A 576,716-nucleotide genomic window follows, 5' to 3' on the forward strand; every position below is an offset into this window, starting at 1 on the left:
TCTACACATGCTTGCAATGACGCAATGCTAGAAACCAATAATGCGATTTGGTCACTGGCAATGGCAACGACTGAAGCACCCGCTGAATTCTCCGCACCTCCTGACTGGTCAGCTTGCTGTTCTTCCATCTCGCTTGATGAATCGTACTGCGACTTATCACTCAGTGACTCCTGGCTTGTTGTAATTTTCCTTTTTTGTAATCTCGTAAACATTTAAATTTTAATACGCGATATAGAGAACAAATTTCTTTAAACAAATGTAGACAAAAATGCCCACAAAGAAAACTAACCAAATAAAAAGTTATTTATTCAATTTGATTTCCGTGTGCGTGTTAAAGAAATTTGATGTTCTCTTCTATGAAATTTTTCCGCGAATGGACATTTCGTTTCATAGAATGTTCGTTTCAGTTGATACATATGTATAATTTGAATTTCATTTATGTGTTGGTACATGTATTGTAAGTATATAAAGATTATTTGCAAGTATTGGAAGTTGACATATAAATTGAGAGGATTTGAACATACATTTTATTATTTGATCAAATAGAAAATTCGAATAAGAATACTTAAATTTGTGCAGGGTTGTATTTCATTTTTACATTTGGGGATTAATAGTATTGCGACAACAGTAATGTAAATGATAAATTAATGCCAATTTCACACAGAGGCTTAATGAAATAATTAGTCAAGTTTTCTACATTAAAGCCCTAATCGAACTCAAGCTTCCATACAAAATACAAATTCTTAATTATCTCATTATTGATTTATTGAATGCCTAATCGAGTGAAAAATCCAGTCGGTTTTGCTTGGTGCTTGGAATTTTATTGTCAATGTAACAAATGACAATCAAAAATAAATTATTTTCAATAATTTACGAAAAATAGAAAAACACGAAAAAATTCAAAATTTAATTTTCGCTGCATTTGCTGCAAAAGATAATATCTATGGTTTTTTCGAAAATGGGCACATATTTGGTTAGGTGCAACATTTATGGGTAGTTGCGCATGAATTTTATTTTGATTGTATTTATCGTTAAGAAGGAAACGGCTGCTTTACATTTTAACTAACTATTTTTTGTAAAAACGGAATAATTTTTTTGAGCTGCTGACAGATGTTCGCTTAATGAAGCAAAAGGTCCTGTACGAAAACGGAAACTTAATTATTTCATTAAATAAAATTGTGATTCGATTAAGATACTGTGTGAAAACGGTATAAATGATCTTCAAATTGAGTTATTTATAGTCAAAAAAAACCGCGAAAGTCATGATGCCGTATTTCGCCCGTACTGTCCCACTGTAAATTTCATCAATTCACTTATTGAGCGATCAGTTCCTTCTAATAAACAAGCATTCAAGTCTTTTCTGTTCCCCGCCAAATATGGCGGTTGGGGCAATTACTTTGAAACACCGCTTACATGTCGTGTGGAAGTGCATCTGCATGTGTATGTTTGTGCGAGTGCTAGCGAGAGCGCTACTACATGTGACTATCGACCAACGGAAGCGATGCGTCCAATCTGGCCTTGCGATGACTTTTTCTGTTATGATGGCGGCGCACAGTGTTTCGTGTAGAACAAGCTAGCTGGACAAAAACAAAGTTCTTATTCCAAGAAAAGTGTAATGAGAAATGAAAGAAAACAAACAAAATAACGGGATTTTTGCTTTTTTTGAGATTTTTGCTCATATATATTGAGTAATTGAAGTAAGAAGGCAGGAGTGGCCGTAAAATGCATTGATTAATTTGCAAAATTCTTGTTGAATATTAAGATTCATATTTCTTTTAAGTGAACACTTTTACATAATTTTTTTGATGGATTCTAAGCTCGAAGGTAAGTAAAATTTTTTAATAGTAATTCTTTCATAATTAGAGTATTTTAAATATATTTAGCATTCCGTTATTAAGAAGAAAAGGTATTTTTTCCCTATATTTTTAAATTTAGGCACAAAAAAGTTACATACATCCGCGGACATCCGGGCTTAATTTTACATATTGTCACGGATATTAGCATCACTAAATTATCACATCACTAAGGCGATGCTAAGGCCATACCAAGCAGTATTTACGTTAATAATTAAATCAAGTATACACATATATAAGGCAACCCAGAGAGAAGTCACACACAGATGCATTTACTTATATGCCTATGTGCGCGCGAGAGACTGTAAACTACAAACATTCACATCAATAATTCAATCTTTATGTATCTACATAAACGAATAAATAATTGCGTCTACACATATGTACGTATACGAGCAGCGGAGCGGCAATGCACAAACACATGCATATATCTTATTTGAGTTGTCACAAGAGAGAGCAATAATTTGTGCACGTAGTTGTGGCTGGCAATTTTGTAGCCGAACTAACTAGTAACTTCTGGAAATCGAAGAGCCTAGAATTATCCAGCGTAAACTAAAAAAGCGGGGCAGGCGAGTAAGAAGTAATTCAGTTTGATTTGAGTTGTCAAGCAGTTGCGATTAAGACGATATCTAGCGAGCAATAGCAGTACTATTTTGAATAGTAGAGTTTCATTGAGCTATCAGTCAGTGTGGTTATTAAGCAAGCTATTCGTTGCACAGTTTGAGTGTATTGTGAAGTACTTTAATAAAGGCCATTTTGCATTATTACAAATTGGAGTTATTTATTCAACAGTTTAGTGATTCGAACTCAGCAGAAGGGGAATTGCAAGTAAATTCGTTACAATATGTTATAGTCGCAAGTATTCTCTAATAGTCAAATGAAAAAACCATTGCGAATTCTTTGCACATCTATTTTTAATTTTTTTTTATAGATTTAGTTATCTCTACATATCAAATAGGATGTGTGTACGTACCAGCTCCGACGAGATATTTGAACCTTTAAAGCTGATCTACAAACGGAAAAACCAATTCCCTGGTACAGGGAACAAACACGTAGTCACAAAACATACAAAAATAAACGCGCAAGATCAACAAGAGCACACCAAAAGCAAAAAGGCGAAGATCATTGACTTCAACCTGCCACAACCTACCGCACCAGTCACCAAGGCATAAAAACAGGTACATACAATGGATTGATGAAGATAAACCAAAACCAGGTTTCGGCAATACCAATGCCGGCAACACTGCTCGTAGGTTTTTCGAAAATTCTGAGGCTAGTGCTGAGATTACGGGATTGAATGTAACGCTCATCAAAAGATTCGACACTCTCCTTCGCGCATTAGCATCTGGGTACAATATAAATATTCAAAGATTTGAAAAATTTGCGGTCGAGACTAAAAAACTATACATAGATCTCTATCCATGGTTTATTATGCCTGTTACAGTTCATAAATTCTTAGTGCATAGTACTGATATTATAAAATCAGCAATTTTACCTATTGGTCAACTTTCCGAGGAAGCACAGGAAGCCCGTAACAAAGATTTGAGACGATTCAGGGATTATAACACACAAAAGCAGACGCGTGAAGCCACGAATAGAGATCTTATGAATATGTTGCTTATAACATCGGATCCTTTAGTTAACAGTTTTAGGGAGATACCTAAGGAAAAATTTAAAAGTCTGACTTCAGAAGTCTTAAATTAACTGTCCCCCGATAATGTTGAGGAGTCAATTAATACCCCAGTTGTTTCAAGCTTTCACAGTAGTGTTGCTGATGTTCATGACTATTCCACAAGTAACTCATCCAATGAAAGTGATGATAGCGAATAATAACATAATTATAAAAGATAACCTACCCTATAACTTTTTGTTGGATCAGGTTTTATTCAATTTAAATATATTGTCTTTTCTACTTTGTATGATACTTTACTTTTAAGTTTTTGTAATAAGTAATTTTAACATAATTAATTTAATTATTTACATTGTTATTATTATTATTGTAATTCACTTTTACATTCCTGAATGGTACTATAAAATAATTCTGTAGAAATTGTAGTGCCAGGATAAATACTCAAATAAATACAAAATATGTATGTACATATGTACAGTCACGCACATAAATAAGTAGACACCCCTTTTTGGATAATTCTTACAATTTTCGCTTTCGCAAATTTATTTTAACTAATTTCCTATAAGAAAATTTGTCACGATCTATAACAAAAACTAAATTATATTTAAAAAATTCGACGAATTTTCATAAAAAATTTAAATTTTTTTTTCCGAATTTTTAGAATTTTTTAGAGTATTGAGATTTGTATTCCATTCAATTTAAGTACAATAAAGTAATATTCTTAAGTCCTTTAAATTTTTTTGGATCTATGTCACTTATTCACATGAGTTACTGTATATGAAATATGCAAATGTATGCATATGAAGTAAAATTTTGGAAAAAAATAAAAAAAAAGAACATATGGCTGAAAAAAATGACGTAGTTGTAATAAATGACTGCATATGAAACGGAAAATCTCATAAAATAATTTTGTCCAGCTAGCTTGTTCTACACGAAACACTGTGCGGCGATGTTGTGGAGCTCAGCATACTGCGTTCTTCAGCGAAATAACGTACATACATACACACATATCTACTTAAGTATGTACATAGTTGGCGTAAAGAGCATTGAATAGCTGGTAAATGTGGTAGCTGTAAGCTGTTAAGCTTTTGATTAGTTGAATGCAAAGTTGGTCGAATTATAGCTGAGTTTGGTTGGGTATTTAGCAGAAAATGGTGGAATGAATGTGAGCAATAATGGGAATTATGGGAATTAATTGGAAAAATGTGAAACCACCAGATAGAAATACTCGACTATTTAGTTAGATATTCTTATTTATCCTTACTTTTTTCTTAAGAAGATTAAGAGAAACTTATAAGGGCGGCTAAGGGCAAATATTTATGTTGGCATCTCTTCAACGTATTTGCAATGTTCAATTGTTTTGGTTGTGATTAAGAACGTGAAACAAACAAAATTGGAAAAAAAGATACACGAATGCGATTATAAAATTCTTAAAGGAAATGTTCTCATATCTTTCAACACCTTAAACATCGCTTGGATTTTATCTTAAATGCCTTAAATGCAAACAAAAGTTATTGCTATATTAATATTGGATAATTATAAGATAAATGATGTTAAACCAAATATGGCATAAACTCACGTGGTGTCGAGGCAAACGCAAAAGCCCGCAGAACTAATGGGCCAATTAATAGTGACTTATAACCATAAATCCATAACCAGATAAAACAGTTGATGTTGTTGTTGTTGTTGTAGCAGTGCTTCGCCCCACCTAACAGCCGCGACCGATCACAAATTGTCATCAGTATCCTCTAACGGGAGATGGACCATAAGGAAAGGGGTATTAGAGGCGTTGGTTCAACATTACAGTTAAAGAGATGGTTGGTGTCATGTGGGGACACATTGCAAGCGGGGAATACATTTTGTATGTCGGGGTTGATTCTGGATAGGTAAGAGGTTAACTTGTTACAGTATCCAGAACGAAGTTGAGCAAGAGTAACACGCGTTTCCCTGTGGAGTATGCGTTCCTCTTCCGCGAGTTTTGGATACTTTTCTTTGAGTACTGGATTCACCGGGCAATTCCCGGCATAAAGGTCCGACGCCTGTTTGTGGAGTTCACCAAGGACCTGCTTGTGTTTTTTCGCTTCATACGGCTGGGTTCTCAGGTGCCGTATTTCCTCAAAGTGCTTACGGAGATGACTCCTTAAGCCCCTGGGCGGTGCTGGTTCATCAATCAGATGTCTGTTGGGATGCTCAGGTTTCTGGGTATTCAACAGGAACTGCTGATCGAACCTACTTATGGAAATCAATGTAATCGATTAATGGTGCCATACCAGAACGCTAACGCCATAACCATACCATAGCCAACCAAATGGTTTTTGGTTTCTCGCCATGTCCATAACCTAAAAATATTTGAGTTCGTGAATTTAATAACTTTTTGTACATTTTATTCATGGTTTTGGATACGTTATGACAAAGAGACTTATTTTTTGTGGAATATGTTTGTAATTTTTTGCGTTTTCTTCATTTTTATGAAATTTTCACGATTTTTAGGTTAAGGCACCATTAATCGATCACATTGGAGATGATTTTGGATATGGGTATGGTTACGATTATGGCGTTAGGGTTAAAGAAGTTTAATTTGGAACTGTAAAACAAGATGTACATTAAGCAATGATTTAATGATGTGCTTCGCACAGAGATCAACATAGACCAGCGAAACAAAGCTCAGCGATTAAGCTAGCTGTGATATCTACGAATTTAGGAAGATGCACCGGTCATTGGAAGCAAACGAACAGAGAGGCTCTAGGACGATAATTTCAACGTAACATGAACTTTAGGCTAAACACGAAACATAGGGTCAAACGAACTTTCGAGCATATATATAACTACAAAATAATTCTAGACAAAATGTGGGCATGGATGTATAAAGCCGTTGTTCGAGCGACCCTAACATGCGAAGGACAGATTTAGTGAACATCCATCTGGAGATCGACATAACATTTCCTTGTTTTCGGCACTGGAGCATCCTAATATACAGGGAAACCGGATGGTCGGTAAGTTAGCACAGCATCTATTGGCTCCTGATGTCACAAGAGCGAAGGAGTTCCAAAGACCGCTGGGACCCATCCGGGGCATCATCTCCAAACAGGGGTTCGGCGAGGCTACTTGGTGGAACCGTTTGCAATGAAAGACAACGAAATACAATATTTAGCAGTTCTAAAGATGAAAGAAGTGCGAATCATTTGCGTTACTATTGACGGTTATAAATTCGAGGCTGTGAAGGGCTTTTCTAATCAAGAAACCAGCATTAACAGTGAAACAAATTTTAGCTTAGAAATCAAACGGAGAATACATTTTGCCAACAAGTGATACTTTGGACTGGTTACGCAATTGAAATGTAAAGTCCTCTCTCTAGGAACAAAAATTCGCTCTACATGTCGCTCAGCATGCCTGTTCTGATGTATGGGTCGGAATCATGTACTCTTGGCTTGTTCGAGAGAAAAATTCTCTAGAAGATTTATGGTCCTGACCTTGGAGGCAAAAGAGTTGGTAAAGCTAGCTGGACGAACCTCCCTTGATGCTTCCAATTGGCGTCAGTTATCGTGAAACATGAATAGCTGGCATAACTTGTTACGAAACGCTTAGGAGGTAAGCGCCAACTAATGATAATGATGAAAGATAATTGGTAGCTTTATATGGAATACGTCGTGTCATAGCTGCAAGCCTCTATGGTTGGATGAAATGGTAAAACACCTACAATGCAATGTCGAACAGATTAGATATGTACTTTTCAGAGCCTTTCAGATCTAAAGCATGGGGAGCTTCTCAAGTATGTAAACTCAATGAGATAGATTTAGTGGGACGGAGTTTCCATCCGGGATTTTTAAAATTCAGCTTAGGTTGCTAATAATATATTTAGGAGCTACTAACTTCCGCTGGTAGTAGATTTCGGATATTGATGTGAAATTGAGGAATAACATTCCTGTAACCAAATTTCTTGAACTTTAGTGCGGTTTATACCGATACGCAAATTATACGCAAGCCAATCGGAAAGAGGTCTAAAATGACATACAAAGTCAATATGGAGCAGGGAGACCAACTCTAGTTTGTTCATGGCATGATCTATGGCAGCGGTACCATCAATATTCTGGATGTTTGCACTCAACGTGATCTAAATGTCGACTCGAATTATTACCTTGTTGGAGCCAAGATACGTACAAGCCTCTGTGAAGAGGCGAAGAGAAAAAAAAGGGCAACCGTGACATAAAGATAATATGTCGTCGTTAAGCTGCTTGGGAAGCCGACAGCTAATGATTGCTCCAACCGGCTCTCACACCTGCGCACTGGGGCAATTGTCGACATGACGATGTAACCGAGAAATGGAGCTCAGTTCTCACTTACTGCTTACCGCAGCTGAGGACAAGAGGGTACTGCTATTGTAATTTGCAACAAAAGTTACGAAAGCCCCGACGCCATGAATGAGTAATACCCGAAAATTCTACGAGGAAATTTGGCGGAAGATTTAAAAACCGGGACAAATTTCGCCGGAAAAGTAATTACCACCTGGCATTTGATATACAGAGCGTTTTTAGCTATGAAGGCAACATTTCTACTCATTGCCCACTACGAGAGATATTGTAAATCCGATACCCAAGTGCGTTACGACGTTATAATTGTCTCTCCATTCAAAGAACACGAAGTTATAAGGGTAATACCCCTTCTTAAACGAAGGTGGGAAATGAAGGCCTTTCTCACGATCGAGTGAACCGCGCTAATTATCGTGAAGCCAGCCTGCTTAACGTTATGTGCAAGCGACTGAAACCCAAAGTCAATGAAAGTATTGGATCTTAGAACAGATGAATCTTCTACCGACAAGATTAACACAATACGCCAAATCCTGGAGAAAACCCACAGTATGATAATCGGTACACACCACCCATCTGACGACTTTTAAGCATCTTTTGACTGCATGATAAGGCGTTGCTTGGATGCAGCTAAGTCTGAATTTGCGTTCTCTGCGAAGCTTTTGAGACTTTGCCAAATTACATTGAGCAACATCAACATATTCCACGTAGTCTACCGTTTCTTGTGACTAACAATAGCTCAAGCCAAGTGAATACTTATAGCAGATCCTGGGCTTAGGATCAGTAAACTACAAAAATATTACCAAATAGCATTAAGTATTTGTATATATATATTTGGACACATTATTATGATGAAAATTTTTTCTTTTTAACACGCTTTTATTAGCTTGGCCTGTATCTATGTAACGGAATCTTTGAGCTTAATTTGCGCCGGTTTCTAGAAGTCTGATTAATTTGAAACTTTGCATACGTATCAAAGACCGATGACAATGCATTAATGTGGTGATGTGGTGACATAAGGTCAACGGCCATAAGGTCAATTGGCCTTATTATCACTTTGAATGGCCATAAGTTTGATTGAAACTTTGCACACGTATCAAGGCTCGATGACGATGCATTAATGGGATGGTGCGGTGATATAAGGTCAAAGGCCATAAGGTCAGTTGGCCTTATTAGTACTTTTAATGGCCATTAGTTTGATTGAAACTTTGCACACGTATCAAGACTCGATGACAATGCATTAATGTGATGGTGTGGTGACATAAAGTCAACGGCCATAAGGTCAATTGGCGTTATTACCGCTTTGAATGGCCATAAGTTTGATTGAAACTTTGCACACGTATCAGGGCTCGATGACAATGCATTAATGTGATGGTGTGGTGACATACGGTCAACGACCATAAGGTCAATTGGCCTTACTACCACTTTGAATGGCCATAAGTTTGACTAAAACTTTGCACACGTATCAAGGCTCGATGACAATGCAATAATGTGATAGTGGGGTGACATAAGGTTAACGGACATAAGTTCAATTGAACTTATAACCACCCCAAATGGCCATAGATTTGAAACCTTGCACATAATGCGAAGAACGCATTCCTTTATTAATGATAGAAGGGGATGCATGGCACATCTACGAAAGAGCATACTGGAGCCCTTTTTAACACACTTTTATTAGCTTGGCCTATATCTATATATGTATCTATGTATCGATGTATGTATGTAATGGAATCTGGAGTGGAGCCGAACGCCCCGGTAATGCAGAGCTCCGAACTCCGTTGCACCTTCTGAAGCATTTTTAGATAGGTACTTTTAGCTAGTGCAGGCCACCAGACCTAGGCACCATAAAGAAGAATTGGGCTCACAATGGCTGTGTAAATCCAGTAGGTCACCTTAGGGGAGAATCCCAAGGAGGTGCCAATTGCCCTCTTGCAGGCGAACAGCTCTGCTGCTGCCTTCTTGGATCGCTCCACTATATGGTCACTCCATAATTGTTTCCTATCCAGAATGACTTCCAAATACTTGACTTGATCGCTAAACGCTAAGAACGTACCTCCAATTCTTGGCGGTGTAAGATTTGGTACTTTGTACCTCCTCGTGAAGAGGACAAGCTCGGTTTTATCCGGGTTGACTTCCAAAACTGTGGCGGGTTGTACTACTGGAGCAGCTCCAGGCTGTCAGCTGGGTCCATTGGCGCCACTGGAACCCAGGCTCTAGCCCTTGGTCGTGAGGGGACATCACGCGCCTCCACTACCTTGAGGCGCGCGCCCGGATATACCACCCCTATCAGCGTGACGGCGGCCCTATAGAGGTTCACCGTACTGCCGTCGTCACAGGCAATTAGCTTGGCATTGCCCTGGAACCACCCTGCATCGGTGTAAGATGGCGGTGGACCAGGGTTGTCTTTCTTAATCTTAACGGCCACCGTAGCGAGCGCGGCCTCAATCCACTTCCACTGTTGTTTCGGGATCCTGAATTAAATTATTCTGTTAATAACTTAAATTTTATTATAATTTTATTTTGAGGTGATTAACTATAAATGATTGTTTGACCTTCTACTACTGTTATATAAACTCTTTTTGATCGAAAATTATTTTCTATTTTTTAGTTCGGGTAGCTATAAAAGCGTGTTTTTTTAGTTTTTTTAAACTATTATTATAAATGAGTTATGATATATAAAGCCTCTGAGGTCAACTGAAAGATATGTCACATCAGATGAACGCAGAGAAAATAAGAAAAATGAAAAGTTGAGCTTAGCTACAAACTTCTAAAAATTTCAAGAATGAAGTTATCACTCATATTTACATAGCCACATACATATGTACATATGTACTTACATACTTACCTGAAAGCGTTCGTACATACAGCAATGGACAGTGCTTTAGCGCATCTTCAACCAAAACCGAGATCAAGAACAATATATATAAAATGCCGAAATAAAATCATGATAACGAAATTTCAAAGACAAGTTGTACATAAATAAATGGATCAAAGCTGGAGAAAATGTGTCCAAAGCCGTAGTGTTTGCCAAACCACTGCCGAGAAGCGACTCCAGTATTCGATGTTGCTTTCCCTTTAGAAATAATAATTGTTCATCAACCGCTAGTAAAAAAAAAAACGTAATAAAACTAAAAATATCAATTTACACAAACTTTGATCAAAATCTACGAACGAAAATAGTGTTAAAACCAGAATCTTTGAAATTCGTTCTTTGCGTACCTCATGATTCAATCACAACCAGCCCAGCAAACCTGGCTGGCAAAATTTTTGACAATAGCAGCCATTTTGTTTCTTTGCGACTTTTCGAAAAACATAAGTAGTAGAAATAGGAAGCAATCAGTTCATAAATACCCTATAAGTACTGAACTGCATAATTCCTTAGAACATTTTTTTTTTATTTTATGATGAATTTATTAAATATGCCATGAATATTATAAACTAGCGGTTTATCCGAAAAATTTCCATGAACACTTAAACGGAAAAGAGCTTATCGAAATTTCAGAATAAAAAGGTAAATACCTCCTGTGTAGCACGACAGCACAAACGATTCTTCTGTCAAAGTCAAGGCCGGAATATCAAGTTCTAAGAAAGAAGGTCATTTTCTTTTTTGTCAATTCTTTGTGGCTGCTGAGTAGAGTATCACCCTATGACGGCTGCCAGTTCGAAATTGTCCCATCCCAAAATATTTTTAAAAAATTTCCCATTTCAGGATTTGTCACAAGACCGCCCTATATCAGAATTAGGTTGAAGAACGCCTTATCTCATAATGCTTTTCATCAACTCCCTCTTATGTCAAAATGCATTGAACTTATGCTCAGATAGGGAGGTTTTGAATAAAATTTTGAGATAGTGTATTTTTGAATCAAATTCCGACGTACGGCATTCTTCAAACAAATTCTGAAAAAATTACCAAACCAACATAACTCTCTATCGATTCACTAAGTATTAAGTAGAAAATAAATTATTTCTCCCATACCCCCTTTTACAAATTGATTATCACTACTAGTATATTACTAAAGGTGCTATTCTACTACAATTTTCGCTGAAGGGGATTCCTCGGTTTCTTTACTTAGTAAAAGCAACCTGTCCAGCCTTATAAATTTGGGAGTGTCAAAGCTCGGTTATCATTGGAGAGCAAACCTCTAGTAATTGAATCATGACGTAACTGAGCTTTACCTGGCATAGCTGGTAATTTGCTGGACCCAAAGGCTTGAATTACCTGGAACTTTCCTTTGATTCCAAAACCAAAAAAAAAAAAAAAAAAAAACATGATTCAGTAAAAAAAAATGTTGCAACTAGTGGCACTATGGAAAATTTAAATTGATAATTAGGATTAAAAGAAACTTGGATCCGCTGCGAATATCTGTAACCTTAGCATTGCTCTAGCAGGCTTCAGTTTCGGACCATTAACAGCAATAAAAACTTGCAGTGAGGTAAGAAATAATAATTTTTTTTTCTGCCGCAATCCGGTCTTGTGTCGCCTTTGATGATAAAGCTTTGCTCAATAATTTTCCAGGTTCACTGATATTCCAACTTATTAAAAGCAACAATTCAGCGAATGAGCAGAGCTTGTTCTGTGGTTGCTGTTGTATAAACGATAGAGACACTCCACGAAAGGTTTCAGCCATATTTTAAAAATTTTCATAAATTTACTTGTTAACCTTGAATGCCGTTAATTTACACGTGCGCTAGCTTTCGCATGATGGTTCGTATACGGCACAATTGTTGTCGACTTTGACTTCTCATAGCTCAAAAAGTAATAAACACATCGGTCCTAACAATTTCTAGAACGATCTTTCATTAAACGATGTAGGTAGAACTCTGACTGTTGGCTAGTACTGTCTGAAATACAAATATGATTTTATTTTGTTAAAGTTTTGTAAATTAAAAAAAGTTCTATTTTAGAAAACATACAATTTGAAATGGTGAGGATAGTAATAAAAGCAAAAAAAAAAACTGCCTGAAAATATTTTTTTGGTAAAATGTATCCTTTAGAATAACATCAAGAGGACCAAAGCTAGGTTTTTCGCATAGTAACATTTTCATACAGGAAAAGATAAGTGAAGTTTTCTACATTAAAGTTCTTATTAAACTCAATATTCTATACAAAATAAAAAATCTTAATTGGTTAATTATTGTTTTATGTTTAGAGGTTAACGCCAACCACTTTATCGGCGGTGGCGGCGTAGGATCTATAGTATACCGGCGGCGATGTTGGCGTGGCGGCGTGCCGCCATCTTTACGTTAAACAACTTGATTTTCTTATTTAAAAAATTATATTTAGGAAGGTCTTGTTTATATGTATTGAAGGGAATCGATGTTTTGGCTATTTCGGAGCTCCCACGGCAACCGGTTATATATTCTGTAGTAATCCGGGGTTTTCGCCAGAACCAACGACTGACATTTCAATGAAATGCGGTTCAATTTCTCGCGGTTCGTTCAAAAAATTTCAGGAGTAGATCCTTGCGGAGGGACTCTCCTTCATTCGCTAACTCCAGGGAGGTTTCGAAAATAACCACTATCCTAGGGTACTGCTGCATCTACCGAAAAAAACATACAAGTACTTAAAATGGTCACACTTTTGCCTGTAGATCTCTTTCAAAGCGCAGTTTCACCGAAGAAAATTTTCTGGGCTAACCTCTAATACTGTTCGTCGACGCTATATCTTAAAATCATTTTTGCGACTTCAAGCCGACTTACGGCCGCTAAAATTGGTATATTGATCGTCATGATTCTCGTGTTACAGTGGAGCATCTACATAACTTAAATTTTTTAAGGACCCTGGATACCTGGATTTTTTAAATGTAGGCCAAAATTTGTATACGTTTGTGCCCTGTACGAAACTTTCATTTCAATAGTCTTCCTTAAACCAAAACGATAATTTAAAATGAAAGTCGACCAATTTTAAGTTGAAAGATGTTAAGGATTATATGCTTAGTCCAAACTGTTTTCGCGGCCTTATGATATAACAGCGCATTGTGGATGACCGCGTGCTCCAGGTTTCCGACTAGTTCGGCATAGCGATGTTAAAAATGTTTGTTCCTTGGGGTTTCATATTTTATTATCTATTTATTATTTATTTTACGCATTATGAGTAGATTGTACGTATTTTTATGAAGAACGATAGATTGAGCGACACTGGCGCCATCTGACATTAAAAAGTGGCCGACTTGCAACTTATGTTGCAAGCAAAGCATAAGAAGAAGAATTTGATATTTGCTTTAGCTAAAGATGCTGGCAAACTTTGCAAGTAAAATTATTTATCCCACTCGTTGCTGATTTTCTAACATTTTTCACATTTAAAAACTGCAATATAAGAAATGAATACGACACAATATGTTAGCAAGTATTTTTGTTGTACATATAGGGAGAATGTTTAAAACACTGCTTCGCTAAATTTTTTGTGTGAATTGTCAAGGTGATATAAACTTCAAGTGCCAAGTCTGAAGTTCCTTCATATTTATAAACGCAACATCTTGGTTGATTGTGGCGATGTTAATGGAATGCATAAGCTGGTGTCAAACGCATCTATATTAACACATTCTTAAGGTGGCGTAAATATTTTTGGGCCTGCTAACGGATGTCCGTGACCATTTATGAAAAGGAAAACTAAGTATTTTATTTAACAAAATTGCGATTCCTTTAAGTTTCTGTGTGAAATTCGTATAAGACTACAACTTACTTAAAAAATATTACTGCATATAATTTTTATGTGCTAAAGCTCTGACCATAGCCTGTATGTAAGCGTATTTTAATAAATTCACCACCCTTTTTACGCACTGCACCATTGTTAATGTATTAACGGCCTTTGCTATGGACCAACCCTTGACAAAGATGTCCGCTTACACAAACTTAATCGCATAAAACAGCAACACAGCAACTTGCAACAACAACAACAAAATCGACACAAGCCCAAATGAATGTGCGCATAAGAACAATTTGCAAAAGCTTGAACCGGTTTATTTTATTCTTACTAACACAACCTTGCTTTGAAGATTAATATTGTTTTTGTTGCTGCTATACACTCGTAACATAGCCACAGAGAGCTTCAATTGGGCGGAGACTGAGACTGAGGCCGTTACAACGAGTCGTTATTTTGTGATACCGCATAATGATGACTCGTATCTGATGGCGAACGATATCAAATTGGATTGCGCACACATTCATGCATACATATGCAAATAGGTAGTGCGATGTGTTGCGGGATATGTAATAGCGGTTTACTCTTTTTAACCAACGACTGAGGTGGACGATTGGCGATTTGGCTGCTATGGCGCTCTTCTAACGAGTTGACTTGGTTTGCTTACCGATTTTCGCATGCAGTTTCGGTTGCAGCCACATGCAACTGCTATCCAACAGCTGCCAGCTGAGTTAAACACTCCTCACCAGGGGCGTAGCCAGAAAATTACCTTGGGAGGTTTTCAAAAAAATTTTTTTTCAGTTAAATAAATAAACAAAAATGTTGTCTTTAGCTTTAACAAAAAAGTACGTGTATTTAGAATATGATATGAAAAAGGTTACATTAAAAACTCAAGCGCATACGCTGGCTTTTCTTTGCCATTTCATCTAAATCTTCATCAACGGTAACAATTTTATCACGGTGGATGCTTAGTGATGCACAGCTATTCAATCGATTTTCACTTAACGTGTTTCTCAAATAGTTTTTAATCAGCCTAAGAGTGGAAAAAGTTCTCTCGTTCGTCGCCGTTGTTACTGGAAGCGTACACAAGATTTTCAACATGTAAACATTAAGAAAAGCCACAGAATAATATTCCTGTAATATTAATCATAGATAAAAAAAAAATAAATGTAAGGCGCGATAACCTCCGAAGAGATCTAAGGCCGAGCTTCTCTTCCAATTTGCGTCGTGCTCCTCTTGATTTTCCCTACAAATTGGCCGGACGGGACCTACATGTTTTAGCCGACTCCGAACGGCATCTGCAAGGCAGATGGGTTTTCACTGAGAGCTTTTCATGGCAGAAATACACCCGGAGCGCCTGCCAAACACTGTCGAGGGGCGACCGTGCTTAGAAAAATGTTCTTCTAATTCAAAAACCTTATTTCTAAAATTTTGATGTTGCTTTGCCCGGGGTGCGAACCCAGGGCATACGGTGTGGTAGGCGGAGCACGCTACCATCACACCACGGTGGCCGCCGATAAGATAAATTGATAAAAAAAAACCGAAGTACCTCCTTCAGGAATAAGTGGAATTCATGCTTTTTGAGCCTATACATGAGATCTAACGTATACGTATATAAAATTCAAAAGAAAGAAACTGATCGAATAGAAAAAATTTTTATTTAAAAAAGTCATATCTACACGGAAAAAACACTTATGTGTTTCATTTATCAAATAATTTGAATTTTACATTTTTGAAATGTGTTTTAATATGAAAAAAAAAATGTAGATATTACATTATAATAATGTGTTTTCCACATGGAAAATAATGTCAAATTTGCAATATATTTCAAAATAGGAAATGTGTACTACGAAAAAATGCTTTAAATTTAACATTATTTAAATGTGGAGAATAAAATCAAACCACGAGAATTATTATCGTTTAGTTCGGCAAACAAAAAGAACCGTAAGCAATGTTTATTGTAGCCTTTCGCCGGGACATAAGGGCAGAAGAATCATGCAAATATTCAGACGCATGGAGTTTTCATATTTGCCTTTTCATTCCGATGAATGTAATCACGGTTGAGGCAAACGAGCAAACGCCTGAATTGATTATATTCACGCATGCAATAAGTTGGTTGATTTTAAATCAATGTCGATTATGTTCGTTTATGCAAGTTGAATCATTGAACACGATCATGTTGTCGAATGTAATCGAACGTTGTTGTGTTAGATTTTTGCTGTTCTCTGATATGTATGTAGATGGTCGTTAGGCAAATTTACAAGGAAACTTCTTTATGAAATTATAGTAAAAGTTAACATGCACATTTGTATATTTAATAAATTGCAGAATTATTATGAAACAGAATATGATTAAAATATAAGTGTTCACTTCGTACATACATATGCTTGCATATTAAAAATATAATATCACCAACAAAGTAAATACGTAGCAGAATTATAAAGAAATTTATTAACATAGACATAAAAACATTAAATATTTGAATTGTAACGACCTAAAAAATCAAAGGATCTTGAGGCAAGGGGGTTTAAACCCCCAACAATCCCTCGTCGCTACGCCCCTGCTCCTCACACACCCGCTGAAAAATATATAATAAGAATAAAAAAAAATCGTGTATGAAATGCACATCACCACCATTCATTTTTGTACTCCCATTTGCCCATTCATTGCATCCAATGTTAGCTCAATCGTCCGTCCGCTTGCCCTTCCGCATGCTTGAAAGTTCAATGCAATTAATTAAAATTATGAAACATGCAAAGGTTGCCGCCGCCACATAGCTATCAACACACTGCTAACCATTCACCGATCTCCTCTCACCGAAGCCGCACTAATTCGACCAACGACAACAAAGAACTCATTATTCATTGGACAATTTGTCCACAACTGACAGGTTTTCGTAAAAAACATATTTTCCAAATACACACACGCAAAATAAGGTTGACGAGGGGGGGGGGGGGGGTGGAGAGGCGTTATGGTGAAGGGTTTGGGCTTATTTGGACATATTTACTTAGAAAGTACTTATTAGATTGAGTTGGTTCACATACTAAATAAACAGGTTGTTGTTGTAGCAATAAGGACACTCCCCGAAGGTTGTGGGAAGTGTTATCGATGTTAATGGCCTTTGTCGGGTATAGATTCGGTACGTCCCGGTAACAAGCCCCATTAAGATCCCAGCCCGATCATCTCGGGAGCGACTTAATATGACCACAATGAACCTTCTAAACCATCCCGCCCTTCCACCCCCTAGATCCATGAGGACCGACCTTAAATCTGAAACTTATGTTGACAGGGTCTCAACACATAAACTTATTTACTTTGATCCTTGAAAGTACAGCTGAAAGTGTTAAACTAGAAAACACCATACTACTTCCCAGTCGTATTTGTATTTTTTGGCTCTATTTCCAGTACTGTTTTGAGATAATTTCTGAACGTTTTGGGAATCGTTTACAGAAAGGTTACGTTAGGTTGAACTGGCCTGCGAGCGCAGGACATGAACACAGAACATGCTCAACCGTTCATTCCTGCAGCTCACACTTCCTACACTTGCTGTTACTGACGAGGCCTAACTAATAAGCACGTGACGCCAGAAGTCAGTGTCCAGTCAGTATGCCCATCGTGAACATTAAGTCTTATCTCTTCAGGATATAAGCCACTCTGTGAGTCTAATATTGTAGGTTTTGCACATGATCTTAGAAATTTGGCAGCCCCGCGCTTTTCTCCACGCCTTTCCTGCTTGATGGATCGTATGCAACTCCTGCCTCCTTTTGATTCCTCCCAAACGGATCGGGATGTCTATCGTGATTCAGCGATTGTTGCACCCTCCTTTGCCAACTCATCGGCCTTTTCGCTGCCTTCTATCCCTTGATGACCTGGACCCAGGAAAGATGTATGGTTCGCCCTGAGCGACGTTTTTAGAAGCATTGGAAAACATTGCATTCCAGAATACTTCTAGGTGAAGCTCTGCGTGAGATTATTGCCCTAATTGCAGCCTGACTATCAATATATACATAAATTGACGCGACAGCAGCTTAAGCACGCTTCCTCCAGAATTTCTGCTGCTTTCTTCACTGCTGTAATTTCCACTTGAAAACGCTGTAGTAATCTGGCAGCCTGTATGATCTACTTATGTATTTCTGGGTCGACGCAGTAAACAGCAGACCCAATCCCTTCCATTAATTTGGAACCATCCGTATACACGTGGATAGCATGTTCGGCCATTTCTGCACCCCAGCACCAACCCTCCGGCTGTGGGGCCAATATTTCTTTCGAAGCTCAGGCACGGGACCATGTATTCCCTTTGCCCGATATTAGATGCCGCTATACTGCTGTGGCCATAAGGCCTGCATTTAAGCTGCCCCGAGGCCGTAAGCTTCTTGCCGTTGCTAACGCGATGTTTTTGGCCGTTAGGTCTGCAGGCGGGATGTGTAGAATGGCATGCAATGCTGCTGTCGGGGTAATTTTTAAGGCTCCCGTTATGCCAATCATTGATACTCTGCATACCCTCTCAAGTTTTTTGGTATATGTACTTTTTTGTGTGGCTGTCCACCAAACAAGAACCCCATTGTAAAGTATGGGTTTGAAAATTGCCGTAAATACCCAATGAGAGAGTTTGGGTGATAGGCGCCAACGTGCATCCTTTTGCATGCATAGAGTGCCGCGGAGGCTTTCTTTGCTCTCTCTTCCACACGGAGTTTCCACGACAACTTACTATCTAGTATAACTCCTAGATACTTTGTGCTATATTTTTCTTGCATGGTTACCCATCCAAGCTTAGGCTTCGTCCAATTAGGGACCTTATACTTCCTAGTAAATAATACGAGATCTGTTTTTTCCGCGTTGGCGGTTAACCCGACTGCCTGATCCATCAGAGAGCTGAGTGTTGTTAGGCATCTGCCGCTTATGATGACATAATACAGATAATTTTCCGACTTATTTTGTAATTTTGGGAACATTTTGCGCGATATTCTGAACTACTTTGGATTTTTTGAGTTTGTTTTGCCTACTATTTCGAGGTCATTTTGAGAATGTGATCGAAAATATTTAGGGATTAGGCGCACGACTATTTCGGGAATATTTTGAGACTATTTCGGGCCAATTTTGGGATTATGGTAGTGACTATTTTGAGTTCATTTTGGCAGGGTTCAGAAAAATTTATTTATGAATACGAAGAATGATGAAATATTGACGTGTTGTGGACTTGATATCGATAGCAAGAAGAGTTATCGGTGTATTATGGGCGAATTATCCTCGCGCTATTATTTTATTATTTAAATGTTATCGACGTGCTATAGAGAAAAGGTCGATTTGCTATCAAACCATAACTTTAACTTTTGGTATCGTCGGAAGCCTTCCACCACATCGAACCGCACGTTCATACCTTGTCTTTGGAGGTTTGGACCACCTTTCTACCGCCACCGCAAGCTTTCGATAATGTCGTGTTGTCTTCACACGATTGTGCCAACCTGCCGAATCAAAGATTGGAAGGGGCTTACTTTTTTATCTCTGCATCATCTTAAGCATTATGATAAAAAAGCTCCCTTTCTACACGCCTCCACAGAAGTCATCTGCCTGCATTTGCTAACATTAAAACAAATTTAAGAAAATGTTCGAGACTCTCTCAGCATAAGGCTGACGACAGAGTGGAAGTGAGAAGCGTTGCTATAATATAAAGATAGAAAGCTATGAAAATTATTTTTTATGGAGAATTCTTAAAGATGTCAGAGTGCTAGAAATGTTCAAAGCTTTTAAAAAATATGAAAATAACAAGTAAGGAAGGCTCAGTTCGGGTGCAACCGAACATTACATACTCAGCTGAGAGCTTTGGAGACAAAATAAGGGAAAATCGCCATTTAGGAAAATGAACCTAGGGTAACCCTGGAATGTTTTTGTATGTGGGTATCAAATGGAAGGTATTAAAGAGTATTTTAGAAGGGAGTGGGCCGTAGTTCTATAGGTGGACGCCTTTTCAGATATCGCCATAAAGGTGGACCAGGGGTGACTTTAGAATATGTTTGTACGATGTGGGTATCAAATTAAAGGTATTAATGAGGGTTTTAAAAGGGAGTGGCCCTTAGTAGTATATGTGAAGGCGTTTTCGAGATCTCGACCTAAATGTGGACCACGGTGACCTAGAATCACCAAATTTCATCCCTTTTTTCGTATTTGGTACAGAATTATGGCATTTTTTTTATTTTTCGAAATTTTCGATATTTTTAATACCAAGATAAAGTGAGTCGAGATTAGTACGTGAACTAAGTTTAGTAATGATATATCGATTTTTGCTCAAGTTATCGTGTCAACGGCCAAGAGGAAGGACAGACGGTAGGCTGTGTATAAAAACTAGGCGTGGCTTCAACCGATTTCGCCCATTTTCACAGAAAACAATTATCGGCATAGAAGCTATGCCCTTACCAAATTTAACAAGGATTGTTAAATTTTTGTTCGACTTATGGCATTAAAAGTATTCTAGACAAATTAAATGAAATAGGGCGGAGACACGCCCATTTTCTTTTATTTTTGTATTATGTTGCACCGTATCATTACTGGAGTTGAATTTTGACATAATTTACATATATGCTGTAAAGATATTAAATTTTTTGTTAAAATTTGACTTTATACATTTTTTTTTAAGAGGACGTGTTCGTCATCAGATTTTACTAATTTTTATTTAGCACACATATAGTAATAAGGGTAACGTTCCTGCCAAATTTCATCATGATATCTTCAACGACTACCAAATTACGGCTTGCAAAACTTTTGAATTACTTTCTCTTAAAGGTGGGCGGTGCCACGCCCATTGTCCAAAATATTACAAATTTTCTATTCTGCGTGATAAGGTCAACCTTCCTACCAAGTTTTATCGCTTTATCCGTCTTTGGTAATGTATTATCGCACTTTTTCGGTCTTTCGAAATTTTCGATATCGAAAAAGGGGGCGTGGTTATAGTCCGATTTCGTTCATTTTAAGTTGCCAGGAACTTACATACCAAATTTCATTAAGATACCTCAAAATTTACTCAAGTTATCGTGTTTACGGACGGACGGGCAGACGGATATGGCTAAATGACTTTCTTTTTTCGCTCAGATCATTTTGACATATAGAAGTCTATATCTATCTCAATTAGTATATGTCGTTACAGATTACCCTTATGCGAACAAAGTTAATATACTCAGTGAGCTCTTCTCAGCTGAGTATAAAAATTACTTCTCGCCTAGCCATAGTGAAATGACTAGGTCAGAGACGCCGTCAATTGTCTTCTTTGTTCTGTCATTCGACTTTTTGAAAACTTTTCACTAATGTTGTCCCCGAAAAAGCGTTTTTTTTGCATTTTTTAAGAGTTATTTTTATTATTATCACTACGGATCATCATTTGGTGTTGGACGTGCCAAACTATTACGTTCACAAAATAAATTGAAATAGGTCTTTGTAAAAACAAACTATTTGTATTCACGTCCTATCCAATCAAGGACTTTCCCCTGCGCAGGGCTACCGAAGACTTTCGAGGATTGATTTTGTTATTCCTAACACAAGCACAACAAAGTTGTCGTTTTATACCTTATTTATGTAAAAATTTCGCTAAAACAATGGTATTCTAATTCTACAAAAAATATTTACTCACAATGGCTGTTTTCCCTTGAAAATCAGACCCCTAAGATTTGAAGGACTGTTAAAGTTATTGGTTGTCATTTGCAATATAAAAATCCGAACTTATTTTGTTTTGTTGATTTTCCGACAGGGTGCATAAATGATGTATATTGGAACGATTTTCCGTCATCCCTTGTCAAATTTGGTTTCGAGACAAACCAGTTTCGGAGTTGTGCCATCATCAGTGTCGATTTTCGTTCTGATTTGTAGTTGTCGTTTGTCTTGTATTTATAGTTCGTAGTTAAATGAGCAGGTATTGTCAAAATTGATGCTTGTGTATATTTATGTGTATGTGCTGTGTGTTCATTCAGAACCGAGGGTGGTTTTTACTGATTGATTTGTGTGGCTGACTGAGACAGGTACACGTCAGTAATTCTAGTCGTTTGACCTTCCTTGTGGATTTGTTGTTGTTGTTGTTGTAGCGATAAGGTTACTCCCCGAAGGCTTTGGGGAGTGTTATCGATGTAATGGTCCTTTGCCGGATACAGATCCGGTACGATCCGGTAACACAGCACAATTAAGGCACTATCCCGATCATCTCGTGAACGATTTATATGGCCACAATAAACCTTCAAGCCATCTCTACCTCCACACCCCCAAGTTCCATGAGGAGCTTGGGGTCGCCTGACCCTCGTCTGTTAGTGAAACGGGATACGCCGTTCGATGGTGAGGTTGCGGATTTGTTGCTTTGGTGCGTTTATTGTTCGTTCAGACGTCGGCCTTTTGCTTGTATGCGAAGGACCCTAACTGTTTCATTGATGTTTGCTGGGGAACATTCATTTTCGACCATGTGATTTGCGAAGTTAGAAGTTAGGCTCGTTTCGGATCAGCATCTTCTAGTACTAGGCCGACTACTACGGTAAAGAATAACTTAGTAGCATTAGTAATATATCATGAAATCAAATGTCAAGAGTCTTTGGGGGATCTTCTGATCAAGTTTGTATAACATATTAAAAGGGCAGGTGTTTTAACTTCCAACGATAGCTCAACAAAGCAGCTGGAACTTTGCCCCAGTTTACTTTGAACGCATCAATTGAATTTTACTGCTCATCAAAGTTAAAGTAGAGAACTTGAATTTTTTATTTCTAATCAATGCAAACGGTAATGTAAACTCGCCCTGGTCCTTAGTATACGCTTTTGCATTGGCGTTAGAAAGCACTGTTATGCTACAAAAAACAGTTTCCGTCAGAGTCGTGCGCAAGGGGGAGGCTTTGGGGGTTAAAACCCCCATGGGCTTACAACGACTGAATTTTTTTCATAAAAGTTGTAGATGGAAGCGTGCATTTGTTGACTGATAGCCAATAAATATGGTAAATGTTTCTCTTTACTCCCGTTTCTATTAATTTTTATCGCGAAACTAGTATTGACAATGACGGATGCTTACTATGAGTTTCCATATGTTCAAAAACCCACCCATAGACAATTCCTGCGCACGCGCCTGGTTTTCGTAATAGCTTCCGTTGAAAGCTGTTAATTTTTTCTACTCCTATTTTTGCAAAGCGAACAAAAATTTTACCCCCTTCTGATTTTCGAAAATAAACTCGTACTGTTTCTGATAGCATACATCTTCTGTCTTTTTCCATTGACTTCATCTCGTTATTCCACCATGTCGCCTAGCATAGCTTAAAGGGCCAAATAATGGTGACTTATCCATAACCAGATAAAAGAGCTGATCGAACCAACCTTATGGAAATCAATGTAATCGATTATTGGTGCCATATCGTAACGCTAAGGTCGTAACCATATCGTAGCCAACCAATTGGTTTTTGCTTTTTCGCTATATCCATAACCTAAAAATATTTGAGTTGGAGAATTTATTAACTTTTTATAGATTTTATGTATTGTTTTGGATACGTTTTGGCTAAGAAACTTTTTGTTGTGGCATATGTTTGCAATTTTTTGTGTGTTTCTTCATTTTTATAAAATTTTCACGATTTTTAGGTTAAGGCACTAATAACTGATACCAATTTGATATGGATAAGTAAAAATATGGTTATGACTATGGCGTTAGGCTAAAGGATGTTTAATTGGCCCTTAAAGCCAGCACTCTGTCGTCAGCTGAATAGCGTTTTCTTTTCTGACAAAAGTGTTACGCGTTTTGTACGCCGCGCAAGGGTTTTAAATATATTTTGTTCTCTTCTAAAAGGCAGGTAACTCCTATACAGGGGTATAAACGGTTATGGCCGTCCAACAAGGCGCGCCAGTTGCTCCTTCGCTCCGGCAACCGGCGCCAATTGGTCACACCAAGGGAGTTTAAATCGTTTTCCACCTGGTCCTTCCAACTGAGTGATGGCCGCCCTCTACCTCTGCTTCCATAGGCAGGTTCCGATAGAAAAACTTTCTTGGCCGGAGCATCATCTTTCATTCGTATAACATGGCCTAGCCAGCGCAGCCGCTGCGTTTTAATTCGCTGGGCTATGTTGATGTCTGCGTATAACTCGTACAGCTCATCATTAAATCTTTTTCGGTACTCGCCATCGCCAACGCGTAGAGGTCCATAAATCTTTTGAAGAACTTTTCTCTCGCACACTCCCAAAGCCGCTTCATCTGCTGTTGTCATGGTCCATGCTTCTGCCCCATATATCAGGACGGGTACGATAAGTGACTTGTAGAGTATGAATTTCGTTCGCCGAGAGAGGACTTTACTTTTCAATTGCCTACCTAGTCCAAAGTAGCATTTATTGGCAAGATTGATTCTTCGCTGGATTTCAGAGCTGATGTTGTTGCTAGTGTTGATGCTGGTTCCCAAATAAACGAAGTCTTTAACTATTTCGAAATTATGGCTGCCAATAGTAGCGTGGTTGCCAAGGCGCGTATGCGCTGACTCTTTGCTCGATGACAGCAGGTACTTCGTTTTGTCCTCATTTACCATCAAAACCATCTTTACCGCTTCTTTTTCCAGTTTGGAGTAAGCAGAAGTAACAGCGCGGGTGTTTAGGCCGATGATATCAATGTCATCAGCATACGCCAGTAATTGCACGCTTTTATAGAATATTGTTCCGAACGGCTCGGAGAGGTCCTTCCCAATTCTGACTGAGCTGATGGTGTTGCTCAACGTCATTTTGCACAGCCGTATAAGTTTTGCGGGGAAACCAAATTCAGACATAGCGGCATATAGGCAGCTCCTTTTCGTGCTGTCGAAGGCGGCTTTAAAATCGACGAAGAGGTGATATGTGTCGATTCTCTTTTCACGGTTTTTTTCCAAGAATTTGCGCATTGTGAAAATCTGGTCGATGGTAGATTTACCAGGTCTGAAGCCGCACTGATAAGGTCCAATCAGCCGGTTCACGGTGGGCTTCAATCTTTCGCACAATACACTTGAAAGGACCTTATATGCGATATTAAGAAGGCTGGTTCCGCGATAGTTGGTGCATTTTGCAGTACCCACCTTTTTGTGGACTGGGCAAAGAACACTTTGATTCTAGTCCTTGGGCATGTACTCGTCCGCCCTTATTTTGCTAAGAAGCTGCTGCATGCGCCTTCGGATCCTGCGCACATCTAAAACACTGGACGCATGCCGTCCGTCTATCACAACGTGATCGATCTGATTGCAAGTATTTCGATCAGGAGGCAGCCATGTAGCTTGATGTATCTTTTTATGCATGAACCTCGTGCTGGATGTGACCATGTTTCGAGCACCGGCACAGTCAATCAGCCTCAATCCGTTAGGAGAAGTTTCATAGTGTAGGGTTTACTTTCCGACTGTAGGGCCAAAAACACCTTCTTTGCCCACCCTGGCGTTAAAGTCGCCAAGCACGACTTTTACATCATGACGGGGGCAGCGCTCGTATGTGCGTTCTAATTGTTTTTAAAAAGTGTCTTTCACCTCATCGTCTTTCTCCTCTGTCGGCGCATGGGAGCAGATGAATGATACATTAAACAATTTTGCTCTTATTTGGATAGCGGCGAGGCGCTCGTCCACAGACGTGAACGCCAGAACTTGGCGATAAAGTCTCTCTCCCACCACGAATCTGACGCCAAAACTGCGCTTATTCGTATAGCCACTCCAATATATGTCGCAATTTTTGATCTTCTTTCTTCCTTGCTTCATCCAACGCATTTCTTGAATGGCGGTGATGTCAGATTTTGCTTTGACGAGGACATCAACCAGCCGGGCATCTGCACCAATCCCATTCAGGGAGTGTACGTTCTAGGTGCATGCCCTCAATTCATTGTCCTTCAAACGTTTGCGATGGTCGTCATCAATAGAGTGTATTTATCCGAGGCTTGTTGGTATATTTCATTGGAGTATGAATGGCGGTCAGAAGCTTTCCCTACTTTCGTGGGGGCTGAACAATAATCTTATCCCGTTCGTAATATCCAAATAATCGGATGTATAAGATAAGAAATATATAGTGAACAGATGTACATACCTAAACGATTTTTAAGATAAATCTTCTTAATGTATAAAAAAACACGTGTCACACAATTGAGGCCAATGGACTCATAAACTACTGAACCGATTTTGAATTTGTTTTGCACCCCGTGTGTAGTTTGATCTAACTTGAAATATAGGATAGGTGACTGGGTGACTAGAGTATCGAGATATAGGCCAAAACGTGGACCCTGGTACCCCTAGAGTGTGTTTATAGAATATGGATATCAAATGAAAGCTGTTGATGAGTGCTTTAGTAGAGGGTAATTTTCATACCCCTGGGTGACTCGGGTCTCGAGATATAGGCCAAAACGTGGACCTGGGTACCCCTAGAATGTCTGTATAGAATATATATATCAAATGAAAGCTGTTGATGAGTGCTTTAGAAGAGGGTAATTTTCATACCCCTGGGAGACTAGGGTATCGAGCTGTAGGCCAAAAAGTGGACCCGGGTACCCCCAGAATGTGTTTATAGAATATTGATATCAAATGAAAGCTGTTGATGAGTCCTTTAGTAGAGGGTAATTTTCATTCCCCTGGGTGACTAGGGTCTCGAGATATAGGCCAAAACGTGGACCCGGGTACCGCTAGAATGTGCTTATAGAATGTGGATATCAAATGAAAGCTGTTGATGAGTACTTTAGTAGAGGGTAATTTTCATACCCCTGGGTGACTAGGGTCTCGAGATATAGGCCAAAACGTGGACCCGGGTGCCCCTAGAATGTGTTTATAGAATATGGATATCAAATGAAGAGAAAAGAGAAAAGGAGATTGAGAAAGAGATAGAATGAGACGAAGATGGAGATAGATGAAGCGAAAAAGACGGAGGGAGGAGTGAATAAAAGGATTAGGAAAAAGTGAAGAGGGGGGAGGGCAGAGTCAGACGGAAAAAGCTTATTAAAATGTATGCAGATTTGCCAAATTTAGGGCAGGACAACGTCTGCCGGGTCTTCTAGTATAAAATAAAAAATAGGTAGGCACTTTGTGTGAGGATGCAAAGCTTCATGTTTTTTGTGGTCTGCATGTAAAAACTATAACAACGAATCACGTATTTCAACAATATATGACGTAAACGTAACTATTTGATGAAATTTGATGAATTTTGAAGCTTCTAGCCGTAAAAAGGGGGCAAAAATTAGAGTTTATATGGGGTATATAATATATGTACCACAGATCTTTATGATTTTTTCAGACAACAATATATGCTATATACCTAAGCATTCGTTGAAATTTGAAGCCTCTAGCTCTTAAAATGGGGCTGTAATTACTAAAGGTTTCTTATCTGTACAATCGGTTGTGGGGGATATATACTATATATACGATCGATCTCATCAATTTTTTAGACAACAATATGTGCAATATACGAAAGTATATGGTGAACTTTGAAGCTTCAATCTATTAAATTGAGGAAGATATGACAAAAATCCTCTTTTTCTGAAAAATCGGTTGTATGGAGTGGCCCGATCCGGCCGGTTCCGACAAATGTCTAATCGGACACCCAAATACACCGGCTCACCAAATCTTATCAAGATATCTCAAAAATTTAGGGACTAGTTTGCATACAAACAGACAGACGGACAGACAGACAGACGGACATGGCTAAATCAACTCAGCACTTCATTCTGATTATTTTGGTATACTTAATGGTGGGTCTATCTATTTTCCTTTAAGGACTCACAATTTTGGGTTTCGTGACGAAATTAATATACCATTTCATTTTCATGAAAGGTATAATAAAGATATAAAAACGAAAGTTCGAATTTCGGTACATTATTTTCTAATCGAATCATTTAAAACGATATTTTAGAAATTGGGACTATGATTTAGTATTTTTTATTAACTAATATAAGAAAGAAATCTGTCCAAAGTGCGAAATCACCAGATCCTTCTCATATTGGTGTTTAAACCAAACTACTTTAAAGAATTGGGGGGAACACAACTCTTTCCGGTCTGAAAGGTTAATGAACCAAGGGATGTCAAAATCATCAGTATCGAAAAAAAAATTTGATTGAGCTAGGTCCGTCGTCCGTCTGTCTGTCCGTTAACACGATAACTTGAGTAAATATTGAGATATCTTCACCAAACTTGGTACACGAGCTTATCTGGGCCCAGAATAGATTGGTATTGAAAATGAGCGAAATCGGATGATAACCACGCCCACTTTTTATATATATAATATTTTGGAAAACACAAAAAAACTGATTATTTAGTAAATAATACACCTAGAATGTTGGAATTTGACGTGTGGAAAAAAAAATTTTTAATTGTGATAAAATCTATTTTACAAATATTAATCATAAATCAAAAATCGTTAAATCTATCGTAACAAAATTCGGCAAAGGCGTTGCCTTTACTAAGGAATGCTTTGAAGAAAAATTAACGAAATCGGTTAAGGGCCACGCACACTTTTATATAAAAGATTTTTAAAAGGGTCGTGGACGAATAAAATAAGCTATATCTTTGCAAAAAGAGCTTTATATCAATAGTATTTCATTTCCCAAGTGGATTTATAACATTAAATATTGTTACGAATGTTAGCAAAACTAAGGGGTACTGCCATCTCTATGCCGATGCTAAGCAGTGACGTGAATGCACATCAATAATTTAATCATTTTGTCTACACCTATGTACGTACACGCAGCGGAGAAGAGATGCACAAACATATGCAGATATCTTATCTGAGATGCTCCTAAAAGTATGCAATTGTGATTGCGGAAGTGTCGCTCACACATACAAGCGCATGGGATATGAGAGAGGCTATAAAAATTATATTGTAGCTGAGAAATTTATAACTAACTAGTAAGTTCTGGAATTAGAAAAGCCTAGAAATATGCAACGAGGAGGTCGGACAGTATAAAAGGGCGACAACAGTGGCGGCGAGAAATCAGTTTCATTTAAGCTAACAGTCAGTTTGGTTATTAAGCAAGCTATTTGCAAACTATAAGTGTTATTGTGAAGTACTTTAATAAAGGCCATTTTTCCATTATTCAATATTGGAGTTATTTATTCAACAGTTTAGTGATTCGAACTTAGCAGAAGGTTGCAAATAAGAGGATTTGTAGTAAATTCGTTACAATAGGAAAGACTTGAAATTTAAAAAAATGGACGTGGCAGCGCCCCTTTTATGATTAAGCAATTTTCTATGCTTCGGGAGCCATAACTCGAATAAAAGTTAGTTCAGAATAGAACCGAATATATATGTGTTATTGCGCAGCCTTGTAGCACTATTAAGCACACTAAACAAACAACAACAGCATTTGAAGTGTACAGCTGGGTATGTAATATTCGTTTTCACCCGAACTTGGACTTCCTTACTTGTTCAAATTATAGTTTACCTTCTCTGACAATCATGAAATTTTCAAAAATAGCCGTGGGGAGGCTTAGTTTATCGCAATTGAAATTTACAACGAACATGTCGATTTTTTAGTTTTTGTACAGCAAATATTAGACTGTAGTCTTTAATGGAATAACTCCGAGAAACTCCTGCAAACCTTCCTTCTGGATTGCTTTAAAATTGCCGCACTGGAATGGTTTTCTTTTTTACAAACTTACTTTAAAAAGCGTTGAAAGGGTCTATCTGAATGTAAAAAACAGGCAAAATTTAATAACAAAATTAGTTAAAAAGGCAGCTACCCTCCCTTTTCATGTGTTAGTGTGCCTTTAGGTATGTTCAATATTAAACAAACCTTTATGTAAATAAACTCGTGCCTAACACCGAAACGCTCTTCTTATACTTTATTTCACACACCCACATTTCAGCTATATTTGCGGGTATTTTACAAATAGGCGCAGCCTTGTCCCATTAAGATTTTCAAAAGGGTCGAATTTTAATCAAAGAAACCACTGAGAAAACGCACACCAACAAAGTTTTTCATTTAGTTGGAAAATTTTGTGAATTATTTTTCCATTATGAACAGATTAAGTTGATTGTGGACTCCATTCGGTAGACGCAACTCATTTGAGACCACGAATTACGCCATACCAATTGTGGCAAAGGCGCCAAACCAAAGGAGTACAAATAAATATTTCATGTATGTATATTTTATAAATAAGCATATATTTGCTATATACATATATATAATTGCATGCTTATGTACATACATACATACATACATACATATCAAACAAGTAACTGAGTTAGCTGAAAAGTGGGGTGAATGCGGCTGAAAGACGACCGTCGCGACGTTGCACTAAATGAATTAAATCAACCCAAAATTGTGGCAATAATATGCTTGGAAAATTTACTTCGGCGTAAAAATTTAAAAGACTACTTGGTATGAATGGAAAGGCGTAGTTTTGACTTTTAGACGCCTAACGGTAAACCGGCCGTTTACACGTTTTTACTTCTTTTAAGGCAGTTAAATCTTTGAAATCGACTTTATGGCTCGTCGCCAGTTTCTTGTTATATGTACGTTGTTTTATTGTTATTTGTGTGGCTAGTGGTACATACTTACAACAAATTATGTATACAAACAATTCTCAAAAGCAGAGTTCAAAGGATTTGCTCCGTAAGGAGGAGACGACAATGAAGATGTTGGTTGGCGTATGAATTTCGAAGTTTGTCATGTGGAAAAGTGGGGGCGTGGAATGGGAAGTTAAAGAATATGCTTACAGATATATCTACACAGAATATTTAAAAAAAAAAAAATTGTTAATTTGGACTTTAAGCTTTTAAGGATTTACTTTTGAATGTGCAAAGCAGTCAGGATAACTTTCGCCTGATGAAGAAGACTAAATAAAGAGTTTAACTAAGCGCTTTCACTTCGTCTAGAGCAGGTTTTGAGATGTCTTATAGATTTTTGCCTGCCTGGATGTAAGCACCCGTCTCTTTCGCTTTTTGAAATAAGCAAAATGGGATGATAATCATACGCAATTCTTATCTATGGATAGCTAGAAAAATCTTTAGAAAAGCGTTTTTTCATATTTTTTAAGTGAGGTCGCCCCTCGGCAGAGGTGTGGCAAACACTGTGTGTGTATTTCTACCTTAAAAAGGTTAGTGATAGTTCTGAGTTGTGGTGTAAGGGCAACGGTCATAACGTCAATTGACCTTATGACCACTTGTCATGGCCACAAAGTCAATTGAAGTTCTGACCATGAATGTCGACAATGTTAAGTTTCAAATCGATACAATGCCAACGATATTGAAATTACGTCCATTCTCTTTTACTAAAACAATTATAAAGAGAACTCATCATCCTCAAGTAGCCAAATGATGAACTATTTTTTTGCACCCGCACGTTTTAGAATGTTAAAATCTAGTGAATTTATAGTTACCGTTTTATTAGTACGCGGCCGCCGTGATATGACGGTAGCGTGCTCCGCTATCCACACCGAAGATTCTGGGTTCAAGCCCCGGGCAAAGCAACATCAAAATTTTAGAAACACATGTTTTCAATTTTTCTAAGGGCATTCGCCCCTCGGCAGTGTTTGGCAAGCACTCCGAACGTATTTCTGCTATGACAAGCTCTCAGTGAAAACTCATCTGCCTTGCAGATACCGTTCGGAGTCGGCATAAAACAAGTAGGTTCCGTCCCGCCAATATGTAGGAAAAATCAAGAGGAGCGCGACGCAAATTGGAAGAGAAGATCGGCCTAAAATCTCTTGGGAGGTTATCGCGCCTTACATTTATTTTTACTTTAATCAATCAGATTAAAAACATGTCCGCCGAGGATATCACAATTTTTTATTCCAAAATTTCCCTTATGCGCTTGTTTTCCTATATTCTGGTTTCATTCCAATTGGATATCATATAAACGATTCTTTCAACTCAACGTCTAAATCATTCTGCGGAGCTTTTATGCTTTTGCGTTGATCTCGATTCAATAAAAAATGTTTATAGGCTTTTTCACGATAGGATTATAAGATCAAAAGGAAAAACTCTAAATAGAAACATCAAAATTTTAAAAAGGTAATCAAATCAATTGGCCTTATTTTCATTTAATGTGGTCATAAGTCCAATTGACCTTATGGCCCTTGACCGTATGTCACCCAACCGAAAATGCATCTGCTTGCAGATACTCATCTGAGTCGGGATAAAAAATTTAGGTAACGTTACGCCTGAAAAAAAAATACAAGGGGCAATATACAACCGAAGAGAATTAAGAGTCAGCTTCTCTTCCAATTTGCGTAGTGCTCCTTTTTACTTTTTTCTATATAACGTAGGTCCCACATGTTTTGCGCCGACTCCGAACGGCATCTGCAAGGCAGATAAGTTTTCACTGAGAAGCTCTTCATGACAGAAATACATTCGACGTGTTTGCCAAATCACTGCCAAGGGGCGACCTCCTTAGAAAAAACTTTTTCCAATTGAAAAAACGGAGCATGCTAGTACCACGCCATGGCTCGACCTAAATCTCCTCGGATGTATATCGCACTTTGTATTTATTTTTTGAATATACGAAGAATCGCGACTTTATTGTGTGGACTACCGAGTGAACTTCAACGAAAGGGTGAGAGCTGTAAATTTTACAAATGCCTTCCTGGATGTAGTCATGTACAAGTCCTCCGGTACAGTAAGGAAGGGAGATTTTCTCTTAATATAACTTATTTCTACTTATATAGGCTTACATTTATGGCAGCCCCGTCACTGCTGCTGAATATAAATTTAAGGCTGTGAAGGTCTTCGCTTAGCGCGCAGACTACCAAGTGCTGCTTTGGACTGACTATCGTTATTGATGAACAAAACTCACGCTTTACAAGTCGCCCGTCATATCTGTCTAGATGTATGGCCCCGACTCATGGTCGGTTTCGAGAAAATATGAGATGGCCATTGGAGTGTGTGAGAGAGAAGATTTATAGTCCTGTCTGTCCGTGATGCCGATTGCAAGTATCGAAGGAGATGAATGATGAGATGTGAGCTTGACCTAGGTATGAAAGTAGTGAAAGGAATAAAATTACAAAGGCTTCGGTGCCTGGGCCAGGTTTTAAAGGAAAATGAAGACCTCCACTGAGTGGGATGATGCAGGTGATGGAAGACAATTCGCGTCAGTTATCGCTTAACAGGGATAGCTGGCTTGGCTTGCTACGAAACGGCCAACCTGTTTGGGCCGTTGAGTGCAAATTATTGATAATGATGACTTTGATTACTAATTTCCTATCCAGTTCTTGCTGACTTTATGAACCTAACTGATTGTGCTATACGTGTGACGAATCTGTCAGATTTAGTCAATCTAATTGGAACTAGCCAGATATATTTTGACTATATGTAAACTCATATTCGCTTCCTTAGAATGTAGCTACAACCATCATATATAAACAGTAGTTTGGCTCACAGTGAGTGGTACATTAGGCCTAATCGAATGCCGGGCTTACAACCTCGCAGCTTTCAATTTTCTAGGCACCAGAAATACTAAATACATATATCTAATAGGTAATACAGTTTCCCACGATGAAACATTGTCACTATCTTACCCATAATCAATGCTTAGTTTCCACTCTCGTTACGCCTCATCGAGTCTTTCATTCGAGTAGTACATTGAAAGGACCCACCAAACTGTCAGGCATCAATGTCCTGCAGTTGAAATTATAAAGAAAATCAATTTATAATAAACGAAAAATTGAACATATTTGGACCACATGTTGTCAACTTAAATTACAAACAAAGGGCAATGTCTCCAGTGGTCGTCCAAATGATATAACATCCACAATAACAACAACAAGGCAAGTAGGTCCAACATTCGAGCAACCGACGATTCACCACAATTTATTGTTTGTTGCAGCGCCGCTAAATGATGCTTCTTTATTAATGTCGACGACCACACTTACTCGAACTAAAATATGAATATGAATAGGTGGATATCGTATTCACTTAACTTCAACACATGCAAATGGACTAACATACAAACATATGCAGTACATAGGCGTAGTCTGGTAGGAGCGATGGGAATGAGGCCTGCCTTCCCACCCCTAGCGGGGTAGGGGATTAGAATAAACCCACGGTAGGTATGCCTATCGTAAGAGGCGACTAAAATACCAGATTCAAGGGGTTGTGTAGCGCAACCCTTTCAGATTGCCAGCGCAATATATAGCTTCTCCAAACCCAATCGTCAACTTCACCTATCCGTGGCGAATCCTGTTTCATTAACAGCCGAGGCCCTGGTGACCCCGAACTCCTCATGGATCTAGGGGGTGGGAGGGCGGTATGCCCTAGAAAGTCGCATGTGGTCATAACAAATCGTTCGCGAGATGGTCGGGCTTAGTACTGGAACGTACCGGATCTGCATCCGGCAAAGGACCATCAACATCGATAACACTCCCCAAGGCCTTAGGATAGTGTCCTTATCGCTACAACAACAACAAGAACAGGCCTGCCTCCCTATTCCCACCTAGTTTTCAAATGTTTAATACGTTATCAGTCCTTGGCTGAAGTAGTCGCCGAAACACAGATAATTAGGTTTAGATGGACTAGACAAGCTGGGTATAGCGTTGTATCTGGATTACCTTAATAGTAAGTTAGATTTGTCAATGGTGATTCCACTTGTTAATTGGGCAAATCTTTGGTATCTACTTTGGCAGGCTTCTCAATGAACCGTTCCAATACCGTTTTTCATTATACCCGTGCGCTCAAACTATAAACGGAAAGCAGTCTAATGATTGGATATCGACAATCTGATAAGGAGAGTTGTCTTACCAATCACGGATGGCCAAGGTAGGGATGAAATCTGGTTATACAACTCGAAATTCCGCAAACGTCTACAGCACTTTCGATTTTTGCCTTAGGTTACATCATAAATTTTTCCGATGGTCCTAGTTGATGCTTCTTATCAAATTAAACCTTCTTCTCCGTATGTGTGAAGGAGCTAAGGAACATTTTAAGATAACCTTTATACCGTCCCTGTACCTCAAGACTGTTTCATACTGCACTCACTGCATTCGACGGTATTTTATGGAAGGGCGCGAGTTGGTATGACTTAGTACGCTATTAGAGATGGCATATTATCTCTATCATCTTCTAGACAAATAAAAAATTATCCCAGCGGGGATATTAAATCTGCCAAATTTTTAAAGGGATAGCAATAAACGTCAACTTACTGTTGCAAAATCAGGAAAAGGTCATGGTCATAGTATTTATTTTAAAGTAAGGGGCGTGTCACCTCCTATAAAAACAAAATCTCCAATATCACATTTTTTCAGAAACAAAGTCCGGGGGTGGACAGAGGGAAAAAGGTAAAGATGCGGAGAGCGGGACAGGAAGAGAAAGGGATACGGGGATGAAAAGGGATGGGGAAAGAGGAGAGGAGTAGGGAAAGGGAGAATGACGAAGAGAGGGAGGGGGCGACGGGGAGGGAAGAGGCATATAGAGAGGTCGAAAAAGGGAGAAAAATGAATAGAACGGTAATAAACTGAGAGGGGAAAAAAAGAGCATTGGGTGATAGAAACTTGTTGAAATTATGGAAGAGGTACACTCAGAGAAAAACGCCGTTCTAAAATCCAGCACCACCGGACTCAACTCAAGCTTTTCATGTTCTTACTTTTTTGTTCTTGAAAAACGAACGACCTGTTCTTAAAACAACAACCTTGTTCTTGAACTGACACCATTTTCTTGAAAAAAGAACGGTCGGTCTTAAAATATGAACAAATGTTCTATTAATGAGAACGATGTTCTTAAATCAAGCCCAAGAAAAAAAAACCGTACAATTCGTGTGCACTACAATGTTAAATACACCGTTTGGCACCAGCTATGAAGCAGTTGTAGTGGCCCAGCGGCTATGATGTCGCGCTTGCGATCGTGTTGCGCGAGTTCGATCACCGCCAAACTCTGAATTTTTTAAAACAATTTTTTTTTTGTTCTATTTTTTTAACTCTTTACATTCACATATCCACAGGTAATTCTCAAACTTGTTATGAAATGTTTTAAGTATATATGCAGATTACATCTTTAAATAAGAATAATTTCTCAATAAGAGAAATGTATGAGAAAATGCTTATTACGCATTTTTTCTTAAACTTTTGACTTTTAATAACAATTTTTTTGTTGTAAATATTCTTTATTTATGACAAAAATATTATTATTAATAAAAATTAAATAAATATATTTAAAAAAATACTTTCCCTCCCACCAAAGATCAAGCACGAACCGTTCTTAAATTGAGACCGAAAAATGTTAAATCGGCCCCAAATCGTTCTCGAAGCGTGAGAACGAAAAATCCTAAATCAAGCCCAAGTAGTGCTTGAAATGAGCACAGAAGGTTCACACATCAATACCAAAGTGGTCATAAAATACGAACGGTGTGCTTGGAAAAACTGTTCTTAAAACAAGCCCATCGGTCACAAGTTAAGAAAAAACGTACTTAACAGACTTTTGTCAACGAATGTTCTTAATTTTGAACTTGTTTCGTTCGTTTTAGAACAATTTTTTCTCTGAGTGTATGATAATGCACTTAAGCAAAGGGAGACAGATAAAGTAGGAAAAGGGAGAGGGGGTGAGAAGACTATGAGTGGGATATAAAAAAGGTTCTCACAAGTTATAACTAAACAAAATGAGAACCAATTATGTAAACATCTAGAACACTGATGCCTCGCTTGTCCTCGTGGGCATGAAAAGAGTTCTTGTCAATCGGATTTTCTGTTGGAGCGTAGCCCCTGATAAACGGTATGTTGCGGAACTTTGACTCGAGAAGATTCTTAACCAGATAGCCAACCCCAGCTCTGTGTTTGCCTTACCTCGTCCGTTATGTTTACTTTCACCATATCAACCAGCCAGGCAAGACCTATAATTAAAAGGGGCCAAATATGCCAGGTACTTACGTGCCGTCAAATCAAAATCCGTAAAATGTTTGACATGGTCGACATCAGAAAAAAAGTGCAAATATTTTAAGGTTTCGCTGTTCTTTGCATTAAAAATGTTACATAATTCCACACTCGGACATAGCGAGCTGCTTGCTTCAAGACAAACGTCTACTTTTAGCGGCACCTCATGTTGAACAGACGGTGCAAGTCTCAGTGAGGGCTTTTGGTAAGTACGCCGAAGTAACTCGCTCAAAGGTTCCTCTTTTTCTAACGTATCTTGCATCTACAAGGCTCACGTTGCCAAGACTGGGATTGAGCATGTCCACGCAACTGCTTTTTTAACTATACAACAACATACCATTACACTCTTACAAAAACATGCTAGATTTTGCACATTAAAGAAAAGGCTCTGGTGTTTTAGAGATCCATATTTTTGTTATATAGCAGACTCGCCCCTCCACATTTAATTCCGGATACGCCCATGCATAGACTTGTGTTTATTTATTTGTGGTTGTCCTTGTTTGGTTTGGTTAATTTCCTGCAGATCAGACACTATCAGCAGCGTTAAAAAAGTAATACATCATTTTGGAGCCGACTGTGGTGAAACGCCCCCCTGCCTCTTTTATAACCAGCAGCTACCGGCTGCTGCACACACAAACTCACAAGCGGTATGAGTAGCATATTGCATCCCATTGCCGGCTGATTTGATTTTTGGGTTATTTATCTCCAATTTTTTTTTTATAATTTTAATTTTTTTTAAATGATGTTGTTGCTATGCCATTTGGTGTTTCTCGCTTTTGCTTTCGATGGTTGACATTATTGCTTTTGTTGCATTTAGGTGGCTGGCGTTATGGTGATTTATTTGTCTGTGATTTAAGAGTGCATCCTCATTAATACAAAAAAAGATATAAAAAAAAAAAAATAATAAATAGCGGTTTTGCTTACAAATAAATAAATATATATGTATGTACATATGTAGCGTGCTATGTTGGTACAAAACTAACGTGATTACATGTGTTTTTTGTAATTTTTTATGGCTTCGATTTTGCTGTGGCAAGTGAAAAGTGGCCTTCAGATCGAATTGACATATCCGGAGGCGGCTAACAGCACATCCGTATTGAATTGTTGACGCTTCATTGAATTCTTTTTTAATTAATGTCATTTGAAATGCTGAAATTTAATTTGATTTATTGTTTAAGAAATCTGGATATCGGAAGCTACATTTTGTTTGATGGGAGGCACTTATTTGCGTCGTGGAAAATTGGCAGGCGTTGTTCTGCCCTAAATTTGGCCTATCTGCATCCATTTTAAAAACCTTTTTCCTTCTAACTCTGCTCTCCCTCCTTTACACTTTTTCCTAATCCTTCATCTATCTCCATCTTCGTCTCATTCTATCTCTTTATCGGTATCCTCCACTCTTTTCTCTTCTCTCAAGTTCTCATTTTTCTTCATCCCTTATTGCCAGTCCCAAAGGGTGGTATGTGTTTTGCTCCAGTCCCATTGCGAGTCTCAGTCCCAGTCCCACTCCGAGTCTCAGTCTCAGTCCCAGTCTTAGTCCTAATCCCAGTTCCAGTCCGTCTCTGGTCTACTTTCCGGGAAAAAAAACATCGTAAATACTAATATACATATATATATTTCGTATATATACCAAATTTCAGGCAAATCGAATCGAATATCACAATGAAAATTACTCAAAAGCTCTCAGCAACAGCTTTCATTTGATATCCATAATACACACACATTCTAGGGGTATCAGGGTCCATGTTTTGGCCTATATCTCGAGACCCTAGTCACCCAGCGGCGTAAAACTTACTCTGTACTAAAGCACACATCAACAGCTTCAATTTGATACGCGTAATGTAAAAACACTCTCTAGGCGTTCACGGGCCCACGTTTTGGCCTATATCTCGAGACCCTGTGCGTCGATCGCAACCAAATGTGCGAACCACAGCGCGAGGTATACGCAACTTATGTGAAAGTTTGAACAAAATCGACCGGCGGATCTCTTCAAACACCGGCTACCAACTAACACACATTTAGCCTTTCTGTTTATACATATGTATATAAGATATGTGGCTGATAAAAATTGAAGGCTAGGAATGTCTAAAGTTAAGAAAATATGTCTGTGTATACATATTTAGACTAAAGCTATCATCCGGTGGCAAAATCCTGAGCCAGATAAATAATTTTGCATGTAAATACAACAACAACGATTTGAGCCAGATAAATCCAGATAGAAGTCCAGTTCAATTTGTGAGCCAGATAATTTGTTAATTACTTCTTTTTAGTTTGGCAACGCGGCCTTTAATAAACCTACTTTTTCAAAAATAGATGTCGCTGCTTAGCCTTTCGCCGTATGAGTTAAATGAAAAACAGCGGCGACATCTGCCTATCACATTTCACGTGTGGGAAAATTTCACGACATCTGCTTCTCAAGTCTCTCAATGATCCAGAGCATTCCCGTGAGAATTGAGCGTGAGCCGGAGCTGTAAAGCTCACTGAAAGACGGCATATATGTTAGTCTATAGTTTGTGTGTTGGGTCCCTTAAGGTCAATGGCCAAAACGCCAATTGACGTTATGACCACTTCAAATTGCCATAAAAACAACTGGGCTTGTGACCCCTTCAAATGCTCATAGGATCAATTGACTTTATGAACTTTCTTAATTTGGCTTTATGGCCATTAGGAAATTGCCGTTTGACCTTATGACCATTTCGGAAAACAGATCATAGCCATATACAGAAATTCAAGATAAGCACAAAAGCAACAACATTCTGCAGGATTGGTTAGACTTTTAGTTGAAAATGTTCTTTTTATTCCAATGGAACTCTCTGCGGTCAGCTTTTAATCCAATTTTGCACTGGAATTAGACGAAGAAAGAGTTCCACCATCGAGAAAATCTGATAAACTTCAGAAAATTTCATCCAATAGAAAAAAATTAACTTTTCCTTCGACTGAGCATAGCGGAAATAATAAAACGAAACTGCAATTCAAGAGCTATTAACAAAATAATAAAAGCAAAAAAATAATAATTATCCATATGACAACTTGAGAAAAAAGAGTTGACTTTTTGAGCTATTCGGAAAAGCAGGGTTGTTGTAATCTCAATACGGTTGACATTGTGACCATTTCATATGGTCGTAACTTCAATTGATTTTATGGCCATTTGAAGTGGTCACACGGTCAATTGACGTTATGGCCGTTAACCATAATATAAAAAATAATACGGAGGTGATTTGTCGGCATTATCTATCGAAAAATTTAAAGGTGCATGTGAGTAAGTGGCTCCGCGTGTGTATTCGTCCTTGCAAAAATGAATTTTGTGTACAATAAAAAGACATTTCGTAGAACAATTTTTGTTGCAGCTGCTCTTTACTACTAAATTTTTGGTTGGTAGAAAACATAATCATTCACTGAAAGAAAAAGACTGGTAAAATCAACCGAAATTTCTGTCAATTTTTATCCATCGCAAAAAGATGTTGAATCAACTGCGCACAAATCGTTGATTCGTAATTGACCGTTTTAGTTGTCAAATGAACAAACAAGTTGTTGCGACAGCTTTGTATGAAAGTGCCTATGTTGCCATATAAATAAATAAATGTAAGGCGCGATAACCTCCCAAGAGATTTTAGGCCGAAGTTCTCTTTCAATTTGCTTCGTCCTCCTTTTTAATTTTTCTTACAAATTGGCGGGACGCGACCTACTTGTTTTATGCCGACTCCGAACGGCATCTTCAAGGCATATGAATTTCCACTGAGAGAATTTCAAGGCAGAAATACACTCGGAGTGCTTGCCGAACACTGCCGAGAGGCGACTCCGCGTAGAAAATTTTTCTTCTAATTTAACAAGTAAGGAAGGTTAAGTTCGGGTGCAACCGAACATTACATACTCAGTTGAGAGCTATGGTGACAACATAAGGGAAAATAACCATGTAGGAAAATGAACCGAGGGAAACCCTGGAATATGTTTGTATGACATGTGTATCAAATGAAAGGCATTAAAGAGTATTTTATGAGGGAGTGGGCCATAGTTCTATAGGTGGACGCCATTTAGGGATATAGCCATAAAGCTGGATCAGGGTTGACTCTAGAATGCGTTTGTACGATATGGGTATCAAATGAAAGGTGTTAATGAGTATTTTAAAAGAGAGTAATCCTTAGTTCCATAGGTGGACGCCGTTTCGAGATATCGCCATAAAGGTGGACCAGGGGTGACCCGAGAATTTGTTTGTACAATATGGGTATCAAAAGAAAGGTGTTAATGAGTATTTTAAAAGGGAGTGGGCCTTAGTTCTATAGGTGTACGCCTTTTCGAGGTATCGCAATAAAGGTGAACCAGGGGTGACTCTAGACTTTGTTTATACGATATGGGTATCAAATTAAAGGTATTAATGACGGTTTTAAAAGGGAGTGATGGTTGTTGTATAGGTCGTCGCCTTTTCGAGATATCGCCATAAAGGTGGACCAGGGCTGACTCTAGAATGCGTTTGTACGATATGGGTATCAAATGAAAGGTGTTAATGTGTATTTTAAAAGGGACTAATCCTTAGTTCCATAGGTGGACGCCGTTTCGAGATATCGCCATAAAGGTGGATCAGGGGTGACCCGAGAATTTGTTTGTACAATATGGGTATCAAAAGAAAGGTGTTAATGAGTATTTTAAAGGGGAGTGGGCCTTAGTTCTATAGGTGTACGCCTTTTCGAGGTATCGCAATAAAGGTGAACCAGGGGTGACTCTAGACTTTGTTTATACGATATGGGTATCAAATGAAAGGCGTTAATGAGTATTTTTAAAATGGAGTGGGCCTTCGTTCTATAGGTGCTCGCCTTTTCGAGATATCGCCATAAAGGTGGACCAGGGGTGACTTTAGAATATGTTTGTACGATATGGGTATCAAATTAAAGGTATTAATGAGAGTTTTAAAAGGGAGTGGTGGTAGTTGTATATGTGAAGGCATTTTCCAGATATCGACCAAAATGTGGACCAGGGTGACCCAGAACATCATCTGTTGGATACCGCTAATTTATTTATATATGTAGTACCTGCCAAGATTTTAAGGGTTTTTTATTTCGCCCTGCAGAACTTTTTTCATTTTCTTCTACTTAATATGGTAGGTGTCACAACCATTTTATAAAGTTTTTTCTAAAGTTATATTTCGCGTCAATAAAACAATCCAATTACCTTACCATGTTTCATCCCTTTTTTCGTATTTGGTATAGAATTATGGCATTTTTTTCATTTTTCGTAATTTTCGATATCGAAAAAGTGGGCGTGGTCATAGTCGGATTTCGTTCATTTTTCATACCAAGATAAAGTGAGTTCAAGTAAGCACGTGAACTAACTTCATTAAAGATATGCCGATTTTTGCTCAAGTTATCGTGTTAACGGCCATGCGGAAGGACAGACGGACGACTGTGTATAAAAACTGGGCGTGGCATCAACGGATTTCGCCCATTTTCACAGAAACCAGTTAACGTCATAAAATCTATGCCCCTACCAAATTTCAAAAGGATTGGTTAATTTTTGTTCGAATTATGGCGTTAAAAGTATCCTAGACAAATTAAATGAAAAAGGGCGGAGCCACGCCCATTTTGAAATTTTCTTTTATTTTTGTATTTGATTGCACCATATCATTACTGGAGTTGAATGTTGATATAATTTACTTATATACTGTAACGATATTAAATTTTTTGTTAAAATTTTAGTTTAAAAAAACATTTTTTTTAAAGTAGGCGTGTTCCTTCTCCGATTTTGCTAATTTTTATTAAGCGTACATATAGTAACAGAAGTAACGTTCCTGCCAAAGTTCATCATGATATCTTCAACGACTGCCAAATTACAGCTTGCAAAACTTCTAAATTACCTTCTTTTAAAAGTGGGCGGTACCACGCCCATTGTCCAAAATTTTACTAATTTTCTATTCTGCGTCATAAGTTCAACTCATCTACCAAGTTTCGTCGCTTTATCTGTCTTTTGTAATGAATTATCGCACTTTTTCGGTTTTTCGAAATTTTCGATATCGAAAAAGTGGGCGTGGTTATAGTCCGATATCGTTCATTTTAAATAGCGATCTGAGATGGGTGCTCAGGAATCTGCATACCAAATTTCATCAAGATACCTCAAAATTTACTCAAGGTATCGTGTTAACGGACGGACGGACGGACATGGCTCAATCAAATTTTTTTTCGATCCTGATTATTTTGATATATGGAAGTCTATATCTATCTCGATTCCTTTATATATATACAACCAACCGTTATCCAATCAAACTTAATATACTCTGTGAGCTCTGCTCAACTGAGTATAAAAAGCTTGTTTCTAAAATTTTGATGTTGCTTTTCCCGTGGTGTCAACCCAGGGTCTTCGGTGTGGTAGGTGGAGCACGCTACCATCATACCACGGCGGCCGCCATATAAATACGTAAATATGTGAACAGATAAATATGCATGTTTGCTACATATACATACATATGAAAATAGTAGTCACAAAACTGATTCTCAATTCTTTCAGTTGCAGCTCAGCTCATTCTCAATTTCTTCTCTCGCACGTAGTTGCCACACTTGATTGTTTCGAACAAAACTTGTAGTATAAATGTTTGACGTAACATTTTAAAAAGAGAACTTGTAAGTTATAGAAAAGTGAAGAATCAAATCGCAGGAAGGTAATTCACCACTGGAATAAATGTAGATGTAATTCGGCTAGTTTAATTCACGTAACACTTTAAGTTGAAACGATTCCAAAACAACTCAAACTTTTATTTTGTCGGAAAAATCAACATTAAAAAAGGATGTTTTTTTATTATCTTATTAGATGTGTTCGCGTGAGCGAAAATTCATAAAAACTTGAACAAAATGTTACTAACTTTGGAAAAGTCCTGTTCGTTCAAGCAAAACTTTTGCAACAACAGGGCGCAGTTTTGCATTTCGCTTGGACGAGAAGTTGCAAAATTGTACCCGATAAATAGGTGTCCTGGTATCTCATAATTTTTTGCACAGTAAATTCAAAAAAGGGTTTTTTCGTTTTGTATTGATAACTGAAAAACTAGTTTTTTGTTGTTTTCCCATTTTGTGTGTTTTTTCGATCTGATGGTTTTCTTATTTTGGTGTTTTTTTTTTAACAAGTGTTAACATCGTCATAAGTAGAAAGTAGAGAGCGTAGTGAGCGTAAAATTCTCTTTGAAATTTGCCCATGTATTGACAGTTGATTGCCGTTGAAATGTCCTGTAAGATCAGTTGTGTTAACAGAAAAATCAGTTAGATTGATTAGGAATCTGTCAGCTATCCCTGTTTCGCAATAACTGACTCCAATTGGGAGCACTAAAAGAGATCAAGTCTTCCTCCACCTGTCTCACTCAACTTTGGGGATATCTTCATTTTCCTCCGCTTCCAAAGATATATAGAAGAACTTTCATAGCCGAAGCGCCTTCGTCCATTCGCTTGAAATAACCTAGCCAGCAAAGCCTTTGGGCTTTAATTCGTTGCATTATATTCATATCTGCATAAAGCTTAAACAATTCATCGTTATACCTCATTCGATACTCATTGCCAGCATCATAAAGAGGACCAAAAATCTTCAAAAGAATTTTTCTACAGAACACTCCAAGGGCCAAGGGCTGTTTTTCTCTCGACAACGTCTGTGACTCCGAGCCATTCATCACGACAGGTATGGTAAGAGACTTGTAGAGCGTGATTTTTGTTCGTGGAGAGAGGACTTCAGTTGTCAACTACTTACTCAGTCCAAAATACACTTGTTGGCAATATTTATTCCCCGCTTGATTTATGGTGTATCTGTACCATTTCGGAATAATCTTCGGATTATTCCTCGATTCTTTCATGACAATTTTCGAACTGTGTTGGGCAATATTTCGGAATCATTTCGAAATTGTTTTCATTATCGATTCGGATTGTTTCCTAGATCGATTCTGGACTTTTTCAAGATGGTTTTTATCATTTCGAAACTAAGCCTTGATCTCGAATTGTTTTCGAAATAATTTGAAATATATTTCAGGATAATTTCAGGACCCTCACGGCTTATAAAAATATGCCCAGTAGATCCTTCTTAAGTATTAGTTATATGTGAACCAAGTTTTAGTAAATTTATTCAGCCTTTCTTGTGCGATTGTGCCACTAAGGCAAGTTCTGGTCATCCCGACATCTAAACATCCAGTTGTCAAAACATCGAAAATTTCGCTTTTATATAGATTTTGTTCTAAAAAAAGAAGATGGTTAATCACAGGATATTTCTAGCTTCGCTCCTGGAACATTTTTGGATTATTTCGATGCTTTCTATACTTGCGAATCATTTCACGGCTTTCTCCGCGTTGTTTTGGGGTCGCTTTGGGGCTGTTTCTGCATCACTGCCGCTCTATTTAGGGTATTTTTTGTTCTTTTTCTGGTTAATTTTCGGAGTCATATCGCGGCCATTTCGGAACTTTTTCCGGATAAATTCAGGACTAATTTGGGCCTGTTCGCGACCGTTTCGGGATTGTGCTCGGAATTGTTCTAAAGTCGGACTTTTTCTAGATTACTTCAAGAGTATTTACAAACCGTTTTGGCATCATATTAAGTCCTTTAAGAGGCTATTTCATTGTTTTATAGGACTATAACGGGACCGTTTAGGGACGATGGTCCAGATTTTCTCAAGACTGTTTGGGATCAGTTTCTAGATTGTTTTCGTGATAATATGGCCTAGACCATTTCGTGACTGTTTGGGGATTAACTCCGTAAATTTTAGAGATTGTTTGCGAGGTATTTTCACGACTATTTCAGATAGTTTAGTGAATGTTTATGGAGCACGTTTGAAATCCTTCAGAAGCCCCTTTTTGGAAAATCTGGGTAAATGATTGGAAATAGGGATTCCAAATATGCTTGATTTCATAAACAAATCGGGATGGTTGTAGTACAAGCATACTGTATTATGAAAATGCTGAAAAGTATTGAGATAGCAGCAGCGCTACCTAAAACCTTCGGGAAGTGTTTTTACCGCTCAAACTACAACAATACTTACACAATTTAATCAAGGCCTAGCAGAGGCATTGAAATCTTATATGTACATAGTTTTTACTCTTGAAATATATTATATATAGCTCCAATCGAAATGATTTTTACAGGAAATCTTCTATGATATATTAGAATAAATATCACCAAGTTTAACGTTTTTATATTGGAAATTAAGGGAGAAATAGCCAAAAATCTTTCTATCTGAACGATCGGTTGTATGGGATAGGTATATACTATATATAGCTCCGATCAAAGTGATTTTTTCAGAAAATCTTCTATGATATATTAGAATAAATATCACCAAGTTTAACGTTTTTATATTGGAAATTAAGGGAGAAATAGCCAAAAATCTTTCTCTCTGAACGATCGGTTGTATGGGATATAACTATATATAGATCCGATCAAAGTGATTTTTTCAGGATATCTTCTATGATATATTAGAATATATATCACTGAGTTTTACGTTTATAATTTTTAAATTGCGGCAGGAATGACCAAAATCGTCTTATCTGAACGATCGGTTGTATGGGAGATATATGTTATAGTGGTCCGATCCTACCGGATCCGACAAATGTCTAATATAATACAAAAATACATCCTTGTTCCAAATTTCATTGAGACATGACTATATCAACTCAGTTCGTCGCCCTGTCAATTCGGTATACTTAATGGTGAGTCTACCTTCTATATTTCTCAACGTTACAAACATCGGACCAAAGTTAATATACCATTTCATGTTCATGAAAGGTATAATTACAAAAAATTCTCAATATACTTTTAATTTTTTTTCACATGTATGTTTTTTCAATGCTTTTCAGACTTATTAAATTTACAGTGGCACTAAGCACTTTTCGACACGCAATTGATTGCTTCTATATATTAATCGGCCGAAAATGTAGCATCGTCAATAACAACAATATTACAATTAACAAATTGTCAGCTACTACAAATAAATTCATTGTAAGAAAATTTGTCACAAATTGATATGAAAAGAGAATAAAATAAACGCATTCCATTCGAAAACAATTCAACACCAATGACAACTGCAGCAGCAACAACAGCCAGCAAACAAATCAACAAAAACAAAGTGTCAACACTTTGTTACAATGTTGTTGTTGTTGTTGTTGGCGCACGTAAGTCCATCATAAATAACCCGTGAACAACTGAGGTCGTAGCTATTTTTACGATTTGCTCTCCGTGTCATACGATTACGCAGCAGCAATGGTGCACGGCAAAGGTGATGTGGGGCAGAAGATGCATGACTGGCAATTGGAGCGTCTAAGAAATTTCAGAAGCTGGGTCGTCTGCCTGGATTACTGAGTGTGAGGAGGATGAGGTTGAGGGTGACATACAAAGTAAATATTAGACACATTTGTCAATATGTTTGTGGTTGAATGCTGTAACGGCTGCTCTCTGTGATACACTTTATGAGTTTTTTTTAAATAAACAATTTACTTTATGATTCAAATATAACAACAACAATACCATTGCTGACGCGTGCCTTTAACTATGCATGCGTTAGCCTAATCGTGCGGTCTATTGACCCACCAGACAAACGCAATAAACAGTAAAAGCATTAGCATTTTATAAATCGAACCTTCGATAATTTTCACAATGAAAATTGAAGTGTTCAAGATTTCTTAAAATATGTATGTATATATGTCTGTATCTACGTATTGTTTTGTTGTTCCTCCTATCTACATATCTGTAGCTACTAATTCCCAATCGTAAATTTGACTTTAAGTGGCTGTCTCGTTAATTGGAACGATGTAATAGCTATATTTTTTCTCTTCTAAAGTGTGAACGCGCGTGTTTTTGGTTTTAAAATGTGTGAATTGCCAATAAAAATGCTTTTGGTTTCATCTTATTGAGTGCTTGAAGATTGGAACAGATTTTCAAATTACACGAAAGTGATATGAATCTGAAATGAGGTGTTGTTGCGTTTAGTATCAATTACGTTCATACATACATATATACTTACACACATACATACATATGTATATTAGAGCTTTAAAAAATTTACTTTGATGCGTAAACATCTTTGAGAATCCAAGCGTAATTTTTAAGCTGCAGACATTGGTGCGTTATCGGTAACCTTATCGGTAACCTTATAACAGCTGATTCGACCAACCTTATGGGAATCAATGTAATCGATTATTGGTGCCATATCGTAAAGCGCCAAATACACGACACGAACATTTCCGCGAACATTCCCGTTATGTCATGTTTCTGCGACCTTTTCTGTCGTGTATTTTAATTTTTGGCGAACATTTGCGCGAACTGTTCGTGCGTGTATGGCGAAATAGCTCATAATCGTAGTAATTTCTGAACGGAACAGACGAGCGCGGAAAAGTAAAATGGACAATAAAAAATTTCTGAGTGAATTTATTGAAATGTATAAATCTTTGCCATCATTGTGGCAAGTAAAAAGCAAAGATTATTGTAATAGAATTAAAAAGAATAATGATTATGCGACTTTAATCGAAAAATTAAAAGAAGTAGATCCTGATGCCACAAAGGATACAGTTATAAAAAAAAATAAGTAGTTTGCGGGCGCAATACCGAACGTAATACGAACGAATAATAAATACGAACGTAATTTTTAAAATCATTTGAATTCCAGTTCTTTAATAAGCTCACTTTGTCCAAGAACTGCTCGTTTTTTAAACCATTCTTTGCACCAAATTCTTTTTTTGCGATCTTCTCTCTTTTTTTTACGCTTAATTGCCACAGCGAGCAATATTGCTGCAGCACAATTGTTGTTCGTATTCATCGCTGTCTGAAAGAGAACTAATGTTCGGCCAAAAGTTCGTATGGTGTATGGCCAAAGCTGCGAACAAGATTGCGGAATGTTCGTGTCGTGTATTTGGCGCTTAACGCTAAGGTCGTACCGTATCGTAGCCAACCAATTGGCTTTTGGTTTTTCGCCATATCCATAACTTAAAAATATTTGAGTTGGTGAATTTAATAACTTTTTGTAGATTTTATTCATTATTTTGGATACGTTATGACGAAGAGACTTATTTTTTGTGGAATATGTTTGTAATTTTTTTCCGTTTCCTTCATATTTATGAAATTTTCACGATTTTTAGGTTAAGGCACCATTAATCGATCACAATGTATCGTATAGGGTTACGTTAGGGATACGATTACAGCGATACGACAAACAGCACCAATGACTCCGCTTTATGGGCTAATTAAACTTCCTTAACCCTGACGTCATAGTCGTAACCATACCCATATCCATAACCATCCTCCAATGTGATCGATTAATGGTGCCTTAACCTAAAAATCGTGAAAATTTCATACAATTGAAAAAAACGTAAAAAATTACAGACATATTCCACAAAAAATAAGTCTCTTAGACATAACGTATCCAAAACAATGAATAAAATCTACAAAAAGTTATTAAATTCACCAATTCAAATATTTTTAGGATATGGATATGGCGAGAAACCAAAAACCATTTGGTTGTCTATGGTATGCTTATGGCGTTAGCGTTATGGTATGGCACCATTAATCGATTACATTGATTTCCATAAGGTTGGTTCGATCAGCTGTTTTGTCTGGTTATGGATAATTCACCATTAATTGGCCCTTTTGGAAGTGGCACCACGGGTGCCACATTAGGCTATTTGGACCAAAAATGGTCCTTTCCAACCCTATTTGGCCGGCAGGTCCATTTTTTTTTCAATTTTGGTCCTTTTTAGGCTGTAATCAAGATTTTGGTACTTTTTTTTTCACTGAGGTAAAAATCTTCAACACTACACACAAAATTTTCCACACCTTCATTAACCCTCATATAATTTTCACTTTACCTCAATGGATTTCTAACGAAAAAGCTGCTGTCATTAAAACGTAGCAGAACATGGCAATTCACCTATCAGATAGTTTAGAAAAGTGTTGGATCTTGTAGCAAACCCATTTTCGTAAATCGTTGATGAAACAAGCGGCCAATCCGAAAATCTTATTTTGGTTATAGATTTTTGTCACTTCTTGAGCTTAAAAAAGTTGTTGCATATACACGTGCACCTCAAAGAAATTTGATGGAGTTTGCCACTGATGAAGCTTTCTTAAATTGAAAACTAAGTCAGAGCACGAAACTAATTTATTTTATATAGTACAAGCATTCCGATAGGTATTGAGAGTTTGTGAAACAATATATCGACAGTGTTTCCTTGCGCACGCCTCACTCTGCGATACGGCTATATTTTCTATCTTTGTGACTGGAATTAATGGCGTTACTGCTATACACCTCTCATATTCAATATCAGTCACAGCATTAAAAGTTTACATATATTTCCGGCGTGCGCTAAAGAGTTCAATAAAAAAAGTTTGTCTGTCGATATTATACCATCAATATGAAGCAAATTTTGAGTAATCAGGTACAGTGATTATATCCAAATATTGGATATTTAAAAAATTTCAGTTTATATAATTCAGAATACTAAGCATTTTAACCCAAGGAATATTTTTATTGGAAGTAACGCAGAAATATGTTTTGAAAGCGATAACTTTACAAATGCTGAACGTAGATTTGATATAAACGCTTTGTGCCAAATTATTCCCGTACCCTGGACAAATCAGATCAAAATTCCAATACTACACAGTTGGCACTTTTAAGACTTCTCAATGGTTAATCTGAGGACTATGGCTAGATTCAATAAATGTGAGAAATGTACATTTTCCAAAACACAAATTATATGGAAAAAAGTATACATTTAAAAACTTGCACTTACTGAATCTAGGCCATATATGGGGAAACTGAACCGCGAGGGTGCATTGGTATTTATGATAAATTGATACAACCGAGCTCTGGAAAAATTTATTTTAAAAATAAGATTTTCATGTAAATAAAACAGAACTAGGTTTTCCTCTAAGGTTTTTTGTTAAAATGAAAGTATTTGGGACATTGTGTGATATTTACCACAACCTGAAATTAAAGATTTTACAACGAATTCGACACATTTGTGAATTACCGAAGCCAATTAAAGAATACAAAAATTTGATCAATTTCTTCTAGATTTAGTCCTTTTTTTCGATGAACTTTGGTCCAAAATGAAAACATGGTGTGGCAACCGTGGCACATATAAATGTATGTATGTATGTAGGTACATATATTGTAAAGACGACCTATCGATTTGTTATCGAAGTATTATAAATTTGCTATGGATAACAAAGGTTATCAATGAATTACCGATTGTTTATCGATAATTTATCGACTTACCTACTAAAAACGTTATCGATTATTTATAGAAAAATTACCGACATATTGTCAAAAAGTGATCGATTTGCTGTCATAAAAACAAAGATTTAAATTAGATTAAAATAGTTATCGAGGATTTAACTATACATTGTCAATAAGTTATCGATTTGCTGTCGAAAATATATCAATTTGTTATCAAAAAGGTGTAGAGTTTTAAACAAAAAGTTGGCTTCATGTTATCAAAAAGTTAACGATTATTTCTCGAAAAGCTATGGATTTCTTTTTAAAAGTTGCCGATTCGTTATCGAAAAATTATCGATTTGCCATCAAAACGTTATCCATTTGATATCAAAAAGTTATTGATTTGCAATAGGTTTGTTACAAATTTGCTATCGGCGTATTATCGTCTTTTATCGACGGCTCAACGGTTCGTTTTGAAACAGATACCGATAAAACTCCAATATAAAATTGATGACATTCAGAAATCAATAACAGCAATACCAATACCCTGCAAAAATTGTTGGATTACGTGTTCAATTTTCTTCATGTTGGAGTACTCTAACAATACTCCTTTGCAATGCGTTTGCGGACCACCATCAGCCGATCATCACCAAAAAAAATTGCGATGCAAAAGTATCGAAAGAAAAACAAAAAAAAAAAATCGGCGATCAATAGGGAAAAAAATGCCATGAGTTTCCGGCCGTAAAAGAAACAAGGTGTGAAAAAATTGAGAAACTAGAGAAAAAAAGATAGATCCACGAGTTTCCGGTCGAGAAGGGACGAGAACAAAAGAAAAATCTCAAACAAGTAAAAATTTAGTTGGCTAATATGCCGAAATTACGTATTTCACGAATATAAAAACACAATAAATGATTTGGATGTATCTACACCAAAAGCTAGCAATGCTCAATCGGAAATCACGAATTCACGAGGAATTGTGGCATTGGACGTCGATAATTGAAATAAAGTTTTAGAATCCTTTTTTTTTGAAACTGCGTGCTACCGGAGGAAGCAAGTGCATTCGAGGCTACCAATTTTGCCAGATTCAAGAATTTTTTTTGTGTGACAATGAAAATATAGATGAAATTGTCTCGTACTTAGAAATCGTTTGGAGATTGGCTTTTTGTAGACCGCTTCATTGCTTCTTTTTGCTAAATTATTTTTTTGCATGAGGCGAAAAAATGGCATACCACTGAGCTTGGCGTTGAATTATATATAAACAGAAAGCCTTGGAACACAAACTAGTTACAACCCTTCAAAAAGCGAGAGTACTCCATAAATAATGTAAGGAATACTCCTTTGGGAGTATAGGAGTATTCCAAAACTAATCTGTATTCATACAAAAAATGTGCTTAACATTGCGATGTCCTATAAGAGGAGGAGGTGATCCCACTCTCGCTTTGTTTGTGAGTATTCCATAGAGTACATACGTGAGAGTACTTTCCAAAGTACTTTCACTGTAGTACTCCATGGAGCACCCACAGAGGATCATATGCCAAAGTACTAAAGAGGAATTGTATTGTCGGAAAGAATTATCGGAGTGAATTTAATTTAAAATGAAGGTAAATGGAGAGGGGCAATACAACTTTTATATTTTTTACTACGAATATTCTTATGTTATTTAGCATTTGCGTGAATAAAGCAGGCATGCTTAACGAACGAAACGATATCATTTCGTTACGATAATCAACGTTAATAAACGAAACGAAGTCATTTCGTTTCGTTTATTAACGTTAAGAACGTCAAATTAACGTTAATTTGACGATCTTAACGTTAATAAACGAAACGAAGTGACTTCGTTTCGTTTATTAGCGTTGATTATCGTAACGAAATGATATCGTTTCGTTCGTTAAGCATGCCTGGAATAAAGAAACTAATATTTCTCTATACTATAGTATGTATACATAAAACCAGTGCGCGGTTGCATTTTATCAGAGTTGCCATAGTAAAATTTTATTATCAGTTATTTGTATGCAATATTTTACTTTTGGCAACTCTGTTCGATCGTCATCGTGTCGTGATAACGGTCGTTAAAAAACGAGCAATGATCGGCTGATGGTGGTCCGATAACGCATTGCAAAGGAGTATTGTTAGAGTACTCCAACATGTAGAAAATGGAACACGTAATCCAACAATTTTTGCAGGGAACATTTATTCTGAAATCGCGTTCGAATACTTGAAGAAAAATACAGAAGGAATTAGTGCGCCAGCGAAAAGAAAGGATAACCACGGGTTCCGGAAAAGAAGCAATTTCACTAGATACAACAAACCGCAGCCGCAAAAGGTTACGCAAATCTAGCTGCAAATAAACGTAAAAAAACTTGGAATAGGGTACATCGAATGATGTGCGGCATCACCAGAGCAATGGATGCAACCACAATAGTGGCAACAGCAATAGAATTACTCGCAGCCAAACACAATTGCCACTAATGCGTCGTACACAGCAACGTAATAGCAACCACCGTCATTTTAACAATAACAAGGGTAACCACAATACACCAACAATAGGAGCAGGTGGCGTAGGAGCAACAAATACGGGAACTCATCAAATAAATGTTAACCAACTGCGACAACTTAACCAGCAACAACAACGTCACCAGTAACCACGCCGGCAGAGGCCAACGGTACGTACTCTGGCGGCCATGTAAGTACCAGTCTACCGGGTGAGTCGTACTAAAGTAGTTAGTTGCTTAACCAGTTCAATTTGACATAACTACATTTACTTCTTTTAAATTAAAATAACTCGAAAAGAGAAGTTAGGATTAGACAACCAAAAATTGTATGAATTGTACCTAAACTTTAAAGAAGAATTTTTGTAATTAAATAGTTGGTTTTCTTTGGTAGGAATATGTTTACCTGTATATAAAAATGGTACATACATGTGAAGTTTACGCACAGAGGCGCGCGTTGATTCATTTAGGGCACTACAGTATAGCTTTACTGGAGCTCAGCTCCAGTTGATTCAATTATTTAGATGCATTTATTTTTCGTTTTCCTACCTAGTAGTGATAGATAAAATTAGTTTTTTTTTGTAATCAAATTGGATATGTCTAACTGAGAATAGAAAACAAAAACGAGCTTTAGGGTCCTAAGTGAAACGACGTACGTATATTTGAATAGTATGTTACATTACGTAATACTTTAATACAAATTCGCATTGCTAACTCAATTTGAATGTATAACAATTCTACAATTTTGCTGTTCAGTTATAAGATGAATTTTAAACAATAAGAGAACCAACACAACCCCCATTTGAATTATATGGAGAAGCAACCATAATTAGGATATAGTGACCTAGAATTAATGAGGCAATAAATATGTGCCCGTATATATGACACGCGTATTAAGGTATCAGCGCCCTTTATTACAGAACATTAATGTTTAATCAATTAATGGCAAATTAATCAGATCTAGATTTGATTCCTAATTTTCGTATTAGTGACGTAACGATCCAATGAATTCAACTCCGTTCCGTCACTAAATATACTAAATATAACTTTTCTTTTTTTTGATTTCGTAAAATTTCAAAATAATTGAACGTGCTCACGATGCAAGTCGGCAGTACTTAATATTCATGTCAATTTATTTACAAATAATTTGTGTCTCGGAAGTTGTGAAAAAAAAAAAAATAAAAAATAAAACAGGTTTATAAGGCCCTGCCAATTGAAAGTTTATTAAGAAATTTCGTTCTAAAATGTTTTATAAATCTTGTATTTGGTTTTGATAAGTAAGTGGGTTAATATATACGTATTCGTATGAAAAATTGTATAACTAAATATATCCTCATATACGCTTATTTAAAGAAAACGTAAGCACACTCACAAAGCGAATGAAAGCTCGTTTGATTTAATTGACAAAAGATATGTAAAACCTATTTTACTGCTGTTAAAATAAAATTCATGTTAACTATTTAGAAGACGAGAATAGAAAAAAAAAATTTTTTTTTATAAAGTTAGTTAGTCTTAGTATATATATTGCCTAAGTCTTCATTAAAATGAATCGTCAATAAATTTTGTATTTAAAATGGGAATGCTGACTTCCTCGATTATTTAGAAGGCACATAGGAAACAGGTAAGGGGCCACCGAAATTTTAGGTGCGTCGGTGGTCATGGATTTTGAGGGCGGGCTATGCACCGGGCGTCGCAACAACACCCGCGGCGCCCCTCTATATATTCGGCCCTTTTTCCCTTTTCTTTCCTTTTCAGCTTTTTTATACTCAGTTGAGCAGAGCTCACAGAGTATATTAACTTTGATTGGATAACGGTTGGTTGTACAGGTATAAAGGAATCGAGATAGATATAGACTTCCATATATCAAAATCATCAGCATCGAAAAAAAATTTGATTGAGCCATGTCCGTCCGTCCGTCCGTACGTCAAAAACAAAATACATTGATAGTGTATGTTTGTTTGCATTTATGTCGACGTGCCACCACCTTATAATGTTCTACCAAGACAAAAAGATATTGTTGCGGAGCTGGCAACACTATTCACCACCTTCATTTGTTTTCGTTTGTTTAATTGCAACAACGAAAGAAGCGACAATAGTACCGACGTGTTTTCCGCGAATAACTTTTAAACAAGATAAGAAATATAGTTTTTGCTTTCGGATTCCGAATCTTGACACAAATACGCGTCTTTTGATACCGCTATCGACATGTGCGAACCGAATTTTAAGTGCAGGACTTAAGTAGAAATTTTACAAATTTGGGAATTAAAAAGCTTATATTTCATAAACTAAGAGTTTCCTAGAGCTGCGGATGATAATTTTGTGATTTTTAGGACCGCCTCTACCCCTACAAATCAACAAAAGTTTGAAAATCGTGGCACCTTATATAAAATCCAACCCCTCATCTCAGATCGCTATTTAAAATGAACGATATCGGACAATAACCACGCCCACTTTTTCGATATCGAAAATTTCGAAAAATCGAAAAAGTGCGATAATTCATTACCAAATACGGATTAAGCGATGAAACTTATTAGGTGAGTTGAACTTATGACGCAGAATAGAAAACTAGTAAAATTTTAGACAATGGGCGTGACACCGCCCACTTTTAAAAGAAGGTAATTTAGAAGTTTTGCAAGCTGTAATTTGGCAGTCGTTGAAGACATCATGATGAAATTTGGTAGGAACGTTACTCTTATTACTATATATATGCTTAATAAAAATTAGCAAAATCGGAGAACGACCACGCCCACTTTAAAAAAAAAAAATTTTTTAAAGTAAAATTTTAACAAAAAATTTAATATCTTTACAGTATATAAGTAAATTATGTCAACATTCAACTCCAGTAATGATATGTTTTAACAAAATACAAAAAAAAAAGAAAATTTCAAAATGGGCGTGGCTCCGCCCTTTTTCATTTAATTTGTCTAGGATAATTTTAATGCCATAAGTCGAACAAAAATTTACCAATCCTTGTGAGATTTGGTAGAGGCTTAGATTCTAGGACGATAACTGTTTTCTGTGAAAAAGGGCGAAATCGGTTGAAGCCACGCCCAGTTTTTATACACAGTCCACCGTCTGTCCTTCCGCTCGGCCCTTAACACGATAACTTGCGCAAAAAATGATATATCTTAACTAACCTCAGTTCACGTACTTATCTGAACTCACTTTGTATTGGTGTAAAAAATGGCCGAAATCCGACTATGACCACGCCCACTTTTTCGATATCGAAAATCACGAAAAACGAAAAAAATGCCATAATTATATACCAAATACGAAAAAAGGGATGAAACATGGTAATTGTATTGGTCTATTGACGCAAAATATAACTTTAGAAAAAAACTTGGTAAAATGGGTGTGACACCTACCATATTAAGTAGAAGAAAATGAAAAAGTTTTGCAGGGCGAAATCAAAAGCCCTTGGAATCTTGGAAGGAATACTGTTCGTGGTATTACATATATACATAAATTAGCGGTACCCCACAGATGATGTTCTGGATCACCCTGGGTCACATTTTGGTCGATATCTCGAAAACGCCTTCACATATACAACTAAGGGCCACTCCATTTTAAAACCCTCACTAATACCTTTAATTTGATACCCATATCGTACAAACAAATTCTAGAGTCAGGCCTGGTCCACCTTTATGGCGATATCCCTAAATGGCGTCCATCTATAGAACTATGGCCCACTTCCTCTTAAAATACTCTTTAGTACCTTCCATTTGATACACATGTCATACAAACACATTCCAGGGTTGCCCTAGGTTCTTTTTACAACATGGTGATTTTCCCTTACTTTGTCTCCACAGCTCTCAACTGAGTATGTAAAGTTCGGTTACACCCGAACTTAGCCTTCCTTACTTGTTTATTTTAATTTTCAGCCGTTTTTTTTTTTGATTTTTCAGTAATAGTAACCGGTCATTTCCGGTTCGGTTAAGTTTTTGCGGTTATTTTTTTTGTTGAATGTTTTAACGGTCTGTCCGTGGCATCCGGTTCGACCGGATGTCATTTTAATTTGAATTTTCCAGCGTTTTGAATTAGTTCTGCGCTGTATGACCATTTAAAAGGCATGATAGGAACTTTTTCTGTTTATGGCGCAAGAACAGTAAGGTTGGCAAGGACCCCGCCCAGCCGACATGACTAGCCACCACTACATCATGCCGACTGCCTTCCTTGCTGCTCCCATAGTAGATGCGTAACCATAACAGACGATAATTTTGCTTTCGATAATAAGCCGAAACTAAAACAGTAACGTGTCGGTATCTGTTGGTATCGCTAAGAAGCCGACAAAGCTCTTCACAAATAGTCCGACATTATTTGTTTCTGGTAAAGCTCTGTTTTGGTTTCATTAAAAATTGTTCCCGAAATTATACCTACAATATATCCGAAGTAATCCCAGCAGCCGTTTGGCACACACTCCTAGGATATTTCTGCCATAAAAAGCTTCTCAGTGTCGATATAAAACATGTAGGACCCGTCATGCCGATGTTTAAGAAACATGAAAAATGAGCATGACGCAAATTGGAAGAGAAGACCGGCTTAAATATCCTCGGAGGTAAATAATGCCAGTATTTATTAAATCTTAATATTCAATCCCGAAATAGCCTCGAAGTGATTCCGGCAATAGTTCCGAAGTGACACTGTAATAGCTAGAGAATTGTTTCGAAATAGTTTCGAAAGTATCCAGAAGTTATTCCAAAGTGCTCACGAAATAGTCATGAAATTGTTGCTGGAAAAATACCGGAGTGATACTGAAACAGCTCCAAACTGGTTTCTAAATTGTTTCCAAATGATCCAGAAATTGTGTTACCTAAAATGATGCCGAAGTGGTCCTGTAACTGTCTTAAATTGGTTTCGAAATATTCTTGAAATGAGCCTGAAGTTGTACTAAAGTGATATCTAAAATAGTCCCGCAAGGAGTCCTGAAATTCGTCCAAATTGGTTCAGAAATAGGCTCGAAATAATTTTTAATGATCCTCTACCTCTCCCAATATTATTTCGAAATAGCCTCAAAATGATCCTGAAGTTGTCCGAAAGTGATTCCTTAATTGCCCCCAAATGAATCATAAAATTGTTCCAAATTCGTTCGGAAATAATCTTGAAATGATTTCAATAATATTCCAGAGGTGATCCTAAAATTTTTTAAAATTGCACCGAAATAGTTTCGAAATAATCCTTAAAATTAACCTGAACTGTTCCTGAAGGCTTCCGTAAATGTCCCTAAAGTGTCACAAAATGATCGAAAAATATATGATATAAGTTCATCACATTCAAAATTGAATCGAAGTCCACAAATTCGTTACGCGTTGACAAAGGTGGCACTCGGATCCTTATTTGATCCATATACTAAAATATTTAAAGCGATGTGGAAGTAGTACCGCTCCAAAAGCTCTTTTACGAAAATGGAGGGATTAGAGACACACTCCCAACTCAATCCCAATTTCAAACCCCGATTCCCATTAAATTTTCTATGTAAGACAATGCGCAATCACAACGACTTTTCATTTTTGCGCCGTAACATTTGAACAACTCAATGACCAGACACTCTGCGTCATAAGCTTCTGATGGCTTATCAACTCTAATTGCCTGAAAACCATTACTAAATGATAATTTTTTTTTTACCGCGACAACGACTGTCACAGCGCCTCCTCTGACTACTTGCTGCGCTGCTGCTGGCTGCTTTAACATTCAACTGCGGTAGTTGCTTATCGCGTCGATCATCTCAAAAGGATGCTGTACACTTGGATAGTGTTTTTGAGAGGTAGGCGCCACAATCAGTGCCACAACATTTATCATTTCGATACAAAAAAACAAAAAAAACAACAAGAAGCGATTAGGTAGCTGGAGTTATTGGATTAAAAGGGGAGAAAGGATGCATAATTAATGTTGATACAACTAGAGATTGGCAAAGCTTTGAGATTAGTTGCATAGAAGATCAGCTAAAGGGTTAAGTTGGAACATATATAACGTGTTGTTGGTTTGTTTGTTTATGACTTCAGATCGCACTGATGATGTACTAACTGCTGATCGCGCAACACACCGGGCCTAGTGAGCTTGAATTGCGCTCTATAAAAATATTATTATTGTTATTGCTGTTTTTTCGTGTTTTTTTTCATTCAATTTATTTCTTTTACTATTTTTTTATTTGATGTACCTTTCATTGACTTATCAGGAATCAATGAGACAACATGAACACCCCACCATCACCGTGCAAAAGTCGCAATAACTCTGGCAGTTGCCATCAAGTTGGAGAGTACGGCGGCTGTCCACGATGTGCAACATTTGGTAACAAAATGTGCGCAAACGCGCGCGCTCATGAATAAAACAACAAGCAATCGATCGTCGCGACGATTGAGCAAGGCGATTTCGCATTGAAGCTTTTGATGGACAACAGCCAGGGACAGGGACTTTCTGGATGCAATGTTTTTTTGCAACTCTAAACACCTGAACAACCAGCGGGCTTAGACGCTGTGCGGTCATATGTTAGGGAAACTGTTCACTGGTAGTTTATATGTATGTATGTATGTATGAACCTGTTGTGTACAGGAGAGTCTCTTATTCATTGGAAATTATACCCAGTAGTAACGAGGGTGCTTTCGTCGTTTTCATGGCAGCAGGGTGAGTATTGAATGTTAAATCTTGGGATACCTGCGTTCATTTACTTTACCAAGCAAGGAAAATTTAAAATTAGTAAAAATCCCTTTTGTGATAAGAAACTACTATGTAGATTATAATATTGTGACGAGTATGAGTGACACTGGTTGATACTCATATTTCCCTGGTCTGATGCTGGGTGAATGAAGTCATGAAGTCACAACAACAGTAAGGCAGACAGTCACTTGTATCTACATAAACGAAACAATCATTGTGTCTACACATATGTACGTATACGCGGCTGAGAGGCGACGCACAGCCACATGCATATATCTGAGATACTTCCGAAAGTATGCAATGAGAGAAGCTATAAAATCGTGCATCTGTAGTTACAGCTGAGAAATTTGAGAGCTGATGGCCAACTAGTAGATTCTGGAAATGGAAGCGCCTAGAAGATGCGCACGAGAAAATCAGAGAGTATAAAAGGCGTCACCAGTAGAGGCGCATTAATCAGTTTTGATTAAGCACGCAATTTGTCGGGCAATAGTAGAGTTATTTATTGTGAAGTACCTTAATAAAGCCCATTTTGCATTATTAAGTATTGGAGTTATTTATTCAACAGTTTAGTGATTCGAACTTAGCAGAAGGTTGCAAATAAGAGGATTTGCAAGTAAATTCGTTACAATATATATTTCATTACAGTCAATACAAAATACAGTCATCTTCGCTCTCCTGCTTTCCTTTCTCCTCTTCTCAAGCCCCAATTTGTTTTACCTCGTCCCATTTTTTTTTCAATTATCCTCCCACTTTTTCAACATTGTCATTGTCTTTAAATTTTATCTTCTGCTTTTGCTCTCCGAATTCCCCTCACCCTTTCCCATATGTCCTCTTGAAGCCCCTTTTTGCTTCTAACTGTCTTCCCCCTCTTTTCAGCCTATTTCTTCTTATTTCCCCTTTTGCCTAACCGATAAAGAGAAGGCCAGCCTTGCACAAGCAAAACCATATTAAAAGGCTAAAAAATGCTGTATAAAGCTTTCCGAAGAGTATTCGGAACATCAGTGTCACATCCTTAAAACAGGATGAATTGAGGCGATTTCACTCTAGATTACTCAAACGGGACATCACCCAAAAAACCCTCTCCATGTCCCCCTCCCTTTCCTTTTAGCTCTTCCTCTCCTATTGCAACACTATTCGTCATACATATATATGGTCCTTAACCCCAGTTTACTTACGACCTCATTCCGGGTCGATGATTTACTTACTTTACTAGGACTATGACTAGGATTTAGGTGGCCACCGTGGTGTGATGGTAGCGTGCTCCACCTATCACACAGTATGCCCTGGGTTCACACCCCGGACAAAGCAACATCAAAATTTTAGAAATAAGGTTTTTCAATTAGAAGAACATTTTTCCAAGCGGGGTCGCCCCTCGGCAGTGTTTGGCAAGCGCTCCGGGTGTATATCTGCCATGAAAAGCTCTCAGTGAAAACTCATCTGTCTTGCAGATGCCGTTCGGAGTGGGAAAATGAAGAGGGGCACAACGCAAATTGGAAGAGAAGCTCGGCCTTAGATCTCTTCGGAGGTTATCGCGCCTTACATTTATTTTTTTTATGACTATAATTTAGTTTAGATTTGCGGAACTCCGGCTCTGGTAGGTATTCTGCTAACTCAGAAAGTTTGGGTGAAAAGCAGTTTCGTTAAAACCGTGGTGAGCCTCAAGGTATGTTCCGGGATCGTCGCTGTTTAATGCGGATGAAATTTCTCTCACTTTGAATTGGGTGTGGCTCTTAACGCATGCACGATAGACGTAACAACCCTCAGTGGCCTCCTAGCATTTCATAGATAGCCCCAGGACCATGTGGGGTCCACTGCAAATCGTACAATTTCTTTCGTACCGACCATGGGGTGACATAAGGTCACTGGCGCTATTTATTTTTTAAGATTATCGTTAAACTTTTAGTTGAATGAGATCTTATCTCAGAGAGGACATTTATATACGGTCATAACTTCAATTGACTTTGTGGCCATTTGCAGTGGTCATAAGGTAAATTGACGTTATGACCTTATGTCACGCCTCCGAAAAATCGACGTACTAAAATCTACTACTTGGTATGTAATGATTGGTTGTACGCGACCTCCGTTTTTACTGTTTTTTGGGCAAATTTATTACACGACTCAAATCAGCTGTACAACAAACAGGCTGCTACAGCAACAACCAAACCAAAAGTAATAAGTATGTACGTACTCATTTAGAAGTAGCAGCAAAACAGCAGCCGGTGGAGTTGCCCACAGCCGGCATGCAGCACCACAACTGACCAATATTTGCGGGAAACATAATTTTAGCATAAAAATTCAATAATTCTGACTTACCAACCTGCCGACTCTGACTGTGTGATGGATATGTCTTCTACACAATGACTCTTCACAATGACGTTTTAGTTTGTGCCGTTGTACTTGTTTTATTTGGATGAATGAAGTGTGTAGGACGGTTGTATGTCTTGTCGGAAACCCTGAATAGCACACTCAGTTAGATGCAACGCTAATACTCAAGTCTGTCAGTTGAGGGCTTCTTTGTGTATGTCGCCAAGGTGTTCAACAATTCACAAATGAATGGGTTTATCGCTTTTTAATAAGTCCACCCAAATACAAGACGTATGGAATTTTACAGTTTTTCTCCCCTTAACTTTTCATCAGCAAACATCAGCAGAGTCCTTTCGGTTTGTCAGCAAAACAGCAGCCGTTTGCTTGCTTGCTCACCTACCGAAAAGGGCTGGGGACATGTGTCTTTTGCTTGTTGTTGTCTATTTCGTATTGTGTTAGGTTGTTTTGCAAGCTCATCTTTAGTGTGTTTCCTTATTGTTTTTGCATTAACTTGATCTATATTTGTTGTTGTTGTTATTTGTACATGGTGACAGATGTGCAGCGCGCGTTGGCGTGGTGATCGCACTTCCGACTTTGCGACACGCATAAATTTGAAAGTCTTTAAAGTTTTTTGTTTGCCATTTTTAGTATTTTATTTTTGCGTTCCCTTTCTTGTTCTCATATTAAATATTTTTTTTTATTCTTTTATGCAGGAGTTGACTTTTTGTTTATTGAAAATTTATAAAGCAAACAGTGGCAATAATTTTAGTTTCGAGCTCACCTTCCGAGAAGCTAAGAATTCATTTTAGAAATGGTGGGAAAATTTTTTATTGTGTTTCAAACACTTTTTGTGTGTGTGTGTGTGGGTGTGTGTTTATACTTTTTTAGAATTTCGAAAACAATACAAATTTCATGCTAATTCGTCGGCATACAAAATTTCAAAGAACAAATTCATCTATTGAAATTTTTTGTGGGAAAATTATAGCAAACTTTTATTGTCTATGCGTACTCTTCCATGATCTTTTTTTGGCCTGTGTCTCACCGTAATATTTTTACGGTCAATCGTAGGAAACTGAAGCTTCAACTAAGGGCTATTACGCCATTTACGCCCGGTGAATCCAGTATTTAAAGAACAGTACCCAAGACTTGCGGAAGAGGAACGCATACTCCCGAGCGCAACGCGAGTTACTTTAGCTCAACTTCGTTCTGGATACTGTAACAGGCTAAACTCTTACCTATCCAGAATCAACCCCGACATACAAAATGTATGCCTCGCTTGCAATGGGTCCCCACATGACACCAACCATCTCTTTAATTGTAATGTGGAACCAACGCCTCTAACACCCCTTTCATTATGGTCCACCCCTGTTAAAACAGCAAGTTTCCTTGGACTCCCGTTAGAGGATATTGATGACAATTTATGAGCGGTCGCAGCTATTAGGTGGGGCGAAGCACTGCTACAACAACAACAACACCATTTAATTTGTTACTTATCATGCATGAATTGTCATCATCGGAGCAGCTCCTAACCCCTGAACTACTCCTAGCTCTCATTCCCCGAGAAGACGTCGAATGTAACATAAGTTTCAATAGAGTGGTTAGAAGTGTGTTGAAAAATAACATAATTAGGAGTCTTGCCTTTTCGCCAGTTTTACCCGTGCAAAGGACGGTTGCACTGTATGACCGGTTTCAGGCTAGCTCCTAATACGCAGTTTCTTCAAAACTTTGGTGGCCAAGCCACATCAAATACCCGCTAGGCTGTTGTTGTTGTTGTATTAACGATAAAGACACTCCCCGAAGGCTTTGGGGAGTGTTATCGATGTTGATGGGCCTTTGCCAGATATAGATCCGGTACGTTCCGGTAACAAAGCGCCATTAAGGTACTAGCCCTACTATATCGGGAACGATTTATATGACCGCATTAAATCTTCTAGGACATCCCGCCCTCCCTACCCCCTAGTTCCATGAGGAACTTGGAGTCGCCAGTTAATGAAACAGGATTCGCCAGGGATAGGTGAGGTTGACAATTGGGTTGGAGAAGCTATATATTGCGCTGGCAACCTATTGAGAGGGTTGCGCTACACAAGCCCTTGAATTAATTTGGTATTTTAGTCGCCTCTTACGACAGGCATAACTACCGCGGGTATATTCTAAGCGCCCTAACCCGCTGGGGGTTACCCGCCAGGCTAATACCAAAACGCGCTTATGGTGTCACACCGCTGCTTTCCAGAGCTATTATCTTCGTAGTGTGGAGGGGAGCAATGTCGAGCACCTGCAGAAGCACTCGTTCCAACCAGACTACATGAAGATAGTCCCACAAACTACGAAGCCGTACACAACCGTTTGCAGCCCACAACTCAGTAGATGCCATTTTCTAAAATATTCTCGGCATTTATCGGGCAGTGCTGCCCAGCTAGAACATCCTTAACTTTCCCGTCGCACTTCAGAATCCTACAGTAAAACTATAACAGTTTAGCTAAGAAGCCCACGAACATAACATATTTTATAAAAAGGCACAATATCCGCTGCATTCCAAGAGACAAAGCCTTCCGTCCAATCGGTTGTCCGAACTTGCGGTCGGCCATGACGTTTACAGAAATGAATTTGAGAGAGAGCAAATGGCGACGCTCCCGCATGCTATTTGATCCCATCATTAGCAGCAGGGACACCACGTTAGAGCGTCAAGATATTTTTGTTCATCATAAGCAGTTACATAGTTCCTGTTGCTGTTATCCGTACGACGTGGTGTATAAAAGAAAGCAAGACAGACATCGTCAGCGCAGGACTTACAAGCTGCACCCCGTACTTTTATTAACTTAAAAAAAAAACTCAATGAGACAGCTACACAGAATTTTTGGAGGGTTCCTTGGCTTCCCTCCCCCTCCTGCGGATATTCGCCAGTTTCGCATGGTCATTGATTCGGCATGAGCCTCGCTTCATCCCTACTAGTAAAATAAGGGAAATACAGAATAGTTTTTTATCCGAAGCTGCAGTCTTTGCGAGCGGAAGAGATCCTGTGCGACAACTAAATCCTGCAGACCCCTAGATGAGAGACTTCAACATGGAAATCAAAAAAACAACTAAAGAAACTCAAAACTCTCTGCTGTTGTTTTGTTAAACGGTGAAGTCCCTGTCTTATTCGGTCAAACACAATAACAAAATTTATGCCGGTAATAGATATGTTTTGCACAGTGCTCGTGGTACTCGACCTGTCAAAAGCGCGTACTTTCTTGGAAGTTGGTTACTTTCTTGCAATCTTCGACCTTTTTGAACCAGTTACTTTTTGGAACGCTTACTTCTTTTGAAACGGTTACTTGTTTGAAAGTTTTAGACTGTTTGGAACTAATTTCTTTGAACCGGCTAAATTTTTGTAAATTTAGCAGTTTGTGGAACCGGTTCCTGCTTTTTTAAATGCAAGGCGCGATAACCTCCGAAGAGATTTTAGGTCGAGCTTCTCTTCCAATTTGCGTCGTGCTCTTTTTAAATTTTTCCTACAAATTAGCGGGCCGGAACCTAAATATTTAATGCCGACTTCGAACGACATCTGCAAGACAGATGATTTTTCACTGAGAAGCTTTTCATGGCAGAAATACACTCGGATTGTTTGCCAATTCACTGCCTAGGGGCGATCCCGTTTAGAAAAATTGTCTTCTAATTAAAAAAACTTTTTTCTAAATTTTCGATTTTGCTTTGACCCACGATCTTCGGTGTGGTAGGCGGAGCACGCTACCACTACACCACGGCGGGCGCCGACTTTTTGGATTTGGTTGCTTTTTCAAATCGAACCTTGAATCAGTACTGGAATATTGTGAAACAAAATTGAGTTCAAAAAAGTTCGGTTTTCAACTCAACTTAAGGCAGATTAATTTTAAAGGCCCAAACTTATTCGGCTGATGTGTCGTTTTGACGTTTGCGTTGCGTCAACAGCTGACGTCAAAGAAACCCAAAAGGAATTCGAAAACTTACGTTTTGCTGGCGATGTCAATCAGTTCTTGAAATTTTGTTAAAATGTATTGCTGTTTTCTTCTCCAGTAGATTAAATTTTCAATAAAAAATTGATATTCGTTTTAAAATTCATTAGATTGTGAGCGAATTTGGTAAATCACCACAGCAAATACCATGGCAATCAACAAAGAAAAACATCCCTTCAAGACACCACTGAAGCAAAGATTATTAAGATGTTTATAAACAAATTGTACATGCGAATTGAATTTTTAACAATTTAATTTTACTTACTCAAAATAAGTTTCTTTGTGATCACTGGCTATCTTACCGAAAATTTTCTTGCAGGGAATATCAGCTGTTCGGAGCATTGCTTTTACATTGTATTTCAGAAGCAATGGTTTTTTAGCATTTCATTCTGCAACATTTCTGACAGTTGCATTTGTGTGTATTTTATTGTTGCATTCTGAATGGTTTGCTATGTAGTGATGCCATTTGCACCTAACTGTGAGCTGCCCTACTGGAATTTTTGATGTTGCCTATTTGCAATGACATAGCAAATGCATAGCCGTATCGTTTTTTAGTGTATTGGGTATATATTAGGGCGGGTCGATTTAAAAATCGCTCATTTCTTTGTGAAAATCGTATTATAGGGATCAAAATAAGAAACTTTGCCGAAAGAACCATACCTCTAAAACGAATTCTGATGTCCCCCCTTTGGATCGAACTTTTGGGTAGGGGCAATTTTAATTCTACCTGCTGTGTCTTGTGGTGGCTTAAAAAAAACAACACAAGCAATTTTACGACATGCAAATGCATCACAGTGATGCCTTGGTTTTAAAAGGGGTTGTAAAAACGCTAATTTCTAATAATTTTTTTTAATTTCTTTTCTATTACTAAGTTAAATTCATTTTTTCATTTACATATGTTCTGACTAAATAAATTTCTAAAGAGAAAAATAAACTCCAAAAAGAAAAACCATAGGCATTTCAAAGTGGGATTTTTCAAAATTTGCCCCTACGACCCAAAGGGGGGGGGGGCATCAGAATTCGTTTTAGAGGTATGGTTCCTTCGGCAAAGTTTCTTATTTTGATCCCTAGAATATGATTTTCACAGAGCAATGGGCGATTTTTTTGCCTCCCCACAAATCGACCCGGCCTAGTATATATACTTCACAAGTTTGCAAATGCAATGATGCTAGACCATTTGCACAAAATTCTAAACTACCCGTTTGTATATCTTTCACCATGACAAAAAATCAAAATAGGACATTTTTTTGCGTTCATTGTAGCAGGAAAACTTTCAACGTGCAATATTTCAAACTGACGCCAGCGCTGAGTCGATGCAAAAGTCGAATGTGTTTGGGCCCTAACAGTTTCAAAATATATTAGTAGATACCATGATACAACAAATGGAGGTAGTTCCATTTAGTGTGACGTTAGCCACTTGACTTTTGCGGGGACAATGACAATTTCATATTAACGAATACGACTAAATTGCTTTGATAGTTATTTTAAATAGAAAAGAAAAAAAATGAGGCCCATGCCTTGGAAATATTTTAATACGAAATATCAGCATAGAAAAGAAGGTTTTTAATAAGATTTTCGAGCTCCCGGAAATTGTTTCGGTGGAATAAATATTGATCGAAGTATGCAAATCAAGGGCATATAGGCTTCTTAAGTGTCCGTATGTTTGCTCAGAACATTTGAACAAAACATACACGTTTGTCAATTGCTTGCTCAAAGGAGGTCCTTATAAACCGACACCGCAATTTCTTGATAATTTGGCTACAAGTCCACATTTTTTATTTTATTTTTTATACTATTTTTTTGGGAGAACATTACCCTGTAGCTCTGCCGGTTAGCCACTAGTTATGAGAGTGTTTCTGCACGTTGTACCAGGGATCACCTTGCGGCAGCCCCGCCAATACACATTCTGTGCCCTTTTAGCATTGACATAGATGTGCAGACTTTGGAGGTACACTTTTTCCCAACATGCCTTTAGAAATATCCACTGTAGGGGCATGATAATAGGGCCATGCTAGAACAACAGGATTTTTCGTGTATTTCTTTTCTGTCTAGGGGTCAAGCTGCCATAAAGATATGAGTCATTATCAACTGTTTTTCAATAAAATTGCATATTATTATTGTCTCAGATGACCATTGCGTTTTCATCCTAAAGGAAATTTCCATCTCGAAAAACCTCAATTTCGCCTTAAACAGTAACGGTATGGCAACGCTTCTGGCAAAACAACAAACATAATGAAACTTCAAAAATCCCCAAATACGTCAAAAAATTTTGAGTGGAACTGCCTTCTTTTTTGTATCATGAGTAGATACAAACCTTTTTTGCCTTGTCAAATAAGGGTCAAACAAGTTAATAATCAATTTTAAATTTTGTTTATAAATTTTTTACAGTTTATTTATTTTATTTATTATTTTCTAAAGAACTTAGACGAAATTACAACAATAATTAATTAGATATTAAAATACAATACAATTTCTTAACTAAGTTTGCAGTTGTCTTACAATTTATTGCAATAATAGATATATTATTTGTTTAAGGCCCGGTTGTTCGATAGTTGGTTAAGCTAAGCTTAAACTAGTGCTAGTGAAATTTAAACTCCAGTTAAACTACTGAGCAGTTTTTCAGTCACAGTTTAAGGCCTCCTTTGGGGTAGAATTTTTCGTGCGGCAACATTGGTTTTTTTATTATCTAGATAATTTGTAGATACAGCAACAGCTGAATTTTGTTTGCCCAACAAACATGGAAAAAAATGTCTCCAGCGAAATATATCTAGTTCTGGAAGTGATACCCAATTGTGACGGACTTATTTTTGCTGAGGTTGTAAGAAATAAACAAAGGAGTTCTGAAAATACGTTATAAAATTTATTTAAAATTAAAATGCCCTTAACATCTACTCATATTCTCTGGCCCTGTCTCGATAAGAGTAGCTGAGGTAGAACCCCTCTGCCAAGCTCTCCGTCAGTTGGAGTAGAAACCTCCTACTGAATATAAAAACTGAGCACAAAATGAAGTAGAAACCTTCAGGTCGTGTTCTGGTCAGTGGTAGAAGCCCACTGACTCGTATGTCTATCTCCTATCTTCTAGGCACTAGGCAACTAGGCACGTTGACGGTAGAGCAAAGCAAAGAAGAGTGCAAGTGGCTAAGAGCTAAGATGGCAGAGGTAAGAAAGGCTCCGGAGAAGTTCCCAGACTATGTGATCGAGGACGGAAAGCTATACAGGAGAATAGACAGTCAAGTTGATGGTGAAGACGCAGTACCGTGGAAGTTATGTGTACCGACCCCACAGAGACGCAGAGTGCTGGCAGAAATTCATGACACAACACACGCATGAACATTGTCAAGTGGATTGGAAAGTACGGCATGCATATTAGCAAGCATACAAACAGATGTACAACACTAGGTACACTGGTTTTTATGTATATTAGGGCTCCCGAAAATTGGGGTAAAGCTAAATGCCGGGATAGCGGATTATCCTACATGATCGAAAGTATGCATATATACATACATATATGTACAAACCATAGGCATGATAATGGAAGAAGGGAACACGTATGTTAGCATGTAAGCGTATCTATATACAAATAGAATACAGCAAAAGTAGCGTTAGACTAGTATTCGATTTTTGCATTTCTACCTTTTATAATTGTTATAATTGTTATTGTAAAATTACTGACTGCCTGCGCGCAGTCCTACATAATTTTATAACGGAGGAATTGTTACTGAATTGTTTTTAGAAAATAACCGTCCGCCTACGTACGAAATCGTATATAAGGGCGACAAATTAGCTTGTGAGATCAGAAGCTAGGAGATAGGCATACGAGTCAGTGGGCTTCTACCACTGACCAGAATACGACCTGAAGGTTTCTACTTCATTTCGTGCTTAGTTTTTATATTTATTAGGAGGTTTCTACTCCTACTGACGGAGAGCTTGGCAGAGGGGTTCTACCTCAGTTACTCTTATCGAGACCGGGCTAGAGAATAGGAGTAGCTATTAAGGGCATTTTAATTTTAAATAAATTTTATAACGTATTTTAAGAACTCCTTTGTTTATTTCTTACAATCGGAATAGGTTCTCCCACCAGCCCTGGACAGACTGGGCATACCTCAGCAAAAATAAGTCATTATTTAATTATTCTTAAATCAGATAGTTCTCTAGTTGATATTCAACTTCATTCTCCAATAACTATCCAACCTTTGAGAAATTTTGTAAAATGTATAGTTTTCGAATCTCCATCGTCGAAACCTTCCTTAAGAAGTCATTCTTAAATTATTTTCCGACCTTTGAGAGATTTTGAGAAATATACAGTTCTTAAATGAGTTTTCAACACATTTCTCCAGTTGATATCCTACATTGGATATCGAGTTCTGGTGAAGTTAAAAACAAAACCCGCAATCAGGTACCACCAAAACCAACAGCTGTTTATTGTGAGAAATAAACACCTGCTTGATAGCAGTAATGAAGCGTAATTAATTAAATATAAATTATATATATTTTATTTTCGTGTAAATACTGTGGTATGGAATCTTTCATTCCAGTCCAGTTAGAGAACCACAAGTTGGGAATTAAATTTTTTCAACTTAAATAATAGCATTTTTTGTTTTATACAAAATTCCCTCTTTTGCTGAGTACGCCATGGTTCTCGAGCTGAGCCACTGTTTCGAAATAACTCTTGAGATTTGAGAAGTATGCCTAGTTACCACCCTGAGCTCTAATGGTAATCAAGCCCAATGCTTGTTGGGTATATTCGACGCCATTCCAAATGAACGCTAATAACTGATAGGTTAACTAGAGTTTAACCCAGCCAGCTCAGCTTAAACTTCAGTTAAAGTAGACTGAAAAACTGCAGAATAAAGTTAAGCGTAGTTTAACTGACAAACTGAATTGAACTTGTACTGAAAAACCGAGCCTAAGTATCTAATTTTTTTCTTTCTAACGTAGAATAAACCTTCATGCATACATAAGGTACATATTATATCTTGATCCATATGTACAAAAACGTATTTAAATAAGTACTAAGTATTTACCGCAATATTACATAACTTTAAAACTCTCAGACTTTCTTTAGATGTGAAAGTCAAATTTAAATATAAATTTTTTATTAAATTAAGCAGCTTAAATATTAAACGCAGAAGAAATATACTTTCATAAAATTTAAATTTTCTCTCAAACAAATAGACCCTGCCGTTCCAACTCAACTTATTTTAGTTTAGTGACTTTTTTCTTATTTAAATCAAGGCTAATTCAAGCTAGAAAGAAGTTTTTTGCTAGCTTACTCTTGACTGAGCACAAAATCTGAAATAATTTGAGTTTTAAGTTAGCTTAAGCTAAGTCTCGAAACTGGCCCATAAATTCAAGAAGTCCTTAAGGGCGAGATTGCTGTCTTTTTTTTCATGAAACACTTGTAACGAATTCGGTAACTTTTTGTGATAGTTTGAAGTATTAAAATAATTTAGAAAGTTTTGTTTTTTGTTAAATTCGGTAATTGGTATGCTGATGTCGCAGATTTTGATAGTTTCTTTATTCATAATGACACATATCCATAATAAACGTTAAGTAGGTCCTGATGTAGGCTCCAAGATGCAACTAAATTAAACTACCTACTTAACTTTCCTAGAATATGCCCCCAAAATATTTTGTAACATCTTTCCAAAGTGCTAAGTACAGGCAATGAAGTAATTAAATATTGCATATCTTGTTGACTGATTGTTTTCACTTCCTCCATTTTGTAAAAAGGTGTACTCATTGAGAAACGCTGAGCTTTTGATCTTTTGTCGATTTACGATTGCAAATTTCACACGTAGTTTTATTTAGTGCGCTTTATTGAAAGTTCGACGCTATCACCATGTCAAATTTAAAACCAATAAAGATCCTTAGATGATTCCTGTACTTGTGCTTCGAGGCCTAAAACGAGAGTAAAAGATTTGCGTTCAATTAGTAAGATATTTTGGATGGGGTAAAGGGGGTATATGTTATTTATATGTATTTGAAAAAAACTAAGGGAACCCAAACACACTACTAATTCTAATTTACCAACTTAAGTTATTTTGTATAGATTGGAATCGATTCAAAAACAACTTTTGTTTTTCGCTTTGAATGACTAACCATGGGATTCAGTAAGGAATCGTCCTCTCAGCTACAGCCCCTTAAAACATATACAATTGCCCACTTTACAGAATCGTGGAGAGATGCTTGGTGTATTATTTATAGTAAAACTTAAAAGCGGATAGGTAAATAGCTCGTTTTTGCTTGAGGAAGTTATGCTATGTTCTCTCCAGGCCTTCGAGTAATTTTCAGGCACTTTTCTTAACCACATGCAGATTTTGAACAAAACGAACCATTCTGTTGTTCGTGTTAAGATTTTAAGAAGCACTGTAATCATTTGACACCTCTGACAAGCTCTCCCTAATTAAAGAGCATATACTTAATGCCTTGAATAATTGAAAACAATTTTCAGTGTGGGTGACTTGGAAACGCGTCCTTTCCAACCTTGTATACAGCGCACCTACACGGCTATAATTTTGAGCCTAAATCTGAAACTTGTTTGTACTAAATATATGACCAAACCAAATTTGCTTTCAAATATAGACTATACCGGTATTTCTGAAAATTAGTGCACAGATCTGGGTTTCAATTTGAAACTAGAAAAGTCAAGTGAAAATAACAATGAAAGTCGGAGTAGAAGTGAAACAAAAATTTAAATTCGCTATATCTAAGTAATTATATTAAGGGGGTATACAATATTTGATATATAAATTCTGTATATGAGGTTATTCCGGGGGAAGAGGTAGAATGCTTTGGATTGGAAGCGCGAGTGCTAGGGGGTATGAGAGTGTGAGTGAAACAAATATTTAAATTCGCTATATCGCCGTAATTATTTGCAGGGTGTATGCAATATTTTGTATAAATGGATGAAGATGTAGAGGCCATGGAAGTGGAGGCAGGATTGAGAGTGTGAGTGAAACAAAAGGTATATTCTCAATGCCTCTGTGATTTTTTGAAGGGGTATTCAATATTTGGTATAAAGATTCCATATATGAAATAACTTAGATGGGAGGGATAGAGAGAGGAAGAGAAGTAAGAGTGGGAATGATAATGAGAGAGGGAGTGGGAAAATGAGTGGAAGTGAAAGTGGGAATGTCTTTGGAGTGGGAAGGAGAAGCAGCACCACCGGACTCAATTCAAACTTTTCATGTTCTTACTTTTTTGTTCTTGAAAAACGAACGACCTGTTCTTAATGCAACAACCTAGTTCTTGAACTGACACCATTTTCTTGAAAAGAGAACGGCTCGTCTTAAAATATGAGCAAATGTTCTATTAATGAGAACGATGTTCTTAAATTAAGCCCAAGAAAAAAGAACGGTACAATTCGTGCGCACTACAATGTTAAATACAACATTTGGTACAAGCCACTAAACATTCGTAGTGGCCCAGCGGCTATGATGTTGCGATTTCCATTGCGTGGCGCGAGTTCGAACACCGTCAAACTCTCTGAAGTTTTTTAAGACAATTTTTTTGTGTAATATTTTTTTAACTCATATTTTTCGTTCAGTTCCATGTACATATGCACGGGTAATTCTCAAACTTGTTATGAAATGTTTTAAGTATATATTCAGATTACATCAATAAAAACAAAAATTTCTCAATAAGAGAAAACGATAAAAAATGCGTATTATGCGTTTTTTTAATTTTTGGACTTTAATAATATTTTTTTGTTATTAATATTTTTATTAATGACAAACAGTTATTATTAATAAAAAAAATAAATAAATGGGTACTAATTGTAAAAGTTTGCCCCCCCTCGCCACCCACAAAGATAAAGCACAAACCGTTCTTGAATTGAGACTAGTGATGGACGATATGGCGATTTTGAACTATCAGTGAAAATAGATATGGCTATTTTTGAATATCGGCTATTTTTTATAGCTATAGCGATCGCTTTATTTCAACAAGCGATTCCATACAGAAGAGCGATTTTGAGCTATCAGTGAATATAGGTATGGCTATTTTTTACAGCTATGGCTATTTTTTAAAGCTATGGCGATCGCTTTAATTTATCTTTAATAAGCGAATCTGCAATTATTTGTATACTTGTATATAAAAAATGAATGTTTAAGTCTTTTTACCAGAGTAGATTGAATGTTATACATTAATTTATACTAAATTAAATTTTATTAGAATATATGAACCAAAATTGGAATAAAAAGAAAAAAGTATGTACCTTTAATTGTAAACTAATGTAATGTGAAATTCTAATTTTCTGAGATGTTATGATATATATTATTATCTGGCTGACGACAATATATTCAGACTCGTATTACACTCAATGAGATGAAACTAGCTGAAATAAATGTATATGCATCTTTGTTTTATAAATTTTGTTAATTGAAAATGCTTTGATTTTTAAATGTAAGATGAATCAACCCGAAATAAATCTGTATATATAACACCATAAAAACATGATTTATTTACTATATTATACTACACCGATGTATTCAGAAATACTCCGTATGAATTTATTCTGAAAGTTGTATTTGGCTGCATAAATTTGTACAGTAAAGTGAATCAATTTTTAATGACAAATACAGAGGAAAAATATAGCAAATTCTTCAAACTATTACAAAAATATTCTTTAGCAGAAAATTAGCCACCCACTGCAGTGCCCTAGAAATTAGCCGGAGAATTCAATCATATACAAACCATATGACAAATCTAGAATTGCATTCTCCCAAAAACGTTAAATTTTGAGTTAATCTGTTTACAATAAGACGAGTGATATATGTTTCTATAATTTTTTTATTTTACCATCAAAAACACAAATTTTATAAAACTGTTAACGGCTACTGCCTAGAAGTATGAACTTATGAATAACACAGGCAATCAATCTTAGGCCAAGTCTAAAGACCCATGTCTATTTGGCATCACATAGTGTAATTAAAAACAAAAAAAATTCTGTCATTCCATTTCTTTTATACATTTCATGAAATTAAAGTTTTAAAATTAACTTATATTGCTTGTTTAATATTTTGACAAATATTAATTATTTTATTATAAATACTTAAATATAAAATCAAAATATAACGAATTTTATATTTTATGATTGGCGTTTAAAAAGATAAGCATTTTAGCCTTTTCATCATCTAAGCGCATTCTTCTCTCGCTTAAAATAAGGCCGGCTTGAGAAAAAAGTCTTTCACAGGGAACCGATGTTCCTAAACACCCCAACTTTTCGCGAGCTATAGGAGATAGATTGGGATACTTGTAATTGTTTTTCTGCCACCATAAAAAAGGATCAGCTTTTCGTGCAATTACAGTTTCTTCTATATATATATCCTCTGCACTTCGATAATTGCTCTTGAATGAGTTGTGCCTTGCGGTCTCTTTGATCTTTGCATTGATTATTTTTGAGTTCGATCTTTCGCTTGTTTGTAAAAAATTACCCAAACCACGTGGCTGCTTTTCTAGCCGACTTCACAATGTCGTCGTTCTAGTTGTTGCACAAGTTTGCTTTGTTCCGTTCGCTGTTTCGGAAAGTAAAGCACACAGATGAGCAATGATGAACGATATCTCACTATCGATGATTGCATCGCTGCTATTAGTATTAGAATTCCATGCAGAAGGAAAATCGCCAATCGCTATAATCGCTATTGGCGATATTCTGCCAGAGGTGATTGTCATTCAAAAGAATCGAATGAAGGAAAATAGCCAATCACTGATATATTTGGATTGCAATAGCCATAGCTATTAGCGATTTGTCAATAGCGGCGATGCAATCACCAATAGCGAAATATCGGGCCATCACTAATTGAGACCGAAAAATGTTAAATCAACAACAAATCGTTCTCAAAGCGTGAGAACCAAAGATCTTAAATCAAGCCCAAGTAGTGCTTGAAATGAGCACAGAAGGTTCACACATCAATTCCAAACTGGTCATAAATTACGAACGGTGTGCTTGGAAAAACCGTTCTTAAAACAAGCCCATCGGTCACGAGTTACGAAAAAACGTACTTAACAGACTTTTGTCAACGAATGTTCTTAATTTTGAACTTGTTTCGTTCGTTTTAGAACGATTTTTTCTCTGAGTGTGATTCAGCTAATATGTTATACCCTATGGCCATCAGAGGGCTGTGTCTCCGCTTGAAAGACGCTGCAGTAATCTGGCAGCCTGCAGGATCTACGTTTTACTGGATCGACACTGTGAACAGCAAACCCCATCTCTTTCGTTGATTTGGAACTATCGCTATACACTTGTATAATATGTTCTGCCATTTCCGTAACCTTGCAGCAATCCTCCGGCTCTGTTGTGCCCCAAGATCTCTTTTGAAGCTCAGACATGGGACAATGTAGTCCGTTTGACCTATATTTAATGACGCTATACTGCTATGTCCAGACGGCCTGCACCCAAACTGCTGAGAGTGTGAGCGATGAGCTGCACGTGCATCCAAACCTCCTCTAACATGCATACAGTGCCGCGGACGTATGCTTCGCTCTCTCTTCTCTCTTCCACATGGATTTTAACCGCAATCTAGTATAAAGTAAATAATGTGTTTGTGCTGTGCTTTGCTTATAGGACTAGCTCTTCCAGCCTAGTCCAATTCGGAACCTTTCCAGAAACTCATAACGGGTTTATCCGCGTTGGCGGTTACATCCCGAAGCGCCTGATCCAAAGGTTATTGAAATCCTCCAGCTCCGATATGGCGGCAATCTCTTTAGGCTGCCCAAAGCTTTCTACATCACATTTCTGGAATTAAGCTGAAGTTTAAGTCGTCGGTAATATAATACTAAAAACTATTAACCGAGGGCTACGAAATTCCTAAAATTTTTTTATCTTAGATCTTAAAGGGAATAAAAAATATCCTTTTTTTATTTCTTGTCCACAATTCTGCAAATCGATAACCGAACTGTGCCAATTATCATCTTAGATCCGATTTACGTAGCACACTTTGTCCAGAGCTTGACTTTAAGAGATAAGTTTAGGATGAAATTTTGCCTCAGTGCTTTACTATACAAAAATAGTAGTGATAAGTGAAATGAGGTTCATATTTTTTTAAATATATTAAACGTTTATCTTTAAAGTCGCAGAAAGAACCGAAGGATTCATTTAAAATGTGCTCTTCTATATTGAGATATGTACAAAAGTGAGCAGTTTGAGACAAATGACTAGAAAAAGTTTTTCATTTTACGATGGGGCGACATTCCTTCTTGGCGGCCATTTTTATTGTTTTATGGCTTTTGACATTTTGAACCCACATGTGGGAGTATGACATATTCACATACGTATGTACATGTACATGCCGATGGCATTTATTATATACATATACATATACAATAAAAGTTGTCAGGACAAACCAGACGCGAAACAACCACCAAATTGTTTTCCCAAGTCTGACATTTTGGTGTGTAGTACCTATGTATGTGTAGTATAAGTTTACGCAGGTACATCACTAAAAAGGTAAACATGTTAGTTATATGAACACCCACACATACACAGGGTCGGATTAACAAGTAGGCAGAATAGGCAGTTGCCTGGGGCCCCCGATTTTAGGGGCTCCCGAAAAATGAAAAATACTTCTTAAATTTTCTTACAAACATAAAATTCTAGAGAGTGAAAGACAAATATAATCAGAACTGGAAATAATTTTCACTCAAATAAATAAAACTCAGTTGACCGCATTCAAAAGACGGCGACCCACGAACTAGACAAGGTTCCTAAAAAGGACATTTCCGACTCATTTGACAAATTTTATTAGCGTGCAAAGAAGTGTATCGAAGTGAAAGGAGAGTATATTGAATAATAAAAAAAAAATATCTCAAAATGTACACTGGTTGTTTTATTTTGGAAAATTTCGGTTATTTTTGGAACAGAGAGTGTAGAAGCCTTCAACTGTATTTTGACTGCTATGCATTCAGTGAGTAAGTCTTTGCAAAGGAAAAAGCAGATTTGCAAACCTGTTTTTTTTTTGTACGGATCGTTAGAAGAGAGTTTAGTTTCATTCCGCGAAAAGTTCCATGATTTCGAGGAAAAAACAAAACAATTATTACCTGGTGTAGGATAAACAGAAATCGTAAAACGTACTCGTCGTAGAAAAAAATAATCGAATGACGGAAATGCTCCAGAAGTAGAATTTTCGCCTCGCCATGATTTTAGGACAAAAGGATTCCTCGAAATCATCGACAATCTTCACAGTGAAAGTATATGGAAGTTTCAGAGAGATTTGCATTTCTCATCAACTTTTCTCTAAGTGATGGAAACCTCCACGAAGCTATGTATAAATAACTTAGTTGTTTTTTATTCTAGAGGTTTGGAAGAATTTTTCATTGAAATGAAACAATTCCAAAGTTACGTAAACTCCAGATACACTGATGCACAAAAAACTTATAGATATTTGTATAAGATTCTAATGGAAGATCAATTAGCCGATGTATTTCCTAACACATAAATGGCTCTTCGGATTTTTTTAACATTAATGATCTCGAATTGTTCTGCCGAACGATCCTTCTCGCAATTAAAAAGAATCAAAGCTGTTGAAAGAGCTACAACGCGACAAGAGCGACTCGAGATATTAGGTATACTTCGCATTGAGTCAGATTTATTGAACAAAATCAATATTGATGATATAATTGATGAATTTGCCGAAAACAAATGTAGATAGTAATTTTATTGATATAATTACATTGTGACAATAAAATTTGTATGAAAGATATTAGTTTGTATTTTTTAATCGAAAAAAGAAGGGAACGAACGTGGAAACAGGGCCCCACATTGATGGTTGTCTTGCGCCCCGTTGAGGATTAATCCGGCTCTGCACATACATAAGTTAGTACAATGTTCTACATATGCGGTTCAAAGCGCAGCCGTTTTTGTAACGTAATTTTATTGCATTGGAAAAAGGTCCCTTTTGTCCTTTGCGTCATTACAACTACTTTTGTTGCTATAGCAACTGCTATATATGTTCTGCAAATATGTATATGCATTTACATTACCTAGTATCCAAAGCATAAAAGCCCTTATACCTTCAATTTGAAGGAATTTTGTGAGGAACTTTCGAATAAAACGAATTTTGTTTCCGACTACCTAAGGCTTTGCCGTGCTTCATTTTGTTTCGAAAGGAGATTTTATGATTTTACTCTCTTGTACTTAATTGGCGCTTAACTGTTTAAACGATTATAGACGTCCAACAAGGCGCGCTATTCGCTGGGTTAACTAGCGGAAATTGGTCACACCAGGGGAGTTCAAATCCTTTTCCACCTGGTCATTCCAGCGGAGTGGGGGCCACCCTCTTCCTCTGCTTCCATAAGCGGGTTCCGATAAAAATACTTTCTTAGCCGTAACATCATCTTTCATTCGCATAACATGACCTAGCCAGCGGAGCCTCTCTCCGTCACCAACGCCGCTTCATCTGATGTTGTCATGGTCCATGATTCTGCACCACGATGATTTTCGTTTGTTGAGAGAGGACTTTACTTTTAAATTTCATAGCTAGTTTTAAATGGATTTCAGTTCTGATGTTATTGTTTGTATTAATGAAGGTTGCCAAATGAACGAAGTCTTTTATTATTTCGAAATTATGACAGCCAACAGTGGCATAGTTGCAAAGGCGCAAATGGGCTGAAACTTTGTTCGATGACAGCAGGTACTTCGTTTTGTCCTCATGCACTATCAAACCCAGCCGTTTCGCTTCTTTTTCCCACTTTGGAGTAAGCAGAACTTACAGCGCCGGTGTTGAGGCCGATGATATCAATGCCGTCAGCATACGCCAGTAATTGCATGCTTTTATAGAAGTCTGTTCCAGCGGGGTTAAGTTCTATAGCGAGTATAATTTTTTCCAGCATCAAATTAAAGAAATCTCACAATAGGGGTCACCCTATGTGAAGCCTCGTTTAGTTTCAAAGGGCTCGGTGAGGCCCTTCCCAATTCTGGCTGAGCTGACGGTACTGCTCAACGCCATTTTGCACAGCCATTTAATTCTTGCTTGGAAACTTTAAATCAAATAAAGCGGCATATAGACAGCTCCTTTTCGTGCTGTCGAAGGCAGCTTTAAAACCGACGAAGAGGTGATATGTGTAAACTATTTTCCTCCGGTTTTCCCAAGATTGGGTGAAAATCTGGCCCATGGTAAGTTTAGCAGGTCCGAAGCTACACTGATAAGGTCCAATCAGCCGATTCGCGGTGGGCTTCAATCTTGTGCACAATAGTTGGCGCCGTTTGCAGGATCCCCTTTCTTGTGGACTGGGCAAAGAACACTTAGATTCCGATCGTCGGGCATGCAACCATCCAACCAAATTTTGCAAAGAAGCTGATGCATGCGCCCTCCCAACTTCTCGCCTCCGTATTTGAATAGCTCCGCAATTATATGAGCTTGTGCCATACAAATTTGTTACTCCAATTTTTAGTTATTGATTTGGTTATGGACCAATAATACTCGCAAGATCGGATTAAAAATGTCTAAGCTATAACAAAGGCCTAGTAGGACATGATATTATGTTTTTAGTTTTGTCTCAAGTTTGATTAAATAAACTACAATCAAACTTTTCTTGTTTAGCTCACTTTTTGCTTGGCTGCTAAACACTTATTTTCCCTTCTACGTGTTTCGATGATTTAACGACTTCTTCAGGGAGTCTGATAATTTTAGTAGTAAGCGTGATTCACACCTTGTTCGTTGTTTCGTTAGTCGGTAGTTTTTTACGTCTATTTTGTTTTTATAAATTGTATTTCGATAATTTTACAAAACAGTCTAAACGGCAATGTGGAAGATACTCTATTTGTTCGTACAGTCGGAGCTGTTACCAGTTCGAGAGCTCTTACCGATTTTATTATTATTTTGAACTCTTATATAATATTTTTCTTTTTTTTCTACAAATACTACGGTACTAGAGTTTATGATTCTAGAATTCTAGGTTCGGCAAAGGGTTCAACATTTTTCTTATATAATTCGTTTCAATTCCATTAATTTTTTTGATTTCGTGCTCTGTTGTTCCTTAAGAAAGTTAGGATCACTCAGTTTGAAATTTATGTAGACAAATTTCAAACTGAGTGATCCCAACTGTATCCAAAAAAGGATTTAAGGAAATCAATTATGCCCCAATATAGACAAAGAGGTTATCAGCAGACCACTCTCTTTAGGGACTAATAGCGCGATTTTGTGCAAGGTGCCTTCTAACGATTTTTATAAGCAATTCGGTGATGTAAAAAATGTTGAGGAATTCTGTGAATAGGTGACAATATTTCTCCTTTTCGAGGGAGAATATACTTAGTCGATGAAAGATGTCGTTGAACCCAAAAGTACCATCAGCTCTCCGATCTTCAAATCCTATATGAATATCCATCCTTTATATATAGATATACATATACAGTGAAATTCCCCATTACGGACGGTCCTTATAACCGGACAGCTCCAATAACCGGACAAATTTTGGGCGCACACACTAATAACCGGACGCGGACAAAGTATTTCAAACCATTTTCATAAAAAAATTTCTCATAAACGGACAAAATTCAAAAATATTACAAGCAAGCTTTTTTATACTCAGTTGAGCAGAGCCCACAGAGTATATTAACTTTGATTGGATAACGGTTGGTTGTACAGGTATAAAGGAATCGAGATAGATATAGACTTCCATATATCAAAATCATCAGTATCGAAAAAAAATTTGATTGAGCCATGTCCGTCCGTCCGTCTGTCCGTTAACACGATAACTTGAGTAAATTTTGAGGTATCGTGATGAAATTTGGTATGTAGGTTCCTGAGCACTCATCACAGATCGCTATTTAAAATGAACGATATCGGACTATAACCACGCCCACTTTTTCGATATCGAAAATTTCGAAACAGCGAAAAAGTGCGATAATTCATTACCAAAGACGGATAAAGCGATGAAACTTGGTAGGTGCGTTAACCTTATGACGCAAAATAGAAGACTAGAAAAATTTTGGACAATGGGCGTGGCACCGCTCACTTTATATGAAGGTAATTTAAAAGTTTTGCAAGCTGTAATTTGGCAGTCGTTGAAGATATCAAGATGAAATTTGGCAGGAACGTTACTCCTATTACTATATATATGCTTAATAAAAATTAGCAAAATCGGATGAAGAACACGCCCACTTTAAAAAAATGTTTTTAAAAGTCAAATTTTAACAAAAAATTTAATATCTTTACAATATGAAAGTAAATTATGTTAACATTCCACACCAGTAATGATATGGTGCAACAAAATACAAAGATAAAAGAATATTTCAAAATGGGCGTAACTCCGTCCTTTTTCATTTAATTCGTCTAGAATACTTTTAATGCTTGTGAAATTTGGTAGGGCATAGATTCTATGACGATAACTGTTTTCTGTGAAAATGGGCGAAATCGGTTGAAGCCACGCCCGGTTTTTATACACAGTCGACCGTCTGTCCTTCCGCTCGGCCGTCAACACGATAAATTGAGCAAAAATCGATATATCTTTACTAAATTCAGTCCACGTACTTACCTGAACTCACTTTGTATTGGTATAAAAAATCGCCGAAATCCGACTATGACCACGCCCACTTTTTCGATATCGAAAATTACGAAAAATGAAAAAAATGCCATAATTCTGTACCAAATACGAAAAAAGGGATGAAACATGGTAATTGTATTGGTCTATTGACGCAAAATATAACTTTAGAAAAAAGCTTGGTAAAATGGGTGTGACACCTACCATATTAAGTAGAAGAAAATGAAAAAGTTTTGCAGGGCGAAATCAAAAGCTTTTGGAATTTTGGAAGGAATACTGTTCGTGGTATTACATATATAAATAAATTAGCGGTACCCGACAGATGATGTTCTGGATCACCCTGGTCCACATTTTGGTCGATATCTCGAAAACGCCTTCACATATACAACTAAGGGCCACTCCCTTTTAAAATACTCATTAACACCTTTCATTTGATACCCATATCGTACAAACACATTCTAGAGTCACCCCTGGTCTACCTTTATGGCGATATCTCGAAAAGGTATCCACCTATAGAACTAAGGCCCACTCCCTCCCAATCTATATGTAAACATGCTTGATATTCGAAAGTATTCAGCTCTTCGAACTATTATGGTCACATATAAGATAAACAGGTAAGGAAGGCTAAGTTCGGGTGTAACCGAGCATTACATACTCAGTTGAGAGCTGTGGAGACAAAATAAGGGAAAATTAAATGGTAAAAAGAACCTAAGGTAACCCTGGAATGTGTTTGTATGACATGTGTATCAAATGGAAGGTACTAAAGAGTATTTTAAGAGGGAGTGGGCCATAGTTCTATAGATGGACGCCATTTAGGGATATCGCCATAACCAGGGACCAGGGCTGACTCTAGAATTTGTTTGTACGATATGGGTATCAAATTAAAGGTATTAATAAGGGTTTTAAAAGGGAGTGGTGGTAGTTGTATATGTGAAGGCGTTTTCGAGATATCGACCAAAATGTGGATCAGGGTGGCCCAGAACATCTTCTGTCGGGTACCGCTAATTTATTTATATATGTCATACCACGAACAGTATTCCTGCCAAGATTCCAAGGGCTTTTGATTTCGCCCTGCAGAACTTTTTCATTTTCTTCTACTTAATATGGTAGGTGTCACACCCATTTTACCAAGCTTTTTTCTAAAGTTATATTTTGCGTCAAAAAACCAATCCAATTACCATGTTTCATCTCTTTTTTCATATTTGGTACAGAATTATGGCATTTTTTTCATTTTTCGTAATATTCGATATCGGAAAAGTGGGCGTGGTCATAGTCGGATTTCGGCCATATTTTATACCAAGATAAAGTGACTTCAGATAAGTACGTGAACTAAGTTTAGTTAAGATATATCGTTTTCTGCGGAAGTTATCGTGTTAACGGCCGAGCGGAAGGACAGACGGTCGACTGTGTATAAAACCGGGCGTGGCTCCACCGATTTCGCCAATTTTCACAGAAAACAGTTATCGTCATAGAATCTATATCCCTACCAAATTTCACAAGGATTGGTAAATTTTGTCCGACTTGTGGCATTAAAAGTATTCCAGACGAATTAAATGAAAAAGGGCGGAGTTACGCCCATTTTATTACGCCCTTTTTCGGTTTTTCGAAATTTTCGATATCGAAAAAGTGGGCGTGGTTGTAGTGCGATTTCGTTTATTTTAAATAGCGATCTGAGATGAGCGCCCAGGAACCTACGTACCAAATTTCATTAAGATATCTCAAAATTTACTCAAGTTTTCGTGTTTACAGACGGACGGACAGACGGACGGACATGGCTAAATGAATTTCTTTTTTCACCCAGATCATTTTGATATATAGAAAGAAGTCTATATCTATCTCGATTAGTTTATGCCGTTACGGATTACCGTTATGCGAACAAAGTTAATATACTCTGTGAGCTCTGCTCAGCTGAGTATAAAAATGAAATAAATGATTCCCCTTTTAACATTTATGCACACATTCAAGCCGTGTGTTTCAAATTAAAGCTAGTTTTCCATTCAGTTGGTTAAGTCAGTTGCATGCGAATGGTTGCGTTCAAAGTTCGTAATAATATGGCGCCGAAAAAGAAGGTGCTTTCTATTAAAGAAAAAATGGAAATTAATCATGTTTTCGAAAAAGATAAATTATCAGTACGTGGATTTGCAAAAAGGCAAAGTATAGTGAGCCCAAAAATTTAATGGTACTAGGTACACGTTTCTTTTGCTTTGAAAGGTTCAATATTGGCAAAACACAAGCTGCGGAAATGAATAAAAATGAAGAAAAAATTCGTTCAAATGGGAGTCTGGAGTTAATGTTCATCATACAAAGCGAAGTTTTCTTGAAGAAGGCGGCTCTGAAATAGACAAGATTTGTTTTAATTGGTTCGCTAAGGCAAGAAGTCAAAACATTCCGATTTCTGGTCCCATTTTGAAAGCAAAGGCAATGGAAATTGCGGACAAACTGGGTGTACCTAATTTTAATGCTTCAGATAGATGGTTAAACAAATGGCGAATAACGAATAATGTTGCTTTCAAATGCGTATCTGGTGAAGCTGCAGATGTAAACCAGGATGGTGTCGAACAGTTTAGGACAAAACTGCCATCTCTGTTGACCGGTTACAAGCTTCAAGACATTTACAACGCAGACGCAATGAGCTTTTCTTTCGTGCCTTACCTGACAAAACCCTCGCTCTTAAATCCGAAAAATGCGTGGGCGGTAAACTATCAAAGGAAAGACTCACAATTTTGTTCTGTGCTAATATGGCTAGAGATAAAGAGCTGCTTTTGGTTATAGGTGAAGCAGCCCGTCCTCGATCTTTTAAACATGTTCCAATCGCAAAACTGCCAGTGGATTTGAAGTCTAATAAAAAAGCATGGGTGACTCGAGAAGTAATGAGTGAATGGCTGCAGCAGTTCAATCGAAGAATGAAAGCCCAGAATCGAAAAATTATCTTGTTTTTAGATAACGCGGTTCTCATCCAAAGGAATTAAAATTAACCAATATAAAAATTATTTTCTTGCTACCAAATACAGCGACAGTTAGCCAACCCCTTGATCAAGGTATAATCCAAAATGTTACAACTTTGTATAGAACCTTAGTTTTAAAACACTTGCTATCTAAAATTGACAATACAAGTTCAGCCTTAGAGCTCTCAAAATCGATTAATGTACTAGAAGCTGTGTATTTCATCAAAGCATCTTGGGATAAAGTGGAAGCCAGAACCGTCCGAAATTGCTTCCGTAAAGCAGAATTTTTGGAAACTTATGAGAATCTTCCACATTTTTATCCCCAAGATGACATTTCACTGGCAATATATGCTAGGCTTCAGGAAGGACTAGATTAGGCAAATGATTTGGAAGGTTTTCTCCAAATGGATCCAAATGTTTTCACTGAGGACAACAATAAAGAAATTCAGTTTGACCAAGAAGATGATACTATGGACATAAGTGATTCAGAAGATGAATTTTCAGAAGAAATAAGTGAGCCTATAATATCATATGATGAGACTTTAAAACTTGTTGCGCGCTTGAAACAATTTGCAAAAAATGACTATGTAGCTTTTCAGCACATTAAAAATATTGAGAGTCAGTTTGAAAATGAAAATTTTAAATTAAAGCAATAAATGTTTAAGCAATCAAGCATACCCAATTTTTTCAATCAAACTAGTATTGAAATGTAAAGACTTGTACAATGTACTTAATCGATATACATATTGTGACGAATATTAGTGACACTAAGTGATTCCCATCACTAATCTGTATATGTACTTATATGTAATACTAAAGTATGCAAATATTCTTTACTTCCAAAAATTTCTTAAATAAACTATGTACAATACAATTTATATGTGTGGTATATATTTTGTGACTTCATCCCTTATAAGCGGACATCTCCCATAGCCGGACAAAAACACTGCGACGGTGAGTGTCCGGTTATAAGGAATTTCCCTGTATATGTAAGTTCAGATTCGTTGGTTCTTTTGGTCTGACATATAAAATTGTCGATTTGAGTCATTTCGAAAACATGGCGCACGATCGAAACTAAGAAAGTTCTCATGTAGTTTCGCTATAAAGGTACCCTTTAGAGATACGGAAAATGGTAATTAATTCCCATAATCTCCTCATAATGTTAACGATGTCGCGCTAAAAAATATTTCTATAACCGAGAAATTGCATTCATTTTGCTCATCACGGTACCGGTTATACGAAGAAGCGCCCGTTTCACAAAACATACAAGTTTTGTATTACAAGTAAATTTCTTTTGAAAATAAATATCTGTCAGAACAAATTTACTTTTATCAAAAAAATTAATAAATATATTGTATACAATTTTATTTTAATTGAAATTAACTTTCACTGGGTTTAAAGGGAAATCTTATATACATTGAAAAAAAAAAAAATGGTTAGCGGGACTTCTTGAAACCCTAACGAATATATTAAGGCTATTTCAATATTGACTAAAAGAGTAGGGAAATGTATGTACCAATAGATGTATTCATATACTTGTATATATGTATGTATATATAAACTGTCAAAACAAAGATATTTACGTATGAACGTAACTCACCTGCCATTGTGGGGTAACTGGAATATGCTGCCGCACTTTCAAGTGCATGCGCGGTCTGTTGGTCGTGATGCAGTCTGCAATGAGAAAAATTCCTTAGAAATAAACAATTACATTAACATTTTTGCCACAAAGTAAAAATAAAATTGAAAATTTTAACTTTTAAAGCTAAATGCGCAGTGGGAAAAATGTGAGTTGACCTATACAACCCCCAAGAACAAACACTTTATTTGTGTGTTATCTGTACTATATAGTATATGTATTAGGGTGGCAGCGTTCTGAAGGAGACGGCAACGATAAAAGTATAAACGCTGTCTGTTGAATACCCGACGATCAATGCAAAAATCATGCGGATTGAAACCTAATGGTGGGTAAAGAAGTCCCTGCGTTCTTCAAATATATTCTAAGGTTGATCTAATTAAAATCAATGCATTTTTTTACCACGGATTCAGTCTTAATTTTAGGGCCGTTTTCGCATATGACCTTTTCAATTAATCTGCCCTATAAACACAGATTTTGTTCACAAAAAATTTTTTATCGGACAGATAAACTATAAAATTTTCTTGAGTAAGCGGCCTTGGTCTCTTAAATTTTTCAGGGTTTTTTAAATATCATCATACCATATCACTCTAAATAATGCACTAAAATAAAACTGAAAGCAGTGGTTAAGCTCCGCGTCAAGTTATAAAGACGTGCAAAGAAATATCCTTGAGAACGGTTATCGCGGAATAACCGAAATATATTGGAATAAATTAGTCAAAAAAACCTGTGGTTTTATTCAACTAAGTTTTATTGACCTCGAGCCAGCTAAAGTTCAACATATTTACATATAAAAAGGTCGCTAAAAACATTCAGTTTAAAACTGAAAACTCCAAAATTATTTTTAAATTCAAACGAAAGGTTTTTAGTTGCATCAGTGTACATGAATTCATCCCAAAGAGTTCTTTTATGATCGCCAAAGCACTCCTTAACTGGTCACGAAGTTAATACAGCCATAGTACTGAAAGGATACAGAAATAATACCAATATGATTTCGAAAACAGTTTCTTTTTGTTCTGGGAACAGTCCTGAAAATGTAACAAGTTGATCCAGAAAATAAACCCGAATTGTCCTCAAGTGGCTCCGAAATAACTGCGAAATTAATTTGGAAACCGTACACTTATGGATTCCGAAATTACACCAGATATATGCTGAAATTGTTTCTAAATTATGCTCAATGTTTCCACAATAGTCCCGAAATCAATCTAGAAAACAATTATGTAATGAAAGCGAATGAATCCAAAAGAATTATATAATGATCACGAAAAGCCTACAAAGTGATTCCAAAAAGGTTCCGAAAAAAATATAGAAATGATCCAGAAATAGTTCCGAATGATGCGAGACCAATGCTGAAATAGGCATGAAATAATCTCAAATAAACCGCAAATACTCACGAATCATCCCAAAAACAAATAGGTAATGAACCGATTGGATCCCAACAGAATTCTATAATAATCACGAAATAGCTACGAAGTGATTCTAAAGAGGTGCCGAAAATTATATGGAAATGATCCAAAAATAGTTTGAATGATTGTGTTGAAAAATGCTGAAATAGGCATGAAATAACCTTGAAATGAGCTCTAAACAGTCACGAAATCATTCCAAAAACAAATATGTAATGAAACCGAATGGATATCAAAAGAGTTCTAAAATGATCACTAATAAGTTACGAAATGATTTCAAAAAGGTCCCAAAAATATCAAAATGATCTAGAAATAGTCCTTAAATGATGCGAAAACAATCCCCAAGGAGTACAGAAACGTTATTACCTAACATACTATCACTTTAAGATCTTAAAAAGACCCGAAAAAATATCGAAATTATCCAGCAATATTCCGTAAATGATACGACAACAATACGGAAAATGTCCCGAAAGGAGCCAGAGATGTCACCAACTTGCTCCTGAAATGGGCTTAAGTAATGCCGCAATAATTCCGAAAATAATTCCATAATGGACCCGAATGGATTTATTGGTTTTTATAACTACGAGCCAGACCCGTGCGCATCTTGCGCAACCAATATAAAAGTCTCTTATCAAATATCAACAGAAATCAGCTGTTCTATGAATCAAATTAAAACTTACAGCTTGCGCTGCCATCTGGGCGCATGGTAGCAACTGCTGGTAATGCAGTGCAATTATTCACAATAGTGCCATAATACAAATAGATTTATTATTTTTAACAAATTATTTGAATAAAATATATAAAAATTGCCCAAAGCTCGCTAATAGCCCGAATCTCAATCTTTACAACCAAAACTTTATTTATGGATTTAGATTCCAAATAAGAGCGAAAAAGGGACGCGTACATAAAAACATCAATTAGAAATAATATATATGATATTTATTCCGTTGTAGATCCGCTACTATCTTTATATATAATTAATGAGCAATATTCTAAGCTTTCGTTTTAGGTTTGCTGCTTTGGATGTATGTGTTTACAAAAGAAAAGAAAATGTGCGAATGTGGATGTTAAACGAACGTTATTTCACAGAATTAACGCCAATATTTTTAAGTAGAGTTACCACCTAAAATTTAGTTACAGATGTATCCTAATTGTATATCGTGAAAACTGTAGTATTTCTCGGGTAAAGTTAAGTCACGCTGAACTAAGCTCGGTCATTATTAGCATAATCTAAATGAGAGGAATTGCCACCCTAATGCATCAAATTTTAAAATTATACAAATACAGTACGAGTAGGTACTGCTGCACGTACCTGGAACCATGACTATATTGCTGTGGCAGTCGTAACAGGCTACCGTATTGCGCCATATTGTGATGATAAGCATGAGCGTGAGCCGCATGCGCATGTGCGGCGTGTGCGTATGAACCATAATGTGCGGCGGCTGCATGCGGTACCCAATGATCGGTTGCATACCCACCGTCGGATGCAATACAAATCACCAACCTGAAAATATACAAAAAAAAAAAAACAACAAAATGTTGTAATGAATGTAAAGGTACTAAAGCAAGTATTGAAGAAGAAGAAGAAACATGAAGAAGTAGTTACTCTAAGATATGCCATACAAGCTAAAATACAATAGAATGGAAGCAGTTAACTGCATGCAAGCCAGTATGTAATCGATGGCAGTTTTATTGCAAAGTTAGTGCTACTTCGATTCTGATAACTTAATTCTACAGAGTTTGTACATGTTTCTGCATATTAAATAGGTACATATACAAAAGAATTTTAAATATACCTGTGGATGTGTAGGTGCGGGAACTGGATGTACATAATTACTATTCCAAATGAAGGTGGGAAGTTTCTTGCTGACATGGGACTACTCGTTTCTGTAAAAGAGAGAACGAATGAAATCGAATTGCACAAATACATATTTTCACCATAAAGAAATAGATGGAGGATGGCTATGTAATTAATATGGGGTGTTTCTTAACACATATATATGTATATACTAGAGTGGGTCGATTTGTGGGGAGGCAAAAAATCGCCCATTGCTCTGTGAAAATCATATTCTAGGGATCAAAATAAGAAACTTTGTCCCCAGGGGGGTTCCAGAGGGTGTGCCACTGGCATCGGTGGGTCGGGTCTCAAAGTTAGTGGGGTCGGTCATACATTTGGACTCGATTGGAGCACTCTAAATGGGTCAAAGTGGGATTTTTAAAAATTTGCCCCTACCAAAAAGTTCGACCCAAATTGGATGGGGGGAGGGAGGGGGGACATCAGAATTCGTTTTAGAGATATGGTTCCTTCGGCAAAGTTTCTTATTTTGATCCCTAGAATACGATTTTCAAAGAGCAATGAGCGATTTTTAAATCGACCCGCCCTAGTATGTACATATATGTTGATACCAAGTAAGTTCCTCTTTTTAAGGTATGGCTGCTTCAATTCCTTCGAAAATTTCGCCCTCATATAGCGGCAGCCTACACAGAGTTAGGAAACACAGAGTTAGGAAAGACAGGTGATGCTCCAAATTGGCATAAATAAAAAAAAATAAACGCAAGGCGCGATAGTCTCCCACAGAGAGTTTAGGCCAAACTTCACTTCCCACTTGCGTCGTGCGCTTTTTAATTGTTCCTACAAATTGGCAGAACGGGACCTACATATTTTACTCGACTCCGGACGATGAGTTTCCACTGAGAAACTTTTCATGGCAGAAATACACTCGGTGTGTTTGACATATCACTGTCGAGGGGCGACTCCGCTAAGAAAGACTCTTTCTAATTAAAAAAAAACTTGTTTCTAAAGCGGTCCACACCTACGATCCTGGGTTCACGTCCCGGTCATAGACATCAAAATTTTAGAAACAAGTTTTTTCAATTAGAAGAAAATTTGACTATGCGGAGTTGTCCCTCGGCAGTGTTTGGCAAGCACTCCGAGTGTATTTTTGCCATGAAAAGCTTCTCAGTGAAAACTCATCCGCCTTGCAGATACCGTTTGAGTCGGCGTAAAATTTGCAGGTCTCGTCCGCCAATTCGCAGGCAAAATTGAAAGGAGCACGACGCAAATTGGAGGAGATGCTCGGCCTAATTCTCTTCTGAGCTATAACGCGCTATATATTTTTTTATTTTATCGTATAACAGTGATAGCTGGTTTGACATGTTACGCAATGGCCAATATCGCCAGGCTCGTCGAGAGGGGGAGGGGGGGGACTGAGGGGGTCATTTACCCCGGGCCCGGCCTTTGAGGGGCCCGGGAATCTCAAAATGCTATCCAAGCTTTTTGCTTACAGAAAATAAACAAACCACACCTTTAATCACTTTTCGTAGATAGCAATCATTTTAAATTTCTAGCCAATATTAAAAATCTCTTAACGTGTCTGCACCCCGCATAAGGTGTTGTTGGTTTTTGGGCGTCGGCTTTGTGGATTAAAGTTGAATTCGTTTTCTGTTGCAGCAGAAAATTCGGTATGATGCAAATTCTTATACAGCGATATACACGTATGTATGTATGTAAAAACGTTGCCGATAACAGTTTTTGGAAAAAAAAACAGGTATCTTTTGGGGTTTGGGGAGTGTTTTGGTCGAAAATGACCCTTTCGCTATTTTTTTCCGCAGGCTCGAATATTATTTTTTTAGGTATGCGTAGTGGAACTTTTTCTTCCTGAGCCCAAATCCTATCGAAAAATTGATAGCGCGATATCGTTTAATAAATCGACCCAGCCTAACACGTATGCATGTATAACGCTTAAATATACATGTATATACAAATGCATATAAATTTGTAAAAGATGGTAATTTTGATTTTGAGAATTCGTTCATTTTAGTATGGGGGCCCGTATTTTTTTTGTTTGCCCCGGTCCCGGATTTTCTCTCGGCGGCCCTGAATATCGCCTTGGTAGTTAAGCGTCAATTAACAATGATGATGATGATGCCAAGCAGGAGCAAAAAACGCGAGCTTAAGTAAACTAGAATCCATTGCTGCCACAGCAAAAGTTTTCGAGTTCCGTCATTTTTTCGAAGAAATAATTTCCGCTGAAATGTATGCCCAATTTTAGAATTCTTTTAATTACATATGCTCAGACCTAGTTGCATATATTACATTTAAGTATTTAATACCTATTAAGCATTGCCCGATTTGAAATGAAATGTGTCACTTCAGAAAATGTTGCTATGGCTTGTTGCACATCAGGCCTTTGTACGCTTTTTGGTCCAGAGGAATTCGAAAGGAGTTGTTAGTGATCAACATGTTCATTAAGAAACCTATTTTTGTATTTGCGCACATATGTATGTATGTATATGCAAAAATGCGTACATATTTACGCATTAAGGTAACCTGCAGTTAAACTTTAAAACTAGGTTACACTAGTAATTTATGAATAAAATTGGACTAGTCCAGAATATAGCAGATTTGCGCGGAAAATATCTTATAGCAGGCACGCAATAGATACATATGGGGTATTCCATCCCATTTCGACCAATTTTGAACCCGACCCCTTTAGAATTGGCTGAAAGTTTTTCTTCTTTTTCTAGCTTACGAAAGACGTTTTTCAGAATTTTTTCGAATTTTTTTTAAACTTTTTCACCTAACTCAAAAAAAGTTATGATTTTTTTAAAAAAACACCGTTTTTGTTTTCAAAATGCTATAACTTTTTCAAAAATTGACCGTTTGGGATATTTTTTTTTTTAAATTTGTTTTTAAATGTACTTTTCGGAAAAACTACAAACAAATTTTTAAAGTTTTTTTTTTCAATTAAATAAAAAAAAAAATCGGCCCATTCCGGGATTAGTGGGGATGATTGCAGAATTGATTGAAGTTTTTTATGAAAAAAAAAAAAATGGCGAAATTCGAAAAATCTCGAAAAACTGAAAAATTAAAAAAAAAACTTTAAAAATTGTTTTTGTATTTTTTCCGAAAAGTACATTTAAAAACAAATTTAAAAAAAAAAAAATATCCCAAACGGTCAATGTTTGAAAAAGTTATAGCATTTTGAAAACAAAAACGGTGTTTTTTTTAAAAATTCATAACTTTTTTTGAGTTGGATGAAAAAATTCTGAAAAACGTCTTTCGTAAGCTAAAAAAGAAGAAAAACTTTCAGCCAATTCTAAAGGGGTCGGGTTCAAAATTGGTCGAAATGGGATGGAATACCCCATATGTTTTATCGCATAAACTGTGCTTCATATTAACTATTGAATGAAATTTGTACATTTTTTTTTCGAATGATTATTTATTTAATTTTTCCTATAAAAACAAAACGCCGACAATTTTAAAAGTGAGAAATGAGCCAATACCTTTTTCGAAGGATTTTGGTACGTTGAATCTGTATTACTTACTTAATTGGCGCTTAACCGTCTAAACGGTTATGGCCGTCCAACAAGGCGCGCCAGTCGCTCCTTTTCCTTGCCAACCGGCGCCAATTGGTCACACCGAGGGAGTTTAAATCGTTTTCCATCTGGTCCTTCCAACGGAGTGGAGGCCGCCCTGTACCTCTGCTTCCATAGGCAGGTTCCGATGGAAATACTTTCTTGGTCCGAATGGTCATCTTCCATTCGCCTAATATGGCCTAGCCAGCGCAGCCGCTGTATTTTAATTCGCTAGACTATATTGGGGTCTGCATATAGCTCGTACAGCTCATCGTTAAATCTTCTTCGGTACTCGCCATCGCCAATGCGTAGAGGTCCATAAATCTTTCGAAGAACTTTTCTCTCGAACACTCCCAGAGCCGTTTCATCTGATGTTGTCATGGTCCATGCTTCTGTCCCATATAGCAGGGCGGGTACGATAAATGATTTGTAGAGTGTGATTTTCGTTTGCCGAGAGAGGACTTTACTTTTCAATTGCCTACCTAGTCCAAAGTAGCATTTATTGGCAAGATTGATTCTTCGCTGGATTTCAGAGCTGATGTTGTTGCTAGTGTTGATGCTGGTTCCCAAATAAACGAAGTCTTTTACTTTTACTATTTCGAAATAATGGCTGCCAACAGTAGCGTGGTTGCCAAGACGCATATGCGATGACTCTTTGCTCGATGACAGCAGGTACTTCGTTTTGTCCTCGTTCACCATCAAACCCAGATTTACCGCTTCTTTTGCCTGTTTGGAGTAAGCAGAACTAACGGCGCGGGTGTTTAGGCCGATGATATCAATGTCATCAGCATACGCCAGTAATTGCCGCTTTTATAGAATATTGTTCCAGAGCAGTTAAATTCTGCAGCTAGTATAATTTTCTCCAGCATCAAATTAAAGAAATCGCACGATAGGGGGTCACCCTGTCTGAAACCTCGTTTAGTTTCGAACGGCTCGGAGAGGTCCTTCCCAATTCTGACTGAGCTGATGGTGTTGCCCAACGTCATTTTGCACAGCCGTATATAGACAGCTCCTTTTCGTGCTGTCGAAGGCCGTTTTAAATTCGACAAAGAGGTGATGTGTGTCGATTCTCTTTTCATGGTTTCTTTCCAAGATTTGGCGCATTGTGAAAATCTGGTCGATGGTAGATTTACCAGGTTCACGGTGGGCCGGTTCACAGTGGGCTTCAATCTTTCGCACAATACACTTGAAAGGACCTTATATGCGATATTAAAAAGGCTGATTCCACGATAGTTGGTGCATTTTGCAGTATCCCACTTCTTGTGAACTGGGAAAAAAATACTTAGATTCCAATCGTCGGGCATGCACTCGTCCGCCCTTATTTTGCTAGGAAGCTGGCGCATGCGCCTTGCAAACTCCTCGCCGCCGTACTTGAAAAGCTCCGCAGGCAATCCATCAGCGGCCACGGCCTTGTTGTTTTTCAATCTGGGTGCTGCTTTCTGACTTCGTCATAATCGGGCGGGGGACATATATTCCATCATCACCGATTGCGGGATCGGGTTCGTCATCTCTGCGCGGTGAATTGCTGCCTCCATTTAGGAGAGCAGAGAAGAGTTCCCTCCATAATCTAAGCACTCTCTGTATATCAGTTACAAGGTCGCCGTTTTAATTCCTAAGGAGTTTGCCCCGGTCTTAAAACCTTCCGTCTGTCGCCGTATTTTTTGGGAAAATTTTCGGGCGTTATTCCTGGTGGCTAGCAGCTCAAGCTCCTCGCACTCACGCCTTTGAGCTTCTGCTTTTTTCTTCCTGAAAAGGCGTTTCGCTTCCCTTTTCAACTCACAATAGCGTTCACACACTCCTTTTGTTCCGCTCGCTTTTAACGTAGCCCTGTAGCTCCCAGAGAGGAGGTGTGAGAGTCGAGTTGCGAAATCATTGGCAGTCTGTTGCGATTGCAGCCTTTCGACGTCTACCATCCCTTTGTTTTTTGTTTCTTGGTTTTAGCCGCGCTGAGGCGGGTGCGTATTTTGGCTGCAACGAGATAATGATCCAAGTCGATGTTAGGTCCTCGGATCGTGCGCACATCTAAAACACTAGAGGCATGCCGACCGTCTATCACAAAGTGATCGATCTGATTGCGAGTATTTCGATCAGGAGAGCTTGATGTATCTTTTTATGCATGAACCTCGTGCTGGATATGACCATGTTTCATTGCCCCGGCAAAGTCAATCAGCCTCAGTCCGTTAGGAGAAGTTTCATTGTGTAGGCTGAACTTTCAGACTGCAGGGCCCAAAACACCTTCTTTGTCCACCCTGGTGTTAAAGTCGCCAAGCACGACGTTCATATCATGACGGGGGCAGCGCTCGTATGTGAGTTCTAATTGTTCATAAAAAGTGTCTTTCAGCTCATCGTCTTTCTCCTCTGTGGGCGCATGGGCGCAGATGAATGATATATTAAACAATTTTGCTTTTATTCGGATAGCGGCGAGACGCTCGTCCACAGGCGTGAACGCCAGAACTTGGCGACAAAGTCTCTCTCCCACCACGAATCCGACTGCACTTATTCGTATGACCACTCCAATAGATGTCACAATTTTTGATCTTCTTTCTTCATTGCTTCGTCCAACGCATTTCTTGGGTGGCGGTAATGTCAGATTTTGCTTTGAATCTGAACGCGGTGTTAAAGTTTTGAAACTGGTTCTGGTTTTCGAGATATTTGTAGATAAAGGCGATAATAAATGCAAGATAAAAAATGTTTAATTACTTCCTTTATATAAATGGACCAAAAGAAAAGAAAATGTCTTTTTAAAAAAGACGTAATCTTGTTGGACTTTGATATTCAAATTTTAATATAACCACTGTAAAAAGTTTTATGAGGAATAAAAATATAAAGGTGGAGTGCAATAAATGGCTTTCGATATAATCTTTAACCGAGTCCGGCAATGTGGGCTTCACCTTTATATTTTTGTTTCTCGTAAACATTTTTAAAGTGGTTATGTTAAAATGTGAATAGCAAAGTTCAACAAGATTATGTTTTTTTTAAAAAGACAGTTTTCTTTTCTTTTGGTCCATTTATATAAAGGAAGTAATTAAACATTATTTTTCTTCTTTTTATTTTCTTTTATGTTGCATTGTCATGAGGTTCAGAAGTAAGTTCATAGTTTCGAAAATCTAGCTCTATCGGAAGTTACTGAAATTGCGGTGTCCAATTCCACATGCTGTAAATTGAATTTCTAAATACCTCAATCCCTGTCCAATATAAAAAAAAAAAAACTCTTTCTTACTGAATATTTTAGCTTAATAGAGCCCAAAATTTTTTCGAAATTTCAGGTCTCTGGGCTATTGGGAAGTTCTTTAAAATTCGAATGAGAAATTTCCAGTTTTGAACGATTTTTTGATCCCTGGACCCCCTTGCGCAAATATTTAACCTCATGTTGCATTATCATGGCGTTCTGAAGTAAGTTCTCAGTATCGAAAATCTAGCTCTACGGGAAGTTACTCATTAGTGGTGGCAAGTTTTCATTTGTTGTAAATGGACTTTCTAAATATCTCTAGTTATATCGACCTCTGTCCAATATAGAAAACTCTTTTGTTTTAACCTAATAGAGCCCAACGTTTTTTTCAAAGTCGCAGGTTTCTTGGTTATCGGGAAGCTCCTTGAAACTCGAAAACACATTTTCCAAGCTCGAACGATTTTTTCAATTTTCACGATCCCTGGACCACTTAGCGAAAATTGTTCCCTCATGTTGCATTGTCATGGGATTCTGAAATATGTTCTTAGTTTCAAAAATCTAGCTCTACGGGAAGTTACACAAATGACGGTGGCAAGATTTCATATGCTGTAAATTTTAATATCTCGATTGCTGTCCCATCGAGAAAACTTTTTATCCTTAATATTACAACGTAGTAAAGACCGAAGATATGTTCGAAGTTTCAGGTCACTGAGTTATCGGGAAGTTCCTTATAGTAAATTCCTTAAGGGAAGTTCTCGACAGTAAAATTTCCAAGCTCGCGAGTTTATTTTGAAATTTCACGATCCCTGCAACACATTTCAAAAAATTGTTTCCCGCATGTTGCATTGTCATCAAGTTCTGAAGATATTTTTAGTTTCAAGAATGTAACTCTACAGAAAGTTACTCAAATAGCGGTCGCAAGATTCCACATGTTGTAAATGGGCCTTTTCTCTACCGAGGAAAGTCCTATCCAAGGGAGATGCGGACCAGGGAATATATAAAATCTACGACGGCGAATGGTCACAAAGTAGTGAAGAGTTCCTCGAGGCACTACTTAGTACACGCTTCCCATCAGGAGATGATGCGGAAGAGTTATGTAACAACGTCAACACTTTTTATACGGAGCGAGAGGTACCAGGATTGGTGACAAATACCAAAATTGAATAGGAAATAAAAACGTTTGCCAAGTTCAAATCGCCGGGTTCAGATAGAATTTTCCCTGCTATGCTGCAAATGGCAGGCCGAACGATTTTAGAATAGAGAGATGCATAAAACTAAACTACGTCCCGCAATCGTGGACGACGGTGCGAGCAGTCTTCATACCGGAAGCGGGAAAGCCCAGTCTGCATCTGCATCCGAAAGACTACACGCCTATTGGTTTGACATGTTTTCTGCTCAAAACCCTAAAGATATTAATAAATGCGTATATAAAATCGAATGCTTACACCAAAGGCAAGTCAGTCGGTACTGCATTGCACAGGGTGGTCGTGAACATGGCGAAACGCTAGGTGTTTTTCTGAACATTACCGGAGCTTTCAACAATGTCTCGAAACGAGCAATCATTGGCAATATCAACTCGACTGAAGTTCATCCGTCCGTAACAAATTGGATCAGTCCATGTTAAGCTGCAGGATGATAACGTCGCAAAGGGGTTTATGCGAAGCAACAAAATCTGTAAACAGAGGAACATCGCAGGGTGGAGTTTTAGCACCATTACCCTGGGCGCTGGTTATCAACCAATTGCTGCGGCGGTTCGTCGAAGGACCAGTCAAACTTATGGCCTATGCAGATGATGTTTCAGTCATCAGAGGCGGGAGATGCCTAACAACAATCAGCGCTCTGATGGATGAGGCACTTCGGGATGTACATGCCTGGGCATCTGGAGTTGGGTATTATCGCCAACGCGGAAAAACCGATCTAGTACTATTTATTAAGAAATATAAAGTCCCTATATGGAAAAAGCCCAAGCTTTGAGGGGTAACCCTATAAGAAAATGTAGCACAATATATCTAGGAGTCCACTCCATGTGGAAGAGAGAGCGAAGAAAGCCTCGGCGGCACTGTATGCTTGCCAGAGGATGCTAGGATTCACGTGAGGCCTATCACCCAAACTCACTCACTGGGTATTTACATTATTATATATTTGTGGACAGCCACACAAAAAAGAACGCATACCAAAAAAACTAGAAAGGGTATGCAGATTATCAATGATTGGCATAACGGCATAACAGCAGCATTGCATGCAATTTTTCACATCCCGCCTGCAGATCAAATGACCGAAAATATCGCCTTAGCCACTACAAAAAGGCTTACAGCCTCGGGGCAGCTTGAGAGCAGGCCGTATGGTCATAGCAGTTTGGCGCCATCAGGATAGCAGGAGTTGCAGAAGCGCGGATTTGGAAAATTTCTAAGATCATGTGCAAGCCCTAATATATTAGACTCACAAAGTCGCTCATATCTCGGAAGAGAGAATACTTAAGGCTCATGAAGGGCTACAAACTGGACACTGCCTTCAGGCATCAAATGTTTATGAGTTAGGCCTCGAGAGTAACATAATATGTAGGAAGTGTGAGTTGCAGGAGAAAATGGTTGAGCACGTTTTGTGTTCATGTCCTGCGTTTGCTAGGCTCATGCTATTATAGGCGTTAGAGTTGCCAGATCTCTAGGCATCAATTAAGCTAGGTCCTAGAAAACTTCTAACTTTTGTTAAGAGGACGGTGTTATCCTATATAATAAGTACTGGCACCTGATTGCGGTTCTTCCGTTTGGTCGCCAAACAAATTCTGGTAACACTATAGACACATTTAGTCTATGTAAGGTCCTTATTGACCGGCCAGTTCAACGCGCGGATGCGCAGCTGAGTATAAAAATTGTCTGAAAGTGTAACTAGAAGAATGTTCAATCAACTAGCTCAATTGAATAATAAGTACAATAAACGTTCATGCTATTAAGCCTCTTAAAGTTTAACTACCAAAAATAGAGAGCGAAAAATAACAAAACACTCTATTCAACACTTAAGGTGTGCTACCATGGAATGCCTCCGATGGAATTTCTTTCTTTATTTTTATTTTTTGCTATCAACACGCTAGTCGAGTCAATTTACTGCTAACAAACTTTACATCGTATGAATGAATATTAATGCAGTTAGATTTATAAGCGACGACAATATATGCAAGTACCTACATAAGTACATTTGTTGAACAAGGTGTGAGACGCTTAAGCAAGTCTATAAGTAGATCGTTTTCTAGTTTCCTTTGGCTATGTTGTCTATATGCGCTTACTATTGGCGACGCGGATGAGTCTGAGACAGCAATCACAATTGACAAACAAACCCAACTCAATTTAGAGCAGGAATTATATTTGTTTGATATTTTTTATACCTTTGTATGCCTTTTTATGTATTTAACCTAACCTATGTATGCTTGTACGCACATATATATGCTTTGATACGGCATAAATGTTACAAAATGCGACAAAACACTTGGTGCCACACTGACAGCGTTTCGCCTGTTTACGCTCAAATGCCGCGTGCCACAGTCGCTCCAGCAGCATTACCAAAATCAGTCACAAATGCAGAGTTTAAGGCCGAACTTCTTTTCGAACTTTTGATACATTCAAAGAGAAACGCGGTTTTGAAATCGAGCACCACCGGACTCAATTCAAGCTTTCCATGTTCTTACTTTTTATACTCAGCTGAGCAGAGCTCACAGAGTATATTAACTTTGTTCGCATAACGGTAATCCGTAACGGCATAAACTAATCGAGATAGATGTAGACTTCTATATATCAAAATGATCTGGGCGAAAAAAGAAATTCATTTAGCCATGTCCGTCCGTCCGTCCGTCTGTAAACACGATAACTTGAGTAAATTTCGAGGTATCTTGATGAAATTGGGTATGTAGGTTCCTAGGCACTCATCTGAGATCGCTATTTAAAATGAACGAAATCGGACTACAACCACGCCCACTTTTTCGATATCGAAAATTTCGAAAAACCGAAAAAGTGCGATAATTCATTACCAAAAACAGATAAAGCGATGAAACTTGGTAGGTGCGTTAACCTTATGACGCAAAATAGAAAATTAGAAAAATTTGGGACAATGGGCGTGGCACCGCCCACTTTTAAAAGAAGGTAATTTAAAAGTTTTGCAAGCTGTAATTTCGCAGTCGTTGAAGATATTATGATGAAATTTGGCAGGCACGTTCTTCCTATTACTATATGCGCGTTTAATAAAAATTAGCAAAATCGGATGACGAACACCCCCACTTTAAAAAAAAATTTTTTTAAGTCAAATTTTAAACAAAAATTTAATATCTTTACAGTTTTTAAGTAAATTAAGTCAACATTCAACTCCAGTAATGATATGGTGCACCAAAATACAAACAAAAGAAAATTTTAAAATGAGCGTGGCTCCGCCCTTTTCGATTTATATCGTCTAGAATACCTTTAAGGCCATAAGTCGAACAAAAATTTACCAATCCTTGTGAAATTTGGTAGGGGCATAGATTTTATGACGATAACTGTTTTCTGTGAAAATGAGCGAAATCAGTTGAAGTCACGCCCAGTTTTTATACACAGTCGACCGTCTGTCCTTCCGCTCGGACGTTAACACGATAACTTGAGCAAAAATCGATTTATCTTTCCAAAACTTAGTTCACGTACTTATCTGAAGTCAGTTAATCTTGGTATAAAAAATGGCCGAAATGCGACTATGACCACGCCCACTTTTTCGATATCGAAAATTACCTAAAAAAAAGAAAAATACCGAAATTCTGTACCAAATATGAGAAAAAAGATGAAACATGGTAATTGGATTGGTTTATTGACGCAAAATATAACTTTAGAAAAAACTTTGTAAAATGGGTGTGACACTTACCATATTAAGTAGAAGAAAATGAAAAAATTCTGCAGGGCGAAATCAAGAGCCCTTGAAATCTTGGCAGGAATACTGTTCGTGGTATTACATATATAAATAAATTAGCGGTACCCGACAGATGATGTGCTGGGTCACCCTGGTCCACATTTTGGTCGATATCTCGAAAACACCATCACATATACAACTACCACCACTCACTTTTAAAACCCTCATTAATACCTTTAATTTGATATCCATAACGTACAAAAACATTTTAGAGTCACCCCTGGTCCACCTTTATGGCGATATCTCGAAAAGGCGTCCACCTATAGAACTATGGCGCACTCCCTTTTAAAATACTCTTTAATACCTTCCATTTGAAACCCATGTTATACAAATACATTCCAGGGTTACCCTAGGTTCATTTTTCTAAATGGTGATTTTCTCTTATTTTGTCTGCAAAGCTCTCAGCTGAGTATGTAATGTTCGGTTACACTCGAACTTAACCTTCTTTATTTGTTTGTTCTTGAAAAACGAACGACCTGTTCTTGAAACAACAACATTGTTCTTGAACTGGCAACCATATTCTTGAAAAGAGAACAGCTAGTTTTAAAATAGGAACAAATGTTCTATTAATGAGAACGATGTTCTTAAATTAAGTAAATACAACATTTGGCACACGCCATTAAGCAGTTGTAGTGGCCCAGCGGCAGCGTCGCCATTTTGACGATTTTCAACTAGAATGATGTTTGGTCGATTTTGTAATGAAAAATGACGAATTGAGACTGCCTCTAACATTTCCGAGTAAGAAAAAGTCAAACTTAAACAAGATTGTGTTATTTTTATTGTGAACTGTATGATTAAATTAAAAAGCGTTTTGATTTTAACAATGTTGTACTACAAAACTTAAGCTTCATGGATCTCAAAGAAGTTGTTCTTTGCATCTGGTCTTGCAACATTCTTCACACACAATAGATCAGAAAATTGTTCAGGATATTGATAGCGAGTATAGGGAATTGAAGTTTTTTAGAATTTAAGACATATAACATAAACATTCTAAGGTTCTCCAGAAGTTTTTTGGAAAACTATTTCTATTACCAAAAGAGCTGACTCTACATGCGTTGCATTCGTTGCAGATGTAATGTGCCTGTCATACTCATCAGCGAATGTAGAACGTATTTTTAAACGGTTTTATATAGCTTGACTTGACAGGCAGGCCGTTGTGAACGAATTTTGTAATTGAAATTTAAGTAACTTCCCGATAAGCTACAAGCTTGAAACTTGGAATATAGTTCAGAACCCGATGACAATGAAATAATAAGAAAAAAATCGCCGCTAGGTGGCGCAAGGATCGATATATTCCTAAAAATCATATTTGTGGCCCGATTGGGCCCATATTTGGAACACATAATACATACAAGAATAGAAAGCGACCTATGAAAAAAAAACGCCGCTAGGTGGTGTAAGGATCGATATATTCACAAAAATCATATTTGTGGTCCGATTGGGTCCATATTTGGAACACATAATACATACATGAATAGAAAGCGACCTATGATGCCCGATTTGGCTCATATTTGGAACAAATATTACATACAGTCCGGTAGAAGTGACATCAAAATATTTTGGAGTTGGAGGAGGGACAAGCATACGTGGCACAGAGTAGAGTAAAGTCTTTGGAAGGATTATGTAATGAGGACTTAGGTTATAACAAATTGTCAGGAAAGAGTCCTTGCAATAATGAACTAAATAGAATGAGAAATAATAGGCAATTAAATAAAGACTAAAAACTTGAAAATAAAATATTTAAAAAAAAATTTTACGCGCCCGACGCTTTTATTTAATGGTCTGATCAACGCACTAGATTGATGAGGAGTGTGATGACTAGTACCTAGGACATACCTAATTATTTTCTAGCTTTTAGTGTTATTATTACTTCATGTAAGTATTGTTTTCAATAAAACCGTTTAACTTAAACAATTTTTTTAAATTATTTTATTCTAAACAAATTTAAACAAAATAAAAATCAGAAACCGTCTGGAAACTGATAAATTAAAAGCAATATTGCTGGCTCAAAATTACAATTTTTGTTGTTATATCGGCCTACTGACTTGTAAGATCGCTTGTTCGAATCGAGCTCAAGGGCTAACAATAATTATTTTATCTTATTATTGTTATGATAAATTTTTTCTTAAATGAAAAAATTATTTAAATTAAATTATAATAGAAGAAAGCAAAAAAATTTATCATAATAATAATAAGACAGAATAATTATTGTTAGGCCTGGAGCTCAAGATTATTTAAAATTAAATAACTTTTCCTGTCATAATATTGAACCGCAAATTATCTTTATCTTTTAAGAAGTTTTTGTCATTTATAAAATAAAACGAAATAAATATGTGGCAACAAGAAATAACAACCAAAGACAATTTTGAGGAAAGCGCCTTTAAAGATAATCGGGCCTGTTCTGGATTTCGATTCAGACCAATTTATTCGGAATCGAAATGGATTGATTGGTTATCTGAATATCGATTATGACCAGACTTGGTCGATTTGAAAATTTTTGCCTCTGAGCTGTCGGAATCGAAGGTAATTAGCCTATTAAGCACAGATAATTACATTATTTTTCCCACAAATAAGTTTTATTAAATTATTCATTTTATTTGGAAGATTTGTAACAATTTTTTCCTGGACTATTTGTTTATTTAGTATAAAAAATCTTAATTGGAAAATTCCTATAAAAAATATTCAAAGCTAAACAAAGCCAGCAAGGAAACCGACGTGTTCTCAATTTCGATCGATCGATTTTTGCGATTTTTATGCACAATTGCACGTCTTCTTGCCTCTGCAATTCCGAAAACCATTGGTGCTGGCATTTTGTTCAAATTTTTGCACAATTTTAATTTAACTAAAACCAAAATAAATAAAAACAGCTGTTTCGCTTGATTATCGACTCCAAATGAAAACGATTCGAAATCGACTTCGAATCGATTTCTTTCAATCGGAATTGAGAACACCAAAAAGAAATCGATTCGGAATCAGCCTCGTTTTACTTTTCAAAACGAGTCGGATTTCAGAATATGCCTGAATATTGTTGAATGAAACCGGCGATCTCATCGTACGGCACCTGTTAATAACCCAATTTTGTCCTAAATCGACTTTGGTTGTTGCCATAGATATGGCGATTTTTGGCGATTTTTTGGGCGGCGTTTGACGACTTGGAAAAAAAATATATGCCAACGCTGCCCAGCGGCTATGATGCTATGGTTGCGATCATGTAGCGCGAGTTCGTTCACCGTCAAACTCTGGAATTTTTTAAAACAATTTTTTATCTTCTATTTTTTTTTAACTCTTATTTTTCGTTCAGTTCCATTCACATATTGCACAAATAATTCTTAGACATATAATTCTTAAACTTTTGAAATCTTTTAAATATATATTCAGATTGCATCATTAAATAAAAATAATTTCTCAATAAGAGAAATATATGAAAACATGCATATTATGATTTTTTTTCTTAATCGTTTGGATTTTAGTAATAGTTTTTTGTTATTAATATTTTTTATTAGTAAAAATATTATTTTAATAAAAATAAATAAATGGGTAATTGAAAAAATTAACTCCCCACTCCCCCCAAAGATAAAGCACAAACCGTTCTTAAATTGAAACCGAAAAATGTTAAATCGATCACAAATCGTTCTCGAAGCGTGAGAACGAAAAATCTTAAATCAAGCCCAAGTAGTGCTTGAAATGAGCACAGAAGGTTCACACATCAATACCAAACTGGTCATGAAATACGAATGATGTGCTTGGAAAAACTGTTCTTAAAACAAGCCCATCGGCCACGAGTTAAGAAATAAACTAATTAAAAAAAAATTTTTAGTTAAACGGTTTTATTGAAAACAATACTTACATGAAGTTATAATAATACCAAAAGCTAGAAAATAATTAGGTAGGTCCTAGGTACTAGTCATCACACTCCTCATCAACCTAGGGCATTGATCAGACAGTTAAATAAAAGCGTTGGACGCGTCATATTTCTATTGATAGTCATAAGGAAAACCAGCTGAACCTTAATCAGGTTATGCTACGCCTAACAATTTTAGAAATTTCACGCGCCCAACGCTTTTATTTAATTGTCTTATCAATGCCCTAGGTTGATGAGGAGTGTGATGACTAGTACCTAGGACCTACCTAATTATTTTCTAGCTTTTGGTATTATTATAACTTTATGTAAGTATTGTTTTCAATAAAACCGTTTAACTTAAATTTTTTTTTTAATTATTTTATTTTCAAGTTTATAGTCTTTATTTAATTGTCTATTATTTCTCATTCTATTTAGTTCATTTAGTGACTCATTATTACAAGGACTCTTTCCTGACAATTGGTTACAATCTGAGTCCTCAATACATAATCCTTCCAAAGACTTTACTCGACTCTGCGCCACGTATGCTTGTCCCTCCTCCAACTCCAAAATATTTTGATGTTTCTTCTACCGGAGTGTATGCAATATTTGTTCCAAATATGAGCTAAATCGGGCATCATAGGTCGCTTTCTATTCATGTATGTATTATGTGTTCCAAATATGGACCAAATCAAATCGGACCACAAATACGATTTTTGTGAATACCTCGATCCTTGCTCCACCTAGCGGCGATTTTTTTTCATAAGTCGCTTTTTATTCTCGCATGTGTTATGCGTTCCAAATATGAGCCAAATCGGACCACAAATACGATTTTTGTGAATATCTCGACCCATGCGCCACCTAGCGGCGATTTTTTTCACAGGTCGATTTCTATTCTTGCATGTATTATGTGTTCCAAATATGAGCCAAATCGGACTACAAATACGATTTTTGTGAATATCTCGATCCTTGCTCCACCTAGCGGCGATTTTTTTTCATAAGTCGCTTTTTATTCTCGCATGTATTATGCGTTCCAAATATGAGCCAAATCGGACTACAAATACGATTTTTGTGAATATCTCGATCAATGCGGCACCTAGCGGCGATTTTTTTCATAAGTCGCTTTTTATTCTCGCATGTATTATGTGTTCCAAATATGAGCCAAATCGGACTACAAATACGATTTTTGTGAATATCTCGATCCATGCGCCACCTAGCGGCGATTTTTTTCACAGGTCGATTTCTATTCTTGCATGTATTATGTGTTCCAAATATGAGCCAAATCGGACTACAAATGTGATTTTTGTGAATATCTCGATCCATGCGCCACCCAGCGGCGATTTTTTTTTAACAGGTCGATTTCTATTCTTGCATATATTATGTGTTCCAAATATGAGCCAAATCGGACCACAAATGCGAATTTTGCGAATATCTCGATCCTTGCGCCACCTAGCGGCGATTTTTTTCTTATTATTGCATTGTCATCGGGTTCTGAACTATGTTCCAAATTTCAAGCTTGTAGCTTATCGGGAAGTTACTTAAATTTCAATTACAAAATTCGCTCATAACGGCCATGCATGCAGCCTGCCTGTCAACTCAAGCTATATAAAATCGTTTAAAAACGTACTTAACAGACTTTTGTCAACGAATGTTCTTAGTTTTGAACTTGTTTCGTTCGTTTTAGAATGATTTTTCTCTGAATGTATGTATTTTAAGTTACTTCTTGTTATTATTTGTCGCAAGCTTGAACCTCGAAACTGCGGTATGATAGCTAAGCACACTACCACAGCGTTCGCCTAGCACCACAAAAGCACAATTACATATATAGACACACCTCGCCACACACCCATTGCCTTGTTTGCCAACTTTACTGTTCCAGTCTGCTCCAGTTATTCAAAGAGGCAAACAAGCACTTCTCGCAGTCAGCTGTATGAGCAGACTGTCGTCAGGCCGTGTCGATGTGCATACAAAATGACGCTAAGGAATTCCCATTAATACAAACACAATCGAGGCACGTTAACAACATCCACTCACGTACCTATACGAATTTATATGTAAACTACGAAACCATCAAAACAACGCGAAAAATAAATAAAAATAAGCAAAATAAAGATTAACAAGACAAATCAACAACAAATCCATAATGGCAAACAACAACCGCATACGTGCCCAAGATGTCTCCATCATACCGTGTTTGGCTGCAGTAGCTGGAGATTGTCGGAACATGGAGTTGTACAATTTACACCATCGTTACTGAGTCTTAGGCTAAAGTAGGCATCATTTAAATTCGCTTTCAATTCCTCAATGCCAACCAATTGAAACTATTGAAAGCCGCAAAATATTTACAATTGCCTTTAGTAATCAAAGGAGGCAGGCAACCGCAGCTGTTGTTGGTAAAGCAAGAGGGTGAATAAGAAGGAATATAAAATGTGGTGGATGTAGTGGGCGAAGTGTAGTCATACAAGTTCTTACAAAACGGAATTACAAATAAAATATGTTAAAACAAAACTCGAACTAATTTTTAACTAGCATGTCCTCCCTGAAACTTGGTTTGTCTACATTTGAAAAATGATTCTTCCTCCTCTCTTTATCATTCTTTTTCCATTCCTTTTCTTCTCTGTATTCATATATTCCTTCCTATTGCGGTCCTACCTACCCATTTCCTCTATCTCACTGTCCTCTCTTACTAGCAACGCCCACACCCAACCCCACGCACCACCAGCCGCTTTCTCACTCTCAGTCCCTCAGTTATAGCTGGCATTAATATTTCCAGAGATCTAGAGAATTTAAACTTTTTCAAACAAGTCGGTGTAGGCATACTGGTGAAATTATTTTTCAGTACTATTTTGCAACCCAGACACCAAGGGCCCGTTTGACATGTTCTCGAAGCTTCTCCTATTTCCACTTCTTGCTGTTGGTAGTAGCGGCCCTAGCGTGTTTTCCCCCTTTCTTGTATGATTTGACAATAGCTTGTACCAAACTTATGACCCTTGTTTAAACTCGCCTTAAGTTGTTTTATGGTGGCATTGGCATCAATTTGTTGCATGCCACTTTGACGCTCAATGGTCGCTTTAACACGCTCTTCAGCACTTCATGATTCGATATTGTTTAGCGGGTATGTGCCGATTGCAGCAGTTGGGGCTTCAGTGTTTAGCTTCGCAGTGCTTCTAATTGTGTACGCTCTAGGCACTTTCCACTCTTCTGTAGCTGCAAAGATTCTCTCCGATGCCATCATGTTATCTGGCATGGTTTCTTGGTAGCCCGGTTTACTGAAGGTGGTCAAAGAGCCAAAGTTTATGACTGTTAGTGTCAGCATAGCCGTCATGCCCAGTACTCGCCTTCCCCTCGGATTGGTTGTTGGCATTCCTCACTCAATAGCTTTAAAGTTAATGTCATAACTATAGTTACCACTCTGTTTATATCTCTGATCATTATGCTAAAGCTGAATGTCAGGTAGCAGCTCATTAAACTATTTCTGTCTTATAACAAGACATCTACATACCAATATTTGCCAGTCATTCCTTTATTCTTCCTGAGGCGTCATTGCATAATGCCTGGAGTAGATTCATTTTCTTGGCCACTGCTACGACGTTAGTATCATCTGCATAACCCGCAATTCGCATGCCTCCGGGAAGGTCGATTTGTAGCACATATATCATACATCGCATTCCATAGCGTTGTAATCTACCTCCATCTCTACCTCTATCTACACCTCTACCTCCATCTCTAGCTTTAACCTTCATGTGCCCGGATATAAAACTTACGTACACGGTCGGAAGTCTACATTTGTAGCAAGCATGTAACTGTATGTAAAACCACGATAATGTTTAGAAAAAAGACTTGTATGGTGATTATTTGACATGTACGTGTGTACTAACGTTTTTATAAAAATGTTTGTAAATTGTCGAGCTCGAGGCCATACAATATTAAATAACAAACAAATAAAACTGTTTATTTGTATATGTTATATATTGTCGTTTTTTATTTATCGATATTTCGACTTCAATTAGAAGTCATCTTCAGGACTAGAAATACAAAAATACAAGTATTATAATAAAAAACATAAAAGTACATGTATACGTTTGACTTACATCGTTGGATGTACCAGATCGACTAATTTAAAATTTGATATGACAAAAACGAAAATAAACATAAAAAGTAAACAAATAAAGAACCGTAATTATAAACAAAATTCTTAACTAACAACAATATAGCATAAAAAGTTAAACTGTGAGCGACACCCATAGCATAAGTATGTATTAAATTCCCACCAGGTAAATGTTGTTGTATAACACTCTCAGCATTAATTTTTGCAATTTTGCTTTACCAATTGTCGGTATGCGTGAGCGCATTGGTCTGTGTCTGACTTAAAATTCATTCTTTTATCGTTGGGTGTGCCGATGATGTGAAGCATCTCCAAAATATAGCGTTTCGTATAATGTTTTTCTTGTTGTAGAATTTCTACCTCATCGAAATCCGGAGAGTGTCCAGTTGTTTTGCAATGCTGAGTGAGGGCCGTTTTGTTATCATTAGTGTGGTCCCTATTTTTTATGTTTGATTTGTGAGCGGAAATCCTTGTCTTTAGTTTGGATTTAGTTGTCCCCACATATACCTTATTGCATACGTGGGACCCGTCGCCGTTGCATTTATTTTTATATATAACGTCAGATTTCTCATATTTTCCGATTTTACTTTTTGTATTTGTAAATATTTTTTGTAAAGTGTTGTTATATGTGAAGGCAATTTGAAATTTTTCCCTGTCGTACAAATTCGAATGCTTTATCCTATTCGACAAACCTGGTACAAAAGTGGTGGATTTATATATTTTATCTGGTTTGGCTTTCTTGTCTCTAGTCGTCTTGAAATGGCTATGTATGAATTGTTTTATAAGTTGAGCAGGAAATTCATTATTTTCAAGAACTTTTTGAATTATTTCAATATTTTTCTTATGGTACATCGCGTCACTAATTGTGAGAACACGTCTTACGAAATTTTTGGCCGTATTTACAATTGCAGTAGGCTTTCTATACCAATCGAACGTGAGGTGGTTGTTGTTTTTTATTACCAGAGTGTCCAGAAATGGCAATTCTCCATCTTTCTCAACTTCTAACGTAAATTTTATAGATCTGTTGTATTCATTTAAGTTAGCCAGCATTTTCTCAATATGGTCCGTTCTTGCAATGGCAAACAGATCGTCTACATATTTAGTGAGGAGGCGTGGTTTATATGGTGCATCTTCCTCAAATTTAGTTAGCAGTTCTTCCATCACAATATCTGCTATGACCGGAGATGCCGGTGACCCCATAGGCATTCCTGCACGTTGTTCATAAATCTTATTGTTGTAGTTGAAGTACCTGTTTTCTTTAATACAAAATCGTACTACCTCAAGGAAGAGATATTCGGTTAGATTTGTATGCTTTTTAATTTGGTTCCATTTGGACGAAATGATTTCCAAAGCATGGTCTACTGGAATGCTAGGGAATAATGAGACAACATCGAACGAAACTAGGCTCTCATCATCAAAGACATATGTATCCTTAATTTTATTTTTAAACTCAACGGAATCTTTTACATTGTATTTTGATTCTTTGGTTACATTCATCAAAATATTTACAACGAATTTACATAGGTTGTACGAAGGCGAACCCAGCGATAAAATAATGAATTTTAAGTCAGACACAGACCAATGCGCTCACGCATACCGACAATTGGTAAAGCAAAATTGCAAAAATTAATGCTGAGAGTGTTATACAACAACATTTACCTGGTGGGAATTTAATACATACTTATGCTATGGGTGTCGCTCACAGTTTAACTTTTTATGCTATATTGTTGTTAGTTAAGAATTTTGTTTATACTTACGGTTCTTTATTTGTTTACTTTTTATGTTTATTTTCGTTTTTGTCATATCAAATTTTAAATTAGTCGATCTGGTACATCCAACGATGTAAGTCAAACGTATACATGTACTTTTATGTTTTTTATTATAATACTTGTATTTTTGTATTTCTAGTCCTGAAGATGACTTCTAATTGAAGTCGAAATATCGATAAATAAAAAACGACAATATATAATATATACAAATAAACAGTTTTATTTGTTTGTTATTTAATATTGTATGGCCTCGAGCTCGACAATTTACAAACATTTTTACAAACTAAAGGCCAAAAAACCAATAAAAAAATTAACTAACGTTTTTATTTAAAAATATTGAATTCAGGTAATAATTTTAAGTCAAAAAATTTATAGTTTTCAGGAATTGAACAGCATTTTCCCAAAGTATATGTTTCGGCATGAGCATCGCACACTGCTTTTTTACACAAACTACAGATTTTGCGTGTACTTTTACGATTTCCCATTTCACAGTGCTGACAACGTACAGGATAAGCTGGTTGTTTGTCGCTGGAAATATCAGGTAAAATGGATGAGTCACCTTTAGTAGTGGCAGCAAGGGTTCCATCTAGAAGGTTATATGGATTGTTTTCCGAGTAAATGATGAATGATGCAAGTGCACTTATATCTAGCATGTTATAAAACATGGCCAAGGGCCAACGCAAATTTTTGCGTTTCGTAGAATATGCAGAAAGCATTTTATCCATTGCGTCGGCGCCTCCTTTGTTGTGACTTGTTTTTCTTTTTAACTACAATTGAATCTGTCAAAGGTGTAATGGCAAGTATTATGACTGCTCTGCCTCTTTTTGGGACATAAGATACCAAAGAAAACTTTCCATCGAGAAACCCGAAAAGGGTAGACTTTTCTGCTCGATTGCGGTCAGTCTTCATTTCATTTGGTACAAAAGTCTTATTTTGGCGAACAGTACCAAGAAGAGCGGGACCTTTGGACATTAAATACTTGCCCACGTTTAGCGATGTGAAAAAATTGTCACGAATTATAGTCCTTCCGGTGTTCTCCCAATGGCATAATAACCTTTGCACAACACCTTCTCCTACGTTGTTTGCTCGACTAGCATTTTAGTTCTTTCCCGTATATATGTCACTTTTGAGTGGATGCCTTTATCCAATACTTGGCAGGCTTAGAGGGTATGTACTGGGTAAACCTAGTTATGCCGCGATAAGCAAATATTTGCTCATCCACAGTTATTTCTCCAGACGGGTGGAAGGTTTGCGTTCATTTGCACCTACAATGCAGATATTGAAGCAGCCTTATCGCCTTCTAGTCTAGCTGCTCTTGTAAGCTTGCTAAATCGAAAGATTTCTTTGAAACGTGACTTGGGCATTGTTGCACGGTTATAGCAAACACTGTATTGGCTCCATAGCACATCCACATCTTCGCCATTCGTTTTATTCACACCTGCTAGTAACAAAATGCCTATAAATGCTTGTTGTTGTTGTTGTTGTTGTAGCGATAAGGTTGCTCCCCGAAGGCTTTGGGGAGTGTTATCGATGTGATGGTCCTTTGTCGGATACAAATCCGGTACGCTCCGGTACCACAGCACCATTAAGGTGCTAGCCCGACCATCTCGGGAACGATTTATGTGGCCACATTAAACCTTCAGGCCATTCCCTCCCTCCCTACCCCCAAGTTCCATGAGGAGCTTGGGGTCGCCAGAGCCTCGTCTGTTAGTGAAACAGGATTCGCCGCGGATAGGTGAGGTTGACAATTGGGTTTGGAGAAGCTATATATTGCGCTGGCAACCTAAAAGGTTGCGCTACACAGCCCTTTGAATCTGGTATTTTAGTCGCCTCTTACGACAGGCATACCTACCGCGGGTATATTCTGATCCCCTAACCCGCTGGGGTGCCTATAAATGCTCTTTTTCATTTGTGGTGTAGTTTTTTTCCTTCCAAGTCTCATAGGCTTTTCGAGCTTTTTCATTTGTATCAATAAATATTTGTTGAAGCATTGATGGAGTGAATATCAACTCAAAGACGTCAGACTCAATTAGACCGCGGGTAGCACGAGTTGGGCCCACACCATTTCTCCGAAATACATTATGGTCACTTACGTGAACAGATTGACTAGGCAAGTTCATAAGCCATGCAATTTGATCTTTAGCCATCAACGCATCATGTCGTTGCGTAATGGGTGTTTTCCTGAATCAACATCATCCTCGAAATCTGCTTCGTATATTGCGCCCTCTTCCTGCTCATCATCATGCCATCTTCTTCAATAACTAATTCACTTTCAGCGTCAGATTCTTCAGTATTGATACAAATCAGACCACCTGCGCCAATATCGTTTGGGTTGGAACACGTATGATCGCCGGTATTCCAATCATAAATTGCGAAATCCCGTTAAAATTTTCCATGCATGTACACATGCGCACACACAAACGTACTTGGGTAAGGCAAGCGTAGTGGCAGTTGCAAAAAATCATGTTGCGACAAGCTGAAGTCAACTATATAATGATATTTTGCATACATTTTATATGGTGACTACAAATGTAGACTACCGGCTGCAAGATGATGTTTTTTTCAAATAGGGTCTGGGGGTTAGGCAAATAATAGTTCGAGTGATATTATGCTCTTAATCGACTTAGAATTGATAATTAGGAAGCTACTGAAAATCTCGGGCATTCTTGTTTCGGAAATTTTTGTTTTATTTGACTTTTTTCCCCCAAATTGCTACAAATGTAGACTACCGGGCACATGAAGGTTAAGTCCACCCACACAGTTTCTCATGGTCTACCTTATGTGCGCTTTGATCAGTCCGTTGAAGTATTCTCTGCCATAAAAATTTGGTCCATAAATATTAGCTCACACCTAACAATTTTCAAACTTTGATCCACCCATATAACAAACAACTGAATGAGAATCAGAGCACGGAATGCTCGCTTCACGTCTTCAAGTTTAATAAATCTGAAAACTGTATAAAAATCAAATCAAAAAGATGTGTTTTGTTTATTTGTACTTTTTCCCAGCTTCCTCGTGTTTCTCTAATAGGCCTTTAAGGCTAATCAAATGCTACCTGTAATAGCTAATCAGTAGCTTCCATGTAGCACGGCGCCAAAGAATCTCTATGTATGTACAATGCATTCTACTTTCTTTTTCACTCAGTGAAGACCAATCTGCCTTAGTACTCAATCGATTTTCCGCTGACCGAATGTGTGTACAATGTTGTTAGGCTTGTCAAGAGTACCCTAAGGTGGATATAAATATTAAAGGGGCGTAACTTGTTATTTATAGCGATACTGATAAGCGCATTTGATGAGTTTATCTGCCAAGGACCACACAACTTCAGTCCTTTCGAGCACATATATATGTATGTGTATGTGAATATGAAACACACCAACATTCCACGCAATAGAAGATATTAACAAAAACAAAAAATACAGATGCCCCGCTATGACATTGCCTGAGTGCCTTTGGTTGCACTTCGTGGCACCTTTCATTGAAGGAATGCGCATCGGGGAACCGCAACGACAAGGACCATAGCAAACGATGATGATGCAGTTGCTCGACTTTTAAATTTAAAATTAAATAAATGCCATGAAAAAAGAAAAACGAAAAACTAAAAATCAGTAGCAATAATTAAAAATAGCTTGACATCTGCATGTGAATACAGAGCAACTGCAAATATTGTAAAGCAATGCAGTACAATACTACAACAAAATCAACTAACTTGCTATAGCAAATAAAGGAAAGTACCTATGTGTGTGTAGCTACGTACATATATGTACTTTGGACCGGGTCAAAAAAAAGTTGCAAAAGTTCGCCCCTAAATTTTAAGCTTATGTTGAGGGGCTCTCGGAAAGTTCTTTCTTAATTTGTTTTGATCCTTGAAAATACAGCCGATTTTTTATGGCAACTTGATTGTTTGACATATGATTTTTAAATTTATTATGCCATGATTTTTATCTTAAGTACTTTTAATGTCTTTTTGAACTCCGAAGTTGTTTTCTCATAATGTTGTGTGCTGAACCAGTTGTAGCCCCTTAAAGTATAATCAGAGAGTAGATCGTTGTAAGACAGCCCTACGCAATGGTTATGGCAAAGCTTGCCCCGATCGCCTCCTTTCAGCCGTATTCCTGTTCCCTGGTGAAACAAAGAGCCCCAAAATTTGAAAATGAAGGCGAGAAAACTACTCAAACGGTACCTTAAAACTATTTTTTAGATAGCATGTGATCGAGAACTAATTCGCTCCGCGAAAAGGGGTTTTCTTGAGGGCTCCTACAGTGGCATTATAACTTTAAACGCAACAGCGAGGATGGTAAAAACCCTAAAAACCAACAAGCGAAGAGAAAGGTTGATTGAGGAAACGAAGCGTAAGATACTTATAGTTACATATTCGAGAGGATTATATCCCAGAAAATAAAGTGACGACTGATTTGTTGTCAGGATTTTCAATAAGGACTAACTGCTTTTCCCCTTTTGGTGACCCCTAATTGATCGAATATCTATGTTCAAGCTAATGCAGATAATGTGGTTTGTCTTATAATAGCGCTTCCAATGTAATAGTTTGTAGGGAAGTGCAAACTGTGTTTGCGTTTTCTTCTCTGGAAATAATGTTGTACTGGTGGTTCTTCTTACCTTTATCGTGAGTTTGTATGCTTGTTTCGCAAAATACTTTCCACTGAATACGAAAAAGGGTATCAATACCTACAAATGAAGCCAATGAGAATGGGAAACCTTCAAACCCTGCCAAAATTGAGGGTCTTCTCTTCGCTATACGCGTAAGGTGGAGGGGACCTTTCGATATACACTCTAGGGTGCCACAGTTCAGGTATCTGCCGAAATATAATATTTTTGAGGCATCCTGGATAGCATACTGCTGTGGGAGCGAATTTTGAGAAGAAAACTTCAATACATTAATTGCGTTTTCGGTTAAATTATGACCAATTATTAGCTTTGCATCTGTGGGTCTACCCTTAATAAAAAGCTTGAGGAACCAGCTTGCCAAAAAGTATGATCATTGTGAGACTGTAAGGAAGCTTTTTGTACAACAACTGGTGACGTAATGAATGCAAAGCTGTATCTACTGCACTTTTTGGTCTTTATACGAGGGGAAGCTCTTGACACTACCTTTAGTTAAAATACGGAATGCGGCATAGGATTCCTTACCACATTTGCCTTTACATAGAAGATTCTTAAATGCCGACTTTCCTGGTTTTAATCTTAGTACTGTACCCCTGCTCCTCATTTTTAAGAATCTTTACTGCCCTTCTTAAAGCTGACCTGGTTTGGGCACTGAGATGCTTGTTGAAAACAATGATGACGTTCTTAACTTTTATCTTGGGAAATGTGCTTCAGTCTTCCTGCCTGGGATATAACAAAATGCAAGATATATGACAACCCAACTTTTCCTTCTTGTATCAAGGAGAATGAAAAGTTTGAGTATCGAATCAAAAAACATGTCTAGTCTTTTCAATACTGCCTAATGTCTATTTAATGTGCATTTAGTGTTGTTAGCGGAGTGCTGTAAATGCGATAAAGATATAAATGTGGTTTTGCTGTTGTTGGCATTCAATACACATAAGTATGAAAGTATGTAAATTTATCGTTGAACCCTTTCGTAAAAATATCGTAAGCGCTAAAAACACAATTTTGCAGTAGAGCCATTTTTCGTTGTTTTTTTATACTCAGCTGAGCAGATCTCACAGAGTATATTAACTTTGTTTAGATTTCTATATATCAAAATGATCTGCGTGAAAAAAGAAATTCATTTAGCCATGTCCATCTGTAAACACGATAACTTGAGTAAATTTTGAGGTATCTTGACGAAATTTGGTATGTAGCTTCCCGGGCGCTCATCTCAGATCGCTATTTAAAATGAACGAAATCGGATTACAACCATGCCCACTTTTTCGATATCGAAAATTTCGAAAAACCGAAAAAGTGCGATAATTCATTACCAAAGACGGATAAAGCGATGAAACTTGGTAGGTGCGTTGACCTTATGACGCAAAATAGAAAATTAGAAAAATTTTGGACAATGGGCGTGGCACCGCCCACTTTTAAAAGAAGGTAATTAAAAAGTTTTGCAAGCTGTAATTTCGCAGTCGTTGAAGATATCATGATGAAATTTGGTAGGCACGTTACTACTGTTACTATATGTGCGCTAAATAAAAATTAGCGAAATCGGATGACGAAAACTCCCACTTTAAAAAAAAGATTTTTTAAGTCAAATTTTAACAAAAAATTTTACATATTTACAGTATAAAAGTAAATTACAGTATGCAAGTAAATTATGTCAACATTCGACTCCAGTAATGATATGGTGCAACAAAATACAGAGATAAAAGAAAATTTCAAAATGGGCCCTTTTTCATTTAATTTGTCTAGGATACTTTTAATGCCATAAGTCGAACAAAAATTTACCAATCCTTGTGAAATTTGGTAGGGACATAGATTCTATGACGATAACTGTTTTCTGTGAAAATGGGCGAAATATTATACACAGTCGACCGTCTGTCCTTCCGCTCGGCCGTTAACACGATACGGAACATGGGGGCAAAGCAACATTTTGACCTTCCGGCTCCCTCGGCTGTAAAATGGAATTAATATTTTTTTGTACTCTTTTTTTAATATTTTGATGTGAACAATAAGTGGACTAAGCAGGATTTTTAGCAGTTTAGAGAATTTTAAACAGTTTTGTTAAAAAATAAATCTTAAAAGATGGCTCTTACGTTAATTTTACGAGCATCGCAAAAGATTTTGATTGAGCCCTGTCCGTCTGCCCGTTAAGACGATAACTTGATTAAAAATGAAGATATCTTTACGAAATTTTGTATACTGGCTTATCTTGGCCCAGAACAGCTTGGCATTGAAAATGGATGTAATCGAAAGAAAACAACGCCCACTTCTTCTATATCGAAAAATGCAAAAAATGCAATAATTGAATACCAAACACCGATAAAGTGATAAAATTTGATACGTGGATTGGCCTCACGACCAAAATAGAAATTTTGGAAAATGGTCGCGGCACTACCAACATTTCTTCTTCTTCTTCTTTATTGGCGCTTAACCGTTTAAACGGTTATGGCCGTCCAACAAGGCGCGCCAGTCGCTCCTTTTCCTTGCCAACCGGCGCCAATTGGTCACACCGAGGGAGTTTAAATCGTTTTCCATCTGGTCCTTCCAACGGAGTGGAGGCCGCCCTGTACCTCTGCTTCCATAGGCAGGTTCCGATAGAAATACTTTCTTGGTCCGAATGGTCATCTTCCATTCGCCTAATATGGCCTAGCCAGCGCAGCCGCTGTATTTTAATTCGCTAGACTATATTGGGGTCTGCGTATAGCTCGTACAGCTCATCGTTAAATCTTCTTCGATACTCGCCATCGCCAATGCGTAGAGGTCCATAAATCTTTCGAAGAACTTTTCTCTCGAACACTCCCAAAGCCGCTTCATCTGCTGTTGTCATGGTCCATGCTTCTGTCCCATATAGCAGGACGGGTACGATAAATGATTTGTAGAGTATGATTTTCGTTCGCCGAGAGAGGACTTTACTTTTCAATTGCCTACCTAGCCCAAAGTAGCATTTATTGGCAAGATTGATTCTTCGCTGGATTTCAGAGCTGATGTTGTTGCTAGTGTTGATGCTGGTTCCCATATAAACGAAGTCTTTTACTATTTCGAAATTATGGCTGCCAACAGTAGCGTGGTTGCCAAGGCGCATATGCGCTGACTCTTTGCTCGATGACAGCAGGTACTTCGTTTTGTCCTCGCTCACCATCAAACCCAGCTTTACCGCTTCTTTTGCCTGTTTGGAGTAAGCAGAACTAACGGCGCGGTTGTTTAGGCCGATGATATCAATGTCATCAGCATACGCCAGTAATTGCCGCTTTTATAGAATATTGTTCCAGAGCAGTTAAATTCTGCAGCTAGTATAATTTTCTCCAGCATCAAATTAAAGAAATCGCACGATAGGGGGTCACCCTGTCTGAAACCTCGTTTAGTTTCGAACGGCTCGGAGAGGTCCTTCCCAATTCTGACTGAGCTGATGGTGTTGCTCAACGTCATTTTGCACAGCCGTGTAAGTTTTGCGGGGAAACCAAATTCAGACATAGAGGCATATAGGCAGCTCCTTTTCGTGCTGTCGAAGGCGGCTTTAAAGTCGACGAAGAGGTGATGTGTGTCGATTCTTTTTTCGCGGTTTTTTTCCAAGATTTGGCGCATTGTGAATATCTGGTTGAGGGTAGATTTACCAGGTCTGAAGCCGCACTGATAAGGTCCAATCAGCCGATTCACGGTGGGCTTCAATCTTTCGCACAATACACTTGACAGGACCTTATATGCGATATTAAGAAGGCTGATTCCGCGATAGTTGGTGCAGTTTGCAGTATCCCCCTTCTTCTGGACTGGGCAAAAACACTGGGGGCATGCACTCGTCCGCCTATATTTTACGAAGAAGCTGATGCATGCGCCTTACCAACTCCTCGCCGCCGTATTTGAATAGCTTCGCAGGCAACCCATCAGCGCCCGCGGCCTTGTTGTTTTTCAATCTGGTTATTGCTATTCTGACTTCATCATAATCAGGTGGGGGACATGTATTCCATCATCATCGATTGCGGGATCGGGTTCGTCATCCCTTTGCGGTTTATCCTGCCTCCATTTAGGAGAGCAGAGAAGTGTTCCCTCCATAAGCTAAGTACTTTCTGGATATCAGTTACAAAGTCGGCGTTTTCGTTCTTACAGGAGTTTGCCCGGGTCTTAAAATCTTCCGTATGTTGCCGAATTTTTTGGTAAAATTTTCGGGCATTATTCCTGATGGCTAGCAGCTCAAGCTCCTCGCACTCACGCTTTTCTGCCTCTGTTTTTTTCTTCCTGAAAAGGCGTCTTGCTTCCCTTTTTAACTCGCGATAGCGTTCACACACTCCTCTTGTTGCGCTCCCTTTTAACGTAGCCCTGTAGGCAGCGTTTTTTTCTTTCAGTTGCAACGCGGCATTCTTCATCGTACCAGTTGTTTTTCCGTGGCCGCCGGTAACCAATTTTATCCTTAGAGGCAGCACGAAGTGCTTTGGAGATATGCTCCCACTGCTGCTGCATTCCTTCAGGCTGAGTTGAGCTCTCAGAGAGGAGGTGTGAGAGTCGAGTTGCGAAATCATTGGCAGTCTGTTGCGATTGCAGCCTTTCAACGCCTACCTTCCCTTTGATTTTTGTTCCTTGGTTTTAGCCGCGCAGAGGCGGGTGCGTATTTTGGCTGCGACGAGATAATGGTCCGAGTCATTGTTAGGTCCTCGGATCGTGCGCACGTCTAAAACACTGGAGCAATGCCGTCCGTCTATCACAACGTGATCGATGTGATTGCGAGTATTTCGATCGGGGGACAGCCATGTAGCTTGATGTATCTTTTTATGCATGAATCTCGTGCTGGAAATGGCCATGTTTCGAGCACCGGCAAAGTCAATCAGCCTCAGTCCATTAGGAGAAGTTTCATTGTGTAGGCTGAACTTTCCGACTGTGGGGCCAAAAACACCACAAAACATTTAGAAGAAGAAATTTTTAAAGTCTTTTGGGCCGTTAATCAAAAGTCGTTGAAGATATCGTGTTAAAATTTGGCATTAATATTATTCTCGCTAATATATATACACTTTATAAAAACTAATAAAAACACTGGAAAACCACGTCCATTTTAAAAAAGTGGATATCAAAATTTCGAATGGTGAAAAATAAGATAGTTCATTACCAAAGACCGATAAAGTGATGGAACTTGACGCGTTGGTTGCCTTTATGATGGAAATTTTTCAATAAGAACATTGTTTCTATGATTATTTTATAGCTTTTTACCGAATACGATGTTTGCTTGTGTAAAAGAAGTATAATTCAGCCTTTAAACATACCATTTACGCCCCGATTCTGAGCGTTACCGGTAAAATAGTACCCAGAACATTATGTAACCCAATATCGTTACCAGTTCTTTTATCCGCGATTCTGGCCCAAGTGGTAACGCTGTCATCATCGAAAAACTCACCAGTGTCTGTGGAGAAATTTTAAAGGTAGTTTTCTTCGCTTTCACGGTTGCCACTTTGGTCCATTTGCACCAAAAATGGTCCCTTCCAACCCCATTGGGTCCGCTGGTCCCTTTTTTTTTCAATTTTGGTCCTTTTAGGCAGTAGCCACGATTGGTACTTTTCTTTCTTTTTCACTCAGGCAAAAATTCACAATGTAATTTTGAATTTACTTGAATGGAACTCTCACCATAAAAAATTGCTGTCAATAAAATGTACCAGAACAATAACATTTGACCTAAGATATAATTTATGCCAGGCATTAAAAAGAAAAGTGTTGGCAAACACATTGTCATTAATTGTTGATGAAATAACCGACTAATAAAAAAAAACACTCTTGTTTTATGATAATATTAATAACGGCTAGATACTTCGATCGGTTATACAACACTATGTAAAATATATTTTATGAAAATAAAAATTGCTTCTCGCCTAACATAGCTTATAGCGAGCACTGTGCCGTGAGCCTAACACTTTCAAAACTTATACAAAGAAATTCTATGCATTACTTCTCGTTTGACACGTTGATATTTAAATCTTTCTCACCCAGCTCAATGAGTTCAAGGAATTCCAGGACTATTGTGGTGTTAAGCCACGCAAGGTAATTGAAAACTAAGTATCTTGGCACAAGAAATATTTTAACTCGAAGGCAGAAGGAAGCAAATGCAAAAGAGATTTGATTTCGGAAGAAATGTTTTGTATAAAATTATTCCCGAAGGTGCTCGCAGAACCCCTGAGGCCTGGGATCAAAACTCACACTTACTGAATCAAGGCTCTGATATGAAGTTAGAACGTTAAAGGAAAAAGTAAGCATCTATAAAAATAACACTAACAAAATTGCCTAGTTTCATTTATGATTTACCGAGTTTTCCAAATAATTAGTTCGGCAACACCAGAATGCAAATTTTGAACCGTTTCTTACTAAAACCTAATTGCACTATACATTTTATTTCATTGCAATCAACAACATAATGCTAGAACCAAGAGCTTTGTGACCAAAACTAGGTTCACAATGTTTGGTTGGTGAAAGACATAGACTTATCCTATGTCAAAATTTAGTACCATTTTTGGTTGCATGCACATATATTTGTTTGTTCAGCTTGAATTAGAGGACAGTCTTCACTATGTTTAGTAAAATTTTATATGGAAACATCCTATAATTTGTATTTTATACTAATAATATAAAACAAAAATTTGGTCCTTTTTTCGATGAATTTTGGTCCCAAATGAAAACATGGTGTGGCAACCGTGATCGCTTTACAGAAAATGTCTCGCTTGTAGATACGAGGTTAAAGCTGGAGACATTGGTGCTTTATCGGTAACCGTATCGGTAACCTTTTAACAGCTGATTCGACCAACCTTATGAGAATCAAGGCAATCGATTATTGGTGCCGCTAAGGTCGTAACCGTATCGTAGCCAACCAATTGGGTTTTGGTTTACCGTCGTAACGATAAACAGCTGATTACGTTAGGGATACGGAGACAGAGATACGACATACGGCACCAATGACTCCGGCTTAACGAATAAACGGGACGATGTGTATATGCATATTATGCATGATAAGTTTCTACATAGGTATATTGTAATTTATTCTGTGAAAGTACATAATGTAAACAAATATGTATAGCAATAAGCAACACTTTTTATACCTTTCATGAAAATGAAATGGTATATTAATTTCGTCACGAAATCTAAAATTGTAAGTCCTTAAAGGAAAATAGATAGACCCACCATTAAGTATACCGAAATAATTAGAATGAAGAGCTGAGTTGATTTAGCCATGTCCGTCTGTCTGTCTGTCCGTCTGTCCGTCTGTCTGTTTGTATGCAAACTAGTCCCTCAATTTTTGAGATATCTTGATAAAATTTGGTGAGCAGGTGTATTTGGGTGTCCGATTAGACATTTGTCGGAACCGGCCGGATCGGACCACTATAGCATATATCCTCCATACAATCGATTTTTCAGAAAAAGATGATTTTTGTAATATCTTACTCAATTTAACAGATTGAAGCTTCAAACTTCACCATATACTTTCGTATATTGCACATATTGTTGCCTGAAAAAATTGATGAGATCGGTCGTATATATAGTTTATATCCCCCACAACCGATTGTTCAGATTTCACCGAACGCTTACGTATATAGCATATATTGTTGTCTGAAAAAATCATAGAGATCGGTGGTACATATATTATATACCCCATATAAACTGTAGTTTTTTGCCCCTTTTTTACGGCTACAAGCTTCAAAATTCAAAACATTCCATCAAATAGTTACGTTAACGTCATATATTGTTGAAATACATGATTCGTAGTCATAGTTTTTGCACACAGACCACAAAAAACCTGAAACTTTGCATCCTCACACAAAGTACCTACCTATTTTTATACTCAGTTGAGCAGAGCTCACAGAGTATATTAAGTTTGATTGGATAACGGTTGGTTGTACATATATAAAGGAATCGAGATAGATATAGACTTCCATATATCAAAATAATCAGGATCGAAAAAAAATTTGATTGAGCCATGTCCGTCCGTCCGTCCGTCCGTTAACACGATAACCTGAGTAAATTTTGAGGTATCTTGATGAAATTTGGTATGTAGGTTCCTGAGCACTCATCTCAAATCGCTATTTAAAATGAACGATATCGGACTATAACCACGCCCACTTTTTCGATATCGAAAATTTCGAAAAACCGAAAAAGTGCGATAATTCATTACAAAAGACAGATAAAGCGACGAAACTTGGTGGATGGGTTGAACTTATGACGCAGAATAGAAAATTAGTAAAATTTTGGACAATGGGCGTGGCACCGCCCACTTTTAAAAGAAGGTAGTTTAAAACTTTTGCAAGCTGTAATTTGGCAGTCGTTGAAGATATCATGATGAAATTTGGCAGGAACGTTACTCCTATTACTATATGTACGCTTAATAAATATTAGCAAAATCGGAGAAGGACCACGCCCACTTTTAAAAAAAAATTTTTTTAAAGTAATATTTTAACAAAAAATGTAATATCTTTACAGTATATAAGTAAATTATGTCAACATTCAACTCCAGTAATGATATGGTGCAACAAAATACAAAAGTAAAAGAAAATTTCAAAATGGGCGTGGCTCCGCCCTTTTTCATTTAATTTGTCTAGGATACTTTTAACGCCATAAGTCGAACAAAACTTAACCAATCCTTTTGAAATTTGGTGGGTGCATAGATTTTATGACGCTAACTGTTTTCTGTGAAAATGGGCGAAATCGGTTGATGCCACGCCCAGTTTTTATACACAGTCGTTCGTCTGTCCTTCCGCTCGGCCGTTAACACGATAACTTGAGCAAAAATCAATATATCTTTACTAAACTCAGTTCACGTACTTATCTGAACACACTTTGTATTGGTATAAAAAATGGCCGAAATCCGACTATGACCACGCCCACTTTTTCGATATCGAAAATTACCAAAAATGAAAAAAATGCCATAATTCTATACCAAATACGAAAAAAAGGATGAAACATGGTAAGGTAATTGGATTGTTTTATTGACGCGAAATATAACTTTAGAAAAAACTTTATAAAATGGTTGTGACACCTACCATATTAAGTAGAAGAAAATGAAAAAGTTCTGCAGGGCGAAATAAAAAACCATTAAAATCTTGGCAGATATTACATATATAAATAAATTAGCAGTATCCAACAGAAGATGTTCTGGGTCACCCTGGTCCACATTTTGGTCGATATCTGGAAAACGCTTTCACATATACAACTACCACCACTCCCTTTTAAAACTCTCATTAATACCTTTAATTTTATACCCATATCGTACAAACTCATTCTAGAGTCACCCCTGGTCCACCTTTATGGCGATATCTCGTAAAGGCGTCCACCTATAGAACTGAGCCCCACGCCCTTTTAAAATATTCATTAACACCTTTCATTTGATACCCATATCGTACAAACAAAGTCTAGAGTCACCCCTGGTCCACCTTTATGCCGATATCTCGAAAAGGCGAACACCTATAGAACGAAGGCACACTCCCTTTTAAAAATACTCATTAGCACCTTTCGTTTGATATCCATATCATACAAACAAAGTCTAGAGTCACCCCTGGTCCACCTTTATTGCGATACCTCGAAAAGGCGTCCACCTATAGAACTAAGGCCCACTCCTTTTTAAAATACTCATTAACACCATGCGTTTGATGCCCATATTGTACAAACAAATTCTAGGGTCACCCCTGGTCCACCTTTGTGGCAATATCTCGAAACGGCGTCCACCTATGGAACTAAGAATTACTCCCTTTGAAAATACTCATTAACACCTTTCTTTTGATAACCATATTGTACAAACAAATTCTAGGGTCACCCCTGGTCCACCTTTATGGCGATATCTCGAAACGGCATCCACCTATAGAACTAAGGCCCACTCCTTTTTAAAATACTCATTAACACCATTCGTTTGATGCCCATATTGTACAAACAAATTCTAGGGTCACCCCTGGTCCACCTTTGTGGCAATATCTCGAAACGGCGTCCACCTATGGAACTAAGAATTACTCCCTTTGAAAATACTCATTAACACCTTTCTTTTGATAACCATATTGTACAAACAAATTCTTGGGTCACCCCTGGTCCACCTTTATGGCGATATCTCGAAAAGGCGACCACCTATACAACAACCACCACTCCCTTTTAAAACCCTCATTAATACCTTTAATTTGATACCCATATCGTACAAACACATTCTAGAGTCACCCCTGGTCCACCTTTATGGCGATATTTCGAAACGGCATCCACCTATAGAACTAAGGCCCACTCCTTTTTAAAATACTCATTAACTCCTTTCGTTTGATACCCATATTGCACAAACGCATTCTAGAGTCACCTCTGGTCCACCTTTATGGCGATATCTCGAAAAGGCGTCCACCTATAGAACTAAGGCCCACTCCCTTTTAAAATACTCATTAACAGCTTTCATTTGATACCCATATCGTACAAACGCATTCTAGAGTCAAACCTGATCCACCTTTATGGCTATATCCCTAAATGGCGTCCACCTATAGAACTATGACCCACTCCCTCATAAAATACTCTTTAATGCCTTTCATTTGATACACATGTCATATAAACACATTCCAGGGTTTCCCTCGGTTCATTTTCCTACATGGTTATTTTCCCTTGTGTTGTCACCATAGCTCTCAACTGAGTATGTAATGTTCGGTTACACCCGAACTTAACCTTCCTTACTTGTTTATTTTATATTTATCTTAAAAATCGTTTAGGTATGTAGATCTGTTCACTAGATATTTCTTATCTTATACATCCGATTATTCGTAAATTACGAACGGGATAAGATTATTGTTCAGCCCCATTCATGAAAGGTATGAAGTCTTCGGCTATGCCCGTCCTTACTTGTTACTATTATCTTTACTTTATTTCGCATACAATTCTTTATTTTTCAGTTTTGCCTTTTTCTAAACAACAGCTGTTGTGTGGTTATTTCGATGTAACCACCTACTTTTGTGGGTAAAAAATTATCCGGCTACTTTCGCGGGTAGAATACCAAGAGGATGTAAAAGTTGCCACATGATTTCGTTACCGTGGCGAAGAATGTTGTTACCACACTAGAATCGGGGCGTTAATGTTCGTGAAATTTTTCCTTAAACGTATCCCTAACATATATGAGAGCACACAACTGGGTATATAATGTTCGGTTTCGCTCGAACTTAGATTGTCGTACTTGTTTTTTTTTTTTTTTTTTTTTTTTTTAATTTTTCTCTTGTTGATTTTTTGCTGCATTGTGGCTTGCACAATGGAATTTCATCGAATTTCGGTTGGCATCTAATTAATTTGCTTTCGAATCATGAATATGGCATTGCTCAGCGAGTAAACGCAGTGAAAGTGTATGTACGTACAAAAATATATATAGAGCACGAGGATATTCTTGGGGGGAAGCATGGCATTTATGCTACTCAGTGTTGCCGTTTTGGTTCAATCGGAACAAAATTGAAAGCTGACTTTCCATCAGGTAGGCTGATTGATTTGTAGATGTTGTTGGTAGGAAAAACCATTTGACATGGTGGCAACACTGATGCTGCTATAATAAATGTATATGTAGGCAAAGTAATGAATTAATGCAGTGAGGCCCAAAAAAAATGCAAACTGCCCTGCACACTTAACGTATGCGCCCGCTGCAACGTTGCATTCCGATGTAAATACCATAGCGAAAAGTGAAAAAAAAGAAGAAGAAACAATCACACTGCAATAAGTCATTTAAAATCAACTGATTTGGCGTAATTAAACCAGTGGCTCGTAAGTGTATCCTTTCGAAACTACACTATTTTCAGTTTGAATGCAAAAAGTTGAAATTGATTCGAGCTCAGAATTTTCGTTTCAACTTTAGAAAATTGCAATTAGAATTAGAATTAGAATTTAAATTTCAAAACAAGGAAATTTCAGTTCATCTTCAGACTTCATTCCAAATTCTGAAAATTGCAATTCAAGCTAAAAAAAATTCGAGTTCAGAATTTTTATGTCAAACTCAAAAGGTTGTAATTCGAGCTCAGACAATTCCAACTCAAGCTCAGAATTTTCGTTACAACTTCAGAAAATTCAATTTAAGTTCAGAACTTTCAATTTAAGTTCCAGCTCACAACTTTAATTTCAATCTCTGAAAATTGCCATTCGAGCTCAGACTTTTCATATCAAATTCAGAAAATTGCAGTTCAAGCTAAAAAAATTGCTACTAAAGTTCGGAGTTTTAACTTCACCTTCAGAGAACTTAAATTCAAGCTCCAAATTTCTACTTTAAATTCATATAATTGCAATTCGAGAAAATTGCTACTGAAATTCGGAATTTTTATTAAAAACTCAGAAAAATGCAATCAAAGCTCAGAACTTTAATTTCAAATTCAGAAAATCGCAATGCAAGATCAGGCTTTTTATTCCAGCTCGGACAACTTCAATTCAAGTTCAGAATTTGCATTTCAACTTAAGAGAATTGCATTTTAAGTTCAGACTTTTCCTTTCAAGTTCAGAAAATTGCAATTTGAGTTCACTTCAACTGCAATTCGGGCTCAGAAAATTGCAACTTAAGTTCAGAAATTTGAAATTCAAATTACGGATATTTTATTGCAGTTTCGGATAATTGCAATTCAAGTTCAGTCTTTTCACTTCACATTCAGAAAATTGTCATTCGAGCTCAGAAAATTTCTAATCAATTTCAGAATTTTCAATTCAAATTCAGAAATTTACAATCCGTAACCAGCAAATTACAATCTTAGCTCAGAATTTTTATTTTAAATTTAGAAAATTTGCAATTTAAATTAAGAATTTCCAATTTAAATTCAGAGATTTAAAAATCGTATTTAGAAAATTACAACTCAAGTTTAATCAATCAAATTTTTCGATTACCGTTTTCGAAAAGCCCTACCTCAGAAAATCTAAAAAAGCCTCATTTAAAAAATTGTTTGACGAATGCGCTACTTAACAATTTTATTCAAAAATGCCCTATCTCAGAATTAGTTTCGCCCCAGTCATAAATTAAATACATGAGATAGGTCGTTTATGAACAACGCTGTAATATACGGGCCCTTTAACTAAATTTGGAGAAGGGGCTTTTTGGAAACAAATACTATCTACCATAGTGCGTTTTTGAAAAATATTCTGAGATAAGGAGTTTTGAATTGGCAGTTGAGATAGGGTGTTATTCCACTTAGCAGTCCATATAATATTCCTAAGTACGAAGACACGATTCAGGCCCCTGTAAACTGCAGAAAAAATTAAACGAACCCACCAAAAATTTGATGAGCAGCGTGGCCCCTACACTCAATTCTAGTTCTGTATCCGCCCTTGTACGAAACACAGGCACAGCATTGTAAGCATTGATTGCAAAGGCAATTTTAATGACTTATTTTTATAATTTTTTTTTTTTTTTGAATTCTTTCAAGGGCCATATTTATATATACAATTTTAACAGCCAAAAAATGTTACATCCTCTTTTAAATGTCTACGTTATAGTTTGCCTTATTCATTCCATTTTTAATAAATTTTTTAGTGTGGTGTAAGATGTCTATTCTTTTGGGAATTCTTGAAAGTGTGCCACATTCTTTTTTAGTGTTGAAGTTCAAATTGTTTGCGAAATTAAAATTGTCGAATATACTTTTCGATTTTGGTACTATTAGTGACTTCCCAAATGTATGCAGCTTAAAATTGTTTCTGTTAGATGAATTTACAGCCGTGATGACTCGAATTGTAGTGTGAAATTGTCAATCGGATCACACCACGTATTATGCATTTTATGCAATGAAGCTATACATTTTTTTTTATACTCAGCTGAGCAGAGCTCACAGAGTATATTAACTTTGTTCGCATAACGGTAATCTGTAACGGCATAAACTAATCGAGATCGGTATAGACTTCCATATATCAAAATCATCAGTATCGAAAAAAAATTCGATTGAGCCATGTCCGTCCGTCCGTCCGTCTGTCCGTTAACACGATAACTTGAGTAAATTTTGAGGTATCTTGATGAAATTTGGTATGTAGGTTCCTGGGCACTCATCTCAGATCGTTATTTAAAATGAACTATATCGGACAATAAACACGCCCACTTTTGCGATATCGAGCATTTTTAAAAATCGAAAAAGTGCGATAATTCATTACAAAATACGGATTAAGCGATGAAACTTGGTCGGTGGGTCGGCCTTATGACGTAGAATAGAAAATTAGTAAAATTCTGGACAATGGGCGTGACACCGCCCACTTTTAAAAGAATGTAATTTGAAAGTTTTGGAAGCTGTAATTTGGCAGTCGTTGAAGATATCATGATGAAATTTGGCAACAGCGTTACCCCTATTCCTATATGTGTGCTAAACAAAAATTTGCAAAATCGCATGACGAACACGCTCACTTAAAAAAATTTTTTTTTTAAGTCAAATTATAACAAAAAATTTAATATCGTTGTTCTGCCCTAAATTTGTATATCTGCATACATTTTAATACGCTTTTTCCGTCTAACTCTCCCTCGCCCCTCTACACTTTTTCCTAATCTTTGTATTCACTCCTCCCTCCGTATTTTTCGCTTCATCTATCTCCATCTTCGTCTCATTCTATCTCTTTCTCAGTCTCCTTCTCTCTTTTCTCTTCTCTCAAGTTTTTCTCATTTTTCTTCATATCTTATTGCTAGTCCCAGAGGGTGGTATGTATTTTGTTCCAGTCCCATCCCGAGTCTCAGTCCCAGTCCCACTTCACGTCTCAGTCTCAGTCCCAGTCCTAATCCCAGTCCCAGTCCGTCTCTGGTCTACTTCCCGGAAAAAAGCTCGCGGTACATTCTTCTATACCTTCTGCTGAGGTAAATTTACCTGTTATTGAAGCTACGGAATTTAAGTGCATTAGAACCCAGCTGGGAATAGGTTTTACCTATATTGCCATTTGCTATATCCCACCATCTTCAGATCCCTCGGTGTATATGAACCATATTTCGTTACTGAAAGATATCAGTTTATTGTTGAAGCCTATTGACTCGATAATTGTCTTGGGTGATTTTAATCTTCCGCACGTATCATGGACCACATCCGACCATGGTATTGTACCGGTTTCTTCAAAATTCTCCAGCATCGACTTTTTAGCTGAAATAACTGAACTTTGCCTAAGACAGATAAATATAGTTCCAAACATGTACGGGAGGGTACTTGATCTGATATTTGTTGATGATACATCAAAATCCATTCTTAGGAGGGGTGAACCTCTTACTGTACCTGAGGATCCTTACCATCCTTCGCTGGAAATAGTTTACGAATTGGAAGAAAGTTCTCGGAGTTGCACTACCACAGAAAACGACTCTAGTTTTAGATTCGAATTCGCGAAGGCTAATTTTAATAAACTCAACCAAATTTTATCTACAATAGTTTGGCCCAAATACGGTGCAGATATTGACAAAAACGTTTCTGACTTCAACGCCGTCATCGACGCTGTTCTGGACAGACATGTACCTAAGCGTAAACGTGTTTTCACTGAACTAGTCCAAATATGGTACACCAAAGAACTGAAATCTTTAAAAAACAAAAAAACGCGTTCCTTCAAGCTGTACAAGAAGACGGGGTCACTCTCCGACTACTTGAAGTACTCTATATTCCGTCATAAATATTTTGAATTAAATAAAAAGTGTTACAATACCTATCTCTGTGCCATGAAAAAGAAAATAACTTGCAATCCGAAAGCTTTCTCTAATTTCGTGAACTCTAAACGTAGGGTTAAAGGCTTTCCTTCTGGTATGAAATACCGTGATGATTTCTCTAGCGACGATCAAGTTATTGCTAATTTATTTGCACAATTTTTCAAATCTAACTATTCCGCTGAAATAATTTCTTTGTCTAGTGAATACCCGTATGAACTTGACTCACTTAACGCAATTAATATTCGATCAATATCTCCAGAAGAGGTTCTTACATATTTAACTTCTTTGAAGGAATCTTATAAATACGGTCCTGATCTAATTCCCACATGTTTTCTTAAAAGATGTGCAGAACACATTTATCTGCCCCTAACTGATTTATTCAACATGTCCCTAAAACATGGAGTTTTTCCTTTCACTTGGAAGGAATCTTTTCTAATACCCCTCCAGAAAAACGGCAGTAGGTCATGTGTAGAAAATTATCGAGGAATTGCAAAATTGTCTGCCATCCCAAAGGTGTTTGAAGCCATTGTTACTAATCAGCTAACATTTTCCATTTCTGCATTAATTGCAAACTCTCAAAATGGATTCTGTAGAGGCAAATCTACCATTACTAACCTACTTGAACTCACAACTCATATTTCTAATGGATTTTGAGAAAATCTGCACACCGGTGTTATTTACACTGATTTCAGTAAAGCATTTGACAAAGTTTCCCATTCATTGCTTATCCACAAGCTGGATCGAATTGGTTTCCAACCAGGTCTCACTCAGTGGATATCTTCTTATCTCTGCGGTAGAACGCAACAAGTAATTTTTAAAAATACTCTTTCAGAGGTCATTAATGTTCCCTCTGGCGTCCCACAGGGCAGTCATCTTGGTCCAATTCTGTTCTTGCTATTTATTAATGATATCTGTACCATAATAAAATATTCCAAAATTTTAATGTATGCTGATGATGTAAAACTCTTTAGGTCTTATGAGTCTATTGAACAACGTCCATTGCTTCAAGCGGATTTAAACTGCTTAGTTGCTTTGTGCAACGCAAATTCAATGCCGCTGAACATCAATAAATGTAAGTTCATGTGCCTCTCTCGGAGATCTTTGCCAGCAGCCTCTTACGTAATTGATAATTTTTGTCTTGCATCAGTAAATTATATTGTTGACTTGGGAGTTACGATGGATGCTAAACTTAGTTACAACCTTCACATTATGACTACTGCCAATAAGGCTAGAAGTGTTCTATCATTCGTGAAGAGATGGTCTAAGGAATTTAGTGACACTTATGTAACCACAGCCCTTTTTACCACATTAGTTAGACCGATACTAGAATACGGATCAGTAGTCTGGAATCCGCGATATCAAGTTCATGCAGATAGGCTTGAGTCAATACAGAAGCAATTTTTACTTTTTTCTTTAAGGAATTTTCATTGGGACTCTGCATATAATCTTCCACCTTATACTAGTCGGTTAAGGCTTATCAATCTTCCAACTCTCGCTAGCAGTAGAGAAATGCTAGGCGTATTATTTATGGCTAAACTACTCAATGGACTAATTTCTAGCCCCTTTCTTTTGAACGAAGTAAACTTCAATGTCCCATCACGAGTGTCAAGACATTACAAACCTCTTCTTTTGAGGCAGTGTAGAACTAATTTCGAATTAAATGAACTTTCCGGTGTTTGTGTCATGATTTTAACTCTCATTCGAATTCATTTGATATAACGGATTCACTTTTTACTATGAGGAAAACTGTCCTATCCTATCTTAACTCGTAACAAAAAAAAAAAATAAAAAAAAAAATAAAAATCTTTATATGCTAAATCCTTAACTTATTTAACAATTTACTATATGTATAATTTTCTACTGTTATGTATATAATACTCAGCTGATGATTTTTATTCTGTAGCTGAGCAGTTTTAGATCTCGACGCTTAACAAACCTCCGCCTATCAACAACTCGGCAAAAACAAAAACAAATCCGTGCGTCATGCGGATGCGCCCCTCGTGTCGGTTGGGCGGGCTGTGGAGGGTATTAATCCGTTGGGTTTATTATTAAAAAAAAAAAAAAAAAAAAAATACTAATATAGGCAAATTTATATACCAAATTCAGACAAATCGAATAGGACGTATGTAAATAGGTATGTGGGTATTATTAATTCATGTCTTTATTTCGGCTTCGCATGCATATTTATCAGTTTTGCCAAGCTGATGCGACTAAATCGAATATCACAATAAAAATTACTTAAAAGCTCTCAGCAACAGCTTTCATTTGATATCCAAAATACACACACATTCTAGGGGTGCCCGGGTCCACGTTCTGGCCTATATCTCGAGACCCTAGTCACCAATATGTATCCTGGTCCACTTCCCGGAAGAAAAAACTTTTCACAGACATATAACTTTACTTTTACTGCCTTCACCACTATTACAAACTCAATAGGTCAGATAGGTCGAGGGCTTACAAAGTGAGCAGTGACACCCTCCGTCCCCTCACCCCCCCCGCCCCCCTCACCTCTCCCCCTCTGGTGCAAAATCTATAAATTGTTATAACTCAATATAAATGTTCTCCTAAATGAACAATTTTTGGAATCTGGATCATACAGATCGAGATCTAAATATTTTTGGAAAAACGATCGGTGGTGCTCTCCGTCTCCTCCCACCATCATCCCTCCTTCAATTGTTTTTTTAGCACGCTTTTATTAGCTTCACCGGTATGTTTGTTTGTAACTCTTCATTCGCTTCAACGCGCCTGCTGCTTTATTAACATGCTTTTATTATTAATTAGTTTCACCTTATTTGTAATACCGTCAGCGTCATATCGAGACCCTTCCGGGATCATTTCTGGACGGTTTTCGGTATCCGTCCGGGATCCCGTCGGGGTCATTTCGGGATTGTTTCGCGATCATTTTGGGACACTTCCGGGATCATTTCTGTATAATTTTCGGGATCCGTCCGTTCTAGAATACTTTTAATGCCATAAGTCAAACAAAAATTAACCAATCCTTGTGAAATTTGGTAGGGGTATAGATTTTATGCCGATAACTGTTTTCTGTGAAAATGGGCGAAATCGGTTGAAGCCACGCCCAGTTTTTATACACAGTCCACCGTCTGTCCTTCCGCTCGGCCGTTAACACGATAACTTGAGCAAAAATCGATATATCTTTACTAAACTCAGTTCACGTACTTATCTGAACTCACCTTGTATTGGTGTAAAAAATTGCCGAAATCCGACTATGACCACGCCCACTTTTTCGATATCGAAAATCACGAAAAACGAAAAAAATGCCATAATTATATACCAAATACGAAAAAAGGGATGAAACATGGTAATTGTATTGGTCTATTGACGCAAAATATAACTTTAGAAAAAAACTTGGTAGAATGGGTGTGACACCTACCATATTAAGTAGAAGAAAATGAAAAAGTTTTGCAGGGCGAAATCAACCCTTGGAATCTTGGAAGGAATACTGTTCGTGGTATTACATATATAAATAAATTAGCGGTATCCGACAGATGATTCTCTGGATCACCCTGGTCCACATTTTGGTCGATATCTCGAAAACGCCTTCACATATACAACTAAGGGCCACTCCCTTTTAAAACCGTCATTAATACCTTTAATTTGATACCCATATCGTACAAACAAATTCTAGAGTCAGGCTTGGTCCACCTTTATGGCGATATCCCTAAATGGCGTCCATCTATAGAACTATGGCCCACTTCCTCTTAAAACACTCTTTAATACCTTCCATTTGATACACATGTCATACAAACACATTCCAGGGTTACCTTAGGTTCTTTTTACCACATGGTGATTTTCCCTTACTTTGTCTCCACAGCTCTCAACTGAGTATGTAATGTTCGGTTACACCCGAACTTAGCCTTCCTTACTTGTTCTACATATCTTTCAATTATATGATCAATATCAATCTCAATATCGAAATGGGTATTTAAAAGTGCAAGACCAGTGAGTCTGTTCTGGGACATTGTGGACCGCAACCACGTTTTCAACCGGCGAAGTGTAGAAAAACTCCTTACAGCACAAGCATTGCTGGCTGGAAGCGTGGCGAGAATTTTGATAAGAGCATTTATTGATGGAAACTCATATTCATTGCAATCATTTAAAACTTTTTCAGCTGATAGTGGAATTGATTTTTTGTGTTGCTTATCAGACCAGCGTTCTGACCACACTTCGTACTCTCCATCTAGATTAATTTTATTTCCTCCAATAAGAGATGCGTATCGTTTACCAAGATATTGGACAAGCTCTTTAGACAAATTTTTTTTGCAGTGTATATCTATGATGATTCGCGATAGGAGTAGCAAATTAAGATTAAAAACTTGCAATGTATCTTCAGGTAATCTACCTTGTAAATCGAGAATAATATGATCAAGAAGAGGTATATAAATTGCTTTTCGATAATACTCTTCAGCGTCTGATGAAGTGTAATTCGCTCGATGTATTTACTTTTTAGCAATTCGTGGGAGGACAATATCAAACTTCAACTCCTCTGCTAAAGCCACTATTTTTTTGTAAAGTCCCGAAAAACGACTTCCTGCTTCAAGTCTATGGTTTTTTAATGTTCGCAAAGTGCACTCAATGCTTCAGAAGCTTGATTCAAATCTATTGACGGTGTTTGCAAAAGTAAGCTTAGTGGTCGTATAACAGAAAATACATTGCTCAAACAAATCATTGAAATAACGAACTCTGTCTCGCAAATAGATTTCAACATAGAACGGGCCTCAGAACTTGTTGTTGAATCTTGCCAAGTAGAAATTTCTTGAAACGTAGCAACAATTTTTGTGAGGTTTTCTTCAAACTGCATTATACCATCATGTTTTTCAGATCAGCGCGTTTCACATAGTCCACTTAATGATTCCTGCAGATGTTTTTTGAAAACTATGGTACGTTCCGGAGACTGATTTGGAAAACTGATAATTTTTTTCATCAACGCAATACAATCCTTTGTTTGAAGAACTTTCGACGTTTTCGCAAGCGACTAATTAAGACAATGGTTGAAACACGGACAATGATTAGCATTGGTACATATTGTAACGAATTTCCTGCAAATCCTCTTATTTGCAATCCTCTGCTAAGTTCGAATCACTAAACTGTTGAATAAATAACTCCAATTTGTAGTAATGCAAAATGGCCTTTATTAAGGTACTTCACAATAACACTCCAACTGTACAACGAATAGCTTAATAACCAAACTGATAGCTTAAAGGAAACTGACTTTCAAAATAATAGTGCTATTGCTCGCTAGATATCGTCTTACTCGTAACTGCTTGACAATTCAAATCAAACTGAATTCTTCTTACTCGCTGGCGCCGCTTTTATAGTTTACGCTGCATACTTCTAGGCTCTTCGATTTCCAGAACTTACTAGTTGTTTCGGCTACAAAATTGCCAGCCACAACTACGTGCACAAATTATTGCTCACTCTTGTGACAACTCAGATAAGGTATATGCATGTGTTTGTAGTTTACAGTCTCCCGCACACACATAAGCGTATAAGTAAATTCATCGGTGTGTGACATCTCATCTCTTGCTGCCTTGTATGTAAATGTTGCTCGTCGGAATGTGTACATATGTGTAGACGCAATCATTTATTCGTTTATGTGGATACATAATGATTGAATTATTGATGTGCATTCACGTCACTGCTTAGATCGGCTTAGAGCTGGCAGCACTCCTTAGTTTTGCTAATATTCGTAACACTGCCCTCCACCTAAGTCTGATCGTCCCGATCAGACAAATCTCTCGATCTAAACGCTGCTAGCATCGCCAAATGTACCACTCTTCTACTCCGTGGTATCTCAATGCTTTGTATGCGGTAGATGGTATCACTGAGCTTCTTCACAATCTTGTACGGGCCTTCCCAACTGCACCGAAATTTGGATGGAACAACTTTCCGCCGGTGAGGGTTGTATAACAGTACCAAATCTCCCGCCAAGAAACTTTTCGAATTATTGTTCTCATGGTACCTGTGTTTCATCGTACCACTCAATACCCTGGTTCGTTCCTTTACACTCTGTTGTTTGGCCGATGAACTACTTCGTAGGGCTTGCGCTGGACGGATTTGCTTTGCATAATCAGTATCGTTCCCACGTTTCCCCACAGTAGTGCGCTCTGGATTGAAACTACCCTCGCATTCCTTCTCGAAAATTCGTTGCTTCATTTTCCTGCGTCTTTTAGGTTTTGTCAATGCCAGTGTTTCTCTCGCAGGTACTTTTGATTTTGATTTATTTGGCCCATTCGATCTATCAACCTTTGCCTTCGACTTCCGTGGCCTTCGTCGAGTCTTCTCCACCAGTACCCGATTACTGCTGAACCCTTTTTCCAAACTAAAGTTAAGTGGCACATCTTGGTTCTCATAACGCATCACCCTTCTCTGCATATCGATCTTAATGTCATGGTCAACCAAGAAATCTACTCCCAATATAACTTCATCAACAATCTCCGCCACAACAAATTTGTGTAGGACCATGACCTTCCCAATCAATACTTCACATATCACTTCTCCCTGAACTTGGTTATACTCGCCAGTGACCGTACGCAACTTTGCTCCAGGTAACGGTTTTACTCTCCTGTTGACCAAGTCAGATCGGATCAAGGAATGAGATGCGCCCGTATCTACAGTCAGTATTCGTTCTTTGCCATCCACATTCCCTCTGACGGTAAGACTGCTTGATTTCCTTCCAATTTGCGACACAGATATCACAGGGCATTCAATAGCTGGGGCAAGTTTTCGTTCTTTACTTTCGACACGCTCTTGCTCATTTCCGCCAGCTTTGCGTTTACGGCCACCCACATTGTTGGAACTATTAGGACCAAGATCGCAATGACGTGCAATGTGACCTGGGTTGCCGCACTTGAAACATTTAATAACTCCGGCATTCTTCTGTTGAGATCCCTTCAGTGCTTCCAAAATTGTTTCTACCCACTCTGGCCTTTCTACTTCCACACGGCGTGCTTTGAAAACTGGCTTACACAGAAGCGACGCTGTTTCCTGTATCAGAGCATGCGATACCGTTTCAGCAAATGTTAGTTTGGGATTCGCATATGTAGCCCGCTTCGTTTCCACATCTCGTATGCCATTTATAAAACTCTGGATTTTTACCCTCTCGGTGTATTCCACGGGTGCGTCCGCATTTGCGAGATGAGCCAACCTTTCAATATCTGAAGCAAACTCCTGCAATGTCTCATTTGCTTTTTGGTAGCGGTTTTGCAACTCAATTTGGAATATCTGTTTCCTATGCTCGCTTCCGTAACGTCTCTCTAAAGCGCTCATCAATGTTTCGTAGTGGTTCCGCTCGTACTCTGGGATGGTCTGTAAGATTTCCGCGGCAGGCCCTTTCAGTGCCACGAACAGAGCTGCAACTTTATCTTCAGCATTCCATTGGTTCACTGCTGTGGTCTTCTCAAACTGTAGCTTAAAGACCTGAAAAGGAACAGAACCGTCAAAGGATGGTGTCTTTACCTTTGGATTACTCGCTGAAACAGCTGGGCGGTTTAGTTGTAACTGATCCATACGACCTTTTAACGCTTCTATTTCGGCATCAATTTTGTCCTCGAGTTGTAAAATTTTTGCATCCTGTTCTTCCAGTTTCACAAAGAGCTGTGATGATACCTGTTCCGAAATTTGTGCCGACATTTCAGATATACGTGCCTCTTGCGCTTCCAGTTGAGATGCCAAATGTGTCTTCTGTTCTTCCAATTGTGATGTTATACGGGTTTCCTGCGATTCCAGTTGGGATACCATATACGTCTTCTGTTCTTCTAGTTGAGATGACATATACTTTTTCTGTTCTTCTAGTTGAGATGCCAGTTGAGATGTTATATCTGTCTTTTGCGATTCCAGTTGAGAAGCCACTGTCGATGTTTGAGCAGATATTGCAGCCAAAATCATGTTCAAATCTGTGCTGGTAACCGTCTGCGATGTTTCGTTTTTCTCTTCAATTTTTGTTGTCTCCTCCCCATCAAGGTGAAAGACATACTCTTCCACATCAATTCCTTCTGCTTCCATTGCCTCTCGTAGCCGTGCCTGAAGTTCAAGTTTAACGCCGCTTGTATTCAATCCACGGGTTTCCAACTCCTTCTTTAGTTGCTGGATCTTCAATTCACCGAACTTTGCCATGTCCTTGTTGTCCTTTGGAATTTATTCAACAATTCCTCTTCTGACACCAATTGTAACGAATTTCCTGCAAATCCTCTTATTTGCAATCCTCTGCTAAGTTCGAATCACTAAACTGTTGAATAAATAACTCCAATTTGTAGTAATGCAAAATGGCCTTTATTAAGGTACTTCACAATAACACTCCAACTGTACAACGAATAGCTTAATAACCAAACTGATAGCTTAAAGGAAACTGACTTTCAAAATAATAGTGCTATTGCTCGCTAGATATCGTCTTACTCGTAACTGCTTGACAATTCAAATCAAACTGAATTCTTCTTACTCGCTGGCGCCGCTTTTATAGTTTACGCTGCATACTTCTAGGCTCTTCGATTTCCAGAACTTACTAGTTGTTTCGGCTACAAAATTGCCAGCCACAACTACGTGCACAAATTATTGCTCACTCTTGTGACAACTCAGATAAGGTATATGCATGTGTTTGTAGTTTACAGTCTCCCGCACACACATAAGCGTATAAGTAAATTCATCGGTGTGTGACATCTCATCTCTTGCTGCCTTGTATGTAAATGTTGCTCGTCGGAATGTGTACATATGTGTAGACGCAATCATTTATTCGTTTATGTGGATACATAATGATTGAATTATTGATGTGCATTCACGTCACTGCTTAGATCGGCTTAGAGCTGGCAGCACTCCTTAGTTTTGCTAATATTCGTAACAATATTTTAAGAAGTTCCTGCATAGCTCCCTTAACTTCTGATGTCATTACAGAACATCCATCCGTTCCAATTCCTACGCAATCTTCGAAGGGTAGTCCTAAATTATTAAAAATATCGATCACTATGTGTGCCAAGGCTACACCTGTAAATTTTTTTTCTCCGTTTATAACATCTTTTTCTCGGATCGAATCGTACGCATCAAGGAAAGTAACAAAATCTTCTCTTATATTGCCATCATATATATACCGCAAACAAAGGCTGAGTTGCTCAGTATAACTACAATCAGTAGTTTCATCGAAAATAATAGCATAAAATTTAAACCTCTCTATCAAAATAGATTGAATATCATATTTGCAGCATTGAATAAGATCGTTTTGAGTCGTGTTGCTTATATAAGTAGCTCTTGGATGTGTAGATATGACCTGCAGCGACTAAAAATTTCAAAATTGCCCTAAAATTACCCTCGTTTGTTGCGGATTCAGAAAAGTTAAGTTTACCGTCATCTCTATGGCCTCTTAATGTTAAATTATGTCTCCCACAAAGAATAATAGTTTTTATAATAATCTCCAACAATCTTCTATTTTTCTCAACTTGTTCCATGTGATGAGAAGAAAGCAAATTAGTGATTTCCTTTCCTGAATTTTCATAAGTATTTATGAATTCTTGACTAAAAAGGGCTGACTTAGAGTGATATTTGTTAATAGCGTGGTTATTTAGTACACCTTCTTTACCGGACAACTTTGCAAACGATGTCATAGGAACTTTGGCAAGTGCATTGAGAGGAACATTCGATTTCGAGTCACCAGTAACACTTGCAAATAAGAAACAATATTTACAAAAATATAATTTTTTTTGTTCAGAATAAGCAAGCCACTCATATTCAGTTAAAAAATGATGTTTAAAGTATCGGTTTTCTATTTTTCCTTTTTTACTATGACTCGAAAAAGTGAAGATATAGTCCTTCGGTGGTAACCAAGGATATTTTAGTAAGTTGTACTTCGTAAAATCATCTAATAAATGTTTTTTCCCACAAAATTACCTATGTCGTATTTTTCAACAATAGAATTTTGTGAAAGTGGTATAGGTACATTCGAACCCGATTCAGTATTCACAGATTCTTTGATGCTCTTGATAGCTCGTCGCTTCTTATTATCTTTTCAATCAATGGTGATCAAAGCATCGCTAGGTGTTACTATGAGTTTTATAAAACTATTCTTCTACAAATAATATTGTTTCTCTTCTCAAAAAATTATGGAAAAGCAAAGGTTTCTTCAAAAAACTTTTATAAAAAGCTACCACCCTTTTTCGAGCTTGCATGGTAGAAGTGGTAGAACTTCAAATAAAAGAAAAATAGTGGTAGATCTACCACTTTAGTGGTAAAAGTCCGAATACTGGCGATTAACTTTCTCGCGATTCTACTGTAATTGAATATGTGCATTGCAGTTTCTACAGGGATACCAAATGCCCAGTAGAGAGTGGTGAAAAATGTGTAGAGTGAGAGTGAAGATTGTGAATAAACTTTATTCAATAAAGTAAGGTTTGATTCACTATGTTATCAACAGAGCAAATATTTCTGAGCATTGGACTGATTTGCATGAGCATTCTTACTGTTGAGCGCTAATATTATTTGAAAATTGATACTTGATTAAAGTATGCATACAAAAACTGCATTACGAAAAGTAACGATCAAATATCCATCATTATATTTATACAAATACTGCATATAAATAGTGGGTTTCTGGGGCTTCGTGAAAAGATTTTGTTCCGAATAAATTTTGGAAAAAAAATCTAGTCTGGTGCCGAAGGGGCGATCGCCCTCCCCCCTCAAACCCGCTACTGGTGGTACTGAATAAATAAATTCGAAAAAATTCAGTTTATTTCTTTATGTAAGACCAGTGGCGTAACAATATGGTAGCAGGACTGGCAAAATGCCATGGGCTCCCAACGAAGAGGGCACCGGGCCAACAGACCTGGAGCTCAAAAATATATTTTTTACATTGTACCTGAGTATTTTATTTTATTTGAAAAGTAAATTTTTATAAGCTCTGCTCCAAATTCAAAGTGAGACAACTAAAGACCATAATTCATAGGGGCTTAGTATCAAAAGACGGAATATTTTATCAAGTTTTATATATAATAAAGAAAGTGAGTCTTTAACTTCAATAACATTAAAAACATTAAACCCTACTAGATGGGCAGGGCATTATAATGTCGTTTTTGCTTTAAAAGTTCGGTTTGTTGTAGTCCAAAAAACGCTAGCGAAAACATTCTGTTAAAATGCAAATAAGATGAAAGAAATGAAGCTTTTTGACTCAATAAGAAGATCGAAAACTATAATTTTGTTATGTTATTAGCTGTGTTTTTTTTTTACATCTATATACGTATACGCTAAAACTTTATATGGACTACTAATCGTTAAACTATATCTACTCTTCTGAAATTGCTGCGCAGGAAATTAGTACTCCTAAATTTCAAATAAACTCAGATACCACTGAAATATGTGTCTATGTTTTACCTCTATGTATTACGTCTACAAATGATGGCTGTCCACTTATTCGCCGCATATATGTACAGGCTATACACTATCGCCAAAAGAGGTGCGTGTCTCCGCTTTTCGGTACAACATGTTCTGTTGCTAGTTGCCGCTAGATGGTTCTCCTAAACATTATCTAAGTGGGCATACGCGTTTTTTTAGCCGCAAACGTAGACGTATATACGTTTAAAAAAACACGGCTATTGGTTTTCCATTGCAAGATCCTACTTACTATCGATGCGGCCTCTATGGCACTTCAGTCTAAGACCACCCACCCATCTTTCATATGCTTTAAAAGGTTTGAAAATTAATCTAGAAGAATTGGAAAGGTGTCGAAATGAATTTAAAAATTTTAAAATGGAAGCAAATAGTGTAGTAAAGAAATTGTCCATCACCCCTGAATTCTGTAAAGCTCGCCAGAGGATGAACAATTGCCAAGCTGATTGATTTTATTACATATTTAGATACTTATTAAAATACAATTTTTGGTACGAGGGCGTGGCACCTATATACGTATAAGAAAAAAATTTAAAGCTTATAAAGGCGCGAAACCTGAAGCCGTTTCTTTAACAAGACTTTCGTGGCAGTGTTATTGGGGGTTGAGTTCACGATAATTTCAAAACTCTTTCGTGATCGTTTCGGAGCAATTTGGGAAATATATTGGGGGCTATTGCGGTATTGGCTCGGAACTATTTTCCATATCATATCAATCATTCCAGGATTTTTTCGGAATTTTGTGGGGATAATTTCAAAACTGTTTTAAGATCAATTCGAGGCTCAAAATAAATTTTCCAGACAGTTTCACGCTCAGTTTAGAGGGTCCAGGCTTGTGAATTTTGAACATATGGTGTAAACTGCGAACACAGTTGAGTTCACGATAATTCTCAGATCTACTCGGGATAGTTTCCAAAGTCTTTCGTGATCGTTTCGGAAATAGGTACATTTGGGACTATTTTGGAATTTTCGCGGGAAAATTTTCAAAATCATTTCGATAATACAGGATAGTTTCGGAATTTTTTGGAATCATTTCAAGACTGTTATGAGATCAATTCGAGACTCGAAATTTATTCGAGATAATTCGCGCTCATTTCTGTACTGTTTCGGAGTTGGTTTTAGGATAATTTCAAGATCATTTTGATACTGCCTCGAGGTCATTTGGAATTTTTGTTGGAACCATTTAATAACTATTTGGATTATCCTTTAGAATTGAACTTTTTAATATAATTTAATTTGTTGATTTTTGATTAAGTATGATTTGATACTTGTGTACATTTATGATAGCAACCTGCGACCGCTGACACGGTGACCAATAATGAAAAATTCAAAAAGCCAAGACGACCGAATTCCTGAGGCTACGCACCAGCCTTTAAATCTTTTTGATATAACATTTGCGTTAATGAGTCAAAATATGCTAATGAATAAGCAAAAAATAAGACAATTACAACCAAAACACGTGAAAGTAAAAGTAAATACATAAGGGCTACCAAAAAAAAAAAAATCTTCAAATGAGACGTTGAAAGACATGAAAAAAGACAAGTCATGTGCTTAAGACAACGCGTTTATCTTCATTAAATGCAGTAATTAATTTCACAAAATCGAAAAGTACAAGCAGCAAGTGTCAGGCAATGACAGCAACAACAACAGCAGCAGCGGTGGCGGCATTAAAGCGGTTGAGCGACTGCAACGCCACCACGATTTGACTAATTTATGAACTGCTTATACCTAGAACTTTATTCAAGATCTTATTGTACGAAAATATGTATGAAAAAAAGTAAATAAATAGGAGCAATATTGAGACATCAACTGAGGCAAAAAAAAAAAAAAAATATATATATATAATTCTTAATAACAATTTGAATTAAAACTCTTGTTAATTTCTTGTACGCACTCATTATGACATGGCATTTACGTGAAAATCCAGTGCGGAGAGTGTGGGGGCAGTTTGAGGAGTATGTATGTATATATTCAATGCCTTAATCTTTTTAATATATTAGCGCATACTTATCAAGGCAGAAGAGCTCACAGTGGGCTGAAATCAGAATGCAGTGGTCATAAATCGAAAGCGGATATACATTCACGGTTCGATTTGCCTGTAAATTTGGTATATAGAAAAAGGACCAGGACCGATATTTTCGAACAAATTATGTTCTTGGTTCGATTTAGCCGATTACCTAGATTAGTATTTATGACACTTTTTTTCGGAAAATGCAGCGGGGACCGACTGGGATTTGGACTATTGCTAGGACTTGGACTGCGACTGGGACTTGGACTATTACTAGGACTGGGGCTGCGATTGCGACTTGGACTGGGACTGGGACTGAGACTGGGAAAAAGGGATGAAGAAGAACAAGAAGAACTAGAGAGAAGAGCAAAGAGGGAAGGAGAAAGAAATAGAGTTAGAGGAAGAGAGAGAGATAGGGATAGATTAGGCGGAAAAGAGGTGAGGGAAAAGACGGAGAGGGAGAAAGAGACGCAGAAAAGGGGAAAGGCAGACGGAAGAGTGAATAAAAATATAAAGAAAAGGGGTAGAGAGGGGAAGGGAGAGTAAGAAGTTAAAACCGGCCCTGCTAGTATTTTCTAAAATTCAATATGGCGGAGCATTTATCACTTCGAGCGTTAGTATATACATAAAAATAAATAAATGCAAGGCGCGATATACCACCGAATTGAATATTGGTCGAGCTTCTCTTCCAGTTTACGTCGCGCTTCTTTTTGGTTTTTCTCAAAAATAGGTCCCTACACGTTTTACGCCGACTGCGGTATCTGCAAGGCAAAAGAGTTTTCACTGAGAAGCTTTTCATGGCAGAAATAAACTCACACCCCATATACATACATATACACGGCTGCGGGAGCCGTGATGTGGTGGTAGCGTGTTCCGCTTACCACACAGAGCATCCTGGGGTCAAGTACAGGGCAAAACAACATCAAAAATTTAGAAAAGGTTTTTCTGAGCGTGGTCGACACTCGACAGTAGTTTAGCAAGCACTTCGCCAATTTTTAGGGAAAATTAAAAGGAGCACGATGCAATATGGAAGAGAAGCTCTGCTTAAATCTCTTCGGAGGTAAAACATGCCAAGTATTTAAATTTTTTTTTTTTTTCTGTACACAACAAGGAAAGGACTAGTTTCCTCTTTTAATGATAAAATAAGGTCACAATTCAACGAATGCCAGAACGTATGAAAAGGAGATTTCGGCCCTTGATTTCAGGTTTTAAAAGTGTATTCGAATTTCTGAGTATATAGTTTTTGAATGCATTTTACCGTTACAACAATTCTGTACAATGAGTCCTTCGCCTCATTAAATATTCATTATTTATTGACAAGGTATTAGTGCACAGAATCTTGAAAGGATTAAGCTTTGGTGCCCAAGGAAAAAAAGTTCCTCATGAAATCAGAAACATTCCGAAATAATATTTAAGAAATCCACCGTTTCTTCTTGCACGCCATTTCCCCTTTATTCAGTTATGCAACATCCTGGTAATGAGTTTTGTAAATCACTTTTTCAGAATAAATAAAAACTGGCCTTGACCACGAAAATTGATTAAATAATTTGAATATGCTTTTTGCTTTAGGCCATTTTCTGCATCTTCTCGCCCACTGTGCCGCCTTCCTCCCGAGCATAACCACACACGTACTACGTATATGCATATGTTTGTAAGTATGTTTATCATACATGACGAGTTAAATGCGACACATTGTACCACTGTAGTGACAGTTACATGACAGCAGACGCTGTTTGATCATCACAAACCAAAGTCAGAGTCTGGTAGATACAACCACCATACAAACCCAATGACAATCAACCATAGCGCATTATAAAAGGCATCATTAGTCATGTAAATCAAATGTGGCGAAATTGTGGCGCGCGTGTTGTTTTTGCTGACATTGGTTATCTAGTTTGGTAAGGCATTTTCAGGAGCGGCATTTACCAAAAAGCGGCATAACACCATAACACTTCAAGTGTGATTTTCATGGAAACATTTTAGCTCAAGTGAAATGCAACATTCATATTGTCATACACACTTTTATCGTGCAATTTCTTTGGAAAATCTGTATTTGGTTATAAATACATAAAAATTATTTTCATACTTAATTATAAATACATATTTAATGGTTTGTTTGCACAAGCCTGCTATGCGTTTAATTATTTATCTACTAAATATTAGTGTATAATCAAATTTACATACTTTGATAATATGGCATTTGCCAACTTACCTTTGCTATCCTTATTGCTAAAGTTGAGCGCTCGCGAAAAGTGTTCATCTACAACGCTGGCCGTGTCTCCATTATAATTTGTGAATACGACGCAGGTGGCTGATAAATATTGCGCTCTGCCCTGTCCATTAATAGTTGAGCTATCTAATGGTAGAGGCAGTTCTTTCGCCTGAGCTCCATGCAAGGTATGGCGAGGTGATTCGGGACTTGACGAACAGGAGGATTCGTTGTGATGTGAACCAACAAGTCGAGCTGCAGAAATATGGAAAGGTAATTACGATTTTAAGTTAAGAAATATTAGTAAGCAGTGAAGATTTTAATAGATATTGCAAATTTCAATTTATTCGACATCCTCCTGGCATTAACGTGTTTTTTTTTTTTTACCTTTCTTCGACTACCAATTTTGGTTCCGTAGTAAAATAAAGATAAATCTCCGAAATCCCATTCCAATTCCTGTAATGTCAACCTCATTTAGCTAACATCCCTAGTATTTATATTTACAGCAGCGAAGAGAAAAATAGCAGTGGAAACTTTTATAACATTTCGTCAAATAAATTTTGTTATTCGATATTTTAAGCAAACACTTCTATGGATTTTGTAACAGCAACAATGCAACCTAATCTCAACAAGTAAGGAAGGTTAAGTTCGGGTGTTACCGAACATTACATACTCAGTTGAGAGCTATGGTGACAACATAAGGGAAAATAACCATGTAGGAAAATGAACCGAGGGAAACCCTGGAATGTGTTTGTATGACATGTGTATCAAATGGAAGGTATTAAAGAGTATTTTATGAAGGAGTGGGCCATATTTCTACAGGTGGACGCCATTTAGGGATATAGCCATAAAGGTGGATCAGGGTTGACTCTAGAATGCGTTTGTACGATATGGGTATCAAATTAAAGGTATTGATGAGGGTTTTAAAAGGGAGTGGTGGTTGTTGTATAGGTGGTCGCATTTTCGAGATATCGCCATAAAGGTGGACCAGGGGTGACCCTAGAATTTGTTTGTACAATATGGGTATCAAAAGAAAGGTGTTAATGAGTATTTTAAAAGGGAGTAATCCTTAGTTCCATAGGTGGACGCCGTTTCGAGATATCGCCATAAAGGTGGACCAGGGGTGACCCTAGAATTTGTTTGTACAATATGGGCATCAAACGAATGGTGTTAATGAGTTTTTTAAAGGGAGTAATCCTTAGTTCCATAAGTGGACGCCGTTTCGAGATATCGCCATAAAGGTGGGCCCGGCGTGACTCTAGAATTCGTTTGTGCAATATGGGTATCAAACGAAAGGAGTTAATGAGTATTTTAAAAGGGAGTTGGCTTAGTTCTATAGGTGGACGCCTTTTCGAGGTATCGCAATAAAGGTGGACCAGGGGTGACTCTAGACTTTGTTTGTGAGATATGGGTATCAAATGAAAGGTGTTAATAAGTATTTTTAAAAGCGAGTGGGCCTTTGTTCTATAGGTGTTCGCCTTTTCGAGATATCGCCATAAAGGTGGACCAGGGGTGACTCCAGAATGAGTTTGTACGATATGGGTATCAAATTAAAGGTATTAATGAGAGTTTTAAAAGGGAGTGGTGGTAGTTGTATATGTGAAGGCGTTTTCCACATATCGACCAAAATATGGACCAGGGTGACCCAGAACATTATCTATTGGATACCGCTAATTTATTTATATATGCAATACCTGCCAAGATTTTAAGGGTTTTTTATTTCGCCCTGCAGAACTTTTTCATTTTCTTCTACTTAATATGGTAGGTGTCACAACTATTTTATAAAGTTTTTTCTAAAGTTATATTTCGCGTCAATAAAACAATCCAATTACCTTACCATGTTTGATCCCTTTTTTCGTATTTGGTATAGAATTATGGCATTTTTTTCATTTTTCGTAATTTTCGATATCGAAAAAGTGGGCGTGGTCATAGTCTAATTTCGGTCATTTTTCATACCAAGATAAAGTGAGTTCAAGTAAGCACGTGAACTAAGTTCATTAAAGATATGTCGATTTTTGCTGAAGTTATCGTGTTAACGGCCATGCGGAAGGACAGACGAACGACTGTGTATAAAAACTGGGCGTGGCATCAACCGATTCCGCCCATTTTCACAGAAAACAGTTAGCGTCATAAAATCTATGCACCCACCAAATTTCAAAAGGATTGGTTAATTTTTGTTCGACTTATGGCGTTTAAAGTATCCTAGACAAATTAAATGAAAAAGGGCGGAGCCACGCCCATTTTGAAATTTTCTTTTATTTTTGTATTTTTTTGCACCACATCATTACTGGAGTTGAATGTTGACATAATTTACTTATATACTGTAAAGATATTAAATTTTTTGTTAAAATTTTACTTAAAAAAAAAATTTTTTTTAAAAGTGGGCGTGGTCGTTCTCCGATTTTGCTAATTTTTATTAAGCGTACATATAGTAATAGGAGTAACGTTCCTGCCAAATTTCATCATGATATCTTCAACTACTGCCAAATTACAACTTGCAAAATTTTAAATTACCTTCTTTTAAAAGTGGGGGGTGCCACACCCATTGTCCAAAATTTTACTAATTTTCTATTCTTCGTCATAAGTTCAACTCATCTACCAAGTTTCGTCGCTTTATCTGTCTTTTGTAATGAATTATCGCACTTTTTCGGTTTTTCGAAATTTTCGATATCGAAAAAGTGGGCGTGGTTATAGTCCGATATCGTTCATTTTAAATAGCGATCTGAGATGAGTGCGCAGGAACCTACATACCAAATTTCATCAAGATACCTCAAAATTTACTCAAGTTATCGTGTTAACGGACGGACGGACGGGCATGGCTCAATAAAATTTTTTTTCGATCCTGATTATTTTGATATATGGAAGTCTATATCTATCTCGATTCCTTTATATATGTACAACCAACCGTTATCCAATCAAACTTAATATACTCTGTGAGCTCTGCTCAACTGAGTATAAAAAAGTTTTCGAAAACTTGAAAAATTTTACGAAAATTTCGTCCAGCCAATTTTAGTCCGACAAAGTGCAAGTAATATGTCTTTCAAAATTATCATTGATTTAAAAATTTATTTTTTTTCATATTTTCTTGCATAGAAATTGTTCATAATTAAATTTCTGAAATACCCTTAACAAAAAAAAAAAAAGAAAAATAATTAAAAAGGATTGTGCTACCGCATACTCAAAAAAATTCAACACTACTCTAAATAAAAACACTAAAATTTTCATAAAATTTTCGAATTCCTCGAAAAGGTTTTTTAAATTGGTTTCAGTTTTCCTAAATAATCGAAAATAAAAAGGGAAGAATTTAATTGTAAAAATCTGATAAAAATAGACACTGCCATTTTCGTGGTCGCTACAGTATATAGGGTAAACGCACTAGTATCCGGGAAGCGCATTGTGGGAACACTATGCCCTGTTTTGGCCATTAAAAGATTACTCACCTATAAATAGTCTCAAAAACAATACAGTCGCAATCCTGTATATTTCTTAAATAAGCTCACATAGTTTCAGTAAAACGAATTAAAACGCATCGGCTGCGCTGGCTAGGCCATGTTATGCGAATGAAAGATGATGCTCCGGCCAAGAAAGTGTTTCTAACGGAACACGCCTATGGAAGCAGAGGTAGAGGGCGGCCCCCACTCCGTTGGAAGGACCAGGTGGAAAACGATTTAAACTCCCTTGTTGTGACCAATTGGCGCCGGTTGGCGGAGCGAAGGAGCGACTGGGGCGCCTTGTTGGACGGCCATAACCGTTTAGACGGTTAAGCGCCAATTAAGTAAGTAAGTAGTTTCAGTAAAATTGAATTCACAGTTACGCGTCATTGTAGAGGCTGAGCTCGAAGATTACGGTGGTTAAGACGAATTGGCTGTCCAGATACTAAGATCATAGGTAAGTTTCAGTCGAACAACTTTATTAGGGTTTTATGCAAATATGCGGTCTCTGTTACTAATTTCAAGTAATGGATAAATTGGCCTTAACTTTAGAGGACTAAAGACAAGTTTGCACGATCTTTGTTTTTTTTTTTTTTGATTAATTGACCCGTTTCCATATAATTTTCGCATTCCTGGTACCATGAACAACTATTCGAACATCGACATACTTAAGCAAATGCGGATCAGAGAAAATTTTATAATTTAAAGGCAACCATTCTAAAATTTGAGGGTGGGGGAACTGTTTCACAAGAAAAGCATAGTTTCCGGAAAGATAACTCTACAATGGATGCCATGGCAGAAGTGGCACGACATGATATTGTAACGAATTTTGGGAAATTCCGCTTATCTGAAACTTTCTGCTAACGTTGGAATCGTTGAGCTGTCGAATAAATAAATCCAATATTCTGTACTGCAAAATGGTCTTTAATAGACTACTTTGGGAGTAGTACAATTATACTTCACAATTATACTGCACTTTGCAACTAATAGCGTGTTTAAATCAAACTGATTACTGACTCCACAGCTCGCGCTGCTTTTATACTCTCGGTTTTCTTGTTCACCCATTTCTCCTAAGGTATAGTAATTTCGCGAATAGTGGTATCTCATGCTTGGTTTACCAGATATATATGTACATGTATATTTGTAGTTAATGCTTTTCTACTAGCCATATGCGTGAGTATGTGTGAGTAACTACTTCGGCTGATGACTACATGTGTGTGTGTGTGAGATATCTCTTCCATGCCTTGTACATATGTAAGTATCGCTGCTTGCTGTGTTTTGTTGTTGCGATTATTAACTAGGAGCATAGTGATGTCAACGCCACAATATTTTAAAGGACTACCTGAGAGCCCGGTATCAAATAATGGTAAATATAACAAATAATATGGTAATAAAACACCTGCCGTAAAGCATATTTCTCCTCGCTTTCCTAGATGACGTGGTTGCCTTGATACGAAGCTGGCACTGTTAAGTTTAAACCAATGTGTTTTGACCGATAGCTAGTCACGGTCTTCAGCTGGCAACATAAAAAACAAAGATAGCCGTCCTCATAATGGGGCGGATCCTCCTGTAATTAATATGAGGGTTGATGACCAACAAATAAAATACGAGCAGCCTAGGCTGAGCAAACTAAAACGAAACTGATACGATTAATGGCATACTAAGGTTTTCCAAATACATACAGTTTAGAAGTTTGGGTTATGCATCTATGCAATACAAGAAATATAACCGCCTCAAGTTTCTGAGGTTCGTGTGGTCGTAACTTATCGTTACCAATATGGTCCTTATTCCAATCTCATAAATTGTTTGCGAAATCCCTTAATTCGTATTCGTTTCATTTAGAAAAATATTTCCGTATTCATGGGAAAAAATTTGCTATCTTTAAACAAACTTCAAACAAGGTCACAATAGAGGTGGACGGTTGGCGCAACGGAGCTCAAATGGCGGACGAGGCGATACATGTGTACACAGATGGTTCCAAAGTTGTGAAAGGAGTAGGCTCTGCGGTATACTGTGCTGATCGGGAAATAAGCAGATCCTACAGGCTGCCGGATTACTGTAGCGTTTTCCAAGCGGAAATATTAGCCGTAACCAAAGCAGTAGAAACTCTGGAAGAGAATAGCTTGAGCTGCAACTGTGTTAACTTTTATATTTACAGTCAATCCACAATTAACGCAACAATCTAGCATAGCATAACATCTAAATGCGTGTTAGAGTGTAAACAGTCTCTGGAGAGAATCGGGACAGGGAGAAGCATACATCTATATTGGATCCCAGGGCATATAGGAATAGATGGGAATGAGAAAGCGGATGAACTAGCTAAAAAGGGCGCATCCCTTGAAGCTTACTCCGTAGACGTCACAATTAGTCTGGGCGTGATTAAGCGAAGGCGAGAGGTACACATGATCGACCAAGCGGGAAATGCGTGGGTTCAAGCGCCCTTACAACCTTAGACTAACAAAGTTGCTTCTATCATTAAAAACAGAGGACTGTAGACTCATGACGGGTATTCTGACTGGACACTGCCTTCTGGCGTCACATGCCTTTAAATTAGGCTTGGTCTGTTATAGCAGATCTAGGAAGGGCGGGTTGGAGGAGGAAACGATCGAGCACGTTTTTGTGCTCGTGCCCTGCGATTGCCAGGCTAAGACTCCAGCTATTAGGAGTGATACAGCTGTCAGATTTAGAAGCAGCAAGTGGCTTAAGTCCTTGGAATCTTCTAGTATTTGCCAAGAGGACAGATTTATTTTATAACATAGGTCCTGGTTTTTTGATAGGGAGTTTCAGTTTGGTTGTTAAAACAAACTTCTGGCAACACTGCGGACTAATTCAGTCTATGTGAGGTCCTCATGGACCGGCCAGTTCAACCTAACCTAAGCAAACTTCCTGCGTGAATTATTTCAAAGTGACACCAGCGCAAAAACGACGCAAAAGTTGAATGTGTTCGGGCCTTTAGTGTCCGGATACACGTGCGTTTACCCTATCTTAATATGTAGAAAACTATACGAATATTTACTTATATCGCCACTTTAGTCATAATTCTCTTTGTCTTCTTCTAAATACGACGTAGCGCAACAATGAAAAATATTTAAATTTTGCATATAAAAATATTCATCATAGAATTTTTATGAGCATTAAATTTATGCGACTTCTAATCGTTCTTAATGAATTTTACGCATATTTTCAGCACGTTTTGCGAATATTTTAAAAATATTTTGTTTGAAAGTGATCAAGCTAAACTCACTTACACACATACACAAATTCATTTTATGTAAACAAACAAACTGATCTACTCATGGCTATTTCGTTGGCGGGCAGGTGTTGGTAGTAAATTCCAGTAGCTGCGTTGCGCCTCGATCGGAATGCGGTTGCGTACTCTTTGCTGCGTTACGACGACGACGACAGGGATGATGTTGAGCGTTTTAGTCGCGCGACTTCTCCTTTCGTCTCAAGCCAAGTCCATCTGAATTTTTCACATTCCACAGACGAATTTTTAATATAGTTTACTCCATATACATACAATTTTGTACATTTTTATATAGATACGGATACATGAGTGCATACACATGTATGCATGTACATATGAATGTGTGTGTGTAGAGGAGTATGTTTTAAAAACTTTTGCGCTTGAATGCTCGCCCGCTATAAGCACAAAAGCGTTGTTGTTACTACTGCCGCTGCCGCTAATTAATTTGCAAAAATTTTTCAGATTTTTCAATGTCATTAACTTTCGTATCCATTAATTTAATTTTGTTAGCTATGTTAAAATTAACATACATATGTATGTACATATGTACATATACAGACACTTATGCATTTTTATGACAATTTTATGTAGTATTGTAAGGAAGTGTGGATAAATATTTCAAAAATTAAATAAATAAATGTTTATCTCTAAATTTGTCAGCCGGCTGGGGAATTATCAAAATTTGTATTTGTATTAACATTGTTTCGTGGTGTCAAAAATTATGTGTTAGGTATGTAGGAGTATCTCTTAATATGATCCAGAGAAGCACTCGATTTTCTTCTAATGTCCTTTTGAGCTTTGCATTCGTTTTTACATAGGTAGTCACTTTTTCATAGGCTGGTAAAACAAAAATCCTATTTTAAGGGTATATATTTACCTCAAATAACTAATGAGTTACAATAAAATGACTGTATGTTAATTAATACGCTGCACATTGTTCCCAAATCCAAAATTTGTGACATAAACTCAATTTTTAAACTTTGAAGTGTTCAAAAAAGGCATGTAGTTTCCAATAGTTCATATACTATTGCACCTAAAAACCAGCTTTATTCAATACATCTGGCAACCATTAGTTTCTGACAAGCCATCAAAGTCAGCTGTATCCAGTGGCGGACCTAGGGGGGCTATGGGGGCTAAAGCCCTCCCCCCCAGAACTGTATCATGTGTTCTCCGTTCGAACTAAGTTATTACGTGCAAGGTAGAGGTATAATACGTGCGAGTTATGTTCATTTTGCACGTAGCGACATACTAAGGACACACGGTATGGTTTTAAATTTTTTATGCCAAAAATTGTCTACTGTGAATATTTTTACTGAATGCATCTCGCATTTTTTACAGAAATTGAACTAAACTCACTTTCTTATGGTTAGGAAGCTCTAAAAGTTGAAATAAATTGCATAGAGGGCTCTACTCGTTAAAAACTTAACATCATATTTTCAGCCCCGTCCTTACTAGTTATAATTCTATTTACATTTTTTAATAATAAAAATACGTTAAGTAAGCAGTAATGACTTTGTTCCGCCAAATATAAGAAAAAGCTTAACGCCGGCACATATGGCTCGTCTTGTCATCGAAACGACTTTCATCACTTTCATCGCTTTCTTCATTTTCGAAGTTTTCTGCTGTTGCTGGCACTTGCCTTTTTAATAAATATCTTATGAAAAAATCTTTAGTGGCGTTTTATGCAAAATATTTCCTCACCTTTTCATTTCTACGTTGTGTAAGTGATGACACTTGATAATCGATTAATGTTTTATTATCAGCTGATTACCAAGCTGCCACATCATCATAACGAAAAAAAAAATAAAATAAAATTTCGATGTCATTTGATACACACATTACAAATTTCACAATCCGAGTTGCCCAAATAGATTTGGAGCCAAAAAAGGGTAAACATTTTAAAGAGGGCCAAAAAAGGGCTAGGGGCTAAACCCAGAGCTATAATTTACTATCCTTTCCTGTACTACATGATTCCTTCATTGATGTCTAGGTTCAAAGGTGAATTTTCGAAAATACTGCCTCTGGAGGGACTGATTCCAGCATACTCTGCAGGAGTAACGATTGAAGAAATTGTACTTGCTGCTAAAGTTTATAAAGAAGATCTCACCAGTCACAATGAGACAGTGCTGAAAAATGATATTTTATTGTGGCATAACCATTGCAAAAGTGATCCATTCAAGAGTGCTCAAACAGCTACTGATGCCCTGAAAATCATTAAATCAGCACACTTTTCTTCATTTTTTCCAAACGTGACGACACTATTGCAAATATTTGCGACTATCCCCGTGACATCAGCGACCGCTGAGCGTTCTTTTTCTGTTCTAAAGCGCTTGAAGACTTATTTGAGAGTTAACATGTCTGAAAATCGACTGACTGGTCTGGCACTAGGGAACGTCCACAAAGAAATAGAAACGGACATTGACGAAATAACCGATCTTTTCTGTAAATCGAAGCCCCGACGACTCGAATCTTTGGATTGGTCGATAGAAGATTGAACCAGCAATAAGTGGGTTTGAAAGAATGGCTTTTATGACTATTTTTATATGCAGTTCAATTCTAAACGAAAATTCCGTGCGAGTTTTTTCACATCTCCCTTTCCTCCTATTCTGAACAATGTTCGAAAAAGCGGAACCGGTTATGGGAGAAAAGTAGGTATTATGAATGTGAGGGAGAGGGAGATTTCACTGCCATTTCATAGGAGTTTTTTCACTAGTTAAATTAAAGGGAATGCATCAAAATAGTTAAAGGAAATTGTTTATTTTAAGAACACTTATTTGTACAAATTTGTGCTAAAATATGTATTTACATTCTACCACAATATTCTCACTGTTAATACAACAACAACAACAACCACAATATTCTTTATTTTAAGTCGAAAAGTATATCATAAGCAACAGAAGTGATCTTCGCATATTTGATGCAGCCATCCAGGAATTGGGCAAGGATTTTTTAAGAAGGCTTAAATAGATTTTGGCATATGGCGAAAGGCGAACTCAACTCGACTTGGCCGCCAGAAAATTGCTTTGTAGAATGAATGCAGGCAACTCCGGCGGATTTGTGTTATCCCGCCGGTCTTCTTATTATGCTCCTCTGTTGATGTTGCTGTGGCACCAATTCATTACTCATTTCAGTGAATACCACATGAAATGCAATAATGTGCATTGTTTATATACCTTATTTCTTAATTTCAAACAAATTCGCAACAATAATTAAACTTTTCAATTTTCTAAACAAAATAAGAAATGCGCAACGAAATTTCAATTGACAAAACAGCTGACTTCGAAAATTCGAAATTCCTATTCCCCAATTATTCTTCTCCCTATTAGAAAAGAATTGGAGGAATTTTTCCGCGGGAGTAAAAAAATCCGCGAGAACAAAATTCCGCGTGAATATTTAGAATTGGTCTGATGGTTGTTATATCATTATCTCGAGTGTGCTGAATAAAAGAAGAACTTCATTTCAGAAAATATTGCTTGTACTTTATTAGTAAGTTATTTAATTTTTTTAAATTTGAAAATCCTGGTTTTGTGATGTCATTTTATATTCTGTATACATTTATTTAATACATCATGAAAACAAAAACAAAATTTGAAAGTGAAAAAATTTCAAGCCCCCCCAGTACCAAATCCTAGATCCGCTACTGGCTGTATCGACACAATAATATTTAAGTTTTGCGTTTTTTTTTTTTGCTGTAAACTATTTATTAGTGGAAAACCTAAGCTTGATTGAAAAAACTGTACTGGGAAAAAGTAAGTAGAATTTACTTTTAACACGTTTTTTCATGTTTCTAAGTGTATTAGGGTAGCTTTGAAGTGCTTTGCGAAAGATAGTTTATGTTAAAAAATTTTATAATTTTTGTGTTTCGTAGACAAAAAGTTATATAACTACACAATACTTCACAAAAGTAAAGACGCTATATTATTTAGTAAAGTGTATTATAGCCGCTTTTTGCCGTTTTTAAAAAATTCGATATTTTTCCAATGAACTTCTATCTCAGCAATTCCGAATTGTTCGACATTTGGGTATTAAATGGAAAAAACAAAGAATCAATCTCAAAGTGGGTGACACCTAAACTAAGAGATTTTTCAAAAAATTTAAGGGAGATATTTAACGATTCAAGAGTAAACATCAGAAGTGGTATTCTCGGCATATGGTAATAAAAATTGGAGAAAAAGATTGTGTGAAGTCTAGTAAGGTGGGACGCCCCTCCTTGACATATTCTGAAGGCGGTACTAGATTAAAAAGAAACAAGTAAGGACGGGACTGTCTTCGGCTATGCCGAAGACTTCATACCTTTCATGAATGGGGCTGAACAATAATCTTATCCCGTTCGTAATCTCCGAATAATCGGATTTATAAGATAAGAAATATCTAGAGAGCAGATCTACATACTTAAACGATTTTTAAGATAAATATAAAATAAAAAATAGGTAGGTACTTTGTGTGAGGATGCAAAGCTTCACGTTTTTTGTTGTCTGCATGTAAAAACTATGACTACGAATCACGTATTTCAACAGTATATGACGTAAACGTAACTATTTGATGAAATTTGATGAATTTTGAAGCTTCTAGCCGTAAAAAAGGGGCAAAAATGACAGTTTATATGAAGTATATAATATATATACCACCGATCTCTATGATTTTTTCAGACAACAATATGTGTCATATACGTAAACGTTCGGGGAAATTTGAAGCCTCTAGCTCTTAAAATAGGGCAGTAATTACGAAAAGTTTCTTATCTGAACAATCGGTTGTGGGGGATATATACTATATATACGACCGATCTCATCAATTTTTTCAGGCAACAATATGTGCAATTTACGAAAGTATATGGTGAAGTTTGAAGTTTCAATCTGTTAAATTGAGTAAGATATTACAAAAATCCTCTTTTTCTGAAAAATCGGTTGTATGGAGGATATATGCTATAGTGGTCCGATCCGGTCGGTTCCGACAAATGTCTAATCGGACACCCAAATACACCCGCTCACCAAATTTTATCAAGATATCTCAAAAATTGAGGGACTAGTTTGCATACAAACAGACAGACGGACAGACGGACATGGCTAAATCAACTCAGCTCTTCAACCTGATCATTTCGGTATACTTAATGGTGGGTCTATCTATTTTCCTTTAAGGACTTACAATTTTGGGTTTCGTGACGAAATTAATATACCATTTCATTTTCATGAAAGGTATAATTAGCTGCTGAGCTTTTGGCAAAACATGAGCATAATACAGATCTGCTTACCCACGCAGCTGCTATGGCAGCTAGGAAGTCAAAACGTAACGACGTGGCACTTGTGTTAAAGGAGACATTGACTACACCTAGCAAATTTAGTGAGCTTAGAAAGTAGCTTGAGTATCAAGAGCCCATTCCCATAACTCCTAATGAAGCTTTGGCCTAAAACAACATATAACAACAAGAGACTTCTAAATAAAAGTAAAAATTGCGATATATATCCGAGTTGTAAGCAGTTGATTGTGGCTAAAGTAAAATGCAGACCTTCTAGAATTCATGTCTCCGAAACTGTCGCTTATGTATCATTACAAAATCTGTTGAATCATACTGTTGAGCGCATAATTACAATGCAACAGGACATTTTTGATCAATTTCCTGACAATAGGAATGTCAAACTAATAGCCAGCTTTGGTTTTGACGGTTCGACTGGACAAAGCATATATAAACAGAGCTTCTTAGAAGAAGAACCGAAATTGCTTGATCAATCTTTGTTCGTCACAACGGTAATACCATTACAGTTACTCGATCCTACTGGCCGAATAATTTGGATTAACCGTTCTCCGCAATCTATCAGGTTTTGCATGCCCCTTAAAATAGAATTTGCCCCAAAGGAACAACGGAACATATTTTAAAGAAAAAGGCTAATTTGGATACACAAATTGAAGACTTGCAACCATTTGTGTGCTTTATAAAGAGAACTATTACTGCCGAGTTTGAACTGCACATGACTTTAATTGATGGAAAAGTCTTGAATATATTGACGGCGACTAATTCCTGTCAATTATGTCCGATATGTAGAGCAAAGCCTATGGAATTTATAAAAACTACTGACCTGAATTCCGAATGTTTCAAACCAAGGCCTGGAAGTCTGCAGTATGGCGTGAGCCCCCTTCATGCGTGGATCCGTTTTCTGGAGTTTGTGCTGAAAATATCTTATAGGATCGGGGTAAATAAATGCCAAGTAAGAGAATCAAATGATAAGGCTATGGTGAAAGAACGTCAAACAAAAATTCAAAAGAGATTATGGGAAGAAATGGGACTGCACGTGGACAAGCCGAAACAAAGCAGAAGTGGAAGTTCCAATGATGGTAACACGGCTAGGAGAGCGTTTTCGAATTGTGACATGTTTGCGTCAATATTAGACTTTGATAAAGAAGTCCTTAAACATTTTCATACAATTTTAATAACAATTTTCTGTGAATATAATGTTAATGAAAGCTGCGCTTCTGTATTTGGAAAGTATCCGCGGTATCCAATGTCTCCGACCGTTCATAAAATTTTAGAGCACGGTTTTCAGATTATTTGCGCTTCTGCACTTCCGGTTGGCTGTCTTGGAGAAAATGTTTCGGAAGCTCGAAATAAATTTTATAAGCACGATAGGCTATCACACGCTCGAAAAAACAGTGGAACTAACAATATGTTTGATGTTTTCCATAGAGCTATGGACTCTTCGGATCCATTGCTATCTACCCTTTGTCTTTAATAACAGAAGATCTCAAAATCTACATAAGGCTCTCCCACCTGATGTAATTAGTCTTTTGGAATCAGCAAGTCATATTTCTAATGAAGATTGCGCTAATGTATCTTTCAATGACAACGATGACGTTTCAGATGAGGACGACTTGCAAATTGTAAATGAATATTCATTTGATTTGGATGTGGAATCTATTTAAATTTTAATTAAAATGGAAACAATCGATTTGTCAACTTTCAACTACTTAGCTGCATTAGTTTAATTTATGCCAAAAAAATGGAATTGGGACCAATGTGCGCTGGTGAGAATTCACGCTAAAACGCGCTTAAACATTTTTACGCTGATACGCTTTCACGTTTACACGCTCTTACACTACTACGATTTACTTGTACCACACTTTTACTCTAGTTATTACGCTAGCACGCTACTAAGATGATACGCTTTCACGTTTCTACGGTGTTACATTACTACGATTTACTTCTACAACACTTTAAGGCAAGTACGCTAGTACGCCGATATGATTACACTCGTACACGCTATCACGCTTACGATTATACGCGCTATTATGCCTGCATGCTTATGCAATGAAGAACAATTACGGCCATTAGAAAGATAAAACAAATTGAGAAAAGAAATTCTGATGGCCGCTCAGGTAAGGCTTTTACGCTCGTGCGAATTTACGCATATACAATTTTACGTTGGCACGCATGCTCTTACGCTTGTACGTTTTACGTCCACCACGCTTTAAAGCTACTTGCATAATAATTTCGGCTGTTGTTAGAATGATGAACAAAAAAAGTTACTGATAGCCGCTTAGGTTGGGTGACTGCCCTCCTTCTAAGGTGCAACCAGCTCTATTGAACACTATTATGATTCGTTTAATGCCAAATTAACTTAAGAGGGACTGATATCTAATTTGCAGGCCGCACTTACTTAATTGGCGTTTATCCGTTTAACGGTTTTTTCCGTCCAACAAGTTGCACCAGTGGTAACTGACTCCAATAACAACAAGGTAACTTAAATCGTTTCCAGCGGAGTGGGGCTGCCCCCTTCCACTGCTTTGGTGGACTATGTTGACATCCTTGTAAAGTTCGTACAGCCCATTTGCTGACCCCTTTCGGAAAGTAAATGGCCAGCGGTGTTTCGAAGTCCCTATTGGCTTCCACTTTCGGCCTGCGAGCTCCAGCCTTTGCGTGAAAATTGTCTATAAGCGCTGGCACCCAGACAATTTTTTATTGAAAAACTGTTGGATGCAACCGTGCGTGAGTTAAGGAAACCAACGAACCACGCTTAATGGCATAGGTTTTGGGACATGTCGCTGATTACTTTTCAACCCCTTACCCCTTCAATCTTCCCATTCATTATAGTTTCATTCATGAATAAGTTTACCAGATCTCTTCACCATATTAATTCCCTATTCTTCCTCGAAGGAATCTGAGCTGTGGAGCTAACAGCTTTGATAGTAGCAACGTCAACTAATCTGTCTTGCTAGTGATGACAGCTTCATGGTAGCTGGACGTCTATATCCGGCGTCTCAACTCTTAATTACAGAACCTTGCTGACTCCAATCAGGACCATTCGTTGCACCGCTTTCACCTTTTTGACATTTGAAGCAGTTTCTAGTTCGTTCCATCAGATCAACGCTCTTTAAAAGTGTAAGATAGTCTTGACTATTGCATAAAACACCCAATCCATCATCTTAAAAGGCAGCGTCCTGCGTTTCACTAATCACAAGCGGGCTTTCCCAGCTCTGTCCTCTATGTTAAACTTCTATGACAGGTTGGTGTCGAGAGATATTGTACCTCTTCGTAGGATTCTTATAACCTTGCCCTTTGCTCAGGTATATGTACCTATGGGGTCCAAGAAAACTTCGCCCTCAAAACGATTTCCAGTGCAGTTATGTACATATGTTTGAGCTTAAGCTCCCCACTGAGTATATACGGCGATGGCAATTGACGTTGAGCAATTACATCGGCACTCTCAGGATGGGAAGTGCCTTTCCGAGCTTTAAGATGGTACGCAACGGCCAAAATTGCTTTTGTGGTGCCACCTTAATCGACATATTTACCTAAATACATACTAAGAGAGATCCTTAAATTGCGTAATGCAGCTTTTGCTTCTGTTCGACCGGCTCCCCACAACAGAGGCGCACCGTGTCGCTTGTTTAAACCGTGCCTCCATAGAGCGTGACATAGGCCTTGACTCCGTCCCCTCCCTAAGCGCGCCACGTAATTCAGGGATCGCTATTTACCTATGTATATACATATTTCGCAATAATTTCTTCAACTTACCTTCCGCATCACTTCGTGGCACCCCCAGATCCTCTTCTTTGGTATGCGCTCTGCTATGTTGTATCGCATTGCTAACCGTTACGCTGCCACCGCTACTGCCACCAATTCCTACTCCTACACCTCCACCGACAGCACCGCCAATCACAGAGCTCCCAACACCCGCACTACCACCCCCACCGCCATGATTGCTACCACCTCCACCACCACCAGGTACACCTCCGCCCAACGGTAGACTCGTCGTTGCAGCTATACTCGCCGATTGATTGGCTGTTTGTGCTGCAACGGCGACTACCGCAGCGGCGGTATTGTGTGCAGCCGCTACTGCTGCAGCGGCTGCATTCGCACTCACCGCTGGCGGTAGGATGGGACTGCAGGGCGAGTGTGAGCTACCGGATGCACTTGAAGAGGCCAATTGCACGCCAGACGAAGAGTACAAATCCTGATTGAACTGCGTAAGATAGGGGAAAGGAAAAGATAAGCAATGGATTAATAATAATTGAGTAATATATTTTGGTAATAGAAAAAAATCGGATAGTCCAAAAACAAAAATGTAGTAAAAGTTACAGCTGCAAACAGAAAAATAGTAGTGGCGATTTTTTCAAATTTCGTTAATTATAAACTTTTTTTACTATCGACATTTTAAGAAAAAATATTTATGAAAAACTCGAAAATTATAGATAATTTTACGAAACTTTCAAACTTGTTATTAGGTAGGTAGGTTGAACTGGCCCGTCCATGAGGACGTCACATAGACTGATTGAGTCCGTAGTGTTACCAGAAGTTTGTTTTAACGACCAAACTGAAAAACCCTATCAAAAACCAGGATCTTTGTTATAAAATAACTCCGTCCTCTCGGCAAATACTAGAAGATTCCAAGGACTTAAGCCACTTGCTGCTTCTAGATCTGACAGCTGTATCACTCCTAATAGCTGGAGTCTTAGCCTGTCAAGTGCAGGGCACGAGCACAGAACGTGCCCGATCGTTTCCTCCTGCAACCCGCACTTCCTACATCTGCTATCACTGACCAAGCCTAATTTAAAGGCATGTGACGCCAGAACGCAGTGTCCAGTCAGAATACCCGTCATGAGTCTACAGTCCTCTCTTTTTAATGATAGAAGCTACTTTGTTAGTCTAAGGTTGTAAGACCTACACATAATCTTCGACACTTTACAGCCCCGCGCTTGAACCCACGCCTTTCCCGCTTGGTCGATCATGTGCACCTCTCGCATTCGCTTAATCTCGCCCAATCTAATTGGGACATCTACGGAGCAAGCTTCAAGGGATGCGCCCTTTTTAGCTAGTTCGTCCGCTTTTTCATTCCCATCTATTCCCATATGCCCTGGGACCCAATCCTGATTCTCTCCAGAGACTGCTTACACTCTAACACGCATTTAGATGCTGTGCTATGCGAGGTTGTTGCCTTAATTGCTGCTTGAATGTTAATATAAAAGTTAACACGGTTGCAGCTTAAGCTATTCTCTTCCAGGGTTTTTACTGCTTTGGTTACGGCTAATATTTACGCATGGAAAACGCTACAGTAATCCGGCAGCCTGCAGGATATGCTTATTTCCGGATCAGCGCAGTATACCGCAGACCCTCCTCCTTCCACTACTTTGGAACCATCGGTGTACACATGTATCGCCTCGTCCGCCATTTGCGCACCCTTGCGCCAACCGTCCACCTCTATTGTGGACTTAAGATCTCCCTCGAAGCGCAGATAGGTAATCATGTAGTCTGTTCGTCTTGTGATTGATGACGCTATACTACTATGGCCATACGGTCGGCGCTCAAGCTGCCCCGAAGCACAGAGCCTGGTTGCGATCGTTAACGCTTTGTTCTTTGCTACCAAGTCTACAGGTGGGATGTGCAGAATGGCATACAGTGCAGCCGTTGGGGTTGTTTTCAGGGCTCCCGTAATGCTAAGCATTGATAGTCTGCATACCCCCTCTAATTTTTTGAGGTATGTTGTTTTTTGTGTGGCTTTCCACCAAACAAGAACTCCATAGTATAGAATAGGGCTTACAATCGCTGTAAAAACCCAATGAGAAAGAGAGGGCGATAGGCCCCACGTACACCCCATTACATGCATAGAGTGCCGTTGAGGCCTTCTTGACCCTCTCCTCCACGTTGAGCTTCCATGACAGCTTACTGTCTAGGATGATTCCTACATATTTTGTGCAAGGTTTCTCCTGTAAGGTCACAACTCCTAACTTAGGCCTGGTCCAATTTGGGACCTTGTACCTCTTTGTAAACAAGACCATATCCGTCTTCTCCGCATTGACTTTCAACCCGATATTAGATGCCCAGGTATGAATATACCGAAGCGCCCGATCCATCAAAGAACTAATCGTTGGAAGGCACTTTCCACTTATGACAATTGCAACGTCATCCGTGTAAGTCGTAAGTTTTACGGGTCCCTCATCGAAACGCCTGAGCAGTTGGTTGATGACCAGCGTCCCCTCCCTGCGGCGTGCCCCTGTCCAATGATTTTGTGGCCTCGTACAATCCCCATTGTGATGTAATCTTTCTGCAATTTAACATGCAGCCGATTCATCTGATTAAGGCAGGATGTACTTTAATGTAATTAAGACCATCCATAATCGCCCATTTTGCAACATTGTTATTGTTATTAGGATTCCATCAATTTTAGTCTAAGAAAGATTAAGTCATAGGTCTCCCCAGATGGCCGGGCCAATACCTTGATAGTGCTTGTTACCGGAACATACCGCATCTATATTCGACAAAGGACCATAATCATCGATAACACTCCCAAAAACCTTCCTGGATTGTCTTTATCGTTATTACAACAACAACAGCAATGTTTTCCCGAAGGTTGTTTAAGATTTCGTCCATACAAAGCGTGACTTTTTTATAGACTCACAGCGCACGCAGACGACTACAACTCGAGGACAAAATCGAAGCGTTAAAGAGAAATGTACAAGCGGCCGACGTTCAAACTTTTAAGTCTCACATTCGTTAATTGATAATATACGGTTCTTTGGAATCTCGGATTCAGAATGCCGCTTACGATCGCTGAACAATTTGGACGTACGAAAAGCAGCGCTGTATGCAAGCTCCTCTAAGTATAATTCATCAGGATCCTTCTGGAAAAATTATATGCTCAAGATCGTCATGTACGAGAAAGCGGATGAACTAGCCAAGGCAGTGGCGTCTATAGACAACATTGAGGCAGTCTGCGCACAGTAATTGAATGAGACAAACATAACAAAAACAAGACGATTGCCGTACGAAGTTTGTATTCTCCGGACAGCAGTGTGATTACCCAACAAACATGGCCCATCTACAATGAAAAGGGAACTGAGAGCCTCTTAGTAGATACAGGAAGCAAAAAAGGGCACTATCCACTGAGCCAACGCGGGAAAAATTAATGAGTGGTGCAGGGATGGCGGCTTTGAAGGCCTGAAAACAAAGCACATGGCTTGGGCAGTTTTGTGCTGTCTGATCTGAAGATGGCGCAAAAAGCTTCATAAATGATATAAACCACAATAAATGAACAACAATGAATAAATAGGTTCCATGGTAGGTGCATAAAAAGGGCGCCCGCATGCTATTTGGGACCGGTCCTTCTGACTTTGGAAACACGTCAACCAGCCAATAAAGCATCCTCAGTGGTGGAACAAACCATCCACTTCTCGGCTACATCTCCAGTTCAAGGTTGTTCGCAGTGCTCATGCGTGAAGGCCGAAAGGAGATCATATCGTCCATTTCCTTAGGATTTCGAAAAGTGTTCAGCTTTATGAATGATATAGCTGACATACGAGTTGAAGTTCCCCAAAGTCTATAGCGTTGCCAGAATTTGTTTGACGACCAAACGCAAATCCCTAATTAGGTACCAAGATTGAAATTATAAAACAACTCCGCCCACTTGGAAAGTACTAGAAGTTTTCTATGACCTATGTGGATGATGACAGCAAAACGGCAGCTCTTACCTATGGTTCGAACTCCAAGAAATCGATACCAATGGGATGCTACCCACTATACTTCAGGCAGCAATCCATGTAATAGAAGTTAAGAATACCTACGTAGAGGCTTATCCTCCAAGAGTATCCTCATTAACACAGACAGCCAGGCAGCCTTTCGTGCCTTGCAGTCTTACACAACTACTTCTAAGCTAGTGGATGAATGCATTGGGGTCCTAAATGATCTGCGAGATAAAACCAAGATTTTGTCGCGATGTATTTTCGGGTATCAGTGAAATAAAGGAAATGAACAGGCAGACTGCAAAGCAGGGTGCTATAGCAGCATTCTATAGTTCAGAGCCCATCTGTTGACTTATAAAGGCACACACTAAGAAAACCTTAAGTAACTGGAAAACAAAGTATTTTAAACAACACTAGCTTGACTGCCCGGAGCAAACACAGACCAAATTGCTTATACTCCCAGCAACGACAGTATCAGCTAAACTAATTGATCTAGGGTGAGCACACCTACGCAATCCCACTGGGCACTAAACGGGACATTGTAGTTTACGATATCACCCCTATCCGATATACAAATTTATCTCTTTTGTGTGCTGGAGGACGAAACGCCGATTCACCTTCTTGCTCTGGCAAGGCGGAGACTCTCATATCTAAGTAGCGTGGCTCTTGATTTCCAGGTAATATGAAGCAAAACCCTAAAGAGGTACTTAGATAAATTAATATCTTCCATATGCTGTAATAGTCTGGGTAGTCAAACACAGCAGATCTAAATAAAGGTTGCGGTGTATCGGGGCCTAATGATAATAATCATATAGCTCAATTGCTGCCTCGAGATTTAGGAACTCTGCCGCCCCTAGTTGTTGCAGCCTTAACCTCGCGAAAGCAGGACAAGAACACAGAACGTGGTGAACAGTTTCTCCCTGCAACCCGCACTAAAAATACTGTCTCCTTTATATTTCTCCCAAGCGGATTGGCACGTCTATCGTGGATTCATCGGTTGCCGCTCGTTGTTGTTGTTGTTGTAGCAATGCTTCGCCCCACCTAACAGCCGCGACCGATCACAAATTGTCATCAATGTCCTCTAACGGGAGTCCAAGGAAACTTGCTGTTTCAACAGGGGTGGACCATAAGGAAAGGGGTGTTAGAGGCGTTGGTTCCACATTACAGTTAAAGAGATGGTTGGTGTCATGTGGGGACACATTGCAAGCGGGGCATACTTTTTGTATGTCGGGGTTGATTCTGGATAGGTAAGAGTTTAACCTGTTACAATATCCAGAACGAAGTTGAACACGAGTGACACGCGTTTCCCTGGGGAGTATGCGTTCCTCTTCCGCGAGTTTTGGATACTTTTCTTTGCGTACTGGATTCACCGGGCAATTCCCGGCATAAAGGTCCGACGCCTGTTTGTGGAGTTCACCAAAGACCTGCTTGTGTTTTTTTGCTTCATACGGCTGAGTTCTCAGGTGCCATATTTCCTCAAAATGCTTACGGAGATGACTCCTTAAGCCCCTAGGCGGTGCTGGTTCGTCAATCAGATGTCTGTTGGGATGCCCAGGTTTCTGGGTATTCAACAGAAACTGTTTAGTCAGCATCTCATTTCTCTCCCTGATGGGGAGTATTCTCGCCTCATTATGCAGATGGTGTTCTGGGGACATAAGAAGACAGCCCGTGGCGATTCTGAGAGCAGTATTTTGGCAGGCCTGTAGTTTCTTCCAGTGGGTGGTTTTTAGGCTTGGCGACCATATTGGTGACGCGTAGCACGTAATCGGCTGGCTAATTGCTTTGTATGTGGTCAAGAGCGTTTCTTTATCTTTTCCCCAGGTACTGCCAGCATGGGATTTGAGGATTTTATTACGGCTCTGAATTCTTGGAACAATTGCGGTTGCGTGCGCACCAAAATGTAGATCCTGATCAAACGTCACACCCAAGATTTTGGGGTGTAGGACAGTCGGTAGCGTAGTGCCATCGACGTGGATGTTCAATATGGTCGACATTTGGAGCGTCCATGTTGTAAATAAGGTCGCGGAAGATTTAGTCGGTGACAATGCCAGGTCTCGGGAGGCGAAAAACTGGAGAGATCAGGGAGGTAGCCGTTTCTTTTATTGCATAGTTCATCGATCTTTGGGCCTGGGCCTGTGGCATTATTGTGCAGTCATCGGCGTAGGAAACGATTTTGACTCCTTCCGGTGGTGAAGGTAGCTTAGATATGTAGAAATTAAACAAAAGTGGGGATAGGACACCACCCTGTGGCACCCCTTGTTTAATTCTCATTGGTTTTGATGCTTCGTTTCTAAATTGCAGCGATGCCTGCCGACCACCCAGATAATTTGCGGTCCACCTTTTAAGACATGGGGGAAGGGTAGACCCTTCCAGGTCTTGCAGTAACGAGCCATGGTTGACCGTATCAAAAGCGTTTGATAGGTCTAGCGCTACGAGTGCTGTTCTATGGTGGGGGTATTGATTTAAACCGCAATTTATCTGGGTGCTAATGGCATTTAGCGCGTTGGTAGTGCTATGGAGTTTTCTGAAGCCATGCTGATGAGAGGCTAGCTGCAAATTTGCTTGGAAATAAGGGAGCAAAATGGCTTCAAGCGTCTTTGCTACTGGCGATAGGAGAGATATCGGACGATACGACTCTCCTATGTTAGCTGGTTTCCCAGGCTTTAGTAGCGGGTCCAGCTTGGCCATTTTCCATTTCTCGGGTATGACAAAGGTGGAAAGAGACAGGTTGAAGACATGCGCTAAATATTTGAAACCCTCTTTCCCTAGGCTTTTAAGCATCGGCATGGCTATGCCGTCTGTGCCGCTCGTTCCCTTCCTTTAATTTGGAACCATCGGTATACACGTGTGATGTTGAAGCTCATAAGCGCGATTTTATTGCAATTTTGGTAAGCATGCAAACTTCGTCATAAGGGATCCTCGGTCCCCTCCTTTGAGCGTGAACGGGTACGACGACATATTTTGGGACGTCGGGGGAGGCTTTCATACATAGTACCGTCAAAGGTTTTTGAATGTCTTCAAGTTTAAGAACCACATATACCATACCTAATATACTTGAATACAACAAGTATGTAAGTATGTATGTATGTTTGTACAAAATGCAATCTTCCAGGCGCATGATAAAATGCCGAAAAATTTTCATTTCAACCAAATTCGAAATGACACAATACCTAATTTATGATTATGGAAACGAATACGAGTAGCAGCAGTAGCAGCAACAAACACAACAGTAGCAACGACATAATAATAACAATAACAATAATGCCTGAAACGGAAATTTATGTGCGCATAGCATATGACAAACGGCTGTGGCACATTATGTCGTGTGTTTATCAAAAGAGGTGACATTATTGCTATTTATTAGCTCACAAACCGAACAGGGGCAGAGTAGGGCCGCGTTAAAGGCTAAGCGATAACCCAAAGAAATAAAAAAAAAAAAAAAAAAACGACAAGCCACATATAATTACACACAAGTATTAGTTTGAATACAATACGAGCTCCATAATCACAACGAGCATTTCACACCCACTAATGGAGCGAAAAGTGGTGTCGTTAGGGAACTGGCGCCGCAACAAAGCAAATCATACAAACACACACACACACACACACACACACGTGTAAATAAGTGAATACAATATGCGCTTGCCTTTGCGCTTCATTTAATTTAATTTCATTTGGTATAGTTTTACTGACACTTAAAATTATAAAATGCATGTTAAACTTACGCATCGTACATTGAGCCTTAAGTGCCTCATAATGGGTTAACCAACACGTCTCATTTACCGTAAGTGCATAAAAATCAAGGCCATTGGCAATATTGTGCCCTAACGGCAATCGCTTTGATTTACGACACCCATATTGTGTTAGGGTTCATGATAGCGCGTGTAAATATGTACTTTAATTTGAATATATGTATGTATGTGCATTTGTACCATATGTAAATACATATGTATGTATGTTAGGCACGTGTGTGATCTGGGATTATCTGCTTATTGACAACATTGAACTTTTAATGATTATGCTAATTAATAATCTGGTAGGTAACATGTCAAGAATATTCTATCAACTTTTTCATTATGTGCATTAGGGTGGGTCGATTTATTAACCGATATCGTCATCGATTTTTCGATAGGATTTGGGCTCAGGAAAAAAAAGTTGCACTACGCATTTTTTGACTTTTTTTCGACTTTGATTTTTAAAGTTTTTTCATGACCTATGTATTAAAAAAATTTTCATTTGATTGTAAAATTTTCATGTCAGACCCAAAACTGTCCGCTAAAAAAACTTATTCAAAAAACTGTTATCGACAATGTTTTAGCGGACATTTTTGGGTCGGACAGGGTATACATATGAACATTTTTTTAGTAGGTTATGAAAAAAACCTTAAAAATCAAAATCGAAAAAAGTCAAAAACTGAAATTTCGCAGGATCGAAAATTATTTTTTTGGGTATGCGTAGTGGAACTTTTTTTCCTAAGCCCAAATCCTATCGAAAAATCGATGGCGCGATATCGGTTAACTTTCGCCTATACAAATCGACCCACCCTAAAGTGCATACCTATTAGGGTGGCCAAAAAAAAATTAATTTTCTTTCCTTTGGTATAGTCAAAATATTGTTCAGAACATCGAAAGAGATAGCGTGTTTGCTTTGGTTTACTCTGTACAATTCGTGAGGGGAATCTTATACAATTTGAGAGTGAACTTTAACCTGGAAAAGCTAGTAAACAGGTAAAGTTAGCGAAAAATCTTGCTGGCCCCTTTTGTAGACAATTCAACTTCCTAAAGAATATGCATGGCTAATGATTTGGTTACTAAGGTTTAGAGCTCTGGTACGCTTTCTATAAAAACTTGAAATTCCCCATACGAAAACTAAAGTCGCGGTAAGGCTCCTCTTAACATCAGAATAAAAAGCTTATATTTTTACAGACTATCTTTTTGGACGAACTCAGCAATTTTTTCACTATAGCAAAGGGAAAAACAATATTTTTTGTGCCATCCAAGCCTAACGTGGGGTTTAGCCCCCTACATCTCTCATTGGTACAGTGATTGTAAAGACAATCCTGTGATATGGAGTCCTTGTTTGGTGGATAGTAGGCCGGGTCGATTTGTGGGGAGGCAAAAAAATCGCCCATTGCTCTGTGAAAATCATATTCTAGGGATCAAAATTAGAAACTTTGCCGAAGGAACCATACCTCTAAAACGAATTCTGATGTCCCCCCCTTTGGGTCGTAGGGGCAAATTTTGAAAAATCCCACTTTGAAATGCCTATGCTTTTTCTTTTTGGAGTTTATTTTTCTCTTTAGAAATTTATTTAGTCAGAACATGTGTAAATGAAAAAATTAATTTAACTTAGTAATAGAAAAGTAATTAAAAAAAATTATTAGAAATTAGCGTTTTTGCAACCCCCTTTTAAAACCAAGGCATCACTGTGATGCATTTGCATGTCGTAAAATTGCTTGTGTTGTTTTTTTTTAAGCCACCACAAGACACAGCAGGTAGAATTGAAATTGCCCCTACCCAAAAGTTCGACCCAAAGGGGGGACATCAGAATTCGTTTTAGAGGTATGGTTCCTTCGGAAAAGTTTCTTATTTTGATCCCTAGAAGACGATTTTCACAGAGCAATGAGCGATTTTTAAATCGGCCCGCCCTAGTGGACAGCCAAACAAAAAAGACCTACCTCAAAAAATTTGAGAGGTTATCAATGCTCAGCATTACGGGAGCTCTGCAACCAACCCCGACGGCTGCATTGTATATCATTCTGCACACTCCACCTGTAGACCTAACGGCAAAGAACATAGTGTTAACAACTGCAACGAGGCTCAGTGCCTCGGGGCAGCTTGAGCGCAGATCATACGGCTATAGTGGTATATCTTCATCAATAAAAGGACGAACATACTGCCTGATTCTGTATCTGCGCTTCGAAGGAGCTCTTAGACCCTCAATAGAGATGGATGGTTGGCGTGAGGGTGCCCAAAAAGGCGGTTGGTGTACACGTGTACACCGATGGTTCCAAATTAGTGAAAGGAGTAGGGCAGTAGCGTCTACGGTGAAATGAACAGATTCTACAAGCTTCCAGATCATTGTCGCGTTTTTCCAAAAAAAAAAAAAAAAAACAAAAACACCAGCGGGTTAGTGGGATTAGAATATACCCGCGGTAGGTATGCCTGTCGTAAGAGGTGACTAACATACCAAATTTATTCAAGGAGTTGTGTAGCGTAACCCTCTCAAAGGGTTGCCAGCGCAATATATAGCTCCTTCAACCCAACTGTCAACCTAACCTACCCGTGGCGAATCCTTTCTGGCGACCCCTAGTTCCTCATGGAAATAGGGGGTGGGGAGGGCGGGATGGCCTAGAAGGTTACATATGGTCATATAAATCGTTCCCCAGATATTCGGGCTAGTACCTTAATGGTGATTTGATACCGGAACGTACCGGACCTATATCCGGCTAAGGACCATCAACATCGATAACACTCCCCAAAGCCTTCGGAGACTGTCTTTATCGTTAATACAACAACAAGAAGTAGAAACACTGGAAGAAAATAGCTTAAACTCCAGCCTCGTCAACTTTTATATTGACAGCCAAGAAGTTAAGGCAATAATCTCGCATATCGAAGCATCCTAAAGTGTGTTAGAGTGTAAGTAATCCCTGGAAAGAATCGGCATAGGGAGAAGCATACATCTATTATGGGTCCTAGGGCATATTGGAGTAGATGTGAATGAAAAAAACCGATGAATTTACCTAGAAAAAGGCGCATTCCTCGAAGCTTATACCGTAACGTTCCAACTGGCCGAGATTTGCACCTAATCGCTCAAGCGGGTAAGGCGTGGACACAAGCGCTGGGCTATAAAGTGTCGAAGATCATATGTAGGTCTTGCAACCTTAGACTAGCAAAGTCGCTGCTGTCATTAAAATGAGAGGACTGTAGACTCATGACTACTATTCTGACTGGACACTGCCTTCTGGCGTTACATGCCTTAAAATCAGGCTTGGCCAGAGATAGCAGATGTAGGAAGTGCGGGCTGGAAGAGGAAACGATCAAGCACGTTTTGTGCCCGAACCCAGCGCTTGCCAGGCTAAGACTCCCGCTATAAGGAGTGATGCAGCTGTCAGGTCTAGAAGCAACAAGTGGCATAGGTCCCAGAAGGCTCTAGTATTTGTCAAGAGGACGGAGTTATTTTATGAAATGGTTCTGATTTTTTGTAGGGTTTTTCAGTTTGCTCGTTAAACAAACTTTTAGTAACAGTACGGACTCAACCTAACCAAGCCTCCGGAAATACAGAATTCGAACGGATTTTCGAATACTCGCGCCATAACTCAAACAGGTTTGTCCAAAAAATACTGGACTTGTAGCCGACTTCATTATGTTCGAGTTCGCACTGAGCGCAAAACGCAAGCAAACCATTGGTAGCGCATATCGACGTAAACCTAATTGTGTGACCTTTGGCCTCGAGTATCTCAAAAGGCGCAGATGCGATTTATTGTGACTTTTAATTCTTACCACCCCTGTTTTTTATTCTTTTCTATTTTTGTATAATATTTTTTTTTTATTTCATTTTAATTTTTTATTAAATGTTCTTCCTTCAGGCATTGAGGTCCGATATACATATGTATTTATTAAAAATTATTAAAGAGAGCTTTTAAAAATCGGTATTCCACGTAATGCGCGATATATGTGCATGTTTATTAGGGGTGGTCGGCCGTTATAAACCTCGAACTACCAGCTTTATCAGGATAATAACGCAAATAGAGAGACTTTATGCATTCCTGATCTACTTTGGACAATCACTGTTATCCAGTCCCCTTTTTTGAGACTAGGATTTGAAACCAATTTCAACACAATTGGTTAAGAACCTCTTAGAATTAAGGGGTGTAGAATATTCCTCGGCAAAGCAAGCCTGTTATTGCTACTAAAATTCTTGAACCGAAGGTTCTAGTAAAAAAAATCGCTACCGCGGCAGTCGGACTAAACTATCTGCTGAAAGTTCGTACAAAAATAAGCAAATTGCAATAACCCAGAACGTTCGATCCGAGCAAATCTAGTTTTAATTTTCAACAAAGACCCATCAAATCGTATCGTATAATCTTCAGAAGCCTTAATCTATGTTGCGGTGCCAAAGAAAACACGCAACACGCTTAAACCTTCGTAGAGCCTTTTTGGGGTTGTTACAACAAAAACAATAACAATGTGTCAAACTGTCTAATTATGGGTATAACAAACGTAATTGATGCAGTTAAGTTATAATAATACTAAAAATTGTTTGCAGATTTAATATTATTTTAATGCAAAATTTGCCTTTACATATGACGAGCCTGACCCGTGGCATCTTGCGCAACCAATATAAAAGTCTCTTTATCAAATATCAACAGAAATCAGCTGTTCTATTAACTTACAGCTTGCGCTACCATCTAGCGTATAATAGTAACTGCCGTCAATCAATTAAAATGTACAGCTTGCGCTACCATCTAGCGTACAATAGCAACTGCCGGTAATGCAGCGCAAATATTCACAATAGTGCCATAGCACAAACATCCTGAAGAAATGCATTGTTTATCTTTAACAGCTGTTTCTCGCAATTTCTTTTTTGAGTCATAAGCCACCTTTTCATAGACCGGGTCACATATAATGTTAGATTCACATGAGAAAAAATGCAAATTTTTGCTTTTTCCTTTATATTTTTTGAAGTAAATTCCTCTTTAAAAGATTTTTTGAATGTACATAAATGAAAAAAAAAAACTTTTTCTATGAAGGTTATATTACTTTCATGGCAGCAATGCATCCGAAGGGCTTGCCAAACTTCTGCCCCTTAAGTCGGGACCATTGATTAGTTAGGCCAGCAAAATTGTTGTCTTTCAGTGAGTTTTACAGCTCCGGATCACGCTCAATTCTCACGGGAATGCTCTGGATCATTGAGAGACTTGAGAACCAGATGTCGTGAAATTTTCGCACATGTGAAATGTGATAGGCAGATGTCGCCGCTGTTTTTCATTTAACTCATAACGCGAAAGGCTAAGCAGCGACATCTATTTTTGAAAAAGTAGGTTTATTAAAGGCAGCGTTGCCAAACTAAAAAGAAGTAATTAGCAAATTATCTGACTCACAAATTGAACCAGACTTCTATATGGATTTATCTGGCTCAAATCGTTGTTGTTGCATTTACATGCAAAATTATTTATCTGGCTCAGGATTTTGCCACCGGATGATAGCTAATATCACTGCACCACAGCAGCCGCTAACTTCAATGTATGTTGAATGGATTTGTATAAATAAATTATATCTACTAGACTAACTGGTTAGAGTAATAAATATTAAGTTAATCAATAAATATTTAAACTTTTTTCTATTATGCGAGCGCTTCGACTGAGTCTCTAACTTCTGCCGAACATTTACAAAACGCAACGCTACTGATCGCGCTGCTGATCAACAAAGCTTTTGTGAGGAATGTACATGAGAGCAACAAATAATTGAAAGCCCAACAAGTAGATATGTATACATATGTACATATACATATAAATATTACATACTTAAACACTATGGCCGTCTGTCCGTCCGCATGTCTGTCAGTTGTTTTAAGCACATAATCAATGTTGTACGCTTATCGACGGACACGATCGACAATCGAAACACAGCCAGTCAGGCGGCTCTTATAGCAAATCGGAGATGAACCGTGTGGCAAACAAAACGAAATTGTATATAAACGAACGAAAAGTGCAGTAGCAGCCTTCATTGTCCACGGCTACAGCAGCTGCCTCGTAGTGGGGCCGCAAGGGGAAATGCAGCAACAAAGATATTTGCTAATAGCACATGTTACTATAAACCAGTCCACCGCATTATTGCGCGTATTGTTGCGTTCTCTACTGTTTTGCGCTCCCTGCCTCCCTCTCTGTCTTGAGGTCAGCTTCTATATCTGCGCATCGTTGCGTATTTATATTGCGCCGATCTACCGACTCTGATCGAACGATCGACTAGCAAAATTTTTAAAAACGAAAAACCGGACCTAAAGGAATGTGTGCCGCTGTATGCTATATACATACCATGTATGTACATATGTATGTATGCATGTATGTTAGGGTAGGAAAAAAATCGAAGTGAAATTTTCTGAAAAGTTGTTGCTAGACAAATCTTCGCAAGGATATGTACATCACAACTTTTCATTTCTACTCAAGGTTTATAATAAATGTTTGTAATGCGAGTGCTTGCAATCAAGTATCCTCTAGGTAGCCACCGAATATTCGTTTCGTGGTGTGAGCTAACGTGGTACGGTTAAAACCTGGCACAACTACTCCGATATAATTGGTTTAAGGAATAGCTAGAGGATTTCATCGTCCGCATTTGAACACCATCAGGCACAGTGGCAAGCAAGAATCTAGCTATACAGCAGAGCGTATTGGCGTTGGGTATGGGGTCAGAAACGTAAGAAAATTGTCAAGAAGCTCGGGTTACAAGGCTGCTCGGCTGAAAGATACCCTAAGGAGGACAAAACTGCATTAGAATGGATGAAATATGGTGGACGATACATTTAAAATATGTCACACAGATAAGCGCGAATCCGAAACCTTAGGATTCCGGCTGAGCGCGATACTACACTAAAACCATTATCATTCAGACGTGTTGATGTACGTATCACCACTATTCGTATAAAGGCATTTTACTTTAACATTTTATTCATCTGTGCCCATGTACCGACGGAGGAAACGGCCGAGGGGAGAAGGACGCATTCCACGAGCACATTGTAGGCTCTGACATAATGTAAAGTCGTGCTTGGTGTATTCAACGCTATGGTGGGAAATGGAGGTGTATTTGACCATACATTTGGAATGTTCTAACTCCGCAACGATTCGTTGCGTAATGGATTGCGGCTGATCGACCTCGCCGGTACGCGAAAAGATCAACCCAGCTACATGGCTTTATTTTGATCAAAAAACACGCCATCACATCAATTAAAATTGTGACAGACTTGCTACATTTCTCCATTGTTTTATATGTAACTAGCAGACCCACCAGACGTTGTTTTGCCCTAAATTTGGTCTATTTTTGCCCTAAATTTGGTGTATCTGCATACATTTTTATAATTTTCCGTCTAACTCTACCCTCCGCCCCTCTTCACTTCATCCTAATCCTTTTATTCACTCCACACTCCTTCTTTTTCGCTTCATCGATCTCTATCTTCGTCTCATTCTATCTCTATTATCTGTCTCCTTCTCTCTTTTCTCTTCTCTCAATTTCTTCTCATTCTTCTTCATCCCTTAACGCCAGTACCAGAGGGTGGTATGTATTTTGTTCCAGTCCCATTCCAAATTCCAGTCCCAGTCCCGCTACCAGTCTCAGTCCCAGTCCTAGTCCTAATCCCAGTCCAGTCCGTCTCTGGTCTACTTCCTGGAAACCCAGGGGTATGAAAATTACCCTCTACTAAAGCACTCAACAGTTTTCATTTGATATCCATATTCTATAAACGCATTCTAGGGGTACCCGCGTCCACGTTTTGGCCTAAATCTCGAAACCCTTTGCGTCGATCGCAGCCAAACACCGGCTACAAACTAACACACATTTTAGGCTTCCTTTTTATATACATATAATATTAGAAACAACATTGCACGTTGCCCATATAGACTCGGATCACTATGTCATCGCAGACAAAATATTCGCCGGCCTTTAAACGGCTTAAAGCTCACAACGCAAACACACGAAAGTTAAAAGTCGAAAGACTGCAATCGCAATAGACTGACAATGATATGGGATTTCGCTTTGGCCCTCTCACGTGTTCTCTGAGATCACCAGGCAACCCTACGTATGCCGAAACAAACCATTGGCTATTGACCATCACGAAAAACATCTGCTTCAATGCTTAATGCCGTGTTGCAACCGAAATAATTAATGATGTATGCAGGGCCATGCTGAGATGGAGCACACCGAGAAGATTATTGCAGGTGAAATATTTAAAAATGTATAGGCATATATTCGGTTTTTCCGAAGAGCTTGAGATACTAGTCATAAGGAAAAGCGTCTGAAAATGTTGGATCATCACGATACGCCAGTCGCACCATCTTGCTTCTTAAGGCCTGGCAAGGTCCTCCCCGAGCCGTACGAAACCAAACGACTACCCACGGGGAACATAATTTCAGCTATATATCTTATAGCCCTTAAGCTTTGCTTGCGAGGTCATGCTGGGCAAATGAAAGGAGAAGCCTAGACTCTGAAAATTCAGAGTAAGGCGAGACCTACATCGAGAGGGGGGAGATAAGTGGAGGATGGCTCGATCTAGGCTCCCAAAGTACTTCTATCAACAACCGCACTTGAAAGCAAAGGAAGGCGAGACTTCGATAGCGAACAAGGAGATAAGTGGAGCAAGGCTTGATCTCCCTTGAGCACTGTCGTTAGTTATTGCGTAACAGGACTAAATGTTGAACTTCTTATGCAACGCCGAAAATCGCATAGAGAGTTAGTTGCCAATTTAAGGTGTACCCACCCCCAAAATTTTTCTTCTTTCGGATTTACTTTTGGGAACACCCTATCATACATTTATACATACATACAGTTGCTCTTAGACGTTTTTGCGGCTCGCAACATGGCAGCAGAAAAAAGTTACGTATGCAATATTTGTCAAGGCAAAGGTGTAGTGCGTGGCAGATCCCATTAGTCGTATGAAAATTTCGATTTGCTATGCCGCAAAAGAGCGAATTGGTTAGCGAAAAAAGCTCACACGGCATAAATCACCACAAAACGCAGATTGACGAAAAGGGCGCGCGCGCGCGTGCATACAAAAAACGGCAATGAGTACGATTTGATGTTGATGATGATAGTAAGTTAAGCTTGGACAGAACTTTTAAACTAAGTTAGAGTTTGTTGAGCGCTCCGTCGTAGAGGTGTAGAAGTTGAAATTAACGATCCATTGTTTGCTGACTATGGTCAAAGATTATTTCAATGATGGGAACTGCGATTGGGTATCGATTGCCGTCGTTGACACGTTCTACACCACGCCAGTTGCGTAACACTACCGCAGCGTCCCTTCCTTATACATTCCACCGAATTCTTTGTAGCAGAGAGTAAACTTGAATGCGCACTCGAATCTCCGCTCAAATGAACTTAGCACCATTTTCAATATGCTTACGACAAACTACATCAGCCGTGCGGCGTTCAAATGTTTTGTATCATCGGAAAACAAATCATTAAACGAATTGTACTAAGTCACCGAAAAAACTGTAGCACATGGACAGAAAGTGAAAAACTTCAACGCTCAAACTGCTTAGCTTGGCGGCATTAAATTCGCACTCTGCTCGCGCAGTCCCTTCTATTAGGCGCGCAAATGAGTAACAACCCGGGATCGTAGCAGTTATAAGTTTCGACATAAATATTTGATATAGTTTAGGAACTATTTTTCAAGTTTCTCGGATTTGTTCGAAAAAGTTGTTAGCTATTGAATTTTAATTTCGCTGAGAAAATAAGAGTTATTTTTTGAGTTATTTATTTGGCTCGGAAAAGTAGTAATTTTTTTTAGTTTTTGGTATCGCTTGGAGATTTTTGTCTTACTCCAAAAAAAAGTTATTCTTTTAGTTTTTTATTTCACCCATTATATAAAAGTATTTTTTTGGGCTTTTATTTTCGCTCAGAAAATATAACTGTTATTTTCTTTACCTTTTGGTTTCTTTTGGAATATAATAGTTATTCTTTGAGCATTTTATTTTGTTGTTTTTTTTTTTCGGAGTATAACAGTTACGAGCCGGACCCGTGCGCATCTTGCGCAACCAATATAAAAGTATCTTATCAAATATCAACAGAAATCAGCTGTTCTACAATCAATTAAAACTTACAGCTTGTGCTGCCATCTAGCGTATGGTAGCAACTGTCGGTAATGCAGTGCAAATATTCGCATTAGTGCCATAGTACAAATAGATTTCTTTGTGTGCTCACAGTCATTTATTTTTAACAAATTATTTGAATAAAATATAGCTAAACAAAAGCACTACGACCAAAATTGTACAAAGCTCGCTAATAGCCCGAATCTCCATCTTTACAACCAAAACTTTATTTATTGATTTAGATTCCAAATAAGAGCGAAAAAGGGACCCGTACATAAAAAAATTAGAAATAAAATATATGATATTTTAAGAATTAGTTTCAAACAGACCTGCTAAATTTGAATTAGCATTAGTAATCAATTAATTAGATGCCTATTTTAATGGCCAATGATTATTTCAATAAAAAGCAATTGCTAATTGATTACCATTAGAAAAAATAAAAAAAATAATTTTCCGATTATTGAAAAAATCAAAAAAACATTAAAAATAATCAAAAGTAATCAAAAAACGCCTTTTTGATTACCTTTGATTGTTTTTAATTTTTTCGATTGTTTTTTATTTTTTTTTATTTTTATTTTTTTTTTTTATTATTTTTAATTATTTTTCTGCTTTGTTGAAAGAAAAATTCTCGTTTGTTGCATGCACGGAATAATTTCTACATACAAGTACATTTTAGGATGCAATATTAAATCGTAACCACTTATCGAGGCAAATATATATATGCAACATATAGGGCGAATGGTATATGAGCATTGATATAAACATATTGTCACGAATATTAGCAACACTAAGGGATACTATCATCTTTAAGCCGCTGCTAAGCAGTGACTTGTATGCACATCATTAAATCAATCATTATGTCTACACCCAGCGGAGAAGAGACGCACAACACACATGCAGATATCTTATCTGAGATGCTCCCAAATGTATGCAATAATAATTGTGCTCACATATACATGCGCATATGAGAAGCTATAAACGTAGTAATTTTATAGCTGATAATCAACTAGTAAATTCTAGAAATGGAAGCGCCTAGAAGATGCGAACGAGAAATCACAGAGTATAAAAGGCAGCAACAGTAGAGACACGACAATCAGTTTGATTTAAGACGCTATCTGGCGAGCAATAGAAGTGTTATTTTGAAAGTAGTCTAATAAAGGCCATTTTGCATTATCGAATATAGGAGTTATTTATTCAACAGTTTAGTGATTCGAACGTTAGCAGAAGGTTGCAAATAAGCGGAATTGCAGTAAATTCGTTACAATATTCTCCGGTAAGTATATACACGTGCAGAATTTGCTACACTCATTATATAAAATAATAACGATCCTCTATGGTTCATCCTTAAGTCAAGTCAATTTTGTTTTGTATACAAAATTAATGTATCCACTATTTTGAATTACGTTATGGCTATGCACTGATTGTTTTGTACATACAAGTACATTGGAGGATGTACCGGTATATCGTGAGCGCTTATCTAGGTATATGAATACATATGTATGTACATACCCACCTACAAATTATCGTGTCTATAAGTGTTTCCGATTAATACCTGGGGAGTGCGTATTCCCAGTAGCAAAAGAATTCAGAACTGAAAAAGGTAAGCGAGTTGGTAATAGGTTGCGGGGTGAGAGAAGAAACAAATTTCGTTTTAAAATCGTTGTTGTTATTTTGAACAAAAGTATTTATATCAAAGTATGTAACTCGGTAAGATGAACAGCTGATCAATTCATTTACCTAAGTATGTGAGTTGGTAATTCATATAATTGACTGGTTAATATCCACGGGTAAGCGAGTTGTTCAGGTATGAATTTCGTAGGACATCGCTGTGTTAAAATTCAGCGATGAATTCAGCAGTAGACCCTCACTTTGGCTATTACCAACTCATTTCCTATCTATTACCTTTTGTTACTGGTTTGTTTTATGACAAAACAATATCTTCAAACAATATGTATGAGTAATACGAAGAACACTCACATAGTGGCGATCATATGAAACCAATATTACTAAAATAAAGCGGACAATATGATAAACTTTGATTACAAAACAATCAGTGCATAGCCATAACGTAATCCAAAATAGTGGAATTTTGTATACAAAACGAAATTGGCTTGACTTAAGGATGAACCATAGAGGATCGTTATTATTTTATATAATGAGTGTAGCAAATTCTGCACGTGTATATACTTACCGGAGAATATGTTTAGATCAATGCTCGTATACCATTCGCCCTATATGTTGCATGTATATATTTGCCTCGATAAGCGGTTACGATTTAATATTGCATCCTAAAATGTACTTGTATGTAGAAATTATTCCGTGCATGCAACAAACAAGAATTTTTCTTTCAACAAAGCGGACAAATAATCAAAAGTAATCAAAAAAAATATAAAAAATAAAAATAAAAAATAATCGAAAAAATGAAAAATAATCAAAAGTAATCAAAAAGGCCTTTTTTATTACTTTTGATTATTTTACAATTTTTTTTGTTTTTTTTCAATAATCGGAAAAAATCATGATTTTATTTTTGATTATTTTTTTAATTAATTGAAAAGTAGTCATTAAACATAGAAAATAATGGCAAGTAATCATTAAATGGCGTTTAAAGAAAAAATCAATGGAACGGCTAATCATTACCATTATCTAGTAATCATTATTTAAAAGGACTGGTTTCAAAGTTTTTTGGTTCGCTCGGAAAAATGGTTGTCTTTTCAGCTTTTAAGTTTTTTTAAGTTCGCTCAGAAAATAAGAGTTACCTTTTGAGTTTTTTATTTTGCTAGGAATACAATAATACTACTTGGAGTTTTTTTTTTTTTGTCTTGCTACGCAAAAACTTTCTTTGTTTCTTTGAGTTTTTATTTCACTCATTATATAAGAGTTTTTTTGGGCTTTTTATTTCGTTCAGAAAATTTAAATGTTGTTTTTTTAGGTTTTGGCTTCTTTTGGAATATAATAATTATTCTTTGAGCTTTTTATTTTTATTTTTTTTTATTTTTTTTTTCGGAGTATAAAAGTTATTTTTTGAGCTTCTTGTTTCGCTCAGAAAGTAAGAGTTATTTGTTGGAGTTTTTTTTTTTATTTCGCTCCGAAAATAATAATTATATTTTCGGATCTTCCGTTATTAGCCATCCCTGGCATCTACAAAAGTAGAGAATATGTGAGTTCAACATTAGTTAAAGCTCACATTTTGGCAGTAGAAACAACGATCAACGCCAATAAATTAACAAAAAAGGGCAAACATGGTGCTGGTGACATTTTGTGCGTACACTTTGTGCGCCCGATCAACTTTGTGCTTTACATTTTTTTTCTTTTTACTTGGAGCTCGACTTTAACTGGGACTGTGGTGAAGCGATAAGCAGCAGCCGCCAAAGTTGTTCACCCAATTGTGCGCCAAGTTGTTTCAGCGTCTGTTTACGTCGCTCCCAGCGATTAGCTCCCAAAACAAAACAAAAAAGAAGCACATAGCACATGCAAAGCTTCCTTTCGAGTTCAGCTTCTGTAGTGCTTTTTTCCGTCTTGAACCATTCTGCTGCTTTCGTTTTGAGTCTTTGCTTACTGCGTTGTTGTTGTTGTTGGCAAGTTTGTTGCACGGTTTGGCTACATAAAAGGGCAATTTCATTTTAGTGCCGCGGCCTTGTATAATTGGATCCGAAGACAGCGGAATTCCTTTGAGTATAAGCGACTTTAGCCGCGTTGTTGCCGCGCTTTTTTTCTCATTTTCTTAATTTTTGACTTTGCACAACATTTTGATTTTCATTTTATAATTTTTATTGTTGCTTTTAGTATTGAACAATGTTTTTGTTTAGTTTGTTGTTGTTAACTTATTTTTATTGTATTCAAGTTTTTTTTTTTGTGACTCGCAAACTCGTGCGAGAGTGGGTCGTTGGATGCTTAATAATACTTGCATACAAGTACACACACATACATCAACACTATTTGGTCATCTTCGTATGTTCAGTTGTTGGTGTACTTTTCTGTAGCGTGAGAACTTTTAAATTTTATAAGAAATGTCAATTTTGTAGCAACAAATTGCAAATACGCACACACATACACATCTGCAAATTGATTGACATGACCAAGAAATGCATATCTAGTTTTTTTCTTTTATTGTTTAAGCGCATCGCAAATTGACGTGATGATTGGACAACCAATTTTGCTAGCATGACTCATCCTTAATGATGCTTTGTGAAGGCTCGTGAGGACTTGTATATAGGCTAGTACATGGACCAAGCTGACACCAGAAACAGATACATTGAAGCAGCAACATACCGGCACTCTGATGTTGGTGAATGTACTCAGCAGCATTATAGACGTTGTCCTGCCCTAAATTTGGCCTGTCTGCATACATTTTAATAAGCTTTTCCCATCTGACTCTGCCCTCCCCCCTCTTCACTTTTTCCTAATCCTTTTATTGGCTTCATCTATCTCCATCTTAGTCTCAATCTATCTCTTTCTCAATCTCCTTCTCTCTTTTCTCTTCTCTCAATTCCTTCTCATCCTTCTGCATCCCTTATTGTCTGTCCCAGAGGGTGGTATGTATTTTATTCCAGTCCCAGTCCCAGTCCCCCTCCTAGTCTCAGTCCCAGTACCACTCCGAGCCTCAGTCCAAGTCCTAGTCCTAATCCCAGTCCCAGTCCGGCTCTGGATAATATATTACTCTGTACCAAAGCACTCATCAACAGCTTTCATTTGATATCCATATTATATAAACACTGTATAGGCTTTCACTGGCCCACGTTTTGGCCTATATCTCGAGACCCTGTACCTGTAGTAACCACCGCGTGAGGTTTACGCAACTTGTGTGAAAGTTTTGAACAAAATCGACCGACGCATCTCTTTAAACACCGGCGACCAACTAACACACATTTTAGCCTTTCTTTTTATATATATAGATTTTTATTTTTCACTCTTAACTATAATATTAAAACGAAATACAGATTTTCGTTGCTTTTGAAATTCGGCTTAAAAATTGTGCATGGAACAACTGAAGACTCTCCTGAATTAAAAAAAAATGTCATAGTACCTCGAAATCGCGGGCCCCCTCAGAAACCCTCACCCTCTCGGCGGGCCTGGTGATGTGCTATACTTGATATCATTCGCTATACTATTTTATATTGATTAGCAGGTTGTTTAATTAAACACCAAGCAATTGCACGGAAGTATATCCGCACCACCTGAAAATATTAGTGCCACTGCGTATACGTAACATTTTATTATTACGTATAAACAAATAAAAAAAATTGCAATAAAATAATATTGCGACTATAAACTGAGATATAACCTATCCTATATTTCAAGTTTGATCAAACTACACACGGGGTGCAAAACAAATTCAAAATCGGTTCAGTAGTTTAGGAGTCCATTGGCCTCAAACCTGTGACACGTGTTTTTTATATATTAAGATATATGTGTGAATGAAGACGTGGTTGATAGAAAAATAATTATGCAAAAAGGAAGCTATGTAATCGTAGCAAGGTTAGATTAGCTGCCCTGGTAAGGGAAGGTCACATCATCAAGATCTGTTGTGATACCATATAAAATAGAACGATACGAGTACTGAGTGAATAGTATCGATAATTTACCTTGATACTTATTCCCGATACTTTACCAAATGCCGATGGTCTACATGCTTAAGATCAACAAATTTCTGGCCATTAACACCATAACTTGATCGTCGACGATGCGGTAAAAGCTGCGCATTTAACTTAAACCGACCTTTTGATAATGGTGGAATGGGGGACAATTTCTGCATATGGTGGCAAAAGAAAAGTATGTATGTGTTTCCTCCATAAAATTTCAATACATTTTAAATTGTCATGCAACAGAATACTAGGTTCAAACACACACCAAATTGGCAATTTATACTATTTGGGCAATTTATTACGCAATTTGTCATATAATAAATTGTAATAATAAATTGTCAATTTAAAAAAAATTGCGTAATAAATTGTTTCAAACTGCAAATGCAACATTGTAAAGTATGTTTATTGAGTATATTTAAACGTCAGTTACGCATGGCTGAACTATATGGCTGGCGCATCTCATCAGCTGATTTTATGTCTTTCATTTCACTGGAGTAGGAATTGTCAAAAGAAGATGGCAAACTCAAAATGAAACCAAAACATTGAACACATTTTCTTACAACATACAAAAATTTCAAAGTTGTATGTTTTCATTCCATTTCATTCGCCTAATAATGTGCGTGTTCATTTTGACAGTCTGAACAAAGGTATGTTCTTGCTGTAGAGATGAGCCAACCATCTATCAAATTACTATTGTGTAAGCTAAATCGAGTTGTATGAACAGCACTCAATTCAAGTCGAAATTTCCTCAATTTATTTTTCTGTTTGAACATAGTAGAACTTTTTGGTTTCAGTGTGACATTTTCTTACAACATCGTCGCCGATGTATCCGTCCGTCCGTTAACACGATAACTTGAGTAAATTTTGAGGTATCTTGATGAAATTTGGTACGTAGGTTCCTGGGCACTCATCTCAGATCGCTATTTAAAATGAACGAAATCGGACTATAACCACGCCCACTTTTTCGATATCGAAAATTTCGAAAAACACAAAAAGTGCGATAATTCTGGTAGCTGAGTTGAACTTATGACGCAGAATAGAAAATAAGTAAAATTTTCGACAATGTGCGTGGCACCGCCCACTTTTAAAAGAAGGTAATTTAAAAGTTTTGCAAGCTGTAATTTGGCAGTCGTTGAAGATATCATGATGAAATTTGGCAGGAACGTTACTCCTATTACTATATGTATGCTTAATAAAAATTAGCAAAATCGGAGAACGTCCACGCACACTTTAAAAAAAAATGTGTTTAAAGTAAAATTTTAACAAAAAATTTAATATCCCAGTATATAAGTGAATTATGTCAACATTCAACTCCAGTAATGATATGGTGCAACAAAATACAAAAATAAAAGAAAATTCCAAAATAGGCGTGTCTCCGCCCTTTTTTATTTAATTTGTCTAGGATACTTTTAATGCCATAAGTCGAACAAAAATTTACCAATCCTTGCGAAATTTGGTAGAGGCTTAGATTCTTGGACGATAACTATTTTTTGTGAAAAAGTGCGAAATCGGTTGAAGCCACGCCCAGTTTTTATACACAGTCGGCCGTCTGTCCTTCCGCTCGGCCGTTAACACGATAACTTGGGCAAAAAACGATATATCTTAACTAAACTCAGTATACGTTCTTATCTGAGCACACTTTGTATTGGTATAAAAAATGGCCGAAATCCGACTATGATCACGCCCACTTTTTCGATATCGAAAATTACCAAAAACGAAAAAAATGCCATAACTCTATACCAACAACGAAAAGAGGGATGAACATGGTATTTGGATTGGTTTATTGACGCAAAATATAACTTTAGAAAAAAACTTTGTAAAATGGGTGTGACACCTACCATATTAAGCAGAAGATGGAAAAAGTTCTGCAGGGGGAAATCAAAATCCCTTGGAATCATGGCAGGAATACTGTTCGTGGTATTACATATATAAATAAATTAGCGGTACCCGACAGATAATGTTCTGGGTCACCCTGGTCCACATTTTGGTCGATATCTCGAAAACGCCTTCACATATACAACTAAGGGCTACTCCCTTTTAAAACCCTCATTAATACTTTTAATTTGATACCCATATCGCACAAAAAAATTCTAGAGTCACCCCTGGTCCACCCTTATTGCGATATCTCGAAAAGGCGTCCACCTATAGAACTAAGGCCCACTACGTTTTAAATAATCATTAACATCTTTCATTTGATACACATGTCATACAAACACATTCCAGTGTTACCCTAGATTCATTTTCCTATGTAGTGATTTTTCCTTATCTTGTCTCCATAGCTCTCAGCTGAGTATGTAATGTTCGGTTACACCCGAACTTGGCCTTCCTTACTTGTTTTCTACTGATTTCAAACCGTACGATCTCATTAAAAAAAAAGGTTTCTGTACTTTTGGTAAAAATTCCGAAGTACTCAATTGGATCGATTAAACTCGATACCTTAGAGAATCACTTAGAGAATCGTAGCAACGATATAGTTTCTAGTGAGACAGATGTCGGACCTTGCATAAATCCTCTGAAGATCCAATTGTGTCACGACCGAAAAACTTTTCAGCTAGGCAAAAGAGCATAAAGTGACTCGATTGAAAATGCTCGCTAGTTTGAGCGAGTTGCCTTCTTAATAAATTGTGGAATTTTGCTCTTATATCTTTCTGCCAATTTAATGAAAGACTCTTAAATAAATTTTATATCTATACATAACGATATCAACATCAGGCTTAATGCTAAATGTTTGCTATGCTTTTCTATTTGCAAATAGGTTACTCATACGCCCCAGCGTACCGCTTTCTTATTAGTCGAAAAGTTGCAATAGCCAGATTTGTGGGAAGAAGTTTTGAAATTTGAGTTATTGCTTATAAAAACTTGTGCGGTGACATAAGGTCAACGGCTGTAACATTATTTGACCTTATGACCACTTTTAATGACCATAAGGTCCCTGACTTTCCGACTTTTTTTTAATTTAGCCTAGCAACCATTTAGGAAATTTGCTTTTCATCTTATGACCATTTTGCGGAAAAATCGTTACCAGCTGGACTTGTTTTTTAATCAGATTCTCTCTAGAACTAAGGGAAATTTAAGCAAAATAATCGCCGCAGACCAAAATTTGGAATAAATAATCTCGCAAATTTTTTTCATGTAACTGTTAGTTGAATAACATGCCCTTAATTCGGAGACAACCTCATCGGACCACTATTTCAATTTAAGAAGAAGCAAACCCGATTTTTTTGTATGGATTCGAATTCTATAAATTTCGCTTCTGAATTTGACAAGTTTTATACTCAAATATTTCCGTCCAAACCTGAGCGGTCTGTATAATACAGTGAAATTAATAAAAAGTGACTGTTAAGGTTTAATAGGTGGAGTTGCGAAAAATTTACCATAAGGCCATTTTAGAAAATAAGAGTTGACTTTATGACAGGGATGCACCTTAACGTCAAGCTAATCGTTTATCAAAAAATTTCCACCGTTTCCGTTGAAACACTTCGAAATATTATCGATAAAGGAATTATCAAGATAAATCGTATCTCGTTTTTAGCCGAAACGAAAAGCTTTCGTTAACGTTAAAAACGTTAACAAAAACGTGATACTTTATGTTTGAATTGTGCTGGCAATGCTATAGCCATGGTGAAGCCGTAAGGTGGTAACAGCGAGCGGACATACACACAAACTCCATGTAATTTGTTTGTGTAATTCGTTGGTGGTAATGTCAAAAATACTCTGAGAAATGTTCGTACTGTCAAAATTCATGAGAAAAGTTGCAATCAGTTTGGCTAATGCTTTCACCTTAATGACTCCGCCATCAATCAGCTTTGCCAGCATAGTTTGAAATTAATAATCAACATAAACGATTTGATTTCGTTTTGATATGGCAGAAAACGAAACAAAATCATTTCGTTAATTTGACGTTCTTAACGTTAATAAACGAAACGAAATGATATCGGTTCGTTGGTTAAGCATGCCTGCTTTATGACCATTTCAAAAAAACAGAATGAACATATTGCCAGTACCGTAAATATGGTAACCATTTGCTTTTGCCGTTGTGTCCATTTCAATTGGTAATAGCTTCATTGGACCTTATTATACTCAGGTGAGCAGAGTATATTAACTTTGTTCGCATAACGGTAATGCGTAACGGCATAAACTAATCGAGATAGATATAGACTTCTATATATCAAAATGATCTGGGTGAAAAAAGAAATTCATTTAGCCATGTCCGTCCGTCCGTCTGTAAACACGATAACTTGAGTAAATTTTGAGGTATCTTGGTGAACTTTGGTGTGTGGATTCCTGGGCGCTCATATCAGATCGCTATTTAAAATGAACGAAATCGGACTACAACCACGCCTACTTTTTCGATATCGAAAATTTCGAAAAACCGAAAAAGTGCGATAATTCATTACCAAAGACGGATAAAGCGATGAAATTTGGTAGGTGCATTGACCTTATGACACAAAATAGAAAATTATAAAAATTTTGGACAATGGGCGTGGTACCGCCCACTTTTAAAAGAAGGTAATTTAAAAGTTTTGCAAGCTGTAATTTGGCAGTTGTTGAAGATATCATGATGAAATTTGGTAGGCAGGTTACTCCTATTACTATATGTATGCTTAATAAAAATTAGCAAAATCGGAGAACGACCACGCCCACTTTTAAAAAAAATTTTTTTCTTTGAGTCAAATTTTAACAAAAAATTTAATATCTTTACAGTATAAAAGTAAATTATATCAACATTCGACTCCAGTAATGATATGGTGCAACGAAATACAAAGATAAAAGAAAATTTCAAAATGGGCGTAACTCCGCCCTTTTTTATTTAATTCGTCTAGAATACTTTTAATGCCATAAGTCGAACAAAGATTTACCAATCCTTGTGAAATTTGGTAGGGACATATATTCTATGACGATACTGTTTTCTGTGAAAATGGGCGAAATCGGTTGAAGCCGCGCCCAGCTTTTATACACAGTCAACCGTCTGTCCTTCCGTTCGGCCGTTAACACGATAACTTGGGCAAAAAACGATATATCTTAACTAAGCTTAGTTCCCGTACTTATCTGAAGTCACTTTATCTTGGTATAAAATATGGCCGAAATCCGACTATGACCACGCCCATTGGGGGGACTGTATTTTGTATTGACTGTAATGAAATATAAATACTAATCTACATAGTAGTTTCTTACCAAAAATCGGATTTTTACTAATTTTTAATTTTTCTTGCTTTTTACGTTATCACTATATATATTTAAAAAAAATGTTACAATTAAGTATTCGAATAAACGATACGTCGATTAGCAAAAGTTGCTTAGAGTTAATGAAGCCTTCTGCAGCTCACATTAGTTTCGCTGCTACTATAATGAATAATGACAGTAAGTCGCTTGCATGCTATGTTGAAATGAAACCTGCCCACAGCGGTCGGTCTTATATGGAGTTGGTGGCCAAAAATACTTCCAGTAGAGATATCAACGTGAAACTTTGGTCACGGCTTTACAAATATGTGATAATTATTTTTTCATAAAATTGGTGCGAGTGATACCTTTATACCGACTCACAACCACCCACTTGCACCGCATGCATACAAAAAGTAAGTAGATGTGTGGGGAAAAGTGGTAAGACGTGTCTATCGCATATACATTGTTTAATAGGATTCAATAAAGAAATTAAAGTTATTAAAACATCTTGCATACATAACTATAACAAAACAACAAACACACACAAAAGTTTACATTTGCATATCGTCGACTGGATAAAATAATGTCGTATGTTACATAGGAGCATATATAACATACGACAAAAACTTATCAGGGTGACGCTATCAGAAAACTGTCGCAAAACATAGTTAGTGGCAGAAAGTGGCAGCTGATGTTAACACTATAGAATCTTAAAACTTTGGCTAATAATAGGATATGAGTACCAACGTGAGGATCGGTGAGGAACCCAACTAAAACTTTAGCTGAAATTTAAATATTTGTGCAAATAAACACTAATAAAATCACTGGTGAAATTTTAAATAACAAAAAAAAAAAAAAAACACTAAAAACTAAAAACACTAAAATTATTTCAAAATGAAGTAAATACTTTTGACTTCAATATTCATTTCTACTTATTTCAATATAATTATATTTTCGGTATTTTTAAAAAGCTTAAACTTGCACCTTATTTTTAACGTGCTCACACTCCAAAAACCAACTAATACCATAACCTCAATTTTGAAGCTATTCTTAAAGAATACAGTTCGAATACAACAAAAACAAATATACCTTTTAAAGGCTTGTGCTAATAAGAGATACTAACGGCACATTTGGAGACAAACTTTTCATTTCGATTTTTTTATTTCTGGCCTATGGAACGGACCACGGTGTAGCCTAGCCGATTTTCAATCAACGCAAAAGTAACTACTCGCTTCGTCGATTAGTCTAATACCCAGTTGCAAACAAGAGCCTCCTAGTCGTTGCTCGATGTGTAAAACAAAGGTTTTAGTCTTGATGACGTCGTGTCGGTTAAAATATGCCGTAAAAGCACAAAATCTCTTTTTTCAACTGCTTATATAGACTTTGGTGGTTTTAAAATGAAACCCATTTAATTACTCCTATTTTCATGAGAAGTGTACACTGAAAGAAATGGTGCTAGCAAAATCAACAAATCGGTTCTGTTGTTCTTGACTTAACGGAGATTCGGTGAAATTGATCGAATAATGGTTAATTCGACCGAGTTCTTTGCCCAAGCGAACAAATTAGTTTAGTCATTTCAACAGAAGAGAAATTTTCGCTCTTAAGTTAACAAAATTTTGTAAAATTTACAGATTCCTGGTCAATCTAACTGATTTTTCTGTTAACACAACTGATCTTACAGGTCATTTCAACGGCGATCAACTGTCAATACATGAGCAAATTTCAAAGAGAATTTTACGCTCACTGCGCTCTCTACTTTGTACTTATGACGATAATGCCACTTGTTAAAAAAAAAAAACACCAAAATAAGAAAACCATCAAATCGAAAAAACACACAAAATGGGAAAACAACAAAAAACTAGTTTTTCAGTTAGCAATACAAAACGAAAAAACCCTTTTTAAAATTTACTGTGCAAAAAATTATGAGATACCGGGACACCTATCTATCGGGTACAATTTTGCAACTTCTCCTCCAAGCGAAATGCAAAATTGCGCCCTCTTGTTGCAAAAGTTTTGCTTTTTCCAAAGTTAGTATCATTTTGTTCAAAGTTTTTATGAATTTTCACTCACGCGAACGAATCTAATAAGATAATAAAAAACATCCTTTTTTAATGTTGATGTTTCCGACAAAATAAAAGTTTAAGTTGTTTTGGAATCGTTGCAACTTAAGGTGTTACGAAAATTAAACTTGCCGAATTACATGTAAAGTTACTCCAGTGGTGAATTACCTTCCTGCGATTAGATTCTTTACTTTTCTATAACTTGCAAGTTCTCTTTTAAAAATGTTACGTCAAACATTTATCCTACAAGTTTTGTTCGAAACAATCAAGTGTGGCAACTACATGCGAGAGAAGAAATTGAGAATGAGCTGAGCTGCAACTGAAAGAATTGAGAATCAGTTTTGTGACTACTATTTTCATTTCTATACTCATATGTATGTATATGTAGCAAGCCTGCGTATTTATGTATTCACATATTTGCGTATTTATATGGCGGCCGCATTGGTGTGATGGTAGCGTGCTCCGCTTACCACACCGAAGACCCTGGGTTCACACTCCGGGCAAAGAAACATCAAAATTTTAGAAACAAGCTTTTTCAATTAGAAGAAAAATTTTCTAAACCTAGTAAAACAAACAAGTTCTAGATTTAGATGCACACATTTTACCGTCTATTAATTTAAAAGTAGACAAATCTAAAGATATACGTTAAACTTACCCTTTCATATTGATAAAATGAACGACTTGGTCCTGCACGGCCGTACAAATATGGATAGTAAGCACCGTACATTACTTCAGGGCAGGACACTGCCATCGTCCAAATAATCCGAGCACTGGAATTTTTTCTAAAATTTCAGTTGCTGAAAATGTGTTTGTCAAATGTGCAGTTTGAAATTTTAAGTTGCAAGTACTTTTATTTTTTTAATTGCCATGTAATTACACTGATTATTAAGTTTGCATTTTTTTAATTAACTTTTCATCTGCCACTTTTCATGATTTCTCAAACACTTGTGTATTTCATTTTATTATGGACGTTTTCAAGTAACTATAAAAGTAATTATTTCGTGTTTGCGTTTGGCGATCTATAACTGTTTCTTAAAACTTCACGTTAACACACTAACAACAAACTTCATATATGAATGGTTTTCAATTAAACTTCAATTAAGTATGCACTGAAGCTCTAATTTTCATGTTACACTCTTTTTTCGTATACTTTTTTCGAGTTGTTTGCTTTTTAATTTGCCTTTGCCTATAAATGTGCGTGGCATTTTATTTTTGCATTTGCTATGCACCTAATTACAGTTGCACTCGTTTTGTGATGTTTTTTTGTGTTTAAACTTTTTTGTTGTTCCACTTTTTTATTGCTGCTATTTTTATACCCCGATGTAATGTGATGGTATTTTTCACTTGTTTAGCTCCGCTGCTGCAATGGCGAATTCCAGGAATGAAATCTTCGTGCCAATAGTTTTATTGCATATTACATACCGAGTATGGAATACATATATATGTATGTGTATAAAAGCTACAATAAAGTAAAAAACAAATAAAAATAAGTACACGTTCACACACAAAGCAAAAAGCACAGGTGTTGTATTTGCATTTTTTTTTTTGCACTTATATGTAGCACGCACACCCGATAGCGCGCAGAAACGAAGCCAGTATACGGCTTTTCTATTATTTATTCCTCTCTTTTTGCAAATTTGTATTTCTTTTACCTGTTTTTGTATTATTGTTTTGTGGTAACTATTTATTTGTTGCACTTATTCTCATGCAATTGCACAGAGGTAGGTGGGGTGTAGAGTAAGAGTTTGGAAACCATGTTTTAATTGCACACTTTATGCGCGTTTCTTTCTCTAGTATTTCTCTTAAAGCCCTGTTTTTCATATAGATGCGTTTAACTCAATCTAATTCATTGTGATTACATTGTACGTAATTTTATGGAGGACGGTAGATTGAGCGACACTGGCGCCCTCTGACATGAAACAGTAGCCAACTTGCAGCTTTTGTTGCAAGCAAAGCGTAAGAAGAAGAATGCGACATTTGTTTTGGCTATGAGTGTTTTAATACTTTGCAAGTAAAATTATTTATCCGACTCGTTGGGAACTACTCTAAGATTTTTCGCAATTAAAATTTATGCACATCTCGCCCAAAAAAAAAAACAAAAACAACGACTACCTCGAAGAAAACATTTAGCAAATGGCTACAAGTAACGAGTGACGTCTCTTATTATATGTATCCTCTTTGGTATAGGAAGCATGTTTAAAACATTGCTTCGCGAAATTTGGTATGTGAATTTGGCAAGACCAAATAAACTTCAATTGCCAAGTGTGAAGTTCCTTCATATTTATAAACGCAACATCTTGGTTCATTGTGGCGATGTCAAAGATGACTTGATACGCAACTCTCTCATTTTTTGCGCTCTCACGAGGGATTTATCTCAAATTTGAGCTGGCAACAATCACAGATAAATCCCTCGAGCCAGCTGATGCGGCTGCCAGAATAAAAAATGTGCCAGCTAAAATGAAAAACGGGCCAAAAATTCCGGTAAACTTTAGTTTGACCTACAACTGTAGAAATGGGTTCAAAAATTATGGGAAAAAGGATAAAAATACTTGTTTTAGTGTAAATATTATTAGTTCGAAGGCGGAGGGTAAATATTATTTCCCATTCAAAAGTTATCACTAAAAACAGGTTTTGTAAATATGAAGTCCCGAAGCAACCAGTCCATTTTCATCACAGAACCTGGAACGTCAGACATGTAGGATAAGCCCTGTCCATTAAATGATGTTAACTATTATATCATAGGTCCGATTTACTGAAATTTCAAAAGAATATATGGTTTTCACTGTGAGTTAAATGCGTTACAATATTTGAGTAATTAATTTAATCAAAATATAAATTTTACTTAGATTTGTTTATATTTGACTCTAACTAGTCGTATTGTTGTAAAATAAGTTTAAAGAAATGACTATTTTACGAGTATCATTTTATTAAATGATTGAAACTATTATCGCAGAAATGTATGTCAAAAATCCCCATATTCAGATCTATTCATTTTTGTTTGGAGTGGCATCATTGACAAATGTTATAAAAAATGTGCATTTTGACAGCGCTCTCTCGAAACAAAGAGTTGCAAATCCATTCATCTATAGCGATGTTACTGGAAGGCATAAGCTTGTGTTAAACTCATCTATATGAAAACTTTCATTGTGCCTTTACTCTTATTTTGATACTACTACAACTCTAAAATATGGTTTGCTAACCAGTGTTGCCAGAAAAAATATATTGGAGCTATAAAGTAGAAAGAAAAGAGCTAGAAAGAGTCACAACTAAACAAGCGAATTTTAGCCTCATAAAAATTTCTAAAAAAATTGGTAATTTTTAGCCCGATGATTTGATGAAACAAAAAGATTAAACTAGGTATGGTTTTACTATAAAAATCGCTTTTGATAATTATTATTTATTTACTTATTTTATTTATGTATCATTAATCAAACACACAACCTTAGGTTAATTTACAGTGTTTGAGCTTAAAACTAATTTAAAAATAACATTAAAAAATAAAAAAATTTTATTTTTCTGCCGATCACCCGGGAAATTTTTCTGTGGGCTTATTTAGGACATGCCTAGTGTAAAAAAAGCCAACCGGTAATCGCATATTCGGCGCTTTTTTTTTAGAGTCATTTGAACTTTTTAATTTTTGCAATTAAAGCTTTCTACGCGTTATTGATAGGGACATCTATTTTAACGCAATAATAGTCGTGTTTCTTTGCAAAATATAATGCAAACATTTATTTTATGTAACGTTACATACAATGGAAACAGTTATTTTAAACAAAATTTACAAAATAATGCACACTTTTGTTTGAAAGAACTTGGGAAGAAAATGGAAAAGAACACGCTCAGTTTTTTAAAAACTGTGTAAACAAACCACTCTTTGATTTTGATGAAGACATTGAAATAATAGAGTTGATTCCACCTCCGGAACTTCATCTCTTACTTGGCGTTATAAATAAACTTTATGAAAGCACGTTAAAAGAATTTGAAACAGAAAGCAATGAGTGAGGTAAAGAATGCCATGTAGATCGTAAAGTTTACTTCAGACAGTTTTCTTTTAATGGCAATTCCTGCAAAAAATTGCAGATATTTTGAGAGGAATTTCAGAAAAACATGGCCGTAAATGAATGTAATATGTTCAGTGTTTTCAAGATTTTGGTCTGGTAGTTAATTCTTGCTTTTCGCATAATCTAGACCTGCAATGCAAAGTGCATATTAATATATTTAAAACATGTTATGAAGACTTGGAAATTAGTATTACACCTAAAGTGCATGCTGTAATTGAATACGTGCCTTACTTTTGTTCAAAACATGGAAAAGGACTCGCTTTTTGGATACAGCAAGTTTTTGAATCTGTGCATGCAGATTTTAAAAAGACGTGGGTTAAGTACAGTGTTTAAATATCTCATCCAGAATACTCTAGTCTTTTATTGAGAGCAGTTTGTCAATACAATAATTGCCATTTGTGATTCAAATAAATTGGAGAAGCTGATTAACGAACTTTTGTGGTTTCAAACAAAAATATGTATTATTTTGTAAATTTTGTTTAAAATAACTGTTTGCATTGTATTTAACGTTACATAAAATAAATGTTTGCATTATTTTTTGCAAAGAAACATGATTATTATTGCGTTAAAATAGATTTCCTTATCAATAACTCATAGAAAGATTTAATTGCAAAAATTAAAAAGTTCAAATGACTCTAAAAAAAAGCGCCGAATATGCGATTTCGCGGTTGGCTTTTTTTGACACTAGGCACGTCCTAGAATAAGCCCACAGAAAAGTTTCTCGGGTGGTCGACAGAAAATTTTTAATTTTTTAAAACCCACCGTGATTTTTCAACTTTTTTATTGGCAAATGGGACAATTTTTGGAAAATCGATTCTCTTGCTATTTTTAGTAAAAATTTTATAAAGAAAACGAGATAAACTGTGGAGATATGCTGAAACTATCATGTCGTTAAAAAAATAAAAGCATTTTTTTCCTAATCAACTAAAAATATTTTATGTGTGCGGTTTTACAGCCCATAAAATTTTAGTGCAATAAAGTGCATGCTTCAAATATTTGAGAGTTCTGTTGATTTTTAATCATTTTTGTGGGGGTAGACTAAGCGTGCTCGTCTGTCATACTGAAAGTCATCTTTTTAAGTCCCGGGAAAAGCAGCATCGGAATGCTTTATACAAGTTTTTTAATCGGGATTTAGCGGGAACGCCTTTCAGCAGTGGTTTGGCTACCAGGCCTCTTTTTAATGAGCAGGTTTTAATATCGCACAGTGGTTAAATTGTACGGAATTTAAAACTGTACGGAATTTAAAACTGTCGGGGTTCCGAGGGCGCCGATAGTCATTTGTAACATGTTCTCTTCTAAAAAACTCAAATTGGCCGACGGGTAAGATTTGTCTATAGTTACAATAAACGTCTCTTGATAAAAGTTCGCAATATAAAACTAAAAAAATAATGTTATGTCAACGCTGATGTCTAAAATTGCTCTTTGCTATACTAGAATTAATTGCACAACTAGTTGTTAAAAAAGCTCATCTTGCTTGAAGTGCCTATATCTTTTAAAAGAGTATTCATCACTCCCCCTCAGCGTTCTACATATGTATAATCGAGCTAGGATTTTCTTAACAGTTCTCTGGTAGTCCCTTTGGAGAACTTAGGGATCACTTTTCACTTTTGAAGATAAAAGCTCCAAAATTCTTCAAAAGCACCAAAATGGCAACACTGTTGCTATCTACTGTTGCATTTAAGGTCGAGCCACAATGAAGTTTTTCATATAGATGCGTTAAACGCAATCTTATCTATGCCAGTAACATCGCCACAAACACGCAATATATGGCGTTTATATATGGGGTATTCCATCCCATTTCGACCAATTTTGAACCCGACCCCTTTAGAATTGGCTGAAAGTTTTTAATTTTTTTTTTATTTAATTGAAAAAAAAAACTTTAAACATTTTTTTGTATTTTTTCCGAAAAGTATATTTAAAACCAAATTTAAAAAAAAAAGATCCCAAACGGTGTTTTTTTCAAAATGCTATAACTTTTTTAAAAATTCACCGTTTTGGATCTTTTTTGTTTTTTAAAATTTGTTTTTAAATGTACTTTTCGGAAAAAATACAAAAAAAATTTTATAGTTTTTTTTTTAATTAAAAAAAAAAAAAAATTATCGGCCCACTCCGGGATTAGTGGGGATGATTGCAGAATTGATTGAAGTTTTTTATGAGAAAAAAAAAATTGCGAAATTCGAAAAATCTCCAAAAACTGAAAAATTACAAAAAAAAAACTTTAAAACTTTTTTTGTATTTTTTCCGAAAAGTATATTTAAAAACAAATTAAAAAAAAAAAAAAAATATCCCAAACGGTCAATTTTTGAAAAAGTTATAGCATTTTGAAAACAAAAACGGGTTTTTTTTTAAATTCATAACTTTTTTTGAGTTGGATGCAAAATTTGAAAAAATTCTGAAAAACGTCTTTCGTAAGCTAGAAAAAGAAGAAAAACTTTCAGCCAATTCTAAAGGGGTCGGGTTCAAAATTGGTCGAAATGAGATGGAATACCCCATATGTATATAAAGGAACTTCAGAGTTGGCAATTAAGGTTTATTTCGCCTTGCCCATTTACGTAAAAATTTCGTGAAACACTGGTATAAAGCATTCTCACTGTACAAGAAAAACACTTGCTAACATATTTAATGCCCTATTCATTTCTTAATTTGCAGTTTTTAACTGTGAAAAATTTAGGAAAAGTACCACCGAGTTGGAAAAATAATTTCACTTGCATAGTATGTAAGCACCCTTAGGCAAAGCCAATTTCGAATTGTTCTTATGCTTTGCTTGCAACAAAGGTTGTAAGATGACTATATTTTCCTGTCAGATGGCCGTTCTCCATAACATTGCGTTAAACGCATCTATATGAAAAACTGCTTATGTGACGGGGCCTTTATGCTGAGTTAAGACTCACAGTTTTCTTCTTTCTACTCATTAACTGTCGTTCACGCTCAATGCAATTATGATGCCCCCCAGCAGCACCTGCTGAACCGTTGTAATTTTCTCGTTTTCGCAATCATCAACGGTAACATCATCTTGGCCAACATCAATTGCACTGCAATTACCAAGAAGAAGAAGCAGTTTCGAAGTTGTATACATCTTAAGAAAGGCGCACCAAAAACAAAAGAAATTGTAGAATATCTACTTTTATTCGCATATCAATGTTTTTCACAACAAATTATAAATAATAATAAGAAATGAATTTAAGCATAAAAAAGCATTCATAGGAAGGCAAAGGGAGGAATCTGAAGTAAGTAAGTAGGTGCATTTAGTAACTAATTCCACCCTAATTGTAGTAATACGTCTCTTCCGTTATGAAACAAAGACTAACTGGGAAATCGCCCTTTCCATGAATGTCATAAGTACATACGACTGCAATTAACAAGCCCATATTTACATACATATTTGTTGAAATTTTTTAATGTGAATGAGAAAAGTTATAATGTACTTATTCATGACTTGAGCGCCATTTTTTCTGTGACCCTTGCATATTTAAGTATTGTGCAATAAACATTTTTGCCCAGTTCTCAGCTAGAAGTGTATTTTAAAGCTAACCTTGGTTTATGATCTAAAAGAAAAGCTCTTAACTCCATCTTAATTAAAATCTTTCTAAGATTTCTCTAAAATTCCTTACCCACTCTCTACTTGGTGCAGAAAAAAAAAAACATTTGTGGAATAAGGGGAAAAACCAGGTTCGTGCGCAAGGGAGGAGTGTTGGGGGTTCACACCCCCTCCCCCCATGGGCTTACAACGACTGAGTTTTTTTCATAAAAAGTGGTAGATGGAAGAGTGCACATTTTGACTGATAGCCAATAAATATGGTAAATGTTTCCCTTTACTCCCGTTTCTATTAATTTTTATCGCAAAACTAGTCTTGACAAAAAATGATGCTTACTATGAGCTTCCATATGTTCAAAACACCCTCCCCCCATAGACAATTCCTGCGCACGCTCCTGGGAAAAACATCTACATAAGTCGGGCTACAGAAATTGGCGAACATCGATTCGAAAGATTTGGACATGAAGTAATGAAAAGATGAAGTGACTTCCATACATCGCAAGCCTTTATTACAAATTTAATTTACTTAAGGGTCTTAGGTGGGGTTGCCAGATTTTTATTTCGGGTTCCCGGGACAAACCTGAAATTTGAGTCAAATTCCCGTGATTTTTTAAAATTTCCCGGGACATTTGAAAAATAATAAACACCTATGTATGTATGTATTTTTATGGGTTGCTCATTCGGCGAAATAATTTTTAAAGAGAATTAAACTTTTTAAACTCATTTATTTATAACAAATATGAAACAGGCTAACAATTAATACGTTTACTGTGTTTAAAGTGAATTCAATAATCTATGGATTCATTTTCCAAACGTTATTTTAAAACACAACACTTGCCCTGCAAAATGAATATTTAGGTGTGTGAAATGTCAAACATTGACAATGTTCGGAACCACAGTACCCTCCAAAAACGCGCCATGTCATCTAACTAGTAATTTACGGTCATTATGCCCAGTCATTTTAGTAGTCATATTCATAGTCACATTTGCATGGGCGAGATTAAATTTTTTCACCAACTCTTCGGTTTCGCTCCTATTAATGTGATCGTGCCGTGTGGCTGTGTGCGTTTTTGGTCACACGATTTTCGCAGGGTAGGGATGAATTTTTCTTCTTTACAGAGTTGCATGCAATATGATAATGAGCTGAATACAATCGAAGCCGCAAATATGGCCATGTTTCGTAGCAGATTATAATTTATTAATTTTGATATTGTGAAAATGCCGGGACATAGCATTTCCCGGCGGGACACTTTAAAATTTGTGAAAAATACGGGATTTCCCGGCCAATATGGGACATTTGGCAACGCTAGTCTTAGGAGAGAATTATATTTATAAGACGATTGCATAATTGTAATTTTTTTCGGGAATTTATACATTTATTTCATTATGTAATTGGCGCTTAAACACCTAAGCTATTTTTCCCGTTGCGTAACAAGTTGCGCGAGTCATCTCTGCTTTTAGATAGTAATTTCGATTGAGAAAATCAAGAGAGATCAAGTCTTCGCTCACGTTTCTGAAACAAATTCAGTGAACCGATATGAATAATTTCTGGGCCGCGGCGGTTTTATCAGTCTTTCATCTATCTTTGAGAGTTAGAACCCATTGTGTCGTAAATATTGAATATTTTATTATTAAAAGGTGACCTAATGAATTGTGAAGTGTGGCTCAAATCTAAAGTGGTTTTATAGTGGGAAATGATATTCCCTCAAAAAGACAGATAAACAAAATGGATCGAAAGATCTAATTGTTGATAAGATTATAATTATGTATATATTTTGTACATACCTACATAGGTATGTTTTAAAAATGCGTGTTTGTTTGTTTCCAAATAAGTAGAGTATACAATATTAATATTTCTAACATATTTCATATGAACATATCTGGCGGCCGCCGTGGTGTGATGGTAGCATGCCCCGCCTACCACTCTGAAGATCCTGTGTTCACTACCCGCGCAAAGCAATATCAAAATTTTTGAAACAAGTTTTTACAATTAGAAGAACATTTTTCTAAGCGGGGTAGCCTCTCGGCACTGTTTCGCAAGCACTTCGAGTGTATTTCTGCCATAAAAAGCTTGCACAATGAAAACTCATCTGCCTTACAGATGCCGTTCGGATTCGACATAAAACAAGTAGGTCCCGTCCCACCAATTTGTAGGCAAAACTAAAAGGAGCACGGCGTAAATTGGAAGAGAAGCTCGGCCTAAAATCTCTTCGGATGTTATCACGCCCTACATTAATTTATTATAATTTACGTAGGTACGTTATGTTGTTTCGATACTAGTAACTACGGGTAAATACTCTAGTACTTTGCTCTAATCGCTAATCTCAGTCCATTACATCGTTTAAGTATTTCCTTAGGGGTAACGAGTACGTGAGTAATACATATAAGTATCGACTACTGTTGTCAAATAACACCTTCCTGTATTTTTGTAACTTTTGTTCTGACAAATCTCGTCAAATTTTATTTAAAGATTTGCAACATTTGACAATGTTGAGTTTCCCTATAAAAGCGCCCCAAAAAATTTTCTATTTTGGGTGCTTTGCCTTTCACTGATTAATTAGCTCGCACAAAAAAAAAACAAAAAAAAAAAAAAACAAGTAAGGAAGGCTAAGGTCGGGTGTAACCGAACACTACATACCAAATTACAGCTTGCAAAACTTTTAAATTACCTTCTTTTAAAAGTGGGCGGTGCCACGCCCATTGTCCAAAATTTTACTAATTTTCTATTCTGTGTCATAAGGTCAACCCACCTACCAAATTTCATCGCTTTATCCATCTTTGGTAATGAATTACACTGTGCTACACTGATTTTACACTTTAATAGCGACCTAGTGTCCGTTGTAGGTCTTGATGAGTATATCAAGATGCCGTGTTTCAAAATTTTCTAACACCCCGAAATTTTCAAGTTGTTGTTAAAAAACTGTTTTTCTCTAACCTCGCACATTCAAAAATTCGTTTCTCCGTCATTTTTCCATCAATTTTTGATTGCTTAACAGTTTTGGAAAGCTGAAAGATAGGGCTTCAAAAATATAGATATTTGTCTACACTTCGTATAGCAAATTTTTGAGATTTTTTAAAAGTTATCTAAAATTTTCTCTTTTTTTTTTTTTTGTAATTTTTCAAAGTTTGACGGCTTTTTAATGTGTCATTTCTTTAATGAAACATTTTTTATCTTGAAAAGATTGAGATAATGTTCTATCTCGAGTAAAAAAAGTGCTGGTTGATCAAATTCGGTTGAGAATTGTTTAAATAACAAAACTTTTTGTGAACAAGAAAATTCTGCTCTCATTGTACAATCGATATCGCGTCGGGTCAGGATTAATTGTATGATTTCGGTTTATCGCTGCCATCGTATTGAGCATTCTTATCATTTCTTTTATTCCACCAATTATTTTTTGTTATAACAAAATTCCAATTATTGACTTTAATTATTTAAACAATTTTATTTCGCTCCTACGTTGGAGAGTAATTTTTTTACTCGAGATAGAATATTCTCTCAATCTCTTTAAGAAAAATAAAATAATTCATTAAGGAAATGATACATTAAAAAGCCGTCAAACTATGAAAAATTAAAAAAAAACGAGAAAATTTTAGATAACTTTTAAAAAATCTCAAAAATTTGCTATAAAATGTGTAAACAAACATATTTATATTTTTGAAGCCCTGTCTTTCAGCTTTCCAAAACTATTAAGCAATCAAAAATTGATGAAAAAATGATGGAGTAACGAATTTTTGAATGCGCGAGGTACAAAAAAACAGTTTTTCAACAATAACTTGAAAATTTCGGGGTGTTAGAAAATTTTGAAACACGGTATCTTGATCTACTCATCAAGATCTACGACGAGCACTAGGTCGCTACAAAAGTGCTTGAGATATTTTTTTTTTTTGTAGCATTGTGTTATCGCACTTTTTCGGTTTTCGAAATTTTCGATATCGGCGTGGTTATAGATTTCGTTCAATTTAAATAACGATCTGAGATGAGTGCTCTGGAACTTACATACCAAATTTTATTAAAATACCTCAAAATTTACTCAAGTTATCGTGTTTACGGACAGACGGACGGACATGGCTAAATGAATTTCTTTCTTCGCCCAGATCATATTGGTGTATAGAAGTCTATACCTATCTCGATTAATTTATGCCGTTGCAGTGTACCGTTATGCGAACCAAATTAATCTACCCTGTGAGCTCGGCTCAGCTGAGTATAAAAAACGCCGGAATACGCGATGCCAATTTTAATTAATGTAGGAAATCATACTTTCACAGCCCCATGATATGTAAGTCTGATCTAAATTCTTTTAGCGGCCCTGTCAGCAGTTTTTTGATAATTTCATCGTCTTTCGCCAAGATGTATCTAACTTAATCGATGCGTTTTGTAGTTACTAAGGCGATATAAATTCATTTCGGGATTTCTCCCTCCAAGCAAATATTAAGGCGATAAATAACTGTAACGTTTTGAATTTCCCTTTATTTGAATAATTTTTGAGAACACTTTTTTTTCAATTTAATGTTTTTCATTAAGGCCAGCAAATCCCATTTGTTTCTCTACTCTATTATCTCGCAAGACCATAGGGGGCACGATCACTTTGTCGGTGCGCCGGTCACGCTGCCGCTGCTGTCTATATGCAACGCACTTTCGAAGCAGAGAATTTGATAGGCCTCATTGAGTTGGGATATCATGTGAAAGATTACTTGCCCTCGAAGAATGCATTTCTTACTAGCTTTTAAATAAATTTTGTAGGAGGAGTTACTACCACCGCGGAGCCGACGGAGGTTATCGAATAATATTTTATTATGAGCTGGTTGCTTTTTGTGGGTCTAGCAATACATTGCGTATGTCAGCGTTTAACGCCCCAACGAGGAAGGAGATACACATACATAAAAGAAGGAAAGGTAAGACGAAACTATGTGGAGCTTCAGAAGCTGGTTTGTTGGATTTATTACATATTAGGTATTCTGCGGATGATGGAAGATTTCAAAACCGGAGCAAATTTCTACAGGAATGATAATGAAAAGCTTCCATTCTAAATGGCGAAGAAAAGTACCGTCGACGGAGTATACGTTCCGCCACTGGACTACAAAAAAGTGAAAACGGCATTACTCACTATGGATCTTGAGGAACATCACCTTCTCCATAGAAAAGAACAAAGTGTGTCTTGCAGTTAGCGAGGACAAACCTGTCCAAATGCATCGTTGATAAGCTGTATGTTGTGGGAATGGAAGAAGATGCTCAGAATAATACCGGCACCCATATTGGGCGGCAGAGGAGTACCTCTGCTGACTTGGTAAAGGCAGAAGAAGGATTTGAGCTATTTTTTGCGCTCCCAAATGGCGTCAGCTATAGTGAAACAGGAGTTGGCTGGCGTGACTTTTTACGCAATGGTTGTTGTTGTTGTAGTAGTGCTTGAAATGGTCGAAATCGCCTGCACGGTTACGCGCCCAACAGTGATGATGAGAAAATTTGAATTATGGGTAGTGTACCTGCCTCTCATACCATAGCTGACAAGTTCATATTCTGAGGCAAGTAATTCTGATTTCGATTTACTTAACATTTTTGTTTAACAAATTTTAGTGCAGAATGAAGAAAGATAGCAAAAAAAAAAAACAATCAGAAATTTTCGTACTGAATTTTCTCGACAAATTGTGACCGCCTAACTTTTTATGAATAAAATGTATCTCTTTTAAGTGGATGTCCCCCTGATTAGTTCTGATTGAATGGATGTCCCAGAGCGATTCTTTTGCATGCGGTTCAAGCAGCTCACTACTTCCGGTAGCTTGCGGCCAGGTATCCTCTGGGAGCTAATGTGAGAAGGCGACAACCTGTCTAGGCCACTCTGACATAATCGGTTTAAGGGATAGCCAGGGGATCTTTCATCAACAGCGTCTGTCCACCACGAGGTGCGTCTGCAAGCGGGCGTCTGTTTTGGATCAAGCGGCTCGCTATGTAAACGGGCAAGTAATACTTTTACCCTCGTGCGCTGGGCTTGGGAACCGCCACGTCAAACCACACTGCAATTAAAAGCAACAGCAAGCCTCGTCCGAAAAATTTAATACAGAATTTTATTTTAGTATATTTTTTTTATTTTTTAAGTTTTTTTTTTTTTGGACAAAAAAAAATGTTTTTTAAAGCGACAAAAGGGAAAAATTGTTATGCCGTAGTTATAAGGGAAGTAGAAACTAGTTTAAAACTGCAGACTTTGGTGCGTTATCGGTAACCGTATCGGTAACCTTATAACAGCTGATTCGACCAACGTTATGGGAATCAATGTAATTGATTATTGGTGCCGTACCGTATCGCTAAGGTTGTAACCGTATCGTAGCCAACCAATTGGTTTTTGGTTTTTCGCCGTATCAATAACCTAAAAATATTTGAGTTGGTGAATTTAATAACTTTTTTTTAGATTTTATTCATTGTTTTGGATACGTTATGACTAGGATACTTATTTTTTGTGGAATATGTTTGTAATTTTTGGCGTTTTCTTCATTTTTATGAAATTTTCACTATTTTTAGGTTAAGGCACCATTATTTGATAACAATGTATCGTATAGGGTTACGTTAGGGATACGACTACAGCGATACCACAAACAGCACCAATGGCTTCGCTTTAATACCTCCTAATTTATATTATTTTTTGTTATCGCAATGAGAGCATACCAAAAAAATTGTTAAATTTTTCTTTTTAAAATGTAATCCCACTACAAATAATTTTTTTTTGTTCAAGTCTGCTGTCAACAAAGTATTTATTCATCTCACAAGCACTAATGCCATATTTTCGTTTGTTTATTTATTATTTGACGCAGTGAATTTTCACTAAAATATTTTTACAAAAGTAGCTGTTGCACAATAAACACCCACAAACACACACACACACCTGCATAAATATGTATGCTAAAATATTTTTTAGTTATATGTTTAGAACTGACACTCATGCGGTTGAAAAGTTGCTAAAAATGCACGTGAATTTTCAAAATTATTTAAATTCCTGTCGCAAGCAACTCAATGTGTCTAGATATTTACAAACAAAACTGTTTTGCAAGTCGAGTGAGTGAGTTTGTATTAAAATATAAAAAAAACAAACAAAACGCTAAATGTCAAATTCCAAAATACTTCAAATATTTAGTTGGCTACACACGCAAGAGCCGACGAACGCACCGCAGACGAATTAGCACAAAGCTAGAAAAAATTCGAAAAAGCTTGTTACTATTTTTATAATGTTTTTTTTTTTTACTTTTTATTGTCTTGAAACTTTCGTTTTCCGGCGTGCGCGACACGCATCACATCACTTAATGCACACGATTTGTAAAGAGTAACGTTTGGAATTCACAAAAATTTACCTAATTGTCGCGCTTCGCATTTAATTGCGCAACAGTGTCGCGTTATTCGTTAATTATTGAACTGCAGCTGCAATGCATTTGAATGACAAACACGGATGCGACTTTGGCTGCTGCGGTTGCGATGATGATGAATTAACTAACTTCACTGTTAACAGCGCAAGCACATACACACACACACGCACGTACTGTTCTTGCTTGCGCTCAAATGCCACGCATTAATGTCAATCTCGCGCAAGAAACGATTTCAAATCACCGCAAAATACAAATTCACTACACAGCGCTGAGACACAAACAACACTGGCAGGTACAATGCCATCCATGCAATACCGTTTGTTTGGGTGACTTGCGGTGAGCGCATTTCTAATGAGAAAGAACGAGCTAACTAACACTCGATATTGCACAAAACTTGTTTGCTGCGCGCCAATTGGTTGAAAACTAGTTTGTTGTTCTTGTTAATATGTGCCCGTGTGCATGTGTGTTTTTAAGTAAGACACGCCCGTTTTTCGCATTTAAATATTATTAATTGCGTATTATGGTGTAGGAATGCAGTGCTCGGCTTTCATTTTCAAAAAATTTCAGCAGCAACAAAAACGTTGGAGTGTACGAGAGAGCATAAGTTGATAAGGTTGCGTGCGTGAGTGCAAAAGGAATGGAGTACTTTCAAGTTAAGAACGCGATGCACGAAATTGTTGGGCACGCAGGGTAACGGTAAGAAGAGCCATTTTTTTATACTATTCTTTGGAAAAAGAAAATGGCGGCGCTCAAACAGCTCGTATAACTTTGAACAAAAAAAAAAAAAAAAAAAAATACATGACACACCTACATTGCTTGCTTGCGTTGCGGCTGGCGTTGCAATTTGACAGCAGAATGCATCTGCAGAAAGTCTTGTAAAGGTCACGTAATACAGGTAAAGCCATTGAAATGCTTTTGAGAAAGTTGAAAAAGAAGAGGTTGCGTATTCAATACTTATTTTATTTTGTGGATGGTTGGACATAAAATATGCAAATATGCAATACGACAAGACAAAAGAGATCTTGGGATGATGAGTAATGTTTATTGCTACCGAGAGAAAGGGCACTGCCTTCAGGGCTACGCTGGCTGAGATCGACTGTATCGTGTAGTAGTCGGCGAAGACTATCTTGATTAAAGCATGGATGCTAGGTAAGGTTAGGTTGAACTAGTCGGTCCTTGGCCACCTCGCACAGACTGAATGGGAACATAGTTTTACCAGATGTTTACTCAACGACCGAACTGTAAAAGCCTTTAAGAAACCGTACATACCGGGTGGCTGATGAAAGCCGCTACCAAAAAAATATTAAATAACTTTTTTTATATTTAATGAATCTGGTAAATTTTTTTTTATTTTGCAGATTGACTTTTACATTTAACAAAAATGGATAACTCGGACACTGAAACAAGAATTTGGATTGTCCGCCGCTATCACGCACTGGAGTCCGTAGTTTCGGTTCAAAGAGAGTATAGGCGCACGTTTGGCGGCAATCCTCCGAGCAGATGGACCATAATGAGACTTGTAAACAATTTTGCCGAGCATGGGGCAGTCAACAGAAGACCTTACCATCGAAACCCTTCAGTTCGAACGGAGGAAACAATCGCTGCTGTAGCTGCTACCATACAAAACAATCCACGTGTTTCGACAAGAAGTTTATCTGCTCAAATGGGTGTAATGACAGTCATTACAGTCAATTATGCACAAAGATTTGGACTTATTCACATATAAAATTCAAATGGCCAACAAACTGAACGCTGCATACTTGCCGATTCGCTTGGAATTTTGCCAGAAGATGCTTCAAATGGTGGAAAAGGATGGAAACATGTTGAACTGTCTTTTCATGTCTGACGAGGCCCATTTCGATTTAAACGGCAACAAAAACAAACAAAATTGTCGAATATGGAGTGCTTCCAACCCACAGATACTCCATGAGACGGAATTGCATCCACTTCGTGTCGCAGTGTGGAGTGCAGTTTCATCACGCTGCATTATCGGGCCCTACTTCTTCGAAGCAAACGGTCACACCGTTACGGTTACTGGAGACCGTTACTTGAGCATGTTGAGAGAGTTTTTCTATCCAGAATTACGCCGAATGAGAATTTCTTTCAACTCTGTGTGGTTTCAGCAAGATGGTGCAGGTCCTCACATAGCCCGACCTGTTATGACAGAATTGCGACGAAAATTTCCCAATAAGCTGATATCCAGAAACTCCACATTCCGTTGGACCCCGGTCGCCTGACCTTACTGCACCTGACTTTTTCTTGTGGGGTTATTGCAAACAGGAAGTCTACAAAGCAAAACCAACAAATTTGAATGAACTAAGGCAATCCATTCGAGAAACAATTGCGGCTATTCCTGTCTCAACTCTCCAAGCAGTAATGAACAACTTTTTGGTAAGATGCCGCATATGCATCAACGAACAGGGGGGAAGGGGGGGCATTTAAAGTCCATTATGTTTAAAACTAATTAAGCTCTATTTAATAAAATTTAATGAGCTTTAACATAAATAAAAGAAAAATGAATTCCATACACTGAAAAAAAAAAATTATTTGAGTTTCTTAATGTAGCAAAATTCATCAGCCACCCTGTACATATGTTATAAAATAGCATCGTCTTTTTTGCAAATACCAGAAGCTTTCTATGACCTAAGCTACTTGCTACTTTTAGAACTGAAAGCTGTGCAAATCCTAACAGCTGGAATCTAAACCTGATGAGCACAGGACACGATGTTATCACTGGATATGCCTAATTTAGCTCGTCCGCTTTTTCATTCCATTTCTGGTATACATAGGTGTAGGTATATTTCTCGCTATCCCGACTCTTTCCAAGAATTGCTTACAGCTTTTTGATGTTATGCTATGAGAGATTATTGCCAAACTTCTGCCTTGCTCCCCCCCCCCCCCCCCCCGCGGGTTAGAGGTTTTAGAATATACTTGCGGCGGGTATGCATGTCGTTAGAGACCAAGATACCAAATTGACTCAGGGTTGTGTAGAGCAACCCTTTCAAGGGGTTGCCAGCGGATGGGAGGGCGGTATGGCCTAGAAGGTTGTATGTGGTTATACTAAATCGGGCCCGAGATGGTCTGGCTAGTACCATAATGGTGCTTGCTACCGGATCTGCATCCGGCAAAGGACCATCAACATCGATAGCACTCCCCAAGGCCTTCGGGGAGTGTCCTTATCGCTACAACAACAACAACGCGGCTGAAGTTTAAGCAGCTTTCCTGATTTAATCACGGCTACTACTTCCGTCTGTGAACCACTGCATTGATCTTGCAGTTTGTAGAATCTGTTTATTTTCGGAACCATGAGGCGTACCGCTGACCTTACTCCTGCTATTACTTTGGAACCATCGGCTTATACGTACATATATCGCCTCGTCTGCCATTTGAACCTCCTTGAGCCCACCTTGCACTTCTATTGTGGCTCTAAGAGACCTATAAACGCGCAGGTAGGGAACTTGGTAGTCTCTTCAGTATGGTCTGTGCTCAAGCTTCCCGAGGCATGGAGTCCCGTTGCAGTTGTTCCGTTGGGATTGTTCACAGGACTCCCGTTCTGCCAGCACTGATAGCCTGCATACCCCTAAATTTTTTTAGATAGCTTTTTTTGGTGTGGCCGTCCTCCAAACAAGGAATCCATATTATAGGATAGCCTATCCTATCCTGGGTAGGCTTTAAAATCGCTGTAAATATCCTTTGAGACAAAGAAGGTGATACCCCCCACATACATCCCATTATTCCTTTACATGCATAAAGTGCCGTAGAGGCCTTCTTCACTCTCTTCTCCACGTTGAGATTTACATACAGCTTACTCTCTATAATGATTCCTACATATTTTGCACAAGGTTTCGTCTGCAAGGTCACACTTCCTAGCTTAGGTCTAGTCCAATTCAGGACCTTATACATCCTAGTTAACAAGACCATAACCGTCTTCTCCGCGCTGGCACTCAACACGACATTAGATGCCCAGGTATGTGCATCCCTGAACGCCTGTTCCATCATAGAGCTGATTGTTCGGCATGGGTGGTAAGAGCTTGAGCTTGAGTGGGTGTAAAGTAGGTTCCGTTCCGTCGGTGAAAAATGATGAACGTGGTAGGTAGTTTAAGGCCAATGAAGATTGGTGAAAAGGGGTAAAAGTTGCCTGAAGATGGAGAGCAGCGGAACTGATTTGCGATGAACCGGTGAGTAGTTGATGATAACTGGTCGATGGTGGAAGTTTTACATTGCAGAATTGGCAGGTATATCTGTGAGGTGGGCATCGTCGAAGGCTGGGGAAGCACTGTGCAAACCCAGAGTCGTATAAGCCCTATTTATTAGATGGGTCGGACACATACACAGACGCACCTTGACGAAGAGTTGCTACTAGTCGGGATGATGGTGGCACGAACGGTAGATGACAAAGTCGTCGGGTCCAAGGTAAGAGAAGAGATGTGTGGGAAATGTGGAAAATAGGTTGATAGTACCATGAATGTCGGTTCAATCATGGAGAATTGGCGAATAGGTGGCTGCTGCCCGAACAGTCGGTAAAAATGGTTAGCAGTGAAACGGTGCACGGATACCCTAAGGAACTATAAGAAACACTGTGAATGGGTGATCGATCAATTAACCATTGGCAATGATGTATGGTGGCCCGATGATAAAACAATGATCGACCATGTTGCGACAGATCCGCCACTGTTCGCTTGCACTTGTTCCACATATGGGTTCATATAAAAATACTTTCTAAGATGGGGCGTCTTCTTTCAATCGCATATTATGACCACGCCAGCGTGGCCTTTGGTAATTTACTCATTCCACTTTGCTCTTAGGTATTTGCGTGAAGCTCATACAGCTCATGATTAAGCAGAACCATGAATGCTTATGACCAGGATGTTCCAGAGCATGAATTTTACGGTGTACTTTTTTCTTGAATACTCCAAGGGTCATCCTACCAGCTCTCGAAACCGTCCATAACTTTGAGCCATACACAAAAAAATAATACTTGGCCTGATTTACCTCCGAAGAGATTTAGGCCGAGCTTCTCTTCCGGGTTGCTTTACGCGTGGATTAAACCCATAACATTCAGTGTGGTAGGTGCAGCACGCTACCACTTTATCACGGTGGCCGCACTACATACTGCCAGGTATGATGAGAGACTTGTTGCCTTCTGAGTATTGGCAAGGCTTTTCAATATAAACTTTAATTGCGCCCAAGCGCAAATAGAAGAAGCTTTCGAAGTGAATAAGAACAATTTTCTTGAGAAGCTAGAAACGACGTAAGTGGTATTTCGTCTTTGACGTCGAGAAGATTGCCGCGAAACCCACCACTAATGATTGTTTCATTGTGCTCTCGCACTCGCTCACTGAAAGAAATCTTCGACCTGACGTAGTAGCACTGTGTACACTGAAAGGAAAAGACTGGTAAAATCAACCGGAATTTCTGTCAATTTGTATCCATCGCAACAAGATGTTGAATCAACTGCGCACAAATCGTTCATTAGTAATTGACCGTTTTAGTAGTCAAATAAACAAAAAAGTTGTTTCATTATAATTTACCCATAGTTTTGTTAAATTAACAATTATTACTGTCGCTCTAGGAATACCAATCAAAACTGTTAATATGAAAGGGATTTCTGTTCTTTTGAAATTACCAGTGCAAACTGTTAAATTAACAGAGTTTATTGTCGAAATGACACTACCAGTGAAATCTATTGAAATAACAGATGTTTCTGTTTTTTCTAGATTAATAGCGTACTTAAACTTTTACATCAACAGAGATTTCTGTTCACATAACATTAATACCTGTGGAAAATATAAAAGCCGGATAAATATATATTTAAACTTACGTAGTTTTTTTTATTTGTATAAATTACTCATATGTACATTTCATTTCTAATGATTTTATTGCTATATTTAGTAATATTAATTAAAATAATAATAACTTAAATCTGAATTCAAATAAACAAAACTTGTTCCGAAGTACCATCGACAGCTTTGTACGAAAGTATGTTGCCATACATATGAGGTATTCCATCTCATTTCGACCAATTTTGAACCCGACCCCTTTAGAATTGGCTGAAAGTTTTTTTCTTTTTCTAGTTTACGAAAGACGTTTTTCAGAATTTTTTCAAATTTTTTCATCCAACTCAAAAAAAGTTATGAATTTAAAAAAAACACCGTTTTTGTTTTCAAAATGCTATAACTTTTTCAAAGATTTACCGGTTGGGATCTTTTTTTTAAATTTGTTTTTAAATGTACTTTTCGGAAAAAATACAAACAAATTTTTAAAGTTTTTTTTTTGTAATTTTTCAGTTTTTCGAAATTTTTCGAATTTCGCCATTTTTTTTTTTTTCATAAAAAACTTCAATCAGTTCTGCAATCATCCCCTCTAATCCCGGAGTGGGCCGATTTTTTTTTTTTTTTTTAATTGAAACAAAAACTTTAAAATCTTGTTTGTATTTTTTCCGAAAAGTACATTTAAAACAAATGTAAAAAAAAAAGATCCCAAACGGTAAATTTTTGAAAAAGTTATAGCATTTTGAAAACAAAAACGGTGTCCAACTCAAAATAAGTTATGAGTTATTATGAAAAAAAAGATCCCAAACGGTCAATTTTTGAAAAATTTATAGCATTTTGAAAACAAAAACGGTGTTTTTTTTTAAAATTCATAACTTTTTTTGAGTTGGATGAAAAAATTTTAAAAAATTCTGAAAAACGTCTTTCGTAAACTAGAAAAAGAAAAAAACTTTCAGCCAATTCTAAAGGGGTTGGGTTCAAAATTGGTCGAAATGTGATGGGATACCCCATATACATACGTAAATATGTGAATATGTACATAAATACGCATGATTGCTACATACATATATATTTGCTACATACATGTTAACACACGCGTTAGTACATGCTCTAGCGAACCACATTGGCGTCGGTTTCAAGAACTTTATTTCAACTTTTTCTACAAAAATGTTCACCATATTCTTATATTATAATTATAGTTATATTTGTGTACGCACATTTGATGTAAACTGTTTCCATTTTCTTTGAATTTAAAACAAAAATCGGACAAATAAGTACATATGTATGTACTTACTAACCGAACTTCAATTGGGCGTACATCAAATATGCTGGCACACATTAAATATTACACACTTTTATTAAACGCACTTTCACCAAATTTTATTTTTTATAATTTATTTAATTTATAGTTTTGAACTTCGCCGCGCGCCACTTCACTTTTCAAATAGAAATGATTCTCAATTCTTTCAGTTGCAGCTGATTCTCAATTTCTTCTCTCGCAAGTAGAGTTGCCATATTTAATTGTTTCGAACAAAACTTCTAGTATAAATGTTTGACATAACATTTTAAATAGAGAACTTGTAAGTTATAGAAAATAAATAATCAAATCGCGGGAAGGTAATTCACAACTGGAGTAACTTTAAGTTGAAACAATTCCAAAACAACTCAAACTTTTATGTTGTCGGAAAGATCAACATTAAAAAGGATGTTTTTTATTATCTTATAAGATACGTTTGCGTGAATGAAAATTCATAAAAACTTGAACAAAATGTTACTAACTTTGGAAAAATCCTGTTCGTTCAAAAAACTTTTGTAACAAGGGGCGGAATTTTGCATTTCGCTTGGAGGAGAAGTTGCAAAATTGTACCCAAAAGATAGGTGTCCCGGTACCGCATAATTTTTTGCAATGTTATGCACAGTAAATTCAAAAAGGGTGTTTTCTTTTTTGTATTGCTAACTGAAAAACTAGTTTTTTGTTGTTTTCCCAATTTGCGTGTTTTTTCTTTTATATCTGGTGGTTTTCTTATTTTGGCGTTTTTTTTTTTTTTTTTTTAACAACTGACACCATCGTCATAAGTACAAAGTAGAGAGCGCAGTGAGCGTAAAATTCTCTTTGAAATTTGCCCATGCATTGACTGTTTTCGCTGTTGAAATGACCAGTGAAATCAGTTGCGTTAACAGAAAAATCAGTTAGATTGATTAGCAATCTGTCAATTTAAGAGCGACAATTTCTCTTCTGTTTAAATGACCAAACTAATTTGTTCGCTTTTGACAAAGAACTCGGTCGAATTAACCATAATTCGATCAAATTCACCGAATCTCCGTTAAGTCAAGAACAACAGAACCGATTTGTTGCTTTTACTAGTACCATTTCTTTCAGTGTATTGCCACTGCGGGTAACATAGGTTTTCAGCGAGCTTAAAAATTATGACCAAGGCCATATGGTCGACCAAGGGCATGTCCCGTCACATCGGCAAACAAGCACGCTGGCTACAGGGATCAGTAAGAATGCGATGCCGAGTGGTGTAAGTGCAAGGAGCTTCAGATGCTGGCTGGATGAAGTTTGAAGCGCGTGGTAAACTCCTTTAGGAATTATAATGGCGGCCTTGTTGGGCTTAAGCTATGGAAAGCACCGCACTCTTGATTGCTAGATAGCACGGACTATAACGAACCCGATACTCCAATCCCTGAAAACGGAAAATACGTTCCGCCATTCGACTAAAACGTAGAGAATAAAGCAAAACTTCGGCTTAAAAACAATAAAGCGGCGGTAAACGATGAGCTGTTCAAACACAGAAGCGAATTGTTGGAAAAGATCATGCGTAAGTTCTTATGTAAAATATGGTGGGCCAAGGGCATGCCATCAGATTTTCAATTTATACGGCTTAGCCAAATTGATTTCAGCAATACTAAATGAGGCTAGTGCCGCGAATAACAACACTAGATAGAATTGATGATAGAGTTCCAATCGATATCCGTGTTTGGTAGCAGAGGAAAAGGGTAACCTCATTGGAGTATTGAGATACAGAGACTCCCGAGTTGGGCCAGTCCTCGGGATGCAGTGACGACAGACTTAACTTGCTACACCCATATAGTTTTACGTTGCCGAGTGATAGTACTTAACTGTTGGTCGGTTGCCGTTCTTTTGATGGCGACGGCCCTTCGTGGGTGTTGGCCCCTTCTAATTCGCCACGCACGGCTGCTCGTAAGGATGGCGCGCGCCGCCGTCTAATTAGGTATGTAGGCGGCTTAAACACCCACCATCCAGAACCCGATGATTCCTTAACTTTACAACTACAGACCTTCCGACGCCAGCAGGTCAAGGGAGCCTATTCACAGGAGCGACCTATCCTCGTACTTCATCAACGTACGTATTCGTTCCTGACCCACACTACAAGAGCCCATACATCGTTGACAGGTGCAATCTATTTAACAGCGATCTTGGCCGCCAGGCCCTGGTTTCAGGTCCCAAAGCAACATCAAAAAGTTTTTCTAAGTGTAGTCTGCCCTTCGAAAAAAACTTGGCCTAAATCTCGTCGGAGATAAATCGCGCCAAGTATTTTTTTTTGTAAATAAATTACTTTCTATATATGGGAATAAGTAGTCCAACGGAGAGTTACTCTTGCCTAAAAATGCTTCTATGGACTGAGTGGACAACTGAGAACTAAGTTCCTCTCTTTCTAGTGATAAGAATTACTTTTTCAGTGCAAGGTCGTAACACTAAAAAAGTTAGCGACGAAGCTTCTTCCCCACCTCAAAACCAACACGGTAGATACAGACATAAGTCTTCCGCTTGTTGTTGTTGTTGTAGCGATAACGACACTCCCCGAAGGCCTGGGGCAGTGTTATCGATGTTGATGGTCCTTTGCCGGATGTAGAACCGGTACGTTCCGGTACCAAGTCCGACCATCTCGGGAACGATTGTTATGACTACATGCGACCTTCTTGGCCATCCCGCCCTCCTAGATCCATGAGGAGTTCGGGGTCGCCAGATCCTCGGCTGTTAATGAAAGAGGATTCGTCACGAATAGGTGAGGTTGACAATTGGGTTTGGAGAAGCTATATATTACGCTGCCAACCTGAAAAGGTTGCGCTACACAACCCCTTGAATCTGGTATTTTACTCGCCTCTTACGATAGACATACCTACCGTGGGTATATTCTGACCCCCTAACCCGCTCCAACAGCTCCTGCAGGCGGCAGTAACGTCTTTTCAACCCTTTCAAGATATTCCATGAACATCCTTACCAAAAAGAGCTATCATTCGCGGTTTGTTTCTTAAGTTTTTCTCTGGAATTGGAGTTACGGGATTAATGCTTGGCACATTTATATAGTGAACCGATTGATCCAAAGCAAACGCCCACTTGCAACCACACCGTATGGTGAGCGATACACGTCTTAGTGAGGACTTAAACCGTTTAACGCGGAGTGTCCTCCCCGGGGCTTCGTTCCTTTTGGTGATTACAGACATATTAGTATAACGCTGGGCCGCTTGCGACTGGAACTCCTAGTCCACTCAAAATTTGTGTCACAGTACACGGCGTTGTTTACTGCGAAGCTCAGCAGAACGACACAACAAACACACTAGTCAAGAGTTTCCGTTGAAAAGCACAAAACATCTAGGAAAGTAGCACCTTCCAAAGCAGGAGCCAAGGGGCTAAAACCAATGTCCCAAGACGCAACAAGGAGTCAAATATTACGGGGTGCGTAGGTATTGAAAACTAGCACAGAACATCCAAGTGTCACCCTTTTTAATATATATTTTGTGGGCAGAAGCAACGAATCCGATTTCTTGCTCCAGGATTAGGCCCAGCACCCCTCCGAAGAAAGAGTGTGTGAATCAGTCCCGTTGCGTAGAGACACGATTTATGGCACAGTCGTTCCGGTATAAAGAACCGGCTTTGGTAGGTAGTGTTCGTCTTATTTTGTTTTTATGAATATTGTGTGGTTGTTGTTGTTGTAGCGATTAGGTTACTCCCCGAAGGCTTTGGGGAGTGTTATCGATGTGATGGTCCTTTGTCGGATACAGATCGTATACGCTCCGGTAGCACAGCACCATTAAGGTGCTGGTCCGACCATCTCGGGAACGATTTATATGGCCACATTAAACCTTCAGGCCATCCCTCCCTCCCCACCCCCAAGTTCCATGAGGAGCTTGGGGTCGCCAGAGCCTCGTCTGTTAGTGAAACGGGATTCGCCGCTCGAAAGTGAGGTTGACAATTGGGTTGGAGAAGCTATATATTGCGCTACACAACCCCTTGAATCCCAATATTGTGTGGTAACATCCGAGCTTGCTGAACTAAAGCAATAAGCACAACCTCATCTACAAATCAATTGTGTAAAGCATGTTTCGCGATGCCAACATCACATATCTCGGACTTGGCATTCCAGCTGCTGAGCTAGTCTTCATAAGTATAGGGAAGTGTTGGCGCAGGCAAAGTAATGTGAATCTGGATTTTGTAAAAAAATTTGCCAAATATTCTCCTTATTTATTAAATCCAAGATCATATTTAAAAAACCTTTTTATTTCAGCTTACGTATTCTATCGTCGTATAGTATTTCAGCCATAAAAATTCAAACATTTAAGAAGGTTATTGTTTAAATTATAATGTAGGGTATAACAAACTATTATCTTTTTAGTAAAAAATTGTATCTCAATGATTTGAAATCAAATGAGTGAACAAAAAATATTAAGCAGATAGTTTTTCCATATTCATTTCTCCTTCTTCTTCTTCTAATTTAAGGCGTTAAACGTTTAGGATCACGTGGGAACATTGAAGTCTTACGAATGTTATCGAGACCTAAATATAGCATAACAACGCGCTCCATGCCAATACCACCGCCTGCATGTGGTGGACATCCGAAACGAAACGATTCAATATATGCAGCAATCTTTGATATGTCTATAAAGGAAGTAACCAAAACAAAGGAATTATTTCTTACAATGTATTTTAAATTTAAAATACTGTTTGTTAAACTAACCAATGCCATGATGTTTTGCGCGTTCAATAAGAAAATCGGGATCATGTATACGTTGCGCACCAGACAATATTTCTTCGCCGCGCATGAACATATCATATGAATTCGAATAAATTGGATTATGTGGATCAGGCATCGTATAGAAAGGACGTATCGCAAGTGGAAATTTATCCAAAATATAATAATCAGTATCAAATTTAGCTTTCACAAGCCGGCCCAAAAGTTTTTCATTGGGTGTAGACAAATCCTCCTCATCACCAGTCTCAACACCAACTTCACGCAACATTTTCACACCCTCTGCAAATTCCAATATTAATGGTGGCTCAAGGAACTTAAATGGTTCAACTTTAAATTGTTGATTTACTGCTGCGATTTCGCGGCTATAATTGTCACGTAAACCTTTAAATATCTCCGTAAATGTATCAGCTATTGTATGCAGCACCTCGTGATAGTGATATTTAAAAGCCATTTCCAAATCAAGACCAACAAATTCAGTTAAATGACGATGCGTATTTGAATCTTCTGCGCGAAATACAGCGCCAACTGTAAAAACTTTATCGAAATCAGCAGCAATGGCCATTTGTTTGTATAATTGTGGTGATTGTGCCAAGTATGCGGAATCTGTATATAAAGCAAAAGATATACAAAGTTGTTATTGTTAATTTAATAACTTTTCTATGTAAATCACCTTTGAAGTAACTGACAGTGAATACGTTCGCGCCACCTTCACTGGCGGCTGATATAATTTTTGGTGTATGTATCTCTGTAAAACCTTTAGCTGTTAAAATATCACGGAATAAACGACACACGCCAGCTTCCAAACGAAAGATGGCCTGATTTGCTGGTGTGCGTAAATCCAAAACGCGATTATCTAAGCGTGTATCTTGATTGACGCGTATATTAAGACCCTCCGGCTCCTTTAACAAATAATAGAGTTCATTGTAGTAAAAATTTATTCTTTGTAACTTGTTAAAATTATTAAACTTGGTACTAGCAAATGTGTTTTCATAACGATTCAAAATTTTTTTAACATTTAGTAGGAATCCTTCTGATGATTAGACCTCAGAGAGAAGTAGCTGAGAATACCTTGTTTGAAATGCTATTGTATCAGCAAGGCCACCTGACGAAGTATCATACATAGAAACTATGTTTGAGACGTTTCAGACGATTGCAAACAACTTGCCGGAAGTTACTTTAGAAACCGTATTTTTGAGCTATTTTATGACAGTTGCATAATATCGAAACTATCTCCTTTAGCATTCAATCTTCTGCGAAGTAGATTCATGTACCCATAAAGGGCAGGTGTTTAATCAGGAGAATGCTTTAAGGACCCAGCTATCAATTTACAAGCATGGCAAGACATATGATGAACGTGAAAAAATTAACGGTCCAACTTATTACGGTCATCTATCGGATGCACCCCAGCGGGTCAAAATATACCCGCGGTAGGTATACCTGTCGTAAGAGGCGACTAAAATACCAGATTCAAAGGGCTGTGTAGCACAACCTTTCAGGTTGCCAGGGCAATATACAGCTTCTCCAAACCCAATTGTCAACCTCACCTATCCGCGGCGAATCCTGTTTCACTAACAGACGAGGCTCTGGCGACCCCAAGCTCCTCATGGTACTTGGGGGTGGGGAGGGAGGTATGGCCTGAAGGTTTAATGTGGCCATATAAATCGTTCCCGAGATGGTCGGGCTAGCACCTTAATGGTGCTGTGTTACCGGAGCGTACCGGATCTGTATCCGGTAAAGGACCATCACATCGATAACACTCCCAAAGCCTTCGGGGAGCAACCTTATAAATGGTAATCGATATTGAAAAATTAATGCAGACAATTCGCGGAACAAACATTTGTTTTTGGTTTTTTTTATATACCGGAGCGTCTCGGGAATTTTCCTGACCAAGGGCTGTCATTTCAGTGTAACCACATTTAACCCCTCAAACATTTGCTAATAAGAAGTAATATTTAATGTACACATACATCTGGATTATCAGGTCGGGATGCATCCTCAATTTGCAACGGCAATTGTGGTTTTGCTTGCGATACGACGAACATCTGCTCGATACATAATTCAATTGTTTGCTCCGTACATGATTCGATTTTATTGGGCACTGGTACGACTTTAGCTTGTACATCAATTATACTCTCTCTGCTTATGCTATTTAATTAAAATATATGTAATTTGAACACAATTGTTTTGTTATTTATTTTAATATTTGCTTCAACTTACTTGCCAGCGAATTTCACCAATTGCTTAGAAATACGCTCACCTACAACTAAAATGCATTGCACTGTGCTGCTCTGTTGACGTAAAACCAAAAAACATTGTTTGCCTTTAGAACGTGATGTATGCACACGTCCACGCACCCATACGAGTTCATCCTTTTTAACTTGCTGGCTCAACGCATTAACGTCAACAAATTTACGTTCTTCAAATTTCTCCTTGGATTGTATGAGACCAGCAGCACCATAATGACCTGCTGATACATCAACAGCATCGGAAGAATCTTCATTATTGTTCGTCAAATTTGCGGCTTTTTGTTCTGCTTTCTATGAAATAATATTATTGGTGAATGCAATCTATTAGATGACAAAAGCTAATTTTTTGCTTGACTTACCTTAGCAGCTTTCAATGCTTCTTTTGCTTGTTTCTTCGCACCTTTTTTCGAGGTCGTTTCGCCTTCGACTGCACTATCAGCAGCCGCTACATTCTCCTTATCAGCAACCATAGTCAATGCTTTTGTTCAAGGTCTGCAAACGACAATTACAAGAACAAAAATTGCAATCAGAAGAAGTTAATTTGCCTTTGAAATAGCAAATAAATAAATAAGTACTGCAACAAGTATAAATGTGTACGTAAGCCACAAATTTGTTTATGATCGCAATTGAATGCAGCTAACTGGGTTCGTTTGGCATGCAAGTGTAGGCTGTTGAGGTGACTGCTTGCGATTACGTCATTTGTAGAATTTCAAAATTACAAGATAATGCGTTATTATATATGCTTTCACCCAATTACAGTGCATAGCACTCCACGCTTCCGGCTATTTATATTGCCTTTTGTTTTTGACACGCACCTCCGGCGGCCTCATAACGCAATGCGAAATGAATCACATGGCAGCTGCAGTCCAACATTTTCTGCACTAACTATTTTACATGCAAAACGCAACTTTATAAAATAGAATCAGTTTTATTCATTATTTACCTATAAGACTTATTTAGCTCTAGTTATAGACCGCTTCTTATGATTGAAAACGCAATCTGCAAAAATTTCAACAAAATTAATGTTTCACTTTCACTGCGTTCCGCGGACAGCTGTCAGTGCCATGCCAGCTGACTGTGTAGACGTAGCCACACAGGGTTGCTAGAGCAAAGGCTAGTACATCAACATCAGTAATGGATCATAACTCCACAAACGTGAAAGCAACTGCCAAAACAAAACATTATTCTTAAATTTTAAAGAAAAGTACTTTTTAAATTATTTTCGCATTTCATGATAATACAAAAGGGAAAAGTTGTTAGAATATCAAAGAATCGAATAAACACGGTAAAAAGTTATCGCACAACGATTTATCAAAAGTTGTTTTTTCGGCGCGTAGTAATAGTGAAAATAAAATAGGGTTTAAATTTAATTGTAGCTTTTTGAGATAATTTTCTGTGGGATATCGGGCAAAAAAGGTGCTACTGAATTTAAAACCTATTTTATTTTGACTACTACTATGCGCCGAGACACAACTGTTGATAAATGACTATGCGCCAATGTGTTTTATTGGCTAATTAATGCTGACTTATAACCATAAAACCATAACCAGATAAACAGCTGATCGAACCTACCTTATGGAAATCAATGTAATCGATTAATGGTGCCATACCATAAAGCTAACGCCTACCATAGCCAACCAATTGGTTTTTGGTTTCTCGCCATATCCATAACCTAAAAATATTAGAGTTGGTGAATTCAATGACTTTTTGTAGATTTTATTCATTTTTTCGGATACGTTATGACTAAGAGACTTATTTTTTGTGGAATATGTTTGTAATTTTTTGCGGTTTCTTCATTTTTCACTATTTTTAGGTTAAGGCACCATTAATCGATCACATTGGATATGGTTATGGATATGGGTATGGTTACGACTATGTCGAGTGTATATAAATGCAAACCGCGTTGCTTTGCTTTGACAACGCCATTTAATCACTTTAATAATGTATAGCCTTATTATTTTTTTTTTTTTATATATTCTTTCTGACCTCAAACCTCTATACAAAACCTGCTTACAAAAAAATGTGAGCAAATTTTCTAATCTTCATTTTTTTCCAAGCGCACGATGGCCTAGCGTTCAGCATTGCTGTGCCCTTAACTACGTGAAGCTTCCATGCTTTGTTGCTTACATGCAGCCGACGCATCGTGTGTAACTTTCCATTCAAATACATGTGTTTGAAGCTACGTCTCGCATGCATCTTTTATAAATGGGATTTTCGGCCCCCTCGCGTTGAGAAATTTTACCGGGTTTCAATGGAATTCAAATGAAATGATGGTAAAAGTTTAGAACACGGGTCGACTGCCAATACACGTTCAAAAATATCAGGTGTTAAACGACGCGTCTTGAAATCAGTATTAATAATTCGAAGGCGAAAAAAAAAATTGAAATTGAAATTGAATCAAAAGATATTAACGAAAACCCGAAAAATTACCTCCGAAACAGGGGATGGTATCCATAGTAATTTTGCCCAGAAGACCTTTTTGCATTCGGCCGCGCTTATAAAAAATTACCCTGGCTGGGGTGATATCAAAATTAAATCCTTGCAAAATCCATTTGTATAGACAATTTTTAATACGCTTCTCGTGACACCTCTCCCGATATAGCAGTCGACCCCTGTTCTAGACTTTTACCGAAAAGATTCTCCCCTCATATTAAAGTTGATGAAATGGGTAACAGAATTAAAGCCGGAGTCATTGGTGCCGTATGTCGTATCGCTGTATCCGTATCCCTAACGTAATCAGCTGTTTATCGTTACGACGGTAAACCAAAACCCAATTGGTTGGCTACGATACGGTTACGACCTTAGCGGCACCAATAATCAATTGCATTGATTCTCATAAGGTTGGTCGAATCAGCTGTTATAAGGTTACCGATACGGTTACCGATAAAGCACCAATGTCTCCAGCTTAAGACTTTTGTATCTGTTTCTCGAACCTTTGTTAGTTCGTTTCTGTTGTTCAATTGCGAAACTATAAAATTATGTCTGAAATGTTTATTTCGATTTTCACACTTGACCATTACTGAAACCCCGATCTTCGCGTTTGGCCTTTCCTAAAGTTAGAAGCTCTAATCGGAAGCAAGTTGTGGCTCCCGAAACATAGAAAATTGCTTAGTCATAAAAGGTCCGGTGCGACGCCCATTTTTTTTAAATTTGAAGTTTTTCTCATTTACTGTTATAAATCCACTTGGGGAAATGAAATACCATTGATGTAAAGCTCTTTTTTGCAAAGATATAGCTTATTTTATTCGCCCACGACCCTTTAAAAAATCTTTTATATAAAAGCGGGCGTGGTCCTTAACCGATTTCGTTAATTTTTCTTCAAAGCATTCCTTATAGCAAAGGAAACCTCTCTGCTGAATTTTGTTACGATAGGTTTAACGATTTTTGATTTATGATTAATAAAATTTGTAAAATTGATTTTATCACAAGTGGGCGGTGCCACGCCCATTTTAAATTTTTTTTTCAAATTTTTATCAAATTTCAACATTCTAGTTGTATTATTTACTAAATAATAAGGTTTTTTGTGTTTTCCAAAATGTTATATATATAAAAAGTGGGCGTGGTTATCATCCGAATTCGACCAATTTTCAATAACAATCTATTATGGGTCCAGATAAGCTCGTGAAGATATCTCAATATTTACTCAAGTTATCGTGTTAACGGACAGACGGGTGGATGGACGGACGGATGTGGCTCAATTACATTTTTTTTCGATACTGATGATTGTCTATATCTATCTCGATTCCTTTATACTTGTACAACCAACCGTTATCCAATCAAAGTTATAATACCCTGTGCACAAGTACAGCTGGTTATAAAAAATCACTTCCTCCTTTCAGAGTGATTAAAATAAACGCATATCTTTTTTCTATAATAAATAAATTTGTATTATAAATAAAAAAGAAAATAGTGAATCCTAACGTCGTTTTTCATATAGACGCTTAGCTTAGTAAAATAATTTTCACCTTAAAGTCTTACTTGGTAAAAAGATAGATATTGCTTAGAAATATTTAAAAAGTGCCTCAGTAAATTTCTTACAATGCAAAATTTGGTTTATATTATTTAGAAATTGGGAGCTTGTATGACGGTTTTTTGTTTTTTTAAAGATAAACCGTTATAATATGCGTAATTCTGGCGTAATCAAACGCTTCTAAGTTGTTCAAATTTTTATATCCTTATCTTATGATGATGTATGTACAACATTTAGAATTTATAAAATAGTGACTTTTCATTTCGGTTTGATTGCTTATTAATGATTTATACTAATTTATTTAGAGACATATATGCATGTCAAGATGTATTTAAACTCATGTTAAAATTGCTATTTTTCTTCGTTTAGTAAAAGATATACACACATGTAGGTATTTTATAGAATTAGTTATATAGGAACTATGTTACTACATAGCTGATAACCCCTAAAATACGACTGACTAATGTCAACTACTAAACTACTACATTGTTCTCTTTTGAGTACACTAGATACCCTTAGAGGATTGCCAGAGCTGCCAATCTTAAACAATCTAGTGAACACGTCTTTATATTCGAATATGGGGTAGTATTTTTGAGTATTTGTCAATTATTAAAAAAAATTTTTTTGTATGAAAGAATTTATCCACCAACTATTGGTGTACATGCGATTCGTTTGTATATAAGTTATATTGGGTAGTTAATTTAACGTCATTATCTTCCCATAATTGTTGGCTCATCAGCCATTGCAACCTCATCATTTGGCGCTTTTGATCCCTTCTTTTTTCCTGAGTACCACATAAATAGTAGACCACAAACAAGATTTACAATAAAAGTAAACCATGCCAAGTAAACGCCATAGCCATATCTGAAACGAAATATAGAAATATTTTTAATTAATTGAATTGAAATATATGTACATATGTACATGGGGTGCATGGATTATAGATGCGCTCTTTTTCCTACAAGGACCATTTCAATAACGTAATGTTACATTTACATTGCAACAAATGCATATGACCTGATTTAGATATAAAGCTTTGGAAAGAGCTTGGACTGGTCATATATTAAAAATATCGTATTTCTTGGCTTCGCTTTATATGCCTTGTACCAAAACTACGTCTGAACCATGGCGGAACTGATCACTGCCGGAAATCAGCTGTTAAACTCTAATCAACTTTAACTGGAGTTTAAACTCGCACTGAATTTTAGCGGATAGATTGGGGTACCACTGCCCAGTTAACCTTTTCGACCCGGACGGTACGTATGTGTACCACCTGAACTTCAAACGTCTCTAAAACGTTTCAATTAAATTCTTTTGAGTTGTGCTATTGCCCTAACCATATACATATATTCTTTTCTAAATACTAACAAGTCCCGTTACAATTGGTTGTTATTTGTTTTCACTAGATCGTTTTTTGTACATTGGAGAGCAGTAAAATTGAAGTGCGAAGTTAGTTTTTTCAAGGTTTTTCTATGATATTAAGTGTTAAAAGCACCAAAAATATTTAAAACAAATAAGGATACAAGTTTTAAAAGTGTTCACAATTTCAAACGTAAGTATTTATTAAAAACATATATTTTTACGCTTATTTTAACATATGGTACCTATATGTACCGGTCGTCCGGTATGATGGTACATATGGGTACCAATAGTGCTGTAAGTACTAAAATTTATTATTCCCCCAGAAAATGGACCCTGAAGATATCCGAAAAATTCTAGAAGATGAAACTGATAGTGCTATGAACACTTTTCAAGAGGGAGCTCTGACAATTTCATACCAAGTGATTGCACTAGTTCCAGTGGTAACGAAGAGTTCGCAAACGAATAAAATGAGGCTGCTGGGGGAGAAGTCGCACCAATTGGTGTATCGAGCTCTAGCAGTGATATCGAAGAATCAAGAGATAAATTGTTCAAAACCCGTCGCATCAAAGACTGATATTATATGGAATACTCCTGATGAGAATTTCGTACCCAAAGAAACATGTTTATGAACCTCGAAACTGCACAATAGCAGATAACATATCAGAAGAGATATGCCTAAATTCTCTGGCAAAAAACTGAAGAGAGGAGAAACAAAGTTCAAATGCACATCAACTGGACTGTTGTGCGCAAAATGGCAAGACACTAAAGAAATATTGGTACTGATCAATTTTCACGTAGCTACTGTAGCAACTGTGACAAAAACCTTGAAAACAGGTGAAAAAATTTAAGTACCATGTCCAAATCAAATAAAATTTTATCGGGAGATCATGGGAGGGGTCGAATTGACTGACCAAAAGTCAGGGCTTTACGAATACGATAGGAAATCGGATAAGTGGTGGAAGAAGGAGTTTTATCGTCTGATAATGATGGCAGCCGTATATGCTTGGGTTATTTGTAATGATATCAACCGGAACAAGATTCCTTTCAAAACATTTTTAGTTACCTTAGCTGAGTAATTGATCAACGAAGGCTCAGAAACCACTTCCGTTCGCCGATCACTAAAGCCTGAACGACTGCCACAAACCTCCTCTCGTAAGGCAATGCATCTTCCTGTTGAAGGTCCTACACGACGATGATGTACCAACAGCAGTTCTCAAAAAATTCAGACTCGCACTAAGACAATATGTAAGGAGTGTCAAGTGTCGCTTTGTAAAATGTGTTTTGCTCCATTTCATACATGAATTCTATGTATAACAATATTTTTTACCAAAATGTTCTTCAATAAAATATATATCCAATAAAATATTGTTTATTTTATGTCATATCTATATTTTTGTGTAAGTTATTATTAATTTAAAAAAGGTGTTTTACTAGACGGTTGGTACATATTTGTACCACACAACATCCCGGATGGTACAATGGTTTACCATCACCCCCTAAGCCACCCTCTTATTATACTTCAGATTTTATTTGATTGGTATAATACATATTACCAAAATAACCAACTCCAATGAAAATTTGGAGTCCATCATTGCTGTGCGAATGTCGGGTCGAAAGGGTTAAGGGACAATTCAATTGGACGCGTTTTGGCTTCGCTGTCTTACTGGAGATATACGCTGCCTATAAACGCGGCCGCCGCTGCTGATTTTCGTCGCTTTCGTTACTATAATTTCTACTCATTTATTGTTCATGTCGAAAATGGGTCAGATATGGTCAACGCATGCGCATCACTGCCAGTTGTAAGAATTTAGCTCTTTATAACCATTCAAAAGTTATTTAACCCTTTCGAACCTGAAAGCAACAAGCAGGAAAATTCCTTGTTTATTGATTATTTCAGCTTTAGTATAGGCCTCAAAAGTAGAAAATTTTGAAGTGGAGTCTCTACCCCCTCCAGGGAGGTTTAGGGGTGGGACATATGTGTCCTATTCAGTGTTTTGAGCGCACGTATAGGTCCCGTTGGGGTAGGAACAGATTTTTAAATACATTTTTTTAATTACTAAAAGTTAGAGAATGTCGGCAAGTTCTAAACGGGACATATTTATACCAACAAATAAACCTAATGGGACACATAGAACCGTTACCTGAACTTAAATGGAAAATTAAGATTTTAGTTATAAGAAAACTTTTTCTGGGATGTATGTGTCTCAACAGGTCCGAAAGGATTAAAAAAACAGGCGCCTTCAATGCCGGCTTATCCCGGATATTGCATAATCGAATTCGCTAAGTTATAAAAACAAAAAATGAATAGATAAAGAACAATGAATTCAAATAAATGACCCAAGTCGTACATGTTTTCAAATTGTTCCCAAGTTTTTAAAAAATCAAGTTACCCGAAAATGTGCCGATTTTTTCAAAAATTCTATATCCCTATTGGCTAAAAGAATAAGCGAAATCAGTGATGCAAAATCCTTTAGTAGGTCCTAGGCGCATAACCACTCCTTTGAAATGATTCCCACCTCATAGTAAGTTGAAGATATATGTACGTATGAGAAGGGGTTTACAAATCAATTGACTTTATATTCAAACAACTGTGGTTTATTTTCGAAACTACAAAATAGTGTATGAAATGTTTATTCCAGTTTGACATTTCCTAAAGTTGGCGGCTCTATTCTCATCTAGTCCCTTGGAGTGAATCACATTGAGTATAGCCTACCAAGCAAGTTTAAATATCATCTACGTTACCCTATTGGATCTTATCAGCTCATCGGTTTCAGACCTGGTAAATCTACCATAGACCACATTTCCACAATGCGCCAAATCTTGGAAAAAACCCGCGAAAAAAGAATCGAAACACATCACCTCTTCATTGACTTTAAAGCCGCCTTCGACAGCACGAAAATAAGCTGCCTATATGCTGCTATGGCTGAACTTGGTTTCCCTGAAAAACTTATATGGCTGTGCAAAATGACGTTGAGCAACATCGTCAGCTCAGTCAGAATTGGGAAGGACTTCTCCGAGCCGTTCGAAACTATATGAGGTTTCAGACAGGGTGATCCCCTATCGTGCCATTTCTTACATTTGATGCTGGAGAAAATTATATTAGATGCAGAACTCTCTGGAACAATCTTCTATAAAATCGTGCAATTACTGGCATATGCTGATTGCATTGATATCATCGGCCTGAACATCCGCGCCGTAAGTTCTGCTTGCTCCAAACTGGAAAAAGAAGCGGTAAGGATGGGTTTTATGGTGAATGAGGACAAAATGAAGTACCTGCTGTCGAAATAGTAAAATACTTTTTTTTTATTTGGGAACCAGTATTAACACTAACAAAAACATCAGCTCTGAAATCCAGCGAAGAATCACTCTTGCCAATAAATGCTACTTTGGACTAGTCACTTATCGTACCCGTCCTCCTAGTATATGGTGCAGAAGCATGGAACATGATAACATCAGATGAAGCGGCTCTGGGAGAAGATTTAATGACGACCTGTACGAGCTTTACGCAGACATCAACATAGTCCAGCGAATTAAAACGCAGCGGCTACGCTGGCTAGGTCATGTTATGAGAATGAAAGATGACGCTCCGGCTAAGAAAGTATTTTTATCAGAACTCGCCTATGGAAGCAGAGGAAGAGGGCGGCCCCCACTCCGCTGTAAGGACCAGATGGAAACTCCCTTGGTGCGCGCCTTGTTGGACGGCCATAACCCTTTAAATGGTTAAGCACCAATTAAGTAAGTACTTTGTCCTTCGTAAGAACGCTCAAAGTGGTGAAGCAAAAGCTTCCCAATCGAACAAATGGCGAAAACGTCGATTTCCTTAAATACATACATAAGCAAAAACCAAAAATTGCTAAATAATATTTTTTTTCAATAGAAAAATCACGATTTTCAAACGTGTTGCTGCCGCCGCCGCCGCCGGAATACAATGATTCTTACGCCGCCGCTGCCGATAAAATGATCTAGTGCTGACAATAATATTTACGCGATGTCCACATAAAAACTAGACACGTGGGGCAGAAAATCACTGGATGATTATATCTCGTCGTACAGCATACAGCTGGGGCTGTACAGAACTTTATTAAGGAGCACTGCATGGACTCCAATGGTCAGAGCTCTTCAATTAGCTTGAATATATTGATAACCATGATATTTAGTAAGCGCTTGGAATCAACACCTGGCAATAGAAGATGTTAGGACAGCGTTTGTTTAGCATCTCTCGAGGTTGACCCCTCCCGAAGCAGAGCAAGTACCTAGTGCAATATCAAATTCTTTTCTGACAGTCTCGGTTATTTCATAAAAACCCGCTCGAGTCAAAGTATCAACATGACAGTTGCATGTATATAAGATTTCTCAAAAATTAGTGCCAGTGATGTCAACCAACCCTTGACAGGTGCTTGCCCTCTAGATGTGATATCAGCTGATACCGATCTCCTGGCAAAACAATCCCCCAAACACTCCCGCCCAGCCTTAGTCCATTCGTGAAGAAAGATTAAATATTCGTTTCTGACCACTTACGTAAGCTTAGCGCCATCAGGATAATGATAAAACAGATGCGTTCGAGTATAATCGACAGACGATACGAGCACCTGTATGACAACAACGGCAGTTGATGCTGCAATCAAGTCAATGCCTCCTGCCAGTCGCTTGAACATGTAACGTGGATTTTGAAAAGTGTAAAACGAGAAAACTGAACCGAGGCTCATAACAAAGACGGTGATAGACGCAAAAGAAGCTTCTGTACGTATGTAATCTGAAAAAAAAAGATAGGTAAAAACTGTTTTTTTTAGAACTATATTACGAGCTATGCTTACCCATCAATACAAGATCGAAGCCTGGCTCACTGCGTAGCGCATTGGAGTTAGGGAACATGTCGATATATTTGCAACGCTCTACAAAATAAGGAAGCCAATTATATTTAGAAAAGAAAATACTTAATCACATGCGCCAAGTGCTTACCTTGTGGTTGATAAACGTAACCATTTGCCTCACGACCTTTATGAGGTGGCAACGGTGGTACCAATTGTAAAATCACCTGATGTTCATTCAGCACAAACGCTGGTATACCCAAATCGCGACAATACGGCCAAAAAAGTTTAAGTACATATGGCCGTTCATTCCAACCACTGAATATTGCGAGTTGTGCTGCTTCGGGGATAACAAAATAATAGGACGTCGAATTGACTATAACCTTTTGCAGTGCCGATCCAAATGTTTTTCGTGCCTCTATTTCATGCACGTCAAGCGGATCAATTGGTATGGGCTTAGCTTGGGCAGGTACTGTTTCGGCGCGTATGGCATTTGTATTTAAGACTAGATCATGAAAAGCTTTCTTGAATATTTGAAATTGTTCCTCATCATTACGTACCCAATGCGCAAACATGCGTCGTTTAGCGGACTCAGTAAAATTATGCATGGGCTCTTTAATAATTTCTTGACTAAATTCACGTACGAAATCCAGTTTTGAAGCATTGGTTTTAGCATCAACAAGTGTTGTTGGATTAACATAAGCTATTGAGGTGAAATTACGTACCACATTGGCCGTGAGTAGCGCATTTGGGGTGGTCGTGTAGCGACAGTAGCGCCACAAACCAGAGTGTGAATACATAAAGAAGCGGCGCGTTTCCGGTATGAAGATACCTGCAATTCAAAGAAGATGGATAAGTTAGGTTAGGTTGAACAGGCCGTTGAATAAAGGTCTCACATAGACTGAATGTGTCCATAGTTTAACCAGAATTTGCTTGACGACCAAACGGAAAAACCCAATAGGCACCAGGACTTATGTTATAAATTTAACTCCGTCCTCGTGGCAAATACTAGAAGTTTTCTTAGACCTAGCCTAATTGCTGTCTCGAAATCTGGCAACTCTACCGTCCCAAGTAACTGGAGCTTTGATCTCGCGAGCACAGGACATGTACACAGAACGTGCTCAACCGTTTCTTCCTGCAGCTCGCACTTCCTACACCTGCTGTTACTGACGAGGCCTAACGTATAAGCATGCGGCAATGCCCATAAGAAAGATAATAGATTATATAATAGTCAGGGTCTAAATATTTTAGAAAACCTTTTTAGGTCTATTGATGATATTAACTCAGGTCTATGCAATAATGAAAAAGTGAACACTGGCACTGGGATTATTATTGAAATTTTTCCGGCTCTTGCCACAGATAATTTGTCAATAGATTCGGTACTATTTCGGGATGATTCCTGGATTGTTTCTAGTACTTTTTTAGTGATCTTAACCTGAATATCTCCAAATATTTCTGGAATTATTTTTGGCATCTTTTGAAGGATGTTTTGGGATCATTTTTCGAAATTGTTTTAGGGATAAATTCGGAAACATTTTGTTATCCTTTTGCGAATATCGGGGAATTGCTGCTAGGATAATTTCGGGACGATTCGGAGTAATTTGGGAATAATTTGGGTACTCTTCGAAAGATTTTGGGATTAGCTCGGGACTACTTCTAAAAAAATTGAAGATTGTCGTTCATTGATGAAAGATTCGAAGGTCAAAAAGATATACTTTACACGGACGGACAGAAGAAGAGAAAGGGTATTGCAAAGAAAGAAGATGAAGGAGTGAAAGAGAAAAGGAAGATAGTGAGGTAAGAAGAAAGGGATAGGGTGGTAAAAAGCAAGAAAGCGATGACGGGAAAGGGGAAGTAAAAGTATACCGGAGGAGGAGCAGAAGCGAAGTGGAAAGTTAAGGTGTCGGTAAAAGGGTAGAGAAAGAGGAAATGGATGAAGATGAAGGAAGAACGAAGGAGACCGAGTTGAAGAGATAGGAAAGAAAGAAAGAAAATAAGATGAAGAAGGCGAAGAGGAAAAATTTTAGTAAAAACAAAGGCAAGGAAGAAAAGATAGTAGCAGTTGGAGAGAAATAGGCAGATGGAAACGCTATGTAATGGCGTACATATGTCAAGGAGGTTTGGTATCTCCCAAACAAAATAAATCTTTCATGCTGCATATCTTTGGGTGTTTGCAAGAATATTGAAATTTGATAAAGCATCATAAGAGTTTGGGAGTGGGAAAGACAGTGGAATTGGGATCAGGGTTGGTAGTAAGGTAGAAGTGTAAATGGGAAAAGGTAAGGTGAAGAGTGCAGTGGAAAGGGAGAGAAAAAAATATGGGATACAAAGAGGGTTGGGAAGGATCTCTCCGGACCGTTTGAAACTAAATGAGGTTTCAGACAGGGTGACCCTCTATCGTGGGTTTCCTTAATTTAATGCTAGAGAAAGTAAGACAAACTGCAGTACTTAACCGCTTTCGAAGTATATTCTGTAAGAGCGTGCAATTACTGGCGTACATTAATATCATCGGCGTGAAAACCAGCGCCGTAAGTTCTGCGTGCTCAAATCTAGAAAGAGAAGCTTAAAATATTGGTTTGATGGTGATTGCGCAACCAAGCCACTGATGGCAGTCATAATTTCGAAATAGTAAAAAACTTCTTTTATTTGGGAACCAAGATTAACACAAGCAACAACATCAGCTTTGAAATCCAGCAAAGAATTGGTCTTGTCAATAAATGCGGCAAACTAAAATCATGCCCTACAAATTAGTTATCGAACCCGTCCTGCTATATGGTGCAGAAGCATGGATAATGACAACATTAGATGAGGTGGTCCTGGGAGTGCTCGAGAGAAAACTTCTTCGAAAGATTTACGGACCGGAGCCATTTCACCTACCTACCTACCTTATGGACCGAAGACGATTTAGTTATGAGCTGTACGAGCTCTACGCACACATCAACATAGTCCAGCGAATTAATACGCAGCGGCTAAGTGAGCTAGGCCATGCGAACGAAAGATGATGCTCCGGCTAAGAAAGTAGTTTTATCGGAACCCCCCTACGGAAGCAGAGAAAGGGGGCGGCCCCCACTCGTTGGTAGAAAACGATTTAAGTTCCCTTGGTTGGTTGTTGTTATTGATGTAACCAATTGGCACCAGCAAGCACAGTGGAGAAGCGACTGGCGCACCTTGTTGCACGGCCATACCCCTTTGAACGGTTAAGTGCCAATTAAGTAAGTATGGAAGAGGGTTAATGATAATGAGTTGCGGTAGTTGCCCTGCAGCGAATCGTACTAATTCCAAACTAGAGCGGAAATATCTCAAGCGGTGACACTTTCAACATTGTAGTATTGTACGAAATGTCAATTGTCCGTCCACCTTTGCAGACCTTTTAAGCGCGTTCTCAACTGGTTCAGTCGTAGGTGGCCCTGAAAAAGCCGTTGCCTTTGAGTTATTAATATAAACTCATATAGGTGAGACTTAAGCGTAATTCAAGTGTGGATACCAACTGTCTCGCCCTGCACCCCATTGGCAGGAGCTCGCTTGTCATAATCATTAAACATGTAGTGTGAAACTGGTGATTTGCATGACTGTCTCTAATTTTCACAGCAGTGTTATCAAATTCAATATAGTAAGTTATAAATAACAATTTTTGATTAACCAAATTCGATACAACTGAACTCCTACCTATTTTAATTTTTACTGATATAAAGCCCGTGTTAAAGTTGATATAGTCATAACGCCATAGTCATAACCATATTTTTACTTATCCATATCAAATTGACATCAGTTATTGGCGTCTTAACTTAAAAATCGCGAAAATTTCATAAAAATGAAGAAAACGCAAAAAATTACAAACATATACCACAAAAAATAAGTCTCTTAGTCAAAACGTATCCAAAACAGTAAATAAAATCTACAAAAAGTTAATAAATTCTCCAACTCAAATATTTTTGGATATGGCGAAAAATCAAAATCCAATTGGTTGGTTATGGCTTTAGGGTTATGGTATGGCACCATTAATCGATTACATGGATTTCCATAAGGGTGGTTCGAACAGCTGATTTATCTGGTTACGGTTATGTCGCCATTAACTGGCCCTTAAATCTTTATGGCATGGCCCGTTCTCGCACACCAAAGCTCAGCCGTTTAAAGGGCTAATTAAACTTCCTTAACCCTAACGCCATAGTCGTAACCATACCCATATCCATAACCATCTCCAATGTGATCGATTAATGGTGTCTTAACCTAAAAATCGTGAAAATTTCTTAAAAATGAAGAAAACGGAAAAAATTACAAACATATTCCACAAAAAATAAGTCTCTTAGTCATAACGTATCCAAACAATTGAATAAAATCTACAAAAATTTATTAAATTCACCCCTCCTCGTGCTGGTCGCCTTGTCGCTGGCGAGGTGGCTTAAACGACTGCCTGAGGAAGAATCTCTCTTTTAGATAACCTCAGACGGTGGTGAACTAAGAGGAAAGCCTCTCGTGGCTTGCAACCGAGGGATTGTAAACAGATCTCAACAGGTTAGTTTACGTCTCCTGCGACTGTAAGCGAGGGCAGGATTGCCGCACCAGCACCACCCCAATCCAAGGTGTTGAGGTACCCGTGCCGATGGATGAATGGTCAGCGGGTGGGTTATTAGAATTGCTGATCCTGAACGGCCCCTCCGACGCCCGGGCAAGGTCGGTTGTATAAGTGCCTTCTCAACGCATACCGGCTCTGTGGACGAGTGACCAACCCTTTCCGTCTTACTCGTAGGACCTTCATGAACGAAAACATAACTAATAAACAAAAAAACAAAAAAAAAAACATAAACTTGGACATAGAGACAATGGATATAATCGACTCCTCAACGGACGTAACGCTGACGGAGACCGTGACGGGACGACGATAAGGACAACGACTATGGACTTTGACACTCACAGGGCCCGTTGCCACATGCGACGTAGTATGAAGAGGGAGACGCTTCTCGCCTCCAGTCAGGAGACGATAAACAGCGCTTGCGGTAGTACCATCCACAGTACACCAAAGGCGCAATCAGTGACAATAACAACAACAACAACAGAAAAAAGGTCCAGACGGGTACCTACCACAGAACTCAGGGACCAACTCCTAACTCCAAGGAGGCTGGCGGTACCAACCAAAGTACTCAGGCCTCCAGAGGAAAGAAGAAAAAGAAAAGCCAAGGACAGATTAGGCATAGTAGGTACCAGCGAGCGCTGTATACTCTATGGAGGATACAAACTGTAGATCGCAAGCGGTTCCGCGGGCGTCGCATTCCTCATATCGGCAGTGGAGGAGTGCGAACGCTTCCAAAGGGAGCATTCGACTCCTCAACAGCCAAGACAACCAAAACCGGCTTTGAAAACAGCAATGAGGCTGCCTCGAAGAAACCTAAACGGGCAGACACGGAATAGACATCCAGAAGTCGCCAGAGATCATCTGCAAGTGGCCATAGTGGATGCTGACAGTCGATCGCAAGCAAAGATTCAACAGAATTGAGTGGAGATCGAGGTCGGGTTGTCGAAACTTGCTATGCGGCACGTGCGCGACAACCCGAATGGACCTCTCCCAGTCTTTGACTCCTCTGAGACCCTGAGAGGATATATGATCATCAGGTGCGCGGACCAAGTCTTGTTAGAATTTCTGACAAGATGTATAGCACAAACTAGCGGAGAGGTAAACAACCTCCAGCTAAAGCTAATACCTGCCTCAGAGGTTCCAAAAAGACCACGTGCGCGCATCTGATTAATCTGCAGTACTCTAAAAGTGCTACAGATAATCTTCAAATCCTTCTCGGTGAGGAGGATATCAACATCAGCATAATCCAAGAGCCCTGTGCCCACAATCAGGAAATCAGGGGGCTAAACATCAGCACACACAATCTCTTCTACAAAACGGATGCAGGTAAGCCAAGAGCAGGCATTTCAATCAAAAAATGTTATGTTCAAATTACATCACAGAAGACCTAACAGAGGTAGAGCAAGTGGGCGTATCCAACCAGGTCATCTACGTGGTCTCGGCCTAAATGCCCATGACAGGATTGCTCCACCTCCAGAGCTGAAACACTTCATTAATAGCGACGGGTGCAGCATAATTATCGGCTGCGACGCCAATGCAAGAAACACGATATGGGGCAGCTCTTTAACCAACGATAGAGGTGAGTCACTTCTACATTTTATTCTTAATTCCAACCTCAGTATTTGCAACTGCGGCAACAAACCCACTTTAATACTCCCTAGTTCAGACAGGTTTCAGGGCTGGGAGGAAGTCCTAGATCTAACTTTGACAACCGACAATGCCCCGGCGTTAGTGGAAAACTGGAGAGTGTCAGTGGATCTTGTTCGACATCAAATTTGGATCTGGCCAGACTTACCGCAATAGAAACCCAAGAAGAATAAAGTGGGATAAATTTGTAAGGCTAACTACGCCAGCTTTAGCAATAAGCGAAACAAACATAAACTGCCCTCAAAAGCTCGATGAGGTAGTCGGCAAGGTAGACCTCGCGATAACTACCTCTTACAACAAGTGCACCCCATTTAGTATTCGTAAAAAGAAGTCTCCACCCTGGTGGAGCGGGGACCTTAGGAAACTTAGAACGACAGTACGGAAGGCATTTAATGAGTGCCTTACAACCAAGGAGTGGCAGCCATATAGGGAGGCGCTCAAAGCATATAAAGAAGCTATAAGGGTAGCGAAGGCTGTATTCTGGCAATCCTTCTGCTGCTCAATAGAAAGCACTCGCGAGTCCTCCAGACTGAGTAAAATTATGTCCAAAGAACACCACAACAATCACTTCGTAAGAAGCGAGGCAGGCCTATGGACAAACTCAACAGAGGACTCCCTGGGCACACTCATCAATACTCACTTCCCTGGATACGATCTGGCACCAGTAAAATAATCTCTCTGCAGGGACACTCAGCCCTCAGGGGGCTTACTGGACAGGATAATATACAGCGAAAAGATCAGGTTTGCTATCAATGGCTTCTCTCCATTCAAATCGGCCGGTCTGGATGGCGTTATCCCGATAATGCTACAAAAACTAGGTGATCCAATGATCCTCTGGCTGGAAACGGTATACAGAGCGAGTATTGCCCTGACCTATATTCCACAAAGCTGGAGAAAAACAAAAGTAATCTTTATACGAAAAGCGGGCAGATGCACACACGAAAATGCCAAATACTGCAGGCCAATAAGCCTCACATCCTTCATGCTCAAGGTCCTTGAGAGGCTTTTGGATATCTATATTAGATCAATAATAACAGAACCTAAACTGTCAAAGGCACAGCACGCCTACATGAAGGGTAGATCTACGGAGACCGCCCTCCATGAGCTAACGGGTTTTGTGGAAAGATCACTACACTACAAACAATTCACACTAGCAGCTTTCTTAGATATAGAAGGCGACTTCAACAACATCGAAACCGGCACAATTTTGGAAGCCCTGCAAAGGTCCGGAGTTGGCAACCACATCTGTGGATGGACTCAATCAATGCTGGAAAACAGAACCATACAAGCGGATATGGGCTCAGTGACAATGACCTGCAAAGTGAGTAGAGGTACAACCCAGGGCGGGGTCCTCTCGCCACTACTCTGGGTCATTGCGCTGAACGAGATACTACTCGAACTCGACAAGAATGGTGTTAAGGCAGTAGCATACGCAGACGATGTGGTCATTGCAGTCTCGGGGGCATTTCCCTGCACGCTAAGTGACATCCTTCAGGGTGCGCTAAGCAGACTGCACACTTGGGCAGCATCGTGCGGCCACAACATCAAACTTAGCAAAACAGAACTGATACTGCTCAGTAACAGAACAAAAATACCAATTTTTCGACTACCCTCAATAGATGGAACGGAACTCTCGCTCTCTACTAGAGCTAAGTACCTAGGCGTCGAAATAGACAACAAGTTAATTTGGAAAACCAATATCGAAAAAAGACTAGAGAAGGCGTATATCGCATACTACTCGTGCAAGAGAATAGTCAGCAGAAATTGGGGGGCTAAAGCCAAAACTTATGATGTGGCTCTACACGGCGGTCATAAGGCCCATCCTGGCATACCGAGCCATAGCATGGTGGCCTGCCCTGAACAAGCAATACAACACTAAAAAACTAGACAAAATACAAAGGGCAGCATGCGCAGGGGTAACAGGTACACTTAGATCGTGCCTGACGGATGCACTAAACGTTATACTTAACCTGCTGCCACTGACCCTCCACGTCAGATATACAGCCATCAGACTAAGGGAGTCTAAATGCTGGAAAGAAAAAGGTTATGGCCACAGTGACATCCTAACAAAGCTCGCCGATGTGGATTCCACAACAGATTACCTCTCAAAAACACTGATTTTCGACAGAAATTACAAGGTGCAGATACCCTCTAGAACGGATTGGTCGGACGACAAAGTTGGTAGGGAGGAGGCAACCTCACTCTACACTGACGGGTCCAAAATAGACTGCGGCGTCGGTGCAGGTATCTTCTCCAACCAACTAAAAGTCGCAATCCCCATCCATCTTCCAAACACAGCCAGCATCTTCCAAGCAGAGCTGCAAGGAATAGAAAGGGCCTGCATCTTCCTTTTGCAGAACTGGATAGACGGTGAGGTAGTTATATACTCCGACTGTCAAGCGGCACTCAAAGCGCTAGAACCACCGTACACATCCTCTAAAGCCGTTGATAACTGTAAGAGGGTGCTACGTGAAGCAGCCAACCAGGCAGCTGTCACTCTCAGCTGGATACCCGGCCACAGGAACATTGACGGCAACGAAAAAGCGGATGAAATAGCAAAGGAAGGAACATCGTTAGACATCGCGGAAGCAGTCGCGGTGCTTCGACCACTCACATCAGTTAAAAGAGACATTCTCACCTATCTAAGGAAAATAGCAATCCGCGATTGATACTCTACGGACACCTGTAGAACCATCAAATTAATATGGCCAGACTACAACCAGAAAAGAACCGATGACCTACTAATTAGGTCTAGGAAGGAAATATACAGAATCGCGGTCACTATTACAGGGCACTGGCCGTTTGGCACACACGCGAATAGAATGGGTATCCCCTACAATGAGAGGTGTAGGAGCTGTAGACAGGAGGGTGCCGAGGAATCGGTTACTCACTTTCTCTGCGAGTGCCAAGTCCTGGCGAATTTTCGGTCCCGACCTCTAGGCAGTTATATGTTTCCGGACTTAAGGGCGGTGTCAAACTGCCGAATCAAGGACATCAGTAGGTTTATTGAGCTAACCAAGTGGTTTGAGTAAGACTATACGCAGGGTACATCATCCGAAATGTAATTGGTTCCAGGAGGAAGTGCATCAAAATGGCGCCTAGAGCGCTACTTGGGCCCGGCTCCATAGCCGGGCAGCACAGCAACCAACCAGCCAACCAACAAGGCTTTGTATGGAAAATTATCAAGAAGAGGCAATCAGCTGTTGGGGTAACAACACCTGGTACTGAATACGCCTTAGCTCTTGCCATCGTTGAATACTGACCTCACTGAAGCAGGACATGTGCTGTGACTATTCTCATGTTCATATAACGTTTACGCATTTACATTTGACGCTTTCTTATTTAAAATTTACTAATCTAGTTTAAAATAAACTAATCTTATTTCCAACCGACGCTTTCTCCTTTACAAGTAACTATTCTATCTTCTATATGACGGTTTCTCATTAACAATTCCCTGTCCTTATTTTCAAATGACGCATCGACAAATCCCGAAATATCGGTATTCAGTGGCCTAGACACAAGAAGGTGTAAATATTTTCCAAATCATAAAATTGAAATAACCACTCGTAAATTAAATCAGGCATTAAGCATTCTATTTATCTAATTGGTTATGCTTAGCAGAATTAGATGTTTAGCTAAGTCGCTGAACAGTAGGGATCCGTATGCGCCTAGTAATTGAAGGAATGATGTACTACGAAATCAAAGCGCTATACAGGAAACATTAAAAATGCTTTAACGGATGTATGAAATAAACGCTTTTGCAATAAACATTCGTTAAAATAGACCACAGACGGCTGCTAATAGACGCTTCCTTATACTGGTTTGCTAATTTGGCAAGGGAATCAAGGAAATTAAAAAAAAATTATCAGATAATATGAAAAAACTAAATATTGATGCTAATAAATCCACAACAAGCTACATCTAGATATTAGAGCATTGTCACTCAAGCGTTTTGTGGGAGTGCATTGTGCATATTAGTTGTATTTAAAATAAACAAATATTCAATTTTGTTAGTTCTCAAAATATACACAAATATTTATATATAAAATTTAACTAAACATTCATCCTAATTTTTCTCACCTTTTCCACCCGTAATAATGATCCAATGATCCGTTGAAATGGCAACAATCCACATCACCAGCGAGATTACCATCAGCACGCTACAGCCGAGTAGTACGCGCCGTTGGAACATATAAGCAGCCATAATCGGCTTACGCTCTTCATCTCGACCAAGTGTTGAGCTAGAGACATCACGAATCATTTTGTGCTAAACAAATGATATGATCTTATAAATGGTTGTCTTTTAATGTATTGTAGAATTCATTTGCAGAGGTGTTGACGGTTGGAAACACTGTAAAAAAAAAAAAATAATAGAAAATAGTAAAAAAAAAAAATATTGTTTGTAAAGTGATATGCGAAACATGACAAAAGTAAATACCAGATACATAAAGGAGAAATAAAAAAGCAGCTGTTCGAGAAGGTTGTTCGTGAAACGTCTAGACTCTTGGAGAAATATGCGAACGAGGCAACAGGTCAATTAGGAACAATCAATCAGTTTGATTTTAACGCGCTTTTAGTGAACTACGCGAGTATTGTAATTGTGAAGTACTACTACCAAAATAGTGTTAATAAAGAATATTTTGCTATACTGAATATTGGAGTTATTTATTTGACATTCAACATTCTAGCTGTATTATTTACTAAATAATAAGTTTTTTTGTGTTTTCCAAAATGTTATATATATATAAAAAGTGGGCGTGTTTATCATCCGATTTCGCTCATTTTCAATACCAATCTATTCTGGGTCCAGATAAGCTCATGTACCAAATTCGGTGAAGATATATCAATACTTACTCAAGTTATCGTGTTAACGAACAGACGGACGGACGGACGGAGATGGATGGCTCAATCAAATATTTTTTTCGATACTGATGATTTTGATATATTGAAGTCTATATCTACCTCGATTCCTTTATACCTGTAGAACCAACCGTTATCCAATCAAAGTTATAATACCCTGTGTACAAGTACAGCTGGGTATAATTACAAAGTTTACAAACGGCAATGGTTACTAGAGCATGTTTTTGAATTTTACTTCTTCATCAGCTAGCTTCTCAGGAGCTGAGTATTGAACTCGAAATCTCCAACATTCATACTTTATACTAGTGTAAAGGCAGATGCGTTTATCCACTTAACCATATGAATGTCCCGCTGCTCGCTTTGCAATTGGTCTCTAAGTGTTGCCTTTTTGTTGCTATTCCTATATTCACCATTCAGGTACATACTAATTCTATATGCTTTTTAATCTAAATTGTGTGGAATAGCATTGTTTTTATAAGCAGTACTTCCGCTGTTCACTATTAAATCAATAATGTTATCTGTATTTTATTTATCGGTAGCTGGGATTGGATTGTCTAACTGTGAAAAAGTGAAAAATTTACACTGATTGAAAACTCACTTGCACACAAAATGTGCACACTGCTTTGCTAAATGAGCGCTGAATGTGATAATCATCTGTCAGTAAGAAAATATTTATCAAACGCCACGAAAACAAAACAATCTTTGATGTATATTGGAACGGGTTTCCGTCATCCCTTGTCAAATTTGGTTTACAAGAAACAAAGAAATCACACAGGTACAACAGACAAACAGACAACAACAAATAAACACAAAACATTAAACGCACCAAAGCAACAAACTTCCAAAGAAGGTCAAACGACAATAATTACTGACTTTTACCTCAGTCATCCACACAAATCAATCAGTAAAAAACACCCTCGGTTCTGAATGAACACATAGTACATACACATAAATATACACAAGCATAAATTTTGACAATATCAGCTCATGTAACTACGAACTATAAATACAAGACAAACGAAAACTACAGATCAGAATGAAAATCGACACTGATGATGGGACAATGCCGAAACCGGTTTATCTCGAAACCAAATTTGACAAAATCAACAAAACAAAATAAGTCAGTAAAAAAATCTTTCTGCAACAGTGCGTGTGAATTTTTGATGACACAATAGTCTACACTGGCTGTCAAGAAAACTTACGAAGTCCTTATCAGTGAGTTTTGTTGTTCACAGCTTTCCTTTGCAGTATCAGAATTTTAAAGTTTACATAATTTCCAGTGCACACTTTAAAACTCACAATTAGAGGATCTAGCCCCTGGATCAGGTTTCATTGGAACAAAGCTATTACTTATGTCCATATTACGAAAACCTTTTAGAGAATTTTGTTGATCCAGGCAAGCATAAGCAGGCTCTTAGCCAAATCCACACAGAATCGGTAAACGCCTTTGTCAGGACGCGCCCCGTGAACCCCGTTATTAATATACAATATCCCACCCTTGCAGAAGAAGAAAGCACACTACCAAGGGGAAACACGAGTCACCCTAGTCCAACTTCGTTCTGTATACTGTAACAGGTTAAACTCTTACTTGTCCAGAATGGACTCCGACATACGTAATGTATGTCCTGCATGTGATGTGTCCCCACATGACACCAACCATCTTTTCAATTGTAATGTGGAACCTACGCCACTAACACCTATCTCCCTATGGTCCGCCCCTGTTGAAACAGCCAGTTTCCTTGAACTCCCGTTAGAGGATTTTGATGACAATTTGTGAGTGATCGTGCCCATTGAATGGGGCGAAGCACTGTTAATACAACAACAACGGCAACAAAATTGAAGTTAGGTATTAAACAGACATGAACTTTTTTTTAATTTTGCAATACATATGTAGCATTTGGGACACCTTATTTGCAGTAGTTAAGAGACATTTTCTTCTTCATTCCACTCCATTTTACTGCCTTCATTTATTGCCTTCCACTCAATTCGCTACATAACCTTAATTTAAGCTGCCAAACTACATATAAGCCGAGTTTTTTTTTACACGTATATACGGCTAGGTTTGCGGGTAAAAAAACGCTTATCCTCACTTAGATGTTTAGGAAATCCATTTAGCCGCAGTGGTTAAATAACTAGCTACAGAACATGTTGTACCAAAAAGCGGAGACACACACCTCTGTTGGCCTTAGTGTATAACCTATAGCTGAATCGGTTGCGGTGAAAGTGGACACACACCATTTGTAGAGGTAATACATAGAGGTAGTGAGAGCTGAAACATAGACACATATTTCAAGTTGCATCTGAGTACAATGCGTATTGAAATTTAGGAGTACTGATTTTCTGCGCAGCAATTTCAGAAGTGTAAAGTTTAACGCTTATCAGTCCATAATATATATATAATATAAATATTATATTGTGACGAATATTAGCAACACTAAGGGATACTATCATCTCTAAGCCGATGCTAAGCAGTGACTTGTATGCACATCAATAGATCAATAATTATGTCTACACATATGAAAGTACACGCAGCGGAGAAGAGACGCACAAACACATGCAGATATCTTATCTGAGATGCTCCCAAAAGTATGTAATTATAATTGTGGAAGTGTCGCTCACAAATACACCCGCATATGAGAAGCTATACACATGCATCTGTAGTTATAATTATATATCAGTATCTAAGTAAATTCTGGAAGAGCCTAGAAGTATGCAAACGAGAAATCACAGAGTATAAAAGGTCGCAACAGTAGAGGCGCGACAATCAGTTTGATTTAAGACGCTATCTGGGGAGCAATAGTAGTGTTATTGTGAAGTACTTTAATAAAGGCTATTTTGCATTATTGAATAGTGGAGTTATTTATTCAACAGTTTAGTGATTCGAACTTAGCAGAAGGTTGGAAATAAGCAGAATTGCACTAAAATCGTTACAATATTATAAAGCTTAAGCGTATATGTATGTAGATGTAAAAAAACACAACTATATAGTAAACAAAGCTGTGCTGGCAATTGAAAATTTCTATTTCGACTGCTAACTTTTTTCAAAAATTTGCAAAGAAACAATACATTTAATGGTTGTCAGTTCGATTTGGGAGGCTGCTATTGTCAAAACTTGTGTCTGCCGAGAAAACCTATTGTAATTAAATCCGGGTCCTTGCAAAGATATTTCGTTTAGTCATAAAATTTTTATTTATTTTAAAGTACCGAATTTCTCCAAACATAAATTTATTAGTCTAAAATTAATCACTTTGACAAATTTCACTATTGTCACTTAAAAACACTTATACGTTGAATTGTGCTCATTTAAACACAAACATGTGTGCCATTGCTGAGTACGAGTGCGTGGGCGTGCAAAGGTGTGCTTAACCCTAGTTCGGCCGACGATTTTCACACCTTTTGTTGGCCGACGCAACCACCCCGGTGACTGACAGAAGAAAAAAGTGTTCAATCCGTTACAGTTGTCAATGAATAAAATTATAAAACCTTATTTTGTATTTTTTCTATTAAAATTCATTAAGTTACGATGTTACGGAAAATGAGTTAAAAAATTTATTAAAAATGTGTTTTTTTGAGGGGAGAATTTGAAAAACTCACCCGGGTGACTCGTCGGCCGAACTCTGGTTAAAAATGTGAAATTTGTGTCAAGGTTAGGTTAGGTTAAGAGGTCGTGCGTGAGTGTTACCCACATTTCCTCTAGGAGACATTTTTGTCCATTGTGAGTGCCCTCAGTAAGTACAGGGTTGCGGCAAATTCGTTTAGCCCCATTTCCTCCTAGTGGTCCTCAGCGAACCACTTGCTTTCCCTGATGAACCCAAGAAAAAGCGAGACGTCCAACTTCCCAACCTCTGCCAGGCTGTCGAAGAAGCGTGAGAGAAAGTGGTACATCGACTCCTCTTCCTCCTCATCCTGACAGCTTCTGCAGAGGGAGCTTGTTGGTATTCGCCACTGTCGGAGTATTGATGCGATAGCACAATGACACCCGTAAGTACCCTCACCGCAGATTTGTTCAGTTTGAGAAGGAAGCTGGTGCCTTTCCTATCCAAGCATGGCCATAAGGACCTTGAGACTTCGCAGTCAACCCTATTGGTCCACAGCAAGTCCGTTGCCCTGTTCTCATATTCGTCGATTCTCCCTAGGAGATAACTCAGCGGCGGTGGGACGGAGCTGTCCACCCACTTATGTCTAAGTCGGAACCTTTCCTAGCCATCTCATCCGCGAGTTCATTCCCTTCAATACCGCTGTGCCCAGGGAGCCAGCAAAGGGAGACATTGAGGTGACTTATAGAGGCCTGAGAGGCTCTACACCTCCGCACGATGTCCGATTTTATCATGTTGGACTCTAATGCCTTTAAGGCGGCTTGGCTGTCAACAAAGATTGTTACGTCGGTGTTGGAGACCGCACTATCTTGGAGCAGCTTTGACGCTCTCTCTATAGCATAGATCTCGGCTTTGAATACACTGCATAGATGTGTTGAGTACATCCCAGCTCCAGTTCCCTTTTCCATTTTCGCGCCGTCGGTGTATATTGTGATGCCCCTGCCGTGGTCTAGGCCTACTTCCCATTCCTCCCTTGAAGGAAATCGTATATTCTGAATCTGGAAGTCCAAAACCCCCGTGATGTGGTCTGTTTTGGATGTTAGGTCGGTTATTATTCCGTTTAATTGCCCCTTTCGTCCAGAATCGTCGCGTGTCCGTGCTTAGCTGTTTTCCACATGCTGGATTCTCGTAGAGCTCCTCTAGCGGCTAATCCTTGCACGAAGACTTGTAGAGGCGTCAAGTGAAAGATTAAAATTAGTGCTTCCTGAGGTGCGCTGCTAATGGCGCCTGACATTGCCAGGCATGACAGCCTTTGTATCTTCCCGATCCTCTGTTGATTACTCTTTTTGTCTAGCGCCTTCCACCAGACCAGAGCTCCATATGTTAGTATCGGTCAAATGACTGTGCTGTACATGCCATGAATGACATGTTGTACCAGTCCCCAGTTCCGCCCAAAAGCCCTTTTGCAGGCGTAGTATGCTGGTAGAGCTTTCTTTGATCTCATCTGAACGTTCCTTCTCCAGCTTAATTGGAATCGAGTATAATTCCAAGATAAGTTAAAGGAGGCTATCTTTGTCTTTGTCGTGAACAAGTTCGGTTTTTGTTGGGTTTACCCCCAGCCCATTTTGCCCTGCCCATCGCGAAATGTCGCAAAGTGCCGATTCCATGTGTTCGCTGATAGTTGGCAAGAATTTTCCTGTGATCAGAATCACTAAGTCATCGGCGTACGCAACTACCTTTCTTCCTTTTCTCCTACAAATTCCAAGAATTGCGTTGACCACCAGTATCCAGAAAAGAGGCGATAGCACCCCACCTTGGAGGGTGCCTCTGGTGGTCATTTTGCCAATAGAACCAATCCCTAAAGTCGCGTTGACAACTATACACCTATGCATAGAATCGATCCATGCAACTTTAGAGCTTTGGGTTCCATACCGTGTAAGAGCCTTGCAGATGACCTCCGTCTGCACGTTGTTGAAAGCGCCCTCAATGCCGAGGAAAGCTTCTAACGTGTACTCCTTGCAGTTCAGTGAGTTCTCGATGGAACTGACTGTCTCACGGAGGACACTTTCAACTGATTTGCCTTTTTGGTATGCGTGCTGAGCCGCATCCATCTGCCAGAGATTGGCACTGCTTCTAATATGTAGATCGATAAGTCTCTCCAGTGTTCTAAGCATAAAGGCAGGAGAGGCTTATTGGTCTATAATCTTTGGCTTCCGAGTGGTTAAGTGTTTTCCTGCTTTAGGAATGAAAACCACCCGTACATTTCTCCAGGCTTCGGGTACAAACCCATCTTGTAGGCATCTTTAGAAGATGCCGTGTAGATGTGGTATCAATTCGTCACAAGCGGCTTGTAACATAGCATAGGGTTAAAAATGTGTAATTTGTGTCAAAATGAAGCATTTTTTGCTTTAAATATTCATACACTAGTGGTTCTCGAATTGGGCGATATATGTGTGTACGAAAAATCGTGTGTAAGGTATTTTATGTATGTTTACACTTAAATGGAGGTGCCAACTTGTCAAGACTGCTTTTGACTTAATTATTTACTAATTTATAAAAATTATGGCCTGTTTTTTGCCGCCATCCATTTTTGTTGGCCCAAATATTTAGTGACATTTTGTATTATATTATTGAAGTGGTATTGTTGTTGGAATTTTTAGCTGCATATTTTTGTGTACTTATTTATTTCAGCACATGTTTCGGTATATGCCGTTAAATCACATTTAAGTAAACAAATTTTCGGTAGGCGAATACATCTTATATAAATAATATATGTTTAGATTAAAGAAGAGTCAGCAGTCAGAGATTGAGTTGGCCTGAATTGTATCTAATATTGGAAAGTAAATTCCTGCAAGCACTAATCGCACATAAATCACTCGTTATTGGCAAAAAAGATTACTTTCGAAAAACATCACGAGCAGATTTGTATGTACTTTAAGTTAAATTGCAACAAAATATTGAAATTACTTGGCAATTTCTAACGACGAACATGATTCAACTTCTACTGGTTTGTTCTTTAAAGCCCCATCACATAAGAAGTTTTCATATAGCTGCTTTTAACGCAATCTTATGCATGATGAGTAGATTGCATGTATTTTATATGGAGAACGGCAGAACAAGCGACACTAGCGTCATCTGACATGAAAAAGTAGTCAACTTCAAACTTTTGTTGCAAGCAAAGCATAAGAAGAAGAATTGCTTCGGCTGTGAGTGCTTTCACACTTTGCAAGTAAAATTATTTTTCCTACTCGTTGGTACTTTTCTGCCATTTTTCACAATTAAAAACTGCATTTTAACAAAATAATATGAGACAAAATATGTTTGCAAGTATTTTTTTTGTTGTATAGGGAGCAGTGAGCTGCAATTATTCATGTTTTAAGGCTATTAGTGGACTAACCAAAAAATTAGTATTAGTGCGTACACAAACAAAGAATATCAAGCACTTATATCCACTAAAACACATTTACATAGTCATGCTTCGTAAAATGAATAGCCGCTCATAAACCACGAAGCAGTTCAGTACTCAATTGTCTTATGAGCAAGAAAGTCAACTGTGTTATACGAAAACACTAATTGGAATAAGTAAGACTAACAGTGCAATAAAATGAATAAAGTCATATCAGTCTTCTGACGCTAGCAACACAACGTGTACACGAAACTAAACTGAATACAGCGCCAAAGTAAAAACGATGATAAACGAAGTATACAGTGTATTAAACACGAAATCAACGTGCTACTGAGTTAAATTGACTATGAAGTCAGTTTATACTCAACAATGTCATATATGTAGACATATGTGCAGCGGTGGGCACCACTACATTTACACAGTTACCAAATTGAGAATGCGCTAGTAAACACGAACGCGTAGCGAGCACGAAAGCAAAATCAATTATTTATTTAGTTTGATTTCAATGCTTGAACGGTGAGCACGTGTCACACGCATTCTTTGGTGCTCTGTTTTAAGCGCGCGTGCGACACTTCTTTACTGTTGGACCATCGAAATCAAACTAAAAGAGCTGTCGTTGATTTTGACCATGGCAGAACGATACAAGGTGGCCGCATCGAACAGCTGATTATAACCTTTTTTTATTTGATTTGATACGTCAACTTCCGGCGCAGTACAATTTTGACATTTGTCCATCGAATTTACAGAAACAAAATACATGGAATTCTTATTTATTTATGTAGGTATGTCACCATGCTGCCACCTTGTATCGTTCCGGCATGGTTTTGACGAAGTGGCCGTTGTGCTCTCGCTTATCGTATACATATATGGCCGCTTAGCAGGTGCTAAGCTCACGCCCACCCCGGCATATATGTTACGAGGCACTCGTGTGTATTTTCTATTTTATGTGCTAATCACTCATAGTATTTGTCTGTACTTGACTAAGTACACATTTAGACACAATTTTTTTTTGGCTCATAACTAAGTGCACTAATTTTATTAGTACTCAAAGCAGACCTCTGATAGGGAGAATATTTATGACAGTGCTTCCGGAAAATTTATGTGAATGGATAAGCCGAAAAAAAGTTTCAGCTGCTTAGTCTGAAGTTCTTTTATATTAACAAACGAAACATCTTGCGTGATTGTGTCGATGTTACTGGCATGCATAAGATTGCGTTAAACGCACCTGTAAGAAAAACTTCTTGATACTCCAAAATTAAAAAATCCGGACGAGTTGCATTTACGAAACTAGATAAGCGGCGCATAATTCAATCCTTACTTACTTAATTGGCGCTTAACCGTCTAAATGGTTATGGCCGTCCAAAAAGGCGCGCCAGTCGCCCCTTCGCTCCGCCAACCGGCGCCAATTGGTCACACCAAGAGAGTTTAAATCGTTTTCTACCTGGTCCTTCCATCGGAGTGGGGGCCGCCCTCTATCTCTGCTTCTATAGGCGGATTCCGATAGAAACACTTTCTTGGCCGGAGCATCATCTTTCATTCGCATAACATAGCCTAGCCAGCGCAGCCGCTGCTTTTTAATTCGCTGGACTATGTGGATGTCTGCGTATAGCTCGTACAGCTCATCATTAAATCTTCTTCGGTACTCGCCATCGCCAACGCGTAGAGGTCCATAAATCTTTCGAAGAACTTTTCTCTCGAACACTCCCAGAGCCGCTTCATCTGCTGCGAAAAATGTAGTAGAAAAGTATCTTAAGTAGTAAAATAGTGGTGATAATAAATTTGCAAATGCAAACAGGTTTCGGGAAAGTGATTAATTTTTACTCAATATTTCGTAAAATGATAATAAGTTATATTGCTTTTGTCATTATTTTAGAATTTGTTTGAAGAACACCGTACTTCAGAGTTTTATTCAAACAACGCTCTATCTCAGAATTTGTTTCAAAAATGCTCTATATAAAATCAATAAATTTGAAACGATATACGGCGTTTTTGAAAATTATTCTGAGATAGAGAGTTCTATAACATATGTAATTAAAAAGAAAGGGCTCTTTTGAAACAAGTCCTACTACTAATATTTTCATAAATTTGTAAAGAAACAACACAGTTAATGCATGTCAATGCGATTTGGGAGCCAGATGGCTGCAAGTTACAAAAATTTTGTCAACCGAGCAAACCTCTTATGACTAAATGATGAACGAAAAATATTTCCTATAGAACTGAAAACATCTGCCGTCAACAATTATTCCCCAAAAGCATTTACTTCATCATATATATTTGTTAATCACACCCACGCCTGCACATACTTTTTCATTATGCTTTTGCGTTTTGATACGTTTTTCATTTTTTTATGGATTCATATTTTATTGGATAGTCATACATCCCAGAGTCGGGGAATAAGGGGACACAAGCTGAACAAAGATTTCAGGCTAATAAATCAGAAATTTTTCGTGCTAAAACACTCGAGGGACTAGTTGATATCCACTTAAGTGAACTTCTTGACGTGACTCCGCTTTCCACATTACATTTGACCTGTGGGTGAAATCCGCAGAGATAGTGCTACATGAGGTGGTGCAACTACCCCAGCGGGTTAGGGGGTCAGAATATGCCCGCGGTAGGTATGCCTGTCGTAAGAGGCGACTAAAATACCAGATTCAAGGGGCTGTGTAGCGCAACCCTTTTAGGTTGCCAGCGCAATATATAGCTTCTCCAAACCCAATTGTCAACCTCATCTATCCGTGGCGAATCCTGTTTCAATTTCAGACGAAGCTCTGGCGGCCCCAAGCTCCTCATGGAATTTGGGAGTGGGGAGGGAGGGATGGCCTGAAGGTTTAATGTGGCTATATAAATCGTTCCCGAGATGGGCGGGCTAGCACCTTAATGGTGCTGTATTACCGGAGCGTACCGGATCTGTATCGGGTAAAGGACCATCACATCTATAACACTCCTCAAAGCCTTCGGGGAGAAACCTTATCGCTACAACAACAACAAAAATAACAACAGCAACAACAGGTGGTGCAATTAGTGAAGAAATCACAATTTATTCTGCCTCCGTTTGTTAATGCAGAAGACGCTTTCAACAACTTGAAAGCCGGCGCGATTGAAACAGCCCTTGAAGGGCAGGGGTGAAGGAACTAATAACGAATTAAATCTCGTCTCTTCTTTTTAATTGCAAGATATCAGCTGAGCTAGAGGGAGCGAAAATTAATAATAAGATATGTTTGAGGCACACCTCAAAGTGGGGGTGGGAACAAGGATATGGAGGAGGGATGAGGAACTACAAACCACATAAATTTTAAGTGCCAGTTTAACGGTCCGAAATTAACCCTATCTAGTAGTACCAGGTATCTGGGACTAACAATTGATTGCAAACTCAACTGGAAAGCCTGCATCGCTTTCACAGTTTGATGTAAACACGCTATAAGTGAAGTTAAATTGTGAAGATCTACTACCATAGCTGTTATTAAAGAGAATGTTATACACAGAACATTTGAGTGTATTTATTCTACAGTTCTGTGACTCGAACGAAAAAAAGGCGCAGCATTAACAAGACCTTCTTAAATTTCGCTACAATATAAAAGTGGGTCTGAGCCAATTTTGTTAATTTTAACCGGAAAAGTGATATATGTTTTTCGTAACGATCATTCATTTATTCTCGAGCTGTGGTTCCATAAGTAACTGGGAAACAAAACATTTCAAGCGTCACTGGATTGACTGCCTAGGGCAACGACAGGCCAAACTGTTTATACTTCCCGCAACGAAACTATCAGCCAAAGTCATTAATCTAAGCAGGGAGAACCTACGAACCCTCACTGGGTACTATACCGGACACTGTGGTCTACGATATCACCTAAGTAAGTTAAATCTATCCGAAACTCAAATTTTTCGTTTCTGTGAGCTGGACGATGAAACGCCGGTTCACGTTCTCTGTGAATGCGTCGCTCTGGCAAGGTAGAGACTCTCCCATCTAGGTGGTGTGACTCTTAATCCCTATGGAGTAAAAAGCACGAAGAGGTACTTAGATACAGTAAAAGCCTCCACATACAAAATTGGGCTAACAGGTCATGCACAATAGATCTACACAAAGGTCCAGGCCTAATAATAATAAATAATAAATAAAAAGACGTCTGAAGTAAAAAAGCCTTGATTTACAGTAATGTTTCTCAAAGATATTGCCCATTTTATTAGTCTAAGATTCTTTTTAAAACCTTTTATATAAACGACCGGTCCTCAACCGATTTAATACATTTTTTTCCGGGCACAGTCCTTATGATAAGACAAATCAAAGCCCCTTCAAGCCGAAATAAATCAAAGCAAAAAAACAAAAAAAAAAAAAAAACACATAAAAATGGTTTCGGGACCCTTTCAATTTGACCTTAAAATTTAGAGGGCGGTCTTTTGCGCTTTGGCCCCCTCTAATGTATGTACACAATTGCAACGTGTCTTTCTTTGCTGGGGCACTTAATGCTTAGCCACTTGCCACTTGTTAAGAACTGTTTCGCTTCTGTTAATGTTTTTTTTTTTTGTAAGTGTGATCTTTTTATATGATTTTAATATATACATATGTACATTAGGGTGGTCTTTATTTTTCGACTTTTATCCCTTACAGGACCATAAGGAAACCAAAAGTAAAGTTTGTTATATAACTGCTTTATTTAGTTAATATGGAGGCAAAACTGATAATAAATAATAAAAAGTTAAAATACAGTACTTAGTTTTTTTGGAATTCAATGGGAAATATATTTCCCTATGGGCGTGAATGGTAATACAAATTTAATAAAGCAACTTCATTTTCTTTTGTGATTATTTATTCAATAGTCGAAAAAAATTCCTAAAAATACAAAAATTTGAGTTCATACATAATTCATGTGTGATATTCGGCAAAGCAGTTTCTTTTGGTGGTAAAGCAGAGGTGTATGTTGCACATAACACATATATTATGTGTTCGGTTTTCAATTCTTTTTTTAGCGCAATTTGCACATCTCTCCATATTTTCTGTTTTTTGCATATTGTGTTGTGGTAAATTCCGTTTTACACCCAGCCTGGTTTTTTCTTTGGTTACTGCCGTTGGTCTTGAGCGCTGTCTACAAGTAAATAGATTTATAAGGCTCCGAGCAATGTTTTGCCGAAATTCTAAGCTGGTCAAAAGCGAACCTTCACAGCGGTTTCCTGAATGAAACTTTGCGTAAATTTTATATGAGTTGTTCAGAACTATGTCCATAATATCGAAAAATAAACGCAAATAATATTTAATTTTTGCTTTGCGGTCGACCTCATAACAAACATTTCTATGGTCCATCAAATCAACGCCGCCCATATATTTATTGTACCGCATAACCATCTCTGGGCAGGTAACACTAATGCTTTCTGCCGATCCGGCCTTCCTCCTCTTTACCTCACTTGTTTCGACCAGTGAAATAAAATTTGACAACATATGTAAGGATTTTGTGTCCATCCATTTGATAAACGATATTCTCTGAAAGCTTTCAGAATATATTTCTCCTATCATCATATTTTTGTCCAATGGCAAAGTTTTTGGTACGTTTTTCCTGTTTACTCTCAAAGTGCCACAAGCTCTTATGTTCCTTTGTTTTAATTTATATTGCAAGTCAAGAGAATTGAAAAAATTGTCAAAATATACTTCACAACCAAGACCATTTAGCTGCTGTGATAACTTCAAAATAACGGATTCTCCCAACCCTACTTCGATATTTGTTTTCCTGCCCGTATATAGATCGAATTCGAAGAGATAGCCGGTGGTCGCCTTAGTCCTACACCACATTTTATGGGTTTGTTTTTTACGTATTGCCTCATCACGTTATGGCCTTTGAACTTAATCATAAGCTCCTCTATTGATTGTTGCTTTGAATTATTAATGGCCTTTTGAAAGCAATCATTAAAATGTTCGATTATAAGTCTAACTTTATACACGCTATCACTAAACTGCGACTGAATATCATTGTTACTGAAATGCAAGTTTTGGTGTATTTGTTCAAACCTTGTTTTTGGCATAACATTAGCTATAAAAGGAACCCCCATGTCTTCGTCAGTGGACCAATAACTTCTAAACGTCGGTAACACGTGGTAGCTCATGACGAAGTTCATACCTAAAAAAGCCTTCATATCTGAACCATCAGTACTGAATACCCTTCCCCCTTGCTCGGCATATCTGCAACCAGTATTTTGTCAACTAACGAATCTAACTGTGTAATTTCCATAAAAATATCAAACGGAGTTACATTTTGCTGTATATCAGGAAATACATTTATGCGACCGAACTCATAATCGCTTTCTTCAAAGGTACTGGGCACATATAAGTTCTTTCTCCATCGGAAAATGGGAACGTGGCATTCAGAAGTCGTCATTGTAGTTTCTTCTGAGCTACCTCCCTGCTGCTCTTCGTTAGCATTTGCAATTTCAACTATATCAACACCGTCGTCAACATCCTGACCAATAAATGCTTCGTCTTCTTCATCTAATACCAACTCATTTTCTCCATCGCTATTGTCAGCCATTAGTATTTCCGTAATCTCATTTTCTTTAAGTTGAAATTCTCTGACCTTTTTTGCACATATTTCAGCTATAATTAGTGCGAACGAATTAATAAACACGAATTTATGATCAGCAAAATTGAATTCAAATATTCCACTTGTGGTCTACAGGGAAAAATATTTCCCTAACGAAAATTTTACAGTTTAATATGCTTTTGCACGAATAATAAGATAAATTTGACTAGATCTTAGTTCTATACTTACCAATTAACAAAACAATAGAGATTAAATACAATCTCAAGTACAAAAAAAAACGATTAAATTGCGATAAATTGTACGGAGCACACTCTTCGAAAATTCGTTGACTTTATTCACGTTTTTGACTGGCCATAATCGTAGTGATGACGGTGCGCTTAAAACATTAGCGGGGAATACCCGTTCTTTATTGATGTTCATTCACAAAAAAAGTGTTACCATAAAATACTGTACCGAAATCCACCAATTTATTCTTGGGAAAAATGTTGCCCCTAGACGTGAAAGGGTTATAAAATGAACGGGGCGGGATACGCCGTAAAATCATTATTTACTGAAAAATATTGATGGCCTGCATTAATTTTTTTGTAAGTTTTTTAGAGGTCGCTTTTAGAAAAACCATGGTAATAATAAATGAGTACCTGGGCGGCAATCTTGGAGTATGCCGCATAACATACTTTCCTCTACATTTTTTTAGTTATACACTATGAAAGTCTCACAATTTTATTACATTCCAAAAACTTGTAAATTTCACGAATGACAACTATCAGTTAGTTTAATTAAATGTCAACTGACTACCTTAAGCGCCATCTGTTGGTAAGCAGTTAAATGGTTAGATGTCGTTTTCAAATTGAACATATGCCTCTAGTGTTCAACGGTAGCAAATTACCATGGTGAGATATCTTTTTGCTATGGTGAGAAATCTTTCTAATAGTAATCTGTGAGAAATTACAATTATTCATTTCATATTTGCCAAAAATATACATTTAAATATATTTTGCTAGAATTTGCCACGGTGCTATTTTATTAGCGTGTGTGAAATTAAGAAAATTAAGTCAAATCATGTGTAAGATTTTTTTACGAAGATTTTTAACTTGAATGTTTTCCTTTAAAGCTTTAAAAGAATATGAGTAAGTAGGGTACTATTTCGTCTAACTACCCCACCTTGAATGGTAACCCCACTCAAAAATGTACCTATTGTAATGCGAAGTGAAATACCTTTCGTTTGACACCCATATCGGCATATCCCATGCAATTTTTTTTAATTTCGAATATGTGGCAACCTTGTGAAACACTCTGAGTGGCAACACCTAGGTAGGAAGTCTTAGAATTTGATACATTATCTCTGTGCCAAATTTCATTTAAATCGGTTGAGCCGTTCCTGAGATCGTTCGGCTATACAAACATACAAATACATATACAAGAATTGCTCCTTTAAGGTTATAAGATAAGACAGGAAAAAACCGAAATTAAATTTTATAATGTAGGTTTTCCAAAAGGTCTGCCTATAACCTTAAAGCTTATCTGAGTTATTTTGAAACGAAAAAATCATTGTAAGTTACTAGAAAAGGTAAAAAAGTAATTAGTACTGTAAAAAGACCATGCGCCATACAATATTCAATTCTCGATAGCGACCTATAAATATTCTTAAAAAAATTTAGAAAAATACCGATATAGTTTCTCAGGATAAAGAGCGAATTGAGATGGTGCCCTGGCAAAAAAAAAAAAAAAATGTTTGCACCAGTAAAAGAACCACCCTAATGTACATATGTATATGTGTATACATATATTTGAAGCGATTTTCTGTGTGATTTTATTTATCTAAATACGTTTTTAATTTTTGTGGGATTTTCTCGTTTTTACTTTGCCATTTGTTTTAAGTGTTTTTGGTTGTATTATTTATAGTGAGAAAACCTGCTGTTGATTTGATTGTTATTTATTTTACATACGGCATGTAAACAAAAAGCAAAGAAGTCACAAATGGGAGATGGCATAAGTTAAGTTTGATCGAAATAATTCTTTGTATAATTAACAAGTAAAAATGTTTAAGTTCGGGTGTAACCGAACATTATATACTCAGCGTGAGCTTCAATTGTACATTTCATTTCAGATAAATTACTTTTCTACATAACACGTGGCACCGCCCGTTTTTAAAAAATGTCTACCCATTTCCTTTTACAATAAAACTTAATAAGTGAAATATCATTAATTCAAAACTATTTTTGGTACGTTACAGCTTATTATTCTAGTCTACGACCCTTTTAAACTTGTTTTATATCTAAGTTGCCGTGATCTTTAACCGATCCCGTCAATTTTTACTAGAAATATTTTCTGCTATAAGGAAAATATGTGTACACAATTCAATTCAATTCAATTCAATTCAATTTATTTAAAACATTTGTAAAAGTGAGACTATTGTCTCTTAAAGCATATCGATATTTGGATATGTGTACAATATAATAATATGAGTATAACAATATTTATATTAATATAAAAGAAATAACAGAAATAGACAATGTAGATTCAAGAAAATAGCTAGAATAGTGTTTTTCGTATATCAAAAAATTCAGACAAAGCCAATTTAAAGCGCGATGCATTGGGCTCATTTTTAATAAAATTAGGTAATGACTTCCATACTTTGATAGTACTGACAAAGAACGTCCTTGATGATGAGAGATATTTATGGCGTGGAACGATGAGGTTACAGGTTCTGTCAGATCTAGCAAAACATAAATTTCGGAATAGGTATTCTGGTTGTTTTTTATAAATTAATTTGTTCAGGAAAATTAGATTGCGATAGTTTAGGAAGGTAGTAAGACTGCAATCAAGTATTCTAAACGAAAACTCTGATATGTGGTCAAATTTACGCTTCAAGTAGATATACATATCTTGCATAATTGTTCAATGCAAGTTGTAGCTTATTTCTAGACTTGCAGTCTATATCACCAAACACTAATCCTCCAAACGAAATGAAAGGAACTATTAGTGATCTGCCTAAATTAATTTGACATTTGGAGGAATGAAAGCAGCTGTGTACCACAATTTCCTTAACACAAAATAAATTTTTGATTAAACGTAGTTAATATGATCAACACAGTTAAAATTGGAATTTAGTTTGAACCCTAAACTACTAACGACCGACTCATACTTAATGGTAATATCCTGTAGTATAACCGTTGGCAAATTCTCTACTAGTTGCGGAGAGTGCGAAATGCAAATAGCTTTTGTTTTAGACGCATTTAAATTTAAATTATTATCACTCGACCACGAAGAGATATTTCCGAGATCCTCGTTCATCCTACAAACCAAATCTTCAGATAAGCCAATAGTGCGAGATAAATATATTTGTGCATCATCAGCATATAGATGTATTGAAACACTTTTATAGCAATGAGTAATATCGTTAATGAACATACTGAACAAAATTGGTCCAAGTATAGATCCCTGAGGTACCCCCGAGCACAGGCACTTCGTCTCTGAGCAACCACTTTTAACTACTACCTTCTGCCAACGATTTGTAAGATAGTTTTCGAGCAATCTTGAAGCACTAGAAGAGAATCCAAAGTGGTGTCGTAATTTCATTAAGAGAATGGAATGATCTACTGTGTCAAAGGCTTTCGAAAAACCTAAAAGTGACATGACAGTCAAATCACCCCTATCGTAGGCAGGGCGGATGTCTTCAGTTACCTTGAGTAAAGCCGTCGCACAACTATGGCTCGCTCAATAACCAGACTGCCATTCTGAGAGAAGGTTGTTCTTATTGAGGTGTTCAGTGATTTGGGCCACCACCAAATTTTCCCAGATTTTAGAAAGAGCGGGTAATATGCTTATCGGCCGAAAATCCATTGGCAAAACAGCCGATGGATTTTTAGCAATAGGAATAACTTTTGCTATTTTCCAAGCATCGGGAAAAATTGAAGTCGTTATCGAGAAGTTAATAATAAGTGTTAATGTTGAAACAATGTTGATTGCAATAAGTTTTACAAACCTAAGGCTTATACCGTCGTCACCAACGGCATTGGACTTTATTGAGAATAGACTTCTTATGACATCATCCTCTGTAACTCCGAAAAATTGAAATTTGGTATTATCTGGTGTGTACATCACATTTTCATCAAGTTTGAAATTTTGATTATTTATATAACTACTCGACTGTAAAAAGAAGTCATTGATGGAGTCAAGGTCCAAATCGTATTTCGAATCATTTTTATATGCAATCCCTATTGATTTGAGATTTTTCCACAAGTTCTTGGTTGGTAAATTCGTGTCAAGCTTTGTTTGAAAAAAAAGTCTTTTAGAATTCCTTACTATGAGTGTAGCATGATTTCTGGCCAGACGATAATATTGCCAGTTTTCATTTGTGGGATGTTGCTTCCAAATTTTGTAAGACTTACTACGAGCTTTGATAGCCAGCAGAACCTTAGAGGTACATATTTAGTAAATAGGTAATTTGTTGCGATATGTCAATTTTTCTTCGAGTTATGGCTCCCGAAATATAGAAAATTGCTTAGTCATAAAAGGGGCGGTGCCACGCCCATTTTTTACGTTTTAAGTTTTTCCTATTCATCGTTATAAATGCACTTGGGAAATGAAATAGCAATAATACAAAGCTCTTTTTTGCAAAGATATGGCTTATTTTATTCGTCCACGACCCTTTTAAACATCGTTTATATAAAAGTGGGCGTGGTCCTTAACCGATTTCGTTAGTTTTCTTCAAAGCATTCCCTATAGTAAAGCCAACCTCTCTGCCGAATTTTGTTACGATAGGTTTAACGATTTTCGATTTATGATTAATAATATTTGTAAAATTGATTTTATCACAAGTGGGCGGTGCCACACCCGTTTTAAATAATTGTTTCAAATTTTTACCACCCAAGAGTCTCAATATCAGTCCACACGTCAAATTTCAAGATTATAGGTGTATTATTTACTAAATAATCATGTTTTTTGTGTTTTCGAAAATGTTATATATATAAAAAGTGGGCGTGGTTATCATCCGATTTCGCTCATTTTCAATACCAATCTATTCTGGGTCCTGATAAGCTCGTGTATTTGGTGAAGATATATCAATATTTACTTAAGATATTGTGTTAACGGACATACGGACGGACGGACGGACGGACAAGGCTCAATCAAATTTTTTTCGACACTGATGATTTTGATACATGGAAGTCTATATCTATCTCGATTCCTTTATACCTGTACACACAACCGTTATCCAATCAAAGTTAATATACTCTGTGTGCAAAGCACGCTGAGTATAAAAATCAAGAATTGTGTTTACTTATATGTATATTTTTTTATTTGTAGCACTTTGTTATATTGCTGATTTTGCATTTTCAAATGTTTATGCGGCAAAATTTGTCTTACAACAGTATAAGCTCTATAAAATTTACCCAAATATCTTAAGAGTACTCAAGCGTGCTGGTTTCGTAGCTAGGAAAGGTCTTTGCCACTATTGCCCAACGAAAGTGATGTTACCGCTAAATTCCAAAAAGCGACGAGTTTAAAAATGTCGGATGTTAAATTAAAACGAAAAACTTTTTCTCTCAAATCTTTTGAATTTTTGGGTTTATTTATTTTCGACTGTCATTAATTATTTTTAGGAAATTTTTTTCTTTCTCATCAACAACAAAATTAAATAATACAACCAGCAGGCGGGTCTCGCTTGTCTTCAATGTTGTTGAGTGAAGAAAGATTGACAAGTTTTGACATAAGTACGTTTGTACATTATGGTGTGTACTCAACCCATGAGAAGTTTCCTGTATTTAGATGTAAGTATGTAAGCCGCCGTGGTGTGATGGTAGCGTGCTCCGCCTACCACACCGAAGATCCTGGGTTCCCGCACCGGAAAAAGCAACATCAAAAACTTTAGAAACAAGTTTTTTCAATTAGAAGAAAATTTTTTCTAATCGGGGCCGCCCCTCGGCAGTGTTTTCAAAGCATTCCGAGTATATTTCTGCCATGAAAAGCTCTCAGTGAAAACTGATCTTCCTTGCAGATGCCGTTCGGAGTCGGCATTAAACAAGTTGGTCCCCCGCCAATTTTTAGGAAAAAAATAGGAGCACGACGCAAATTGGAAGAGAAGCTTGGCCTAAAATCTCTTCGGAAGTTATCCGCCCTACATTTACTTTTATTTTTATATATTTTTTTATTTGGAATTGAAACTCTGAACTGGAATTGCAATTTTCTGTTCTTGTGCGTGGAGAGAAAGCAGCACTTTCGAAGAAACGGTAATGTAATAGTTTATGTATATAAATATGTTTATTTTTCCTTCTTAGGGAAAATACCTAGGGATACCTATAAAAAAGAGAACTGACCTTGGAGGCTTTTGTTTTGTTAAACCAGCCCATTTTGTCACGGCGACTGAGAAATCATAGTAAACCGCAGCGACAGCTTCGAATAAGTTGGCATTACTGACACTTACCAACAATATCAATCATAATGAATCTGCGATTTTCTCGCCGAAAAAGTAACTTTACGTGTCGCATTAAACCCTCTCTTGCAGTTTACTGCGATATCCAGAAGTTGATCATTACTTTAGTCACTGTTTAATTGATTCCTGTTGTCGCAGCTGACCCCTCATATAACCTTCATAAAAGGTTTGAATCAGTTGTCCCATTTTTACTGGACTTTCTTTTTTACTTCGCCTTTACGGATATTTTTATAAGTTTTTCTTTTATTTTCTCTTAAAATAGGTCCAGTTTTTATTGTCGGATGGTCAAATATGGCGGGATCTTCTAACTGAGTCTCAGCTTTTGAGATAATTCTAAGTATTTACCGTGTACAGACCTGACAGAGCCTTTAAAACATATATACGCAAACAACTGATTGCTGAGATAAGATGATGACGTGAGGTCAACGGCAATAACGGCAATTGACATTATGGCCATTTCATATGGCCACAAATTCAATTGAAGTTATGATTATATAAAACGGTCACTACGTCAAACATCAAATGGTTACAATGTCAACGATATTGACATTTAGACCATCCTGCTTTTACGAAATCGCCATTAAGACCCCTCTTTCTTTCTCGAGTGATTATAAGATCAGTTATTTTGTGTCGCACCTCCATGTATTAAAATGTTAACGACTGCTTGTGCTGATTCTTAATTCCTGTATATCGTTACGGTCTTTTTCCTGAAAGGTTCATAAGGTAACGGACATTTTTTAAATAGTCATACGGTCAGATTAAATCAATTGACCCTATAACAATTTGAAGTGGCCATTAGACCAATTGACCTTTTGGTCATTAACCTTATGTCACTCCACCAACTTTATCTGCTATAAACTTTAAATTGCATAAGTTAGTTTCGATTATGCCTCAGATCGGTCAGATATAATAGTTTATTGAGATTCTTGAAAGGCATAAGAACGATCAAAAGCAGCCCCAAAGAGGTGTACAATTCTGGTAGAGTTACAACTTTGGTGTCCTAGAAAATACTGCTCCCTGTACAATGCTTAACATTTCTTAGTAACATAGGTATTCCATAGTGTTTTCCCCCCAGAAGTGAAAACGCTAGGAAAACCTTTAGCAGCATCTTGCATCAATACGCAGCAACTTCTTTATACCAACGGGAAATATGTGAAAAATTGGTGGAGTTTCCGAGTGATAGTATGAAATTTTACTTATTTTTTAGGACCTAAAGCTAATATTCTTCGATATTCTGTATATATGACCTAAGGCATTTTATGACCAGTATAACTTTTAAATTCAGATTAAAAGTGAACTAGAAGAGTCGATTACAAGTTTGTCCAGGAAAAAAAATTATCCAAAGCTGGAGAAATATTTTTTTCATGTTTGCTGGGTAAATAAAATCCAGCTGTTGCCGTATCCACAAATTATCTATATTACAAAAACCAATGTTCCCTGCAAAAATTGTTGGATTACGTGTTCCATTTTCTTCATGTTGGAGTACTCTAACAATACTCCTTTGCAATGCGTTTGCGGACCACCATCAGCCGATCATTGCTCGTTTTTTAACGGCCGTGATCACGACACGATGACGATCGAACAGAGTTGCCAAAAGTAAAATATTGCATACAAATAACTGATAATAAAATTTTACTTTGGCAACTCTGATAAAATGCAACAGCGCACTGGTTTTATGTATACATACTATAGTATAGAGAAATATTGGTTTCCTTATTGACGCAAATGCTAAATAACATAAGAATATTCGTAGTATAAAATATAAAAGTTGTATTGCCCCTCTTCATTTACTTTCATTTTAAATAAAATTCACTCCGATAATTCTTTCCGACAACACAATTCCTCTTTAGTACTTTGGCATACGTTCCTCTGTGGGTGCTCCATTGAGTACTACAGTGAGAGTACTTTGGAATGTACTCTCACGTATGCACTCTATGGAATACTCACAAACAAAGCGAGAGTGGGATCACCTACTCCTCTCCTAGGACATCGCAATGTTAATTGGAGCACATTTTTTGTATGAATACAGATTATATTTGAAGCAGTCCTATACTCCCAAAGGAGTATTCCTTACATTATTTATAGAGTACTCGCGTTTTTGAAGGGTAGACGATGTCATTACTACAGAATGACTTTTGTTTAGTCCCATGCTTTCTGTCGAACTGCTGTTTCATACGGTTTTGTTGTTGTAATAACTCGGACTGAGTATCACAAACAGGTTTCGGCTTCAGCAGATCCCAGCTGGTGCGAATATTTCTGCCCAGTAAAACTTCAGCAGGTGATTTGTTGTTAATGTTGTTTTTGTTTGGCAAGGCGCGATAACATTGCAAAAAGACTTGTAAATTATTATTCGATGTGCTCTCAACCTCAACCTTTTTGAGAGCGCGCTTAAATGTACCAGCACATCTTTTTGCTTGTCCGTTAGACATCGGATAATAGGGACTAGAACGAATATGTTTGATGTCGTTTTCTAGTAGAAATTGTTGAAAAGGTGCGCTCGTGAATTGTGTTCCATTATCGGAAACTATGGTGGACGGAATACCAAAACGTGAGAAAATTTCGTTGAGAATATCAACTTTTCGTTGCGTGGATACTGAATTGGTCGGAACTATTTGCGGTCACTTTGACTGCGCATCAATAATTACCAAGAAATATTCGCCGTTGGTTGGTCCTGCTTAATCAATATGCAAATATTGCCACGGAGCTGTGGGCTTTGGCCATGGCTGCAGTGTGGTTTTTGTAGGCAGTTTGGCTGTCGAGGCACAGTTATTACAATTTCGTACTAATGTTTTGATATCGGAATCGATGTTTGGCCAGTAAACAAAGCTTCTAGCTATTGCTTTAGTTCGTTCAATTCCGGGATGACCACGATGTAACTGTTTTAGAACTCGTTTGTGCAGCACTTCTGGTATCACTACGCGGTGACCCAACATAATGCAGCCATCGATTACGCGTATTTCATCTTTACGATTTTGGAAGGCTTTTAATTCAGCTTTTCTGTTAGTTAATGGCACATTAGTTTTTACGTAATGAAATATATGTTTTAGGGTATGATCTTTTCCTGATTCATACTTCACTATGTTGTGCGTCACCGGCAGCTTTTCTATTGCTTCTGACAGGATTTGTTTGTTTTCACCTTCAAACTGCACTGACGCAATGACATAGTCTTCGGCTGTTTTGGTGTTCTTGTTGATAAGTCGTGATAGCATGTCGGCATAGCCGAAGCTATTTGTAGAACTGAAACTGAGTTCAAAGTCGTATGCAAACAATTGAACAGCCCATCTTTGTAGACGGTTCGCTTGATGTGATGAGATGCCAGTTTTCTTGCCGAAAATTGCAAGCAAGGGCTTGTGGTCGGTATGAAGTTTGAATGATCTACCGAAAATTATTTTATGAAATTTACTTCCCGCAAACACTAGTGCGAGACCTTCCTTTTCTATTTGGCTATACGTCTTTTCCGAAGGAGTTAGCGATCTCGATGCGTGGCTAACAGCTTTAACTGTGTCATCAGGGAGCTCATGTAGAATGCACGCACCTAGCCCGCAGCTGCTGCAACAATAATTTTTTTCTGCGGATTATAATGCGTTAGAAGTAGCTTTGAAGATAGTACCTCTTTTAGGCTGTTGAAGCATTTCTGATGAGTTTGACTCCAAATCCATTTCGCATTTGCTTTCAGAAGTTCATCAAGTGGACCTCTTAACGCGCACATTTTATATATCTATGAAATTCCCATAGAAGTTTATTGCGCCCAGAAACGAACGAAGTTCGGCGATGTTTGTTGGCTATGACATGCCCTTGATTGCTGCGATCCGCTCTGGCTCTGGTTGAAGGCCATTTTGATTTATTATGTAGCCCAGATACCTAACTTCGGGCACCGAAACCCTGCATTTGGAGAATTTAAGTTTAAAGCCATATTCCTGAATTCGTCGCAAAACTTCAAGCGAATTCCTGTCATACTCGCTTTGATCCCTTCCGGCTACAAAGATATCATCTATATACGCTGCGGCGTAATCCATACCAACGAGCATTTTATCCATTGTTATTTGAAATGTTTTGTATATTTGGAGTAATACTTGCCCGGTTTTCCATTGCCAACTGGTTGCAAACGGCGTTGATGAACATGCTGTCAAGGTTGAGAGCTGTTATCCAGTCTAGACCCATTACGTTTAAATTTTTGATTGGTGTCACGAAACATGTGAGTGTTGCTTTTTGTTGTTTGAGTTCGACCTCGCACTCAAACTTAAATTAAAGAGGTAATGCTGTGCCTGTGGCGCTACGAGCTGGTTGTTCAACTGCTGACCTATTTGAAACGTTTAGTTTGCGGAAGTTGTTTTCCGATATAATTGTAATGTCAGATGCTGTGTCGAACTGTAAATTAATTTTTGTACCATTTATTATAACGTTGACAAATTTGCGTTGAGCTGATTCGATCTTGTTAGCGACGAAAATACGTTTCGACTGCACTTGAGACCCTTTTACTTTGTTATACTCAGCTGAGCAGATCTCACAGAGTATATTAACTTTGTTCGCTTAACGGTAATCCGTAAACTAATCGAGATAGATATAGACTTCTATATATCAAAATGAACTTGGTGAAAAAAGAAATTCATTTAGCCATGTCCGTCCGTCCGTCCGCCTGTAAACACGATAACTTAAGTAAATTTTGACCTATCTTGATGAAATTTGGTATGTAGGTTCCTGGGCGCTCATCTCAGATCGCTATTTAAAATGAACGAAATCGGACTACAACTACGCCCACTTTTTCGATATCGAAAATTTCGAAAAACCGAAGAAGTGCGATAATTCATTACCAAAGACGGATAAAGCGATGAAAATTGGTACGTTGACCTTATGACGCAAAATAGAAAATTAGAAAAATTTTGGACAATGGGCGTGGCACCGCCCACTTTTAAAAGAAGGTAATTTAAAAGTTTTGCAAGCTGCAATTTGGCAGTCGTTGAAGATATCATGACGAAATTTGGTAGAAACGTTACCCCTATTACTATATGTGTGCTAAATCGGATGACGAACACACGCCCACTTTAAAAAAAAAAATTTTTTTTTAAGTCAAATTTTAACATAACATTTTATATCTTTACAGCATAAAAGTAAGTTATGTCAACATTCGACTCCAGTAATGATATGGTGCAACAAAATACAAAGATAAAAGAAAATTTCGAAATGGGCGTAACTCCGCCCTTTTTCATTTAATTCGTCTAGAATACTTTTAATGCCATAAGTCGAACAAAAATTTACCAATCCTTGTGAAATTTGGTAGGCACATAGATTCTATGACGATAACTGTTTTCTGTAAAAATGGGCGAAATCGGTTGAAGCCACGCCCAGTTTTTATACACAGTCGACCGTCTGTCCTTCCGCTCGGCCGTTAACACGATAACTTGCGCAAAAAATGATATATCTTAACTAAACTTAGTTCACGTACTTATCTGAAGTCACTTTATCTTGGTATAAAATATGGCCGAAATCCGACTATGACCACGCCCGTTTTTCCGATATCGAAAATTACGAAAAATGAAAAAAATGCCATAATTCTGTACCAAATATGAAAATAGAGATGAAACATGGTAATTGGATTGGTTTATTGAGGCAAAATATAACTTTAGAAAAAACTTTGCAAAATGGGTGTGACACGTACCATATTAAGTAGAAGAAAATGAAAAAGTTCTGCAGGGCGAAATCAAAAGCCCTTGAAATCTTGGCAGGAATATTGTTCGTGGTATGACATATATAAATAAATTAGCGGTACTCGACAGAAGATGTTCTGGGTCACCCTGGTCCACATTTTGGTCGATATCTTGAAAACGCCTTCACATATACAACTAAGGGCTACTCCGTTTTAAAACCCTCATTAATACTTTTAATTTGATACCCATATCGTACAAACAAATTCTAGAGTCACCCCTGGTCCACCTTTATGGCGATATCTCGAAAAAGCGTCCACCTATAGAACTAAGTCCCACTTCCTTTTAAAATACCTATCAACACCTTTCATTTGATACCCATATCGAACAAACAAATTCTAGAGTCAGTCCTGGTCCACCTTTATTTCTATATCCCTAAATGGCGTCCACCTTTAGAACTATTGCCCACTCCCTCTTAAAATACTCTTTAATACCTTCCATTTGATACACATGTCATACAAACACATTCCAGGGTTACCCTAGGTTCATTTTGCTAAATGGTGATTTTCCCTTATTTTGTCTCCAAAGCTCTCAGCTGAGTATGTAATGTTCGGTTACACCCAAACTTAGCCTTCCTTACTTGTTTTTCTGTTGTGTTTACTTTTGCTTAGAGTGCTTCACCTTTTTCTTTGAGGAGCAATAGCCTTCTTTGTGATCAACTGTATTGCATTGCTCACATTTGTGCTTTGAGTATGAGCATTCGCGAGAGTAGTGCATGGCGCCGCAAAAGCAACAAGGAGTTTTAGGCACTGATTTTTGCTTTGCATTACTGGTTTGTAAACACTTTACCTGCACTTCGCTCTTCTGATTTTCAACAAGTTTCGTATCAACTTTTAGATTTACGAGATGTTGGCATTCTTTTGACAGCGCATCGAGTGTGAGTATTTCGGCTGCGGTGTCTAGTTTACTCAACATTTTTGTTCTGATGTCGAAATCTGATTGCGAATTAAGCCCCATTATAAAAATTAAACACTTGAATTGGTCAAGCTTCAAGTTATTTAGCTTGAAATTTTCGCAATGCCTGTTTACCATGCCTGCGTATGTTTTGTGAGTTGCAAGAAATTATAACTGATGTTGAAAAGGGATGTTTGGAGCCCGAAAAGTTGTTTGAGCTTCTCTACTGTCTCGGCGAAAGTAAAATCTCGCTGGTGCTTTGGCAAAATGTAATTTGTGTATTTGCTATGGACAATTGTATTTAGTTTGCACAACAAAAGCCTGGCTTTGGCTGAGTGGTCTAGTTTGGCAGCATCGACCTCGAAAAGATTCTCATAACGCGCGAACCACATGTCGAAAGTGAGGTTATTTTCTGGCTCGTGCCAGAGCTCACTGATGCTAGACGCAAGTGCTTCAATTATGACCTCTGCACCCTTATCATCATTTGTTGACGATGCGTTATGCTGAAGTTGACTGGAAAGAAGTGTCTTTACTAGGTTCTGCATAGCTTGGTTATCACGTTCATGCTGTTCTTGCATTTGCGTGAACAAAGCGCGAAAATCGTCTGCGTTCATTGTGAAATCACAGGTTCTAAATCCTCGTCGCCACTATTATGATTGCGATAAAATCATATATCATTTATTATTATTATTATTATTATTATTATTATTATTATTATTATTATCAAATACAATAAATGAAATTAATTACAAATTTACACACGTAAAAAAGCAGACAAAAGTATATTGCTGATGTTCCTCGAATCTCTGATTGCAAGCATTGTGAATGATAACTAGGTGTGATATCTTCTGCATAGACGTCAAAATTCAAAAATGATTGGATCACCTGATTTGTAATTGACTATCGCTATCTCATTCTGCATATCTTTCTATCACCCGCTGAAGATATGCGCCGCCATATTGAACACCCTGTCAAAACGCTAAGAAGTAGCCATATTGAACATCCTGTCAGGCAGTTGACAGATAAGATATCACACTTAGTTGTCATTCACAATGACTGCAAGTCATTCTCTCTTGTTATCTAAATTCAGGGCTGCATATTCAATGCATTTTTGACACTTATTAATGGGTTGCCAACAGTTTCAATATACGGCCGACCACAAATTTTCGTCTCTCAATTTTTGACCACGCTAATATACATAGATATGTACATATATTTTATTGTGTATTATGTGAAGAAATGCTGTAAATTTATAATCCTCTGAAGCACACAGCTTAAAACTGTCTTTTTTTATTGTTTAAGATTGAGAATATTTCGTTCTTTTGCGAATTGTTGGTATACATCAATACTTTTTTTTTTTTAAAAAAAATTTCGTCAATTTTTTTTAGATGTTCATGCCATTGTGGATATAACAAGTGTGATATCTTATCCGTCAACTGCCTGACAGGATGTTCCATAAATCTGAATATAAAAGTCATTAGCAAGAATTTCCCAAAATAATCTTATTTTATTATCATTAAGTTGACAATATTATTAAGTGACAATGTTTAATATCTGCGGAATTTCCATTATGTCTAAATACCGATTAGTTGTCAAAATAAATAAAAATTTATTTATCAAATAATTAGTAAAAGTCGCAAATATACTAATTTAAAGGCGCTTTTTCATATTCTGTGCCCATTGTAATAGACAGTTTTCATGGGTTGTAAAAGTATTTTCTAATGCGCATAACAACAAATTTATTTAGTTGCTATGATTATTTAAATAGTTGTAAAAACACTGCAATATTTCCGCATTTTTGGTACTTTGGAATTTTTGTGATATTAAAATCTAAAATTTGTGTGACATAATTGCCCAGTTGCTATTTCCTTATTATAAACATAAAATAAATAATTGACTTATGTATGTGTGCTGGTGTGGTAGTTTAGCATCATTTGGGTAGAATATAGCTAAAGCATCTAAATGTAAATGCTGAATAGTAAATTCCTAATTAATTTAATAATTTCGGTAAAATTTAAAAAACGTGACATTAGGATAGACAAGGCGACAGCTGTTTCGATTATACCTTGTAAATCTCTCCAAAGCCTTTACTCCCGGAGTGGGATTTGAACCCGCACTCCTACAATGGTTGAAGTGTTACAAATGCCATGCCTTAGTTCTTGTAAACTTTATCCCAATTGCCTTCCTTGCATATTTAATTCTTTTGCACAGTACATATCGCTCATTTGCTGCAACGTCGTCGTAACTCAAAAACACAATTTTCCAGGAGAGCCACTCAAAGATTGTAACTGCCATATGTTGCGCATATGAAGGCATATTTTCATTTTTATAACACGTGCTAAATTTTTAACTGATCACGCAGATTTTTTTATACAACATAGATCATGATATTGAGTACGTTTATATGTTATTAACTCAAAAGTCATGTTTTTTGAGTTACATATATATGTAATATGCATATGTAATTTGTATGTAATCATGTGTAAAAGTTATGCTTGTTGTTGGCCCTTCACAGAAACCGGTATTTTTTATAACCGCTGTACTTGAACACAGGGTATTATAACTTTGATTGGATCGAGATAGATTTAGACTTCCATATATCAAAATCATCAGTATCGAAAAAAAATTCGATTGAGCCATGTCCGTCCGTCTGTCCGTTAACACGATAACTTGAGTAAATATTGAGATATCTTCACCAAATTTGGCACGAGCTTATCTGGACCCAGAATAGATTGGTATTGAAAATGAGCGAAATCGGATGATAACCACGCCCACTTTTTATATATATAACATTTTGGAAAACATAAAACCCTGATTATTTAGTAAATAACACACCTAGAATGTTGAAATTGGACATGTGGACTGATATTGAGACTCTTTATAAAAATTTGAAAAAAATGTTTATAATGGGCGTGGCACTTGTGATAAAATCAATTTTACATATATTATTAAACATAAATCAAAAATCGTTAAACCTATCGTAACAAAATTCGGCACAGAGGTTACCTTTACTATAAGGAATGCTTTGAAGAAAACTTAACGAAATCGGTTAAGGAACACGCCCACTTTTATATAAACGATTTTTAAAAGGGTCTTGGAAGAATAAAATAAGCTATAACTTTGCAAAAAAGAGCTTTATATCAATTGTATTTCATTTCCCAAGTGGATTTATAACAGTAAGTAGGAAAAATTTAAAATTAAAAAAATGGGCGTGCCACCGCCCATTTTATGACTAAGCAATTTTCTATGTTTCGGGAGCCATAACTCGAGAAAAATTAACGGATCGTAATAAAATTGTGTACCAAAATGTTCCCTATAGCAGGAAATATTTCTAAAAAAAAAAAATGGACAAGATCGGTTAAAGACCACGCCCACTTTTATATAAAAGATTTTTAAAAGGGTCTTGGAAGAATAAAATAAGCTATATCTTAGCGAAAAGAGCTTTGTATAAATAGAATTTTACTTTCTAAATTGAATTATAACATTAAATTGGAAAACACTAAAATTTTGGAAATGGGTGTATCACCGCCCCTTTTTGTCTAAGCAATTTTCAATGTTTCGGGTCATAACTCGAAGAAAAATTTACATATCGTAACAAAATTGGGTGCACATATTTTCCTTATAGCAGGAAATATTTCTAGTAAAAATGGATAATATTGGTTAAGGACCACGCCCACTTTTATATAAATGACTTTAAAAAGGGTCGTAGGCAAAAATATTAAGTTAAATCTTAGCGAAAAATAGTTTTTTACCAATCGAATTTTTATTGTTCTGTTATATATTTATTTTAAAATAAACAGTAGGGAAATCCCCATATCTGAAGGAAAACTGCATTATTACCCGCTCAAGGTCATTGGTGTTAGCCTCTGTATTCTTTTTGCTTCTTTTAAACGAAAATTAGTTCAGAATAGAACCATATATATATGTATTATTGCGCAGCCTTGTAACACTATTAAGCACACAAAACAAACAACAACAGCATTTCAAGTGTACAGCTGGATATGTAATGTTCGGTTTCACCTGAACTTAGACTTCCTTACTTGTTGTTTTTGTTCTATTTATAGAACTACAAAGAATTAGCAAATGTTGTATATTTGGATTAATTAAGCGGGGATTGCCCTCATTGCTTTTTAAATATATTGTGGCGAATTTTGAAATCACTAGGCTGTTAGTAAATAATCACGCAACAATAAAAACATGAAGCAGCCACTCGTATATACATGTCCACATTAAAGCTAGCAACACTTATGTACAAGGCAACGAAGAGGTCTCTCACACACACACATGTGGTCACCAGCCGAAGTAGTTGCTCACACATACACACGCATATGACTATGAGAAACGCATAAATTACAAATATACATGTACCAAGCGGGAGATTCTAGAAGGTGAAACGTCTAGACCCTTGGAGAAATCTGCAGACGAGGCAACAGAGAGTATAAAAGCAGCGCAAGCTGAGGAATCAGTAATAAGTTTGATTTAAAACGATATCAGTTGCGAAGTGAAGTATAATTGTGAAGTACTACTCCCAAAGTAGGCTAATAAAGACCATTTTTCAATACAGAATTTGGAGTGATTTATTCAACAATTTAGCGATTCGAACGTTAGCAGAAAGTTTCAAGGAATTTCCCAAAATTCGTTACAATATGAAAACATACATTTGAAGCAATTTTTATTTTAAAATTTATTTAATAATTTGGAAATTCTCAAGCATTAAGTTTTGCTTAATTATATTTTTAAATGCGCTTACGTTGTAACGAGTTACATTTGCACCGAATTACGCAAAAAGTTGCCATGAGACGGCCATAGTAGTATATTTGCTTCAAATAGTGCGCGAGCAGACTACCCAATTACCTACTTGCGCTTCGATGGGGCTCTTAGAGCTACAATTGAGGTGAAAGTTTAGCGCATGGGCGCTCGAATAGCAAATGAGACGACTCACGTGTACACCGATGGTTCCAAAATAATTGAAGGAGAGCGGTCTAAAGTAATAGCCAGTTAGGCAGAAGTAGCAGCCATTACTAAAGCAGTAGAAACACTGAAGAAAATTAGCTTGAACAGCAGCGGCGTGAAGTTTTGACTGTCCATATGATATGGAGAAACACACATATATATAGGGTCCCCGAGCATATGGGAATAGCTGGAAATGAAAAAGCGGATGAGCTATCTAAGAAGGGTGCATCCATCGATAAGTATCGACCAAGTAGGAGAGGCGTTGAAACGGGCACGGGCCGCAAAGTGTCGAAGATCACGCGCAAGTCTCAGGACCTTTGACTAATAAGGTTAGCCGTATCACTAAACGAATGTGACTGTAGGCTCACGATGGGTGTTCTGACTGGACACTGCCTTCTGACGTCACATGCTTTTAAATAAGGACTCGTCAGTGATATCAATGCTCGTGTCCTGCGCTCCCTAGACTAATAATTCAGCAGCAAGCAGTTTAAGTCCTAGAATTCTTCCACTATTTCCAAAGGGGACGGTGTTATTTTATAACATAGATCCTGGTTTATGATAGGGTATTTCACTATGCACATATTTAGTCTATGTGAAGTTATCAGGGAATGGTAAGGTTAACCTAAATAAAGATGAAAGGTATGATTTCATATTCTAATGCATTATTATTAGAAAAATTGTTTCATCATACAGACACAAATACTTTATTATATGCAAAATTCACAAAAAATCCCTAAAACGAACTTGAGCAAACATATTTTGCTTTGGAAGTTTTATTTCGAATGAAAAATTAAGATTATCAAAGATTAAGCCTGAATTTGTATAAGATGTATGCTTAAAAAAATTAATGATTAAATTTTATTTTCAATTATTTTGGCAACTTTATTGTTTTTTTTTTTAATCGAACCGAACTGATTTTTTGTGTTTTTTCGTTTTTCGATTTTTAAATAATTTCAGTTCGTTTCGTGGTTCGTTTCAAAGCACCAAAACAGCTGGTGGCTCGGCTTATGAACCGGCTTGGTTCGAAACGGTTTGCAGCCCTGATTTTTACTCTATGTTAAAACTCGAAAAAATAAAAATCTATTAATTTATCGATATTCTGTGTATTACGAGTAAATAAAACTAGCGTAATTTATTCCATTCGTAAATTGAATGAGTTTGAGACGTATTCATAATAATTTCTCTTATTAAATTATTAAGGGATTTCAGGGTACAATAATTTCTCTTATTAAATTATTAAGGGATTTCAGGGTTTGTGCAAATAGCCTAGCATCATTGCATTTGCAAATTGGGGTAGTATTTTTACACAAAACGCCAAAAAATGATACAGAGTTAAACATACTGGCTGACATTATAGCTATTTCGACCCCGCCAATGATCTCTTCGGCTATCTTAGTATTTTAAAATTAGAAATTATATTATCCCCGAGTGAGATTCCCACTCGAGCCGTAAATTTTCTAACACTGCAGGCCTACTATTAGGCTATCACTGCGTCTGAATGTATGTGGTTTAACTTCAGTATTTCCCGTTTGTTGTTTTTGTTATTTTTATATCTAATTTATATCTAATAGCGTAATTTATATGTAGGTTGCATCAGAAGGTAGTTACAATCAAAATTTTTTGACGTCTTTGTTGTTTTACTAGAAGCGTTGCCATACCGTTACTGTTTAAGGGGAAATTGTGGTTTTTCGGGATGGAAATTTCCTTCAGGATGAAAACGCAATGACAATATGAGACAATAATAATATGCTTTAGCACGATTGATGTGCATACATATCCACTGAGAATACAGTAAAACATGCAATTTTATGGAAAAATAGTGGATAATGACTCATGCATTGGTTAATGACTCATATCTTTGTGGGAGCTTCACCCCTAGACATAAAAAATACACGAAAAATCCTGCAGTTATAGCATGGCCCTACTATCATGCCTCTACAGTGGATATTTCTCGAGGTATGTTGAGAAAAAGTGTACTTCCAAAGTCTGCAGTGAGTGGTAGGTGTTTAATTTGTTACGTTTGTGGGATGTCAATGCTAAAAGGGTACATAATGTGTATAGCCGGGGCTTGTCCCAAAGTGACCCCTGGTACAGCGGGCAAAAGAACTCTCATAACTAGTGGTTAACCTGCAGAGCTACAGGGCAATGTTCTCCCTAAAAAAATATTTTACAATTTCCTCCTCTATCGCTACGCTTGAATTATACAATAAGTAAAAAATGTGGACTTGTAGCCAATTTATCACCATTCAATTTCACAAAAATTGCATTCAAGTATGCTAAACTCTTTGCAAATTGCGGTGTCGGTATATAAGGACCTCCTTTGGGGAATCAATTAACAAACGTGTATGTTTTGTCAACATGTTCTGAGCAAGCGTACGGACACTTAAGAAGGCTATATTCCCTTGCTCTGTATACTTCGATCCATGTTTCTTCCGACAAAACAATTTTCGGGAGCTCGAAAAACTTATTAAGAACCTTCTTTTCTAGTTTGATATTTCGTATTAAAATTTTTACAACGCATGCGGCTCAGTTTCTTTCTTTTTTATTTGAAATAACTATGAAAATAAATTAGTCGTACCCGTTAATATGATATCCATCAAAATTAGAAAGATTCGTAACATTTTACAATCTGGTAGCTTGTTTTTGGTGAAACTGTCATTGTCCCCGCAAAAGTGAAGTGGCTAACGTTACACTAAATGGAACTACCTCCATTTTTTGTATCATGGGTTGCATTACTACTACAGTATGTATTTTTTTGCTTTTTTAATCTCTGCGTCAAACTAGAAATATGTACACTGAAAGAAATGGTGCTAGTAAAATCAACAAATCGGTTCTGTTGTTCTTGACTTAACGGAGATCCAGTGAAGTTGATCGAATTATGGTTAATTTGACTGAGTTCTTTGTCAAACGAACAAATTCGTTTAGTAATTTCAACAGAAGAGAAATTGCCGCTCTTAAGTTAACAAAATTCTGTAAAATTGGCAGATTCCCGGTTAATCTAACTGATTTTTTTGTTAACACAACTGATCTTACAGGTCATTTCAACGGCGATCAACTGTCAATACATGAGCAAATTTCAAAGAGAATTTTACGTTAACTGCGGTCTCTACTTTGTACTTATGACGATGGTGCCACTTGTTAAAAAAAAAAACACCAAAATAAGAAAACCATCAAATCGAAAAACACACAAAATGGGAACCCAACGACAAAAAACTAGTTTTTCAGTTATCAATACAAAACGAAAAAACCCTTTTTTGAATTTACTGTGCAAAAATTATGAGATACCGGGACACCTATCTTTTGGGTACAATTTTGCAACTTCTCCTCCAAACGAAATGCAAAATTGCGCCCTCTTGTTGCAAAAGTTTTGTTTGAACGAACAGGATTTTTCCAAAGTTAGTAACATTTTGTTCAAGTTTTTACGAATTTTCACTCACGCGAACGTATCTTATAAGATAATAAAAAACATCCTTTTTTAATGTTGATGTTTCTGACAACATAAAAGTTTGAGTTGTTTTGGAATCGTTTCAACTTAAAGTGTTACGAAAATTGAACTTGCCGAATTACATGTAAAGTTACTCCAGTGGTGAATTACCTTCCTGCGATTTGATCCTTTACTGTTCTATAACTTACAAGTACTCTTTTTAAAATGTTACGTCAAACATTTATAATACAAGTTTTGTTCGAAACAATCAAGTGTGGCAACTACATGCGAGAGAAGAAATTGAGAATGAGCTGAGCTGCAACTGAAAGAATTGAGAATCAGTTTTGTAACTACTATTTTCATTTCTATTTGCAAAGCGAAGTTCAAAACTATAAATTAAATAAGTTATAAAATATAAAAATTGGTGAAAGTGCGTTTAATAAAACAAAATAATAAAGTTATAATGTTTAATATGTGCCAGCATATTTGATTAGCCCAATTGATGTTCGATTAGTAAGTGCCACCGTGGTGTGATGGTAGCGTGCTCCGCCTGCCACACCGTATGCCCGGGGTTCGCATCGCGGGCAAAGCAAAATAAAATTTTTAGAAATAACGTTTTTCAATTAGAAGAAAATTTTCCTAAGTGGGGTCGCCCCCCGGCACTGTTCGGCAAGCACTCCCGAGTGTATTTCTGCCATGAATGGATCTCAGTGAAAACTCATCTGCGTTGCAAATGCCGCAACGTAGGTACTTTCGTACAAAGCTTTCGCAACAACTTTTTTGTTCATTTGACTACTAAAACGGTCAATTACGAATCAAAGATTGATTCAACATCTTGTTGCGATGGATAAAAATTAACAGAAATTTCGGTTGAATTGACCCGTATTTCGGTTGTTTTATCAGTCTGTTTCTTTCAGTGTAACAAAAAAGCTATCGGTCTTAAATGAAACTACTTTTTTGTTGTCCTCAAAAAACTCAAAATTATGTTTACGAAACGGTCTAATGTGCATATCTATACAGTTATGCCAATGGGTGATTCAAATATATTTCTTGATGACCCCTTCAAAAAACACGAGTACTCCATAAATAGTGTAAGGAATACTCCTTTAGTAGTATAGGAGTGTTCCAAAATTAATCTGTATTCATACAAAAAATGTGCTCCAATTAACATTGCGATGTCCTAGGAGAGGAGTAGGTGATCCCACCCTCGCTTTGTTTGTGAGTATTCCATAGAGTACATACGTGAGAGCATTTTCCAAAGTACTTTCACTGTAGTACTCCATGGCGCACCCATAGAGGATCATATGCCAAAGTACTAAAGAGGAATTGTGTCGGAAAGAATTATCGTAGTGAATTTAATTTAAAACAAGTAAGGAAGGTTAAGTTCGGGTGTAACCGAACATTACATACTCAGTTGAGAGCTATGGTGACAACATAAGGGAAAATAACCATTTAGGAAAATGAACCGAGGGAAACCCTGGAATGTGTTTGTATGACATGTGTATCAAATGAAAGGCATTAAAGAGTATTTTATGAGGGAGTGGGCCATAGTTCTATAGGTGGACGCCATTTAGGGATATAGCCATAAAGGTGGATTAGGGTTGACTCTAGAATGCATTTGTACGATATGGCTATCAAATGAAAGGTATTAATGAGTATTTTAAAAGGGCGTGGATCTAAGTTCTATAGATGGACGCCTTTTCGAGATATCGCCGTAAAGATGGACCAGGGGTGACTCTAGAATGCGTTTGTACGATATGGGTATCAAATGAAAGGTGTTAATGAGCATTTTAAAAGGGAGTAATCCTTAGTTCCATAGGTGGACGCCGTTTCGAGATATCGCCATAAAGGTGGACCAGGGGTGACCCTAGAATTTGTTTGCACAATATGGACATCAAACGAAAGGTGTTAATGAGTATTTTAAAAGGGAGTGGGCCTTAGTTCTATAGGTGGACGCCGTTTCGAGATATCACCATAAAGGTGGGCCAGGGGTGACTCTAGAATTCGTTTGTGCAATATGGGTATCAAACGAAAGGAGTTAATGGGTATTTTAAGAGGGAGTGGGCCTTAGTTCTATAGGTGGACGCATTTTCGAGGTATCGCAATAAAGGTGGACCAGGGTTGACTCTAGACTTTGTTTGTACGATATGGGTATCAAATGAAAGGTGTTAATGAGTATTTTTAAAAGGGAGTGGGCCTTCGTTTTATAGCTGTTCGCCTTTTCGAGATATCGCCATAAAGGTGGACCAGGGGTGACTTTAGAATTTGTTTGTATGATATGGATATCAAATGAAAGGTGTTAATGATTATTTTAAAAGGGCGTGGGGCTTAGTTCTATAGGTGGACCCCTTTTCGAGATATCGCCATAAAGGTGGACCAGGGGTGACTCTAGAATTCGTTTGTGCAATATGGGTATCAAACGAAAGGAGTTAATGAGTATTTTAAGAGGGAGTGGGCCTTTCTGGACCAGGGGTGACTCTAGACTTTGTTTGTACGATATGAGTATCAAATGAAAGGTGTTAATGAGTACTTTAAAATGGCGTAGGGCGTAGTTCTATAGGTGGATGCCTTTTCGAGATATCGCCATAAAGGTGGACCAGGGGTGACTCTAGAATGAGTTTGTACGATATGGGTATCAAATTAAAGGTATTAATGAGATTTTTAAAAGGGAGTGGTGGTAGTTGTATATGTGAAGGCGTTTTCCAGATATCGACCAAAATGTGGACCAGGGTGACCCAGAACATCATCTGTTGGATACCGCTAATTTATTTATATATGTAATACCTGCCAAGATTTTAAGGGTTTTTTATTTCGCCCTCCAGAACTTTTTCATTTTCTTCTACTTAATATGGTAGGTGTCACAACCATTTTATAAAGTTTTTTCTAAAGTTATATTTTGCGTCAATAAAACAATCCAATTACCTTACCATATTTCATCCCTTTTTTCGTATTTGGTATAGAATTATGGCATTTTTTTCATTTTTCGTAATTTTCGATATCGAAAATTGGGCGTGGTCATAGTCGGATTTCGTTCATTTTTCATACCAAGATAAAGTGAGTTCAGATAAGTACGTGAACTGAGTTTAGTAAAGATATATCGATTTTTGCTCAAGTTATCGTGTTAACGGCCATGCGGAAGGACAGACGGACGACTGTGTATAAAAACTGGGCGTGACATCAACCGATTTCGCCCATTTTCACAGAAAACAGTTACCGTCATAAAGTCTATGCCACTACCAAATTTCAGAATGATTGGTTAATTTTTGTTCGACTTATGGCGTTAAAAGTATCCTAGATGAATTAAATGAAAAAGGGCGGAGCCACGCCCATTTTTAAATTTTCTTTTATTTTTGTATTTTGTTGCACCATATCATTACTGGAGTTGAATCTTGACATAATTTACTTATATACTGTTAAGATATTAAATTTTTTGTTAAAATTTTACTTTAAAAAAATATTTTTTTTAAAAGTGGGTGTGGTCCTTCTCCGATTTTGCTAATTTTTATTAAGCGTACATATAGTAATAAGAGTAAGGTTCCTGCCAAATTTCATCATGATATCTTCAACAACTGCCAAATTACAGCTTGCAAAAATTTTAAATTACCTTCTTTTAAAAGTGTGCGGTGCCACGCCCATTGTCCAAAATTTTACTAACTTTCTATTGTGCGTCATAAGTTCAACTCATCTACCAAGTTTCGTCGCTTTATCAGTCTTTTGTAATGAATTATCGCACTTTTTCCGTCTTTCGAAATTTTCGATATCGAAAAAGTGGGCGTGGTTATAGTCCGATATCGTTCATTTTAAATAGCGATCTGAGATGAGTGCTCAGGAACCTACATACCAAATTTCATCAAGATACCTCAAAATTTACTCAAGTTATCGTGTTAACGGACGGACGGACGGACGGACGGACATGGCTCAATCAAATTTTTTTTCGATCCTGATTATTTTGATATATGGAAGTCTATATCTATCTCGATTCCTTTATATATGTACAACCAACCGTTATCCAATCAAACTTAATATACTCTGTGAGCTCTGCTCAACTGAGTATAAAAATTAAAGTAAATGAAGAGGGGCAATGCAACTTGTATATTTTATACTACGAATATTCTTATGTTATTTAGCAGTTGCGTGAATAAAAAATTAATATTTCTCTATACTATAGAATCCCTGCAAAAATTGTTGGATTACATGTTCCATTTTCTTCATGTTGGAGTACTCTAACAATACTCCTTTGCAATGCGTTTGCGGACCACCATCAGCCGATCATTGCTCGTTTTTTAACGACCGTGATCACGACACGATGACGATCGAACAGAGTTGCCAAAAGTAAAATATTGCATACAAATAACTGATAATAAAATTTGACTATGGCAACTCTGATAAAATGCAACCGCGCACTGGTTTTATGTATACATACTATATTATAGAGAAATATTAGTTTCTATATTCACGCAAATGCTAAATAACATAAGAATATTCGTAGTAAAAAATATAAAAGTTGTATTGCCCCTCTTCATTTACTTTCATTTTAAGTTAAATTCACTCCGATAATTCTTTCCGACACAATTCATCTTTAGTACTTTGGCATATGATCCTCTGTGGGTGCTCCATGGAGTACTACAGTGAATGTACTCTATGTATACTCACAAACAAAGCGAGAGTGGGATCACCTACTCCTCTCCTAGGACATCGCAATGTTAATTGGGCACATTTTTTGTATGAATACAGATTTGTTTTGGAACACTCCTATACTCCCGAAGGAGTATTCCTATCAATATTTATGGAGTACTCGCGTTTTTTGAAGGGATGCATACACAAAACCAGTGCGCGGTTGCATTTTATCAGAGTTGCATTAGTAAAATTTTATTTTCAGTTAGTTGTATGCATTATTTTACTTTTGGCAACTTTTTTCGATCGTCATCGTGTTGTGATCACGGTTGTTAAAAAACGAGCAATGATCGGCTGATGGTATTGTTAGAGTACTCCAACATGAAGAAAATGGAACACGTAATCCAACAATTTTTGCAGGGACCTTTTCGTCGTTTATACCACCTAATCGCAGCCTATTTCAACTATTTTATGAGCTATCTTAAAAATGTTACTCATACGCACCGTAGGCCCCTAAAGTGGGCTTTAATACCCTTTATGACACTTCCACGCAACATACATATGTAGGTATGTGAATCAAGTAACGCTTATAATAGTACGATTTAATGTTCTGCTTGAATGTACATATGTACATACACACATACAGTCAGTGCCAAAAGAAAGTGTACACACTTGGAAAGTAACAATATTACCTCTACTTAAGGGCTTTCTGTGTGGAAGAGTTTTTTTTTTGAAAATGATATTGCGACGAATATTAGCATCACTAAGCTGCTCCTAAATATATGCACAACAACAATAAAGCAGCCACTCTTATGTAAAAAGCGACGAAGAGATATCTCACACATATAAATATGTAGTCATCAGCCGAAGTAGTTACTCACACATACAAACGCATATGGCTACAAACTACAAATATACATGTATATAGCTGGTAATCAAGCATGAAGTTCGCGAAATTACTAGACCTTAGGAGAAATGGGTGAACGAGGAAACCGAGAGCATAAAAGTAGCGCAAGCTGAGTAATAAGAAACCAGTTTGATTTAAACACGCAATTAGTTGTGAAGTATAAGAGTTATTGCGAAGTACTCTCAAAGTAGTCTAATAAAGATCAGTTTGCATTACTGTATATTGGAGTTATTTATTCGACAATTTAGCGATTCGAACGTTTGCAGAAGGTGTATAATAACAAGGAGTTCCCAAAATTCGTTACAATATGTAATTCTGTCTGATTTAATGAAAAGACAAAAACAAAGCTCTAACAACAAAAAAGAATATGGACGAAATATTGGAAATACTTCATATTTTTGGTGAAAAAAGAAAGTGTGCAAAACAGCAGGTTTGCTTTTATTATCGATCTGGCATGAAACTAACAAGCATTGCTGTAACCTTCAGTACAATTTTCTGACATTACACCGAAATAGCGGCCTTGGGCGTGTCTTACTTTTAATGGTCTGTTTCGGATTTTTCTTGTCTAGGTTCTCCTATATATGCTCGATGGGCTAAGATGCAGTGACTGCGGATGGTGATCTAACTGCGCGGGGCGGTTTAGAGCATCCGTTCTTTGAAAACTTTCGCAGGGGTTAGGGATCATTGTTCTGCTAAAACATCCATGAGTGATCCAAACTCCATGTTTAGTTGCCTTTCGGCAGGTGTCTTATTTACGGTTCTGCATATATTTCTTACTTTTTTCTTCCCTGACACCTGAAACCTGCTTTCGCTGCTAAAAGTAGTGCATTGCTAAAGTCACGTTCCGAAAGAAGATGTGCTTATACGACTTATTTTGGGGGAAATTTAGGCGTTTTATTTGCTTGGATTTGGATATAAGAAGTCTTTTTAGTGAAACTTGCCCATGTATATCGTTGGCATACAATGTCCATGTTATTGTCTGGCACTTACCGCTACCCCTGATATTTCTGAAATATTTTTCGACTATTTTACAGCTCTCTCCGAAGGATTTCTCACAAAACTTCCCACAACGGATCATATTTTAGCACCACTTAGTGGGTGTCGTCTGCCTAGTTTGGCACGAGTTTCCAAGTTTACCTTACATTTTTTCTTTGTCAATAATATTTCTAAAAGTGTTTTGAGTTCTTTAATATTGTAGCGATAAGTCACCATGCTGCTTGTAAATAAATACATAACAACAGCGAAGTAATCAGCTACACATACACGTAAAAAGCGAAGCTAAGAGGGAAGAAGAAAGGGAAGACAGACACTCATACATGCAATAAACAACGCATATAACGCAGCCATATACACGCATATGCATGGAAGGCAACAGTGAAGGCACATAAAAGCTCAGACGTTATTACACGTACATGTTAACAACATATAAAAGCGCAATAGTTATTACTCGAACATATACACATATAACAAGAAGACTAACATGAATATGAGTATATAAATGAGAAATGAACAAGAAATTGTTCTAGAAGGCTGTTCATGAAAAGTCTAGACCTTAAAAGAAATAGACGAACGAGGCAACAGAGAGTACAAAAGTAGCGCAAGTTAAGGATTCATGAATCAGTTTGATTTTAAAAGCTACAACTGAATAATACGCGTATTGTAATTATAAAGTACTACTACGAAAGTAGTGTAAATAAAAAACATTTTTCTATACTGAATATTTGTGTTATTAATTCGACAATTCAGAGATTTGAACGTTAATAGAAGCTGCAAAATACTCAGAAATTTCCTAAAATTCGTTACAATATTAATATGTCCAATTGGGTGCAATGTTTTTCCTTTCTAATGATATTTTATCAAATGATGTTTGCAACCGGAACATATCGGCTCTACATATATCTAGCAAAGGACCATCAACATCGATAACACTCCTTAACAGCTTTCAGAGAGTGTCCTTAAGGCTACAACAACAACAGCAACCCAAGCACTTCAAATAGTACATTTAAGTCACCTGCTATTCAAACCCGACGTCTGTGTGGCAGGTGTGACGGCTTCATTCCTTGCAAACACATGAACCACAATTAAATTGAACAGAATAACACATTAGAGCAAATGTTGTTACGCTAGACTTATGTATACTTTATTTTGACACTGACTGTATGTGGCTAATGAGTAAGTACCAATGTATGTATGTAATTGTTGTTACATTTACATTTTTATTGTCTCAAATTTTTTCTCACTCATTTTGCACTTTGTTGTTTTATAGTGGTTTTCATTTCACTTTCGATTTTTATTTCAAACTATGTGCATTTGGGTTTTCTATCTTTATTGTCACATCGTGATCGTAAATTATTTTAGTGACTACATACATATATGATATTTTCATTTAAAATGACTTATGCAATGACAATAGCAACAAGGGAACATTTTATTATTTTTTTGAGCACATTAAAAATAAATAAATTAAATGTAGTACAATTATACATAGAACATTTTCAGGAGCTGACAGCTAAATGTTACCTGTGGTGTTGAGAGCTTTGTTGTTTATTTAGATTTCAGCTGGCTTGCAAATTTTGTTAGTTTGGTAAATTTTTTGTTTATTTAAATTAAATATTCAGATGTTCTCTTTTCGGAATAAAATGCATTTTTTTTTAATTTTATTCCTTTTTTTTAAATAAAATTTTTTAAATTTTTTGTTATTGTTTTGTTCACTTTTAATAGGTGTCGCTGTTAAAAAAATTCTTTCTGAATCTTACTTACTTACTTACTTAATTGCCGTTTAATCTTTCTCAATCTCTTTCATTTAAAATATATTATTTCATAAACATTTATCACATCACAGTAAAAGTTGTTTATGCACACATTTTTCCTTCATTTCATAATAAACACTTAAAAATCACTTCAAATTGTTTGCGTATGAAGGGGTATGTCAAGCAACCCGCTCGCCTGCTTATAACGACAACAACAGCTCATCCGATCTGTCAATCGGTCATTCTCACACTGATGAGACGATATTCCTGATGACTGATAAATGGCTGCCTAGCTGCCTGGCTGTTGCCTTTTCTGCCTACTTGGCTGCTTCACTTGGCATTATTTTGTATGCACATACGAAGTGTGTGTGTGTTAGTAATGGCCGGGGCACAATCAACTTTTTCATATAGATGCGTTCAACGCAATCTTATGCATGACAGTAACATCGCCACATTCACGCCAGATGTTGCGTTTGTAAATATAAATGAACTTCAGACTTAGCAATTGAAACTTATGTCACCTTGTCCATTTACATACAAAATTTCTTGAAGCACTGTTATAAACATTTTCACTATGCAACAAAAATGCTTGCTAACATATTTTGTCTCCAATGCTAAAACACAGTTTTTAATTGTGAAAAATGTTATAAAAGTACCAACGATCGAGACAAATAATTTTACTTGCAAAGTGTGAAAGCAGTCATAGCCAAAGCAAATTCTTCTTCTTATGCTTTGCTTGCAGCAAAAGTTTGAAGTTGGCGTCTTTTTTATGCCAGATGGCGCTAGTGGCGCTTGATCTGCCGTTCTCCATAAAAATACGTGTAATTTACTAACCGTGCATAAGAATGCATTGAAAGCATCTACATATATGAAAACCTTCATTGTGGCTCGGCCATAAATTAGCTGCATGGTTGCGAACTAATCTGTGAAGGCGTCATATACATAATCATTCTTCTTTGTTTATACTAAGTATACCAAATATTGTTCTATGCTAAATGGTAGTGTAGTGCAATTTAGCTGTTGCTTCTTTGTTTTTAAACTCTGTGCAAATAAAACTTACTCATGCTGGTGCTTTGCAAAAATAAAAAGGAAATTCAAACTCTACGAAAGGAGTGGCTAAAAACATTGTAGCGGCAACTGAAAGGGAGTTTTTCGAATTTCGTACCCAACAGAGTTTTCGAATTTCTCTTCACAAAGGAAAGATGCTCTTCTCGATACCATTTTGGCACTATGGGATATACATATTTGCACATGTATAAATTTACATATGTATGTATGTACCAACGACTATTGTGTGTAAACAATATAGCTGCAAAAAATCTCATCTCACATGGCCGCTCTGTGAGCATGCCAACAAATAACTAACTGCAGCAAGCTCCCAGCTAAATGTCCATAAGCAAGTGAGCAAGGAAGCTCCCAAAAATGCCCTGCTTCACGTTTTTCGATGCTCTTTTCCCTATGCTTTTAAACACATACAGGGCCGTAGAGAGAAAATCCGGGCCCGGGACTAAACAATTTACGGGCCCCCTATAAAAAATCCACTAACACATTTGATTAATTTGAGTTAATGACGTCTCATTCATGAATCATTATTGATGGATTACATAAAAAAAAAATTTTTTTCCCACATCAACTAAATGATTTTTGGACTAAGAGCAGAAAATAAAATTAACACAGAATATTTACTATTTATACTGCTTTATTGTAACGTAGAAATAAAATTCTATTTTAACAGCCACATATTGTTTCAAATAATCTTTTCTAGTTATTTGGTAACATTTTAATACATTTCTGATAAATTTAATGATGATTATAAAATTTAATTACTCAATATAGAAGGTTCGGATATCAAAGAGTGGCTTTTCTTGCTTTTTTCGCTGCAAGATTTTTTATTATAACATCAAAATTTAACTGTCTTACCAAAACGGATTCAATACAAAGCGTGGCAAGTCGTGAAACTCGCTCTTGATATGAACACGATATGAAAGTTTTTGATTCTTGAGAGGACGCTGAAGGAATGTTCTGCACTAGCTACAGTGACAGGCATAGTGCAAAAGACACGTAAAGCAACACAAATGTTGGGGAAAATTGTATACAGATTTTGATTTGGCATTTAGCAATTCCAATGGTGACAGACCTTTATCAAAATTTGCTTCGTAAATGTGTTTCAGGTGAATTATTTCGCATTTTAAGCTTTGAGAAATGTCCGACTTGTATTTTTTCGACAAATTTTGCTGCGCTCGCCGGAACCGTAGTTTCATCCATGTCTTCAAATTGCCACAAAAAGGAAAACTTCTCGCTCAAATTTCCCATAGCTGCAAATCGTTCAATAATGCCAGTGATTATCGAATCAAAGAATGTATTGTTTTTAAAATCAGACTCTGAATCATCCGTAATCATCTCATTTAAATTATCTTCAGAACGTCTTTTGGGTTTTCTCTTTCGAATGCCCGGAAACTTTGCCGAGATGTTCAATTTAATAGCAACTGTTTTTCATTTGTTTAAAATTGTTTCCCATGGGTTCCTGATCAACGTCAAATCAGCTTAAAAGGCATCTAGATGTCGGACCTCAACATCTGTGGTGGCGTCTCTAGCTTGGAGGACCACATTTCTTTCATTAATGGTAGTCAGTATTTTGAACCAAATTGAGGACAGCAAGATACATTCGAACTTGTTGATGTACTTGAGAATGCCGGTAACATCTCCTTATGCTTGCGCAGTCAAATTTGGCTTTTGGCTTAAGGACTATGAAGAGAGCTCGGTACATTTTTTTGAGGATGTCCCATCGTTGTGGCGTGTTGCTGAAAATAGTAAAACATTTTTGTACAACTCCGAAGAAAGTAATTGCAGCCGTAAAACATTCTGCAGCATTAACACCACATAAATTGAGACTGTGGGTTGCACAAGGCGAGTAATCGGCATTCGTGTTTTTGTCGAGAATGTGACGTAGTGCTCCGTTGTAAACTTCTTTCATATTGGCGCCGTTATCGTACCTTTGTGCACGACAATCATTTAATGGGATTTCATGTTTACCTAGAGTATGGCAACTTAGATCAGCGATTTTCGGACCAGCTTTTTGGTTTAGGGAACTTGTAAACGTTTGTGCTGTTGTTGTGAAATCCTAACTTTCTCCAAATGATCTCTAAGTATCGGATCATAATGGCTTATGAGATCTTACATGCCCAAAAAATTTCAATCGTTTCGTTAACCAAGATATATACTTTCGCCTTTGAAAGCTAGGCCTCTTTCGTATACGACTTTTTTAAAAATGTTTTATATAAAAGCGGGCGTGGTTTTTAACCGATCTTGTCCATTGTTTGTAGAAATATTTCCTGCTATAGGGACAATTTGTGTACCAAATGTTATTACGATCCGTTAATGTTTCTTCGAGATATGGCTCCCGAAACATAGATAATTGCTTCGTTATAAAAGGGGCGGTGTCCTATTTATTGTTATACACTTGGGAAATGAAATACCATTGATATAAAGCTCTTTTTTAATAAACCCAACGGATTAATACGGCGGCCACCGTGATGTGATGGTAGCGTGCTCCGCCTATCACACCGTATGCCCTGGGTTCAACTCCCGGGCAAAGCAACATCAAAATTTTAGAAATAAGATTTTTCAATTAGAAGAAAATTTTTCTAAGCGGGGTCGCCCCTCGGCAGTGTCTGGCAAGCGCTCCGATTGTATTTCTGCCATGAAAAGCTCTCAGTGAAAACTCATCTGCTTTGCAGATGCCGTTCGGAGTCGGCATAAAACATGTAGGTCCCGTCCGGCCAATTTGTAGGGAAAAATCAAGAGGAGCACGACGCAAATTGGAAGAGAAGCTCGGCCTTAGATCTCTTCGGAGGTTATCGCGCCTTACATTTATTTTATTTTTAACGGATTAATACCCTCCAAAGCCCACCCAACCGACACGAGGGGCGCATCCGCATGACGCACGGATTTTGTTTTTGCCGAGTTTTTGATAGTAGAGGTTTGTTAAGCGTCGAGGTCTAAAACTGCTCAGCTACAGAATAAAAATCATCAGCTGAGTATTATATACATAACAGTTGAAAATTATGTATATAGTAAATTGTTAAATAATTTAACGCTTTTAGCATATAAAGATTTTTTATTTTTTTTATTTTTATTTTGTTACGAGTTAAGATAGGATAGGACAGTTTTCCTTATTGTAAAAAGTGAATCCGTTATATCAAATGAATACGAATGAGAGTTAAAATCATGACACAAACACCGGAAAGGTTCATTTAATTCGAAATTAGTTCTGCACTCCCTCAAAAGAAGAGGTTTGTAATATATTGACGTTCGTGATGGGACATTGAAGTTTACTTCGTTCATAAGAAAGGGGCTATAAATTAGTCCATTCAGTAGTTTAGCCATAAATAATATGCCTAGCGTTTCTCTACGACTAGCGAGAGTTGGAAGATAGATAAACTTTAACCGACTAGTATAAGGTGGAATATTATACGCAGAGTCCCAATGAAAATTCCTTGAAGAAAAAAGTAAAAATTGCTTCTGTATTGACTCAAGCTTATCTACATGAACTTGATATCGCGGATTCCAGACTATTGATCCGTATTCTAGTATCGGTCTAACTAATGTGGTAAAAAGGGCTGTGGTTACATAAGTGTCACTAAATTCCTTAGACCATCTCTTCACGAATGATAGAACACTTCTAGCCTTATTGGCAGTAGTCATAATGTGAAGGTTGTAACTAAGTTTAGCTTCCATCGTGACTCCCAAGTCAATAAAATAATTTAATGATACAAGACACAAATTATCAATTACGTAAAAGGCGGCTGGCAAAGATCTCCGAGAGAGGCACATGAACTTACATTTATTGATATTCAGCGGCATTGAATTCGCGTTGCACCAAGCAACTAAGCAGTTTAAATCCGCTTGAAGCAAGGGACGTTCTTCAATAGACGCATAGGATCTAAAAAGTTTCACAACACCAGCATACATTAAAATTTTGGAATATTTTATTACGGTACAAATATCATTAATAAATAGCCAGAACAGAATTGGACCGAGATAACTGCCCTATGGGACGCCAGAGGGAACATTAATGACATCTGAAAGAGTATTTTTAAAAATTACTTGTTGCATTCTACCACAGAGATACGAAGATATCCACTGGGTGAGAACAGGTTGCAAGCCAAACGATCCAGCTTGTGGATAAGTAATGAATGGGAAACTTTGTCAAATGCTTTACTGAAATCAGTGTAAATAACATCGGTGTGAAGATTTTCTCAAAATCCATTAGAAATATGAGTTGTGAGTTCAAGTAGGTTAGTAATGGTAGATTTGCCTTTACAGAATCCATGTTGAGAGTCTGCAATAAATGTAGAAATGGAAAATGTTAGCTCATTGGTAACAATGGCTTCAAATACCTATGGGATGGCAGACAATTTTGCAATTCCTCGATAATTTTCTACACATGACCTACTGCCGTTTTTCTGGAGCGGTATTAGAAAAGATTCCTTCCAAGCAGCAGGAAAAACTCCATGTTTTAGGGATAGTTAGATTTGAAAAATTGTGCAAATAAGTTAGCAATATCTTGATCGCCGCTAGAGAAATCATCACGATATTTCATACCAGAAGGAAAGCCTTTAACCCTACGTTTAGAGTTAACGAAACCATAGAAAAGCTTTCAGACTGCAAGTTATTTTCTTTTTGATCGCACATAGATAGGTATTGTAACACTTTTTATTTAATTCAAAATATTTATGACGCAATATGAGTACTTCAAATAGTCAGAGTGTGAACCCGTCTCCTTGTACAGCTTGAATGAAAGCGATTTTTTGTTTTTTAAAGATTTCAGTTCTTTGGTATACCATATTTGGCCTAGTTCAGTGGAAACGCGTTTACGCTTAGGTACATGTCTTTCCAGAATAGCGTGAATGATGGCATTGAAGTTAGAAGCATTTTTTGTCAATATCTGCACCGTAGTTGGAAGGATGGTAAGGGTCCTCAGAAACAGTAAGAGGTTCACCCCTCCTTAGGCTCGATTTTGATGTATCATCAACAAATACCAGATCAAGTACCCTTCCGAACATGTTTGGAACTACATTTATCTGCCTTAAGCAAATTTCGGTTATTTCAGCTAAAAAGTCGATGCTGGACAATTTTGAAGAAACCTGTATAATACCAATGTCGGATTTGGTCCATGATACGTGCGGAAAATTAAAGTCACCCAAGACAATTATCGAGTCAATAGGCTTCAACATTGAACTGATATCTTTCAGTAACGAAATATGGTTCATATACACCGAGGGATCTGAAGATGTTGTGTGTTCCCAGCTCGGTTCTAATGCACTTAAATTCCGTAGCTTCTATAACAGGTAAATTTACCACAGCGGAAGGTATAGAAGAATGTACCGCGAGCAAAACTCCACCTCTAACTCTGTTCAAGCGATAATTTCTATATATTTGGTAATCATTGCAAAGAATCTCCGAATTGAAAATATGAGGTTTTAACCAAGTTTCAGTAAAAGCGATGATATTGTAATTACAGTTAAATGATTTCAAGTATAGTTCAGTTAGTTTCGTGTTTAGGCCCCTTACATTTTGATAAAATATATTAAGGACAGATTTAATATTTAGTTTTTTGCAGCATTATTGTTATGAGGAACGGTAGCAAGATTACGAATATTAATGTTGCGTCTATGCTCGAATTCACGCACAAAGGCCCCGGGTGGCCAAAATGAGTTATTCACAATTGTTTGAAAATGTTGAAAATTGTTTCAAAATTTTGCAAAGATATAGCTTATTTTATTCGTCCACGAGCCTTTTCAAAATTTTTTATATAAAAGTGGGCGTGGTCCTTAACCCATTTCGTTAATTTTTCTTCAAAGCATTCCTTATAGTAAAGGCCACCTTTCTGCCGAATTTTGTTACGATAGGTTTAACGATTTTTGATTTATGATTAATAATATTCGTAAAATTGATTTTATTACAAGTGGGCGGTGCCACGCCCTTTTAAAAAAAATGTTTCAAATTTTTATCATGAATCTCAATATTAGTCCACATGTCAAATTTCAACATTCGAGGTATTATTTACTAAATAATCAGGTTTTTGTGTTTTCCAAACTGTTATATATATAAAAGTGGGCGTGGTAATCATCCGATTTCGCTCATTTGCAATACCAATCTATTCTGGGTCCAGATAAGCTCGTGTACCAAATTTGGTCAATATTTACTCAAGTTATCGTGTTAACGGACTGACGGACGGACGGACGGACATGGCTCAATCAAATTTTTTTTTCGATACTGATGATTTTGATATATGGAAGTATATATCTATCTCGATTAATTTATACCCGTACAACGAACCGTTATCCAATCAAAGTTAATATACTCTGTGTGCAAAGCACGCTGAGTATAAAAAAAATAGTAGTAATAATAACAATGTGGATAATGTCACGGCTACGAAGAGAGGTGATAAAAAGGAGAGCAAGGAACATTTTTAAAATACGAAAAAGCCAATTTCGGACAGGAAAAAGTCCCAGCTTGTTTAAAATAAAATTAGATAAAATTATTTGTTACATAATTCGTTTTGAGTCTTAAAAAAGTGAAATTGGCGTCTCTTAAAATAAATCTGCTTAATAAATGACGGGCACCCTAATTTATTTATCTACATATGCAAGGCCCACTCTTCGCAGTCATACAGCAATCAAGCATAGATTTTGAAACTCATTTCGAACTTTCCTCTGGTGCTCTCAACTTCGAAAGTACATGCAATTTATGCTTGCAGCTTTTGTATTTTTTTTTTGCGTGCAAATATATCCATACTCAATTAACCGCATAACTCATACGCACAGGCATACGCATATACAGTGTTAGCTAAAAGTAACCGGAAGTAAAAATTTCTTGTTGTCTTAAAAATTAGTTTTTATGTTAATTTTTATAGGCCTAGAAATATTTAATCTTTTATAATGTTTATATTTGTAACATTTTCATATATTTTACAAGTTATTTTATATTCAGTTATTATATGAAGGCACGGCGATAAAAAGTGTATTTATTTTAAAAGTGAATAAAAGCGAAACTTATAAACGTATTCTTATAATTTTTCACCTTAAAACATGGACTTTTTTCCATAAGAAGCAGACCTACCGGGTCATACGCTTCGGTACAATTTCTTATTCTAGGTAAATTTTTGGGAAAGCGTCTAAACTATTTCGAGGCTGTTTCTGTACAATTTTGGAACTGTTTTAGCATCCTTTCGGGCACACTTCTGAATTTTTTTAGGTATCATTTCGGAAAAACTTGTAAAATATACATTCTACAAGAATAACAAACTCGGTCTTGAATACAACAAATTAGCATGATAGTTAATTTCAAAAAAACTTCAGGATAATTTTAAAACTATTCCAAAAAAATTTCGGGGCTGTTACAAGGTCACTTTGGGAAAGCGTCTAAACTATTTCAAGGCTGTTTCTGTACAATTTTGGAACTGTTGTAGCATCCTTTCGGGCACACTTCTGGATTTTTTTAGGTATCATTTCGGAAAAACTTGTAAAATATACATTCTGCAAGAATAACAAACTCGGTCTTGAATACAACAAATTAGCATGATAGTTAATTTCAAAAAAAATTCAGGATAATTTTAAAACTATTCCAAAAAAATTTCGGGGCTGTTACAAGGTCACTTCAGAATCATTTCGACACTATTTCGGAACCAATTGTGAACAATTTTGGAATAATTTTTCAATTTGGTCCCGAAATGGTTTCGAAATGTTTCTCAAAATAGTCCGGAAGCGTATCCGAAAGGATGCCTCAAATGTCCCAAAATAGTCCGAAACAGTTTCGAAATGGTTTTGAAGTTTTCTCGAAATCATACTTAAAATAATCCCGAAGTGATCCGGAAATTGTTCCAAATCTGGGATGTCTGCTTCTTATAGAAAAAAACGATTAGTCCATGTTTTACTGTATAAATCGGTGTGTCCATGTTTCATGCGAAAAAATGATAAGTAGAGCTTTTACTGCTGTTCTACTTTTTACCGCACTTTTACGAATATATTTATAAGTTTCGATTTTATTCACTCTTAAAATAAATATACTTTTTATCGCCTGCCTTTCATATAGAAAATGAGTAAATTGGAACAATAAAGGTCATAGAACTCATAGCCGACTATTTGAAAACTCAGGACGGTTTATCATCAGCGATCCACACATTTGTTTTTTTTCTAGTGTATCCTTTTCTATATATAATAATTTTATATAAAAAATAACTTGCAAAATACACATTTTACAAAAATAACAAATCCGGTCTTGACGACGAAAAATTAACATAACGATTAAAATTAATTGTTCATGACTTTTATACATATATATTAAATCGACTGTATTGTGATTTAAATAAAACACCTTCTTTTTTTTCAACAGGTAACGAAACCATTGAGAAATATAAAATATCAAGCTTATAGGCCAACCTAATAAAAACGCATAGCGGCAGTTTCTGTCACAAATTTCTTATACACATACAAATTATATGATAGCAGGTGTTGTTATCCCAACAGCTGATTGCTTCTTCTTGATTATTTTCCATACAGCGCCTTGTACTTTAATATGTCAGTTAATCGATGGGAATGGGATAACAATACCTGGTACTGAATTCAATTTGGTAAAACGCTAACTCGAATTCCAATTTTTGTTCTGCGTGACATTTCGGATTGAGGTTTGCATACGTACGTGTTTTAATTGTCGCAACGAATACTTATTTCGGTTTGGCCAAAAAAAGTCGTATAGTTCGTGCGTTACACAAACGCAATGCGTTTATATTAGGTTGGCCTGTTGATCAATCAATTGATCAAAGTGCACTATACTTTCGCTTGTGAATTTTTTATTCTTAAATCCTATCAATTTTGGCGGACCCTGTTCATCGAGTCTTAAAAAAATGTGCTTCAACGAACAATGCAACTTCGTTCCGTGTGTATATTCAACTTACGACGTCATCAATGAATGTACCCGTTCGCCTCATTGAATGTGTCAGTGTCCTGCATTTCGCTTTTTTATCGCCACTCACGCCTACGACTACATCCGCACTGTTGACTTTACGACGCACATGCATTGTAATTTCGTAAAAAAATTAATAAACATAAAGTAAAATAAATAAATGTTGAATCATCACAGCGTGCAGCAAGTCATTGTACAGAAATAATATTTTTCTTTTGTGTGCTCAGCAAAATGTAGTGTAAATAACGCACGTACTTATTATACCACCCATCGTTAGCATGAAATGCTTTACGGCACCGCAAATACTTATTATCCAATTTTATATGCTGCTAAATGAATTTAAATTTCTATTAAAAGCCTGCAAAATTTTAAATAAATACTTATATCGTTTTCTTTTCTGCAAAAGTGTTACGCTTTTTGTACGCCGCGCAAGGGTTGTAAATATATTTTGTTCTTTTCTAAAAAGCAGGTAACGCCTTTACGGGGTATTTCGTTCTTTTCTGAAAATTGTTGCCTGCTCGCAACGCAAAAGCGTTACACTTTTACCCTGCATAAAATGGCGGTGTGGCAGTGCAACTCTGCAAAACCAGCTGATAGTGACAATTTTTTTTCGTAACTTCACAAATTTTTAGCGAAGAAAATTGAAATGGAGGAAATAATTGCTAATGAAATTTTATTATCGGTGACAGCGCGTTTGTGAAAATCAGCTAATACACGGGGTAGCCATGTATGCTCTTTGCATTTGTAGAAAATTTTCTGGGGTAGGAGGCCCGGTTTTTCAGTACAAGTTCAACTCAGTTTGTCAGTTAAACTACGCTTAAACTTATTCTGCAGTTTTTCAGTCTACTTTAACTGAAGTTTAAGCTAAGCTTAGGCGGCCGATCTGCCAGGGTTAAACTCTAGTTAACCTATCAGTTATTTGCGTTGGTACGAAATGGCGTCGAATATACCCAACAAGCATATGGACTTGAGCACCATTAGAGCTCTTCTTTATAACTAGGCATACTTCTAAAATCTCAAGAGTTGTTTCAAAACAGTGGCTCAACTCGAGAATCATAGTGTACTCAGAAAAAAGAGGGACTCTTTTTATAAAGCAAAATATGCTATTACTTAAGTTAAAAAAATATAATTAACAACTTGTGGTTCTCTAACTGGACTCAAATGTAAGATTCCATGATGTTGATGTCGGATCTTCGGTGTGGTAGGCGGAGCACGCTACCATCACACCACGGCGGCCGCCTATATAATTTATTCTTCATTAATTACGCTTCATACCTGCAAGCAGGTGTTCATTTCTCAACATAAACAGCTGTCGGTTTTGGTGGTACCACCTTGGAGATTTTTTTCAACTCCACCTCAACTCGATATACATATAATGTAAGATATCAAGTGGAGAAATGGGTTGAATATTCATTTGAGAACTGTACATTTCTCAAAATCTCTCGAAATTAGGATAATAATTGGCAACGTTGGATATCAACTGGAAAACTTTTACTTTTACACAATTTCTCAAAGGTTGGATAGTGACTGGAGAATGAAGTTCGATATCAACTCGAGAACTATCTGGTTTAAGAATAATTAAATAATGATGTTGGATATCACTTCCGGAACTTGATATATATTTCGCCAGAGAACTTTTTTCCATGTTTGTTGGGTAAACAAAATCCAGCTGTTGCCGTATATACAAATTATTTAGATAATAAAAAAACCAATGTTGCCGCACAAAACAGCATACCCCGAAGGCGGCCTTAAACTGTGACTGAAAAACTGCTCACTAGTTTACCTGGAGTTTAGATTTGACTAGGGTTTAAGCAAACTTAGCTTAGCTTAACCAACTACTGAAAAATCGGTCCTTAGGCAACAATTTTTTTCAGAAAAGAAAACGCTACTAGGTATGTATTTAATTTAGAGTGGCAAATAAACGTAGTTTGCTTTTCTTCAAGCTACCCTAATGTACGTAAAGTTAGGCTAGGTTAGGTTGGGTAACAGCTGTCCAGTTAAGAAATAGCTTCCTTGGCCACTTTAAGTTGGTCCGTTGTGTTACCACATACTCTAACGGTAAAACTGGCTTTAAGTTATTTAGTGAATCGCTGCGTGACAAGGATAAAGCTACGAATAAGGCACACGAATCTTGTTAGTTTTTTTCGGAGAGTCGAAAACGTCCCGTCCGAGATATATATGCCTCGTCCTCGCAAAGACTTAAAGCCAAGCATAAAGTAACTTGAAGCTCCGACGTGATGAACGGTGTTCCAGATCAACGCGTGTTATGTACATTAACCCCATTTGTCAAGTGTCCGGTGATAAGCGCAACGGTTATTGATTGATTATTTCTATTTTTCTTTAGAACTGCTAAAGATCGTTTTTCGTAGTCTGGCTCATGCTCTTAGCAACTCTGCAGGACTTCAAACCCTTTCACCAGTTGCTAGCCTTGCCGAGCCAGTGCTGGGAGATGCAACCCTTGATGAGCCGCAAGGGTAAGGGTTTCCTTCTCTCCCTTAACATCAACAGTTTAACCAAGTCGTTGTGATGCGCAGATCAACCAGACATGTAGCATCGTCATTGACCTGACAAGACGAAAAGCTACCTGGCTAAAGCAGAGGATATATACCCTGGTACTATTTGTATCCAGTTATGCCTTAGATGCAAAAATTTCGGATTGAATATCATTCTCCCTAAGAAGAATTTATGGAATGTCGCCGGAAGTGTTGCAAAAACGCCCGCTTCCATTTTATACGTCATATTAGATCCGCCCGAAAAAACCCAGGTGTCGAATGTCTGAGTGAGCTCTCTTCCCTCCAATCCTTCTTTTTAGAAAAGGGGATCGTATGTTTTGTTGTTAACGCATATGAAGTCTGTTTTTGTTGGGATATAGGAGTTATTCACACGGCCGTTCCCGTATGCTACAAGGCTTAAATTTTGGACCTGAATCTGAAGCTTGTTTGTGCTACATATGTGAAGCTGAAAGCGCATAATAAGGTTTAATTTAAACCAAAGAAGTAGGGCTTGTCTACGGTTTCAAGTCAAAGGTCTCACAGAATCGTGCGCTTTACCTACTGAGCTTTCATATCTGTGTAATACATAGAGATGGGAAAGGGGTAAATACCCGGTAAAATGGGCAAATACCCAAATATTTACCCAAAAGAAGGGTAAAAATAATCTTTTGGAAAATATGGGAAACAAACACACAAATTCAATCCAAAATGTACCCAATTTGTCCTATATTGCTGGGTAGTTATCCATTACGCTATCGGCTGAATTAGTTTAAATCTGTAATCCAGCGTTTTCCAAAAAAAATTAGCCAATTATGCATGCCGTTGCAAAAATTTAAGTTTACCCAGTAAACATTTTAAGTCAAGAAAGTGTCGGAAAAATATCTAAATTGGAGCGTTTACAGAAGGTATGTGCTCATTTGGGAGGCCGAAATCAATGTATTTCCTTCTTGCAATGGTCGTCCTATATGAGCCTATTAACGTATATCATTTGAGCCGAAATAGGAGTCCGACATACGTCTTAAAAGGCGTTTAAACAGCTCATATTATACTCTGCTGGAACTCTCCGGCGTCATTTTTAACTCTAATAAACTCCGATTATCTGACACCCATATGGCCTATTTATTAGGCATCGTCGGCGCTTATTGGGGTCATATATAGTTCGACACCCCTGGACAGAGCGTGGCAGCTTTGCGGTCACATTAAAAATGTCGAGAAGCGTGTCATGAGCGGAAAAACGTCGATGCTTATACAACTGACCTCGAGCCAGCTTAACTCACAGAGAATAGCAAGTGTAACAATAATGTACAAACGTAATTCATTTTGTATTAAAATGATCAATATGGGTCCGAAAAATATCAGCTTCAAAAGTGCTATCATCGTAGAGCCTTTTATGACTCCAATTTCATGAAATTATGAACAAACGAAAAATATTAAAATCAGTAAACTAGGCAGCTCCGGAATAAAAATTCAGAAACTTTTCTGCGACAATTTGTTCTAAATAAATAATTAATTCAACTATTACTTATTTCATTTCTATCTTATCTTCATGGGAGTTTTATCACAAAAATTTTCTCCCCTTTATGCATCGGATATATGTCAAAAAATTCTTCCTAAAAGCCCTGAAGTACTCTCATTAAAAGACTCAAAATTAGCAGTATATGACACCAATAAGGCTCATATGGGGAAATTCGCCAAACTTTGGTTTTTTTGGTGAAAAAAATTTTTATTTGAAACATGGTATCACGCAAATATCTTTTTGTTAGGAACATTGAGGGGTAAATTGGAGCTATTGTGCAGCGCCGTTACTCGTCTTACATAATGCCTCAAAAAGATATAGTCAAAAGATCGAGCAAAAAATATATAAATTGAGGTCGCAACGATAAATATACATTTATTTCAACACTTCTGTACCGATTATATCGAAATTTTAACAAAATATGGAAATATATGCAGCTGCTAGTTATGTAAAAGTTTTAATACCCGAGATCCGATTTTGGAGATATTGATAAAAATATAAACCCGGAAAACTTAAATTTTTTTTACTTATTTAAACACTTCTTAACCGATTGTGTTGAAATTTTATCAGGATGTACATATCTGTATGGGGTATATTTAGGTAAAATTTTGTTGATACCCGAAACCCGGTTTTAGAGATATCGGCAAAAATATGAAACCGGGTAACCGTCAAATATTTCATACCCGTTTGTTAATTTTTTCTCTACACCACAGTGGTATACCATCAATTGCCTCATATTGGAATATTCACGTAAGGAAAGTTATTGATGTTTGTACATGGAGCAAATATACGAAATTTTAGCCACAAAGTGGCAATCGTCAAAAACGGTAGACAAATTTTTTTTTTTTTTTAATTTTTGTACCAAATTGGTGTTGATTTTTATTTACTTTTAAATGAAACCTGGTTTAAAAAAATAAAAAAAATTTTTCTACACTTTTTGACGATTGCCAACTTTTGTCGGAAATTTCGTATATTTGCCCATTTTACAAACATCAATAACTTTCCTTACGTGAATATTCCAATATGAGGCAATTGATGGTATACCACTGTGGTGTAGAGAAAAAATTAACAAACGGGTATGAAGTGATAAAAGTAAAATTGTAGCTGTGTCCACACAAAAACATGCTCCTGAAAAAAATTTACGCAACCAAGTGCTTCCACTTGTCTGCCTATACCTTCAAAACTGAAAGGGGCACATTGAATTTGAAGCCCCACGTATTTTTAGTCCCTGATAGGCTATTACCATGCATAATCCAAATTTCAATACCCAGTTGCCTCAAAAAGCTATAAGCAAAAAACTGTCAATATTGAAAATGACAAAAAAAAAAAAGTATCGCTACTTTGATTGATGATAGTTTTGAGTATTGGAGGGGCACATTAATTTTGCTCATACTTTTAGAATCTCCGTCTCAAAAACAACATTCAGTTTAAATTCCATAGCATTTCAGAGATGCCTCAAAATTTTATCGAAAAAATTAAAAAAAAAAATCAAGGGTATCGCTTGAAAAAGTGTGAAAATCGACGTTTTTTACGTTTCGAAGTTCTGCGAAAACTTACTATCAACTTTCTTGATTTTTAAAATCATCAGATCGGATAGTGAAAAGGTCAAGCTTAATGTTCTTGTACTTTTTTCTGGCCTTAAGTTTTTTGCCCGTATGTAGAACCCGAGTATCCCAAAAAGTAAAAATTTTTGGGATTTGCCCATATATGATATCAGAAGGAGGCTTGTATAAGACTTATGTTAGAGGCAAAATATGAGCATATGTATTCGCTTCAGGCTCCTAAATGAGTTCATAAATGACGTATAAATTTAATTGCTGAATTGTAATGCCAAGTAGCCTCGATTCAAATGATTTTTAAATACCCAAAAAAAGATACAAAAAAGGAATATTCCGGGTATTTTCCTGGTATTTACCCATACAATTTGTAAATACCCGGTAGAATCCCAACTCTAATAATACATATTTTTTTTATTCGTAAACTGTCCGCATTAAGTTTAAACTTTCGGGTGTTGTTCTATAACCAGAAGAGCCCTAACTTTCCATTTGTAAAATTTTTCAAACTTTTTGGTTTGTTTTAAAACAATTTTGTCACTATTCGCGCATATGGGCTGGGCTTAAAGTTTAAATTGAAAAATTGCTTAAGTCGATGAAAAGTTTAAAATTTAGGCTCAACGACAAAAAAAAATATTTACGTCGAGGCAACAGCTAACATTTATTCAAATATTTGTTGTTTCCAAAGCAACCTGTCCCATCTGTCACAAAACAAATGTGCTTATATTTTTTTGTTATTAAATATATTAGTGTAGTGAAAATACAAATTGAATCTCAGTTTTTTATTAAAAAAATGCGTATAGCCAGTTTTGTCTGAAATTCATGGATGATGATTCCGAAGGTGTGACATAAGGTTGTTGTTGGGTTAACAGTGCTATAATTATAACATCAATTGGCCGTAAGACCACTTTAAATCGCCACAAAGTCAACTGAAATAAAGAATTTCAAATGGTTACAACGTCAACAATACTGCTTTTCCGAAATGGTCAAAAGTCAACTCTTGTTTTCCTCAAAAACCGTAACGTCAGTTAGTTTGTTTCGCACCTCCAACAACTGTTGCATTACAGTTACGTTTTATTGTTTTCGCTGTATCTTTAAATTTAGAAAATTACAATTCAAGTTCAGAATTTTAATTTCAAGTTCAGAAAATTACAATTCAAGTTCAGAAAATTACAGTTCAAATTCAGAAATTTATAAGTAGTGTGTTATTTTTCAAAAGTTATTCCAAGTAATACTACATAATGTACTTCTTATATGTTACTTGCGGAAGTGTTGATGCTTCGTTGGCAATGTTGCCAAAATGGTGGCTTGGGTACACTGTACCCCAAATTTTTTTAAAGGCGTGTACATCCCGAGCCTACATAGAAATCAAACGGAGGCTAACTCTTTCCAACAAGTGCACGAGGGCGATCCGGCCAAGAAATTACTTCAGTCGAAACAACAGTTTGGAAGCAGTGTAAGAGAGAGACCTCCACAGAGTTGTGAGAGGTAGGTGGAGGAAGATTTGACCTTCCATAGTGCTCCCAATCGCCGTTAGCTACCGCGAAATAGGGAAGGCTGGCGTGATTTGTTACCAAACGACCAAAATTGCTTAGGTGGTTCAGCGCCAATCCATGATTATAAAAGAACGCGTCCGCGATTGCTGGCTGATATTAACTGACTGAGTCGAATGCGCTATTGTTCAGGACGATGGCCATTCGTGGGTGTTGGCGCCTTTCAATTCGCCGCACACGGCTGCGTCTAGGAATGGCGCACGCCGCCGTCTAAATAGGGATGAAGGCGGCTTAAACATCCTGCTCGCCCTGCAGGGAGGTGCTGGTTAGCACCTTCTACAGTTCCTGCAATGCGCGGATGGTGGTACCCAAGGCACGACTGACCGTATTGCGCCGTTGGCATTGCACCGTTTGCAGACCTCGGGGGGTACGCGCGATCGTGCGCTTGGCCGTCCTTTCGGCTTTGGGTGTTGCTGCTGTCTTCTACTACGCCTGTTGGACCCTACAGGCGCAGGTGCGTTTCCTCTCCGGTTTCGGCTTGGGTTTCGGCTTCCGTGATAATGCTTGAGTGTTTTTTTCGTACTGGGCATTTGTGCTGCCCACTTTGGCTTTTCGGTCCATCGTGCAGGAGGTGTGGTGTACCAAACTGCAAATTTTGCAAGTCCCTCGGGAGTCGCGTTCCCCGTGGTATGCGTGCGGGCCATGCAATTGAAACAGTAACTCTGTACCCTGGGCACTGCAGCACGTTGCGGTGGCCGCATCGCCTTAAAGGACCGGCAGATCCGCAGCGCGTAGTAGCGGTGGCAGAGCCGACACTGAAGGCAGAAGGACTTTGAGGTAAATATTTGCCTCAGCCGAAGGTTGTTCCCCGCGGAGTGGTGGGCTCGGTGTTGCCATCATTTTGATCAACGAAAGTTAATCGGCAAGCTTTGCTTTGGTCACTTCACACGTATCAAGGCAAGTGCAATGTTTGTCTTGTACTGAACTTTGAAGCCTTCAGGGAAACTTTCGTCTGGTTTCGAAAATACCAGATCGTAAACCGATTGAAGCCGTGCCCAACAATCATCTAGTGATTTGTCTTTTATCATGAGATACGATTCAGTGTGATCTTGAATCTGTGCCTCGTTAAATTTTGCACAGTATCTCATGAGACTGTCATTTTCCGCGATGAACTTTTTCGCGAATGGGTCAACTGATTCGGATTTTTGGCAGGGAAATGGTGCCCTTTCCTTGCCCGTGTCTTCTTTTTGGTCATCTTTTGGTTTTGTCCTGGTTTCGGAAACTTTTGGGGGACTAAGGCCCGGTTTTTCAGTACAAGTTCAACGCAGTTTGTCAGTTAAACTACGCTTTAACTTATTCTGCAATTTTTCAGTATATTTTAACTGAAGTTTAAGCTGAGCTTAATCGGCCGATTTGACAGGGTTAAACTCTAGTTAACATATCAGTTATTTGCGTTCGTTGGCAATGACGTCGAATATACCCAACACGCATTTGGGCTTAAGTACCACTTCATCTCATGTTGATAACAAGGCAAAAGTTGTTCCGAAAGGAGACTCAACTTGAGAATCATTACGTTCTGAGCAAAAAAGAAAATTTTTTATAAAGCAAAAAATGCTATTACTTAAGTTAAAAAAAAATATAGTTCCCAACTTGTATTTATGTGTTGTTCTCTCACTGGACTCAAATGTAAGATTACAATGCTACAGAATTTTCAGAAAATAAAATATGTATAACTTATTTTTAATTAATAGCGCTTATTTGCTGCTATCAGTCAGGTGTTTATTTCTCACAATGAACAGCTGTTGGCTTTGATGGTACCACCTCGGGGAAGATTTTTTTCAACCCACCTCAACTCTATATCCAAAGTAGGATATAAACTGCGGAAATGTATTGGATACACATGAAAGCTGTGCATTTCACAAAATCTCTCAAAGGTCGGAATATAATTTGAGAATGACGTTGGAGGTCAACTCGAGAACTATACACTTTACAAAATTTCTCAAAGGTTGGATAGTGATTGGAGAATGAAGTTGGATAACAACTTGATAACTATCTGATTTAAGAATAATTACAGCATGATGTTCGATATCAGCTCTGGAACTAGATATATATTTCTCTAAGGCTGGAGAAATTTTTTTTCCATGTTTGTTGGGTAAACAAAATCCAACTGTTGCCGTATCTACAAATTATCTAGATAACAAAAAAAAAAACAGTGTTGCCGTACAAAAAGCCTACCCCCAAACGCGGCCTTAAACTGTGACTGAAAAACTGCTGGAGTTTAAATTTGACTAGAGTTTAAGCAAACTTAGCTTATCTTAACCAACTACTAAAAACCAGGCCTAAGGCATTTTAAGAAACTTTTGGGTTTTCACCAAAAAAAACCAAACAAAATATTTATACGCTCAGGGAACGTTCGCAAAATTAGAAGATGGAATTGCTCTTCGTGCCACAGAAATTTAAAAGGGTGGCGGTGTTTGTGTGTTTTTTAAGATAGTCAAGCGCAGACAACGGAACGTACCTAAAATGATTTAAATTCGCGAAATGCGGACTTTAATAATGTTTGACAAAAAAAAAATGAAAATATCACAAACACTTTTTACTGGTATATATATATATATATGTACGTGTAAATAAACGTGTGTAAATATACGTGTATTTGTATATTATTGGTATATACATATATGTATGTATATTTTTTTATTAGAAGTTAATAATACTTCGAAGTCTGTATGAATATTTTTGAACAGTTTTTACAGGGGCGAAAATATCTGAAACTTATGCGGCAGTTACCCACCGACGTGTGCCGTACGTAAGGACGTTTGTCGTACGAAGCACGTTTGACCGAACTCTCAAGCCCGTAGGAATCAATGTGTGCGTCCGTGTACATGTACATAACATATTTGTGTGTGTATTGTTTACAGATAAGCACTGTTGCCACTAACCATTTTGCATGTATGCTTACGGAAACATCAACTTTTTCCAATTTAATTTTTGATATTGTAAAAGGCCGGAATACATATTAAATAAGTATAAATAGATTAAATATTTATAATCAGCACTTTTACATAATTATTTCGAATTATTTCCACAATTTTTCAAACTTTAATTAGGCGTTTTTGCATAAAATTGCAAATGGTCAAAAATTAGCGCACAAAAGTTTACTAGGCAACTCTGTCTAGTGAGAGAGCGATCAGCTGACACGTTGTTACGGAAAAAATCAAAATTGTTTTGATTTCTACGTTCCGGGCTACGTACGTACGGGCGTTGCACGTCGGTGAGTTTTCGTTTACATTGCACACTCATAAGATAGGTCGTGTCAGCTGACACGTTTTTTCTACGTACGTTCGTGGGTAACTGCCGCATTAGTTTTGTGCGCTAGAATAAGTACTAATGTATATGCGCAATACACAACGTATGTATATATATTTGTTTGTGCGAACGTATGCACGTGAGTCAAAGAAGTTTAAGAAAATTTCCGCAATATTCGTTTATATATTTGGATATATATACAGCGCACGCTCGATAACGTGAACTAATTCAAACCATGGCAGTTCACGTTAACAAAAGTGTTCACGTTTTGGAATGCCCAAAAAGACTAAGTAAATATATTTTTTCACATTTAAGTTCACATTTTATTCTTGTTTTCGTTACATATTAATTGAAAATTAAGTCATACGATGGTTTCATTTAAAAAAATCGGTCATCTTTTTTTGTATCTCCCGTTTTTCTAAAACTTGAAGCACAGCTTTCTTCCTTAACCGTCTTAGCACACTCATATCATTTTGATCGACGTCTTCATGACCAGCCCATATTAACGCCTTGCGGAAAATGTCAACTACTTCAGTCGGCTTTATTTTCTCCAGTTGCTCTGATACGCTGTCATCATGGGATTCGTCCTCTTGTTGATGATCGTCATTTGCATACCCTCCTCGATATCTTCGTTCCATTCATGAATGGCTGGTAACGTGAATTCAATCTGATATTTTTAATAAAAAAAAAGTTTTTTGAATAACCCACATACATATCTTTGAGCATATCTGCGAACACGAACGAACCTCAGGATTTAAACTACTAAGGAGATCGAAGGTGTTGCTCATCAAGGTGCGAAGTTCAGCTCCCCATTTTTCTTTTAAAACCGCCAGCGGAACATTATCTTTGGGATCATCATTGTTTACCGCAAAATTTAAAATACTGTTCCCGCACTTGCTAATGTTGCTTCATCAACACACATAGAGAAAAACTATTGTACAATTAACTTAAAATAGCTTATACCACAACTTAAACTTAGGCATAATTAACCTACTAAGTTTTTTCATCATCTTAATAAATAATAACTAAATTAGGTAATAAATTGCCTAAGCTTTGTTTCCATTGTCGAGCATAAAATGTGTAAATAATTTGGTAGGATGTACAAGTTTATTTGGTCCCACAAAAAATTCTTTAACTAAGTCAACTTTGTTCGATTTACAATTGTTTTTTCTCTATGTGCACGAAACCAAGCCGCATCCAAAAGATTTATAGCTGTTTTTAAGTAAATTTTTTTCAACGACTCGAGCAAATTAGACTTTGTCGCTGCTATTGAAGCTAGAAGGCTGTTTCTGTAATTCAACTTAGTGATTTTTATTGCATTCTGATCCATCGGTTGAATGATGGGAGCAACGTTTGGTGGCATAAAAATTGCCAAAATTTGCCCATTTTTCGTTGTCAGTTCAGCTTCATTTGGGTGAGAAGGAGCGTTGTCGATTAGGAGGAGAGCTTTAATTGGTAAGGCTTTCTCCTTTAAAAACGATGTAACCTTAAAAAACAACCAGTTATCCTTAAAAATCGGACAAAACTTAAAAGGAATATTCACCCGTGGAACAAATGACTCATGAAACCATTGCTTGAAAATAGCCGACGCCATCCAGGCGGATTTCGAGCTCTTATAGTCGGTGGGACACTGAAAGTTTTTAAAGCAGCTTAGATTCTTCGCCTTTCCAATTACCAAAAGCTTAAGCTTGTGGGATCCAGTAGCGTTTGAACAGCATAAAAACGCGATTCGCTGCTTCTCGGACTTTACCCCTGTGGCTCTCTTCTTCAAACTTGACGCGTACGTTTTCTCTGGCAAAAGTCTCCAGAATAACCCCGACTCATCAGCTTTATACAACTGATCGTTGCACAACTCCAAATCGGCCATTTTAGCTTTAAGTTTTTCTTTAAACGGATCCACTAGCTGAGGTTGCGAAGACAGTTTTTCGCATGATATTTTAAGAAGACGAATACCGTACCTCTTGTTGAATCCTTGGAGCCATCCATCACTAGCGAAGAAGTTTGCTTCATTTTCTTTAAATTTTGCGTGCAGTGTTTTTGCCTTTTCTTTCAACATTAGAGCACTTACTGGCCAGTTTTTATCTCGCATTCGGATAAAGCAACGATAAAGAGCTCTCTCCATTTTGGGCAACTCTGAAGAACGCAGTGTTTTTCTATTTCCAGGTCCACAATACGTGTTGCTTACGCATTTTAAAATCACTTGCTTTTTCGCTTTAATGTTACAAATTGTTGATTTAGCAATATTATATTTCTTTGCTAAAATCGTCACAGATAAGGATTTTTTAAAAAGCCGAGAATTTCAGCCTTTTGTTTTAATGTCAAGCACACGCGTTTTTAGAACTCATTTTCACCAGAAAACATAAGACGAAACACTCTTTGCAAAACCAAAACCGCGACTCCTTACATGCAATTACGAATAAAATGCCTATTTTATAATAAGGGAATTCCCCAATTTCAGAATTACTTGAGATCAATGTAAACTACATTCAAATAATTGTAACGTTTATTGTTCATGTTAGAGAGCTTTTTGGGTTTGTTCGCGTTTTAGAGTAGTCAATGCACAAAAATGCCTGTTCACGTTTTGGGGTGTTCACGCTTTAGAGCGTTCACGTTATCGAGCGTGCGCTATATATATGTTTTGCAGTTTACTAAAATAATATAACTTTAGTGGAAGAAATTTTTATTATTTTCTATATTTTTTATGAAAAATAAAAAAGCTGCCTACTCGCCGATTCATGTATTACTGCTTCTTATCTTATTGCCTGGTCCGCTTATTGTTGCTTCATTGTTGATGATCCTGCTTAGTTGGTTGTTCGGGGTTTTATGATTCTTTTGTTTTGGCTCCCAAAATTTTCAACAATTTTCTCTTTTAAAAAAGGTGGGCACCAAAAAAAAAAATGTTTGTGAATATAAGTATTTGTATATATATATATATTAGGGTGGGTCGATTTGTATGGTCGAAAGTTAACCGATAATCGATTTTTCGATAGGATTTGGGCTCTGGAAAAAAAGTTCCACTACGCATACCCAAACAAATTATTTTCGAGCCTGCGAAATTTAATTTTTTTAACTTTTTTTCGACTTTGACTTTTAAGGTTTTTTTTTCAAAAAACTGTTATCGCCAACATTTTTAGCGGACATTTTTGGGTCGGACAGGGTATACATGAAATTTTTTTTAGTAGGTCATGAAAAACCCCTTAGAAATCAAAGTCGAAAAAAAGTCAAAAAAGTTAAATTTCGCAGGCTCGAAAATAATTTTTTTGGGTATGCGTTGTGGAACTTTTTTTCCAGAGCCCAAATCCTATCGAAAAATCGATGGCGCGATATACGTTAATAAATCGACCCAGTCTAATATATATATTTATATTTTTGTTTGTTTTTTCTTCCAAGGAAATTGGGAAATTTCCCAATAATTTTTTTTGTGTTTTTGAACACCGAGTCTGGGCGAAAAATAGGTCAGGTTTTTTGTTTTTTTTTTTTTTGCAATATATATTTTTTTGAACTTCTTCAAACAATTTTCAATTTTTTGTATTTTTGTTTTTTATTTTTTGTTTAAATTTTGGCGAACGAAATTCAATTTTAATTAAATTCTTTTTTTGTTTTAATTTTATAAGACGGGCCAAGGATGGCTGCGAAGGACCATGAACAATAAAATAAATAAAAATATTTATGTTTTTTTCTTAAACATTATAAATGCACCTTTTCTATTTATTATCTAATAATTAACGAAATTAATTCAATACTTCCGTAATTCAACTGATACTTTTCACAATGTATAAATATATATTTAAAATAATGCGTCCGCGATTGCCGGCTGATATTCGCTAACTGAGTCGAATACGCTCTTGTTCATGACGATAGCCATTCGTGGGTGTAGGTGCCTCTCAATTCGCCGCGCACTGCTGCGCCTAAGAATGACGCACGCCACCGTCTAAATAGGGATGGAGTCGGCTTAAACAATGATGCTTGATAATGATGGAACTGTTTAAGTGGTCATATCTTCGTCGTCATTGCTGTCTTGCTCAATGCAGATCAATGGTTGTGACCCTAAGAATATAGCGGGATGGCCTGTAACTGTCTTCCTATGAGCCGAATACAGGAAAGAGAGGATGGGGTTTCTTTCTTCCCTATCTCCTTCACGTGAGCAAAATTGATTTAAATGTAACTCACATAGAAGTCAAATGCTTCCTTAACAGAGAGATACCATCGTACCTATCGCTCATTTACTTCAGTAGTGTCATAACTCAAAAAACACAATTTTCCAGGTGAGCCATTCAAAGATTTTAACTGCCATATGTGCGCATATTTTCACTTTTATAGCACGTGGTAAATTTTTAACTGATCACAAAGATTTTTTTATACAACATACATAGATCATGATATTGGGTACCTATGTTTATATTGTGACGAATGCTAGCAACACTAAGGGGTACTATCATCTCTAAGCCAATACTAAGCAGTGACTCGTATGCACATAAACAAATCAATCATTATGTCTACACATATGTCCATACGAGCAGCCGAGAAGAGGCGCACAAACACATGTATATATCTTATCTGAGATGCTCACAAAATAAGGCAATAATTTGTGCAAGTATCAATCACATATACACGCGAAATAAATTTGTAGATATATTTTTATATATTTATTTATTAAAGCTATTCTTTTCAAGAATATTACTTACAATGTAAATTTTTGATAGATAAAATGAAAATCTAAAATCATTTTTTCTATGAATATAAGAAAACATTTTTCATACAAAGTTATTTAAAGTTTATAGTAATAATTAACTTAAAAATTACAATTAAAATTAATCATAATATAACTTCTCCCTCATTTAAATTAAAATACACCTGTATTTTATAAACTATTAAATATTTTTATAATACAAAAATTAGTAATAATAAATTTGAAATTCATAAATTTTAAAATTAATTAACCTTTATCTATTTCTTTGGTATTAAGAATGCCTTCGAATTTCAATTTCCTTTTTATATTCGAAGGGTGAATGTTATCTAATTTGTGAAATTTATATTTGGGTTCTTGTTTAAGTCTAATTGATTTATAATTTTTAATAAATCTTTTTTCCTACTTTCAACGTAATTTTCTCTTTTTTATTTATTTTTTCAATATAATTTTTTTTTTGTTTTAAATATATTTTCATGTATTGTTATTTTATTACATTTTCCAATTTCAACATTTATTGGCTTTTCTTTTATTATAGAATGAAAACTATTGTTATAAAATTCAATTGATTTACTTATTTTATCTTTAATATTAAGAGCATTATGTTCAATGGACATCATTCTTATTTTCTCCGAAATCGTATTATGTAACCTCTCTATATCGGCATTACCTTTATGGTTATTTGATGTAACTAAATGTAACTCAATATTTTCATTCATCAAATAATTTTTTATATTTATACTTTTGAATTCATTATCGCAAATTAATTTCTGAAAATGTCCACGTTGAGATTTATAAAGTCTCAATTTTTCAATTATAGTTTGATTATTCCTATCTTCTAAATAATAAGCTGTTGCAAATTTAGAAAATCTATCAATAAAAGTTAAAAAATTTGATTTAGAATTTGTATAAATATCTATATGTACAATTTGTTTAATATCAGTTGGTGTTTCCGTTAATTTAAATTTGTTCTTAATTGGATTTCGATCGTATTTCGTCCTACTACAAACAGAACAGTTATTAATATATTTATGGACTAAAAGTTTCAAATTCGGTATATAAATTAGTCTTTTTAAGTCCCTCATAATTTTCAACTACTCCTGTATGTCCTGTCTCATTTTTATGATAATTATGTAAGTATATATTTGTAAGCATCCTTTTCTATTTCAATGTCTTTAGCATGATATGAACATCGGAAAAATTTTATATTTTTATTATGTTCGTACATTTCAATAATCTTATTTTTCAAAACATTATATTTACTATTATCTAATTCACAAAATATTCCAATTTTACCTTTATCAATATTTCTTCGTAATATATTTTCAAAATTATTTTCTAAGTCCAAAGAATTTAGAAAAATCTTTGTTTTATTATGTTTAACTTCATTTCGTTTATCATCTGTCAATATTATTTGTACTTGAAATCTATTTACTACAGTATCTAATATTTTTATAAAAATGTTACTATTATCTTCTTTAGAATTAGTTGTTTCTAAATCGTCATTTACATTATTAAATAATGATTCTCTAGAAATCTATAACACAATGATTTCATTTGTATTTGCATCTATTCTACTAAGAAAATCAGCTACTTGATTTTCTTTACCTTGAATATAATTAAGTGTTATATTAAATTCACTTAACTTTATTAGCCATCTAAAAAGTCTTGGATTCATAGCTTTGCCTTGATATTTTAAGAAAAGCCATCGTAAAGGTTGATGATCTGATAAAATTTCAAATTTTGTACTATAAAGATATGATCTAAAATAAGTCGTTGCCCAAACAATTGCTAAAAAGTTTTTTTTCTGTAACTGAATAATTTTTTTCATGATCATTTAATGTTCTGCTGGCATAACATATAGGATGTTTATTCTGTTGTAAAACAGCACCTATTGCGTTAGCACTTGCATCAGTAATAAGTTGAAAAGGTTTATTAAAATTTGGATACTTAAGTACTGGTTCTTCCGTTAGTAATTCTTTCAACTTTTCAAAAGCATTAATATAATTCGAATCGTTTAAATCTAACTTCATGTCCTTTTTTAAATATTTTATTAGCGGATAAGCTACCTTTGAATAATATTTAATAAATTTTCGATAATATCTTGTTATACTTAAAAATGATTTAATTTGTTTAACTAATTTCGGCAATTCAAGATTTAAATATTGATTTATTTTAGCGGGATTTGGCTTAACTCCTTCTGATGTTAAGACATGTCCTAAATACAATGTTTCTTTTGTAAAGAATTTACATTTATTGATTTGAGTTCGAAGATTTGCTTCCTTTAATTTTTGGAAAACCTTTTTTATATCATTTACATGCTCTAGGAAGCTAGTTGAAAAAATAAGTATATTTTTATTTATATTTATATTTATTTATTTGAGTCTTTAAATTTACAAATTTTTATAGACTAGCATAATATTAAGAGTAGAAAGATCTTAAATGACTAATTAGGGTTACATACGAAGAAGTGCAGTCAACACCTGAAGAACTGAAAAACAAATTGGGATCCGCACAAGCCCTCGCAATAGGCGCGTTTACCGCATAGTTGGTCCTTGCAAAACTAATTTTAAAGGTCTCAAAGTGCCGCAAGTTTTTGCAGGGAACATTAAACTGAATTTTTTCCAGGAGCGATGGACAATCAACAGCTCCAGAAATTAAGCCAATGATAAACGAGCACGATAAGATGGTTCGTCTATTTACAAGCGTACTCAGTTCAATTAAAAGACATCTCGATTCATATGACGGTAAAGGATCAGAAAAATTCAAAGAACGGAGAGCAAAACGTAAAAAAACTTTTTGAACTCTCTCGATACGATTAGAGGGACTAGTATGGTAGGGTCTCCAAATTATAGCAGCATGCTCCAGTCTCGATCTGACAAAAGAGCAATAAAGAGACTTTAGGGTGTGAGGGCTAGTGAAAGCTGAACAATTTCTACGAATGAACGCTAGCGTGGCATAAGACCGAGTAATAACGTAGTTGACTTGGTTAGCGAAACCAAATTTGGAGTCAAAAAATACACCCAAGTCTTTCATTTCCTCTCGGATTCCAGGGCACAGCCCGCAATACTATATGAAGTCCGTAGAACATTAGCCGATTTAGAAAAAGTTACGTGGAAACACTTTTTGATGTTTAGAGTAAGACGATTTAAACAACACCAGTTTTCAACATTGACGAGGTCTGATTGCAGCCTTTCAGAGTCACGAGAACTCTTTATGGTGGCGAAAATTTTCAAATCGTCTGCATACAACAAGTATTCCGCAAAAGCTAAGCATGAGCCGATATCATTTATAAATAAAATAAAAAATAGAGGCCCTAGAATACTTCCTTGCGGGTCCCCAGAGGAAACAATGAATGGCTGGGACGTGGCGTTGTCTATTTCAACAACGCATTGTCTATTTGAAAGATACGACGCAATCCACTTCAAAAATGTGGAATGAAAACCGAATGCCAGAAGCTTAGCCAAGAGTATCTGGTGCGAAACCTTGTCGAAAGCCTTTGAAAAGTCAGTGTATATTGTATCAACTTGCAATCTATTATGAAAAGCGGAAATGCAGTATTCAGAAAAAATAGATAAGTTACTAACAGTGGACCGTTTTGAAACAAATCCGTGCTGATTGTTCGAAATTAGGCCCTTTACTGCAAAGTATATTTTATCGTTTACTATAATCTCAAAAAGTTTGGAAACACATGAGAGCTTCGAGATAGGTCTGTAATTACGAACATCATTTTTGTTACCACTCTTGAATATCGGAGAAATTGAAGTTAGCTTCCAGTCATCCACGAATGTTCCAGTGGCCAGTGAGTTGTTGAAGATAATTGAAAGAGGCTCAGCCAAACACAAGCAGTTTTTCAACAATAGAGACCATCTGAGTCCGTATTAGTAGACAGCTTAAGCTTCTCAATACCATTAACCACATCCGTAACGGAAACACGCAAAGATCCAAAATTGAGCGCTGAGTTGCTCATGGAAGGCAAACTCGAGTGGACGCGAGTGTCTGGTTCAAAATTATAACAAAAAAAATTGGCAAATGGATTCGCAGCATCAACTCCATTGTTTGCAGATTTGTCGTTGAAAAATACATTACTAGGGACAGATGAGCAGGCCTTTTTTGACTTTATGAAACGCCAAAACGCCTTTGAGTTCGACATTATATTACTCTCAAAGCTCAGAACATAATTTCTGTACAAAAACCTATTCATGCACTTGAATGCCTTTAAATCGTTTTGAAATTTTGAGTAGTGCGCCGAATCTCCAGTTCTTTTATACTGTTTTAAAGATTTGTACTTAACATTCCTCAGATGTTTTAGCCTCTTAGTATGCCAGGGCGTCTTATATGCTTTTTTTCTATATATTGGGATATGCTTCAAGCACAACTCATGAACCTTATTTTTGAAAATATGAAAACAAGATGTGACATCATTATCGCGGAATGAATCACACCAATCAATGCTTAATAATATTTCATTAAGATACGACATATCGCAAGCACTAAAGTTGAAATTAATTTCAGGCTTATTTGTAATTTCAGCAAATTCATAAAACTCCAATTCTAGGGAAATAGAAACGTGATGCGTGATGTTTGTCGGTCTGCAGGATTGGTGTGAAGCATTCAGACAATGTGTAGTGAACATTGTTTGAGATGAACACTAAATCTAAAATTCTATTCAGCCTATTATAGAGCCCATTAATTTGTACCAAATCGATACTTAAGAAACTATCAATAAGATGAATTTCGGCTGAAGAGTTAACGTTGGAGGCCATAAAAGAAGCCGTGTCCTCAATATGAGACCAACTCAAATTACATAAATTAAAATCTCCAAGTACACAAAGATGATTGTCACCCACATTTGATACCAGTGAGACAACGTTGTCAGCATGTGCAATATATAAGGCGTCTGCACTGTTCGGTGGAATATACGAAGCGCACAAATACAAGATTCCAGAAGAACCATGAACACGTACGCAGAGCTGATCAATGAGTGTATTAGAGTTAGCGAGTGTTACCACGGCCGCCTGGAATTTCCTCCGAACAGCATTGAGAACACCCCCTCCTCTCGAGCAACCTGTTTTAACAGGATCACGGTCCTTACGGAAAACATCAAAGAGATGTGGATCAAAGATTTCACTACTAAAAAATTTCTCGTTCAGCCAAGATTCAACAAAAACGAAAATATCATAATCTAATGCAGAACTATACATAAAAACTTCCGAACATTTAGTACGAAAACCAGATACATTTTGAAAGTATATTTTTAGGCAATTAAATTTAGACTTAACATTGGGAATAGCTGCAACATCATCAGGAATCCCGTTTTGCACGAAGGGAACGAAAAGGCTGCACTTTGACATTCGCAGGCCAGGTTTCTGATTTTAAAATAGTTTCAGAAATCTCCTCAGGCACGCCAAGTTTAAAATTTACCCATTTTAAAGTATGCGGATCCACACCTTTCTTTATTTATTTAAAGCAAAACAGTTGGCTTTTATCGATAGAAATATGTTCGGCAAGGTAAGGTAAGTGTACCTATTTACGTACTATTAAGACATGCCCAGTTTTAAAGTGATATCTTGGCCCAGCAAAAAGCAGTTGAAATCCATTTTTTATTTCTGTGGGTTCAGAGATCTATTACGGACTTTACGATGTTTATTAAAAAAAAATTTTTTTTCAACTTTACGCTTTATACGCATATTTCGACAAACGTATTTTGTTCCCAAATCCGTGCGAAAATTTGCGCCGGTTCCTAACTGCGTGCAAAAGCGTTCCTATTTCCGTTATAAATTTTAAAAAATGGGTTTGCGGTTATATTTTAAATATTTTTGGAAAAAGACAAGCCGTTTGGGTAAAAAGTACGTTCCTATGTACTTTATTTATTTATTCAAAACATAAAAACAAATTTTATCGATACATCAATAAAAAAAAAAAACAGAAAAATCTATTAGTTTCTAGTGTTGACTAGAGAAAAGATAATTTAAAAAGTAAAATCAATGCTAACTACATATTATTTAGATTACGTACTTAAGATTTCACATATGTACGTAGTAAATTAACATATTTTGAATAATTTGAACATTTTTAGAAGTTGTGTGGCTTTAAAGTCATGAAAGCAAAAGTAATTAAAACTTACTTTAAGTATTCAAATCGTTTTACAATAATTATATAAAAAAATTAAAAGTTGTATATTGAAATTACAAATTATATGATAAAACTGAACATTATACATGCAAATAGCTTATAAATCAAAGAAAAATTTATTTAAAATAAGTTATGTGAATTAATTTAAGTCGTTTATTGAAAATATTCCTCTTTTATTTATTGGCTCAGGCGGATTAATTTTTTTTTAATATTTCGTCTGCTTCATAGTCAAGAATATCGTCTTTTTCTGGCCAACGACAATTAAATCCGCTCATGGACATAGTTTTTATTTTAAATTTTAAAGGATATCCACTGATAACTTTTAAAACTTTTCCGGGAAACTTTTCTCCTTCATACTCGATAACAAAAAAGTCTCCTTCATTATAGCATTTTCAGTAAGTAAAGATTTTTCCAGATTTAATTTTTCACGTGACTTGTTTTCTTTTGATGCTTTTTTCAGGGCTGTTTTCCGAAGTTTTTCCTTTGATTTCTTTTCTTTTGTTTCTCTCTTTAAAGCCATTTTCTGAAGTTTTTCTGTTTTTCCTCAACCAAGCGTCGTTGATATTCCATATAGTCTGAAGCTATTACCACAGTTGGAGTGAGCTTCTTCTTCACTTGTTTCTTCTTCTGATCGGTTGAAGAAGGTTCAGGCCAGAAAAGAGCGTTTTTGAAGGGTATTGGAAATTCCTTCTTTTTGGAGGTTAAGCTATCCACAGGCAAATCGTTATTAAGTGGCACGAGGTTATCAATCAACCTGTTATTGTAATTTTGATTGTCTTTTAAAGTATCATTAGCACCATTTTCAACGGGTAAATTAGAAGCGTTGGAGTTGAACATCTTATAGGGATATTTTGAGTAGAATCTATGTCAATTACTTTCCCACATAAATCAAGGAAGTCAATGCTCATGTCAACTACCCGCCACACCCGCCCGCCAATAGACTAGTAAACCCACTTTAAGGCGCAATCCCATTGCCTCCGGGCCTCAGTTCCTTCTTCAAATTTTTCCAAAAGTAGTACAAATTTTCGTCTTTAATATCACCAGTCCATATTCCATCGCACTCGTTAAATAACTTTATTTTCTCATCTTCTAATCACTCTTCAAATAATTTCATCAGGTCACATTGAAGTGGTTGTTGTTCTTCACTATTAATCACATCTTCAACATTCTCAGCAATTATGGGATTTTGCTTCCCGTTTTTTAAATTGTATGGTAAGCAACTGCATCTACATTGAATGGATACAAACTACAAGCTCTGAAAGCACTCTGTATCACATCAGTAGTAATCGACGATGTTATACATTTATCTATAGCTGGACCGAAATCTCCACGTTTCGTTCGCTGTCCATTATTTGTAATTCTCCAATCTTGTTCTTCCTTTTTCCAAACGCTTTTCAAACAGTGAAAAATTCCAACGTCCATGGGCTGTAACAAGTGCGTTGAATTTGGAAGAAGTGCAATTAGGATAATGCCGTGTTTCTTGCAAAATTCGCTGAGAGGTAGAGATATATGGGATACGTGCCCATCCAAACATAAAGCGACAAGAAGTTTTACCTTCATTTCCAACAGAAAATTATAAAATACGTTTGCGATATGATCAAAAAAGGTTTCTCCGGTCATCCAGCCTGAGTCAGATTTGCCAATGACCCAGCTTTTAGGATATTTCGCCATAATATTTGGTGGGAAGCGTTTATAGGGATGCGGATGCTCCTATAGACAACGTTAGACATTCTTTTTCATCATTACCTGATCTGAAATAAACGTGCTTAGCACCGCGTTTAGTTAAAACGGCTTGACCTTTTGGGCACATGAAAAATGCTGATTCATCACAGTTAAAGATCCTTGATGGATCTTCCAGTAAATCTAGACAGTTATTGTCTTTCATATAAGTCTCGACTCTCTCGAACCAATTCCTTATGGAAGATTCCGTTACTGAAGCTCGGGAAGCTGTTAAGCATTGAGACATTCATTGGCTCAAGGACGGGTTTCTTTTTAAAAAACCTTTGAACCATTTTCTTCCTGGAATACCATTTGTAAAAGTGTTTGGCCCTTTGAGTTCCTTAACCAAATTTCCCACGGAATTTGTAAGCTGATCTTTAGTTATAGGAAAGCCCAACTCCGCCAAAGGATGAATCCATTTAATGATAATATTTTCTTCTTCTGTCGACAGATCTGGAAGGGGCCTGAGGTTGGCTTTTTGGTATACTTCTTCTTGATTTTGTCCAATAACGTCTGTCTGGCAATTCCATATATTTTTGATGGTCTGTAGCAGGTAATATGGCCTTTTTACACAGCCGCAATAGCTAACTGTAAACAAGTAGGTGAATACTTCGGCATATTATGATACTAGTTGCGTCTTGATCTATTATTATATCACTAAAAATATGCGGTGCTGTGAAAAAATTTTACGAAAGAACAACTCATTAATATTTCCTAATTACTGCCTATAGTATAACGTAATTAGGAACATACACAAAATTAATGATCCTAATTCCGGGCTATGCGTTTTCTCTTCAGCAGGTACCAAAAAGAAATTTTTTCTAAATTATTATATTGAGACAATATTTTATATGATTATAATCCGTATATATGCACAAAATATGTATATTTAGAAATAAATTTTAATATTTTCTTTATTAACTTTTTGTATAATTTTCCCAAATATTAGCTGTTCGACCATAACTTTCGGCTTTGTAAACTCCCCTAGTTTTGAAAAAATAGTTGCACGGAAATAGGCCGTGATAATGTGTATGAAATTAGTTACTTATTATAATTTGCAAATCTTTTAAAAATATACATCTTATTATAAAAAATTAACAAAACCACAAGATCTAAATGTTCCTAATTCCGTTCGAAGCACGTAAATAGGTGCACCTCAAAAAAATAATGCTCCTAATTACGTGCTATTTGAAAATTAAAATTCTTAATAACTTTTTTATTATACACGGGCTTTTATACATGAATTAATATTGAAAACACTTAAAACTTTTAATTTCTGAAGGAAATTATATATTAATACTTACCAATTAAAGGTAAAACTCATAAGAATTTTTCACAACACTCTTAGCAATTCCACTAACGATGTACACTGACGCATGCCTTCTGAACAAAAGTTTATAGTCAACTGATAATTGAATGCAAATCTTATATAAAAATGTATCTTTGAGACTGACAAGTAGGAATTTTCAAATGTTAACAATTTTGATACTTTCTTAAATTTTTTTTTATTAGAAAAATTGTTTCATTTCCTTATTTTTCTGCTTCAAATTTTTTTACCAAAAATAGCACGGAGTTTGGGGGCTAGCACGGGAATGGGTGCACTTACCTTAATTCAGAATATTTTCTTCAGTGACAGTATTCAAAAACGAAGAGATATGCAATAGAGGTTTACGCCGATCACTTTATCGGCGGCGGTGGCGTAGGCGGCGCGCCGTCGTACGCCGGTGTTCTTACTATAAAAAGCTTGATTTTTCTATTTAAAAAAATAATATTTAGGAAAGGTTTTGTTTATATGTATTTAAGGAAATCAACGTGTTGGCCATTTCGGAAAGATCCGGGGTTTTTACATCAAAATCTCGCAGACCGTTCAAAAATTTTCAGGAGTAGCTCCTTGCGAAGGGATTGTCCCTCGTTCGCATGCTCCAGAGCGGCTTCGAACCTAACCCCGGTCTTTGGAATTGGTACTGCTGCGTCTGCTGAAAAGAAATAGAGATACATAAAATAGTCGCACTTTTGCCTGTATATCTCGTGCAAAGCGTAGTTTCACCTAGGGTTAACTCCTAATAATCGTCGCAAACACAATTTCTTTAAATCATTTGTCGCTCCTTGGCGGTCACGCATAAAGGTGACTTAGGTTTGCTATGAATGGTCTATTAATACTCATGACTATCGTGGCACAGGGCGCCTCCAGTTTTTTCGGCTGTTTTTAAGAGGTAAAATTTCCGATGTGCGAACAGTAGGAATCCCTACCACCAGCCGCTACCACGCCTCCAGAGCCTCACACCATATGCCAGTACAGAAGCTATAGGACTGCGACTTCGAACTCATACCTTCGTCGACGTTACTTTCCTAGAAGCTCTAGGTGTAGCTCCAAAGACTTTCCAACGGATGCTTTTGTCGCGCTATGCTGCCGAGCTACACTTTGAAACGTTAGGGAGTGACTATTCGGCCAAAGATGCCGCCCTCGAAATCATAAGCAGTCTAAGTGGATGTCATTGCGTCATGGGTGAAATTCGTATAATCCTCGGCGCATCTACATAATTAAAATTTTACAAGGACCCTGGATAAAACTTTTAAAATGTAGACCAAAGATTGCAGACGTTTGTGTTCACAACATTGATTTCAATAGTCTTCGTAAATCAAATTTAGAATTAAAGTCTACGGATTTTAAGTAGAAAGTTGTTAAATACTGTTTTCCGGCCTTACGATATAGGAGCTCATTATGGATGACCGCGTAGCTTCAGTTTTCAGACAAGTTCGACTGTCCGCTGCGTTAGGGTAATATCACACACGGTCATTAGTTCCACTGTCTTGGGAAAGATTTTGCTTCACTACTTTGAGTGTTCTTGCGAAAGACAAAGCTTCACCTGGTAAATATATATGCCTACGTATTCACAATTGTAAAAGCAGCCGTAACGTGTAGGTGATATTTAAACTTGGTTGATAGGCTATAATCAAAGTGATTCACTCCAAGGGACTAGTTTTGGATAGGGCCGCCAACTTTAGGAAATGTCAAACCGGGAGACTTGGGTGTTGAAGGATGAAGTGTGAAAATCAAAATTAACATTTCAGACGCTATTGTATAGTTTCGCAAATAAACAACAGATGTTTGAATGTAAGCCCAAGTGATTTTTCAAACCCTTCTCATAAGTACATACATATATCCTCAACTTAAGAATGAGGTAAGAATAATTTCAAAGGAGTGTTTATGCCCCTAGAACCTACTAAAGGATTTTGCATCACTGATTTCGCTTATTATTGAGGACAGTTTAAAAACATGTTCGCCTTGAGTCATTTTATTTGAATTAATTGTTCATTACTAATTTTTTCAAAAATGCAAAGTGAGCATATAAATTTATTATATAACTTTTCTTTTAGTATTTTGTTTTAATAACTTGGTGAATTAAAATAAATAAATGTAAGGCGCGATAACCTCCGAAGAGATCTAAGACCGGGCTTCTCTTCCAATTTGCGTCGTGCTCCTCTTGATTTTTCTCTACAAATTGGCCGGACGGGACCTACATGTTTTATGCCGACTCCGAACGGCATCTGCAAGGCAGATGAGCTTTCACTGAGAGCTTTTCATGGCAGAAATACAATCGGAGCGCTTGCCAGGCACTGCCGAGAGGCGACCCCGCTTAGAAAAATTTTCTTCTAATTGAAAAATCTTATTTCTAAAATTTTGATGTTGCTTTGCCCGGGAGTTGAACCCAGGGCATACGGTGTGATAGGCGGAGCACGCTACCATCACACCACGGTGGCCGCCTTGGTGAATTGGGTGATGGAAAGTCCGTGTTAAGCTGGCATCGAAAGCGCCTGTTATTTTAAATAACTTTTGAATAGTTATAAAGAGTTAAATTTCGCAATTAGTTTCTTATAACTGGCAGTGATGCGCATCCGTTGATACCACTTTCGACCATATCCGAACAATTTTCGACATGAACAATAAATGGCCTAAACATTCTTAAACGAGTAGAAAATATAGTAACGCGCCGGACGCCGCACCGCCACGCCGATATTTCTGACATTCGGCGGCGGCGTGCGAAAAACGACGAAAATCGGCGGCGGCGGCGGCGTTTATCGGCGGCGTGTATCTCTAATATGCAACCATATAATGCGCCTCACAACATTACGTCGTACTACAACCAAATCAACGTTTGAACTTGTACCAACAACAACTTGCATTGGTTTATCTTGGTTGCTTACATTCGTTTCTTTGTTCACATTTGTCAACATTTGTCTATTTTTCTTTTTCCTATTCTTGCGCTTATTCGTTGTTTTCCATTCAGATTCGCCTTGAGCCGTGGAAGCGTCAGCTGCAACAGGCGCCGAATTAGCAACATCAGAAAAATTATTCAAACCACTGCTTGGGTCATTAGAATTATCGACAGAGATTTTCCCTGCATCGTTGGTTTTACTTCTGGCTTCGATCGATATTTTCTCTGCAGAATTGTCAGCAGCAACAAAAGTCTCACGAACATCGTTGGTTAAAATGCTCTTAGCAACACCATACCCCACATCATCACACGACTGAAAGCGAGAGCAGGGCATCGGCAAAAATGTTTTCATAAAAACAAAGTCAGCTTTAATGTCTTTGATATATTTGGCAACAACATCGATATTGTCACACACTATCTTCAGCAAAGAGTGCAAATCAGCACGTAGGTAATTCACCTCAGAACGTAAAGATTTGTTTTCGTCTATAATTGCGCTCAACATTGATTTTAAATCATGTTCTTGCCCACTGCACACACATTGTTCATTTTTATTGTTTTTATACTCAGTTGAGCAGAGCTCACAGAGTATATTAAGTTTGATTGGATAACGGTTGGTTGTACATATATAAAGGAATCGAGATAGATATAGACTTCCATATATCAAAATAATCAGGATCAAAAAAAAATTTGATTGAGCCATGTCCGTCCGTCCGTCCGTCCGTCCGTCCGTCCGTCCGTCCGTTAACACGATAACTTGAGTAAATTTTGAGGTATCTTGATGAAATTTGGTATGTAGGTTCCTGAGCACTCATCTCAGATCGCTATTTAAAATGAACGATATCGGACTATAACCACGCCCACTTTTTCGATATCGAAAATTTCGAAAAACCGAAAAAGTCCGATAACTCATTACAAAAGACAGATAAAGCGACGAAACTTGGTAGATGGGTTGATGTTATGACGCAGAATAGAAAATTAGTAAGATTTTGGACAATGGGCGTGGCCCCGCCCACTTTTACAAAAAGGTAATTTAAAAGTTTTGCAAGCTGTAATTTGGCAGTCGTTGAAGATATCATGATGAAGTTTGGCAGGAACGTTACTACTATTATTCTATATGTGCTAAATAAAAATTAGCAAAATTGGATTAAGAACACGCCCACTTTTTAAAAAAAAAATTTTTTAAATTCAAATTTTAACAAAAAATTTAATATCTTTACTGTATATAAGTAAATTAAGTCAAAATTCAACTCCAGTAATGATATGATGCAACAAAATACAAAAATAAAAGAAAATTTCAAAATGGGCGTGGCTCCGCCCATTTTCATTTAGTTTGTCTAGAATACTTTTATTGCCATAAGTCGAACAAAAATTTACCAATCCTTCTCAAATTTGGTAGGAGCATAGATTCTATGACGGTAACTGTTCTCTGTGAAAATGGGCGAAATCGGTGGAAGCCACGCCCAGTTTTTATACACAGTCCACCGTCTGTCCTTCCGCTCGGCCATTAACACAATAACTTGAGCAAAATCCGATATATCTTTACTAAACTTAGCCCACGTACTTACCTGAGCTCACTTTTTCTTGGTATAAAAAATGGGCGAAATCTGACCATAACCACGCCCACTTTATCGATATCGAAAATTACGAAAAATGAAAAAAATGCCATAATTCTATACCAAATACGAAAAAAGGGATGAAACATGGTAACTGGATTGGTTTGTTGACGCAAAATATAACTTTGGAAAAATCTTTGTAAAATGGGTGTGACACCTACCATATTAAATAGAAGAAAATGAAAAAGTTCTACAAGGCGAAATCAACAGCCCTTGGAATCTTGGCAGGAATACTGTTAGTGGTATTGCATATATAAATAAATTAGCAGTACCCGACAGATGATTTTCTGGATCACCTGGTCCACATTTTGGTGGATATCACGAGAACGCCTTCACATATACATATAAGGGCCACTCGCTTTTAAAGCCCTCATTAATACCTTTAATTTGATATCCATATCGTACAAAAACATACCAGAGTCACCCCTGTCCCACCCTAATGGCGATATCTCGAAAAGGCGTCCACCTATAGAACTAATGCCCCCTCTCTCTTAAAATGCTCAGTAACACCTTTCGTTTGATACCCATATCGTACAAACATTCTAGAGTAACCCCTGGCCCACCCTAATGGCGATATTTCGAAAAGGCGTCCACCTATAGACCTAGTGTCCACTCCCTCTTAAAATGCTCAGTAACACCTTTCGTTTGATACCCATATCGTACAAACATTCTAGAGTCACCCCTGGCCCACCCTAATGGCAATATCTCGAAAAGGCGTCCACCTATAGACCTAATGCCCACTCCCTCTTAAAATGCTCAGTAACAGCTTTCGTTTGATACCCATATCGTACAAACATTCTAGAGTCACACCTGGCCCACCCTAATGGCGATATTTCGAAAAGGCGTCCACCTATAGAACTAAGGATTACTCCCTTTTAAAATACTCATTACCACCTTTCATTTGATACCCATATCGTACAAACACATTCTAGAGTCACCCTGGCCCACCCTAATGGCGATATCTCGAAAAGGCGTCCACCTATAGACCTAATGTCCACTCCCTCTTAAAATGCTCAGTAACACCTTTCGTTTGATACCCATATCGTACAAACATTCTAGAGTCACCCCTGGCCCACCCTAATGGCGATATCTCGAAAAGGCGTCCACCTATAGACCTAATGTACACTCCCTCTTAAAATGCTCAGTAACACCTTTCGTTTGATACCCATATCATACCAACATTCTAGAGTCACCCCTGTCCCACCCTAATGGCGATATCTCGAAAAGGCGTTCACCTATAGACCTAATGCCCACTCCCTCTTAAAATGCTCAGTAACACCTTTCGTTTGATACCCATATCGTACAAACATTCTAGAGTCACACCTGGCCCACCCTAATGGCGATATCTCGAAAAGGCGTCCACCTATAGAACTAAGGATTACTCCCTTTTAAAATACTCATTACCACCTTTCATTTGATACCCATATCGTACAAACACATTCTAGAGTCACCCTGGCCCACCCTAATGGCGATATCTCGAAAAGGCGTCCACCTATAGACCTAATGCCCACTCCCTCTTAAAATGCTCAGTAACACCTTTCGTTTGATACCCATATCGAACAAACATTCTAGAGTCACCCTTGGTCCACCTTTATGGCGATATCTCGAAAAGGCGTCCACCTATAGAACTAAGGATTACTCCCTTTTAAAATACTCCTTACCACCTTTCATTTGATACCCATATCGTACAAACACATTCTAGAGTCACCCCTGGCCCACCCTAATGGCGATATCTCGAAAAGGCGTCCACCTATAGACCTAATGCCCACTCCCTCTTAAAATGCTCAGTAACACCTTTCGTTTGATACCCATATCGTACAAACATTCTAGAGTCACCCCTGGCCCACCCTAATGGCGATATCTCGAAAGGGCGTCCACCTATAGACCTAATGCCCACTCCCTCTTAAAATGCTCAGTAACACCTTTCGTTTGATGCACATATCGTACAAACACATTCTAGAGTCACCCCTGGCCCACCCCAATGGCGATATCTCGAAAAGGCGCCCACCTATAGACCTAATGCCCACTCCCTCTTAAAATGCTCAGTAACACCTTTCGTTTGATACCCATACCGTACAAACATTCTAGAGTCACCCCTGGCCCACCCTAATGGCGATATCTCGAAAAGGCGTCCACCTATAGACCTAATGCCCACTCCCTCTTAAAATGCTCAGTAACACCTTTCATTTGATTCCCATATCGTACAAACACATTCTAGAGACACCCCTGGTCCACCTTTATGGCGATATCTCGAAACGGCGTCCACCTATGGAACTAAGGATCACTCCTTTTCAAAATACTCATTAACAGCTTTCATTTGATACCCATATCGTACAAACACATTATAGAATCACCCCTGGTCCACCTTAATGGGGACATCTCGAAAAGGCGTCCACCGATAGACCTAAGGCCCACTGCCTCTTAAAATGCTCAGTAACACCTTTCATTTGATACCCATATCGTACAAACAAATTCTAGAGTCAGCCCTGGTCTACCTTTATGGCGATATCCCTAAATGGCGTTCATCCATAGAACTATGGCCTATTCTCTCTTAAAATACTCTTTAATACCTTTCATTTGATACACATGTTATACAACCACATTCCAGGGTTACCCCAGATTGATTTTCCTTATTTTGTCTCCATAGCTCTCAACTGAGTATGTTATGTTCGGTTACACCCGAACTTAGCCTTCCTTACTTGTTGTTATTAGCATTTGCATGATACTGTTGATTAGAATTATTGTAATGATGAACGGGGGGTGGTGAGCGTAAAGAACTGCGACGCGCTCTCTCACAAGCTTTACAATAAAAAGGAATATTAGATTTCACTAAATAATCCTTTTTCATTAAACTCTTTTGGACACTCAGTAATAGTTTCATATCTAATAATAGTTGAACTATTAATAGAAGAAAAACAAATACTTTTATTAAGCAGAACTCTCTTGTATTCAGGAATCTTTCTTTATTTAAAAGTGATGTTGTTGAACCTGTATCTATTAATACTCTTAATTTATTATTGTTTATTGTTAATTCTATTATTGGTAATGATTTTCTGAGGCTGTTAGAAAAAAATTTTCATCTGAATGTTTTGGTAATATTTGTTTTGAATGATTAATTTGCAGATGATCTATTTCCATATCGTTATTATTATCATTATTCGAATTAGTATTATTATATCTGTTTCTAAATTGGTTAGTATTTTGATATTTATTAAAATTAGAATTATTATTTGAATTATAATAATAATAATTCATATTATGCAAATTATAATTGGAATTATTATTTCTAAAATTATTTCTATTATTATAATTTTGTCTATTTCTATTTTCTAAATAATTGGGAGGATTTGGTCTTAAATATCCCTGGAATGTTTTATTCGAACTATTTACCTACGTCACTTAAAGTTGCAGTTGGACAATGATGAGAATTATTAAAATTATAATTTGATCTTTTATAACTCATTTTATTTTCATAATTTCTAATTAAACCCTCGGGTTATTAAAATAATTTTGTATTCCGCAATTTTTAATAGAAAATGCTTCTTGATAAAGATTATGATAAGACTCTTTAATTCCGAAGTTTTTAATTAACACTTTTTTAGTGGCTTCCCAAATTGGGTTAGGCCCTAAAATCCTAATTGTATTGAGAGCTAAGCCTTGAATTTTATTTAGAATTACTCTATAATAAATATAATCTTTCATTTGCTGTTCCGTATTACATATAGATAGCACTGATTCAACATCCCTAATAAATGAAGTTAATGCATAATTACCGTCACCTCTGAATTCTTTAATGTGCTGGGCATCCTTGAGGATATCTTGAAAAGTTAATTGTAAAGTCATTTTTATATTTTTGACTATGATTTGATTGTAGATCGATTTCTTTTGCAATGGCTTTTGTTTGATGGGTGTAGTATATTGAATTTCTTCTTTTTTTTGGTTCTCCTAGTCTGCGTTTAGGTTTTCAAATTGTGCTATAAAATTTTCTTTTTGATTGTAGATACAATTTGCTATAAAATGTTCTTTTTGATTGGAGATAAAATTTGCTATAAAATGTTCTTTTTGATTGGAGATAAAATTTGCTATAAAATGTTCTTTTTGATTGTGCTATAAAATTTTCTTTTTGATTGTAGATACAATTTGCTATAAAATGTTCTTTTTGATTGGAGATAAAATTTGCTATAAAATGTTCTTTTTGATTGGAGATAAAATTTGCTATAAATTGTTCTTTTTGATTGTAGCTTTAAAATTTATAATCTGCTTTTAGGCGATTTTATATCGCTTGTATCTATCGTTTTTTAAAAAACGGCTTTTGTTGACCTTGAGGAGTTTAGGTTGACCCGTAGACTGCGCCAAGAATATTTCTTACAATGAAAATTTTTGATAGATAAAATGAAAATCTAAAATCATTTTTTCTATGAATATAAGAAAAAATTTCTCATACAAAGTTATTTAAAGTTTATAGTAATAATTAACTTAAAAATTACAATTAAAATATCATATAGTAATAATTAACTTAAAAATTAAAATTAAAATTAATGATAATATAACTCGCGCATATGAGAAGCTATAAACGTCGTTATAGCTGGTAATTTTATAGCTGATAACTAACTAGTAAATTCTAGAATAGGAAAGCCTAGAAATATGCAACAAGGAAACCAGAGAGTATAAAAGGCAGCAACAGTATAGGCACGACAATCAGTTTCATTTAAGACGCTATCTGGCGAGCAATAGAAGTTTTATAGTGTTGTACTTTAATAAAGGCCATTTTGCATTATTGAATAGAGGAGTTACTTATTCAACGGTTTAGTGATTAGAACGTTAGCAGAAGGTTGCAAATAAGAGGAATTGCAGTAAATTCGTTACAATATGTTATTAACTCAAAATTCATGTTTTTTTGAGTTATGACACTATTGAAGTAAATGGGCGATGTGTGCATTTTCAATTTCAATTCACTTTATTAAGTCTATGATTACATAAATTTTACAGACTAGCAATTTTAAATTAATGTTTACAAAGAAATATATTTCATTATATGAAGATTAAGTACAATATGTTTCAACTTTAGTACTAAAATATGATCTCGGGAGTACGAAATCTAGGTCAAGAGTAGAGAAAATCTTGTTAAACTCTGCGAGTGCCCCTGAAATAGGGTCATCATTAAAATAGTTAGCTCTGATTACTTTGACGTGAAATGGATATTGCGTACGAAGCTTTCTGCACGGAACATTGAAGGTAATTTTCCCCAGAAGTTCCGGGCAGTCAATAAAACCACAAACTGAATCATAAATAATTAATAATAGTTTAAAAAAAACTAAAAAAACACGCTTTTATAGCAAACCGAACTAAAAAATAGAAAATAATTTTCAATTAAAAAGGGTTTATATAACAGTAGTAGAAGGTCAAACAATCGTTTATAGTTAATCACTTCAAAATAAAATTATAATTAAATTTAAGTTATTAACAGAATAATTTAATTCAGATTAAAAAGCGTGGGGTACATTTGACTACATTTCATATCTTTCCTCTCAGATAGTTGCCAATAGAATGATTGTAACATTCAATATCAAGCACCCCACGCTTTTTCCTATGAATTAAACTATTCTGTTAATAACTTAAATTTAATTATAATTTTATTTTGAGGTGATTAACTATAAACGATTGTTTGACCTTATACTACTGTTATATAAACCCTTTTTAATTGAAAATTATTTTCTATTTTTTAGTTCGGTTTGCTATAAAAGCGTGTTTTTTTAGTTTTTTTAAACTATTATTTATTTTTAATTTTTTAGTTCAAGTAATTTTAAAAGTTTTAGTCGAGAGTGATGAAACCTCGAAACGACAGCGGTCCATGGATGAATCCAACCCCACGGCACCGAAAAGGGGCAAGACGCAGGGAGGCTGGACGCGGTCTTTCGCCGAAATTGCCAAGGGTCGGCAAATCATTGGCATTATAGACGAGAGCAGCGAAGATTGCAGAATCCCGAAACAACAGTGTAAGTGGATCGAGGCCGCACTCGCTACGGTGGCTGTTAAGGTTAAAAAGACAACCCTGGTACACCGCAATCTTACACAGATGCAGGGTGGTTCCAGGGCAATGTCAAGCTAATTGCCTGTGACGACGCCAGGTCGGTCAACCTCTATAGGGCCGCCGTCACGCTGATAGGGGTGGTATATCCGGGCGCGCGCCTTAAGGTAGTGGAGGCGCGTGATATCCCCTCACGACCAAGGGCTACAGCCTGAGTTCCAGTGACGCCAACGGACCCAGCTGACATCCTGGAGCTGCTCCAGGAGTACAACCCGCCATAGGTTTGGAAGTCAACCCGGATAAAACCGAGCTTATTCTCTTCACGAGGAGGTACAAAGTACCAAATCTTACACAGCCAAGAATTGGGGGAACGTTCTTAGCGTTTAGTGATCAAGTCAAGTATTTGGGAGTCATTCTGGATAGGAAGCTATTATGGAGTGACCATATAGTGGAGCGATCCAAGAAGGCCGCAGCAGAGTTGTTCACCTGCAAGAGGGCAATTGGCACCTCCTGGGGATTCTCCCCTAAGGTGACCTACTGGATTTACATAGCTATTGTGCGCCCGATTCTTAAAAAGGGCTCCAGTATGCTCTTTCGTAGATGTGCCATGCATCCACTTCTATCATTAATAAAGGAATTCGTTTTTCGCATTATGTGCAAAGTTTCAAATCTATGGTCATTTGGGGTGGTCATAAGTTCAATTGACCTTATGTCCGTTAACCTTATGTCACCCCACAATCATATTATTGCATTGTCATCGAGCCTTGATACGTGTGCAAAGTTTCAATCAAACTTATGGCCATTCAAAGTGGTAATAAGGCAAATTGACCTTACGGCCGTTGACCTTATGTAACCACACCATCACACTAATGCATTGTCATCGAGCCTTGATACGTGTGCAAAGTTTCAATCAAACTTGTGGCAATTCAAAGTGGTAATAAGGCCAATTGACCTTATGGCCTTTGACCTTATGTCACCGCACCATCACATTAATGAATTGTCATCGAGCCTTGATGCGTGTGCAAAGTTTCAATCAAACTTATGGCCACTCAAAGTGGTAATAACGCCAACTGACCTTATGCCCGTTGACCTTATGTCACCACACCATCACACTCATGCATTGTCATCGAGCTTTGATACGTGTGCAAAGTTTCAATCAAACTTATGGCCATTCAAAGTGGTAATAAGGCCAATTGACCTTATGGCCGTTAACCTTATGTCACCACACCACCACATTAATGCATTGTCATCGATCCTTGATACGTATGCAAAGTTTCAAATTAATCAGACTTCTAGAAACCGGTAAAAATTAAGCTCAAAGATTCCGTTACATACAGGCCAATCTAATAAAAGCGTGTTAAAAATGAGGGATTGGCTAGACCGTCTAGGCACAAGTGACTTCATGCTTATGAGGGCGCAACGAGCACTGTACGAAGGTATAGGATCAGAAAAATGTAGGGGTTGAAGACCAAATCGAACGGATCTCATCTGTACTCTTTCCAGTCTTAGTGAATGAACAGAATAAATTGGATTCCAAATAATAAGAGGCATATTCCAGTTTTGAAAGCGCCAATGAATTATATGTGACCAGGAATTATGAAATGGACTATTGTGCGAAAATACCGTTCTTCACTTTTTGAGTGATTCTTATAGGAAATTTAACGCTCTTTGCAATGGAATAAACCGCAGTTTTCTATCTTTCTTAGTTTTTTCACAAAACGTATTTAAAACCAAATCGGACCACAAATACGATTTTTGAAATATTTCGATCCATGCGCCACCTATCGAAGATTTGTTTTCCTTATTTTTGCATTGCCATCGGGTTCTGAACTATATTCCAAGTTTTAAGCCTGTATCTTATCGCGAAGTTACTTAAATTTTAATTACAAAATTTGTTCACAGCGGCCGGCCGCTACACAGAGTCAAGCAAAACAAAAACTTTAAACGCGTTTTTCTCGAAAACTTGTTTTCGCACAATAGGTCCCTTTCATGATTCCAGGTGACATATGTTTTTCTTGTGTATGGATCTGTAAAATCTTTGCCATAGCGCCGTATGCAGGCTAGATTCGAATAGGCCTTGGGAAAGATGTAGCTGATGTGATTAGCAAAAGTAAAGCCCGAATCGAATATTACACCAAGATCAACAAATACGCTTACGGTAGAAAGGCTATCACCAAAAAGGGTGTACGTGGACTCAATTGAATAAAGGTTTTTCGAAAGTGTCATATGGAAGCATTTCTTTATTCCATTGGATGAAAGAAAAAATACCGGCCAAATTTTCTGAACATGAATTGCCATTTTCTGAACTTGAATTGTAAACTTCTGAATTTAAATTGGAAATTCTGAACTTGAATTTTCTAAACTTGAGTTGTAATTTTGTGAACTTAAACAGGAAAAGGTGTAGTTAAAGAAAAATTGTTTAAAATTTAAGCAGTAACAAGTCCAAATGTTCTACCCGTCAGCCGTCAGCTTGGAATGCTTCTTTCATATTTACGTTTTGTATTGTTGTTTGTTTAAATTTTGTAACACATTGCTGCATGACAAGTCGACAGCGTTTGTAAAATTTTTTTTAACGACCTACAAATCTCGATTTGCATTAATATTATGGGGTGACGATTTATTTTTGTCAAAACATTTTCATTTGTTGCACATAAAATCATGAATATGCTATTCTTTGAAATCTGCTACCTGAGCCTAATTTATGCATGGATGCACGCAATTTTCTAGATAAATATAAATATACATATGTAAGTACCTAAACATAATTAAGTGGGTGGCGTTGGCGTTGACAAGCATTTGCGTATTTAGATATTTATTTTAAATAAATGCATTTGAGTGAGTAATTGGAAATGTAAAATAAGAAATTTTAAGCCAATTTTCACATAATGTTTCTCAGACCTTGAGATTTTCTGTCAAACTACAACCCCTTTGAATGTTGCGGAAACAAAATCCAACTTACCGACCCAGATGTTTCTGTTGATTTTTTTTAGAATAAACAAGTAAGGAACGCTAAGTTCGGGTGTGACCGAACATTGCATACTCAGCTGCCAAATTATAGCTTGCAAAACTTTTAAATTACCTTATTTTAAAAATGGGCGGCGCCACGCCCATTGTTCAAAATTTTACTAATTTTCTATTCTGTGTCATAAGGTCAACCTGCCTACCAAGTTTCATCGCTTTATCCGTCTTTGGTAATGAATTATCGCACTTTTTAGGTTTTTCAAAGTTTTCTATATCGAAAAAGTGGGCGTGGTTATAGTCCGATTTCGTTCATTTTAAACAGCGATCTGAGATTACATACCAAATTTCATTAAGATACCTCAAAATTTACTCAAGTTATCGTGTTCAGGGACAGACGGACGGATTGACATGGCTAAATGAATTTCTTTTTTCGCCCAGATCATTTTGATATATAGAAGGCTATATCCATCTCGATTAGTTTATGCCGTTACTGGGTACCGTTATGCGAACAAAATTAATATACTGTGTGAACTCTGCTCAGCTGAGTATAAAAACGCATTCTTACAGTTCTTTCTTTGATATGTTTTTCTTTGCCGAACTATTTTTTATGCGCTTGTTATTTGTTTGGGTCATTTTTTTGTGTCTCTTCCTCGTCTCAAGAGTGATACATATTATCTACTTCGTACCACTTGCGCTGTTTGATTCATAATCATTTCATAATTGCTGCGACATCAAAAAAAATATATTTTTATGACAGGTGTTTATTTTGAAATACCATTGCTGACACCGCTGCTGAAAAAAAAACACATGTTTTCTTATTATAATAACTACACACACCAAATTAACAATTTTACAAATTTGGCAGGTGACTTAAGGTATGCAGTGAGTTAGACGACGGTCCTGCCTGTCCAAGTAAACAATCGAACGAAAACTGAGGTTCGAGAAAATGTGAATCCTCAATTTGAGTTTAAGCCTTGTATACTATTTGAAAATAAAATTTTTCTAAGATTCTTTTCAAACGCTTAATCTGCTACTTTTTTGCTGTTTGAAAAGAGTTTCTAAATCTCATCCCAATAAAAAATTACGCTTTAGTTACAAAACATGCATGTTTTTGATGGCAAACATGTTGCTTCTCAAGTTAGCGAAAGTTCTTGAGTTTACTCAAGTACAATTCTCTAATTGGCCTAAAATTTAAGATTCCGTTACAGCAGTAGCTTCTTTAAAATAAAACAAAACATGTATAAACTATTTTTGATTTGTACTGCTTCATTAATACAATTGTTTAATTCTGCACAAAAACAGCTGTTGACTTTTGTGATACCACCTTGGAGAACATGTTTATTTTCAATATTAATTAATTATTTTAATTAATTTCGTGCCAAATATTAGCAGTTTCGATACATCACTATGCCGCTAGTAAATAAATGCTGTAAACAGCAGCTAAGAGCGACGACGATATATACACAATAACAAAGAGTGCAGATGATATTATTCACGCATATACATAAACGTATACATATATACAAATCCAATTTATGATGCAGACAGGAGAAATAAATAACCAACTATGCGAGACGGATGTTCGCAAAAAGTCTAGGCTCTGGGAGAAATAGGAGAGTGAGGCAACTGAGAGTATAAAAGCAGCGCAAGTTAAAGGATAGTCAATCAGTTTGATTTTAAAACGTTGTAAGTGAATTAGTTCTACCATAGTAGTGTTGTAAATAAAGAACGTTTTGCTATATTGAATATTTGAGTTATTTATGGGACAGTTGAGCGATTCGAACTACGACAGAAGGTGCAGAATAATAAAGAATTTTTAAAAATGCGCTACATCATTTGCCGTTCCACCAATGCATGTGCACAAATCGCTCATTTACTTCGATAGTGTGTTAACTCAAAAAACACGTTTTTTGGTATAGATTAGGTTAGGTTGAACTAACCGGTCAATGAGAACCTCACATAGACTGAATGAGTCCCTAGTGTTACCAGAAATTTGTTTTAACGACCAAACTGAAAACCCCTATCAAAAACCAGGCCCTATGTTATAAAATAACTCCGTCCTCTTGGCAAATACTAGAAGCTTTCTAGGACTTAAGCCACTTACTGCTTCTAGATCTGACAGCTGTATCACTCATAATAGCTGGGGTCTTAGCCTTGCAAGCGCAGGGCACGAGCACAAAATGTGCTCAATCCTTTCCTCCTCCAACCCGAACTTCCTACATCTGGTATCACTGACCAAACCTAATTTAAAGGCATGTGACGCAAAAGGCATTGTCTGGTCAGAATACCCGTCATGAGTATACAGTCCTCTTTTTATACTCAGTTGAGCAGAGCTCACAGAGTATATTAAGTTTGATTGGAAACGGTTGGTTGTACATATATAAAGGAATCGAGATAGATATAGACTTCCATATATCAAAATAATCAGGATCGAAAAAAAATTTGATTGAGCCATGTCCGTCCGTCCGTCCGTCCGTCCGTCCGTTAACACGATAACTTGAGTAAATTTTGAGGTATCTTGATGAAATTTGGTATGTAGATTCCTGGGCACTCATCTCAGATCGCTATTTAAAATGAACGATATCGGACTATAACCACGCCCACTTTTTCGATATCGAAAATTTCGAAAAACCAAAAAAAAATGAGATAATTCATTTTTTTTTTAATTCAAATTTTAACAAAAAATTTAATATCTTTACTGTATATAAGTAAATTAAGTCAAAATTCAACTCCTGTAATGATATGATGCAACAAAATACAAAAATAAAAGAAAATTTCAAAATGGGTGTGGCTCCGCCCAGTTTCATTTAGTTTGTCTAGAATACTTTTAATGCCATAAGTCGAACAAAAATTTACCAATCCTTCTCAAATTTGGTAGGGACATAGATTCTATGACGGTAACTGTTCTCTGTGAAAATGGGCGAAATCGGTGGAAGCCACGCCCAGTTTTTATACACAGTCCACCGTCTGTCCTTCCGCTCGGCCGTTAACACAATAACTTGAGCAAACAACGATATATCTTTACTAAACTTAGCCCACCTACTTACCTGAACTCACTTTATCTTGGTATAAAAAATGGCCGAAATCCGACCATAACCACGATCACTTTATCGATATCGAAAATTACGAAAAATGAAAAAAATGCCATAATTCTATACCAAATACGAAAAAAGGGATGAAAAATGGTAACTGGATTGGTTTATTGACGCAAAATATAACTTTGGAAAAAACTTTGTAAAATGGGTGTGACACCTACCATATTAAGTAGAAGAAAATGAAAAAGTTATACAAGGCGAAATCAACAGCCCTTGGAATCTTGGCAGGAATACTGTTAGTGGTATTGCATATATAAATAAATTAGCAGTACCCGACAGATGATTTTCTGGATCACCTGGTCCACATTTTGGTCGATATCGCGAGAACACCTTCACATATACATCTAAGGGCCACTCGCTTTTAAAACCCTCATTAATACCTTTAATTTGATATCCATATCGTACAAACACATTCTAGAGTCACCCCTGGCCCACCCTAATGGCGATATCTCGAAAAGGCGTCCACCTATAGACCTAATGCCCACTCCCTCTTAAAATTCTCAGTAACACCTTTCGTTTGATACCCATATCGTACAAACATTCTAGAGTCACCTCTGGCCCACCCTAATGGCAATATCTCGAAAAGGCGTCCACCTATAGACCTAATGTCCACTCCCTCTTAAAATGCTCAGTAACACCTTTCGTTTGATACCCATATCGTACAAACATTCTAGAGTCACCCCTGGCCCACCCTATTGGCGATGTCTCGAAAAGGCCTCCACCTATAGACCTAATGCCCACTCCCTCTTAAAATGCTCAGTAACACATTTCGTTTGATACCGATATCGTACAAACATTCTAGAGTCACCCCTGGCCCACCCTAATGGCGATATCTCGAAAAGGCGTCCACCTATAGACCTAATGCTCACTCCCTCTTAAAATGCTCAGTAACACCTTTCGTTTGATACCCATATCGTACAAACATTCTAGAGTCACCCTTGGTCCACCTTTATGGCGATATCTCGAAAAGGCGTCCACATATAGAACTAAGGATTACTCTCTTTTAAAATACTCATTACCACCTTTCATTTGATACCCATATCGTACAAACACATTCTAGAGTCACCCCTGGCCCACCCTAATGGCAATATCTCGAAAAGGCGTCCACCTATAGACCTAATGCCCACTCACTCTTAAAATGCTCAGTAACACCTTTCGTTTGATACCCATATCGTACAAACATTATAGAGTCACCCCTGGCCCACACTAATGGCGATATCTCGAAAAGACGTCCACCAATAGACCTAATGCCCACTCCCTCTTAAAATGCTCAGTAACACCTTTCGTTTGATACCCATATCATACAAACACATTCTAGAGTCACCCCTGGCCCACCCTAATGGCGACATTTCGAAAAGGCGTCCACCTATAGACCTACTCCCTCTTAAAATGCTCAGTAACACTTTTCGTTTGATACCCATATCGTACAAACAAATTCTAGAGTCAGCCCTGGTCCACCTTTATGGCGATATCCCTAAATGGCGTCCATCCATAGAACTATGGCCTACTCTCTCTTAGAATACTCTTTAATACCTTCCATTTGATACACATGTCATACAACCACATTCCAGGGTTCCCTAGGTTAATTTTCCTACATGGTGATTTTCCTTATTTTGTCTCCATAGCTCTCAACTGAGTATGTAATGTTCGGTTGCACCCGAACTTAGCCTTCCCTACTTGTCTATACGCAGTTGAGCAGAGCTCACAGAGTATATTAAGTTTGATTGGATAACGGTTGGTTGTACATATATAAAGGAATCGAGATAGATATAGACTTCCATATATCAAAATAATCAGGATCGAAAAAAAATTTGATTGAGTCATGTCCGTCCGTCCGTCCGTTAACACGATAACTTGAGTAAATTTTGAGGTATCTTGATGAAATTTGGTATGTAGGTTTCTGAGCACTCATCTCAGATCGCTATTTAAAATGAACGATATCGGACTATAACCACGCCCACTTTTTCGATATCGAAAATTTCGAAAAACCGAAAAAGTGCGATAATTCATTACCAAAGACAGATAAAGCGACAAAACTTGGTAGATGAGTTGAACTTATGACGCAGAATGGAAAACTAGCAAAATTTTGGACAATGGGCATGGCACCGCCCACTTTTAAAAGAAGGTAATTTAGAAGTTTTGCAAGCTGTAATTTGTCAGTCGTTGAAGATATCATGATGAAATTTGGCAGGGACGTTACTCCTATTACTATATGTACGCCTAATAAAAATTAGGAAAATCGGAGAAGGACCACGCCCACTTTTAAAAAAAAAATTTTTTTAAAGTAAAATTTTAACAAAAAATTTAATATATTCACAGTATATAAGTAAATTAGGTCAACATTCAACTCCAGTAATGATATGGTGCAACAAAATACAAAAATAAAAGAAAATTTCCAAATGGGCGTGGCTCTGCCCTTTTTCATTTAATTTGTCTAGGATACTTTTAACGCCATAAGTCGAACAAAAATTAACCAATCCTTTTGAAATTTGGTAGGGTCATAGATTTTATGATTTTAACTGTTTTCTGTGAAAACGCGCGAAATCGTTTGATGCCACGCCCAGGTTTTATACACAGTCGTTCGTCTGTCCTTCCGCATGGCCGTTAACACGATAACTTGAGCAAAAATCGACATATCTTTAATGAACTTAGTTCACGTACTTACTTGAACTCACTTTATCTTGGTATGAAAAATGAACGAAATCCGACAATGACCACGCCCACTTTTTCGATATCGAAAATTACGAAAAATGAAAAAAATGCCATAAGTCTATACCAAATACGAAAAAAGGGATGAAACATGGTGAGGTAATTGGATTGGTTTATTGACGCGAAATATAACTTTAGAAAAAACTTTATAAAATGGTTGTGACACCTACCATATTAAGTAGAAGAAAATGAAAAGTTATGCAGGTCGAAATAAAAAACCCTTAAAATCGTGGCAGGTATTACATATATAAATAAATTAGCAGTATCCAACAGATGATATTCTGGGTCACCCTGGTCCACATTTTGGTCGATATCTGGAAAACGCCTTCACATATACAACTACCACCACTCCCTTTTAAAACTCTCATTAATACCTTTAATTTGATACCTATATCGTACAAACACATTCTAGAATCACCCCTGGTCCACCTTTATGGCGATATCTCGAAAAGGCGAACACCTGTAGAACGAAGGCCCACTCCCTTTTAAAAATACTCATTAACACCTTTCATTTGATACCCATATCGTACAAACAAAGTCTAGAGTCACCCCTGGTCCACCTTCAGTGCGATATCTCGAAAAGGCGAACACCTATTGAACGAAGGTCCACTCCCTTTTAAAAATACTCATTAACACCTTTTATTTGATACCCATATCGTACAAAGTCTAGAGTCACCCCTGGTCCACCTTTATGGCGATATCTCGAAAAGGCGAACACCTATAGAACTAAGGCCCCCTCCCTTTTAAAATACTCATTAACACCTTTCGTTTGATACCCATATTGCACAAACTAATTCTAGAGTCACCCCTGGTCCACCTTTATGGCGGTATCTCGAAACGGCGTCCACCTATGGAACTAAGTATTACTCCCTTTTAAAATACTCATTAACACCTTTCTTTTGATACCCATATTGTACAAACAAATTCTTGGGTCACCCCTGGTCCACTTTTATGGCGATATCTCGAAACGGCGTCCACCTATGGACTAAGGATTACTCCCTTTTAAAATACTCATTAACACCTTTCTTTTGATAACCATATTGTACAAACAAATTCTAGGGTCACCCCTGGTCCACCTTTATGGCGATATTTCGAAACGGCGTCCACCTATAGAACTAAGGCCCACTCCCTTTTAAAATACTCATTAACACCTTTCGTTTGATGCCCATATTGTACAAACAAATTCTTGGGTCACCCCTGGTCCACTTTTATGGCGATATCTCGAAACGGCGTCCACCTATGGACTAAGGATTACTCCCTTTTAAAATACTCATTAACACCTTTCTTTTGATAACCATATTGTACAAACAAATTCTTGGGTCACCCCTGGTCCACCTTTATGGCGATATCTCGAAACGGCGTCCACCTATGGAACTAAGGATTACTCCCTTTTAAAATACTCATTAACACCTTTCTTTTGATAACCATATTGTACAAACAAATTCTAGGGTCACCCCTGGTCCACCTTTATGGCGATATCTCGAAACGGCGTCCACCTATGGAACTAAGGATTACTCCCTTTTAAAATACTCATTAACACATTTCTTTTGATACCCATATTGTACAAACAAATTCTAGGGTCACCCCTGGTCCACCTTTATGGCGATATCTCGAAACGGCGTCCACCTATGGAACTAAGGATTACTCCCTTTTAAAATACTCATTAACACCTTTCTTTTGATAACCATATTGTACAAACAAATTCTAGGGTCACCCCTGGTCCACCTTTATGGCGATATCTCGAAAAGGCGACCACCTATACAACAACCACCACTCCCTTTTAAAACCCTCATTAATACCTTTAATTTGATACCCATATCGTACAAACACATTCTAGAGTCACCCCTGGTCCACCTTTATGGCGATATTTCGAAACGGCGTCCACCTATAGAACTAAGGCCCACTCCCTTTTAAAATATTCATTAACACCATTCTTTTGATACCCATATTGTACAAACAAATTCTAGAGTCAACCCTGATCCACCTTTATGGCGATATCCCTAAATGGCGTCCACCTATAGAACTATGGTCTACTCCCTCATAAAATACTCTTTAATGTCTTTCATTTGATACACATGCCATACAAACACATTCCACGGTTTCCCTCGGTTCATTTTCCTACATGGTTATTTTCCCTTATGTTGTCACCATAGCTCTCAACTGAGTATGTAATGTTCGGTTACAGCCGAACTTAACCTTCCTTACTTGTTTAATGATAGAAGCAACTTTGTTAGTCTAAGGTTGTAAGACCTACACATAATCTTCGACACTTTACAGTCCCTCGCTTGAACCCAAGCCTTTCCCGCTTGGTCGATCAGGTGCACCTCTCGCCTTCTCTTAATCTCGCCCAGTCTAGTTGGGATGTCTATGGAGCAAGCTTCAAGGGACGCGCCCTTTTTAGCTAGTTAATTTGCTTTTTAATTCCCAGATTTTTGGGTTAATAGCGACCAAAACCTACTTAAAATCATGATCGATGGTGTATAAAAATTGTTTGTGACCCGTAAAAACAGAGAAAAAATAAAAAGCTGCCATGATTTGCCCAATTTTTGAATGGCATTCCCGAAGAATTGTGTTTTTATACTCAGTTGAGCAGAGCTCACAGAGTATATTAACTTTGATTGGATAACGGTTGGTTGTACAGGTATAAAGGAATCGAGATAGATATAGACTTCCATATATCAAAATCAGAGAATTTAAACACAGTGTTTAACTTCTCTGTCAAAATCATCAGTATCGAAAAAAAATTTGATTGAGCCATGTCCGTTCGTCCGTCCGTCCGCCCGTTAACACGATAACTTGAGTAAATTTTGAGGTATCTTGATGAAATTTGGTATGTAGGTTCCTGAGCACTCATCTCCGATCGCTATTTAAAATGAACTAAATCGGACTATAACCACGCACACTTTTTCGATATCGAAAATTTCGATAAACCGAATAAGTGCAATAATTCATTACCAAAGACAGATAAAGCGATGAAACTTGGTAGGCAAGTTGAACTTATGACGCAGAATATAAAATTAGTCAAATTTTGGACAATGTGCGGGGCACCGCCCACTTTTAAAAGAAGGTAACTTAAAACTTTTGCAAGCTGTAATTTGGCAGTCGTTGAAGATATCATGATGAAATTTGGCAGGAACGTTACTCATATTACTATATATACGCATAATAAAATTAGCAAAATCGGAGAAGGGCCAAAAGTAAAATTTTAACAAAAAATATAATATCTTTACAGAATATAAGTAAATTATGTCAACATTCAACTCCAGTAATAATGTGGTGCAACAAAATACAAAAATAAAAGAAAATTTCAAAATGGGCGTAACTCCGCCCTTTTTCATTTAATTTGTCTAGGATACTTTTAATGCCATAAGTCGAACAAATATTTACCAATTGTATGCAATTTTAAATGGCAAAAACAAATTTGTAATGCAAAGCTAAGTCAGCTAAATCCAGGTTTTCGTTAAAATTGTCTGTGGTTTTAAATTATGAAAAGACTTTGATTTAGATTTCAAGTCAGAAGGCTTAAAATTGAAATCTTAGAGAGGACACAAACACTTGCAACTTATTGAAAAGTTTTAATTTTAAACCAAATTTTCTTTTGGTTAGATATATAGTACCAAAAAGTCTGAAGCTTAGGTTCAAATTTCAAACCGTGTACGCAGAAACAGTTGCTAGAAGTAAATATATCTAGTATGCCTAATAACCCTAAAGGAGATGTGAACTAATTATGTACAGTAGAAATTTTAATCAAAATACGACGTCTATGAAGTAGATTATGGCCCTTGAATCTGAGTTAAAGCCTGGAAAGGTAAACACTTTTATAATTTTCCGTAACTCAAATTTATCTAGTTCATGAAATGATTCCATGACGTGAACCATATTTTGAACCTTTGGAATACTTTATTTACTATTAATACGTTCATTAAATAATTCGAACATGACAAATGCTGTCCCACCCAAGATACTTACTTATACATATTTTAGATTATAGCAGTTAAGTCATCTCAGAAAAATTAATTATTTTTGCGATATTTTATTTTCCGAATGTTTGTAAGTTAAAGAGAAATCGTTTTTTTTTTAGAGCTCAACAAAAGTTTTTGCAGTTTTTTGGTATCATATAAGGTTTGGCGCCCCGAGACAAACCCCTCTTCGAAATCAAAAACAATACGCCACTGATATTTCTACATTGTATACTTTATCTCGATGTGTTTAATTACCCACACAGTTCGACAAAATCATGAAATGCATCCTTTTATTGCTTCATTAGTAATTTTTATGATCGTTTGCCAAAATTGAAAGATCAAATATAATTAATTAAATTGCAAAATAAATTATGGCATACTTCTCTGAAAGAGATATAATTTGCAAATTTAATAACCACATAAAAAATTGTAAATTGGTTAAAGAAATTTGTCAAAAATGCATATATATATATACATATGTATGCATCTGTGTAAAAATAAAACTTTATATTTTTGTTGAAGAAAATGAAATGCTATATTAAGTTTGTCACGAAAAAGAAGAGATAGACCCATCAATAAGTATACCGAATTGATCAAGAGTTGATTGCGTTGATTTAGCCATATCCGTCTGTCTCTTTGAACGCAAACTAGTCCCCCCTCCCCCCACTTTTGGAGATATCCTGATGAAATTTTGTCAGCGGGTATATTTTGATGTAGGATTAGATATTTGTCGGAATCGACCGGATCGAACCACTAGCATATGTATATTTTTCGGAAAAACGGTTTTTTGTAATATCTTTCTCAATTTATCAGTAATAAGCTTCAAATTTCACCAAATGATTTCGTGTATGGTATATTTTGTTGTCTGAAAAAAGCGTAGATATCGGTCTTAGATAAAGCATATATCCCACACAACCGACTGTTCAGATCAGAAAATTTATCTTCAATTGTTTGGTATGTTGAGAAAAGGTATAGCAAAAGTTTGCAGTGTGATTAGAACGTCCTTATTGTAATCGCAAGGGTGCGATATTTCTCAAGGTCTTTAGTTTGCTAACATGCCAATTGTTAGATTGTGCATAGGCGTGGGTTGCCACTGCTACATCGGGTATAAGAATTCACAGGCCCAGCCACAGACCTGCATAAATACAGGGCATATTAGTGATAATCTGCATACCTCTTCAAAGTTTTTAGCTTGGGCTTTATAATTGCCGTAAATATCCATTGCGAGAGTTTGGGATATAGGCCCAATGTGCATCCCAGCTTCCTCTTGCATGCAAAAAGTAAAGTGCCACGGAGGGGTAGAAGGCCCTCTTTCTTCCACATGGAGTTACCACAACAATTTTCTATCTAGTATATGTAATTACTAGATATTTTGTGCTGTAGTTTACAACTCCAAGCTTAAGCTAGTCCAATTAGGAGCATTTGATTTCCTAGTAAATAATACTAAAAAATAAAATAAATAAATACTTTACGTGATTTACGTCCGAAGAGATTTAGGCCGTGTCGTCCTCCTTTTAATTTTTCCTACAAATTGGCGGGATGGGAACAACATGTTCTACGCCGACTCGGAATTTATATACCGACTTGTGAATTTATATACAACTTTCAGGCATGTGGATCCGCGGTGTTCAGCGCAAGAGACGGCACTAATTTGAGTCCTCACAGTCTCTTTCTATATACATATATACGGCCAACCGGTCGAGTGAAGCTTCTACTATTCGATGTCTCAAGCTCCTACTAGAAGGTAAATTCCCATCTCCACAACAACTCCATGATCATCTCTCCTGCGCCGTTAGTAGTTAACACTTCATCGCATCATTGTCGCTGTTGGTCGCCGCACTACTCAATTGATGGCTCTTCTCATATTGCCGCACAGCTGCTGCAACGAATATTGGCCACCCACTATCATTTCGGCATCCAAGTGTCGCATTCACAATTTTCCGCAGGACTTGCTATGGTCTTTGGCCACCTTCCGCCGTAGCAGTAATCGGCAACACCGTCTAACCAAATTTTCTCTCGGTTGCAACAACAAAATCAACCTCGTTTCTTCACGATCTTAATCCAAATTGCCTCGGCATGAAGCTCTCAAAGTCAGTTTGAAATCTAATGGAGTGTAACCCCCTCAATATTATGAAAGATTTATAGATGTCTTTCACTCAATACAAGGCTTGCTACAGGTAGAGGGTGCTAAAATCGTTCGGGCAAAAGACATTGAACAAACAACTGAAGAACCCTGACCTAGCCGTATTATATTCTTAAGTCCTCTTTTATATTACGGGCAACAGACGTATCTTCTTCAACAGAAGCAAGATTTTGTGACTGAGGTGACGAAACTTTGCAATAATTATTAGGGAATTTTGCTGCGATAGACGGTCAGGTTACCTACCATCCCAAGACAGTAGCCACTAGTACTTCTTAATAGAGTGGAGGGGCTCAAACAGCAGCAAAATGGACTTCACTTGTTTTATGGATCACACCTACCTTAGGTGGAGTGCTTTCAAAACACGTGCCCCAAAGTGACTGATGGTGTTCAAAGATCGGTTAGTCGGAGCTTCACAGCAACATACGAGATGCTCTACCTATAGCAAAATACTCAAATTATGTACGAGAGTCCCCTGTAAAAACTAGATTAAGCACACCAAAAAGTACGTACTTAATTGGGAAATCCAAATATCTGTGATCGCTGCCTTATCAGCTACTTACACACATATACATTTAAGGGCCGAATACTTTTATTTATTAAAAAAAAATCCCCTCATTATTGAAATGGGCATGTGATTTTGTGAAAAGTGACTAAACCAAACAGACTAGGTTTCCAACACCTTACAGCAGGCAGCAGGAGACCTAATGAGCTACGCAAGCAGCAAACTTTACAATGTCTTGTGAGTTGTAGTGTGACGTGACTCTCACTATCATTAGCTGTGTTTTTGTTTTACGTCTATAGACTATTACGCTTAAACTTTATATGGACTGCTAAGCGTCAAACTTTAAATACACCTCTGAAATTGCTGCGCATAAAATTAGTACTACTAAATTTCAAAACGCATTATACTCAGATGTAACTGAGATATGTGTCTATGTTTCACCTCAACACTAATTCTATGTTTCACCTCTAAAAATGGTGTATATCCACTATTCATCGCAACCGATTCAGCTATATGTTATACACTAACTATGGCCACCAGAGGTTTTTGTCTCCGATTTTAGGTACACCCTGTTCTGCAGCTAGTTATTTACCACTGCCGCTAGATGGGTCTCCTATCTATTATCTAAGCGAGGATAAGCGTTTTTTTGCGCGCAAACGTTAACGTATAGCGTGTAAAAAAACACGGCTATTATTGCTTCTACAAGGTATTGCTATTGACGTGGGACAATAGTAAGGCAACCCCGTATGCGTAGTAAAGATCAGCTGGTTAATGAGAGCACTCCTCATTTATTTTATTACACTGTGTGTCACCTGCAAATACGTTGAATGTTATGCCACTTTTCTTCCAGGTCTAGTCCTGCAAAACAAAAACCAATTTTTCTTAAGGCCATTGCCTTTAAAGAGCTGTAGATAACATTACTTAATATGCTTCAGTCTACCAAGCCTTTATATATTCCGTGTTGGAGGCTAGCTGAGTTGTGTTTTAGTTTTTAATCGACCTCTTGCCATTGCATCTAAAGTCGTTTGGTGCCCGTGATTTCCATACGTTAGAATCTCTCAGTCTGCGAGCACCTGTTCACAATACATGCATAGGCAGCAAGTGAAAGATTACGTTTAACTCTCCTTTAGATGGTTCACTGCACCAAGGCATGCAGACTTTTGGACCTTTCCAACATCTAGTTGATTGCTACTTCAGCCCAACGCTCACCACCAGAAGTTAGTATTGGTCGAGTGAATGCATTGTACATACCTTGAATCATATTGGACGACATACCCCAGTTCTTTTGCAAGAATAATACATTGCGAGAGTTTTCTTTGATATCTCGTAAACATTCGTTTTTTAGCTTAATTTGGAGTCAGGAATTATATCGGGGTGGGAGATTTGCACTAAGCTTTCAGTTTTGACAAGCAGAAGGTGGAAATGTTTGTTTTGTTATCCACCCCAACCACTTTCCCTTCCCATCACGAAGCAGAAATCGAAACCGGATGGCATGTTACTAATTGGTTACCGTAGTGGTGACAGTTTGTTATCGATGAGTAATCGGTTTGTTATAGCAATCAATAGCAGTTATCAAAAAGTTGTATATTTTTTTATCGGAGTGTTACCAAGAAAGGGATCTTCTGGCAACAATTAAGCCAGAGGGTTGGTCCTGCAGTCGCGTCAATATATATATTGATAGCCAGGCGGTGTTTGAGGCAATAATCTCACACAGTACTTCATCAAGAAATGTCCTGGAATGCAAAGAAGGATTGGAAAAAATTCGAACCATATATTTACACTGGATTCCTAGTCCTAAAGGGATAGAAGGTAATGAAAAGGCCTTTGTATTGGCAAAGGAGGGTCCAAAAGCCTACGATATTAGACTCACAAAGTGGCTCATATCTCTGAAGAGAGAAGACTGAAAGCTCACGATGGGCATATTAACTGTACGCTACCTTCTGGCGTCACATGCTTATAAGTTAGGTTACGTCAGCAACAGCAGGTGTAGGAAGTGCGAGCTGCAGGTAGAAACGGTTGAGCACGTTCTGTATTCGTGGTCTGAGGAATGGAGGCTGGAGGATGGCGTTGTTCTATAACATAAGTTCTGGCACCTGATGGGGCTTTTACGCGTGTTCGTCAAACACTATTGGGTAACACTATGGACACATTCAGTTTATGTGAGGTCTTTATTGACCGGCCAGTTCAATTTTTATTGACGTGTTATCAGTTTGTTATCGACGACTCATCGGTTCGTTATGAAACAGATACCGATAAAACTTCAGCATAACAAGTAAGGAAGGTTAAGTTCGGGTGTAACCGAACATTACATACTCAGTTGAAAGCTATGGTGACAACATAAGGGAAAATAACCATGTTGGAAAATGAACCGAGGGAAACCCTGGAATGTGTATCAAATGAAAGGCATTAAAGAGTATTTTATGAGGGAGTGGGCCATAGTTCTATAGGTGAACGCCATTTAGGGATATAGCCATAAAGGTGGATCAGGGTTGACTCTAGAATGCGTTTGTACGATATGGGTATCAAATGAAAGGTGTTAATGAGGGTTTTAAAAGGGAGTGGTGGTTGTTGTATATGTGGTCGCCTTTTTGAGATATCGCCATAAAGGTGGACCAGGGGTGAATCTAGAACGCGTTTGTACGATATGGGCATCAAACGAAAGGTGTTAATGAGTATTTTAAAAGGGAGTAATTCTTAGTTCCATAGGTGGACGCCGTTTCGAGATATCGCCATAAAGGTGGACCAGGGGTGACCCTAGAACGCGTTTGTACGATATGGGTATCAAACGAAAGGTGTTAATGAGTATTTTAAAAGGGAGTAATTCTTAGTTCCATAGGTGGACGCCGTTTCGAGATATCGCCATAAAGGTGGACCAGGGGTGACCCTAGAATTTGTTTGTACGATATGGGTATCAAAAGAAAGGTGTTAATGAGTATTTTAAAAGGGATTAATCCCGCCATAAAGGTGGGCCAGGGGTGACTCTAGAATTCGTTTGTGCAATATGGGTATCAAACGAAAGGAGCTAATGAGTATTTTAAAAGGGAGTGGGCCTTAGTTCTATAGGTGGACGCCTTTTCGAGGTATCGCAATAAAGGTGGACCAAGGGTGACTCAGAATGCGTTTGTACAATATGGGTATCAAACGAAAGGTGTTAATGAGTATTTCAAAAGGGCGTGGGGCTTAGTTCTATAGGGGGACGCCTTTTCGAGATATCGCCATAAAGGTGGACCAGGGGTGACTCTAGAATGCGTTTGTACAATATGGGTATCAAACGAAAGGTGTTAATGAGTATTTTAAAAGGGCGTGTGGCTTAGTTCTATAGGGGGACGCCTTTTCGAGATATCGCCATAAAGGTGGAGCAGGGGTGACTCTAGAATGTGTTTGTACGATATGGGTATCAAATTAAAGGTATTAATGAGGGTTTTAAAAGGAAGTGGTAGTAGTTGTATAGGTGGTTGCCTTTTCGAGATATCGCCATAAAGGTGGACCAGGGGTGACTCTAGATTTTGTTTGTACGATATGGGTATCAAATGAAAGGTGTTAATGAGTATTTTAAAAGGGCGTGGGGCTTAGTTCTATAGGTGGACGCCTTTTCGATATATCGCCATAAAGGTGGACCAGGGTTGACTCTAGAATGTGCTTGTACGATACGGGTATCAAATTAAAGGTATTAATGAGGCTTTTAAAAGGGAGTGGTGGTAGTTGTATATGTGAAGACGTTTTTCAGATATCGACCAAAATGTGGACCAGGGTGACCCAGAACATCATCTGTTGGATACCGCTAATTTATTTATATATATAATACCACGAACAGTATTCCTGCCAAGATTTCAAGGGTTTTTTATTTCGCCCTGCAGAACTTTTTCATTTCATTCTACTTAATATGGTAGGTGTCACACCCATTTTACACATTTTTTTTCTAAAGTTATATTTTGCGTCAATAAACCAATCCAAATACCATGTTTCATCCCTTTTTTCGTATTTGGCATAGAATTATGGAATTTTTTTCGTTTTTGGTAATTTTCGATATCGAAAAAGTGGGCGTGGTCATAGTTGGATTTCAGCCATTTTTTATACAAATACAAATTGAGTTCAGATAAGTACGTGAACTGAGTTTAGTAAAGATATATCGATTTTTGCTCAAGTTATCGAGTTAACGGCCGAGCGGAAGGACAGACGGTCGACTGTGTATAAAAACTGGGCGTGGCTTCAACCGATTTCGCCCTTTTTCACAGAAAATAGTAATCGTCCTAGAATCTAAGCCTCTACCAAATTTCACAAGGATTGGTAAATTTTTGTTCGACTTATGGCATTAAAAGTATCCTAGACAAATTAAATGAAAAAGGGCGGAGCCACGCCCATTTTGAAATTTTCTTTTATTTTTGTATTTTTTTGCACCATATCATTACTGGAGTTGAATGTTGACATAATTTACTTATATACTGTAAAGATATTAAATTTTTTGTTAAAATTTTACTTAAAAAAAAAATTTTTTTTAAAAGTGGGCGTGGTCCTTCTCCGATTTTGCTAATTTTTATTAAGCGTAAATATAGTAATAGAAGTAACGTTCCTGCCAAATGTCATCATGATATCTTCAACGACTGCCAAATTACAGCTTGCAAAATTTTAAATTACCTTCTTTTAAAAGTGGGCGGTGCCACGCCCATTGTTCAAAATTTTACTAATTTTCTATTCTGCGTCATAAGTTCAACTCATCTACCAAGTTTCGTCGCTTTAGCTGTATTTTGTAATGAATTATCGCACTTTTTCGGTTTTTCGAAATTTTCGATATCGAAAAAGTGGGCGTGGTTATAGTCCGATATCGTTCATTTTAAATAGCGATCTGAGATGAGTGCTCAGGAACCTACATACCAAATTTCATCAATATACCTCAAAATTTACTCAAGGTAACGTGTTAACGGACGGACGGACGGACGGACATGGCTCAATCAAATTTTTTTTCGATCCTGATTATTTTGATACATGAAAGTCTATATCTATCTCGATTCCTTTATATATGTACAACCAACCGTTATCCAATCAAACTTAATATACTCTGTGAGCTCTGCTCAACTGAGTATAAAAATAATGACCCGTCGATAATTAGACTATATTAAAATAATAAATTTCGGCATCGGTTCTAACAGATAAGAAGTAGATGACGCTCTTCTTGAAAACCCTGAAATTATTTGTTTCTGGTAAAGTTGCCTCATTCGTGGTTCAACTCCTGGACGAGCTCTAGAAAGATTGAAGGCCATAACGTCATGCTAATTTATTAATAGAAAGTGTAAAAATGAATGTGTTAGTTGGCATTAACCCTTCAGTATGATTTTTACTTCTTTCTGTTTATATTTTGATAAAATTGGCAACGGCTGCTTAGGCAATAAAAATATAAATCAATTTAATATAATATTTAACTAATCAATTTATTTTAGTCCTAAAGTCGGAAAATCTAGCCTCCGTTATGTAACACCTCCCAAAAGGCTGAGGCTTATTGACTTCGCAACGGCTCGAAATATGGTCATCTACAGTACCACAATCCAGCAAAAAAACATACATCAAGTTACTTGGCTATACCCTCTTCAAAGTACACCAAACGAAGTCGATCACTTAGTGATCGACGGCAGACATAGTTCCAGTATCCTGGATTAGGACACTCTACGAGGTCCAAATATCGAAGAAGGAAGAGATACGCCTATTTATAACGAAAAAACGTGAGGCAGAACTGCGTGAGTGCCAGAAGCTTCAAATGCTGGCTGATAAGAATAAGACCCAAAAATTCTATCAAAAAATCTCTCGGATGACGGAAGGTTTGAAAACGGGGGCAGATTTTTACAGGAGCGAAAATGGCAACCTGGTAACTGACGTACAGAGTGTGCTTAAGTCATGGAGGGAACACTTTCCTTCATTGATAGCTAGTGGGGGAGAAGCGGAACCCGATACCCCAATCACGTTACGGCACCTGACTATGTTAAGGAGCATGCATCAACTACTGTACAAAATATGGTTGGATGAGCGCGTGCATCCAGATTTGAACTTAAGTGTACTCTGTCCAAACCACAAGAAAGGCGATCCCGCAAACCGCGCCAATTACCGCGGTATCAGGCTGCCTAGTATTGCGTATAAGGCTCTAGAGTACTGTACGAAAGACTGAAGCCCATAGTCAATAAACTGATTGGACCTTCTCAGAGCGGCTTCAGATCTGGTAAATCTACTATCGATCAATCCTCACGCACCAGATCTTTTCCTCAACTACGAAGCAGCCTTTGACAGCGCGAAAAGAAGATGCTGAATTTTAGTTCCCTGCAAAGTTAATAAGGCTCTGCCAAATGACGTTGAGCAACACCACCAGCTCCATAAGAATTGGGAAGGACATCTCCGAGCTCTTCGAAACCAAACGAGGCTTCACACAAGGCGACTCACTTTCGTGCGATCTCTTTAACATAATGCTGGCAAGATAATTCTAGGTTCAGAACTAAACAGTGATGGTAAAATCTATTATAAGAGCGGACAATTACTGGCATATGTTGGTGATATTTATATTATTGGTCTAAACAAACACGCTGTGAGCTGTGCCTTCTCGGGATTAGATAAAGTCGTTCGGTAAATGTGGAAAAGGCAAAGTACTTGTTGTCATCCAAGAAAGAATCGGCGTATTCGCCCCTTAGCAGCTATACACTGTTGACGGATATTAATTCGAGATTGTGAAGGATTTTGTCTATTAGGAAACCAGCATTAACAGCAAAAACAATGTCAGCTTAGAAATCAAACGCGGAATAACTCTTGCCAACAAGTGCTACTTTAGACTGAGCAGGCTATTGAAAACTAAAGTCCTCTCTCGACGAACAAAAATCACGCTCTACAATTTGCTTGTCATACCTGTCCTGATGTATGGCTCAGATTCATGGACGGTGTCGAGAGAAGCTGAGATGGCTCTTGGAATGTTTGAGAGAAAACTTTCCCGGAAGATTTATGGAGGTATAGTGATGAGCTGTATGACCTTTGCGCAGATATGACGATAGTTCAGCGAATAAAAACCCAAAGGCTGCGTTAGCCAGGAAACAGAGGAAAGGGAAGAGCTCCACTTAGTTGGGAGAGGCAGGTGGAGAAAGACTTGACCTCACTTGGTGCTCCCAATTAACTTTAGTTATCATAACACTATCAATATCATTAACACTATCAATTAAACACAAACATATAATAACTTTAAAACAATATTTAGATTCTTTTAATTTGGGAAAAGTTGCTTTCTTTGACAGGATTTCCTTTATTAGGCGGAACAATTTTAGTTACGACAATAACAGGTACCACCGCTGCAATAACCGCCTTTCCATTTGAAGAGAGCATAACAATGAGCGGTACATGCCGCCTCGCTCTTTAATACATCACATGTGTAACGCCTTGGACGACTCAACACTGGACTGCTGTTGCTTTTCCCAGTCAATTCTGCAGTCAGAGGATCGACTATCGCGGCTGCATCCAAAGGATCTGCACTGGTGCTGGTGAATAAGTAAAATATGCCGATTAGGCCAGCGAAGATTAAAATCGTTTTCATATTGAATGGCTGATTGAGTACTTCAGTATTTTAGGTCCAGTTGTGTTTGTTGGCAGCTAGCGCTCTTGTATCCCATGCGTAGAGCTTCAGTGTATCTGTGTTTTATACTCCCTATTTCTTACACCACAGCGATAGTAAAATGAGACAGATAATTAAAGACTTCCCGTGACACTGCTTACATACGTACATAACAAAACTCTTATACAGTATATATTTGTGTAGAGTAAGGCCTAGCTTTCCTTCCAATTTGTGGTGTGGCGTTTTTTACTTCCTACTAATTAGCGGACTTACCTCTGAACGGCATCTGCTAAGGCAGCCGATTTTTTGGCTTAGAAAATTTGCATTACAGAAATACAATTGGATAGTTTGTAAAATACTGCCGTTAGGCCACTCCGTCTTGAAAAATTTTTTTTAGAAGTATTGTTGTTTGTAATTATTTCTCCACATGAGCCTGGGACCTTCGGTACGGATGACCAGCACTGTCATCTATACTGATCCCTTAGCAAGATATTGCAAATATTGCGAATTTGTGTTTATATATAAATTTTCAAAGGGGACTCACAAATGATGTTTGTTATTGTTCCGGTAGATTTATTTACCTACAAAAATGTGAATTATTTTGCAAGTGTTTATTATTTATTTTATTTATATGTGCAAACGATGAGAGTTCGGTTAAGGGGAGGGGGCATGCATGTGAGTTTCCCATACTTTCACACGGTGACATTTTATCAATTATGAGTGCGTTTGGTGAGTGCGCGGGTAGGGGCACATTCGTTCAACCTGATAATTCTTAATTAGTATTCAATGAACTACTTGCTTACCCATATGAACTTAAGCAAGAGGAAAAGTTCCCCCTGCATCGTCACCGCCAGACTGTCGTAAACCTGTGTGCCTAGAAATATGAGTCGCCTTGTTTGCTCTCGACTCTGCGATTTTGGATTTAGAAAAGGCGGGCAGATCATGTCTGTTTTGTGATGACAAATTTCAGTTAGAGTCACCTCGACATGTTTATAAGGCAGTGTATGTCTAACCTTGTTCGTAATTCCTACTTTATATCAGGACGGGTGTGATTTTCTTTCACCGAGAGTGGTTTTCACTATTCAGTTGCCTATTTTTTCAAAAGTTATATGCAGGAGTAACTCTCCATTGGATTTTTATGCTGATGTTACTATCCAAATTGGATTAAGATCTTTCCTGACCTTGTAAAAATACTCCAAAGATCCGAATGATGTGATACCGGAATACTTTTGTCTAGTTCTGAGATCTAGTTCTGGATAGTAAACGTGAAGAGTTGCGATGATACTATCTTATCATTCATGCAGCTGTAGTAGAAAAGTGTTTCCAGTATACTACGACGTACCACACGAGCTCCCATTGTGGTGAACCCCTAACTTTGGCTGATCATCTTCTACCCACTTCCAGCCCTACGAATAACGTTACAGCGCAACTATTTGTTTTCAACAGAGCTCTTAGTCCGCTATGGCTGTAGCTATGATGGTAAGACACTCGCAGGATAGTTGCCGAGAATACTTCTCCCTACTGGAACCTTGATAAATCTATTTTTAAAAATAATTTGAGAAACTCGCAAGCAAGGCTAGATCACCTTCGATCGTTCCACAGCTGAGCTCAATGCCTAATAGCCCATTGGCTATGCGAATAGGTTTTTAATTCCCTTCCCTAACCGCTGTAGCAGTATATACCATCCGACCCACAGCATATTTAATTGCGGCATCTTCTGCTTGGAAAACGCTACAGTGATGGGACAGCTTCGACTTGCGGGTTACATCGAACATTCCTTCTCTTGCTTGTATATTAAACTAGAGCTTTTTCTGTGACCAAAGATAGGCCATTGTCAAACGCTTCTTCGATGTAGGAGCACCCAGATTAGGTCTTTGTGCTCTTGAGACTCCTCTTTTATTTTTACAAACTCATTTCTATTGACTGAATGGTGCGATACCGACTGCAACCCCTTAGGTATGAACATAGCAATAAGAAGATGTGGTGGTTTAATAAAAGGAACGGGATACTCATTGTTGCGCTAAGGTCATACATGGGAGCTTCTACTAGCTTTTGGAGAGAAGGATATTTGAACTTTTTCTAGATTTTTATATGGAATCCAGTTTAAGGCAAGACAAAGCCCTTTACGTTTCAAAACCTCAAGAGAGATATGGTCGTGTAGAAAAAATTCCTTGACGCTCCCCTAACCCACAAAACATCCAGAAAACGAGCCTCTAGAAATCTGTTTAGTCACAGTATCTGCGAGGAAGTTTATTGTATACGTCATCGTCCGACCAGCGATGCGGGTCGGCAATAATGACCTTTCATTGTGATTGTTACAAGTGCGTTTAACTAACAGTATATTTCATGAGAAGCAGCGATCTCAGTATTTTTGTGCCCATTGACCTAGCAAAGATAAATATTGAGATTCTGGCAAGAAAAAGTACCATCCATTCCCAAATAGAAAAAATCCCCCACTCAACAATAGCTGCAGTCGCTACTTGTCGTCTTTTACTATATTGGAATACATTGTGCAATAACAAACAACAACAAATAAATTATCTGTAGTAGAGAACTGAGATCATAATACAATCCATAATCGGATCAGAGCGTTATCAGTAATAAGACGTAAGTATAAAACCAATATCAAAAATTGTACTCAACATCAGAGCTCGACTGTCATTCCAACAATAAAGGAGGCAAAAAACGCTCCATTTATAAGATTTTTAAGCAATCAGCAAAAAAGTCAATAAGAAAAGGTTTAATATGAAGTCAATCGTGCTTTTCGCCACCTTCGTTAGTGCACTCTGCCTATTCCTCAGCACTGAAGCCGCACCTGCTGACTTAGCCACCTGGACGCCGGAAGTTGACGAGCTCACTGCGTTGCGAAACGGACTTGGGTTTGAGGTGATTCGCCAGAAGCGCGCGACTTGTGACTTGTTCAGTGGTTTTGGTTTGCAACATAGCGCATGCGCAGCTCATTGTGTACTGCGCGGTAATCGGGGTGGCTATTGTAATGGACGTGCTGTTTGCGTTTGTCGAAGATGATAAGAGGTTGCAGGGGTATCTTTTGAATTACATATGTATTAGTAAACTTAAATATACTAATTTTTTAAATATACTAAATTTGTGCTTATGTACGTATGTCCGTTTATAAATAAACAAGTATTAGAATAAAATTAGATTATGAGAAATGTCTTGTTTGGTTGATTTTCCGACAGGGTGGATAAATGATGTATATTGGAACGATTTTCCGTCATCCCTTGTCAAATTTGGTTTTGAGACAAACCGGTTTCGGCGTTGTGCCATCATCAGGGTCGATTTTCGTTCTCGAAGAACGGTTTGTCTCAAAACCAAATTTGACAAGGGATGACGGAAAATCGTTCCAATATACATCAAATGTCTTGATAATTCTGGTTCTCGAAAAGACGAAGCCCTTCACAGCCAATACTTTGTTTTGTCCTCATTCACCACAATACCCGTTCCCGAAACCGGTTTGTCTCAAAACCAAATTTGACAAGGGATGACGGAAAATCGTTCCAATATACATCAAATGTCTTGATAATTCTGGTTCTCGAAAAGACGAAGCCCTTCACAGCCAACACTTTGTCTTGTCCTCATTCACCACAATACCCGCCTTTTATAAATATATGTTTGGGGGTTTAGATTGACTCGATATCCTTGCCAAGCCTTACGTAACTGTTGGTTGTCTCTCAGCGTCTGTAAACAAAACTTTATAAGGTTTGCCAAGAATGCAAGCAAGTCCTTTTCGTCCTGTCAAAAGATGCCTTAAACTCGACAAAGAGATGACGCGTTTCGATTATCTTACCGTAAGTCTTCTCCAGGATAGGACCCGAGGCTGGGCGACATTTCCCGACGTATCAGTTTTTTCGTGTTCCTTATGTAGTAGAATACCGATAGTGTTTGCAACAGCCTTATACCTAATACAAATTGAAGTCCACCAATCTCACTTTGGAATATATGGTGCAGGCTTATATGTTAATTTGTAGGACAAAATACGGGCGGGTCTTTCTTAACCCTCGTTTTAAAGCCTTCACTGTAAAAAACTGAAAAACACTTGAGCTGGATTTTCAATGAATTGGATTTCTCGCCGCGGGGAACACTAACTGTTTTTAACCGCCATAGCTCTAATAATATGGAACTTGACCAATGTTAGTTTATGGGTCATTTGAATCTAGGTTTACGCAATTTTTGAAAAGAGGGAAGGCAAATCGAGGTCTAAGCAATATATCTGTAAAAGTTTATAAGGGTTTTTAAAAAAACTGTTTCTAAGCGGGATCGCCCCTCGATAGAACTGGAAGGGAGGCTCGACATAAATATTTTCGAACGTAAATCGCGCCAAGAACTTTTATTTTATATTCAACCCAGACAATGATACTTATTTTTTAATTTTTTCAGGACTATCTCCAATCGTTTCGGAACATTTAAGGGACAGTTTCGTGACTATTTTAGGTTAATTTTGGCATTATTGCAAGATAATTTCGGGACTATTTTAAAATCATTTCAAAATTATGTTCGGTATTGTTTGAACTATTTCGTGGTCATTTCAAAATAACTTCATTTTGATATAATTCTCCTATATTTACTATACTATTACGGGACCACTTCGGGACTATATTTGGGACGGTCCCCCCATAAATTCAGAAAACAAAAATTCAGAAACACTTTTTTTCAGAAAGACAAAATTCAGAGGTAACAAGTAAGGAAGGTTAAGTTCGGGTATAACCGAACATTACATACTCAGTTGAGAGCTATGGTGACAACATAAGGGAAAATAACCATGTAGGAAAATGAACCGAGGGAAACCCTGGAATGTGTTTGTATGACATGTGTATCAAATGAAAGGTATTAATGAGTATTTTAAAAGGGCGTGGACCTAAGTTCTATAGATGGACGCCATTTCGAGATATCGCCGTAAAGATGGACCAGGGGTGACTCTAGGATGCGTTTGTACGATATGGGTATCAAATGAAAGGTGTTAATGAGCATTTTAAAAGGGAGTAATCCTTAGTTCCATAGGTGGACGCCGTTTCGAGATATCGCCATAAAGGTGGACCAGGGGTGACCCTAGAATTTGTTTGCACAATATGGGCATCAAACGAAAGGTGTTAATGAGTATTTTAAAAGGGAGTGGGCCTTAGTTCTATAGGTGGACGCCGTTTCGAGATATCGCCATAAAGGTGGGCCAGGGGTGACTCTAGAATTCGTTTGTGCAATATGGGTATCAAACGAAAGGAGTTAATGAGTATTTTAAAAGGGAGTGGGCCTTAGTTCTATAGGTGGATGCATTTTCGAGGTATCGCAATAAAGGTGGACCAGGGGTGACTCTAGACTTTGTTTGTACGATATGGGTATCAAATGAAAGGTGTTAATGAGTATTTTTAAAAGGGAGTGGGCCTTCATTTAATAGGTGTTCGCCTTTTCGAGATATCGCCATAAAGGTGGACCAGGGGTGACTTTAGAATTTGTTTGTATGATATGGGTATCAAATGAAAGGTGTTAATGATTATTTTAAAAGGGCGTGGGGCTTAGTTCTATAGGTGGACCCCTTTTCGAGATATCGCCATAAAGGTGGACCAGGGGTGACTCTAGAATTCGTTTGTGCAATATGGGTATCAAACGAAAGGATTTAATGAGTATTTTAAGAGGGAGTGGCCTTTCTGGACCAGGGGTGACTCTAGACTTTGTTTGTACGATATGGGTATCAAATGAAAGGTGTTAATAAGTATTTTTAAAAGGGAGTGGGCCTTCGTTCTATAGGTGTTCGCCTTTTCGAAATATCGCCATAAAGTTGGACCAGGGGTGACTCTAGAATGAGTTTGTACGATATGGGTATCAAATGAAAGTTGTTAATGATTATTTTAAAAGGGCGTGGGGCTTAGTTCTATAGGTGGACCCCTTTTCGAGATATCGCCATAAAGGTGGGCCAGGGGTGACTCTAGAATTCGTTTGTGCAATATGGGTATCAAACGAAAGGATTTAATGAGTATTTTAAGAGGGAGTGGGCCTTTCTGGACCAGGGGTGACTCTAGACTTTGTTTGTACGATATGGGTATCAAATGAAAGGTGTTAATGAGTATTTTTAAAAGGGAGTGGGCCTTCGTTCTATAGGTGTTCGCCTTTTCGAAATATCGCCATAAAGGTGGACCAGGTGTGACTCTAGAATGAGTTGTACGATATGGGTATCAAATTAAAGGTATTAATGAGAGTTTTAAAAGGGAGTGGTGGTAGTTGTATATGTGAAGGCGTTTTCCAGATATCGACCAATTTGTGGACCAGGGTGACCCAGAACATCATCTGTTGGATACCGCTAATTTATTTATATATGTAATACCTGCCAAGATTTTAAGGGTTTTTTATTTCGCCCTCCAGAACTTTTTCATTTTCTTCTACTTAATATGGTAGGTGTCACAACCATTTTATAAAGTTTTTTCTAAAGTTATATTTCGCGTCAATAAAACAATCCAATTACCTTACCATATTTCATCCCTTTTTTCGTATTTGGTATAGAATTATGGCATTTTTTTCATTTTTCGTAATTTTCGATATCGAAAAAGTGGGCGTGGTCATAGTCGGATTTCGCTCATTTTTCATACCAAGATAAAGTGAGTTCAGATAAGTACGTGAACTGAGTTTAGTAAAGATATATCGATTTTGGCTCAAGTTATCGTGTTAACGGCCATGCGGAAGGACAGACGGACAACTGTGTATAAAAACTGGGCGTGACATCAACCGATTTCGCCCATTTTCACAGAAAACAGTTAACGCCATAAAATCTATGCCCCTACCAAATTTCAAAAGGATTGGTTAATTTTTGTTCGACTTATGGCGTTAAAAGTATCCTAGACTAATTAAATGAAAAAGGGCGGAGCCACGCCCATTTTTAAATTTTCTTTTATTTTTGTATTTTGTTGCACCATATCATTACTGGAGTTGAATCATGACATAATTTACTTATATACTGTAAAGATATTAAATTTTTTGTTAATATTTTACTTTAAAAAAAATTTTTTTAAAAGTGGGCGTGGTCCTTCTCCGATTTTGCTAATTTTTATTAAGCGTACATATAGTAATAGCAGTAATGTTCCTGCCAAATTTCATAATGATATCATCAACGACTGCCAAATTACAGCTTGCAAAATTTTAAATTACCTTCTTTTAAAAGAGGGCGGTGCCACGCCCATTGTCCAAAATTTTACTAATTTTCTATTTTGCGTCATAAGTTCAACTTATCTACCAAGTTTCGTCGATTTATCGGTCTTTTGTAATGAATTATCGCACTTTTTCGGTTTTTCGAAATTTTCGATATCGAAAGAGTGGGCGTGGTTATAGTCCGATATCGTTCATTTTAAATAGCGATCTGAGATGAGTGCTCGGGAACCTACATACCAAATTTCATCAAGATACCTCAAAATTTACTCAAGTTATCGTGTTAACGGACGGACGGACGGACGGACATGGCTCAATCAAATTTTTTTTCGATCCTGATTATTTTGATATATGGAAGTCTATATCTATCTCGATTCCTTTATATATGTACAACCAACCGTTATCCAATCAAACTTAATATACTCTGTGAGCTCTGCTCAACTGAGTATAAAAATTCAGAACTGAAGTCTCAGAATTCAAATGTCAGAAGTGAAATTTCAGAAGTCAAAATTCAGAAAGTAGTCAGAGGACAGAAAAAACATAAAATTTCTCTCGTTTATTTATTTGGAAGGTACTTTGTACATACACAGAAAAAGTAGCACAATCTAAAATTTAAAATTGTGTGCAATGGCAAGCATGTAATTAATTAAATCGTTTTCGCGTTTATCTTTTTCAAGCGGTTGATAAGAGCAATACAAAGCTTTATAGTTCCAAAGCTTCCGCAACCCAATTGTCAACCTTACCTACGCGAAGGGAATCCTGTTACAAATGTTAATGTATCACACACATCTTAAGCAGGCGAGGTTCTGGCGACCTCAAGTTCCTCATGGAATCAGGTGGTGGGAGGGCGGTATGGTCATATTAATCGTTCCCGAGATGGTTGGGCTAATACCTTAATGGTGATTTGTTACCGGAACGTATCAATCTATATCCGGCAAAGGACTATCAACTCGCCCTTCGGGGAGTGTCTTTACCGTTAATACAACAACAAATGAATTTACAATATTAAACAAATGCTGGCCGAGGTCTTTATATTTTTATACTCAGCGTGCTTTGCACACAGGGCATATTAACTTTGATTGGATGACGGTTGGTTGTACAGGTAGTAAGGAATCGAGATAGGTATAGACTTCCATATAACAAAATCATCAGTATCGAAAAAAAATTTGATTGAGCCATGTCCTTCCGCCCGTCCGTCTGCCCGTTAACACGATAACTTGAGTAAATATTGAGATATCTTCACCAAATTTGGCACACCAGCTTATCTGGACCCAGAATAGATTGGTATTGAAAATGAGCGAAATCGGATGATAACCATGCCCACTTTTTATATATATAACATTTTGGAAAACACAAAAAACCTGATTATTTAGTAAATAATACACCTAGAATGCGGAAATTTGACACGTGGACTGATATTGAGACTCTTGATAAAAATTTTAAAATGGGCGTGGCACCGCCCACTTGTGATAAAATCAATTTTACAAATATTACACAGGCCGACAAGAAATTTGACCATAAACCAGACCATACTTTCCTAAAGGTTTTCGATGCGCTGAATTCGAATCTGGACGCAGAATTGCTCTATCACAAAAAAAAAAAATCTGTCGTTTATACATATGTATATAACCTCAAAAATAGGCAAAAACGGTGTTTTTTGCACATTTAGGTTAGGATATCTCAAAATCCTGAGGTGATAGAGCAATTCTGCGATTCCAGATTTGAATTCAGCGCATCGAAAACCTTTAGGAAAGTAAGGTCTGGTTTGTGGTCAAAAAAATCGGTCTCATTTTGTCGGCCTGTGTTATAATCATAAATTAAAAGTCGTGAAACCCATCGTAACCAAATTCGGCAGAGAGGTTTCCTTTACTATAAGGAATACTTTGAAGAAGAATTAATGAAATCGGTTAAGGACCACGCCCACTTTTATATAAAATATTTTTAAAAGGGTCGTGGACGAATAAAATAAGTATATCTTTGCAAAAAAACGAGCTTTATACCAATGTTATTTCATTTCCCAAGTGGATTTATAACAGTAAGTAAGAAAAATTTCAAATTTTAAAAAATGGGCATAGCACCGCCCATTTTATGACTAAGCAATTTTCTATGTTTCGGGAGCCATAACTCGGAAAAATTTACATATCGTAACAAAATTGGGTACACATATTTTCCTTATAGCAGAAAATATTTCTAGTAGAAATAGACGGGATCGGTTAAAAACCACGTCAACTTAGATATAAAACAAGTTTAAAAGGGTGTTAGAATAGAATAATAAGCTATAACTTAGCAAAAAATAGTTTTGAATCAATGATATTTCACTTATTAAGTTTTATTGTAAAAGGAAATGGGTAGACATTTTTTAAAAACGGGCGGTGCCACGTGTTATGTAGAAAAGTAATTTATCTAAAATGAAGTGTACAATTGAAACTCACGCTGAGTATATAATGTTCGGTTACACCCGAACTTAGGCAGCTTTACTTGTTTCTTGAGTTTTCGATATTGCTCACCTCCAGCTGAAAAAATGCTGCAATTTTATTTCTGTTATTGCCTGCTCGTTTTTTATTTTATTTATGAAATCAAATATGTGAGGGTGTATCCCAAACGCACTTCGAATGACGTTGTGCCATCCTTCCATAAAATTATTTGTTCGGGCTTCACTCAATTTGGTGCTATTATACATAATACATCCATAATTCGATTGGATATAACGCCTTCTTTCGACGTTGCTGTGTTTCAGGAAGTTATCAAACGGCTGGAAAAAAAAATCAGAAGTTAAATTTCTTAAGTCAAAATTCAGAAAGTAATCAGAGAGCAAACAATACGAATGTTGATAAAATGTATCCGTGTGAAAGTATAGGAAACTCACATGCATGCCCTCTCGACTTGACCGAACTTCCACCGCCTGGCAGATATGTGCAAGTGTGAGTTTGCACATATAACTAAAATAAATAATAAATATTTGCAGAATAATTCACATTTTGGCGGCCACCGTGGTGTGATGGTAGCGTGCTCCGCCTATCACACCTTATGCCCTGGGTTCAACTCCCGGGCAAAGCAACATCAAAATTTTAGAAATAAGATTTTTCAATTAGAAGAAAATTTTTCTAAGCGGGGTCGCCCCTCGGCAGTGTCTGGCAAGCGCTCCGATTGTATTTCTGCCATGAAAAGCTCTCAGTGAAAACTCATCTGCCTTGCAGATGCCGTTCGGAGTCGGCATAAAACATGTAGGTCCCGTCCGGCCAATTTGTAGGGAAAAATCAAGAGGAGCACGACGCAAATTGGAAGAGAAGCTCGGCCTTAGATCTCTTCGGAGGTTATCGCGCCTTACATTTATTTTTTTTTTTTAATTCACATTTTTCTTGGTAAATAAATCTACCAGAACAATAACAAACATTATTTGTGAGTCCCCTTTGAAAATGTATATTTTACGCAAAATTTAATGTTTTTTGCTCTCTGATTACTTTCTGAATTTTAACTTCTGAATCTTGACCTCTAAAGTTTGACTCCTGAATTTTGATTACTGAATTTTTGTTTCGGAGTTGTGACTTCTGAATTTTGGCTTTCTGAAAAAAGAATTCTGACTAATGTTTTCTGAAGAAATGTATTTCTGAATTTTTGTTGTCTGAATTTATGGGGGGAACCATTTGGGACGATTTCGGGACTCGCATAATTTTTTGGTCGTTTCGGGATTAATTTTTAACTTTAACTATTAGGGATTGTTTTAGTATAGTTTCGAGACTACCCCTAGATAATTTTGGAAAAATATACAGATTTTTCGGGATAATTGTTTTCAATAACTTCGGGGTAGATTCGAGATGATTTCTGGAGTATCGCTGGATGAATTTATTATTATTTTTGGATCCCTGAGGTACAATTTTTAAATAATTTTGGAAGTATTCGGGTACTCGGGTAGCCACCTTGTCGATAGTGTGAACTGCATTGCGCCCGCTATGCGTCTGAACGGTTAAGGGGCCTGCAGCTATTTCTTTTCGCCTCGTAGAAGTTCGCAGGATGTCGATGACCAAGAACTGACAGTCCTATTACTAAGGATGGTATGGGGACAAGAGCTATTGGATGATTTGAAGCCATTGGGTATATTCGACTATATTTTATTCGGCTTTATCAACGGGCTGTAGGCAGAACCGGTTGAGCACGTTCCATTCTCGTGCCATCTGCTAGGAAAGTAAAGGCTTCGTTCGGAGTAGCGGAGTTAACATATCTCGAATCAGCAAATACAAAAATTCTGATATTTGCCAATAGGACAGAACTATTTTACAAAATAGGTCCTTGCAATCACTGACGATATTATTTAACTTAGAACATTCGCTAAGGTGCAATATTGGCTTAGTAAAATTACTGAGCCTGGTTTGGCATATATCAAAATTTTAACTGATAGCTACAAATAAACACTGGGCCAGGCTCTAGGGTGTTTACTGCTGGTCTCCTTTCGGTTTCCACAGTAAATTCAGCATTTAGAGGATCTACATCCGCTGCATTATTGACGGCTGACCCCGAAGGACCTGCACTGGTGCTGGTGAATAAGTAAAATATGCCGATTAGGCCAACAAAGATTGTAAAGGTTTTCATATTGAACTGGCTAATTGATCACTTCAGTATTGCAGCTCGAGTTGTGTTCGCTAGTTGTTAACGCTATTGTATTTCATGGCTGGGGCTGCGGTTCATCTGTGTTTTATACTCCTTGTGTTCGTCTACTCCTTTTGTAGACGAATAAGTACACATTTATGTATGTATATAATAATAACCGATATTTTTACCCGATATACCTTCGTGCAGACTAAGGCCCAGCTTATCTTCCAATTTGTACACCGCTGCTTTCTTACTTTTCCTACAAATTAGTGGAATAACCTTCGAACGGCATCTGCTATGATTTTTGTGCTGAGAAGATTTGCAGGGCCTTAGCAAGGTATGTATGTGCATATGTATTTATTTTAATTACACTATCAATATTGTGACGAATATTAGCATCACTAAGCTGCTACTAAATAAATGCACAAAAAGAATAAAGCAACCACTCTTATGTAGAAGGCGACGAAGAGATAACTCACACACACAAATATGTAGTCATCAGCCGATGTAGTTATTCACAAATACACACGCATATGGCTTTGGGAGAGGCGGCGTGGACTACAGATATACATATATATAGCTGGTAACTAACCGCGCATGCGCTACAACTGTGCGCGAAATTACTAGACATTAGGAGAAATGGGTGAACGAGGAAACCGAGAGTATAAAAGCAGCGCAAGCTGAGTAATAATGAATCAGTTTTGGTTTAAACACGCTATCGTTTGCGAAGTATAATTATGAAGTACTACTCCCAAAGTAATCTAAATAAAGACCAGTTTGCAATATTGAATATTGGAGTGATTTATTCAACAGTTTAGCGATTCGAACGTTAGCAGAAGGTGGAAAATCAAAGGAATCCCGCAGATTTCGTTCCAATATAAACTTTCCAAAGGCCTCAAAAAATATATTTGTTATTAGTCCAGAAAATAAAAAGGTAGAAAAATATGAAATAGTTTCCAAGTCTACCTTATTTATTTTAATTATATTGTGAGGTAAGTTTGGTTACGTTGAGAAGGCATGTGACCTTCCCATATTTCCTCACAGAGGAATTTTATCAATTGTGAATGCCTTTGCTGAGTGCCGTGCAGGGGCATATTCTTTCAACCACATACTTCTTTATTTGCTTTCAATAAATCACTTGCTATGCCATATGAACTTAGGTAGAAGCGAAATATCCGCCTTCCCAACCTCTGCGAGACTGTCGAATACCCGTGCACCCAGAAATCTTAGTCGTCTTGTTTGCAGCTCTATGCAGCGGCTGTGCAAGTGATGAATCGGCACAGCGATTTTGAGTTTAAATAAAGCAATCAGTTTGTGAGTACAAATGCGAGTTAGAACCACATCGGCCTGCGGTGGGTGACTAACACTGTTCATAATCCTTTGTCTTATAGCAGGACGGGTAAGTTTTTTGTTCGCCGAGAGGGAATTTTACTATTCAATTGTGAGCTCCATCAAAAAGGTAATTCTTGTTTTCAAGAGTAACTCTCCTTGAATTTTTATGCTGATATTACTTTTAGTGTAAACACTGGTGTCCAAATATACTTGGTTAGGTTAAATTTGTTGCGTAGTAGCTGCCCCGGTAGCGGACGCTTATTTAGAAAGCATGAAAGTCGGTTTGGTATCACATTAAATGGTAACGTAATACTGCAGCAGTAGTTTCGGATTAGGGCAGAAATGTCGCTTAAGAGACGGTACAAATATTAGTCATGTCCCGTCACAGTTCTTTCAACTGACAATTGAAATGGCAGTTGCCGATTGTTTTAGGATTATTTTCCTAATCGTATTGACATGATTTCTGGAGTATGCTCAGGTATATACTTTGTAGAAAATGTCTGATAGTTACTAATGTGACAGGTATTTTTTAAAATTATTCTAAGTAATGGGGTGGAGTATTATGCCATGAGCTGGGTGTAAGGCGGAAATTCAGGCTACTCATTCACTACAGCGTCTTCCAGGCGAAGGTCGCTACTATAAAGGATGTGGTAGATAGAATGCTATCAGCCACTGTTCCTGATAGAGAACTTAACATCTACTGACATATTCAGGCCGCTATCAAAGCGTAAGGTATGCCACCGTGAGGTCAATAACTGTGACATTGTGTGACCTTACTTGCAGTGGCATTTTACTACTTTTTGATCAAATTATATGAGTGGCAGGGCATAAAGATAGATATGTATGTCTGGCAACTGTTATGCTGATCTTTTGGACCCAGCAGGTTTGCACAGTTATATGTTTGTAAGTTATCAGCTTTATAGTCAAAAAATCATCGCAGATATTCAGAACGATATTTAATGTACCCTAACTAAAAAAATACACCCAAAAAATTTTTCCTGGATTGTATCCCAAAGAAGTGCTAAAAAAAATATTCAAAAAATAGAATTTAAATTCTAATGTTAAAAAAAGTTTGGATATTGCTTCCGCTGGGACTTGTTCCCAGGATGTTCGTTGTAAAAGGGGCTTGCTGTTCACATCTGTCAATACTCAATACAAAGAACAACATCGGGCACACCAAAAGTAGGTACCTCAATAGATGCTGGGATCCGTGTACTTGGTACGTTCCAAAATTTTGAGAATATCGCGAAAATCAGTTAATAATCGAAAAATTGAGGAATTTAGCCGACATTTTTTGTGGCCTTCGGAACTCAGATTCAGGTTCTTAAAAAAGGGGTCCGTGTAGTTGGTACTTCCCAAAATGTTGAGAATATCGCCAAAATCGGTTAATAATAAAAAAATTGAGATCGTTTCTAAGGAGTTTTGCCGAATGTTTTGGGGGCGTTCGGACTTCAGATTCAAATTCATACAAAAGCAATAATAAACACAGTACTATTATTATTTTTCAATTAATTTTATTTATTAATATCCTTAAGGGAAAATAAGCGTACATTGTTGATATTTAAGTATCCGTCCCAGCACCACACCTTTTACTTGCGACAGACGCAAACAGCTCTTCCATTGCAATAACCTCCACGATTGCCACGCAACACACAATGAGCTGCGCATGCGCTATGATTAACGCCGGTGCCACTCAACAAATCACAAGTAGCGCGCTTTTGCCGATGCAACTTTCCAACAGGATCTGATTCCAAAACAGTCAATTGTTCATCTCCGGCATCTACCGCAGGTAGCGCATCAGTCGGCGCTGCTATGGTTGCTTGGAAAAAGCAGAAAGCACAGATTAGACCAGCAAATAGTACGATTGTTTTCATATTGAATATTGAGATGTTTTATTGGGCTGCAACTGCTGTGATTGCTAAGAGAGGTTGTTTTAGTCTGATATTCAATTCATAAGCCCCACGAGGTTTTATACTCGATTTAAGCGTAATCTATTTTGATGTCTCCGATAGTAGTCTTGACATATAGTACATACATATGTATATGTGTGCGAATGACTGTTTCAGCCCGGGATGTACCGTCGACTTATTGAGAGGGGACTTACATATAAATATTTGTTTTGCAACTTCTCTTTAGATTCTGCTGTGATGTTGAAAGTTGTATGCAGGTGGTGATAAATGTTAAAAGTATACACAAATATGCGTACATAGTACGGTAATGTACTTTTGGGTTTTGTAAATACTCAAGATGGTTTAAATTGTTCAATTGTGGTCATTCCCCCCCCCCCCCCCCCCCCCCCCCCCCCAACCTCCTAGTTCCATGGGAAGCTTGTGGTCGGCAGAGGCTCGGCTACTGAAGAAACCGGATTCGCCACGGGAAGATGAGGCTGACAACGTGGTTGGAGAAGCTATAAATTGCGCTGGCATACCCTGCGCTACACAACCCCTTGAATAATAGTTCTTTTGTCAGGCATACCTGCCGCGGGTATACTTTAAGCCCTCTAATCCGCTGGGAGTCCGTTGCTACGAGTGGTGACGAGGTAAAAATCAGAAAAGTTTTAGAGCTGGGTGTATAAAAACATTTCGATTTTTGAACATTATTTCTACTTCTGTTCAGAGTCCGGCCTTCAAATTTTTCCGGCTTAGAGTTAGGTCTCCAAAATTCTTTTAATTTTAAAAATTATTTCTATTTTGGCTTAGAGTTGAGTCTCCAACACAGTTTTCTAAAGCATTCCCTTCGGATTTAAAAACTATTTCTTTTTGGTCGCAAACATTCTCTCGCGTTTAAGTTTCGTCTCCAAAACTCTTTCGGGCTGATCAATCCGGATTTAGAAATGTTTTCTGTTTCGGTTTGTAATTCTATCTCCAACATTTTTTTGGCCAGATTTGGGTCTCCAAAATTATTTCGGTTTGAAAAGTTGTTTGAGTTTCTGTTTAGGGTTGGGTCTTCGAAATTATTTCAGATTGGAAAATTATTTCGATTTTGAAAAGTATTTCTGTTTCGGCTTAGGTTAGGTTAGGTTGAACTGGCCGGTCCATGAGGACCTCACCTAGACTGAATGAGTCCGTAGTGTTACCAGAAGTTTGTTTTAACGACCAAACTGAAAAACCATATCAAAAACCAGGACCTATGTTATAAAATAACTCCGTCCTCTTGGCAAATACTAGAAGCTTCCTAGGACTTAAGCCAGTTGCTGCTTCTAGATCTGATAGCTGAATCACTCCTAATAGCTGGAGTCTGAGCCTGGCAAGCACGAGCACAGAACGTGCTCGATCGTTTCTTCCTCCAACCCGCACTTACTACATCTGCTATCACTGACCAAGCCTAATTTAAAAGCATGTGATGACAGAAGGCAGTTTCCAGTCAGAATACCCGTCATGAGTGTACAGTCCTCTCTTTTCATTGATAGAAGAAATTTGTTAGTCTAAGGTTGTTAGACCTACACATAATCTTCGACACTTTACAACCCCGCGCTTGAACCCACGCCTTTCCCGCTTGGTCGATCATGTGCACCTCTCGCCTTCGCTTAATCTCGCCCAGTCTAATTGGGACGTCTACGGAGCAAGCTACAAGGGATGCGCCCTTTTTAGCTAGTTCATCCGCTTTTTCATTCCCATATATTCCCATATGCCCTGGGACGCAATATAGATGTATGCTTCTCCCTGTCCCGATTCTCTCCAGAAACTGCTTACACTCTAACACGCATTTAGATGTTGTACTATGCGAGGTTGTTGCCTTAATTGCTGCTTGACTGTCAATATAAAAGTTAACACGGTTGCAGCTCAAGCTATTCTCTTCCAAAGTTTCTACTGCTTTGGTTACGGCTATTTCCGCTTGGAAAACGCTACAGTAATCTGGCAGCCTATAGGATCTGTTTATTTCCGGATCAGCACAGTATACCGTAGACCCTACTCCTTCCACTACTTTGAAACCATCTATGTACACATGTATTGCCTCGTCCGCCACTTGAGCACCCTTGCGCCAAACGTCCACCTCTATTGTGGCCTTAAGATCGCCCTCGAAGCGCAGATAGGGAATCAGGTAGTCTTTTCGTCTTGTGATTGATGACGCTATACTACTATGGCCGTATAGTCGGCGCTCAAGATGCCCAGAGGCAACCGAGCCTGGTTGCAGGTGTTAACGCTATGTTCTTTGCTACCAGGTCTAGGTGTAATGTTCAGAATGGCATACAGTGCAGCTATCGGGGTTGTTTTCAGGGCTCCCGTAGTATTAAGCATTAATAGTCTGCATACCCCCTCTAATTTTTTGAGGTAGGTTGCTTTATGTGTGGGTTTTCACCAAACCACAACTCCATAGTATAGGATAGGGCTTACAATCACTGTAAAAACCCAATGAGAAAGAGAGGGCGATAAGCCCCACGTACACCCCACCATTCTTTTACATACATAAAGTGCCGTTGAAGCCTTCTCCAACCTCTCCTCCACGTTGAGTTCCCATGACTGCTTACTGTCTAGGATGATTCCTAGATATTTTGTGCAAGGTTTCTCCTGTAGGGTCACCCCTCCTAACTTAGGCCTGATCCAATTTGGGACTTTGTACCTCTTTGTAAACAAGACCATATCCGTCTTATACGCGTTGACTTTCAACCCGACATTTTATGCCCAGATATGAATATCCCGAAGCGCCTGATCCATTAAAGAGCACTTTCCACTTATGACAATTGCAACGTCATCCGCGTAAGCTGTAAGTTTTACGGTCCTTCATCGAATCGTCTGAGCAGTTGGTTGATGACCAGCGTCCACAGCAGAGGTGATAGCACCCCTCCCTGCGGCGTTCCTCTGTCAACTGTTTTCGTGGCCTCGTACAATCCCCATGATGTAATCTTCCTGCAATTTAACATGCAGCCGATCCATCTCGTTAAGGCTGGATGTACTTTAATGTAATTAGGATCATCCACAATCGCCCATTTAGAAACATTATTGAAAGCTTCGGCAATGTCTAAGAAGACTCCTAGAGCATATTCCTTATATTTCAGGGCTTTCTATTACCACCCTATTCAATGCGGTATCTACCGACTTGCCTTTGGTGTACGCATGATGTGTTGTGGAGAGCAGCTTTTCATCCTCGCCTTTATGTACACATCTATCAGCCTCCCAAAGGTTTTGAGCAGAAATGATGTTAAGCTAATGGGTCTATAGTCTTTGGGATATACGTGATCGATCTTCCGCATGGTTGATAGGAAAGCTACACGAGCAGTTCTCCAAGAGTGCGGTACATGATTCAATCTTATGCACCCATCGAATATTATTTTAAGCCTTCCATGACCGCCCTACTTGAAACTTGTAGCATGGCCGGGAATATACCATCTGGGCCCGGCGATTTAAACATAGAAAACGTCTTCATTGCCCATTCGATCTTCGTATCGGTCACCAGGCCCGCCACTACCCGCTCCGTGATCGAAGTGTGAGTGCTGTCTGCTGGCTCTTCTAAACACCTCCCGATGGGAAATGTGTATCGAGAAGCACCTCAAGCGATTCCTTAATATTACGTGACCATTCCCCATTCTCTTTCTTTATTAGTCCCTGGAATATGTTTCCCTTTGCTAGGACTTTTCTCAACCGTGCTGTAAGGAAACTTTTCCATGAGATTCTCTTCGCCCTGAAAATTTAACGCTTGTAGATTCTCAGTAGATCCCTGTAATCGTCCCAACACGCTTCGCTTTCCGCGGTCTTTGCTAGCTTAAACATTTTTTTTACCTGTCTTCTTAGAAGATTCAGCTCTTTACTCCACCATGGCGGCTTTGCTTTTCCTCTGAATATTCTTAGAGGGCAGTCATAAGCGTCCTTGTTAAGAATTCATTAGACACCTCCAGTTCTTCCACATTGGCAACCTCTTTGGGTTGTCCCAGTTTCGTTTCTACCTGTTTCTGGAATTTAGTCCAGTTTGTTGACCTAGGGTTTCTAAAGGTTCCTCTCCTCTTTATTATCTTTAGGGGGATGCTGAAGCTGATATACGTATGGTCGGAGAAAGATAGTCTATCAAGAACCATCCAATCATACCTTGATATATCACGTTCGGAGCTCAGTGTAATATCGAAAACATTGCTGGATATTGGACCAGTGTATGTAAGGACATTTCCCCTGTTGACTATCTGCAAATTGGTTTGCAGGATGTAACAAAATAGAGATACGCCTCTCTCGTCCGTATCTGCTCCTCCCCACGCATTGTGGTGCGCATTTGCATCCGCGCCTATGACCAACCGCCCTTTGCGCCCTTCGTCCTGTACTAGCCTCTTGCACTCCATTGGTGGAACCTCCGCAGCATGGCCCATGTAGCAAGATGCCAGGATAAATGCCTGCTTATTCCTTTGCTCAACGACCACCACTACGAGGTCCTCAGTTGTGTAATTAGGCAGCATATATAAATGCAGCTGTTTCCTTACCATTACTACAGCTCGCACCCGTCCTTCCGTTTGCGCATAGTAAACGCCAAATCCGCGCGTGCTAAGTCCAGAAACCTTTCCTCCCGATGAGAGCCACGGCTCCTGGATCAGCGCTATGTCAAACGAACCCTCCTCAAGGGTTAGGAGGAGTTCGCTCGACGACACTTTACTGTGTTGGAGGTTTAGCTGTAGGACTCGCAGCAACATTGGGCTGTTTGTCCCCCTCCAGCACCTTCGTCGTGACGTCGTCGTCCTCCCCTTGCCCTTTTGGTTTAGAGTGTTCCAAGCCCCCTTCAGCCTCTTGTAACTGTTGTGCCGGGTGTTCCTCTGTACGGCTCACAGCACCATCTGGCTGTTGGTCCTCTTCTAAAACCTTCGTGGTGACGTCGGCTACCTCCACCTACCTTTTTTCCCTTAGGCTTTTGAGGTCCTTTTCGACTTCGCCCACTTTCAGCGTGTTAGGATTTTTATCCTCGGGACTTCTTTTCCTGAGTCGCATATAAATTTTGCCTGTACCGAAGGACATTTCTCCAAGCTGCGTGCACAATATATCCTCCGCCTGCTTGTTTATTTGGAAAATGTAGAACTGACATTCCTCCGTAGGCCGAGATACAGTAAGTACCTTCCAATCCTGTGTCGGTATGTTCGGATTCTGATTGTGCAGTAGTCGCAGTGTATCCTCCAACTTCATCACGCATGGTATCCATACCTTAACTTTTGGTACCGTGGGGATTTGCCCTTTATCCACCACCTCAAACCTAGCGTTCGTGCCTTGCCTTGGGAGGTTTGGAACCACTTCCTCCAGCCACCGAAAGCTCGCGATGTTGTCGCATGCTATCATCTTCACACCATTATACCATCCCCCCGAATCAAAGGTTGGAAGGGGCTTACTTGGTTGTTCCAGCATCATCTTAAGCATTAAGCTGATAAGCTCCGTTTCTACAGAACTCCACCTTTCACCTCACCGTCGCACCTGCCCGACAAGGCGGGCTCAGCGGTCCAGTATTATATACGGGGAAAGAACCGTCAGCCACAGCAGCGCCCCTTACTGTGGTAAGGCCATTAATACTTCCCGAGGTGGCCCGGTATCGGAAGGCTCCGTTCGAATACAGCCGAATTTATCCCCTGGCTGCAAACCGTTCAATAGGCACGGTCCGCATAACACCCTGGATTAGGGGATTGGCAGTTCTTGGTCACCGACATCTCGCCGCCCTCCTATAAGGCGAAACGTCGTCGATGCTAGTCCTAAATAGCTCCGCCTCATAGTCGGGCACTATGGAGATCGGCTCATCCCTCACAACAACGACAAGGTGCCTACCCTATTGAGGGTGGAAATCAGTTAATAATCGAAAAATTGAGGAATTTAGCCGACATTTTTTGTGGCGTTCGGACGTCAGATTCTGGTTCCTAAAAAAAGGGTGCGTGTATTTGGTACTTCCCAAAGTTTTGAGAATACGACCAAAATCGGTTAATAATAAAAAAATTGAGATCGGTTCTAAGGAGTACTGCCGAATATTTTGGGAGCGTTCGGACCTCAGATTCAAATTCATACAAAAGCAATAAGAAACACAGTACTATTATTATTTTTCAATTAATTTTATTTATTAATATCCTTAAGGGAAAATAAGGGTACATTGTTGATATTTAAGTAACCGTCCCAGCACCACACCTTTTACTTGCGACAGACGCAAACAGCTCTTCCATTGCAATAACCTCCACGATTTCCACGCAACACACAATGAGCTGCGCATGCGCTATGATTAACGCCGGTGCCACTCAACAAATCACAAGTAGCGCGCTTTTGCCGGTGCAACTTTCCAACAGGATCTGATTCCAAAACAGTCAATTGTTCATCTCCGGCATCTACCGCAGTTAGCGCATCAGTAGGCGCTGCTATGCTTGCTTGGAAAAAGCAGAAAGCACAGATGAGACCAGCAAATAGTACGATTGTTTTCATATTGAATATTGAGATGTTTTATTGGGCTGCAACTGCTGTGATTGCTAAGAGAAGTTGTTTTAGTCTGATATTCAATTCATAAGCCCCACGAGGTTTTATACTCGATTTAAGCGTAAGCTATTTTGATGTCTCCGATAGTAGTCTTGGCATATAGTACATACATATGAATGTATATGTGTGCGAATGTCTGTATCAGCCCGGGATGTACCGTCGACTTAGTGAGAGGGGACTTACATATAAATATTTGTTCTGCAACTTCTCTTTAGATTCTGCTGTGATGTTGAAAGTTGTATGTAGCAGACCTGTAAAGTACTGAGTACATACTTGTACTAGTACCAAATAAGTACAAGTACTCAAGTACTTCAAATCTAAGTACAAAGTATAAGTACTACAGTACTTGTACTTCGAATCCGAAAGTACAAGTAGATATACTTACGAAATACTTGCAAGTACAGGAAAGTACTTTTTCAGATAAAATATGTCAGTTTGATTCATAAATGGAAAATCAAAATATGAGTGAAATTCATATTAGAAAGCAGCAAGAAGTAAAACAACATATTAAATAAGTATAAATAGTAAAACAGCTAACAATATTAAAGTAGTTTTGTATTTGCCTTTATTAGTACAAGCTTTTCAAACGAAAAGTGCGTCATTGATTGCTTTCTAGGACTATAAACTATACCTGCTAAGGAAAATAAACGCCATACTTGGTCGGAGGAAGCTGAGGACGTATTAATTTTGAGTGATAGGTCCTTCATAAGAGGATAACTCTGAATCATATTGAAATCTGCTGATGTATCATTAAAATACCGTAAAACTCTTCTTCAGCCATTTTGTCAAAGTTAGGTGATCGTAAGGGTGCTGGTTGATCCGCTTCAAACCCGTTCAATACTTATTAAAGTACTTCGAAAGTACTTACAAGTACTTTACTTGTACTTCAACAATTCAAGTACAAGTACCTCGATACTTATACTTGTACTAATTTTTCGAAGTACTGAGGTACTGATACTTGTACTTGTACAGGTACTTTTTCTTTACAGGTCTGGTATGTAGGTGGTGATAAATGTTAAAAGTATACACAAATATGCGTACATAGTAAGGTAATGTACTTTTGGTTTTTGTACAAACTCACGGCGGTTTAATCCGTTCATACGTTGATGTTGTTTTTCTTGTAGCGATAAAGATACTCCCCAAAGATTTTGGGGAGTGTTATCGATGTTGTTGGTCCTTTGTGGGATATAAATACGGTAAAGCACCATTAAGGTATAAGCCCGACTAACTCGGAAACGATTTAGTATGACCAAATTGAGCTGTCTAGGTCATCCCGCCCCCCACCTCCTAGTTCGATGGGAAGCTTGTGGTCGCCAGAGGCTCGGCTATTGAAGAAACCGGATTCGCCACGAGAAGGTGAGGCTGACAACACGGTTGGAGAGGCTATAAATTGCGCTGGCATACCCTTGAAAGGGATGCGCTACACAACCCCTTGAATAATAGTTCTTATGACAGGCATACCTGCCGCGGGTATACTTTAAGCCCTCTAATCCGCTGGGAGTCCGTTGCTATGAGTGGTGACGAGGTAAAAATCAGAAAAGGTTTAGAGCTGGGTGTATAAAAACATTTCGGTTTTTGAACATTATTTCTACTTCTGTTCAGAGTCCGGCCTTCACATTTTTTTTGGCTTAGAGTTAGGTCTCCAAAATTCTTTTGGTTTTAAAAATTATTTCTATTTTGGCTCAGAGTTCAGTCCCCAATACAGTTTTTTAAAAGCATTCCCTGCGGCGTGTACCTGTCCACTGATTTCGTGGCCTCGTACAATCCCCATAGTGATGTAATCTTCCTGCAATTTAACATGCATCCGATCCATCTGGTTAAGGCTGGATGTACTTGAATGTAATTAAGATCATTCATAATGGCCCATTTAGAAACATAATTGAAATTCCCGGCAATGTCCAAGAAGACTCCTCGAGCATATTCCTTATATTCCAGAGATTTCTCTATGCTTATTACCACCCTATGCAATGCGGTGCCTACCGACTTGCCTTTGGTGTACGCATGCTGTATTGTGGAGAGCAGCTTTTTATCCACGTTGGCCTTTATGTACACATCTATCAGCCTCCCATAGGTTTTGAGCAGAAATGATGTTAAGCTAATGGGTCTATAATCTTTGGGACACACGTGACCGATCTTCGCCGCCTTTGGTAGGAAAGCTACACGAGCAGTTCTCCAAGAGTGCGGTAAATGATTCAGTCTTATGCACCCATCGAATATTATTTTGAAACTGCAGGTTTCTTTGGACTCCCGTTAGAGGATATTGATGACAATTTGTGAGTGGTCGCACCTATAGGATGGGGCGAAGCTCTGTTACAACAACAACTAGTACATATATGGCAGTGCAATAAGTTCTATTTAGTTAATCTTTCCAGCCCCCAAATTCCAATTTTCGCTTACGCCATGGCGAAAATAATTGTAATAGTAACAAGCGCACGAAAAAGTATGCAACCTTTAGTCATATATATATATAGTTTAAGATAGGACTTAGGTGGTTATTCCTCGTAGGTATATGATACTACATGTTCCGTACTTTTCCGTGCACTTGATACTGTTTTAGATATTTTGGTGATGGAGTTTTAGCGTAAGCGAAGGTTGATTCAAGGGGTTGTGAAGCGCAGCACTTTCAAGGTGATGCCAGTGCAGTTTATAGCTTCTCCAAGCCAATTGCCAACCTCACCTTCTCGTGGCGAATTCTGTTACTTTAGCAGGCGAGGCTCTGACGACCCAAAGTTTCTCATGGAAGTAGGGGGCGGGGTGGCCTAGAAGGTTTAATGTGGTCATATTAAATCGTTCCCGAGATAGGCGGGCTGGACCTTAATGTTGCTAGTTACCGTTACGTACCGGAACTATATCTGGCAAAGGACCATCAACATCTATAACAAAATCTTCAGGAAGTGTATTTGTCGCTACAACAACAACATAAAACGCCAACCCGCTTTCTTCCGTTTGGTCGCTTCAAAGGCAGTGATGCGTTAAACTATTATCGTCATTGTTATCTTAGTCCTTGTCAAAGCCAGGAAACCGGGGCAAAGTGTTTATGTAAATCGGCCTTAGGCATCTAAAGCGGTAGACCCAAACTCTAATATCTTTTGACTGGAGTTTAGGCTCGAGCTGAATAACTAGACCTTAATGTTATTTTTTATAATCGAAGTGGGTCTTATGATACGTTTTACGCCGAAAGGCAGATTAATTTTCGCGGAATACATACTTTAAATTTCAAGACGCATTCACATATACGATTTGGGCGTTTCAAAGCAAAGAAAGCGGCGGGACGTTTTTTTAGCCGTGTTTTTTTTTTACATGTATATACATCCACATATGCGGGTAAAAAACGCTTATCATCACTTAGATAATGTTTAGGAGACCCATCTAGCGGCAGTTATTGAAGACTCGCGGCAGTGGTAAATAAAGCCGGATTCATTGGTGCCGTAAGTTATATTATACTTGGTTATAAATAATACTGTATCATTTGAAATCTACAATTTATATAAAATAAAATCTTTTCAAGAGGATCAATTTATTTTAGTCGTATGTCGTATCGCTGTATCCGTATCCCGAACGTAATCAGCTGTTTATCGTTACGACGGTAAACCAAAACTCAATTGGTTGGCTACGATACGGTTACGACCTTAGCGGCACCAATAATCGATTGCATTGATTCTCATAAGGTTGGTCGAATCAGCTGTTATAAGGTTACCGATACGGTTACCGATCAAGCACCAATGTCTCCAGATTAACTCTCTACAAAACGGGTTGTAATGAATAGCGGAGACACGCACCTCCGTTGGTAATAGTGTATAACCTAGGGCTGAATCGGTTGGGATGAATAGTGAGCACACACCTTTTCGTTCAAAGAAGTGGAGAATAGTGTAGAGACATATTTCAATTGCAACTGAGTGTAATGCATACTGAAATTTAGCAGTACTAACTTTCTGCGACAACAATTTCATATGTGTAGATAAAGCCGCCTTCCACAGCACGAAAAGGAGCTGCCTATATGCCGCTATGTCTGAATTTGGTTTCCCCGCAAAACTTATACGGCTGTGCAAAATGACGTTGAGCAACACCATCAGCTCAGTCAGAATTGGGAAAGACCTCTCCGAGCCGTTCGAAACTAAACGCGGTTTCAGACAGGGTGACCCACTATCGTGCGATTTCTTTAATTTGATGCTGGAGAAAATTATACTACTTAGCCACTCTGGAATAATATTCTATAAACGTGTGCAATACCTGGCGTATGCTGACGACATTGATATTATCGGGCCGTTAGTTCTGCTTACTCCAAAGGGGAAAAAGAAGCGGTAAAGATGGGTTTGATGGTGAATGAGGACAAAACGAAGTACCTGCTGTCATCGAGCAAAGAGTCAGCGCATATGCGCATATGTGCCTTGGCATAATTTCGAAATAGTAAGACTTCGTTTATTTGGGAACCAGCATCAACACTACCAATATCAGCTCTGAAATACAGCGAAGAATCACTCTTGCCAATAAATGCTACTTTGGACTAGGTAGGCAATTGAAAAGTAAAGTCCTCTCTCGGCAAACGAAAATCATACAAGCATGGACCACGACAACATCAGATGAAGCGGCTCTGGGAGCGTTCGAGAGAAAATGGACCTCTACGCGTTGGCGATGGCGAATACAGAAGAAGATTTAACGATGAGCTGTACGAGCTATACGCAGACATCAACATAGTCCAGCGAATTAAAACGCAGCGGCTGCGCTAGCTAGGCCATGTTATGCGAATGAAAGATGACGATTCGGCCAAGAAAGACGGCCCCACTCCGTTGGAAGGACCAGGTGGAAAACGATTTAAACTCCCTTGGTGTGACCAATTGGCGCTGGTTGGAAGAGAAAAGGAGCGACTGGCGCGCCTTGTTGGACGCCAATTGAGTAAGTAAGTAAGTTAAATCAACACAATTAGTAGTCCATATAAAGTTTCAGTGCATATGTATAGACATGTAAAAATAAACAAAGCTATTGTTATCTTAAAATTTTATAAAAATTGCCTTTAAGCATTTTCGGTAAATATTTGATTTTTTTGCCAGCCCTGAAAGTTATTTGATATTTACCAATAGATGTCACAAAGAGAACTTTGTTTGCAATGTGGCAGCACTTTACCGGAACAAAATGGAACGGAAAAGAGTTCAAATTGCGGAAAGTGATATGCCGAAGTAAAGTTTGAGTGCGGTTTAAATAGTTGGTTTTATTTCTCTGGTTTTATATATTTGATTTGTGCTGCGTTTTTTTAAAATGTGTTGCTGCAAAAGTGAAAGTGAATAATAAGAGTGAAATCTTAGCTTGTAAAATACTGAAATAAAAAGAGGTAAGTAGGCACTCGTAAATTCTCAAAGTAGTTAGCATGCACATAATGAAACTAATTACAGTTAAGTTTAGCTATGTGTTATGTGTAAAATATTAGGGACTGGCTAACAGTTGAATGGAAATATTTACCAAATTTAAATAAAATGATATATAGTTAAGTAATCGAGTTTATTTATAATATTCATTATTATGTCGCCATGAAGTCATACCGAAAAGGAAGGAAAAAGAAATAGTAAGAGGCACTAGTTTGTACTTTTTGCGAAATTAATTTATAATGTAACAACTTGGCGTGTATTGGGAATATTCCATTAACAAATTTTTCATGTATTGTGATTTTTGAAAAGAAGATAAATAATTTAATTAGTACAACCCCTCTAAACGAACCCAAATACCCCATGAAAATGTGTAGAAGCAATGTTGGAATACCCCGCAAGTTGGTGCATTAGAAATGAATTTAAAAAAATCGTTGTAATGCATCGCCCAGAGTTTTCTTATAACTATTAAAAAATTGTTGCAGAACTTGTTGCTCTTGTGTACTCTGATATCCGACAAGAACACACTCTTGCACTGTTATGTAAGGGACCCGTTGTTGTTGTTGTTGTAGCAGTGCTTCGCCCCACCTAATAGCCGCGACCGATCACAAATTGTCATCAATATCCTCTAACGGGAGTCCAAGGAAACTTGCCGTTTCAACAGGGGTGGACCATAACGAAAGGGGTGTTAGAGGCGTTGGTTCCACATTACAATTAAAGAGATGGTTGGTGTCATGTGGGGACACATTGCAAGCGGGGCATACATTTTGTATGTCGGGGTTGATTCTGGATAGGTAAGAGTTTAACCTGTTACAGTATCCAGAACGAAGTTGAGCAAGAGTGACACGCGTTTCCCTGGAGAGTATGCGTTCCTCTTCCGCGAGTTTTGGATACTTTTCTTTGAGTACTGGATCCACCGGGCAATTCCCGGCATAAAGGTCCGACGCCTGTTTGTGGAGTTCACCAAGGACCTGCTTGTGTTTTTTCGCTTATACAGCTGGGTTCTCGGGTGCCTTATTTCCTCAAAATGTTTACGGAGATGACTCCTTAAGCCCCTAGGCGGTGCTGGTTCATCAATCAGATGTCTGTTGGGATGCTCAGGTTTCTGGGTATTCAACAGGAACTGTTTGGTCAGCATCTCATTTCTCTCCCTTATGGGGAGTATTCTCGCCTCATTATGCAGATGGTGTTCTGGGGACATAAGAAGACAGCCCGTGGCAATTCTGAGAGCAGTATTTTGGCAGGCCTGTAGCTTCTTCCAGTGGGTAATTTTTAGGCTTGGCGACCATATGGGTGACGCGTAGCACGTAATCCCGTTGTCTTTCGCTTTGTTGGAAAATTTGACTCCACTTTGGCTCTTCCCGTTAACCCATCGCTGGCAAGATATTGGCGATGGGTTCACTCTTTGCCTCACAAATGCCCCCTTTTGTTACTTTTCACTTTCTTTGAAAGATTTCCCCACATATGTACATATGTATAAATCTTATTTGCCGAATTAGTTACTTTCTGGATACAAAAATATTATCTTCATCGAAATTTTTTGTCATATAGCTTGAATAGCTTTCGGCCCACAGCTGATTAAAGGGCTTAGAATTCTTGTCGTAAGAGGCAACTAAAATACCCAAATGATTGAAGAGGTTGTGTAGCGCAATCCTTTCAAGGTATTGCCAGCGCAATTTTTAGCATCTACAACCCAACCGTCAACCTCACCTCCCCGTGACAAGCCCTGTTATTTTGCAAGTGAGGTTTTGGCGACCCAGAACTTCTCATGGAACTATGTGGTGGGGATGGGATGACCTTTGAAGGTTCAATGTGGTCATATTAAAAATCGATTCCGAAATGGTCGGACTTGTACCTTAATGGTGCTTATTAGTGGAACGTATCCTATTTATATCCGCCAAAGGAGCACCAACCTCGATAACACTCACCAAAAGCTGCAGGGATTGACTTTATACCTACAACAACAACAGTTACCTCTGGTCCTACCCCAGCGGGTTAGGGGATCAGAATATACCCGCGGTAGGTATACCTGTCGTAAGAGGCGACTAAAATATCAGATTCAAAGGGCTGTGTAGCGCAACCTTTTAGATTGCCAGCGCAATATATAGCTTCTCCAAACCCAATTGTCAACCTCACCTATCCGCGGCGAATCCTGTTTCACTAACAGAAGAGGCTCTGGCGACCCCAAGCTCCTCATGGAACTTGGGGGTAGGGAGGGAGGGAATGGTCTGAAGGTTTAATGTGGCCACATAAATCGTTCCCGAGATGGTCAGGCTAGTACCTTAATGGTGCTATGGTACCGGAGCGTACCGGATTTGTATCCGGCAAAGGACCATCACATCGATAACACTCCCTAAAGCGTTCGGGAACAACCTTATCGCTACAACAACAACAACAACAACAACCTCTGATCCTATCGAAATAGTTTGTAAATACTGAATTGCTTTCGCATCTAAATAACGTTACGCTTTTCTCGAGAACTGACATGAATTCGGAATAACGGCCATAGCTCCAACGAATATTTCTTCATCTCTAACACCAATCTCCCTATGGGTTGCCCCGGTTGAAACTGTTCGTTTCCTTGGACTTCCGTTAGAGGACTTTGGTGACAATTTGTGAGTGGTCGTGCCCATTGAATGGGGCTAAGCACTGTTAACACAACAAAAACTCATTTCTTCAGAATTAATGACCGAATGCCGAAACTAATACATAGCCCGTTTGTTTCCGTATTTTTATTCTATACTAGGTTTAATTCGCAAGGCACCTAAATCCAAATTTAGTTCGTCAATAATATCATTTTGTGCAGGACCTTCATTAGTCAAATTCGCAATCATCGTTTGAATTTCCGCACAACCCGAGCAGGCATTGCGTATTGCTAAAATACTCCACTCCTTGAGAACTAAACACACAAAAATAGTTTAATTAATTAAGCATTAACTACTTTCCTGATAGCTAAAAATACTTACGTGGATTTCGTGCATCCATATTGGTACATTCCAATAATGTAGATAGCAACTGCGTATCTATGCAATAACTTTGATTAGCTGGATTTTTATATAGCAAATTAGCAATGCAGCGCATCAACAATGTCTTCAACTCAAACGATAGCTCAGACTCGAACACCTGCGAAGCTTTAGAGGCAGGCGCCACTTGTTCCAATTGTGTCATTGGTGTAAAAATATTCTGCGACTGCTTGCCAATTTGTGCAAGACAACGTAATAAGCTACTAACATTCAAAAATAGTGAGTGTTCATCAACATAATATTGACCATATAAATCACTTCCTGTTGCGCTTGCTATTACACGTAACAAAGCGTAAGCCTCGCGTGCAGGCATTGGATCGGAGCTAGGTGTCGATTGAGTGCCATCGGGTTTGCAAACAAGTATACGATCAGATTTTTTATTAAATTCTTTGGTGATATAATTCAAAAGAAATTTATGAATACCACCGTTGGGACTATCATTGCGTAAATAAAGAATCAAATACTCGAGGAATGAAATGCGCTCAGTCGCGCTTAAATGTGCATAACAACGCACTGTATTATGTCCGCCATGTACAACGAAGTGCTCAAAGAGAAAATCCAGATATTCAAAAGTATCTTTACTCTGTTCCTGCATTATTGTTTGCCATACATGGATGGCTGCATTGAGTGCGTGTTGTTCTATATTTGAGACAGCACCACCTTTCAACACATTATATATTATAGCGAGGTATATATTTGTATGTTTTCCCAATGGCAGCAAATTACAGCTTTCTAGAATTGCGGCGCCATGCCATTGCCAAATCTTGCTCTGCGTATTGGAATTTTGCACGATGACGTTGGCAAGCAGTTGTAATGTTATATTTCGTATATTTTTTGGAGTTATATCAGTGTCAGCTCGACTGAATAGCAATTTATGCAGTTGCTCATTAAATGGCTTGTGTTCAGCAATGATATTTTGATGGTGCGGTCTTACAGCACAAAGATTACGTAGCGCTTTCAAATGTTCAAGGCATTGGCCCGAGGTTTTTTCGTTCAGCGGCAATAACTGCAGAAATTCGTTAATGCGCCTAAAACTTTCTGGTTCTTCTTGACTGTAAATTATCATAATATTGAGAAATTAAGCTTTCTATCAAATAATTTTACATCAAATACTCACTTATCAACGTTCATCGTATTGCTTCCTTGTTTTGTTTACATTTCTATAAACGTGATAAACGCTTTCACAGTTGCCGTTAGCCAGATGCTGATAAAAGCAGCTGATTCAGTCAGGTACAGAGTGTTGCTTGTAATTGAAAATATTTTAGAATTGGATATGTTGGAAAATGAAACACAGGGCGAAGATAATAGGGAAATTATTCAAAAATTACAAGTTACAATGAAAGAAATTTCGCTCTTTTTATACTCAGTTGAGCGGAGCTCTCAGAGTATATTACCTTTGATTGGATAACGGTTGGTTGTACAGGTATAAAGGAATCGAGATAGATATAGACTTCCATATATCAAAATCATCAGAATCGAAAAAAAAATTGATTGAGCCATCTCCGTCCGTCCGTCCGTTAACACGATAACTTGAGTAAATTTGGAGGTATCTTGATGAAATTTATTATGTAGGTTCCTGGGCACTCATCTCAGATCGCTATTTAAAATGAACGAAATCGGACCATAACCACTCCCACTTTTTCGATATCGAAAATTTTGAAAAACCCAAAAAGTGCGATAATTCATTACCAAAGACAGATAAAGCGATGAAACTTGGTAGGTGAGTTGAACTTATGACGCAGAATAGAAAATTAGAAAATTTTGGACAATGGGCGTGGCACCGCCCACTTTTAAAAGAAGGTAATTTAAAAGTTGTAATTTGGCAGTCGTTGAAGATATCATGATGAAATTTGGCAGGAACGTTACTCCTATTACTATATATATGCTTAATAAATATTAGCAAAATCGGAGAACGACCACGCCGACTTTAAAAAAAAAATTTTTTAAGTCAAATTTTAACAAAAAATTTAATATCTTTACAGTATATAAGTAAATTATGTCAACATTCAACTCAAGTAATGATATGGTGCAACAAAATACAAAAATAAAAGAAATTTTCAAAATGGGCGTGACTCCGCCCTTTTTCATTTAATTTTTCTAGGATACTTTTAATGCCATAAGTCGAAAAAAAATGTACCAATCCTTGTGAAATATGGTGGGGGCTTAGATTCTAGGACGATAACTATTTTCTGTCTTGTTGTTGTTGTTGTTGTAGTAGTGCTTCGCCCCATCCAATAGGTGCGACGGATCACAAATTGTCATCAATATCCTCTAACGGGAGTCCAAGGAAACTTGCTGTTTCTAAGGGGGTGGACCATAATGTGAGGGATGTTAGAGGCGCTGGTTCCATATTACAATTATAGAAATGGTTGGTGTCATGTGGGGCCACATTGCAAGCAGGGCATACATTTTATACGTCGGGGTTGATTCTGGATAGGTAAGAGTTTAACCTGTTACAGTATCCTGACTCGCGTTTCCCTGGGGAGTGTGCGTTCCTCTTCCGCCAGTTTTGGGTACTGTTCTTTGAGTACTGGATTCATCGGACAATTCCTTGCATAAAGGTCCGACGGCTGTTTGTGGAGTTTACTGAGAACGTGCTTATGTTTTTTTGCTTCATACGGCTGAGTTTTCAGTTGCCAGTTGCCACGGCGGCCACCGTGGTGTGATGGTAGCGTGCTCCGCCTATCACACCGTATGCCCTGGGTTCAACTCCCGGGCAAACAAACATCAAAATTTTAGAAATAAGATTTTTCAATTAGAAGAAAATTTTTCTAAGCGGGGTCGCCCCTCGGCAGTGTCTGGCAAGCGCTCCGATTGTATTTCTGCCATGAAAAGCTCTCAGTGAAAACTCATCTGCCTTGCAGATGCCGTTCGGAGTCGGCATAAAACATGTAGGTCCCGTCCGTCCAATTTGTAGGGAAAAATCAAGAGGAGCACGACGCAAATTGGAAGAGAAGCTCGGCCTTAGATCTCTTCGGAGGTTATCGCGCCTTACATTTATTTTTTTTTATTTTAGTTGTGAGTATTTTTTAAGCTTGGCGACCATATAGGGAACGCGTAGCATGCAATCGGCTGGCCAATTGCTTTGTAAGTGGTAAAGGGCCTTTCTTTGTCTTTTCCCCAAGTACTGCCAGCAAGAGATTTGAGGATTTTATTACGGCTCTGGATTTTCGGTACAATTGCGGCTGCATGCTAACCAAAATGTAGATCCTGATCAAACGTCACAACAAAGATTTTGGGGCGTAGGACAGTCGGTAGCGTAGTGCCATCGTATTTGGGACGTCCATGTAGTAAATAAGGTCGCGGAGGATTTAGCCGGTGATAATGCCAGGTTTTGCGAGGCGAAAAAACTGGAGAGATCAGGGAGGTAGCAGTTTATTCTGTTGCAAAGCTCATCGATCTGTGGGCCTGGGCCTGTGGTCATTATTGTGCAGTCATCGGTGTAGGAAACGATAGTAACTCCTTCTGTTGGCGAAGGTAGCTTTGTTGATATGTAGAAGTTAAACAAAATTGGGGATAGGACACCACCCTGTGGCACTCCTTGTCTAATTCTTCTAACCCCATTGGGGAGGGGGGTTGAATACAGTGTTGCCCTTTGAAATAATTTATGGCTCACGTCCAAAAATAGTATCAAAAGCGTTTCGGTCCTAGGAGTCATAATCCGGTGACGGAACAATAATAATGTAAACAATATAAAACGATTTTCAAAACTTTGTAGTTGCGGAATAAGAACCCGGCAAACCAAAGCTGGAACACTGCGAACTTAAGGTGGATCTACATAAACATGTACATATGTCCCGTTCCGTCGATTTGTAGGAAAAATTTAAAGGAGAATTGAAAGAGAAACTCGGCCCAGAAGCCTTCGGAGGTTATCGCGCCTTGTATTTTTTTTATGTTTAGGGAAACCATAATTAACAGGGAAACGAAGCGGTTCAGACGACACTGTATTAAATAGGCAGGTCTAATGGTTTATACTTTAAAGAAAGAGAGTATCAGCCAAACCTATTAATCGAGCCAGATTACTGGGTACTTTACGGGACACTACAGCCTACGATATCACCTAACTAAGTTAAATTTATTCAATGCACAAATCTGTCGCTTTTGTGAGCGAGAGGATGAAAAGCCGGTTTACACCATGAACCAATAAACAGATGACGCATTAAAAATTGAGAGAGCAAAAAATCATAGTTGGCTGGGAAATAAATTTTCTCGTCGTGGCGTCACGCTTTTGACAACATGTTTTATTCCAATCGGAGTATTTTGCTCCACTCTTACCTCCTACTATATTTTTTATCTCAAAGGTTTATGTGGGTCGAGTTGAAAACTAAATAGTATTACTATCTAATATCTTTTAGTTGAAGTTTTCATTGCATACGTATGACAAGTGGCGATTAGATGAAATAACGCGAATTCATTGTTCGTGTCTTAAGACAAGTTTGTTCACATTTTACTCACAGTTTTTGTACTATTTTCGTACGGAATGAGAATAGAAGGAGTAAAATGTAAGCAAAAAATGTGTCCGGACGCGATCTGTAAATCCCGCCAAAATTCAACATACAGCATTTCTTGAAGTTTTATATAAAAATGAAGTACGTTGAGTCAGTGAGGTCAGCTTACCCTGTTTTCCCCCATGTTTGAAGAACCCGGAGGGTACCCCGTCATTACTTGGCACCTTGTGATTTTTTAGCCATGATATTGCCATTCTCACTTCGCCATAGTTGGATGCCGGAGCGTGTTTTTCATCACCGGCAAACCGTCTGTCACTAAAAGGGCATGAAATATGTATGGTAAACCGAAAACAATAATAATAATATTTTTTCGAGATAAATATCCGGGTAGATAGAGCCTACTTTTCTTCCAGAATGTGGTGTGCTTATGGGAGCATTAATTAGCCATCCTTCACGTTTTAGGCCGTGCATAAGGCTGAGAAACATTTCATGGCAAAAACACAATCAATGGGATTGCCAAGCCATCAAATCAATTTGATGTTAGTTGTTCGACCGCTTTCAAAAATGAAGAAAACATATACTCCGAAAATTTAATTTTTACTCCGGCGTAGTCGTCAGGTAATAGTTTTAAATACTCCGAAAACTGGTAGCGAAATATGAGAAAAAATCTACATATATTGCTACAAAAGGCTAGGTACATTCCCAAACATCAAAGTGCCGATATATTGCTGTTTAAACGTTTTTGTTTTTGTATTCATGAACCGAATGAACCAAATTTAAAATGTTTTCTTGTCACACTTATGCTGCTACAATCACATACATTTTATAGGCTGTCTTGTTTTGATTTCGAATTCAAAACACATTAGGGGGACTCATGTAACCGTATAAATGCCTTATAAAGTGTCTAAGCGTATAAATTTATCTAGTGCGTAAACGAACTGTCAAATTTTGTATGAAAAATCATTTACACAATTTGTTTAAATTTACGCATTTCATGGTGTAAACTCAAAGGAATGCAACCTTGCAAATATAATTGCCGTCCTTTTCATCAGAAATCTCCGACATCAGCAAGTCATTTACAAGAATTTCTTAGTAAAGATGTTTTAGTTTTGATTTTTCACTTAATCTTGGCATTTTTTAATTTGTATAACAATCTAAAAATTTTTGTTTGGCAATAATACATCTGATAAACAATCAAGTTAATCAAGAGTATTACTAGGTGCGTTCATATAACAGCGTGTGTAAATGGATATAATTTTACACCTTATAAGTTTATATGCTTTCATGAGTCCCCCTATTGAGAGCATTTTCTGTTAGCAATATAGGAGTATTACATATATGGAAAAAATTTATAAATCGAAAAACTTCAAAAGCGCTACGTCATCAAACTTTTTTTCAAATTCGATAACAAATACAACAACTCCGAATTGCTATATCTTGGCTCATTTGTTTATGGGTTTACATTCTCTGCTAATGCGTTGCTTTGGCAAGGCAATGACTCTCCCATCATTTGAGATAAAATATTCTGAGAAAGAAAAAAAATAAATTGAGAAATAACTTTTATTTTCGGTGCGAAATAAAAAACTCGAAAAATAATTGTTATTTTCCGAAAGAAATATTAAACTCAAAAATAGCAATTTTTTCTGAGTTTAATAAAAAACTCGAAAACGGCAATTAACCTTCAATTGAAATAAAAAATTAAAAAATAGTTATGTATTATTCACAATAAAACTTTTAACCATTACATACCCTTCTCAAAATGAAACATTTCCAATTAGTGTTTTATGCATTTTATTATTTTTAATTTTTTTTTGTTTTTATTCTAATAACAACAAATACATTAATATGTATGCATATTACAACTAAAATTGTGTCAACTACAAACCAGGAGAGGAAATTGTATTACATATTTAAAGTTAATTTTTTTTTAGCAAATTACAATGCAACGAGGATTACGTTTAAACTATTAATGCAATAAACAAATTAAAAAACATACATACATATTTATATGTACATATTTATTTATGCATGTGGGTATACATTTTTGTAAGGTAACATGGATATTACGATCAAAGGCACATTTCGGCAAAATTTTTTAAAGATGATGAACGAAAAACGTTTTATCGGTATGCATGTTTTGTGGACTGATGAATTCATTGTGGATAAAACAAGTGTGATATCTTATGCGTCAACTGCCTGACAGGATGTTCAAGATGGCTACTTTATATCGTTTTGACAGCATGTCAGCATGTTCAATATGTCGGCGCATATTGCAGGCTATCTTCATCGAGTGACAGAAAGAGACACAGAGAGACCACGATAGTCAATTAAAAATCAGGTGATCGGTTCTGTTTGTAATTTTGACGTCCTATGTAGAAAGTTACTTGTTTTATTCACAATGGATGAATTGAAAATTTAATATCATTCGAATATCTTTCAAAATCTATATTAGTCATTATTTTTTGTTGTTGCAAAAAATTAAAATTTGTAACAAATAAAATTTTATTCGAATATTTGCTTTTTGTATTTACGTGCAAACGATTGATTAAGCACTTAATTCTGGTTTTGTTGTTGTGTTTTTTCTTTTAGAACTTTTTTTTTGGATATAGCTTTGACTAGTTTTATTAGTAAACTTTTGTGGAGGCCTTTTGCGTGTTGCATGTTTGTTGTTGTTACTGTCACAAGCCCTCCATTTAAATAAACATTTTTTTGTTTTAATTTAAAGATTTTGTGGTTAATAAAATGTTTTTAAAATTACATTTTTCAACACGATTATATATATGTAAATAAATATGTGTTTTTGTTTTGTTTAAATGTTAAATTATTACACAAGTCTGCAAATAAAATAAAAATATAACAACAAAAATTAAGAAATAATTAATATAAAACATTAATATTGCTGCTGCTGGTGTATTTTTTTTTAAATATTATTAATTCTTTAAATTTATTTTTTCATTTAACTAATTTGTTTTCTTCACTGTTTTTGATTGTGTTTGCATCTGTATGTATGAATATGTTTGTCCATACATACATAATATGTTTGTATTTTAGAACGCTTCACCGTCATAGCTCATCGGCTATGTCGTTTAGTGGGTTCATAGCACGCGCTCTACATAGTTGCCGGGGAAGGTGCCAAAGCAACCGGTGCGTTGTGACGTGCCCACAAACCAGCCGTCATCGCATATCTCTAGTACATGAACGATATCGCCTTCGAGCAATTCCATTTCATCGGAGTTCTGTGGACGATATTTGTAGAGTGCGCGATAACTAAAAATGAAATTAAAAAATAATTTATAAATTTTTAAATTTCTTTTTAATTTTTTCGTTTGGTGCATTAGCCGAGGCTAGATAATAAGAGGTAACCGAAAATTCCTTTATTCATTCCTAAGATTGTGTCTCGTTTTTGTGTTTATGGAATGACCAGATTTTACCCGCGGATCTATGCATGAAGAATGTATAAAATAATATCCGCTGTCCCAATGGTATAATATTATACACAATCACGAATCATCAAAGAGTAGCAAAGTGTGAATGAAAATAGTTCCGAGAAGTTTCGACAAAGCAATAATGGCCATTACAATTCTTGAAAATATATCGAAATGATTCTTAAATTATTTTAAAATCCCACAATGTTCCTGAAATTATTCTTAAACAATCCCGAAATTGCCTCGAAATAATTGAAAAAACAATTTTCGAAGCAGTTTCAATCATGCTTAAAAAGTTCCGTAAAGATCTCAAAGCGATCTCGAAATATTCCATAAAACCACCAAGAAAAAGGTTACAAATAGTACAGAAGGCAAACCCTAACAGTGCGAAATAATCCTTAATTTATTTCACTGTCCCCAAATTATCTTAAGAATAGTTCCGAAAAGATTTGGATATAATCCCGAAATCATCTAGAAATTGGCCTTAAGAAACTCCAAAATTATTCTGAAAGTGCTTTGAAACAAAATCCCCAAATTGTCTTAAAGTAGTTTCTCTAATCCTCAAGACAGGTTCTAAAAGGTGTTGAAAATAATCTCGAAATTATCGTGAAAAATTTTGAAATAATCCCGAACGCCATCAAGCAACGATCTAAATAATCCTAAAAAATCTCAAAATATTCCTGAAAAAAAATCCCGAAAAGATGCGGAATAATTTTTAAACAATCTAGAAATTATCATAAGGAAATTTCAAAAATATCCTGATACTTTTTCGAAAAAAAAAATTCCTAAATTATCTCGCAGCAGTCCCAATCATGTTTAAGAAAGTTTCGAAATGTTTCGAAACAATTCCGAAATTATACTGAACTCGGAATTAGATAGAAATAGATACGAAATTATCCCAAATGATTTCTGATATGATCCCAAGAACTGATCCAATATAATTAAAAAATAGTCTCAAAATGATCCAGAAAATGTTTCGAAATGATCCGGAAAAATACCCGAAACTGTTACGAAACGATTTTATGCTTCTCCAGAATTCCTTCATAGCTGCGATATTGTAAAGTCTGGTCTACTGAAATAGCTCTCCACTCGGTCGTCAAATTGACAGAATGTCCACTCGAGCCCAAAGCAATAGCAAAGAGCATCCTTCTTGGTGTCGATGCAGCTTTTAATAACTTTCTCCAGCCGGGCTGCCGCCGAGCGGAAGAGGGAAGGAGGATCTAGCACCTGGGAAAAGTGAGAACGGATACGCCGCAGGAAGGTTTCTTGCTTACCTGTTTCCGCTCTTATGGGTCGAAGTGGCAAAAAATCTACCACAAGCTGAGTGATGGCCTACGCTAGCCATCTAAAAATTCTTGCCATTTGGGAATTTCCGGCTAATTGAATGATACTTTGTTACTTTGGCTACTTGGTCCGATTTCCGCGGGTAGGCTCACAAAAAAGTGAGGTAGTTATCTCTCCGAGGTTTAAGTTACTTGACTTTATACATAACAGCACGCGGCATGTTCAGAAGGTGCCCTCAGCACAGCCCGGGTTGTAATGAGGTTTTGAGAGGTGGAATATACACTTCAAATCAATGGGCAATCCATCATTCGTACTTCATCGCCAATAAAAGAGATTTTTGAGCACGAGTATATGTCCCACCAGGTAGCTTCGAACCTGACACACCCTTGATGAAATGGTGGAGTGATGCAGGGATCTTCTGAACATGTTTACAAATAGATTCAAGCTGGATGGGAAGAGGGAGTATACTGTATTCAGCTTGGAATTCGCCAACAATTTAGGCACCCGATCAAGTCATGTATTATAGAGTTTAACATTGCGTACCATACCACAATGGAGTCTAACATCTATTTGTATAGAAAGGTAGCTATTAAGCTGCTGGACATAAAAACCGTGCAGTTTCGACCTTCTGGATTTGCTCGTCAAGAATCGAAAAAGAATTTTAGAAGTTGAAGCTTGCCGAAATTTATCTCAATTCGATAGCTGCTTTTGTTTTATGAAATTTTCACAAAAAAAAAATTAAAAAGTTCGTTTCTACTTACACTAAAGGCTCTGAATGCGTATCCACATGTAGTGCATCAATTTTATTATTATTGTGCTGATGTTTAGTTTCCTTGAGTATGCCATTTGGTGGTTGATGGCCATTTTTGGTTATTAAATTAAATTCATTATTAATATTTGTGCGTAAGGTGTCAAGTGAGGGGCGTAAATTCGTGACGCTGGCATGTTCGCTAATAACGGTACGTGCAGCTATATCTTCGGCACCAATATCGGTAAGTACCTGAAATTTTGTAAATATAGTTAATTAAAATATATATTTTTCAAAGATATAACAAACGGAGCCCAGATTGGAATTCAACAAGTAAAAATACGACTCGGTAGGTCAGAGGTCTAGTAGCTATCAAAAGACTTAAACAAAAATTAGTCTGTACTTTTCGCCAAACCCATCTGTCGCCGTGTATTTATACGTTCTTTATCTAAATCTAAGATCCATAGGATCAGGTTTTTTTCTTGCACTTACCTCAACATATGACACTGGGAAAATACCCTTTCTATTGGCAATTTTACCCTCGAACCAGTTCTCATCTACACGTCGTGTCAGTGTTACCAACTCTCCTTTGTTTAGTGATAACTCAATACCGGATTGCGCTTGGAAGTTATATTTGGCACGCGCCTGCCCCTCTGATGGTTTCTTTGGTTGTTGACGTGATGTTTCTTTGTTAATAATCTGGAAGATAGAATTGACATTATACATATCGGGTTATCAATAACAATGGAATAAAAATTAGATCAACAAAATACTATGGCTATTAGAGACATAAGATTATCCTGATATCGGCTTCGAATACGCGCCACGTCAGCAAAGGTTTGAAGAAAACATTTTCTGAGAATTTGATCCCAAATTATCCTACCAACATCTTATTAAAAAACACTTTATTCCAAACAAATCCGTTTTTCTTATATATAAGATAAAAATCTGTCGAATTATTCATCGGATCGTCAACTTATTGCGTAACAGGCACAAAAATTAATGTTTTTCAAATGAGGAGTATGGCACCTCCCATACAATTAAAACGATTAGGTTAGGTTAGGTTGAGGTGGCTGCCCGAGGGCACACTTAGGCCAGTAGTATTAGGCCCGTTGTGATACCACGAAAATACACCGCTACCTTTCCTCTTTGAACCATTTTGAGGACCTGATAAATCGTCACGCTCCACAACCTGGCTCAGATCTAGAAATGGAGCACGCAGAAAGCGCTGCCGTGCTATTCTTAGTACCGGACAGTTGCAGATGAGGTGAACCACCGTTTCCACCTCCTCATCATCTTTACAACTCCGTCAGCATCGACGATAAGGCCTCCTAATCTTTCTGCGTGGCAATGACCACTTAGTGCCCCCACAAGTGTGGAAATTGTATCCCTACTTAGGTTGTACACGTGACGGGATCTTTTGAATCCCATTTAGGCCCGGTTTCTTTCGATTTTCGACACCCCTGTGTTTGTAGCCATCTTTCGTCGGCTTGGCGGTGCATGTTTTCTTTTAGCATTAGCTTGCATGTGGACAGGGGCATACCTAAGCGTTCTTGGCCGGGAAGAATCTGCCTGGTTGTATCCGGCCTAGCGAGTTCATCCTCAATGCAGTTTTCCTCGATGTCACTATGTCCACAGACCCATGTAAGGTGTACACTGTTCTGTTGAGCCATCTCTTGAAGAAATCGGCGACAGTTTAGTGCTAGTTCAGAATTGAACGAGTAGGAGCCAAGAGATTTTATGGCAGCTTGGCTGTCGCTGAAAATAAAGATTTCTTTGCCGACAGTGTGTGTCCCTATCCCAGCTGCGGCTTAGTCTGAAGGAGAGCTGGAGGTCAAGGTCCCTTGAGTATGCTCCAACTTTACCGTTTAGCTTGTAACCGCCCGTGTATATAGAAATGCTGCTGTCAATAGCAAGGCACCTATCCGACTCCGTCTAGTCATCCCTACTGGGAATGTTTATCTTAAAGTTGGTTTCCGCATCTGTTGTGGTCGCACAGCGATCCGTGCTAGGGGGAAGAAAATTAAAATAATTAATAACACATTGTTTCGGAACAGTCTCTTACTACTTCGAATAAGATAAGATAATAAATAAGATAAACAGGGAAAGGGAGTTGGACGCGGAGATGAGTTCGTTCTGAGGCGGTTATAGGAACATTAAGAGGGAAAGGAGGTGGAAGTGGAACGCTAAATGATGGCAGATACGTACGTATAAGAATACAGTTGGCCAGGACATTATACACATTTTTTTCAAGGAAGCGGGCAAGAGCCCAATGTATACCAAAAAGTGTATTCATGGTTCAATAGTGCGTCAAATAGGGAGAGGCGAAATGAATGGCAAATGGAGCGGATGGAAACCGAGAGAAGAAGAAACACATGAAAAAGGCCATGAGGGATAAATGTAAAGGGACGGGAAAGATAAAGGCAAAAGCTGGGTGAGACAAGGAGAAAGAAAAATAGAGTAAGCAGAGAAGGGTATAGAGAGGGGATGCATAGTAGTGGGAGATAAAGGAGTATTGAAAGCCTGTTTGCATTTTCTGCAACAGAGAAGGCAATAATAGGGTTACCCAAGGGTGAAGACTCTGAAAACTAGAACTTTTGAGGGCATGCTTATGTTCCGTATGACTAAACTGCTGCCATGTGTTGCAGGATCCCATCGTAGAGCTTTTTATGAAAAGGGTGATTCTCTACTTAACCATCGATATACTTTTTTTCTCTCTTTCGGCATGCATCAATTGCGTCATCACTAGAAACGCTATTTTACTCAAAGCAATCCAACAATGTATTTGTCTGCACACTAGGGGAACTAAATTCCTAATGGAAGGCTCCTCTCCAAAAACTCTGTGTACAGAGAGCCTTATGCCGTGAAAACGAGGGCAATGAAACATTACTTGCTCTGCGTTTTCCAATGCGGTGGGACATGTGGACAGAAAGGATCTTTCCCTACCCTACGCTTATGCAGAAACTCCTTGAAACCGCAGTGCCAACTCAATATCTACGTGAGATGGTACTTTAGTTCGCCGTGGTTCCGCTCGTATGATTCCGCTATATTCCGAACTAACATGTAGGTTCAGCGCCCTTTCGTCGATTCTTCCCACCGTTCTTGTCATCTGTACCAATGTACTTATGCTCATTGTACATGTTTATAGCTGAATTGATACTGTAGTACAGGTTCTCTATGCGCTTATACATAAACTAAAGACCTACTAGTTGTCAGTACTCGAAAGAAATTAACCGCGGACCGCTCCCTTCAAGTATTAGTCGTACGATATTTTGCAGAGTCAGAATCGAGTATCACTCACCTCTACATAGCTTACGGGTAGTAGACCAATCATAGCATTATGTTCACCTTCATACCAATTACGATCTATTTGACGGCGTATATAGATGATATCGCCTTTCTTGAAAGAAAGTTCTCTAAAGATAAAATGAAAAAATATAAATATTTCTCCACATGATGGCATACCGCAAGTATAAAACAACCCACTTACCTTGCATTTTGTCCCTGGAAGTTATAAAGCGCACGTGCTGCCGTTCGTGTTGTTATCGTATTTGGCGATTTGGGTGCCAAATCCGATTGGAAGTCATCATAACGGTTCAATGGTATAGGCGATTTTTGTGTGGGCGTAAAGTTATCGGTATGACGACGTGCATTCATATCCTGCAATTCTTGTAAGTACTTGCGACGACGTTCCTCTTGATAAAGTTTTTGCATTTGTTCGGCCTGCCGTTGTGCTAGTTCTTCATCCGACATGGCTTGTTTGTACTCATGGCGTACAGGTGTCTTGAAATGGATATTTACATCTGATTCTAGATAACGATTTGGAGATTCTAGTGAGAAATTTCATTTGGAGAGAGGTAAAAGTTAGAGGTTAGTTTCGAGATCGAAAAAAAGTAATTAACACCCCTAGTAAAATTGTAACCTTTAATGAAAGAAAAATTCTGGTAAAATCAATAGAATTACGAGTCAAATCAACCGAGGTTTCTATAAATGTTCATCAATCGCAAATAGCTGTTGAATCTAATTTGTACAAACTGTTGATTCTAAATTAACCGTTTTAACAGTCAAGTCAACAAACAAAAGAAGTTCTTTAAATGTAAGCCACAGCTCTGTTAAAAAATATCAAATAAAAAACGTTTTTCTTTAGATTTTGAGGTTACTTTTTCCAGGCTTGATACAAGAATTTCCGTGTTTTAGGCGTAGCACGCTACTATAACACAATGATTTTTCTTTTAACAGAAAAATTAGTTAGCTTGTTTGGGAACTTGTAAATTTTACAGAATATTGTTAATTTGAGATCAACACTGTTTCTTCTGTTGAAATGACAATACAAATTTGTTCTCTTGACAAAAACTCCATTGAATTAACCATAAGGCGATCAATTTCACGAACAACAAACCTGATATGTTGATTTTACTAGCTTCATTTCTTTCGAGGTTGTAGAGTTCATATCAATAAAATACTAGTCGCCTTGCTGTTAGTAGAAAAAACGACTGTTAAAAGTCGACTCTGTAGTCTACTCTAAATTAGCTCAATAATCGTGAAATAGGTATTTGTAAATTTATAGTAATCTACTCTAAATTCTGTGGAGTTGTATACCTCTCACAACGTAATAGAAGAAAAATACAAGCTTAATTATTGCTTCGGATGACAAAACTTTTCTAAATTTTTGATGTCGCTTAGTTGGGATTTGATGTAGTTACGGAGCACGCTGTCAAAATTTAAACTAAAGAAATCATACTAAAGTGGTTATTCCAACTTCTTAGGAATTATACCAAAAGGTCTCTTTATTGCAAAAATAAGTTTTATTCTTCGAGGAAAAATAAAAATCTCTAAAAATAACTCTTATTTTAAGATCGAAATAAAAACCTCAAAAAATAACTGCTATTTTCCAGCCGATATGAAAAACTCAAAATTTTTTTATTATTTTCCGAGCAAAATAAAAATTTCAATAATAATTTTTACTCTCCAATTGAGGTAAAAGTCTCTGAGCGAAAAAGAAGACTCAAACATAATCATAATTTTCCAACTAAATAAAAAATCTCAAAAGGAATTATTATTTTTTGAGCGCAATAAACACTAACGATTATTTTCACTTTACTAGTGAATAACAAATAAATGTAAGGCGCGATAACCTCCGAAGAGATCTAGGGCCGAGCTTCTCTTCCAATTTGCGTCGTGCTCCTCTTGATTTTCCCTACAAATTGGCCGGACGGGACCTACATGTTTTATGCCGACTCCGAATGGCATCTGCAGGCAGATGAGTTTTCACTGAGAGCTTTTCATGGCAGAAATACACTCGGAGCGCTTGCAAGTCACTGCCCCGCTTAGAAAAATTTTCTCCTAATTGAAAAACCTTATTTCTAAAATTTTGATGTTGCTTTGCCCGGGAGTTGAACCCAGGGCATACGGTGTGATATGCGGAGCACGCTACCATCACATCACGGTGGCAGCCTAGTGAATAACAAATCTTTAAAAAATAACTCTTATTTTTTGAGCGAAATAAAAAAACTCGAAAAATATTTATTACTTTCTGAGTCCATTAAAAATATATAAAAATAACTATAGTTTTTTGAACGAAATAAAAAACTGCAAAAATAATTATTATCTTACGAGCGAAATAAAAATTTCAATAAATAATTATTGTTTGCGGAGCGAAATAAAAATTTAAAAAAAAAAAATATTACTTGCTTTTATGGAGATTTACGGTCGAGAAATTAGAAGGCAAAAATTAAATTTTCAAATGTACTCAAAAATGAAATAAGTTTAATTTAATAATATAAGTGTCAAATTTAATGTTATTTAATTGTAGTTATGTTTGTTGTTAATGAATTGTTTTTAAAATAAAATCATTAGACTCCCTGAGGAAGACGTGAGAGCGTCGAAACGCGTAGGAGGGAAAGAGAAAATTTAATTTTTGCCTTCTAATTTCTCGGCCGTAAAGCTCCATAAAAGCAAGCATAATGAATATATTTGGCTCAACAAGAAAACAAAAAATATTATTATTTTCCGAGCGAAACAAAAAATTAAAAAAAAAAAAAATACTTTTTTCAGAGCAAAAAAAAAAAAAAAATCAAAAAAAATTGTGATTTTCAAACAAAATGATAGCTTCATCAAATAATCAAGAAGTAGAATTTTTGTTGCAAAAATATTGGAGTTCTAAGCTTAATGCAATCATTTCGAGTCAACTTACTACCGAGGAGCCTACAATGAACTTTGGAATTGCGATATGCTGATATGATGAGTCAATTTCGTCTACATAAGTAATACTCTTTATTGGTATTATTCAATAAAATAAAATTCTGCGAAAAATGAGTGATTGTACCCCGTTTTATTTCAACGTGTTTAATTTATGTCAACACTAAACAATAACTTCAACAACTCAGCAACTTTTCGACGTCAGAACACACATACAAAAACAAATTCATATACGAACAACATAATTACAACGACAAATTTAATTAGATTTATGTTTAATTGAGCTAAAAACACAATTAGAAAGAAATTTAAAAATTGTCACGCGTTGAAAGCCATCTTACGAACAAACAATGCAAGTTTGAATGAATGAATGAATTAACGATGACGTGAAATAATGTCAACGCTGGTGGTATTAATCTCATGTTTTTTATTTTTACTTTTTTTTTACATATTTTTTAATTTTATTTTGTGAAATTAGAAACCTTTGAATGTAAAGCGCTTGTTACGCTCAAAAGCGAATGAGTTTAATTTGTGTATAAAGGTGTCTAAGTTCGGGTTTAACCGAACATTATATACTCAGCGTGAGCTTCAATTGTACATTTCATTTCAGATAAATTACTTCTCTCCATAACACGTGGCACCGACCGTTTAAACGAAAAATGTCTCCCCATTTCCTCTTAAAATAAAACTTGATAAATGAAACATCATTGATTCAAAACAATTTTTTGCTAAGTTATAGCTTATTATTCTAGTCTACGACCCTTTTAAACTTGTTTTATGTCTAAGTTGCCATGGTATTTAACCGATCCCGTCCATTTTTACTAGAAATATTTTCTGCTATAAGGAAAATATGTGTACACAATTTTATTACGATCCGTTAATTTTTCTTGGAGTTATGGCTCCCGAAACATAGCAAATTGCTTATTCATAAAAGGGGTGGTGCCACGCCCATTTTTTTAAATTTGAAGTTTTTCCTATTTATTGTTATAAATCCACTTGGGAAATGAAATACCATTGATATAAAGCTCTTTTTTGCAAAGATATAGCTTATTTTATTCGTCCACGACCCTTTTAAAAATGTTTCCACTTTTATATGGGCGTGGTCCTTAACCGATTTCGTTAATTTTTCTTCAAATCATTCCTTATAGTAAAGGCAACCTCTCTGCCTAATTTTGTTATGATAGATTTAACCATTTTTGATTTATGATTAATAATATTTGTAAAATTGATTTTATCAGAAGTGTGCGGTGCCACGCCCATTTTAAAAAAATTTTTCAAATTTTTATCAAGAGTCTCAATATCAGTCCACATGTCAAATTCCAACATTCTAGGTGTATTATTTACTAAATAATCAGTTTTCTTGTGTTTCCCGAAATGTTATATATATTAAAAGTGGGCGTGGTTATCGTCCGATTTCGCTCATTTTCAATACCAATCTATTCTGGGTCCAGGTAAGCTCGTGTACCAAATTTGGTGAAGATATCTCAATATTTACTCAAGTTATTGTGTTAACGGACGGACGGACGGACGGACATGGCTCAATCAAATTTTTTTTCGACACTGATGATTTTGATATATGGAAGTCTATATCTATCTCGATTCCTTTATACTTGTACAACCAACCGTTATGCAATCAAAGTTAATATACTCCGTGTGCAAAGCACGCTGAGCATAATAAAAGTTCGACGGACTTCGGTCAATAAAGAGTACTTTTGGAATTATAGTCGTTTTTTTCTGGTCACCATAGGAGCAGCTTTTTACATATTTCGTTATAACTTCATATTGAAGTATCAGTTCAGCTATAGAAATGTGTTCCTCGGGGCAAAAATATTCATATATCATAAATTGTCATCGAATAGAAATACCGAAATAATGACGAAAAATAATTACAAAGCGATTATTATGGTGACCATATATTTTTTTCGAACTACGTTGCAAGCAAACTTCTTACTGCGAAATTTGAGACCCTTGCTAATATTTGTATGATGCCGTATAATATATGAATTACAGTTTGCTTCATAACAAAAAGTAAAGCAATACACAACACGTATTAATTGCGAAATTTCTTCATTTTTCAAATAGAAAATATTTACTGTTGTCGAGCTGATATGCTTCTCGTAATGATCTTACATTAAAAACGTGATCGCTAAATGCTTAAAAATTTATTCAATTGTTGATACGTCGAAGGTACATACAGAACTCTATTTCGCCTTGACATAAAGAACTCAAATGTCTTGTAACAATCGTTCGAATGCGGAAATTTTCTGTGGCTTACAGTAGAGGATTTTGAAAAATTATGTGATAAAATAAAATTTTATAAATTAAATTAAGCACTACCTGAAAACGAAAAAGAACATTGTAAAAAATGGAAAAGTTCTGTAAATATATCGAATATATTCTAATATAAAGATACAAGATACAATCTTAAAATTTTGTTAACAAGAACATATACCATCGCAATCTTAAACAAAGTCGTAACTTACGGCTCATAGGTGACTGATAAATCTGATTGTAAATGTCGTGAATGACTTTTAACAACCGCGATATATGTAAGCTTTAATTACTTTTCACAATTGGGAAAGACATGAAATAAAATAAAACAAAATAAAATAAAATAAAATAACAAAAACTAAAATAAATTAAAACAAAATAAATTAAAATAAAACGGAATGGAACCAACTTAACAAAAAGTTAAATGAAATAAATAAAATAATATTAAATACAATAAAATAATATAAAACAAAAGATTTAAAATAATAAACTAAAACAAGAAATTCAGTGAAATAAAATAAAATAGAACAAAGAAAAAAAAAAAATAAAAAAAAATATATACAATAAAATGGAATTGAACAAAATTAAAAGAAATAAATTAAAAATGAAGTTAAAACAAATTAAAATAAAATAAAAAATTAAGTATAATAAACTGAATCAAGAAAGACAATAAAATAAAGTAAAATAAAATACAGGAAATAAAATAAAACAAAAATATAAAAAGCTAAATAAAATAAATTAATTAAAACTAAATAAAAAACAAGTAAGGAAGGCTAAGTTCGGGTGTAACCGAACATTACATACTCAGTTGAGAGCTATGGAGACAAAATAAGGAAAATCACCATGTAGGAAAATGAATCTAGGGTAACCCTGGAATGTGGTTGTATGACATGTGTATCAAATGGAAGGTATTAAAGAGTATTTTAAGAGAGAGTAGGCCATAGTTCTATGGATGGACGCCATTTAGGGATATCGCCATAAAGGTGGACCAGAAAGGTGGACTAGAATGTTTGTACGATATGGGTATCAAACGAAAGGTGTTACTGAGCATTTTAAGAGGGAGTGGGCATGAGGTCTATAGGTGGACGCCTTTTCGAGATATCGTCATTAGGGTGGGCCAGGGATGACTCTAGAATGTGTTTGTACGATATGGGTATCAAACGAAAGGTGCTACTGAGCATTTTAAGAGGAAGTGGGCATTAGGTCTATAGGTGGACGCCTTTTCGAGATATCGCCATAAAGGTGGACCAAGGGTGACTCTAGAATGTTTGTACGATATGGGTATCAAACGAAAGGTGTTACTGAGCATTTTAAGAGGGAGTGGGCATGAGGTCTATAGGTGGACGCCTTTTCGAGATATCGTCATTAGGGTGGGCCAGGGATGACTCTAGAATGTGTTTGTACGATATGGGTATCAAACGAAAGGTGTTACTGAGCATTTTAAGAGGGAGTGGGCATTAGGTCTATAGGTCTACGCCTTTTCGAGATATCGCCATTAGGGTGGGCCAGGGGTGACTCTAGAATGTTTGTACGATATGGGTATCAAACGAAAGGTGTTACTGAGCATTTTAAGAGGGAGTGGGCATGAGGTCTATAGGTGGACGCCTTTTCGAGATATCGTCATTAGGGTGGGCCAGGGATGACTCTAGAATGTGTTTGTACGATATGGGTATCAAACGAAAGGTGTTACTGAGCATTTTAAGAGGGAGTGGGCATTAGGTCTATAGGTCTACGCCTTTTCGAGATATCGCCATTAGGGTGGGCCAGGGGTGACTCTAGAATGTTTGTACGATATGGGTATCAAACGAAAGGTGTTACTGAGCATTTTAAGAGGGAGTGGGCATGAGGTCTATAGGTGGACGCCTTTTCGAGATATCGTCATTAGGGTGGGCCAGGGATGACTCTAGAATGTGTTTGTACGATATGGGTATCAAACGAAAGGTGTTACTGAGCATTTTAAGAGGGAGTGGGCATTAGGTCTATAGGTCTACGCCTTTTCGAGATATCGCCATAAAGGTGGACCAAGGGTGACTCTAGAATGTTTGTACGATATGGGTATCAAACGAAAGGTGTTACTGAGCATTTTAAGAGGGAGTGGGCATGAGGTCTATAGGTGGACGCCTTTTCGAGATATCGTCATTAGGGTGGGCCAGGGATGACTCTAGAATGTGTTTGTACGATATGGGTATCAAACGAAAGGTGTTACTGAGCATTTTAAGAGGGAGTGGGCATTAGGTCTATAGGTCTACGCCTTTTCGAGATATCGCCATTAGGGTGGGCCAGGGGTGACTCTAGAATGTTTGTACGATATGGGTATCAAACGAAAGGTGTTACTGAGCATTTTAAGAGGGAGTGGGCATTAGGTCTATAGGTGGACGCCTTTTCGAGATATCGCCATTAGAGTGGGCCAGGGTGGCTCTAGAATGTGTTTGTACGATACGGGTATCAAATGAAAGGTGGTAATGAGTATTTTAAAAGGGAGTTATCCTTAGTTCTATAGGTGGACGCCTTTTCGCGATATCGCCATAAAGGTGGACCAAGGGTGACTCTAGAATGTTTGTACGATATGGGTATCAAACGAAAGGTGTTACTGAGCATTTTAAGAGGGAGTGGGCATTAGGTCTATAGGTGGACGCCTTTTCGAGATATCGCCATTAGAGTGGGCCAGGGTGGCTCTAGAATGTGTTTGTACGATACGGGTATCAAATGAAAGGTGGTAATGAGTATTTTAAAAGGGAGTTATCCTTAGTTCTATAGGTGGACGCCTTTTCGCGATATCGCCATAAAGGTGGACCAAGGGTGACTCTAGAATGTTTGTACGATATGGGTATCAAACGAAAGGTGTTACTGAGCATTTTAAGAGGGAGTGGGCATTAGGTCTATAGGTGGACGCCTTTTCGAGATATCGCCATTAGAGTGGGCCAGGGTGGCTCTAGAATGTGTTTGTACGATACGGGTATCAAATGAAAGGTGGTAATGAGTATTTTAAAAGGGAGTTATCCTTAGTTCTATAGGTGGACGCCTTTTCGAGATATCGGCATTAGGGTGGGCCAGGGGTGACTCTAGAATGTTTGTACGATATGGGTATCAAACGAAAGGTGTTACTAAGCATTTTAAGAGGGAGTGGGCATTAGGTCTATAGGTGGACGCCTTTTCGAGATATCGCCATTAGGGTGGGCCAGGGGTGACTCTAGAATGTTTGTACGATATGGGTATCAAATTAAAATTATTAATGAGGGTTTTAGATGGTTTAGATGTATATGTGAAGGCGTTCTCGCGATATCGACCAAAATGCGGACCAGGTGATCCAGAAAATCATCTGTCGGGTACTGCTAATTTATTTATATATGCAATACTACTAACAGTATTCCTGCCAAGATTCCAAGGGCTGTTGATTTCGCCTTGTAGAACTTTTTCATTTTCTTCTACTTAATATGGTAGGTGTCACACCCATTTTACAAAGTTTTTTCCAAAGTTATATTTTGCGTCAATAAAACAATCCAGTTACCATGTTTCATCCCTTTTTTCGTATTTGGTATAGAATTATGACATTTTTTTCATTTTTCGTAATATTCGATATCGATAAAGTGGGCGTGGTTATGGTCGGATTTCGGCCATTTTTTATACCAAGATAAGGTGAGTTCAGGTAAGTACGTGGGCTAAGTTTAGTAAAGATAAATCGGTTTTTGCTCAAGTTATTGTGTTAACGGCCGAGCGGAAGGACAGACGGTGGACTGTGTATAAAAACTGGGCGTGGCTTCAACCGATTTCGCCCATTTTCACAGAGAACAGTTACCGCCACAGAATCTATGCTCCTACCAAATTTGAGAAGGATTGGTAAATTTTTGTTCGACTTATGGCATTAAAAGTATTCTAGACAAACTAAATGAAAATGGGCGGAGCCACGCCCATTTTGAAATTTTCTTTTATTTTTGTATTTTGTTGCATCATATCATTACTGGAGTTGAATTTTGACTTAATTTACTTATATACAGTAAAGATATTAAATTTTTTGTTAAAATTAGAATTAAAAAAAAATTTTTTTTAAAAAGTGGGCGTGTTCTTCATCCAATTTTGCTAATTTTTATTTAGCACATATATAGTAATAGTAGTAACGTTCCTGCCAAATTTCATCATGATATCTTCAACTACTGCCAAATTACAGCTTGGAAAACTTTTAAATTACCTTCTTGTAAAAGTGGGCGGTGCCACGCCCATTGTCCAAAATCTTACTAATTTTCTATTCTACGTCATAACGTCAACCCATCTACCAAGTTTCATCGCTTTAACCGCCTTTGGCACTGAATTATCGCATTTTTTCTGTTTTTCGAAATTTTCGATATCGAAAAAGTGGGCGTGGTTATAGTCCGATATCGTTCATTTTAAATAGCGATCTGAGATAAGTGCTCAGGAACCTACATACCAAATTTCATCAAGATACCTCAAAATTTACTCAAGTTATCGTGTTAACGGACGGACGGACGGACGGACGGACGGACGGACGGACGGACGGACGGACGGACGGACGGACATGGCTCAATCAAATTTTTTTTCGATCCTGATTATTTTGATATATGGAAGTCTATATCTATCTCGATTCCTTTATATATGTACAACCAACCGTTATCCAATCAAACTTAATATACTCTGTGAGCTCTGCTCAACTGAGTATAATTAAACAGTTTATCAATTGAAGTCTTTTTGCTAGTTGTGGAAAGGATTAAAGCTTCATATATCCACTATCAAACATCTAACTTTTTTCAATTAACCAGATTCCAGAAATACCACTCAATACTGATTTCGCTGAGACAGGCAATTTTTAAGAATATTCGAGATACTATTTTTTTTTTATCAAACTGTTGGAACTTTTTTTTTACCTATTTATTTAAAAAGAATTTCAATAAGTTAGTTGTGCTCAGTCTTTGTCTCATCTCTGTCCTGTCTTCTTCTAGAGCGCCTCCTCCAGTGTAACCACTTGACCAAAATTGTGGTAGATCTATCACATTTTTTGAAAATTTCCCTTTTTACCTCATCTACAACCTTTTTTAAAAATATACCCCAATTTTAGTTACTAACATGTTGATATCAAAAATCTCCAGAACAGACCAGTTTTATTTATATGAATTTCAAAATATCATTTCACTCATGCCTGGTACAATGAAAATCATCCGACTTGATTGGAACAAAGCCTTCTTTCAAAAGTTTGACCTCGGCTTTTTTTTAAAAATTTTACACGGTAATTATTCAAATCTACCACCAAATTAGTTTTAGAAGTAGCAACATTGTTCTACTCTTTCGCGTGCTCGCATAACGCAAGATGTTTCATATCAATTCATCAGTCGCCCTCACCCTCATTCTCTCCCACACCATATACCTCAAACAAGTTGACCATGAACAAAATAATTCGAATAAATTAATACCCGTCCGTTTACCCATAGAATGGTTATTCCACCTACATATACTTCGTAGCATATTTTAGAAAATTGCCCTATAAACAAGATTGGTTTGTCTACATCTTTTTCTTTACTTGTTTTATCGACTCCTGTCCTTCCTCTCCTTCCATGCTCAAATCCCTTTATCTTCCCTTTGATCTTGTCATCGGCATCTTGTATCGGCAATATGCCGATAAATGCCCGGCGAGCACCGTCCGCATTTTCCAATAGCCGAAACTCTAAGTAGGGAAAAATAGACGGAGACGCGCGTCACTGTGGCACAGTTTTGACCTCAAACTCTTACTCTGAATCAACCCCAACCTACACTCATATTTCTCCAACCCTATTGAAACAGAAAATTTCCTGAATGAGGAGAAGCGCTGCTACGAGAAGAACATCCAAGGCAATACGCAGCTTATTTACCATATTACAACAAATAGAATGATTAGCTTGGGAGTCCTTTAAGAACAATAACATAACGCGACAATTTTACATATAATTCTTTAATTAAGTACGGTAGCGAGGCTCCATAGAAGCTCCCTCTCCTGCTGTATCCTCCACCCTGCCCACAGCTCTAACAAATCCCCATCCCAGTTGCAGTATCATTCGTGATCATAAAAATCACATTAACTTATTGCAAAAAAGTTTAACCTATTTCAGTTAATATATTATATTTTCTTCACATTTTTCCCAAAATTGCGCACTGTGCGGCAGTTCAAGTAAAAATATGTTATCGACGCAAATGAATTGAATAAAATACTTGTCTATTGAAAACAAATAATAGAAGTTGTCAAATAACAATTAGTAGGTCGCTGGCGCCGCGACGTCATACCAAGAGAAGACGACTCTCTAAAGTTAATGCTATACAGCGGGTAAAGCAATGCGATGGGCTGCCGAACTTCATTGGGTGGTTCAAGTTATCAAATGAATGTACTGATCTATGATTACAAATTGATATTTGTATGTACGTACGTTTATATGTATGTTTGTTTTTATGTGTTACACGATCACATTGGGTGGCTAACGTTGGGTTATATACCGCCTGTCGCGTCTCACGTTACATCAGTCAGAGAAGTAAACAAAAACGTAGGAAGGCAGAAGAAAGAAAAAAAAATAGCATTCACGTCATTTTAATACACTCACACATAAATAAAAGTGTGCATGTATTTGTTATTAAAAAAATTTACTTAACAAACTTTTATCAAATTTCTTAAATTTATTTGCAGATAAGCTCGATTAAGAAATTAAAATTTTAGCGTATGGGATGGTGTTTTCCGCCCGAGCACCTAACTTAAATGGTAATTATTTTAATTGATACATGTACACATATGTACAAATGTACAAATATTTATTTACATAACTATCTTCATTTGGGGCGATTGACTATAAAAATGATTAATTGCATGCAAAATCGGTGCATGTTTTGTATTTAAGAAAATTAAGTTCATATTGTACATTTAGATTCAAAAGGAGCTAAATTGAAAATATAGAGTTTTGAAGTCGCTCATATAACAGGCTCGATACAAACTTAATACGACCCGATCCATATAAACGGTGCCAAAGTGGCTACACTAGTTGCTGAGAAAAACTTGATAAAAAAAAATAAGAACGAAAAACTTACTAACCTGGATTCCCATTTTTGGAACATCATTAGGAAAGACCCAAAATCCTTCTACGAGCATATCATGGAAAACGGCAACTTTCGGCCGACTTACTAATTGCTTTTCTGACTAACTTTCTGCGGTAATATATGTAAAATATAACACACCTCAGGTCAGGACTCACTAAACATCCTCATAACCACTCATTTCCATAACTGAAGTATCCCTCCAGGTAACCTTTCTATGCGAAAAACACGATTTTCTTGTGATATGCTGTAGGGGTCGGCCATTGACAGTGGTTATACGATTTTCTATCTACAGTTTCTCTCCATACAAAACAAAAGCTTGGTGAGCATATTATTTTTGGGGCGGTAAAAGCGTATCACTCTAGTCTATATTACACAACATTTGGAAGGTTTAAATTCATCTTTATACCTAAAGCGGGAAGACGACCTCACGAAAACACTAAGTGCTTCACAGCTATAGGCCTTACATATTTTCAGCTGGAATTGATTGAAAGGCTTGAATATATTCACAGTGGATCGATCCTAACTGGATGCAAAATTGCTTCATCACAACAATGAAGGTATGGCCACCAAATCCACCATAGAAGGAACTTTACACTATAAATAGGGAACTCCGACGACAGCCTTTCTTTATCTAGAATGACCTTTTAACATATAGAAATCAGCGCGATTACCTACGCTGACTAGGAATAAATAGTCATACCTGCGACTGAAAGTCATCAAGACTAGTAACGCAAGCTAGCATGGGTTCGGTAAGGAAAGAGTTCTATCACGTTTTTTGTTGTCGCACTGAACAAGTTTTTACTAAAGCTTGAGAAAAATGGAGTCAAGGTAATCGCATCTGTCATCAGACGCACACAAACGACTTTGTTAACACTCTATCAGGTTCATTACCCTCGAAAATAAGTGAAATTTTAGAGAGGGCGCGGTTGAGGCTTCATGTCTGGCTTAATGTTAACTCAAACAAATCGCGGCTGACACCGTACTGACTTCTCTTTTAGTTGGGAAATGAACATCGAACTTAAGGTTCAATGGCTTCCCCGCAGCGAATCGCACTAGCTCCGAGCTAGCTCATTAAGAGGCGGTACTAGTCCTAATTCTGTCCCCTATCAGTATTTTCAACATAAACTTCTAACATTTTGATACCCAATGAAATAACAATTGCCCACTTTTGCAGACCTTTTGAACACGTTTTTACCCGATTCAGTCGGTGGTGGCTCTGAGATAGTCGCTGCCTTTAATTGGTTAATTTGAATAAATATTGACCAGACCTATCAGACCGTTGGTATATGAAGTGCAAACTATCCTGCTCTGCATCCGATTAGCACCAGTTTCGAGGTAGTCGTTGAATCTCTAGTGCGAAACTGGTGTATTGTGTGACACTCTCCCATTTTTGTTGCAGGGTTATATCCGTTATCAGCGCCATACTAACATATGAGACGATAGTATGATGGCCTGCCTTGGACAAACAATTCAACATTAATAAGTTGAATAAAATGCATCTGGCAGCCTTCAGCGCGTTAACAGAAGCACTTAGGTCGTGTTCAACGGATGTACTAAACGTGATCCTTACACAGTTGCCTCCAGATATTTACGTACGTGAAACTGCAACCTGTCCGGCGGTAAGATTTCGTGAGTTTCACATTGGAAACTTTAGAAAGTTTGGCCATATATAAACACACGCCTCTCGATGACTTTTAACAGGAGTTATAAGGTGAGCTTACCGTAAGAAGACAAAATTGGGAGATGGGATAAGCTAGGGGATGACATCTCGCTCTTCACTGACGGATTTAAAATATTGGTATGTGCCCTGACGAAGGATTCAGAGAGAGGCGAGCGGTATGCAATTACTTAGACTTTCAATTAGCATTCATGGCGCTTAACGCAACAATGACTTCTAGGTAAGTTGTTAGTAACTGCACGAAGGTGCTTTGTTCTCAAGAAAGCATTACGCTTATATTCTGTCTTGGTCACAGACACATTGAGGGCTACTACAAGGAAGATGAACCCCCTGCGAGTTAGGGGGTTAGAATATACCCATGGTAGGTATGCCTGTCGTAAGAGGCGACTTAAATACCAGATTCAAGGGGTTGTGTAGCGCAACCTTTTCAGGTTGCCAGCGCAATATATAGCTTCTCTAAACCCAATGGTCAACCTCACCTTCGAGCGACGCATTCCGTTTCACTAACAGACGAGGCTCTGACGACCCCAATCTCCTCATGGAACTTGGAGGTGGGGTGGGAGGGATGACCTGAAGGTTTAATGTGGGCATATAAATCCTTCCCGAGATGGTTGGGCTAGCACCTTAATGGAGCTGTATTACCGGAGCGTATCGGATCTGTATCAGGCAAAGGACCATCACATCGATAACATTCCCCAAAGCCTTCGAGGAGTAACCTTACCGCTACAACAACAACAACAACAAGGAAGATGAACTTGCAAAGACAGGGGCATTATTGGATGCCACTGAGCGGGTTGAGAAGCAGTATCCCCACACATCAATCGAAAGATGCCTACATAACAAATTCCAGGAGAACACAGTCTGTAACTGTTACTTGTTATGTACCTTTAAGTCAGCCAAACAAACATGGTCGACTTACGATTTGAAGACAACAGAGAGTGTGGTTGAGGAAAGAAATCTTCAGAATATTGCCACAAACACGGTACACTGGCTATTCGTACAGTTTGGCTCGAACCAACCAAGAGTTCAAGGGGTAGAAGAAAACAAAGAAGAAGTTGTTTTATAACATAAACCGTGGTTCATGATATGGCTCTTCAGGTTGTAAACACTATGGCAGTATTACGATAGCTTCTTACAGATCGGCCAATTCAACCTAACTCAACCTATCAGGAAGCAAGAATTGACTACCATTTCGTTACACGCAACTGTGTGCATTTCAGCTTATTAACTAGAGCTAAATAAATTTGTGTGACCCCAAAAACGATTTGATTGTAAGTAAAACAAAAATTCCCACAAGCAGCAATACAAATAACAGAAGATAACCCAGCAAGAAGGTACTTAATATTCTAGAAAAGAAAGAGGAAGAAAACGGAATAAAAAAATCACTGCACGAAAGCATGAAAAAAGCTGTCAAACATTTCCAAAAAAAAAAAAAAAAACCGAAATAAAAAGTGCAATTTGCACTTAAAAGCAACAGCGACACAGCTGGACCACCGTCATTTAGCGCGTTTCGGTGATTTTATGCACAGCACCGCACCGCGCACCATCAACGAATTTGCTTCGCGCGCCATGCTTTGCCGGTTATTTGTACACTGAGCGTTTAATTTACACTTTCACTGCAGCGCAAGCGGCCAACAACTTTTTCCAACAATTTTTGTTCATTACTCTTTTTATTCAGTTTTGTTGTTGTTTTGAAATGTAATGCTTAACGGGTTAACTACCTTAGTACTTAAAGTGTTAGTGTAAAATTCCAAAGAAATACCACATAAAACGTTGCACTGTAATTTTTATACTCAGTTGAGCAGAGCTCACAGAGTATATTAAGTTTGATTGGATAACGGTTGGTTGTACATATATAAAGGAATCGAGATAGATATAGACTTCCATATATCAAAATAATCAGGATCGAAAAAAAATTTGATTGAGCCATGTCCGTCCGTCCGTCCGTCCGTCCGTCCGTCCGTCCGTCCGTCCGTCCGTCCGTCCGTCCGTTAACACGATAACTTGAGTAAATTTTGAGGTATCTTGATGAAATTTGGTATGTAGGTTCCTGAGCACTTATCTCAGATCGCTATTTAAAATGAACGATATCGGACTATAACCACGCCCACTTTTTCGATATCGAAAATTTCGAAAAACAGAAAAAATGCGATAATTCAGTGCCAAAGGCGGTTAAAGCGATGAAACTTGGTAGATGGGTTGACGTTATGACGTAGAATAGAAAATTAGTAAGATTTTGGACAATGGGCGTGGCACCGCCCACTTTTACAAGAAGGTAATTTAAAAGTTTTCCAAGCTGTAATTTGGCAGTAGTTGAAGATATCATGATGAAATTTGGCAGGAACGTTACTACTATTACTATATATGTGCTAAATAAAAATTAGCAAAATTGGATGAAGAACACGCCCACTTTTTAAAAAAAATTTTTTTTTAATTCTAATTTTAACAAAAAATTTAATATCTTTACTGTATATAAGTAAATTAAGTCAAAATTCAACTCCAGTAATGATATGATGCAACAAAATACAAAAATAAAAGAAAATTTCAAAATGGGCGTGGCTCCGCCCATTTTCATTTAGTTTGTCTAGAATACTTTTAATGCCATAAGTCGAACAAAAATTTACCAATCCTTCTCAAATTTGGTAGGAGCATAGATTCTGTGGCGGTAACTGTTCTCTGTGAAAATGGGCGAAATCGGTTGAAGCCACGCCCAGTTTTTATACACAGTCCACCGTCTGTCCTTCCGCTCGGCCGTTAACACAATAACTTGAGCAAAAACCGATTTATCTTTACTAAACTTAGCCCACGTACTTACCTGAACTCACCTTATCTTGGTATAAAAAATGGCCGAAATCCGACCATAACCACGCCCACTTTATCGATATCGAATATTACGAAAAATGAAAAAAATGTCATAATTCTATACCAAATACGAAAAAAGGGATGAAACATGGTAACTGGATTGTTTTATTGACGCAAAATATAACTTTGGAAAAAACTTTGTAAAATGGGTGTGACACCTACCATATTAAGTAGAAGAAAATGAAAAAGTTCTACAAGGCGAAATCAACAGCCCTTGGAATCTTGGCAGGAATACTGTTAGTAGTATTGCATATATAAATAAATTAGCAGTACCCGACAGATGATTTTCTGGATCACCTGGTCCGCATTTTGGTCGATATCGCGAGAACGCCTTCACATATACATCTAAACCATCTAAAACCCTCATTAATAATTTTAATTTGATACCCATATCGTACAAACATTCTAGAGTCACCCCTGGCCCACCCTAATGGCGATATCTCGAAAAGGCGTCCACCTATAGACCTAATGCCCACTCCCTCTTAAAATGCTTAGTAACACCTTTCGTTTGATACCCATATCGTACAAACATTCTAGAGTCACCCCTGGCCCACCCTAATGCCGATATCTCGAAAAGGCGTCCACCTATAGAACTAAGGATAACTCCCTTTTAAAATACTCATTACCACCTTTCATTTGATACCCGTATCGTACAAACACATTCTAGAGCCACCCTGGCCCACTCTAATGGCGATATCTCGAAAAGGCGTCCACCTATAGACCTAATGCCCACTCCCTCTTAAAATGCTCAGTAACACCTTTCGTTTGATACCCATATCGTACAAACATTCTAGAGTCACCCTTGGTCCACCTTTATGGCGATATCGCGAAAAGGCGTCCACCTATAGAACTAAGGATAACTCCCTTTTAAAATACTCATTACCACCTTTCATTTGATACCCGTATCGTACAAACACATTCTAGAGCCACCCTGGCCCACTCTAATGGCGATATCTCGAAAAGGCGTCCACCTATAGACCTAATGCCCACTCCCTCTTAAAATGCTCAGTAACACCTTTCGTTTGATACCCATATCGTACAAACATTCTAGAGTCACCCTTGGTCCACCTTTATGGCGATATCGCGAAAAGGCGTCCACCTATAGAACTAAGGATAACTCCCTTTTAAAATACTCATTACCACCTTTCATTTGATACCCGTATCGTACAAACACATTCTAGAGCCACCCTGGCCCACTCTAATGGCGATATCTCGAAAAGGCGTCCACCTATAGACCTAATGCCCACTCCCTCTTAAAATGCTCAGTAACACCTTTCGTTTGATACCCATATCGTACAAACATTCTAGAGTCACCCCTGGCCCACCCTAATGGCGATATCTCGAAAAGGCGTAGACCTATAGACCTAATGCCCACTCCCTCTTAAAATGCTCAGTAACACCTTTCGTTTGATACCCATATCGTACAAACACATTCTAGAGTCATCCCTGGCCCACCCTAATGACGATATCTCGAAAAGGCGTCCACCTATAGACCTCATGCCCACTCCCTCTTAAAATGCTCAGTAACACCTTTCGTTTGATACCCATATCGTACAAACATTCTAGAGTCACCCTTGGTCCACCTTTATGGCGATATCTCGAAAAGGCGTAGACCTATAGACCTAATGCCCACTCCCTCTTAAAATGCTCAGTAACACCTTTCGTTTGATACCCATATCGTACAAACACATTCTAGAGTCATCCCTGGCCCACCCTAATGACGATATCTCGAAAAGGCGTCCACCTATAGACCTCATGCCCACTCCCTCTTAAAATGCTCAGTAACACCTTTCGTTTGATACCCATATCGTACAAACATTCTAGAGTCACCCCTGGCCCACCCTAATGGCGATATCTCGAAAAGGCGTAGACCTATAGACCTAATGCCCACTCCCTCTTAAAATGCTCAGTAACACCTTTCGTTTGATACCCATATCGTACAAACACATTCTAGAGTCATCCCTGGCCCACCCTAATGACGATATCTCGAAAAGGCGTCCACCTATAGACCTCATGCCCACTCCCTCTTAAAATGCTCAGTAACACCTTTCGTTTGATACCCATATCGTACAAACATTCTAGAGTCACCCCTGGCCCACCCTAATGGCGATATCTCGAAAAGGCGTAGACCTATAGACCTAATGCCCACTCCCTCTTAAAATGCTCAGTAACACCTTTCGTTTGATACCCATATCGTACAAACACATTCTAGAGTCATCCCTGGCCCACCCTAATGACGATATCTCGAAAAGGCGTCCACCTATAGACCTCATGCCCACTCCCTCTTAAAATGCTCAGTAACACCTTTCGTTTGATACCCATATCGTACAAACATTCTAGAGTCACCCTTGGTCCACCTTTATGGCGATATCTCGAAAAGGCGTCCACCTATAGACCTAATGCCCACTTCCTCTTAAAATGCTCAGTAGCACCTTTCGTTTGATACCCATATCGTACAAACACATTCTAGAGTCATCCCTGGCCCACCCTAATGACGATATCTCGAAAAGGCGTCCACCTATAGACCTCATGCCCACTCCCTCTTAAAATGCTCAGTAACACCTTTCGTTTGATACCCATATCGTACAAACATTCTAGTCCACCTTTCTGGTCCACCTTTATGGCGATATCCCTAAATGGCGTCCATCCATAGAACTATGGCCTACTCTCTCTTAAAATACTCTTTAATACCTTCCATTTGATACACATGTCATACAACCACATTCCAGGGTTACCCTAGATTCATTTTCCTACATGGTGATTTTCCTTATTTTGTCTCCATAGCTCTCAACTGAGTATGTAATGTTCGGTTACACCCGAACTTAGCCTTCCTTACTTGTTTTAATGAAGTTTGTGTGATGAAGCGACTTTGTGGCAGCTGACGACGTCTTATCTGTTGACTTCAAAACTAAAATGAACGGAATTGAACTTTATGCGCAAATTAAATATTTTATTTTTTATTCGCTTTTACGCATTTAACAAAAGATTAAACGATGGAGCTCGGATGGGTCTTGCGGGGTTGCAACGGTCTTGGTAGCTCATCATTTAGACCATCCATTGCTCCGTATTATGCGCCCATATCAGCGATTGTTTGCTAATTAGAACAATCCGCAAGCAACAACAACAATAGAAGCACAGATGAAATTAAAAACATTTACTGTACAACTAATCTGTCCGTCCGCCCGTCCTACACTAAGCACTGAGCCCGCTATCTTTCTGCGCTAATGCACGCTAACCAAGTGTTCCATTGCACTTACTCAAGTTCGTTATTCTTTCCTTTTTGTTATAATTGAGATACGTGCTTATATTTATTCAACGTTTGTATATATTCTTTTGTATCAAATTTATTTGTTTTTATTATTATTTCATTTTACGTTCGCGAAAGTTTACTTGAAGCCACTTGAAAAATGGGAAGCTGAACTACTTTTTTGGTTTACCCGATTCGCACATTACTGACGTGACGGAAGCGCAACGCTGAACTGTTTGGGATGCCGTGTCTGATTGTGGCACTCAGCCAGTTGCTTCGATGTTTCAGCGCTCCAGTGTTTTGTGCTCCTTCTCCCAGTTAGCGTACTCGTTTTCTTTGCCACTGTTGATGCAAATTTTTATTACGAGTGACGGTCGTTAACTTAACTAACTACTCTCACGTACTCACGTAATTTCATTTATATGCGCAATTGGTTTTTATTCAATTTACTGGTTTACTCGTGAACGGAGTAGGTATGTCTATAAAAGCTATCGGGATAGGGTGGTAGTACTGTGGGGCGATCTGAAATGTTGAGGAGATTAAAATGGTTAACATTTTTTCAGTTCAGTTGCTATTATGATATCGTATCTTACGATCCGTGATCGGTATACATTTTTATATCCAAATAGCTCTGAAATGGTGAATTAGATTAGTAAAAATTTGAGCTAGGGATAATATGCACACATAAGATGCCCAATTTATAATAATTTTAAAAACCAATTTGATAGTTTCGTATTTATCGTTTGAATTAAAATGGTTTTTATACGTGATCGTATAACACGATACGAGCCCTGGTTTGTATGAATGTGTGTGTGGGGTTTTACGTAACAAACTCATCTTACGGAACTTTTTTTAAGACTTAATTGCCAGCCATTCAGGAATATGAAATTTTCAAAGGAATCGCTAATAAAAATAAATACGAACTTTTTTTTACTGAAATTTGAACTTATTTACTGAAATTTCCATTTTAAAAAACTTCTTTATTATCTTAATGTTAGTTTTTTAACTGATTATTACTTTTTTTAAGACTTAATTTTCAGCTATTCAGGAATATGAAATTTTTCAAAGGAATCGGCTAATAAAAATAAATATGAACTGAAATTTGCATTTTTAAAAGCTTTGTTATTATCTATTATATAATTTTATAATTGTATATATATATATATTTTATAATTGATATTAGAGAAAAATTGTAAGTTTACAAACGGCGATGGTTACTAGGACATGTTTCTGAATTTCACTTCTTCATCAGCTAGCTTTTCGGGAGCTGAGCGTTGAACTCGAGTCTCCAACATTCATATCTGTGCAAGCCTTTTAGCTGCTACGCCATATGAATGTTCCGTTGTTCGCTGTACAATTGGTCTCTAAGAGTTGCCTTTTTTGTTTATATTCCTTTTGATCACCATGTAGGCACATACACTCTGTATGTAGTTTATTCCTAATGGTGTGGATATGATTTTTAGGCGTGCTTTTGAAAGCTTAGTAACATTTGTTCGGATATTTACAGTATTTGTTTTTAATACTTCCGCTGTTACTATTATATCAATATGATCATATGTATTTAATTAGCGAGCTTTGCTCATATTGCTTTATACAATGGTTTTTGTAATTGATATTAGAGAAAAATTGTAAGTTTACAAACGGCGATGGTTACTAGGACATGTTTCTGAATTTCACTTCTTCATCAGCTAGCTTTTCGGGAGCTGAGCGTTGAACTCGAGTCTCCAACATTCATATCTGTGCAAGCCTTTTAGCTGCTACGCCATATGAATGTTCCGTTGTTCGCTGTACAATTGGTCTCTAAGAGTTGCCTTTTTTGTTTATATTCCTTTTGATCACCATGTAGGCACATACACTCTGTATGTAGTTTATTCCTAATGGTGTGGATATGATTTTTAGGCGTGCTTTTGAAAGCTTAGTAACATTTGTTCGGATATTTACAGTATTTGTTTTTAATACTTCCGCTGTTACTATTATATCAATATGATCATATGTATTTAATTAGCGAGCTTTGCTCATATTGCTTATGGTATATGGTTTGTAAACTTACAATTTTTCTCTAATATCAATTACAAAAACCATTGTATAAAGCAATATGAGCAAAGCTCGCTAATTAAATACATATGATCATATTGATATAATAGTAACAGCGGAAGTATTAAAAACAAATACTGTAAATATCCGAACAAATGTTACTAAGCTTTCAAAAGCACGCCTAAAAATCATATCCACACCATTAGGAATAAACTACATACAGAGTGTATGTGCCTACATGGTGATCAAAAGGAATATAAACAAAAAAGGCAACTCTTAGAGACCAATGGTACAGCGAACAACGGAACATTCATATGGCGTAGCAGCTAAAAGGCTTGCACAGATATGAATGTTGGAGACTCGAGTTCAACGCTCAGCTCCCGAAAAGCTAGCTGATGAAGAAGTGAAATTCAGAAACATGTCCTAGTAACCATCGCCGTTTGTAAACTTACAATTTTTCTCTAATATCAATTACAAAAACCATTGTATAAAGCAATATGAGCAAAGCTCGCTAATTAAATACATATGATCATATTGATATAATAGTAACAGCGGAAGTATTAAAAACAAATACTGTAAATATCCGAACAAATGTTACTAAGCTTTCAAAAGCACGCCTAAAAATCATATCCACACCAGTAGGAATAAACTACATACAGAGTGTATGTGCCTACATGGTGATCAAAAGGAATATAAACAAAAAAGGCAACTCTTAGAGACCAATTGTACAGCGAACAACGGAACATTCATATGGCGTAGCAGCTAAAAGGCTTGCACAGATATGAATGTTGGAGACTCGAGTTCAACGCTCAGCTCCCGAAAAGCTAGCTGATGAAGAAGTGAAATTCAGAAACATGTCCTAGTAACCATCGCCGTTTGTAAACTTACAATTTTTCTCTAATATCAATTACAAAAACCATTGTATAAAGCAATATGAGCAAAGCTCGCTAATTAAATACATATGATTATATATTTTATATTTATTTTTTATTTAATAATTTGGGAAACATTTAAACAACGTAACATCACGATGGGCAAGGCGACAGCTGTTCCGATTATACCTTGTATATCTCTTCAAATTATTTTTGATATTTTGCGGCTGCTGTGGTATGATGGCAGCGTGCTCCGCCTACCTACACCGATGATTATGGGTTCACGCCCTGGGTAAAGCAACATCAAAACTTTAGAAACAAGTTTTTTATTTAGAAGAAAACGCGGGGTCACCCTCGGCAGTGTTTGGCAAGCACTCCGAGAGTATTTCTACCATGAAAAGCTTCTCAGTGAAAATTCATATGCCTTGCAGATGCCGTTCGATGTCGGCATTAAACAAGTCCCGCCAAAAAAAGGAGCACAACGCAAATTGGAAGAGAAGCTCGGTCTAAAATCTCTTCTGAGGTTATCGTGACTTACATTTATTTATTTATTTTCATTTCCATTTTAAAAAACTTCTTTATTATCTTAATGTTAGTTTTTTAACTGATTATTACTTTTTTTAAGACTTAATTTTCAGCTATTCAGGAATATGAAATTTTTCAAAGGAATCGGCTAATAAAAATAAATATGAACTGAAATTTGCATTTTTAAAAGCTTTGTTATTATCTTAATATTATTTTTTAATTGTATATATATATATATTTTATATTTATTTTTTATTTAATAATTTGGGAAACATTTAAACAACGTAACATCACGATGGGCAAGGCGACAGCTGTTCCGATTATACCTTGTATATCTCTTCAAATTATTTTTGATATTTTGCGGCTGCTGTGGTGTGATGGCAGCGTGCTCCGCCTACCTACACCGATGATTATGGGTTCACGCCCTGGGTAAAGCAACATCAAAACTTTAGAAACAAGTTTTTTATTTAGAAGAAAACGCGGGGTCACCCTCGGCAGTGTTTGGCAAGCACTCCGAGAGTATTTCTACCATGAAAAGCTTCTCAGTGAAAATTCATATGCCTTGCAGATGCCGTTCGATGTCGGCATTAAACAAGTCCCGCCAAAAAAAGGAGCACAACGCAAATTGGAAGAGAAGCTCGGTCTAAAATCTCTTCTGAGGTTATCGTGACTTACATTTATTTATTTATTTTTATTTTTGAAAAGTTTTATAAATTAGAATATCAGAATTTAAAACTCTGTGCTTTAACTTAGTAAACAAGAAAAAACTATGAACTTTTCAAGAACATATCTTTTGCTTAGGTTAAAAAAAATGATTCACCAAACAACATATATCCAGCTTTCAATAAGTTTAAAAAAATTAAAGGTAACTAAAGAAAAAATTCCCTAATTATTAAAAAAAATATCTTTGTTTCAATGTTAAAGCTTGTTTAATATCAATCTAAAAACAAAAGCTTTTACTAATGACAATAAATACAAAAACCAAAACCAGCATATTTTTCAGAAAGTTAAAAAAAAAAATCAAAAATGTTACAGTTTCTTAAAAATAAATAGTGTAAGCCACTATCTTTAAACCAAATGTTTGTAGGTGCAATTTTTGCATTTTGCAAATTATAAGTATTCTTTAAACTTTTAGTAAATTTTCTTTAGACATTTTTTTTTAGAAAATCAGTGAAAAGTTAAAAATTACCGAAGTCATAAAATATTCTCATTTTATTTTATTTAATTTAATTATATTTTTTCGTTATCTGTGTATTTATTGTTTTTAATTTCATTTTATTTCTATTTATTTTGTTCTATTTTTTAAAAATATTTTTTTAGGTTTTATTAAATTAAATTTTTTTTTAAATTTATGACCATTTTATATATGACACCGTTACTCTTTACGTCGAGGCCACTCACATTCACATTATACATTACTTGCCCCTTCATTTTATTTAACATAATATAATTAAATTTAATTATATTTTAGTTAAGTTTGTTTTATTTTCCTTATTCTATTTTTTAGACCATATTTAAATTTATTTTGCTTTTTATTTATTCATTTTATTTTAGTTTATTACTTTTTATTTTTGGATTAAGCCAATGAGTTGCTGTATTTGTGTCACTGTAAGCCAGTACTATATGGCTTTTTGAGCGCGCGAAATTGTATGCTCATTACTCTCGTTTGGCCAACAATCACAGTATCGCTTAAGTAATGTCTCTCATCTAAACTTATTTATATGTATAATTTATAGCTTCATTCGTATTTTTTTAAATTTTATATCTCTCTAATAAACGTGAAGACCTCTTATTCTCATAATGTTTTTTGATAAGAAATACTTTTTGCCTCATACTATTGTTGTTGTCAATTTCTTTGAACAACACTTGTGTTTACTTTTGGCTCGTTTGTTTGTTTATATTTTTTATTTATTTATTATGCGTTTGATGGTGAGCGATAACAATTTACACTTTTCACTTTTATATTTTCAAATGAATTTTTAAGTGCTCTAAGTACTTGCTTAAGTTTTTAATGAATAGGTAGGTGCTTGTGGTTGTTGTAAGCTCTCTTTTGTTTGTACCCAGTAATTGCGCGCATAATAACATTTGCTAGACGTTGGGAGAAATTTACGTAAAATTAGCTTTTCTTGTATTGTAAATTGATTGTAAATTGAGACAAATTAGCTTACTCAATTAAATTGTGAAATGTGTGGTGCTTGTGAGAGCCCAGCGAGAAAGTAGGAAATGCAAACCGAACCGATTACTTGATAATTAAATGGGCATATTATATTCCATTATTTCCTCATTCTTGTTTAAAAACTTTATTAAATGCTGTGTTAGAATTACGGGTTTACCGGAGTATTTCAGTTATATTTTTTTAATTTTATACTGTTTTAATTTATTGTATTTTATTTTGTCTTATTTTATTTTATAAATTTTATATTGTTTTATTTTTCTATTTTATTTTTTTAAATTTACTTTTTTATATTTAATATGTCTCGATTTATTAATTTTTATTTATTTTATTTTAGTTTGTTTAATTTTTTAAATGTTATATCAATTAATCTCATTATAGTTTGCTGGGTAGAGCTTTTATGGTCGTTTTAATAAGTGTACTTTGTTGTTTTTGTATTCTTTGACGCGTTTCGACGCTTACTGCGTCATCATCAGAAAGCTGTTTTTATTTGAAAATATATCAAATATATAAACATTAACTACTTTGTCCAACATTTATAGTTTATTTAATTAATTTTATTTTATTTTATTTTATTTTATTTCATTTTGCCTTATCATTCACTTCACTTTGTATAATTTTATTTCACTTAAGGTTATACTTTTTTCTTTTATTTTTTTCTATTTTTTGATTTTAATAAAACAAAATCTTTATCTTAGTTTATATTATTTTATTTTGTTTTCTGTTATTTTATTTAATTTTTCTATTTTACATCATTTTATTTTATTTGTTTTTCTTTTTTTTAGTATTTTATATTATTTTGGTTTATTTCATTTTATTTATTTTGTTTCATTTTATTTTTTCTTATTTTATTTTATTTTGTTTTATTTTATGTTATATTATTTACTATATTTTATTTTATTTTAGTACATTTTATTTAATTGATTTGATTTTATTTTTTAATTAATTTAATTTTTTTCAGTTTATTTCATTTTATTTGATTTTATTTTTTCGTGTTTTACTTTATTTTATTTTATTTTAATTATTTTTTTTTTTTGTTTTATTTTGTTTTAGTTTATTTTATTACCTTTTGTTTCATCTTGCTGTATTTTATTTAATTTTTATATCATTTAAGTTTATATCATTTTATTTTATTTTGTATTGTGTTTTTTACTTTATTTTTTACTAACTTATATTATTTTATTTTATGTTATTTTATTTTGGTTATTATTTTTCATTTTGTTTTAAATTATGAAATAAAGTTTTTCTATTTTAAATTATTATATTTTATTTTACTTTATTAAGTTTTATTTTATTTAGTTTTATATAACTGTATTTAATTGGAACGATTTTCCGTTATCCCTTGTCAAATTTGGTTTTGAGACAAACCCGTTTCGGCGTTGTGCCATCATCAGGGTCGAGAACGAAAATCGAGACTGATGATGGCACAACGCCGAAACCGGTTTGTCTCAAAACCAAATTTGACAAGGGATGACGGAAAATCGTTCCAATATACATCATTTAACCACCCTGTCGGAAAATCAACAAAACAAAATAAGTCATTTAATTTAATATTATTTCATTTTATTTTATTTTATTTCTTTTTGTTTCATCTTGCCTTATTTAATTTTATTGAATTTTATATAATTTTATTTAATTTAAGTTTATATAATTTTATTTAGTTTTATATTGACTTTTTTACTTTATTTTTTATTGAGTTATTTTATTTATTTTTTTATTATTTTATTTTCGTTTATATTTATTAATTTGTTTTAAATGATGAAATGAAATAACATTTTATTTTTGCTATTTTATTTTGAATTACTTTATTTACTTTATTTATTTTATTTTATTTTATTTTATTTTATCTTATTTTATGTTACTTTATTTTATTTTGTTTTATTTTATTTATTCTCTTTTATTTTTATTTTATTTCACTTTTTTATTTTACTTTATTTAATTTTTAATTTTTATTTTATTTCATTTTATTTTATTTTATTTTATTTTATTTTATATTATTTTATGTTACTTTATTTTATTTTGTTTTATTTTATTTATTCGCTTTTATTTTTATTTTATTTTACTTTTTTATTTTAATTTATTTAATTTTTAATTTTTATTTTATTTCGCTTTATTTTATTTTATTTTATTTTATATTAGTTTGTTGCTTTATTTTATTTTATTTATTCTCTTTTATTTTTATTTTATTTTACTTTTTTATTTTACCTTGTTTAATTTTTAATTTTTATTTTATTTCGCTTTATTTTATTTTATTTTATATTTTTTTATGTTACTTTATTTAATTTTGTTTTATTTTATTTATTCTATTTTATTTTTATTGTTTTTTTTTTTTTTAATTTAAATTTCTTTTATTTAATTTTATATGCTTTTGTTTTACTTTGTGCTATTTTATTTAGTTTTAGCTTATTTTATTTTATATTATATTAAAAATAAGGCGCGATAACCTCTAAAGTGATTTTAGCCCGTGCTCCTTTGCTAGCTATTAACGACACGGGACATATTTTCACTAAATAGCTTTTCAATGCAGAAGTACACTCGGAGAGTTTGCCAAATCACTGCCGAGGGCGACCCCGCTTGGATAAACTATTTCCTAATTGAAAAAGCTCGCTTCTTAACTTTTGATGTTGCGTTGCCCGGTGATTGAACACAGGATCTTCGGTGTGCTAGGGGAACACGCTACTACCACGGTGTCCGCCTTTTTATTTATATTATTTTATATAATTTTATTTTATTTCATTTTATTTTACTTCATTTTTAGTTTTTTTCTTACTTATATTTTGATTTTATTTACTATTTTTTGTAATGCTTATATTTAAAATCTTTTTGTTTCAACAACTTGTTCAGCTTTTGTTTCGCTTCAGTTGTTTTTAATCATAGTCGTTGTATGCAACGTACTTGAAAACGTCATTCCACAGTCCACTTCACATGTGGGGGTCACAGTCATCACCTTGTTATTTGTCATTGCAGGCTCTTGCATTCTATGCATTGTGAAGCGTGACATTTATTAGCGTTATTTTGTTTTTTCTAAGGAAATCACCTTCTTCTTTTCCGTTTTTGTTGGCTTAAATTTAGCCTTTGGTAGAAAAGTATTTTTTACTTCGTATTTATGCCAAGGGTAAATTAGGCCAAATTGCCTATAATAACCCTCATCATTATGTGTTTAAGGCGTGAAACTATTTTGGCGTTATTATTATGGCCGTTTCTTAAATTGTAATTATATGCAAATTGCAATTTCTTAATAGGAGAAAAATATTAAGTAAGTGGGATTAAGGCTGCGACCAAACGCTTTATGAAGGCCTACCGTATATGCATCGAGTGCTTTTTCCAACTTATCGGCTTTTCATGATTTTTGTGCTTCTCTCACTAGGACGCAGGTAAATAGTACCCATGCTCCAGAGCATTTACTTAAGCTCTGGCTACCTCCGCCTCCTTGCTTATTTGAAATAAGTAGTGCTGAGGCTCATCCATGGTTCCTGTCAACCCAATGTCATTGTATTCGGACTCTTACCAACTTATTTCAGCGCAATTTCTGGCTTCGCTGGCGTGTGGTTCAGCGTTCTAACCAACAACTCATACTCTGCTTTTGTAGGCTTCAGGTCGCGCTAATCTTGCATCTAGAAGTGTATTATTTTTAACTAGTTAATTTCTTTTTAAAATAAAAGCCAAACTCCCTGAAGGAGATGCGGAAGCATCGAAAAGGCAGATATCCCTGCAATCCATTACCCCACAGTCAGTGACTGCTTCGTGACTCCGTTAATCTCCTCAGAGACAACCCGACCATGGCTGGGATTGAGCGCTAGCTCCCTATTGAATAAACGTGTAAGCTGGAGTCTGCTGGTATCCTTTTAGCTTACCAATCACTTCGGCTAATCTTGGGATTCTAAAACAACTTTCTTACTCTACCTGCTTTGCGATTTTCGGAATATTTTCTTGACCATTCGGTTAGGTAAGGTTAGATTAGGCATAAAGAAACTCGAAGACTCATTCTCATTGTTATACATATCACTGCAGCTGGACGTTGGTGCGTACCACATAGACAGTAACCCTTCAGAAGCCCAATTAAGGATTAATGATAAATGAGTGTTAACCCAATGACTTCGAAAAACTGCCTGCCATCCAATCCTAGGCTGAGTCCAATTTATGTATCTAGCTGACTCCAATTTATGTAAGAACATATTATAGGTGGTCAGCGGAACATGGAACTCCCTATATACCGCCAAGGTTTATTAAAATTTACTCATTCGGGCTAAGAGATACGAATGACGCTTGCTTGGAATGTTTTACCCCAGCGGGTTAGGGGGTTAGAATATACCCGCGGTAGGTATGCCTGTCGTAAGAGGCGACTAAAATAACAAATAGATTCAAGGGGTTTTGTAGCGCAACCCTTTCAAGGGGGTACCAGCGCAATATATAGCTTCTCCAACACAATTTTCAACCTCACCTATCGGTGCCGAATCCTGTTTCTTTAACAGCCGAGGCTCTGGCGACCCTAAACGGCTCATTTATCTAGGGGTTGGAGGGCGGGATGGCTTAGAAGGTCGCATGTGGTCATAAAAAATCGTTCCCGAGATGGTCGGGCTTGGTACCGGACCGTACCGGATCTGCATCCGGCGAAGGACTATCAACATCAATAACACTCCCCAAGGCCTTCGGGGAGTGTCCTTATCGCTACAACAACAACAACAACAGGAATGTTGCTTTGCCCCCTTGATGGTAAATTACAATTCGAAACTCTCGCCCGTTCTATACCTTTGAGAGAGAAATGAGGTCTGTACACGTGAACTCAGCTTCCTTAGCCTTCTCAGTGGTATCATTACTGATCACGTAAGCACACACTAGATATTAGCATAACTACGTCATCCCCGCAAGCCACCACTTCCCAATTGAGTTGACGAAGTAAGCGGTCAGAAATACAAACCCAGCGCTATAGTGACATAGCGCCTGTGCGGAGTCTGGCCTATATAGATGCGCTGTGATTTCATTAACCTCTGAGGTTGGCGCAGATCCGACACCATTCAGCTCGTCGTCTATAGCATTTATGCTGACTCGAACGGTTTTTTTAGGAAGCTTTTCATGGTTGAATTTTTCCTGATTTGAGGATAACTGTCGTTTGATGGTCACTGTCGTTCGACGATGAGTGTCGACTGACGATCACTTTTGCTTGATGACCATATTCGTCACGTGACGGCCACTGATGGACTGCTGTTTACAACGACTCTTTTTTTTTTGAATTTTCATTTGAAATGACGACTTTCGTTATAAAAGTCAGGCACAGTACTGCCAATAAAAAGCTTTAATATTTCTAAAACCCTATTGAAATTTTTCATTTATTCACACAAAACTTCACCTAACACGAACATAAATCACCTCATTTAATTCAAATGCATTGGCATACTTTTACGCCTTAAAACATTTCAACTTGCCAATCTCCACAACCCACTAACCCAAATAAAAAATTTATATCGAATACTAACTCGACTCGCGCCGCCTGTTGAACACCAAAGGCACGACTGCTTCAATAGCGCGCTGATTAGCCAGAAAATCCTGTTTACGTTCCGGCAATGGTGTATAAGGCAATCCTTTGGCATTCGTGCGTATACGTACATTCTGTTCGCGATCAAAGTAATAACCCTTACTAGCGGCGTATGTGCGCGCTGCCTCATACTCATTATCCACCGGTACACCGACGGTTTCGCGACTCACCCACAATATTTTACCACAATTGGCAATATTGCAGGAGTCACTCGAACGCTGGCGTGACCAACGATGTGAGTCGAGCGGAATTGCATTGCTACCATTTGTTGTTGCATACGCATCATCGACGGCGCCGTTAGTGACAGGTGGTGTTGGCTGCAAACGTTGAAAAGCGGGTGAATTGTTATTGAAGATGCGCGTTGTGGGCGCCGTAGCGGTCAACGAAGATTCGGCTGCACGTAAATCATGACAACTTTGATGTAATCGATTTTTTGTGGTTGAGGTTGTAAGCGCGTTTGTATTTTTAGAGGAGCGTTTGTTGTTGTAGTATTTTTGTGATTGATCATCATTAAAATCATTCAAATTATATTTACTGCGGTTTGTGGCCGTCATACTAGGCGGTAACGCGTAACCATTGCGGGACGCCGCTTCATATGAAAACGTACCGATACGCGCGTATTGTGTTACCGGTCCAGATGTTTCGTTTGGGTACTGCATATGGGGCGAGAATAGCGCGCTGCGTTACTACATCGGCGCACATTAATTCATACACAATTAACTTTCATTTTTGAAGGCGCTTAATAAACTTAAATTTTTCTTGCACAAATTCAATATCAATTATAATAATGGAAGCGGAAAAAATCGATTTGTTTGTTTCAAAACGTTTAGTCAACTGACCAACCACTCTGATGTCTTAGTACGATTTGAGTATCGAATGTGTGCCAGTTAGGCTTTTGGTCGGCTCTTTACCTTGCAGAAGGGCACATACTACTAACTTAAAGCACTGCATTACAGCGCTGTTTATTGTTGTTGCTGTTACTTTGTTTGTTTTTCTACACCATGACACGCTGGCCATGGCAACGCTTCTGACGTTTGTGGAACGCGTGCAACCCCAGTCCACCCAAAACAAAACAAAACATGAAAAACCACCACCTGCGTACCATCACCGTCGTCACTCTAAATACCACATTGCCACCACAATAGCTTTGACGTCGCGTGGTTTTCTTTCTTAAGCTACTAACTTGGCTAACTAACAGACTATGTATACTGCAGTCGCGCGCACACACATTGACCATGTTAAAGAGGTCATAAGCGTCACACCATCGCTTCTATTGGTATTATTGATTTTGAGTTTTGCGCTGTGATAGCACAAGCAGCGTGATCTAAGCAAGCGGACAGGTGTAATGGTGCACAAAAAAGTGGAAGACGTACAAAACAGAGTACAAGGGTTGCTTAAGACATCAATGAGTTATTTGGATAGCCGCATCGTACCGCATAGAGTTAAGGGGTCTTAGAATGCACCCGCTTTTAAGGCCTGTCGTAAGAGGTGAATAAAAAGTACACCACTATTCGAGATGTGACAACAAGCCTTACGCATAAGAATGAAGGAAACACACTTCGGATTAGAAAATTTGTTTGTGATGGTGATCAAACGCCTCAAGAACTACGATTGAAGAGCATGCAGCTGATATGTCAGAAGCAAAGTTATAAGAGGTCTTGCATGTCTATAGCAAAGACCAAGACGTGGGAAGCGAAATTAGGAACCCTGGTGCTGGTTCTGTGAAGCGAGCATGTCTCCGTGATTTGCACCAAGGCAAGCTCTTTCAATAACACGCTTATATGCGCCTCAGCCCCAAAAGATGATAGGGTTAAAGGCCCTTTATATTAAAAGCTAGAAAGCATACGACGACTACTCCGGCCATAACATCAAAATCATGCTTTGGTCTTGCAAAAAATAAGCCTATACGACATGACATCTCTCAACGGGCTGAGATTTTTTGACTACGCTTCGGCTCGAAATGTGGTAGTCTGCTGTACCGGATTCCAAGATAAAAAGCTACGCCAAGCTGATGATCGAAGAACATAAAAGCAAAGTGATAACTCCGTGATTGACAACCAGTGTCCTGGATATGCATACGCTACTAGGTTTAAATGTTGACTCAAACCACTTCCTTGTGTAAGCCAAGCTATGCACACGATTCTGTTCGCCGATGATAGTGCGCGCAGTAATCCAAGAAAAGTTTGAGCATTGAGAGCAATCTTTGATCTACGGATACCATAGGGTTTTAATGAGCCTTGAAAAGGCAACGGAGCGGAAACAGAAAAGAACGACGTTGATCACAGAGCCACGATGAAAACAGATGCACCACCGCCCGGTAGATAGGAAGGTTATCGTGACGTGAAGAAGGAAGAGCGACGGCTAAGCAAGAAGCTTCAGATTCTGGCTGGAGAGAACAAAAATCCGGTTGACGGTTTCATGACTTACCAATTTCTTGATGAAATGATAATGGCGACCAGGTACAAACGTACACAGCTTAAGTAATAGAGCGTACACTTCTACTCATTGCCATATAGCTAGGAAGATAACGAGCCCCATATCCAAATCCATAAGAACGGAACATATGTACCGCCACCCGATTGCTTGGGTTGAAACTGGTAGCAGACATGGTAAGTCCACCGTCGACCGACAGGTGCTCCTTTGAACTAAGAAAGTCAAGTTCTCTCCCGACCAACAAAATTCAAGCTCTTTAAGTCTGTCTGAAACATGTTCTCATTTATGGCGCCTAGTTATTGACTATGTCAAGAGAAGATGCGATTACGCTTGGAGTATTTGACAAAAAAGTTCTCTGGAAGATGTATGGTACTGTCCATGCTGGAAACGGCGTGCATATAAGGTGGTTTAACGATGAGTGATGAGATTAAAAGGAGGGGATGTAAAAAATTAAAGACAGTTGCAGGAAGACTTCTTTGCTACTCATTTCGGATATAATCGTCGTAAACCGTCTTTGGTGAGGGATTTAACTCTCCGATTAGCGGTGAATAAATTCAACACATCTTAGCGTAGCCGTCTGGCCAGACGGAGTTTGACACTTTGAACTTTATCCACAAATTGAATTTTTATTTAAATTTTGAAGAAATGTCGTCGCACACTGTGATTAACGAGAAATAAGTTTGAATTTTTGTTGATAAATTTTGAAATGAATACGAACTATGAGGTCTTATAGGCTTAAAAAATGTGACATAATCAATTTTGGCACAAAAAAATGATAAAATAAAAAAAAAATATCTATTTCCGAATTATTATAAAGACTAAAGTCACTAAAGCTTTTTATGATCGGGTGGATAGCAGTAAAGTTATTCACGAAAATAAAGCCTTCTCGTCTGGCCAGACGCCACAATCCATCGGAGGGTTAAGTATTGTTTCTCATAAAATCAAATTGACCGGGGGTGTTATTATTACTAAGCTTAAAATATCTTAAATTCCAATAGTCATGGATTTATCATACCACCCTCATAAGCAAGCAAAGCTAAACTAGATTATAACTGGCTGCACCTAGCATTTCATAAATTTTTTTCAAATACGTGCCTACCTCAAAGGTTTTGTGTTCATAAGCTAAGCAGTGGACTGGAGAAGGACGGAAATGGCTTTTAGTGTTAAGCGTCTTCGATTTGTTGAGTTAGATAGTTTTTTTTTGTTTTGCTAAGCTTAACATTCGCCTTCGCCTTCGTGGGTGCGTATTGTCTCTAGTTTGCGGTCAAAAGGAAATATTTATTTGCTTATTTTTTTAGCACGTTACATTATTATTATAACTATTTTCACTTGTTTTGTTTTGATTTCGTTTTTTTTTGTTATTCTTAGCTTCCATGTGCATACATAACAAATAATCTTGATGACTAAAGACGACCATTTCTTAAAGGTTACGTGAATCCGTAGGGTGTGTCGAATGGTCTAACAGCAAACGAAGAAACATGAAATTCGCTAAAGAAAAATATAACAAATAACTTGGTTGAATAGATTTGTTGTAGTACATTTTTGACGCGATGTAATATGTATAAATAGCTTTTGATAAAAGTAATAAAATGTGACCTTATCATTTGTAGTGGAAATGCTTGATGGTTATTAGGTCTGGTTGGAAAATATTTGCATGTGAACTTAAACTCGTTAATGACAAATGTTTTACTTTATATTTGTCAACGAAAGGATTGACCTGGTATATTTTTACAGGGTGCCTGAGTTTAGTAAAGTGTTGATAATTTATTCAGATAGGAGTTGGCCGAATTTTGTTGAACTAACATTTTCTATGCGAGTGCAAGGAGCTTGAGCTGCTAGCCACCAGGAATAATGCCCGAAAATTTTACAAAAAAATGCGGCGACAGACGGAAGGTTTTAAGACCGGGGCAAACTCCTGTAAGAACGAAAACTGCGACCTTGTAACTGATGTCCAGAAAGTACTTAGATTATGGACTGAACACTTCTCTGCTCTCCTAAATGGAGACAGAGATTTACCGCACGCAGATGACGATCCCGATCCCGCAATCGATGATGATGGAATAAATGCCCCCACCCGATTACGACGAAGTCAGAATAGCAAGAACCAGATTAAAAAACAACAAGGCCGCGGGCGCTGATTGATTGCCTGCGGAGCTATTCAAATACGGCGGCGAGGAGTTGGTAAGGCTTCTCTGCAAAATATGGTCGGACGAGTGTATGCCCGATTGGAATCTAAGTGTTCCTTGCCCAGTTCCAGCTAACGCGGAATTAGCCTTCTTAATATCGCATATAAGGTCCTGTCAAATGTATTGTGCGAAAGATTGAAGCCCACCGTGAATCGGCTGATTGGACTTTATCAGTGCGGCTTCAGACCTGGTAAATCTACCATCGATCAGATTTTCAAAATGCGCCAAATCTTGGAAAAAACCCACGAAAAAAGAATCGACGCACATCACCTCTTTGTCGATTTTAAAGCCGCCTTGGAGAGCACGAAAAGGAGCTGCCTATATGCCGCTATGTCTGAATTTGTTTTCCCCGCAAAACTTATACGGCTGTGCAAAATGATGTTGAGTAACACAATCAGCTCAGTCAGAATTGGGAAGGACTTCTCCGAGCCGTTCGAAACTAAATGCGGTTTCGGACAGGGTGACCCTCTATCGTGTGATTTCTTTAATTTGATGCTGGAGAAAATTATACTAGCTGCAGAACTTAACCGCTCTGGAACAATATTCTATAAAAGCGTGCAATTACTGGCATTTGCTGATGACATTGATACGATCGGCCTAAACACCCGCGCCGTTAGTTCCGCTTACTCCAAACTGGAAAAAGAAGCGGTAAAGATGGGTTTGATGGTGAATGAGGACAAAACGAAGTACCTGCTGTCATGGAGCAAAGAGTCAGCGTATATGCGCCTTGGCAACCACGCTACTGTTGGCAGCCATAATTTCGAAATAGTAAAAGACTTCGTTTATTTGGGACCAGCATCAACAATAGCAACAACATTAGCTCTGATATCCAGCGAAGAATCTCTCCTGCCAACAAATGCTACTTTGGACTAGGTAGGAAATTGAAAATTAAAGTCCTCTCTCGGCAAAAGAAAATCATACTCTACAAGTCAGTTATCGTACCCGTGCTCCTACATGGTGCAGAAGCATGGACTATGACAACATCAGATGAAACGGCTCTGAAAGTGTTCGAGAGAAAAGTTCTTCGAAAGATTTATGGACCTCTACGCGTTGGCGGTGGCGATTACCGAAGAAGATTTAACGATGAGCTGTACGAGCTATACCCAGACATAAACATAGTGCAGCGAATTAAAACGCAGAGGTTGCGCTGGCTAGGCCATGTTATGCGAATAAAAGATGACGATCCGGCCAAGAAAGTGTTTCTATCGGAACCCGTCTATGGAAGCAGAGGTAGAGGGCGGCCCCCACATCGTTGGAAGGACCAGGTGGAAAACGATTTAAACTCCCTTGGTGTGACCAATTGGCGCCGATTGGCAGATAAAAGGAGCGACTGGCGCGCCTTGGTGGACCGCTACGTTTAAAGGGTTAAGCGCCAATTAAGTAAGTAAGTAAGTAACCTTTTTCTATTATTTTGTAAAAAAGCTTTTAGAGAACAACCTAAAGCCGTCTTTAATATTCCCTCAAATCGGCCCAAGGTAGGTTTTCAGAAACGGCACTTCACTCGGCTATCAAACTGATTGAGGATAGGAGGAAACTTTTTAAATTAACTTCTGTATACGTTTCTCAGGGGTGCCTGGGTATCGTGAACAGTGGGTTGGAGCTAGCTATGTTCATTTAAAAGTACAAAATCCCTAAATTTAGGCAACCTTTAATTAGAGGAGTATCTCTGGGCTTGATAATAAGCTTTAAAGGAGTAATTAAGAAAGTCGGGAAAGTCTGAGTTGGATGTACGGTATAGTGGTCAAGAGAACTTTCTTCTCCGGAGTCCTGCTATGGTGTACGGCACAAGATGCTTCTTCCATGGTAAAAAAGAAAATATAGTGGTGCAACGATTGGCGCTGGTTGGACAATTGGAGCCTTTTGAACAGTACATGGACAGAAAAAAACTAAATTTGTATACCAGTTGATATCAAGGCCAACAAGACGTATCACGAGCAGCTGTAAGTCCTCGAGATGCAGGCTTTATGCTTGTGATTCACAGGCACTCCAGAATTCGGGCCGATTCCGACTTCATCCATAACAGAAGAGACTACTACGCATCGGCATAAGCCTATCATGTTAAATTCCCAACTCATATTTCCACAAGTCATAAATGGTATGCCAAATTAATATAGCTGGGCTGATACAGCCAGTTGCCAGGTATCAAGGCTTTGGTTGCCAGTTGCTAATTTTGCTAGGAATTGAAATTCCATGCGATTCGCCTTAATATCCTTAGCTCCATCCTTAATAAATATATGGTGAACAACGAGATGGAATCAATCAGTCACTGTATGCTTAACTGTCCATATGTAAGAAACTCGCGGTTTCTCTAAAAAGAATACCGAAAAACTTCGCCTGCCATATGTGTAACTTGTTATTATGCAACGAGCACAATGGATCATTTAAGAATCCAAATAGCTGCCAAATAACTTAACAGTGGTCATCTTATCCCATCTGATATAACTTACACGGACGCACTTTTTACTACAACTGATCCCGAGTTGCCAAGAGAGTTACGGTTTCCTCCACTTGACCCTTCGAACTCAGAAGAGGTCTTGCCCTTCTTTGCCTTTCAAACACGAGAATCGGCATGACTACTTTCTAGGCGAGATAATCTTCTGTCAATCATGTAACAGTACTTGGGTAGCTTATTCGTTGCACTGTGCTTGGTTGTCTGCGTACAATACATACCGTTCTGCATCAAATCTCTTTCGTTATATTCCGTTGTTATCACGGACAGAACCATACAACTTACGGAGAATTTTTATCAAATCAAATACTCAAAGAGTCATCCCCATCCTCTCGAGATGGTCGATGATTCGTAGCTAAACATAAAGACTGTTATGATGCTCTCATTGTAAGGCACGATTTTTGTTAGTCGAGATTTTTGTTTAGCTCACCTAGTCGCACTTATTGGCAGAAGCGAAACTCCGTTTGATTTTTGGCAGACATTGTTTATGCTGGTTTTCAGATAGATAAAGTCTTTCATAGTCTCGAACTATATCTGTAGACAGTGAAAGACAGAGAATGTCCACACAGTCTTGAATTATATCTGTCAACAGTGGCGTGGCTGGAAGTTGCAAATGCCCAGATTCTTTCTTTCAGAACAGTATATTCTTCGTACTGTGCTTGGTCATCTCAGGGCCCACTTTTTTCTCTTTTTCATCAAATCCATACACCTTAATGTGATTCGAAATGCTGAATCTGAACTTCAGGTCCCTTTTGTTCGATCACATAGAAAACTTTGAGTAAATTTCAAAAACTGGTAGATTCTTTACAGTTTCTCACCTTTCAAATTTGTAAAATTTTCCCCAAAAGCCATTCCAGATTTTATTACATATTTTTAATTAGTTTTAAAATAATACTTTCTTCTCATTTTTCAGAAAATTAAAATTGAACCCAAAGCTCTAAAAACAATGTTTTATTCATCGAATTTCTGAAGAAAAGATCTCCACACATTGAATTCGTTTAGCCTGCATATGGAACGCTACTTATTATTCGTAACATATATCTTGGTTTTTAGTTAGAACATGCCACTCCTGGTCAGTGCTTGCTCTAAATATCAAAATCAAAATCAAAAGCAAAGACATAGTCCAGCTTTTCATAGTCTGCCCGTTTCGCACTTCACCTATTGATTATTTAAAATTCATGAAACGAAAACTCACCTGCGCGATATCCACTAGGTTGTGGCGGTACTGGAGGATTGCTACCGTCATCTGAGATAACGGCACATGGCAGGAAAACACGGACATGAAAAAGGACATTGAAATATGAATAATTAAAAGAAAAAGTAAAATAAGTAGAGTTAAATCAAAACTCGTAAGCTCAATAAGCTAAAGCAATAAAATTAGAAAGAACCCAGCGAAACAGTAAACCATCAAATTATGATTTTTCTCAAATACCAAAGCGATGTTGAAGGAACAGTTTTTCTAAGTACTGTAGAACATTTTATAATATTATGAAGTTTACGAATAGTAAGAAATGCTGAAAAATGAATAGAAGATTACAAATGGGTTGTTAATTAGGTCCAGTTTTCTCATTGTTCGGTTAAGCGCATGAGCGGTGGACCAACATTGAGAAAACGACCCTTAATGAAATATAATGTTTTTATATTAATAAATTATAAGAGTTATTAAGCTCTATGAATAAAATCCGAAAACCAAACTTATTTACAAAGGACATGCAATTTCCTTAAAGAGAAATTAATAATAATTAAATAAATATCTTTGTACGCGACGCGGTGATGAAATCAGAACTTAAATTTTTAATTCGTTTAGGCATCACGAACGAACTTTAAATAGTAAAAAAAACTCTCCTAATAGGCAGTCAACAAAGTAATAATTTTTTTTAAAACTTAATTTCAACAAAACTTAATTAATTTTAAATAATATTAGTTTCGAATATGTTTCCCGGGAATCTAAATATATAGTCAAATTCTAACAGGTCGATGTCTTTGCATTGAAATAATTTCTGAGAAGTCGAATCCCTGAATCCAAATCAAATGTTTTTAAAATTTGTGTCTGTGCGTCTGTCTGTATATTTGTACCCTCATCCCGAATCCCTCAGAAACCACTGCATAGAAGTGAATGCAACTTTCTATATTATACTATGTACAAACACACATCAAATTGACAATTTACATCATTTGGGGAATTTATTACGCAATTTATCATATAATAAATTGTAATAATAAAGCCAATTTAAAAAAAAAAATTGCGTAATAAATTGTTTCAAACTACAAACGCAACCTTGTAAAGTATGTTTATTGAGTAGATTTAAACGTCATTATGCATGGCTCAACTATATGGTTGGCTCATCTCATCACCTAATTTTATTTTTTTCATTTCACTGGAGTAGGGATTGTCAAAAAAAGATTGCAAACTCAAAATGAAAGCAAAACATTGAACACATTTTCTTACAACACACAAAAATTTCAAAGTTTTATGTTTTCATTCCATTCCATTCGCCTAATACCAACACGCACATTTTGACAGTCTGAACAAAGGTATGCTGTTGCTGTAGAGATGAACCAACCAATTATCAAATTACTATTGTGTAAGCTAAATTGAGTTGTATAAACACCACTCAATTTAAATCGAAATTGCCTCAATTTATTTTTCTGTTTGAACATAGTATTACATCAGTCGAGGTCTAACTTAAATTTCAAATTACATTTTAAAACCATAGATCTCCAGGGTCTTGAAACTCAAAAATGGGCCGGGTATTTTTCAAATGTATTTGTTCAATACGGATATGAAATGAAAGCTGCGTTTACGACATACAGGCCAATTTGAAGAATGACCAGGGGTGTACTTTAATCATAAAAGACTATTTAAAATAACCTTGCTGAACCACATTTTGGTTTATTAAAGTCTAGGTCGAGAAGATAGCTGGAACATTTCTTTAAAAAGACGTACCGTCATATATATACCATAAGCAGGGCACAATTTCTTTATGTTAATTTTTAAGGTAGTTCTGCTTAATACCCGTCAGGGTTTTAGATCCCAAGTAAAACTGGTTAGTAGCTTTCCATATAGTCAATGTAAGATTTTTTTCTTTTCCTTTTATGGTAAACCTAACAACAATTCCTGGTTGTGTCAGTTGTACTTCGGAAAAAGTTAATAGAAGGGAGGTAGTTTTCATAATGGAATATGTATAAAATGGACATAGCTTGGAATTATTATTATTGTCATCGTAGCAACAGTTTCTATAAGTTTTGCAGTCATGATACCATGCATAACCATACTCCTAAGAAAATATCCTATTTATAGTAAATGTGAGGAGGTTTCCGTGATGGCATGCACGGACAATGTTACTTGCTCACCGGTAACTATTTTCGAAATTCTGGTAACACTATGGACACATTAAGTCTATGTGAGGTTAATGGTCAGTTCAACCTGACCTAACCTAAGTAGTCGTACATAATGATATTATGAATTATGTACGTATTTAAAATTACCAGACTTTAAGTCAAATAGACGTTTGAACTTGATATCAAAAAGCCAATACTAGATACAGCTTTAAAATATGTTCCTGTTGATCAACTTTGAAATCAATTTGTATATTTTGAAAAGGAAATGGTATGAAAGAGTGTACAATAATTGCTAGTGACCTTACATTATTTCGTTCGACCTTTCATTCAAATTCGACCATAGTAAACGGTTGAATCATTGATTGTAAATTGATCAGTGGCAACACTTTACTATGGATAAAAATGCTTCCATCATGGTCAGCTTTGATATACTTTATGCAATTATGTGATGATCTTCAAAATTTAATTTCAAGATAAAACAGTGCAGCATTTTTTCTAAAGATAATCGATGGTTGGATGAAAAATCATCCTATCTGATCTAACGACTCGAGCTCCCTATCTCAGGTTTTTCCTTTTAAAAAATGTCACATGTGAAATCTTTGTTAAAAACGAAATATCTCAGAATTTCCACATTCGAGTATATCTAGTCAGAATGGGAGTTTGGCAGCCGAAGATAGCTTACAAACTAACAGCACAGATGCTTTGCTATCTTCCTATTTTCTTCTTCTTTAAACGTTTTAAAAATGTAGAGACACAGTTTTAAGGAAGCCGGAAAAATTAAAAAAACGGGCTATGCACTCTGCCCATCATTAAATTTTTCTCGCGTTTGTCTAATGTGTACGCATGGATATTTTCTATAAACACTGTCCCAAAGAATTGGAGAATATAGAACATACATATAACTGTTCATTGACTTCGTTTGTACAGCGAAAGATTAAAAGTTCGTACGGTTTTTGTGAAAAGCCTTCCTCGGGGATTCATTTTCGAAAAATAAGCAAACTCTCGGCAGCCACTGGCTTCTACCTCCACCACTAGCTTTTTTTTACCGACACAACCCAGTAGGCAGGAAATAGAATAGCCCTTTGCGGCGTGATTCTGGTACACATTTCTCTATATTTTGGGCCCACTCAAAATGGGTATATTAGTCTGATTTTGAGCAGATGGCGTGCAAGTTAGCTAAGCAAACGCTGGGCAGACATTACCCGTAGCTATCCGGATGAGTTGTGCTCAGTCTAACTCCATGGGCTAGTTAGGAAATCTCTTTTTCGGGAGACCACCCTTGCATGAGGTACATGAAGGACCACGTAGTGGAATCGCTAATCTCATGCTTATCTGCCTAATTTTTTCTAGAAAAAAATCGCAGGGGCCCAGTTCCATCTTCTTCAAATCTTAGATAGTACCTAACCTTGCAAATGAGAATTTGGCTATGCTCTTTTGGGAGAGAAGCCTGTTTAGAAGTTTGAAACTTTGTGTGCTTAGTTTGTACTTAACTGTCCGTATCGTCAGATGTGGGGAATATCGCTTTACATTTCTTGTCGCTATAAAAACGCAGTACATCAAAACAAATGCTTAGAGAACACCACATCACCATATAGATAGAGCTTCTTGAACGAATTCTTAACTAAAAAAAATACAAAAATGTAAGGCGCGATAACATCCGAAGAGATTTTAGGCCGAGCTTCTCTTCCAATTTGCGTCGTGCTCCTTTTTTATTTTTTCCTACAAATTGGCGGGACAGGACCTACTTGTTTTATGCCGACTCCGAACGGGATCTGCGGGGCAGATGAGTTTTCACTAAGGGCTTTTCATGGCAGAAATACACTCGGAGTGCTTGCCAAACACTGCCGAGGGGCGATCCCGCTTAGAAAAATTTTCTTCTAATTGAAAAAACCTTATTTCTAAAATTTTGATGTTGCTTTGCGCGGTGTGTGAATCCAGGGCATTCGGTGTGGTAGGCGGAGCACGCTACCGTCACACCACGGTGGCCGCCTTAACTCACTTTTTATAATAAAGGTCAAATCAATAGTCGATATATGGTATTCTCCTACAGGCGACAGGAATGAAGTTTAAAAAAATAGAAACTTGTAAATATAGTGCACACCTAGATATCAACAATGTGCACAATTTCAAAAAACATATTTTTTAAAAACCTTGAAATGACACCGCCATAGCACTCTTCAATATCTCACAACTGCCGCCACAACGCGGATGCGAATTGGCACGTTTTCGTTCGCACGCTTCAGCACCATCGGGTACATAGCGAGCTTTCGGCTGATGCTTCTTAGGATCGAATTGTTGATTCGCAAAAATATCACTGCGCTCGTCGTTAGAATTCCACTTTGTCAAGTTACGCGCGTATTGCGTAGCTTTGGGGGTTCTCGGCGGGGAAGCCGAACTCGAACGCTTTGGCATTCTACGCAACACCTGCGCTATACGTGTTGATGTTCGCACGCGTTGACTTGCTGATTTTTCAATACCATTACCCTTGTAAGCATTCTGTGTAGGACTCGGATATTTATGAGCAAACCAATCCGCAGATAGATGTGGTGAAATCGCTGCCGCTTGTGGTATATCCGGACTTGAATTGGATAAATAAATGCTTGCTGTATGACAACCATTTTTTGAGGGTGATGGTGATAGGCTACGCTCATACTGGCTACGTATTCGTTCAACGACATAACTACGTTCTGGAGTAGGTCTATGCGGCCGTTGTATTGCTTTTGTATTGTCGTGTAGCGCTGCTGTTTTACTTATTACATCAATATGAGGCATTAAACGATCTTTTACACAGAGTGGCGATGTTACGCATCGTTGCATACGTCGTTCACGTACTGCGCCTATACGCATACTTTGACTGCGTTGCTCAAATTTGTGTGCAATTGAGGCCACATCAGCTGGCGCATGTTCGCTTGTTGGAGTCATCTTCAAGGCGTCTTTTGAACCATCGTTGAAACGTTGCTTCAACTCAGGATCGCTGCGCACCTTTCTCAGCGTACTAATCCCAAAAAAATTACACCGACTATCTTTATTTGGTGTAGCGTAATTTTCAAAATGTTCTGTTATTTTTTGCACATCCCCAGTGTGTACGCGACAGAGGTACGAAGATGATGCCTGCGAATCGGGCGATAGACTGCGTGAGCGATAGTGCGCGTTTAACATTTCAACGCTGCTGTTCGGGGTTAAGTCGCCCAAAGCGTACCATGCATCCGACACCTCCACACACTCACGTGCTGGACTCCTCGGGGACGATACGACGGCAACGTCGGGTGGACGCTCGGGTGGTGAGTGCATGTGAAAATTTACACGCGCTGTAGGACGCTCACCAAAAATATCTTTCAAATCGGTCAAAGATGTGCTCAGCTCTCTATGATGACGTGTTGGTCCCTTGCAGGCGCGTGCTTTTATGTTCTCCTCAATAACGCGCATTACCTCATCCTCGTCGGGTGATGACTCTTCGCGTGCATGATAAATTGTTTTTGGTGGCTCGTCATATTGCCGTTCTTCGAAATATTGAATTTTTTGTGTAATTTTTTCCTTTGGCTCATTTACCCTGTCAGCAGGTGCTTGTTTCTTTGCTTCTTTGGGATTTGCAGTGCCATTACATGCTTGATAGCGCTCACTTTCGCCCGCAGCTCCTTCCTTGGTGGCAATTTTTTGCTCTGTAATCAGCTTGCCATCTGGCTGTTTTGGTATAGGTGGTGGCGGTTTGGGCAGATACTCTTCAGCGTTTTTTGCAGCAATGGCGCCACGTGTCTCACGCGCCAAATAAACTGGTGACGTACTGCGCGTACTTTCCAACCGCCGTGCCTTTTCTTTCGTTTGCTCTACGATAGGGGTCTTCTCTTTTGCATACTTCTTGCTCAGCGTTGGATGTAAGAGTTGTTCTTTTGCCATCGTCGAATTGCAACGCACTTTGAGTGCGTTCGACGCCATTCTCTTTTTAGTGTCCGCATCAACTGTGATAACGTAATCTTCGTTAGACGCATGCACATTACTACCATAAATCTCATTTAATTGCTGCGTAATCTTGACGACCTGATCTCGCGAGAGCGTGCTTACGAGACGACTCCCCAACTGAGATTGTGCAAGCTCCTCGGCTGCTGTTAAATCAAAATTTTCTGGCTGAATTTTAACTTCCAGGCTGGAAGCTAAATCTGCCACGGTATTACGACGCCAGTAGGGACGCACGTAATCACGCGATGTACTATCGTACTCCTGACGCAACTGTTGTTCATAGTTAGCAAAAATATTCTTCTTTTCAAATTCATAACGTAAATCCTCTACTGACTTGTCCTTCGAGTGCAAACCGAAATCCAAATCCTTACGCCACTTTACATCTTCCACATCACGTGGGCGAAACACAAAATCTTTGATACGCTGTTCTTGCTTCAATTTACCAACCAAATAGTGTAACTCCTTCTCAGCGCGTTCATGACTGCGCACTTTACGCCACTCATCAAAATCCAAGGGTTCACCTTCTTTGCGCTTCGGTTTGAACGAGGTTAGCGATGTAGCACGTTCCAATTGACCAACACGCTCAAGCGTACTATAAAAACGATTAAGATCCGTAAAACGCTCCGAGTTATTGAGATAGCGGCAGGTGGGACTATGACGCTCGTAATGTTCCAGCGAAGTGGCGCTGTGAGCAAGCTCACCACATAAATACAGGCCACGCTTGGAGCGATCATCAGCGCTGCTTAAACTACTAGCACGTATGACCTTACTAGCATCAAACTTTTCTCCTTTGGTGGCGCTTGTGCGGTAATTATCTATACGTCGTCGCGAAGGTGATCGTACACTGCGCGATGATTCTTGTGGTATGCGCACTTCACGCGTTGGCGAAAACTTTCTAGTACTAGGTGATTGCACGCGCACTGTATCGCGAGCAGACTGAGTTCTGTTGCATTTTGTTAAAGGACCCGTTAAGCTATGAGCCATTTGTGGTATACGCACCTCACGTGTAGGTGAAAATCGATGTGGCATATCCACGGCAGCAGGTGATTCAGGACGAGCTATATCACGCACAGATTTTTGTGATTTTGCACGTTGTAGTGAGGGTTGTAAGCTTGGTGGTAGTTTTGGAACGCGCACTTCGCGTGTAGGCGAAAATTTTCTGCGATGCTCAGTACTAGTTGTGCGAACAGGCTCTGCGTAAATTTTGGCGGGCTCCGCTGTATTGTAGTTGACTTGCAAACTTCTCGGGTCCTGCGGTATGCGTATTTCGCGCGTTGGTGAAAACTTTCTGTGTTTTAAATCTGGCATGGGCGATTCAGGGCGCGCAATATCGCGCGCAGTAGCACTCTCAGCGGCGGTTGCTTTTTGTGGCACCCTGTTGCAACCGCCATGCTCATATTGCCAGAGCACATCATCTACATAACTATGTTCTACTTCATCGTAATCGTCAAGACGTGCGTTGTACTCCTCGAGATGATAGTAACGCTTTGGACTAAGACTGCGTGATTGGTGGAGTGAGATCGTTTGAAAGCCGCTGCGTGGTATTGTACGTACATTTTCATATGCGTAGCAATTAGAGTGCAGAGGTGGTTGCGATTTTAAGGTAGTACGCACCTTTTGTGACTCAGCGCGTTTGTTGCTTTGTTGTGCTAACGTGTTTAGTTTAACTGGCTTGTTCTCTTTTTTTGCTTTGCTCTCGGTTACTTTTTTACTCGCTACCAGTTTGGTTTTACTAGCACTTTTCATTGGTCCAGAGTCAACGGAGAACGTCGAATCGGTGCGCGTCAAACTAACTGTCGACACCGCTTTCGGACGGGGGCTTTTCGCGCGCGGCAAACTCTTACGCACAGCGCGCGTGCAGTCGATAATTTGTGCTTGTGGAAAGCGCGCGGTATGGCGTACCGTTGTGCTAACACTCGCGATATCTGGACGGAGCTTTAACTCCTCTCGTAGGCGTGGCATTGATTTACTACGCAAATGTGCTGCGCATGTGGCATAAGAACGCACGGCATGCTTAACTTCCTGCGGCGATTTGAGTGATGGATCACGTAAAATATTCGTGCTAGCTTCGAAATTTGTGGAACCTGTAGGCAAACTATTTTCCAAACGTTTTTTCTCTTCAGCGAACGTGCGCTCTTTTGAAATTGAACGTCCAAATGCTACGGGGCTACGACTTGATGGCCGCGGCGTAGTTAGGCGACCCTGCGCTGCACGTGTAGGGCTAATCGAACGAAAACGTGTTTGCTGTTGTATGCCTTTCATCTTGGCGCCTTCTGTGAGACTCGTCTCACCGCGACAAATGCCGACCGCGCGTGGCTCTGTGCTCATTTTACTAGTTGAAAGTAGCGTTGAAACAGCGCCCGCGGACTTCGAACGACTAAGCGAACTATTTATACGTTCATGTTTACGTAACGTCAAAGTTGCATACTTGCTGGCGCCCAGCACAGTTTCTTCGGGACTTTGAAAGCATTGTTCGTGTCGTTTCGATATGACAAGTGTTGGTCGTGGCGGCCGTGCTGGGGAGATACGTGAGCTGGACGCCTTCTGACAAAACGACTTACGATTTGGTGGTCTTGGCGCCGTTGTAGTTGAACTTCGCTTGCCTCCCAATTGTATAAATGATGGCGTGAACATTTTCGCTTGGTGATGTACTTTGGTATATTTTACTTGTTGTGATGGCAGTGTTTGTTGATTTGTTTCGCCTTTGTTGACTGAAGGAGAGCGCTCACGAATTCTTTTCAGTGTAGTCGTAATTTGAGTACCAATGTGGAACTCTTTTGTAGTTTGCATAGCGAGAATGGGAGAATTTAAAAAAATTAGATTTGGTTTGTTCCGAGCGAAAAGTGCCAACAAGTTTGTGTGCCTTACCTAACGGTGTGCGGTGCAGTTCTCAGGTGGTGAGTTGCTTTACTTTGCTCTTGTGCGCGCAAAAGTTTTCAACACGCGCGTTAACGCTTCATGGTGAATATATTGGTTTGTTTCAAACTTTTTTTAGGTGAATTTAAGAGAGATTCCTTAAAATACGTTTAGTTCCATTTAAACCAGAGTTAAGACTAAATTACCCACACCAAAAGAACCCAAAGAAGAAATTGTACGCTAAATTAACTAATTTTGTGTATAAATAGACCTGTATGTGTTTAAGAAGTAAAGCTGTGTTTCCGTGTACTCAGTGTTCGTGTGTTTTTATGTGTGTGTTCTTAAAAAATCTCAACCCTTAAGGTTAGTGTCCTGCACTCAAGAAAATCGTGCTATCTCTGTTTTGTGTGAAAAATTATAAGCAGGCGCTGAAGACTTTGAAAATAGCTCTTTGCGTAGTATTGCGACTGAAAGGGTAAAATGTTCGGGGTGAATTTTCACAAAAATTGATTTTATCCTGTCATAAGAGATAAAATCGCCAAACTGAACGCCACAACGAGATGAAAGAACTAAGTGAAAAACTGGTAACTGGCGCTGTATATTAAGGCCGCTATAAGAGTGAGAGAATTCAACTGATGTAAATCAGCCCATTACGGACAAGCTGCGATATTAGATGACCTGGTGGGATGACGGATGCAGACTGACCTAAGACTGAAGTGGAATTTGTGACGGCAATTGTTGGCTTTCTAGGTTCGTACCTTCTATAAGACATCCTTCGAAGATGGAATGGAAAGAGAGCCTAGACAGTGGTAGGCAGTTTACAGTCTATACAGACCGTTCAAAAATGAAAAAGGGAACTGGGACTGAGTTGGACTCAAGAGATCTGCAGGTCAATCAGTTTTACTGACTGCCTGACATGTGCAGTTTTTACCAGCGGACCTCTTTGCCATTTACAAAGAAGTAAGATTGCTTCAGGGCAAAACAGACTCAGATCCCAATGTAAAATTCCGATAGCCTTAAAGGCATTTGAATCTTAGTTGATAAAATTGGATATCGTACGTAGATATCAAGCTTAGCTGGCGTACACAAGGCATTCCTCGCTGTCACCGGGAACAAGAATTTGTAAGAAAATTATTGAGCTGATGAGATGGCCAGGAAATGGCAACTGATGAAATGGAAATAAACGAGCCGTACGGCTCCGCGCGATCACCACTAGATTAACGCTTAAGCAAGATTTTTGAGGAATACACTATAAGAGCAACTAATGTTCTCTGGACCAACCTGGATGATTGTGAGGTCCCAAGGTCCTAACGGCCACATTTGGATGGTAAATGAACACGCTTCCTTCTTAATCTTAGTAAAAATCGGTAGTGGGAACCCTTAATAGTGCAAGTGGTTTATTGACAACTAATTAAAAGGTATATACGGGAAAAAGTGTCTCCGGGTGGAAGTGTGGAAAGTTCCCATGGCTGCCCTCTCACCTTACTTAACATAAAGGAGTTACGGGAAAGTCATCATAATTATTCTGCCGAAACCAGAGTTGTCGTATAAATGTTTCTTATTAAAAGTATTTGAAAAAAATGTGTGTGAATCTCATCTTCATAATTAATTGGCGCTTAACCACCTAATCGATTTTGGCCGTTTAGTAACTAGTTACGACTGCTATCCCTGTTTCGCAACAATTGACGTCAATTGAGAGCACCAAGGGAGGTCAAAGTATTCCTCCACCTGCCTCTCCAAACTCAATACAGGTTTTGGCTTTCCTCTGCTCTCAAACCGCGTTGTCGATTAAAATACTTTTTGGGTAAGGAGCATAACCCAGCATAAGCTTTGGGCTTTGATTCGTTGCATTATCTTAATATCTGCGCAAAGCTTACACAGATCATCATTATCTCTCTTTAATAGTCACAATCGGCACGGACAGGACCATAAATCTCCCTTAAGACTTTTCTCTGGAACACTTCAGAAGCCGTAAAATCTTCTACGCACAGATTCGTTTTTAAGTGAAAGGTGGTTTGTTTGATTTTACTATAGAACTGAAATACCCACCTTTTACTCAGAAATTCTAGTCTGACCCATTGCCCATGTTTTATGCATGAGTCCCATTATTTCTCAAGTGTTTTGCAAGTGACTTTAAATTATTTTTTTTTGGTTTTCTTGCCAGCAGGACACTAAACTTCAAACCAGCGTTAGCAGCAATAATGAAATAGTAATAGAGGTTAAATTATTTATAAAATTCCAACAAAGTCTAAAAAATTTGCTTCCAAACAATTCAAACTAAGTGCGCTCGGTAAAAAAAAATTCTTAAATTCGACTTCGTGCTCACCTTTTGGTCTTTCCGGCGCAGGTTTCCTGAAACCGTACAACGGTGGTTCGCCTCCCGCTTGAACGCTCTTGTAAGCTTGTTTTTGTTCGACTGGGCTAAGTGGACTAGCTTTTGGTATTTCACGCTTACGGAACACCAAATTCGAATCACTTGTATAACCAGAATCTTTGGCTAAGGCTCTGAAAAATTAGTAACACGAAATTAGTTAATGTGAGTAATATAAAGTTCAGTTTTTTACCTGGAAAGATTTCCCTCAGTGTAGTGTGGCGATAGTTTTGCTTGATCCAAGTGCTTTTTGTCAGAAATGAGTTTTGAATAAAAAAAATTGATAAAAATATAATGGTTAGTAAAGTTTTTTGTTGTGAAAATTTAAATAAAAAATTTTCCAGTTTCGAAATTGATTGCTAAATAATTGAAATGAAATAAACATCTTATGAAAGAGAGTTTCTAAGAGAAGCCACAAATAAAGCTAGAGCAGTGTCCTTATATATTTTTTTGGTGCATGATGGGTTTGAAAGAGCAAAGTATTCGGAATTGTAGTAGAGTAGGTAAGCTTCCCTTTTTAGAGATGATGGGAGGAGCTAAATCAGGACGTGAGGAAGGGGAAGATAGATCTTGCGGTTTGAAAAAAGTGGGTTCAGATTAGCATTACGGTTAGCCAAAGTCTAGAGCACACAGTTTTTTTTTAAAGGGAGGGGAAATGTAGCTTTTAATTATGTTGAAATCATTATTTTAAGAAGGATATTGTCCTAGACCAAGGAGTGGTTGGGGGCTATATGCTTCGGAAGCCATCTACTTCAGAAAACCGGGCAGTGCTTTCCCTCTACCTGAGAACAATTTATTTATTTTTTAAAATCTCTATAACTCTGTCACTGCTTGGCGTAGATTAATGATAATTGGGATCTAAGCCTTTTAGATCGAGGTTTAAACAATCAAAACACATTCCTCCCTACTACCCCCAAGTTAAAACAATTATAAATAAATCCATATTACTCTGATACTATCTGACCTAGAGCAATGGTTTTGGTATATATGTTATTGACTATTGACTCATTGGCACATACAGATCGAGGTTGATTTGATATTGGTAAAGAGATCAGTGTAGATTATCGATGCTCTACAAAGCTTTTTTGGTCATATTTGATCTAGAACAATAATATTCGCTACATACTTTATATAAATCCAAATGTGACCCGGTCTATGAAAAGGTGGCTTGTGACTCAATAAAAAACAGCTGTTTCTCACAATTTCTTTTTTGAGCCATAAGCCACCTTTTCATAGACCGGGTCACATATGTTATCTATGGCGGGAAAGGGGCAGCGCAACACGTTCCACATTAATACACCATCAGGTTTTAAATCGCGTTCAAATCGTATAATGTTTGAATCATGCAGGGAGTATTTCCGCAATCTTTTTGGGATCATTTAATGAAAGTGTCAAGTTCATTGCGAAACTCTTTTGGGAATCACTTCAATATTTATATGGGATCATTCGCGGGGAAATTTCAGTGCTATTTCTAGACTATTTGCGGAGCAGTTTGGTATCATATAAAGGCAACTTCGTGATCATTTGGCATTGCTTGTGGTATCAATTCGAACTATTTCGGGATTATTCCGAATCAATGCGGGATGATTTTGGCAGACATATATATATATATATACTTGTGCCCTTATCACCTTCACAGTACCTCATCCAAGCCGACATCCTTGACGAAGCTTAGTAGTTCCTTTGGCTTGAGGGTTTGAATGTGAGATGCTCTACCATCATATTGGTAGCATTTTCTTATAATCTATCGATAGTTTCGATGCTATTACCGGTTAATTTCATAATAATTCTGCCATATTTTCAAAATGATTTTGGGATTTTTCTTTGGAATATGTAGGGGACTTATTTTGGTATAATTTTGGAATAATTTCGGGATGTTTTTGGTACCATCTCTGAACCATTTCTGGACAGCTTTCGGTTAATTTCAAAATCATTTTGGATCTTTTGAAATTTTTTTTCAGAATCCCATTAGTTTTAAGTTTTAGATTAAATACGATTTTAGAGACCTTTTATAGTTTTATCTTGATGAAGCTTAGTAGTTCCTTTGGCTTGAGGGTTTGAATGTGGGAATGCTCTACCATCATATTGGTAGCATTTTCTTATAATCTCTCGATAGTTTCGATGCTATTTCTGGTTAATTTCTTAATAATTCTGCTATATTTTCAAGTCGATTTTGAGACTGTTATTGGAGTATGTATGGGACTAATTTTGGAATAATTTCGGGTTGATTTTGACACTATCTCTGAACCACTTCTGGACAGCTTTCGGTTAATTACAAAATCATTTTGGATTTTTTTTTAATTTTTTTTTTCGGAATCCCACTAGTTTTATGTTTTAGATTATATACCATTTTAGAGACCTCTTTTTATTTTATTTACAGATTATTTTAGTCGGCTTAAGGTCGATCGTAATGAGCCCACTTTGTTTTCACAAGCTTCCTTTACTTTAAATATTTTATTAGTTCAGTTGGCGACTTTAAAAACTCTCTTTCATTGAAAAATAGCTAAGTTAGGTTAAAGTAAACTGAAACGAAATTAACGAAAAAAAATTTTTCAAATCTAGAGCTTAAACTAAAACATCTAAAAAATTGAAATTAAAAGTAAAATAGTGTTGCTGTTTAAGTTTATATTATTTTTGTACTCTTTAAAAAAATACAGGAAAGCATTTTCATCGATATAAGTAACAGGTGGGGATCCCAGATATAGCGATAGTTTCTGAAGAATAACTGCTACAACAACTATTGACCGCATATTAAAAAGATGATCTCAAGTGTTTATCAGAAAATGTTTTTAAAAGCCCCTATCCAAACAATTGAACTAAAATTGTGCTTTTGTAGTAGTAAAATAGAATAGTTACTGCTTAATGCGATTGCGTAGTGGTTTTAAGATAAAAAAATAAAAATAAATTAACAGCGTGTTTACAACATTTAAGTGCACCTATTAGTGATATGGAACACTTACTTCAGCGGCGAATGAAATGAATATATGGGGTAGTGCGCGATATTCGCAAAACCACTAATCAAAAGCAAGGCGGATCGTAAGCATTGGTGGAAATGTAAAAACAGAATTGTCTTTTTTATGTAAGTTAGAAAGGCAATGCAACATAAAAATTTAAAAAATCCCTAGGTTAAAATAATCCATATTGGTTTGGTTTGGTTTATTTTCATTACTCTAGATTTTACCTTGCTCCTACTATTGAACTATTTTGTTTAGTTGTGACTTATGATGAATGGTTACATTTCTCACTTCTAATATCCTTTACCACTCTCCATTCTCGCACTTTCTTTGTTCTTAAAAATTATCGCTATATCTCTATCTTCTCCCTTAATTCTCTTTTTATCCTCTGTACATACCTCCATTTGGCCATACCTCTGCCTTTTCCTTTCCCTCTCTATGTCCCTGTCCCTATAAATGACGCAACGCTGAAATTATACGAGGAGAGGTACATCAACATGTGGAGTATTTCCACGAAAACGCTTTTTCTTGAAAAACCGTTTCGCATTTTCAAATAACGCCTTCAGTACAACCTAAGCTCTTCTTGGGTTCATCAGGGAAAGCAAGGGGTCTAAAGTAATGGGGCTAAACGAATTTGCCGCCACCCTCTATTTACTAAGGGCACTCACAAAGGACAAAAATGTCTCCGAGTGGAAGCGTGGGTAATACCCAAGCACGCCCACTTAACCTAACCTAACCTAACAACCTAAGATACAGTGCACCACTCTAAACCAATTTTTTACATATATATTATTTGAATTATACTATGTACAAACACATACCAAACTGGCACTTCATACCATTTGGGCAATTTACTACGCAATTTATCATATAATATATTGCTAATTTAAAAAAAAAGCGTAATAAATTGTTTCAAACTGCAAATGCAACCTTGTAAAGTGTCTTTGTTGAGTAGATTTAAACGTCAGTTACGCATGGCTATACTATATGGTTGGCTCATCTCATCAACTGATTTTATTTTTTTTATTTCACTGGAGTAGGGATTGTCAAAAGAAGATGGTAAACTCAAAATGAAACCAAAACATTGAACACATTTTCTTACAACACACAAAAATTTCAAAGTTTTATGTTTTCATTCCATTCCATTCGTTTAATACTAACACGCACATTTTGACAGTCTGAACAAAGGTATGTTGTTGCTGTAGAGTTGAGCCAACCAGCTATCAAATTACTATTGTGTAAGCTAAATTGAGTTGTATGAACACCACTCAATTTAAATCGAAATTGCCTCAATTTATTTTTCTGTTTGAACATAGTATTATTAAAGTCTCATGTGTTGTAAAAATCGTTTTACAGGTTGAGAGAAAAGTGAAAAGCGTCATACGCCGATTCAGTTGTAGTTCACTACTTTTTGAGCAATAAATAAATAAATTTTCAAGCTTTGCTCCTCAAAACAAGAAATATAAACCCATTGTCGCTAGATATTCGCCAGAGAGTCGACGTCTGTTCGGTCTTCAATCATACACCAAAAAATATTTTTTTCCAAATTGGGAATGCTTTTTCGCCAAGAAATGATAAAAGACGAAATTTTATTCATATAAAAAAATGGTATACTGAATTTAAGAAAAAAGTTCTATGGCGTAAATCAATCCCATTAGCCCGGTGAACCCCGTTCTTAAAGACAAATAAATACCTTAAACTCGCAATTGAGGAAAGAAACTTCCCCAGGGAGACGCGCGTCACTATAGCTCAACCTCTTACCATTCAGAATCCAACCCCGACATACGTAATATATGCCCTGCTTGTAACGTGTCCTAACATGACACCAACTAGCTTTTCAACTGCAATGTGGAACCAACGCCTCTCACAACCCTTTCTCTCAACAATAACAATATCATTGGTCTAATCCAGTGATCACCAAAGTTGAACTGTGACTGTATTGGTAAGAGTATCGCCTTCGTTGTGATGGCTGTTTAGTCGTTGATTAGCGAGTAACATCGCAAGATATATGCGCGCATATTTCTAGACACTCAAAGCAAATAAACAACAGCCTCCTCTGGTATTGCTACCACCCTTGCTCAGCGACTACTAAACGAAATAATAACAGTATGTGGCAAGTGAACGTAAATTAATATTTCACTAGCTTTTGAACTCTGATCTAAATTCAGCTCTCTGAAGGTGCCTTTTAAGATATTTCTTGTCTTGTATAAATGTTGAAGAGCGCATAATAAAGTTCAACTAGCAGATTTCGGTACTTGATCAATTAGAAAATTTATTTCTGCTGTTATTGTTGTAACTTACTGTGACCTATAGTTTTTGCATTTCTATTAAAATGCAATTTTTCTTAAAAGGAATACTCATATTTATAAAACAAAATTTCCACCACCATTATAACAAGAAATTTTGAAACTATTCTTAATTGTATAATTGACCTACAAAAATATTTATCACTTCACTATGTTTATTGTTTAATAATAATTTTATTCAAAAAGGTGATGCATACCCCATTAAAGATGTCCATTACTTCGTCCCACCACTAGAAAACGTGGAATAAAATATATTCAGTTTTTTTTAATTAAATCAACAAAATAATAAAAAAAAAATTTTAAAACACTGTATTAGAATATAAATGGACGTACATATGTAGATATGTATGCATGATCTATTTGTAACACTAAATGACGTTTTTAATGGCAAAAGACCTTGACGATAATCAATTTAAAATTTGATAAGCACTAAGTTATAGACTAGAGAGTGAATGTAATTGAAACACATGGACAATAATATTTATGAGCAATAATATTAAGAACTATAAATAGATGATATGTATTAAATGTATTTTTATTGTGAAACAATGATTGAATTAATTAGGTTAAGGTGTTGTTGTGTAAACTTGATTTACAAATGTGTACGGATTGGTGTTTTAATGACAGAAGTGAAATGGAATTGTGAATGCAAAATGTGTTATACAAATGTGTTAATGTAGATTTTTACAAATGTACTTATCATTTTTTATTCAAATTGCATTTTAAATGTTAATTCATTGAATAGTAATGTGTTTCAAGTGATAAAAAAGTGCTGATTTGCTAATTTCTATACCTCTTTACGTTCTTTCTCTGAAAGAGATGAACGCCCTGTTACGTAGTCTTCAATGCGGCCAGGTTGATTTTTATATGTATTTTGTGCCGACTTGATGGGATTTGGCATAGTACCATAAAATCTGAAATTGAGTTGGAGAAAATAATATATATCAGAAGCTATATATGTATATATAATTTAATACAAATAATAAGAAGTTGTTAAATAAAACATCGACAAGTGTAAATAGATAATAAAGGCCCACAAAATAAAATAAACATTTGCCTACACCTTTTCCAACTATACTTAAGTCAGTGGCGTAGTGTGGTTTCCTTGCGCCCGAGGCAAAATATTTTTTCCAACGTCTAAGGGAAATCCAAATCTAAAATTAAGGTCATTTAGTCGTGTAAGTATTTTACGTGTTTCTTGTTGGAGATGATCGAGAACACTCTGCATATTGCGAGCAATTTCACATTCTGCGGAAAGACCAACATCTCTAGCCGATTCTCCGGGCACTTTGTGGTGCCTTTTTACACGTTTCACTATATCAATACCCCATTTTTTACAAAGAGACTTCGTTTTTCTGTTGCTTCTTCACAGAGAGTGTCTCGAATTTCGGATAGTTCAGTCGCTTATGATTTAAGATCATGATACGCTTCTCTAAAACAAGATCAGTCCTACTAAAATTTAGAATATTTTGCAACAGAACTGTAGCTTCCCTTCTGGTGTTACTTGTGGTGTTAGTGTCCTCTGCTAATTGTTCTGAGTGCTCTACTACATTCTCTAGCACATCGACGATAACGCCAATCGCTTGTAATCTGGCGCTCCATTGTGTTTCAGATTCACGTTTGAGAGTTTGTGTTAAACCATTTTTAATAAATCCCATCGTAACGTTGAACGTGAGAAAAAAATATATACGCTTGCAATTATTCTACAACCTTTCGCAATTGTTCCGGATATATGCATGCATTTTGTAGTATAGAAAACTTTTTCCAGAAATCAATATTTTCCATAAATGAGTTATAATAAATATACAAATTATCCAGGAAGTTCTGCTTTGCGGACCATTTGGCGCCCCCTTTGAGTAGCGCCCCGGGCAAGACGCCCCCCTTGCCCTCTCACTACGCCTATTTAGTGAAAGGCACTGTGAAATCTAAACTCTCATTCAATTTTGAGACAATATCGTTGTCCGAGTTAAGGCTCTAGGGAAAATGTTTCAGGTCGGAAATGGAGATGCCTATCCAATATGCAGGAACAAGAAAAAATTATCTAGTTAGCGCCTTAAGTTAAATCTCACAATGTTTTGAAATGACTATATATATGTACGTAAAAGATTTGCCTGAAGGAACACAATAAGGCCATACGTGTAAAGGAAATAAAAACCTGTCAATAATATTTCAAGTCGATTGAGCCCGATAAGAGCTCAGTCTAGCTTAATAATACTCTTGCCAAAGAACTCATTGAAATAACATCTTTTTGAAGCAAATAGGTGCTAGATGGTATCCTCTCAATTATGTTGCAGAAGGCTCACGAATATTTCGTTTATGAACTAAAAGAAATCTTTATTGTATACGTTTGTTACAGCCAAATTTCCTCCGTATGAAAGAAAACGATGATGGTTTTCATCTTCAAGCAAAAGTAGGCATGGCCAAGGATGGCTTCAAATTCGCACATATTTAATTTTGAGGACACTTGAGTTATTAACCGACAGACACATAAGGTGACTTCTGCGCAAGTTCCTGTTCCATGGCAAAAGAAGTATGCCTTAGGAAGCAAATTCACCAAGATTGCGCTACATGAAGTAGCGCGAGCATTAAAGAAGCCGCTTTTGAAAATAATGAGATGTCAATAATCTGAAAGCTGGAGCTATAGAATCCGTACCTGAAACCTTTGCATTGGATAATGTACGTCAAGAATATATCAGGGACAAAAAGTAAACCTATGCGCATTACATAGACTATCGATAAAATTTGTATACTCAGTTGAGCAGAGCTCACAGAGTATATTAAGTTTGATTGGATAACGGTTGGTTGTACATATATAAAGGAATCGAGATAGATATAGACTTCCATATATCAAAATAATCAAGATAGAAACAAAATTTGATTGAGCCATGTCCGTCCGTCCGTCCGTCCGTTAACACGATAACTTGAGTAAATTTTGAGGTATTTTGATGAAATTTGGTATGTAGGTTCCTGAGCACTCATCTCAGATCACTATTTAAAATGAACAATATCGGACTATAACCACGCCCACTTTTTCGATATAGAAAATTTCGAAAAACCGAAAAAGTGCGATAATTCATTACAAAATATAGATAAAGCGACGAAACTTGGCAGATAGGTTGAATTTATGACGCAGAATAGAAAATTAGTAAAATTTTGGACAATGGGCGTGGCACCGCCCACTTTTAAAAGAAGGTAATTTAAAATTTTGCAAGCTGTAATTTTGCAGCCGTTGAAGATATCATGATGAAATTTGGCAGGAACGTGACTCCTATTACTATATGTACGCTTAATAAAAATTAGCAAAATCGGAGAAGGACCACGCCCATTTAAAAAAAAAAAATTTTTTTTAAAGTAAAATTTTAACAAAAAATGTAATATCTTTATAGTATATAAGTAAATTATGTCAACATTCAACTCCAGTAATGACATGGTGCAACAAAATACAAAAATAAAAGAAAATTTCAAAATGGGCGTGGCTCCGCCCTTTTTCATTTAATTTGTCTAAGATACTTTTAACGCCATAAGTCGAACAAAAATTAACCAATCCTTTTGACATTTTGCGGGGGCATAGATTATATGACGTTAACTGTTTTCTGTGAAAGTGGGCGAAATCGGGTGATGCCACGCCCAGTTTTTATACACAGTCGTCCGTCTGTCCTTCCGCATGGCCGTTAACACGATAACTTGAGCAAAAATCGACATATCTTTAATGAACTTAGTTCACGTGCTTACTTGAACTCACTTTATCTTGGTATGAAAAATGAACGAAATCCGACTATGACCACGCCCACTTTTTCGATATCAAAAATTACGAAAAATTAAAAAAATGCCATAATTCTATACCAAATACGAAAAAAAGGATGAAACATGGTAAGGTAATTGGATTATTTTATTGACGCGAAATATAACGTTAGAAAAAACTATAAAATGGTTGTAACACCTACCATATTAAGTAGAAGAAAATGAAAAAGTTGTGCAGGGCGAAATAAAATACCCTTAAAATCTGGGCAGATATTACATATATAAATAAATTAGCGGTATCCAACAGATGATGTTCTGGGTCACCCTGGTTCACATTTTGGTCGATATCCGGAAAACGCCTTCACATATACAACTACCACCACTCCCTTTTAAAACTCTCATTAATACCTTTAATTTTACACCCATATCGTACAAACTCATTCTAGAGTCACCCCTGGTCCACCTTTATGGCGATATCTCGAAAAGGCGTCCATCTATAGAACTAAGCCCCACTCCCTTTTAAAATACCCATTAACACCATTCGTTTGATGCCCATATTGTACAAACAAATTCTAGGGTCACCCCTGGTCCACCTTTGTGGCAATATCTCGAAACGGCGTCCACCTATGGAACTAAGGATTACTCCCTTTTAAAATACTCATTAACACCTTTCATTTGATACCCATATCGTACAAACGCATTCTAGAGTCAACCCTGATCCACCTTTATGGCTATATCCCTAAATAGCGTCCACCTATAGAACTATGGCCTACTCCCTCATAAAATACTCTTTAATGCCTTTCATTTGATACACATGTCATATAAACACATTCCAGGGTTTCCTCGGTTCATTTTCCGACATGGTTATTTTCCCTTATGTTGTCACCATAGCTCTCAACTGAGTATGTAATGTTCGGTTACACCCGAACTTAACCTTCCTTACCAGGGGTGACTCTAGAATGTGTTTGTACGATATGGGTATCAAATGAAAGGTGTTAATGAGTATTTTAAAAGGGAGTGATGCTTAGTTCCACAGGTGGACGCCGTTTCGAGATATCGCCATAAAGGTGGACCAGGGGTGACTCTAGAATGTGTTTCTACGATATGGGTATCAAATGAAAGGTATTAATGAGTATTTTAAAAGGGAGTGGACCTTAGTTCTATAGGTAGATGCCTTTTCGAGATATCGCCATAAAGGTGGACAAGGGGTGAATCTAGAATGTGTCTGTACGTATGGGTATCAAATGAAAGGTGTTAATGAGTATTTTAAAAGGGAGTGGGCCTTAGTTCTATAGGTGGACGCCTTTTCGAGATATCGCCATAAAGGTGGACCAGGGGTGACTCTAGAATGTGTTTGTGCGATATGGGTATCAAATGAAAGCTGTTAATGAGTATTTTAAAAGGGAGTGGGCCTTAGTTCTATAGGTGGACGCTTTTTTGAGACATTGCCATTAGGGTGGGCCATGGGTGATCCTAGAATTTGTTTGTACGATATGGGTATTAAAATGAAGGTGTTAATGAGTATTTTAAAAGGGAGTGGGCCTTAGTTCTGTAGGTGGACGCCTTTTCGAGATATCGCCATAAAGGTCGATCAGAGGTTACTCTGGAATGTGTTTGTACGATATGGGTATCAAATGAAAGGTGTCAATGAGTATTTTAAAAGGGAGTGGGCCTTAGTTCTATAGGTAGCGGCCTTTTCGAGATATCGCTATAATGGTGGACCAGGGGTGACTATAGAATGTGTTTGTATGATATGGGTATCAAATTAAAAGTATTAATGAGAGTTTTAAAAGGGAGTGGTGGTAGTTGTATATGTGAAGGCGTTTTCCAGATATCGACCAAAATGTGGACCAGGGTGATCCAGAAAATCATCTGTCGGGTACCGCTAATTTATTTATATATGTAATACCAGGAACAGTATTCCTGCCAAGATTCCAAGGGCGTTTGATTTCGCCCTGCAGAACTTTTGTCATTTTCTTCTACTTAATATGGGAGGTGTCACACCCATTTTACAAAGTTTTTTCTAAAGTTATATTTTCCGCCAATAAACCAATCCAATTACCATGTTTCATATCTTTTTTCATATTTGGTATAGAATTATGACATTTTTTTCATTTTTCGTAATTTTCGATAACGATAAAGTGGGTGTGGTCATAGTCGGATTTCGGCCATTTCTTATACCAAGATAAAGAGAGTTCAGATAAGTACGTGAACTAAGCTTAGTAAAGATATGTCGATTTTTGCTTAAGTTATCGTGTTAACGGCCGTGCGGAAGTGCAGACGGAAGACTGTGTACAGAAACTGGGCGTGGCTTCAACCGATTTCGCCCATTTTCACAGAAAACAGTTGATGTTATAAAATCTATGCCTCTACCAAATTTCAAAAGGTTTGGTAAATTTTTGTTCGATTTATGGCATTAAATGTATTGTAGACGAATTGAATGAAAAAGGGCGGAGCCACGCCCATTTTGAAATTTTCTTTTAATTTGTTATTTTGTTGCACCATATCGTTACTGGAATGAATGAATGTTGACATATTTTACTTATATACTGTAAAGATATTCAATTTTTTGTTAAAATTTGACTTTAAAAAAAATTTTTTTTTAAAGTGGGCGTGTTCGTAATCTGATTTTTCGAAATTTTCGATATCGAAAAAGTGGGCTTGGTTATGGTCCGATTTCGTTCATTTTAAATAGCGATAGCCCATTAACCTATATACCAAATTTTATAAAGATACCTCAAAATTTACTCTAGTTATCGTGTTTACGGACGGACGGACGGACGGACATGGCTAAATGAATTTCTTTTTTCGCCCAGATCATTTTGATATATAGAAGTCTATATCTATCTCGATTAGTTTATGCCGTTACGGATTACCGTTATGCGAACAAAGTTAATATACTCTGTGCGCTCTGCCCAGCTGAGTATAATAAAAAATTCAAAATACATTTTGTTGGGTTTGGAGATTTTGGGCATAAATATTAAATATTTTCTTTAGCCTCCCACGCATTTCGATGTGACCGCCCTTTCTTCAGGTATGTCGACTTTATTTTTATTATATAAAATATTCCTGAAGAAGGTGCGGTGGCGTCGAAACGCGTAGGAGGATAGAGGAAAATTTAAAACTTTTTGCCTTATAAGTATTTATAAAATAATGATATTTTTGACATTACTTACCTATCGTCGTGATTGCGATTCGCAACGTTCGTGGCAGATGAAACCGATTGCAAACGTCGTCGATCTAATGTTTTATATTTCACAGTCGAATAGTCGGAATCGTAATTTCGCTCGGGCTCTGATTGATAACCAGTTGATTTCAATGTTGGACGAGCTGTTTTACAAAAAAAAAATATGAATTTAAATTTAGAAAAGAGTGATACAAAAGATATATTGTTTAAACTGTGTTTATTACGTTGCGCATGGTTTTAGTTAGAATTAAATGCATTAGGGTGTATTGAGGTGTCTTTACTTAACCAATTGTACACCTTAGTCGAAGCAATGTATCGTTTAGTCAGTTGTATTTTTTAAATCTATGTTTTAGGTGCTTAAATAATAATTACTTTTTATGAGAAGATATCTGTGATATATCGTCGGTCCAATGCCAAAATCACAAGTGTGCATATTTGATATTTTGTGAAAAACGCGTCTCAAACCTTAAAGACATTATTAAAAATAGATATTTAATTGTGTATATTTCAACCACTATTGGGAGATTAACTTTTGTAAACCACTAAGTAATGTTAATTGAAAAATTTTAATTAAAAAATTTTTTTTTTTCAAAAAAATGCACATTTGTTGTTTTGACTTTGCAAAATTTGACATATATAATATTTCGTTTAAAGAAAAATAGCACATTCGTGACTTCGGCATCGTACCGACTTTATATTGTGCTTGCTTAGGCGGGGTTATTTGGGACAGAATCCCAGGGAGTTTTTTTGTCGCTAAATAATACGTAATTCGTTAATAGTTTGTTGCATGCAGATTTGAAATATGTGTGAGAAAACTGTGAAATTTTTCATATATCAATCTAGAGCCCCTCCTTAATACGCATGCCCTTTTTCTTATTAAATCTAATTATATCTAGATTTCATTGTCGAGGTTAGTTTTTACTGGAGAAATGTACAGCTAATGTTAAATGTAGATGTCAATTCAATTTTCATGTAAGTGTCACTGTAACGAAAGCATTTGAAAAAAAGGCATAACAAAAATACTAAAAATACTACTAAAGCATTGCAAGTAATTCAAGGCACGCGTTACAAGTCTAATAAATATCCATTGAAGCATTTATAATGAGCGCATTTGCATTTGCTACAATAATTTATTTCCTTTTTACTACCAGTAATTTTTTAGAGTGCAATAAAACGTTAAGAAAAATCACCTCTTTGACATTTGTAGCGAATCACGTAATCATCTGTGAGTTTTGCATGTAGAGGAGAGGCGAGGTGCACGTTGCAGATGCGTTGTGGAGTAGCGTTGCATGTGATGAGATGTAAAGCGCGAGCGTTAAACGCAGAATGGTATAAACGAGTAAAAAACATTTGGAAAGAGCGCATATGGATTATTACAAATTCTTACAAAAATAATTGCAAAAAAAAAAAAAAGATTGCTAAACAAGTAAATGTAATCTAACTTATAAAAGCATTTTGTAATATCTTAACTATTATTCGTCTACATGTTAAATATAAATCATCAAAATAAATTTTCGAAACCTAACAAAAATTGCAGTGTTCTTTTTTTGAATGATCTCAACGATCGTGTACGTGATTACAAAAAATAAAAAATAAATAGAAATATATTTTTTGAGTTTCTTAATTAAATTTATTCTTAACTTAAGTTGATCTAATTTTGGCTTATTTATAATTTCTTATAATTAGCTCGTCGCATTTTATTGCCATCAATCAATCAAATCTATACGCTAGTCTTCTTTGAAGTTTTTTTTATGTTGAATATATTTAGATATGTACGTTCTTAATTTACTTTTTTTACCTCAAGCGCGCGGATATTGAAATAAAATTACTCACTAAGAAAAAAATAATAGCACTTAAGTACATTAGGGTGGTTTTAAAAAAATCGATGTCGGATTTTTTGGGGGATATCCCCCTTAAATGTTTCATTTTCTTAGATTTTAAGATTGCCAAAGTTTGAGCACAATTGGAAGATATTAACCCATGCCACTGGGGCCTCAAAGTTTTGAAAATCTCGATTTTTTGGCAGTTTGACGACTTCGGCGACCCATATCTCTGAAACGGCTAAAGCAATTTGCCCATGTGATACTCAATTTGGCTATTTAGGGTGTTTTGCTCTGTCGGGCCAAACAAGTTCAAGACTAAGATACCACAGGTGATTTATCATTTTGTTAATTCCTTTTTCTGAAAATTTTTTTGTCAATGCTTTCGCATTTCAATAGATTTTCAATGAGATATAGGTTTGGTTTTGGTGCGAAACATGCTCTGGGGCGTTAAACCAAGCTTTACAGGTGCCCCAGTGGCACAGGTTAACATCTTCCAGTTGTGCTTAAACTTTGGCAATCTTAAAATATAACAAAATGAAACATTTTAGGGGGGTGGCCCCTACATGAACATTTTCTATGGCGAAAATTCAATACTGCTTTCAATTTTGAGAGAATGTTTTTTCTTTTGATTGTAGAAAAAAAACACTGTTGTGGATTTCACATTTGAAAATGTTAAAAACACATTTGGCTTAATTAGGAATATTAATTTTACATTTTAAATCGTGTCGGCTTAGAGCGAAGGCCTGCTAAGTGACATAAAAAACTTGCATAATTTTCCAAAAACTAAAGGCGAAAAATCACTAATAATGAAATTACCTAAATTTTTGTCTTCTGCAGCTTTTTAGCTATTTATTCGATTACAGGGAAACTTAGATGAGTTTTGTAAGCGTATGAAGAAAAGCTGATCCCGTATATGTTTTACGATCAGTGACTGAAAACAGTTTTCGCCCAAAAATAATTAGGCAGTTCACGAGGTCTTCCATCCAAATGTGCTATGTTTTTAAATTGGTCATGTGTTCTTTGTTGATGCTTCTCATATAAAATTTTTGTAAACAAATATAGTTTGCAAATACCTATATGACACTACTTTATTTTGTCTTGGATTCCAAGCTAAAAAAACTGATGAAAATTCATCGGAACTTCAAAATACAAAAACAATTTGTACCATCAGAAAGCGAGATCGCTATTCCCCCCAAATTAGTGAGCTCTGATGGTTCACTTTTTTCACAAGAAAGTTGATTTTAGTTGTGTTTTTACGCACAAAATTTTCAAACTAAAAACAAAATTTCCATTTGTCAGAAAAAATAAAGAAAAAACTGCCGAATGTCAAAAGAACCTTTCGAAATACAAACTGGCTCGTTTGTTTTAAATTTTACTTGTATTTCGTGAGTTTTTTAAAATATAGTTTACACACTTAAACCAGTACTGGAAATCGTATTAGGATGGAGGGCGACAAAAAATATAAAAAAGCTTTCGTAAAAAATAAGTTTATTAGGGGTTGCATATCTAAATTTAAATTATTCAATGCTTTTTTGCTGATGGCTCTTTTTGCGGATTTATTTCAAAACATACCACTAATTTCACAATTGTAGTCTTTAAAAATATTTTTCCATTTCTATACATTTTTCAAAACAAGCAGTCGATCGATTATGTAGACAAAAATGTAATACGTGATAAATATACAAAAATATATTTCCACGAAAAAATTCCAACTGTTTAATAGGCTAAGATATTAATCAATGATTCAACTGCTATTAGAAACAAAGGATGAAGATATATATTTGCCGATCCGTAAACATATTTTCTTATGAAAAAATTCCTAAACACCACAAAATTGTGAGATTAAAGAAGATATTTGAGCCACCTGAAGCTAATTAAAAACAAAAATATTACGATGTGGAAGCTTTCACACAAAGCACACAAAAATGTTTTTTAAATAATTTTAAAAGAGTCTAATTCTTAGCATAAATTGTCGAGTGGTTACTGCTGCCATAATAACCCAATGAAGGAAAAATAGGATGGACCCTTAGTATAAGCTGAGGCTTGGTGGTGGCTTTAAGGTGCTCGATTTTGGATTCCGATAAAATTTGCAAACCGAAGATATTTGCTTTTAATACGTGGCTATTAGTCTGCAATTTTTTTTGTTTTTTTTTTATCTTCTACAATATAGTTTAATTAAGTAAAACAACAAAAAAAAAGAAATAAATTAAAAATACAAAAATAAAGGGAAATTTTTGTATTGAGTTTTTTGGACGAATAGGGACAGGCATTCTACTTAATGCTTTGTTTTTACGAATTTCCACATATTTATTTATTTTGATTGTTACTGAAACTAGAAGCGGTGTACCAAGAAAGTTGCTCATACGTCACGTTGTACCAATACAAAAAATTACGAGTTTATTTAATTCAATTGTTCTTGCAGAAGAACAGAGGATACTAAGCACCTTGTATGTATTCAATTGGGGGTAAGCACTTTTGGCTCTGAGGGAAAAGCTGTGAGAACCCCGCACTTGGGCTCTGCGGCATTGTTGTTGTTGTTGTAGCAGTGCTTCGCCCCATCCAATAGGATCTACCGATCACAAATTGTTATCAATATCCTATAACGGTAGTCCAAGGAAACTTGCAGTTTCAACAAAGGTGGACCAGAGTGAAAGGGGTGTTAGAGGCGTCGGTTCCACATTGCAGCTAAAAAAATGGTTGACATCATGTGGGGACACGTTGTAAGCAGGACATACTTTATGTATGTCGGCACGACGCATTAAAACTAGGCAGGTGATCTCAGTAGTACAAAAACAAAAATTTGACGGCCCTCATTATTTGGTAACGAATTTTAAAGCAGTAGAAAGGATAATTTTTGCTGCTATTTTGCTCTTTTTTAGTACTTTAGGAATGTAATGGTAAAATAGTCAAACTCGATATATCTCACATATTGGAAATGGGAGCATAATAGGAAAGTCATGGGAAAACAGGAGCCATAAGAAGAAAAAGTAGAGGAAGTTGGAGGGAAGTGAGAAAAGTAAATGAACAAAGAGGAAGAGGGAGAGTGAGAGTAAAAGTAAGAATTATGGTAATGGTTTGAGAGAAATTAGTAAAGAAAGGTTTACAGGAAGAGTAATAATAATATAAGGATAGGATTAAGAGTAATAGGGAGAATGCTTCCATATTCTGTGAGTTCAGGGCATTTACCTTTAAGAACACGGTTCGCTGGGCAATTCCGGGCATAGCTGTCCGAGGCCATTTTGTTCTATGTACCGGAGCGACTCGGGATTTTTCCCGACCAAAGGCTGTTCTTTCAGTGTAACCCCATTTAATTTGTCGTGTCCCTCCCACAAACTGCTGCTCTGAGGTAATAATTGCGTCCTCTGACACCTCATTTTGCTATCAAATACTCCGATTTGGGATAAACATTTTAAACCATGTCTTTAGAATATTTCCCTAACTAGTTGAGAATTACAAGCACACTCAATGGTTAACAGTTCATAGTTTCATAGTTTAAATGACTCAAACAAAGAGTTATGGTAGCTCCGCTATAAAACCACAGCAAATGCTTTTATTATTTACGAAATATATGTAAATGATCTGTTATTTCTGTTAAACTATGTACTTGCGTAAACTAAAGAAATATTTTTTTAACTTTTTACTAAAATTTATATATTGAATGCTATATTCTTTTAGAGTTTACGTCTATGCTGCTTTAACCCTTAGGAAATCATTTTATACTTCGTTGCATGCAGGTTTGAAAATAGATCCTCTGAAAATTACATACCCTAATATATATTATTTTATTCGACTTTTTTGTATCGGCAGAAATTTGTGTCGCTTGATTAACCAAATCTAAAATGGTTTTGTGGCAGCACAGCACAATGTTTATCACCTAAAATTTAAGAATAGGAAAATTTACGAATATAGGAACCTGGGCCCGTATCGTGTTATCAGGGTAAGGACATATGCGAACTAGTGACCATGTGTAGGTACTCATTAGATCATTGATTTATTATAATTTTCATAAGTAATTTGATAGATTCTACAGATTTATCTTTTGAGTGAAATTGGTTTTCAGTCAGTGATCGTATAATCCTACTATTGGTATTGCTTAATAAAGTAGGTGTTTAAACTCCATAAGGAAGATCATACATATTTTTCTAAAACCTGGCATACGCTATAAACCCTCTATTATTATTATCAAGCGATTTTTTAGAGTTCGGTAATTAATATAAAAAACAAAGTCTTCAACTTAGAGTGCCCAGCGGGTTAGGGGGCTTAGAATATACCCGCGGAAGGTATACCGCTTGTAAGAGGCGAACAAAATACCCAAATGTTTCAAGGGGTTGTGTAGCGCAACCTTCAAGGAATTGGCAGCGTAATTTATAGATTCTCAAACCCAATTGTCAACCTCACCTAACCGCTGTAGATCTTGTTTCTTTAGCATTTGAGGGTCTGGCGATCTCACATTTGTCATGAAACTAGAGAGTGGGGAGCGGAATGGCCTAGAAAGTTCAATGTGGCCATGTTAAGTCATTCCCAAGATTGTCGGGCTTTTACTTTTATGATGCTTGTTACTGCAACGTACCGGATGTAAATCCAGCAGAGACCAGGAAAATTGATAACACTCCCCAAAACCATCGGGGAGTGTCTTTATTGCTACAACAACAACAAGCTGCGAAAAGTATTCAGAGGTCATCGACGAGTCTTTACAAGTTCGATCAGCAACTGTTCGCTCGTAATCTCTTGGCTATTAAGCATCGAAAGTACAAATTGTTGGCTAGAGATAATTCCGCACGGAACCTTTATTCCTGTTATTGATGAATGAATAGATGCATTGAGAGGCAAAATTGCGTCTCACAAGCTAGTTTTTGCGAGATTCTATTTTATTGGTGAGCTAATGCTTACGCAATCAGAAAAAATCGACTACAATCCTTGTGGAAACATATCCGTGAGACTTGGAAGACACTTGGGAATCGAGCTAATCCAGTTAAAACATTTTGCAAATCTCCACACAAAAGGAGAAGAGGAATCAGCTGAGTTGTTTTAGTACCGCATCATCAAAGAAGAAATCTGCAGTCTACATTTGCCAACTCAGAAATTGTTTTACGTTTATACATTGATAGGGATAGGGATGGCAACAAATTGCCTAGTAAAAGAGCGTTCTTCAAATGAAGTTAATTAAAAAATGGCTTTGTAAATCGGCTTTGTAAGTAAACAGATGGTGAGCTAGATTTTGAGGATATTATCGATATATCCTTAGTCACATTTTTAATCAGGCCCTGAAAGGAATAGTGGTAATTTAAAGTTTTAGTATAAAAATTTGTTTTAATTGCAAATTAAAAAGATATACAGCTCAATTCTAAATATTTCCTCGGAATTTTGTTCTCCCGGATTTTTTTATTCCCACGAAAAATTTCTCCAATTCTTTTCTCCTAGGGAGAACAATAATTGGGAATGGGAATTTCGAATTTTCGAAGTCAGCTGATTTGCCAATTGAAATTTTATTGCGCATTTCTATTTTTGTTTAACAAATTAAAAAGTTTAGTTATTGTTGTTCAATCACATTCATAATACCTACTTTTTTCCATTAATCGGTTTTCCCCTTTTTCGAACATTGTTCAAAATAAGAGGAAAAGGAGAAGTGAAAAAACTCACAAGAATTTTTTATTTAGAATATGAGGAAAAGGAGAAGGGAAAAAACTCGCAAGTAATTATTTATACTCAGCTGAGCAGAGCTCACGCATAACAGTAATCCGTAACGGAATAAACTAATCGAGATAGATATAGACTTCTATATATCAAAATGATGTGGGCGAAAAAAGAAATTCATTTAGCCATGTCCGTCTGTCCGTTAACACGATAACGTGAGTAAATTTTGAGATATCTTGATTAAATTAGGTATGCATGTTCCTGGGCACTCATCCCAGACCGCTATTTAAAATAAACGAAATCGGACTATAACCACGCCCACTTTTTCGATATCGAAAATTTCGAAAAACCGAAAAAGTGCGATAATTCATTACCAAAGACGGATAGAGTGATGAAACGTGGTAGGTGGTTGACCTTATGACGCAGAATATAAAAATAGTAAAATTTTGGACAATGGGCGTGGCACTGCCCACTTTTAAAAGAAGGTAATTTAATAGTTTTGCAAGCTGTAATTTGGCAGTCGTTGATGATATCATTATGAAATTTGGCAGGAACATTACTGCTATTACTATATGTATGCTAAATAAAAATTTGCAAAATCGGATGACGAACATGCCCACTTTAAAAAAAAATTGAATATCTTTACAATATATAAGTAAATTATGTCAACATTCAACCCCAGTAATGATATGGTGCTACAAAATACAAAAATAAAAGAAAATTTCAAAATGGGCGTGGCTCCGCCATTTTTCATTTAATTTGTGTAGAATACTTTTAATGCCATAAGTCTAACAAAAATTTAGCAATCCTTGTGAAATTTGGTAGGAGCACCGATTCTATGACGTAACTGTTTTCTGCGAAAATGGGCGAAATCGGTTAAAGCCACGCCCAGTTTTTATACATAGTCGACCGTGTGTCCTTCCGCTCGGCCGTTAACACGATAACTTGACCAAGAATCGATATATCTTTACTAAACTTAGTTCACGTACTTATCTGAACTCACTTTGTCTTGGTATAAAAATGGCCGAAATTCGACTATGACCACGCCCACTTTTTCGATATCGAAAATTACGAAAAATGAAAAAAATGCCATAATTCTATACAAAATATGAAAAAAGGCATGAAACATGGTGATTGGATTGGTTTATTGACGCAAAATATAACTTTAGAAAAAACTTTGTAAAATGGGTGTGACACCTATCATATTAAACACATTCCAGAGTCACCCCTGGTCCACTTTTTTGGCGATATCCCGATATGGCGTCCACCTATAGAACTATGGCTCACTCCCTTTTAAAATACTCTTTAATACCTTCCAGTTAATACCCATGTCTTACAACACATTCCAGGGTTACCCTAGGTTCATTTTCCTACATGGTGATTTTCTCTTATTTTGTCTCCAAAGCTCTCAGCTGAGTATGTAATGTTCGGTTACACTCGAACTTAGCCTTCCTTACTTGTTTAGAATTGGGCTGATATAAAATTATTTGGACTGTACATTAGACTGGGTTGGTCCCCATACAAAAAAAAAAGTTGCTAATGTCCGCCCCTAAATTTGAAGATTGTGTTAGAGGGTTTCGGAAAAATTTTTTTTAATTTTTTTTGATCCTTCGAAATACAGCCAAACAGGTTTTTTGGTTGTAACTTGGTTATTTGAAGACCGATTTTTAAAATTGATATGTCATTATTTTGGCCTTGAGAAGCTCCACATTTCCGTTTAATGTACTTTTAAGCTATGAAGTCGTTTTCACATGATTAGGTCAGCTAACAAAATTTAACTTCGAAAAACGGAGATAGTACTTTGTTTACTTAAGCCTCAATCTCTAGGAAAAAGTGGTTTTTGTCCAATACCCAGAGAAAAAGTTGATTTTATCGCAAAGCGTTATTATTATAAATACGAAACTACAGGTTTGACTCACCTATTTACTTTGACTTCCCCTATTCCTTATATTTGGCATATCTTTATTAACTTTTCAATGCAAACCCTGCAATTTTTCCTCCAAAAATATTATGAGTTTCAGATCTAAGTATAATAAGAGTCAGGTAAAATAACAGTTGCAATAAATATTGAAAGTGCTATAACTTCTTTGTTTATTATTTTAGTAATATGGTTTCAAAGCAACATTTTCTTTAATTTTTAAGTACTTTCGTTTGGTAAGGAAAAAAACATACTTTAGGCGGGGTAAAATTTTGTTAGCTGACCTAATCATGTGAAAACGACTTCATAGCTTAAAAGGACATTAAACGGAAATGTGGAGCTTCTCAAGGCCAAAATAATGACATATCAGTTTTAAAAATCGGTCGTCAAATAACGAAGTTACAACGAAAAACCCTTTTTGGCGGTATTTCGAAGGATAAAAAAAAAAAAATAGAAAAAATGTTTCTGAAACCCTCTCAACATAATCTTCAAATTTAGAAGCGGACATTAGCAACTTTTTTTTTCGACCCAGTCTACTGTACATCCTTTAAGAGAAATGCGGTCATTATTCTGTTGCACATTGCAATTATTTAAATGCTGCTTATGAAATTGTTAACCGTTATTTGGTTCGGAATACTACAAAACTTTCAACCATAGTTTTATCTGGGGGAAATGCCTAAATACATATAAAAGTTATTCAAATTGTGACCCTTTTAGGTATTTATTTCAGAAATATTTCTACCTATTCTGATGTAATTTCTTACTGCCTATTCTACTTATATGTTCATCTAAATCGTTTTTCTAAATTTAAAGAAAACTAAACCTAGTAAAAAGAACAATAATGTTAATTGAGTTGCATTACCGCCGTTTTTCTGCTTGTGTATCGTTTGGTAAAGTCGTTTATACCATTCATGTTGATGTGGTTCCTTCACCTCCTGTGACGACGATTTGACGTCGGTAAATATGTAAATTATTTTATATAGTTAAACAATTGTTTGCTGTTTTTTTTTAAATATTTTATTGCTATGCGCTTTTACCGATCTCAAAATTATTGGCATTCCATCGTTGGTAACCGGTCCGATGCCATCAACTTGCCGTCGGCTCAATTGTGCCATTTTTCTAGGACGTTCGTGCTCCGTTTCCGGTTCGCTCATGTACTCATGTTTAACTTTAAAAACTGTAAATTAGTATGTAAGAGTGAGGTTTCTTGTTGCTTGTTTTAATGTTATACAAATATTTATACTTCATATTTAGAGAAAAAATTAAATGCTTAGAATATGGGAAAATTGCATAGATATAAGATATTAAAATATAGTAACAATAAAAAACATGCAAACACAACATACACGCTCTTTAAATTTACTAAATCTAAATAGTAAGAGATATAAGTTATAACCACTCTCTTTTAGGAGTTTTTTTTTTTGACACAAAAAATAATCTTGGTGCATGCAGTAAAATAATACTTTGATATTCTAAGCGCTGTGGAATTCAAAAACTTAAAATTTTCGAAAAAGTTCATATTCAACTATGCTTCAGTTTTCAAAACCTCATAAAAAAAACTTCCGCTCTTAAAGTACTAAAAACATTCGTCGTAAACCCTGAATCTGAAAACTGGTTTATATGCACTCTGCAAAAAGTGTGCAAGTGTTGTTGTGAAAGTGATCGTTAGTATTTAACACGAAAACGGTCGAATATTGCAAAAGTGCTCGACCGTGCTTTTATCGTTATTTCATAATAATACGTATACTTACTGACTTCATTGGGCTTATAAAATGGCTGCGTAATATCGTGTCGGCGTCGCGCCGTTGGCGAGTATAACGCCGATGTAGATGAAGATCTTTCGAATGCTGTAGAGGGTGTGAGAAAATGTAGTTAGAGATGGGAGATTCTTTGTTAAAATGCGCGCCTAACATTAAAATCTGTGTTTTTTTTAACAAACGACTCAAACGATTCTGAGAGTTCTTAGAAGTCTATGGTGTTTATGATTTTCTTTTCCACTAAAGAGTCTCTGTTTCACTCCTTCTCTTTTTCGCTCATGCAACCGAATACATTAAATTATTTGCTTTTAGATCAATACTCATGTTGGCTATGATCTATGATAGTTCGTGAGTGACACGAGCTCAAATGCACAATTTACAGCTTAAGCTAAGTATCCAGGTCTCAAGAAAAGTGAAAAAAGTTTTTGAAAACGAACATATAAGCACATCGTGGCTGTGGAATATTTCATGTTTTTTTTTACTAACATTTTAATATTTGAAGAAAAAACTTATGAACAGCAAACTCTTGAAGAACACAATACCTTAAATTTTTTTATAACACCACCAAAAGGCAAAATTTAGATGTAGAGATGTCCAAACATTTGCCTATGTTTTTTAACATACACACAGCCAAAATTTTGGAAGGCTCCACTGACTAAACTTTCATAAAAAAGGAGTGTTATAGCGCTCCCTGCAAAAATAACCCCATCGCAACACAAATGTTCATGAAATTTCGCACACTGAAAGCAAATGGTTTCGATGATCTATTGAAAATACTTTTCAGAAAAATGGGGAGGGATCACATATCTGATATGCATAGGATCATAAACATCACCTGTCACCTTTGCATCCCCTAGAAAACCTTTTTCAAATCAGTAAAACTCTGAGTCTTCTCGCCTAGACTAATTATATTTAGAAGCGAGGTCGATGTGTCATTATACTGCGAAGGAGCAATTGGAGCTATTTCCGGATCATTTTAGGCTCATATCGGGATATCTTCGGAAACGTTTTGAAATTGTTTTTAAGATCATATTACGATTATACCCGGTTAGTATCGGGATTCTTATTACGGAATTATTTCGCAATATTTTCGGGAATATTTCCTGATTTTTTTGGGAATATTTTGGAGCCACTGCGGGAATGATTTGCAGATCATTTTGGGATCGTATCGAAATTGTGTTCGGGTCTATTTCACAATAGGTTTTGGATTATTTCTGGTTTGTTTGATGTTTTTTGAGAAATCGGTTCAGGAATATTATAGAATTGCGTTCGGGAGAACTTTCGGAATAATTTCGAGAACACTTGGCGTTTTTTGGAAACTGCTTCATGCATTTTTTTTGGAATCGTTTCGAGACTTTTTAGGAATCATGTCAGGAAAATTTCGGAATTGTGTTCGGGGATAATTTCGAGAACAATTTTAGGAATAGTTTCGAGATCATTTAAGAGTTTTTGTTCGGGATAATTTCTGCACTATTTCGGAAATATTTTTTGGCATTTTCGCGACTATTGCGGAATTTTTAAAAGATAAGTTCGCTAATATTTAGGAATAATTTCCGGATTAAGGTCAGGATGGTTTTAGAACAACTTCGGGATCAATTCGGAACAATGTGTGGACAATTCGGAGAATGAATGAATTCTAACGGGACTAGTTCGCCATGAATTAGGGACTTTCTTTTAATCATTTTGGGACTATCTCCATATCAATTCGATGTGATTTTCGATATAAGTTCGGTACTATTTCGAGTTCCGGGATCGGTGATAGATCATCTATAGGCCATTTAAGGAACATTTCACGGCTCCTTTCGTGATCATATTGGGACCATCCATCCAGGAAACTTTTAGGTATTGTTTTCGGCATAAATCCGGTATCATTTCGAGATTATCTGCAGATCACTTGAAGTACGCTTTATCTCAGAACACATTTTCAAAAACGGCGTAACTTGGAATTTTGTTATATAACGCCCTATATTAAAATTCAATGGAGGAATTTCATACCTCAGAATTTGTTTAAAAAACGATGTATATTCAGCATAAATTCAATACATTTTGAGCTGTCATTAGGGGTTAAGAAGATATTTTTAGATAAGGCATTCTTCAACCGAATACTGTTTTAAGATGTTCGTTAATCGAATTCTAAGGAATGTCGTTTTTGAATTGCCTGACAAGATAGGGTGATATAACACTCAGAGGTCGATACAAGAAAAGTATAAAACAATTTTTTCTCACAATTTTCTTCCTCAATTTTCCGTACTGAGAAAAAAACACAACTTTTCTTGAGACTTTAATATTAAGCTTTACAATAAAAAACAAAAACTCGAAAAAAATATTTGCACAAAAACACGAAAGAACATTGATGAAGACATTGAAATGCAACAGAAAAAAAATCATCATAATAAAACAAACCACCCATACTTTTGATTTTATCTGCAACACTGCGACTGGGTCCAGCACCAACGTGATTTAGCAATGACGACTCCGACGGTATGGAATCACAATAATTTGTACTGCTTGCCGAACGTGGCGAGGGCGCCGCATACGAACTGTCACCATCGGTGGTTGTGGCAGTACTTTGACGCCAAGGGGGCTGCACCGGTGGTGTACCTTCGTTGTTGTTGTTGTTGTTTTGCGGCTGGACGTAACGACGTGACAATGTTGGCGATTCAAAGCGTACAGGACGAAATTCTTTGCGAATGCTACTCGGTGATGGTTGTGGCGTCCAAAATGGCTGGTGTGGTGGTGGCGGTGGTGTAGGCGTACTAACCTTCGGATGTATGTCGTTGAGATTATTAATTGATGTATTGGGAGTTTGCGTGCCGGGTGTCCAGATGCCTAAACGAAGGTGCACGTTCGTGAAAGTAAAGTTGTATGAAGGTTGTAAAATTTTATATAGAAAATCATTTGTCTGCATATGCGAATTAATGACAATGAGGATACGAGCAATGACATATGTGTGGACGAAGTACGATGACAGAGCACGACGAGCGACCTTAAGGGCAGTAAACATCGGAAAATATACAGAGGAAAATAATACAGTGAAGTGAGTTTGGTCCAAGTCCAAGTATTGTGAAGAGTTTTGATTTAAAATTAGTACATATAATGATGTCGAGTCTCGCTATGAAAATCGAAATTACAATGAATGTCATAGAAACTTCTTAAACCTTACAGCTCGACAAATTACCTGATGAGTTGCATAACAAAGAGGAGGCTCTTAAAAAAAGGCAGTTTATAAGTGTTCTAAAAAGTTTAAAAATACCGCCCCTAATTTTAAAGTTTATTTTGAGAGGAAATTTGTATTTTTTCTTGACCTCTGCAAATATAACCGATTTTTGTTATTGTCACTTGGTAACACTATCAACCCATTTGGTCTATATATAACCTGGAGCCGTTTTCGTTTAGTTTTTTCTGTTAAACCAGTTAAAGAGTGTTTCTCAGTTTACTAAACTGTGAGAAAACGACTGCAGATTAAAAAGGGACATTCGAAGGAACTATAGACCTTTTGAAGTGCTTATTTTGTTTGCGATAGCAATCAAACCTGGTATCATTACTTTACGTTAAGATAGAAAGAAATAGAGGGGTGAAAATTGGAAATTTTTTTTATCTAATTATGCATATTATAAAAAGTAAATACTTTTTTCTTTTCGCCGCTTGACGCTCAAACGCGTGGTCGGATTTTAACCAAACTTACACACAGGTCAGGTACATGGCCCGCACGGTTCTTTTGCATTTTTTTTTTAAATCGGAAAAGGGGGCGTGACACCTCCCATATAAATGAGATCTTTCATACTCAATATCTCTGCAAGTATTAATGCTAGACTACTAAAATTTGGTAAGGCGTTATGTAAGGTAAGTCCTTATCCCTATAACTATCCCTTTTTGAAATCGGAAAAGGGGGAGTGGCACCTTCCATACAAATGCGTTCTTTCATACTCAATATCTATGCTAGATTACTGACATTTGGTAAGACGTTATATAAGGTAAGTATCTATCCTTATTTTTATCCCTTTTTGAAATCGGAGAAGGGGCGTGGCACGTGCCATACAAATGGGATCTTTCATACTCAATATCTACGGAAGCATTAATGTTAGACTACTGAAAATTGGTAAGGCGTTATATAAGGTAAGGCCCTATCCCTATCGCTATCCTGTGAATTATCCGACGGTATTTTTGAATTCTTTAGTTTAACAGGGTTGCCATCCCATTCTTTGCAATTAAAAGTAGGTGCTCCCATTATTATGCTTCCAAACATAAATCCACCTCGATTGTGTAATGGTACCAGACTAGCAGTCAAAAGGGTTATCACTAACCTCATTGAGGCAAAGATCTTGACAGGAAAGTTTGAAGGGCAGCATGTATTGATTCCGCGGATTCAAATGATTCCATCAGATCTGCCTTTTCAGTTTAAACGATTGCAATTTCCAATACGTCTTGCGTTTCCCATGACCATAAACAAAGCACAAGGGCAATCATTGGCATTGTGTGGTATTGATTTGTAATATCCATGCTTCTCCCCGGTCAATTATATGTAGCATATTCACGTTTAAGTAAGCCATCAGCTGTTTTTATATACACCACAATTCAGGGCAAAACAAAAAATATTGTATACGAAAGAGCTCTTCAATTATTAGTTAATTTGAAAAGTATGACAATCGGCAGTCATTTCAAATAGCAGACAATCTGTTGTCAATTGTCTAATCGAATTGATGATTTTTGTTGAAATGGGTTGCGATCATGTCGATTGTGTAATTTTTTGCATAATGAAGTAATATGCATGTTATAAACGATATTTTTCGCTCTGTTCTTAGGTCGGAAAACGATCAAAGTGAATGGTTTTCCAGCACAATAACATGAGAAATATAGTTGACCGTGTGAAAAACATTAATTTCCCATATTCAGACCACACTCAACGATTGGTTATATGATTTATTGAATTGAAACTTGGATTCGCTAAACTCGAATGGCATACCGCAGAAATGGCAGACTATTTGCACGCGTGCTATTGATGGGCAACATAAATTGAAATCAGTGCGTTGAAATTCTCGGAATGAGATCTCCCACAACTTTGAGCTTTCCTTTTAGTACGTTCGCTAATTTATGATATTTTTTTTTTTTTTTGTCTGAGTCAGTCTTTTGGTCATAATCAGGAACAACTGGTGTGAATCACTGACATCAGTCTAGGCGCTCTTCAGTTATAAGCATAGTAGCTAAAGTCACTTTGTTCGTTGCATACAAAATACCTACGAAAATTATTTGCTTTATATTTTTTTTTTTTGGGAATTTTCTTAGATATTGTCCTTTTCTGGTCGGATACCAGTCCAGAATTTGGTTTCAATAAATTAAAAAAAAATCATATACCTACATTATTTAGTTTTGGAGCTAATTACAGTATTTAACTATTCATCAGAAAATGTTAACACAAATAATAAATACATATGGGGTATTCCATCCCATTTCGACAAATTTTGAACCCGACCCCTTTAGAATTGGCTGAAAGTTTTTCTTCTTTTTCTAGCTTACGAAAGACGTTTTTCAGAATTTTTCAAATTTTTTCATCCAACTCAAAAAAAGTTATGAATTTAAAAAAAAAAAACACCGTTTTTGTTTTCAAAATGCTATAACTTTTTCAAAAATTGACCGTTTGGGATTTTTTTTTTTTATTTTTTTAAATGTACTTTCGGAAAAAATACAAACAAATTTTTAAAGTTTTTTTTTTTTGTAATTTTTCAGTTTTTCGAGATTTTTCGAATTTCGCCATTTTTTTTTTTTCTCATAAAAGACTCCAAACAATTCTGCAATCATCCCCACTAATATTTTTTTTTTTTATTTGAAAAAAAAAAAACTTTAAAAATTTTTTTGTATTTTTTTCGAAAAGTACATTTAAAAACAAATTTAAAAAGCAAGATCCCAAACGATCAATTTTTGAAAAAGTTATAGCATTTTGAAAAAACACCGTTTTTTTTAATTCATAGCTTATTTTGAGTTGGACACCGTTTTTGTTTTCAAAATGCTATAACTGTTTCAAAAATTGACCGTTTGGGTTCTTTTTTTTTTTAAATTTATTTTTAAATGTACTTCTCGGAAAAAATACCAAAAAATTTTTAAAGTTTTTTTTTCAATTAAATAAAAAAAAAAAAAAATTATCGGCCCACTCCGGGATTAGCGGGGATGATTGCAGAATTGATTGAAGTTTTTTATGAGAAAAAAAAAAAGAAAAAAATTGGCTAAATTCGAAAAATCTCGAAAAACTGAAAAATTACAAAAAAAAATTTCAAAATTTTTTTGTATTTTTTCCGAAAAGTACATTTAAAAACAAATTTAACGGAGCTACTTGAAACTTTTCCTAACCAAGGGATGTGATTCAGTGTAAACCCATTTAATTTATTTCATCCCTGCAGCGAGACTGCTCACTACCCCCTTGTCCTGGGAATTGCTGAACCTAAACACGGCTCAGAGAAGTGATTTTGCTGCGTATGCCGTTACAGAATTTACTAAGGAGACATATGCCTTGACGCTCCAGAATACTGCCCCTCTAGCCGATGTCAGGATCAAAAGCGTAACTACGATTCGCTCTGAGGTTGGAACAGCAAGTTATCACAAAAAGTTTGAAAGAAATGCCGTGATCGACAAATGTTGGGATCTGCCTGACATGAGTATATGTCGATCACGTCATTTCTTTCAAACTTTTGTGGCACCTTGCTGTTCCAGCCTCAGAGCATATCGTGGTTACGCTTTTGATCCTGACATCGGCTAGAGGGACAATATTCTGGAGCGTCAAGCCATATGTCTCCGGTCAGGCGATGCAAATCTGAGAATCATTACCATCTACAAAAAAGAAAGTATGTCGACTATACAGCAATCATTGTGCTGTCCTCCTAATCTCGATTGAGGTCCGTCAAGGGGAGCGTGCTGTTTGCAAGGTTACTGAATCCTCGTTTTGGAAATCCGGCTAAATGTTCCAAAGGAGGCCGCAACTTTAAAAAGAGATGTTAACCTTGTGAGAAACAAGACCACAGCGACCTCCAAATCAGGGACATTAATCTACGCATCAGACAGTTTGCGGAATGGGAGGACCTCAAAAAGAGTTGTATGACTCATATCTTCCCATATTTTGCTATTGCCAGTAGCTAAGACACTTGAAGCCGTTCTGGCATCACAAGGAGTTACCACACCGAAGGAAGTTAGCGTTGTGTCCGTCCTAAGCCGATGACTGCACGATAATGCCAACAAGTAATGATATTTGCTGTGGAATTAGCAACTGTCTCTTATTCTCTCCAGTTTATTTACCTGCGCAATTTGGCACTATCACCGACTAAATCTTCGACGACCTTATTTAAACGTGGACGCCACAAATTTTGACCATAATGGACATCTAGTAATATATTTTATTTTATTTATTATTTTTTTTATTTCTTATTTTATTTATTCGCAGGAGCGCTTGACCAAGACAAAGAAATGCTGCCTATTAAGCATTCGACCAGTCGAATATATGTTACGTATCTCCGATATAGTCGCCGAGCTTTAGAGAAACACGGTGGAATATACTATAGGCACGGGATGTCTTTTTATGTCACCCGAACACCATTTCCACAGCAAGGCAAGAATACGCCCGGTAAAGGTGAGATACGAAATGCTGAACAGATTCTGTTTAATACTCAGAAACCTGGGCATCCCAAAAGACGTCCGATTAAAATGGGGAGGCGGGGACAAAAAAAACTCATCTATGTAAGCACTTCGAAGAAATCTGGCACAAAAGATCTGAACCCTTTGAATGAAAAAAAAAACATAAAAATACCCTCAAAGTCTTCCACAAAGAGTCGTCATAGTACTTTGCCTATAAATTGCAATGTGGAACCGTGTGTGGAACGAAGCACTGCTAGTTCCAGTAACTCAATTATTAGTTTGAAAGAGGCCTCCCGTGACTATTCTTATACTTCGTTCAAGAGCATATGTGTTCCGCACAAAATGTGCCACGTTTACTAGGCCTTCTGGCAACAGAGGGTCTACTAATATTCCTCTGACCCTGAATATATATTCCCTGGTTACGTCACGTAATGGCCTTATGTAGAAGGCATTTACGCCATCAGAATAGGCATCAGATTTCATGATTATTGAGGAGGAAGAGTCAGTAGTCAGCGCTTACTGTAACAAAGTTTGGCACTACGATGTAGAAATGTGAATATGCGAGTATAAAGGTTAAAGACACGCGGCTAAACTTGTGATCTAATAAACCAATCCATTAAGTTGTGTTATCCCGTCACAGCGAATCAAATTCAATTATATTTCTTTTGCAATAATGTATCAAATCTATATTTAACACCAAAGCGCAAAGGAAATGCATATTTTTAGAAAGATTCGTTTGGCCTGTGGGTAAGTTTTTCATGGTCATGTGTGCAGCGGCAATGACGTCTGGGCGACGAGTTAAATGACTTAGTTAATCAGTTGATGACTGGAATTCCATTTGAAAGTGATCCTAAAAATAAGCCTAAACGTTAATGTATTTTAAAATCGATGTTTTTACGTAGACAAACTACAAATGCCGCTAAATTAAAACCCACCCACTGAAACTAAATTTGTTTCCCATATAAAATTCCGTCAGACTCAAAGAGATGGTATGTATGTAAGTATTTAGAAAAAACAATGAATGAAATATAAAAATAATTTTTTTTTGTTTTGAATAACCAAAAAGCGAAGCAAATTTGTGGGATAAATTAATTAAATAAAACAAGATAAGGTAATTAAAAGCGCACAAAATCTGAGACCGCACAGCAGTCGTCAAGGGTTTTTGGTGTTTTTATTAAACATTTTTTTTCATTTTTTTTTTCTTATATAGCCTTGTACGCGCTTGTGTAGAAAGGTTGCGCGAGATATGTGGCCCGCGTGTGATGCACTGATCAACTTTCGAAATGCTTTTTGAACATTTGTCAATGGAACGAAACAACCCAGCCCAAAGCCATCGATAATATCCAAAAGCGAGAGTAGAGGTTGGAGTGAGAGTGAGAGTCGAAGTGGTAGTGGGAGTGAGGGTGGAGTGGAAGCGAGATTGGAAGTGGTAGTGGGTGTGGGAGTGAGTAGGAATGAGATTGAGAGAACGGAAGAAGTAAAATGAGATGGTAGGGAAATAGAGGCTATAGGGTGCGGACAGGAATAAGAAGGAGAAACGCACGATAAAGTTTACGAGAGTGGAAGAGAGAATGATTATAAAACGAGGGTGGACCATTTTTCAGATAAAGGCAAACCAAGTTTCGAGCAGGATCACGTTTGCCAGAAATGCCAATCTAGGTATAAAGGTGTGATTATATTTCAAAAGGGAACGATTTCCCTTTCGATGAACTTTTAAGCTACACAGAAACAAACTGTTTGCGCCAATTTTGAAAATATTTTTATAAAACATAAAACTGGTCAGCGACCTCTAAGTTACTTATCGTACTGGTCCTGTCATAAGAAGCAGAAGCGTCGGGGCTGACACATCTAACTAGACGGATGTGGAATTGTACCAGGAAAAAGAAGAACGTTCAACGATGAGCTTTTGTTGGTGTTGTATTAACGACAAAAGCACTCTCCGAAGGTTTTGGGGAGTGTTATAGATGTTGAAGGTCCTTTGCCGGATATAGATCCTGTACGTTCCGGTAACAAAACACCATTAAGGTACTAGCCCGACCATCTCGGGAACGATTAACATAACCACAAAAAACTCTCTAGGGCATCCCGCCCTCCACTTCCTAGTATCGTGAGTAACTTGGGGTCACCAGAGCCTCGCCGGCTGAATATGAGTATGATTTCGATTCATATATGTAACAGGTTCTCCTGGCGTCGGTGAGATTGACAAATGGGTTGCTGGAGCTCTGAAGCAAAACAACTTTGTATTTCTTTATCAAACCATTTGAATCCCTCGACGACGAACTGTATTGACTTTATGCGACATTTATACAGTTTAACAAATTAAAACCCAATGGCTACGTTGGCAAGGCCATGCGATACGAAATGAAAAATATGTTCTGGTCCAAAAAGAGTTCTTATCCGAATATGTGTATGAAACAGCAAATTTCAGGATCGATACTGAACACTTCAATCAGCGTACATCTCTGTGTTACACTGAACTATCTAGTAAAAGAACAATTACAACAACAAGATGCTCATGTTTATGTACGTAATGAGAAACAGGCACTTTTGGCAATAAATCAAAAAAGTGGACGGCCAATAGTAATGGTCAAGTGGTATGAGTCATCCGCTTTGGCGCACGTCGCTAAAATTGTTTTTGTGCAAAAGAATAGGTATCGGCAAAAAGTTGATAATCAAAGAAAATGAAGAAGATAAAATTTAAAAGAGTGTCTCAATGTATAGTAGAAATATAACTTTTCTAAATATTTTTTTATTTTCTAAAGTTCAACTGGTTGGTCAATAAATAGACGACACATAGATCCTTTGCGGTTGCCATGGTGTGATGGTACCATGCTCGCCTGTTACACCGAAGGTCCTGGTTTCAAGTCGAGGGAAAAGCAACATCAAAACTTTAGATAAATTTGTATAGAGTTATAGAAGATTTTTCTAAGCGGGGTCGCCACTAAGGAGTGGTTTAGCAAACACTTCGAGTATATTTCTGTCATGAAAATCTTCTCAAGGAAAATTCATCTGCTTGTAGATGCCGTTCGGAATCGGCATAAAACATGTAGGTTCCGGTTAGTTATAAGGAGGTAAAACGAAGCACGACGCAAATTGAAAGAAAAGCTGGGTCTAAATCCCCTTGGAGGTAAATCGCGCCAAGTACCTATTTATTTTTAACACTTGCTTAGCTTGCACTAGCTTCACTTGTTTGTTTGTAACTCTCTAGGCTAGGCGCGCAAAAAGATCCATCTAACGGTAATTATTGAAGAAGGCATTGGTTAAATAACTCGCTAAAAACGAGTTGTGATTAATAGTGGAGACACGAACCTCTGTGCTACGGCGTCTTATTTAGTTTTTATACTCAGCTGAGCAAAGCTCACAGAGCATATCAATTTTGTTAACATAACGGTACGCCGTAACGACATAAACTAATCAAGATAGATATAGACTTCTATATATCAAAATGATCTGGGCGAAAAAAGAAATTCATTTCATGTCCGTCCGTTCGTCCGTAAACACGATAACTTGAGTAAATTTTAAGGCATCTTAATGGGATTTGGTACGTAAGTTCTTGGCACTCATCTCAGATCGATATTTAAAATGAACGAAATCGGACTATAACCACGCCCACTTTTTCGATATCGAAAATTTCGAAAAACCGAAAAAGTGGGATAATTCATTACCAAAGACGGCTAAAGCGATGAAACTTGGTAGGTGGGTTGACCTTATGACACAGAGTAGAAAATTATTAAAATTTTGGACAATGGGCGTGGCACTGCCCACCTTTAAAAGAAGGTAGTTTAAAAATTTTGCAAGCTGTAATTTGGCAGTCGTTGAAGGTATCATGATAAAATTTGGCAGAAGCTTTTCTCCTATTACTATATGTGTGCCAAATAAAAATTAGGAAAATCGGATAACGAACAAGCCTACTTTTTAAAAAGAAAATTTTAAAAGTAAAATCTTAACAAAAAATTGAATATCTTTACAGTATATAAGTAAATTGTGTCAACATTCGACTCCAGTAATGATATGATGCAACAAAACACAAAAATAAAAGAAAATTTCAAAATGGGCGTGGCTCCGCCCTTTTTTATTTAATTTGTCTAGAATACTTTTAATACCATAAGTCGAACAAAAATTTACCAATCCTTGTGAAATTTGGTAAGGACATAGCTTCTATGACGGTAACTGTTTCTGTGAAAATGGGCGAAATCGGTTGAAGCCACGGCCAATTTTTATAAACAATCGACCGTCTGTCCTTCCGCTCGGCCGATATATCGTTCGATATATCTTTACTAAACTTAGTTCACGTACTTACCGGAACTCACCTTGTATTGGTGTTAAAAATGGGCGAAATCCGAGACCACGCCCAATTTTTCGATATCGAAAATTTCAAAAAATGAAAAGAATGCCATAATTCTATACCAAATACGAAAAAGGGATGAAACATGGTGATTGTATTGGTTTTTTGACGTAAAACATTAATTTAGAAAAAACTTTGTAAAATTGGTGTGACACCTGCCATATTAAGTAGAAGAAAATGAAAACGTCCTGCAGGGCGAAATCAAAAGCCCTTGGAATTAGGGCAGAAATACTGTTCGTGATATTACATATATAAATAAATTAACGAAACCCGACTGATGATGTTCTGGATCGCCCTGGTCCACATTTTGGTCGAGCTCTCGAAAACGCCTTCACATATACAACTAAGAGCCACACTCTTTTAAAACCCTCACTAATACCTTTAATTTGATACCCATATCGTACAAACGCATTCTAGAGTCACCCCTGGTCCACCTTTATGGCGATATCTCGAAAAGGCGTCCACCTATAGAACTATGGCCCACTCACTCTTAAAATGCTCATTAGCACCTTTCATTTGGTACACATGTCATACAAATACATTCCAGGGTTACCCTAGGGTTATTTTCCTACATGGTGGTCTTCCCTTATTTTGTCTCCATCGCTCTCAACTGAGTATGTAATGTTCGATACACCCGAACTTAACCTTCCTTACTTGTTTTAATTTTTCTTTGTGCGTATCTCTACGCACAAACAGCTAAAATCACAAATCTCTTTTGATTTGTCGCTGCATATAAATACATAATAAATATATATATATAAGTACTTTCAAACCTATATATATTTAGCGATGCGCGTGTTCTTGTAGGTGTCTGTTTAGCGATAGTTTAGATGTGATTTCATCGCGTTCATAAATGAGATCTCTTCAAATTTATCAGCCACCTGTAAGTGAACGAACGCAATGAAGGTGGCTGCGGCTATGGCTGCGGTTGTTTATACGTAGGCAACATTGATTCCTGTCTACGACTAAATCAAGGGAATTGGCAACACTTCAGCACCCCATCATCAGCGATGACTCAACATTCGAAATTGTCGTTCGTTTTTTCCATCTTGTTTGTTTGTTTTTGCTTTATTATTAGCTATTTTTGATCAATCAAAGTTGTATGTTAAAGGTGACATTTGTAATTTAATTTCAATTTCTTTTTTAGATTATTTTAGATTTTAGGAGATAAAGTAATTGTTGTGGCTTTTACGTCTTATTGAGTGATCTTCTAAAGATTTTTTAAAATATTTAAATTTCTGAATTACTTTGAAAACTTTCAACAAAAAAGTGTGAAACATGAAGTATGGTTAGGTTAGTTTGAACTGCCCGGTCAATAAAGAACTCACATAGTATTACCAGCATTTGTTTTACGACCAAACATAAGAACACCAATCAGGTTCCAGGACTTATGTTATACAATAATTTCGTCCTCCTGGCAAATACTAGAAATTTTCTAAGCCCCAGCTTAATAGTTGCCTCGAGATCTGGCAACTCTGCTGCTCCTAGTAGCTCGCACTGCCTACATCTGCTGTTACTACTAGGCCTGACATAGAAGCATATGACGTCAGAAGGCAGTGTCTAGCTAGTATGTCGTAAGCTATAAGTCTTCTCTCTTCAGAAATATGAAAAACTTTTTGAGTCTAATATCGTAGGCTTTGCACATGATCTTAGAAATTTTGCAGCCCTGCGCTTTTTTCCACACCTTTCCTGCTTGATGTATCATATGCAACTCCTGTCTGCTTTTAGTTTTTCCCAAACGGATTGGGCCGTATATCGTCGTTTCAGCGAGTATTGCAGCCTGCTTTGCCAACTCATTGGGGTTTTCTTTACCTTCTATCCCTTTATGAGCGGGAACCCAGTATACATGTATGGTCCAGCCTGAGCGAAGTTTTTCCAACGCTTCTTTGTATACCAGAATACTTCTTGATGAAAAACTGTGTGAAATTATTGATTTAATCACCGCCTGACTATCAATATATATATTGAGGCGACTGCAGCTTAAGCACGCTTTCTTTCGAATTTCTGCTGCTTTCTTCATGGATATAATTTTCGCCTGAAAGACGCTGCAGTAATCTGGCAGCCTGTAGGATCTACTTTTTACTGGATCGACACAGTAAACAGCCGACCCGACCGCTTCCATTAATTTGAAACCATTCGTATATACGTGTATAGTATGTTCTGCCATCTCTGCACCGTGACTCAATTGGTATGAGGAAGTATTGGAAGTATGGTTGACTTTTGGACACCCATTTCTTCTTCAAAGTTAAAAAAGGAGATCGCGTCAGAACATCTTTTAGTTATATGTTTTATTTACAGACTTCGAGGGCTTTGCAGAGGCAAAAGCAGACGGTAGACCTATTTCTAGATGAGGATCAGCCTTATTAAACACTTAAATTGATATCACAATAGCCATTAGACCACTTAACTCCAACGAAGATTAACTCAGGATGACGGAAAATTGGTCTAAAATAGTTCAAACTTTTACCTTAAAGAAAATATTAACACTTAACAGGAAATTTCATCCCCACTGTTAGGGTCTCTTTGAGGGGCATGTGTGGCTGGTGGACCCTATAAACCGGTTTTTCAAGCTAAAAGCTATGCGTTCTTATATGCTCTTTAGATTTAAGGAGGATAACGTAAACGAATTTGCGGGTCTGCCAAAATAACGCTCTTAAACCCACTACAAGTTATCTCCATGTGACACCTAAATATCAATAGCGAGGCGGAAATACTCTAAACCAAATAAATTACAAGACATTACAGACAACCACTTAGGTCGTAACCGGCTCCCAGTAAAATGAGGAAGTTCCATAAGTGGAATAGTAAATCCGTAATACCAAATCAAACTAATTGATCCGACGACATGCCATGAAAGACACCATGGATTTTAGAGGAAAAAAGTGATCAACCACAAGGGGAATGAATGAAATGACGGACTAGAGCTATACCCGAAGTAGTAAATTGAATAGTTACGTAAAATCTTTCGATTATATATGTGCGATCCATCCGCATGAGAAGCAGATTAAGTTTAAACTCTTACGGATGAGTCCTTAGGGAGAAAAACTTTCAGCTATATAAAGCATTCTTATTAAAACGCATTCTAAGCAGAGCAGAAAACTTAATATGATAAAGATCCACTTAGGGTTGCTGTCACTGCAAATAACACCGGACGATATTGGAAAAAATCTGTCTGGATAACAGGGTAGCTAAAAAAAGGTGGATATCGGTTACCCTTCGTATACTCGGCACAACCCTACTCCTTGCAAGGAAAAAGAAGACCTACAAGCCTACAAGCTTTTGTATACTTCCTTACCAAGATAAGTATTTACGCCTTGTTCTGGCCAAAGCCAAGCAGTTAAGCATAAAGTGACCTCGGTATCCTCCATGCATATATTCCAAATGGGCAGTGCTTGTTAACACTTCAGAGCAATTTGGTTAAGTATTTGGCATTAACAACCGGGCAGAAGGATATTGATAACTGGCCCGGGCCTACCTTTCAAGAAGCATACTGAAACTCTCATACTGTCATTCACATAGGGCTCACACGTACTAGTACGGGCTAGGATAGGCTAGGTGGGTTTAATGACCAAACTGAATAACTCTATTAAAAGCCAGGACCTATGTTATAAAATAACTGCAGCACTGGCTAAGAAATTGCCAATTTCGTGCACACAGTTGAAGCCTAACACTTTAACATCCGTCTGACTGGTCGAGTAGATGCAAAACTTCTTAACACATAACGCACCAAGTAGAATGGTAGAATTCCGTTTACTGGGAAGCTTCCCGACAGAATACTCCAGAATTGGTGTGACGACCGTACCATCCAGCCAGTGCACTACCTCCAGAGTACGTTTTCCAACAATCTCACCGCGGCAGTATAAAAAAAAAAGTAAATGTAAGGCGCGATAACCTCCGAAGAGATCTAAGGCCGAGCTTCTCTTCCAATTTGCCTCGTGCTCCTCTTGATTTTCCCTACATATTGGCCGGACGGGACCTACATGTTTTATGCCGACTCCGAACGGCATCTGCAAGGCAGATGCGTTTTCACTGAGAGCTTTTAATGCAGAAATACACCCGGAGAACTTGCCAAACACTGCCGAGGGGCTGGCAGTATAAAACGACTTAGTATTTTATCTTTGGCTCTGAACTCTGTATTAAGCTTCGACGACATCATGATGTTTATAGCGATGGTTTGCTTATGGAGTATAGCCTGAATATAGAAATTTTAGCCTTCCTTAGTTTAGTTAGTCCGCAATTAAAAAAGGAAAAGCAAGTCGCGATATCACTCTCATCGGATTAAGACAGAGCTTCTCCTCCAGTTTTCGTCGTGCTCCTTTCTAACTTTTCCTACAAATTAGCGGAACAAGACCTACATGTTTTACTCCGACTACGAACGGCATCTGCTAGTAGATGAATTTTCAGATGATATTTATGACAGAAATACACTCGCAGTGTTTACCAAACCTCTGCCGACTGGCGACCCCCTCGAAAAATTTTTTTTTTATTTAAAAGGTTGTTTCAAAATATTTTTTAGTTTTTATCGGGTTTTGAATCAACAAGGTGAAAGTTTTCGGTAAACATTGATATGTAATCAACATAGGCCACCACTTGGCAGCCTTTTTTCCGAGGACTTGAAGTAGGTTGCTTCCGACTAAGACATAAGGGGAGGGGTATATAACACCTCACATATATGTATGACCTGCGCAGATTTGAATTCCAAAACTTTTTAAGAAATTTTGGTTGTCTGTTTGCCAAAAATTATTTACAGCGCTTCGATGTCAATAAAAGTGTCCAAGATGAACTCTTTGCACTCTAGTAACCCAACGTGTAACAGCCGAATGGAAAGCTGTTCCAGTAGATCTGCCTTTACAATGTAAGCAAAAGCTATATCTTGCCCAGTGTTATTACATATTTTCAAGCTGAAGGATTTAGTTCGCCGATTATGTAGCCTCGACTATTCCCTTGTAAGCCGGCAATCATTTAGGGATAGGTGTTACTGTTATGCCACTCAGGAGTCTGCTGCTAGATTATAACAGATTCAATTCGACTACCACTGGCGTTTTCATTGTTGACGGCTTCTTGATGTTAAGAAAGGCTTTGTGCACAAATGTTTGACAATCGAATAAAGGACCTTTTCGTTAGACCTTTCGTAACATTACGCATGTTGAGCTGACGACGCATCCTGCTCCTTACGCAAAGATCCAATGCGATGGAGAAGTGGCCGTAGTTCTTTTGTAGGCGTTGGCTTCTTTGATCAAGAGTCTGCAGAGGACTTGAAGGACACGACATGACAGGACACGAAAATACGCACCGAAAAAGTAAAAAGGGCATAACTTACATTTGAGTCCGTTTACTGATTATTTTTTTCCTGTGCGCTTAAGGTATGCAGTTGAAAGCTTCCAAGCTTTTAAGGCATCAAATTTCTTTTATTTGATTTTTTGCTGTATTTTGGACAAAGGAAGCTACTGAAATCATGGTAGCCACTTTTTCAAAATTTGTTTAAATTAAAAGTGCTTGGTTTTTACCTTTAGCTTGTCTCTTCTTCTTCTTCTTTACATTCGAATTTTATTTCAAAAGCTTGAAATATGATGTGATTACCGTTATATCATTGAACTTCTTACGATGTAAAACTTTTTTAAAATTTAAAAAAAATTTTTAAAACGCAAAGAAGTGTTCGATTGCTGTGCGCTAAAAAACCATCCACAACCGGTCTTTGAAAAACAAAAACAAAAAATTCTAAATCACGCTTTAAACAAACACAATGATTTGTAATTACACATCACCTAATTACAATTCGCTCACGCACATACACACGCAAACCGGCTTGCAGCACGCTTCCTGCAAAGCTTTCAAACCAAAGTCTTGTATTTTATTTTATTCACTTACAGGATCTTAATTTTTCGCTACAAAAAAATAAGCTCACGAAGGAAATATTTTTCCGTTATTGGTCTGACTTGCAAATATTTGATTTGATTTTTTATATTTGTAAGTTTTTTTCAGATTCGACGTTTCGCGTTTTTTGCTGGCTGACTCCGCGCGCGTTTGGAGTCGACTGATTGTTGCGTGACACAGCGAAAGTAAACACTCCAAAAAGCAGCAGCAGCTTGGAAGCGACGATGAAGTCAAAAAATGCTGTCATTGTTTTTGTCAGCGTTGTTGTTGTTATCGCTGCTGCTGTTATTAAAAGCTGTGGCAGCTAAATGGTCACCGCAGGCGGAATGTACTGCAAAAATCACTACCTTTATTGAATAGACATGTAGAGGGAGGGGGGACAGATCGACGGACGTACGGTGTGGTAGATGGATAAGCACACAGATAGGCAGTGGAACAAACAGCTGAGGCGCATGGGATGGATGAACAGACAGGCGTAGGTCAGGCAAAGCATTCGGTAGTTCCCAATGAGGCAGCAGCAGTTTAGGCACACACCCAGTTTGAGTGGCATTAAATAAGTGCAGCAACAATAAAAACAAAACAGCAAAAACAACAACAAAATGACATGAAAACAAAACGACAACAACTACAAACATAAGACAACTAGTTTGCATGTTGTTGAGGTATACAAGCTGATCAATTACAAAAAACAACAAAATGACAATACGGCACCAAACAAAAAAAATGTTCATTGGTGTGTGTAAGCAAACTGATGACTACGTCAGGGGCGAACTGAGAACAATGCAAATCAGGCGGATTTTTTTTTGTAATTTTAATTCTAACTTTTTATACCCAGCAGTGGCTGTTGGTGTAGAGACGCATATTAGGAGTTATCATAATACTTGGCGCCGAAATGGAAAAAAAAATTAAGGCAGACTGAAAAGAAGCATGACTTCATTTAAAAGAACTATCCAATGAAGTTAAGCAGAATATGAATTGACCGTGGGTGCGTGAGGTCAAGCATAAAAACACTTCTGAAAAATTTTTTCTAATTGAGGACGTCGGTTGGCAATAGTTTGGCTCTATGAGTGAATATAAAAGCTGTCCATACCGAGAGAAGAGATAGCAAGGGATGGAACAGGCTTATTGGTATGCGACAGACGGAGCAGTTGAAAGTGGGCAATGTCTAAAAACACAAGGAAGACAAACACTTTTCAAATAAAGAGTGTGGGAAGCGAGAGAGTGACCTGGCTTGTTGGTATGCGACAGATGGAGTGGTTGAGGGCAGTCAGTGTCGGGTATTACATTTACGGTGAAATGATCGGGTGAACGGAATCGGCTGGACAAACGATAGCGCAAGTAGCCGAACAAGAGCTCCGTAATATGGAGATCGGTCTTCACCTTCGAAGTCATATTTGACGGCACGTCTTTCTTAACAGCCAGGCTTGGCTAAATAGGCATAATCTTATCCACTTCCACCGGATTACCAAGGGCACTGGTTTCCTTGCTGAATACATGCACATACATCCGTATCGATTTACTCTGAATGTTAAGCAAATAACATGTTCTTGTGGAGAAGAAATACGTCATCCAAGGTAGCAATCGACTTATAAAAAAAAAAAAATCGACTTAGACAGTCGATAAACAATCACAACGATGTAGCTAAGAATGGATCTGCCTATGAGCTATGTAAAGTATCCAGGCAAACTTGGCACTCCATATTGATAACCGAATAAAATCCCTAATTGATCTAAACTCTATCACCCTAGCTCCTCCGTGGAATGGACAGAAAATGTTGAACAACCCCATCATTTCCTTGGCTGGCTACCATGGTGAGCATGCCAGGTATGCTATCAATTTCATGCTTTAACGAAGCTATATTCACTGCTGAGTAATTTTCAAAGGGAACTGAGCTGAAACCAAGAAGTTCGGCTAAGTGTAGGAAGAAAACCTTGCCAGAAAGAGAAAGCCCACATAAATCACGGGTAGCATGCGTCCCTACGTTTCAGGAGATTGGCATATTGTTAGGCAACCTGAGTGAACAAATATTCAAAAAAAACAAAAAAAACCGCAGAATGTCTTTCAAAAATAACTCATTTCATCGCATTTGACCTGCAAACGCAATCCACATTTCAGCAATACACACCCTTCGGTGCTTTTTCTTGCGATGTATTGATGTTCTCGAAGTTGAGTCTTCCAGAGAAGTTAAGTGAAATGCGAATGATTTTATTTATTTTTATTTGAGTCCAGTGAAAGTGTAACATTAGACTTTAGGCAGCACAATTTTTTTTGAATGATTACAATGCCCCACAGAACAAAAAAATTGGGATGTTCAACGGAGGAGACAGGTCAATTCTTAGGCATTTTTGGTCGCTGAATACGAATCCGTTGTCAGAATTCAAAAGTTAGCTCTCGTTTTTTTTTCTAACCTCAAAAAACTCCCGCTTTTCGTTTCAAAAACTCGAAAACCGGAATTTTTTTGAGGTCAGAAAAGACAAGTAAGGAAGGCTAAGTTCGTGTGTAACCGAACATTACATACTCAGCTGAGACCTATGGAGACAAAATAAGGGAAAATCACCATTTAGGAAAATGAACCTAGGGTAACCCTGGAATGTGTTTGTATGACATGTGTATCAAATGGAAGATATTAAAGAGTATTTTAAGAGGAAGTGGGCCATAGTTCTATAGGTGGACGCCTTTTCGAGATATCGCCATAAAGTTGGACCAGGGGTGACTCTAGAATGCGTTTGTTCAATATGGCTATGAAATGAAAGGCGTAAATGAGTATTTTAAAAGGGAGTGGGTCTTAGTTCTATGGGTGGACGACGCCTTTTCAAGATATCGCCATAAAGGTGGACTAGGGGTGACTCTAGAATTTGTTTGTATGATATGGGTATCAAATGAAAGGTGCTAATGAGTATTTCAAAAGGGAGTGGGTCTTAGTTCTATAGGTGGACGCCTTTTCGAGATATCGCCATAAAAGTGGACCAGGGGTGACTCTAGAATGTGTTTGTACGATATGGGTATCAAATTAAAGGTGTTAATGAGGGTTTTAAAAGGGAGTGGTGGTAGTTGTATAGGTGACCGACTTTTCGAGATATCGCCATAAAGGTGGACCAGGGGTGACTCTAGAATGCGTTTGTACAATATGGGTATCAAACGAAAGGTGTTAATGAGTATTTTAAAAGGGAGTGGGTCTTAGTTCTATAGTTAGACGCCTTTTCGAGATATCGCCATAAAGGTGAACCAGGGGCGACTCTAGAATATGTTTGTACGATATGGGTATCAAATTAAAGGTATTAATGAGGGTTTTAAAAGGGAGTGGTGGTAGTTGTATAGGTGAAGGAGTTTTCCAGATATCGACCAAAATGTGGACCAAGGTGACCCAGAACATCATCTGTTGCATACCACTAATTTATTTATATATGTAATACCACGAACAGTATTCCTGCGAAGATTTCAAGGGTTTGTTATTTTGCTCTGCAGAACTTTTTCATTTTCTTCTACTTAATATGGTAGTGTCACACCCATTTTACAAAGCTTTATTCTAAAGTTATATGTTGCGTAAATAAACCAATCCAATTACCATGTTTCATCCCTCTTTTCGTATTTGGTATAGAATTATGGCATTTTTTTCATTTTTCGTAATTATCGATATCGAAAAAGTGGGCGTGGTCATAGTCGGACTTCGGCCATTTTTTATACCAATTCCAAGTGAGTTCGGATAAGTACGTGAACTGAGTTTAGTAAAGATATATCGATTTTTGCTCAAGTTATTGTGTTAACGGCCGAGAGGAGGGACAGACGGTCGACTGTGTATAAAAACTGGGCGTGGCTTCAACCGAATTCGCCCTTTTTCACACAAATAAGTTATCGTCCTAGAATCTAAGCCCCTACCAAATTTCACAAGGATTGGTAAATTTTTGTTCGACTTATGGCATTAAAAGTATCCTAAACAAAATAAAATAAAAAAGGGTGGAGCCACGCCCATTTTGAAATTTTCCTTTATTTTTATATTTTGTTGCACCATATCATTACTGGAGTTTAATGCTGACATAATTTACTTATATACTCTAAAATATTAAATTTTTTGTTAAAATTTTACTTTAAAAAAATGTTTTTTTAAGTGGGCGTGGTCGTTCTCCGATTTTGCTAATTTTTATTAGGCATGTATATAGTAATAGAAGTAACGTTCCTGCCAAATTTCATCATGATATCTTGAACGACTGCCACAGTACAGCTTGCAAAACGTTTAAATTACCTTCTTTTAAAAGTGGGCGGTGCCACGCCCACTGTCCAAAATTTTACTAATTTTCTAATCTGCGTCATAAGCTCAACTCACCTACCAAGTTTCATCACTTTATCCGTCTTTGGTAACGAATTATCGCACTTTTTCGGTTTTTCGAAATTTTCGATATCGAAAAAGTGGGCGTGGTTATAGTCCGATATCGTTCATTTTAAATAGCGATCAGGAACCTAAATACCAAATTTCATCAAGATACTTAAAAATTTACTCAAGTTATCGTGTTAACGGGCGGACGGACGGACGGACGGACGGACATGGCTCAATCAAATTTTTTTTCGATCCTGATGATTTTGATATATGGAAGTCTATATCTATCTCGATTCCTTTATACCTGTACAACCAACCGTTATCCAATCAAAGTTAATATACTCTGTAAGCTCTGCTCAACTGAGTATAACAAGAGCTAACTTTTGAATTCTGACAATCGATTCGTGTTCAGCGACCAAAAATCCATAAGAATTGACCTGTATCCTTCGTTGAACATCCCACTTGTTTTCTGTGGGGCTGTGTTATCAATTGCTCCTAAAAGTATACAATGTTGAATGAAGTGTGCACACGACAATTTTTAGAAATCCCCGCAAGACACCATCCAGAAAACGTTTCTATAATATGTTCGGTGTGTCTTGTCGAGATTTAGAGCAGCCCAGAATTTGCTATTAGGTATATAAAATTTGATTCCATCCAAAGTTAAACTTCCTTGCCCGCTTTTTATTTCCAATCCATTTTTATTTTTGTTTCTGAACATATTTTAAATTACCTCTAAACAAAAAAAAGAAGCTTGATGATCAGTCAAGCATCAGACAGTCAGTCAATCGTGCGCGTCCATGTCCACACCGTTTGTGTACGCATAACAACAATTTCAAGTATTGTCACAAACATTTCCCTGCCGCGCCCTATAATACCACCAAAATAATGGAATGACTTTGAACAATCAAATAAAACTGAACAGCAACAACAACAGTCGCTACATTAAAATACCAATTGCTTTGTTAGTCCATATTCGCATATTGTCTAATTATTGATTCTTTAGAAAAAGTTCTGCAAGAGGGCTCAGCCGTATTTGCTATAAAGCAATTGAACGCGCTTCCGGTTTATGCGGGCGCGTATATAATAGAAGTTGAACACATACACACACCCAAACACGGACACATATTCACATGAAGAGAAAACATTCACATGTGATCGAAGTAAGTAATTTACAATGGAAGCACCCGCTAAACGGCACTGTAATCGTCTTGCGCCGCAACACACTGAGCACTCCCTCATTTTCATCAAGCCGTTGTTCGGTGTTGGGTAGCGTTGAGAACAGCCGCAGTCAGTCAATCAAATCAATCAGAAGTTTGCCTTTTGTATTTCGTTTTTGCCTTAAACTTATTTAGAGTATAATAAAAAGCAAATAAAAATAAATTCTAATACATAGAAATTTAGAACGTTGGAACGAAAAAAATGCAGTAAAATAAGAGGGGCGCTCGATAAGTTGGTTCGTGGTTGTGTTTGTTATACTTATGAGACACAAAACCACATTAGCTAGAGAGAGCCTGATATAATGCTACTGGCAGAGGGAGTCAAAGACAAGCTTCATTATTTTCATTATTATTTGATAATAGAAAACAAAAAGGGTGTCCCCCTAAGCACAAATACATTTACTCTGGATGCCTTTCAAGACATAGAAAGAACTCTAAACAATGTTTCGCCCAGGGTTGTCGAAAAATACATGGCTTGTTTAGAGTGGAGGAACTCTTGTCGAATTCAATTAACAAACTTCTATGCAAAAAAATCTACGCATCGGAGTTGACTGTGACGACAATCCAGAAAAGAGGGTTTCGGCAGTGAACACGCTTTACTGGGCTGACAATGAAGAGGAAAAGTTTTTGGTAGCTAACACGTTTCAGGTTGACTTGAAACCCGTTTCCGTCATCCCTTCTCAAATTTGGTTTCAAGACATATCTGTTTCGGCGTTGTGCCATCATCAATTATCCACCCTGTTGGAAAATCAACCAAATAAAATAATCTAGAAATCTTGGTTGGGGGTATATTGGACTCGCTGCGTGATTTTCCGCAGGGCTATCTAAACACTTACTTAGGTGGGACGAGCAAAAGAAACTAGTTCCATTTCTGAGGAGATATAAAAGTACTGCTTTCAGGCCAGATTAAATATCTAGGAATAAATTTGTAGAAGAAAAACTATTTCAACTAAACGCCACTTGACCTTATGGTCATTTGAAGTGAATAAAGTGTCAATTGACGTTAATGCTGCTGACCTTATATCACATTTCTGAGCTAAACACGCGGTCGATATTTCTGAGTAGGCACCTACGGCCCGGGCGTTGGGGCGTTGATTAGGCTACCAAACCCAAATATGCCATGTGCCGACAACGTGCGCGATTCAGCGTCTTACTACCCACGAGAGAGATACGAGAAATGGTAGTGACTTAGACAGTAGATGAGTTAATAAGTGAACGAATGGCGCAAACTTAAAAGGGAAGGTCGTTGGCGGGGTTTTCAGTGGGTAGCTAGATCTGATGGCCAACTGAAGCTGCTAGATGACCGTAGCTTCTTGAAAGTGAAAGCCAACGCATGTTAAGATGTGGTGGTGCCATAGAGTGGGGTATGAGCGTGCTTGATATTCTTTGCGACAGCTTCAAACTATTTAAATCTAATCAATCAAACTAATAGAATGATCTGCGTTCCGTGGTATAGTAATATGGCAACTGTCAAGCGGGTACAACTAAGCCAGACGCAGCCAGCTGCATAGAATTTAAAGTTTCGCTGGACACCTGTAGTCTGCTATAGTCAGGCTGGAAATACATCTTGGGGACAAACGAAATCTTTCTGGCTGAACGTGAATTTTCGGAGGCCTGCTGAAATTAAGGGGTTCTTGCTGTTCTGGCAGCTCACTGTCCAATGTAAGTTCATGCATTACGTCCCAATATATTGCGAAGCTATTTCTGCTGCAGATCCGTGATGTGGACAGCGAGTATCGAAGGAGGTATAAAAGTAAGCTTTATAAGCCTTACGCAGGTATGGCTAGGAAATGTTATGCGAGTGTATGAAAACGCTCTGACCAATAAACTATTACAGTCGACACCGGAGTTTGCAAGCAGAGGAAGGAGGAGACCTTCACTGAGTTGGTAGAGGGAGCCAAAAAAATTTTCCACCATTCAAAAATCACTGACCTATTCCACTACCCTCGTAGCGTGTGTCAATAAGTTTGTATGTGCGTTAACAACCTTTGAGCGCATCTGCCACAAAATGAGGTGCGTACAAGGAGCGTCACTAAACTATAAGTAGAGTACAATTAAATTACCTAAGCACAAAACGCCAACCTGCCCTGAATACGACATACCAACTTCAGCCACTACCTCAATAGGTTTTCGCTAAATTGTTGTAACTACGAATAGGTACTTAAGCTTTTGCACTGATGGCTGACGTTTTCAATGCCCGCAAGTCTAGCGCGTTCGCAATAAATCAACGCTTTGTACTGATGAGCTATTTTGTTATGTCGGCTCGTAAAAATTTACACAAAAAGCTTATTGAATTTCTGCAAACAACGGACACTAAAAAGTAAATAAGATTTAATAGAATGTAGCATATAGATAACAACAAAAAAGTATACCAAACAATTTTTTTGAAACGAAGTTGGTAAGACAAAGAAAAAAACAACTCAACACTAATTACGTTTTAGGGATTAGACGAATTAATACGCTTTAGTGACCGACTACTGCCAACTTAGTTGATGGGAGAAGTAGAGATGGGTTTGTAACTCGGTACTGCGGGACTAATTTTAAAATAGGGGCTATGGGCAGTACAGGAAGGGTGATTACAAAAAGCTGGTGAAACCGCATGATTATTATATCCGAGGACTCCGACATAACAGTAATATCACTTAAACCAGAAGTTTTCAGTTTTGGTATACACCGAGTCAAAAACGATCCACAGAACATAGCAGAGTAAGCAGAAGAGGCCTAGACGTCTTATAAGTAAGAATTAATATATGTGTTTGAAAGGCGTGGAAAGGTTTCAACAGGAATTTATGAAATTTTTACAGAAGGTTCACGTATTCATAGAGCTATGTAGGAGTAGGAAAACGAGTAGAACTGGAATTTGAAATTGGAGTGGTAGTGTGAGAGGGAGTGGGTGTGGGAGGTATAAGTGAAAGTCGGAGAGTGAAGAGGAGATTGAGGATAGAAGGAATAGAAAAAGGACGGGAGTGGGAAGGTGAACTGAAGGAAAGAGAAGAAAAGCAAGGAGAACAGATTAACAAGGCAGGTAGAAAAGCCCATTTTTAAAATTTGGGCAACCCAATATTCGGTAAGGACAAGATCATTTGGTTATGCTTGTGAATATAAAAAAACGTGATTGTCTGTAAGTTGAAGCAATTAGATACGGGATCCATCAAACTCACCTACTTTTAAGTCAATTTAAGCGCCACAAGCTTTTCAAAAATTAGTTTCTGATAGTTCAGGCGATTCAGGATGTCAATCTTAGGAGGCTGCCGTCGACTTAGCCGCCAACGCGGAAATAACGACAATCTGAACTCTTATAAAATTTTGAAGGCAGACCATAGTTAAGTCAGGATAATGTCTGCCGTGTCTGCTGTTGATTATAAATTTCCGATTTTGGTTTCTTTTCTCAGAAAAAATTTGTATTTTGGAGGTCGTACAGATCTCCCCCTTTAAGCTAGAGGATAGCGCTGAGCCAGCATTGGGAGTTTCGCCTTTTAATGTCTAGTATATTTTTGGAGAGTTACCATTTGACCTCCACGTATGTATTTCGTGCCAATCCCTTCGAAACTTGTCGACGCTTTTACTGGGACTTGATTATGGGCGAAGCACATAATTTGCTGTTTTTTTTAAATGCGTTCTTGTCATATTTTAGTTTTCCGTTCCAATTTTGTCATAATGGGAGTTCGGAAAACGTTCTCGAGTTTGTTTGAATAGTAACAAAAGGTATTAGTGCAGGAGCATACTGGATTCATCTGCAGCAAAAACTGCACATTTCCATAATACTCAGATAGCGCCAGCTTGTCGCATATGTTTCTTCAACGTTTTGCCATAAGAATACTAATGAATTCCATTTGAGGTATTAGGGTGTGAGCCACTCTCCCTGCTACCAAGACCCATGTGGTATATTTGATATTTTGAGCCGCGTTATCTTTCTGACCGTTTTTTGTTGGCGTTTGCTTATGTTATTCACATAACTAACTAGATCCGTCAACTTGTGAGCCCGTTAGAGGTGGCTTTTTTCTTCAAAACTAATTTATGTTTCTTCCGGCTTTAATTAGGGGCTATCTTCTCATACCGCAATATACGATCCTGTTTACAGAACGGACTAGAGTCGGGATTCTTCTGACCCGGAGTGGATGGCAAGCGGCCTGCGTGAGGATCAATGTTCAATGTGGGTCACTGCAATATTGGGAGGATTTATCCAGAGTCGATATCGATATTATTCGAAACTTTATCGATTCTCTAAGTAGCTATAGCTTAAGTGCGCAATGCTTGACTAACCCGCTCTTGCAGGAAAAACCAAATTAAAATGTCTTCAGTATAGAATTGAGCAGAGGTTCGGCCCATGGCAAGAAAATTACGTAGAGCATTAAAAATACTTTTCAATAGCTGTGTTTTTTTCTACTTCTATATACGTTTACGCTTAAACTTTATATGTACTGCTAAGCGACAAACTTTAAATACACCTCTGAAATTGCTGCGCATAAAATTTATCCTACTAAAATTCAATATGCATTATACTCAGATGTAACTGAAATATGTGTTTTTGTTTCACCCTCTACACTAATTCTATGTATTTTATAAGTGTCCACAATTCATAGCAACTGATTCAGCTATATGTTATACCCTATGGCCATTAGAGGGTTGTGTCTCCGCTTTTCGGTACACCCTGTGCTGTTATGTTAGTTATTTAACCACTGCCGCTAGATGGGTCTCCTAAGCATTATCTAAGCGAGTATAGGCGTTTTTTTCACGCGCAAACGAAACGTATAAGCGTGTAAAAAAAACGCGGCTAATATTACAAAATAAAATTTGAAGCTGTTTAGGTTTTTAAATTAAAATATTTAGGCAATCCACCAAGTCTCCCGTATGTGGTATGCTTCAACAAAATTTTATATTGGAAACCATGGAAACAGCTAAAATCTTTAAATCTTACATGTTTCTGTTTTGTATATGTATAGAAAAGGTTTGAAATGATTGTCGTGTTGTTGTTGTAGCGATTAAGACATTCCCCGAAGGTTTTTGGGAGTGTTGTCGATGTTGATGGTCCTTTGCCGGAACAGATCCGGTACGTTCCGGTTCCATTAGCTACAAGCCCGAACATATCGGCAACAATTTAATAGGACCACATTGAACTTTCTAGGCCACCCCACCCCTTAGTTCCAACAACAGTTTTCGCCACGGGTAGGTGAGGTTGTCAATTATCATTTTAAGCACTTGAAAAATCGATTTTTGGTCGAATCTTCTATCTATAAAATTGTAACAAAACTTTTTGCTTGTAGACGTCATTTGATGATTGACGAACACACATAGCCCAACCCATAATACATCAAACTTAGAACGAAACTTGATTAAAATTGTCAGCGCTTATTTACACACTTCTTTGTTTATAATTGCAATTAGGGGAAACAGCAAATTACGCGGTCCATAAACACCTTCAAGCTTCCGGAAAAATTAATGAATATTAAAAAAATTTAATTTTTTGGAGAAAGATAATAGCCCAAGGAACAACCCTAAAAACGCCAAAATCGTTTAAAAGAATAAAAGATAAAATTTCAGTATGCGCGGGATCGGGATTAAGCATTTGGTTCATCTCCAATACAAATATCTACATATGTAGCAGGTTGTTTGCTGAGATTTCATGTTGTTGTCATGTTTTCATGCATTTTTTTTTTTAGAAACCTGCGTTTTCGCCCTTAATAAGGTGTGGCATGTAAAATTGATTTTTCACAGCTTAGATTTACAACATTAAGAAATTCTCTAATGACTAAAGTATACAAGCAAATTAACGTTGACCCAATTCAGGGATGATACAATGGCTATGATTGATGGGCGCGATCAAGGTTCGATAATTATTTGCAATTTTTGTTTTGGAAGTTTTCTGTTTGTTTTTGTTTGGTGCTGAATGATGATCAAAGCGATAGCGACTTATTGTCAAAATTTGATAATACTAGCTTTAATTATAGTTATTATATATTTGAACAAGGTTATGTGCTAATTAAAAGTGAAGTGTATTTATTAAAAGTGAAGTCAGACAAAAAGTTTCACCTTGGAATTAGTTCAACCTAGAATATATTTAGCCATTCCATTCATTGTTATTTAAACATCTAATCGGCTCTGATTCGTAATTGGACTTAGTGCACATCAAAGGATGTGGAAAATATTTTCCCTGTAAGGTGGCAAAGAACGTAGAGGCCTTCAATTTGCGGGTTCAATTTGCGACGAGTCCCACAAAAAAAGCTCAGAACCAGTTATGTGCCGTTGAGCGAACTCTTCCTGACTCTTGTGATCGGTTCGTTCGAGCTATGCATGCCATCTATAGGAAAGGTATATGCAACAAGGATAGTATCCTTATAGATATTACGGCTAACTTCAAGTAATGTGTTTGGTATAACATTGAGATCTAGCAATGATAGGTATTATGGTAAGGCTTGAGGGTCGTTGTTTGACCTATTTCCAAGACTAAGCATTTATCACATACAGCATGCCCAGATAGGGAACTAGGGCGGTCCAAAGATAATCTACTTAAAAGCATTGTAGAAATTCAACAACATTGATCCAAAGTCGTTAATTAATACAAAAAATTAAGTATGTCCGCTTAGGAAATCCAAAGGCACAGAAAAGTGGTATTGGTAATGAAGGAAGCTAGAGAATATTCAAAAGCAGGTGAGGGATATTTTGTGCTACCAAAAACTTTGAATGTCAAGAGTGCTGGGATGAATTTAAAAACAAAAACAAGTAAGGAAGGCTAAGTTCGGGTGTAACCGAACATTACATACTCACTTGAGAGCTGTGGAAACAAAGTAAGGGAAACTTACCATGTTGTAAAAAGACCATAGGTTAACCCTGGAATGTGTTTGTATGACATGTGTATCAAATGGAAGGTATTAAAGAGTATTTTAAGAGGAAGTGGGCCATAGTTCTATAGATGGACGCCATTTAGGGATATCACCATAAAGGTGGACCAGGCCTGAATCTAGAATTTGTTTGTACGATATAGGTATCAAATGAAAGGTGTTAATGAGTATTTTAAAAGGGAGTGGGCCATAGTTCTATAGGTGGACGCCTTTTCGAAATATCGTTATAAAAGTGGACCAGGGTTGACTCTAGAATGCGTTTGTACAATATGGGTATCAAACGAAAGGTGTTAGTAAGTGTTTTAAAAGGGAGTGGGCCTTAGTTCTTTGGGTGGAAGCCTTTTCGGGATATCGCCATAAACGTGGACCAGGGGTGACTCTAGAATGCGTTTGTACAATATGGGTATCAAATGAAAGGTGTTAATGAGTGTTTTAAAAGGGTGTGGGCCTTAGTTCTATAGGTGGACGCCTTTCCGAGATATCGCCATAAAGGTGGAACAGGGGTGACTCTAGAATTTGTTTGTACGATATGGGTATCAAATGAAAGGTGTTAATAAGTATTTTAAAAGGGCGTGGGCCTTAGTTCTATAGGTGGACACCTTTTCGAGATATCGCCATAAAGGTGGACCAGGGGTGACTCTAGAATTTGTTTGTACGATATGGGTATCAAATGAAAGGTGTTAATGAGTATTTTAAAAAGGAGTGGGCCTTAGTTATATATGTGGACGCCTTTTCGAGATATCGCCTTAGACGTGGACCAGGGGTGACTCTAGAATGTGTTTGTACGATATGGGTATCAAATTAAAGGTATTAATGAGGGTTTTAAAAAGGAGTGGCCCTTAGTTGTATATGTGAAGGCGTTTTCGAGATATCGACCAAAATGTGGACCAAGGTGTTCCAGAACATCATCTGTCGGGTACCGCTAATTTATTTATATATGTAATACCACGAACAGTATTCCTTCCAAGATTCCAAGGGCTTTTGATTTCGCCCTGCAAAACTTTTTTCATTTTCTTCTACTTAATATGGTAGGTGTCACACCCATTTTACCGAGTTTTTCTCTAAAGTTATATTTTGCGTCAATAGACCAATACAATTACCATGTTTAATCCCTTTTTTCGTATTTGGTATATAATTATGGCATTTTTTTCATTTTTCGTAATTTTCGATATCGAAAAAGTGGGCGTGGTCATAGTCGGATTTCGGCCATTTTTTACACCAATACAAAGTGAGTTCCGGTAAGTACGTGAATTGAGTTTAGTAAAGATATTTCGATTTTTGCTCAAGTTATCGTGTTAACGGCCATGCGGAAGGAGAGACGGTCGACTGTGTATAAAAACTGGCCGTGTCTTCAACCGATTTCGCCCATTTTCACAGAAAACAGTTCTCGTCCTAGAATCTAAGCCTCTACCAAATTTCACTAGGATTGGTAAATTTTTGTTCGACTTATGGCATTAAAAGTATCCTAGATAAATTAAATGAAAAAGGGCGGTCACGCCCATTTTGAAATTTTCTTTTATTTTTGTATTTTGTTGCACCATATCATTACTGGAGTTGAATGTTGACATAATTTACTTATATACTATAAAGATATTAACTTTTCTTTTAAAATTTCAATTTAAAAAAATTTTTTTTTTGTGTAGGCAAATAAAATAAAGACTAAATTCATCACGAAAATCAAAGTCAAAGAGTCGGTCATTATACCTGTCCTAATGTTAGGGCTCGGAATCATGGACGGTGTAGAGAGAACATGAGATGATTCTTGATGCATTTGAGAAAATAGTTCTCTGAGAGATTTATAGCCATGTCCATGATGCCGACGACGAGTGTCGGAGGAAGTATAATGATAAGCTATTTATTTATTAGTCTACATATTTTACAATTAATCAGACTAAATATAATTACGGATTACAGAATACATTACAGAAGCATACATACTGAGTAAAATTATATTATAAAATATGTATATATATTATTAAATCAGTTGTCGGGATGGACTGTGATGCCGAGCAACGGAATTGATTATTAGTGCTATCGGAATGGACGTGATTTCGAGCAGCTGATGTATATTTAATACGCAATGAGTAGGGCTGCGATGTGTGGGAGGTTGGAAAGGACGTGATTACAAGCCACACGCCCAAAGTAACTGGAGCTGGTAATAGATTTAGTTTATCATGTAATTTTGAAACAGTTATGAGTTCAAGGCAGTGAGTATATATTTTTTTATACTGTAAAGTGTGCCACAAGTATCATTATTATTGCAGTGATTATTGAAATATTGACACAGACATCGAAGAGGTTGATGCATTTGAAAATTCGATCTATGTGAGAAAGTCTTTCAATGCACAACTTTAGTTCGTCCCGGGGTTCAAGTAGACCACGTATAAGGCTAATTTATCCATAGTATTCAAAGTAAATATTAAGAGTCATTCCCGCTTTTGGAAGAAAGCAGAGTAAGGCACCGCAAATGATTTAGTTTTATGCACCTATCAAGATTATTTTGAGCCATTCTGAGATCAATTCATTCAACTTTTGTAACATATTAGGAAATATTAAATCTAAACACAGCTGGTGAAGCTTTTTCTTTCAAGCTCCTCAAGGCACTTTTCAGTTCTACATCACCATTCCCCGTTCTCCTTTTACTCAGTCCTTGGACTAGAGTAATCGATATCTGCACTACGAACTTGTCTTTGATTTGCTAAAACCCTGTTTATACTCAGTTGAGCAGAGCTCACAGAGTATATTAACTTTGATTGGATAACGGTTGGTTGTACAGGTATAAAGGAATCGAGATAGATATAGACTTCCATATATCAAAATCATCAGTATCGAAAAAAAATTCGATTGAGCCATGTCCGTCCGTCCGTCCGTCTCTCCGTTAACACGATAACTTGAGTAAATTTTTAGGTATCTTGATGAAATTTGGTATGTGGGTTCGTGGGACTCATCTCAGATCGCTATTTAAAATGAACGATATCGGACAATAACGACGCACACATTTTCGATATCGAAAATTTCGAAATATCGAAAAAGTGCGATAATTCCTTACCAAATACTGATTAAGCGATGAAACTTGGTAGGTGAGTTGAACTTATGACGCAGAATAGAAAACTAGTAAAATTTTGGACAATGGGCGTGACACCGCCCACTTTTAAAAGAAGGTAATTTAGAAGTTTTGCAAGCTGTAATTTGGCAGTCGTCGAAGATATCATGATGAAATTTGGCAGGAACGTTACTCTTATTACTATATGTCTGCTTAATAAAAATTAGCAAAATCAGAGAACGACCACGCCCACTTTTTCTGCTCAAAACCTTTGAGAGGCTGATAGATGTGTACATAAAGTCCAACGTGGATGAAAAGCTGCTCTCCACAACACAGCATGCGTACACTAAAGGCAAGTCGGTAGACACCGTATTGCATAGGGTGGTAATAAGCATAGAGAAATCCCTGGAATATAAGGAGTATGCTCCAGGAGTCTTCTTGGACATTGCCGGGGCTTTCAATAATGTTGCAAAATGGGCGATTATGGATGGTCTTAATTACATTAAAGTACATCCTGCCTTAATCAGATGGATCGGCTGCATGTTAAATTGCAGAAAGATTACATTACAATGGGGATTGTACGAGGCCACGAAATCAGTGGACAGGGGCACGCCGCAGGGAGGGTGCTATCACCTCTGCTGTGGACGCTAGTCATCAACCAACTGCTCAGGCAATTCGATGAGGGACCCGTAAAACTTACGGTTTTAGGCAGATGACGTTGCAGTTGTCATAAGTGGAAAGTGCCTTCCAACGATTAGTTCTTTCATGGATCGGGCGCTTCGCGATATTCATACCTGGGCATCTAATGTCGGATTGAAAGTCAATGCGGAGAACACGGATATGGTCTTATTTACAAAGAGGTACAAGGTCCCAAATTGGACCAGGCCTAAGTTAGGAGGGGTGACCGTACAGGAGAAACCTTGCACAAAATATTTAGGAATCATCCTAGACAGTAAGCTGTCATGGAAGCTCAACGTGGAGGAAAGGGTCAAGAAGGCCTCAACGGCACTCTATGCATGTAAAGGAATGCTGGGGTGTACGTGGGGCCTATCGCCCTCTCTTTCTCATTGGGTTTTTACAGCGATTTTAAGCCCTATTCTATACTATGGAGTTCTTGTTTGGTGGAAAGCCACACAAAAAACAACATACCTCAAAAAATTAGAGGGGGTATGTAGACTATCGATGCTTACGGGAGCCCTGAAAACAACCCCGACGGCTGCACTGTATGCCATTTTGCACATCCCACCTGTAGACCTGGTAGCAAAGAACAAAGCGTTAACGACCGCAACCAGGCTCGGTGCTTCGGGGCAGCTTGAGCGCTGACCATATGGCCATAGTAGTATAGCGTCATCAATCACAAGACGAACAGACTACATCATTCCCTATCTGCGCTTCGAGGGAGATCTTAAGGCCACAGTAGAGGTGGACGGTAGGCGCAAGGGTGCGCAAATGGCGGACGAGGCGATACATGTGTACACCGATGGTTCCAAAGTAGTGGAAGGAGTAGGGTCTGCGGTATACTGCGCTGATCCGGAAATATGCAGATCCTACAGGCTGCCGGATTACTGTAGCGTTTTCCAAGCGGAAATATTAGCCGTAACCAAAGCAGTAGAAACCCTGGAAGAGAATAGCTTAAGCTGCAACCGTGTTAACTTTTATATTGATAGTCAAGCAGCAATTAAGGCAATAATCTCGCATAGCACAGCATCTAAATGCGTGTTAGAGTGTAAGCAGTCTCTGGAGAGAATCGGGACAGGGAGAAGCATACATCTGTATTGGGTCCCAGGGCATATGGGAATAGATGGGAATGAAAAAGCGGACGAACTAGCTAAAAAGGGCGCATCCATTGAAGCTTGTTCCGTAGATGTCCCAATTAGATTGGGCGAGGTTAAGCGAAGTCGAGAGGTGCACATGATCGACCAAGCGGGAAAGGCGTGGGTTCAAGCGTGGGGCTGTAAAGTGTCGAAGATTATGTGTAGGTCTTACAACCTTAGACTAACACAGTTGCTCCTATCATTAAAAAGAGGGGACTGTAGACTCATGACGGGTATTCTGACTGGACACTACCTGCTGGCATCACATGCCTTTAAACTAGGCTTGGTCAGCGATAGCAGATGTAGGAAGTGCGGGTTGGAGGAGGAAACGATCGAGCACGTTCTGTGCTCGTGCCCTGCACTTGCCAGGCTAGACTCCAGCTATTAGGAGTGATACAGCTGTCAGATCTAGAAGCAGCAAGTGGCTTAAGTCCTAGGAAGCTTCTAGTATTTGCCAAGAGCACGGAGTTATTTTATAACATAAGTCCTGGTTTTTGATAGGGTTTTTCAGTTTGGTCGTTAAAACAAACTTCTGGTAACACTACGGACTCAATCAGTCTATGTGAGGTCCTCATAGACCGGCCAGTTCAACCTACCTACCTGCCTACTCAAAAGAATGTTGCACTTGTTGACAAGAGTTATTCCCCGATTGATGTCTAAGCTGACTTGCTTTTGCAAAATCTCGGTGACATGCGGACTTACATATACGTATACATCAGCAAACTGACTCATAATTTGGCGTAATTGTGTGGAACTTTCTTTCTTTTCTAGAATTCCTTCTAACACAGAACTGTTTATTTTTTTGGTTTGTGAGATTATGTATGCCAACTTTACAGGCATAATTTTGATAACTTTGCAAAAAACAAGGGTTTTGTATAGTTGTCTGTTTCAGGCACTCTAACTTTTGCTATATTAAGAACCCCTTGCCCTTGATAAAAAAAATTTTGAATTAAATTTGGATCCATGCCATACATTTTAGATCTGATACCAGTGTGCTCGAAATTCTCTTATCTCAAAAACTAATTGGTTCAGCAAACAAGTTTGCATCCATGGCCATGTATAACTCAATTCTAGAATGCATTGATAAAATAAAATTCCTGCATTTGTTTATATTCATTGTGTTCTTCAAATATTTTTTAATGTTCTACACTTTTACGACAAGCGTCTTCTAACATTTTCCCTAAAACATATCACACATCATCTATTATTGTAAAATAAACATTTACATATGTTTATAATTTAGTGACTACATAATGTTGTGTGATTGCTTTTCACACACCTACATAGATAGACATTAGATATAGAGACTAGATGAAGGAACAAACAACCAGTCCATTCTTTATTTACTAAGAAAAGCTGCCTATAAAATTATCGACGACAACACATTTCATGCCATGACGGCAGTCAATATGCTCGAAAATCTTTATTATTGTTGCTGTAAATACATATTGACGCCAATATGATTAACAAAATAACATGATAAATATAGTAGATTTGATGCCAAAATTATACGCTGGATGATGGATGGGATCAAAGATTTAAAAAGGCGCACAAAGTGTAAAGCCTTAGAAAAAAAATATTAAAAAAAGTTGCTGACAGTTCATTTCCAGCCGGTGGCAAAATACAAAAACGATACAATACAAAAAAATATAGAAACAAGTAAAAAGCTAATAAAATGAATAACGGCAGATGTATGAGACGAAAGTGAAGGTGGCGTTTTATAGACAACGACGTACATATGTGTAAGGTGACAGATTGATCTACAGTGGGATGAAAATGTCAGAAATTGGTAAAAAACTAAAAAAAAAGCGAAGAGTAAAAGGGACATAAGTCACATATGATTTCTAAGATCGCGTACAGGTCTTATGTACGATATTAGACCAACGAAGATGTTTATATATCTAAAGAGAAAGAATTTATGGCTCATGATGGACATGCTAACAGAGCACTGCCTTGCCTGCATTATTCTATTTTTAAAACCACAATCAATGTTATTTTGTTGCTGTTAAGCATACAGTGCTTAATGTATGATAATTTATTAAATATTATGGAAAACGCCACACATTGGTAGCCTACTCTGGGGCGGGTAGTTCCCAGTAGCTTTAAATTCGCATTGATAGTGAGAAAACGGCCTTGAGCAGAATGCAACCTAGAAAATCCCCAGGGTTCAAAGGAATACGGTGTATAACAAATTTCTCGAATCAAGAATTTTCCCCATGAGAGAATATCAGAGGAACCTGCGAAATGGCTGCGAATACAACAGCCAATCAGAAGAGATTAATGGCGAACAGAAGAAGTATACAGTCATGTACAAGGAAGCTGCTTGCATCAGCACTACACACTTAAGTGGTACAGAAATCTGAGCGAACGCATTGAAATACCGAAAGCATCAAACCGCGCTTTCCTTAGTCCAACTCAGAGGGGCGCTACAAATAGCTTCGAATTACAGCACGATCTCTGCCGAAGCTGTCATGTTCATTGCAGGAACTATACCGATATATCTTCTCACTAAGGAAAGAAAAGCAATATACGACAGCGGGTCGAAGGCGAGTAGGGATGCTGTCGCCAATCAATGTGACGCTAGCAACAGCAGTGGAGCAGCAGCGGCGCAGAGTTGTGGCCCAGGGAACTAATTACTGAATTGAACCTATGGTTGATCCCATTTCTAACTGGGGGAATCTATTGCTGCAAATATCTCCACAGAACACGTAAGGTTGAAACTTTAAATTGCCTGTAAGTTAGAAGATGTACGCCACGCCTCTCACGATAGCGAGCACTTCGCCCAACAGTGCAGGGGGAGAATGATATACTTGGCGAACTGTCACCGGACAGTGTCATCAATTATATGATCAACCGAAGCGACAGATGGGATAGGGTCACTAGAAATGTGAGGTATATACTTTTCAGCAAACAAGAAGATGCCTAGCAAATTAACGTGAGAGTAGCCATGATGAGAGTTCACGTTGCGTGCATCCGTACCGCAGATAATGCTAAATGCGGTTCTATGCACGAGGAATTGCGTGTTAAATTTGGTGTTAGTGGGTAGTCCTTCAAAGAGGAAGGGAGTCCAACACTCGGACATCCAAAGAGTCTCGCCGAGCCGACTGCAAAAAACATTTCCTCCTTCCATGAAACTCAAACAAAAAACAAAAAGACAAAGATCTATAAGAGAATAAAATACGGTGAAAGAGTAAGCTCTTTCAGAAACATTTTCTCTTGCTTTTCATTTGCTTTTCTGAACAACGGAAATAACGTAGTGATGATAGTTTTGAAGAGTTTGCAATAGGCAATATCTTACGAATCAGTACAGTATACGTTAGTGAATGGTTTAAGGATTATAACTGTGGGGTCATGAAACCACATAGAAATATACCCAATGTTTTTATACTCAGTTGAGCAGAGCTCACAGAGTATATTAAGTTTGATTGGATAACGGTTGGTTGTACATATATAAAGGAATCGAGATAGATATAGACTTCCATATATCAAAATAATCAGGATCCAAAAAAAATTTGATTGAGCCATGTCCGTCCGTCCGTCCGTCCGTTAACACGATAACTTGAGTAAATTTTGAGGTATCTTGATGAAATTTGGTATGTAGGTTTCTGAGCACTCATCTCAGATCGCTATTTAAAATGAACGATATCGGACTATAACCACGCCCACTTTTTCGATATCGAAAATTTCGAAAAACCGAAAAAATGCGATAATTCATTGCCAAAGGCGGTTAAAGCGATGAAACTTGGTAGTTGGGTTGATGTTATGACGCAGAATAGAAAATTAGTAAGATTTTGGACAATGGGCGTGGCACCGCCCACTTTTACAAGAAGGTAATTTAAAAGTTTTGCAAGCTGTAATTTGGCAGTCGTTGAAGATATCATGATGAAATTTCGCAGGAACGTTACTACTATTACTATATATGTGCTAAATAAAAATTAGCAAAATTGGATGAAGAACACGCCCACTTTTTAAAAAAAATTTTTTTTAAATTCAAATTTTAACAAAAAATTTAATATCTTTACTGTATATAAGTAAATTAAGTCAAAATTCAACTCCAGTAATGATATGATGCAACAAAATACAAAAATAAAAGAAAATTTCAAAATGGGCGTGGCTCCGCCCATTTTCATTTAGTGTGTCTAGAATACTTTTAATGCCATAAGTCGAACAAAAATTTACCAATCCTTTTGAAATTTGGTAGGAGCATAGATTCTATGACGCTAACTGTTCTCTGTGAAAATGGGCGAAATCGGTGGAAGCCACGCCCAGTTTTTATACACAGTCCACCGTCTGTCCTTCCGCTCGGCCGTTAACACAATAACTTGAGCAAAAACCGATATATCTTTACTAAACTTAGCCCACGTACTTATCTGAACTCACTTTATCTTGGTATAAAAAATGGCCGAAATCCGACCATAACCACGCCCACTTTATCGATATCGAAAATTACGAAAAATTAAAAAAATGCCATAATTCTATACCAAATACGAAAAAAGGGATGAAACATGGTAACTGGATTGGTTTATTGACGCAAAATATAACTTTGGAAAAAACTTTGTAAAATGGGTGTGACACCTACCATATTAAGTAGAAGAAAATGAAAAAGTTCTACAAGGCGAAATCAACAGCCCTTGGAACCTTGGCAGGAATACTGTTAGTGTTATTGAATATATAAATAAATTAGCAGTACCCGACAGATGATTTTCTGGATCACCTGATCCACATTTGGTCGATATCGCGAGAACGCCTTCACATATACATCTAAGGGCCACTCGCTTTTAAAACCCTCATTAATATCTTTAATTTGATATCCATATCGTACAAACACATTCTAGAGTCAACCCTGGCCCACCCTAATGGCGATATCTCGAAAAGGCGTGCACCTATAGACCTAATGCCCACTCCCTCTTAAAATGCTCAGTGACACCTTTCGTTTGATACCCATATCGTAAAAACATTCTAGAGTCACCCCTGGCCCACCCTAATGGCCATATCTCGAAAAGGCGTCCACCTATAGACCTAATGTCCACTCCCTCTTAAAATGCTCAGTAACACCTTTCTTTTGATACCCATATCGTACAAACATTCTAGAGTCACCCCTGACCCACCCTAATGGCGATATCTCGAAAAGGCGTCCACCTATAGAACTGAGGATTACTCCCTTTTAAAATACTCATTACCACCTTTCATTTGATACCCATATCGTACAAACACATTCTAGAGTCACCCTGGCCCACCCTAATGGCGATATCTCGAAAAGGCGCCCACCTATAGACCTAATGCCCACTTTCTCTTAAAATGCTCAGTAACACCTTTCGTTTGATACCCATATCGTACAAACATTCTAGAGTCACCCCTGGCCCACCCTAATGGCGATATCTCGAAAAGGCGTCCACCTATAGACCTAGTGCCCACTCCATCTTAAAATGCTCAGTAACACCTTTCGTTTGATACCCATATCGTACAAACACATTCTAGAGTCACCCCTGGCCCACCCTAATGGCGACATTTCGAAAAGGCGTCCACCTATAGACCTTATGCCCACTCCCTCTTAAAACGCTCAGTAACACCTTTCTTTTGATACCCATATCGTACAAACATTCTAGAGTCACCCCTGGCCCACCCTAATGGCGATATCTCGAAAAGGCGTCCACCTATAGACCTAATGCCCACTCCCTTTTAAAATACTCATTACCACCTTTCATTTGATACCCATATCGTACAAACACATTCCAGAGTCACCCTGGCCCACCCTAATGGCGATATCTCGAAAAGGCGTCCACCTATGGACCTAATGCCCACTCCCTCTTAAAATGCTCAGTAACACCTTTCGTTTGATACCCATATCGTACAAACACATTCTAGAGTCACCCCTGGCCCACCCTAATGGCGACATTTCGAAAAGGCGTCCACCTATAGACCTAATGCCCACTCCCTCTTAAAACGCTCAGTAACACCTTTCATTTGATTCCCATATCGTACAACTAGAGACACCCCTGGTCCACCTTTATCGCGATATCTCGAAACGGCGTCCACCTAGGGAACTAAGGATCACTCCTTTTCAAAATACTCATTAACAGCTTTCATTTGATACCCATATCGTACAAACATATTCTAGAGTCACCCCTGGTCCACCTTTATGGGGATTTCTCGAAAAGGCGTTCACCTATAGAACTAAAGCCCATTCCCTTTTAAAATACTCATTATCACCTTTCATTTGATACCCATATCGTACAAACACATTCTAGAGTCAGCCCTGGTCCACCTTTATGGCGATATCCCTAAATGGCGTCCATCCATAGAACTATGGCCTACTCTCTCTTAAAATACTCTTTAATACCTTCCATTTGATACACATGTCATACAACCACATTCCAGGGTTACCCTAGGTTCATTTTCCTAAATGGTGATTTTCCTTATTTTGTCTCCATAGCTCTCAACTGAGTATGTAATGTTCGGTTACACCCGAACTTAGCCTTCCTTACTTGTTGTTGTTGTTTTTTTTTTTGTGTTACAAAGAATCCGTTTTACTTCGGGTATGGGTATTTATGTCACTTAAACGGTCCCATAATTGAAAAACCAATAGAAAAGAAAAAAATTTACTCAAGAAATCAGCGCTTATATGCCAAAGTAGCACACTGTAAAATTTTGAATGCCATGCACTTACGAAAAAAAATTAGAACGTCATACAATAAATTTAGATTTGTTTATATTTAATAAACCCAGCGGATACTAGTCACAAAAGCTGAAAAGGACGCAATGCTGGAAAAACCTAAAATATGACTACAAATATCATACGAGTGAATAATAACCAAATGTGGCATTTCGAATATTAATTTCCTCTCAAGGCATTATAGTAATCGAATATTTTGTAATAAATTCAAAGTACATATTTACATTCTGTATACGAGTGAGTTCATTAAATAAAAAAAGAAATTCTTATAACGTACTCATGACCCATCAAGAGCTCTATTTGCATACCAAACTAGAATTTTAACAAACACATAAACAAATACTTAAAATTCCTGGGAGGATGTGTGATGGAAACCACACACCAACCAATAAGTGAAAATAGTAATTTTACAATTATAATCACACATGGAATAACAACAAAATAAATCATTTCGAAAGCACGAAGCGCACAAATGAAACGCTTACAAATTAGATGAATTGGAAGCAACAAAAAAACAAGTAACGCTAAAAATAAATGGCAATAAATTTTAAACGAAATTAAAGATCGACTAAAGTGGTCATTGTAGACAAAACCAAAAAAGTCAAAAAAAAAAAAAAGAAAATAAATACGCTTTGTATGCCGTCTAAAAGGGAGCGCTTTTGAAATGGTGCAAGCGGAGATCGATAAGTACTTAGAAAATGCCACCGACCACAACCTAAAAAAGTACATTTGACCAGCAGTCGAATTTTGAAAATAGCTAAAGCTTAATATTTTTCATTCGATAGCCTACATCTAAAAGCCCAAGCCAAGTCTAGAGCTCTGAAGGGTCTAAAACTTAAATTAGCAAACTCCAGTAAATAAAGGAAATGCCCAAAATAGCTATTATAGTAATAGTCACTACCGGATTCAAGGAGCTGTATATCGCAACCCTTTGTAAGTGTTGCCAACGCAATATATAGCTTTTCCAACCCAATTTTCAACCTCATTTAGCCGTGACGAGTCCTGTTTATCTAGAAGACGAGGCTTCCAAATTTCTCAAGTAAGTATGGGTTGGATGACTTAGAAGTTTCAACGTAGTCATATCAAATCATTCCCACATGGTCGGGCTAGTACCTAAATGGTCGGATCAATATCCGGCATCGTTAAAACTCAATTAGATTTTCGGGGAGTTTCCTTGTCGCTACAAGTAGAAAACGAAGCTGAAACTGTAAAAATATTTTTTTTTTAGAGTAGGTACATTTGAAAAGATTTATCTTTCCATTTTTTAAAGAACCGCAAGGACTATTCATCTTATTAAAATGCTAGTTTCTTGCATTTCCACTTTTGGAAAAAATATTCAAGTCCAACAAACAGCGGAGTATCACCTCAACCTCAAATTCATTAGTATTGACTGAGTAAAAATTTTCATTAAAAAAAAGTTGAGTCAAAGTCAAGTCAATTCGAAGTCGAGTTAAAGTTGAAATGAAGTCAAAGTTGGGTCAAAATTAGGTCAAAATCGAGTTGAAATCGATGCAAAACCGCGGCAAAGTTTAATAAAAAGCAAGCCAAAGTCGAGTCAAGGTTGAGTTAAATCGAATCAAAATAATGTCAAAGTTGAGCCAAAGTAGATAAAATTTTCGTCAAGGTCCAGTCAAAAACGAATAAAAGCCAAGTCAAAGTTGAGTCAAAGTCAAGTCAAAGGATAGTCGAAGTCGAGTCAAAGTCAGGCCAGAGTCGAGTCGAAATTGAGTCAAAGTCAAGTTCAAGTTGACTTAGTTAATGTTATTATTACTATTAAAATAAATGCAAGGATAGCCTCCGAGAAGATGTTAGGCCGAGCTTCTCTTCCAATTTGCGTTGTGCTCCTTCTTAATTTTTCCTACAAACTTGCGGGACAGGACCTGCATGTTTTTCGCCGACTCCAAACGGCATCTGCAAGGCAGATCAGTTTTCACTGAGAAGCTTTTCATGGAAGAAATACACTCGGAGTGTTTGGCAAATCACTTCCGCGGGGCGACCCCGCATGGAAAAACTTTTTTCTAATTGAAAAAACTTGTTTCTAAATCTTTGATGTTGCTTCGCCCGGGAGTTGCACATAGGAACTTCGCTAAGATAGGTAGAGTACGCTACCACCACACCACGGTGGCCACCTCGAAGCACTGCGCCCTTTATTTAGATCTCTTGTGCTTAACCTTTCAGCCCATTACTGTACTTATGTGAAGCCTTTTAATATGTTTATTGCTTCTTTAGGGTTTTAACTACACATCCCGAGGGTATTAAGAGACACGCGATCTAGATGGGAGAGTATCTGCCTTGCTAGAGCAACGCATTCCCATAGAAAGTGAACCGGCGTTTTATCCCCCAGCTCGACAGATTTGTACATCGGAAACATTTAACTTAATTAAGTGATATCGTAGACTGCTTGGCTAGGTAGTCTACCTGATCATTACATTCATGATACTGATGTCTGGGAACCCGTCCTAATAAATGCTTGTTTTTGGCTCCTAGATAATCTATCAGTTTAAAGATAGTTGTGTAAGACTGCAAGGCTGCCTGGCTGTTTGACATAAAGAGGATACTCCTCGAGGATAAGCCTCTCCGCCGACAGTCTCTACCGCAAACTCCGATTGCATGGATCTCTGCCTGAAATTCATTCGGATAATGTCCTATTGGCATCGATTTCTTACAGTTCAGTCTATAGATACCAGCTCAGCCATTGACATATCAGTGTTCTATGTGACTCCAAAAGTCGGGGTACTGTATCACCTAGTTGCAATATGGAATTTTTTATTAATTTTCTTACTACCGTCATATGCCCTGCTCTGTTTGCGATCTTTAGGGCAGAATTTTTGCAAAATTTTAAGTGCCTCTTTCTCTATTAGAAAAGGGTAGAGAGGTTTTCCCACTAAGGCACTAAGTACAACAGCAGGATACGTTCTCATCACACACCAGTTGTGTCAATATAAACTAGTCGAAAAGTTGAGTCAAAGTCGTTTCGAGATCAAAGTCAAGTCAAAGTCAAGTGGCATGAGCTTTTCCAAACGTTTAGGGGAGTGTGGCGGATGAGGGCAGTCCCTTGCCGGATATGAATCCAATATGCTTTAGTACTAGCACTTCCGGTACTAACCCCATTGTCCGAACTAACTCCATTGCCTCTTACAACAGGCATCGCTAACGCCGGTATACTCTAAGCCACTAACTTGTTGCAGCCGACGAGTAGTGTATGTCTTCATGTCAGAAGTCACAAGTACCTTATACGCATGTTTTTTTTTCTTCCAAAGGCCTTATGGTCCACCCTCGTAGACTCATCACATGCATAGAGAATGTGAAGTAGGTGAAAGGACATACATATGTTCCGCGCCTCAAATCTAATAAAAAAAATGCAAAAAAAAAAACAAAAAACTCAAAGACAGATGGGCGAAACAACAACACTAATTCTAAATAAGTATTCGATCAATGCGAAGCAACTAACGGTAATGACTCAGTTATCAAAACTTGCCATTTGTCTTTGAACAATTAAAGGCGTTGACATCACCAGTGGCTTGAATACCCACCTCCATAGATTGAAGAATGCGTGTGAAAGCGCAAAAGATCGTTATGCCAAGATATGCAACGGTTAATTGGTGACAAACGTCGGAACGGGAGCACACGAACTCAAGACATACAAAAAAATTAAATAATTAGAAAGAATAAATCAAAAAACAAGTAAGGAAGGCTAAGTTCGGGTATAACCGAACATTACATACTCAGCTGAGAGCTTTGGAGACAAAATAAGGGAATATCACCATGTAGGAAAATGAACCTGTAACCCTGGAATGTGTTTGTATGACATGTGTGTCAAATGAAAGGTATTAAAGAGTATTTTAAGAGGGAGTGGGTAATAGTTCTATAGGTGAACGCCATTTAGGGATATCGCCATAAAGGTGGACCAGGGCTGACTCTAGAATGTGCTTTTACGATATGGGAATCAAATGAAAGGCGTTAATGAGTATTTTTAAAGGTCACTACCTTAGTTCTATAGGTCGACGCCTTTTCGAGATATCGCCATAAAAGTGGACCAAGGGTGACTCTAGAATTTGTTTGTACGATATGGGTATCAAATTAAAGGTATTAATGAGGGTTTTAAAAGGGAGTGATCCTTAGTTGTACATGTGAAGGTGTTTTCGAGATATCCACCAAAATGTGGACCAGGGTGACCCAGAACATCATCTGTCGGGTACCGCTAATTTATTTACATATATATGTAATACCACGAACAGTATTCCTGCCAATATTCCAAGGACTTTTGATTTCGCCCTGCAGAACTTTTTCATTTTATTCTACTTAATATGGGAGGTGTCACACCCATTTTACAAAGTTTTTTCTTAAGTTATATTTTGCGTAAATAAACCAATCGAATTACAATGTTTCATTCCTTTTTTAATATTTGGTATAGAATTATGGAATTTTTTTCATTTTTTGTAATTTTCGATATCGAAAAAGTGGGCGTGGTCATAGTCGGATTTCGGCCATTTTTTTGTGCCACGATAAAGTGAGTTCAGATCATAGATGTTAAGTAATGATTAGATAATGCTAATTAACCTTCATTTGCGAAATTCTCTAATTCATTAAATAATTAGAATTAGTTCAACTAATTCCCATTAGATAATTGAAATTTTTCGAGCTAATTGAATATCTAATTGCATTAGCAGAAGTCAATTAGATTTCTTATTGTAAAGTTAACCCAATTTTTTTTTGCTAATGGCAACTAATTCCAATTAGATTTACCATTAGAATAAAAATTTGAATTATCTAATGGGAATTAGGTGAGCTATTTCTAATTGTTTAATGAATTAGAGAATATAAACCAATTGCATCAATTGCTAATTCTAATTGGAATTTAACATGTATGGTTCAGATAAGTACGTGAACTAAGTTTAGTAAAGATTTGTCGATTTTTGCTCAAGCTATCGTGCTAAGGACTGAGCAGGAGGACAGACGGTCGACTGTGTATAAAAACTGGGCGTGGCTTCAACCGATTTCGCCCATTTTCACAGAAAACAGTTATCGTCATAGACTCTATGCCCCTACCCCTACCATTTCACAAGGATTGGTTAATTTTTGTTCGACTTATGGCATTAAACGTATTCTAGACAAATTAAATGAAAAAGGGGGAACCACGCCCATTTTGAAATTTTCTTTTTTTTTGTATTTTGTTGCACCATACAATTACTGGAGTTTAATGTTGACATAATTTACTTATATACTGTAAAGATAATAAATTTTTTGTTGTAATTTGACTTTTAAAAATTTTTTTTTTTAAAGTGGGCGTGTTCTTCATCCGATTTGCCAATTTTTGTTTAGCACATATATAGTAATAGTAGTAACGTTCGGCGGCCACCGTGGTGTGATGGTAGCGTGCTCCGCCTATCACACCGTATGCCCTGGGTTCAACTCCCGGGCAGAGCAACATCAAAATTTTAGAAATAAGATTTTTCAATTAGAAGAAAATTTTTCTAAGCAGGGTCGCCCCTCGGCAGTGTTTGGCAAGCACTCCGGGTGTATTTCTGCCATGAAAAGCTCTCAGTGAAAACTCATCTGCTTTGCAGATGCCGTTCGGAGTCGGCATAAAACATGTAGGTCCCGTCCGGCCAATTTGTAGGGAAAATCAAGAGGAGCACGACGCAAATTGGAAGAGAAGCTCGGCCTTAGATCTCTTCGGAGGTTATCGCGCCTTACATTTATTTATTTATTTAGTAACGTTCCTGCCAAATTTCATCATATTATCTTCAACGACTGTCAAATTACGGCTTACAAAACTTTCAATTTACCTTCTTTCAAAAGTGGGCGGTGCCACGCCCATTGTCCAAAACTTTACTATTTACTAAGTTTCATCGTTTTAGCCGTCTTTGGTAATGAATTATCGCACTTTTTGAATTTTTCGAAATTTTCGATATCGAAAAAGTGAGCGTGGTTATAGTCCGATTTCGTTCATTTTAAATAGCGATCTGAGACGAGTGCCCACGAACCTACGTACCAAATTTCATCAAGATACCTCAAAATTTACTCAAATTATTGTGTTTACGAACAGACGGACGGTCGGACGGACGGACATGGCTAAATTAATTTCTTTTTTCGCCCCGATCATTTTGATATATAGAAGTCTATATCTATCTCGATTAGTTTATGCCGTTACGGATTGCCGTTATGCGAACAAAGTTAATGTACTCAGTGAGCTTTGCTCAGCTGAGTATAAAAAGAGATATAAAATGAATCGAGTTTACTAAAACTGACACGATTTTAAGTACAGAGTTTTAGCTTCAGACGCGTCGTCGGCTAAGATGAAATGAAATTCTGTTGATGATTATTATGAAAATAATGACAATGAAGTTGAATGAGTACGCATTTTGCGTGTTAACTTTTTTCTCAAAGCCAATTTATTACCTGAGCCACTTGGCGCGGTCGCTTTGAATTTCGGTGTGAACATGCTGTTAGATATTTGTTGGTGCTCTGTAAATTTATGAAAAATCTTAAGTGAATTTTTTTTTTCATTTTTCATTTCGTAAACTGTTTAACTAAGGGCGTGAGTTATGTGACACTCTAATTGGTTTATAACTTTTATTTCATTCTTTTTTTAATTTTTCCTAAGCGCACTTGAAATAGAAGCAATACAATTTTTTTTTAGACCAAATTAATTTTCTCTTATTTTTCTTTAATTTAAATTTTCCATTTAGTTTGCCATTCAATTTTATTTTTAATTTAAATATGCAAAATGTCACATTTATTTTAAATTTTATTTGATAGCCGCTCTAAAAACACACTTCTTTAAATTTTTCTGTCACTTTTGTCGTTTTACATTTTTTTGTTTTTTGTTTTTGTATTTCCAACTAACCCTGTCCCATTTTTATTTTTTGCAGAATTCCTCTTAAAAAATGGTTGTTTTACAGAAAAACACACAAAAATTAATTAACTTCAAAACCGTTAAGCAACAAAAATCGTACGCGCTTATTTTGTGGGTTGTGTACGCCTTTACGTCCGCCGCTCAACTTGTACCAAATTTTCAAATTTATTTTGATTTTATTTTTTGTTTTCGAAAAAGCATATTCGAAACCGCGCAGATGGACGACGATGAATGTTCTGAAATACGAATGAACGGACCATTTAGTTTGAGATCGTTTGTATTGGTTGATTTGTTTAGTTGGTTAGTTTTGTTAACCCACACACCTCTGTGCCCTGTACTCATCATAGCATTTGAAATTTGTTGTTGTGTTTTGAAATTTTTCGAAAAAGAGAAATAAAACCGAAGCATCGGACATGCCAACATACGAATTTTTTTATGAATATGTTTTGTAGAACATGAAAAATAAAATGTTATTAGAATTCTCGTAAACAACATATGGTGGCTATGCTCAGAGGTAAAGTTGTGTGGGATAGGTGGAAGAATGGTGGTACAGACGCACAGTGTGCTAGGATCATACAGCTTTAAATTTTTGTTTTTGAGGAAACGTTTGCAAGCTCTTACTACTTTAAAAAGCACTTTTAGAATCTGAAATTTACATTTTGCCTTACACAACAATAGGACCTACACGAGGCTACGAAATCACTACACCGCTCACGCCACAGAGTGGGATATTAACACCTCTGAGAGGGATGCTGGAAGACTGAATGGGTAATTGAAAAGTAAAGCTCTCTCTCTACGAACAAACAGCACGCACGACAAGTCTCTCATCACACCTGGAGCATTCGAGAGAAAAGTTCTCCGGAAGATTTATAGTCCTGTCCGTAATGCTGACGGCGAGTATCGAAGGAGATATAATAATGAGCTGTATGAGCTCATGAGCAGGTATGCAGGCAGTGCAGCGAATAAAAGACCAAAAGCTAGGTTATGTTATGTGAATATACGAATACGCTCCGGTCAAGATGTTTTTATCAACAGTTTGGAAGCAGAGGTGCTCCCAATTGACATCAAATATCGCGAAACAGGGATAGCTGGCAGGACTTATTACTGAACGGCAAAACTCGCTTAGCTAAGCGTCTAAGCGTAGTTAAATGATGATGATGAAGTGAATGCTGGTAATGAACCAACTGCAAGAAAATTCCACGAGGGACCAGTAAAACCTACGGCATAAGCAGCTGAACTTTCAGCAATTACTTGCCAACAATTTGGGTTATACATGCCCTAGCATCAAACCATGGGTTAGCCACCAATACACAGAAGACGAATCAGGTCTTTTTAACAGAGAATCATAATACTCTTGATCGAGTTTTTCCGGCGGCAGAGCTGTTTGCCGGAAATTTGGGACAACATCAGGAAGCGAGTCTTATCTGGCGATGTCAAAACACCACTCCAATGAGGGTGTTAGCAGCCTAACACATGACTTCAGTCTGTCACTGACTTTTGTTTGTTCTTATTGTAGCGATAAAGGCACTCCCCGAGTTGGAACCGGTACGTTCCGGCAATAAGCACCCCCAAACTCCCTAGTTCCATTAGGAACTTGAGCTTGCCAAAGCCTAGTCTGCTTTATATGTGAATGATATACACATATTTGTAACAGAATCCCCCTCGGGTAGGTTAAGTTGATAATAATGTTGGGTAAACAGGTATCGGCGCTACCGATACCAAGTTGAGCTTACGACTCCTCGAAGTAAACTTAATCGCTGCATGGACAATATAGTCTAAGAGCCCGTGACTGCCAGACGTTTGTCATTTTATAAAAGTTGAAATTTCGTCAGTGCATACTTCCAACTGAAGCAGGATCGTTAGTTTTTATAAAACTTGAGTCATGGTGGCTTTAACAGATATCGTGCAAAAATTATGCAGATAAATATACCTTCCTTTTGCCATTTTATAAAGACTGATTTTCATATATGGTCTTCGTCACGACATAAGAAGCCACTAGCCTTATTTCCTGACACTTTCCATAGTGCTTTTGTCTAGTCAGAAACTTTTTGTAATGCAAAACTGTACTTTTTCATAAAATGAAAGCTGAAAGTTTATTACGGCAAACAAAATTTCAAAAGTTTTTTTTTAAGATTTTGTATTCGAATTTCAGTATAAAATTGCTTCTATGTTCTTTGAAGTTTAGAAGGATTAAAAGTGTCTGGCTAATCGAGCCCACTATGGAAAGTGTCTGGCAATGAGGCTAGTAGCATCTTATATCGTGACGAAGACCATATATGAAAATCAGTCTTTATAAAATGGCAAAAGGAAGGTATATTTATCTGCATAATTTTTGCACGATATCTGTTAAAGCCACCATTACGCAAGTTTTATAAAAACCAACGATCCTGCTTCAGTTGGAAGTATGCACTCACGAAATTTCAACTTTTATAAAATGACGAAGGTCTGGCAGTCACGGGCTTTTACTTTAGTATTTATACATTTGCTTTTCTTACTTTTTGCTTTTTTGTTGTTTACTTTCCTTTCCAATGACACTTAACTGAAAACATATTTATTATACATTTAATTTTGTGCACAATATTTTATTTTTTTAACGAGCCATTGAGAACACGCCTTCTCGCGAGATTCTCGAATCTCGAAATACTCGTAATACTCGCGAGCTTCTCGACTTTCAATTATGATGCTGCATTGGCAGTATTCTATACATTTCGGTGTTTTTTACTTCTGGTTTTGTGGACATTTTCGCTGGTGCTCCAGAAGAAATCGTAAGCTCTATAAAAAACCGCCAATGAATCGATTAAATTGAATGTCGAGAAGCTCGCGAGCCTTACGAGTAATTCGAGATTTGAGAATCTCGCGAGAAGGCGAGCCTCGCGAGAAATCTCTTCTCGAACAAGTTCGAGAAATTGTGAGCTCTAACAGCAAATACATATTTCTCCATTTTTTTTAAAGGTTTTGAGCGGCGCTTGACAAAATTTTGAATTTGGCTAATCTTAACAAAAAACAAGTAAGGAAGGCTAAGCTGGGGTGTAACCGAACATTACATACTCAGCTGAGAGCTATGGAGACAGAATAAGGGAAAATCACCATGTAGGAAAATGAACCTAGGGTAACCCTGGAATGTGTTTGTATGACATGTGTATCAAATGGAAGTTAGTAAAGAGTATTTTAAGAAGGAGTGGGCCATAGTTCTATAGGTGGACGCCATTTAACGATATCGCCATAAAGGTGGACCAGGGCTGACTCTAGAATTTGTTTGTACGATATGGGTATAAAATGAAAGGTGTTAATGAGTATTTTAAAAGGGAGTGGTTATAGTTGTATATGTGAAGGCGTTTTCGAGATATCGACCAAAATGTGGACCAGGGTGACCCAGAACATCATCTGTCGGACACCGCTAATTTATTTATATATGTAATACCACGAAAGGTATTCCTGCCAAGATTCTAAGGGCTTTTGATTTCGCCCTGCAGAACTTTTTCATTTTATTCTACTTAATATGGTAGGTGTCACACCCATTTTTATAAGTACGTGAACTGAATTTAGTAAAAATATATCGATTTTTGCACAAGTTATCGTGTTAGCGGCCGAGCGGAAGGACAGACGGTCGACTGTGTATAAAAACTGGGCATGGCTTCAATCGATTTCACCCTTTTTCACAGAAAAGAGTTACCGTCCTAGAATCTAAGCCCCTACCAAATTTCACAAGGATTGGTAAGGTTTTGTTCGACTTATGGCATTAAAAGTATCCTAGACAAATTAAATTAAGAAGGGCGGAGCCACGCCCATTTTGAAATTTTCTTTTATTTTTGTATTTTGTTGCTCCATGTCATTACTGGAGTTGAATGTTGACATAATTTACTTATATACTGTAAAGATATTAAATTTTTGTTAAAATTTGATTTTGCTAGTTTTTATTGAGCATACATATAGTAATAGGAGAAACGTTCCTGCCAAATTTCATCATGATATCTTCAACGACTGACAAATTACAGCTTGCAAAACTTTTAAATTACCTTCCTTTAAAAGTGAGCGGTGCCACGCCCATTGTCCAAAATTTTACTAGTTTTCTATTCTGCGTCATAAGTTCAACTCACCTACCAAGTTTCATCGCTTCATCCGTCTTTGGTAATTAATTATCGCACTTTTCGGTTTTTCGAAATTTTGGATATCGAAAAAGTGGGCGTGGTTATAGTCCGATATCGTTCATTTTAAATGGCGATCTGAGATGAGTGCCCAGGAACCTACGCACCAAATTTCATCAAGATACCTCAAAATTTACTCAAGTTATCGTGTTAACGGACAGACGGACGGACGGACGGACGGACGGACATGGCTCAGCCAAATTTTTTTTCGATACTGATGATTTTGATATATGGAAGTCTATATCTATCTCGATTCCTTTATACCTGTGCAACCAACCGTTATCCCATCAAAGTTAATATACTCTGTGAGCTCTGCTCAACTGAGTATAAAAATTGAACAGTTAAGCAGCCCGATTCTGTAGTGCGTGTAATAACACTGTTCAACAATTTGAGAACAACTGTATTATGGTGGGCGACTCCCCCAGTTAGCAGAGCGAGGAAGCGACAGCGCACCTTGTTTGATGACCATAATCTTTTTAACGGTTAAGCGTCAATTAAGTAAGTAAGTGAGGATGAAGGCCGATATAATTAAACTTCATTCACATAAGTTGTTAAAAGAAGCATATGGGTAAAATTTCGCGAGTAATTTTTTGTGAAAAATTGTAACCCCTTGTGTCTATCACGAAAGGGTCTTTCGCAGGTGTGAATAAAATGGTGTTTAGCTAGTCACTAAAGGGTTAACATATGCTATAAGAATATTTGCCAGTGAATTACTCTATAGCTGCTCTCGGACGAAATCCTTACATAGAGAAAACGAAAAGCCTGGGAGCAGGAAAAAATGCGACATATTTTTAATCAACTTCGCATTGACCGTTTGATTTATCCTGTTTCGTCATTTATTTAACCAAGTGTCAGTAATGCTCCACTGCTACAAGAAGAAAAATAAGCCCAACAAAGTTTGTTTGCACAGAAACTGCAAGTTAAAGCCACCACGAAAAATTGTTGCATACTTTAAGGGGTAAAATTTGAAAATTTTCAGAAATACATTTGTATATCCTAGTTCAAAATAATTGATAGTATAAATTTGCGTCAAGGAATTATCCAGAACGTTTTAACCCTTTTGTTACCACTTAAATGTTGCTCAGTTTCAACTTTTTAAAAAGGGAGGCAAAGAAGCCTTATTCCTCGAAAAATTGAACTAATTATATGTATGCTGAAACTTGTTATTTTGATCCGATAAGTATTTTAAAAATTGTGTAAGTTTGTGTAAGCTTTACTATATGCGTGTCGGACTTTTATTTAGAGTAGAAATTATTTCAAAGTGTAATTTATATCAAAAATTTAAAAACATTATTTCGATTTTAGTCTATAGCAATACACAATACAAATATAAATCATATATAAATTAATAAGAGCGGGATTATGCTGCAGTTAATATCATATAAAAATGTAGAATAAATACTCCCACAAACAATATGTATGAATCAACTGAAAAAAGCTTTTTTTTATTTAAGTACTACATACCAACTTAGTATTTAAAAAATAAAGCACACTCTGAAAGCTTTAAAAAAAATCACTCAATTATGCACTCGGATATTGAGTCGTTGCTCAAAACGTTTTCAAAAATTGAATTTAGGGACTTTTTTTACTAGAAAAATCAGGTGCTGTTAGTAGTAGTAGTAGTAGTAGTAGTGATTTATTTATTTTCTTTCAACTAGTAATTACAAAAGTAAAGCAAAATAGATTAAAACTATAAATATATAAAAAATAAATAAAGATTCCGGACAATAACAATAAATGTTGTGTGTCTTAATATCACTTTATCACTCATTTAGTAAAATTCGTTGACAATAAGTTCTCTATACATAAGACAATTTCTTATATAAACAAAGAGTGACTTATAATTATAACCCCTGTGGCAAACACTCTACCAATTTTTACTTTGTTTTAAAAATTTCTTTTTTACACTTCTACCTTTTTAACTTTTGTCTTCCCAAAGAAAATGTTTTTTATAATTAAAACTTATTTTAAACACGGAACTACTGTTTTTCTTTTAAATATATAGTTTTATCTATATATTTTTGGTGAACCCCGATACACGTAAAAGCAAAATATCCTTAGGTCATTCTCCGGTTCGTCCAGCAAATCCTCCAAGCGGAGATGGTATATCATCGCAACGTCAGAATTTGAAACACAAAAAACCTGATTATTTAGTAAATAATACACATAGAATGCTGAAATTTGACATGTGGACTGATATTGAGACTCTTGATAAAAATTTGAAAAAATTTGTTTAAATGGGCGTGGCACCGCCCACTTGTGATAAAATCAATTTTACAAATATTATTAATCATAAATCCAAAATCGTTAAATCTATCGTAACAAAATTCAGCAGAAAGGTTGCCTTCACTATAAGGAATGCTTTGAAGAAAAATTAACGAAATCGGTAAAACACCACGCCCATGTCACCATGTTTAAAAGGGTAGTGGACGAATAAAATAAGCTGTATATTTGCAAAAAAGAGCTTTAAATCAATGGTATTTCCTTTCCCAAGTGGATTTATAACAATAAATAGGAAAAACTTCAAATTTAAAAAAAGGGCGTGGCACCGCCCCTTTTATGAGTAAGCAATTTTCTATGTTTCGGGAGCCATAACTCGAAGAAAAATTAACGGATGGTAATAAAATTGGGTACACAAATTTTCCCTATAGTAGAAAATATTTCTAGTCTAGTAAAAATGGATGGGATCGGTTAAATTCCACGGCAACTTAGGCATAAAATAAGTTTAAAAGGGTCGTAGACTAAAATAATAAGCTATACTTAGCAAAAAATAGTTTTGGATCAATGATATTTCACTTATCAAGTTTTATTGTAAGAGGAAATTGGGAGATATTTTTTTAACGGGCGGTGCCACGTGTTATGTAGAAAAGTTATTTATCTGAAATGAAATATGCAAGGAAGCTCACGCTGAGTATATAATATTCGGTTACACCCGAACTTAGACACTTTTAGTTGTTTTTTTTTTTTATATTTAAAAAATTTGGAACAAAATTGTTAAAAATTAATGCCAAATTTAAGAGACCTATAATTTGTATTTTGTTAGACTAAAAGTTACTCTACTACTCAAAGAAGTGTTTAACTGACGAAATTTGAAAAAAATTGCCATTGCTGTTTTTCTGTTCGCCTCTGTATATGTACATGTATCTCCTATAATATATCTTTCCCCACCTAAAGCTTTTTCTGACGATCATTTTTCTCTAAAGCATCATTCTTACTTTCGTTTTTTTTTAATGTGTCATTTTTTTCTTTGCCTGATGTGGCAGCTTTTGCTTGGTGTGTATAAGAATTAGAGAAATCACTTGTATATCAATTAAATTTCAGTTTGACTCAGAAATCGATTTCAATGAGGTGTTCGATATCTTTGCAAACAAAAATCAAACAACATCAGTAATTTTCTAAAAATTAATCAAGACCGAAAAAGTAAATTCTGCACGGCTAATAGTTTGATCCTAAATTTGAAAATTTTTAAAATCTTGTTAATCTGATTTTTCTAACAATATTACCTATTTTTGCCTTGAAAAAATAAACGAAATGGGCTGATGATCACGCATCCACTTTCATAAAAGATGTTTAAAATGATCGTAGACGAAAATAATCTTTATATATACAATTGAAATTATACATACATGTATGTATGTTGGTATAGATCAAGTTGCGAATCGGGGAAAAGGAAGCAAATCAGATTTTTCAGAACTATGGCTGCCGTATAAGCTTAGGTTATTTTAACGCCTAAAGTTTGACTGCAGGGTTCGGTTTAGCTGCTATTCTTTTTGCACGTTTAGTAATCTTTTGGGGTTTGTAATCGAAGTGAGGTTTCAAAAGCATATAAACATATCGTGTAGGATAAGGGCACCATGGCTCATAAACAGTGGCAGGAAGCTGTCTGTAAACCGCGCCCTTAAGGACTTGAAGGGTTATGATGATCCCATTGGCGCATTCCTCTTAATTGCTAGAGATTTCCGAAAAATTCTGCAAGTTATTCCGAAAGGAATACTCGTAGATGAAGTGAGTGCGTGCTTAAAATCATCATATATATATGGCTTTACGTACAAAAATTAGGTTTTTCTACATCACGTTTGTAGAGTGCGTTCAGGCGGGGACACTTCAGGAGATGCTTTGCTAAACAACTGCTATTCCTTTGCCATCAGATTTCATGTATTTTCTTTCAAATTTTTTCGAACATATGACATCACCTTGAAGCTTTAATGAATAATGTATTTCCAAGTATGAATATAGTTATACAAATTATAAATAGCTTCGAGAAAGGGCAATTTTGGCACCAAAAAATGAGGATGTTAATATCATTAGTGCCAAATTCCCAGAAAATGTATACGGGACCCAGAAAACTTATCAATCTATTGACACAGTCGCGGAAGAATCCCAAGATGTGCATTATTCGGTTGAAGTTCTTAATTCCTTTGAGCCATCAGAAATTCCATCTCATCGATTGATCTTTAAAAATTTTAAAACTCAAACCTTTTATAAAATGGGCGTGAACTAGTTATTAAATAAATTACTAAATTAAATATAACTTTTTTTTAAACAGTTGTGCAAGAACATAAATAGAACCCAATATCTGTGCTAACAATAGCTTTATGTCAATGATTTTCAACTTCCAAAATGTTATGATAAAAATAAATGTGAAAAAATTGCACTATTTAAAATTTGGCGTGCATACTGCCCCTTTCTTAAAAGACAATTAATAAACAGGCATCCGTTTTTATACTCAGCTGAGCAGCGCTCACAGAGTATACTAATTTTGTTCGCATAACGGTACTCCGTAACGGCATAAACTAAGCGAGATAGATATAGAGTTCTATATATCATAATGATCTGGGCGAAAAAAGAAATTCATTTAGCCATGTCCGTCCGTCTGTCTGTCCGCAAACACGATAACTTGAGTAAATTTTGAGGTATTTTAATGAAATTTGGTATGTAATTTCCTGGGCACTCACCTCAGATCGCTATTTAAAATGACCGAAATCGGACTATAACCCCGCCCACTTTTTCGATATCGAAAATTTCGAAAAACTGAAAAAGTGCGATAGTTTAAGACGGATAAAGCGATGAAACTTAGTAGGTGCGTTGACCTTATTACGCAGAATAGAAAGATAGTAAAATTTTGGACAATTGGCGTGGCACCGCCCACTTTAAAAGGAAGGTAATTTAAAAGTTTTGAAAGCTGTAATTTGGCAGTCGTTGAAGATTTGATGCTGAAATTTCGCAAGAACTTTACTCCTGTTACTATATGTGTTCTAGATAAAAATTAGCAAAATCGTGTGACGAAAATTTTTTTGAAAGTCAAATTTTAACAAAAAATTTAATATCTTTACAATATATAAGTAAATTATGTCAACATTCAACTCCAACATTTTTCTCCAAAGCTATCAGCTGAGTATGTAATGTTCGGTTCCACCCGAACTTAAACTTCCTTACTTAATCTTTTTTAAGCGACGAAGTGTTGTTTGCGTTTTTTCGAAATCGACTATTTTTCGTTTCAAATCGATACAAAAATCGATTCATTTTATTTTCGATTTTTTATCTCTATTATAGATGTGCATACAAATGTTTTTAAATGTCTTTAAATAATATCATATACAACCACACGTATATATGTATCAACAGCTATTTATATGTAGAAATGTATAAGTATCTTAAAAATATTTTGACTTGTGTGTGTTTATGCATACTTAACGTTTAATTTTGACATTTACTTGTTAATAGAAAATATTCCAACAAGTTGTATATTTCGTTCTGCTGTTTGGAATTTTGTTTTAATGACATACGTACATATGTATGCATATCAAAATAGAGAGGGAACTCGTAAAAGAACCCAAAAATTTGTGTAAAGCATGTTTAACGTAATAAAATAGAACATTTCGCATGCAATTTTCACATTTAGATGTGAATGATTTGAATCATTTCGATAAGTTAACATATTCAAATAGCATGAGAAATTGGTTAACATTACTGATTTACCGTTAGGTAGGTAGGTTTCTTTTGATAGAGCAATTTATATTGGTCATTCGCTCTCCAACTTATTTGACGCCCTGTGATACAAAAGTTTGGCAAGTTAATTTTTTCAGCATTACTGAATTTTTTTTCGGAATAACTTGGAGATAAATTCTGAAACATTTCTGGATAACTTTATGACTACTTTAGGTTTCATTTCGGGGAAACTTATGGATAATTTCGAGACTATTTCGAACTAATTCGGAATAGTTACAGAATAATTTCAGGATTATTTCGGGATATTTTCGGAATTATTTCGAAACAATTTTACAACCATTTTGGAAAAGTTTCAGCATAATTTCGAAAAAAACCTTCAGTTGTTCCTTAATTATATCTAAAATAATCCAGAGGCGATCCTGAAATTGGTCCGAATTCGTTTCGATATGGTCTTCAATACTTTACGAGATATTTCCATCATTTATAAGGCTACACTGTCAAAATTTTATATGATCACGAAATTTTCCAACCTTTAATATTTTGCTGAGTTCTCTGAATTTTTTTGAGTATCAATCAATCAATTTCAGTCCAATATTCTTTCTGAAATTTACCAAAATCCATGCGCTTATAGAGAGGCCTAGAACTTGTGCTTTGTTTGACTAAAATTGATAAAGCTATAAACTGCATACTTACTCAAAAAAAGGCAAAAAATATTCGAAACCGATTCGTTTGAACAGTTTCAGTTACAAAATTCTTTAAAGGAAGAACTTAAATGACTAAATTTCATAAAAATTGCCACTTCAATTTCTCTGTTCGCTGCTGTACATATCGCACACTTAGATCAAAACAGTGATCAACTAAAAAAATTACTATACTCAGGAAAAGCAAACACTTTTATAGAAGAAGTCATTATATTTTTATCACGTCCTCTCTAGGTAAGTAGTATAACTTTTATTTAATAGAGCATACAGATGGGTAGGTAATAAAATGGGTAACCCAGTAGAATACATGACTTAAAAACGTATAATTCTTTACATCTAAATATACAACCGAACGATACTAGTAAATAATCGATATTAAACATTTAGTAAAATGTATAACATAAGACACACTCGATTATTTTCATAAAAAGTATTGATAGAACACACTAAGAACTGATATCGGTTGTACCATTAATATGCAAACTCAATTCAGGATGATATTTGGAATATTTGCCGAATCAGTGTGGTAACATCATAATTTAAATATAGGCTGATAAAAATACGCTGCAGTAAAAATATAAAGTAATCAGCGAACATACTAGTTCATTGACTACAATTTTGTGGGGTCATTCATACTAGTCAGTTTTTAACCATTTCATTGACCAGAATTTTTTCTGTCGGACTCGATGAAATGCGCGAACGCTTTCTGCCGACAATTTGCAATGCAGACTTTAGTTAACAAGGTCAGATCTCATACCTTCCATCAGCATGGCTTCCGTAATATGCACACCACTACCTCCGCGCTAAACGCCATTAAAATTCACATGAATTGCGGACTTAACCACCCAAAAGTCCAAAATATGATGGTTCTCGTGGCACTTGACCTGTCTAAAGCTTTTCACCCAGTCAACCCCATGTCTAAAAAGATAGACCGAAAATTATTTGCATGGTCTTCAAGCAATGGTTTATTTTAGAAACGGAACTTCGAAACCTACTAGAATTGAACAGATGTTTAATTTACACAATTTTGTTTAATTTACACACATCAAAGCTCACTTCATCACCAGAACGGGCTACCAACATGGCAACAGGCCCTGGCCCCTCAATAGACTAATTAGTTGCCAAAATAAATAGTTATCTACCCGGTGTCTCTTTTTTTCCTCTCAAGCGGCCCACTAAGCTAGATTGCCACAAAGCGGGACATTCAAGCTAATAAATGCTTGATCTTGCACCGTCTCCCAGAGGGATAAGTAAACAACTCCGTAAGCACGACACCGCCTACCAACTCAGCCGGTTGATCCAGATAAACATAAGGAGGTCCTTAGTCTAATCCACACTGAGTTGGTAAGTACCTTCGCTAGGTCACGCCTGGTGAACGTTGTTATCAATATATCCCGAATCGGGGCATCCCAGCAAATAACTGCTTAATCTAGCCCGACTCACAGAGGAATAAAGAAATATAAATAAGTAGTATGGTGAGACTCGGCACCTACCAACTCATCCAGTTGATCTAGATTAACATAAAAAGAGCCTAGCCCTAAACCACACTAAGTCGGTAAATACCTTCGCAAGGTTGCGACCGGTGAACGCTATTAAAAGTATGCCATTTAGTATAATGCTGGGGCAAAGGCAGACAAGTGTGTTAATTGGTATGACTCTGATGCATATACTGACTAGTATGACATCTGGCACGATTCTGGTGTATTTAATGACTAGTTTATCAATAAGTATGGTGCTGATGCAGAGACTGCCAATTGATATTGACATCCCCGTGTTGCTGTACCAGTTGTTAATATGGTAGAAAGACAGAACTCTAACTAGTTGGTAGTTTTGGCAAACTAGTATTCATCTACTTTAATACTAGTTGGTTTGACTGCAGGGTAGTTGTTAGGAATTAGAATTTCAGATAATTTAGCAAACAATTTTTATTTTTTTTTTTTTTGGTTTGGAAGCAGTTCTCTATTCTATTCGGAGTCACATGCTGAATTAAGTAAATACAAGTTAACGAGAGTATGTTAAAACTGAATAAAAAGCAAATAAATAACAAACGATAAAATTTGCATGCTAGTATTTTAAGTTCTACTATGGAACCTAAAGAGACAAAAAACGAGGGAAGGAGACACACACAGCCATACACACACATTCACAAGTAACCAAATAACTCACCCACCATTTGCATATAGAAACCCCTTTGCCAACTTCAATTCATTATCGATCTCCTTAAGTAAATCATTTTCAGACCAACTGCGTCGATTTGGCTCAAGCAGGAAGCGTGTCTTCTTGCCGCTACGCATTTGAGGTGCTGGAGGACGGTTGATATTACACTTATTTGTACTCTGCTGGCGATTATGCTCCTGGTGAAGGTGATGATCATCACCATTATGCTTGTGAGAGTGGCAGTTAGAGTATTCCTCAAAGTTATGCTCGCCACTTGATTTATTTAGCGACATTTTAGGTTGCTGCTTATTATAACTAACACTATCACTTTCACTCTCATCAATTAGGAGGACACCACCTCCTCCACTGCTGCCATATCCACTACTGTGGCGTTGCACTTTGATGCACCTCTCGCTGCTACTGCGCGTATTTGACGTAGAAGTCGTTACGGTATGGCTGCGTTTTGTTATAGCTAAATGGGCGTGACAGTGTGGGTATGCAGCGTAAATTGGAGTAAAAGGAATAATAAAGAAAGAAAAAAAGGGAAATTTTATAAGAAATTGAACCACTCAATTAGAATTAAAGTTGACAACCACAATACGTACAGATAAGTGTAGGTTTTTGGCTTATAAATTTACTCTCTTTGCGCGTTAAGGATGTGCTAAATTTTGTGGTGGTGCCAATTTGTTGTGGTAGGTTGTGTTGAATTCAATTTTGATCCGGATTTCTTGAAAGTGTAAGCCAGCTAAAGAAATTTATTTATTTATCGTCTAAACAATAAGCATGCAACATAGAAAGAGCGCTGGATTTTGAAGAGCTGCATTTTTTTGTTGTTGGAAATTTTCGCTAGCTTTAAATCATCTGAATAAGAATTTTTAAAGTACCCACAACAATCGCTTAATTAAAGTTCAGCACTCAGTTGACCGCTAGCTGGCCCATCAAACCAATTAGCGTGCCATAAGTGCCCCATAAGACGCTGATCTGTTGTTCGATCGCCCTAATTGAAACTTCCTTTTCATGGGCAAGCCTCTTTTGTCTTTTTTTTATTTTTTCACGTACATTTTTTGCTATTCGCGTTACTTAAGCTAAATGCACAAATTGCTTTACTTTTCTTCTTCTTTGGAAGACAGTCGCGTGCTTACTGCCTCGAGTCGCACTTTAGTACTAATTGAGCGCGAGTGAATTGCGTCTGGATGCGTCCTCCAATACTAGAAGTGTAATGTGCGCTTGTTTCATTTTCCTTTTTTTTATTATTATTTACAATTTTCTTAAATGGTTAATAACGAGTTGGCTCACTGTTTGCTTAATCTTGACGATTTCCGTCTTATTTTGCGACTGTAGTGGAAGTCTGCTTTGGTATCTACGTTAGGTCGTACGAGTATGCAACCCTTTTCATGATTATGACGACCAAAGAAACAGCGACTATCGTCATTGCAGTATCGCTTGATTACTAACGCTGTTACTTTTGATAGTAGTGCCAATCTTGGACTTTAATCATTCGTTATTCTTATACATTTGCAAATTTTTAATGAGTTATAGACGCGAGTAAGAGATGACTTATTTATTTACTTATGCTAGTTTCAAGCATTGGGGATTATCAATTTATCACGTCCGAGGAGAAGTGCGCAGAGATGTGCTTTTGTGCAGGCGCGAAAAGAATACATCCGATGCTGGCAAAAGCAATGGAGCTGCAGTGCTGCAGAATAGTGGACCAGGGAACTGATTTCCAAGCTGGTTGGAGCGGCCACATGGAGAGGTCGACTTCTACCTGACACAGTTTTTAAGTGGTAATGGTTACTTCCGGGAATATATACGGAAGGGGCCAGGTAGAAAATCTGTGATGCTTATACTGTGAGCTCATAGACGACGTACGTTACACTTTTTTCGAACGCGATCACTTTGCACAGCAACGGAGAAGGGTGGTAGTAACTCGGCTTAACAACCTTTCCTGACTCCAAGTTACACAAAGAAAGCATTGTGGAGGCAACTATGTCCTTTATATGGCTGGTACAAATTGAATCCCTACAGGGTGTATTTCACGTCCTTTGAGTTAATTATAGGATGTTAACCGTGCTAATATCGTATAATATCGCCTTGAGATCAATACAAGTCCAGGGACCTTTTCGAGCCGTTTCAGCGTCACTTCGGAACCACTTCGGGCTTGTTTGTATGTCTCCACACTATTTGGGAACACTTCAGGAACATCTACGTATCTATACTGTAGCAGGAACATTCCCCGATTGTTACGGAACAAATCGTAATCATTTCTTCAGTTTTCGACCTTAACTAAAGCAAACTATAACTTTTAAAGACAAACCATTTAGTGCATTAATATAAAACCTACTATTGAAATATTTGTATAAAAAAAAATGTAAGGCGCGATAACCTCCGAAGAGATCTAAGGCCGAGCTTCTCTTCCAATTTGCGTCGTGCTCCTCTTGATTTTCCCTACAAATTGGCCGGACGGGACCTACATGTTTTATGCCGACTCCGAACGGCATCTGCAAGGCAGACGAGTTTTCACTGAGAACTTTTCATGGCAGAAATAAACTCGGAGTGTTTGCCAAACACTGCCGAGGGGCGACCCCGCTTAGAAAAATGTTCTTCTAATAGAAAAACCTTATTTCTAAAATTTTGATGTTGCTTTGCCCGGGGAGTGCACCCAGGGCATACGGTTTGGTAGGCGGAGCATGCTACCATCACACCACAGTGGCCGCCATATATTTGTAGATGTGTATTGTAGGCTGTGCCAAAGACTTTATACCTTTCATGAATGGGGCTGAACAATAATCTTATCCCGTTCGTAATCTCCAAATAATAGGATATATAAGATAAGAATTATATAGTGAACAGATGTAGATACCTAAACGATTTTTAAGATAAATATAAAATAAAAAATGGCAAAAAACCCCCTTATCTGAACGATCGGTTGTATGGGATATATATTATATATAACTCCAATACAAATGATTTTTACAGGAAATCTTCTATGATATATTAAAATATATATCACCAAGTTTCACGTTTTTATTTTGGAAACTAAGGGAGAAATGGCCAAAAATCTTTCTATCTGAACGATCGGTTGTATGGGATATATATTATATATAGCTCCGATCGAAATGATTTTTTCATGAAATCTTCTTTGATATGTTAGAATATATATCACCGAGTTTCACGTTTTTATATTGGAAACTAAGGGAGAAATGGCCAAAAATCGTTCTATCTGAAAGATCGGTTGTATGGGATATATACTTTATATAGCTTCGATCAAAGTGATTTTTTCAGGATATCTTTTATGATATATTAGAATATATATTACCGAGTTTCACGTTTATACTTTTTAAATTGCGGCAGGAATGACCAAAATCGTCTTATCTGAACGATCGGTTGTATGGGAGATATATGTTATAGTGGTCCGATCCTACCGTATCCGACAAATGTCTAATATAATACAAAAATACATTCTTGTGCCAAATTTCATTGTGATATCTCAAAATTTGAGGAACTAGTTTGCGTTCAAACAGACAGACGGACGGACAGACGGACATGGCTATATCAACTCAGTTCGTCACCCTGATCAATTCGGTATACTTAATGGTGAGTCTATCTTCTATATTTCTCAACGTTACAAACATTGGACCAAAGTTAATATACCATTTCATGTTCATGAAAGGTATAAAAACACGCACCACATTTGGTACTTGCCAAAATAACAAAAAAAAAAGTTGATTCGAAAAAAATGTTACTATAACGTAAACATTTTTTTTATGGGACATTCGTGTTTGTGCGGGACGCATTCGAAATTCAATTTTAAAATTATGATTCTCTCATATCAATTATAGAAATTAATGCAGAGGCCAGTATTGTTTACGAAAGATTTACATATACCAGTTTTTTCCAGAAATTAACATTCTGAATTTGTTTAAATTATTATAAAGCAGGAAAAAAATGGTTGTTAAAGTAATAAGGGTTGATGGTTATTTGATTTCAACTTTTTTTCTTTCTATACCTGTTTTTTCTTGAATTAATACTTATCTAAAATTTAAATTTCTTGGTACCATGAGGTGTGACATTTTCAAAACATATTGGCATTGAAAACTAATAAGGAGTTCAATTGCAAATTTACGATTTTCCATAGAATGCTCGTTTAACTGAGTGCTAAATCAATCGCAAAAGAAGTCCATTAGGACCGCGAAGTGATTCCGAAATAGGTCCATAAACATTCCGGACCAGACCCTTATAAAATCGAAAAATATCTTTATATGCTTGTAAAATGATGAAATAGGCCCATAAACATTCCGGACCAGACCCTTATAAAATCGAAAACTATCTTTATATGCTTGTAAAATGATCCTGGTGTAGGCCAAAAATTATCCCAAATATTTACAATCTGGACCTGAAGTTCAATCTTGATACCGAACTATCACCATCACACTTTACATTGGGTGTTACTTATGCAGTTTTCCGAACTGTTGTTTCTTCTCAGTTCTCCTTTGAATTTGTGTGTTCTTTTCACAACCCAGTTCAAAGCTTAGAATTTAAGAGTGCAAAATGAGGGTAACATTTATTCCAGGAAAAAAAACGCTATCACTGTTATTTAGACGGTGATAGTAACAGTACCACAGCATCACAAGTTAAACGATCTTATAACAATATTTTCGATAAACAAAACAACCTATAAAAAAACAATATTCGTTATGGAATAAACATACTTCAAGCTGAGAGGAAACCGACTAAACAATTAATTGAACCAGATATTTTGAAATAGTGTCTGTAATATATAGAAAATTTGTTGTTCTAAAAATTTTGTTGAACAGTGTAATAATTCCTTATATATTTCGTTGCTTTGCAAATTTTTAGAATTATTCTTCTTAGTTGTGTGGGAAAAATGCCATAAATAAACACCAAAATGTCTCATTTTCACTAAAATAATTTACATTGTATTTATTTTTTTGTTTTCGCACATTTTCATAATTTATTGTGTCATTAGTTATTGGTTTACTTTGCTTATTTGGTGAATTCGTTATTGCTTGCTTTTTTGTTGCTGAAAGAAAAATTTATTCATGGCTAATGTTTGCTTTTCTGATGCCTTTTTATATAAGGAGAATTTAGCCTTTTCCATGAACCTGAAATAGTATAACAATCTATAGTCGGCAACCTTATATTTGAAGTGATGTAATAGATATTTAACTCAGAAAGTATCAGAACTATCACGTTGATCTAAGTGAAAAAGTTTACAGAGTTTTCATAACTGGCGAAAGAAATGCTATCAGAATATATTGTATCGAACTTTAGAAAATCTTGATTACTCTGCGACTTCTGTTATTGTTCGAATTGCTGAACTGTCGAATAAATAACTTAAATATTCAGTATAGTAAAATTTTTGTTATTTAAAACAATACTATTGTAGTAGCAGTTGATTTTTTATAAGCATTTTCGTAGTGTTATTTCGTAAATATCCGAAAAAAAAATTTCTTGTTCTTTTCTGGATCCTTTTTTGTGCGTAACGGGATAAAGAGGCTCTCAATAGAGAGTTAAAAGTTTGAATTCAAGCGTAGTATGATTTCAAGAGAAACTATTTTTTATTTAGTTTTTATTGGAAAGGCTGATCCATACTAAATTTCGCATTTAAGTCATGGTACGTGTTAATTTCAAAAGGTACTACATCGGGGTTTTGTTGCTGTTGTAACAGCAAAAGCAGTCCCCGAAGGATTTGGATATATTTCCGTAGGATCGCGTTTTCCACGGAAGCGATTTATGCATACAGAATTATCGATATGAAAAAACCAATTTAGTTATTTTTTATATCCGTAGAAATCATAGCTTCGACCCATATGCTACATCCTTAGACCGCCTCCAACTGGGAGCAAAATATTCATGTGATATACATATTTTACCAGGTGGTAAAACTAAAAAAAATTCGGCTATATGATTTATAAAAACCGGGCTAATGTATAAATTAAATACTTTTTGTTCGGAGTTTAATTCGCAAAACAATATTTCTAGGATACTATCAAAAGTAATTTTCAAAATATCGGAAATATACTAAATTGTAATAATTATTATTTATGTATACATATTTTTTAAATTCGAAATTAAGTTCTTAACGGTCACAGATCTTAATTCAAAGATTCCTAATAAATAAATAAAATAAAATAAAATAAAATAAATGTAAGGTGCGATAACCTCCGAAGAGCTTTAAGGCCGAGCTTCTCTTCCAATTTACGTTGTGCTCCTTTTTAAGTTTTCCTACAAATTGGCGGGACGAGACCTACTCGTTTTATGTTTTATGCCGACTCCTAACGGCATCTGCTTTACGTTAGGAGAAATGGGTGAACGAGGAAACCGAGAGTATAAAAGCAGCGCAAGCGGAGTAATAACCTATCAGTTTTGATTTAAACACGCTATTGGTTGTGGAGTACTACTCCCAAAGTAATCTAAATAAAGTTCAGTTTGCAATACTGAATATTGGAGTAATTTATTCAACAGTTTAGCGATTCGAACGTTAGCAGATGGTTTCAAATAAGCGGAATTTCTCAAAATTTGTTACAATATTTTTCAACTCAACTAACGGCAGCACAGAAATACAAGATCAGTGATCTATACAAAAAATTATATTACGATCTCTGTTAATTACTTGTCAAATTCAATTCAATTATAAGCTAAGAGCTTCTTCATATTCAAGTACGATGGCGTCTCTACCCTAATTCTGTATACTTCTTTGGAAAAATTAGCTATATAATGTTTATTATAACCAATTGCAGAGAAAACCCAAATCATATATAATATCTGCAGCTATCATAAATTTCTGTAATATCATTGTCAAAAAACATGCAAAGCAGAGCGGAAAAGCTAAAATATAAATAAAAAAAATGTTCAAAATAAAAAATAATAATTTTATAAATACAAACGTAGATGTGGTAAACAAATCAATGGAAAGACAAAAAACAAACACAGCGTATTTTTTTTTTTTTGTGTTGGTTATAACAATAAATAAGTAGGTATATATACTTTATTCAACAAAAAATTGCATTAATATTAACATAACATATATATTTTTAATTTAAAAGCATACATATATTTTCTGTTGTTTTTTTTACTATAACAAGCAGGTTTATACTTATTTTTTATTTGGTTTATAAATATATATTTATTTTTTAAGTATTAGTAATAGGTAATCGATATATTTTTTTTACAAATAAATTTTCGTTAATATCGTTTTCGAGAATATCGTCTGTTATATACTAGTAGATATATATGATTCATTGTATGTATAATAATATTTGATTAGTTGTTTTTTTTTTATTGAAATTATAATTTAGAATATATATTGCACAAGTAAGACTACACGATACAGGGTTTCACATTCACAGGATACATTCATGTGGTTTTTAGCAAATCAAAAGCAGATCTTAAGTTGTAGGATGCAGGTCAGTTGTTGCTATTCTATTTGGCAATTGTAATAAACACTTTTGTTACGTAAATGTTATAAGAGATATGCATTCGTATATAGGTAGTATATATTGTAGTAGTTGTAGTAGTAGTAGCAATTCTAGCTTTGTAGTAGAAGTAGGTCTAAGTGTTGTGGTCAAAGCTGCGCCAAAATCGATCGAATTCATCTAAAATTTGGCTCTTGAACGGTGATGTTGCAAACATTTCCTCTATCGAGGGCGTTACTGGTAGCTTGCTGCTAAAAAATGGCGAATGGGGTTGTATTGGTGGTGTTGTTGGTGGTTGTGGTGGTGGTTCTGTTGAAAAGGGTGCTGTTTCAGCAGCGAATACTAAATTTAAAGTAATTGTAGAGAATTATATATTATTTTCTAAAATTTTAATATATTTTTTTCTTTAAAATACTGCTGTGTGCATACCCAGATGCTTAAGTTGAAATTTTCAAAGTACCACGTATGGATGCATTACTTTACCGATGAGATACTGATGAAGGGAGAGTAGTAACGTAGTTCGGAAATAGGAACATGTGGATAATATATATTAAAGATACAATATGTATGTATGTATGCATATAATAATTACAAAATTAAAAAAATGTCAATGATGAAATTAAGTACATTTTTATGGAGTATCCAATTTTCACATATATATTATGTAAATTTGTTAGTATAGAGACATTTTCAATTAATTAATTACGTTTTCTTTGGTATGATTACTCAAAAAAAAATTGGGTTGGTTACTGCGTATCGTTAATAAATTGATACGTCATGAGCGCTATATTAACTACGAGTATACGTTAAAAGTTAAGATTATATATTTGTACTATGGAAATTCTAAAAATTTTATAAATTAATAAAGAAAAATAAAGTTTGGTAAAAAAAACATATTTAAGATAACATTTTTTAATAAATAAAAAAAAAATATTTAAATTTGTTTTTTTTATATAAATTAAATCTAAATAAATTTAAACAAAAAAAATATAAAATAAACACAAGCTTATTAAAACACAAACACAATTGTTAAAAACAAAAATACAAGAGGTGACGGAAAATCGATCCAAAATAGAAATAATAACATTTTTTCGTTCAAAAATTATAAAACTCATTAACATTTTTTTTTTTTTTGAAAATTCAATTTTTGTTTTCAAACAAAATTTTTTTTTTCATTTTCAGGTGGCGGAAAATCATTCCAAGTTACAAATATTAACATTTTTTTAACTCAAAAATTATAAAACTCATATATTTTTTTTTCCAAATAATTTTTTTTTTTCAATTTTAATAACAATAAAACTCTCTATTTATAACTGTATGTTTTGATTTTTTTTTTTTTTGTTAAATAAATTTAGAAGAATGAAAAAGTAAACAAATAATCTGACTAAAAATTATCAAATAACATGAAACTTTAGGCATTTTACAAAACTTATTCTTTATCAAACTTTAATCTTGTTGATTTATATTTTTTTACAGAATTTGTAACAGAATTTGATTTAATATTTGGATGTAGCTATTTGTGCGGAAAGTTTTTTTTTGCTATCGTTGAAAATGAAATAAAATTAAAACAACAAAGAAGCAAAAAAATTTAAAAAACAAAGTTAAGAAAAAGCAAATACTTCCGAATTTTTTGTACGAATGGGATCTTTTTTACTGAAACAAATTCTGAAACTGTAAATTATAATTTAGAATTAAAACTGAATTATTTTTTGGCTATAAAATAAATATTTCATATTTGCGACAAACAAAGCAAACGACTTTGTTGACTTTCTTTCTTGCGCAAAAATTAAAAAAAAAAATACCTTTAATTAATAACCAAAAAAAAGAAAACATTTTTCGTTCGTAACGAAAAAAAAAATAAAAGAGGACATTTTTTAAATTTTTTTGTGTTTTATGATTTTTATTATTTTTTTATATAGGGTTTTTTGAATAAGGGTTCGTGTACAAATTTGTAGCAAATAATTTCAAAATTTTTTCTGCTCGCTCAGAAAAAAATTTTAATTTAAAAGCAAAAACAAATTAAACAACTTACTTAGTTTTTTTCTTTTACAATTGATTTTTTTACAAGCAAGGAAAAAATGTTGAAACTTTAGAAAAAAAGCCTATACTTTAACACAAAATTGCAAAATATTTAAATAATGTTTTTCCGCATTTGCAAGTGGAATTGGGCAAAAACAAAAAAATATGAAATTACACTAAGAAATTAAAAAATGTTTGCTTGATTTTTCCTTCTATATTTATTGTGTGTTTGATCCACTGAAATTTTTGTTAGAAGCAAATCCGTTTTTTGAAAAAAAAAATTTATATAAAACAAAAATTTATTTTTAGGAACTTAGGGAAAAAATATATATGTTTAAGAAAAAATTAAATTTTTAATATCTAATATTTTATGTGGAATAAAGTTTGTTCAGTATTTGGTAGTTAGTACAATAAGCGCTAAAAAAACTGTTTCAAAAATTTCAAAATCAATTTTAATTTGTTTTATTTTTGCATGTTTTTTAATATTTCTTTATAAGCTTTAAAAATTTCGCATTACTTGTCATTTTAACTCAAATCCAAGTCAAAACTATTGAAAAGCGCTCCATATTGACATACCAACTACGATAGCAGTACCCAAAAAGCCACCAGCACCAATTAATGCGGGCAAAGTAGGCGAGGATTCTCTTGTGTCAGCTGTATTACCTGTTGCAACAACACTGTCCACAGTATCAGTAGGTGTAGTTGCTGGTGTAGCAATATTGTTAAGAAAAGTCGCGCTAAAGGAGGAATCAGAGTTGGTATTGGAAATGTTATCGGAGTTAGGAGTTAGGGTAGTAGGATAGGTAGTGGTAGTAGAGCTAGTACTAGAAGCTGAAGCAGATTTTTTACGAATATTTTTTATTGTAGTAGCGTTGTTTACACATTGTTTGCACTCACCCTGTTCGCCACCGCTAGACATACGACGATACCCTTGTTGTTGTTGCTGTTGCTGATTATGACGTTGCTGTTGTTGTTGTACGCTAGCGGGCACTCTATAACTTGGCTCGCCCACGATTTCCGGATGTTTTGCAATCTTAACAGTTTTCACCACAGACGATTTTTTTAACGCACTACTCATTGAATTTGCATTTACCTCTTGCCTACGCTCCTCCTCTTGATGTATCACCCGATGACCACCCTCTATTTTTTCTTCATTATGATTAGAGAAACGCGCAAATTCACGCAGATGGCGCGGTAGCTGACGCAAATCCGCCTCAGATTTGCCCTCAATCACTTTAACGGGCACACCACCTTCAGCATCACTTTCACTTGCATGTCCTGGCGGCGCAGGTTGTGATTCAGCACCACTTTCCCAATCACTATCAGCTGGCATAGCCAATTTAGTGCGACGCTCATGTACGCGTTTCAAAAATTCATCGCTAATATCGGGCTTGTGATGTGGTGGCGCAGAGCCATGTTGTCCTAGTTGCGCTTCATTCACTTTGGATATTTTGATTATTTTTTGCAAGCGGCGCTCTTCACGCTCAGCCACCTTGTTGAGCCACTCTTCGGCCATTTGCTGACGGAACACTTCATCTTCGGTAAGTGTTGGTAACTTTGGTACTGGCCGATAGATGTCGCGCATTGGATGTTGTGGCATTTGTAATGTTGTTGGTGTTGTATTTAGCTCTTCCATTAGACGACGACGTTCATTTTGCAAACGTTCGAATTCCATGCGCAACTCTTCTTCCTTACTGCTAATATATTTTAATTGTTGTTCTTGTATTTCGCGTGGCAGCGATGCGCGTCGTTGGAGCTCAGGCGCCAAAACTGGACTAAATGGTGGCTCTTGCGCCGCAGCTGGCTGTACAGGCGCCGGTGAAACGCCGCGACGCGTTGTTGTGCTTATATAGGTAGGATTAGGATCACGCTCAAGCACCGAATAACAACTAGCATGATGTGGGCGCTGTTGGTGCTGCTGCTTGGACACAGATGGCATCATTGGTGCATGTGTGCGACGCACATTATAAGCATTGTGGGTGTCATAGGATTGCGTGCTGGACGAAAGATCATTCGTGGAAGCGGAAAGGCGTGGTGCGCGTATGGTGCGCGGACGTTGACGTTGATAACATATTTCCACCTCGCGTGCGAGAGGACGCGCAATATTTTCAGATGAACCAAAATCGCTTGCATAACGCGGCCAATCATCAACAGCAGTTGACTGCGAGCACTCATATGTGCCGTAAGCGGGTGACGTTTGTGGTTGTTGTTGCAAATGACGCGTATTTTCGGAAAGATTAAACATAGATTCAGCGCGTCGAAAACGTGATGCATCATCCACTGTATCATAAGAACGTGGTGGGCGCACCGGAGCTGAACCATTTTCTAATTGTATGGGTATGTTATAAGCGCGCTGTTGCGCTGAAGTGCAATCATCATTGGCATGCGCGTGACCATTCGTGTTCAAATGTTCCTCCGTGCGCGGTTCAATACGTATGGGTATATCAAAAGTGCGTCCAGTTTTTGTTGCGCCGGCTGTACTTGATTCACCACTGCCATTAATGCCATTGGCCCAGCTCTTCATTTGACGTGAACGCGCTGAACGTTCAATTTCGCGTTCTAACTCTTTCATATGTTCGTGCCTTTCTTTTTTCAACTGTTCGAAATGGTCCTTGGAATTCCACTGCAAGCGACTCAAATCGTAAAGTGATGTAGATTTTTCGCGTTGTTCACGTTGCGCTTTACCCTCCGCCAGCTCATTGTGTAGTTGTTGTGTGAGCGTATCAAAGTCCTTGAATAGTTTGTCATGTTGGAAATTGAAAGCAGAATGTTTGCTAATGCCCTCAACGTTTGGAGGCGCAGTGGCGGGGGTTTCCACGTTGTAAACACCGCGCGCGTTGCCCGCGTCTACTTTGGCATGTTGCCTAAATTCTTCAAAAGCACTATTGCTGCCAACGTTACCGTTGGCGTCACCGCCACTTGAGCTTGGCCGTATAGCACTACCAAACTCTTGACTATTTTTATGAATGTTTTCTTCTCTTATCATTGTTTTTTCTTCTGTTGTTGTTTTGCTAAATTTGTGATCGGTTAAGTGGGATGATGATGATGATGCATTTTTGTTGGTGGTGGTGGCACTCTCGGTGTGATTGTGATTGGGGACGCCAGAGTATTGGAAATTTGTCATGTTTGTGCCATTTGATTTTTCATTTGCTTTTATTTTATTCTCATTTGTTTTCGCGTCTGTATCTGTTGTGTTTAATTTTATTGCTGACATAATTTCATTTTTTCCGCTGCTCCTGTGCGAAATACCATCGCCAGCTATGGGATATTGATTCTTCGTCTCTTGCGGAGCCTCTCGCACAGGGAAATGTGACAGCACTGAAGGAGTGGATGCACTTTGCAAGGATTTATCACCCTCACTTTTACGCTCATGAAGCGTATCACTATAATCAAAAACAACCTCGCCATTCTCCATACGCTTCTTTGCTTCCCACGAATGCATTTCAATATTAGAGTAACGCTTCGGTAGGCTGCTCTGCAATTGCACACAATAGGGCGTACCTGTGGAGGACGTAGATGACTCTATATTCGAAAAGCGTTTACGTTCGCTATCGAAAATGTTGCTCGAACCCATTGATGGAAACATTTTGGCTAATTCACTTTCGACACCTTGCATTCTGGGTATAGATGATGGGAAGCTACTAATTTTTTCTTGATTATTACCACCGTACAAACTATGGGACGCTTGAGAGCTGGTTGCTTCGGACGCGTTTGCTGTTGAATACTGGTGCGCATCAGCGCTATTTGTTAGTTGCTTTCCTACAAAATCTAACGCGCTCCCGCCAGCAGCGCCACTCAATTGCCTTGAGTTATTTTCAAGTGATGATGTGGTGTGGTATAGTGATGAGCCAGCGCCAGAAAAAGCAATAGAATCAGCAGCAAAATCAGCTGGTTCGCTGATATTGTATTGATGGTATTTTTCTTCTACTTTTCCATTTGCAAAAGTGACCGTTCTTTGTTGTTCATTTCGATATTTGTTTGCTGTTGTTGCGTCATAAGCACTCTGACTATGACTACTAATCGCACTCGACCCGATAGACGAGATATCTGCGGCTGTTCTTGCTTTCGCTGCTGTTTCGGCGCTCTTCGATGGCACTGGCGGTGGTGGTACGGGTGGTGGTGTTAGACTTTTACGTAATTTTTTCATATAAGCTGCCATTTTTAATATTTGCTCTTCTTCGTTTTGCATTTCAGCATTGAGTGATTTTACCTGTTCCGCGCTCAACTCATGATAGCCACGACGTTCCAGAAATTTTTGATGTGCATCTAAAAGTTGATCCGGTTGTGCCTGAGCAGTATGCTGGCCAGATGTAGTTTGACGATGCTGATTCGGAGCATTTGAACTGGTTAATTGTTGCTGCTGCGCGGGCGAGAGGCAAACCAGCACATTTGGATCAGCGCTAGTGGGTACACCTAACCAAGGCGCCTCGCCGACTCCACCCTCATGAATATAGTGTGCGGATGGCGTGGGCACTGGTGGCATTGTTTGCGTATGCAAAATTTTTGCGCATTCTGGAGCGCCGCGTGGTGTCGTTGACAACTGTGTTTTCGGCTCATGTTTAGCGATCGATAATTGTAGCTCGCTTATATGCGGTAATTGGGGTAATGGATATGGCATTGTGCTTCCTGCGTATTTTTGTTGCGGCACTTGGTTGATTTTGTCCTGCACAGTTGGTGTTTTTGCTTGCAATTCACTTATATTTTGCGCTACTGTAGCGAGCTCTTCTAGAACCTGTTCACCATATGGCATGGACGCCAATTGTTCAGTGCATAGTAGACGTAATTTTTTTATAGGAGCATCCTTTTGGTCGTCATGTGTCAGCTCTTTTAGAGCGCTGCGTGCGTGCGTGTTGATGTTTGTAGGTATTTTACTACCTTTCGCGCCTATGGCGCTTGTATATTTCCAACTATTGTATTGTGGTTCATCTGAAATTGGTGAGTTTGCAGTCAGTGGTGGGGTCAGTTCAAGATTGTTGTCGTTGTGTGTGAATGGACCAACATTAACAGCGGTGCAATAACTGTGCTGTGTGCTATCGGAGCAATGAGACTCTGAGGACTCTTGCCGTCCAAGTAAGGATAACGAATTTAAAGCAGATTTAATGGAGGAAAATGAATTTGAAGCGGAAGTTATATGTGGACTTGCTTGTTCAGTTGTCTGATTTGTGGTCGTGGAGTTAAAGGTATAGTTTTCATGTGGTGGGCCACGCATGGGTATGGGCGGTGGTGCTGCAGAGGACTCAGTTTGCAAAAGGGATTGCGTTCGCACCAGCGCTTGTGCAGGCGTTTGTGCATTTTTTGTTGCACTACCTATAAAATCACTTTGAAAATCACTAGCACTAAAACAGGTGGGCGGTGGTGGTATGGGTGGAGGAGAGGGTGATAAAGCTTTCTTAGCTGCACTAGTATCATGATAATTTGCAAATAATTTCAATTCACTCGAACGCGCATTATTAAATTTACCGCCTTTGTCGTTTTTTATTGTTGGCGCCGCCGCGTCATCAGTTATATGCGAGTTTAAAATATCGCGCACGTTATTCATTTCTAATTCAATATTTTCAAGTAGCACTGCTGGGTCAACGTTTGAACTATCACTAGACGGTAATGTGGCTATTGCGGAATATTTCGATTCGATACTGCTAATAATGCTGCTGCTGCTATTATTACCGTCGCTGTCGGAGCTGCGCAAATATTCGCACCTCTCCGTCGTCGTTGTTGTTGTCTCTGAACTCAACTCAGTTTCGGTCTCCGATTCGCTAGCTTTGGAGGTTTGTATTTTTTTTGCTGCTGGCGGCGCACTATACCCAGAAGAGAGTGACGCGCGCTCATCATTTGTCGTAGCTAGCATTTGCAAACTTTTCAAATTCTCAAATATTGTACTTTCTAAGTGTTGGTGTTTACCGATCACGCTATTGTTCTCGGCTATGACAGCAGCGTCAATATTTGTGCCAATTGGCATTTCTTCTTTTGGCTTAAAGCTATTGTTATTACCATAATTTTTTTGCGCCTCATTTTCATTTTCATTTTCTGACTGTCTGCTTGTTGTTACCAGATTAACAGGTGTACTCTCACGGCTATCACTACTTTCTGGTGGCGGCGCAGCTGTTGCTGCCACTATTACGGCTTCTTCGTGCCCACAGCTACCACCCCCACCAGGTTTTGTTATGATTTCACGTACATCGGTGTCGAGATCAATTATTGAGCGACAGCTATCATCGCGCTCATCCTCCACATCACCCTCCTCCGCCACGGCGTCGAGCTCCAACAAATCCGATAGACTGCTCGATGCCGAACTACTCAAATAGATCACCTCAGCCGCTTCCGATTCGGGTCGCTGCTCGCTGGATAAACGTGTACAACATTCTTGTGCTTGCGCGGTGGCATCATCAATTAGTTTTGCTGCAACTACCATAGCAACGGGCTCTTCGCGTATGCATGTGTTTGGCCTTTTTGGCAAAGCGCCAAGTGGTTTTTTTGCATGGCGCCGTGAAAAATCTAAATTACTACGCGGAAATATTTCATTAGCTTTACGCACTTTGGCCGCTGTTGCATCACGCAAATCATCAGCGGAGTGCGTATGCATTAGTGGATTTTCAGTACAATCACTACGCGTATCACTCATATCACTATTCTCCTCCACTATGCTATCCAAATAGCGAGGACTTAAAAGTTGTGGCAGAAAATGTGATTCAAGCGCTACACGCTTTTGTGCGCGTCGTTGTTTATGATCTTGCTGCCCTTGTGTTGAACTAGGCGATTTACCCACTAACTCATAACTTTCTTCGGAGTCTGGTGATAGCGTGCGTATTTGTTGGGAGTTATAATCTAGGGCGCAAGCTCCAGCTGTAGATTCAGTCTCTGATTCAGCCTCGCTTATTAGCGGTGTATTGTCATTGTATTCGCTGGAGCTCTCATCGCTTAGCTCTTGTATATGTACTATACTTTTATTAAGTATAGATTGTTTAGACCACTTACTCGCCTGCATTGTAGGACTGTCCGCGTCAGGTAGTTCTACTTCATAGTGCATGGGTGGCGATGTTGATTCCATTTGTATGTGATGCATAATTACTTTTGGTTCTGTGCTTGATTGTTGAGTTGTGCTTACGTTCTGATCCTCACTTACGTCATGCGCGATCGCGCGCACGATCACTTTTCCATTCTCAAGTATTTGTGAAGCTTGATTTGTTTTTTCAATTGCTTGCTTTTTAACTTGCATGTCTTGCTTTTGCTGTGCGTTTATTGCATGTGTAGTGCTTTCTTCCGCTTGCTTCATGAGCTGTTCTTTTGTTGTCACTACTTCCTCATCCGCCTGCTTAACTTTATGTATTATCACTTTGGATCCTTGTTTGCCCTCTACCACTTTCACGCCCAACTTCTTCTTCTCCTCGTACTTCACTTTTTCCTTATTTTCTTTCACAGCCGACACTCCTTTTGCATGCGACGCTCGGCTGCTTGCCTCATCTTTCTTCCGCGCGCTCATATCCTCTGTCATCTCATTTCCGATCTTATCGCCAGCGATCTTCACTTGATCGTTTATGCTAATATCATTCCTATCTTGCTCCTTATCTTGCACAGGCACTATTCTATGCACTATCACCTTTGCCATTTGCGTTTTGGACACACCTACTTGTGGTTCAGCCGATCCTTTCCGATCTTCACTGATCGTACTGCTTGCATTTACTGCTGTGTCGGCATCATCATCACCACTGCCTGTGACAAATGTTTTCGAATCTTTATTACCCATCGTGGATACTTTTATTGGTGTTGCTGCGTCACTTATCACTTCACTTTCTTCACCGCGCACTGCTTCGTTAGGATCTGCTGCTTCCGCCTTATTAGCTAATTTCGTTTGTTGCGCGTTTACATTTACATATTCTAATCGATTGCACTCTTCGTTTTGAACTGCGCTCGCACTCACTTGTTGATGGATTGTGGTGGGTGCAACATTCGAATTTAAATTGCGACACTTGACGTTCGTGGTGGCGGTCGCAATTTTGGCGGTGACGCCTGCTGCATTATAGGTTGTATCCACTTTTTGCAATGCATCTTCTTCTGTGCTTGTATGTGCTTGCGGCGGCTCGTCTTTGGAGTGTAGCGGTGTTGGTGAGGTGGTAATTGGTGTTTTAGTAGATTTCGTTGCGCGCTGTTGTTTAGTACTAGTTGATTGCTCTGACCGAAGTGGTCGACCCTGACTTTGGTTGTCTTTTGTTTCGCCGGCTGTATGCCGGTTTTGTTCGGTTGACTGCTCCTGTTGCTGATGCGGTTCTTCTTGTTGATTTGGGTTTTGATTTTTACTTTTATTATTTTGTTGTTGTTGATTTTGATTTTGTTGTTGTTGTTGATTTTTTTGACGATTCTTATTCTTGTTTTTCTTATTTTTTTGACGATAATTTGGCATGTTACTTGAAAAAAGTTAATCCTTTTACGTTCTTATCTTGCTATGCTCACGATAGACGATCGTCGTACTCGATAGCTTTTGATTGACTGATAGCTCTTTGTGTGACACGCGTTCGCTTTCAAATGTTGCCTTGTCTACAAACATTCATACGCGCACATTCATAAAAATAAATAACTATACTAACACCAATTGTAATTAGGTTAAACGCACACGTTTTTGATTTGTTAAGAACTTTTCAGTGTTTTTTTTTTGTTTTTTTTTTTTGATGCGGTAACTAAGGTCGTGTTCACAGTGCAACAAAACTAAAACTAAGAAACCACAAAAAATGTACATGAAAGTTCGTTGCGTTACAAAAACAAAAAGTTTGCTCAATCAATTGAAATTCGTATTGCGTATTTCAAAATTTCCGCTTATTTCGTTTTTTTTTTTCAACTCGCTGCTGCTACTCTTCTTGTTGCTTCTTCTTTGTCTTTTTTCTTAATATTCTTATTCGTTTCGTTTATCGAAAATCGTTGACGCATACTATTCGACTGTAAGTCTGTGAAAATACTGATCGCTTGCCACTAAACTTTGATAAAAAAGTACCAGCGCCCGGCCACGACCAAGAGCCCCCACAAATCAAGAGCACCACCTTATAAACATACAGCGGTTGTGCTCGTTGGTGTGGACGACGGACGCGCTGGGCTGTCGTACGTTGTATGGGTACACGCAATTTCCCTAAATGTCACACATAAGTAAATATGTATGTCTTTTTCTTTTCGAAAACACAAGTTTCTGGATATGCGCTTAGAAAACTACTTTTTTTTTAATTTCTGTGCTATTTATTGTTCATTTCTCGCTTTTAACGCGCGCTTACATATATATACAAATCTACACAGCTGATTTCATAACACACTAGCGCACCACCTAAAGACGTTTTCGAAATTCACATACCAAATGTTGTCTGCAAACGCGTACTGCAAAACTCATACGCACATACATACATACATAAATATATGCCTTATTTACTTATTTTGTTTTCGAAAATCTTTCGCACGAAGTATGCTATAGCAATTACAGAAATTTTTTAGAATTGAGAATTTTTAGAATTTTGAAACTTTTCGGGGCTCGTTTGTTTAGCGCTCGTCTCGCTAGAGCGCGCATGATCGTTTTTTTCAGCTCAACCGCTTGCTCGTTTGCTCGCGCGCTAACACGTCACTGAGAGTCGTTGTATTGAAATGAACTAAGCGCACAGCGGTGGCGACCAATGTTTTTAGCTGCGCTCTCAACAATATTAACATTTATTAATGTTTTTTTAATTTTTTTTTATTTTGTTGAAATTGGTTTTTGTTTCTTTATGCTATTTGTTTAGGTTTTTTGCTACCGCTAAATGAACGGCAAAACAGCAAAAGTTCATGTGCGCCAGCGTTAGCTATGAGCGCGCTGCCTCGCGAGTGGTCTGCCACGGAAACAGAAGTGCGAGTGAAATTTGTATGGTATTTGTTTTGTTTTTTGATATTTTTTTCTTTCAAATTAGAGCGCCAGTTTCCCACAAAGAACGTGCGCGCGCGGCAATGGGGAGGGAGTTTAGGTTGAATAGCAAAATTAATGGTTCTAGCTTATGTTTGGTTTAGATTTTATGTATTTGGTGTGCTTTGTATATAGTTTTAAAGTATAGTATATTTCTTGTATGTATAAAAAATTATACCGAACAGACATTTTTCGGTTTGGCAATTAGTTTAAAACAGGGCGATAGGTAATAGGCAATCATATGGTTCAAGCTACAAAATACTAGAAAATGGAAAACAATTTAAATAATTAAAAGATAAAAACAGGTGGGCTTATGTTTTATGGTTATTGGTATTATTGCAGCCATATTTTTATTATCCTCCTACGCGTTTCGATGAATTTTTAATCTACATCAGGGAGAATTAAAATTTTGAAATTTCACGTTACGATTCTTTGACAAATGCTAATTTATCAACAATCCAATCGACCGGGTTGAGCTTGTAATAAACAAGTTATGAAAAAGCCTCAGATAGGACCGCCCTCTTTTGACCAGGACCCCTACAAATGTACCAACGATTATGCGAACGCACCTAAAATGTCAAAACCCTTAATAGGGAGACCGTTACTTCCGAGAAGTTGTTGCTATCGCGTTAGAAATTGCTGAAAATCTCTCCTTCAGAATATTTCGTAAAGATTTTCTCGACGTCTGCAATTAAACCTATCAACATATCGTTCATCGGGATCCATGCACCGACAAGGGAGCGAGCAACGCCTACAGTGTAGTATTATCTGATAAAGCAGAAAACACAAAAGCTCGCTGGCGCCGCCAAACTTGTGCTCAGCTACTTTGATGGCAAGCTGAACAAGAAAGAAGTCTTTGATGTTATAGTCGAAAAAATATGCTTCACGAATATAACAACTCTCACTGAGAAACCACTGACTGACTTCATTGCACTTAAAAATATGTTTGTTTCTAGTACAAGGTTTCAGCACAAAATGAAGCACAAAGCTCCTGGCTGTATCCAAATTCATGATGTTGATCTTGTTACAACCAAGCTAATCAATTCTTCTCTGTGTGCAATTCTCGACCTAACAATGCAATCTAGCTGTGGAAGCATGAATCTCACTCATTACATATCAATGCCTTGAATGTCTTTCGGATGCGGCAAGCTCGAATAGAATATGGCACCGGCCTCGAACAGGAGATTTCTATTTAGAGAGCCAAGTAGTATAAGGTACGCCGCGAATTAAAAGGCGCCGTTGTCGTCTGCCAAGCCGGAAGTGAGTAGCCTTTTTAGAACATCAGGCAGAAAGGAGTGTGAATGCCGGGGAAAAAGTACTAGTTAATCATATAATCGACAGTCAACAGAAATGGCAAATATTCACGGAGCTGTGATTTTGTCACCGCAACTGATATTTAATATTAAATCACAGCGACTTCTTGAAAAAAAAATGGTGTCCGTGTGGCTTCGAAGTCACGCTTAGGAATAATGGCAATCTCACCTCATGTCACATGAACAATAAGCTGCACTAATATAAACCAGTAAGCCTGTGATTTAAATTGCCAAATAGGTGGGCATGCAAACGGCCCGCTTGTAACTTTTGCTGTGCCAATATGAATCGATGACCCCGTGATTTATGTCTCATTGAACTGCAATGTGGGCGACTAGGCAAATTCAACTCCTTTTATATAATGATTGAAATTAATGGTAAGCGTGATTGTGAATAGCTACGAATAAGAAGGCATGTCGCAGACCACGTAGCTCCTTAAAAATCACAAAACCGAAAAAGGTGGTTACTTAGTTCTCTAATTAAGTTGCACATTATGATTCTACTACTTTTAAGTGTTCCTTTTTAAATGTATCACCCTGTATCAGCTAATTACAAAAACTGTAATTGCCACTCTCCTAATCGATACCAATCGTTATTTTGCGGTTTCACTGACTTTCGCATTTTTTCGTTATCTTCAATATTACATTTCTTAATTAGTTTTCTTTTTTTGTGTGATTTTTTCTCTTTGTCAATTTTTGCCATGGTAAAGCATTTGCCATACCTTTTGTGAATTTAATGGAAACACTTCATAAGAAATCTCGAAATGAGATGTAAATATGATGCGGAATATTGTTGAACGTCAATGTGCTGAACTTTTATTTCGTAATAATTTTATCTCGTTTTTTATGTTTTAGTATTTAAAAAGTGTAAATATGTATTATGTGAACCAAAGGAACATTAAATTCTGCAGAAATTGGGCATTGGAGCAAGTTGCAACGGAAAATTGCGTCCTATATTGTTCATGGTTAGCTTTCACGATATTCTAAATCGTTAATTTGATTGACGATAATTTAACGATTTGAGTAGGTGAGTTCACTAACTTTTAACGACGCACCAAGCCGAATTTTTTTCCAAACCAACCAAATTAACAAACATACAAAAAAGGTAAACCACAAAAGTTAATGACTTCTACCTGCCTCAGCTAACTACACAAGTTTATCATTGAAACCCCTGAAACTGAGCTAGTGAAAAGCACAGTTGAAAAATTGTTAGTTATAATTTCGACAAGCCAACTCGTCTTTAAGTTAGTGAATTCGCTTACAGTAGCCATGTTTTATCAAGATTTATATACATATGTATCTCTTCCCAGTATTGAAATTTGCTAACTTTTAACGATGCGATCTGTGGAGATATCAACCAACGAATTTTCGCTACTATAACAACTGTGCTATTCAGTTACTGAGAGTTAACATCGCCAACGAGGTGACTATTTTTATGAGTTTATATAGAAGAATAGTGGAATTACAGCTAACGCTATTGGCACTACTAAAACTATCTTCTAGTAATTACCGGCAAATCGTGATGGTAACCGATTTGCTAACATAGCGATTGCGACTATCGTTAAACAAGTTAGTGAATTCTTCTACAGGACTGGAATTCTCTAACTTTCTTAAAACATATACATTTAACTGTCTATAAATATAGCGATATCGACTTTCAATAAAATTTTTTATCGATATTCGTTAGTTTTTTATCGCTTAATAATATAAGAATGTTTAATTTTTTTAAAGGTATTAGCTATGAAGCCACTGTTCTTCAATTTGAACTCAATAAAACAGTCACCTCAGTAACGATGTCAAAACTTAGTTAGTGAATAGACTCGCTATCGCAAATGGAAAACCGTTAGTTTAAATATCGACAAATCGCATCATCAGAAATTAGTGAATTCGCTCACAGCTGTTGAGAAATTACCTAGTTTTTTTTTTAACGACATTCGACATCGCTAACTTTGAGAATCGATAATTATATCATTGCGGTATTCACTAAGTATTTTTATCGATATTTCTTAGCCGATGAACAGTAAAGGATTTCAGTAACTTAAAGATGCAAGTTTCCGAATTTCAAGTTATGATTTTTCGTTTTAGTTTTAATAACGGTAAACGATAATTTATATTTAGTTTTTTATTTTTTTAACATTCAAAAATTTGATTTCTGAGAAAATGCTGTTAACAAAATTATAATAATCTATTATTTAGCGACATTGGTTACTGAATACCAAAAGCGATATGATTATGGTTTCGGTATCGAACAAAAATTTGTATTGAAAATCAAAATCGTTTCAATTACCGATTTATTACATAACGATGGCGAGTATCGTTAAAAAATTGGCAAATTCCACCAGACTGTCGCTAAAAATGTAAACAGTATAATGACTAGTAAAAAATTGTTATTTAAAGTCTCGACAAATGGGATCGTAAGCAGTTAGTGAATTCCGCTGCTGAATTAAATTGGAGCTATCTTCGTTAAAAAGTTAGTCTATCGCACAGTAGTTATCGTGATAGCAAAATCGTTACTTAAAATCGCAACAAATTGCGAAATCCACCCCGTAGCTCTATTCAGCAGATTTGCAAAAATTATTCAACTTAGCTATAATTATACTTGTTTTTATACAAAACATAGACTCAAAGATTTATTTGTTAATTCTAACTATATTTAACAAAAATTAAGCTTAAGCAAATAAACATTTTTAAAACCGGCTACTTAGTCATCAGCTATTTATGTGCTTTTGCTAGTCAACTTAATTTTTTTGCTAATCTTTTTGCTGTCTTCACACTTATCTGTGGGGATTAGTGTCGAAATTTATTAAGAAACTCGTACAGTGCAAGCACACAGTAGAAGGCCAATACAAGTTTTTAGATGTTTTACTTAGCATCTTTAAGGGCTGTAATTATGAAACCTTTCAATTCTCTTAAACAAATATTTACTTATTATTTTTAATATGATAATGTTTAAATAATGGAACAAGACAAGAGAAACTATGACTGATTAAGATATTAAAATGGGTTGACTACCAGGGGCAAAGGTTGAGGTAGATACTACCTACGAACTCTAAGTGGGTACCATATCGGGCACTAGAATCTACGTTATCACTCATGTAGTCTGCCAATTTAGATCCCAAAACTGAAAAATACACCAAATTAAAAAAGCTGAAAGAATCAAGCAACTGGTCAATTCAACTGAAATTTCTGTAAAATCTTATTCATTCTGTTGTTGTTGCAGCGGTGCTTTGCCCCATCCAATATGTGCGACCATTCACTAATTGTCAACTATATCCTCTTAGGGAAGTAAGAGGAACTTGCAGTTTCAACAGAGCTGGCACAAAGAGATAGGGTTTTAGAGCCGTTGGTTTCACATTGCAACTAAAAAGATGGTTGCTGTCATTTGGGGCACATTACTGGCGAGATATACTTAGCGTATGTCAGGGTGGATTCTGGATAAGTAAGAGTTTAACATATTACAGTATCCAGATCGAAGTTGAGCTAAAGTGACGCGCATCCACGTGGGGAAGTTGGCTTCCTCAAGCAAGCGAGTTTAGGTATTTGTCTTTAAGAACAGTGTTCACCGGGTAATCCTTGGCATAGTAGTCCGATGCCTTTTTATCGATGTCTCTGAGGGCCTCATCATGCTTCCTTTTTTAATAAGGCTGAAATGCAGTATTAAGTTCCTGGGAGGCGGGGCCTCTTCAATCAGATGTCTCTTGTGATGCCCATGTTTCTGAGTATTCTGCAGAAAATGTTTTTTCAGCATTTCATTTCCCTTTTTTATGTGGGAGCATTATCGCTTTACTGTTTGTTTTAGGATCGGCGACCATATTGAGGACGCGTAGCATACATACATGCGTAGCATAAATACATATTCATCGAAAATAGCTATTGAATTACCTTGCACAATTATACGTAATCTCCGTAAAGTTAACAATTATTACTGTCACCCCAACAATACCAATGAAGGCTGTTGATATGAGAAAGATTTCTGTGATCATAAGAACAATGTAATTAGTGAGTGCCGTGAGCGAAAGTTTCTCTTTAAAATAAGCTGATGCATTAGCATAATACTGAGAGTTGTTCGCTGTTAAAATTACTAATGATGTTAGTTCTATTAACAGAAAAATCAGTTAAATTGGTCTGTCATTTTTACAGAACATTGTTAATTTGAAATCAAGTTTCTCTTTTGTAGAAAAAGCGATACAAATTTGTTCTGTTTACAAAAAACTAGGCTGAATTAACCATCATGCGATTAATTTTACCAAGTGTCTGTTAATTCCAGAACAACAAACCTGATTTTTTGATTTCACTAGCTTTATTTCGTTCGGTGTATACGCTAGTAAAACATTCCCAAGTTAAATCAGTTTTCAAAATATCAATTTTATAACCTTTCTCACTGAATATAGCAAATCCACTTTATTCCGACAAAACCAGAAAATATTGTTGTTAAACTAACATTGGTGCCCCTACCAACGCTAAATTAAGCCTAAAATAATTTTTCTTTTAATTATTTTTTTACTTGAATGACCATTCTAAGCTGAGTTTCATCGTTTGTTCTACTTTTTACTGCACTAATTAATGCGCTAGAAAGAATTACTTTTTATTCAAAGCGTTAATCGTTCTTACCCATACAAGTATGACAATATATTAGGATGTGTCGTTTGTTAGGTGATAATGTGTTTTTGTAGACCTACTTTAAAATCTCATAATTATAGCGTATAGACAGGGAATTACAGTCTTTGATTACAGTCCAAGACCGAGAATATTTATTTGAAACACAATTTAATTATTGGGCTTTAAACTGTACTGACGTAGTTCACCATTAGTTACGCTGAAAATGAAAATATGAAAGGTAGATAATAAAACAATCTCGAAATGATCCGGCGATAGTTCAAAAATGCAGTTTTCCGAAATGTTCTCGGCTATACTACTACGAAAAGCATTCCACAACTAGACCAAAATAGTCCTTAAAATATCTTGAAATACTACAGAAAAGGTTACTTAAACAGTCCTGAAACGGATCGCAAATATGTAGTCCTGAAATGATCTAAAAATAGTATCGACTTAAGTTCGATATTTCGATTCGGCTCAATCCCACTAGAAGGACTCCACTATTTAGATGAAGCTTTGATCAACAAGTAAGGAAGGTTAAGTTCGGGTGTAACTGAAAAATTCATATTCAGCTGAGAGCTTTGGAGAAAAATAGGGGAAAATCACCATTTAGGAAAATGAACCTAGGGTAACCCTGGAATGTGTTTGTATGACATGGGTATCAAATGGAAGGTATTAAAGAGTGTTTTAAAAGAGAGTGGGTCATAGTTCTATAGGTGGATGCTTCTTCGAGAAGCCGCCATACAGGAGGGCCAGGGTGAATTAGAATGGGTTTGTACGATATGGGTATCAAATGAAAGGTGTTAATGAGTATTTTAAAAGGGAGTGGGCCTTAGCTCTGTAGGTGGACACCTTTTCGAGATATCGAATTAAAGGTTGACCAAGGGTGACTCTAGAATGTTTGCTTATGCGGCAATACAAGGACTCCAGAACCAATTAAAGATCACTGAATGTTCCGAGATTATTAAAAGCTCTGTTTCAGATGAATTCGGGACCAATGCTGAATTACACGTTGGCACTGTTTCAAACTAATCTAGAAACTATTTCGGATATGTTTTCTAGATCTTTCTGGAACTACTTCGAGAATGTATTCATGATTTTTGAGGAATTTTTTTCGGGATGATTTGGAGACTATCCCGAAACCCTTTACCGGATTCACGCGACCATCTTCGGATTATTTAAGCTTGTCTACAGATAATTTCGGGACTTTTTTCATAGATTTTGAGATTTGATATTATTATTTTTGAAAATACTTGGGTTTTTAAGGAATTGTTTTCTGGATCTTTCCGGAACTACTTCGGGAATATGTTCAGGATTTTTTTCGGAAACATTTCGGAGCGATTTCTGAACTTTCAAGATTATCTCCGTATTATTTTTGGACTGTCCTCGGACTATTTCGGCATTGGTTTAGGGCGTTTTTGAGAGGTTTTTAGGATCATGTCAGGACTATTTCGGAATTCTTTTGAGACATTTTTAAGTGAGGTAACATTAAGAAATTTTATCGACATACACAGCAATCTGTATTTTTTGTGAAAATGCTTGGTATACCCTAATGCACATAAATAACATAGGCACATGAGCTTCGGCTGTTATATGGACATGATTTCACACCCCCTAAATCCGTCACTGAGGAAATGCACAAATACATTTTATGTAAATTTAAGTTTGAATGTATGGCCCTACAGGCAGCTTATTGAATGTGATCGCTTTGTTTATTATAATTTTAGTTGCGTAGTTTTTTTTCCTCGCTGTTGTTTTTTTGTGTGATTTACTATACAATTTGATGATGATGTCACCTGTAGCTTTACCGGCTTGCGGCTGACAATGCGACCAGCTGCTCCACAACGCCGATCGTTGGGGTGATAAACAAGTTGGCATATAAAAGCACAAACAAACATATACATACGTACATACATGTATGTATGTATATAGAATAACTTATGAATGTTCTCATTCAATAATTAACAAATATGAGCGGATTTCTTCATCAACGAAAATATCGCTGCATGTGTGTAAGTGTATCTGTGTGTTTTGCAATTTTTCAATTTAGTAACAAAATTGCAAACGTTAATAGTTTTTAGTTTTAAGAATTTGCATACAGCTATTTTTATACCTTTAGAGTTTTTTAATTTTGTTTTTTTTTTTTTTTTTTTTTGTTACTTATTTTTGCACTGTCATAGCGTAATTTCTACGGTTTTTTTCATAACGTTGAAAATATAACGATTATTGCAATTTTCTTTCTTTACACACACCAACACAACAAATTTTTATGGGTTTTTGAGTCCCTTTAAATGTTTTTACCCTATTGCTGGCGCGACAGTCAAACAAATACTGTCAGTTGCGGCCAGTGGGCACTTGTCACAGACAGTAGCAGCGACAAGTCAACGTCCACCTCGTGTACGTACTCACAGTCAGCGAATTTGTGGGTATTGTAAAATACATCAAGCGCATTGGTTGTTGCATGCAGCATTACGAGCTGGTGCCACCGAATTTTGTGTTTTGCTGTTTTGTTGAATTTCGGCGACAAAAATTTTGTTGTACCGGCAATTGCCACAAATATAGAGTGACTGCAGCTATGTAATTTGTACAGCACGTGAATACAACGCACGATTTCATTTGATAAAGCAAAAATACAAAATGTGCGTCTTTTTGATTGCAGAAGAAGCAGCGTGGACCGCAGGGTTATTTGTGGAAAATTTCTATTCAAAAAAATATCAGCGTTTTACAGGAAATGAAAGGAGTTTCAAGAGTTCACCTTTTTTTCACAGATCATCCCAAAAACAAGCCAATGCACAGTGGTCGGTTCCATAGGACAAAAATAAAAAAATCAAAGTGAGCAGTTTGTCACCAAATGTGTCGTTAGTATCTCTTATTAGAACAGCCTTTTAAAAGTATATTTGTTTTTGTAGTATTCGAAATGTACTCTTTAAGAATAGCTTCAAAAGTGAGGTTATGATCTTAGTTTTTGCAGTGTGAGCAAATTAAAAATAAAGTGCAAGTTTAAGCTATTTAAAAATTCATAAAATATCATTGTATTGAAACAAATAAAAACGAATATTGAAGTCAAAGGCATTTACTTTATTTTGAAATAATTTTAGTGTCTTTAGCTGGTTGTGTGCTTTTTTTTGTTATTTAAAATTTCACCAGTGCCTTTATTAGTGTTTATTTGCACAAATATTTCAATTTCAGCTAAAGTTTTAGTGGGGTTCCTCACCTCACCTCACGTTGGGACTTATATCTTATTATTATTCAAAGTTTTTAAATTCTAAAGTGTTAATATCAGTTGCCACTTTTTTGCCACTAATTATGTTTTGCGACAGTTTTCTGATAGCGTCACCCTGATAAATTGTTGTCGTATGTTATATGTGCTCACATGTAACATACGACATTATTTTATCCAGTCGACGATATGTAAATGCAAAGTTTTGTGTGTTTGTTGTTTTGTTATTGTTATGTATGCAAGATCTTTTAATAACTTTAATTTCTTTATTTAATCCTATTAAACATTGCATTTGCGATAGACCAATCTTACCACTTCCCTACCCCTTGTAAATACTTCAACTCAATGGTACCGGTAGCACCAAAAACGCTCATTTTGCTTGTACGCGCTTATACTGAGCAGCGCCAAAAATTTGCTTGCCGCTATCGATCTAACGCTTTGCGTTAATACCGGTCATGGTGCTGGCTTTGTAGAATCATCGTCAAAATAAATCGCCGATACCCAGACTCATTTCAGAAAGGTTGGTGATGTCAACATTTGCATTTACCAGGTCATGCATGAGCTCGGCGGGGCCAGTGATTCGTGACTAGAATTCTTGGTTGGAGCGATTTTTATCCGTGACCGTGATTGAACAGTGATAGCAGAGCAATATGATCGATATCGCAGTTCTAAATTACGCTTACTAATACTCGTAATTACAGATCCAATCCAAGCTTTCGGCACAACAGAGCTGCTAAATGCGGTGATATGAATCAATAAATTTGTGACTTCTGTCCACAGTCGCAGTCATAGCTTACCACTCTTAAGGTGCCCACCAATCACATGATCTTTGACTCTTATTATCACAGCTAATTGTGCCTGTACCAAGAGCTATGATTAGAGTGCTTTGATTTCCAATATTTATAAGCATAATTTCCCACGAGACACCCTTGCCATCACAGTCACAGCGATTTTGTTTTAGCTGTCGCTGTGACTTTCTGTGATATTTCAGTCATTGTGACAAAAATCTCAGGTTTATATTCGCCAACTATGCATGAGTTTCAAATCAACACAACAACTTTCGTCATTTTTCAATTAAAATTTGTATCGAATAAAATTATTAATTAAAATTTCAAAAGCATACTACATTATGATCAATTTAGTGATTTTAAATTGTAGATATGCTTATATGTGTATCAAGCTTGATTCGAATAATAAAATGCACCGTAAGTAAATATTTGTTTAGCTGTTTTTTGATTGATTGATTGAGCAAACTTTTAAATATGCAGCGTATGTACTAAATATTCGACTGCCGCGCGGCGCATTTTAAATTCACTACCGATCGCTGATAATTAAGTAATTCTAAAAATTGTTTGACTCATTTGTTGTCTCACTTAAGTTCACTTCGCCAACACTTCTTCACCACTTTAATGTATATTTTTGTTTGAATTTCATTGCATTGCTGTCAAAAACACAATACAGCCAGAGTTTGCTTGAGGTAAACACAAATTTCAAAAATTGTCTTAACAGCTGATCGCGTCGGTATGACGGCTTGCGTTGAGCGCCCAAGATCACTGCGTACTCATTAACCGCATAAGTACTTTGTTCAAGTGTAAAAAAAAACTGACTATTTGAAGTTATTGGTGCGCGCTCAGCTTACAGCTACCAACTGACTCTAATTGTCTCATAATGTTGTTTGGGGCTGTTACTATTTTTGGCAATAGAGACGCGTGCTCGCGACTTCCCACGCGACCAACTTCTAAAGTGTGCTTCCGCAAGTTTATGTGATATGAGTGTGCGTGTACAAGTCATCGGTCGTGTTCTATGCACTGCTTCATTGAACAATAAGAAATTGCATATCGTATAATAAACCAAAGAGGCATTTGAAAACACTTGAAGGCGCGCTGCATACGATGACGACGCGCTGTTAAAGAAGAAGAAGTATAAGCAGCAGTAACGCGCTGCGCTTACAAACAGCAAACAAAAACTTCTTAATAAAAAATATTAAAATAAAAAAATCACAGTACCGCTGTAAAATGAAACGATTTAACACGCCAGGAACGGAGTTCTGTTATTCACTGACTGTGAGACAAAACGCCTTGACTGCGGCGTGCATTATCACATTGTAGCGCGGTGCGGCAGTGCCGCGCGCGCTGTCTACTGGGAGCACACCGACATGAGTGATCAATTAACGAGAGGCCGTAGCAGTGACTACAACCAACCAGTGAGCCAACAAATCAGGCACTCAACATCGGCAACAGAAAAAAAGAATAATTAAAAATAAATAGCAATAAAAAAACCACAGAAATACATCGCATTTATCACGCGGTATACCACAGTACAATCAAACATACGCGCGGCGCACAGCTCAAAGGTGTGTAGATGCGGTGCGCTGAAGGGTATGTATGTATTAACCAATTACGGTCGCCACTGTACAATTAAAGTACCAAAAAAAAAAAAAACAATTGTTCTTTAAGAATTTGCTTTTGTGTATGTCAATGTGTCTGTTGTTAAAAGCGCGCTTTTGCGCTACGCAGGTGTGTTGGCGCTGCGGCATATCCAAAACGTCGCGCGCGCCTTATTGTTGTTGACAATAATCAAGCGCTTAATTATGACAATGATTTTTGTGAGGTCGCGTCAACGATTACCGTAAAGTATTGAAAAGTGTCTAGAAGAAATGTGCAAAAAGAAACAAAAACCACTTAACCGAATAACGGTGCTTCGTACACGCAAATAATAAAGTTTGATTGCTGATATCTTACCTATGTACTATTTATACATTGCCTACAGTATTGTGAAAACATATGGAACTGGCTTGTACGATTAACGAAGTATATTATATGCCGATCTTGAACTATTCCCATGAGAGTTGAGTGAGCATAGGTCATAACTGTTATGTACTGTGTCCTCTTAGTCGAAGCGATTTTTATACGTGATCGGAATTAAACAGTGATAGAAGGGAATATGATCAAATCCGCGGTTAAAAATCACGCTCTTCAATGAACAGCTCCATTCACAGTCAAGCAATTAGCTGGGTCAACAAGAATCGGTGTGTTCTGAAGTTGTGCTTCTATTAACTGCTAGATGACGCAGTGATCTGTTAGATAAGTGCCGCTATAATAGCTAAGTGCGATATGTAGTACTACTTGGGTGCAGCAAGATTCACAGGCACTTTCGTTCATAATGTCTCAGCTAACTTTTCCTGTGACAAGATCTGTGATCATGTCATTGTTATACTGTGTATACATTGTTATATCGCAGATGCCATTACAATAAGTGCGGCACGACGATTTATTGGAACCTGTAGCTGCGATTTATTGTGATCTTTCAGACGCTGTGCCGAAATATTAAGTACGTCAATATTTGCATACTCTACACGACAGACGCTTCTACTTTTCGGAATTATTTGGTTTTAGCTGATCAAGAGCTGTTGTGTCAAAATTTATTTTGTGGTATTTTTTGTTCTTAATTGGGGGTGTATATTTCGCACTTAACTGTACGTACTACATACATTTTATATACAATGTTGTACTCAGCATTCTTATTGATAAGATTTTGCGTCATTTACATTGCGGTAAAAACTTTAAATTGCAATTTATCTGCACTTAAAGCTCTTCGCAAAGTGTTTAATTTACCAACGCACAACGAGACTCGTTGAATATGTACTCGCATTAGCTTTGGGGCATTTTGTGGTTGGAGTTTTTTTTTGCAGCAACATTTTACGCTGCTCAACCGACACACCCGGCCAAAAATCAGAATTGAGATGGACTAACAGCAGTTGATTAAATTATTTGAGCTTTGAAAGTTTTTCCATCATTAACATTTGCAGGCGCTTAATTTGCAACTGAGTTATGAAATATTCTAAAGACTTAGCTGAGGTAAAGAACCAGAACAAATATACGACTCAAGGTAGTTTCACATTGGAAATTGACCTGTAAAACCCGAATCGCCATTAGTAGATTACCTCTGCTTTCCAGTTCCCACCAAAAAGATCTCAGAAAGAGCAAGAGCCAAGGGATTTGACAGCCGCTTGATAGTTTAAAAAAAAAGCTATTGTAACTATCGACATAGTCTGTTTTCTTATCCAAATCGCACTTTCAATGATAGCTGATACTTCTGCCTGAAGGACGCTACATTAATCAGGTAGTCTGAAAGAGAGTTGGAGGTCTTGGGTTTTTGAATAGACCCCTTCTTCAAACCTACAGTTTAACTTAGGGATGCCAGTGCATATGGAAATGTTGCCGTTAGCGGCAAAACATAGACCACTGCTGGGAATATATACTATAAAGTTGCTTTCCGCAAATGTTATGGCCCTACGGCGGTCTGCGCTTCGAAGAAGAAATCTATAATTATGCAGTATGCCAGAGTGTTTTATGGTTTAAGTACCGCCACTAGACGATACTCTTATAAACAGGGGTGACGTTGTCGCTAGATCCGAGAGTGGGATATAAAAAAAATATCTTGAAAGCTTGGTGGCATTCTGTACCCTGTATAAGGCAAGCTCTAACTTCATTGGAATTGACGCTTAGTCCGCATCGACAAGGCGCATAAAGAAACCTCTTGCAATGTTACGTGAATCAGGTCAGAAAATTTTTGATGGAATTCGCCTTTATGAGCAATGGCTAGATCATAATCATATCTTCCCTCAATCCCCTCTCCTTCAACTGTGTGTTTTTACATTGCATGCTTTTTTGTATGCTATCACTTTTTTTGCAGCTCGCTCACATAAATTTGCTGCTCTAGTATGTATTATATATGTAGCTCAGAGGCAAACAGTCGCAACTACACATTTGGCCCAAATAAATTCAATATCATTTTTAAACTTTACTCTTTCTTCTTGGAAATCTGGCAAAAGTTCGTAACTTAGGTATTGTTGGCAATTTTTGTTGTTATATCGGCCTACTGATTTTAAGATCGCGGGTTCGAATCGAGCTCAAGGCCTAACAATAATTTTTTATCATTATTATTGTTATGATAAATTTTTTCTTAATTGGTTGGTTTTATTTTTTTGCTCATTTCCCGAAATGTACTTTTTTGAATATACGACTGTTTACCTCTCAGCTACAGCTACACATGTATGCTTATAATTTTATTGTAGATTTTTTCAATAATGTATCTACAATACAGAACCATTTAAGTACAGATAAGTAATTGTTATCTAAAATCAACAACAACAACAACGTATGTATACCTTCATATATACAAATTTATATTGTTAATTGATGAAAAACAGATGCAACAGAAACACTCGATATGTACATATATATGTAGATATAGCTACTTATACACATTTGTAAAAAAGTAATTACATTTCAACCCAACAGGAAAAACAAATTTAATTCACTCTTTGAGAAATGATGAGAGGATTAAAAAGGGTGATTTTTGTTCGTCAGGAGAGGGCCTTGTTGTTATTCGTTTCATCTCTAAGCTGACATTATTTTCACTGTAAATGGTGGTTGTTAAATAAGCGAAGCTGTTTGTCCTGCTCTGGTTCAATAAAAGATCCACTTTTTTTGCCACTTGCCAAGCACGTTTCTTGAAGGCAATGAATATTCGAAGAAGAAGCGCTCTGATAGATATAGCGATTATCGAATAATATTTAGTGATGATTCCTCCTATTTAACTTAACTAAAAAAATTTGAGCCTAAAAATGTTCAATATATTTTCACATTTCGTCACTGTAATAATTTTTTTGGCTCACTCTAATAATTCAGCTATCTCAGCCAGAATTTTTTGAAAATTTTGATAAAAAAATATTAAAATATCATACCCCGTGATGATCAAAAACGTTCAAATTTAAAAGCATTTTCTTTTCGAAAATTAACGTATCGTCGGGAGAAAAATGTACCATAAATGTGATTATTCTTGAATAATCATTTATGATTCTTATTTCGAAACGCTTTTTGTTCATATTTGATATCATTGTAAAATTGGGCTTTAATTGTTGAATGCTTTTCACAGCCATTTTCTGATCATATTCGTGAACATATTTCAATCATTTTGGTTGAGATTTTGGAATAATTTTTGGAATGCGATTATCATACATTTATTCTTCATATCTCATACAAAATAATATACTACATAGTAATCTTATTTCATCAGGGGAAGAACGCATGCGGAAGTGAGCTATTGAATTTTGGTATTGGTTGGCTATTGGTAATTCGCAAACAATCTAGACCAATATACACCTGCGACTACAACATCCAGCATCAGCTATGATCGTCAACATCTTAAAATACGATATGGTACGGGATGTTGAAGCCATATCCAGGTACATGAGGCAAGAGAGTTTCACTTACCTGGGGTTCAAATAGTTCACAACCTTTGTATTGTCTAATGGTATAATTTGTATTTTCTGGGAAGCCGATGGTGGAGAAATTGTTGGGGACATCTTTTGTTAGGAGCAGTATATGTATACATTATAAGAATAAAATTTTAATATATTTTTCTGAACTTCATGAATGAAAAAATGTGTGTATGTGAGAAAAAAATTAGATCTTCAAAGAAAAGTGAGAGTTTAACAAGTATAAAATTCATTATTCAGTCAACAGAGATTGTCAGAAAAGATTCAGAAGGCTGAATGAAAAATTATTAGAATTTTTGATCACCTAAAGTAAACACTTGATTCAAATATGATTCCAAAATGTGACTGAAAAACTATATTCAGTTTTTGATCATCAAAAGTATTCATATTTGATAATTTCTTTTGTTCAATTGTATGATAACTCATTATTTAGTCAGAAAGACATTTATCATGGCTACTGCATTTTTTGGACTCGTTAGACATTGAAAAATTGTAGGTGAATATGCCACTACAACACTTAATTGAACTTAAAAAGAAAAAAAATTTAAGGCGCGATAACCTCCGAAGAGATCTAAGGCCGAGCTTCTCTTCCAATTTGCGTCGTGCTCCTCTTGATTTTCCCTACAAATTGGCCGGACGGGACCTACTTGTTTTATGCCGACTCCGAACGGCATCTGCAAGGCAGAAATACACCCGGAGCGCTTGCCAAACACTGCGACCCCTAATTGAAAAAACTTATTTCTGAAATTTTGATGTTGCTTTGCCCGGGGTGCGAACCCAGGGCATACGGTGTGGCAGGCGGAGCACGCTACCATCACACCACGGTGGCCGCCGCTTAATTGAACTTCCTTCGCTGAAAAATGCACGGCGTTTTTTTATTTATATACAAATTGTTTATGTTCTTGAACTCAATAATTTATGGTATTTTTTTCAGATTTATAATGCAATATATTTTACAATAGAATCCAATTAACTTACATGCACGTTGATGCATTTAGTGCTAATCAATTTTTGTTATTGTTGATTGAACGAAAGGGCCTATCATTTTCAAAGAGTGAGAGATGTTCCTTGTTAAACAGAAGCAGGTATAAGAATATTTATATAAGTTCTGAAATACAAAGGTGGTAATAGTTTGTATATTAATCGGTTCGGTATAGAATACACTAGTTCAACTAATTCCGAATTAATTTTAGAATCAAAGGCGTCAGCTAAATTTGTAAGATTTGAACTTTAACCAATACGCAGTGGCGTAGTAAGGTTTTCTTGCGCCCGGGGAAAAATATTTTCTGAAATTGCCTACAATGCACAAAGATGCATCAAAATCCTCAAATAGCAGCAAAGGAGAAAGTTGCAGGGCTGCCAAATTCCCCACATAGAACTGCCACGGAATATCTTCTTAAGACGTCTGAGCACCAAGGCATCCCAAAAGACAATTGATTGATGTAGTTGCGTCTCCAAGGTAGGTAAGAAGACATCTGCATAAGCACTATGACGAGATCTGGTGTATTATAATCCAGAATAACACGAACGCAAAGGCTGTGATTTCCTTCAAACTCAGGCTCCCGCCTTTGCAAACATCGCCGAAGAAGACTGCACACTTCCGAAGGATATGCGCGTTACTCTGCCCCAACTTCGACCTCTATGTATGGCCCCAGCCTGGTGTATAGCACAAATCATGTATTCGTCTGTAATGTGGCACAAAAATCTGTAATAGCTACTTTTTTTGCTAAAACGATATTGAAACTGCTCGATACCTTGGACCTCCGTTAGAGGATTTTATTTAATGTTTCTTGAGTGTTCTAGCCTATTAACCCAGGCGAGGGATTTGTACAACAAAAATAAGAACCATACATGGACGGACGGGAAATAGACTATGCCGCCTAGAGAAGAGAGAATGGTTTTACCTTCCTATATTTTTATCATGGGCTGAAGATATCATCTATAAGTAGACTCAAATACATATTTAATAATAATATGATTATAATATATTAGCAATAATATACTTTAGTAATACTGCAATAGTCAAGTTTGGGAAAACCTTTCCTCCATACAAGTTTATAAAAGTAAGTAATTCTAACGGAGTTTTAGGTTCAATTTCTTTTCTACTGCGAAGTAATATTTTGCAGACACATATTTAGATAAAAAGTTCTGTTCCATCGAAACTTGTATTATAAAATTCACCAAAGTCCTTAAAATTTCGTCGTTAGTTATTATCCCTGTTTAACAAATTTCCAACTGCTAAGAGCAATGCAAATATAAAATTAAGGTAATTAAGTCGTGTAAGTCTTGTACATATTTTTTGTTGCAGACGATCGAGAACACTTTTCACGACGCGAGAAATTTCACATTCTGTGGAAACACCAATATCTCTAACCGATTTTGCGGCGCCTACTTTCACGTTTTACTATATCAATGTCCCATTTTTCATAAAGAGGCTTCGCTTTTTTTTCAAAAATTGGAAATTTTTATTTTTTTGAGGTCCACACAAAGATATCTTTATTTTTATCCCTGCACGATTTATGCATATGTGATATGTTCGACTTAGGTATTAGATTACCATCTGTAGGGCGCGGACAGGAACAAATCATCTATAAGGACCACCGTAATGTATATAGCTAGCTGCGCTTTTTTATTTATGAATATTATTTCTTTATATTTTATTCAAAAGCTCATACTCATACCATTGCCCACACCTAAATAGTTTCATAAGTGAGTTATTACTTTTTAAGATGAATTCAGAGCTAATGTTGCTCATACGCAACGTTGGTCCAATATCCTTTTTTGATTACTTTCGCAAATTTTAAGGAGAACTTCACGTTTATACTAATAAAAGCCCAATTCTAGACTACATTTATAACTTTTTATCTTTTTTCCGTTGTGAAAGAGCTCATTTTACTCTATTCTTCGATTAAATACACATTAGGATGGCCCTTAATAATAAAGAAAACATTTCTTTGCTCTCTCCACGCATCGTGATACGCTCTATTGGATAGTTTTTCGATTAGGGAAATTCGGCCCATATGACGTCCTTTCGGGGCCGACAGTTTAGCCTAACCTAGGTTAGGCAACTTCACGATGGCGTGATTTCCTAGCCAAACTCAACAACACCAGGCTCGGAGTTTGCGTGGTTTAGGGTTCTGTATCCACGCAGCTCTACTTCTATGAGGGCGGCAAGATATCAGGGACCACAAGGAATAATATCTCCTGCAACAAGTGCTGTATTTGAACACAACCTTTCCGATATCTGGAGTAGAGATATACGCCGCCGCCGCCGCCGCCGCCGATTTGGGTCGTTTTTCGCACACCGCCGCCGAATGTCAAAAATATCGGCGTAGCAGCAGCGGCGGCGGCGTCCGGCGCGTTACTTACTATATTTTCTACTCGTTTAAGACTGTTCAGGCCATTTATTGTTCATGTCGAAAATTTGTCGGATATGGTCGAAAATGGTATCATGGGATGCGCATCATTGCCAGTTATAAGAAACTAATTGCGAAATTAACTTTTTCTAACTACTCAAAAGTTATTTAAAAAAACAGGCGCTTTCGATGTCAGCTAACACCGCCTTTGCATCACCAAATTCACCACGTTATTAAAACAAAACACCAAAAGAAAAGTTATATAATAAATTTATGTATATGCTCAGTTTGCATATTTTTTTCAAAAACTTAATAATGAATTCAAATAAAATGACGTAAGGCGAACATGTGTTCAAATTGTTCTCAGGTTGTTAAAAAAAGCAAATTACCGAAAAAGGTGCCGATTTTTTAAAGAATTTTATATTGCGATTGGCTGAAAGAATAAGCTAAAGCAGTGAAGCAAAATCCCTATCCAAAACAAGTCCCTTGGAGTGAATCACATTTATTATGGCCTACCAACCAAGTTTAAATATGACCTACACGTTACGGCTCCTTTTACAAATGTGAATACGTAGGCACATATATACATTTACCAGGTGAGGCTTTGTTCTTCGCAAGAACACTCAAAGGGGTGAAAAAAAGGCTTTCCCAAGACAGTCGAACTATGACCGTGTGTGCTACTACCCTAATGTAGTGGACAGTCGAACTAGTCATCCATAATGAGCTTTTATATCATAAGGCCGGAAAACAGCAGTTAACATCTTTCAACTTAAAATCGGTCGACTTTCGTTCTTAAATATCGTTTTGATTTAACGAAGACTTTCGAAATTAATGTTGTGAACACAAACGTCTTCAAACTTTGGTCTACATTTTAGAAATTTTATCCAGGGTCCTTGCAAAATTTTAATTATATAGATGCACCGAGGATTACACGATTTTCACCCATGAGTTACGCAATGACATCCACTTAGACTGCTTATGATTTCGAGGGCGGCATCCATGGCCGAATAGTCACGCCCTAACGTTTCAAGGTGTTTCTCTGTTGTAGCTAGGCAGCACCTAGAGCTTCTAGGAAAGTGACGTCGACGAAGGTATGAGTTCGAAGTCGCAGTCCTATAGTTTCTGTGCTGGCATATGGTGTGATGGCAGGAGGCGTGGTAGCGACTGGTGGTCGGGATTGCTACTGTTCGCACATCGGGAATTGTAGCTCTTAAACAAAGCCGAAAAAACTGGAGGCGCCATGTGCCACGAGAGTCCTGAGTATTAGACCATTAATAGCAACCGTAAGTCGCCTTTGTGCGTGACCGCCAAGGAGCCACAAATGATTTAAAGAAATTGTGTTTGCGACGATTATTAGGAGTTAACCCCAGATGAAACTACGCTTTGCACCAGATATACAGACAAAAGTGTGACCATTTTATGTATCTCCATTTCTCTTCAGCGGATGCAGCAGTACCAATTCCAAAGACCGGGGTTAGGTTCGAAGCCTCTCTGGAGTAAGTGAACGAGGAGCAATCCCTCCGCGAAGAGCTACTCCTGAAAATTTTTGAACGTTCTGCGAGATTTTGGGGCAAAAACCTATGCTCTTTCCGAAATGGCCAAAACGTTAATTTCCTTAAATACATACAAACAAAACCTTTCAATGGCATTACAAATCATGTAAGACGATGACATTCGAAGCGATGAGTCTGTCTTGTAAAGCAAGGGAAGCGTGATTCAGTAAGCACGGAGAGAAGGCAGTAATTCAATAGCACAAGCAATTTAATGTCAGTGAGAAGGGTCTGAACAAAAATAGGGCAAGAAAACAAAATCAAGTTACTGGGAAACATTAAGAACTATCCAGCACTTGGCAGTCGTGGTGGATCCAGACAGAGGTAGATTTGGAAAACAATTTCATGAAATATATGAGCCATACACGACGATATCCCGCTCATTCATAATCCAGACTTAACTTTTCAAACAAAAACACAAATAGAATTTAAAATAAATTTTAAAAAATTACGCAATTTTCGCCATCTTCTTCTTTTTGTAGCGACAAAAAAAAGTATCGCACTGTTATCAAAGAGGTATCAATTGGTTAAGAAAAACTTATAGATTTGGTATAGAAAAGTTATCGAGGAGTAACTGATTTTCTATCGAAAATATATCGATTATTTATCGAAAAGTTCTGTAATCAAGGAGTTTTCGATTTCCTATAGTAAAGTTAGCGATATCTTATCGGAGTGTTACCAGTTTGTTATCAGCATGCTGTCTATTCGTTAACAACGACTGATAGGTTTGTTATGTAGCAGGTACCGATAAAACTTCAATATAAAATCGATGACACATCTGTAAGCTGTCGATAATAAGACGATAAGAAACCAATAAGAAGCCGATGACTCTGGGATAACATGCTGATAACAAACCGATACCTCCACGATAACAATTTTCTATCCATACTGAGCCGATAAGAAAAATAATTACTTGTCGGTATCGCATATTGCCGATAAAAAGTTCTTCTCAAAAAGCCCGAAGGTGTCTGTTTCTGTTAAAGTTACCTCTGTTGTGATTCAACTGCGACCCCTTTGCGAGCTCTACTTAACTTAGAAACATAAGTTGCTATCTAAAAACAAAATCCAATATGACAATCGATAGTACCTGGACTTGGTTGGAAAGATTAGTTTAGCCGTATTTTTCAATCACACAAGATTATGAAAAAATTTTAAAATCGTGTTTATCGTTTTTTTTTACTAAGCGTACAGCAATTTACAATCATATACGGCTGTGCCGAAGACTTCATACCTTTCATGAATGGGGCTGAACAATAATCTTATCCCGTTCGTAATCTCCAAATAATCGGATGTATAAGATAAGAAATATATAGTGAACAGATGTACATACCTAAACAATTTTTAAGATAAATATAAAATAAAAAATGGCAAAAAACCCCTTATCTGAACGATCGGTTGTATGGGATAGGTATATACTATATATAGCTCCGATCAAAGTGATTTTTTCAGAATATCTTCTATGATATATTAGAATAAATATCACCAAGTTTCACGTTTTTATATTGGAAATTAAGGGGAAATGGCTAAAAATCTTTCTACCTGAACGATCGGTTGTATGGGATATATACTCTATATAGCTCCGATTGAAATGACTTTTACAGGAAATCTTCTATGATATATTAGAATAAATATCACCAAGTTTAACGTTTTTATATTGGAAATTAAGGGGAAATGGCTAAAAATCTTTCTATCTGAACGATCGGTTGTATGGGATATATACTATATATAGCTCCGATCGAAATGATTTTTACAGGAAATCTTCTATGATATATTAGAATATATATTACCAAGTTTCACGTTTTTATATTGGAAACTAAGGGAGAAATGGCCATAAATGTTTCTATCTGAACGATCGGTTGTATGGGATAGGTATATACTATATACAGCTCCGATCGAAATGATTTTTTCAGGAAATCTTCTATGGTACATTAGAATATATATCACCGAGTTTCACGTTACTACTTTCTAAATTGCGTCAGGAATGACCAAAATCGTCTTATCTGAACGATCGGTTGTATGGGAGATATTGTATGTTATAGTGGTCCGATACTACCGGATCCGACAAATGTCTAATATAATACAAAAATACATCCTTGTGCCAAATTTCATTGAGATATCTCAAAATTTGAGGGACTAGTTTGCGTTCAAACGGACAGACGGACGGACGGACAGACGGACATGGCTATATTAACTCAGTTCGTCGCCCTGATCAATTCGGTATACTTAATGGTGAGTCTATCTTCTATATTTCTCAACGTTACAAACATCGGACCTAAGTTAATATACCATTTCATGTTCATGAAAGGTATAAAAAACCTCTACATTATGCTATACATTCATAGATCTTTCGAACTCATAAAAAAAAAAAAAAACTCATAGCTGAATCGTCATGACCTAAACGAAAATAAACAAATGACGTTATAATCTACTAAGAGCACTTTGCATAAAAGCGCGCATTTACTTACATGAAGTGTATGTTTATATGTACATATTTACGTGTTTACCTACACATATACATATATATGCCGCTTTGAACTACTAACTCATTTGCATATTTTACATTTTTATTTAATCAATAAAATTAAATTCTTAATTAATTCTTAACCTCAGCGCAACTGATTAGAATTCGAGTTAATATTTCGAAAATTAGCAAATATTTTTGTGTACAAAATGAGGAAATTCTAATACTATATATATTAGACTGTGTCAATTAATTAACCGATATCGCGCCATCGATTTTTCGATAGGATTTGGGCTCAGGAAAAAAATTTTACATACAAATGAAAATTTGTTTAGTAGGTCATGAAAAAATCCTCAAAAATCAAAGTCGAAAAAAAGTCAAAAGAATGAAATTTCGTAGGTTCGAAAATTATTTTTTTTGGTATGCGTAGTGGAACTTTTTTTCCTGAGCCCAAATCTTATCGAAAAATGGATGGCGCGATAAGGGTTAACTTTCGTCCATGCAAATCGACC

At 37.2% G+C, this 576,716-nt stretch overlaps 5 protein-coding genes and 2 pseudogenes across 43 annotated transcripts in view; 1 reads left to right on the forward strand and 6 right to left on the reverse strand.

Moving 5' to 3' along the window:
* Nucleotides 1–69,113: 69,113 nt before the first annotated feature.
* On the reverse strand, nucleotides 69,114–209,608 carry vg (vestigial). Its single transcript, XM_067774823.1, is given in 10 exon segments — nucleotides 69,114–72,656; nucleotides 87,780–87,853; nucleotides 90,531–90,707; nucleotides 90,709–90,722; nucleotides 91,015–91,064; nucleotides 91,067–91,105; nucleotides 148,180–148,431; nucleotides 163,859–164,306; nucleotides 195,058–195,861; nucleotides 209,334–209,608. Coding segments are annotated over 9 exon segments (1,200 nt in total). The 5' UTR covers nucleotides 195,154–195,861; nucleotides 209,334–209,608; the 3' UTR covers nucleotides 69,114–72,606.
* LOC137246926 (tigger transposable element-derived protein 3-like) lies at nucleotides 85,253–86,006 on the forward strand (annotated as a pseudogene).
* An 11,011-nt stretch (nucleotides 209,609–220,619) lies between the features above and the next one.
* Nucleotides 220,620–226,721, reverse strand: AspRS (aspartyl-tRNA synthetase). Its single transcript, XM_067774824.1, has 7 exons — nucleotides 224,302–226,721; nucleotides 223,718–223,850; nucleotides 223,330–223,649; nucleotides 223,080–223,257; nucleotides 221,783–222,011; nucleotides 221,098–221,715; nucleotides 220,620–221,018 (listed from the first exon to the last, which is right to left on the reverse strand). The coding sequence occupies exons 2-7, from the start codon at nucleotides 223,826–223,828 to the stop codon at nucleotides 220,855–220,857; spliced, it is 1,620 nt and encodes a 539-aa protein (XP_067630925.1). The 5' UTR covers nucleotides 223,829–223,850; nucleotides 224,302–226,721; the 3' UTR covers nucleotides 220,620–220,854.
* A 1,220-nt stretch (nucleotides 226,722–227,941) lies between these two features.
* Nucleotides 227,942–311,769, reverse strand: LOC137244973 (uncharacterized). 6 transcript variants are annotated; one of them, XM_067774830.1, is made up of 6 exons: nucleotides 311,747–311,769; nucleotides 243,796–244,066; nucleotides 233,650–234,330; nucleotides 233,505–233,582; nucleotides 233,209–233,443; nucleotides 227,942–228,192 (listed from the first exon to the last, which is right to left on the reverse strand). In XM_067774830.1, exons 2-6 carry the CDS (start codon nucleotides 243,974–243,976, stop codon nucleotides 228,039–228,041), a joined length of 1,329 nt encoding a protein of 442 aa, XP_067630931.1. In that variant the 5' UTR covers nucleotides 243,977–244,066; nucleotides 311,747–311,769; the 3' UTR covers nucleotides 227,942–228,038. The 6 variants fall into 6 exon arrangements, with proteins under 6 accessions (XP_067630931.1, XP_067630930.1, XP_067630929.1 ...); XM_067774829.1 differs by lacking the exon at nucleotides 311,747–311,769 and adding an exon at nucleotides 310,773–310,921; XM_067774828.1 differs by lacking the exon at nucleotides 311,747–311,769 and adding an exon at nucleotides 287,737–287,982.
* On the reverse strand, nucleotides 309,174–310,766 carry LOC137244975 (jerky protein homolog-like; annotated as a pseudogene).
* Nucleotides 311,770–382,344: 70,575 nt separating the features above from the next.
* Nucleotides 382,345–386,476, reverse strand: LOC137244979 (ataxin-10). Its single transcript, XM_067774867.1, has 3 exons — nucleotides 386,368–386,476; nucleotides 385,194–386,302; nucleotides 382,345–385,126 (listed from the first exon to the last, which is right to left on the reverse strand). Exons 1-3 carry the CDS (start codon nucleotides 386,379–386,381, stop codon nucleotides 384,960–384,962), a joined length of 1,290 nt encoding a protein of 429 aa, XP_067630968.1. The 5' UTR covers nucleotides 386,382–386,476; the 3' UTR covers nucleotides 382,345–384,959.
* A 5,814-nt stretch (nucleotides 386,477–392,290) lies between these two features.
* Nucleotides 392,291–576,716, reverse strand: part of CAP (Cbl-associated protein) — a 195,695-nt gene continuing 11,269 nt past the window's right edge. Inside the window, exons 1-19 of one of the 34 annotated variants that reach the window (XM_067774839.1) lie at nucleotides 564,561–564,583; nucleotides 544,422–552,227; nucleotides 534,080–534,538; nucleotides 474,934–475,350; nucleotides 472,516–472,611; nucleotides 471,802–471,941; nucleotides 471,627–471,699; nucleotides 462,580–462,612; nucleotides 461,379–461,532; nucleotides 455,255–455,375; nucleotides 454,659–454,691; nucleotides 449,395–449,447; nucleotides 449,157–449,335; nucleotides 437,874–437,924; nucleotides 398,646–398,985; nucleotides 398,457–398,571; nucleotides 395,648–395,854; nucleotides 395,169–395,407; nucleotides 392,291–392,965 (exon numbers count right to left, since the gene is read on the reverse strand). In XM_067774839.1, coding sequence (XP_067630940.1) covers nucleotides 392,794–392,965; nucleotides 395,169–395,407; nucleotides 395,648–395,854; nucleotides 398,457–398,571; nucleotides 398,646–398,985; nucleotides 437,874–437,924; nucleotides 449,157–449,335; nucleotides 449,395–449,447; nucleotides 454,659–454,691; nucleotides 455,255–455,375; nucleotides 461,379–461,532; nucleotides 462,580–462,612; nucleotides 471,627–471,699; nucleotides 471,802–471,941; nucleotides 472,516–472,611; nucleotides 474,934–475,350; nucleotides 534,080–534,538; nucleotides 544,422–551,919 — 10,380 coding nt within the window. In that variant the 5' untranslated portion in view covers nucleotides 551,920–552,227; nucleotides 564,561–564,583 and the 3' untranslated portion in view covers nucleotides 392,291–392,793. Of the gene's footprint in view, nucleotides 392,966–395,168; nucleotides 395,408–395,647; nucleotides 395,855–398,456; nucleotides 398,572–398,645; nucleotides 398,986–414,126; nucleotides 414,150–418,483; nucleotides 418,818–437,873; nucleotides 437,925–442,170; nucleotides 446,749–449,156; nucleotides 449,336–449,394; nucleotides 449,448–454,658; nucleotides 454,692–455,254; nucleotides 455,376–461,378; nucleotides 461,533–462,579; nucleotides 462,613–471,626; nucleotides 471,700–471,801; nucleotides 471,942–472,515; nucleotides 472,612–474,933; nucleotides 475,351–490,351; nucleotides 490,370–520,657; nucleotides 520,724–521,034; nucleotides 521,320–534,075; nucleotides 534,539–544,421; nucleotides 553,952–564,560; nucleotides 564,584–576,716 lie in introns of those variants that run through there. The other 33 variants (XM_067774838.1, XM_067774837.1, XM_067774834.1 and 30 more) reach the window with 33 other exon arrangements.

Source organism: Eurosta solidaginis, chromosome 3, assembly GCF_040869045.1.
Source record: "Eurosta solidaginis isolate ZX-2024a chromosome 3, ASM4086904v1, whole genome shotgun sequence".
NCBI classification, from domain to species: Eukaryota; Metazoa; Arthropoda; class Insecta; order Diptera; family Tephritidae; genus Eurosta; species Eurosta solidaginis.

What these genes read in the sequence shown, in the direction of transcription:
- LOC137244979 (XM_067774867.1), bottom strand. An exon ending in TATGGATGCACGAAATCCAC is followed by an intron (nt 385,127 to 385,193) that starts GTAAGTATTTTT and finishes TTGTGTGTTTAG; the next exon opens with TTCTCAAGGAGTGGAGTATT.
- LOC137244973 (XM_067774830.1), bottom strand. Translation starts at nt 243,976, where the DNA reads ATGATTCGTGATGTCTCTAGCTCAACACTTGGTCGAGATGAAGAGCGT. An exon ending in CATTATTACGGGTGGAAAAG is followed by an intron (nt 234,331 to 243,795) that starts GTGAGAAAAATT and finishes TTTGAATTGCAG; the next exon opens with GTATCTTCATACCGGAAACG. An exon ending in CTTCGATCTTGTATTGATGG is followed by an intron (nt 233,444 to 233,504) that starts GTAAGCATAGCT and finishes TTTTTTTTTCAG; the next exon opens with ATTACATACGTACAGAAGCT.
- AspRS (XM_067774824.1), bottom strand. Translation starts at nt 223,828, where the DNA reads ATGGTTGCTGATAAGGAGAATGTAGCGGCTGCTGATAGTGCAGTCGAA. An exon ending in CCCGACCTGATAATCCAGAT is followed by an intron (nt 222,012 to 223,079) that starts GTATGTGTACAT and finishes TATTTGTTAAAG; the next exon opens with GAGCCGGAGGGTCTTAATAT. An exon ending in CGCAAAACATCATGGCATTG is followed by an intron (nt 221,019 to 221,097) that starts GTTAGTTTAACA and finishes CTTCCTTTATAG; the next exon opens with ACATATCAAAGATTGCTGCA.